This window comes from Phyllobates terribilis, unplaced genomic scaffold (assembly GCF_046119375.1).
Source record: "Phyllobates terribilis strain yellow unplaced genomic scaffold, ASM4611937v1 Scaffold_7__3_contigs__length_470593459, whole genome shotgun sequence".
Classification (NCBI taxonomy): domain Eukaryota; kingdom Metazoa; phylum Chordata; class Amphibia; order Anura; family Dendrobatidae; genus Phyllobates; species Phyllobates terribilis.
The window spans coordinates 163,438,926-164,015,641 of record NW_027362767.1 but is presented as its reverse complement, the minus strand read 5'-3'; the positions used below and the strand labels follow the sequence as shown (position 1 = coordinate 164,015,641).

The following is a 576,716-nucleotide window of genomic DNA, read 5'->3' as shown; positions in this document are numbered from 1 at the left end:
AGTCACGGGTAACAGGTCTGGGAATGCAGCCCCCAGAAATGGCAGAAACAGACAAGAAGTCACAGGTAACAGGTCTGGGAATGCAGCCCCCAGAAATGGTGGAAACAAACAAGAAGTCACAGGTAACAGGTCTGAGAATGCAGCCCCCAGAAATGGTGGAAACAGACAAGAGGTAGAACTGGACCTGGCAACTTCAGAGTCAAAAGAGCACACTGAATGCTCAGGCACCTCCTCCAGGGTGGAGTGGGTTTAAATATCCAGTGACTCACAGCAATAGGCTGGGGATGCATTAGGAGTGTGCCCACCACAGCTATAAGAAACGGGAAGTAACCGGGCCGCCGCCCTAAGCAGTCAGACAATAAGCATGCACACAGTATGAACAGGAGCAAGGTTTGCAGACTGGCCTGAAGGGTAAGATTGCGATCTTGCATAGTGGCAGGTGGTGCACTATGCAAGCACGCCACCAGGGATGTTACAGTACCCCCCCCCTTTACGCCCCCTCTTCTTCAAGCCTGCAAGGGTCTTCCGCAGAGAATTTGGAGGCCAATCCTTCTCTTCAAGAGGATTACCTCTTCTGTCCACTAGAGGAAACGAAACTGGTCTCATCATCTTGGTAACTAGTGTGCTTACTCCCATCAAGCCATCCTCAGCAACAGATGAAGTGGGTGAAGTACCAGGAACAGAACTCAGGAAAGTCTCTCTCCATTTGTTATCGGATAGCGCCCTGGTGGATTCAGGAGACAACAGGAGGTCCTCCGCCTAGTTGGATGGGTGCAGAGACTCGGGGGTAACCATCGCTTTGACGTACACTTTGCCAAGCTTACTGGATGAAGTGGGCGGCGTACCAAGTACAGGGTGTAGGAAAGTCTCTCTCCATTTGTTATCAGGTAGCACCTCAGAGGATTCAGGAGACAACTGGAGGTTCTCCGCCTGGTTGGATGGGTGCAGAGACTCGGGGGTAACCACTGCTTCGAAGTACACTTTGTCAAGCTCACTGGATGAAGTGGGCGAGGTATAAGGTACAGGGTGTAGGAAAGTCTCTCTCCATTTGTTATCAGGTAGCACCCCGGAGGATTCAAGAGGCAACTGGAGATCCTCTTCCTGGTTGGAGGGGTGCAGAGACTTGGAGGTATCCACCGCCTTGATAGACGTAAGACCAGATTTATTAGAGATGGAGGGTCCTTGCTTTGGGACCATCTTCAGTCTGGTTTCAGAGATGACATGTCTGTGAGGCGAGACGGTACCTGAAGTCAAATCATTGGTACAATCGTCGAGACTGTGTGGGGACATTGCCTCCGCTTCTCTTCCTTCGGAGACTTCAGCGCACAGCGAGTCAGTGACTAGCAGATCTGGTGAAGAAGAAGAAGAAACTGCTGACTGTCCTGAAGATATGGGGACTGGACACCCCTTGTACCTTAGCAGTCCCTCAGGATACACCATGCAGGGTCTCCAGACCTGAGCGGGCACTAGATCTCTCGGCTCTGGACGACTTGTGGGTAAACCAGTCAGAACATGGAATGTGAGCTTCTTCATGTGTAATTCTCCAATCTGGAGCTTAATTTTTACAGACATATTTTGACTGTATCTGATTAGGGGTCATCCTTCCGCTGACAATGCCAAAACCGGCTTCTGGAGTTTTCGGACGGCAATCAAACACTGACTCTTCAAGGCTTTAAGCCCGAATCTACCGGTTAATTCGAGGATTTCACTTGCCACGGAGACAGTCATGGACATCTGTGGAGAGGAAACACTAACGCCAAGGGCAGCCTCTCCTACAGGCCTAATGTCTAGGGATTCTCCAACCCTCGCTGGAAAGAGACCATCAGGGGGTCCCAGACAACCGCAGCGGGACCGCAATCCGATTTTGTGACTGAGCTACGGCCTCTGCTTTGCCTGACAAACATAGTCAACCTTCATGGATTCAGTGCGGATAGCTGCCTGTACAGGCTGGGGAACAGGAGGTCTTTGGGAGGACAGAACTTGGCGTGATGGATTGCCTCTACGCCTTGCACGTCTGGACTGCATCTTGAGGTTGGGAAGAGAAGTATTCTGTGGAGCATAGTCATCTTGTGTGGAATCTGGGTGGGCAGCAGTCTCTTCAGGCTGTAGAACTGGTGAGCTACCCACACACATTACCCATCGGGGCTGCTGCGGGATATTGGGAAGGGAGGCTTTAGCAGAGGCTTCAGGATTAGGGTCATCGAAGACCATTAGAAAGGCGACCAGGAAGGCCTGCAGGTCAGAGACGATAGGATCCCGTGCTTCCCATAGGGGGGTGATCCATTTCAAGGCATCACCCGCTAGGTAGGACATCATAAATCTCACTTTAACCCGATCGGTAGGAAAATAGTGAGCATAGAACTGGAACTGCAGCATGCATTGCCAGACAAACGCACGGCTTTGTTTTGGATCCCCACAGTACCGTGGCGGATCTGCAGGAACGGGTGCTGATAGCTCCATTGGGGCTGGTGCGTAAATCGCCTGGACCTCAGCTTGCGAAAAAAAAATTTCTTGATGCATGTATTCGCTGGACACGGATTCAAAATGTCTCTGAGAGCGAAGGGCCGTGGGGCTCAAGGGGAACCATGGCCTGAGCAAACTGTTATGCACACGCCCGGACTGGCTGGCTTGTGCGTGATTAGTGATCCCACTGTAACATGAACCGGAGAATGCCTGGAGGGGCGTGAATAAGTATCATACCGATCCGACCAAGGTCGCATGGCGGCTCAGTCGACTCCATGCACCAAGGAGGATCCGAGCAGAGGGACCAGGTGCTACTCCTAGGTCAAACCCCGGACACGGCTGTTGACCCACACCAGGGAATGCAGGTACAGGCAGGTTAGGCTGGCTCACAGACAGGTGGGTAATCGCAGGTACGACAGGTATGCAGACAGGTGAGTACTGGTAAGCACGTCTGGTATGCAGACAGGGGGGTACTGGCAAGTATGGCTGGAGTGCAGACAGGGAGGTACTGGCAGGCCTGGCTGGCGTGCCGACAGGGAGGTACTAGCAGGTTGGAGCGCAGGCTGGATAGGGTCCAGTAAAGACTGGGATACAGGAACTGAGCCGCAGATGCGGTAGACAAGCAGAGCAGAGCGAAACAGCAGATGCGGTGAACAAGGCAGACCAGAGAGAAACCGCTACAGCGGTGGGCAAGGCAGAGCAGAGAGGTACCGCCGGAGCGGTGAGCAAGGCAGAGCAGAGCAGAACCGCCGGAGCAGTGAAGAAGGCAGAGCAGAGGGGAACCGCTGGAGCAGTGGGCAAGGCAGAACCGCTGGTACGGTGAGCAAGCAGAGCGAAACCGCAGATGCGGTGAACAAGGAAGGGCAGAGAGGAACCGCCGGAGTGGTGCACAAGGCAGACCAGAGAGGAACCGCCAGAGCGGTGAGCAAAGCAAAGCAGAACAGGACGGAAGGTGCAGTCAGAGAGGACAGGGCTCTGTTCAGATGGAACAGACTAGAAGGGAAAAGCAGAACCAGATACACACAAGGTACTTTCAATGAAGTAGCGAGTGGACTCTAAACTCAGAAACAGAAGTACAGAGACAATGAGTTGGAGTTAGGGGCAGGTTCAGACACTGCAGGAAAAGGGAAGGTATGGACATAGAGACAAACAGGTAACGAGCTTGGACACTGTTCAGACAGAGACTGAACCAGGAACAAGGTAAAGGAACGAGCCTGGGAACTCAGCCCCCAGGGTGGAAGAAACAGACAAGAAGTCACAGGTAAAAGGTCTGGGAATGCAGCCCCCAGAAATGGCGGAAACCGACAAGAAGTCACAGGTAACATGTCTGGGAATGCACCCCCCAGAAATGGTGGAAACAAACAAGAAGTCAAAGGTAACAGGTCTGGGAATGCAGCCCCCAGAAATGGTGGAAACAGACAAGAGGTAGAACTGGACCTGGCAACTTCAGAGTCAAAAGAGCACACTAAATGTTAGTGTTGCTCAGGCACCTTTTCCAGGGTGGAGTGGGTTTAAATATCCAGTGACTTACAGCAATAGGCTGGCTACGCATTAGGAGTGTGCCCACCACAGCTATAAGAAACGAGAAGTAACCGGGCCGCCGCCCTAAGCAGTCAGACCAGAGGCATGCACACAGTATGAACAGGAGCAAGGTTTGCAGACTGGCCTGAAGGGTAAGATTGCGATCTTGCATAGTGGGATGTGGTGCACTATGCAAGCACGCCGCCAGGGATGTTACACTTTCTATGGTAATGACTTGTATATCAGGCTGCGCTGGATCTCACACCTCGTCGGCTGACTGACAGAAGACAGAGAACTAAGGGAATGGAAGAAAATGCAATGTAGTTTCCATGTAGCGAACTAGTCTGCTTATGGTATATTTCGGTGATTTGGTCATTTCTCCGTCACCGGGTTCCGCACATTGTCACACACGACCATGCCTGGCTGTATGTTCAGCGATAAGAGCCACATATCAGGCTGCTGTGTTACAGCTTTCAACAACTGTGAAGCGGTGGGCGGTTTGTCACAAAAGGATTAACGATGTTATCTTGAGCACAGCCTGTTGCCGCTTGGCCAAAGCAGTGCTGAAGTGCTTTCAGCTTGTGACTGATGTGGTCATTTCGAAGATGGAGGCCGAACTGTAGGAGGAGGTGCAGGAGCTGAACAATGTGATTACATTGAGGTTACAATGGCGAGTCTGGTTTTTATACTAAAGAAAGATCCTACTGTGTTTTTATTTTTATATTTTATTTTTTGTTTTACTTCTCTTCAAATGTGTATTGGAGTGCATCCTAATTTTTGGCAGCCCTTGAAATTGTTGCATATACAATAACAGTATAGGAGTCCCTCTCCTTAATAATGGGAAGGACAATTCAAATAGATTCTATATTCTAGAATATTAACTGTCTTATCTGAAATTCTTTTACGGGTGAGGTACCGCAGTATGGCTAGCGTATTACACTGATCCAGCCAGGTACTATTGCCATATACTGTGTGCTGCCCAAATTTTTTTTAAAATCTATTCTATTCCTTATTGATAACGCTGTTAGATGCATTTGCAATAGGAACAGGTGCTGCTGCTAGGTGGTATCATCACCAGCTACAGAGGAGTGTTCATTCTGGTCGCATAAATGTCTACCACAGTCCATAACTTTATTTTTTTTTTATTTCTTTGGCCTTATATACAAGTCATTACCCTGGAAAGAATGTTTCTTAACATTTTTTTCCATTTTAGCTTGTTTTTTGTATGTTTTCTTTTTGTCAGTCTGCAAAAGTGACGTAATACTCTGACAACATTGGTCACAGATATGCTATTTGACAGCGGCCAACTGAGAATAGGTTTGAACTCTCATCTGCAATACTTTAAATAGAGTGTAATATTTGACACGCTCACAATAATTGCTGGATTATTAGGGCAGTCATATGGGATAACGTCTGATGGCCACGGTTTCAGATAGTCGCCTAATAGTATGGTATTTGTCAGCGACCAAGGGTCAATTGCTTCAACAAAACACAGGTGGCTGACTTTAAAAGGAGTGGAGTATTTGGCACGCTCCACAAAATTTCTGTATTATTACGGCAGTCATATGGATCACGTGCGTCTGATCATTGAAAAAATTCCTCTGCTTCCACAATACAGTAATATGAATAAAACTAAAAAAATCTGGATGTATTCTGCAAACAAGCAAATGGAGCTGTAAAATGGTGTACACTGACACAATGCTACAATCTGTAAGTGGAGGACAATATTTTCCACGTTCACTACAAATGGCTGGATTTGAACCGCAGTTATATGTGATATGTCTGACAGAGAACCACGGTTTTAAATAGCAGGCCTGTAATTTCCTAATATTATTCTACACAGAGACCTAGTGTGAATAGCTTGACTGACACACTTCAACAGAATGGAAATGAAAGAAATGTCTGATTTTGGAACATTCTTGTAGGTGATATGTCTGACAGAGAACCACGGTTTTAAATAACAGGCCTGTAATTTACTAATACTATTCTTCACAGACACCTAGTGTGAATAGCCTGACCGACACACTGCAACAGAATGGAAAAGGAGGCCAATATTTCCCACGTTCAGTTCAAATTTCTTGATTTTTATCGCTGAAATATGGAACAGATCTGGCTTTATTCTGCAGTGAGAACAAGTAAATGGAGCAGAAAAATAGTGTACTCTGGATTGCATTTTAAGCAAATAACCTGGATTAAGATAAAAAAATGATATCTGGGGCTATGTCTACAAATATCTTTAACTAATACAGCAGCAGCAGACAGGACGTTCAATGGACCCTCTTGTGCTGCATCATACACTGCAGTCTGCCACATACACTGCCTGCCTGCCTAGCACTGATTATATGCAGCTGGATTAGTCCTCAGAAGGACTGTTAGTTCAGATGGATATATATGTATAAATATATATGTTGTGGAATACTTATACTAACAGGATGTTAAATGGACCCTCTTGTGCTGTATCATGCACTGCAGTCTGCCACATACCCTGCCTGCCTGCCTAACTCCTGCTATCACCACTGAATATATGCAGCTGGATTAGTCCTCAGAAGGACTGTTAGTTCAGTTGGATATATATATACAGTATATATACACAGCTCTGGCAAAAATGAAGAGACCACTGCAAAATTTTCAGTTTCTCTGACTTTTCTATTTATAGATATATTTTTGAGTAAAATGTACATTGTTGTTTTAGTCTATGAACTACTGACAACATGTATCTAAAATTCAAAGCTAAAAAATTTGTATTTATTTGCAGCAAATGATGAAACAAAATGATAATACTAAACAAGAAACAGTGCTTTTAAACCTCAAATGACTCATGTTTTAACTGTGAAATCAATATTTGGTGAACTAATCATGATTTTTAATCATAGCTTTCATTTGTCTTGGCATGCTTTCCACCAGTCTTTCCATGCTTTCCAATAGAAAACTGTTCAGTGGTCTCTTCATTTTTGCCAGAGCTGTATTTATATGTTGTGGAATACCTACACAAACTATAAACAAGCAAATCTCTTCCTGACGCAGCAGCAGCACCTCTCTCTACTCTGTCTGTTTCCAGGGTAGACTGTGACAAGCATGGCGGGCGCCAGGTCTTATATAGACCTGATGATGCTGTGCGGCCAGCCAATCACTGTAATACCCACAACGAACATGGCTACGGCATTACAGTGCATGGCAGGCAATCCCTGCATGTTCATTGGCTTTCTAAAGAGCACCAAACATGCAGGGAGGGGACCCAAGTTCCTGCCTGAGCAACCTGGAAATACTCGCCGAGCTTGTCAAGCACAGTGATGCTCGGGCGAGTATCGAGCAGTGGCGAGCACGTTTGCACCTCACTATTGCTAACGTGATACAGCACGCCACAATTCATCTTGTCATTTACTGCTGCTGAAATTCAGCTTTGTGCTAAATGTGTGCTCCTACCACACTATCTGAGCAACATGAGTGGGAAAAAGATAGGCTGTGGTGGAAGGGGGAATAGGCTTTGTGTTCAATGTATACGTGGGGTAGGTGGTAATGTTAGTGAAAACACTAGTGAACCAACACTGTCCCGTCCTATGCAAAGACAACTGACAACAGTTGTTACTGGACAGGCTACCCAACTTCCTTTCTTTGGTAGCCGCACAGCTATACATCCTGTAGATGAAGGCCAGAAAGAGCAGGTGCTCCAGTGGATGGCAAACGCTGCTTCAATTGACCTCTCCTCTTCTTACTCCATCTCAACATCACACACAGTACAGTCCACAGAGGTGGCACCCCAATTACCCTTGCTTTCCCCCATGTCACAACTATCCAAGCACCCAACTGACTGTAGCGAACCACAGATGGGTGAGTCCACAGGACTTTTCACACATTCTATGCCATGGGCATAAGAAGTGTACTCCAAAGATTCGCAGAGTCAAGAGGAGGAAAGCATCTTCACCGATGCCCAAAATTTTTTTAGGTTGGATTCGAGGAAGGATGAAATAAGGTTCCAGCAGCTTCCTGACCCTCGTCTACAGACGATAACCACCGGGGAATGGGTGATCTTGATGAGACTCAGATACCTGAGGCTCACGTGGACTGTACTGTGCTGTCAGGGCAAGAAGAGGAGAAGGATGACTCTAATGGCAAGGAATGGGATAACACATTGGATGATGATGAGGTTATAGATTCCACTTGGTGTGAACCCAGAGGCATGCAGCTGATTAGCTCATCTGAGAAGGTGGAGGAGGAGAGGAAGACGAGGAGGTTAGGTTGTGCCCTACGATAGAGACACGGAGTGATGCAAGCACGAGGAGCACTGCATCATTAGCCACAACTGTGGCTGTGGCCAGTAGCAGTCATGGGACTGCAGCTCACAGGGGCTGTAAGGGCTGCCTAGCCTGGGCCTTTTTTGACACCACGAGGGATGAAACAACTCACGTTATCTGCAAACTTTGCAAGAAAAATCTCAGTAGAGGGAAAAAGTGCAATAATTTGACTACTATATGAACCTTCACATGAGCAATCAACATGCGTTACTCTGGCAACCTCATTGCGATAAAGTGCCGACCAGCGGACCTCAACAACCATCAGACGCCCCATCAACAGCATCTGCTGTTTCTTCCTCCTCCTTTGTTACCATGCCAAGTATTGTCACTCAGATATCTGACCGCAGAACCACTGGTTGTTTACCAGTTCCAGTCAGGCTGAGTGAGAGCCTGTTAACTGTAACGGAAGCGGACATGCCTGTTGATTTTGACCCATCTCAGAGATAGAGCACACCACATCTTTCTCAATCCACCGTAAAATATCTCCGCCTGCGCCTCACTCACAGTCCAGCAGTTTTTCCGGCTCACAGTACTCTGCCCTCTCTCAGCACTGCAGCTAGCCCTCGGTCTCGCAGTTGTGGTCACGTAAAAAATTGTTTCCTCCTCCTACACATCACAAAGCGAAGAAGTTGAACTCCACCATCTCCAATCTGTTGGCCACGGAAATGCTGCAAGACGGTTTCTGAAAGCTGATGGCCGTCAAAGACCTCCAGCATCAGTTGCTCAGTCGCCATTACTTCCCTAAAAAAGCAGTGCTTGTGCTGCACCAGCATACTGCAGACAACATCACCCATTCCTTGACTAAATCTATGTCTGCCAAGGTGCATTTCACCACAGACATCTGGACGAGTAAGCATGGCACGGGCGTTACATCTCTCTGACGGTGACTCTGGAGGCTGTGGGGGCAGGTGGGGAACGGGCTGCTCCACAAGTCTTGGAATCCCCAAGGCTTGCAGAACAAATATCTGTATTTCACCCTTTCTCCACTGCTTCTGCTTCCTTCATCTCCTCTAGGGACTCCACCTGTGAACTGAACCTGTGCCATAATGAGACACACGTTCCAACAATGCAGAGCGAATCCACACCACCATCGTACTACGCAGCCAGGGCTAACCGCAATCAGGCAGTCTTAAAATTAATATAGGTATATAAGGAAAAAAAGGGAAAATTTCAGCCTACCATGCATATACCATAAGGGTCCACTGGTGCACGGAAATCCTTGGTAGCAAATCCAGGGATGAGAAGCAATAGGAAGTAGATTAGAAAAACTCCAGCACCTTCTCCGTATCCATAACAAGAAATGTAAAGTTAAAAAGTCCATTTTATTAGTTCCATTAAAAAAGTGCCATATGTAAGGCAGACCTTACGCGTTTCGAACCAAACAGGGGTTCTATGATTAAGAACGCGTTTGGTTTGAAACGCGTAAGGTCTGCCATACATATGGCGCTTTTTTAATGGAACTAATAAAATGGACGTTTTAACTTTACATTTCTTGTGATGGATATGGAGAAGGTGCTGGAGTTTTTCTAATCTACTTCCTTAAAATTAATATGCCTTGGAGATTGCCATCATACTGCTGAAGAGCTGTGGACAGCTCTCCATGCTGAGTTTGAGCAATGGCTGTCTCTGCTGAACCTGGAGCCAGGGAAGGCCGTGAGCGATAACGGTGCGAAACTGATGTCGGCTATTTGCCGAGGCAAGCTCACACACGTGTCTTGCATGGCTCACGTCCTCAACGTGCTGGAATAGTGATTTCTCCACGACTATCCTTGCCTGGATGAACTGCTGCAGAAAGCTGTGTGTTCACTCCCGCCATTCATACCCCTCAGGTCATCGACTTGCATCGATACAGGGGCTTAGTCCATGCCAGTTAACAGGTTGACTGTAACGGGTCTGGGAGGCGGAACCTCTGAGCTACTATACAAGGGGGCGGTCCTTGTAAGGGAGCGGGTGGCGACCAGGGTAGACGGGCAAGCAGTCACAGCAGGTGACTGGGACAGTCTCTGAATGAACGGACAGGAGGTCACGGCAAGTGACCGGGGCAGTCTCTGGATGAACGGGCAGGAGGTCACGGCAAGTGACCGGGGCAGTCTCTGGATGAACGGGCAGGAGGTCACGGCAAGTGACCGGGGCAGTCTCTGGATGAAAGGGCAGGAGGTCACGGCAAGTGACCGGGGCAGTCTCTGGGTAAAGGATTGGTACGACCTGTGGCGGCAGATGATAGACGTGAGCTCCCAGGTGAGCAGGCGAGAGTCTCTGGATAATCGGGTGGTCACAGCATGTGACGGCGGAGCCTCCAGGAAGACCAACAGACAGGTAGCAGTTAAGCGCCCCCAGGTGAGCGGGCAGGAGTCTCTGGACAGGCGGGTGGTCACTGCACGTGACGGCAGAGCCTCCTGGTAGGCTAGCAGACAGGCAGCAGATGAGCGCTCCCAGGTGAGCGGGCAAGCTGGTCCTTAGACAGACTGACAGGCGTTGGAAGGCAGACCGTCGGACCTCTGGCAAGCAGGCAAGTAGAAGATGTGCGCTCCCAGGTGAGCGGGCAAGCTGTTCCTTAGACAGACTGACAGAAGTTGGAAGGCAGACAGTCGGACCTCTGGCAAGCAGGCAGGTAGAAGATGTGCGCTCCCAGGTGAGCGGGCAAGCTGGTCCTTAGACAGACTGACAGAAGTTGGAAGGCAGACCGTCGGACCTCAGGCTAGCAGGCAGGTAGCAGGATATCAGGCAGGAATTAGACAGCAGACTGGCAGGAATCTGGCAGGTATCTGGCAGGTAACTGGCAACGGGACCTGAGGGCTGAAGCAGAGTAGTGAACAGTGCTACAACATTGCTCGGGCACCTCCATTTTGGAGGAGGTGCCTTTTATATGGGAGGTCCTCCGGCAATTGGCCGGGGACTCCTTAGGACGGCGCGCGCGGTCCCTTTAAGAGAGGGGGAGGGAGCGCGCGCGCGCGCGCCCTAAGCACACTGCCGGGAAGGAGCGCGTGCCGGAAGCAGCGGGGAGAGAAGCGCCGGAGGACGCCGCGCCAGGAGCGGGGAGGTGAGAGGGACGGCGTCTCTGCCTAGAACGGGGCAGAGACGCCGATGCTACAGTACCCCCCCCTTTAGGCCCCCTCTTTTTTTGGCCAGAAAGAAATTTCTCAAGGAGAAGCGGGGCGTTGATGTTCTCCCTGGGTTCCCAAGTTCTCTCCTCAGGACCAAACCCCTTCCAATCTACCAGAAAAAAGGTTTTTCCTCGTACCCTCTTGGAGGCCAGAATACTCTCTACCTCAAAGATTTCATCAGCGGAAACCGGAGCAGGAGGGGCACCTGGATTTTTGGAAAAAAAGTTAAAGACAACGGGTTTGAGGAGAGATACGTGGAAGGAGTTGGGGATCCGTAGGGTGGCCGGGAGTTTTAATTTGTAGGCCACAGGATTAATTTGCCTGAGGACTTCGAAGGGGCCGATGAATCGAGGACCCAACTTGTAGGAGGGTACTTTGAGCCGCACATGTTTGGATGAGAGCCAAACCTTGTCTCCCGGACGGAATTGGGGCGGATCCAGACGTCTTTTATCAGCATATCTCTTCATCCGCTCAGAGGAGAGAAGAAGAGCGGACCTGGTGCTCTCCCAAATAGTAGAAAATTCGCTGACAAGAGACTTCGCAGCAGGGTTGTCCACAGAAACGGAGACAGGAAGTGGAATCCGGGGATGTTGGCCACCGACTATAAAGAACGGGGATTTGGAATAGAGATGAGCGTTGTTCTACTCGAACTGTTCGCCAATCTCAAATTCGAGCTGTTTTGGGCGGTGTTCGAGCCGTTCGGCGAACATGAACAATTTGAGAAAAATTCGGCTATTCGAGGTTATGTTCGATAACTGTTCGTGCACCAAAATCATAACTGGATTTTTTCTCAGTAATGATGAAAATTAATGTTAATACGCAGTTTGAGTGTACAGCGGGGTGGGGGGAGGGGCAGGGGATGGATCTCTGCAGGAACAATGAAGATCTCCATTTTTTTTCTCTTTCCCGCATTTACAGTGGGGAGGTGCAATCTGTCAGCCTATCAGCAGCGCACACACGGAGCGAAGTGCTTTTTTTCACACAAGCAAGGGCATGTGTCATTGGCAGTGTATGTCACATGTCCTTGCCCTATAAGACCAAGCCATTTTCCCCGTCGCCACCATTTTCTCACTGCTGCAGCTGCGTGTTAGACGGCACCGCTGTTGCTGTGTGCGCTATACCTTGTTAATTTCAAGCCAATTTTCGCACAAATATACAGATAGCTTGGGAGTAGGGAATAGTTGTGATTGCAGTCCTTTTAAGGACTAGGTTACTGCATTTCCTACGACTTTTATCAGGCAGGTCTGTGCTCTTAAATAGATAGGTTGTGGGAGTAAAGACTAATTGTAATTGGAGTCCTTTTTAGGACTAGGTTACATCAGTTCCTATCAGTTTTTGCCAGGCAGGTCTGTGCCAGTGCTGTGCAAGTTTTTTTCACAGTATTTGGCTGAATCTAGCAAAGCTAATCCTTTTTGGCCTATTGCAGAGTGTGTTAGTCAGTGGAGTAGCCTATCTGTGTTGCAAGATATACCACCTGTGTATAGAATACCAATTTTTTTACTGCACCTAGTGAAGTAAAATCTTTTGGGCATAGCAACATTCTATTAGTCCATCTATACTGACCTCCATCAGGTTGCAAACTGAATCTAATTTTTTTCTGCATCTAGCTCTGAAAAAATATTTGGCCTTCTAGCAGTGTGTGGGACTTGTTCTATTAGTCCACCTATACTGACCTCCATCAGGTTGCAAACTGAATATATTTTTTTCTGCATCTACCTCTGAAAAAATATTGGGCTTCTAGCTGTGTGTGGGACTTGTTGTATTAGTCCATCTATACTGACCTCCATCAGGTTGCAAACTGAATATATTTTTTTCTGGATCTACCTCTGAAAAAATATTGGGCTTCTAGCTGTGTGTGGGTCTTGTTCTATTAATCCATCTATACAGACCTCCATCAGGTTGCAAACTGAATAAAAAATTTTTCTGCATCTAGCTCTGAAAAAATATTTGGCCTTCTAGTAGTGTGTGGGACTTTCTCTGTTACTCCATCTATACTGACCTCCATCAGGTTGCAAACTGAATATATTTTTTTCTGCATCTACCTCTGAAAAAATATTGGGCTTCTAGCTGTGTGTGGGTCTTGTTCTATTAATCCATCTATACTGACCTCCATCAGGTTGCAAACTGAATATAATTTTTTTCTGCATCTAGCTCTGAAAAAATATTTGGCCTTCTAGTAGTGTGTCGAACTTTCTCTATTAGTCCATCTATACTGACCTCCATCAGGTTGCAAATTAAAAATATTTTTTATCTGCATCTACAGTACCTCTGAAAAAATATTTGGGCTTCTAGCTGTGTGTGGGACTTGTTGTATTAGTCCATCTATACTGACCTCCATCAGGTTGCAAACTGAATATATTTTTTTCTGCATCTACCTCTGAAAAAATATTGGGCTTCTAGCTGTGTGTGGGACTTGTTGTATTAGTCCATCTATACTGACCTCCATCAGGTTGCAAACTGAATATATATTTTTCTGCATCTACCTCTGAAAAAATATTGGGCTTCTGGCTGTGTGTGGGTCTTGTTCTATTAATCCATCTATACAGACCTCCATCAGGCTGCAAACTGAATATAATTTTTTTCTGCATCTAGCTCTGAAAAAATATTTGGCCTTCTAGCAGTGTGTGGGACTTGTTCTATTAGTCCACCTATACTGACCTCCATCAGGTTGCAAATTCAAAATAATTTTTTGTATGCATCTAGCTCTGAAAAAATATTTGGCCTTCTAGCAGTGTGTGGGACTTTCTCTGTTAGTCCATCTATACTGACCTCCATCAGGTTGCAAACTGAATCTAATTTTTTTCTGCATCTAGCTCTGAAAAAATATTTGGCCTTCTAGCAGTGTGTCGGACTTTCTCTATTAGTCCATCTATACTGACCTCCATCAGGTTGCAAATTAAAAATAATTTTTATCTGCATCTACAGTACCTCTGAAAAAATATTTGGGCTTCTAGCTGTGTGTGGGACTTGTTGTATTAGTCCATCTATACTGACCTCCATCAGGTTGCAAACTGAATATATTTTTTTCTGCATCTACCTCTGAAAAAATATTGGGCTTCTAGCTGTGTGTGGGTCCTGTTCTATTAATCCATCTATACAGACCTCCATCAGGTTGCAAACTGAATATAATTTTTTTCTGCATCTACCTCTGAAAAAATATTGGGCTTCTAGCTGTGTGTGGGACTTGTTGTATTAGTCCATCTATACTGACCTCCATCAGGTTGCAAACTGAATATATTTTTTTCTGCATCTACCTCTGAAAAAATATTGGGCTTCTAGCTGTGTGTGGGACTTGTTGTATTAGTCCATCTATACTGACCTCCATCAGGTTGCAAACTGAATATATTTTTTCTGCATCTACCTCTGAAAAAATATTGGGCTTCTAGCTGTGTGTGGGACTTGTTGTATTAGTCCATCTATACTGACCTTCATCAGGTTGCAAATTGAATATAATTTTTTTCTGCATCTAACCCAGCCAATAGTTTTGGCCTAATACCACAGTTTGGCCACTCAGCTCTCCTCGGTTACCATCCATTGTTTTTTGTGCAAACAACTCCAGAGTTGTGAATTAGTTAACCACCAAAATGAGTGGAAAAAGGCCTGCTGCTGGTGCAAAGGGGAATAGGCGTGTTGGGAAGGGGAAAAAAGGTTGTGTCCGTGGGGTAGGTGTTAAAGCAACAGTAACATCTGCAGAAGAAAGACCATCTTCCAGCCAAACTAAAATGTCTACTTCTTTTAGCGGACAATGTGATAATATCCCTTTATTACGGCCACGCCAATCGCTACAAATTCCAGATGAGGCACAAAAACAGCAGGTGCTTCAACAGATATCAAGTGCTCCTTTAAGTGGGCTCTCCTCCACATCAACTTCAACATCACAAATACTCCAGTCCTCAAAGGTGTCACCCAAATCGCACTTGCTTCTTCACAGCTCCCAAATCTCCAGCTGCCCGTCTGAGTATGAGGTAGAACAGATGGTTGAGTCTGCAGAGCTGTTTACTCATACTATAGCCTGGGAATCAGAGGTCGACTCCATCGCTTCTGTGAATCCAGACGAGGAAATGATCTGCACTGATGCCCAGAATCTTTATGAGTCGGATCCAGGACCAGACGCAGAAGGTTCTGACCATAATGTAGACCCTCATTCCCAAACTGTAACTCCTGTTGGTGGAGACAATGAGGAAGACGATGATAAGACTCAAATACCTGATTGGAGCGACAACTTTAGTTTTTTGTCAGGGCAGGAACAGGTTGGCTCTGAGGACGACGGGTGTGATAACACACAGGGTGATGATGATGAGGTTGGAGATCCCACTTACTGTCAACCCACAGTCAGCCAAGAGATGAGGTCAGCAGAGGAGGTGGAGGAAGATGCTAGTGACGACGAGGTCAGGTTGCGCCTTCCTGGACAGAGACGTAGTACTGGAAGCACGTCAACAACTGCATCCTCAAACACAACTCTGCCTCTCACCACAAGTCGTGGTGGCTCTTCAGGTCGCATGGGTGCTAAGCCTTGCACAGCCTGGGCATTTTTTCAGATCGATAAAGATGACCCAACTCGTGTTATCTGTAACATTTGTCAGCAAAAGCTAAGTAGAGGCCAAAAAATACATAGTTTGAGTACTTCATGCATGAACCGGAACATGGACATGAAGCATAAGTTGCAGTGGGAAGCTCAGTGTGCTACAATGCGGCCTAGCCGGCCGGGCCAACCACCGTCTGCCATATCTTGTGCATCCGCGGCCTCTTCATCCTCTGTGACTGGGGGGACAGCAGTCACACCTGTTTTGGGGCGCAGACCTGCCACCTCTTTACCCGCAACAGCCAGCGTGATTGGCAGGTCATCATTTTCTTTGGAGGTGGTAACACCAGCTGGTGTTGAGCGCTGTCCGACATCGATAGCACCACCTTTGGATCAAGGCAACCTAACATGTCCGCCTGCATCTTCCTCACAGACCGGCAGTTTGCCGGGGACACCCTTATCAACCCCGTCTAAGCACAATAGCCAGCCCTCGGTCCCTCAGATGTGGACAAGTAAAAGACCATTTCCTCCTAGCCATGAGAAAGCTAAGAGGTTGAATTTCACCATCTGCAAGCTCTTGGCTACAGAAATGCTGCCTTTCCACCTGGTGGACACAGAGGATTTTCGAGACCTTATGTCCGTCGCAGTGCCCCAGTACCAGATGCCCAGTCGGCACTACTTCTCAAAGAAAGGTGTGCCTGCGCTCCACCAGCATGTCGCACACAACATCACCGCTTCTTTGAGAAACTCTGTGTGTGACAGGGTGCATTTCACCACAGACACTTGGACGAGTAGGCATGGACAGGGGCGTTACATGTCGCTGACTGGGCACTGGGTAACTATGGTGACAGCAGGACAAGGGGCTGCTGTCCAAGTCTTGCCGTCCCCACGAGTTGTGCGTCAATCCTCTTTATGTCAAAGTTCCTCCACTGCTTCTGCCTCCTCAACCTCCTCTCGGTCTTCCACCTGCACCCAAAGCCTGTCTGGTCATGCCACAAGCTTTCTAACTGCGCAGAAGGGATCCTGCACACCTCCTTACTATGCTGGCAGTAGGGCTCAATGTCATCAGGCGGTTTTTACTTTGAAATGTCTGGGAAATGTGAGTCACACAGCTGAGGAGTTGTGGTCAGCTCTGGAGAACCAATTTCATGAATGGCTGTCTCCACTGGACCTGAAACCAGGGAAGGCCGTGTGCGACAATGCTGCAAACCTGGGTGCGGCCCTTAGCCGGGGCAATGTCACACACGTGCCTTGTATGGCTCACGTGTTGAACCTGGTTGTCCAGCAATTTTTAGCCCACTATCCCAGACTAGATGGCCTTCTGCAGAGGGCACGGTCGCTGTGTGCTCACTTCCGCCGTTCGCATCCCGCAGCTCAGCGACTTACATCTCTACAGAAGTCGTTGGGCCTGCCACTTCACCGGCTAAAATGCGATGTGCCTACCCGGTGGAATTCAACTCTGCACATGTTGCAGCGACTGTGGCAGCACAGACATGCCCTGGTGCAATACGTTCTGACGTATAGCCTGGGCCAACGAGATTCAGAGGTGGGGCAAATCACGCTGGAGGAGTGGTCTCAGATCAGGGACCTATGCACCCTTCTGCACAGTTTTGAAATGGCGACGAAGATGTTTAGTGCTGATGATGCCATTATCAGCATGACTATTCCGGTGATTTACATGCTGGAGCACATGTTAAACAGAATTCGGAGTCAGGTGGTGGCACAAGAGGAGGTGGAGGAAGTAGAGGAGGAGGAGTTGTATGCGGAAGGGCTAACATCTGCAAGGTCCAGACGGTCGGCAGCACCAAGGCGGCAGGCATGTGAGGGTGGGGGAGATGGTTTTACCAGGGCGCATAGTAGCAGCCAAACTAGTGAGGAAGGTGCAGGAGCCCAGGAAGAAGTGGAGGACGAACTGATGGAAGACTCATCAGATGAGGGAGACCTTGATCACATTTCTGTTGTGCGAGGTTGGGGGGAGAGGACAGAGGAAGGAAGCATGATTGTTACCTCGCCACCAACACAACAGGGACTTGGTGCTCCTGGATGCGCAACACACATGAGTGCCTTCTTGCTGCACTACCTGCAACATGACCCTCGAATTGTGAGAATTAGAAATAATCCTGACTACTGGGTTGCCACACTGTTAGATCCCCGGTACAAAAGTAAATTTGCCGAAATTATTCCTGCCATAGAAAGGGATGCACGCATGCAGGAGTATCAGCAGAGACTGTTGCAGAATCTTACATGTGCTTTTCCACAAAACACCAGTGGTGCACGTAGTGAATCTCACAGTTCCAACTTGCCAACCGTGGGACCGTCAAGTGTTCAGCACTCAAACCGTAACAGAACCACAGTATCTGCTGGTAACATCAATTTTGCGGAATCATTTCACCACTTTTTTAGCCCATCCTTTGCAAGGCCACAGGAGACAAGAAGTCTGACACATAGTCAACGCCTAGAGACGATGGTACAGGAGTATCTCCAAGTAAACATTGAAGCCACGACTGTGTCACTGGACCCTTGCTCTTTTTGGGCTTCCAATCTGGATAAATGGCCGGAGCTAGCCACTTACGCCTTGGAGATCTTGTCATGCCCCGCAGCCAGCGTTCTGTCTGACCGTGTGTTCAGCGCTGCTGGTGGTGTGCTGACAGATAAGCGCACGCGGCTCTCCACTGATAATGTAGACAGACTCACGTTCATAAAGATGAACAAATCATGGATCCGAAACGACTTTTCTACCCCTGTGTCATCCTGGGGAGAGTAAAAGCTTGATGATTGGTTAAAATCACCCTATCAACCGTTTTAAGCTTTCAAATTACTAATCATGTTTATCTGTATCTTGACTGGAAAATAATTTGGGCTTTGTAGCAGTGTGCAGCACTGATCCTATTAGGCCATCTATAATAAGCTCCACCAGATTTAAAATTAAAAATAATTTTTAGCTGCATCTAGCCCGGAAAATAATTTTGGGGCTCCGAGATGCGCAAGACACATAAGTGCCTTCTTGCTGCACTACCTGCAGCATGACCCTCATATTGTCAGAATTCGAAGTAATCATGACTACTGGGTTGCCACACTCTTAGATCCCCCAAACTTTTCGATCAACCTTTTCATTTTAATAAAGACCAAAAAAATGGTCATTTTTGAAATTATAAGCATTAGCAGGTTGTTAGAAACTGAAATCAAACAGTTTTCAACTCAAAACTTTATTCTAGGTGATGTTACATTTTCACATAGGACCCCTTGTTCGAAAGGAGCTTCTGAACTCTCTCGTCCATTGAATTTGTCAGGTTTTGGATGGTTTCTGCTTCAATTGTTTTGCATGAGGACAGAATACCCTCCCAGAGCTGTTGCTTAGATGTGAACTGCCTCCCGCCATCATAGACACTCCTTTTAATGATGCTCCAAAGGTTCTGAATGGGGTAGAGGTCAGGGGAGCATGGGGGTCACACCATAAGTTTGTCCCCTTTTATGCCCATATCAGCCAGAGATGCAGATGTTTTATGTGCAGCATGAGATGGTGCATTATCATGCAGAAAAATGATCTTGCTGTGAAATACACGGTTCTTCTTCTTGAACCATGGCAGGAAGTGCTGTTTGAGAAAATCCACATACATTATGGAGTTCATCTTTAGCGCCTTCAGGGATCCTAAAGGGGCCGGCAATCTCTCTCCCCATGATTCCAGCCCAAAACATTACTCCACCTCCTCCTTGTTGGCGCTGTAGCCGTGTTTGCATGGGGTGTCCATCAACCAGCCATCCTCCACTCCATCCATCTGGACCATCGAGCGCTGCACGGCACTCATCCGTGAACAAAACAGTTTTGAAATCAGTCTTCATGTAATGTTTGGCCCACTGGAGCCGTTTCTGCTTGTGTGAAGTGGATAGAGGAGGTCGACAGGATGGCGTATGCACAGCTGCAAACCTCTGAAGGACCCTGCATCTTGTTGTTCGGGGGACGTTGGAGGCACAAGCAGCTTCAAAAACTTGTCTGCTGCTATGACAAGGCTTTTTTGCCGCTGCTCTTTCAACCTGACGTAATTGCCTGTAGGAAAGAGTCCTCAATTTGCCCTTATCAGCACGCACACGTGTGTACTGTGAATCAGCTACATACTTCTTGATTGCCAAGACACTTCATCCTGATCATCGCACAATGTTGATTGTAGTCATGCCTTGACCTAAACACTCCACAATTTGTTGCTTCTCAGCAGCCGACACATCCTTTTTCTTTCCCATTTTGGCAGAAAATGTAGGCTGCTTAATAATGTGAGAGAGCCTTCTTAAGTAGTCTTGCCTTTCATTGGACACACCTGCCAAACTAATTAGCACAGGTGTCTGCAATTGCTTACAGTGATATAAAGAGCCCTGACACACATCACCATCAATGAGTTTAACTGACAAACAAACAAATTCTTCCCTTATCACTCCTAAACACTTTTTGCATAATAATTTGGAACGCAGCGTACATGTGCTTTTCCACAAAACACCAGTGGTTCACGTAGTGAATCTTACAGTTCTAACTTGCCAACCGTGGTCTGTATGGAATTGTTCAATAAAGGGCCCAAAATTAAGATAACATAGATGGGAGAGGTCTCTATGAATAGGAATTCCTAAGTATTTGATACCCTGTGAGGGCCAGGCAAAGGGAAAGTTGGACTGGATGGAATCCTATATGGATTTGGGGAGGGAGACATCGAGGGCCTCAGACTTCGCTGTATTGATTTTAAAATTTTACCATGTAACAAAGTGATCTATTTCAGCCATAACAGCAGGGATGGATATATGTGATTGAGTGATATATACTAGGACATCATCAGCAAATAGAGAGCACTTGTACTCGGTGCCTCCCACCTCAATCCACCTAATATTGGGGTTATGGCGAATTGATGAGAGCAGGTGCTCCGTCACTAGGATGTATAAGAGAGGGGACAGAGGACAGCCCTGCCTTGTCCCATTGGTGATTGTGAAAGGTGATGAAAATGTTCTGACGCACCCCCTGGGCCTTGTGACCCCCGGAGCCGGACCCTTTTTGGTGGATGCTGGTGGTTGTAGTCTTCGTGGCGGCGACCCGGTTCCGTGGCTCAGGGCAGTCAAACCAGTGGCGGAACTATTTATGTGGTTTTGATGTTTAAATGTCCGACTACGCCACCCGTGGATTGCGGTCAGAGTGAACCGCCGCTACAGGGCAGACCGCTGAGGCTGGTGTTGTGGGTGCAGCAGAGCGTAGCATAACTCCCCACGGGAGGAGTATAGCCTCAGGGCAGTGTATGCGGAGGATGGGGGTGATGGTGCAGGGCAGCAGCAGTAACGACACGGAGTCAGTGATGCAGTCCAGGGCCTTTACTCACAGTTCTTATTATCCAGACCACGTCTGCAGGTAACGGCTGCCCACGTCGTACTGTGCTCACCAGGTGAGGGGCTCAGACAACTCCCAGATAACTTTGGAGCACTTCACAGGACCCCCTTTGTGTGTCCTTTGTCTGGCCTTTCTTACCAACACTTCTGTCCGGCTGCCTCGGGCCTCCTCTTGGTAAACTTGGCGCCAGTTTCCCTGACCCTATGTGGTGCCTTCCTAGCGGGTGTAGCGAGGGGCTGCGCCACATAAAATGTCAGAGCCTCCGGTTTCTAGCTGAGGGTCGTTTCCTGCCTCCACTAGTTCGGGGACCGGTCTCCCCCTTTGGCCTGACCCCTCCACGCAGGTGGATTCGGGCGTGCGGTGGCGACTCGCCCGTCCGCACCCCTGGGATCCCTTCATTCCTCGTTCCTGGAGCCTTCTCCGCTCCTCTTCCTTCCTTCTCCCTCTTCCAGGCCTGGGCCTCTGTTACTAGGCCCGCCTCCGGAGCAGAGCTCATGCAGAGCCCCTGCTCCCTGCCACTTCTGCTCAGACTTCTCTGCACTGAACTAAGATGGTGCCCACCTTTTATACTCCCTTCTCAATGCACCCAGGAACTGCTTCCTCCCTGCTCCTGCACTACAGGGTTCCCCTTCCTCAGTGTTCCCTCCCCCCACTCCAGCCAGGGACAGGGACTGTCGTGCCCATCTCAGGGGCATATTGGTCTCCCTGCCCCACGGCAATGTGGTGTAATGCATGCAGGTGTCGGGTCCTGATCCACACTCCATCCTTACCTGAGAGTGAGATATCACACCTCTGGGTGAGGTGCAATACGTCTGTAGCAACCGAGCCCTCAGGGTGCTACAGTTCCATTTATCTTCAGCCTAGGTGACGTATTGCGATACAGGGCCATGATTTTGGCTATAAAAGGGTCCCCTAGACCCCTACCCCAAGCTTTTTAAGAGAATCATATATGGCGTGCCAGGAGACTCTATGGAATGCTTTCTCAGCATCCAACGAGAGTATCTAATTACAAATTTTTAACTGCATCTAGCCCAGGAAATACTTTGTGCCTAGTAGCAGTGTCTGCTAGTCAGCGGATTATCCCGGCTGTTAAGCAAGCTACACCACCTTTAGTTTAGACACTTAATTTTTTCAAAGGAAATGCTTCGGGACCATGGGATACTTAGTGAAGAGCATCAGGAGGCACCCCAAGGCATAGGGGCTGGGACTGGCAGTAGGATGCCTTGCGGTGGACAGCTGAGCTCGATCCTTATAAAAGCTTTTTAACTGCAGCAGCTTTAGTGGACGCTACTGGAGCTGGAATTACCGCGGCTGCTCGCATGAGACTTGCCCTCCAATAGATCCTTGTAAATGGATTTAAAGTGTATTCATTCAAATTAGAGAGACAATTTAAATTAAAAAGCTTAGAGCTGCCTCCACCACAGGGGGGCTCGCTCGACCCACCAGCGGACAGGCACCAGTATTGGGAGAGGGGGGCTGGCCGTCAGGGTTCACCGCGGCTCTGGCACAAACCCGGCGACACGGAGGTGGCACGGGCAGGAGCGGACTGGCCGTGTCGGCTTCTCACTTTTTGGATTTTAGAAGGGCATGACATGCCTATATCTGTGTCTCCCCCTCCTTTTACTCCTCCACCTCTTTTATTTTCGCATGACTATATGTACTTGTCACTTTTCCATGTGTTAGTTATGTCTTCTGAGCAGTTTGTCAGCTTTTGGACACCTTTGATGGTGTTTTCTATGTGTTTCTATGTGTTTTTGTTTGCCTGCCATTGGTTTTAACGGTGTTCGAAGGTGTTCGACGAACAGTTCGACGAACAGTTCGGCGAACACACGGGTGTTCGACGAACCGAACCGAACTCGAACACTACGGGGGTGGCTCAACACTAATTTGGAAGAGGATTCGCTCTCATGGTTGTTATAAGAGAACTCGGCCCATGGTAGGAGATCCACCCAGTCCGAGTGGTGAGCATCAACGAAGTGTCGGAGGTAGCTGGACAAGATCTGATTGATCCGCTCCACTTGACCATTGGACTGAGGGTGGTAAGCGGAGGAGAAATCCAGGGTAATGTCCAGCAGCTTACATGTGGCTCTCCAGAAGCGAGAGGTGAACTGAACCCCACGATCCGACATGATGGGGAGGGGCAGACCATGGAGACGGAAGATGTGGCGGATAAAGTCTTTAGCCAGCTCGGGTGCAGACGGAAGACCAGGCAGGGGAATGAAGTGGGCCATCTTAGAAAAACGGTCAGCGACAACCCAAATGACAGTACAACCGGCAGAAACTGGAAGGTCGATGATAAAGTCCATAGCGATGTGTTGCCAAGGAGCAGCAGGTACGGGAAGGGGCAGGAGATGGCCGGCAAGTAGATGTCAGGGAACTTTGTTACGGGCACAGGATGAACAGGCCGCGACGAAGTCTACCACGTCCTTACGCAGGGTAGGCCACCAGTAATGCCGGGTAATAAGTTGGAAGGTCTTCTTTTGGCCAGCATGGCCAGCTAGTTTAGAAGAATGTCCCCAGCGAAGAACCCTCTCCCGATCTGGCACAGCTACGAACGTCTTACCGGGTGGAAGACGAGTCAGATCCAAGGGGGCCACATTCATCACCTTGGAGGAGTCGATGATGTGCGTAGGTTCCTCCTCTTGATCAGAGGACAGGAAGGACCGGGACAAGGCATCAGCTTTGACGTTCTTGTCCGCCGGACGGAAATGAAGAATGAAGTCGAAGCGGGCAAAAAACAACGACCACCGGGCCTGGCGAGGATTGAGTCTCTGGGCATTTTGGAGATATGCCAGGTTTTTGTGATCCGTGTAGATAATTACCGGGTAGAGAGCCCCTTCAAGCAGATAGCGCCACTCTCCCAGTGCCAATTTGATGGCTAGCAATTCCCGGTCTCCAATGGAGTAGTTGCGCTCCGACGAGGAGAAGATTTTGGAGAAGAAGCCGCACGTTACCATTCTCCCGGTAGAAGACTTCTGGGTGAGCACCGCTCCGGCTCCAGAGGAGGAGGCATCAACCTCCAGGTAGAATTGTTTATTACAGTCCGGACGGTGCAGGACGGGAGCAGAGGCGAAGGCTTTCTTTAGGGAAAGGAAGGCCTCCTCGGCTTCAGGCGACCATGTCCTGGGGTTAGCCCCCTTACGGGTAAGTGCAGATATGGGAGCAGTCCGAGACGAGAAGTGTGGGATGAAAAGACGATAATAATTAGCGAAGCCCAGGAATCGCTGTATCGCCTTCAAACCTTCAGGACGAGGCCATTTTAGAACGGAAGAGAGCTTCTCGGGATCCATTTGCAGACCTGTTTGGGAGATGACATAGCCCAAGAATGGAAGGGAGGTCTGATCGAAGAGGCACTTCTCGTATTTGGCGTAAAGGTGGTTCTGCCGAAGCCTAAGCAGGACCTGACGAACATCCCTCCGGTGTGTGGGGAGATCCGGAGAGAAGACCAAGATATCGTCCAGGTATACCACTACGCAGGAGTACAGGAGGTCACGGAAGATGTCGTTGACTAGTTCCTGAAAGACCGCGGGAGCATTACAGAGACCGAAGGGCATCACAAGGTACTCGTAGTGACCGTCCCGGGTATTGAATGCCGTCTTCCACTCGTCTCCTTGATGGATACGGACCAGATTATACGCTCCTCGTAGATCCAGCTTGGAGAAGATCCTGGCGCCCTTGAGACGGTCAAACAATTCGGAGATGAGTGGCAGGGGATATTTGTTTTTTACCGTGATGAGATTGAGTCCTCTGTAGTCAATACAGGGACGTAGCGAGCCGTCTTTCTTTTTGACAAAGAAGAATCCGGCTCCAGCCGGGGAGGTAGATTTTCGGATAAATCCCCTAGCCAGATTCTCTTCAATGTACTCAGACATGGCTCGGGTCTCGGCTGCAGACAATGGGTAGATACGCCCACGGGGAGGAGTGGTGCCAGGTACCAGGTCGATCGGGCAATCGTATGGCCTATGGGGTGGCAACGTCTCAGCTTCCTTCTTACCGAAGACGTCCGCATAGGGCCAGTAGGGAGCCGGGAGACCAGGTAAGTTAGCTGGAGTAGGCTGAGGGCGAAGTGGACGGACCGGGACCAGGCAGGTCCTATGGCAGTCAGGACCCCATCGGAGTACTTCACCGGACCGCCAGTTCAATACGGGTTCATGTGTCTGGAGCCAAGGTAGACCTAGCAACAGGGAGTGAGAAAGTCCGGACAGCACATGGAATGAGATCTCCTCAGAGTGCAGCATTCCCACCTGCAGGGTTATGGGTTCGGTGACGAGCAGGATGGTCTCCGAGAGAAGTCTTCCATCCACGGAGGCGACTGACAATGGTTCAGCCAGGGACTTGGTGTGAATATGGTATCTCTCTACCAGAGACTGAGAGATGAGGTTTCCAGCAGCTCCCGAATCCAGATGGGCGAGTTCAAAGAGACGGTTTTCTCCCCAAGCAATAGAGACCGGTAAGGTCAGAGACGGAGAGGGCTTACTTTTGTCTAGGACGACCTCTCCGAGTGGTCCTAGACACTGGCGTTTCCCGGCTTTTCCGGGCAGGAACGGATGAAGTGCTTCATACTGCCACAATAGAAACAGATTCCCTCGGCTCGGCGAGATTCTTGGCGAGAACCGACCATCTTGGTCTGGTCGACCTGCATAGGCTCAGGAGAGTGTAGCTGAGGAGAGACGGAGGGAGTGACGGTTTTCTGAAAAGTAGGAGCTAGACGTGGAAACCTCCTCTCACGGGTGACCTCTTTGGCACGCTCCTGGAACCGCAGGTCAATCCGGGTGGCAAGAGTTATTAGGTCATCGAGAGTGGTAGGAATGTCCCGACCGGCAAGTTCATCTTTAATACGGCCGGACAGACCCTCCCAGAAGACGGAAACCAGAGCATCATTATCCCAGGCCAGCTCCGAGGCAAGGGTACGGAACCGTATGGCATATTGGCCCACGGTGAGACTTCCCTGACGGAGGCGTAGCAGAGATGATGCGGATGAGGTCTTCCGCCCGGGTTCGTCGAAGACTTTCCAGAAAGCCGTGAGAAAGGCAGGCAAGTCGGACACCAGGGGGTCTCCTCTCTCCCATAGAGGATTTAGCCAGGCCAGGGCCTCTCCGGTGAGATGGGACATGATGAAGGCAATTTTGGCCCGGTCGGAGTTAAACTTGTGAGACAGGAGTTCAAAGTGCAGGGTGCACTGATTTATGAAGCCCCGAGTCTGGGCGGAGTCGCCTCCGAAACGAGGAGGTGCAGAAAGCCGGGGTCCGGGGTAGGATACCATGTTATTAGTGGGCAGTGGAGCTGCCGGATTGCGAGTCATGGCACTGGCGGTGGTTGCAGGCAGAGCAGTCAGAGTGTCCAGGCGAGAATTGACATTCCGCAGGTGACCCAGGATGGACTCCTGTTGGGACCTCTGACGGGACAGTTCATGACATAGGTCCGAGAGCGAGGGAGCTTGGGTGCCACCGGGTTTCATGGCCCGAGCAAACTGTAACGGGTCTGGGAGGCGGAACCTCTGAGCTACTATACAAGGGGGCGATCCTTGTAAGGGAGCGGGTGGCGACCAGGGTAGACGGGCAGGCAGTCACAGCAGGTGACTGGGACAGTCTCTGAATGAACGGACAGGAGGTCACGGCAAGTGACCGGGGCAGTCTCTGGATGAACGGGCAGGAGGTCACGGCAAGTGACCGGGGCAGTCTCTGGGTAAAGGATTGGTACGACCTGTGGCGGCAGATGATAGACGTGAGCTCCCAGGTGAGCAGGCGAGAGTCTCTGGATAATCGGGTGGTCACAGCATGTGACGGCGGAGCCTCTAGGAAGACCAACAGACAGGTAGCAGATGAGCGCCCCCAGGTGAGCGGGCAGGAGTCTCTGGACAGGCGGGTGGTCACAGCACGTGACGGCAGAGCCTCCTGGTAGGCTAGCAGACAGGCAGCAGATGAGCGCTCCCAGGTGAGCAGGCAAGCTGGTCCTTAGACAGACTGACAGGAGTTGGAAGGCAGACCGTCGGACCTCTGGCAAGCAGGCAAGTAGAAGATGTGCACTCCCAGGTGAGCGGGCAAGCTGGTCCTTAGACAGACTGACAGAAGTTGGAAGGCAGACCGTCGGACCTCTGGCAAGCAGGCAGGTAGAAGATGTGCGCTCCCAGGTGAGCGGGCAAGCTGGTCCTTAGACAGACTGACAGAAGTTGGAAGGCAGACCGTCGGACCTCAGGCTAGCAGGCAGGTAGCAGGATATCAGGCAGGAATTAGACAGCAGACTGGCAGGAATCAGGCAGGTATCTGGCAGGTAACTGGCAACGGGACCTGAGGGCTGAAGCAGAGTAGTGAACAGTGCTACAACATTGCTCGGGCACCTCCATTTTGGAGGAGGTGCCTGTTATATGGGAGGTCCTCCGGCAATTGGCCGGGGACTCCTTAGGACGGCGCGCGCGGTCCCTTTAAGAGAGGGGGAGCGCGCACGCGCTCGCCCTAAGCACACTGCCGGGAAGGAGCGCGTGCCGGAAGCAGCGGGGAGAGAAGCGCTGGAGGACGCCGCGCCAGGAGCGGGGAGGTGAGAGGGACGGCGTCTCTGCCTAGAAAGGGGCAGAGACGCCGATGCTACATTGACATTAGAGATGAGCGGTGTTTGACTCGAACTGTTCGCCAATCTCAAATTTGAGCTGTTTTGGGCGGTGTTCGAGCCGTTCGGCGAACCCGAACGATTGGAAAAAAATTCGGCTGTTCGAGGTTAAGTTCGATAACTGTTCGTGCACCAAAATCATAACTGGATTTTTTCTCAGTAATGCTGAAAATTAATGTTAATACGCAGTTTGAGTGTACAGCGGGGCGGGGGAAGGGGCAGGGGATGGATCTCTGCAGAAATAATGAAGATCTCCATTTTTTTTTCTCTTTCCCGCATTTACAGTGGGGAGGTGCAATCTGTCAGCCTATCAGCAGTGCACACACGGAGCGAACTGCTTTTTTTTCACACAAGCAAGGGCATGTGTCATTGGCAGTGTATGTCACATGTCCTTGCCCTATAAGACCCAGCCATTTTCCCCGTCGCCACCACTTTCTCACTGCTGCAGCTGCGTGTTAGACGGCACCGCTGTTGCTGTGTGCACTATACTTTGTTAATTTGAAGCCAATTTTCACACAAATCTACAGATAGCTTGGGAATAGAGAATAGTTGTGATTGCAGTCCTTTTAAGGACTAGGTTACATCATTTCCTATGAATTTTATCAGGCAGGTCTGTGCTCTTAAATAGATAGGTTGGGAGTAAAGACTAATTGTAATTGCAGTCCTTTTCAGGGCTAGGTTACATCAGTTCCTATCACTTTTATCAGGCGGGTCTGTGCTCTTAAATAGATAGGTTGGGAGTAGGGACTAATTGTAATTGCAGTCCTTTTCAGGGCAAGGTTACATCAGTTCCTATCACTTTTTGCCAGGCAGGTCTGTGCCAGTGCTGTGCAAGTTTATTTCACAGCATTTGGCTAAATCTAGCAAAGCAAATCCTTTTTCTCCTATTGCAGTGTATGTTAGTCAGTGGAGAAGCCTATCTGTGTTGCAAGCTACACCACCTGAGTATAGAATACTAATTTTTTTACTGCACCTAGTGAAGTAAAACCTTTTGGGTATAGCATCATTCTATTAGTCCATCTATGCTAACCTCCACCAGGTTGCAAATTTAAAATTATTTTTATCTGCATCTAGCTCTGAAAAAATATTTGGGCTTCGGCTTGTAGCAGTGTGTGGGACTTGTTCTATTAGTCCATCTATACTAACCTCCAGCAGGTTGCAAACTCAAAATAATTTTTATCTGCATCTAGCTCTGAAAAAAATATTTGGGCTTCGGCTTGTAGCAGTGTGTGGGACTTTTTCTATTAGTCCATTTATACTAACCTCCAGCAGGTTGCAAATTCAATCTAATTGTTTTCTGCATCTAGCTCTGAAAAAATATTTCGGCTTGTAGCAGTGTGTCGGACTTGTTCTATTAGTCCATCTATACTAACCTTCAGTAGGTTGCAAATTCAAAATAATTTTTATCTGCATCTAGCTCTGAAAAAATATTTGGGCTTCGGCTTGTAGCAGTGTGTGGGACTTATTCTATTAGTCCATCTATACTAACATCCAGCAGGTTGCAAATTCAATATAATTTTTTTCTGCATCTAGCTCTGAAAAAATATTTCGGCTTGTAGCAGTGTGTGGGACTTGTTCTATAAGTCCATCTATACTAACCTCCACCAGGTTGCAAATTCAAAATAATTTTTATCTGCATCTAGCTCTGCAAAAATATTTGGGCTTCGGCTTGTAGCAGTGTGTGGGACTTGTTCTATTAGTCCATCTATACTAACCTCCAGCATGTTGCAAATTCAAAATAATTTTTATCTGCATCTAGCTCTGCAAAAATATTTGGGCTTGGGCTTGTAGCAGTGTGTGGGACTTGTTCTATTAGTCCATCTATACTAACCTCCAGCAGGTTGCAAATTCAAAATAATTTTTATCTGCATCTAGCTCTGAAAAAATATTTGGGCTTCGGTTTGTAGCAGCATGTGGGATTGTTCTATTAGTCCATCTATACTAACCTCCACCAGGTTGCAAATTCAATATAATTTTTTTCTGCATCTAGCTCTGAAAAAATATTTCGGCTTGTAGCAGTGTGTGGGACTTGTTCTATTAGTCCATCTATACTAACCTCCACCAGGTTGCAAATTCAATCAAATTTTTTTCTGCATTTAGCTCTGAAAAAATATTTTGGCTTGTAGCAGTGTGTGGGACTTGTTCTATTAGTCCATCTATACTAAACTCCACCAGGTTGCAAATTCAAAATAATTTTTATCTGCATCTAGCTCTGAAAAAATATTTGGGTTTTGACTTGTAGCAGTGTGTGGGACTTGTTCTATTAGTCCATCTATACTAACCTCCACCAGGTTGCAAATTCAATCTAATTTTTTTCTGCATCTAGCTCTGAAAAAATATTTCGGCTAGTAGCAGTGTGTGGGACTTGTTCTTTTAGTCCATCTATACTAACCTCCACCAGGTTGCAAATTCAAAATAATTTTTATCTGCATCTAGCTCTGAAAAAATATTTGGGCTTGTGCTTGTAGCAGTGTGTGAGACATGTTCTATCAGTCCATCTATACTAACCTCCAGCATGTTGCAAATTCAAAATAATTTTTATCTGCATCTAGCTCTGAAAAAATATTTGGGCTTGGGCTTGTAGCAGTGTGTGGGACTTGTTCTATTAGTCCATCTATACTAACCTCCAGCAGGTTGCAAATTCAAAATAATTTTTATCTGCATCTAGCTCTGAAAAAATATTTGGGCTTCGGCTTGTAGCAGCATGTGGGATTGTTCTATTAGTCCATCTATACTAACCTCCACCAGGTTGCAAATTCAATCTAATTTTTTTCTGCATCTAGCTCTGAAAAAATATTTCGGCTTGTAGCAGTGTGTGGGACTTGTTCTATTAGTCCATCTATACTAACCTCCACCAGGTTGCAAGTTCAAAATAATTTTTATCTGCTTCTAGCTCTGGAAAAATATTTGGGTTTCGACTTGTAGCAGTGTGTGGGACTTTTTCTATTAGTCCATCTATACTAACCTCCACCAGGTTGCAAATTCAATCTAATTTTTTTCTCCATCTATCTCTGAAAAAATATTTCGGCTTGTAGCAGTGTGTGGGACTTGTTCTATTAGTCCATCTATACTAACCTCCACCAGGTTGCAAATTCAATCTAATTTTTTTCTGCATCTAGCTCTGAAAAAATATTTCGGCTTGTAGCAGTGTGTGGGACTTGTTCTATTAGTCCATCTATACTAACCTCCACCAGGTTGCAAATTCAATCTAATTTTTTTCTGCATCTAGCTCTGAAAAAATATTTCGGCTTGTAGCAGTGTGTGGGACTTGTTCTATTAGTCCATCTATACTAACCTCCACCAGGTTGCAAATTCAATCTAATTTTTTTCTGCATCTACCTCTGAAAAAATATTTCGGCTTGTAGCAGTGTGTGGGGCTTGTTCTATTAGTCCATCGATACTAACCTCCACCAGGTTGCAAATTCAATCTAATTTTTTATTGCATCTAGCTCTGAAAAAATATTTTGGCTTGTCGCAGTGTGTGGGACTTGTTCTAATAGTCCATCTATACAAACCTCCACCAGGTTGCAAATTCAATCTAAGTTTTTTCTGCATCTAGCTCTGAAAAAATATTTCGGCTTGTAGCAGTGTGTGGGACTTGTTCTATTAGTCCATCTACACTTACCTCCACCAGGTTGCAAATTCAATATAATTTTTTTCTGCATCTAGCTCTGAAAAAATATTTCGGCTTGTAGCAGTGTGTGGGACTTGTTCTATTAGTCCATCTATACTAACCTCCACCAGGTTGCAAATTCAATTTAATTTTTATCTGCATCTAACCCAGCCAAGACTTTTGGACTAATACCACAGTTTGGCCACTCAGCTCTGCTCATTTCCCATCCATTGTTGTTTGGGCAAACAACTCCAGAGTTGTGAATTAGTTAACCACCAAAATGAGTGGAAAAAGGCCTGCTGCTGGTGGAAAGGGGAATATGCGTGTTGGGAAAGGAAAAAAAGGTTGAGTCCATGGGGTAGGTATTAAAGCAACAGTAACATCTGCAGAAGAAGAAAGACCATCTTCCAGCCTAACTAAGATGTCTACTTCTTTTAGCGGACAATGTGATAATATCCCTTTCTTACGGCCATGTCAATCGCTGCAAATTCCAGATGAGGCACAAAAACGGCAGGTGCTTCAATGGATATCAAGTGCTCCTTTAAGTGGGCTCTCCTCCACCTCAATTTCAACATCACAAATACTCCAGTCCTCAGTGGTGTCACTCCAATCGCACTTGCTTCCTCAAAGCTCCCAAGTCTCCAGCTGCCCGTCTGAGTATGGGGTAGAACAGATGGTTGAGTTTGCAGAGCTGTTTACTCATACTATAGCCTGGGAATCAGCGGTCGGCTCCAGAGCTTCTGTGAATCCTGATGAGGAAATGATCTGCACTGATGTCCAGAATCTTTATGAGTCAAATCCAGGACCAGACGCAGAAGGTTCTGACCATAATGTAGACCCTCGTTCCAAAACTGTAACTCCTGTAGGTGGAAACATTGAGGAAGATGATGATTAGACTCAAATACCTGATTGGAGCGACAACTTTAGTTTTTTGTCAGGGCAGGAAGAGGTTGGCTCTGAGGACGACGGGTGTGATAACACACAGGGTGATGATGACGAGGTTGGAGATCCCACTTACTGTCAACCCACAGTCAGCCACGAGATGAGCTCAGCAGAGGAGATGGAGGAGGATGCTAGTGACGACGAGGTCAGGTTGCACCTTCCTGGACAGAGACGTAGTACTGGAAGCATGTCAACAACTGCATCCTCAAATACAACTCTGCCTCTGACCACAAGTCGTGGTGGCTCTTCAGGTCGCATGGGTGCTAAGCCTTGCATAGCCTGGGCATTTTTTCAGATCGATAAAGATGACCCAAAAAGATGACCCAACTCGTGTTTTCTGTAACATTTGACAGCAAAAGCTAAGTAGAGGCCAAAAAATACATAATTTGAGTACTTCATGCATGAACCGGTGTGACACCCAGGGGATGGGGACTACTCGGCGCCCGAGCCTTAATGCCTGGCCTTGGGGGATGTCGCGGTGGTCGGCTCCCGGGCCCGTACCCTGGGGTCTCTCTTAAAAAAAAGGGGTTAAATGGAAAATTAAAGTTCATGACGCCACCTGTGGTGTCTGGTGAGGACCACCAGCGCTGCGGCAGTCCACTGAGGCCGGTGTTACGGCAGCTATGATGGGGTAGCTCCCCACAGGTGGAGCTAGGCCTCAGGGCAGCGGTGTTCGGTAAGGTGCACTATATGGCGGTTACTCAGCCGGGTCCAAGGAAAAATGGGAGACACACTCACTTTTGGCTTCTGTACCTTTTTACTGGTGGAGTTGCGGTACCGCCCGGAGCACTGTAGGGTGAGGGGTGGACTGCAGGTCTCTCCCCAGTGAGCAGGTATAGGGCCTCCTGTATCCTTGCCGCTTGTGTAGTTTATGGTCTGTCTGAAACTAGGCCTAACTTAGTCCTTGTGTTGCGCCGGCTGACCTGGTGTTAGGGCCTTTTGCTGAAGAGCACGCTCCTGGTATGGCGGAGCCTCCGTGCCTTCTGGTCCTGTTACGTGTCAGCTCCTGGGCTATCCTGAGACCTGAATTCTTCCAGGAAAGATCCGGTTGTTTTCCACACAGGGTATACTGCTCTGCAGACTCGGAGACGGTGTCCGGTATATTTCTGGGGTGAGCTTATGAAGCTCCTCGGTCCCCGATGCTACTGTTCCACTAGCCTTCGGCCTACTCTGGGCCCTCACTAGGCTATACACACTGGCAGTAAGCTGGCTGCCTCTTCTGCCGCTCTTTAGAGAGTCGGCAACGCTCCTAGCTGTCTCTCTCTGAGCTGCTTGCAGCAGACTCCAAACAACTCCTCTCAGCAGAAACCTGCTGAGTCACTAACCTTCTGTGACTCCTGACTGGACTCACTCCTTAGACAACTGACTGAACTCTCTCTCTTCCTGCCTCCACCCTCCTTTATATATTCACTAAAGGGCTCCCTCTGGTGGTTCTGAGGTAGGGTGGAGGTGTGTGAATGCTCTGAGGGCCTCTTGTGGAGAAAACCTAAAATGCACCCCCCTTTGGTCTGTGACTCCAAGCACTGCAGGGCGTCACATTGGCACATGGATATGAAGCATAAGTTGCAGTGGGAAGCTCACTGTGCTACAATGCGGCCTAGTGGGCCGGTCCAACCACCGTCTGCCACATCTTGTGCATCCGCGGCCTCTTCATCCTCTTTGACTGTGGGGACAACAGTCACACCTGTTTTGGGACGCAGACCTGCCACCTCTTTACCCGCAACAGCCAGCGTGATTGGCAGGTCATCATTTTCTTTGGAGGTGGAAACACCAGCTGGTGTTCAGCGCTGTCCGACATCGATAGCACGACCTTTGGATCAAGGCAACCTAACATGTCCGCCTGCATCTTCCTCACAGACCGGCAGTTTGCTGGGGACACCCTTCTCAACCCCGTCTAAGCACAACGTCAGCCCTCGATCCCTCAGATGTGGACAAGTAAAAGACCATTTCCTTCTAGCCGTGAGAAAGCTAAGAGGTTGAATTTCACCATCTGCAAGCTCTTGGCTACAGAAATGCTTCCTTTCCGCCTGGTGGACACAGAGGATTTTCGAGACCTTATGTCCGTCGCAGTGCCCCAGTACCAGATGCCCAGTCGGCACCACTTCTCAAAATAAGGTGTGCCTGCGCTCCACCAGCATGTCGCACACAACATCACCGCTTCTTTGAGAAACTCTGTGTGTTACAGGGTGCATTTCACCACAGACACTTGGACGAGTAGGCATGGACAGGGGCGTTACATGCCGCTGACTGGGCACTGGGTAACTATGGTGACAGCAGGACAAGGGGCTGCTGTCCAAGTCTTGCCGTCCCCACGAGTTGTGCGTCAATCCTCTTTATCTCAAAGTTCCTCCACTGCTTCTGCCTCCTCAACCTCCTCTCGGTCCTCCACCTGCACCCAAAGCCTGTCTGGTCATGCTACAAGCTTTCTAACTGCGCAGAAGGGATCCTGCACACCTCCTTACTATGCTGGCAGCAGGGATCAACATCATCAGGCGGTTTTTACTTTGAAATGTCTGGGAAATGTGAGTCACGCAGCTGAGGAGTTGTGGTCAGCTCTGGAGAACCAGTTTCATGAATGGTTGTCTCCACTGGACCTGAAACCAGGGAAGGCCGTGTGCGACAATGCTGCAAACCTCGGTGCGGCCCTTCGCCGAGGCAATGTCACACAAGTGCCTTGTATGGCTCACGTATTGAACCTGTTGTCCATTACTTTTTAGCCCACTATACCAGACTAGATGGCCTTCTGCACAGTGCATGGTCCGGTGTGCTCACTTCCGCCGTTCGCATCCCGCAGCTCAGCGACTTACATCTCTACAGAAGTCGTTGGGCCTGCCACTTCACCGGCAAAAATGCGATGTGCCTACCCTGTGGAAGTCAACTCTGCACATGTTGCAGCGACTGTGGCAGCACCGACAAGCCCTGGTGCAATACGTTGTGATGTATAGCCTGGGCTAACGAGATCCAGAGGTGGGGCAAATCACGCTGGAGGAGTGGTGTCAGATCAGGGACCTATGCACCCTTCTGCACAGTTTTGAAATGGCGACGAAGATGTTTAGTGCTGACTTTGCCATTATCAGCATGACTATTCCAGTGATTTACATGCTGGAGCTCATGTTAAACAGAATTCGGAGTCAGCTGGTGGCACAAGAGGAGGTGGAGGAAGTAGAGGAGGAGGAGTTGTATGCGGAAGGGCTAACATCTGCATGGTCCAGACGGTCAGCAGCACCAATGCGGCAGGCATGTGAGGGTGGGGGAGATGGTTTTACCAGGGCGCATGGTAGCAGCCAAACTAGTGAGGAAGGTGCAGGAGCCCAGGAAGAAGTGGAGGACGAACTGATGGAAGACTCATCAGATGAGGGAGACCTTGATCACATTTCTGTTGTGCGAGGTTGGGGGGAGAGGACAGAGAAAGGAAGCATGATTGTTACCTCACCACCAACACAACAGGGCCTTTCTCCTGCATGCGCAAGACACATGAGTGCCTTCTTCCTGCACTACCTGCAACATAACCCTCGAATTGAGAGAATTAGAAATAATCCTGACTACTGGGTTGCCGCACTGTTAGATCCCCGGTACAAAAGTAAATTTGCAGAAATTATTCCTGCCATAGAAAGAGATGCATGCATGCAGGAGTATCAGCAGAGACTGTGGCAGAATCTTACATGTGCTTTTCCCCAAAACACTAGTGGTGCACGTAGTGAATCTCACAGTTCCAACTTGCCAACGTGGGACCGTCGAGTGTTCACCACTCAAAACATAGCAGAAACACAGTATCTGCTGGTAACATCAATTTTGCGGAATCATTTCACCACTTTTTTAGCCCATCCTTTGCAAGGCCACAGGAGACAAGAAGTCTGACACATAGTCAACGCCTAGAGACGATGGTACAGGAGTATCTCCAAGTAAACATTGAAGCCACGACTGTGTCACTGGACCCTTGCTCTTTTTGGGCTTCCAATCTGAATAAATGGCCGGAGCTCGCCACTTACGCCATGAAGATCTTGTCATGCCCCGCAGGCAGCGTTCTGTCTAAACGTGTGTTCAGCGCTGCTGGTGGTGTGCTGACAGATAAGCGCACGCGGCTCTCCACTGATAATGTAGACAGACTCACGTTCATAAAGATGAACAAACCATGGATCCGAAATGACTTTTCTACCACTGTGTCATCCTGGGGAGAGTAAAAGCTTGATGATTTGTTAAAATCACCTCACCAGCCGTTATAAGCTTTCAAATTACTAATCATGTTTATCTGTATCTTGGTTGGAAAATAATTTGGGCCTTGTAGCAGTGTGCAGTACTGATTCTATTAGGCCATCTATAATAAGCTCCACCAGCTTTCAAATTAATAATAATTTTTAGCGGCATCTAGCCCGGAAAATAATTTTGGGGCTCCTAGATGCGCAAGACACATGAGTACCTTCTTACTGCACTACCTGCAACATGACCCTCAGATTGTCAGAATTCAAAATAATCCTGACTACTGGGTTGCCACACTCTTAGATCCCCCACACTCTTCGATCAACCTTTTCATTTTATTAAAGAACAAAAAAATGGTCATTTTTGGAATTATAAGCATTAGCAGATTATTAGAAACTGAAATCAAACAGTTTTCAACTCAAAACTTTATTTTAGGTGATGTTACATTTGCACATAGGACCCCTTGTTCGAAAGGAGCTTCTGAACTCTCTCGTCCATTGAATTTGTCAGGTTTTGGATGGTTTCTGCTTCAATTGTTTTGCATGAGGACAGAATACCCTCCCAGAGCTTTTGCTTAGATGTGAACTGCCTCCCGCCATCATAGACACTCCTTTTGATGATGCTCCAGAGGTTCTGAATGGGGTTGAGGTCAGGGGAGCATGGGGGTCACACCATAAGTTTGTCCCCTTTTATGCCCATATCAGCCAGAAATGCAGATGTGTTATGTGCAGCATGAGACGGTGCATTATCATGCATGAAAATGATCTTGCTGCGGAATACACGGTTCTTCTTCTTGAACTATGGCAGGAAGTGCTGTTTGAGAAGCTCCACATACATTATGGAGTTCATCTTTACCCCTTCAGGGATCCTAAAGGGGCCGACAATCTCTCTCCTCATGATTCCAGCCGTGTTTGCATGGGGTGTCCATCAACCAGCCATCCTCCACTCCATCCATCTGGACCATCGAGCGTTGCACGGCACTCATCGGTGAACAAAACAGTTTTGAAGTCAGTCTTCATGTATTGTTTGGCCCACTGGAGCCGTTTCTGCTTGTGTGCAGTGGATAGAGGAGTAGAGATGAGCGGTGTTCGACTAGAACTGTTCGCCAATCTCAAATTCGAGCTGTTTTGGGCGGTGTTCGAGTTGTTAGACGAACCTGAACGATTTGCAAAAAATTCGGCTGTTCGAGGTTATGTTCGATAACTGTTCGTGCACCAAAAGCGTGTCCTGCATGACTGGCGCTATTTAGAGCACCAATCATGCAGGGATTGTCTGCCACTCACTGTAATGCCTCAGCCATGGTGGTTGTGGCATTACAGTGGTTGCCCAAACATTGCTCACAGTGAAGCATGAAAAGCCGGCAATTCAGCAGCAGCATACACCGGTACCCGACAATTTAGAACCGAAAGAATAGAGCATCACAAATAGATTAGATAGATAGAAACATGTCAGTCACATATATAAGAAGTACAGTGACAGTGTTGATTACTGTACTTGTCATTTAGTGTAAAGGATTTATTAAAAAAAATATTAGTGTTTTCTTGCACCGTCTCTTTAAAAAAGCCGGCCGGCAATTCAGAAGCGGTACCCGACAATTTAGAATAGAAGGAATAGAGAATAACACATAGATTAAATAGATAGAAACATGTCAGTCACATATATAAGAAGTACAGTGACAGTGTTGATTACTGTACTTGTCATTTAGTGTAAAGGATTTATTAAAAAAAATATTAGTGTTTTCATGCACCGTCTCTTTAAAAAAGCTGGCCGGCAATTCAGCAGCGGTACCCGACAATTTAGAATAGAAGGAATAGAGAATCACACATAGATTAGATAGATAGAAACATGTCAGTCACATATATATGAAGTACAGTGACAGTGTTGATTACTGTACATGTCATTTAGTGTTAAAATAAAGGATTTCTTTAAAAAAAAATTGGCGTGGGGTTCCCCATAATTTTAGGCTCTAGCGGAGGTTAAGCAGACAGCTGGGGCAGATGTTTGAAGCCTGGGAAGGGGTAATACCCACATGGCTTCCCAGGCTACTAATATCAGCCCCCAGCTGAATGCCTAGCCTTTGCTAGCTATTAAAATGGGGGACCCCCCAAAAAATTGACGTGGGGTCCCCCCTATTTTAATAGCTAGCAAAGGCTAGGCAGACAGCTGTGGGCTGATATTAATAGCCCAGGAAGGGTGCCATGAATATTGGCCCCCTCTCAGGCTAGAAACACCAGCCGTCAGCCGCCCCAGAAATGGCGCATCCATAGGATGCGCAAATTCTGGCACTTAGCCTCGCTCTTCCCACTGCCCTGTAGCGGTGGCAGTGGGGTAATAGGGCTGTGGTTGATGTCAGCTTATAATGCCAGCTGACATCAAGCCCAGGTTAGTAATGTAGAGGCGTCTATAAGACACCCCCATTACTAACCCCATAGTCAAAGTTAAAAAAAACCACAAACACCCAGAATAAAGTCCTTTAATTGAAATAAAGACACAATTCTTTATTGTTGTAAATTAAACCATACTTACCATCACGCCCATTCCAGCTGAAGCCAACGATCCCCTGCAATAAAAAAAAAATAATAAAGCAACATAATCCTTACCTTTCCATGGTTCCCACGACAGCTCCAGCTCTGCTACATTCACATGACAGGCTGGACCGCAGCAGAAAGCTGCCATCCAGCCTGTCATCCCGCAGACACTGAGAAGCGCAGGCTTGCTTGCGCTCCTCAGTGTCTCGCTGTGACGGCATCCAGATGAGCCGAGGTCATGTCCAATGAACTCGGCTCACCTCATGCACGTCACTGACAGCGTGGGAAAATTCTCCTGCACTCAGCGCTTCAGCGTGAGAATTCTCCCACGCTGTCAGTGACGTGCATGAGGTGAGCCGAGTTCATTGGACATGACCTCGACTCATCTGGATGCCATCACAGCCTGACACTGAGGAGCGCAAGCATGCCTGCGCTTCTCAGTGTCTGCGGCATGGCAAGCTGGATGGCAGCGTTCTGCTGCGGTCCAGTCTGTCATCTCAATGTAGCAGAGCTGGAGCTGTCCTGGGAACCATCGAAAGGTAAGGATGATGTTGCTTTATTATTTTTCTTTTATTGCAGGAGATCGTTGGCTTCAGCTGGAATGGGTGTGATGGTAAGTATGGTTTAATTTAGAACAATAAAGAATTGTGTGTTTATTTCAATTAAAGGATTTTATTCTGGGTGTTTGTGTTTTTTTTAACTTTCACTATGGGGTTAGTAATGGGGGTGTCTTATAGACGCCTCTCCATTACTAACCTGGGCTTGATGTCAGCTGGCATTATAAGCTGACATCAACCCCAACCCTATTACCCCACTGCCACCGCTACAGGGCAGTGGGAAGAGCGAGGCTAAGTGCCAGAATTGGAGCATCCTATGGATGCGCCATTTCTGGGGCGGCTGACGGCTGGTGTTTCTAGCCTGGGAGGGGGCCAATATTCATGGCACCCTTCCTGAGCTATTAATATCAGCCCCCAGCTGTCTGCCTAGCCTTTGCTAGCTATTAAAATAGGGGGACCCACGTCATTTTTTTTGGGGGGGTCCCCCATTTTAATAGCTAGTAAAGGCTAGGTATTTAGCTGGGGGCTGATATTAGTAGCCTGGGAAGCTTCATGGGAATTACCCCCTTCCCAGGCTTCAAACATCTGCCCCAGCCGTCTGCTTAACCCCCGCTAGAGACTAAAATTACGGGGAACCCCACGCCAATTTTGTTTTTAATAAATCCTTTATTTTAACACTAAATGACAAGTACAGTAACCAACACTATCACTGTACTTCTTATATATGTGACTGACATGTTTCTACCTATCTAATCTATGTGTGATGCTCTATCTTTCTGTGCTAAATTGTCGGGTACAGATGCTGAATTGCCGGCCGGCTTTTTTAAAGAGACGGTGCATGAAAACACTATTATTTTTTTAAATAAATCCTTTACACTAAATGACAAGTACAGTAAGCAACACTGTCACTGTACTTATTATATATGTGACTGACATGTTTCTATCTATCTAATCTATGTGTGATGCTCTATCTTTCTGTGCTAAATTGTCGGGTACAGATGCTGAATTGCCGGCCGGCTTTTTTAAAGAGACGGTGCATGAAAACACTATTATTTTTTTAAATAAATCCTTTACACTAAATGACAAGTACAGTAAGCAACACTGTCACTGTACTTATTATATATGTGACTGACATGTTTCTATCTATCTAATCTATGTGTGAAGCTCTATTATTTCTGTTCTAAATTGTCGGGTACCATTGCTGAATTGCCGGCCGCCTTTTTTAAAGAGACGGTGCATGAAAACACTATTATTTTTTTTAATAAATCCTTTACACTAAATGACAAGTACAGTAACCAACACTGTCACTGTGCTTCCTATATGTGTGACTGACATGTTTCTATCTATCTAATCTATGTGTGATGCTCTATTCCTTCTTGTCTAAATTGTCGGGTACCGGTGTGTGCCGCTGCTGAATTTGCCGGCCGGCTTTTTTAAAGAGAGTGTCTTCTGAGTAGTTTGTCAGCTTTTGGACACCTTTGAACGTGTTTTCTATGTGTTTCTATGTGTTTTTGTTTGCCTGCCATTGGTTTTAACAGTGTTCGACGGTGTTCTAAGGTGTTCGACGAACAGTTCGACGAACAGTTCCTCGAACATCCCGGTGTTCGACGAACCGAACCGAACCCGAACACTACGGGGGTGGCTCAACACTATAGAGGAGGTCAACAGGATTGCTTACGCATAGCTGCAAACCTCTGAAGGACTCTGCATCTTGTTGTTCAGGGGACGTTGGAGGCACCAGCAGCTTCAAAAACGTGTCTGCTGCTATGACAAGGCTTTTTTGCCGCTGCTCTTTTAACCTGACGTAATTGCCTGTAGGAAAGAGTCCTCAATTTGCCCTTATCAGCAAGCACACGTGTGTACTGTGAATCAGCTACATACTTCTTGATTGTGCGATGATCAGGATGAAGTGTCTTGGCAATGTTGATTGTAGTCATGCCTTGACCTAAACACTCCACAATTTGTTGCTTCTCAGCAGCCGACATATCCTTTTTCTTTCCCATTTTGGCAGAAAATGTAGGCTGCTTAATAATGTGGGACAGCCTTCTTAAGTAGTCTTGCCTTTCATTGGACACACCTGCCAAACTAATTAGCACAGGTGTCTGCAATTGCTTACAGTGATATAAAGAGCCCTGACACACATCACCATCAATGAGTTTAACTGACAAACAAACAAATTCTTCCCTTATCACTCCTAAACACTTTTTGCATAATAATTTGGAACACAGTGTACATGTGCTTTGCCACAAAACACCAGTGGTTCACGTAGTGAATCTTACAGTTCTAACTTGCCAACCGTGGTCTGTATGGAGTTGTTCAATAAAGGGCCCAAAATTAAGATAACATAGACGGGAGAGGTCTCTATGAATAGGAATTCCTAAGTATTTGATACCCTGTGAGGGCCAGGCAAAGGGAAAGTTGGGCTGGATGGAATCCTGTAAGGATTTGGGGAGGGAGACATCGAGGGCCTCAGACTTCGCTGCATTGATTTTAAAATTTGACCATGTAACAAAGTGATCTATTTCAGCCATAACAGCAGGGATGGATATATGTGATTGAGTGATATATGCTAGGACATCATCAGCAAACGCAGAGCACTTGTACTCGGTGCCTCCCACCTCAATCCACCTAATATTGGGGTTATGGCGAATTGATGAGAGCAGGTGCTCCGTCACTAGGATGTATAAGAGAGGGGACAGAGGACATCCCTGCCTTGTCCCATTGGTGATTATGAAAGGTGATGAAAATGTTCCATTTATCTTCAGCCTAGGTGACATATTGCGATACAGGGCCGTGATTTTGGCTATAAAAGGGTCCCCTAGACCCCTACCCCAAGCTTTTTAAGAGAATAATATATGGCGTGCCAGGAGACTCTATGGAATGCTTTCTCAGCATCCAACGAGAGTATCTAATTACAAATTTTTAACTGCATCTAGCCCAGGAAATACTTTGTGCTTAGTAGCAGTGTCTGCTAGTCAGCGGATTATCCCAGCTGTTAAGGAAGCTACACCACCTGTAGCTTGGACACTTAATTTTTTCAAAGGAAATGGTTCGGGCCCCCGGGACACTCAGTGAAGAGCATCGGGGAGGCACCCCAAGGCATAGGGGCTGGGACTGGCGGTAGGACGCCTTGCGGTGGACCGCTGAGCTCGATCCTTATAAAAGCTTTTTAACTGCAGCAGCTTTAGTGGACGCTACTGGAGCTGGAATTACCGCGGCTGCTGGCATGAGACTTGCCCTCCAATAGATCCTTGTAAAAGGATCTAAAGTGAACTCATTCAAATAAGAGAGACAATTTAAATTAAAAAGATTAGACCTGCCTCCACCGCAGAGGGGCTCGCTCGACCCACCAGCGGACAGGCACCAGTATTGGGAGAGGGGGGCTGGCCGTCAGGGTCCACCACGGCTCTGGCACAAACCCAGCGACACGGAGGTCGCACGGGCAGGAACGGACTGGCCGTGTAGGCTTTGCACTTTTTTGGTTTTAGAAGGGCATGACATGCCTATATTTGTGTCTCCCCCTCCTTTTACTCCTCCACCTCTTTTATTTTCGCATGACTATATGTACTTGTCACTTTTCCATGTGTTAGTTGTGTCTTCTGAGCAGTTTGTCAGCTTTTGGACACCTTTGAAGGTGTTTTCTATGTGTTTCTATGTGTTTTTGTTTGACTGCCATTGGTTTTAACGGTGTTCGACGAACAATTCGACGAACAGTTCGGCGAACATACGGGTGTTCGACGAACCGAACCGAACTCGAACACTACGGGGGTGGCTCAACACTAGTTAACATGTCATGTACCGACACGGTGGAAATCCACTCTGCACATGTTGCAGCAACTGTGGCAGCAGCACCGCACCCTGATGCAGTATGTCATGTCGTATAGCCTGGGACAACGCAGTACAGATGTGGGGCATATCACTTTTGTGGTGTGGGAACAGTTCTGCACAGATTTGAAATGGCTACTAAGATGATTAGTGCTCCCGATATCATCATCAGAATCACTATTCCGGTCATCTACATGCTGGAGCAGACTTTCAATAGCCTTCGGGAGGAGGTGATGGTCCCAGAGGAAGAGGAGGATGCAGAAGGGATAACAATGTCTCAAAGTTCCAGACTTTCATCACACAGGCGGGTGTCAAGCGAGGGTGGATTACTGATATCGAGGGGGGCTGGTGACACCAAACAAACTGTTAGTGAAAGTGCAAGAGCCAAGGAACAAATGGAGGAGAAAGAGGTGATGAGCAAGCAACTGTTAGGAGATGAAGAGGATAATCATACCCTCTCTGTTGTTCTTGGTTGGTGGGAGAGGACGTATGACACAAGCATCCGAGTTACCTAGTCACCAACACAGCATGGGCTTGGACCTCATGGAAAAGCTCAACATATGAGTGTCTTTTTGCTGCACTATCTGCAAAATGATCCCCCTCTAGTTATGATTCAAAATAGTGCTGACTACCGGGTTGCCCCTCTGTTGGATCAACGTTATAAGAGTAATTTATGCCAGATGTTTCCTACCCTAGAAAGGGACCCGCGCATGCTAGAGTATCGAAACACACTTTTACACAACGTTAAGGGAGGTTTTCCCCAAGACTGCAGTGAGGCACACACTGTGCATCAAAGCTCTACACTTCCAACCTCCATCACATCAATTCGTCAACGCCAACACATTAGCAGCAGCAGCAGCAGTGTAAGTGGCAGAACCAATTTCTGTGAGTCCTTTCACACATTTTTTAGACCAGCTCATGCACCAGCATAACTGAGTACAAGTCTGACATGTGGTGAATGACTGGAGTGGATGGTGCAGGAGCCTTTGACATTTTGATCTTCAAAAATGGATGAGTGGCCTGAGCTCGCCTGTCACGCCTTGGAGGTTTTATCATGCCCGGCAGCCAGCATTCTCTCAGAACTTGTCTTCAGTGCTGCTGGTGGTGTCCTGATGAATAAGTGCAGCCAGCTGTCCCATGAAAGTATAGATCACCTACCTTTCATCAAGATGAACAAGTCGTGGATCTCCAAGGACTTTTGCGCACCAATCGCAGACTGTACAGACTAGGCGATGTTGTCGTTTTTAGTATACTGCATTGATCTCGCGCAATTGGAGTCTATGATATCTTTAGTGTTGCTTCTGTGCCTGCTGTTGCTGCTGCTGCAGATGTTAACACTAATTTTTGGAAATGTGAACACTCCTGGTTGGGTCTCCATCTGCTGGGTTTGCTGCAAAGGAAGATGTGTCGGTCCCCATTATTCTAGTTCTACTGTACTGAAATTGATGCCACTTCAGTGGTGTCAGCCCCTAATTTTGGGAAATGTGAACACTACTGGTTGGGTCTCTATCTGCTGGGTTGGCTGTAGTGGAAGAGGTGTCAGTCCCCATTATACTAGTTCTACTCTTCTGAAATTAATGCCACTTCGGTGGTGTCAGCTCCTAATTTAGAAAAATGTAACCACGCATGGTTGGGTCTTTTCTGCTGGGTTGGCTGCAGTGGAAGAGGTGTCAGTCCCCATTATACTAGTTCTGCTGTACTGAAATTGTTGTAACTTTGGTGATGTCTGCCACAAATTTTTGAAAATGTGAACATCCTTTTTGTGTCTACATCTGCTGTGTTGGCTGTAGTGGAAGAGGTGTCGGTCCCCATTATACTAGTTCTACTCTACTGATTTTGATGCCACTTCAGTGGTGTCAGCCCCTAATTTAGGGAAATGTGAACACTCTTTGTTGGGTTTCCATCTGCTGGGTTGGCTGTAATGGAAGAAGTATCGATCCCCATTATACTAGTTCTACTCTAATGAAATTGATATGACTTTGGTGGTGTCAGTCACTAATTTTTGGAAATGTGGAAACTCCTGGTTGGGTTTTCAATAGTGTTGAGCAAGCACTAAAATGCTCGGGTGCTCGAAGCTCGGGCTGAGCTCACCGTAATACTCGGGTGCTCGACCCGAGCAACGAGCCCAATGTTAGTCTATGGGAGACCCGAGCATTTTTCCGGCGGCACCCCCGGCAGTCTTTAGAAAGACTAAAAAGTGCCTAAAACAATAGTGACAGTGCTCAAATGACATGGGGACAGCATGGATATCGCCCCAGGAAGCATTTCCAACCCACAGGTCACTGCCGTCAACAACGTGGTCAGAGTTATTAAGCCACTTTTACAGGCTCATAATAAAACGTTCAAAAACGAAAGTGAAACTGCTTTCCTGTGAAATATGTTAAGGAACTTCCTTTCCAGGGTAAAGACTTGTGTATTAGGTAAAATAAATAACCAAAAACAAAAATACTCCTCCACACCTTGGGCTATGTTCACAAGTAGCATTTTCTATGCGTTTTTGCACTTTTGTATTGCTTTCAACCGTGCATACACCGGGAAATGTCATTTTAACATTTTACAATCTTATCTGGCCATGTGCTGTGTGACACATGCATAAAGTGCTGAAAAGACATGGGAACAGCATGGAGAAGACCCCTGGAATCATCTCTGACACCCAGGTCACTGCCCAAAAGTGTGCCCATCAGAAGTGATCCTTGCCGCATCAGAAGATGCAGACTTGCAACTATCCACATGCAAGTCCTTGTCCCAGGGCAATGTTCAATTGTACCTCCCCCATTCCTTGCAATGCAAGCGCAAGTATGCAGCCTGACACCCACCCACCCACAGGCTGCAATACCATACTGCTAGCTTGCTTGCACTTGAAATTGGGAATTTTAGGCATGTGGAGGCAGACGCCGGCCACCATGTCATGGCTGCGTCGGCGGCATGGTATCCATACTCAGTACCCTGCCGCCCGGCGGCCGGGTGTCCATACTCGGTCCCCAGCCGCCCCGCGGCTGGTGCCCACACACGGTCTCCAGCCGCCCGGGGGCGGCCGGGTGTACATAAATGGTCCCCAGCCACCCCTATTTATCCTGAGAACTTCCCCCACACTTTTATTAGCCTGGCCTGCTTTAGGGCAGCATTGGGCGAGCCCACCAGAGAACCAGACTCCTCCGGTGTGCCCTGGCTTCTCCATCAGGGAAGTTGAGAGTGCCAAGATGAGGAGCATGATGCTGATGATAGAAATTAGCATCTGCTTTGTTTTCTTGGAATGCAAGCATAAGTGTGCAACCTGCCACTAGAGATGAGCGTTGTTCTAGTCGAACTGTTCGCCAATCTCAAATTCGAGCTGTTTTGGGCGGTGTTCGAGCCGTTCGGCGAACACGAACAATTTGAGAAAAATTTGGCTGTTCGAGGTTATGTTCGATAACTGTTCGTGCACCAAAATCATAACTGGATTTTTTCTCAGTAATGATGAAAATTAATGTTAATACACAGTTTGAGTGTACAGCGGGGTGGGGGGAGGGGCAGGGGATGGATCTCTGCAGGAACAATGAAGATCTCCATTTTTTTTTCTCTTTCCCGCATTTGCAGTGGGGAGGTGCAATCTGTCAGCCTATCAGCAGCGCACACACGGAGCGAAGTGCTTTTTTTCACACAAGCAAGGGCATGTGTCATTGGCAGTGTATGTCACATGTCCTTGCCCTATAAGACCAAGCCTTTTTCCCCGTCGCCACCATTTTCTCACTGCTGCAGCTGCGTGTTAGACGGCACCGCTGTTGCTGTGTGCGCTATACCTTGTTTATTTCAAGCCAATTTTCGCACAAATCTACAGATAGCTTGGGAGTAGGGAATAGTTGTGATTGCAGACCTTTTAAGGAATAGGTTACAGCATTTCCTACGACTTTTATCAGGCAGGTCTGTGCTCTTAAATAGATAGATTGTGGGAGTAAAGACTAATTGTAATTGGAGTCCTTTTCAGGACTAGGTTACATCAGTTCCTATCAGTTTTTGCCAGGCAGGTCTGTGCCAGTGCTGTGCAAGTTTTTTTCACAGCATTTGGCTGAATCTAGCAAAGATAATCCTTTTTGGCCTATTGCAGAGTGTGTTAGTCAGTGGAGTAGCCTATCTGTGTTGCAAGATATACCACCTGTGTATAGAATACCAATTTTTTTACTGCACCTAGTGAAGTAAAATCTTTTGGGCATAGCATCATTCTATTAGTCCATCTATACTGACCTCCATCAGGTTGCAAATTGAATATAATTTTTTTCTGCATCTAGCTCTGAAAAAATATTGGGCTTCTAGCTGTGTGTGGGACTTGTTCTATTAATCCATCTATACAGACCTCCATCAGGTTGCAAACTGAATATATTTTTTTCGGCATATACCTCTGAAAAAATATTGGGCTTCTAGCTGTGTGTGGGACTTGTTCTATTAATCCATCTATACAGACCTCCATCAGGTTGCAAACTGAATATATTTTTTTCTGCATCTACCTCTGAAAAAATATTGGGCTTCTAGCTGTGTGTGGGACTTGTTCTATTAATCCATCTATACAGACCTCCATCAGGTTGCAAACTGAATATATTTTTTTCTGCATCTACCTCTGAAAAAATATTGGGCTTCTAGTTGTGTGTGGGACTTGTTCTATTAATCCATCTATACAGACCTCCATCAGATTGCAAACTGAATATATTTTTTTCTGCATCTACCTCTGAAAAAATATTGGGCTTCTAGCTGTGTGTGGGACTTGTTCTATTAATCCATCTATACAGAACTCCATCAGGTTGCAAACTGAATATATTTTTTTCTGCATCTACCTCTGAAAAAATATTGGGCTTCTAGCTGTGTGTGGGACTTGTTGTATTAGTCCATCTATACTGACCTCCATCAGGTTGCAAACTGAATATATTTTTTTCTGCATCTACCTCTGAAAAAATATTGGGCTTCTAGCTGTGTGTGGGACTTGTTGTATTAGTCCATCTATACTGACCTCCATCAGGTTGCAAACTGAATATATTTTTTTCTGCATCTACCTCTGAAAAAATATTGGGCTTCTAGCTGTGTGTGGGACTTGTTGTATTAGTCCATCTATACTGACCTCCATCAGGTTGCAAACTGAATATATTTTTTTCTGCATCTACCTCTGAAAAAATATTGGGCTTCTAGCTGTGTGTGGGACTTGTTCTATTAATCCATCTATACAGACCTCCATCAGGTTGCAAATTGAATATAATTTTTTTCTGCATCTAACCCAGCCAATAGTTTTGGCCTAATACCACAGTTTGGCCACTCAGCTCTGCTCGGTTACCATCCATTGTTTTTTGTGCAAACAACTCCAGAGTTGTGAATTAGTCAACCACCAAAATGAGTGGAAAAAGGCCTGCTGCTGGTGGAAAGGGGAATAGGCGTGTTGGGAAGGGGAAAAAAGCTTGTGTCCGTGGGGTAGGTGTTAAAGCAACAGTAACATCTGCAGAAGAAAGACCATCTTCCAGCCAAACTAAAATGTCTACTTCTTTTAGCGGACAATGTGATAAGATCCCTTTCTTACGGCCACGCCAATCGCTACAAATTCCAGATGAGGCACAAAAACAGCAGGTGCTTCAACGGATATCAAGTGCTCCTTTAAGTGGGCTCTCCTCCACATCAACTTCAACATCACAAATACTCCAGTCCTCAAAGGTGTCACCCAAATCGCACTTGCTTCCTCACAGCTCCCAAATCTCCAGCTGCCCGTCTGAGTATGAGGTAGAACAGATGGTTGAGTCTGCAGAGCTGTTTACTCATACTATAGCCTGGGAATCAGAGGTCGACTCCAGCGCTTCTGTGAATCCAGACGAGGAAATGATCTGCACTGATGCCCAGAATCTTTATGAGTCGGATCCAGGACCAGACGCAGAAGGTTCTGACCATAATGTAGACCCTCATTCCCAAACTGTAACTCCTGTTGGTGGAGACAATGAGGAAGACGATGATAAGACTCAAATACCTGATTGGAGCGACAACTTTAGTTTTTTGTCAGGGCAGGAACAGGTTGGCTCTGAGGACGACGGGTGTGATAACGCACAGGGTGATGATGATGAGGTTGGAGATCCCACTTACTGTCAACCCACAGTCAGCCAAGAGAGGAGGTCAGTAGAGGAGGTGGAGGAAGATGCTAGTGACGACGAGGTCAGGTTGCGCCTTCCTGGACAGAGACGTAGTACTGGAAGCACGTCAACAACTGCATCCTCAAACACAACTCTGCCTCTCACCCCAAGTCGTGGTGGCTCTTCAGGTCGCATGGGTGCTAAGCCTTGCATAGCCTGGGCATTTTTTCAGATCGATAAAGATGACCCAACTCGTGTTATCTGTAACATTTGTCAGCAAAAGCTAAGTAGAGGCCAAAAAATACATAGTTTGAGTACTTCATGCATGAACCGGCACATGGACATGAAGCATAAGTTGCAGTGGAAAGCTCAGTGTGCTACAATGCGGCCTAGCCGGCCGGGCCAACCACCGTCTGCCATATCTTGTGCATCCGCGGCCTCTTCATCCTCTGTGACTGGGGGGACAGCAGTCACACCTGTTTTGGGGCGCAGACCTGCCACCTCTTTACCCGCAACAGCCAGCGTGATTGGCAGGTCATCATTTTCTTTGGAGGTGGTAACACCAGCTGGTGTTGAGCGCTGTCCTACATCGATAGCACCACCTTTGGATCAAGGCAACCTAACATGTCCGCCTGCATCTTCCTCACAGACCGGCAGTTTGCCGGGGACACCCTTATCAACCCCGTCTAAGCACAGTAGCCAGCTCTCGGTCCCTCAGATGTGGACAAGCAAAAGACCATTTCCTCCTAGCCATGAGAAAGCTAAGAGGTTGAATTTCACCATCTGCAAGCTCTTGGCTACAGAAATGCTGCCTTTCCGCCTGGTGGACACAGAGGATTTTCGAGACCTTATGTCCGTCGCAGTGCCCCAGTACCAGATGCCCAGTCGGCACTACTTCTCAAAGAAAGGTGTGCCTGCGCTCCACCAGCATGTCGCACATAACATCACCGCTTCTTTGAGAAACTCTGTGTGTGACAGGGTGCATTTCACCACAGACACTTGGACGAGTAGGCATGGACAGGGGCGTTACATGTCGCTGACTGGGCACTGGGTAACTATGGTGACAGGAGGACAAGGGGCTGCTGTCCAAGTCTTGCCGTCCCCACGAGTTGTGCGTCAATCCTCTTTATGTCAAAGTTCCTCCACTGCTTCTGCCTCCTCAACCTCCTCTCGGTCTTCCACCTGCACCCAAAGCCTGTCTGGTCATGCCACAAGCTTTCTAACTGCGCAGAAGGGATCCTGCACACCTCCTTACTATGCTGGCAGTAGGGCTCAACGTCATCAGGCGGTTTTTACATTGAAATGTCTGGGAAATGTGAGTCACACAGCTGAGGAGTTGTGGTCAGCTCTGGAGAACCAATTTCATGAATGGTTGTCTCCACTGGACCTGAAACCAGGGAAGGCCGTGTGCGACAATGCTGCAAACCTGGGTGCGGCCCTTCGCTGGGGCAATGTCACACACGTGCCTTGTATAGCTCACGTGTTGAACCTGGTTGTCCAGCAATTTTTAGCCCACTATCCCAGACTAGATGGCCTTCTGCAGAGGGCACGGTCGCTGTGTGCTCACTTCCGCCGTTCGCATCCCGCAGCTCAGCGACTTACATCTCTACAGAAGTCGTTGGGCCTGCCACTTCACCGGCTAAAATGCGATGTGCCTACCCGGTGGAATTCAACTCTGCACATGTTGCAGCGACTGTGGCAGCACCGACAAGCCCTGGTGCAATACGTTCTGACGTATAGCCTGGGCCAACGAGATTCAGAGGTGGGGCAAATCACGCTGGAGGAGTGGTCTCAGATCAGGGACCTATGCACCCTTCTGCACAGTTTTGAAATGGCGACGAAGATGTTTAGTGCTGACGATGCCATTATCAGCATGACTATTCCGGTGATTTACATGCTGGAGCACATGTTAAACAGAATTCGGAGTCAGGTGGTGGCACAAGAGGAGGTGGAGGAAGTAGAGGAGGAGGAGTTGTATGCGGAAGGGCTAACATCTGCAAGGTCCAGACGGTCGGCAGCACCAAGGCGGCAGGCATGTGAGGGTGGGGGAGATGGTTTTACCAGGGCACATGGTAGCAGCCAAACTAGTGAGGAAGGTGCAGGAGCCCAGGAAGAAGTGGAGGACGAACTGATGGAAGACTCATCAGATGAGGGAGACCTTGATCACATTTCTGTTGTGCGAGGTTGGGGGGAGAGGACAGAGGAAGGAAGCATGATTGTTACCTCGCCACCAACACAACAGGGACTTGGTGCTCCTGGATGCGCAACACACATGAGTGCCTTCTTGCTGCACTACCTGCAACATGACCCTCGAATTGTGAGAATTAGAAATAATCCTGACTACTGGGTTGCCACACTGTTAGATCCCCGGTACAAAAGTAAATTTGCAGAAATTATTCCTGCCATAGAAAGGGATGCACGCATGCAGGAGTATCAGCAGAGACTGTTGCAGAATCTTACATGTGCTTTTCCACAAAATACCAGTGGTGCACGTAGTGAATCTCACAGTTCCAACTTGCCAACCGTGGGACCGTCAAGTGTTCAGCACTCAAACCGTAACAGAACCACAGTATCTGCTGGTAACATCAATTTTGCGGAATCATTTCACCACTTTTTTAGCCCATCCTTTGCAAGGCCACAGGAGACAAGAAGTCTGACACATAGTCAACGCCTAGAGACGATGGTACAGGAGTATCTCCAAGTAAACATTGAAGCCACGACTGTGTCACTGGACCCTTGCTCTTTTTGGGCTTCCAATCTGGATAAATGGCCGGAGCTAGCCACTTACGCCTTGGAGATCTTGTCATGCCCCGCAGCCAGCGTTCTGTCTGAACGTGTGTTCAGCGCTGCTGGTGGTGTGCTGACAGATAAGCGCACGCGGCTCTCCACTGATAATGTAGACAGACTCACGTTCATAAAGATGAACAAATCATGGATCCTAAACGACTTTTCTACCCTTGTGTCATCCTGGGGAGAGTAAAAGCTTGATGATTGGTTAAAATCACCCTACCAACCGTTTTAAGCTTTCAAATTACTAATCATGTTTATCTGTATCTTGACTGGAAAATAATTTGGGCTTTGTAGCAGTGTGCAGCACTGATCCTATTAGGCCATCTATACTAAAGCTTCACCAGATTTAAAATTAAAAATAATTTTTAGCTGCATCTAGCCCGGAAAATAATTTTGGGGCTCCGAGATGCGCAAGACACATAAGTGCCTTCTTGCTGCACTACCTGCAGCATGACCCTCATATTGTCAGAATTTGAAGTAATCATGACTACTGGGTTGCCACACTCTTAGATCCCCCAAACTTTTCGATCAACCTTTTCATTTTAATAAAGACCAAAAAAATGGTCATTTTTGAAATTATAAGCATTAGCAGGTTGTTAGAAACTGAAATCAAACAGTTTTCAACTCAAAACTTTATTCTAGGTGATGTTACATTTTCACATAGGACCCCTTGTTCGAAAGGAGCTTCTGAACTCTCTCGTCCATTGAATTTGTCAGGTTTTGGATGGTTTCTGCTTCAATTGTTTTGCATGAGGACAGAATACCCTCCCAGAGCTGTTGCTTAGATGTGAACTGCCTCCCGCCATCATAGACACTCCTTTTAATGATGCTCCAAAGGTTCTGAATGGGGTAGAGGTCAGGGGAGCATGGGGGTCACACCATAAGTTTGTCCCCTTTTATGCCCATATCAGCCAGAGATGCAGATGTTTTATGTGCAGCATGAGATGGTGCATTATCATGCAGAAAAATGATCTTGCTGTGAAATACACGGTTCTTCTTCTTGGCAGGAAGTGCTGTTTGAGAAAATCCACATACATTATGGAGTTCATCTTTAGCGCCTTCAGGGATCCTAAAGGGGCCGACAATCTCTCTCCCCATGATTCCAGCCCTAAACATTACTCCACCTCCTCCTTGTTGGCGCTGTAGCCGTGTTTGCGTGGAGTGTCCATCAACCAGCCATCCTCCACTCCATCCATCTGGACCATCGAGCGCTGCACGGCACTCATCCGTGAACAAAACAGTTTTGAAATCAGTCTCATGTAATGTTTGGCCCACTGGAGCCGTTTCTGCTTGTGTGAAGTGGATAGAGGAGGTCGACAGGATGGCGCATGCACAGCTGCAAACCTCTGAAGGACCCTGCATCTTGTTGTTCGGGGGACGTTGGAGGCACAAGCAGCTTCAAAAACTTGTCTGCTGCTATGACAAGGCTTTTTTGCCGCTGCTCTTTCAACCTGACGTAATTGCCTGTAGGAAAGAGTCCTCAATTTGCCCTTATCAGCACGCACACGTGTGTACTGTGAATCAGCTACATACTTCTTGATTGCCAAGACACTTCATCCTGATCATCGCACAATGTTGATTGTAGTCATGCCTTGACCTAAACACTCCACAATTTGTTGCTTCTCAGCAGCCGACACATCCTTTTTCTTTCCCATTTTGGCAGAAAATGTAGGCTGCTTAATAATGTGAGAGAGCCTTCTTAAGTAGTCTTGCCTTTCATTGGACACACCTGCCAAACTAATTAGCACAGGTGTCTGCAATTGCTTACAGTGATATAAAGAGCCCTGACACACATCACCATCAATGAGTTTAACTGACAAACAAACAAATTCTTCTCTTATCACTCCTAAACACTTTTTGCATAATAATTTGGAACGCAGTGTACATGTGCTTTTCCACAAAACACCAGTGGTTCACGTAGTGAATCTTACAGTTCTAACTTGCCAACCGTGGTCTGTATGGAGTTGTTCAATAAAGGGCCCAAAATTAAGATAACATAGATGGGAGAGGTCTCTATGAATAGGAATTCCTAAGTATTTGATACCCTGTGAGGGCCAGGCAAAGGGAAAGTTGGACTGGATGAAATCCTATATGGATTTGGGGAGGGAGACATCGAGGGCCTCAGACTTCGCTGCATTGATTTTAAAATTTTACCATGTAACAAAGTGATCTATTTCAGCCATAACAGCATGGATGGATATATGTGATTGAGTGATATATACTAGGACATCATCAGCAAATAGAGAGCACTTGTACTCGGTGCCTCCCACCTCAATCCACCTAATATTGGGGTTATGGCGAATTGATGAGAGCAGGTGCTCCGTCACTAGGATGTTTAAGAGAGGGGACAGAGGACAACACTGCCTTGTCCCATTGGTGATTGTGAAAGGTGATGAAAATGTTCTGACGCACCCCCTGGGCCTTGGGACACCCGGAGCCGGACCCTTTTTGGTGGATGCTGGTGGTTGTAGTCTTCGTGGCGGCGACCCGGTTCCGTGGCTCAGGGCGGTCAAACCAGTGGCGGAACTATTTATGTGGTTTTGATGTTTAAATGTCCGACTACGCCACCCGTGGATTGCGGTCAGAGTGAACCGCCGCTACAGGGCAGACCGCTGAGGCTGGTGTTGTGGGTGCTGCAGAGCGTAGCATAACTCCCCACGGGAGGAGTATAGCCTCAGGGCAGTGTATGCGGAGGATGGGGGTGATGGTGCAGGGCAGCAGCAGTAACGACACGGAGTCAGTGATGCAGTTCAGGGCCTTTACTCACAGTTCTTATTATCCAGACCACGTCTGCAGGTAACGGCTGCCCACGTCGTACTGTGCTCACCAGGTGAGGGGCTCAGACAACTCCCAGATAACTTTGGAGCACTTCACAGGACCCCCTTTGTGTGTCCTTTGTCTGGCCTTTCTTACCAACACTTCTGTCCGGCTGCCTCGGGCCTCCTCTTGGTAAACTTGGCGCCAGTTTCCCTGACCCTATGTGGTGCCTTCCTAGCGGGTGTAGCGAGGGGCTGCGCCACATAAAATGTCAGAGCCTCCGGTTTCTAGCTGAGGGTCGTTTCCTGCCTCCACTAGTTCGGGGACCGGTCTCCCCCTTTGGCCTGACCCCTCCACGCAGGTGGTTTCGGGCGTGCGGTGGCGACTCGCCCGTCCGCACCCCTGGGATCCCTTCATTCCTCGTTCCTGGAGCCTTCTCCGCTCCTCTTCCTTCCTTCTCCCTCTTCCAGGCCTGGGCCTCTGTTACTAGGCCCGCCTCCGGAGCAGAGCTCATGCAGAGCCCCTGCTCCCTGCCACTTCTGCTCAGACTTCTCTGCACTGAACTAAGATGGTGCCCACCTTTTATACTCCCTTCTCAATGCACCCAGGAACTGCTTCCTCCCTGCTCCTGCACTACAGGGTTCCCCTTCCTCAGTGTTCCCTCCCCCCACTCCAGCCAGGGACAGGGACTGTCGTGCCCATCTCAGGGGCATATTGGTCGCCCTGCCCCACGGCAATGTGGTGTAATGCATGCAGGTGTCGGGTCCTGATCCACACTCCATCCTTACCTGAGAGTGAGATATCACACCTCTGGGTGAGGTGCAATACGTCTGTAGTAACCGAGCCCTCAGGGTGCTACAGTTCCATTTATCTTCAGCCTAGGTGACGTATTGCGATACAGGGCCGTGATTTTGGCTATAAAAGGGTCCCCTAGACCCCTACCCCAAGCTTTTTAAGAGAATCATATATGGCGTGCCGGGAGACTCTATGGAATGCTTTCTCAGCATCCAACGAGAGTATCTAATTACAAATTTTTAACTGCATCTAGCCCAGGAAATACTTTGTGCCTAGTAGCAGTGTCTGCTAGTCAGCGGATTATCCCGGCTGTTAAGCAAGCTGCACCACCTGTAGTTTAGACAGTTAATTTTTTCAAAGGAAATGCTTCGGGACCATGGGATACTTAGTGAAGAGCATCAGGAGGCACCCCAAGGCATAGGGGCTGGGACTGGCAGTAGGATGCCTTTCGGTGGACAGCTGAGCTCGATCCTTATAAAAGCTTTTTAACTGCAGCAGCTTTAGTGGACGCTACTGGAGCTGGAATTACCGCGGCTGCTGGCATGAGACTTGCCCTCCAATAGATCCTTGTAAATGGATTTAAAGTGTATTCATTCAAATTAGAGAGACAATTTAAATTAAAAAGCTTAGAGCTGCCTCCACCACAGGGGGGCTCGCTCGACCCACCAGCGGACAGGCACCAGTATTGGGAGAGGGGGGCTGGCCGTCAGGGTTCACCGCGGCTCTGGCACAAACCCGGCGACACGGAGGTGGCACGGGCAGGAGCGGACTGGCCGTGTCGGCTTCTCACTTTTTGGATTTTAGAAGGGCATGACATGCCTATATCTGTGTCTCCCCCTCCTTTTACTCCTCCACCTCTTTTATTTTCGCATGCCTATATGTACTTGTCACTTTTCCATGTGTTAGTTATGACTTCTGAGCAGTTTGTCAGCTTTTGGACACCTTTGAAGGTGTTTTCTATGTGTTTCTATGTGTTTTTGTTTGCCTGCCATTGGTTTTAACGGTGTTCGAAGGTGTTCGACGAACAGTTCAACGAACAGTTCGGCGAACACATGGGTGTTCGACGAACCGAACCGAACTCGAACACTACGGGGGTGGCTCAACACTAATCCTGAGTCTAATGGCCAGACAGAAAGGAAGAACCAGGATGTTGAGCAGTTCTTGCGTTGTTTTGTGGCAGACAATCAAGAGGGGTCGTCTGAGTTTCTGCCACTTGCTGAATTTGCTCTTAACAACCATACATCCTCTTCTGCTGGGTGTTCGCCTTTTTTTTGTTGTTCTGGGAGACATCCGTCTTTTGGGTCATTCTCCAAATTGGTTTCGGCTGTGCCTGAGGAGGAGAGTTTTTCCGGTGATTTGGAGAGAGTTTGGACGGATGTGCGTGGTAATCTTCAGGAGGCTAACAAAAAATCTAAAAGGTACTTTGATAGGAAACGGCAAGAGGTTTTGTTTGCTGTTGGTGACATGGTTTGGTTGTCCTCTAAGAATCTGCGATTGAGGATTCCTTCTAAAAAATTGGGTCCCAAGTTCGTAGGGCCCTTTAAGGTGCTTCAGATAGTTAACCAATCTGCTGTTAGGTTGGAGGTTATTACGTCCTGGAAGATTAACCCGGTGTTTCATGTTTCTCTATTGAAAAAAGCTGATGTGTCGGATGGTGACGCCTCTGCCACTGTTCCTCCGGTGGTGGAGGACGGGGAATATGAAATTTCCCGCATCCTAAATTCTAGACGGTATAGAGGGAGTTTGCAGTATCTCGTCGCTTGGAAGGGTTTCGGACCTGAGGATAACTCATGGGTGAGGGCGGATGATGTTTCTGCTTCTAGACTTGTCAGAGCGTTTCACAGGAGGTTTCCTGGTAAGCCTGGGCCTAGCGGATCCGGAGAATCCTCTTAGAAGAGGGGGTACTGTTAGAACTCTCCTGTTAGGTTTTTTTGAGTTTGCTGGTCACATGACCATTTTTGCCTATTTAATCCGGCTCCGCCCTCCTTGCCTTGCTGGACTTCATTGTATTTACTACTCTTGAGCTAGCTTGGTGCTCTGTTGCCGTTCTCTGTTAGTTTTGCTAGGTCTTCTGACCTCTATGCTTTTTGTTGTGTGTTTGTCTTTGACTGCTACTATTTCTGCTAGGAGGTGTCCAACTTATCCCAGTCCCTAGTTCTTGTAGGGATACCTCCCTCACATCTATAGGTCTTCGTACAGACTAGCCGAGGACTTTAGCGGGTCTGATCGCAGGATCAGGTTCCCCGTTACATCGTAGGGATCTAGTTTAGTTCTATTGTAGGGACAGATCTCCTGTCTTTCCTTAGTCTCTGTAGCAGATCATAACAGTACCAACATCCTCCATGATTCCTCTGTGCCCTATAATTATTGGGTATCCAAGCTGGATAGGTGGAATAAACTCGCTCTCTACGCCTTGGAGGTTCTGGGCTGCCTGCAGCTAGCGTTTTATCAGAGCTGATTTTTAGTGCCGCTTGTGGAATAATAACTGATAAGCGCATCCGCCTGTCAACTGAAAATGCTGACAGGCTGACTCTTATAAAAATGAACAAGGGCTGGATTGGGCCAGATTTCTCAACACCACCGAATGATAGCAGAGTAACATAAACTCAAATACAGTGTCTTTTTTTGGGAAGTGTTTCCCATGCACCTCTTCACACCCACACATGTGTATACACTTCCTGATTTTGGCTATTTGCTCTTGTCCTCCTCTTTCTCCTCATCCTGATCCTCCACCACCATATCACCAGGGTGACCGTGGTCCGTGATGCAACACCCACATATTTTTTTTAAATGTTTTTTATGATGCCCATAAAAAAATGTTTCTACACAGTATGGTCATGTATACCCCTCAGCGGTGAATGTTTGTCAGCCCATACACTTAGTGCATGGGCATTACAAGTATAGGAGACCAGCTCCTTTCTAATGGGAACATTTTTTTTATGAGGCCCTCTAAGTCTCTTCCAAGGGGCATTGGAGTGTCTCCCAATTTTTGGCTGCCCTTGCATTCACTACATAGGCCAACACTATGGGAGACCCTCTGCTTTCTAATGGGAATTTGTCATTACTGTGGCCCTGCTCTACTTCTCTTTAAATTCTTAATGGGGTTTTTCCTAAAATTGGTCAGTTGTTGGACTCACTGCATACCCTATAACTGTATAGCAGACTCTCTCCTTTAGAATGGGAATATGTCGTACTTTTTACTGTGGCCCTACTCTATTTATCTTTAAATTCTTAGTGAGGTTTTTCCTAAAATTGGTCAGCCGTTGGAGTCACTGCATACACTACAACTGTATAGATGATCCTCTCATTTCTAATGGGAACATGTCGTACTTGTTACTGTGGCCCTGTTCTATTTGTCTTTAAATTCTTAGTGGGGTTTTTCCTAAAATTGGTCAGCCGTTGGACTCACTGCATACCCTATAACTGTATAACACACTCTCTCCTTTCTAATGGGAATTTGTCGCTACTGTGGCCCTGCTCTATGTGTCTTTAAATTCATAGTGGGGTTTTTCCCAAATTTTGGCAGCCCTTGCAGTCACAGAATGGGGATTACCACTATAGGAGACCCGCTCCTTTATAATGGGAACATTTTTTTTTACAGAGACCCTCCTCTGTCTCTTCAAAGGGGTATTGGGTTGCATCCAAATTTTTGGCAGCCCCCGCTGTCACTGCATATGCAATAACAGTATAGGAGACCCACTTGTTAATAATGGGAACAACAAAGCATAGCCGGCTGATGGCTCTCTAACAATAGCGAGGGCCAACTGCTGGCCTTTTAAGAATAGTAAGGGCCGTCTGATGGCCCTATAAAAATAGGCTTTATGACTTTCAGAATCCCTCCATCATAAATGAAACAGGATGTGTCTGATGATGTGTCACACACTACATTGCCAGATAAGGTTGTAAAATGTTAAAATGACATTTCCCGCTGAATGCATTTGTCTTAAAAATTAACATAAAAAAACAAAACAATAGGATCTTTCTTTAGTATAAAAAACAGCGTTGCCAATTTAACCTCAATGTAATCACATTGTTCAGCTCCTGCACCTCCTACTCCATCTCCAAAATGATAACATCAGTCACAAACTGACAGCACAGAGAAGCTGTTTCTGGTTGAAAAACATTGTGCCAATCAGAGGATTTGTTTTATTTCTGAGGGCTTACCTTTCTCCACCGCTCAAGAGCCCCATAGCAGCTGCAAGGTTAGCGCTATCATGAAATCTCCTGAGGTAGAAGACAGGGCACACCAGAGGATTCTCTGTTGGGACCGTCCAACCCTGCGGAGAAGCAGTCCTGGCTAAGAAACGTGTGTGGGAAGGTTCCCTGACACTCTATGGCTGCTTTTTTACTGAGGAGGAAACACACGCAAACACGGGGAGAACATACAAAGTCCTTGCAGATGTTGTCCTTGCTGGGATTTGAAGCCAGGATCCCAGCGCTACAAGGCTTCAGTGCTAATCACTGATCCAATCTGCTGCTCTTCACCCTCTAATATCTAACAGGCTGGAGATACTTGCATCTACTGCCACTCTATCTTCTTCAGCTCCTTTGTGAGAAACTAATGTATCGATAACTGTTCATGCACCAAAATCATAACTGGATTTTTTCTCAGTAATGATGAAAATTAATGTTAATACGCAGTTTGAGTGTACAGCGGGGTGGGGGGACGGGCAGGGGATGGATCTCTGCAGGAATAATGAAGATCTCCATTTTTTTTTCTCTTTCCCGCATTTACAGTGGGGAGGTGCAGTCTGTCAGCCTATCAGCAGCGCACACACGGAGCGAACTGCTGTTTTTCACACAAGCAAGGGCATGTGTCATTGGCAGTGTATGTCACATGTCCTTGCCCTATAAGACCAAGCCATTTTCCCCGTCGCCAACATTTTCTCACTGCTGAAGCTGCGTGTTAGACGGCACCGCTGTTGCTGTGTGCGCTATACCTTGTTAATTTCAAGCCAATTTTCGCACAAATCTACAGATAGCTCGGGAGTAGGGAATAGTTGTGATTGCAGTCCTTTTAAGGACTAGGTTACAGCATTTCCTACGACTTTTATCAGGCAGGTCTGTGCTCTTAAATAGATAGATTGTGGGAGTAAAGACTAATTGTAATTGCAGTCCTTTTCAGGACTAGGTTACATCAGTTCCTATCAGTTTTTGCCAGGCAGGTCTGTGCCAGTGCTGTGCAAGTTGTTTTCACAGCATTTGGCTGAATCTAGCAAAGCTAATCCTTTTTGGCCTATTGCAGAGTGTGTTAGTCAGTGGAGTAGCCTATCTGTGTTGCAAGATATTCCACCTGTGTATAGAATACCAATTTTTTTACTGCACCTAGTGAAGTAAATTCTTTTGGGCATAGCATCATTCTATTAGTCCATCTATACTGACCTCCATCAGGTTGCAAATTGAATATAATTTTTTTCTGCATCTAGCTCTGAAAAAATATTTGGGCTTCTAGCAGTGTGTGGGACTTGTTCTATTAGTCCATCTATACTGACCTCCATCAGGTTGCAAACTGAATATAATTTTTTTCTGCATCTAGCTCTGAAAAAATATTTGGCCTTCTAGCAGTGTGTGGGACTTTCTCTATTAGTCCATCTATACTGACCTCCATCAGGTTGCAAATTAAAAATAATTTTTATCTGCATCTACCTCTGAAAAAATATTTGGGCTTCTAGCTGTATGTGGGACTTGTTCTATTAGTCCATCTATACAGACCTCCATCAGGTTGCAAACTGAATATAATTTTTTTCTGCATCTAGCTCTGAAAAAATATTTGGCCTTCTAGCAGTGTGTGGGACTTTCTCTATTAGTCCATCTATACTGACCTCCATCAGGTTGCAAATTAAAAATAATTTTTATCTGCATCTACCTCTGAAAAAATATTTGGGCTTCTAGCTGTGTGTGGGACTTGTTCTATTAGTCCATCTATACTGACCTCCATCAGGTTGCAAACTGAATATAATTTTTTTCTGCATCTAGCTCTGAAAAAATATTTGGCCTTCTAGCAGTGTGTGGGACTTTCTCTATTAGTCCATCTATACTGACCTCCATCAGGTTGCAAATTAAAAATAATTTTTATCTGCATCTACCTCTGAAAAAATATTTGGGCTTCTAGCTGTGTGTGGGACTTGTTCTATTAGTCCATCTATACTGACCTCCATCAGGTTGCAAACTGAATATAATTTTTTTCTGCATCTAGCTCTGAAAAAATATTTGGCCTTCTAGCAGTGTGTGGGACTTTCTCTATTAGTCCATCTATACTGACCTCCATCAGGTTGCAAATTAAAAATAATTTTTATCTGCATCTACCTCTGAAAAAATATTTGGGCTTCTAGCTGTGTGTGGGACTTGTTCTATTAATCCATCTATACTGACCTCCATCAGGTTGCAAACTGAATATAATTTTTTTCTGCATCTACCTCTGAAAAAATATTTGGGCTTCTAGCTGTGTGTGGGACTTGTTCTATTAGTCCATCTATACTGACCTCCAACAGGTTGCAAACTGAATATAATTTTTTCCTGCATCTAGCTCTGAAAAAATATTTGGCCTTCTAGCAGTGTGTGGGACTTTCTCTATTAGTCCATCTATACTGACCTCCATCAGGTTGCAAATTAAAATAATTTTTATCTGCATCTACCTCTGAAAAAATATTTGGGCTTCTAGCTGTGTGTGGGACTTGTTCTATTAGTCCATCTATACTGACCTCCATCAGGTTGCAAACTGAATATAATTTTTTTCTGCATCTAGCTCTGAAAAAATATTTGGCCTTCTAGCAGTGTGTGGGACTTTCTCTATTAGTCCATCTATACTGACCTCCATCAGGTTGCAAATTAAAAATAATTTTTATCTGCATCTACCTCTGAAAAAATATTTGGGCTTCTAGCTGTGTGTGGGACTTGTTCTATTAATCCATCTATACTGACCTCCATCAGGTTGCAAACTGAATATAATTTTTTTCTGCATCTACCTCTGAAAAAATATTTGGGCTTCTAGCTGTGTGTGGGACTTGTTCTATTAGTCCATCTATACTGACCTCCATCAGGTTGCCAACTGAATATAATTTTTTCCTGCATCTAGCTCTGAAAAAATATTTGGCCTTCTAGCAGTGTGTGGGACTTTCTCTATTAGTCCATCTATACTGACCTCCATCAGGTTGCAAATTAAAAATAATTTTTATCTGCATCTAGCTCTGAAAAAATATTTGGCCTTCTAGCAGTGTGTGGGACTTTCTCTATTAGTCCATCTATACTGACCTCCATCAGGTTGCAAATTAAAAATAATTTTTATCTGCATCTACCTCTGAAAAAATATTTGGGCTTCTAGCTGTGTGTGGGACTTGTTCTATTAGTCCATCTATACTGACCTCCATCAGGTTGCAAACTGAATATAATTTTTTTCTGCATCTAGCTCTGAAAAAATATTTGGCCTTCTAGCAGTGTGTGGGACTTTCTCTATTAGTCCATCTATACTGACCTCCATCAGGTTGCAAATTAAAAATATTTTTTTTTCTGCATCTACCTCTGAAAAAATATTGGGCTTCTAGCTGTGTGGGACTTGTTCTATTAATCCATCTATACAGACCTCCATCAGGTTGCAAACTGAATATAATTTTTTTCTGCATCTAGCTCTGAAAAAATATTAGGTCTTCTAGCAGTGTGTGGGACTTTCTCTATTAGTCCATCTATACTGAACTCCATCAGGTTGCAAATTAAAAATAATTTTTATCTGCATCTACCTCTGAAAAAATATTTGGCCTTCTAGCAGTGTGTGGGACTTGTTCTATTAGTCCACCTATACTGACCTCCATCAGGTTGCAAATTCAAAATAATTTTTTGTCTGCATCTAGCTCTGAAAAAATATTTGGCCTTCTAGCAGTGTGTGGGACTTTCTCTATTAGTCCATCTATACTGACCTCCATCAGGTTGCAAACTGAATATATTTTTTTTCTGCATCTACCTCTAAAAAAATATTTGGGCTTCTAGCTGTGTGTGGACTTGTTCTATTAGTCCATCTATACTGACCTCCATCAGGTTGCAAATCGAATATAATGTTTTTCTGCATCTAACCCAGCCAATAGTTTTGGCCTAATACCACAGTTTGGCCACTCAGCTCTGCTCGGTTCCCATCCATTGTTTTTTTGTGCAAACAACTCCAGATTTGTGAATTAGTTAACCACCAAAATGAGTGGAAAAAGGCCTGCTGCTGGTAGAAAGGGGAATAGGCGTGTTGGGAAGGGGAAAAAAGGTTGTGTCCGTGGGGTAGGTGTTAAAGCAACAGTAACATCTGCAGAAGAAAGACCATCTTCCAGCCAATCTAAAATGTCTACTTCTTTTAGCAGACAATATGATAAGATCCCTTTCTTACGGCCACGCCAATCGCTACAAATTCCAGATGAGGCACAAAAACAGCAGGTGCTTCAACGGGTATCAAGTGCTCCTTTAAGTGGGCTCTCCTCCACATCAACTTCAACATCACAAATACTCCAGTCCTCAAAGGTGTCACCCCAATCGCACTTGCTTCCTCACAGCTCCCAAATCTCCAGCTGCCCGTCTGAGTATGAGGTAGAACAGATGGTTGAGTCTGCAGAGCTGTTTACTCATACTATAGCCTGGGAATCAGAGGTCGACTCCAGCACTTCTGTGAATCCAGACGAGGAAATGATCTGCACTGATGCCCAGAATCTTTATGAGTCGGATCCAGGACCAGACGCAGAAGGTTCTGACCATAATGTAGACCCTCATTCCCAAACTGTAACTCCTGTTGGTGGAGACAATGAGGAAGATGATGATGAGACTCAAATACCTGATTGGAGCGACAACTTTAGTTTTTTGTCAGGGCAGGAACAGGTTGGCTCTGAGGACGACGGGTGTGATAACGCACAGGGTGATGATGATGAGGTTGGAAATCCCACTTACTGTCAACCCACAGTCAGCCAAGAGATGAGGTCAGCAGAGGAGGTGGAGGAAGATGCTAGTGACGACGAGGTCAGGTTACGCCTTCCTGGACAGAGACGTAGTACTGGAAGCACGTCAACAACTGCATCCTCAAACACAACTCTGCCTCTCACCACAAGTCGTGGTGGCTCTTCAGGTCGCATGGGTGCTAAGCCTTGCATAGCCTGGGCATTTTTTCAGATCGATAAAGATGACCCAACTCGTGTTATCTGTAACATTTGTCAGCAAAAGCTAAGTAGAGGCCAAAAAATACATAGTTTGAGTACTTCATGCATGAACCGGCACATGGACATGAAGCATAAGTTGCAGTGGGAAGCTTAGTGTGCTACAATGCGGCCTAGCCGGCCGGGCCAACCACCGTCTGCCATATCTTGTGCATCCGCGGCCTCTTCATCCTCTGTGACTGGGGGGACAGCAGTCACACCTGTTTTGGGGCGCAGACCTGCCAAATCTTTGCCCGCAACAGCCAGCGTGATTGGCAGGTCATCATTTTCTTTGGAGGTGGTAACACCAGCTGGTGTTGAGCGCTGTCCGACATCGACAGCACCACCTTTGGATCAAGGCAACCTAACATGTCCGCCTGCAGCTTCCTCACAGACCGGCAGTTTGCCGGGGACACCATTATCAACCCCGTCTAAGCACAATAGCCAGCCCTCGGTCCCTCAGATGTGGACAAGCAAAAGACCATTTCCTCCTAGCCATGAGAAAGCTAAGAGGTTGAATTTCACCATCTGCAAGCTCTTGGCTACAGAAATGCTGCCTTTCCGCCTGGTGGACACAGAGGATTTTCGAGACCTTATGTCAGTCGCAGTGCCCCAGTACCAGATGCCCAGTCGGCACTACTTCTCAAAGAAAGGTGCGCCTGCGCTCCACCAGCATGTCGCACACAACATCACCGCTTCTTTGAGAAACTCTGTGTGTGACAGGGTGCATTTCACCACAGACACTTGGACGAGTAGGCATGGACAGGGGCGTTACATGTCGCTGACTGGGCACTGGGTAACTATGGTGACAGAAGGACAAGGGGCTGCTGTCCAAGTCTTGCCGTCCCCACCAGTTGTGCGTCAATCCTCTTTATGTCAAAGTTCCTACACTGCTTCTGCCTCCTCAACCTCCTCTCGGTCTTCCACCTGCACCCAAAGCCTGTCTGGTCATGCCACAAGCTTTCTAACTGTGCAGAAGGGATCCTGGACACCTCCTTACTATGCTGGCAGTAGGGCTCAACGTCATCAGGCGGTTTTTACTTTGAAATGTCTGGGAAATGTGAGTCACACAGCTGAGGAGTTGTGGTCAGCTCTGGAGAACCAATTTCATGAATGGCTGTCTCCACTGGACCTGAAACCAGGGAAGGCCGTGTGCGACAATGCTGCAAACCTGGGTGCGGCCCTTCGCCGGGGCAATGTCACACACGTGCCTTGTATGGCTCACGTGTTGAACCTGGTTGTCCAGCAATTTTTAGCCCACTATCCCAGACTAGATGGCCTTCTGCAGAGGGCACGGTCGCTGTGTGCTCACTTCCGCCGTTCGCATCCCGCAGCTCAGCGACTTACATCTCTACAGAAGTCGTTGGGCCTGCCACTTCACCGACTAAAATGCGATGTGCCTACCCGGTGGAATTCAACTCTGCACCTGTTGCAGCGACTGTGGCAGCACCGACAATCCCTGGTGCAATACGTTCTGACGTATAGCCTGGGCCAACGAGATCCAGAGGTGGGGCAAATCACGCTGGAGGAGTGGTCTCAGATCAGGGACCTATGCACCCTTCTGCACAGTTTTGAAATGGCGACGAAGATGTTTAGTGCTGACGATGCCATTATCAGCATGACTATTCCGGTGATTTACATGCTGGAGCACATGTTAAACAGAATTCGGAGTCAGGTGGTGGCACAAGAGGAGGTGGAGGAAGTAGAGGAGGAGGAGTTGTATGCGGAAGGGCTAACATCTGCAAGGTCCAGACGGTCGGCAGCACCAAGGCGGCAGGCATGTGAGGGTGGGGGAGATGGTTTTACCAGGGCGCATGGTAGCAGCCAAACTAGTGAGGAAGGTGCAGGAGCCCAGGAAGAAGTGGAGGACGAACTGATGGAAGACTCATCAGATGAGGGAGACCTTGATCACATTTCTGTTGTACGAGGTTGGGGGGAGAGGACAGAGGAAGGAAGCATGATTGTTACCTCGCCACCAACACAACAGGGACTTGGTGCTCCTGGATGCGCAACACACATGAGTGCCTTCTTGCTGCACTACCTGCAACATGACCCTCGAATTGTGAGAATTAGAAATAATCCTGACTACTGGGTTGCCACACTGTTAGATCCCCGGTACAAAAGTAAATTTGCCGAAATTATTCCTGCCATAGAAAGGGATGCACGCATGCAGGAGTATCAGCAGAGACTGTTGCAGAATCTTACATGTGCTTTTCCACAAAACACCAGTGGTGCACGTAGTGAATCTCACAGTTCCAACTTGCCAACCGTGGGACCGTCAAGTGTTCAGCACTCAAACCGTAACAGAACCACAGTATCTGCTGGTAACATCAATTTTGCGGAATCATTTCACCACTTTTTTAGCCCATCCTTTGCAAGGCCACAGGAGAAAAGAAGTCTGACACATAGTCAACGCCTAGAGACGATGGTACAGGAGTATCTCCAAGTAAACATTGAAGCCATGACTGTGTCACTGGACCCTTGCTCTTTTTGGGCTTCCAATCTGGATAAATGGCCGGAGCTAGCCACTTACGCCTTGGAGATCTTGTCATGCCCCGCAGCCAGCGTTCTGTCTGAACGTGTGTTCAGCGCTGCTGGTGGTGTGCTGACAGATAAGCGCATGCGGCTCTCCACTGATAATGTAGACAGACTCACGTTCATAAAGATGAACAAATCATGGATCCGAAACGACTTTTCTACCCCTGTGTCATCCTGGGGAGAGTAAAAGCTTGATGATTGGTTAAAATCACCTTACCAACCGTTTTAAGCTTTTAAATTACTAATCATGTTTATCTGTATCTTGGCTGGAAAATAATTTGGGCTTTGTAGCAGTGTGCAGCACTGATTATATTAGGCCATCTATAATAAGCTCCACCAGATTTAAAATTACTAATCATGTTTATCTGTATCTTGGCTGGAAAATAATTTGGGCTTTGTAGCAGTGTGCAGCACTGATCCTATTAGGCCATCTATACTAAGCTCCACCAGATTTAAAATTAATAATAATTTTTAGCTGCATCTAGCCCGGAAAATAATTTTGGGGCTCCGAGATGCGCAAGACACATAAGTGCCTTCTTGCTGCACTACCTGCAACATGACCCTCATATTGTCAGAATTCGAAGTAATCATGACTACTGGGTTGCCACACTCTTAGATCCCCCAAACTTTTCGATCAACCTTTTCATTTTAATAAAGACCAAAAAAATTGTCATTTTTGAAATTATAAGCATTAGCAGGTTATTAGAAACTGAAATCAAACAGTTTTCAACTCAAAACTTTATTCTAGGTGATGTTACATTTTCACATAGGACCCCTTGTTCGAAAGGAGCTTCTGAACTCTCTCGTCCATTGAATTTGTCAGGTTTTGGATGGTTTCTGCTTCAATTGTTTTGCATGAGGACAGAATACCCTCCCAGAGCTGTTACTTAGATGTGAACTGCCTCCCGCCATCATAGACACTCCTTTTGATGATGCTCCAGAGGTTCTGAATGGGGTAGAAGTCATGGGAGCATGGGGGTCACACCATAAGTTTGTCCCCTTTTATGCCCATATCAGCCAGAGATGCAGATGTTTTATGTGCAGCATGAGATGGTGCATTATCATGCAAAAAAATGATCTTGCTGTGAAATACACGGTTCTTCTTCTTGAACCATGGCAGGAAGTGCTGTTTGAGAAAATCCACATACATTATGGAGTTCATCTTTAGCACTTTCAGGGATCCTAAAGGGGCCGACAATCTCTCTCCCCATGATTCCAGCCCTAAACATTACTCCACCTCCTCCTTGTTGGCGCTGTAGCCGTGTTTGCGTGGGGTGTCCATCAACCAGCAATCCTCCACTCCATCCATCTGGACCATCGAGTGCTGCACGGAACTCATCCGTGAACAAAACAGTTTTGAAATCAGTCTTCATGTAATGTTTAGCCCACTGGAGCCGTTTCTGCTTGTGTGAAGTGGATAGAGGAGGTCGACAGGATGGCATATGCACAGCTGCAAACCTCTGAAGGACCCTGCATCTTGTTGTTCGGGGGACGTTGAAGGCACCAGCAGCTTCAAAAACTTGTCTGCTGCTATGACAAGGCTTTTTTGCCGCTGCTCTTTTAACCTGACGTAATTGCCAGTAGGAAAGAGTCCTCAATTTGCCCTTATCAGCACGCACACGTGTGTACTGTGAATCAGCTACATACTTCTTGATTGCCAAGACACTTCATCCTGATCATCGCACAATGTTGATTGTAGTCATGCCTTGACCTAAACACTCCACAATTTGTTGCTTCTCAGCAGCCGACACATCCTTTTTCTTTCCCATTTTGGCAGAAAATGTAGGCTGCTTAATAATGTGAGACAGCCTTCTTAAGTAGTCTTGCCTTTCATTGGACACACCTGCCAAACTAATTAGCACAGGTGTCTGCAATTGCTTACAGTGATATAAAGAGCCCTGACACACATCACCATCAATGAGTTTAACTGACAAACAAACAAATTCTTCCCTTATCACTCCTAAACACTTTTTGCATAATAATTTGGAACACAGTGTACATGTGCTTTTCCACAAAACACCAGTGGTTCACGTAGTGAATCTTACAGTTCTAACTTGCCAACCGTGGTCTGTATGGAGTTGTTAAATAAAGGGCCCAAAATTAAGATAACATAGATGGGAGAGGTCTCTATGAATAGGAATTCCTAAGTATTTGATACCCTGTGAGGGCCAGGCAAAGGGAAAGTTGGACTGGATGGAATCCTATATGGATTTGGGGAGGGAGACATCGAGGGCCTCAGACTTCGCTGCATTGATTTTAAAATTTGACCATGTAACAAAGTGATCTATTTCAGCCATAACAGCATGGATGGATATATGTGATTGAGTGATATATACTAGGACATCATCAGCAAATAGAGAGCACTTGTACTCGGTGCCTCCCACCTCAATCCACCTAATATTGGGGTTATGGCGAATTGATGAGAGCAGGTGCTCCGTCACTAGGATGTATAAGAGAGGGGACAGAGGACATCCCTGCCTTGTCCCATTGGTGATTGTGAAAGGTGATGAAAATGTTCTGATGCACCCCCTGGGCCTTGGGACACCTGGAGCCGGACCCTTTCTGGTGGATGCTGGTGGTTGTAGTCTTCGTGGCGGCGACCCGGTTCCGTGGCTCAGGGTGGTCAAACCAGTGGCGGAACTATTTATGTGGTTTTGATGTTTAAATGTCCGACTACGCCACCCGTGGATTGCGGTCAGAGTGAACCGCCCCTGCAGGGCAGACCGCTGAGGCTGGTGTTGTGGGTGCAGCAGAGCGTAGCATAACTCCCCACGGGAGGAGTATAGCCTCAGGGCAGTGTATGCGGAGGATGGGGGTGATGGTGCAGGGCAGCAGCAGTAATGACACGGAGTCAGTGATGCAGTCCAGGGCCTTTACTCACAGTTCTTATTATCCAGACCACGTCTGCAGGTAACGGCTGCCCACGTCGTACTGTGCTCACCAGGTGAGGGGCTCAGACAACTCCCAGATAACTTTGGAGCGCTTCACAGGACCCCCTTTGTGTGTCCTTTGTCTGGCCTTTCTTACCAACCCTTCTGTCCGGCTGCCTCGGGCCTCCTCTTGGTAAACTTGGCGCCAGTTTCCCTGACCCTATGTGGTGCCTTCCTAGCGGGTGTAGCGAGTGGCTGCGCCACATAAAATGTCACAGCCTCCGGTTTCTAACTGAGGGTCGTTTCCTGCCTCCACTAGTTTCGGGGACCGGTCTCCCCCTTTGGCCTGACCCCTCCACGCAGGTGGATTCGGGCGTGCGGTGGCGACTCGCCCGTCCGCACCCCTGGGATCCCTTCATTCCTCGTTCCTGGAGCCTTCTCCGCTCCTCTTCCTTCCTTCTCCCTCTTCCAGGCCTGGGCCTCTGTTACTAGTCCCGCCTCCGGAGCAGAGCTCATGCAGAGCCCCTGCTCCCTGCCACTTCTGCTCAGACTTCTCTGCACTGAACTAAGATGGTGCCCACCTTTTATACTCCCTTCTCAATGCACCCAGGAACTGCTTCCTCCCTGCTCCTACACTACAGGGTTCCCCTTCCTCAGTGTTCCCTCCCCCCACTCCAGCCAGGGACAGGGACTGTCGTGCCCATCTCAGAGGAATATTGGTCGCCCTGCCCCACGGCAATGTGGTGTAATGCATGCAGGTGTCGGGTCCTGATCCACACTCCATCCTTACCTGAGAGTGAGATATCACACCTCTGGGTGAGGTGCAATACCTCTGTAGCAACCGAGCCCTCAGGGTGCTACAGTTCCATTTATCTTCAGCCTAGGTGACGTATTGTGGTACAGGGCCGTGATTTTGGCTATAAAGGGGTCCCCTAGACCCCTACCCCAAGCTTTTTAAGAGAATCATATATGGCGTGCCAGGAGACTCTATGGAATGCTTTCTCAGCATCCAATGAGAGTATCTAATTACAAATTTTTAACTGCATCTAGCCCAGGAAATGCTTTGTGCCTAGTAGCAGTGTCTGCTAGTCAGCGGATTATCCCGGCTGTTAAGCAAGCTACACCACCTGTAGTTTGGACACTTAATTTTTTCAAAGGAAATGCTTCGGGACCACGGGATACTCAGTGAAGAGCATCAGGAGGCACCCCAAGGCATAGGGGCTGGGACTGGCAGTAGGATGCCTTGCGGTGGACAGCCGAGCTCGATCCTTATAAAAGCTTTTTAACTGCAGCAGCTTTAGTGGACGCTACTGGAGCTGGAATTACGCGGCTGCTGGCATGAGACTTGCCCTCCAATAGATCCTTGCAAATGGATTTAAAGTGTATTCATTCAAATTAGAGAGACAATTTAAATAAAAAGCTTAGAGCTGCCTCCACCACAGGGGGGCTCGCTCGACCCACCAGCGGACAGGCACCAGTATTGGGAGAGGGGGGCTGGCCGTCAAGGTTCACCGCGGCTCTGGCACAAACCCGGCGACACGGAGGTGGCACGGGCAGGAGTGGACTGAACGTGTCGGCTTCTCACTTTTTGGATTTTAGAAGGGCATGACATGCCTATATCTGTGTCTCCCCCTCCTTTTACTCCTCCACCTCTTTTCTTTTCGCATGACTATATTTACTTGTCACTTTTCCATGTGTTAGTTGTGTCTTCTGAGCAGTTTGTCAACTTTTGGACACCTTTGAAGGTGTTTTCTATGTGTTTCTATGTGTTTTTGTTTGCCTGCCATTGGTTTTAACGGTGTTCGAAGGTGTTCGACGAACAGTTCGGCGAACACACGGGTGTTCGACGAACCGAACCGAACTCGAACACTACGGGGGTGGCTCAACACTAATAAAGAGGAGGCATTGCAGCTAGAGTATGATGAGATGGATCAAGAAGTCGTAGCGGGCGATTACACACAGCCCTGCCTCATCTCATCCCCATGTGCATTGGGGGACAATGAGGGAGAGGAGGAGGAGCAGGAGGAGGAGGAAGAACAGGAGCTGCTATCATGCGTTGTAGACGGTAGTACCTGTGCAAGTGTCATACCGTCGGTTCAGCGTAGTTGGCCTGAGGACAGGGGGGAGGAGTCAGAGGAGGAGGAAGAGGAGAGCATGGTCAGTCGTCATCTTGGTGAGGACACGGAAATCTTGCCCGTTACCAGTCTGGCACGCATGGCTGACTTTATGTTACGCTGCCTTAACCGTGACCCTCGCGTTGTCAAAATGTTGGGTGACAGTCATTACTGGTTGGTGACACTAGTAGACCCCCGCTACAAGGAGAACTTTCACTCTCTTATTCCTGAGGTGGAGAGGTCTACAAAAATGGGGCAGTACCAGAAGGCCCTTGCTGCAGAACTCTTAAAAAAATTCCCATCTGAACACGCTAGCGGCAGAGGTCACAGTTCGTTGCCCAACCAATGCGTACAGGCGAGAGAGATGCAACTCCAATGCGGCAGAGGCAGGGGAACACTGTCAACGTTCTGGGACAGTTTTCTGACACCCGCCCAGCTTACAGGCCCTGAGGCGCGGGGTACTCTCACAAGGAGTGGAAAGTTTCAAAATATGGTGAAGGAGTACCTTGCCGATCATACCAGCGTCCTCCGTGATTCCTCTGTGCCTTTTAATTATTGGGTATCCAAGCTGAACACTTGGAATGAACTCGCTCTGTACGCCTTGGAGGTCCTGGCCTGCCCTGCCGCTAGTGTGTTATTGGAGCATGTTTTTTGTGCCGCTGGGGGAATTATAACTGATAAGAGCACTCGCCTGTCAACTGACAATGCTGAAAAGCTGACCCTTATCAAAATGAACAAGGGCTGGATTGGGCCAGACTTCTCATCACCACCAAATGACAGCAGAGTAACATAAAGTCAAATCCACTGTGTTATTTCGGGAGGTGTATTCCCATGCACGGCTTCACACCCACACATGGGTATACGCTTCCTCGTTTCGGCTGTTTTATCTTCTTCTCCTTATCCTCAGCCTCCACCACCACTATACCACCAGGGTGCCAGCATTGTAAGTTCCTCCGTCCTTATTTTTGGCAGGTTTTGCTTGCAAGGCATAAGCAAATACTATGGGACACCCACTCCCCAATAATGGGACTTATGTTTGTAATATGCTGTACTGCATGGCTCTTGTAAGGGACATTGCAAGTTGCTCCGTCCTAATTTTTGGCAGCTTTTGCTGGGAAAGCATAAGCAAATACTATGGGACACCCACTCCCCAATAATGGGACTTATGTTTGTAATTGTCACACTGTCACAGAATACTGGAGGTAGGGGGCCTAAGCTGACCCTAAGCTGGGGCCCTGACTAATCCCTCATCCTGGAGGTACTGTTAAAGGTACAGAGGTCCAGGCCGCCAGCGTAACCCCTACCTTCTGAGGATCCCTGCACCTAAGTAATCTAGTCCTGAGAAGGACCCCGATCACAACAATAGGGAACCAGAAATAATATGCCCACACACAGTATTTAGACGAACGAGACAGTACAAGGGAAAAACCAAAACCACCTTGCATACAACTTCTAAACAACTACAACAGAGGGAACACCAACGGGAAAGGAGATAAATGATAAAGCGAGGAAAGGGAAAACACACTTCCAAATACACTTATCTCAGCAACTCCAAACACCACGATCCGCTCTGTAAGTCTGAATGAAAAGCTTTCACCGACACCTCCCAAACAGACCTGCAGGAATATAAAGGAGTCTCACTAAAGAAGCATTGATTGCAGCTGGGCGAGGCTGGACCTCAGCTAGCCCAGAGAGAGAGAGAATTAACTCCTACACTGCCGAGAAAACACAAAGCACCAACAAGTCAGCTGCGAGAAGTCAGGCTGTGTACTCGTGACGATCTTCGTGGCAACACACCCGTGACAGTACCCCCCCTTCTACGAGGGGCCTCTGGACCCTCAGGGCCAGGTTTATCCGGGTGAGTCGTGTGGAAGGCCCGAACTAATCGGTCTGCGTTAATATCCGACGCAGGAACCCACATCCTCTCCTCAGGACCATACCCCTTCCAATGAACCAAGTACTGAAGGGACCGGCGATTAAAGCGTGAATCAATGACCCTCGATACCTGGAACTCCAAGTTACCATTGACAACCACAGGAGGGGGAGGTAAAGGTGACGGTACCACCGGCGCCACATACCTCTTAAGCAATGATCTGTGAAACACGTTGTGAATTTTAAACGTAGGGGGGAGGTCAAGACGGAATGCCACCGGATTAATAACAGAACTGATTCTGTACGGCCCGATGAACCTGGGACCCAGTTTCCAGGAGGGAACCTTAAGTTTAATATTCCTGGTAGACAACCATACCTGATCGTTCACACTTAGGTCCGGACCAGACACTCTCCTCCTATCAGCCATACGTTTGTATCGGTTCCCCATAGTATTCAGATTCTTCAGCACCCCTCTCCATACTGAAGCGAGAGATGAGGAAAATCGTTCCTCCTCCGGAACCCCCGAAGAGCCCCCCCTACTGAAAGTACAAAACTGGGGGTGAAAACCATATGCCCCAAAAAACGGGGACTTACCAGTGGACTCGCTCCGCCTATTATTGAGAGCAAACTCTGCCAGAGGTAGGAAAGAAGCCCAGTCCTCCTGGTTCTCTGACACAAAACACCGAAGATATGTCTCCAAGCTCTGGTTCATACGTTCCGTCTGACCATTGGTCTGAGGATGAAAAGCCGACGAGAATGACAAATGCATCCCCCGCCGTGCACAAAACGCCTTCCAGTACTTGGACACAAACTGAGACCCCCGATCAGACACCACCTCGGAGGGTACCCCGTGAAGCCTCACAATCTCCCCAATGAACACCTGCGCAAGAGTTTTAGCATTAGGGAGAGCCGGAAGAGCGATAAAATGTGCCATCTTGCTGAACCTGTCCACTACAACGAGTATGACCGTTTTACCCGAAGACGGAGGGAGGTCAGTAATAAAGTCCATAGACAGATGAGTCCAAGGACGCTCCGGGATCTTCAAAGGTAAGAGGGCCCCAGACGGACGGGTATGTGAGGTCTTAGAGCGCGCACAAACCCCACAGGACGCGACAAAAGTTACCACCTCTTTATGTAAGTTAGGCCACCAAAACCGACGCGAGAGGAGATCCACAGTTGCTTTACTCCCCGGGTGTCCTGCAAAAACTGAGTTATGGTGTGCCTCGATCACCTTTTGTCGCAACTGATCTGGAACGAACAGTCTCCCCGGAGGTCCAACAGGGGCGTCTCCCTGAGCCTCCAATATCTCCTCCTCCAGCTCAGAGCATACTGCCGAAACCACCACCCCCTCCTGAAGAATAGGAATCGGGTCGTCCGTATTCCCGGCCCCAGGGAAACTACGAGATAAGGCATCCGCCTTTACATTTTTAGACCCAGGACGATATGTAACGACGAAATTAAACCTGGTAAAAAACAATGACCACCTAGCTTGTCTGGGATTCAGACGTTTAGCGGACTCCAGATATAGCAGGTTCTTGTGATCGGTGATGACGGTGACCGGATGAACTGCCCCCTCCAAAAAATGGCGCCACTCCTCAAAAGCTAACTTAATGGCCAAGAGTTCCCTATTGCCGACATCGTAATTCCTCTCAGCGGACGACAATTTTTTAGAGAAAAAGGCGCACGGATGCCACTTACCAGGGGACGAACCCTGTGACAATACTGCTCCCACCCCTACCTCGGAAGCGTCTACCTCTACAAAGAATGGCTGAGACGCATCAGGTTGAATGAGTATGGGTGCCGAGGCAAAACATTTTTTCAAGGAGGAGAATGCTTGACAAGCCTTGTCAGACCACCTAGAAAAATCCGTCCCCTTTTTAGTCATGTCTGTGAGAGGCTTAACCATGGACGAGAAATTACGAATGAACTTCCGGTAATAGTTAGCAAACCCCAGGAAACGTTGTAGTGCCTTAAGATTCTCCGGCCGATCCCACTCAAGAACTGCCCGCACTTTCCCAGGGTCCATACGAAAACCGGACGCTGAAACCAGGAAGCCTAAAAACTGGAGTTCCTGTACGGCGAACACACACTTTTCCCACTTGGCATACAGTTTATTATCCCGCAAGATCTGTAACACCTGTCTAACGTGCTCCTGATGAGACACCAGATCCGGCGAGTAAATTAAGATATCATCCAGATATATGACAACAAACTGTCCCACCAGGTGGCGAAAAATATCATTAACAAAGTGTTGAAACACCGCCGGGGCATTAGTCAGACCGAATGGCATGACAAGGTTCTCATAATGCCCCTCCGGAGTGTTAAAAGCCGTCTTCCACTCATCCCCCTCCTTCATCCTAATCAGATTGTACGCCCCCCTGAGATCCAACTTAGAAAACCATTTGGCGCCCACGATCTGATTAAAGAGATCGGGAATAAGTGGGAGCGGATACGGATCTCGGACCGTAATCCGATTAAGTTCACGGAAATCCAGGCAAGGGCGTAGGCCTCCATCTTTCTTCTTAACAAAGAAGAACCCCGCGGCCACCGGAGAAGATGAAGGTCTAATATGCCCCTTAGCCAGACTTTCAGAAATATAATCCTTCATGGCCTGCCTCTCAGGACCAGAAAGGTTATACAACCTAGCTTTAGGTAACTTGGCCTCAGGGAGCAGTTTTACAGAACAGTCATACACGCGATGAGGAGGTAGTTCCTGACACCCATTCTCCGAGAATACATCCTCAAAGTCCGCCAGAAATGGAGGTAAGACCCAAGGAGTAACCGCACCGATGACCGTGTTCATGCAGTTTTTATTACAGAATTTACTCCATTGGCTTATCTCTCTGGTTTGCCAATTAATAACCGGGTTATGCTTAGCTAACCAAGGAAGGCCCAACACTATAGGAGTGGGAAGACCCTCCAACACGTAGCAAGACAACAGTTCTTTATGTATTGCCCCCACTTGAAGTTTTACGCCATGCACAGCTTGCAAAAAACTTCCCTGACCGAGAGGTCTGGCATCGATCGAGAATATGGGGATGGGTTTAGCCAACTCACTCAATCGCATACCTTGAACCCGGGCAAACCGAGCATCAACCAGATTAGCCCCGGCCCCACTATCCAGAAGAACAGATATCCTCTCAGTTCTCGTACCCACCACCACCTCCGCCGGTACGAGAAACTGAGACGAACCTAGGGACGAAATACCTACTCCCAGATTGCCGTCCACCACACAACCTGGGATCAACAGTTTTTTCGACGACTCTTTACTCTGCAAGGGACGGGATGGACACCCCCCAATAAAATGTCCCTTTTTCCCGCAGAGAAAACACCTTCCTGTCTTATGGCGCACCACCGGTCCCCTTCCCCGAAATGATGTCCCTCCTAATTGCATAGGCTCCTCCGGACTGACCAGGGGAACCACCATATGAGGGGACCTTGTAGGAGGTGGAGACATTACAGGGGGTAGAGTTATCCCGCACCTCTCCCGAAGCCGTCTGTCAACGCGAATAGCAAGGGCCATAGCGGCTTCCAGTGACGCGGGAGAGTCATACTGTGCCAACACATCCTGTAATTTGTCGGATAAACCATGACAAAACTGGCTCCTAAGAGCCGGGTCATTCCACTGGGTGTCCGTGGCCCACCTACGGAACTCCGAACAGAATTCCTCCGCCGGACGATCTCCCTGCTGAATCCTACGTAACTTAGACTCAGCAAGGGAGATCCGATCTGGGTCATCATATACGAGTCCCAGAGCAGCGAAAAACCTATCCACTGACTGGAGAACCGGGGAGCTTGGGGGAAGAGAGAACGCCCAAGATTGTGGGTCCCCTTGTAGGAGCGAGATGACAATTCCCACCCTTTGTTCTTCACTGCCCGATGACCGAGGCCGCAGCCGAAAGTACAATTTGCATGCCTCCCGGAAAACAAAAAACTTGTCCCGCCCCCCAGTGAACCTGTCAGGGAGAGCTACTTTAGGTTCTGGTCCGGCTTGCTCCAGAGGATGCAAAACCTTGGACCTAACGTCCGCCAGCCCCATGGACAAACTCTGCAACTGCCGAGCTAGACCGGCTACTGGATCCATGGTAGCTGGAGAAAAACTAAGATGGTCGGTGAAAATGTCACACTGTCACAGAATACTGGAGGTAGGGGGCCTAAGCTGACCCTAAGCTGGGGCCCTGACTAATCCCTCATCCTGGAGGTACTGTTAAAGGTACAGAGGTCCAGGCCGCCAGCGTAACCCCTACCTTCTGAGGATCCCTGCACCTAAGTAATCTAGTCCTGAGAAGGACCCCGATCACAACAATAGGGAACCAGAAATAATATGCCCACACACAGTATTTAGACGAACGAGACAGTACAAGGGAAAAACCAAAACCACCTTGCATACAACTTCTAAACAACTACAACAGAGGGAACACCAACGGGAAAGGAGATAAATGATAAAGCGAGGAAAGGGAAAACACACTTCCAAATACACTTATCTCAGCAACTCCAAACACCACGATCCGCTCTGTAAGTCTGAATGAAAAGCTTTCACCGACACCTCCCAAACAGACCTGCAGGAATATAAAGGAGTCTCACTAAAGAAGCATTGATTGCAGCTGGGCGAGGCTGGACCTCAGCTAGCCCAGAGAGAGAGAGAATTAACTCCTACACTGCCGAGAAAACACAAAGCACCAACAAGTCAGCTGCGAGAAGTCAGGCTGTGTACTCGTGACGATCTTCGTGGCAACACACCCGTGACAGTAATATGCTGTACTGCATGGCTCTTGTAAGGGGCATTGCAAGTTGCTCTGTCCTAATTTTGGCAGCTTTTGCATGGAAAGCATAAGCAAATACTATGGGACACCCACTCCCCAATAATGGGACTTATGTTTGTAATATGCTGTACTGCATGGCTCTTGTAAGGGGCATTGCAAGTTGCTCCGTCCTAATTTTTGGCAGCTTTTGCTTGGAAAGCATAAGCAAATACCATGGGACACCCACTCCCCAATAATGGGACTTATGTTTGTAATATGCTGTACTGCATGGCTCTTGTAAGAGGCATTGCAAGTTGCTCCGTCCTAATTTTTGGCAGCTTTTGCTTGCAAGGCATAAGCAAATACTATGGGACACCCACTCCCCAATAATGGGACTTATGTTTGTAATATGCTGTACTGCATGGCTCTTGTAAGGGGCATTGCAAGTTGCTCCATCCTAATTTTTGGCAGCTTTTGCTTGGAAAGCATAAGCAAATACTATGGGACACCCACTCCCCAATAATGGGACTTATGTTTGTAATATGCTGTACTGCATGGCTCTTGTAAGGGGCATTGCAAGTTGCTCCATCCTAATTTTTTGCAGCTTTTGCTTGGAAAGCATAAGCAAATATTATGGGACACCCACTCCCCAATAATGGGACTTATGTTTGTAATATGCTGTACTGCATGGCTCTTGTAAGGGGCATTGCAAGTTGCTCCGTCCTAATTTTTGGCAGCTTTTGCTTGGAAAGCATAAGCAAATACCATGGGACACCCACTGCCCAATAATGGGACTTATGTTTGTAATTTGCTGTACTGCATGGCTCTTGTAAGGGGCATTGCAAGTTGCTCCATCCTAATTTTTGGCAGCTTTTGCTTGCAAGGCATAAGCAAATACCATGGGACACCCACTCCCCAATAATGGGACTTATGTTTGTAATATGCTGTACTGCATGGCTCTTGTAAGGGGCATTGCAAGTTGCTACTTCCTAATTTTTGGCAGCTTTTGCTTGGAAAGCATAAGCAAATACTATGCGACACCCACTCCCCAATAATGGGACTTATGTTTGTAATATGCTGTACTGCATGGCTCTTGTAAGGAGCATTGCAAGTTGCTCCGTCCTAATTTTTGGCAGCTTTTGCTGGGAAAGCATAAGCAAATACTATGGGACACCCACTCCCCAATAATGGGACTTATGTTTGTAATATGCTGTACTGCATGGCTCTTGTAAGGGGCATTGCAAGTTGCTCCGTCCTAATTTTTGGCAGCTTTTGCTTGGAAAGCATAAGCAAATATCATGGGACACCCACTCCCCAATAATGGGACTTATGTTTGTAATATGCTGTACTGCTTGGCTCTTGTAAGGGGCATTGCAAGTTGCTCCGTCCTAATTTTTGGCAGCTTTTGCTTGCAAGGCATAAGCAAATACTATGGGAGACCCACTCCCCAATAATGGGACTTATGTTTGTAATATGCTGTACTGCATGTGACGCGCCCCCTGGGCCATGTGTACACGTGTGTGGGATACCCGGTGCCGGGTCTCTGGGGTCTGTAGTCTCCGTGGCAGTGACCCGGTCCCTTGGCTCAGGCTGGTCAAACCAGTGGCAGTCTTTCTTAGGTTTTGAGGTTAATTGTCCGACTGCCCCACCCGTTGATTGCGGTCAGGGAGTACCACCACTGCGAGGCAGACCGCTGAGGCTGGTGTTGTGTGCGCAGCATAGAATGGGAGGAGTATAGCCTCAGGGCAGTGAGTGTGGATGATGGGGGTGATGGTGCACGAGCGCAGAAGGAACGACTCAGAGTCTTTGCAGTGCAAGTTCAGGGTCTTTACTGATGATTATAAGGTAGACCCTCCTGGGAGTACTGGCTAGCATAAGAGGCCTGGTCAGTCTGTGAGCAAGCAGGAGTTCCCCTGGCCAGTTGGCGTTGTAGGCCTCCCCGTCTGTCTGCAGTCTTCCTGGCTACCTTGCTGTAAGTGGGTAGAAGTAGCCCACGTCCCTGAGAGTACCGTGTAGTGCTCACCCGTATGGCTGGTGACTTGGGGCCTTCTTTTAGCCTCCGCTCCATGACGGCGGTGCTGGTCCCTTGCTTGTGACTGAGCCTCCTGGCTTCTATGGCCAGAGGACCTGAAATCCCCTGCCAGCTGGTTTCTGCTGCTGGATATATAAGTCCTCACAGCTTTGGACTCCTGTGTCCGGTTCCTATTGTCTTCTGCCAGGGCGAGCTCTGCTCAGCTTCCAGCCCCTGGTCTTTAGCTCCTAGCTCCTACAGAGCTCCTTGCTGTTACTTCCCTTGCTCTCACTCTGACTCTGACTGTTCTCTGACTCACTCAACCCCGCCCCAGATCCAGTTTATAAGTGCTGAATTTTCCCCTCCCAGGACTGGGGCAGGAGGATGTTGCATGTTTAAGGGATCCTGACCAGGAAACCTCCCACTTGCTCTCCGACGTAATATCTCTATTACTGTGGTGACCAGACCCCTGGGGTGCCACACATGGCTCTTGTAAGGGGCATTGCAGTTCCTCATAATTTTTGGAAAGCCTTCCATTCACTGCTTAGGCCAACAGTGCACGGGAGACCCAGTTGCTATAAATCGAAAAAAAGGTTTAGATAACGCCCTCTGACCTCCATGTCATTTCGAAGGGGCATTGGAGTAGCTCAAAATTTTTGGTAGGCATTGCACTCACTGTATGCCCTATAACTGTGTAGCCGAACCTCTCCTTTTGTTACAGAAACAAATCCTACAAAACATATCTCGTTGACTGGCCTGATATTGATGTGAATGGTCCCTGTTCCTCCTGCTCTTTCTCCTTTGCCACTCCCTCTTCCATCATTTATCACCTGAAGCTTTGTTTTAACGAGAGTCATAGAACTTGGAGAGTAGCAGGAAAACATCCAGCAATCCTCAGAGGAGGTAGGATATGCGCCAAAACGCTGACCACCTCTGGCCTAGCCGCTACTACATACATGCACTTGCATTACAACAAAACAAAGCAGAAGCTAACTTCTATCATCCTCATGATGCTCCTCACCTTGGCACTCTCAACTCCCCTGATGGAGAAGCCAGGGCCCACCGGAGGAGTCTGATAGTCCTGTGGGCTCGGCCAATGCTGCCCTAAAGCAGGCCAGGCTAAGAAAAGTGTGGGAAAGGTTACCGGGACAAATAGCGGTGGCTGGGGACCGAGTATGGACACCCGGCCACCCCCTGGAGGCTGGGGAGCAAGCGGGGACACCCGGCCACCAGGCGGCTGGGGACTGAGTATGGATAACAGGCCGCCGACACAGCCATGGCGTGGTGGCCAGATTCCGCCTCCACAAGCCTAAAAGGCCCAATTTAAAGTGCAAGCAAGCAAGCAGTATGGTATTGCAGCCTGGGGGTGGGTGGGTGGCAGGCTGCATACTTGCACTTGCCTTGCAAGGAATGGGAGAGATACAATTAAACACTGCCCTGGGACAAGGACTTGAATGGGGATAGTTGCAAGTCTGCAACGACAGGTGCAAGGTGGGAGGCATCTTCGCATGTACCATGAACAGGGGTTTGGCATGCACACACTACAGCGGAATAGGCTCTCCTTCCCACTAAATGCACTGGGGAGGGCACAGGTAATGTTTTGGTATACGCGCTTAATCTTATGTATAAGGCACACCAGGACAAATATGGGCGGCTGGGGACTGAGTATGGATACCTCGCTACCAAAGCAGCCATGAGGTAGTGGCCAGCTTCGGCCTCCTCCAAACTAAAAGGCCCCATTTCAAGTGCAAGCTAGCAGTATGGAATTGTAGTCTGGGGGTGGGTGGGTGGCAGGCTGCACACTTACACTTGCATTAAAAGAAAACATAACAGATGCTAACTTCTGTCATCATCATCATGCTCCTCACCTTGGCACTCTCAACTCCACCGATGGTGAAGTCAGGGCCCACCGGAGGAGTCTGGTTCTCTGGTGGGCTCGTCCAATGCTGCCTAAAGCAGGCCGGGCTAAGAAAAGTGTGTGGGGAGATGTTCCAAGGAGAAATAGGGGCGGCTGGGGACCGTTTATGGACACCCGGCTGCCCCCTGGCGGCTGGGGACCGTGTGTGGACACCCGGCCGTGGGGCGGCTGGGGACCGAGTATGGACACCCGGCCGCTGGGCGGCTGGGGACTGAGTATGGATTCCAGGCCGCCAACACAGCCATGACGTGGTGGCCAGATTCCGCCTCCACATGCCTGAAAGGCCCAATTTCAAGTTTAAGCAAGCAAGCAGTATGGTATTGCAGCCTGGGGGTGGGTGGGTGGCAGGCTGCATACTTGAGCTTGTATTGCAAGGAATGGGGGAGGTACAATTGAACACTGCCCTGGGACTAGAACTTGCATGGGGATAGTTGCAAGTCTGCATCTTCCGATGCGGTAAGGAACACTTATGATGGACACACTTTTAGACAGTGACCTGGGAGTCAGAGATGCTTCCAGGGGTCTTCCCCATGCTGTTCCCTTGTCTTTTCAGCACTTTATGCATGTGTCACACAGCACATGGCCAGATAAGGTTGTAAAATTTTAAAATGACATTTCACGGTGAATGCATTTGTCATAGTTGAAAGCAATACAAAAGTGCAAAAACGCATAAAAAATGCTACTTGTGAACATAGCCGAAGGTGTGGAGGAGTATTTTTGTTTTTGGTCATTTATTTTAACTTATACACAAGTCTTTTCCCTGAAAAGGATGTTCCTTAACATATTTCACAGGAAAAAAGTTTCACTTTCGTTTTTGAACGTTTTATTGTGGGCCCGTAAAAGTGGCTTAATACCACTGACCACGTTGTTGACAGCAGTGACCTGGGGGTCATAAATGCTTCCTGGGGCGATCCCCATGCTGTCCCCATGTCATTTGAGCACTGTCACTATCATTTTGGGCACTTGTTAGGCTTTTAAAAGACTGTCCGGGGTGCCACCGCAAAACTGCTCGAGTCTCCCATAGACTAACATTGGGCTCGTTGCTCCGGTCGAGCACCCGAGTATCACAGCGAGCTCGGCCCGAGCTTCGAGCACCTGAGCATTTTAGTGCTCGCTCAACACTAATCCTTATCTTATCCTTAAAGGGGCTGTCCATTACTGACAACAACATTTTAAATGCTACAGTGTCCCATATAAAATAAAAAAGCAACATATAATCACTTCTAGGACTGGTGCCATTCCAGTGATGTCAATGCTGTTCTTGCCAGAACTTATGGGAAAATGTGATGTGACTGCTGCAGTTCTTCAGCAGCCACTGATTGTCTGCAGCGCTCAAATAACAATATCATGAGGCAAACTAGAGACATAGCATCGACATCACTAGAATGACACCAGCCCTACAGGTGATTGTGCTGGTTTTATTTTATATGGGGCACTGTAGTATTTAAGAGGGAGTTGTAAAGAAATGGATAACGCCTTTAACTGGCTAACATTTTAGGTGATTTATTGTATGTATTTAAAATACGTTAGCTTCTTCCTGGATGTCGTACAGTTACAATGATTAAAATGTTATATAGTTTATAGATAATTACAAGTGTTGAGCGAGCATTCTTGACACTGCTCGGTACTCGCCTGAGCATCACACTAATCGGGATGTTCGGCGAGCACCGAGCATTTCCGGGTTACTCAAGCGGGAGCTCGGGTCTCCACCCTGCATGTTTGGCTCTCTTTACAGAGCTAATGAACATGCAGGGATTGCCAGCCAGTCACTGTAATGCCGCAGCCATGTTGGTGGTGGGCATTACATTGATTGGCTGGCTGCACAGCGTCACCTCGAGTATTTAAAACTGGGCGCCGCCATCTTGGACACAGACGGCCGGGATCAGCTAGTTTAGGGAAAGTGCTGCTGAGCTAGGGAGAGATTTATAGAGCGAAATGTGTAGTGTAGGTTCTCTAAAGCCTGCAAAATCAAACAAACAGCTCTTCTCAGGACTAATATCCTTCCCAGATATCAGGCAGGCAGGCAGGCTGTATAGGAGATGCAGTGTTTATACCAGCAAACGCTGCTTTACAGTCCTGTGTGCTGTTCCTGTTGCTGAAATTGCTGAACTTAGCTGCAGGTCTCGGTGGCCTGGAAAAATCCTTTTTTTTCATTTAAATCCTCTTTTTTTTTTTTCCTCCTTCAGACTGTACAAATACCCATCTTATTAACCTTTTGGTGTCTTCCCCCCCCGAAAAAAAACAAACAAACAGTGTGTCTGTGACAGTTCAGACACAAATATATCTGTTTAAAAGAATCTGGTGTAGGCCAGAGAAATAGAAGTGTGGTTTTGCAGTTCCACGGTTCAAACCTCTGTATTATCCACTTTTGGGCCATTTTTACCTAAAAAAAACAGTTTGAGTGTGTCGCTCACTGTTCAGCCGCAAATATATCTATTTAAAAAAGTCTGGTATACCCCAGTAAATTATAACTGTGGTTTTGCTGATCCACGGTAAAAAATCTCTATTATCTTGCTTTTGGCATTTTTTTCCGTAAAGAAAAACAGTAATAGTGTCTCTCTGATTGTTCAGACACAAATATATCTGTTTAAAAGAGTCTGATGTAGGTCAGAGAAATAGAACTGTGGTTTTTTAGTTCCACGGGTCAAATCTCTGTATTATCCTGCTTTTGGCATTTTTTGCCGTAAAGAAAAACTGTAATAGTGTCTCCCTGATTGTTCAGACACAAATATATCTGTTGAAAATAGTCTGGTGTAGGCCAGAGAAATAGGAGTGTGGTTTTCCTCTTCCACGGTTCTAATCTCCTTTTAATATCCTTTTTCCATTGATAGTGCGAGTGTAAGCTATTTTACTTCATTTACAATGGGCAAGGCTCGTGGCAAGGGACGTGGAACTGGACGTTCTGGTGATGGTGCGTGCAGAGGACGGGGCTGTGGCCAAAGTGAAAATTTGCCACAACCAACAGCCACATCTTCTCACTCCCAGTTCTTGACCGAATTACTAGGGAAGCACAGAACAACACCAAGATTGCGAACTGATCAGTGTGAACAGGTTATTAATTGGATAGCAGATAATACTTCCAGTTACCTGGGCACCACCACCTCCAGTCTGTCTTCCACAAATCTTAGTAGCCGTGAGTCTCGACTGCATACTCCTAATCACCCTGATGCTCCTTCCTCCCACCATGCCGAGTGTCGTCAGACAGCAACTGATCCCACAACTGATGCCACACTTGGACACTCTGAAGAGCTGTTCACTGGTGCATTTCCATATTTGTGCCACTCGCCTGCTCTGCTTGAAGTGGTGGAAGAGGAGATCCCATGTAGCGATGCCCAAATATTTGAACAGCCACGGCCACAGGAAGTCGACGCTGGCAATTTGTCACAAGAGGTGGACGATGACGAGACACAATTGCCAGGAAGTGAGGAGGAGGATCGCGGTGCATAAGTGGAAGAGGAGGAGGTGGTGGATGATCTAGTAACTGACCCAACGTGGCAGGAGGACATGCAGAGCGAGGCCAGCAGCACACAGGGGGAGGGAAGCAGAGTACCCCAACAGGCAGGAAGAAGCAGTGTGGTGGCTGCAAACAGAAGGCAGGCAACAGTTCCCGGTAACACCAACACGAGGAACGTTGCCAGTACAACCTATAGGTCTTCCAGAATCTGGAATTTTTTTAAAGACTCTGCTGATAACCCCAAAAAGGCCATTTGTACAACCTGCCATGCCAGCATCAGCAGGGGTGACAAAACAACCAGCCTGACCACCACCAGCATGATCAGGCACATGGCAGCAAAGCACCCGACTTTGTGGGGTGAACCCCAGGGTCCACGACCAATGTCAGCGGGTGTCACCACTGCTTCTTCCGCTGTTGTGCGTGCAATAGTGTTATGTTCTGCTACCAGAGCTAAGGAAAGAGAGGAGATCTGTCCCTACGATAGAACTCAGCTGAACCCCTACGATGTAACAGGGAACCTGATCCTGCGATCAGACCTGCTAAAGTCCTAAGCTAGTCTGTACGGAGACCTATAGATGTGGGGAAGGAATCCCTACAAGTACTAAGGACTGGGAGGAAAATGGGACACCTCCTAACAGAAATAGTAGCAGACAGATGAACAAACAAAATATATAGAACATAGAGGTCCATAGACCAAGCAAACTAACAGAGTTAGATACAGAGCACAGGCTAGCTAGAAAGTAGTTATACAATGAAGTCCAGCAAAGCCAGAAGGGCGGAGCAGGATTAAATAGGCCAACAAGGTCATGTGACCAGCAAAGGAAAAAACCTAAGAGCAAGGTTCTAATAGTACCCCCCCTTCTAAGAGGATCCTCCGGATCCCCTAGGACCAGGCTTATCAGGAAATCTCCTGTGAAACGCTCTGATAAGTCTGGACGCGGAAACATCATCTGACCTCACCCAAGAGTTATCCTCGGGTCCGAAACCTTTCCAGGCCACAAGATACTGCAAACTACCTCTATACCGTCTAGAGTTAAGGATGCGAGAAATTTCATATTCCCCGTCCTCCACCACCGGAGGAACAGAGGCAGAGGCGTCACCATCCGACACAACAGCTTTTTTTAACAGAGAGACATGAAATACCAGATTCATTTTCCAGGAGGTAGGAACCTCCAACCTAACAGCAGATTGGTTGACAACCTGAAGCACCTTAAAGGGCCCTACAAACTTGGGACCCAATTTCTTAGAAGGAATCCTCAACCGCAGATTCCTAGAGGACAACCAAACCATGTCACCAACAGCGAACAAAACCTCCTGTCGTTTCCTATCAAAGTAGTCTTTAGATTTTCTGTTGGCCTCCTGAAGATTACCACGCACATCCGTCCAAACTCTCTCCAAATCACCGGAAAAATTCTCCTCCTCAGGCACGGCAGATCCCAACTTGGAGAACGACCCAAACGACGGATGTCTCCCAGAACAACAAAAAAAAAGGCGAACAACCAGCAGAAGAAGATGTATGATTGTTCAGAGCAAATTCAGCAAGTGGCAGAAACTCAGACCACCCCTCTTGATTGTCTGCCACAAAACAACGCAAGAACTGCTCAACATCCTGGTTTTTCCTTTCTGTCTGGCCATTAGATTCAGGATGATATCCGGACGAGAACGACAAATGAACTCCCAACCTGTCACAAAAGGCACGCCAAAAACGAGCCACGAACTGAGCACCCCTATCAGAAACAATGTCAGTAGGAACGCCATGAAGTCTGACAATTTCCTTGACAAAGGCCTTAGCGAGAGTTTTAGCGCAGGGCAGTTTGATGAAGGGAACCAAGTGACACATCTTGCTAAAACGGTCCACGACCACCCAGATGACAGTAAAACCCTCAGAGGGGGGAAGGTCAGTTATAAAGTCCATAGCCAAATGTGTCCAAGGAGCACTGGGAACCTCCAAAGGACAAAGCAACCCCGCAGAAGGAGTATGTGAGGACTTAGATCTAGCACATATAGTACATTGACGCACCCACTTAATGACTTCCTTCTGCCATCCAGGCCACCAAAAACTGCGACCCACCAGTCTCTTGGTCTCAGAGATTCCGGGATGACCTGCCAACCGAGATTCGTGACACTCAACAAACAAATCTCTCCTAAAGGTCCCAGGCACAAACAACCTCCCACGAGGAGTGTTAGATGGGGCATTCTCCTGTGCTTTAAGAATCTCATCTTCCAAAACGGAGTCCAAAGCAGCTATCACAACACCTTCTTGTAAAATGTTCTCCTCTTTCTCAGCACCGACTATGGGAGAAAAACTGCGAGACAAGGCATCCGCCTTAACATTCTTAGTACCAGGGATGTAAGTAACGGAGAAATTAAACCGCGAGAAAAACAGTGCCCACCTAGCCTGACGGGCATTCAGGCGCTTGGCAGCATCAAGATATATCAGATTTTTATGATCCGTAAGAACCTGAACGGGAAATTCCGCACCTTCCAAGAAGTGGCGCCAGTGTTCAAATGCGAGTTTAATAGCCAATAATTCCTGATTACCAATATCGTAATTCAGTTCAGTCTCCGAAAATTTTTTTGAAAAAAAGGCACAGGGATGTAATCCATCCCCGTTATCCTGAGACAATACTGCGCCAACCCCCACAGAGGAAGCATCAACCTCAACCAAAAACGGCTTAGTCACATCAGGCTGCATAAGGATGGGAGCAGAGGTGAACCTCTCCTTGAGATACACAAAAGCTTCAATGGCCTCAGAAGACCACTGAACCGCATCAGCACCTTTCCTGGTGAGATCGGTCAGAGGTTTGACAATACTAGAAAATTTTTTTATGAATTTTCTGTAATAATTGGCGAAACCTAAAAACCTCTGTATCGATTTCAAACCAATAGGCCTAGGCCATTCCTGTACAGCTTGAACTTTAACCGGGTCCATCTCAAAACCTTCGCTGGAGATAATGTAACCCAAAAAACTAATTCTCTGTACAGCGAACTCACATTTCTCCAGCTTAGCAAAAAGCGAATTGTCCATTAATAACTGTAATACCTCACGTACGCTCCGCCAATGAGACTCCAGATCCGGCGAATAAATCAAAATGTCATCCAAATACACAACCACATTTTTGCCGATCAAAGGTCTAAGGATGTCATTAATAAGATTCTGAAAAAATGCAGGAGCATTAGTAAGACCAAAAGGCATAACCAGATTCTCAAAATGACCCACAGGAGTGTTAAAAGCAGTCTTCCATTCGTCACCCTCCTTCATGCGCAACAGATTGTATGCCCCCTTAAGGTCAATTTTAGAGAACCACTTGGCCCCCATTAACTGGTTAAACAGATCAGGAATCAATGGCAGTGGGTAAGGATTGCGTACAGTAATTTTGTTAATCTCACAAAAATCCAGACAAGGACGTAAACCGCCGTCCTTTTTTTTACAAAAAAAAATCCAACCGCCACAGGAGACTTAGAGGGCCTAATGTGACCGGCGGCCAAACTTGTCTGCATGTATTCCTCCAAAGCCTTCCTCTCAGGAATAGTAAGGTTAAATAAACGACTTTTAGGAAGAGTCGCTCCAGGGACAAATTCAATAGAACAATCATATTCTCTATGGGGAGGCAAAACCTGCGATTCCTTCTCAGAAAAAACTCTCCAAAAATCCTGAATAGGAACAGGCAATTCTCCCCTATCCAAAGCTGCAATACGCCCGTTACAACACTTGTCAAAACATTTATGGCTCCAGGATTTAATTTCACTGGTAGACCAATCCAGTACAGGATTGTGAAATTTTAACCAGGGCAATCCCAATATTACTGGAAAAGGCAAGTTGTTCAAAACTACCAAATCCAATTTCTCATGGTGAACACCATTAATAGTGAGAGGAAATTCACAGACCTTGAGAGTAATATTCTTCAAAGGGGAACCATCCACAGAAACCACAGCAATGGGGGATGATAAAGGTTCGGGTTTTAAATTGAGTCTTTCCAAGAATCCCCCATCAATTACATTCAGAGTAGACCCACAATCAACAAACACCCGAAATTCCATTAATTTTTCCTGAGCAATCGTGGAAGCAGCTAAAAATACACCCTTGGAATTTAAACAGGCAATACGGGCATGACTGACCATTTTTTTTTCTTTCTTCATACGAAGCTCACAGCCTTTAATCAAATGACCAGATTTTCCGCAATAGAAACATAAGCCTTCAGAAAATCTACGGTCTTTTTCTTGAGAGCGAGGTGCCACCGATCCAATCTCCATCGGTTCACCACTGTTAGTACACACATTCTCATAACCAGAAACTGACATAGCAGAGGATTTGCTCTCATTAACCCTTGCACGCAGTCTCCTATCCACCCGTATAGCTAATTGCATAGCCTGTTGCAAATCTTCAGGTGTAGGATAAGCAATTAGCAGGTCTTTAACCCTTTCATTGAGCCCAGCAAGAAATAGACTTTTCAGAGCAGAATCGTTCCACCCTGTTTGAGTAGACCAACGACGGAAATGAGTACAATATTTTTCCACATTACCTGATCCCTGTTTCAAACGTCTCAACTCAGTCTCAGCTGATGCGACACGGTCAGGATCATCATATAATAGTCCCAAAGCAGAAAAAAAACTATCCACTGATCTGAAGCATGTATCACTAGGTTGCAAAGAAAAGGCCCACTCCTGAGGCTCTTTGCGCAAAAGTGACATTATGAACCCTATGCGCTGAGATTCATCCCCAGAGGACTTGGGTCTCAAACGAAAATACAATAAGCAAGCATTTTTAAATGAAAATAATTCTCGGTGTTCACCAAAAAATAAATCCGGCAAACATACCTTAGGCTCCAGGAAATGTGCTCCAGGACAGTTACTCACGTGCTGACGGAGCTCGGCCACCTCCAGAGAGAGTCCCTGCAGGCGATGAGCCAAATCCTGAACCGACACCATGATGGAACAGAAAAATCTTTCCTTAGAGAATTTGCAGGCTGGACTTACTGTTATGTTCTGCTACCAGAGCTAAGGAAAGAGAGGAGATCTGTCCCTACGATAGAACTCAGCTGAACCGCTACGATGTAACAGGGAACCTGATCCTGCGATCAGACCTGCTAAAGTCCTAAGCTAGTCTGTACGGAGACCTATAGATGTGGGGAAGGAATCCCTACAAGTACTAAGGACTGGGAGGAAAATGGGACACCTCCTAACAGAAATAGTAGCAGACAGACGAACAAACAAAATATATAGAACATAGAGGTCCGTAGACCAAGCAAACTAACAGAGTTAGATACAGAGCACAGGCTAGCTAGAAAGTAGTTATACAATGAAGTCCAGCAAAGCCAGAAGGGCGGAGCAGGATTAAATACTCCAACAAGGTCATGTGACCAGCAAAGGAAAAAACCTAAGAGCAAGGTTCTAACAAATAGAACCCCATGTTGTGTGTGCAAGGCAATCCCCTGTCAATACTGCATGCAAAGATGCCCCCTCCTCTCAGTCTTCACTTGTTATGGCAGTTTCTCAAGATACAGCATCCACGTCTATGTCCCACGGCAGCGTTCAATTGTCCTTATCCCAGACCCACTATTTTGCCCGGTGTGCCATCCCCGCACTACACAAGCACGTGTCCCAAAACATCTACCGTGCCCTCAACAATGCAGTTACTGGGAGAGTCCACCTGACAACGGGCACGTGGACAAGTGCTTGTGGCCAGGGACGGTACATCTCCCTGACGGCACACTGGGTAAACACAGTGGAAGCCGGGACCCAGTCGGACCTTGGGATGGAACACATCCTCCCCACACCGAGGATTGCGGGCCCTATGTCAGTCAGAGTTGCCCCCACAGTGTACAACTCCTGCGCATCATCCTCCTCCTCCTCATGTTCAGCCTCCATCTTAGATATCACCACATCAGTTACAAGCTGGAAGCACTGCAGTACTGCCTCCGCCAAGCGGCAACAGGCTGTGCTGAAACTCATAAGCTTAGGTGAGAAACCTCACACTGCTTGTGAGTTGTGGACAGCTGTGAAAGAGCAGGCAGATCTGTGGCTGAGACCGCTGAACCTAAATCCAGGCATGGTCATGTGTGACAATGGCTGTAACCTGGTGGCGGCTCTGAGGTGAGGCGAGATCACACACGTGCCATGCCTGGCTCATGTGCTTAACCTTGTGGTTCAGCGGTTTCTTAAATCGTACCTCGAGTTGCCAGATCTGCTCGTCAAAGTACGCCACCTGTCAGATCATTTTTGCAAGTCGGCTACAGTTTCCACCGCCCTTGCTGTGTTGCAGCAGCGTTTGCAGCTTCCGTCACACCGACTGATGTGTGATGTCCCCACACGTTGGAACTCTACCCTCTACATGTTGCAAAGGATTTGTGAGCAGAAGAGAGCAGTTGTGGAGTACCAGCTGCAACAAGGCCGTCGATATTCAGGTCAGACTCCACACATAAGACCTCAGGAGTGGACCTGGATGTCTGACATATGTACCATCTTGACAAACTTTGAGGAGTCCACCAAGATGGTGAGTGGCGATGACGCCATCATTAGCATCAGCATTCCACTTGTCTGTCTTTTGCAACGCTCTCTGGAGAGGATTAAAGAGGAGGCATTGCAGCCACAGTACGATGAGATGGATCAAGTAGCCTTAGCGGGCGATTACACACTGCCCAGCCTCATCTCTTTCCAATGTGCATTGGGGGACAATGAGGAGAGGAGGAGGAGTATGAACAGGAGCTAGTATCATGCGCTGTAGATGGTAGCACCTGTACAACTCTCATACCGTCGGTTCAGCATGGGTGGCCTGAGGACAGGGGGGAGGAGGAGGAGGAGAGCATGGTCAGTCGTCATCTTGGTGAGGACACGGAAGTCTTGGCCGTTACCAGTCTGGAACGCATGGCTAACTTTAAGTTACGCTGCCTAAACCGTGACCCTCGCGTTGTCAAAATGTTGGGTGACCATCTTGTTAAGCTACTGCAACCTCCACGTCTCTTCCAAGGGGCATTAAAACCATCTTGTTATGCTACTGTGACCTCCACGTCCCTTCCAAGGGGCATTAAAACCATCTTGTTAAGCAACAGCAACCTCCACTTCTTTTCCAAGGGGCATTAAAACCATCTTGTTAAGCTACTGCGACTTCCACCACTTTTCCAAGGGGCATTAAAACCTTCTGGTTAAACTATTGTGACCTCCACGTCTCTTCCAAGGGGCATTAAAACCGTCTTGGTGACACTTTTAGACCCCCGCTACAAGGAGAACTCTCACTCTCTTATTCCTGAGGTGGAGAGGTCTACAAAAATGGGGCAGTACCAGAAGGCCCTTGCTGCAGTACTGTTAAAAAAAATTCCATCTGAACACGCTAGCGGCAGAGGTCACAGTTCATTGCCCAACCAAGGCGTACAGGCGAGAGAGACGCAACTCCAAACCAGCAGAAGCAGGGGAACACTGTCAACATTCTGGGAGAGTTTTCTCAGACCCTCCCTTCAGACAGGTCCTGAGGCGTGGGGTAATCTCACAGGAAGTGGAAAGTTTCAAAAGATGGTGAGGGAGTACCTTGCCGACCGTACCAGCGTCCTCTGTGATTCCTCTGTGCCTTTTAATTATTTGGTATCCAAGCTGGACACTTGGAATGATCTCGCTCTGTACGCCTTGGAGGTCCTGGCCTGCCCTGCCGCTAGCGTGTTATTGGAGCATGTTTTTAGTGCCGCTGGGGGAATTATGAATGATAAGCACCCTCGCCTGTCAACTGACAATACTGACAAGCTGACCCTTATCAAAATGAACAAGGGCTGGATTGGGCCAGACTTCTCATCACCACCAAATGTCAGGAGAGTAACATAAAGTCAAATCCACTGTGCTATTTCTAGAGGGGTATTCACATGCACCGCTTCACACCCACACATGGGTATATGCTTCCTAATTTCGGCTGTTTTATGCTCTTCTCCTTATCCTCAGCCTCCACCACCACTATACCACCAGGGTGACCGAGGTCCATGTTGCCAGCATTGCAAGTTCCTCCATCCTAATTTTTGGCAGCTTTTGCTTGGAAGGCGTAACCAAAGACTATGGGAAACCCACTACCCAATAATGGGAATAATGTTTGTAATATGCTGTACTGCATGGCTCTTGTAAGGGACATTGCAAGTTCCTACGTCCTAATTTTTGGCAGCTTTTGCTTGGAAGGCATAAGCAAAGACTATGGGAGACCAAATCCCCAATAATGGGAATAATGTTTTTAAGATGCTGTACGGTATGGCTCTTGTAAGGGCATTAAAACGGTCTTGTTAAGCCTCTCTGAATTCCATAGCTCTTCCAAGGGGCATTAAAACCATCTTGTTAAGCTACTGAGACCTCCACGTCTCATCCAAGCGGCATTAAACCATCTTGTTAAGCTACTGTGACCTCCACGTCTCTTCCAAATGGAATTAAAAGTGTCTTGTTAATCTACTGTCACCTCCACCACTTTTCCAAGGGGTATTAAAACCGTCTTGTTAAGCTACTGTGACCTCCACGTCTTTTCCAAGGGGCATTGAAAGCATCTTGTTAAACTACTCTGAACTCCACAGCTCTTCCAAGGGGCATTGAAATGTGGTTGTTTATTAACTCTAACCTCCACGACTCTTCCAACGGGCATTGCATTTCCTCCTAATTTTTGGCAGCTTTTACTGGGAAGGCATAAGCAAAGACTATGGGAGACCCACTCCCCAATAATGGGAATAATGTTTTTAAAATGCTGTACTGAATGGCTCTTGTAAGGGGCATTAAAAACATCTTGTTAAGCTATTGCGACCTCCACCCCTTTTCCAAGGGGCATTAAAACCGTCTTGTTAAGCTACTGAGACCTCCACCACTTTTCCAAGGGGCATTAAAACCGTCTTGTTAAGCTACTGCGAACTCCACCACTTTTCCAAGGGGCATTAAAACAGACTTGCTAAGCTACTGCGACCTCCACGTCTTTTCCAAGGGGCATTAAAACCGTCTTGTTAAGCTACTGTGACCTCCACGTCTCTTCCAAATGGCATTAAAAGTGTCTTGTTAAGCTACTGTCACCTCCACCACTTTTCCAAGGGGCATTAAAACCGTCTTGTTAAGCTACTGTGACCTCCACGTCTTTTCCAAGGGGCATTAAAAGCATCTTGTTAAACCACTCTGAACTCCACAACTCTTCCAAGGGGCATTGAAATGTGGTTTTAATTAACTCTAACCTCCACGACTCTTCCAACGGGCATTGCATTTCCTCCTAATTTTTGGCAGCTTTTACTGGGAAGGCATAAGCAAAGACTATGGGAGACCCACTCCCCAATAATGGGAATAATGTTTTTAAGATGCTGTACTGTATGGCTCTTGTAAGGGGCATTAAAAACATCTTGTTAAGCTACTGCGACCTCCACCACCTTTCCAAGGGGCATTAAAACAGTCTTGTTAAGCTATTGCGACCTCCACCACTTTTCCAAGGGGCATTAAAACCGTCTTGTTAAGATACTGAGACCTGCACCATTTTTCCAAGGGGCATTATAATCGTCTTGTTAAGCTACTGCGACCTCCACCACTTTTCCAAGGGGCATTAAAACCATCTTGTTAAGCTAATGCGACCTCCACCACTTTTACAAGGGGCATTAAAATCGTCTTGTTAAGCTTCTGCTACCTCCACGTTTCTTCCAAGGGGCAATAAAACCAAATTCTTAAGCTACTGCGACCTCCACCACCTTTCCAAGAGGCATTAAAACCATCTTGTTAAGCTTCTGCTACCTCCACGTTTCTTCCAAGGGGCAATAAAACCGTCTTGTTAAGCTACTGCGACCTCCACCACCTTTCCAAGAGGCATTAAAACCGTCTTGTTAAATTACTGTGCCCTCCCCGTCTCTTCCGAGGGGCATTAAGACTGTCTTGTAAAGCTACTATGACTTCCACGTCTCTTCCAAGGGGCATTAAAAGCGTATTGTTAAGCTTCTGTGACCTCCACCACTTTTCCAAGGGGCATTAAAACCATCTTGTTAAGCTACTGTGACCTCCACGTCTCTTCCATGGGGCATTAAAAACATCTTGTTAAACCACTCTGAACACCACAGCTCTTCCAAGGGGCAATGAAATGTTGTTTTTAATTAACTCTAACCTCCACGAGTCTTCCAACAGACATTGCATTTCCTCCTAATTTTTGGCAGCTTTTGCTTGGAAATCATATGCAAAAACTATGGAAGACCCACTCCCCAATAATGGGAATAATGTTTTTAAGATGATGTACTGCATGGCTGTTATAAGGGGCATTGCAAGTTCCTCCGTCCTAATTTTTGGCAGCTTTTGCTTTGAAGGCATCAGCAAAGATTATGGGCGACCCACTCCCCAATAATGGGAATAATGTTTTTAAGATGATGTACTGCATGGCTCTTGTAAGGTGAATTGCAAGTTCCTCCATCCTAATTTTTGGCAGCTTTTGCTTGGAAGGCATAAGCAAAGACTATGGGAGACCCACTCCCCAATAATAGAAGTAAGGTTTTTAAGATGCTGTACTGCATGGCTCTTGTTTGCCAGCATTGCAAGGTCCTCCGTCCTAATTTTTGGCAGCTTTTGCTTGGAAGGCATAGGCAAAGACTATGGGAGACCCACTGCCCAATAATGGGAATAAGGTTTTTAACATGCTGTACTGCATGGCTCATGTTTGCCAGCATTGCAAGTTCCTCCATCCTAATTTTTGGCAGCTTTTGCTTGGAAGGCATAGGCAAAGACTATGGGAGACTCACTCCCCAATAATGGGAATAATGTTTTTAAGATGCTGTACTGTATGGCTCTTGTAAGGGGCATTAAAACTGTATTGTTAAACCTCAATGAACTCCACAGCTCTTCCAAGGGGCATTAAAACAATCTTGTTAAGCTACTGTGACCTCCATCACTTTTCCAAAGAGCATTAAAACAGACTTGTTAAGCTACTGCGACCTCCATGTCTCTTCCAAGGGGCATTAAAACTGTCTTGCTAAGCTACTGTGACCTCCACGTCTCTTACAAATGGCAATAAAAGCGTCATGCTAAGCTACTGTGACCTCCACGTCTCTTCCAAATGGCATTAAAACCGTCTTGTTAAGCTACTGTGACCTTCACGTCTTTTCCAAGGGGCATTAAAAGCATCATGTTAAACCACTCTGAACTCCACAGCTCTTCCAAGGGGCATTGAAATGTTGCTTTTAATTAACTCTAACCTCCACGACTCTTCCAACGGGCATTGCATTTCCTCCTAATTTTTGGCAGCTTTTACTGGGAAGGCATAAGCAAAGACTATGGGAGACCCACTCCCCAATAATGGGAATAATGTTTTTAAGATGCTATACTGTATGGCTCTTGTAAGGGGCATTAAAAACATCTTGCTAAGCTACTGCGACCTCCACCACCTTTCCAAGGGGCATTATACCGTCTTGTTAAGCTATTGCGAACTCCACCACTTTTCCAAGGGGCATTAAAACCGTCTTGTTAAGCTACTGAGACCTGCACCACTTTTCCAATGGGCACTAAAACCATCTTGTTAAGCTAATGCGACCTCCACCACTTTTACAAGGGGCATTAAAACTGTCTTGTTAAGCTTCTGTGACCTCCACGTCTCTTCCAAGGGGCATTAAAACCATCTTGTTAAGCTACTGTGACCTCCACGTCCTTTCCAAGGGGCATTAAAAGCATCTTGTTAAACCACTCTGTACTCCACAGCTCTTCCAAGGGGCATTGAAATGTTGTTTTTAATTAACTCTAACCTTCACGAGTCTTCCAACAGGCATTGCATTTCCTCCTAATTTTTGGCAGCTTTTGCTTGGAAAGCATAGGCAAAAACTATGGGAGACCCACTCCCCAATTGTTATGTTCTGCTACCAGAGCTAAGGAAAGAGAGGAGATCTGTCCCTATGATAGAACTCAGCTTAATCCCTACGATGTAACAGGGGACCTGATCCTGCGATCAGACCTGCTAAAGTCCTAAGCTAGTCTGTACGGAGACCTATAGATGTGGGGAAGGAATCCCTACAAGTACTAAGGACTGGGAGGTAAATGGGACACCTCCTAACAGAAATAGTAGCAGACAGACGAACAAACAAAATATAAAGAACACAGAGGTCCGTAGACCAAGCAAACTAACAGAGTTAGATACAGAGCACAGGCTAGCTAGAAAGTAGTTATACAATGAAGTCCAGCAAAGCCAGAAGGGCGGAGCAGGATTAAATAGGCCAACAAGGTCATGTGACCAGCAAAGGAAAAAACCTAAGAGCAAGGTTCTAACAGTACCCCCCCTTCTAAGAGGATCCTCCGGATCCCCTAGGACCAGGCTTATCAGGAAATCTCCTGTGAAACGCTCTGATAAGTCTGGACGCGGAAACATCATCCGACCTCACCCAAGAGTTATCCTCGGGTCCGAAACCTTTCCAGGCCACAAGATACTGCAAACTACCTCTATACCGTCTAGAGTTAAGGATGCGAGAAATTTCATATTCCCCGTCCTCCACCACCGGAGGAACAGAGGCAGAGGCGTCACAATCCGATACAACAGCTTTTTTCAACAGAGAGACATGAAATACCGGATTAATTCTCCAGGAGGTAGGAACCTCCAACCTAACAGCAGATTGGTTGACAACCTGAAGCACCTTAAAGGGCCCTACAAACTTGGGACCCAATTTCTTAGAAGGAATCCTCAACCGCAGATTCCTAGAGGACAACCAAACCATGTCACCAACAGCGAACAAAACCTCCTGTCGTTTCCTATCAAAGTAGCCTTTAGATTTTCTGTTGGCCTCCTGAAGATTACCACGCACATCCGTCCAAACTCTCTCCAAATCACCGGAAAAATTCTCCTCCTCAGGCACGGCAGATCCCAACTTGGAGAACGACCCAAACTACGGATGTCTCCCAGAACAACAAAAAAAAAGGCGATCAACCAGCAGAAGAAGATGTATGATTGTTCAGAGCAAATTCAGCAAGTGGCAGAAACTCAGACCACCCCTCTTGATTGTCTGCCACAAAACAACGCAAGAACTGCTCAACATCCTAGTTTTTCCTTTCTGTCTGGCCATTAGATTCAGGATGATATCCGGACGAGAACGACAAATGAACTCCCAACCTGTCACAAAAGGCACGCCAAAAACGAGCCACGAACTGAGGACCCCTATCAGAAACAATGTCAGTAGGAACGCCATGAAGTCTGACAATTTCCTTGACAAAGGCCTTAGCGAGAGTTTTAGCGCAGGGCAGTTTGATGAAGGGAACCAAGTGACACATCTTGCTAAAACGGTCCACAACCACCCAGATGACAGTAAAACCCTCAGAGGGCGGAAGGTCAGTTATAAAGTCCATAGCCAAATGTGTCCAAGGAGCACTGGGAACCTCCAAAGGACAAAGCAACCCCGCAGCAGGAGTATGTGAGGACTTAGATCTAGCACATATAGTACATTGACGCACCCACTTAATGACTTCCTTCTGCCATCCAGGCCACCAAAAACTGCGACCCACCAGTCTCTTGGTCTCAGAGATTCCGGGATGACCTGCCAACCGAGATTCGTGACACTCAACAAACAAATCTCTCCTAAAGGTCCCAGGCACAAACAACCTCCCATGAGGAGTGTTAGATGGGACATTCTCCTGTGCTTTAAGAATCTCATCTTCCAAAACGGAGTCCAAAGCAGCTATCACAACACCTTCTTGTAAAATGTTCTCCTCTTTCTCAGCACCGACTATGGGAGAAAAACTGCGAGACAAGGCATCCGCCTTAACATTCTTAGTACCAGGGATGTAAGTAACGGAGAAATTAAACCGCGAGAAAAACAGTGCCCACCTAGCCTGACGGGCATTCAGGCGCTTGGCAGCATCAAGATATAACAGATTTTTATGATCCGTAAGAACCTGAACGGGAAATTCCGCACCTTCCAAGAAGTGGCGCCAGTGTTCAAATGCGAGTTTAATAGCCAATAATTCCCGATTACCAATATCGGAATTCAGTTCAGTCTCCGAAAATTTTTTTGAAAAAAAGGCACAGGGATGTAATCCATCCCCGTTATCCTGAGACAATACTGCGCCAACCCCCACAGAGGAAGCATCAACCTCAACCAAAAACGGCTTAGTCACATCAGGCTGCATAAGGATGGGAGCAGAGGTGAACCTCTCCTTGAGATACACAAAAGCTTCAATAGCCTCAGAAGACCACTGAACCGCATCAGCACCTTTCCTGGTGAGATCGGTCAGAGGTTTGACAATACTAGAAAATTTTTTTATGAATTTTCTGTAATAATTGGCGAAACCTAAAAACCTCTGTATCGATTTCAAACCAATAGGCCTAGGCCATTCCTGTACAGCTTGAACTTTAACCGGGTCCATCTCAAAACCTTCGCTGGAGATAATGTAACCCAAAAAACTAATTCTCTGTACAGCGAACTCACATTTCTCCAGCTTAGCAAAAAGCGAATTGTCCATTAATAACTGTAATACCTCACGTACGCTCCGCCAATGAGACTCCAGATCCGGCGAATAAATCAAAATGTCATCCAAATACACAACCACATTTTTGCCGATCAAAGGTCTAAGGATGGCATTAATAAGATTCTGAAAAAATGCAGGAGCATTAGTAAGACCAAAAGGCATAACCAGATTCTCAAAATGACCCACAGGAGTGTTAAAAGCAGTCTTCCATTCGTCACCCTCCTTCATGCGCAACAGATTGTATGCCCCCTTAAGGTCAATTTTAGAGAACCACTTGGCCCCCAGTAACTGGTTAAACAGATCAGGAATCAATGGCAGTGGGTAAGGATTGCGTACAGTAATTTTGTTAATCTCACGAAAATCCAGACAAGGACGTAAACCGCCGTCCTTTTTTTTTACAAAAAAAAATCCAACCGCCACAGGAGACTTAGAGGGCCTAATGTGACCGGCGGCCAAACTTGTCTGTATGTATTCCTCCAAAGCCTTCCTCTCAGGAATAGTAAGGTTAAATAAACGACTTTTAGGAAGAGTCGCTCCAGGGACAAATTCAATAGAACAATCATAGTCTCTATGGGGAGGCAAAACCTGCGATTCCTTCTCAGAAAAAACTCTCCAAAAATCCTGAATAGGAACAGGCAATTCTCCCCTATCCAAAGCTGCAATACGCCCGTTACAACACTTGTCATAACATTTATGGCTCCAGGATTTAATTTCACTGGTAGACCAATCCAGTACAGGATTGTGAAATTTTAACCAGGGCAATCCCAATATTACTGGAGAAGGCAAGTTATTCAAAACTACCAAATCCAATTTCTCATGGTGGACACCATTAATAGTGAGAGGAAATTCACAGACCTTGAGAGTAATATTCTTCAAAGGGGAACCATCCACAGAAACCACAGCAATGGGGGATGATAAAGGTTCGGGTTTTAAATTGAGTCTTTCCAAGAATCCCCCATCAATTACATTCAGAGTAGACCCACAATCAACAAACACCCGAAATTCCATTAATTTTTCCTGAGCAATCGTGGAAGCAGCTAAAAATACACCCCTGGAATTTAAACAGGCAATACGGGCATGACTGACCATTTTTTTTTCTTTCTTCATACGAAGCTCACAGCCTTTAATCAAATGACCAGATTTTCCGCAATAGAAACACAAGCCTTCAGAAAATCTACGGTCTTCTTCTTGAGAGCGAGGTGCCACCGATCCAATCTCCATCGGTTCACCTCTGTTAGTACACACATTCTCATAACCAGAAACTGACATAGCAGAGGATTTGCTCTCATTAACCCTTGCACGCAGTCTCCTATCCACCCGTATAGCTAATTGCATAGCCTGTTGCAAATCTTCAGGTGTAGGATAAGCAATTAGCAGGTCTTTAACCCTTTCATTGAGCCCAGCAAGAAATAGACTTTTCAGAGCAGAATCGTTCCACCCTGTTTGAGTAGACCAACGACGGAAATGGGTACAATATTTTTCCACATTACCTGATCCCTGTCTCAAACGTCTTAACTCAGTCTCAGCTGATGAGACACGGTCAGGATCATCATATAATAGTCCCAAAGCAGAAAAAAAACTATCCACTGATCTGAAGCATGTATCACTAGGTTGCAAAGAAAATGCCCACTCCTGAGGCTCTTTGCGCAAAAGTGACATTATGAACCCTATGCGCTGGGATTCATCCCCAGAGGACTTGGGTCTCAAATGAAAATACAATAAGCAAGCATTTTTAAATGAAAAAAATTCTCGGTGTTCACCAAAAAATAAATCCGACAAACATACATTAGGCTCCAAGAAATGTGCTCCAGGACAGTTACTCACGTGCTGACGGAGCTCGGCCATCTCCAGAGAGAGTCCCTGCAGGCGATGAGCCAAATCCTGAGCCGACACCATGATGGAACAGAAAAATCTTTACTTAGAGAATTTGCAGGCTGGACTTACTGTTATGTTCTGCTACCAGAGCTAAGGAAAGAGAGGAGATCTGTCCCTATGATAGAACTCAGCTTAATCCCTACGATGTAACAAGGGACCTGATCCTGCGATCAGACCTGCTAAAGTCCTAAGCTAGTCTGTACGGAGACCTATAGATGTGGGGAAGGAATCCCTACAAGTACTAAGGACTGGGAGGTAAATGGGACACCTCCTAACAGAAATAGTAGCAGACAGACGAACAAACAAAATATAAAGAACACAGAGGTCCATAGACCAAGCAAACTAACAGAGTTAGATACAGAGCACAGGCTAGCTAGAAGTAATTAAACAATGAAGTCCAGCAAAGCCAGAAGGACGGAGCAGGATTAAATAGGCCAACAAGGTCATGTGACCAGCAAAGGAAAAAACCTAAGAGCAAGGTTCTAACACCAATAATGTGAATAATGTTTTTAAGATGCTGTACTGCATGGATCTTGTAAGGGGCATTGCAAGTTCCTCCGTCCTAAATTTTGGAAGCTTTTGCTTTGAAGCCATAAGCAAAGATTATGGGCGACCCACTCCCCAATAATGGGAATAATGTTTTTAAGATGCTGTACTGCATGGCTCTTGTAAGGGGCATTGCAAGTAGAGATGAGCGTTGTTCTACTCGAACTGTTCGCCAATCTCAAATTCGAGCTGTTTTGGGCGGTGTTCGAGCCGTTCGGCGAACACGAACAATTTGAGAAAAATTCGGCTGTTCGAGGTTATGTTCGTTAACTGTTCGTGCACCAAAATCATAACTGGATTTTTTCTCAGTAATGATGAAAAATAATGTTAATACGCAGTTTGAGTGTGCAACGGGGTAGGGGGAGGGGCAGGGGATGGATCTCTGCAGGAACAATGAAGATCTCCATTTTTTTTTCTCTTTCCCGCATTTGCAGTGGGGAGGTGCAATCTGTCAGCCTATCAGCAGCGCACACACGGAGCGAAGTGCTTTTTTTCACACAAGCAAGGGCATGTGTCATTGGCAGTGTATGTCACATGTCCTTGCCCTATAAGACCAAGCCATTTTCCCCGTCGCCACCATTTTCTCACTTCTGCAGCTGCGTGTTAGACGGCACCGCTGTTGCTGTGTTATACCTTGTTAATTTCAAGCCAATTTTCGCACAAATCTACAGATAGCTTGGGAGTAGGGAATAGTTGTGATTGCAGTCCTTTTAAGGACTAGGTTACAGCATTTCCTACGACTTTTATCAGGCAGGTCTGTGCTCTTAAACAGATAGATTGTGGGAGTAAAGACTAATTGTAATTGGAGTCCTTTTCAGGACTAGGTTACATCAGTTCCTATAAGTTTTTGCCAGGCAGGTCTGTGCCAGTGCTGTGCAAGTTTTTTTCACAGCATTTGGCTGAATCTAGCAAAGCTAATCCTTTTTGGCCTATTGCAGATTGTGTTAGTCAGTGGAGTAGCCTATCTGTGTTGCAAGATATTCCACCTGTGTATAGAATACCAATTTTTTTACTGCACCTAGTGAAGTAAAATCTTTTGGGCATAGCATCATTCTATTAGTCCATCTATACTGACCTCCATCAGGTTGCAAACTGAATATATTTTTTTCTGCATCTAACTCTGAAAAAATATTGGGCTTCTAGCTGTGTGGGGGACTTGTTCTATTAATCCATCTATACAGACCTCCATCAGGTTGCAAACTGAATATATTTTTTTCTGCATCTACCTCTGAAAAAATATTGGGCTTCTAGCTGTGTGTGGGACTTGTTGTATTAGTCCATCTATACTGACCTCCATCAGGTTGCAAACTGAATATATTTTTTTCTGCATCTACCTCTGAAAAAATATTGGGCTTCTAGCTTTGTGTGGGACTTGTTGTATTAGTCCATCTATACTGACCTCCATCAGGTTGCAAACTGAATATATTTTTTTCTGCATCTACCTCTGAAAAAATATTGGGCTTCTAGCTGTGTGGGGGACTTGTTCTATTAATCCATCTATACAGACCTCCATCAGGTTGCAAACTGAATATATTTTTTTCTGCATCTACCTCTGAAAAAATATTGGGCTTCTAGCTGTGTGTGGGACTTGTTGTATTAGTCCATCTATACTGACCTCCATCAGGTTGCAAACTGAATATATTTTTTTCTGCATCTACCTCTGAAAAAATATTGGGCTTCTAGCTTTGTGTGGGACTTGTTGTATTAGTCCATCTATACTGACCTCCATCAGGTTGCAAACTGAATATATTTTTTTCTGCATCTACCTCTGAAAAAATATTGGGCTTCTAGCTGTGTGTGGGACTTGTTCTATTAATCCATCTATACAGACCTCCATCATGTTGCAAACTGAATATATTTTTTTCTGCATCTAGCTCTGAAAAAATATTGGGCTTCTAGCTGTTTGTGGGACTTGTTCTATTAATCCATCTATACAGACCTCCATCATGTTGCAAACTGAATATATTTTTTTCTGCATCTAGCTCTGAAAAAATATTGGGCTTCTAGCTGTGTGTGGGACTTGTTCTATTAATCCATCTATACAGACCTCCATCAGGTTGCAAACTGAATATATTTTTTTCTGCATCTACCTCTGAAAAAATATTGGGCTTCTAGCTGTGTGTGGGACTTGTTCTATTAATCCATCTATACAGACCTCCATCAGGTTGCAAACTGAATATATTTTTTTCTGCATCTAGCTCTGAAAAAATATTGGGCTTCTAGCTGTGTGTGGGACTTGTTCTATTAATCCATCTATACAGACCTCCATCAGGTTGCAAACTGAATATATTTTTTTTCTGCATCTACCTCTGAAAAAATATTGGGCTTCTAGCTGTGTGTGGGACTTGTTGTATTAGTCCATCTATACTGACCTCCATCAGGTTGCAAACTGAATATATTTTTTTCTGCATCTACCTCTGAAAAAATATTGGGCTTCTAGCTGTGTGTGGGACTTGTTCTATTAATCCATCTATACAGACCTCCATCAGGTGTAAACTGAATATATTTTTTTCTGCATCTACCTCTGAAAAAATATTGGGCTTCTAGCTGTGTGTGGGACTTGTTCTATTAATCCATCTATACAGACCTCCATCAGGTTGCAAACTGAATATATTTTTTTCTGCATCTACCTCTGAAAAAATATTGGGCTTCTAGCTGTGTGTGGGACTTGTTCTATTAATGCATCTATACAGACCTCCATCAGGTTGCAAACTGAATATAATTTTTTTCTGCATCTAACCCAGCCAATAGTTTTGGCCTAATACCACAGTTTGGCCACTCAGCTCTGCTCGGTTACCATCCATTGTTTTTTTGTGCAAACAACTCCAGAGTTGTGAATTAGTTAACCACCAAAATGAGTGGAAAAAGGCCTGCTGCTGGTGGAAAGGGGAATAGGCATGTTGGGAAGGGGAAAAAAGGTTGTGTCCGTGGGGTAGGTGTTAAAGCAACAGTAACATCTGCAGAAGAAAGACCATCTTCCAGCCAAACTAAAATGTCTACTTCTTTTAGCGGACAATGTGATAAGATCCCTTTCTTAGGGCCACGCCAATCGCTGCAAATTCCAGATGAGGCACAAAAACAGCAGGTGCTTCAACGGATATAAAGTGCTCCTTTAAGTGGGCTCTCCTCCACATCAACTTCAACATCACAAATACTCCAGTCCTCAAAGGTGTCACCCCAATCGCACTTGCTTCCTCACAGCTCCCAAATCTCCAGCTGCCCGTCTGAGTATGAGGTAGAACAGATGGTTGAGTCTGCAGAGCTGTTTACTCATACTATAGCCTGGGAATCAGAGGTCGACTCCAGCGCTTCTGTGAATCCAGATGAGGAAATGATCTACACTGATGCCCAGAATCTTTATGAGTCGGATCCAGGACCAGACGCAGAAGGTTCTGACCATAATGTAGACCCTCATTCCCAAACTGTAACTCCTGTTGGTGGAGACAATGAGGAAGACGATGATAAGACTCAAATACCTGATTGGAGCGACAACTTTAGCTTTTTGTCAGGGCAGGAACAGGTTGGCTCTGAGGACGACGGGTGTGATAATGCACAGGGTGATGATGATGAGGTTGGAGATCCCACTTACTGTCAACCCACAGTCAGGAAAAAGAGATGAGGTCAGCAGAGGAGGTGGAGGAAGATGCTAGTGACGACGAGGTCAGGTTGCGCCTTCCTGGACAGAGACGTAGTACTGGAAGCACGTCAACAACTGCATCCTCAAACACAACTCTGCCTCTCACCACAAGTCGTGGTGGCTCTTCAGGTCGCATGGGTGCTAAGCCTTGCATAGCCTGGGCATTTTTTCAGATCGATAAAGATGACCCAACTCGTGTTATCTTTAACATTTGTCAGCAAAAGCTAAGTAGAGGCCAAAAAATACATAGTTTGAGTACTTCATGCATGAACCGGCACATGGACATGAAGCATAAGTTGCAGTGGGAAGCTCAGTGTGCTACAATGCGGCCTAGCCGGCCGGGCCAACCACCGTCTGCCATATCTTGTGCATCCGCGGCCTCTTCATCCTCTGTGACTGGGGGGACAGCAGTCACACCTGTTTTGGGGCGCAGACCTGCCACCTCTTTACCCGCAACAGCCAGCGTGATTGGCAGGTCATCATTTTCTTTGGAGGTGGTAACACCAGCTGGTGTTGAGCGCTGTCCGACATCGATAGCACCACCTTTGGATCAAGGCAACCTAACATGTCCGCCTGCATCTTCCTCACACACCGGCAGTTTGCCGGGGACACCCTTATCAACCCCGTCTAAGCACAATAGCCAGCCCTCGGTCCCTCAGATGTGGACAAGTAAAAGACCATTTCCTCCTAGCCATGAGAAAGCTAAGAGGTTGAATTTCACCATCTGCAAGCTCTTGGCTACAGAAATGCTGCCTTTCCGCCTGGTGGACACAGAGGATTTTCGAGACCTTATGTCCGTCGCAGTGCCCCAGTACCAGATGCCCAGTCGGCACTACTTCTCAAAGAAAGGTGTGCCTGCGCTCCACCAGCATGTCGCACACAACATCACCGCTTCTTTGAGAAACTCTGTGTGTGACAGGGTGCATTTCACCACAGACACTTGGACGAGTAGGCATGGACAGGGGCGTTACATGTCGCTGACTGGGCACTGGGTAACTATGGTGACAGCAGGACAAGGGGCTGCTGTCCAAGTCTTGCCGTCCCCACGAGTTGTGCGTCAATCCTCTTTATGTCAAAGTTCCTCCACTGCTTCTGCCTCCTCAACCTCCTCTCGGTCTTCCACCTGCACCCAAAGCCTGTCTGGTCATGCCACAAGCTTTCTAACTGCGCAGAAGGGATCCTGCACACCTCCTTACTATGCTGGCAGTAGGGCTCAACGTCATCAGGCGGTTTTTACATTGAAATGTCTGGGAAATGTGAGTCACACAGCTGAGGAGTTGTGGTCAGCTCTGGAGAACCAATTTCATGAATGGTTGTCTCCACTGGACCTGAAACCAGGGAAGGCCATGTGCGACAATGCTGCAAACCTGGGTGCGGCCCTTCACCGGGGCAATGTCACACACGTGCCTTGTATGGCTCACGTGTTGAACCTGGTTGTCCAGCAATTTTTAGCCCACTATCCCAGACTAGATGGCCTTCTGCAGAGGGCACGGTCGCTGTGTGCTCACTTCCGCCGTTCGCATCCCGCAGCTCAGCGACTTACATCTCTACAGAAGTCGTTGGGCCTGCCACTTCACCGGCTAAAATGCGATGTGCCTACCCGGTGGAATTCAACTCTGCACATGTTGCAGCGACTGTGGCAGCACCGACAAGCCCTGGTGCAATACGTTCTGACGTATAGCCTGGGCCAACGAGATCCAGAGGTGGGGCAAATCACGCTGGAGGAGTGGTCTCAGATCAGGGACCTATGCACCCTTCTGCACAGTTTTGAAATGGCGACGAAGATGTTTAGTGCTCACGATGCCATTATCAGCATGACTATTCCGGTGATTTACATGCTGGAGCACATGTTAAACAGAATTCGGAGTCAGGTGGTGGCACAAGAGGAGGTGGAGGAAGTAGAGGAGGAGGAGTTGTATGCGGAAGGGCTAACATCTGCAAGGTCCAGACGGTCGGCAGCACCAAGGCGGCAGGCATGTGAGGGTGGGCGAGATGGTTTTACCAGGGCGCATGGTAGCAGCCAAACTAGTGAGGAAGGTGCAGGAGCCCAGGAAGAAGTGGAGGACGAACTGATGGAAGACTCATCAGATGAGGGAGACCTTGATCACATTTCTGTTGTGCGAGGTTGGGGGGAGAGGACAGAGGAAGGAAGCATGATTGTTACCTCGCCACCAACACAACAGGGACTTGGTGCTCCTGGATGCGCAACACACATGAGTGCCTTCTTGCTGCACTACCTGCAACATGACCCTCGAATTGTGAGAATTAGAAATAATCCTGACTACTGGGTTGCCACACTGTTAGATCCCCGGTACAAAAGTAAATTTTCCAAAATTATTACTGCCATAGAAAGGGATGCACGCATGCAGGAGTATCAGCAGAGACTGTTGCAGAATCTTACATGTGCTTTTCCACAAAATACCAGTGGTGCACGTAGTGAATCTCACAGTTCCAACTTGCCAACCGTGGGACCGTCAAGTGTTCAGCACTCAAACCGTAACAGAACCACAGTATCTGCTGGTAACATCAATTTTGCGGAATCATTTCACCACTTTTTTAGCCCATCCTTTTCAAGGCCACATTAGACAAGAAGTCTGACACATAGTCAACGCCTAGAGACGATGGTACAGGAGTATCTCCAAGTAAACATTGAAGCCACGACTGTGTCACTGGACCCTTGCTCTTTTTGGGCTTCCAATCTGGATAAATGGCCGGAGCTAGCCACTTACGCCTTGGAGATCTTGTCATGCCCCGCAGCCAGCGTTCTGTCTGAACGTGTGTTCAGTGCTGCTGGTGGTGTGCTGACAGATAAGCGCACGCGGCTCTCCACTGATAATGTAGACAGACTCACGTTCATAAAGATGAACAAATCATGGATCCGAAACGACTTTTCTACCCCTGTGTCATCCTGGGGAGAGTAAAAGCTTGATGATTGGTTAAAATCACCCTACCAACCGTTTTAAGCTTTCAAATTACTAATCATGTTTATCTGTATCTTGACTGGAAAATAATTTGGGCTTTGTAGCAGTGTGCAGCACTGATCCTATTAGGCCATCTATACTAAAGCTTCACCAGATTTAAAATTAATAATAATTTTTAGCTGCATCTAGCCCGGAAAATAATTTTGGGGCTCCGAGATGCGCAAGACACATAAGTGCCTTCTTGCTGCACTACCTGCAGCATGACCCTCATATTGTCAGAATTCGAAGTAATCATAACTACTGGGTTGCCACACTCTTAGATCCCCCAAACTTTTCGATCAACCTTTTCATTTTAATAAAGACCAAAAAAATGGTCATTTTTGAAATTATAAGCATTAGCAGGTTGTTAGAAACTGAAATCAAACAGTTTTCAACTCAAAACTTTATTCTAGGTGATGTTACATTTTCACATAGGACCCCTTGTTCGAAAGGAGCTTCTGAACTCTCTCGTCCATTGATTTTGTCAGGTTTTGGATGGTTTCTGCTTCAATTGTTTTGCATGAGGACAGAATACCCTCCCAGAGCTGTTGCTTAGATGTGAACTGCCTCCCGCCATCATAGACACTCCTTTTAATGATGCTCCAAATGTTCTGAATGGGGTACAGGTCAGGGGAGCATGGGGGTCACACCATAAGTTTGTCCCCTTTTATGCCCATATCAGCCAGAGATGCAGATGCTTTATGTGCAGCATGAGATGGTGCATTATCATGCAGAAAAATGATCTTGCTGTGAAATACACGGTTCTTCTTCTTGAACCATGGCAGGAAGTGCTGTTTGAGAAAATCCACATACATTATGGAGTTCATCTTTAGCGCCTTCAGGGATCCTAAAGGGGCCGACAATCTCTCTCCCCATGATTCCAGCCCAAAACATTACTCCACCTCCTCCTTGTTGGCGCTGTAGCCGTGTTTGCGTGGGGTGTCCATCAACCAGCCATCGTCCACTCCATCCATCTGGACCATCGAGCGCTGCACGGCACTCATCCGTGAACAAAACAGTTTTGAAATCAGTCTTCATGTAATGTTTGGCCCACTGGAGCCGTTTCTGCTTGTGTGAAGTGGATAGAGGAGGTCGACAGGATGGCGTATGCACAGCTGCAAACCTCTGAAGGACCCTGCATCTTGTTGTTCGGGGGACGTTGGAGGCACAAGCAGCTTCAAAAACTTGTCTGCTGCTATGACAAGGCTTTTTTGCCGCTGCTCTTTCAACCTGACGTAATTGCCTGTAGGAAAGAGTCCTCAATTTGCCCTTATCAGCACGCACACGTGTGTACTGTGAATCAGCTACATACTTCTTGATTGCCAAGACACTTCATCCTGATCATCGCACAATGTTGATTGTAGTCATGCCTTGACCTAAACACTCCACAATTTGTTGCTTCTCAGCAGCCGACACATCCTTTTTCTTTCCCATTTTGGCAGAAAATTTAGGCTGCTTAATAATGTGAGACAACCTTCTTAAGTAGTCTTGCCTTTCATTGGACACACCTGCCAAACTGATTAGCACAGGTGTCTGCAATTGCTTACAGTGATATAAAGAGCCCTGACACACATCACCATCAATGAGTTTAACTGACAAACAAATTCTTCCCTTATCACTCCTAAACACTTTTTGCATAATAATTTGGAACGCAGTGTACATGTGCTTTTCCACAAAACACCAGTGGTTCACGTAGTGAATCTTACAGTTCTAACTTGCCAACCGTGGTCTGTATGGAGTTGTTCAATAAAGGGCCCAAAATTAAGATAACATAGATGGGAGAGGTCTCTATGAATAGGAATTCCTAAGTATTTGATACCCTGTGAGGGCCAGGCAAAGGGAAAGTTGGACTGGATGGAATCCTATATGGATTTGGGGAGGGAGACATCGAGGGCCTCAGACTTCGCTGCATTGATTTTAAAATTTGACCATGTAACAAAGTGATCTATTTCAGCCATAACAGCATGGATGGATATATGTGATTGAGTGATATATACTAGGACATCATCAGCAAATAGAGAGCACTTGTACTCGGTGCCTCCCACCTCAATCCACCTAATATTGGGGTTATGGCGAATTGATGAGAGCAGGTGCTCCGTCACTAGGATGTATAAGAGAGGGGACAGAGGACATCCCTGCCTTGTCCCATTGGTGATTGTGAAAGGTGATGAAAATGTTCTGATGCACCCCCTGGGCCTTGGGACACCCGGAGCCGGACCCTTTTTGGTGGATGCTGGTGGTTGTAGTCTTCGTGGCGGTGACCCTGTTCCGTGGCTCAGGGTGGTCAAACCAGTGGCGGAACTATTTATGTGGTTTTGATGTTTAAATGTCCGACTACGCCACCCGTGGATTGCGGTCAGAGTGAACCGCCGCTGCAGGGCAGACCGCTGAGGCTGGTGTTGTGGGTGCAGCAGAGCGTAGCATAACTCCCCACGGGAGGAGTATAGCCTCAGGGCAGTGTATGCGGAGGATGGGGGTGATGGTGCAGGGCAGCAGCAGTAACGACACGGAGTCAGTGATGCAGTCCAGGGCCTTTACTCACAGTTCTTATTATCCAGACCACGTCTGCAGGTAACGGCTGCCCACGTCGTACTGTGCTCACCAGGTGAGGGGCTCAGACAACTCCCAGATAACTTTGGAGCGCTTCACAGGACCCCCTTTGTGTGTCCTTTGTCTGGCCTTTCTTACCAACCCTTCTGTCCGGCTGCCTCGGGCCTCCTCTTGGTAAACTTGGCGCCAGTTTCCCTGACCCTATGTGGTGCCTTCCTAGCGGGTGTAGCGAGGGGCTGCGCCACATAAAATGTCACAGCCTCCGGTTTCTAGCTGAGGGTCGTTTCCTGCCTCCACTAGTTTCGGGGACCGGTCTCCCCCTTTGGCCTGACCCCTCCACGCAGGTGGATTCGGGCGTGCGGTGGCGACTCGCCCGTCCGCACCCCTGGGATCCCTTCATTCCTCGTTCCTGGAGCCTTCTCCGCTCCTCTTCCTTCCTTCTCCCTCTTCCAGGCCTGGGCCTCTGTTACTAGGCCCGCCTCCGGAGCAGAGCTCATGCAGAGCCCCTGCTCCCTGCCACTTCTGCTCAGACTTCTCTGCACTGAACTAAGATGGTGCCCACCTTTTATACTCCCTTCTCAATGCACCCAGGAACTGCTTCCTCCCTGCTCCTGCACTACAGGGTTCCCCTTCCTCAGTGTTCCCTCCCCCCACTCCAGCCAGGGACAGGGACTGTCTTGCCCATCTCAGAGGCATATTGGTCGCCCTGCCCCACGGCAATGTGGTGTAATGCATGCAGGTGTCGGGTCCTCATCCACACTCCATCCTTACCTGAGAGTGAGATATCACACCTCTGGATGAGGTGCAATACCTCTGTAGCAACCGAGCCCTCAGGGTGCTACAGTTCCATTTATCTTCAGCCTAGGTGACGTATTGTGATACAGGGCCGTGATTTTGGCTATAAAAGGGTCCCCTAGACCCCTACCCCAAGCTTTTTAAGAGAATCATATATGGCGTGCCAGGAGACTCTATGGAATGCTTTCTCAGCATCCAACGAGAGTATCTAATTACAAATTTTTAACTGCATCTAGCCCAGGAAATACTTTGTGCCTAGTAGCAGTGTCTGCTAGTCAGCGGATTATCCCGGCTGTTAAGCAAGCTACACCACCTGTAGTTTAGACACTTAATTTTTTCAAAGGAATTGCTTCGGGACCATGGGATACTCAGTGAAGAGCATCAGGAGGCACCCCAAGGCATAGGGGCTGGGACTGGCAGTAGGATGCCTTGCGGTGGACAGCCGAGCTCGATCCTTATAAAAGCTTTTTAACTGCAGCAGCTTTAGTGGACGCTACTGGAGCTGGAATTACGCGGCTGCTGGCATGAGACTTGCCCTCCAATAGATCCTTGTAAATGGATTTAAAGTGTATTCATTCAAATTAGAGAGACAATTTAAATTAAAAAGCATAGAGCTGCCTCCACCACAGGGGGGCTCGCTCGACCCACCAGCGGACAGGCACCAGTATTGGGAGAGGGGGGCTGGCCATCAGGGTTCACCGCGGCTCTGGCACAAACCCGGCGACAAGGAGGTGGCACGGGCAGGAGCGGACTGGCCGTGTCGGCTTCTCACTTTTTGGATTTTAGAAGGGCATGACGTGCCTATATCTGTGTCTCCCCCTCCTTTTACTCCTCCACCTCTTTTATTTTCGCATGACTATATGTACTTGTCTCTTTTCCATGTGTTAGTTATGTCTTCTGAGCAGTTTGTCAGCTTTTGGACACCTTTGAAGGTGTTTTCTATGTGTTTCTATGTGTTTTTGTTTGCCTGCCATTGGTTTTAACGGTGTTCGAAGGTGTTCGACGAACAGTTCGACGAACAGTTCGGCGAACACACGGGTGTTCGACGAACCGAACCGAACTCGAACACTACGGGAGTGGCTCAACACTAATTGCAAGTTCCTCCATCCTAATTTTTGGCAGCTTTTGCTTGGAAGGCATAAGCAAAGACTATGGGAGACCCACTGCCCAATAATAGGAATAAGGTTTTTAAGATGCTGTACTGCATGGCTCTTGCTTGCCAGCATTGCAAGTTCCTCCGTCCTAATTTTTGGCATTTTTTGCTTGGAAGGCAAAGGCAAAGACTATAGGAGACCCCCTTCCCAATAATCGGAATAAGGTTTTTAAGATGCTGTACTGCATGGCTCTTGTTTTCCAGCATTGCAAGTTCCTCCATCCTAATTTTTGGCAGCATTTGATTCGAAGACACAAGCAAAGACTATTGGAGACCCACTCCCCAATAATGGGAATAATGTTTTTAAGATGCTGTACTGTATGGCTCTTGTAAGGGGCATTAAAACCGTATTGTTAAACCTCAATGAACTCCACAGCTCTTCCTAGGGGCATTTAAACCATCTTGTTAAGCTACTGCGACCTCCACCACTTTTCCAAGGGGCATTAAAACCGTCTTGTTAAGCTAATGTGACCTCCACGTCCCTTCCAAGGGGCATTAAAACCATCTTGTTAAGCAACAGCAACCTCCACTTCATTTTCAAGGGGCATGAAAACTGTCTTGTTAAGCTACTGTGACCTCCATCACTTTTCCAAGGGGCATTAAAACCTTCTTTTTAAACTACTGTGACCTCCACGTCTCTTCCAAGGGGCATTAAAACCGTCTTGTTAAGCTACTGTGACATCTATGTCTCTTCCAAGGGGCATTAAAACCGTCTTGTTAAGCTACTGCGACCTCCACGTCTCTTCCAGGGGGCATTAAAACCATCTTGTTAAGCTACTGTGACCTCCACGTCTCTTTCAAGGGGCATTAAAACCGTCTTGTTAAACCTCTCTGAACTCCACACCTCTTCCAAGGGGCATTAAAACAGTCTTGTTAAGCTACTGCGACCTCCACCACTTTTCCAAGGGGCATTAAAACCGTCTTGTTAAGCTATTGCGACCTCAACCACTTCTCCAAGGGGCATTAAAACCATCTTGTTAAGCTACTGTGACCTCCACGTCTCTTCCAAGGGGCATTAAAACCGTCTTGTTAAACCTCTCTGAACTCCACACCTCTTCCAAGGGGCATTAAAACAGTCTTGTTAAGCTACTGTGATTTCCACGTCTCTTCCATGGGGCATTAAAACCGTGTTGTTAAACCTCTCTGTACTCCACAGCTCTTCCAAGGGGCATTAAAACCGTTTTGTTAAGCTACTGTGACCTCCACGTCTCTTCCACGGGGCATTGATATTGTCTTTTTATTCCACTGCGACCTCCACCACTCTTCCAAGGGGCATTAAAACCTTCTTGTTAAACCACTCTAAACTCCACAGCTATTTCAAGGGGCATTGAAATGTTGTTTTTAGTTACCTCTAACCTCCACGACTCTTCCAACGGGCATTGCATTTCCTCCTAATTTGAGTCAGCTTTTGCTTTTCAATGCAAAGGCAAAAGCTAAGGGAGACCCACTCCCCAATAATGGTTAGAAGGTTTTTAGTATGCTGTAATCCACGTCTCTTTCGAAGGGCATTGCAGTTCCTCATAATTTTTGGAAAGCCTTCAATTCACTGCTCAGGCCAACAGTGTACAAGAGACCCAGTTGCTATAAGTGGAAAAAACGGTTTAGTTAAGGCCCTCTGACCTCCATGTCACTTCCAAGGGGCATTGGAGTGCCTCAAAATTTTTGGTAGGCATTGCACTCACTGTATGCCCTAGAACTGTGTAGCTGAACCACTCCTTTTGTTACAGAAACATATCCTACAAGACATGTGTGGTTGACTGGCCTGACATTGATGTGAATGGTCCCTGTTCCTCCTGCTCTTTATCCTTTGCCACCACCTCATCCATCATTTATCACCTGAAGCTTTGTTTTAACGGGAGTCATAAAACTGGTATAGTAGCAGGAAAACATCTAGCAATCCTCGGAGGAGGTAGGATATGCGCCAAAACGCTGACCACCTCAGGCCTAGCCGCTACTACATACATGCGCTTGCATTCCAAAAAAACAAAGCAGATGCTAACTTCTATCATCATCATCATGCTTCTCACCTTGGCACTCTCAACTCCCCTGATGGAGAAGCCAGGCCCACCGGAGGAGTCTGGTTCTCTGGTGGGCTCGTCCAATGCTGCCCTAAAGCAGGCCGGGCTAAGAAAAGTGTGTAGGGGAAGTACCCAGGTGAAATAAGGGCGGCTGGGGACCGTTTATGGACACCCGGCCGCCCCCTGGAGGCTGGGGACCGAGTATGGACACCCAGCTACGGGGCGGCTGGGGACCGAGTATGGACACCCGGCCGCCCCCTGGCGGCTGGGGACCAAGCGTGGACACCCGGCCGCCTTGCCACTGGGGACTGAGTATGGATACCTCGCTGCCAAAGCAGCCATGAGGTAGTGGCCAGCTTCGGTCTCCTCGAAACTAAAAGGCCCCATTTCAAGTGCAAGCTAGCAGTAGGGTATTGCAGCCTGCAGGTGGGTAGGTGGTTGGCTGCATATTTGCGCTTGCATTGCAAAGAATGGGGGAGGTACAATTGAACACTGCCCTGGGACAAGGACTTGCACGGGGATAGCTGCAAGTCTGCATCTTCTGATGCGGCAAGGATCACTTCTGATGGGCACACTTTTAGGCAGTGACCCTGGGAGTCAGAGATGCTTCCAGGGGTCTTCCCCATGATGTTCCCATGTCTTTTCAGCACTATATGCATGTATCACACAGTACATGTCCAGATAAGGTTGTAAAATGTTAAAATGACATTTCCCGGTGAATGCATTTGTCAAGGTTGAAAGCAATATAAAAGTGCAAAAACGCATAAAAAATGCTACTTGTGAACATAGCCCAAGGTGTGGAGGAGTATTTTTGTTTTTGGTTATTTATTTTACCTTATACACAAGTCTTTACCCTGGAAAGGAAATTCCTTAACATATTTCACAGGAAAACAGTTTCAGTTTCGTTTTTGAACGTTTTATTGTGAGCCCGTAAAATTGGCTTAATACCTCTGACCACGTTGTTGACAGCAGTGACCTGGGGGTCAGAAATGCTTCCTGGGGTGATCCCCATGCTGTCCCCATGTCTTTTGAGCACTGTCACTATCGTTTTGGGCACTTTTTAGTCTTTCTACAGACTGCCGGGGATGCCGCCGCAAAAATGCTCGGGTCTCCCATAGACTAATATTGGGCTCGTTGCTCGGGTCGAGCACCCGAGTATCACGGTGAGCTCGGCCCCAGCTTCGAGCACCCGAGCATTTTAGTGCTCGCTCAACACTAATAATTACATGAAACATTATTATTAAACATTTTTAACACCTTCATGCCGCGGCCAATATCCTTTTTTCAATTTTTCTCTCCCCTTCTACCAATAGCTAGAATATTTTTATTTGTCTGTCCACATAGCCAAGTGTGTTAAAATTGCAAAAAAAGTGCAATTCCACAATTATTTTTTCCTTTTTTTTTTATTTTTTATTTATCATGTTCACTTGTTCACTGTATGATAAAACTGACCTGGCAATAGAATTATCCAGGTCAGTACAATTACGCAGATACCTAACATATTTAATTTTTTTTTAATTTAGGTGGTGAAAAATAATAAAATAAATTCAGATTTATTTTTTTTTAAATGTTGCTTGGGACGCCGTTTTCTGAGACCCATAACATTTTCATTTTATGGTATATTGGACTGTTTGAGGACTTCTTTTTTGCATCTTTAGCTGATGTTTTTACTGATACCATATTGGGGTCGATAGGGTATTTTGATTGCCTCTTATTGAATTTTATTGCAATATTTTCTTGATTTTCTTTTTTGTTACACCTTTTATCAATTGGATTAATTTATTTTAGATGCTGATGGAGCAGCCTTTTATGAACACAGTGAAAATAAATATATATATTTTGCATTTTTTTATTGCTTTATATTTAATGGGGTTAACAAGGGGTAATATTGACTTTTATATATTTTTTTTCATATTTTTAAAAGCATTTCTTTAACCCCTTTCTGGCCCCAGGCCATCACCCCTGGTTCAGTGAGGGCTCCGGAGCTGAGCCCGCACTGAACTGAGCACATATCAGCTGATTCTTACAGCTGACATGTGCCCGCAACAGCCGCCGGTGGAATTGTGATCCACCAACTGCTGTTAACATGTTAAATGCCGCTGTCAATCTCTGACAGTGGCATTTAACATCGCCGCGCCAAAAGTGCGGCATTAGCCCCGCCTATCGGTGACGCCTTCACATCATCACAGGTCACCGATGCATGGGCATGACAACCTGTGGTCTGCAGCAGACCCCTGTGGTTGTCATGTAAAGATTGCTATGGGTGCCACCAAGTGATTGGCGCTCATAGCACAGGAGCATTTCTACTGCATACAAGCGATCTGTTCACCACCTGTATGCAGTATAAGCAGTCAGACAAGTGCTGCTTCTAGTCTCCTATGAAGACTATTGAAGCATGCAGAAAGTGTAAAAAAAAACATTTTTAAAAATATTAAAAACAAATATATATATAAATTTAAATCACCCCCCTTTCACCCCTTTCAAAATATAATAATAAAAAAAAAACAACATACACATATTTGGTATCGCAGCATTCAGAATCCCCTGATATATCAATATAAAAAAATAATTAATCCGATTGGTAAACGGCGTAACGAGAAAAAAATTCTAAACTCCAGAATTATGTTTTTTTGGTCGCCGCAACATTGCAATAAAAGATTGGAGTGTAAAAAATAAGTCTTCACCCGGTCCCATATCCCAAATAATGGAGACGCTATGGGTCTCGGAAAATGGCGCTTTTTTTTTTTAGATAACTTTTGGGTTTTTTTCACCACTTAAATAGAACCTATACATGTTTGGTGTCTACAAACTCATAATGACCCTGAGAATAAGAATGGCCAGTCAGTTTTAGCATTCAGTGAACGTAACGGTAAAAAAAAGAAAAAAAAATCTGTGGTATTGCACTTTTTTTTGCAATTTCACCGCACTTGGAATTTTTTTCCCATTTCCCGTACACGATATGGTAAAACTAATAATGTCGTTCAAAAGTACAACTCGTCCCACAAAAAATAAGCCCTCAAACGGCCATATTGGCAAAAAATAATAACGCTATGGCTCTGGGAACAAGGGGAGCAAAAAACGAAAACGCAAAAGCAGAAAATTCAAAGGTCCTACCTGCAATCATCTGAGCGCTTGACCTACACATAGCAATGCATTAGTGCTGCTATGTATAGTGAAAATCAGTTTCCTATGAATGCCAGCTAAACGCTGGCTTTCACGAGAAAACCGCCATGGCAAGCACAGAGGTCTTTAGCAGTCCCCCGGCTGTCATGGCAGTCCACTGGTGCTCCGTGATCATGTCACAGGCTCATTGATGGGCACGTGGAATGACACGATCCCCTGATGGCACGCAATAAATACCCCTGTCAGAGATTGGAAACAAGTTAACATCTGTGGCTGTTAGAGGAAGATGATGGCTGAATAATTCAGCCATCATCTGCTGGGAAGGATGAGAACTCGGCATTCAAGCCCTCATCAAAGTCAGAAACCCGACATATTACGTTACTATACATCATATGTTGGGACTGGGTTTATAATAGAATCAAAAATGAAAAAAAAATTGTATCAATATGTTGTTCCTAAAGATGATTTTGTCAAAATAAATTTGACTGGGCAAAAACCATCATACTATAGAAAATCATGGTTCAATACAGGTACTGTCGAAAGCACAGCTTCATAGTCTTCACTCCAGTGATTGACATTTGGACATTATTCTTAGTTTCCCAAAGTTCCTCTAAAGTTGGGAAATTCTAAATAAATTTGATTATTTGAAAAATTGATTTGCTCATCTTTAGTATCTACAAGTGTGTGCTCTTTCCTTTCTTAACAATTTAAAAAGTGCACCATGATAACTCATTTTATGTCCTCCACCTATGACTTTCACTCTTGATTATGTTGACTTTCCTAGGTCTTTGTAGGTTTAGAAAAAAGAGCCAGTTCCAACCCAAAGGCTAAGTACCTAAGTTAACTGCACACTCTAATGTATTTTCTATTATTAATAAAAAAAAATTAGAAAAAGTTTGATCTCCCAGAAGACATTGATGTTTTAGTCCAGTAAAAATAATGGAAAACTTCTGACAGTTTTAGCGAACTTGAAAGGTGAAATGGAGGTTTTACGCTATTCGTACCACCAGCTTTTCTTTAATCTTTAACTGTTATATTGATGAGATTTGGTCAAAATAAATTTGACTGGGCAATGTCTTTAACTAAATTTTTTCTCAGAGTGCCCTTGACATCCTTATTTCTGACGCTATAGACGATGGGATTCAGCATGGGCGTCACAGACGAGTAGAGTAGGGAGACCGAATTGTCCAAGTCTGTAGATGAACGGGATTGTGGACGTAAGTACAGAATCATAACGGTTCCAAAAAAAACAGTCACCACAATAATGTGGGAGGCACATGTGGAGAAAGCCTTAAACCTTCCATGAGAAGAATTGATTTTTAAAATGGTGGACAGAATATTAACATATGAAACCAGGATCAAGAAGAAGGATAATATAGCTATGATCCCTGCTGAAATATACATTGCTAAATCATGGAGCCAAGTGTCACTACAGGACATTTGTATAAATGGTGGAACTTCACAAAAGAAGTGGTTGACATGGTGAGAATTGCAGAAGGACAACTGGAAGGTGTAGGTGACATGTGTGATGGAGTTTATGAAGCTTGAAGTCCATGACGCAGTGGCCAGACTGATACACAACTTCCTGCTCATGATATTGTTGTAATGCAGAGGTTTACAGATGGCAACAAACCTATCATAAGCCATTACGGCAAGTATGAAACATTCTGTAGCCCCAAATGCCAAATGAAAGTGCATCTGGATGGCACATTCCAGTAGAGAGATGCTCTTGTCTTTGCTTAAGGTGTTCATCAGAATTTTGGGCACCACGGTGGAAGAGAAGCAAATGTCGATGAAAGAGAGATTGATAAGAAAAAAGTACATGGGAGTGTGGAGTTTAGGATTAATAGTTACCACTATGATCAGGAGAAGGTTTGCCGACAATGTTATCAAATAGATCGTCAATAAAGCAAGGAAGCCAATGACCTTCAGATAAAGGATATTGGACAAACCAAGGAGAAAAAATCTGGTTGAAGAGGATTGGTTGAACATTTCCATAGCATATAAAGGAGATCCTGTTGGGGACAAAAAGTTAAAATGCAAGTTTACTTAATGACTTAAAGTGAATGATTCAACTATGTTTAACATGAAAAGTAAAGTTGATTGGCACCTCCAAAAAAATAGATAAAATCTTCAAATTGTATTCCATAAGTATCAAACAATTAAAATCCACATGCTAGTGATAAAAAAAAAGCACTCTGATGCATTTCTGGCATTGTGGGCGCCCATAGTCATAGAGAATGCAAAAACATTGTGGAAAGGAAAACCACCTTATAAAAAAACCTCCCCCAATTATATGGAGCCAATGATTGTAATTGGGCAAATGTGCATACAAAGAGCATGATATACCATCTGAAAAACACTTAAAGCATTAATGCACATATTATACAGTGAATATATGGACTCATAAGCAAGGGGAAAAAATTTTCAATAAGTAAACATAGTATCATTCCTAGAGTTCTTGCCTTTTCACTGTTTGGCGTCTTGCTTTGTAATCCAAAACGCTTCCCTTATGAAAAGTTTTTTCTTCCAGTTTCCACCTCGATCCTGCAACATAACTTTTTTAATACCAAAAAAATTGAAAATATTTTTTATGTGTTCATTATGGCTCTCTAAAAAATGTTTCACAGCTCCTGAATATGTTCTGTTTTTTTGTATTAATGGTGCAAATATGTTCTGCTATTCTTTTTTGTGCATCCAATGTATTTCATGTCACAAGCAACACACTCAATTAGTAGATTACATGAGTAGGATCACAATTAATCAATGATTTTATGGGATATATGTGAGGTTTTTTTTGGCATACTGACACATATTGCATTTCTGTTTTGGGCATTTGTGAAAACCTTATGTGGAGAGCCATGTGGTACTATTCGCAGGTTTTTTATAAAGACTGGTGGACACTAGTGTTGAGCGAGCACTAAAATGCTCGGGTGCTCGAAGCTCTGGCCGAGTTCGCCGTGATACTCAGGTGCTCGACCCGAGCAACGAGCCCAATGTTAGTCTATGGGAGACCCGAGTATTTTTGCGGCAGCACCCCCGGCAGTCTTTTAAAAGCCTAACAAGTGCCCAAAACGATAGTGACAGTGCTCAAATGACATGGGGACAGCATGGGGATCGCCCCAGGAAGCATTTCTGACCCCCAGGTCACTGCTGTCAACAACGTGGTCAGAGGTATTAAGCCACTTTTAAGGGTTCACAATAAAATGTTCAAAAACGAAACTGAAACTGCTTTCCTGTGAAATATGTTAAGGAAGTTCCTTTCCAAGGTAAAAACTTGTGTATAAGGTAAAATAAATAACCCCAAAAAAAATACTCCTCCACACCTTGGGCTATGTTCACAAGTAGCATTTTTTATGCATTTTTGCACTTTTGAATTGCTTTCAACCGTAACAAATGCATTCACCGGGAAATGTCATTTTAACATTTTACAACCTTATCTGGCCATGTGCTGTGTGACACATGCATACAGTGCTGAAAAGACATGGGAACAGCATGGGGAAGACCCCTGGAAGCATCTCTGACACCCAGGTCACTGCCTAAAAGTGTGCCCATCAGAAGTCATCCTTGCAGCATCAGAAGATGCAGACTTGCAACTATCCCCGTGCAAGTTCTTGTCCCAGGGCACTGTTCTATTGTACCTCCCCCATTCCATGCAATTCAAGCGCAAATATGCAGCCAACCACCCACCCACCCCCAGGCTGCAGTACCATACTGCTAGCTTGCTTGTACTTGAAATTGGGCCTTTTAGGCATGTGGAGGCGGAATCTGGCCACCACGTCATGGCTGCGTTGGCGGCCTGGAATCCATACTCAGTCCCCAGCCTCCCGGTGGCCGGGTGTCCACACTCAGTCCCCAGCCGCCAGGGGGTGGCCGGGTGTCCATACTCAGTCCCCAGCCACCCCGCGGCAGGGTGTCCACACACCGTCCCCAGCCGCCTGGGGGCAGCCGGGTGTCCATAAACGGTCCCCAGATGCCCCTATTTCTCCTTGGAACTTTCCCCTGCACACTTTTCTTAGCCCGGCCTGCTTTAGGGTAGCATTGGACGAGCCCACCAGACCATGATGATGATGACACAAGTTAGCATCTGCTTTGTTTTCTTGGAATGCAAGCGCAAGTGTGCAGCCTGCCACCCACCCACCCCCAGGCTGCAATATCATACTGCTTGCTTGCTTGCACTTGAAATTGGGCCTTTTAGGCATGTGGAGGCGGAATCTGGCCACCACGTCATGGCTGCGTTGGCGAGCTGGAATCCATACTCAGTCCCCAGCCTCCTGGCGGCTTGGTGTCCACACTCGGTCCCCAGCCAACCCGCGGCTGGGTGTCCACACACGGTCTCCAGCCGCTTAGGGGCAGCTGGGGGTCCATAAACAGTCCCCAGCCGCCCCTATTTCTCCTTGGAACTTCCCCACGCACACTTTTCTTAGCCCAGCCTGCTTTAGTGCAGCATTGGACGAGCCCACCAGAGAACCAGACTCCTCCGGTGGGCCCTGGCTTCTCCATCAGGGGAGTTGAGAGTGCCAAGGTGAGGAGCATGATGATGATGATAGAAGTTAGCATCTTCTCGGTTTTCATGGAATGCAAGCGCATGTATGTAGTAGCAGCTAGGCCTAAGGTGGTCAGCGTTTTGGCGCATATCCTACCTCCTCCGAGGATTGCTGGATGTTTTCCTGCTACTATCCCAGTTCTATGACTCCCGTTAAAACAAAGCTTCAGGTGATAAATGATGGATGAGGCAATGGCAAAGGAGAAAGAGCAGGAGGAACAGGGACCATTCACATCAATATCAGGCCAGTCAACCACATATGTCTTGTAGGATATGTTTCTGAAACAAAAGGAGCGGTTCGGCTACACAGTTATAGGGCATACAGTGAGTGCAATGCCTACCAAAAATTTTGAGGCACTTCAATGCCCCTTGGAAATGACATGGAGGTCAGAGGGCCTTAACTAAACCGTTTTTTCCATTTATAGCAACTGGGTCTCCTGTACACTGTTGGCCTAAGCAGTGAATGGAAGGCTTGCCATAAATTATGAGGAACTGCAATGCCCCTTGAAACAGACGTGAATTACAGCGTACTAAAAACCTTCTACCCATTATTGGGGAGTGGGTCTCCCTTAGTTTTCACCTTTGCATTGAAAAGCAAAAGCTGACTAAAATTAGGAGGAAATGCAATGCCCATTGGAAGAGTCGTGGAGGTTAGAGGTAATTAAAAACAACATTTCAATGCCCCTTGGAAGAACTGTGGAGTTCAAAGTGGATTAAGAAGATGATTTTAATGCCCCTTGGAAGAGACTTGGAGGTCACAGTAGCTTAACAAGACGGTTTTAATGCCCCTCGGAATAGTGGTGGAGGTCGCAGTAGCTTAACAAGACGGTTTTAATGCCCCTTACAAGAGCCATACAGTACAGCATATTACAAACATTATTTGCATTATTGGGGAGTGTGTCTCCCATAATCTTTGCTTATGCCTTCCAAGCATAAGCTGCCAAAAATTAGGACGGAGGAGCTTGCAATGCCCCTTACAAGAGCCATGCAGTACAGCATATTACAAACATTATTCGCATTATTGGGGAGTGTGTCTCCCATAATCTTTGCTTATGCCTTCCAAGCAAAAGCTGCCATAATTAGGAAGGAGGAACTTGCAATGCCCCTTACAAGAGCCATGCAGTACAGCATATTACAAACATTATTCGCATTATTGGGGAGTGGGTCTCCCAGAGTATTTGCTTATGCCTTCCAAGCAAAAGCTGCCAAATATTAGGATGGAGGAACTTTCAATACCCCTTACAAGAGCCATGCAGTACAGCATAATACAAATATTATTCGCATTATTGGGGAGTGGGTCTCTCATAGTCTTTGCTTATGCCTTCCAAGCAAAAGCTGCCAAAAATTAGGACAAAGGAGCTTGCAATGCCCTTTACAAGAGCCATGCAGTACAGCATATTACAAACATTATTCCCATTATTGGGGAGTGGGTCTCCCATAGTATTTGCTTATGCCTTCCAAGCAAAAGCTGCCAAAAATTAGGACGGAGGAACTTTCAATGCCCCTTACAAGAGCCATGCAGTACAGCATATTACAAACATTATTCGCATTATTGGGGAGTGTGTCTCCCAGAGTCTTTGCTTATGCCTTCCAAGCAAAAGCTGCCAAAAATTAGGACGGAGGAGCTTGCAATGCCCATTACAAGAGCCATGCAGTACAGCATATTACAAACATTATTCCCATTATTGTGGAGTGGGTCTCTCATAGTATTTGCTTATGCCTTCCAAGCAAAAGCTGCCAAAATTTAGGACGGAGGAACTTACAATTAGAGATGAGCGTTGTTCGACTCGAACTGTTCGCCAATCTCAAATTCGAGCTGTTTTGGGCGGTGTTCGAGCCGTTCGGCAACACGAACGATTTGAGAAAAATTCGGCTGTTCGAGGTTATGTTCGATAACTGTTCGTGCGCCAAAATCATAACTGGATTTTTTCTCAGTAATGATGAAAATTAATGTTAATACGCAGTTTGAATGTACAGCGGGGTGGGGGGAGGGGCAGGGGATGGATCTCTGCAGGAATAATGAAGATCTCCATTTTTTTTTCTCTTTCCCGCATTTACAGTGGGGAGGTGCAATCTGTCAGCCTATCAGCAGCGCACACACGGAGCGAAGTGCTTTTTTTCACACAAGCAAGGGCATGTGTCATTGGCAGTGTATGTCACATGTCCTTGCCCTATAAGACCAAGCCATTTTCCCAGTCGCCACCATTTTCTCACTGCTGCAGCTGCGTGTTAGACGGCACCGCTGTTGCTGTGTACGCTATACCTTGTTAATTTCAAGCCAATTTTCGCACAAATCTACAGATAGCTTGGGAGTAGGGAATAGTTGTGATTGCAGTCCTTTTAAGGACTAGGTTACAGCATTTCCTACGACTTTTATCAGGCAGGTCTGTGCTCTTAAATAGATAGATTGTGGGAGTAAAGACTAATTGTAATTGCAGTCCTTTTCAGGACTAGGTTACATCAGTTCCTATCAGTTTTTGCCAGGCAGGTCTGTGCCAGTGCTGTGCAAGTTTTTTTCACAGCATTTGGCTGAATCTAGCAAAGCTAATCCTTTTTGGCCTATTGGAGAATGTGTTAGTCAGTGGAATAGCCTATCTGTGTTGCACGATATACCACCTGTGTATAGAATACCAATTTTTTTACTGCACCTAGTGAAGTAAAATCTTTTGGGCATAGCATCATTCTATTAGTCCATCTATACTGACCTCCATGAGGTTGCAAATTGAATATAATTTTTTTCTGCATCTAGCTCTGAAAAAATATTTGGGCTTCTAGCAGTGTGTGGGACTTGTTCTATTAGTCCATCTATACTGACCTCCATCAGGTTGCAAACTGAATACAATTTTTTTCTGCATCTACTTCTGAAAAAATATTTGGGCTTCTAGCTGTGTGTGGGACTTGTTCTATTAGTCCATCTATACTGACCTCCATCAGGTTGCAAATTGAATATAATTTTTTTCTGCATCTAGCTCTGAAAAAATATTTGGGCTTCTAGCAGTGTGTGGGACTTTTTCTATTAGTCCATCTATACTGACCTCCATCAGGTTGCAAACTGAATTTAATTTTTTGCTGCATCTAGCTCTGTAAAAATATTTGGCCTTCTTGCAGTGTGTGGGACTTGTTCTATTAGTCCATCTATACTGACCTCCATCACGCTGCAAATTCAAAATAATTTTTTGTCTGCATCTAGCTCTGAAAAAATATTTGGCCTTCTAGCAGTGTGTGGGACTTTCTCTATTAGTCCATCTATACTGACCTCCATCAGGTTGCAAACTGAATATAATTTTTTTCTGCATCTAGCTCTGAAAAAATATTTGGCCTTCTAGCAGTGTGTGGGACTTTCTCTATTAGTCCATCTATACTGACCTCCATCAGGTTGCAAATTAAAAATATTTTTTATCTGCATCTAGCTCTGAAAAAATATTTGGCCTTCTAGCAGTGTGTGGGACTTTCTCTATTAGTCCATCTATACTGACCTCCATCAGGTTGCAAATTCAAAATAATTTTTTGTCTGCATCTAGCTCTGAAAAAATATTTGGCCTTCTAGCAGTGTGTGGGACTTTCTCTATTAGTCCATCTATACTGACCTCCATCAGGTTGCAAATTCAAAATAATTTTTTGTCTGCATCTACCTCTGAAAAAATATTTGGCCTTCTAGCAGTGTGTGGGACTTTCTCTATTAGTCCATCTATACTGACCTCCATCAGGTTGCAAATTCAAAATAATTTTTTGTCTGCATCTAGCTCTGAAAAAATATTTGGCCTTCTAGCAGTGTGTGGGACTTTCTCTATTAGTCCATCTATACTGACCTCCATCAGGTTGCAAATTCAAAATAATTTTTTTCTGCATCTACCTCTGAAAAAATATTTGGGCTTCTAGCTGTGTGTGGGACTTGTTCTATTAGTCCATCTATACTGACCTCCATCAGGTTGCAAATTGAATATAATTTTTTTCTGTATCTAACCCAGCCAATAGTTTTGGCCTAATACCACAGTTTGGCCACTCAGCTCTGCTCGGTTCCCATCCATTGTTTTTTTGTGCAAACAACGCCAGAGTTGTGAATTAGTTAACCACCAAAATGAGAGGAAAAAGACCTGCTGCTGTTGGAACGGGGAATAGGCGTGTTGGGAAGGGGAAAAAAGGTTGTGTCCGTGGGGTAGGTGTTAAAGCAACAGTAACATCTGCAGAAGAAAGACCATCTTCCAGCCAAACTAAAATGTCTACTTCTTTTAGCGGACAATGTGATAAGATCCCTTTCTTACGGCCACGCCAATCGCTACAAATTCCAGATGAGGCACAAAAACAGCAGGTGCTTCAACGGATATCAAGTGCTCCTTTAAGTGGGCTCTCCTCCACATCAACTTCAACATCACAAATACTCCAGTCCTCAAAGGTGTCACCCCAATTGCACTTGCTTCCTCACAGCTCCCAAATCTCCAGCTGCCCGTCTGAGTATGAGGTAGAACAGATGGTTGAGTCTGCAGAGCTGTTTACTCATACTATAGCCTGGGAATCAGAGGTCGACTCCAGCGCTTCTGTGAATCCAGACGAGGAAATGATCTGCACTGATGCCCAGAATCTTTAGGAGTCGGATCCAGGACCAGACGCAGAAGGTTTTGACCATAATGTAGACCCTCATTCCCAAACTGTAACTCCTGTTGGTGGAGACAATGAGAAAGACGATGATGAGACTCAAATACCTGATTGGAGCGACAACTTTAGTTTTTTGTCAGGGCAGGAACAGGTTGGCTCTGAGGATGACGGGTGTGATAACACACAGGGTGATGATGATGAGGTTGGAGATCCCACTTACTGTCAACCCACAGTCAGCCAAGAGATGAGGTCAGCAGAGGAGGTGGAGGAAGATGCTAGTGACGACGAGGTCAGGTTGCGCCTTCCTGGACAGAGACGTAGTACTGGAAGCACGTCAACAACTGCATCCTCAAACACAACTCTGCCTCTCACCACAAGTCGTGGTGGCTCTTCAGGTCGAATGGGTGCTAAGCCTTGCATAGCCTGGGCATTTTTTCAGATCGATAAAGATGACCCAACTCGTGTTATCTGTAACATTTGTCAGCAAAAGCTAAGTAGAGGCCAAAAAATACATAGTTTGAGTACTTCATGCATGAACCGGCACATGGACATGAAGCATAAGTTGCAGTGGGAAGCTCAGTGTGCTACAATGCGGCCTAGCCGGCCGGGCCAACCACCGTCTGCCATATCTTGTGCATCCGCGGCCTCTTCATCCTCTGTGACTGGGGGGACAGCAGTCACACCTGTTTTGGGGCGCAGACCTGCCACCTCTTTACCCGCAAAAGCCAGCGTGATTGGCAGGTCATCATTTTCTTTGGAGGTGGTAACACCAGCTGGTGTTGAGCGCTGTCCGACGTCGATAGCACCACCTTTGGATCAAGGCAACCTAACATGTCCGCCTGCATCTTCCTCACAGACCGGCAGTTTGCCGGGGACACCCTTATCAACCCCGTCTAAGCACAATAGCCAGCCCTCGGTCCCTCAGATGTGGACAAGTAAAAGACCATTTCCTCCTAGCCATGAGAAAGCTAAGAGGTTGAATTTCACCATCTGCAAGCTCTTGGCTACAGAAATGCTGCCTTTCCGCCTGGTGGACACAGAGAATTTTCGAGACCTTATGTCCGTCGCAGTGCCCCAGTACCAGATGCCCAGTCGGCACTACTTCTCAAAGAAAGGTGTGCCTGCGCTCCACCAGCATGTCGCACACAACATCACCGCTTCTTTGAGAAACTCTGTGTGTGACAGGGTGCATTTCACCACAGACACTTGGACGAGTAGGCATGGACAGGGGCGTTACATGTCGCTGACTGGGCACTGGGTAACTATGGTGACAGCAGGACAAGGGGCTGCTGTCCAAGTCTTGCCGTCCCCACGAGTTGTGCGTCAATCCTCTTTATGTCAAAGTTCCTCCACTGCTTCTGCCTCCTCAACCTCCTCTCGGTCTTCCACCTGCACCCAAAGCCTGTCTGTGTTATGTTCTGCTACCAGAGCTAAGGAAAGAGAGGAGATCTGTCCCTACGATAGAACTCAGCTTAATCCCTACGATGTAACAGGGGACCTGATCCTGCAATCAGACCTGCTAAAGTCCTAAGCTAGTCTGTACGGAGACCTATAGATGTGGGGAAGGAATCCCTACAAGTACTAAGGACTGGGAGGAAAATGGGACACCTCCTAACAGAAATAGTAGCAGACAGACGAACAAACAAAATATATAGAACATAGAGGTCCGTAGACCAAGCAAACTAACAGAGTTAGATACAGAGCACAGGCTAGCTAGAAAGTAGTTATACAATGAAGTCCAGCAAAGCCAGAAGGGCGGAGCAGGATTAAATAGGCCAACAAGGTCATGTGACCAGCAAAGGAAAAAACCTAAGAGCAAGGTTCTAACAGTACCCCCCCTTCTAAGAGGATCCTCCGGATCCCCTAGGACCAGGCTTATCAGGAAATCTCCTGTGAAACGCTCTGATAAGTCTGGACGCATAAACATCATCCGACCTCACCCAAGAGTTATCCTCGGGTCCGAAACCTTTCCAGGCCACAAGATACTGCAAACTACCTCTATACCGTCTAGAGTTAAGGATGCGAGAAATTTCATATTCCCCGTCCTCCACCACCGGAGGAACAGAGGCAGAGGCGTCACAATCCGATACAACAGCTTTTTTCAACAGAGAGACATGAAATACCGGATTAATTCTCCAGGAGGTAGGAACCTCCAACCTAACAGCAGATTGGTTGACAACCTGAAGCACCTTAATGGGCCCTACAAACTTGGGACCCAATTTCATAGAAGGAATCCTCAACCGCAGATTCCTAGAGGACAACCAAACCATGTCTCCAACAGCGAACAAAACCTCCTGTCGTTTCCTATCAAAGTAGTCTTTAGATTTTCTGTTGGACTCCTGAAGATTACCACGCACATCCGTCCAAACTCTCTCCAAATCACCGGAAAAATTCTCCTCTTCAGGCACGGCAGATCCTAACTTGGAGAACGACCCAAACGACGGATGTCTCCCAGAACAACAAAAAAAAGGCGAACAACCAGCAGAAGAAGATGTATGATTGTTCAGAGCAAATTCAGCAAGTGGCAGAAACTCAGACCACCCCTCTTGATTGTCTGCCACAAAACAACGCAAGAACTGCTCAATATCCTGGTTTTTCCTTTCTGTCTGGCCATTAGATTCAGGATGATATCCGGACGAGAACGACAAATGAACTCCCAACCTGTCACAAAAGGCACGCCAAAAACGAGCCACGAACTGAGGTCCCCTATCAGAAACAATGTCAGTAGGAACGCCATGAAGTCTGACAATTTCCTTGACAAAGGCCTTAGCGAGAGTTTTAGCGCAGGGCAGTTTGACGAAGGGAACCAAGTGACACATCTTGCTAAAACGGTCCACGACCACCCAGATGACAGTAAAACCCTCAGAGGGGGGAATGTCAGTTATAAAGTCCATAGCCAAATGTGTCCAAGGAGGACTGGGAACCTCCAAAGGACAAAGCAACCCCGCAGCAGGAGTATGTGAGGACTTAGATCTAGCACATATAGTACATTGACGCACCCACTTAATGACTTCCTTCTGCCATCCAGGCCACCAAAAACTGCGACCCACCAGTCTCTTGGTCTCAGAAATTCCGGGATGACCTGCCAACCGAGATTCGTGACACTCAACAAACAAATCTCTCCTAAAGGTCCCAGGCACAAGCAACCTCCCATGAGGAGTGTTAGATGGGGCATTCTCCTGTGCTTTAAGAATCTCATCTTCCAAAACGGAGTCCAAAGCAGCTATCACAACACCTTCTTGTAAAATGTTCTCCTCTTTCTCAACACCGACTATGGGAGAAAAACTGCGAGACAAGGCACCCGCCTTAACATTCTTAGTACCAGGGATGTAAGTAACGGGGAAATTAAACCGCGAAAAAAACAGTGCCCACCTAGCCTGACGGGCATTCAGGCGCTTGGCAGCATCAAGATATATCAGATTTTTATGATCCGTAAGAACTAGAGATGAGCGTTGTTCTACTCGAACTGTTCGCCAATCTCAAATTCGAGCTGTTTTGGGCGGTGTTCGAGCCGGTCGGCGAACACGAACAATTTGAGAAAAATTCGGCTGTTCGAGGTTATGTTCGATAACTGTTCGTGCACCAAAATCATAACTGGATTTTTTCTCAGTAATGATGAAAATTAATGTTAATACGCAGTTTGAGTGTACAGCGGGGCGGGGGGAGGGGCAGGAGATGGATCTCTGCAGGAACAATGAAGATCTCCATTTTTTTTTCTCTTTCCCGCATTTGCAGTGGGGAGGTGCAATCTGTCAGCCTATCAGCAGCGCACACACGGAGCGAAGTGCTTTTTTTCACACAAGCAAGGGCATGTGTGATTGGCAGTGTATGTCACATGTCCTTGCCCTATAAGACCAAGCCATTTTCCCCGTCGCCACCATTTTCTCACTGATGCAGCTGCGTGTTAGACGGCACCGCTGTTGCTGTGTGCGCTATACCTTGTTAATTTCAAGCCAATTTTCGCACAAATATACAGATAGCTTGGGAGTAGGGAATAGTTGTGATTGCAGTCCTTTTAAGGACTAGGTTACAGCATTTCCTACGACTTTTATCAGGCAGGTCTGTGCTCTTAAATAGATAGATTGTGGGAGTAAAGACTAATTGTAATTGGAGTCCTTTTCAGGACTAGGTTACATCAGTTCCTATCAGTTTTTGCCAGGCAGGTCTGTGCCAGTGCTGTGCAAGTTTTTTTCACAGCATTTGGCTGAATCTAGCAAAGCTAATCCTTTTTGGCCTATTGCAGAGTGTGTTAGTCAGTGGAGTAGCCTATCTGTGTTGCAAGATATACCACCTGTGTATAGAATACCAATTTTTTTTACTGCACCTAGTGAAGTAAAATCTTTTGGGCATAGCATCATTCTATTAGTCCATCTATACTGACCTCCATCAGGTTGCAAACTGAATATAATTTTTTTCTGCATCTAGCTCTGAAAAAATATTTGGGCTTCTAGCGGTGTGTGGGACTTGGTCTATTAGTCCATCTATACTGACCTCCATCAGGTTGCAAATTAAAAATAATTTTTTTCTGCATCTAGCTCTGAAAAAATATTTGGGCTTCTAGCAGTGTGTGGGACTTGGTCTATTAGTCCATCTATACTGACCTCCATCAGGTTGCAAATTAAAAATAATTTTTTTCTTCATTTATCTCTGAAAAAATATTTGGGCTTCTAGCAGCGTGTGGGACTTGTTCTATTAGTCCATCTATACTGACCTCCATCAGGTTGCAAATTAAAAATAATTTTTTTCTGCATCTAGCTCTGAAAAAATATTTGGGCTTCTAGCAGTGTGTGGGACTTGGTCTATTAGTCCATCTATACTGACCTCCATCAGGTTGCAAATTAAAAATAATTTTTTTCTGCATCTAGCTCTGAAAAAATATTTGGGCTTCTAGCAGTGTCTGGGACTTGGTCTATTAGTCCATCTATACTGACCTCCATCAGGTTGCAAATTAAAAATAATTTTTTTCTGCATCTAGCTCTGAAAAAATATTTGGGCTTCTAGCAGTGTGTGGGACTTGGTCTATTAGTCCATCTATACTGACCTCCATCAGGTTGCAAATTAAAAATAATTTTTTTCTTCATTTATCTCTGAAAAAATATTTGGGCTTCTAGCAGCGTGTGGGACTTGTTCTATTAGTCCATCTATACTGACCTCCATCAGGTTGCAAATTAAAAATAATTTTTTTCTGCATCTAGCCCAGCCAATAGTTTTGGCCTAATACCACAGTTTGGCCACTCAGCTCTGCTCGGTTACCATCCATTGTTTTTTTGTGCAAACAACTCCAGAGTTGTGAATTAGTTAACCACCAAAATGAGTGGAAAAAGGCCTGCTGCTGGTGGAAAGGGGAATAGGCGTGTTGGGAAGGGGAAAAAAGGTTGTGTCCGTGGGGTAGGTGCAGAAGAAAGACCATCTTCCAGCCAAACTAAAATGTCTACTTCTTTTAGCGGACAATGTGATAAGATCCCTTTCTTACGGCCACGCCAATCGCTACAAATTCCAGATGAGGCACAAAAACAGCAGGTGCTTCAACGGATATCAAGTGCTCCTTTAAGTGGGCTCTCCTCCACATCAACTTCAACATCACAAATACTCCAGTCCTCAAAGGTGTCACCCAAATCGCACTTGCTTCCTCACAGCTCCCAAATCTCCAGCTGCCCGTCTGAGTATGAGGTAGAACAGATGGTTGAGTCTGCAGAGCTGTTTACTCATACTATAGCCTGGGAATCAGAGGTCGACTCCAGCGCTTCTGTGAATCCAGACGAGGAAATGATCTGCACTGATGCCCAGAATCTTTATGAGTCGGATCCAGGACCAGACGCAGAAGGTTCTGACCATAATGTAGACCCTCATTCCCAAACTGTAACTCCTGTTGGTGGAGACAATGAGGAAGACGATGATAAGACTCAAATACCTGATTGGAGCGACAACTTTAGTTTTTTGTCAGGGCAGGAACAGGTTGGCTCTGAGGACGACGGGTGTGATAACGCACAGAGTGATGATGATGAGGTCGGAGATCCCACTTACTGTCAACCCACAGTCAGCCAAGAGATGAGGTCAGCAGAGGAGGTGGAGGAAGATGCTAGTGACGACGAGGTCAGGTTGCGCCTTCCTGGACAGAGACGTAGTACTGGAAGCACGTCAACAACTGCATCCTCAAACACAACTCTGCCTCTCACCACAAGTCGTGGTGGCTCTTCAGGTCGCATGGGTGCTAAGCCTTGCATAGCCTGGGCATTATTTCAGATCGATAAAGATGACCCAACTCGTGTTATCTGTAACATTTGTCAGCAAAAGCTAAGTAGAGGCCAAAAAATACATAGTTTGAGTACTTCATGCATGAACCGGCACATGGACATGAAGCATAAGTTGCAGTGGGAAGCTCAGTGTGCTACAATGCGGCCTAGCCGGCCGGGCCAATCACCGTCTGCCATATCTTGTGCATCCGCGGCCTCTTCATCCTCTGTGACTGGGGGGACAGCAGTCACACCTGTTTTGGGTCACAGACCTGCCACCTCTTTACCCGCAACAGCCAGCGTGATTGGCAGGTCATCATTTTCTTTGGAGGTGGTAACACCAGCTGGTGTTGAGCGCTGTCCGACATCGATAGCACCACCTTTGGATCAAGGCAACCTAACATGTCCGCCTGCATCTTCCTCACAGACCGGCAGTTTGCCGGGGACACCCTTATCAACCCCGTCTAAGCACAATAGCCAGCCCTCGGTCCCTCAGATGTGGACAAGTAAAAGACCATTTCCTCCTAGCCATGAGAAAGCTAAGAGGTTGAATTTCACCATCTGCAAGCTCTTGGCTACAGAAATGCTGCCTTTCCGCCTGGTGGACACAGAGGATTTTCGAGACCTTATGTCCGTCGCAGTGCCCCAGTACCAGATGCCCAGTCGGCACTACTTCTCAAAGAAAGGTGTGCCTGCGCTCCACCAGCATGTCGCACACAACATCACCGCTTCTTTGAGAAACTCTGTGTGTGACAGGGTGCATTTCACCACAGACACTTGGACGAGTAGGCATGGACAGGGGCGTTACATGTCGCTGACTGGGCACTGGGTAACTATGGTGACAGCAGGACAAGGGGCTGCTGTCCAAGTCTTGCCGTCCCCACGAGTTGTGCGTCAATCCTCTTTATGTCAAAGTTCCTCCACTGCTTCTGCCTCCTCAACCTACTCTCGGTCTTCCACCTGCACCCAAAGCCTGTCTGGTCATGCCACAAGCTTTCTAACTGCGCAGAAGGGATCCTGCACACCTCCTTACTATGCTGGCAGTAGGGCTCAACGTCATCAGGCGGTTTTTACATTGAAATGTCTGGGAAATGTGAGTCACACAGCTGAGGAGTTGTGGTCAGCTCTGGAGAACCAATTTCATGAATGGTTGTCTCCACTGGACCTGAAACCAGGGAAGGCCGTGTGCGACAATGCTGCAAACCTGGGTGCGGCCCTTCGCCGGGGCAATGTCACACACGTGCCTTGTATGGCTCACGTGTTGAACCTGGTTGTCCAGCAATTTTTAGCCCACTATCCCAGACTAGATGGCCTTCTGCAGAGGGCACGGTCGCTGTGTGCTCACTTCCGCCGTTCGCATCCCGCAGCTCAGCGACTTACATCTCTACAGAAGTCGTTGGGCCTGCCACTTCACCGGCTAAAATGCGATGTGCCTACCCGGTGGAATTCAACTCTGCACATGTTGCAGCGACTGTGGCAGCACCGACAAGCCCTGGTGCAATACGTTCTGACGTATAGCCTGGGCCAACGAGATTCAGAGGTGGGGCAAAACACGCTGGAGGAGTGGTCTCAGATCAGGAACCTATGCACCATTCTGCACAGTTTTGAAATGGCGACGAAGATGTTTAGTGCTGACGATGCCATTATCAGCATGACTATTCCGGTGATTTACATGCTGGAGCACATGTTAAACAGAATTCGGAGTCAGGTGGTGGCACAAGAGGAGGTGGAGGAAGTAGAGGAGGAGGAGTTGTATGCGGAAGGGCTAACATCTGCAAGGTCCAGACGGTCGGCAGCACCAAGGCGGCAGGCATGTGAGGGTGGGGGAGATGGTTTTACCAGGGCGCATGGTAGCAGCCAAACTAGTGAGGAAGGTGCAGGAGCCCAGGAAGAAGTGGAGGACGAACTGATGGAAGACTCATCAGATGAGGGAGACCTTGATCACATTTCTGTTGTGCGAGGTTGGGGGGAGAGGACAGAGGAAGGAAGCATGATTGTTACCTCGCCACCAACACAACAGGGACTTGGTGCTCCTGGATGCGCAACACACATGAGTGCCTTCTTGCTGCACTACCTGCAACATGACCCTCGAATTGTGAGAATTAGAAATAATCCTGACTACTGGGTTGCCACACTGTTAGATCCCCGGTACAAAAGTAAATTTGCAGAAATTATTCCTGCCATAGAAAGGGATGCACGCATGCAGGAGTATCAGCAGAGACTGTTGCAGAATCTTACATGTGCTTTTCCACAAAATACCAGTGGTGCACGTAGTGAATCTCACAGTTCCAACTTGCCAACCGTGGGACCGTCAAGTGTTCAGCACTCAAACCGTAACAGAACCACAGTATCTGCTGGTAACATCAATTTTGCGGAATCATTTCACCACTTTTTTAGCCCATCCTTTGCAAGGCCACAGGAGACAAGAAGTCTGACACATAGTCAACGCCTAGAGACGATGGTACAGGAGTATCTCCAAGTAAACATTGAAGCCACGACTGTGTCACTGGACCCTTGCTCTTTTTGGGCTTCCAATCTGGATAAATGGCCGGAGCTAGCCACTTACGCCTTGGAGATCTTGTCATGCCCCGCAGCCAGCGTTCTGTCTGAACGTGTGTTCAGCGCTGCTGGTGGTGTGCTGACAGATAAGCGCACGCGGCTCTCCACTGATAATGTAGACAGACTCACGTTCATAAAGATGAACAAATCATGGATCCGAAACGACTTTTCTACCCCTGTGTCATCCTGGGGAGAGTAAAAGCTTGATGATTGGTTAAAATCACCCTACCAACCGTTTTAAGCTTTCAAATTACTAATCATGTTTATCTGTATCTTGACTGGAAAATAATTTGGGCTTTGTAGCAGTGTGCAGCACTAATCCTATTAGGCCATCTATAATAAGCTTCACCAGATTTAAAATAAAAAATAATTTTTAGCTGCATCTAGCCCGGAAAATAATTTTGGGGCTCCGAGATGCGCAAGACACATAAGTGCCTTCTTGCTGCACTACCTGCAGCATGACCCTCATATTGTCAGAATTCGAAGTAATCATGACTACTGGGTTGCCACACTCTTAGATCCCCCAAACTTTTCGATCAACCTTTTCATTTTAATAAAGACCAAAAAAAATGGTCATTTTTGAAATTATAAGCATTAGCAGGTTGTAAAAATCTGAAATCAAACAGTTTTCAACTCAAAACTTTATTCTAGGTGATGTTACATTTTCACATAGGACCCCTTGTTCGAAAGGAGCTTCTGAACTCTCTCGTCCATTGAATTTGTCAGGTTTTGGATGGTTTCTGCTTCAATTGTTTTGCATGAGGACAGAATACCCTCCCAGAGCTGTTGCTTAGATGTGAACTGCCTCCCGCCATCATAGACACTCCTTTTAATGATGCTCCAAAGGTTCTGAATGGGGTAGAGGTCAGGGGAGCATGGGGGTCACACCATAAGTTTGTCCCCTTTTATGCCCATATCAGCCAGAGATGCAGATGTTTTATGTGCAGCATGAGATGGTGCATTATCATGCAGAAAAATGATCTTGCTGTGAAATACACGGTTCTTCTTCTTGAACCATGGCAGGAAGTGCTGTTTGAGAAAATCCACATACATTATGGAGTTCATCTTTAGCGCCTTCAGGGATCCTAAAGGGGCCGACAATCTCTCTCCCCATGATTCCAGCCCAAAACATTACTCCACCTCCTCCTTGTTGGCGCTGTAGCCGTGTTTGCGTGGGGTGTCCATCAACCAGCCATCCTCCACTCCATTCATCTGGACCATCGAGCGCTGCACGGCACTCATCCGTGAACAAAACAGTTTTGAAATCAGTCTTCATGTAATGTTTGGCCCACTGGAGCCGTTTCTGCTTGTGTGAAGTGGATAGAGGAGGTCGACAGGATGGCATATGCACAGCTGCAAACCTCTGAAGGACCCTGCATCTTGTTGTTCGGGGGACGTTGGAGGCACAAGCAGCTTCAAAAACTTGTCTGCTGCTATGACAAGGCTTTTTTGCCGCTGCTGTTTCAACCTGACGTAATTGCCTGTAGGAAAGAGTCCTCAATTTGCCCTTATCAGCACGCACACGTGTGTACTGTGAATCAGCTACATACTTCTTGATTGCCAAGACACTTCATCCTGATCATCGCACAATGTTGATTGTAGTCATGCCTTGACCTAAACACTCCACAATTTGTTGCTTCTCAGCAGCCGACACATCCTTTTTCTTTCCCATTTTGGCAGAAAATGTAGGCTGCTTAATAATGTGAGAGAGCCTTCTTAAGTAGTCTTGCCTTTCATTGGACACACCTGCCAAACTAATTAGCACAGGTGTCTGCAATTGCTTACAGTGATATAAAGAGCCCTGACACACATCACCATCAATGAGTTTAACTGACAAACAAACAAATTCTTCCCTTATCACTCCTAAACACTTTTTGCATAATAATTTGGAACGCGGTGTACATGTGCTTTTCCACAAAACACCAGTGGTTCACGTAGTGAATCTTACAGTTCTAACTTGCCAACCGTGGTCTGTATGGAATTGTTCAATAAAGGGCCCAAAATTAAGATAACATAGATGGGAGAGGTCTCTATGAATAGGGATTCCTAAGTATTTGATACCCTGTGAGGGCCAGGCAAAGGGAAAGTTGGACTGGATGGAATCCTATATGGATTTAGGGAGGGAGACATCGAGGGCCTCAGACTTCGCTGCATTGATTTTAAAATTTTACCATGTAACAAAGTGATCTATTTCAGCCATAACAGCAGGGATGGATATATGTGATTGAGTGATATATACTAGGACATCATCAGCAAATAGAGAGCACTTGTACTCGGTGCCTCCCACCTCAATCCACCTAATATTGGGGTTATGGCGAATTGATGAGAGCAGGTGCTCCGTCACTAGGATGTATAAGAGAGGGGACAGAGGACATCCCTGCCTTGTCCCATTGGTGATTGTGAAAGGTGATGAAAATGTTCTGACGCACCCCCTGGGCCTTGGGACACCCGGAGCCGGACACTTTTTGGTGGATGCTGGTGGTTGTAGTCTTCGTGGCGGCGATCCGGTTCCATGGCTCAGGGTGGTCAAACCAGTGGCGGAACTATTTATGTGGTTTTGATGTTTAAATGTCCGACTACGCCACCCGTGGATTGCGGTCAGAGTGAACCGCCGCTACAGGGCAGACCGCTAAGGCTGGTGTTGTGGGTGCAGCAGAGCGTAGCATAACTCCCCACGGGAGGAGTATAGCCTCAGGGCAGTGTATGCGGAGGATGGGGGTGATGGTACAGGGCAGCAGCAGTAACGACACGGAGTCAGTGATGCAGTTCAGGGCCTTTACTCACAGTTCTTATTATCCAGACCACGTCTGCAGGTAACGGCTGCCCACGTCGTACTGTGCTCACCAGGTGAGGGGCTCAGACAACTCCCAGATAACTTTGGAGCGCTTCACAGGACCCCCTTTGTGTGTCCTTTGTCTGGCCTTTCTTACCAACACTTCTGTCCGGCTGCCTCGGGCCTCCTCTTGGTAAACTTGGCGCCAGTTTCCCTGACCCTATGTGGTGCCTTCCTAGCGGGTGGAGCAAGGGGCTGCGCCACATAAAATGTCAGAGCCTCCGGTTTCTAGCTGAGGGTCGTTTCCTGCCTCCACTAGTTCGGGGACCGGTCTCCCCCTTTGGCCTGACCCCTCCACGCAGGTGGATTCGGGCGTGCGGTGGCGACTCGCCCGTCCGCACCCCTGGGATCCCTTCATTCCTCGTTCCTGGAGCCTTCTCCGCTCCTCTTCCTTCCTTCTCCCTCTTGCAGGCCTGGGCCTCTGTTACTAGGCCCGCCTCCGGAGCAGAGCTCATGCAGAGCCCCTGCTCCCTGCCACTTCTGCTCAGACTTCTCTGCACTGAACTAAGATGGTGCCCACCTTTTATACTCCCTTCTCAATGCACCCAGGAACTGCTTCCTCCCTGCTCCTGCACTGCAGGGTTCCCCTTCCTCAGTGTTCCCTCCCCCCACTCCAGCCAGGGACAGGGACTGTCGTGCCCATCTCAGGGGCATATTGGTCGCCCTGCCCCACGGCAATGTGGTGTAATGCATGCAGGTGTCGGGTCCTGATCCACACTCCATCCTTATCTGAGAGTGAGATATCACACCTCTGGGTGAGGTGCAATACGTCTGTAGCAACCGAGCCCTCGGTGCTACAGTTCCATTTATCTTCAGCCTAGGTGACGTATTGTGATACAGGGCCGTGATTTTGGCTATAAAAGGGTCCCCTAGACCCCTACCCCAAGCTTTTTAAGAGAATCATATATGGCGTGCCAGGAGACTCTATGGAATGCTTTCTCAGCATCCAACGAGAGTATCTACTTACAAATTTTTAACTGCATCTAGCCCAGGAAATACTTTGTGCCTAGTAGCAGTGTCTGCTAGTCAGCGGATTATCCCGGCTGTTAAGCAAGCTACACCACCTGTAGTTTGGACACTTAATTTTTTCAAAGGAAATGCTTCGGGACCACGGGATACTTAGTGAAGAGCATCAGGAGGCACCCCAAGGCATAGGGGCTGGGACTGGCACTAGGATGCCTTGCGGTTGACAGCCGAGCTCGATCCTTATAAAAGCTTTTTAACTGCAGCAGCTTTAGTGGACGCTACTGGAGCTGGAATTACGCGGCTGCTGGCATGAGACTTGCCCTCCAATAGATCCTTGTAAATGGATTTAAAGTGTATTCATTCAAATTAGAGGGACAATTTAAATTAAAAAGCTTAGAGCTGCCTCCACCACAGGGGGGCTCTCTCGACCCACCAGCGGACAGGCACCAGTATTGGGAGAGGGGGGCTGGCCGTCAGGGTTCACCGCGGCTCTGGCACAAACCCGGCGACACGGAGGTGGCACGGGCAGGAGCGGACTGGCCGTCTCGGCTTCTCACTTTTTGGATTTTAGAAGGGCATGACATGCCTATATCTGTGTCTCCCCCTCCTTTTACTCCTCCACCTCTTTTCTTTTCGCATGACTATATGTACTTGTCACTTTTCCATGTGTTAGTTGTGTCTTCTGAGCAGTTTGTCAGCTTTTGGACACCTTTGAAGGTGTTTTCTATGTGTTTCTATGTGTTTTTGTTTGCCTGCCATTGGTTTTAACGGTGTTCGAAGGTGTTCGACGAACAGTTCGACGAACAGTTCGGCGAACACACGGGTGTTCGACGAACCGAACCGAACTCGAACACTACGGGGGTGGCTCAACACTAGTAAGAACCTGAACGGGAAATTCCGCACCTTCCAAGAAGTGGCGCCAGTGTTCAAATGCGAGTTTAATAGCCAATAATTCCCGATTACCAATATCGTAATTCAGTTCAGTCTCCGAAAATATTTTTGAAAAAAAGGCACAGGGATGTAATCCATCCCCATTATCCTGAGACAATACTGCGCCAACCCCCACAGAGGAAGCATCAACCTCAACCATAAACGGCTTAGTCACATCAGGCTGCATAAGGATGGGAGCAGAGGTGAACCTCTCCTTGAGATACACAAAAACTTCAATGGCCTCAGAAGACCACTGAACCGCATCAGCACCTTTCCTGGTGAGATCGGTCAGAGGTTTGACAATACTAGAAAATTTTTTTATGAATTTTCTGTAATAATTGGCGAAACCTAAAAACCTCTGTATCGATTTCAAACCAATAGGCCTAGGCCATTCCTGTACAGCTTGAACTTTAACCGGGTCCATCTCAAAACCTTCGCTGGAGATAATGTAGCCCAAAAAACTAATTCTCTGTACAGCGAACTCACATTTCTCCAGCTTAGCAAAAAGCGAATTGTCCATTAATAACTGTAATACCTCACGTACGCTCCGCCAATGAGACTCCAGATCCGGCGAATAAATCAAAATGTCATCCAAATACACAACCACATTTTTGCCGATCAAAGGTCTAAGGATGTCATTAATAAGATTCTGAAAAAATGCAGGAGCATTAGTAAGACCAAAGGGCATAACCAGATTCTCAAAATGACCAACAGGAGTGTTAAAAGCAGTCTTCCATTCGTCACCCTCCTTCATGCGCAACAGATTGTATGCCCCCTTAAGGTCAATTTTAGAGAACCACTTGGCCGCCATTAACTGGTTAAACAGATCAGGAATCAATGGCAGTGGGTAAGGATTGCGCACAGTAATTTTGTTAATCTCACGAAAATCCAGACAAGGACGTAAACCGCCGTCCTTTTTTTTTACAAAAAAAATTCCAACCGCCACAGGAGACTTAGAGGGCCTAATGTGACCGGCGGCCAAGCTTGTCTGTATGTATTCCTCCAAAGCCTTCCTCTCAGGAATAGTAAGGTTAAATAAACGACTTTTAGGAAGAGTCGCTCCAGGGACAAATTCAATAGAACAATCATAGTCTCTATGGGGAGGCAAAACCTGCGATTCCTTCTCAGAAAAAACTCTCCAAAAATCCTGAATAGGAACAGGCAATTCTCCCGTATCCAAAGCTGCAATACGCCCGTTGCAACACTTGTCATAACATTTATGGCTCCAGGATTTAATTTCACTGGTAGACCAATCCAGTACAGGATTGTGAAATTTTAACCAGGGCAATCCCAATATTACTGGAGAAGGCAAGTTATTCAAAACTGCCAAATCCAATTTCTCATGGTGAACACCATTAATAGTGAGAGGAAATTCACAGACCTTGAGAGTAATATTCTTCAAAGGAGAACCATCCACAGAAACCACAGCAATGGGGGATGATAAAGGTTCGGGTTTTAAATTGAGTCTTTCCAAGAATCCCCCATCAATTACATTCAGAGTAGACCCACAATCAACAAACACCCGAAATTCCATTAATTTTTCCTGAGCAATCGTGGAAGCAGCTAAAAATACACCCTTGGAATTTAAATAGGCAATGCGGGCATGACTGACCATTTTTTTTTCTTTCTTCATACGAAGTTCACAGCCTTTAATCAAATGACCAGATTTTCCACAATAGAAACACAAGCCTTCAGAAAATCTACGGTCTTTTTCTTGAGAGCGAGGTGCCACCGATCCAATCTCCATCGGTTCACCACTGTTAGGACACACATTCTCATAACCAGAAACTGACATAGCAGAGGATTTGCTCTCATTAACCCTTGCACGCAGTCTCCTATCCACCCGTATAGCTAATTGCATAGCCTGTTGCAAATCTTCAGGTGTAGGATAAGCAATTAGCAGGTCTTTAACCCTTTCATTGAGCCCAGCAAGAAATAGACTTTTCAGAGCAGAATCGTTCCACCCTGTTTGAGTAGACCAACGACGGAAATGAGTACAATATTTTTCCACATTACCTGATCCCTGTCTCAAACGCCTCAACTCAGTCTCAGCTGATGAGACACGGTCAGGATCATCATACAACAGTCCCAAAGCAGAAAAAAAACTATCCACTGATCTGAAGCATGCCAGAAATGCAAGCTTGTGTCCCTGTTGGAGGAAAAGTTGCGAAATCTAGAAGAGAGGTTAACTACCTTGAAAATCATTAAGGAAGGTGAAGAGTTCTTAGACAGAGCAGAATTATCTCTTCATGATTCAGAAAGAGAAGAAATTCGAACTGCACCTGATGAAACAGAGGAATGGAAGCATGTGACCCACAGAAGCAGGAGGATCGAGAGGCAGTCAGCACCCATACTGCTCAGGAACCAGTACCAGGCGCTCACGCAGGAGAACCATGAAGAAATACAGCAAAATAAGACTTTGCCAGCAATGAATAACCTTGTAAGCCCTCAGAATCCTCCTGGATGGAGAAAGAAGAATGTTGTGAAGAAAAAACGGAGAGTGGTGGTCATGGGGGATTCCCTGTTAAGAGGAACAGAGGCCGCTATCTGCAGACCAGACATAACCTCAAGAGAAATGTGCTGTCTTCCAGGAGCAAAAATTAAAGATGTGTCTGACAGGATATCAAGACTCTTCAGACCTACAGATCACTACCCATTCCTGCTAATACATGTGGGGACAAATGAGACAGCAAGAAAGGACCTGGTAACCATCTGCAGTGACTTTGAAGACTTAGGCAAGAAAGTGAAAGAATTGGGAGCGCAGGTGGTCTTCTCATCCATCCTCCCAGTGGATGGCCATGGAACAATGAGGTGGAATAAGATTCTACAGGTGAACAACTGGCTACGTCGATGGTGCCGTCAACAAGGATTTGGATTTCTGGATCACGGAATGAAATACCTATACGATGGACTACTTGCTAGAGATGGGGTGCACCTTACGAAGACTGGAAAACATGTATTTGGAAGTCGCCTTGCTACACTCATCAGAAGAGCTTTAAACTAGAACAATGTGGGAAGGGAAGCAAAAGGCCAGAAAAAGCCATACAGCTGACAAATACTATTGAGATCTCTGCTACTGGAAGTGGAAAGGAAGAACAAAGACAAAACAATTTAAATAATAAAAATATGGGAGGAAGAGAAACCAATCACAAACTAAAATGTTTTTATACAAATGCACAAAGCATGGGCAACAAACAAGGAGAATTGGAACTACTAATGCAGGAAAAGGAATATGATGTCATTGGAATCACTGAAACTTGGTGGGACGATACACATGATTGGAATAAAAGGCTAAAAGGATACAACTTATTTGCAAGAAACAGACTTGATAAACGAGGAGGAGGTGTTGCATTGTATGTTAGAAAAGCGTATATCTGCACAGAGATTGAAGCTTCAGAGACTGGGAGTTCTGTGGAAACTGTTTGGGTAAGAATACAAGGAGAGAACAACGGAAAGGACACCATTGTAGGGATTTACTACAGGCCACCTGGGCAAGCTGAAGATATGGATGAACTCTTTATGTATCAAATGACCAAGTTCTCCAAAAAATATGACGTAGTGGTCATGGGAGATTTCAACTATCCAGACATTTGTTGGGAATCTCTCTCAAGTAAAACTAACAGGTCAAGCAAATTCTTATCCTCTCTTGCTGACAACTTTATCTTCCAAAAGGTAGGGGAGAAAACAAGGGGATCTGCTACTTTGGATCTAATCCTTATAAACAGGGAGGAAATGGTTGAGGAGGTAAAGGTGGCTGGGACCCTAGGAGGCAGCGATCATGCTATTATAGAATTTTGGATAACTAGAGGAGGAAGACATGTGAAGACTCAAACTTCAAGGTTAGATTTTAGAAAGGCAGATTTTAAGAGACTCAGAAAGAGAATAGGAGGGATCCAATGGCTGGATGTCCTTAAGGACAAAAATGTCCAGGAAGGATGGGAAATTTTTAAAAATTAAATTCTCAAAGCACAATCGTTAACAATCCCGAAAAGTAGGAAGAATGGGAAGCATTTAAGGAAACCAGGATTGATGAACACAGAACTTAAACACATGCTAAAAAGAAAGAAAGAAATGTTTATTAAATGGAAAGAGGGAGGCATATCTAAAGAAGATTATAATGCAGTCTGCAGATCCTGCAGGGCACGTATCAGTTAAGCTAAAGCTGACAATGAATTAAGGCTTGCAAGAGATGTCAAAAGCAATAAAAAAGGATTTTGGGGGTATGTCAAAAGTAAAAGAAAAGTCAAAGATGCTATAGGATTTTTACAGGATGAAAATGGAGAAATGGTAAGAGAGGATGTTGAGAAGGCCGAACTTTTTAATTCCAATTTTTCATCTGTTTTCACTCAGAAAGAAAATGTAACATCAACTGATCTTCACTGTCCTTTTAAAGGAATAGAGAAATCCAAGTTATCTGTAAACAGAAAGATTGTGAGGGAATATTTAGCTAACATAAATGAGTTCAAGTCTCCAGGTCCAGATGAATTACACCCCAGAGTACTGAAGGAGATCGTAGAAGAAATTTTAGAACCACTCTCCATAATCTTTGAAAATTCTTGGAGAACAGGAGAAGTCCCAGAAGACTGGAGAAGAGCAAATGTTGTTCCTATCTTCAAAAAGGGGAAGAAGGTGGACCCAGGGAACTATAGGCCGGTGAGTCTGACTTCTATACCAGGAAAGATCTTTGAACAAATTATTAAACAACATGTATGTAAGTACATGGATAAGAATGAAGTGATTAACCAGAGTCAGGATGGGTTTGTAACTAACAAGTAGAGATGAGCGTTGTTCGACTCGAACTGTTCGCCAATCTCAAATTCGAGCTGTTTTGGGCGGTGTTCGAGCCGTTCGGCGAACACGAACAATTTGAGAAAAATTCGGCTGTTCGAGGTTATGTTCGATAACTGTTCGTGCACCAAAATCATAACTGGATTTTTTCTCAGTAATGATGAAAATTAATGTTAATACGCAGTTTGAGTGTACAGCGGGGTGGGGGGAGGGGCAGGGGATGGATCTCTGCAGGAACAATGAAGATCTCCATTTTTTTTTCTCTTTCCCGCATTTGCAGTGGGGAGGTGCAATCTGTCAGCCTATTGTAGCACCCTGAGGATTCGGCTGCTACAGGGGTATTGCACCTCAACCCAGAGGTGTGATATTCCACTCCCGGGTAAGGATGGAGTGTGGATCTGAGCTCGGTAGGCTGCATGCACTACACACATCCCATTTCCGAGGAACAGGCCGACGGTACTCCCACTTAGAAATGTGCAGGTACGACCGAGTCTGTTCCTGGCTGGAGTGGGAGGGGGGTGGTACATCCCATGTAGTGTAGGGGCAGATAGGGGGAGCAGCCTGGGTAAAGATAGGAGCTCATTGGGTGCTGGTCACCTGAGCTCACACATAGAGGGTGTATATAAGGTGGGCACCAACTAGAATCAGGGTCAGACGCAGAGAGTCAGATGCAGAAAGGATCAGCTGCAGAGAACAAGTCAGGAGAGGGGAGAAGAAAGATCAAGACCCAGAGTGAGAGAGGAGAAAAGAGAAAGGCCCAGAGCACAGAAGAGAAGGGACCCAAGAACCCAAATCAGAGCACCGGGTGAGGAGTCAGCATCAGGGTACCGGAACCCAAGCTGGTGGGGGTAAAAACAATCCCCAGCCAGAGACCGGAGACCGTGGGCAGTGTCTGTCACGGTCACCCACCACATTCACCCCGAAGGCACACCACATGAAGGGTCAGGGAACCCAGGGCCAAGGGTGTCCCAACAGAAGGCCCGAGGGAGCTGGACCTAGGTGGATCACTGGTGGGGACGGCTGAAGAAAGGACAGAGGGAGAGCTCAGGGCCACGCTCCGGACTTGTTTGGGGGTTGGCTGGATCCAGGACCTGGTGGACGCAGCACGGCTCGGGTGGTCACTAGCAGCTGGAGTGACCAGTACAACATCTGCAGTAAGTAAACACCCTTAACTGCACAACCCGACTCTGTCTTCACTGCCGTCTGCACTACACCACCACAACCCCCATCCTCTGCGCCTGTCCCCTCTGAGGCTATACCCCTCCCGTTGGGGGTTATCCCACCAAGCTGCGCACCCACCATCAGCCTCAGCGGACCCTGCTGCAGCGGCGGCCACAGTGACCGCATCACAACGGGTGGCGTAGTCGACAAAAAAGAACTTTAGTAACATCTGTAGAACTGCCACATCACACTGAGCTTGACGCCCTGGGCACGGGACCGGGTCACAGCCGCTCGGAGACTACAACCCCCCCCCCATCTGATCCGGTGCTGGGTATTCCCCTCAAAAAGGAATATGTCCCAGGGGGCGCGTCAACTTTGGCGTAGTCGGCAGGATTATGTGCCCGCAACACCCGGGTACTGCGTGCCTGAAGAAAAGTGCAAGTTTACCTCAGAAAGAAGTCTCCCGCCGGTTCCGGAGGGTCCACGCCATCGGACTCCATCACCAGTCGTTTCCCGCCGATTGTCCGCCATTTCCAACTTGTTCCCGCCATCTGCAGAGTTTCCCGCCACTGGGCGACGCTTCCCGCCAAAACCGCAGATTTCCCGCCTTGGAAGAGCAGCGGACGCCATTATGGGCGTGCCAAAGGAGGGCAAGAGGCCACCTCCCATCGTGGGCCGGGACAGAAAATGGCGCCAAAAGTGGAAACCGCCCCCACCAACAGAGACTGTGATGCTGGAGGTGTCTGTCAGCGTGAAAGAACTACCCCTGGAGCTGACAGTCACCGAGTTGCCCCGGGACCGCCCTCGAGGTGGGAGGAGACGAAAGAGAAGAGAAAAGATGGGTGTCGCTTGGAGCAGTCTGGAGCGAGCGCACCCGGAGGCAAGAGGTCTAACGAGGAGTAGCGGAGGAGCTTACCCGGAGATGGAGAGAAAGCAGAACAGCACCGGCCCGCTGGCCAGGAGTCTGCTAGAGACCGAGGAAGGAGGGCAGAGCAGCAGCGGCCCGCTGGCCAGGAGCCTGCCGGAAGCAGAGCAGAGCAGCACCGACCCGATGGTCAGGAGCCTGCTAGAGTCCACAACCCCGCTAGGTCTAGCGGAGATCTTAGCGCAGCTCCCCCGAGACCGGGAGTGTGCACAGACTGCCCTGGAGGGCCTCGCACGGAGGATGGCCCGGGTACAGCGCGAGATACTGGCGGAGTGGAGCCGGGAGATGACCCAGCAAGCTGAGACCAGTCAACGGAGCACGCTACCCTGGAAGAGGAAGCAGACCGCCTCTGAGGATGGCGCGGGAGGACCCAAGGCCGGAGACGGCGCCGAGGAGGGAGCCGAACGCATGGAGGCAGGTAAAGGGGACGCCTATACCCCAAGCCGTGACACCGCTCACCTGCCCCAGCTCCCCGTCGCAGAGCCCGAAAGTCCCCCTGCTGTGCCCGTAGCCGCCACGTCACCGCTATGGACTAGGCCCCGACCGGAAGCCGCCGCAGCGACCCCTGTGACGTCACGCGCCTCGACCCGGAGCGTGACAAAGCAGGAAATACCACCAGCCTGGTCGCAAGGCCTAGTACCCCCGGGCGCCGCATCACCAACAGCGCCCCCTACCTCCGCGGAGCCTCCGGCCTGGCCGCAAGGCCAGGTAGCCCAGGGCGCCGCCGTCCTAACGGTGCCCTTCACCTTCCAGGTGCCCCAGGCCTGGCCGCAAGGCCTGGGCAACCCGGGCGCCACCACCACCGCGCCCGCGCCCGCAATACCAAGGGTGCCACACCTGGGGGAGGACTTGTTCAGCCAGCTCACATGGCCGGACGGGCGGCCCTTCATCTGGCCCGAAGGATACCATGAGCTGGAATGGCAGCAGAGACTAAGACCCCTGGATGAACCCCTGATTCCGGCTCCGAAGCCCGTGGCACGGATCTCGCCCCCGCTAGCGGAAGCGCAGTTTGAGTGGGACCCCACCGGAGAAGATCTAATGGGGTTCACTCAGGAAACTAGGGCCGCTGCAGCAGAGCGTGTGGAGTGCTGCCGCCAACAGCTCGAAGAGTTCGCGAGGGAGCGGAGAGAGAGGCGGGTCCGGGAACAGCAGGCCCAAGTACGGAGTGCCGAGCAGAAGAGCCGGACCAGGAGGGACCCCCGTGCAGCGCACAGTCCCCGTACCACCGGGACTGTAATAAAGTTCAACCAGCAGCACGGGTGGGGCTTCATTCGAGACAACAACACCCACGGCGACGTCTTTGTCACGCGCAGAGACGTGGAGTCCCATCTGCCGGAGGGGCATAGAGGTCGTGACCTCTACATCGGAGATGAGGTCACCTTTACCCGGCACAAGTGTGCCAAAGGACCTTACGCCCTCCACGTACACCGCCTGACGGAGGAGGAGTTGCGGTGCGAGGAGGAGGAGCAAGAGGACCCGGACGGGTCTGAAGTTCAAAGAGCAGGAGGAAGACGCCGTTGAGTGCGGCAGAGCAGGTGCTGTAAATAAGTTACCCAATGGGGGTATAAAGAAACTGAAACTGTTGCTGCTAAAATAGTCCCCGTGGGGACCAGTGAACTGTTTACCCGTTAACCCCTTCATCCTACAGGCTGAGGACTGTGAGCAGCCATTCCCTTCCCTCTACCTGGCCGAGGACTGAGAGCGGCCAACTTCCCCTGTAAATAGTTGCGCGTCCTAAAGCGCCCCCTACCGGTTTTATAGAAAACCAGATTTTCTAAGAGACTGTCGTACTTTTCCCGGACACACGTTGCACAGTGTCCGGAGGAGGAACCTGAAACAAGAAACGACTACGAGAATGTTTTATCTGAAAAGTTTTATATGATGTTTTATATATATATATAGTTTTATTATGTTTATATGAAAAAATTTTGTATGTTTTGGTGTTGTTTTATGTCTTACAGCCCGAGGACGTGCTGTGATTTACCAGGGGGGAATGTAGCACCCTGAGGATTCGGCTGCTACAGGGGTATTGCACCTCAACCCAGAGGTGTGATATTCCACTCCCGGGTAAGGATGGAGTGTGGATCTGAGCTCGGTAGGCTGCATGCACTACACACATCCCATTTCCGAGGAACAGGCCGACGGTACTCCCACTTAGAAATGTGCAGGTACGACCGAGTCTGTTCCTGGCTGGAGTGGGAGGGGGGTGGTACATCCCATGTAGTGTAGGGGCAGATAGGGGGAGCAGCCTGGGTAAAGATAGGAGCTCATTGGGTGCTGGTCACCTGAGCTCACACATAGAGGGTGTATATAAGGTGGGCACCAACTAGAATCAGGGTCAGACGCAGAGAGTCAGATGCAGAAAGGATCAGCTGCAGAGAACAAGTCAGGAGAGGGGAGAAGAAAGATCAAGACCCAGAGTGAGAGAGGAGAAAAGAGAAAGGCCCAGAGCACAGAAGAGAAGGGACCCAAGAACCCAAATCAGAGCACCGGGTGAGGAGTCAGCATCAGGGTACCGGAACCCAAGCTGGTGGGGGTAAAAACAATCCCCAGCCAGAGACCGGAGACCGTGGGCAGTGTCTGTCACGGTCACCCACCACATTCACCCCGAAGGCACACCACATGAAGGGTCAGGGAACCCAGGGCCAAGGGTGTCCCAACAGAAGGCCCGAGGGAGCTGGACCTAGGTGGATCACTGGTGGGGACGGCTGAAGAAAGGACAGAGGGAGAGCTCAGGGCCACGCTCCGGACTTGTTTGGGGGTTGGCTGGATCCAGGACCTGGTGGACGCAGCACGGCTCGGGTGGTCACTAGCAGCTGGAGTGACCAGTACAACATCTGCAGTAAGTAAACACCCTTAACTGCACAACCCGACTCTGTCTTCACTGCCGTCTGCACTACACCACCACAACCCCCATCCTCTGCGCCTGTCCCCTCTGAGGCTATACCCCTCCCGTTGGGGGTTATCCCACCAAGCTGCGCACCCACCATCAGCCTCAGCGGACCCTGCTGCAGCGGCGGCCACAGTGACCGCATCACAACGGGTGGCGTAGTCGACAAAACAGAACTTTAGTAACATCTGTAGAACTGCCACATCACACTGAGCTTGACGCCCTGGGCACGGGACCGGGTCACAGCCGCTCGGAGACTACAACCCCCCCCCCATCTGATCCGGTGCCGGGTATTCCCCTCAAAAAGGAATATGTCCCAGGGGGCGCGTCACTATCAGCAGCGCACACACGGAGCGAAGTGCTTTTTTTCACACAAGCAAGGGCATGTGTCATTGGCAGTGTATGTCACATGTCCTTGCCCTATAAGACCAAGCCATTTTCCCCATCGCCACCATTTTCTCACTGCTGCAGCTGCGTGTTAGACGGCACCGCTGTTGCTGTGTGCGCTATACCTTGTTAATTTCAAGCCAATTTTCGCACAAATATACAGATAGCTTGGGAGTAGGGAATAGTTGTGATTGCAGTCCTTTTAAGGACTAGATTACAGCATTTCCTACGACTTTTATAAGGGAGGTCTGTGCTCTTAAATAGATAGGTTGTGGGAGTAAAGACTAATTGTAATTGGAGTCCTTTTCAGGACTAGGTTACATCAGTTCCTATCAGTTTTTGCCAGGCAGGTCTGTGCCAGTGCTGTGCAATTTTTTTCACAGCATTTGGCTGAATCTAGCAAAGCTAATCCTTTTTGGCCTATTGCAGAGTGTGTTAGTCAGTGGAGTAGCCTATCTGTGTTGCAAGATATACCACCTGTGTATAGAATACCAATTTTTTTACTGCACCTAGTGAAGTAAAATCTTTTGGGCATAGCATCATTCTATTAGTCCATCTATACTGACCTCCATCAGGTTGCAAATTAAAACTAATTTCTATCTGCATCTACAGTACCTCTGAAAAAATATTTGGGCTTCTACCTGTGTGTGGGACTTGTTGTATTAGTCCATCTATACTGACCTCCATCAGGTTGCAAACTGAATATATTTTTTTCCTGCATCTACCTCTGAAAAAATATTGGGCTTCTAGCTGTGTGTGGGTCTTGTTCTATTAATCCATCTATACTGACCTCCATCAGGTTGCAAACTGAATATAATTTTTTTCTGCATCTAGCTCTGAAAAAATATTTGGCCTTCTAGTAGTGTGTCGGACTTTCTCTATTAGTCCATCTATACTGACCTCCATCAGGTTGCAAACTGAATATAATTTTTTTCTGCATCTAGCTCTGAAAAAATATTTGGCCTTCTAGTAGTGTGTCGGACTTTCTCTATTAGTCCATCTATACTGACCTCCATCAGGTTGCAAATTAAAACTAATTTTTATCTGCATCTACAGTACCTCTGAAAAAAATATTTGGGCTTCTAGCTGTGTGTGGGACTTGTTGTATTAGTCCATCTATACTGACCTCCATCAGGTTGCAAACTGAATATATTTTTTTCTGCATCTACCTCTGAAAAAATATTGGGCTTCTAGCTGTGTGTGGGACTTGTTGTATTAGTCCATCTATACTGACCTCCATCAGGTTGCAAACTGAATATATTTTTTTCTGCATCTACCTCTGAAAAAATATTGGGCTTCTAGCTGTGTGTGGGTCTTGTTCTATTAATCCATCTATACTGACCTCCATCAGGTTGCAAACTGAATATAATTTTTTTCTGCATCTAGCTCTGAAAAAATATTTGGCCTTCTAGTAGTGTGTCGGACTTTCTCTATTAGTCCATCTATACTGACCTCCATCAGGTTGCAAATTAAAACTAATTTTTATCTGCATCTACAGTACCTCTGAAAAAATATTTGGGCTTCTAGCTGTGTGTGGGACTTGTTGTATTAGTCCATCTATACTGACCTCCATCAGGTTGCAAACTGAATATATTTTTTTCTGCATATACCTCTGAAAAAATATTGGGCTTCTAGCTGTGTGTGGGACTTGTTGTATTAGTCCATCTATACTGACCTCCATCAGGTTGCAAACTGAATATATTTTTTTCTGCATCTATCTCTGAAAAAATATTGGGCTTCTAGCTGTGTGTGGGTCTTGTTCTATTAATCCATCTATACTGACCTCCATCAGGTTGCAAACTGAATATAATTTTTTTCTGCATCTAGCTCTGAAAAAATATTTGGCCTTCTAGTAGTGTGTCGGACTTTCTCTATTAGTCCATCTATACTGACCTCCATCAGGTTGCAAATTAAAACTAATTTTTATCTGCATCTACAGTACCTCTGAAAAAATATTTGGGCTTCTAGCTGTGTGTGGGACTTGTTGTATTAGTCCATCTATACTGACCTCCATCAGGTTGCAAACTGAATATATTTTTTTCTGCATCTACCTCTGAAAAAATATTGGGCTTCTAGCTGTGTGTGGGACTTGTTGTATTAGTCCATCTATACTGACCTCCATCAGGTTGCAAACTGAATATATTTTTTTCTGCATCTACCTCTGAAAAAATATTGGGCTTCTAGCTGTGTGTGGGTCTTGTTCTATTAATCCATCTATACTGACCTCCATCAGGTTGCAAACTGAATATATTTTTTTCTGCATCTACCTCTGAAAAAATATTTGGCCTTCTAGTAGTGTGTCGGACTTTCTCTATTAGTCCATCTATACTGACCTCCATCAGGTTGCAAATTAAATCTAATTTTTATCTGCATCTACAGTACCTCTGAAAAAATATTTGGGCTTCTAGCTGTGTGTGGGACTTGTTGTATTAGTCCATCTATACTGACCTCCATCAGGTTGCAAACTGAATATATTTTTTTCCTGCATCTACCTCTGAAAAAATATTGGGCTTCTAGCTGTGTGTGGGTCTTGTTCTATTAATCCATCTATACTGACCTCCATCAGGTTGCAAATTCAAAATAATTTTTTTCTGCATCTAACCCAGCCAATAGTTTTGGCCTAATACCACAGTTTGGCCACTCAGCTCTGCTCGGTTACCATCCATTGTTTTTTTGTGCAAACAACTCCAGAGTTGTGAATTAGTTAACCACCAAAATGAGTGGAAAAAGGCCTGCTGCTGGTGGAAAGGGGAATAGGCGTGTTGGGAAGGGGAAAAAAGGTTGTGTCCGTGGGGTAGGTGTTAAAGCAACAGTAACATCTGCAGAAGAAAGACCATCTTCCAGCCAAACTAAAATGTCTACTTCTTTTAGCGGACAATGTGATAAGATCCCTTTCTTACGGCCACGCCAATCGCTACAAATTCCAGATGAGGCACAAAAACAGCAGGTGCTTCAACGGATATCAAGTGCTCCTTTAAGTGGGCTCTCCTCCACATCAACTTCAACATCACAAATACTCCAGTCCTCAAAGGTGTCACCCAAATCGCACTTGCTTCCTCAAAGCTCCCAAATCTCCAGCTGCCCGTCTGAGTATGAGGTAGAACAGATGGTTGAGTCTGCAGAGCTGTTTACTCATACTATAGCCTGGGAATCAGAGGTCGACTCCAGCGCTTCTGTGAATCCAGACGAGGAAATGATCTGCACTGATGCCCAGAATCTTTATGAGTCGGATCCAGGACCAGACGCAGAAGGTTCTGACCATAATGTAGACCCTCATTCCCAAACTGTAACTCCTGTTGGTGGAGACAATGAGGAAGACGATGATAAGACTCAAATACCTGATTGGAGCGACAACTTTAGTTTTTTGTCAGGGCAGGAACAGGTTGGCTCTGAGGACGACGGGTGTGATAACGCACAGGGTGATGTTGATGAGGTCGGAGATCCCACTTACTGTCAACCCACAGTCAGCCAAGAGATGAGGTCAGCAGAGGAGGTGGAGGAAGATGCTAGTGACGACGAGGTCAGGTTGCGACTTCCTGGACAGAGACGTAGTACTGGAAGCACGTCAACAACTGCATCCTCAAACACAATTCTGCCTCTCACCACAAGTCGTGGTGGCTCTTCAGGTCGCATGGGTGCTAAGCCTTGCATAGCCTGGGCATTTTTTCAGATCGATAAAGATGACCCAACTCGTGTTATCTGTAACATTTGTCAGCAAAAGCTAAGTAGAGGCCAAAAAATACATAGTTTGAGTACTTCATGCATGAACCAGCACATGGACATGAAGCATAAGTTGCAGTGGGAAGCTCAGTGTGCTACAATGCGGCCTAGCCGGCCGGGCCAACCACCGTCTGCCATATCTTGTGCATCCGCGGCCTCTTCATCCTCTGTGACTGGGGGGACAGCAGTCACACCTGTTTTGGGGCGCAGACCTGCCACCTCTTTACCCGCAACAGCCAGCGTGATTGGCAAGTCATCATTTTCTTTGGAGGTGGTAACACCAGCTGGTGTTGAGCTCTGTCCGACATCGATAGCACCACCTTTGGATCAAGGCAACCTAACATGTCCGCCTGCATCTTCCTCACAGACCGGCAGTTTGCCGGGGACACCCTTATCAACCCCGTCTAAGCACAATAGCCAGCCCTCGGTCCCTCAGATGTGGACAAGTAAAAGACCATTTCCTCCTAGCCATGAGAAAGCTAAGAGGTTGAATTTCACCATCTGCAAGCTCTTGGCTACAGAAATGCTGCCTTTCCGCCTGGTGGACACAGAGGATTTTCGAGACCTTATGTCCGTCGCAGTGCCCCGGTACCAGATGCCCAGTCGGCACTACTTCTCAAAGAAAGGTGTGCCTGCGCTCCACCAGCATGTCGCACATAACATCACCGCTTCTTTGAGAAACTCTGTGTGTGACAGGGTGCATTTCACCACAGACACTTGAACGAGTAGGCATGGACAGGGGCGTTACATGTCGCTGACTGGGCACTGGGTAACTATGGTGACAGCAGGACAAGGGGCTGCTGTCCAAGTCTTGCCGTCCCCACGAGTTGTGCGTCAATCCTCTTTATGTCAAAGTTCCTCCACTGCTTCTGCCTCCTCAACCTCCTCTCGGTCTTCCACCTGCACCCAAAGCCTGTCTGGTCATGCCACAAGCTTTCTAACTGCGCAGAAGGGATCCTGCACACCTCCTTACTATGCTGGCAGTAGGGCTCAACGTCATCAGGCGGTTTTTACATTGAAATGTCTGGGAAATGTGAGTCACACAGCTGAGGAGTTGTGGTCAGCTCTGGAGAACCAATTTCATGAATGGTTGTCTCCACTGGACCTGAAACCAGGGAAGGCCGTGTGCGACAATGCTGCAAACCTGGGTGCGGCCCTTCGCCGGGGCAATGTCACACACGTGCCTTGTATGTCTCACGTGTTGAACCTGGTTGTCCAGCAATTTTTAGCCCACTATCCCAGACTAGATGGCCTTCTGCAGAGGGCACGGTCGCTGTGTGCTCACTTCCGCCGTTCGCATCCCGCAGCTCAGCGACTTACATCTCTACAGAAGTCGTTAGGCCTGCCACTTCACCGGCTAAAATGCGATGTGCCTACCCGGTGGAATTCAACTCTGCACATGTTGCAGCGACTGTGGCAGCACCGACAAGCCCTGGTGCAATACGTTCTGACATATAGCCTGGGCCAACGAGATTCAGAGGTGGGGCAAATCACGCTGGAGGAGTGGTCTCAGATCAGGGACCTATGCACCCTTCTGCACAGTTTTGAAATGGCGACGAAGATGTTTAGTGCTGACGATGCCATTATCAGCATGACTATTCCGGTGATTTACATGCTGGAGCACATGTTAAACAGAATTCGGAGTCAGGTGGTGGCACAAGAGGAGGTGGAGGAAGTAGAGGAGGAGGAGTTGTATGCGGAAGGGCTAACATCTGCAAGGTCCAGACGGTCGGCAGCACCAAGGCGGCAGGCATGTGAGGGTGGGGGAGATGGTTTTACCAGGGCGCATGGTAGCAGCCAAACTAGTGAGGAAGGTGCAGGAGCCCAGGAAGAAGTGGAGGACGAACTGATGGAAGACTCATCAGATGAGGGAGACCTTGATCACATTTCTGTTGTGCGAGGTTGGGGGGAGAGGACAGAGGAAGGAAGCATGATTGTTACCTCGCCACCAACACAACAGGGACTTGGTGCTCCTGGATGCGCAACACACATGAGTGCCTCCTTGCTGCACTACCTGCAACATGACCCTCGAATTGTGAGAATTAGAAATAATCCTGACTACTGGGTTGCCACACTGTTAGATCCCCGGTACAAAAGTAAATTTGCAGAAATTATTCCTGCCATAGAAAGGGATGCACGCATGCAGGAGTATCAGCAGAGACTGTTGCAGAATCTTACATGTGCTTTTCCACAAAATACCAGTGGTGCACGTAGTGAATCTCACAGTTTCAACTTGCCAACCGTGGGACCGTCAAGTGTTCAGCACTCAAACCGTAACAGAACCACAGTATCTGCTGGTAACATCAATTTTGCGGAATCATTTCACCACTTTTTTAGCCCATCCTTTGCAAGGCCACAGGAGACAAGAAGTCTGACACATAGTCAACGCCTAGAGACGATGGTACAGGAGTATCTCCAAGTAAACATTGAAGCCACGACTGTGTCACTGGACCCTTGCTCTTTTTGGGCTTCCAATCTGGATAAATGGCCGGAGCTAGCCACTTACACCTTGGAGATCTTGTCATGCCCCGCAGCCAGCGTTCTGTCTGAACGTGTGTTCAGCGCTGCTGGTGGTGTGCTGACAGATAAGCGCACGCGGCTCTCCACTGATAATGTAGACAGACTCATGTTCATAAAGATGAACAAATCATGGATCCGAAACGACTTTTCTACCCCTGTGTCATCCTGGGGAGAGTAAAAGCTTGATGATTGGTTAAAATCACCCTACCAACCGTTTTAAGCTTTCAAATTACTAATCATGTTTATCTGTATCTTGACTGGAAAATAATTTGGGCTTTGTAGCAGTGTGCAGCACTGATCCTATTAGGCCATCTATACTAAAGCTTCACCAGATTTAAAATTAAAAATAATTTTTAGCTGCATCTAGCCCGGAAAATAATTTTGGGGCTCCGAGATGCGCAAGGCACATAAGTGCCTTCTTGCTGCACTACCTGCAGCATGACCCTCATATTGTCAGAATTCGAAGTAATCATGACTACTGGGTTGCCACACTCTTAGATCCCCCAAACTTTTCGATCAACCTTTTCATTTTAATAAAGACCAAAAAAATGGTCATTTTTGAAATTATAAGCATTAGCAGGTTGTTAGAAACTGAAATCAAACAGTTTTCAACTCAAAACTTTATTCTAGGTGAGGTTACATTTTCACATAGGACCCCTTGTTCGAAAGGAACTTCTGAACTCTCTCGTCCATTGAATTTGTCAGGTTTTGGATGGTTTCTGCTTCAATTGTTTTGCATGAGGACAGAATACCCTCCCAGAGCTGTTGCTTAGATGTGAACTGCCTCCCGCCATCATAGACACTCCTTTTAATGATGCTCCAAAGGTTCTGAATGGGGTAGAGGTCAGGGGATCATGGGGTTCACACCATAAGTTTGTCCCCTTTTATGCCCATATCAGCCAGAGATGCAGATGTTTTATGTGCAGCATGAGATGGTGCATTATCATGCAGAAAAATGATCTTGCTGTGAAATACACGGTTCTTCTTCTTGAACCATGGCAGGAAGTGCTGTTTGAGAAAATCCACATACATTATGGAGTTCATCTTTAGCGCCTTCAGGGATCCTAAAGGGGCCGACAATCTCTCTCCCCATGATTCCAGCCCAAAACATTACTCCACCTCCTCCTTGCTGGCGCTGTAGCCGTGTTTGCGTGGGGTGTCCATCAACCAGCCATCCTCCACTCCATCCATCTGGACCATCGAGCGCTGCACGGCACTCATCCGTGAACAAAACAGTTTTGAAATCAGTCTTCATGTAATGTTTGGCCCACTGGAGCCGTTTCTGCTTGTGTGAAGTGGATAGAGGAGGTCGACAGGATGGCGCATGCACAGCTGCAAACCTCTGAAGGACCCTGCATCTTGTTGTTCGGGGGACGTTGGAGGCACAAGCAGCTTCAAAAACTTGTCTGCTGCTATGACAAGGCTTTTTTGCCGCTGCTCTTTTAACCTGACGTAATTGCCTGTAGGAAAGAGTCCTCAATTTGCCCTTATCAGCACGCACACGTGTGTACTGTGAATCAGCTACATACTTCTTGATTGCCAAGACACTTCATCCTGATCATCGCACAATGTTGATTGCAGTCATGCCTTGACCTAAACACTCCACAATTTGTTGCTTCTCAGCAGCCGACACATCCTTTTTCTTTCCCATTTTGGCAGAAAATGTAGGCTGCTTAATAATGTGAGAGAGCCTTCTTAAGTAGTCTTGCCTTTCATTGGACACACCTGCCAAACTAATTAGCACAGGTGTCTGCAATTGCTTACAGTGATATAAAGAGCCCTGACACACATCACCATCAATGAGTTTAACTGACAAACAAACAAATTCTTCCCTTATCACTCCTAAACACTTTTTGCATAATAATTTGGAACGCAGTGTACATGTGCTTTTCCACAAAACACCAGTGGTTCACGTAGTGAATCTTACAGTTCTAACTTGCCAACCGTGGTCTGTATGGAGTTGTTCAATAAAGGGCCCAAAATTAATATAACATAGATGGTAGAGGTCTCTATGAATAGGAATTCCTAAGTAGTTGATACCCTGTGAGGGCCAGACAAAGGGAAAGTTGGACTGGATGGAATCCTATATGGATTTCGGGAGGGAGACATCGAGGGCCTCAGACTTCGCTGCATTGATTTTAAAATTTTACCATGTAACAAAGTGATCTATTTCAGCCATAACAGCATGGATGGATATATGTGATTGAGTGATATATACTAGGATATCATCAGCAAATAGAGAGTAGAGATGAGCGGTGTTCGACTAGAACTGTTCGCCAATCTCAAATTCGAGCTGTTTTGGGCGGTGTTCGAGTTGTTCGACGAACCCGAACGATTTGCAAAAAATTCGGCTGTTCGAGGTTATGTTCGATAACTGTTCGTGCACCAAAAGCTTGTCCTGCATGTCTGGCGCTATTTATAGCACCAATCAGGCAGGGATTGTCTGCCACTCACTGTAATGCCACAGCCATGGTGGTTGTGGCATTACAGTGATTGCCCAAATCGATGGGAACAGTGCCAACAGTGAAACATGAAAAGCTGGCAATTCAGCAGCGGCATACACCTGTACCCGACAATTTAGAACCGAAAGAATAGAGCTTCACACATAGATTAGATAGATATAAACATGTCAGCCACATATATACGAAGTACAGTGAAAGTGCTGCTTACTGTACTTGTCATTTAGCGTAAAGGATTTATCAAAAAAAATAATAGTGTTTTCATGCACCGTCTCTTTAAAAAAGCCGGCCGGCAATTCAGCAGCGGTACCCGACAATTTATAACAGACAGAATAGAGCTTCACACATAGATTAGATAGATAGAAACATGTCAGTCACATATATATGAAGTACAGTGATAGTGTTGGTTACTGTACTTGTCATTTAGTATTAAAATAAAGGATTTATTATTAAAAAAATTGGCGTGGGGTTCCCCTTAATTTTAGGCTCTAGCGGAGATTAAGCAGACGGCTGGGGCAGATGTTTGAAGCCTGGGAAGGGGGTAATACCCACGGAGCTTCCCAGGCTACTAATATCAGCCCCCAGCTGAATACATAGCCTTTACTAGCTATTAAAATGGGGGACCCCCCAAAAAAAATGACGTGGGGTCCCCGCTAATTTAATAGCTAGCAAAGGCTAGGCAGACAGCTGGGGGCTGATATTAATAGCCCAGGAAGGGAGCCATGAATATTGGCCCCCTCCCAGGCTAGAAACACCAGCCGTCAGCCGCCCCAGAAATGGCGCATTCATAGGATGCGCCAATTCTGGCACTTAGCCTCGCTCTTCCACGCTGCCCTGGTGCGGTGGCAGGGGGTAATAGGGTTGGGGTTGATGTCAGCTTATAATGCCAGCTGACATCAAGCCCAGGTTAGTAATGGAGAGGCGTCTATAAGACACCCCCATTACTAACCCCATAGTCAAAGTTAAAAAAAACACAAACACCCAGAATAAAGTCCTTTAATTGAAATAAAGACACAATCCTTTATTGTTCTAAATTAAACCATACTTACCGTCACGCCCATTCCAGCTGAAGCCAACGATCTCCTGCAATAAAAGAAAAATAATAAAGCAACCTCATCCTTACCTTTCCATGGTTCCCACGACAGCTTCAGCTCTGCTACATTGAGATGACAGGCTGGACCGCAGCAGAACGCTGCCATCCAGCCTCTCATCCCGCAGACACTGAGAAGCGCAGGCTTGCTTGCGCTGCTCAGCGTCTCTCTGTGACGACATCCAGATGAGCCGAGTTCATGTCCAATGAACTCGGCTCACCTCATGCACGTCACTGACAGCGTGGGAAAATTCTCACGCTGAAGCGGTGAGTGCAGGAGAATTCTCCCACGCTGTCAGTGACGTGCATAAGGTGAGCTCATGTCCAATGAACTCAGCTCACCTCCTGCACGTCACTGACAGCGTGGGAGAATTCTCCTGCACTCAGCGCTTCAGCGTGAGAATTCTCCCACGCTGAAGCGCTGAGTGCAGGAGAATTTTCCCACGCTGTCAGTGACGTGCATAAGGTGAGCTCATGTCCAATGAACTCAGCTCACCTCCTGCACGTCACTGACAGCGTGGGAGAATTCTCCTGCACTCAGCGCTTCAGTGTGAGAATTCTCCCACGCTGAAGCGCTGAGTGCAGGAGAATTTTCCCACGCTGTCAGTGACGTGCATGAGGTGAGCCGAGTTCATTGGACATTAACTCGGCTCATCTGGATGCCCTCACAGAGAGACACTGTGGAGCGCAAGCAAGCCTGCGCTTCTCAGTGTCTGCGGGATGACAGGCTGGATGGCAGCGTTCTGCTGCGGTCCAGCCTGTCATCTCGATGTAGCAGAGCTGAAGCTGTCATGGGAACCATGGAAAGGTAAGGATGATGTTGCTTTATTATTTTTCTTTTATTTCAGGAGATCGTTGGCTTCAGCTGGAATGGGCGTGATGGTAAGTATGGTTTAATTTAGAACAATAAAGAATTGTGTGTTTATTTCAATTAAAGGACTTTTTTCTGGGTGTTGTGTTTTTTTTAAATACTTTACTAGAAATTCATGGTGGTCATGTCTAATATTGGCGTGACCCCATGAATTTCGGGCTTAGGGCCAGCTGATAATGCCAAGCTGGCCCTAACCCCTTTATTACCCAGTGAGCCACCGCATCAGGGCCCTGGATGAGTTGGGTACAGCGCCAGAAGATGGCGCTTCTATGAACGCGCCATTTTCCGGGGTGGCTGCGGACTGCAATTTGCAGCGGGGGTGGCCCAGAAAGCTTGGGCCTCCCTGCGCTGCGGATTCCAGCCCCCAGCTGCCTAGTTGTACCTGGCTGGACACAAAAACAGGGCGAAGCCCCACGTCAATTTTCTTTAAATTATTTCATGAAATAATTAAGAAAAAAAGGGCTTCCCTATATTGTTGTGTCCGGCCAGGTACAAATAGGCAGCTGGTGGTTGGGGGCAGCCCGTTCCTGCCTGCTGTACCTGGCTGGACACAAATATAGTGCGAAGCCCCACGTCAATTTTTTTTAAATTATTTCATGAATTTCCTGAAATAATTTAAAAAAATTGAAGTGGGGCTTCGCACTATATTTGTGTCCAGCCAGGTACAGCAGGCAGGAACGGGCTGCCCCCAACCACCAGCTGCCTATTTGTACCTGGCCGGACACAACAATATAGGGAAGCCCTTTTTTTCTTAATTATTTCATGAATTTCATGAAATAATTTAAAAAAAAGTACGTGGGGCTTCGCCCTATTTTTGTGTCCAGCCAGGTACAACTAGGCAGCTGGGGGCTGGAATCTGCAGCGCAGGGAGGCCCAAGCTTTCTGGGACCCCCCCCCGCTACAAATTGCAGTCCGCAGCCACCCCGGAAAATGGCGCGTTCATAGAAGCGCCATCTTCTGGCGCTGTACCCAACTCATCCAGGGCCCTGGTGCGGTGGCTCACTGGGTAATAAAGGGGTTACTTACCATCACACCCATTCCAGCTGAAGCCAACGATCTCCTGCAATAAAAGAAAAATAATAAACCAACTGACAGCGTGGGAAAATTCTCACGCTGAAGTGCTGAGTGCAGGAGAATTCTCCCACGCTGTCAGTGATGTGCATGAGGTGAGCTCATGTCCAATGAACTCAGCTCACCTCCTGCACGTCACTGACAGCGTGGGAAAATTCTCCTGCAATCAGCGCTTCAGCGTGAGAATTTTCCCACGCTGTCAGTGACGTGCATGAGGTGAGCCGAGTTCATTGGACATGAACTCGGCTCATCTGGATGTCGTCACAGAGAGACGCTGAGCAGCGCAAGCAAGCCTGCGCTTCTCAGTGTCTGCGGGATGACAGGCTGGATGGCAGCGTTCTGCTGCGGTCCAGCCTGTCATCTCGATGTAGCAGAGCTGAAGCTGTCGTGGGAACCATGGAAAGGTAAGGATGAGGTTGCTTTATTATTTTTCTTTTATTGCAGGAGATCGTTGGCTTCAGCTGGAATGGGCGTGAAGGTAAGTATGGTTTAATTTAGAACAATAAAGGATTGTGTCTTTATTTCAATTAAAGGACTTTATTCTGGGTGTTTGTGTTTTTTTTAACTTTGACTATGGGGTTAGTAATGGGGGTGTCTTATAGACGCCTCTCCATTACTAACCTGGGCTTGATGTCAGCTGGCATTATAAGCTGACATCAACCCCAACCCTATTACCCCCTGCCACCGCACCAGGGCAGCGTGGAAGAGCGAGGCTAAGTGCCAGAATTGGCGCATCCTATGAATGCACCATTTCTGGGGCGGCTGACGGCTGGTGTTTCTAGCCTGGGATGGGGCCAATATTCATGGCTCCCTTCCTGGGCTATTAATATCAGCCCCCAGCTGTCTGCCTAGCCTTTGCTAGCTATTAAATTAGGGGGGACCCCACGTCATTTTTTTTGGGGGGTCCCCCATTTTAATAGCTAGTAAAGGCTATGTATTCAGCTGGGGGCTGATATTAGTAGCCTGGGAAGCTCCGTGGGTATTACCCCCTTCCCAGGCTTCAAACATCTGCCCCAGCCGTCTGCTTAACCTCCGCTAGAGCCTAAAATTAAGGGGAACCCCACGCCAATTTTTTTAATAATAAATCCTTTATTTTAATACTAAATGACAAGTACAGTAACCAACACTATCACTGTACTTCATATATATGTGACTGACATGTTTCTATCTATCTAATCTATGTGTGATGCTCTATCTTTCTGTTCTAAATTGTCGGGTACCGCTGCTGAATTGCCGGCCGGCTTTTTTAAAGAGACAGTGCATGAAAACACTATTATTTTTTTAAATAAATCCTTTACACTAAATGACAAGTACAGTAAGCAACACTATCACTGTACTTATTATATATGTGACTGACATGTTTCTATCTATCTAATCTATGTGTGAAGCTCTATTCTTTCTGTTCTAAATTGTCGGATACAGATGCTGAATTGCCGGCCGGCTTTTTTAAAGAGACGGTGCATGAAAACACTAATATTTTTTTTAATAAATCCTTTACACTAAATGACAAGTGCAGTAACCAACACTGTCACTGTGCTTCTTATATGTGTGACTGACATGTTTCTATCTATCTAATCTATGTGTGATGCTCTATTCCTTCTTGTCTAAATTGTCGGGTACCGGTGTATGCCGCTGCTGAATTTGCCGGCCGGCTTTTTTAAAGAGAGTGTCTTCTGAGCAGTTTGTCAGCTTTTGGACACCTTTGAAGGTGTTTTCTATGTGTTTCTATGTGTTTTTGTTTGCCTGCCATTGGTTTTAACGGTGTTCGAAGGTGTTCGACGAACAGTTCGACGAACAGTTCGGCGAACACACGGGTGTTCGACGAACCGAACCGAACTCGAACACTACGGGGGTGGCTCAACACTACTAACAAGTCATGTAAGACTAACTTAATTTCCTTCTATGACAGAATCACTGACTGGGTGGATCAGGGAAATGCTGTAGATATAGTATATCTTGACTTCAGCAAAGCATTTGACAAAGTATCTCACACCATCCTTATTGAAAAAATGACCAAGTATGCAATGGACCAGGCAACTGTTAGGTGGATTCATAACTGGCTTAGTGATCGGACTCAAAGGGTGGTTGTAAATGGCTTCACATCCAGCTGGATGAATGTCTCAAGTGGGGTACCACAGGGCTCCGTCCTGGGACCTGTATTGTTCAACATCTTTATCAATGATTTAGATGAAGGAATTGAGGGTAAACTGATTAAATTTGCTGATGACACAAAGCTAGGAGGGATAGCTAATACTAGAGAAGAGAGAGAGAGGATTCAAAAAGACCTAAATAAACTGAAGCAGTGGGCAGCAACCAACAGAATGGTTTTTAACAGGGAAAAATGCAAAGTACTACATCTGGGCAATAAAAATGAAAAAAGCATATACAGAATGGGATGAATAGAGCTAAGCAACAGTACATGTGAAAAAGACTTAGGTATACTAATAGATCATAGACTGAACATGAGTCAACAGTGTGATGCAGCAGCAAAAAAGGCAAATACAATTCTGGGATGTATTAACAGAAGCATACAGTCTAGATCACGTGAAGTCATTATCGGTCTTTACTCCTCTTTGGTCAGACCTCATCTGGAATACTGTGTACAGTTTTGGGCACCACATTCTAAAAAAGACATAGACAAACTGGAGCAAGTTCAGAGAAGAGCGACCAGAATGGTGACTGGTCTGCAAACCATGTCCTATGAGGAACGGTTGCAGGATTTGAGAATGTTTAGCTTGCAAAAAAGAAGACTGAGAGGAGACTTAATAGCTGTCTACAAATATGTCAAGGGCTCTCACATTGTAGAAGGATCATCTTTATTCTCATTTGCACAAGGAAAGACTAGAAGCAATGGGATGAAACTAAATGGGAGGAGACACAGATTAGATATTAGAAAAACTTTTTGACAGTTAGGGTGATTAATGAGTGGAACAGGCTGCCACGAGAGGTGGTGAGTTCCCCTTCAATGGACGTCTTCAAACAGAGGCTGGACAGACATCTGTCTGAGATGATCTAGTGAATCCTGCTTTGAGCAGGGGGTTGGACCAGATGACCCAGGAGGTCCCTTCCAACTCTACCATTCTATGATTCTATGATTCTATGATTCTATGATCACTAGGTTGCAAAGAAAAGGCCCACTCCTGAGGCTCTTTGCGCAAAAGTGACATTATGAACCCTATGCGCTGGGATTCATCCCCAGAGGACTTGGGTCTCAAACGAAAATACAATAAGCAAGCATTTTTAAATGAAAAAAATTCTCGGTGTTCACCAAAAAATAAATCCGGCAAACATACCTTAGGCTCCAAGAAATGTGCTCCAGGACAGTTACTCACGTGCTGACGGAGCTCGGCCACCTCCAGAGAGAGTCCCTGCAGGCGATGAGCCAAATCCTGAACCGACACCATGATGGAACAGAAAAATCTTTCCTTAGAGAATTTGCAGGCTGGACTTACTGTTATGTTCTGCTACCAGAGCTAAGGAAAGAGAGGAGATCTGTCCCTACGATAGAACTCAGCTTAATCCCTACGATGTGACAGGGGACCTGATCCTGCGATCAGACCTGCTAAAGTCCTAAGCTAGTCTGTACGGAGACCTATAGATGTGGGGGAGGAATCCCTACAAGTACTAAGGACTGGGAGGAAAATGGGACACCTCCTAACAGAAATAGTAGCAGACAGACGAACAAACAAAATATATAGAACATAGAGGTCCGTAGACCAAGCAAACTAACAGAGTTAGATACAGAGCACAGGCTAGCTAGAAAGTAGTTATACAATGAAGTCCAGCAAAGCCAGAAGGGCAGAGCAGGATTAAATAGGCCAACAAGGTCATGTGACCAGCAAAGGAAAAAACCTAAGAGCAAGGTTCTAACAGTCTGGTCATGCCACAAGCTTTCTAACTGCGCAGAAGGGATCCTGCACACCTCCTTACTATGCTGGCAGTAGGGCTCAACGTCATCAGGCGGTTTTTACTTTGAAATGTCTGGGAAATGTGAGTCACACAGCTGAGGAGTTGTGGTCAGCTCTGGAGAACCAATTTCATGAATGGTTGTCTCCACTGGACCTGAAACCAGGGAAGGCCGTGTGCGACAATGCTGCAAACCTGGGTGCGGACCTTCGCCGGGGCAATGTCACACACGTGCCTTGTATGGCTCACGTGTTGAACCTGGTTGTCCAGTAATTTTTAGCCCACTATCCCAGACTAGATGGCCTTCTGCAGAGGGCATGGTCGCTGTGTGCTCCCTTACGCCGTTCGCATCCCGCAACTCAGCGACTTACATCTCTACAGAAGTCGTTGGGCCTGCCACTTCACCGGCTAAAATGCGATGTGCCTACCCGGTGGAATTCAACTCTGCACATGTTGCAGCGACTGTGGCAGCACCGACAAGCCCTGGTGCAATACGCTCTGACGTATAGCCTGGGCCAACGAGATCCAGAGGTGGGGCAAATCACGCTGGAGGAGTGGTCTCAGATCAGGGACCTATGCACCCTTCTGCACAGTTTTGAAATGGCGACGAAGATGTTTAGTGCTGACGATGCCATTATCAGCATGACTATTCCGGTGATTTACATGCTGGAGCACATGTTAAACAGAATTCGGAGTCAGGTGGTGGCACAAGAGGAGGTGGAGGAAGTAGAGGAGGAGGAGTTGTATGCGGAAGGGCTAACATCTGCAAGGTCCAGACGGTCGGCAGCACCAAGGCGGCAGGCATGTGAGGGTGGGGAGATGGTTTTACCAGGGCCCATGGTAGCAGCCAAACTAGTGAGGAAGGTGCAGGAGCCCAGGAAGAAGTGGAGGACGAACTGATGGAAGACTCATCAGATGAGGGAGACCTTGATCACATTTCTGTTGTGCGAGGTTGGGGGGAGAGGACAGAGGAAGGAAGCATGATTGTTACCTCGCCACCAACACAACAGGGACTTGGTGCTCCTGGATGCGCAACACACATGAGTGCCTTCTTGCTGCACTACCTGCAACATGACCCTCGAATTGTGAGAATTAGAAATAATCCTGACTACTGGGTTGCCACACTGTTAGATCCCCGGTACAAAAGTAAATTTGCAGAAATTATTCCTGCCATAGAAAGGGATGCACGCATGCAGGAGTATCAGCAGAGACTGTTGCAGAATCTTACATGTGCTTTTCCATAAAACACCAGTGGTGCACGTAGTGAATCTCACAGTTCCAACTTGCCAACCGTGGGACCGTCAAGTGTTCAGCACTCAAACCGTAACAGAACCACAGTATCTGCTGGTAACATCAATTTTGCGGAATCATTTCACCACTTTTTTAGCCCATCCTTTGCAAGGCCACAGGAGACAAGAAGTCTGACACATAGTCATCGCCTAGAGACGATGGTACAGGAGTATCTCCAAGTAAACATTGAAGCCATGACTGTGTCACTGGACCCTTGCTCTTTTTGGGCTTCCAATCTGGATAAATGGCCGGAGCTAGCCACTTTCGCCTTGGAGATCTTGTCATGCCCCGCAGCCAGCGTTCTGTCTGAACGTGTGTTCAGCGCTGCTGGTGGTGTGCTGACAGATAAGCGCACGCGGCTCTCCACTGATAATGTAGACAGACTCACGTTCATAAAGATGAACAAATCATGGATCCGAAACGACTTTTCTACCCCTGTGTCATCCTGGGGAGAGTAAAAGCTTGATGATTGGTTAAAATCACCCTACCAACCGTTTTAAGCTTTCAAATTACTAATCATGTTTATCTGTATCTTGGCTGGAAAATAATTTGGGCTTTGTAGCAGTGTGCAGCACTGATTCTATTAGGCCATCTATAATAAGCTTCACCAGATTTAAAATTACTAATCATGCTTTTCTGTATCTTGACTGGAAAATAATTTGGGCTTTGTAGCAGTGTGCAGCACTGATCCTATTAGGCCATCTATACTAAGCTCCACCAGATTTAAAATTAATAATAATTTTTAGCTGCATCTAGCCCGGAAAATAATTTTGGGGCTCCGAGATGCGCAAGACACATAAGTGCCTTCTTGCTGCACTACCTGCAACATGACCCTCATATTGTCAGAATTCAAAGTAATCATGACTACTGGGTTGCCACACTCTTAGATCCCCCAAACTTTTCGATCAACCTTTTCATTTTAATAAAGACCAAAAAAATGGTCATTTTTGAAATTATAAGCATTAGCAGGTTGTTAGAAAGTGAAATCAAACAGTTTTCAACTCAAAACTTTATTCTAGGTGATGTTACATTTTCACATAGGACCCCTTGTTCGAAAGGAGCTTCTGAACTCTCTCGTCCATTGAATTTGTCAGGTTTTGGATGGTTTCTGCTTCAATTGTTTTGCATGAGGACAGAATACCCTCCCAGAGCTGTTGCTTAGATGTGAACTGCCTCCCGCCATCATAGACACTCCTTTTGATGATGCTCCAGAGGTTCTGAATGGGGTAGAGGTCAGGGGAGAATGGGGGGTCACACCATAAGTTTGTCCCCTTTTATGCCCATATCAGCCAGAGATGCAGATGTTTTATGTGCAGCATGAGATGGTGCATTGTCATGCAAAAAAATGATCTTGCTGTGAAATACACAGTTCTTCTTCTTGAACCATGGCAGGAAGTGCTGTTTGAGAAAATCCACATACATTATGGAGTTCATCTTTAGCGCCTTCAGGGATCCTAAAGGGGCCGACAATCTCTCTCCCCATGATTCCAGCCCAAAACATTACTCCACCTCCTCCTTGTTGGCGCTGTAGCCGTGTTTGCGTGGGGTGTCCATCAACCAGCCATCCTCCACTCCATCCATCTGGACCATCGAGCGCTGCACGGCACTCATCCGTGAACAAAACAGTTTTGAAATCAGTCTTCATGTAATGTTTGGCCCACTGGAGACGTTTCTGCTTGTGTGAAGTGGATAGAGGAGGTCGACAGGATGGCGTATGCACAGCTGCAAACCTCTGAAGGACCCTGCATCTTGTTGTTCGGGGGACTTTGGAGGCACCAGCAGCTTCAAAAACTTGTCTGCTGCTATGACAAGGCTTTTTTGCCGCTGCTCTTTCAACCTGACGTAATTGCCTGTAGGAAAGAGTCCTCAATTTGCCCTTATCAGCACGCACACGTGTGTACTGTGAATCAGCTACATACTTCTTGATTGCCAAGACACTTCATCCTGATCATCGCACAATGTTGATTGTAGTCATGCCTTGACCTAAACACTCCACAATTTGTTGCTTCTCAGCAGCCGACACATCCTTTTTCTTTCCCATTTTGGCAGAAAATGTAGGCTGCTTAATAATGTGAGACAGCCTTCTTAAGTAGTCTTGCCTTTCATTGGACACACCTGCCAAACTAATTAGCACAGGTGTCTGCAATTGCTTACAGTGATATAAAGAGCCCTGACACACATCACCATCAATGAGTTTAACTGACAAACAAACAAATTCTTCCCTTATCACTCCTAAACACTTTTTGCATAATAATTTGGAACACAGTGTACATGTGCTTTTCCACAAAACACCAGTGGTTCTGTATGGAGTTGTTCAATAAAGGGCCCAAAATTAAGATAACATAGATGGGAGAGGTCTCTATGAATAGGAATTCCTAAGTATTTGATACCCTGTGAGGGCCAGGCAAAGGGAAAGTTGGACTGGATGGAATCCTATATGGATTTGGGGAGGGAGACATCGAGGGCCTCAGACTTCGCTGCATTGATTTTAAATTTGACCATGTAACAAAGTGATCTATTTCAGCCATAACAGCATGGATGGATATATGTGATTGAGTGATATATACTAGGACATCATCAGCAAATAGAGAGCACTTGTACTCGGTGCCTCCCACCTCAATCCACCTAATATTGGGGTTATGGCGAATTGATGAGAGCAGGTGCTCCATCACTAGGATGTATAAGAGAGGGGACAGAGGACATCCCTGCCTTGTCCCATTGGTGATTGTGAAAGGTGATGAAAATGTTCTGATGCACCCCCTGGGCCTTGGGACACCCGGAGCCGGACCCTTTTTGGTGGATGCTGGTGGTTGGAGTCTTCGTGGCGGCGACCCGGTTCCGTTGTTCAGGGTGGTCAAACCAGTGGCGGAACTATTTATGTGGTTTTGATGTTTAAATGTCCGACTACGCCACCCGTGGATTGGGGTCAGAGTGAACCGCCGCTGCAGGGCAGACCGCTGAGGCTGGTGTTGTGGGTGCAGCAGAGCATAGCATAACTCCCCACGGGAGGAGTATAGCCTCAGGGCAGTGTATGCGGAGGATGGGGGTGATGGTGCAGGGCAGCAGCAGTAACGACACGGAGTCAGTGATGCAGTCCAGGGCCTTTACTCACAGTTCTTATTATCCAGACCACGTCTGCAGGTAACGGCTGCCCACGTCGTACTGTGCTCACCAGGTGAGGGGCTCAGACAACTCCCAGATAACTTTGGAGCGCTTCACAGGACCCCCTTTGTGTGTCCTTTGTCTGGCCTTTCTTACCAACCCTTCTGTCCGGCTGCCTCGGGCCTCCTCTTGGTAAACTTGGCGCCAGTTTCCCTGACCCTATGTGGTGCCTTCCTAGCGGGTGTAGCGAGGGGCTGCGCCACATAAAATATCACAGCCTCTAGCTGAGGGTCGTTTCCTGCCTCTATTAGTTTTGGGGACCGGTCTCCCCCTTTGGCCTGACCCCTCCACGCAGGTGGATTCGGGCGTGCGGTGGCGACTCGCCCGTCCGCACCCCTGGGATCCCTTCATTCCTCGTTCCTGGAGCCTTCTCCGCTCCTCTTCCTTCCTTCTCCCTCTTCCAGGCCTGGGCCTCTGTTACTAGGCCCGCCTCCGGAGCAGAGCTCATGCAGAGCCCCTGCTCCCTGCCACTTCTGCTCAGACTTCTCTGCACTGAACTAAGATGGTGTCCACCTTTTATACTCCCTTCTCAATGCACCCAGGAACTGCTTCCTCCCTGCTCCTGCACTACAGGGTTCCCCTTCCTCAGTGTTCCCTCTCCCCACTCCAGCCAGGGACAGGGACTGTCGTGCCCATCTCAGAGGCATATTGGTCGCCCTGCCCCACGGCAATGTGGTGTAATGCATGCAGGTGTCGGGTCCTGATCCACACTCCATCCTTACCTGAGAGTGAGATATCACACCTCTGTGTGAGGTGCAATACCTCTGTAGCAACCGAGCCCTCAGGGTGCTACAGTTCCATTTATCTTCAGCCTAGGTGACGTATTGTGATACAGGGCCGTGATTTTGGCTATAAAAGGGTCCCCTAGACCCCTACCCCAAGCTTTTTAAAAGAATCATATATGGCGTGCCAGGAGACTCTATGGAATGCTTTCTCAGCATCCAACGAGAGTATCTAATTACAAATTTTTAACTGCATCTAGCCCAGGAAATACTTTGTGCCTAGTAGCAGTGTCTGCTAGTCAGCGGATTATCCCGGCTGTTAAGCAAGCTACACCACCTGTAGTTTGGACACTTAATTTTTTCAAAGGAAATGCTTCGGGACCACGGGATACTCAGTGAAGAGCATCAGGAGGCACCCCAAGGCATAGGGGCTGGGACTGGCAGTAGGATGCCTTGCGGTGGACAGCCGAGCTCGATCCTTATAAAAGCTTTTTAACTGCAGCAGCTTTAGTGGACGCTACTGGAGCTGGAATTACGCGGCTGCTGGCATGAGACTTGCCCTCCAATAGATCCTTGTAAATGGATTTAAAGTGTATTCATTAAAATTAGAGAGACAATTTAAATTAAAAAGCTTAGAGCTGCCTCCACCACAGGGGGGCTCGCTCGACCCACCAGCGGACAGGCACCAGTATTGGGAGAGGGGGGCTGGCCGTCAGGGTTCACCGCGGCTCTGGCACAAACTCGGCGACACGGAGGTGGCACGGGCAGGAGCGGACTGAACGTGTCGGCTTCTCACTTTTTGGATTTTAGAAGGGCATGACATGCCTATATCTGTGTCTCCCCCTCCTTTTACTCCTCCACCTCTTTTCTTTTCGCATGACTATATGTACTTGTCACTTTTCCATGTGTTAGTTGTGTCTTCTGAGCAGTTTGTCAGCTTTTGGACACCTTTTGAAGGTGTTTTCTATGTGTTTCTATGTGTTTTTGTTTGCCTGCCATTGGTTTTAACGGTGTTCGAAGGTGTTCGACGAACAGTTCGACGAACAGTTCGGCGAACACACGGGTGTTCGACGAACCGAACCGAACTCGAACACTACGGGGGTGGCTCACCACTACTTACAGTGCCCCTTTCAAGAGCCATGCAGTACAGCATATTACAAACATTATTCGCATTATTGGGGAGTGTGTCTCCCATTGTCTTTGCTTATACCTTCCAAGCAAAAGCTGCCAAAAATTAGGATGGAGGAACTTGCAATGCCCCTTTCAAGAGCCATGCAGTACAGCATATTACAAACATTATTCGCATTATTGTGGAGTGTGTCTCCCATAGTCTTTGCTTATGCCTTCCAAGCAAAAGCTGCCAAAAATTAGGACGGAGGAACTTGCAATGCCCCTTGCAAGAGCCATGTAGTACAGCATATTACAAACATTATTCCCATTATTGGGGTGTGGGTCTCCCATAGTCTTTGCTTATGCCTTCCAAGCAAAAGCTGCCAAAAATTAGGAGGAAATGCAATGCCCGTTTGAAGAGTCGTGAAGGTTAGAATTAATTAAAAACAACATGTCAATGCCCCTTGGAAGAGCTGTGGAGTTCAGAGTGGTTTAACAAGACGGTTTTAATGCCCCTCGGGAAAGTGGTGGAGGTCCCAGTTCCTTAACAAGACGCTTTTAATGCCCCTCGGAAAAGTTGTGGAGGTCACAGTAGCTTAACAAGATGCATTTACTGCCCCTCAGAAGGGACGTGGAGGTCCCAGTAGCTTAAAAAGACGCTTTTAATGCCCCTCGGAAAAGTGGTGGAGGTCCCAGTAGCTTAACAAGACGCTTTTAATGCCCCTCGGAAAAGTGGTGGAGGTCACAGTAGCTTAACAAGACGCTTTTAATGCCCCTCGGAAAAGTGGTGAAGGTCACAGTAGCTTAACAAGACGCTTTTAATGCCCCTCGGAAAAGTGGTGGAGGTCGCAGTAGCTTAACAAGACTCTTTTAATGCCCCTTGGAACAGACTTGGAGTTCAGAATGGTTTCACAAGATGGTTTTAATGCCCCTTGGAAGAGACGTGGAGTTCAGAGTGGTTTAACAAGACGGTTTTAATGCCCCTTGGAAGAGACGTGGAGGTCACAGTAGCTTAACAAGACGGTTTTAATTCCCCTTGGAAGAGATGTGGAGTTCAGAGTGGTTTAACAAGATGATTTTAATGCCCCTTGGAAGAGACGTGAAGTTCAGAGTGCTTTAATAAGACGCTTATGTTGCCCCTCAGAAGAGACGTGGAGGTCCCAGTAGCTTAACAAGACGGTTTTAATGCCCCTTGGAAAAGTGGTGGAGGTCACAGTAGCTTAACAAGATGCTTTTAATGCCCCTCGGAAAAGTGGTGAAGGTCACAGTAGCTTAACAAGATGCTTTTAATGCCCCTTACAAGAGCTATACAGTACAGCATCTTAAAAATATTATTCCCATTATTGGGGAGTGGGTCTCCCACAGTCTTTGCTTATGCCTTCCAAGCAAAAGCTGACAAAAATAAGTACGGAGGAACTTTCAATAATGACAACAAGGACCACGGTCACCCTGGTGGTATTGTGGTGGTGGAGGCTGAGGATAAGGAGAAGAACATAAAACAGCCGAAATGAGGAAGCGTATACCCATGTGTGGGTGTGAAGCGGTGCATGTGAATACACCTCCCGAAATAACACAGTGGATTTGACATTATGTTACTCTGCTGTCATTTTGTGGTGATGAGAAGTCTGGCCCAATCCAGCCCTTTTTCATTTTGATAAGGGTCAGCTTGTCAGCATTGTCAGTTGACATGCGAGTGCGCTTATCAGTTTTAATTCCCCCAGCGGCACTAAAAACATGCTCCGATAACATGCTAGCGGCTGGGCAGGCCAAGACCTCTGCTGGATTGGAGTTGCCTCTCTCTCGCTTGTATGCCTTGGTTGGTCAACGAGCTGTGTCCTCTGCCACTAGCGTGTTCAGATGGGAATTTTTTTAACAGTTCTGCAGCAAGGGCCTTCTGGTACTGCCCCATTTTTGTAGACCTCTCCACCTCAGGAATAAGAGAGTGAAAGTTCTCCTTGTATCGGGGGTCTAAAAGTGTCATCAACCAGTAATGACTGTCACCCAACATTTTGACAACGCGAGGGTCACGGTTAAGGCAGCGTAACATAAAGTCAGCCATGTGTGCCAGACTGGTAACGGGCAAGACTAACGTGTCCTCACCAAAATGACTACTGACCATGCTCTCCTCCTCCTCCTCCCCCCTGTCCTCAGGCCACCCACGCTGAACCAACGGTATGACAGTTGTACAGGTACTACCGTCTACAGCGCATGATACAAGCTCCTGTTCTTCCTCCTCCTCCTCCTCTCCCTCATTGTCCCCCAATGCACGTTGGGATGAGATGAGGCTAGGCTGTGTGTAATCGACCGCTACGGCTTCTTGATCCATCTCATCATACTCCGGCTGCAATGCCTCCTCTTTAATTCTCTGCAGAGAGCGTTGCAAATGACAGACAAGTGGAATGCTGACGCTAATGATGGCGTCATCGCCACTCAACATCTGGGTGGACTCCTCAAAGTTTGTCAAGATGGTACAGATGTCAGACATCCAGGTCCATTCCTGAGGTCTTATGTGTGGAGTCTGACCTGAATATCGATGGCCTTGTTGCAGCTGGTACTCCACAACTGCTCTCTTCAGCTCACAAATCCTTGCAACATGTGGAGGGTAGAGTTCCAACGTGTGGGGACATCACACATCAGTCGGTGTGACGGAAGCTGCAAACTCTGCTGCAACACAGCAAGGGTTGCGGAAGCTGTAGCCGACTTGTGAAAAAGAGCTGACAGGCGGCGTACTTTGACGAGCAGATCTGGCAACTCGGGGTATGATTTAAGAAACAGCTGAAACACGAGGTTAAGCACATGAGCCAGGCATGGTAAGTGTGTGACCTCGCCTCGCCTCAGAGCCGCCACCAGGTTACGGCCATTGTCACACACGACCATGCCTGGATGTAGGTTCAGGGGTCTCAGCCACAGATCTGCCTGCTCTTTCACAGCTGTCCACAACTCACAAGCAGTGTGAGGTTTCTCACCTAAGCTTAGGAGTTTCAGCACAGCCTGTTGCCGCTTGGTGGAGGCAGTACTGCAGTGCTTCCAGCTTGTAATTGATGTGGTGATATCTGAGATGGAGGCTGAACATGAGGAGGAGGAGGAGGATGATGCAAAGGAGCTGTACACTGTGGGGGCAACTCTGACTGACATAGGGCCCGCAATCCTCAGTGTGGGGTGGATGTGTTCCGTCCCAAGGTCCGACTGGGTCCCGGCTTCCACTATGTTTACCCAGTGTGCCGTCAGGGAGATGTACCGTCCCTGGCCACAAGCACTTGTCCAGGTGTCCGTTGTCACGTGGACTCTCCCTGTAATTGCGTTGTTGAGGGCACGGCAGATGTTTTGGGACACGTGCTTGTGTAGTGCGGGGATGACACACTGGGCAAAATAGTGTCGGCTGGGGACCGAGTACCGAGGGACGGCCACCGCCATAAGGTTGCGGAAGGATTCCGTCTCCACCAGCTTAAAAGGCAGCATTTCCAATGCAAGCAGTCGTGAAATGTGCGAATTTAGGACTGTGACCTGTGGGGTGTTAGCTGCGAATTTCTGCTTTCGTTCAAAGGTCTGGGATATGGACAATTGAATGCTGCGGTGGGACGTGGACGTTGATGCTGTTTCCTGAGAAACTGCCATAACAAGTGAAGACTGAGAGGTTGGGGCATCTTTGCATGCAGTATGGACAGGGGATTGCCTTGCACACACAACAGGGGGTTCTATTGCACGCACAACAGTGGAAGAAGTAGTGGTGACACCCGCTGACACTGGTCGTGGACCCTGGGGTTCGCCCCACAAAGTTGGGTGCTTTGCTGACATGTGCCTGATCATGCTGGTGCTGGTCAGGCTGGTAGTTTTGTTACCCCTAATGATGCTGGCATGGAAGGTGGTACAAATGGCCTTTTTGGAGTTATCAGCAGAGTCTTTAAAAAAATTCCAGACTCTGGAAGACCTACCGGTTGTACTGGCAATGTCCCTCGTGTTGGTGTTACGGGGAACGGTTTCCCGCCTTCTGTCTGCGGCCACCACACTGCTTCTTCCTGCCTGTTGGGTTACTCTGCCTCCCTCCCCCTGTGTGCTGCTGGCCTCGCTCTGTGTGTCCTCCTGCCACGTTGGGTCAGTTACTAGACCATCCACCACCTCCTCCTCTTCCACTTGGACACCACGATCCTCCTCCTCACTTCCTGGCAATTGTGTCTCGTCATCGTCCACCTCTTGTGACAAATTGCCAGCGTCGACTTCCTCTGGCCGTGGCTGTTCAAATATTTGGCCATCGCCACATGGGATCTCCTCTTCCACCACTTCAAGCGGAGCAGGCGAGGGGCACAAATATGGAAATGGACCAGTGAACAGCTCTTCAGAGTGTCCAAGTGTGGGATCAGTTGCTTTCTGACGACACTCGGCATGGTGGGAGGAAGGAGCATCAGGGTGAGGAGGAGTATGCGGTCGAGATTCACGGCTACTAAGAGTCGACCGTTTGGAAGACAGGCCGGAGGTGGTGGTGCCCAGGTAACTGGAAGTATTATCTGCTATCTAATTAATAACCTGTTCACACTGATCAGTTCGCAATTCTGGTGTTGTTCTGTGCTTCCCTAGTAATTCGGTCAAGAAGTGGGAGCGAGAAGATGTGGCTGTTGGTTGTGGCACATTTTCATCTTGGAGACGGCCCCGTCCTCTGCACGCACCATCACCAGAACGTCCACTTCCACGTCCCTTGCCACGTGCCTTGCCCATTGTAAAGAAAGTAAAATAGCTTACACTCGCACTACCAATGGAAAAAGGGTAATAAAAAGTAGATTAGAACCGTGAAAGAGGAAAACCACAATTCTATTTCTCTGGCCTACACCAGAATCTTTTAAATAATCTGAAGAATCAGGGAGAAAATATTACTGTTTTTCTTTACGGAAAAAATACCAAAACCTGAATAACAGAGATTTCTTACCGTGGAACAGCAAAACCACAATAATAATTTACTGGTGTATGTAGACCAGACTTTTTTAAATATATATATTTGCGGCTGAACAGTGAGCGACACACTCAAACTGTTTTTTTAGATGCAAATGGCCCAAAAGTGGATAATACAGAAGTTTGAACCGTGGAACTGCAAAACCACACTTGTATTTCTCGGGCCTACACCAGATTATTTTCAACAGATATATTTGTGTCTGAACACTCAGGAGACACTATTTATTTTTTTACGGCAAAAAATGCCAAAAGCAGGATAATAGCGATTTTTTACCTTGGAACAGCAAAACCACAGTTATAATTTACTGGTGTATACCAGACTTTTTAAAATATATATATATTTGCGGCTGAACAGTGAACGACACACTCAAACTGTTTTTTTAGATGCAAATGGCCCAAAAGTGGATAATACAGAAGTTTGAACCGTGGAACTGCAAAACCACACTTGTATTTCTCGGGCCTACACCAGACTATTTTCAACAGATATATTTGTGTCTGAACAATCAGGAGACACCATTATTTATTTTTTACGGCCAAAAATTGTGAAAAGCAGGATAATACAGAGATTTGACCCGTGGAACTGCAAAACCACACTGGTATTTCTCGGGCCTACACCGGACTATTTTCAACAAATATATTTGTGTCTGAACAATCAGGAGACACTATTTATTTTTTTACGGCAAAAAATGCCAAAAGCAGGATAATAGCGATTTTTTACCTTGGAACAGCAAAACCACAGTTATAATTTACTGGTGTGTACCAGACTTTTTAAAATATATATATATTTGCCGCCGAACAGTGAGCGACACACTCAAACTGTTTTTTTTAGATACAAATGGCCCAAAAGTGGATAATACTGAGGTTTGAACCGTGGAACTGCAAAACCACACTTGTATTTCTCGGGCCTACACCAGACTATTTTCAGCAGATATATTTGTGTCTGAACAATCAGGAGACACTATTTATTTTTTACGGCAAAAAATGCCAAAAGCAGGATAATAGAGATTTTTTACTGTGGAACAGCAAAACCACAGTTATAATTTACTTGTGTATACCAGACTATTTTAAATTTATACAGTACAGACCAAAAGTTTGGACACAATTTCTCATTTAAAGATTTTTCTGTATTTTCATGACTATGAAAATTGTACATTCACACTGAAGGCATCAAAACTATGAATTAACACATGTGGAATTATATACTTAACAAAAAAGTGTGAAACAACTGAAAATATGTCTTATATTCTAGGTTCTTCAAAGTAGCCATCTTTTGCTTTAATGACTGCTTTGCACACTCTTGGCATTCTCTTGATGAGCGTCTCCTATACAGCCTGCCTGCCTGCCTGCCTGATATCTGGTATGGATATTAGTCCTGAGAAGAGCTGTTTCTTTGATCTGGCAGCCTTTACAGACCCTACACTAACTATTTTGCAGTATATATCTCTCCCTAAATCAGCAGCGCTGTCCCTACACTGTCTGATCCGGAGCAACTGTGTCCAAGATGGCGGCGCCCCGTTTTAAATACTCAAGGTGACGCTGTGCGGCCAGCCAATCTCTGTAATGCCCACAACCAACATGGCTGCGGCATTACAGTGACTGGCTGGCAATCCCTGCATGGTCATTGGCTCTGTAAAGAGCGCCAAACATGCAGGACGGAGACCCGAGCTCCCGCTCGAGTACCCCGGAAATGCTCGGTGCTCGCCGAACATTCCAAGTGGCGTGATGCTCGGGCGAGTACCGAGCAGTGTCGAGCATGCTCGCTCAACACTAGTGGACACCATATTTCCCAGAGATCGAACTCTCCTTGCCACAGATCTGAAACCATCTTTCATTATTTTGCTAAGTCTTGTCTTGATATAAGATTGTAATATATCTGGTAATGATGCATTTTGTTATCACATTTTTATGATTCATTTTTGTTTCCATTTTTAACTTTAACAGATACAATTCTGTTTCTGGATAAACTGTGTTTTTTTTATTTGCAGGGTCAATGGTAGTGTCTTTATAGGAACTTGATTTTAATCTATTTTTAGTGATAATGCTTTCCTTGACATAAGTTATTTCATCAGAGCAAATGTGCTTTGCTCTGATGAACTCTCCATAAGGAATAGAGGCCATTGTGTGTGAAGGGTGGCAACTATCAGCCCATAAAGTTGTGTTCCCACTAATAGGTTTTCTGAAAATGGAGCATTTTACCTGGACTTTGGGATATAGAGCTACCTGTTAAAGCAATATTCAGAAATTCAGTGTGAACACCAGGGCCAGTACTCGAGAATCACAAATTGATGTCATTGCTGTTGAGATATTTATTGAAAACCAGTATGGCCGCTATGCAGCCCGACCGAAGGATGAGGATATCATCGACATAGCGGCCATACCAGACTATACTGGATGAAAAAGGATTTATCTCTGAAAAAATAAAACATTCCTCCCACCATGCAACAAATAAAATAGCTAGCGAGGGGGAGAAACGTGATCCCATAGGAGCTCATTTGATCTGGAAAAAAAATGCTTGATTAAATTTTAAAAAAGTTGTGTTTCAAAAGATATTCAATGGCTGTCTGAATGGTTTCCTTTAGTTCTGCTCTGTATCCACTGTCACGATCTAAATGATGTGAAATGGGTTGTATTGCTAATTCATGTGGGATACAGGAGTATAAATTGACCATGTCACATGTAAAAAAAACTATATTGGTCAGACCATTCCACATCATTAAAAATTCGTAATACTGTTTAACTGTCTTAAAAAAAAAACAGGTATTCTCAAAACTAAAGGTTGTAAAAAATGTTTACACCTCTTCATCCCCCGGGTGATCGCAACCTGTAAACACTGAAAATTATGGTAAAATGAGAGTTCTTAAAAAACATTTATTTCATGATAATCTTTAGTGTATATATGGCCTTAGATGTGCCATCAGAAAGTGACATATCTCTTTTATCAGGAATATTATGTTAAACCCGGTGTGGACTGCCAAAAAGTAAAAAGTACATAGGCAGTCAAGAAATAGTTAAAGGTGTTGTCTGGTCCAAATCAATAAGTCTGCAGTCACTCGGTGTCACTACAGACTAGACTTATGAATCACCCAGCGCACGCACTGTGCGCTGCAGGGATTCGCCGGTTTTTTATCCGAAACCGGAGGGTATGTAGCATTATGCATATTCCCGGCAAGGACCGTCTAGTGGGAGTGGCCTCACTTCCATACACTTGTATTGAGCAAGGCCGCGCCCCATCTAGAGACATGGCTATCCAGTGGCCGTGGCAAACTAGAGGGCATGGGTTTGCTCCATGCAAGTGTATAATAATCCATTATCACACTTTAAGGTATCTACACTGAACTCAAGGACATTTTTTTACATTTTACATTTTTTTACCTCTACTGTAAATGTATGACTTTTAATTGCTTGTTTATTAATGTATAACACTATGGAATGAGATGGCAAAAAGTGAAAGCTGGCACGTTTAGGCGTGCTGCGCTGCGGGAATGAAGAGACTTAAGAATGCAAAGAGGTTTTCATTAATATCAACACATTTCTGCTCTGAACCGGAGCCTTTCTCAAGGTTTAAAAAACATAAAAACAAAAAAAAAGCTCTTCAGAGCTTCTCACTATGGAATGAGATGCAAGGCCATAAAAAAATTGTAATGTTTACAATAACAATAGTGTTAATCATACAAAAGAAAAAAAACATAAAAAATTGATACAGAAATGTACGGTATATTCCGACCATTGCTCAAAAAAAAACATCATGTGAAAAACATTGGATTCTGGGAAGAAATACAGTCAAGCCAAAAGTTTAGAGATTGGTTTTCACACAAGATTCATGATAATGCTCATCTTTTTTTCTCCTGACAATCATTCTTCCAGATGTCGCAAACATTCTGAAGGAGGCTTCATCAGAGAACATAACTTTACCCCAGTCCTTTGCAGTCCTATCTTTGTACTTCCTACAAAGTTATTTTCTCTGATGAAGCCCCCTTCAGACTTTTTTGGACATCAGGAAGAATGATTGCCTGTAGAAGAAAAGGCGAGCACTAGCATGGATCATTTCCTTTACACGTCATAAAAACTTGCTACTTAGTGTTGATATGTTACATAAAATCACAGTAAAATGCATTTAAGTTAGTGGGTGTAATGTGAAAAAATGTGGAAAATTTCAAGGAGTAAGAATAATTTTCAAGGCACTGTATGAGTTTAGTTTTCTAATTTAAAGTTTTCATATCTTATTATTATTATTATGTATTTATATAATTACAACAATCAATGATAGAACAGATGAATCTGATCAGAATTTTGTTAAGTATAAAAATTAAAATAATTAAATTAAAATAAACTAAAAAATATTATCTGCAACCATTGGGTGTTAGATAGTGTGGTGCCTATTGAACTTACTGTATTCTTTGCATTTCTGTTGGTCAATTAATAATCTTCATCTGCTTAAACAAGATTTCGAGACTTCACTTGTGAATTATTTTCAATTGGAGCATTATATAATGAGAGCTATCCTCCAGTGGGCGTAAAGCATGTGCAGTTGAATATCGGTATATGTCACTGACTACATAGAAAAATAATAATGTCTTTGAATGTTGATTGAAGCAAACGTAAACTCTGCCGAGTTTTCCTTATGTAGCATTGTAATAACATCCTAATTGTTCCCAGAGGAAGAAGAAAGTATCCATTAATGGTCCCTACTCCCTACACAATTAAAAAAGTTTGGACAATGCCGTCTCCAAGCTAACCATGATGTTGTATTTCCATATTCTTAGAAAAAAAGCAGTACTATTGTGTAGACTTGTAGCATAGATAATTGGATAGCGTAGACTAAGGAAATATATCTCCATTTAAGAACAAAAAAATGTTTTCGTCTGTAAGAAGACATTGGTCATTTTATTTAACTGGAGTTATGGAAATAACACTAAAACATTAGTAAAATATTTTTTACAGTCATTGAAGTTTACATTTTTATTCCAAATTTGTTTTGATCAAAATTTTTCAATGATGTAAATGTAATGATCCCCATCATTGGCTACCATAGATGTTTACATTGGCAATGTTACAAATAAGTCCTCTATCTCTTGAAAAGTTAGAATTCGGGTGGGTTGGTAACAGAGGAAAGAGATGAAGGAATCGATACAAATCAAATTTGTGATGAATTTTAGGAAATCTGTTAGACCTGTTGAATTCAAACAATTTGCGATTTGATTAGCCCAAATTGCCCAAAAAATGCTTACTGCTATTCTACACAAAGCAGAAGACTGCAGAAAATTATCACACAACCTCAGGTGTGGTCACACAGGCTTCCCCTATAATGCTTTGAAGCTATCACATTGCATGGTATAGCACAGACAATCAACAGGGACTATCATAGCCTGTATAATAGCAGAGGCAGGGAATGCAGCAAATAATTTGTAGTGAATCTCAAAAGTGGGAGGACGTCACAGACCTTAGTTTAGCCACATCTATAAGAAGAGAAAGTTTTAAAACACTGAATAAACATTTAATACAATTTGTAAAACAGCTACCATCAATTTTTCAATAGGTATGTTGAGACTACAACATATTGTAAGGGTGTTGTAATAAGTAACTCTAAGTGGAGAACATTTAAGGGATGTACCTATTGGCTAACGCAAAATAACCCTTTTTCATAAAGATAATCTTTAATATTCATAACATGACACATACAACATGAAGAAAGTGCCCATAAAAATAACGTTGGGTGATATACATCCGATGCTAATAAGTGCTACTAGTCCTATCCCCCAGACCAAAAATACAAAACATATCCGGGGTGTAACCTGCAAAGTAAGTTCAGACACTATTCACACATCCTACTTTGGATGCACTAACCCTGTGGTTCCCTATGCTAGTGGAGCCACCGTTAATTTAATGTGGCAGGCAGATGTCACTGCCACATCCGCCATAGCATAAAAGCAGCATAATATGTAGGGAATTAGAAAATTAACTTATCTTTGCAAAGGTGATGGATTACCCCCGGCACTTCTCGACGCGTTTCCCCGTTAGTGATGGTTCATCAGGAGAAGATCCAGTCATCCTGCAGAGAGCTACACTCATTCAATACACCCCCTTCTATATAAAGGCTCACCACACCAACAGGTGATAATACTACTTCCCTAAACCAGGGTCAAATCATCCTGCTGCGCCAGTGTGGTTTCTTGTCTCCTACTCACACTGTGCCTGCGTCAGCCAGGATCCTGCCGCTAGAGGTATCTCAGTGCCTACTGCGTATGCCCTGGGGGTTATCCAATCCCATAGATTTACAAAGCTCACGCAGTCTCCCAACCCTGAGCAGATCTATGTCTGTGCTGACTGCGATCTCACCATTAGGGGTGTTGTCGCTCGTACTGCGCATGACCGCACCTCCTCTTGTGACTAGGGAGCTACTGCACACGGTGATTCCCACGCCGCTATCGCGCATGCATGAGGACATTTCTCGGGCATTGCATTAGCCAGCGCTTAACACATGATGTGGCGCAGCCTCATCTTCCCACTGCGCACGCGCAACTTTCCATATCCCTTACGGTCTGGTCCTATCATCCACTATATCCATCTTTTTCTTAATTTCAGATGCTCCTCCCCTTGGTAACTCCCAGCTGTACTAAAGATTTCACATATATATACGTCCCCCTCCATGATACCCATAATGACGGGGTAGTAACTAGCCAGGTCCAGAATTTTGGTATCATGGAGGGGGACATATATATATGGGTATAGTGGATGATAGGATCCAATGGGGTTCGGATATGTTCGGTGAATGTTCGCCAAGTTAATTGGCGAATATTGGAAAATCGGCGATCATAATCTGAACCGATTATTGAAATATTCGCTCATCTCTACTTATAACATTTTTTATGGGACAACTATGAACTTCCACGGGGGGCAAAACCAAACGCATACACAACACCTTCAAATGGGCCCAAAAGCTGCCAAAACACATCAAATTAGGGCATACACCAGGAAAGTGCCATCAATTAACACACAGTACAAGTAGAAAAATTATTATTATTTATTATTATAGCACCATTTATTCTTTGGTGCTTTACATGTGAAAAGAAGCCACCGACTGGTACAAGAGGAGAGAGTACCATGCCTGTGAGGGCACACAAGCAATCTATAAGGGATGGGTGAGGATACAGTAGGTGAAGGTACAGCTGGTCGTGCAGCGGTATGGTGGAGCGAAGATTACTGCAGATTGTAGGCTTGTCAGAAGAATTGGGTTTTCAGCTTTCTTTTGAAGGTTTCCACAGTAGGCGAGAGTCTGATGTTGGGGTACAGAGTTCCACAGTAGGGGAGATGCATGGGTCAAATCTTGTATGCAATTGTGGGAAGAAGAGATAAGAGGGAAGTAAAGAAGGAGAACTTGTTAGCATGGGGGGTTGCGTGCAGGTGAGAACAGGGACACTAGGTCACAGGTGTATGGAGGAGACAGGTTTTCGATGGCTGGGTATGCCAAAGTTAGGCTTTTCAATTGGCGGCTCTGGGCAATGGGGAGTCAGCACAGGGATTGACAGAGGGGAGAAGCCGGGGAATAGTGGGATGACAGGTGGATTAGTCGGCCAGCCTAGTTTAGGATAGATTGAAGGGGTGTGAGAGTGTTAGAGGGGTGTGAGAGTGTTCCGCAACCTCATGGCGGTGGCTGTCCCTCAGTATTCGGTCACCAGCCACCACTATTTCTCCGGTGTGCCATCCCCGCCTTATACAAGTATGAGTCCCAGAACATTACCTGTACTCTGATCAATGCAGTTACTGAGAAGGACCACCTAACCACAGACACGTGGACAAGTGCTTGTGCCCAGGGACGTTACCTCTCACTGATGGCACACTGAGTTAATATTGTGGAAGCCAGGATCCATTTGGACCCTGGGACCGAACGCGTCCTCCTAACACAGAGGATTGTGGGCACTGGGTCAATCAAGCTTCAACACAATGTTCACAAGGTAGACAGCAGCGGTTGTCGGTCCCCTAGACAACGAGCAAACTCCTTCATGATGACAGAGGCCACCATCTCCTTAGATTGGTGGTTGTCATGAATATTTTGGAGATTCATTGCCGCTGTGGTTATGCTGTAATTTAAATGTAGTTATTTCCTTTTGGTCAAGCAAGTGTTGATGTTAGTCTCTTGCTGACAGCCTTTTGTTAACGGTTAGCGGATATTTCTTGGTGCCATATCCACCTCCCTTTAAATAGCCACATGATCCATCAGCTGACCGCCGATTATAGTTCATTCTTATGCTGACCTCTTTGAAGGAGCCAGTCTCTGGAGAAGCTGTGGTGTTTGTTGCTATTGCAGTGGTGAAGTTTTCTGTTGGAGAGATAAGTGTATTTCATGTTATCTTCCCATTGTTCGTTTTACATCCTTGTGTTGTCCTATTGTAGTAGTGAGACTAGCGTCTCGCTGGCCTGAGCACTAGCCAGGTTAAGTCCAGGGCCAGCAAGGGCTTAGGCATGTGATAGCGCACAGGAGGAAGGACCCACCTAGGGACGATAGAGGAGCTTACTGACAGACACAGGTTGGTGTCAGGAGGTGACCCTTCCCTTGTTAATTACCGCTACTGCCCTCCTTCCCCCTCTATTTCACTTTTCATCCGTGTGTTGTGCTGTTCGCCAGACATCCCCTTGTCGTTCCGTGATACTGGTACTTTTCTGTGAGAATGGGCTTGTCTCCAACAAGCCAGGAATATCCAGTGAATTATGGCACACCATGGTTTGGTATTAGCACCCACTACCAGAAGTGAAGCCATCCACAATTTCCATCTCAAGAATTTCATTTGGAAGACTGGCTGCCCAAACGTTAGTTTCTCACAAAGGAGCTGAAGACACTGACTGGCAGTAGGTGCACATTTCTCCAGCATGACCTGTTTGTTAGATATCAGAGGGAGTACAGAATTGGGCTTTGCCAAGGTGCCAGATTGTTCTTAAGTCTTATAGATTGCTGGAGCCAGTCCACAGTAAAAAAGCAGCCATAGAGTGTCCGGGAACCTTCACACAGACTTTTTTTTAGCCAGGGCTGCTTCTCGGAGAGAGTTGTATTTCACCACAGCCATATTATTTAGCTCGGTGAAAGGACTGGCATAGAGGGAAACCGTATCTACTCCGGCTGTCATTTCTCTGCCACCAGGTTCCTGTCACTGTCACACACGACCATGCCTGGCTGTTTGTTCAGCCGTGAGAGCCACAGATCAGGCTGCTGTGTTACAGCTTTCAACAACTCTGCAACGCTGGGCGGTTTGTCACCTAAGCATTAAGCATGTTCTCTTAAGCTCAGCCTGTTGCTGCCTGGACGAGGCAGTGCTGCAGTGCTTCGAGCTTGCGACTGATGTGGTCATTTCAGATATGGAGGCCAAAGAGGAGGAGGAGGTGCAGGAGCTATAGAATGTGATTATATTGAGGTTACATTGGTGAGTCTGGTTTTTATACTAAAGATCCTTCTGTGTTTTTACAGGTTTTTTTTTACATCTCTTCAAATGTGTATTGGAGTGCATCCTAATTATTGGCAGCCCCTGAAATTGCTGCATACACAATAACAGTATAGGAGACCCACTCCTTAATAATAGAAAGGACAGCTCAGATTCCACAGTGAAAGAAATAATTATTTGATCCCTTGCTGTTTTTGAAAGTTTGCCCACTGACAAAGACATGAACAGTCTATAATTTTAAGGGTAGGTTAATTTTAACATTGAGAGATAGAATATCCCCCCAAAAAATGTAAAAAATCACATTGTATAAATTATATAATTTTTTTGCATTTTTCAGTGACAAATAAGTATTTGATTCCTCTGGCAAACAACACTTAGACTTGGTAACAAAACCCTTGTTGGCAAGCACAGCAGTCAGACGTTTCTTGTAGTTGATGATGAGGGTTGTGCATGTGGCGCCCAGCAATGGAGCCACAGATCCCAGAGGGGTGCATAGATGGATTTCTCCACAAGAGGCCGCTCACAGCATACACACACCTCCACCCTACCTCAGACCACCAGAGGGAGCCCGGATAGGGACAAATACAGTGGTGGCCAAAAGTTTTGGCACCCCTGCAATTCTGTCAGATAATACTCAGTAATAATAACAATATAAATACAAAAGAATTTGTGATTGCAATCATTTTCAGGATGAAACTGAGTATTATCTGACAGAATTTCAGGGGTGCCAATACTTTTGGCCACCACTATATAGGGCACTGGAGGGTGGAGTTAGTCAGTCTAGCCAGAACAGAGTTCCTGCACACAGTCAGACACAGAAACAGTTCTGCAGCCAGAGCCAGTTCCTGCAGGAGTCAGCCTGCAGAGGTAGGCCAAGCTAGGCTCAAGTAGCTCAGGTTAGTGAGCTAGGAGCGTGCCGACGCTGTAAGAGTGGCGAAGAGGCAGCCAGCTAGCTGCCAGTGTGTATAGTCTAGTGAGGGCCCCGAGTAGGCAGAAGGCTAGAGGAGTGAATAGCATTGAGGGCAGAGGAGCTTTACCAGCTCACCCCAGAAAGAATTTACCGGACGCCGGGTCCAAGTCTACAGGGCCCTATATCCCCTGTAGAGACAACCAGAGCTCCTGGAAGACTTCAGGTCCCCAGGATCACCCAAGAGCTGATACGTAACAGAGCCAGGAGTCACGCAGGCCCCGCAAGCAGGGAGAGCGCTCTCCAAGAGAAGGCCCTATCACAAGATCAGCCAGTGCAGAACAGAAACCAAGTTAGGCCTAGCTTCAGGCAGGTCAGAAACTTATTACAGACAGGCAAGAAACAGGAGGCCCTACGCCCGCTCACTGGGGAAAATCCGGACATGCACCCCTCACCCTACAGTGCTCTGGGGTGTTCCTGAACTAACACCAGTAAAGGTACAGAAGTGACTTTCGTGTGTGTTCCTATTCTTGCTCTGACCCGGCTGGGTCCCCTCTGTCCTGCATTCCCCCTCCTATGCTGCCCTGAGGCCCTGCTACACCTGTAGGGAGCGATACCATCTAAGTTGCCACAACATCGGCCAGAGTGGACTGCCGCAGCGCTGGTGATCCTCACCAGACACCACAGGTGGCATCACGAACTTTGACATTTCTATTGTCCCTTTTTTAAGAGAGACTTCAGGGTACGGGCCCGGGAGCTGACTACCGCGACATCCCCCAAGACCAGGCATCAAGGCACAGGCGCCGAGTAGTCCCCATCCCATGGGCGCCACATGCACATGTCAGGAGGAATTTTGGTCCACTCCTCTTTGCAGATCATCTCTAAATCATTACGATTTTGAAGCTTCGAGCTGCCAAGCGACAGCCTCAATTCCCTCCATATGTTTTCTATAGGATTAAGGTCTGTAGACTGGCTAGGCCACTCCATGACCTTACTGTGCTTCTTTTTGAGCCACTCCTTTGTTGCCTTGTCTGTATGTTTTGAGTCATTGTCTTGCTGGAAGACCCAGCCACGACCCATCTTCAATGCTCTTACTGAGGGAAGGAGGTTGTTGGCCAAAATCTCGTGATACATGACCCCAACCATCTTTCTTTCAGTACGGTGCAGTTGTCATGTCCCCTTTGTAGAAAAGCACCCCCAAAGTATAATGTTTCCCCAACCATGCTTCATGGTTAGGGCGATGTTCTTAGGGTTGTACTCATCCTTCTTCTTCCTCCAAACATGGCGAGTTGAGTTAATGCCAAAGAGCTCAATTTTTGCCTTATTTGACCACAGCACCTTCTCTCAATAACTCACAGAATCATCCAGGTGTTCATTGGCAATCTTCAGATGGGCCTGTACATGTCAACTTCACAAAAAACTGAGCTAGAAACCACGCTCATTAGACCAAAGTCTTGCTATCCAAAAAATAACACTTTATTACACAAATGTAAAAACTATTAAAATTGCACAGTGCTGCTAAATGAGGACATACAAAATCCACCAGCCAAAATCCTACCCTGTATTGCTAGTTTTCTCTAATAGATAATGAAAGGTTTATACCTTCATATTAAATAACCCCATACTCTGTAAAGTGCTCTGTGCATATTACTGGAGAGTAAAAAAGAAACATATTGCTCTAACCCCAAAGGGAAATATCTAAGAGAGCTGTGGGACAGCGGAATCAAATGCCCACCGCTACTAACTGTGTACCCTACCTTATGTAAAGAACACATACGCTAAAAATCTGCGCCCTGGTGCCCAAACACTGTAAGCAGGAAGAGGGGGGCCAAGGTTAATTACAGCTACAGTACTTACATAGTAGAATCTGGTGTGCAGAGTGCGTCCCCGTGCACCTTGTGCACATGTGCCTTATTGAGCAGGGGACCTTTTGGGCACTGCAGGATTTTAAACCTTTAAGGCGTAATGTGTTACCAATGGTTTTCTTGGTGACTCTGGTCCCAGCTGCCTTGAGATCATTAACAAGTTCCCCCCATGTAGTTTTAGGCTGATCTCTCACCTTCCTCATGATCAAGGATACTCCACGAGGTGAGATTTTGCATGGCGCCCCAGATCAATGTTGAATGGCAGTCATTTTGTATTTCTTCCTTTTTCTCACTATTGCATCAACAGTTATCTCCTTCTCGCCCAGCATCTAACTTATGGGTTTGTAGCCCATTCCAGCTTTGTGCAGGTCTATGATTTTGTCCTTGACATCCTTAGAAAGCTCTTTGGTCTTGCCCATGTTCTAGAGGTTAGAGTCTGACTGATAAATTGAGTCTGTGGACAGGAGTCTTTTATACTGGTGACTATATAAGACAGCTGTCTTTACTGCAGGTAACGAGTTGATTAGGAGAGTCTAAGTGGTCTGTAGGAGGCAGAACTCATAATGGTTTGTAGGGGATGAAATACTTATTTCTCACTGTAAAATGCAAAAAAAATTATCTAATTTATACAATGTGATTTTCTTGATTTTTTTTTTTTGATATTCTATCTCTCAATGTTAAAATTAACCTACCCTTAAAATTATAGACTGTTCATGTCTTTATCAATGGGCAAACTTACAAAAACAGCACGGGATCAAATAATTATTTCCTTCACTGTATATTCTAGAATATTACCTGTCTTATCTGATATTCATTTACTGGTGAGCTATCGCAGTATGGATGGAGTATTACACCGATCCAGCCAAGTATTATTGCCTTACACTGCGTGCAGCTGGTGCTGCAGAAAAAAATACAAATCTATTTTATTCCCTATCAATACCGCTGTTAAATGCATTTACAATAGGGACAGGTGCTGCTAGGTGGTATTGACTCGCCCCCTGGGCCGTGGGGCACTCGGATCCGGGCAACAGGGCATTGATGGGGGTAGTAGTGGCAACCCGGTCCGTGGCTCAGGGTGGTCAGACCAGTGGCAGACTACTATATGTTTTGCAATGTCTGACTACGCCACCCGTGGATTGCGGTCAGGACTAACCGCCACTGCAGTGCAGACCGCTGGGGCAGATGTAAATGTGCAGCACTGAATAGTACACCTCCCCACGGGAGGAGTATGGCCCCAGGGCAGTATATAGGTGGATGATGGAGGGGATGATTCCGACCGCAATAGCCAGGAAACAGAGGCCTCTTAAACAGTTCAGGGTCTTTATTAGAACAGGTGAGACGACCCGAAAAAAGGCCCGGCTAGGAGGGGGGCCTGGATGTCTGAGAACAAGTGGGAAGCTGGCCCTGATCAGGGTGAGGGTGTAGGCCTACTGTGCTCTCTGCGCTCTCTCTGGCTATTTCCCTCCTCGTGGTGTAATAGCCCACGTTCCTGAGCTCACTGTGTCTTCTCGCCTGTATGGCTGGCGACTTGGGTCCCTTTTTACTCTTGGCCTGGTACGGCTTTGCTGGTCCCTTCTGCTGTGGCGGAACCTCCGGGCTTCTTAGGCCAGGAAACATACAATCCCCTGCGGACTGGTTATTTGCTGTAGGACTTGGAATCCTCACAGCCTCAGACACCAAAGTCTGGTAGATTAGTTTCTCTATCTGCCAGGACAGGCTCGCTTCGCCTCTTGTCCCTGGCTTGTGGCTCTCCTACTGCCACACGGCCTCTTAGGCTGCAACACAACTGTCTGTCCCTGCTCTGGGACACCTCTCAATCCAGAGACAGGTTGTCCAGTTCTCTTCTAACCCTGCCCCCAGCTCCAGCGTTTATAGGGGCAGCCTGCTCCCCCTACTGGCCTGGGACAGGAGGTATTGCATGCTAATGGTCCTCGACCAGAGAACCTCCCCCTTGCTCTCAGACACAGCTTTATTATACATTTGTGGCATCCAGGCCAGGGTGACACATTCCCCCCTAGTAAAATTTAGTACTCCTCGACTAAACACGAAACAAGATTAATATGCATGACCATAAAACATTAGTAGACAAATGACGCACAGGTTGAGTTCTTAAGGTCACAGTGTGGTCTGTGACACAATGGGGAGCCTTAACCAGGTGGGGGTCTGTCCTAGCCCCAAGTCCTTTACAGTCTTAGTTCATTCCTTGGTTAGGCTCCGAACGCAGTCCATACAAAGTCCCGGTTATTAAAAGTTCATAACCTTTGTGTCCGTACGGCAACTGTAAGAAACTGAAAAACACAATTACTTATCATGCATGTAGCTTTGCAAACATTTCAACACTTGGCAACAGGGTTATTTACAGTTTTAGTGCACCCTATATTTTCCAGCGAGCGGGTATCTGCCCCTTTGTGCTCCTGGTTGACCTGCGTAACCCACTGTCTGGTGGTGGTCTAACCTGGTTTTCTTCACTACCATTTAGGGTACAGTCACTGGCTAGACTTACAGGCAGGGCAGGCAGCTGTCTGCGGGACCTCTTGCTTACTGCAGGCATGGCAGGCTCACTGTCAGCAGAGGGTTGATTCTCCTGGGCTGCTGGTACAGGCTCTTCGGTCTCTGGAACTGCTTGCTCTTCTTCACCTTCCTGCTCTGGTGTAGGTTGCTGCTGAGTCGGTTGCAGGAAATGCAGGACGGGTACCACTATGACATCGTTTATTCGAGTCCAGGACTGAGGGAACTCTCTGAGAACGGTGCTGATCATTTCTTCCTTGTCCTCTGCGGGTTCAAGGTCACTTTGATCCTCTTCTGCATTCCGTAGTTGCTCGGGGCACCTTTTTAGATGGTCTCTGGAGACGGTACTAGTGGTTTCTCCTCCATCCTTGGTGATCACGCACACCTTTGGGTTGTTGTGATCAGACTGCAGTACGGTGTAGGGTTCCCTTTCCCACTGGTTGTCCAACTTGTGTAGCCTTCTCTTTCGCTTCAGGACCTGCTCACCAGGTTCTAGGGGACCTGCAGGGGCGTGTTGGTTGAAGAGTCGCTCTTGCCTTTCTCTCACCTGGGCCAGGCTCTTCTCCACACTCTGGTGTACCTTCTTGTATTGCAGTCACATTTCCGTATCCCAGTCCACATCTGGGGAGGTGTCCTCGGGTATTAGAACTCCCATCTCCTGGTCTATGGGCAGCTTACCTGGTTTGGCTCGCATCAGGTAAGCCGGGGTGCAGTTAGTAGCATTCACCGGGATATGGTTGTATAAGTCTATCAGGTCCGGCAGTTTTTCTGGCCACAGGCTGCGTTCCCCCAGGGGCAACGTCTTCAGGAGATCAATGACTATATTGTTCATTTTCTCACACATCCCGTTGGTTTGGGGGTGGTAAGGCGTTGTCCGAATCTTCTTACAGCCATAGAGGTTGCAGAACTCTTGGAAGATTTCAACCTCGAACGCTGGACCCTGGTCTGTCAGGACTTGTTCCGGATACCCGTGTGGGTGGCAGAAGTATTGCTGGAAGGCTCTGGCCACCGTTTGAGCTGTCAAGTCTTTTACAGGGACCACCACTAGAAATCGGGAATAGTGGTCCACGATTGTCAGGGCATAAACGTATCCTGACCGGCTTGGAGCCAATTTGACGCGATCCAGAGCTACAAGATCAAGAGGCTGCTGGGTGACGATGGGCCTCAAGGGTGTCTTCTGGCTGGTGCGGTCCTTCCTCCTTAGATTACAAGGGCCACAGTCTCTGCACCACTTCTCTACAGCCCCTCTCATGCCGACCCAAAAGAACAGTCCTCTTTGCAGGAACTCCAGTTTCTTCCAGCCGAAGTGCCCCGCTTTGTCATGATAAGCCCCCAGGACCATAGCTGCATCCCGCCTTGGGACCATGACTTGCCAGGTCAGCTCATGTGTCCGGTGGTTGACAAGTCTTCTGCACAGCTTGCCTTCATAGAGGAACAGCTTGCTCTTCTCTCTCCATAGCTGCTTGGCTTCCTCTGGAGCATCCAGATCTAAGCGGGCGTCTTTCTGGGTTAGCAGGTCTTTCACCATGCGGATTGCAGGGTCATTATCTTGTGTCTCGGCCCAGTTGTGGTGAGGTAGGGGATTGATCATAACGGTTGTTAAATCTTCCTCCTTCACGCGGTGGGAATGTTGAGCGGCTCCATACCGGTGAAACGCGGGGATTTCTACCTCCTCCAGTACTTCTGGGTCTTCGTCACCTTCAGGTAAGTGAGGCATTCTCGATAGGGCGTCAGCGTTGGCATTGGTTTTGCCTGCCCGGTACTTGATCACGAAGTCATAATTCGAGAGTCGCGCCATCCACTGCTGTTCTAGGGCACCTAGTCTTGCATTGTCCAGGTGTGTCAACGGGTTGTTGTCCGTGTACACGGTGAACTTTGCGGAGGCCAGGTAATGCTTAAACCGTTGTGTGATGGCCCACACCACTGCCAAGAATTCTAGCTTGAAGGAGCTGTAATTCTCCGGGTTTCTTTCAGTGGGCCTCAGCTTCCGGCTGGCATACGCAATCGCCCTTTCTTTGCCCTGTTGGTTTTGCGACAGTGCGGCTCCCAGCCCCACATTACTGGCGTCTGTGTGGAGAATAAAAGGCTGGCCATAATTGGGGTAGGCCAGGATCTCCTTCCCTGTGAGGGCCATCTTCAACTGGCGGAAGGACTCCTCTTCCGGCTTGTCCCACTTGAAGGGTGGCTTTTGGCTTCTGGACTTAGATTGTCCTATCAGGAGGTCCTGCATAGGGGCTGCCATCTTAGAGAACCCGGGGATGAACCTTCGGTAGTAGCCTACCAACCCGAGAAATTGCCTTACTTCTTTGATGTTTGAGGCGCTTGGCCAGCTCTTGATTACTGTGACCTTGTCAGGGTCGGGGGCTACTCCTTCTGCACTTGCCATGTGCCCTAGGTACTGGACCTTCGGTTTCAACAGGTTACACTTTGATGCTTTCACCTTCAGGCCATAGCCTGCCAGGGCTTCGAACACCTCTGCCAAGTGTTTTAGATGGTCCTCGTAGGTCTTCGAATAGACGATCACGTCATCCAGGTAAAGTAGGACCGTCTCGAAGTTTCGGTGCCCTAGACAGCATTCCATCAGCCTCTGGAAGGTCCCTGGTGCATTGCAGAGCCCGAAGGGCATACAGTTGAACTCGCTCAGTCCCATCGGGGTGGTGAAGGCGGTCTTCTCCTTGTCTCCTTTGATCAGCTGATAGAAAACCTTCAACTTATTGACTGGGACAAAGTTCTTAATCAAAGGAATACGAATAGTAAATGGGAAACCTTCAAAAGAATTCTGAATACTCAGTGCGAGAGATATATACCGTATGGGAATAAAAGGGCCCGAAATAAGAGGAAACCAATATGGTTGTACAAGAACGTAAAAGGGGCGTTAAATAGCAAAAAAGAGGCATTCAAGAGATTAAAACAGGAAAACAGTAAGGAGGCACTAATGTGTTACAAAGAAAAAACGAGAACCTGTAAAAAACAAATAAAAATAGCGAAGGAGGAAACAGAGAAACGTATTGCTAGGGAAAGTAGATCAAATCCCAAACTGTTCTTTACGTATATAAATAGTAAAAGGATTAAATCGGATAATATTGGACCGATAAAAAGTGAGGAAGGCAAAATCATAGAGAAAGATGAGGATAAAGCTAATCTATTAAATATTTTTTTTTAGACAACTTTCACAAAGGAAATAGAACTAACAGGAGAAATGAGAAGTGACAAGCTTATTCCTCCACTAAGTATGACTAATCTAACCCAAGTTGAGGTACAGAAACGCCTCAGTAACATTAAAATAAACAAATCACCAGGACCTGATGGCATACACCCACGGGTACTAAGGGAACTAAGTAATGTGATAGACAGACCATTATATCTTATATTTAAGGACTTATTGAGACTGGGTCTGTACCACTTGATTGGCGACAGGCGAATGTAGTGCCAATATTCAAAAAGGGAGCAAAAAGTGACGCCGGAAACTATCGGCCGGTGAGTCTGATGTCCGTTGTGGGCAAAATTTTTGAAAGCTTCATTAAAGAGGCAATTACGGAGCATCTTGATGCTAATAATCTTTTAATCCCGAACCAACATGGATTCATGAGGAATCGCTCCTGCCAAACAAACCTGATTGACTTCTACGAGGATGTTAGCTCTCGATTAGATCAGGGAGAACCAGTGGATGTCGTGTATCTCGACTTCTCAAAAGCGTTCGATAGCGTGCCACATAATAGGTTGGTATACAAAATGAGAATGATGGGGCTGGGGGAAAATGTTTCCAAGTGGGTAGCAAACTGGCTAAAGGATAGAAGGCAGAGGGTGGTTATAAATGGAATATACTCAGATTGGGTAAGCGTCACTAGTGGGGTACCACAGGGGTCTGTACTAGGCCCAATGTTATTTAATATCTTTATTAACGACATAGTCAACGGGATAAATAGTAAAATATCAATATTTGCAGATGACACAAAGTTATGTAAACCAATTAATACAAAAGAGGACAGTGCAGACCTACAGAGGGATTTGGATAAGCTGGGTAGGTGGAGCATTAAATGGCAAATGAGGTTTAACGAGGAGAAATGTAAGGTCATACATATGGGAAGGAAAAATGGAAGTCACCAGTACTCACTGAATGGGAAATCATTGGGGAATTCAGAGATGGAGAAGGACTTGGGCATCTTAATTGATAGTAAACTAAATTGGAGTGCCCAAAGTCAGGCCGCTGCTGTAAGGGCAAACAGGGTAATGGGATGTATCAGAAGAGGTATAGCTGCAAAGGAGGAGAACATTGTTCTTCCACTGTACAAAGCACTGGTCAGACCACACTTGGAATACTGTGCTCAGTTATGGGCCCCAATATATAGAAAGGATATAAATGAGCTTGAAAAGGTACAAAGGAGGGCAACAAAATTAATAAAGGGAATGGAGGGACTACAATACCCAGAGAGGTTGGCAAAACTAGGACTATTCAGCCTGGAAAAGAGAAGGTTGAGGGGGGACATAATAAATGTGTACAAATATGTTAGGGGACAGTATAGAGATCTTGCCCGGGATTTGTTCAAAAGGAGGGATATTAAGGTAACAAGAGGGCATTCACTAAGACTGGAAGAGAAAAGGTTTCAGCACCAGCATAGGAAGGGGTTCATTACGGTAAGAGTAGTGAGAATATGGAATTCACTGAGTGAGGAGACGGTAATGTCGGATTCACTACACCAGTTCAAGCGGGGACTGGATGCATTTCTAGATACCAGGCAGATTTCAGCGTATACTTAAAAATAAAATAAAATAGTAGGTTGATACAGGGATTTATTCTGACTGCTGGTTTCAGAGTCGGGAGGGAATTTTTCCTCAGGTGAAGATTGGCTAAATCATTTGGGGTTTTTGCCCTCCTCTGGATCAACTTTAGCAATTACAGAACTAACAGGTCAAACTTGATGGACGCAAGTCTTTATTCGGCTTTACAAACTATGTTACTATGTTACTTGTCAGCCTCTGCCACAGGAACCTGCCAGTACCCGCTAGTAAGGTCCAAAGTAGAAAAGAAGTTAGCTGATTTTAGTGCGGCTAAAGACTCCTCTATTCTAGGCAGCGGATATGCGTCTTTATGGGTGATACGGTTGATTTGTCTATAGTCCACGCACATTCTCATGCTGCCGTCTTTCTTTTTTACCAGAACCAAGGGGGCTGCCCAGGGGCTACAGCTATCTCTAATGACCCCAGCTTCTTTAATTTCTCTTAGCATGCCCTTTGCGTTCTGATAATGTGCAGGGGGTACAGGTCTGTGCCTCTCCTTTATTGGTGGGTGGCTCCCCGTGGGGATGTGGTGTTCCACTCCCTTTACTCGGCCGAAGTCTAGCGGGTGCTTACTAAAAATTCTCTCGTACGCCTGAACCACCCGGTAGACTCCTTGTTTTTGGTGCAGGGGAGTGGAGTCAGCACCCACATGGAGTTTCTGGCACCAGTCCTCCTTTTGTTTCTGGGAGCCATTACCCTCCGCCTGTGGAGATGGAGGCAAAGGCTCCACGGCCCTGATAGCTTTGTGTTCGACAGCAAACAGTTTGGCAAGTGTAGCGTACCTGGGTAAGTGTACCTCCCTCTCCCCAAAGTTGAGAACGCGAACGTGCACCCTCCCATGATGGACCTCAACCACCCCCCGGCCTGTCAAAATGGTGGGCCTGCTGTCTGAGTACACGGGTTCTACCATGGCTTGGTAGTCTCTACCTCTCAACCCGATTGCAGTCCGACACCAGATCATCATTTCACTTTTGGGAGGCATGGAAATGGGGAATGGGTCACTCATTCTTACGCTACCGATCTCACCACCAGACAGTTCTACCTGCTGCCGTCTCATCAGGGCTTTTATCTCTTTGTTGAGGACTCTCTGTTGGCTGGAACTAGCATTCACCGCCACCTGTTGTAGAATTACAATTACCTCTGAAAGACAATTTTCAATCACGTTAGCACCCACAGTTATTTTAGGGTGACTTTCACGACGATCAATGTCCACAATAATCACTCCCTGTGCCAACAGTTCAACTTTACCAATCTTAATGGTCATCTCCTTGAACCCCATCTGCGGCACGGGCAAGCCATTACTGTAAATGATGCTCAAGTTACTGTCTGGATACCGTGTTATATCAGCATCAGTCCAATACTGCTTAAAAAGTACATAAGGGATAGTAGTTACTTGCGACCCGGTATCCAGCAAGGCACTCATGGGGATACCGTCCAGCACCACGGGTAAAACCGGGCGCCCCCAAACGTACTTATTACGCCAATTGTAAGGGCCTGGTGATCTTATGCCTGGGGGTTGGCCCTCTGCCCCAGGTTGGACCCGTTTAAATTACAGTACCTGGAAATGTGTCCGGGCTGGTTGCATCGACGGCAAATGGGCTGTCCATCCTCTGCGTAGCGGTCTGTGGGCCTCCCTCAGAATGACGGGATCCTCCTCTGTCGACGCCACGGGACATCCTCCGGACTTGAAGCCAACTCGAGGGGTCTTGACGGGTCCACTTGTAAACGCCTGGACGGTCCTGGTCAATGCCGCGACGCTCCTGGTCAGCTCCTGGACTTGGTGGTGCAGATCTTTCGACGGGGCTTGGTTCAGGGCCTGTGCATCGGCCCCCACAGAGTCCATAGAGGAGGGCACCGCCTCCAGGTGGTAGGTGAGAGCAGGGCACCGGGGGTTTATAGCGCCACTTGTTGCGGGTTCACGGAGCACCCTTATGGCCCTGTCCTTGAATTGGGCAAAGGTCAGATGAGGGTTCTGAAAGTACATGAGGTGCAGCTGGGTCCTGTGGGCGCTAGACAGCAGACCTTCTATGAACTGTTCTGTTAGTAGCTTATCCGTATCCTGCACGCTGCCAGGGTCAGCTTGTTTGATGGCTCTCAAGGCTTCCTGCAAATTTAGGGCATAGTCTCTGATGCTGTCCTGTGCCCGCTGCTTACATCCTTAGAACCTCATTTTAATTTCAGCGGAGGTACGTGTATCAAAGGTACCCCGCAGCCGGGCCAGAATGTCCTTTACGGTCCTTTTCTCCTCAGCGGGCCATGACTTTACCTCCTGCTGGGCTGCGCCAGTTAACTGCCCTGTCAGTATGCTGATCTTCTGTTCCTCTGTCAGGGGGTAAACTTGGAATAAACTGTACAGCCTTTCCTTAAAGTCAGTTAGTGCATGGGGCTCCCCTGAATACTTGGGCAGCCAGGCCGCTCCAGGGATGTAAGGCAGGGAGAATGGCATCACCGCTGCTGCAGCTGCGCTGGTGGTAGTGGGCACCTCTGTGTCCGAAATCTTCCTCCCCCCTAGTTAAGCGTGGCCTACCTTCCGACGATCCTCTTCTGTAGGCCACGGATCCGCTGGTGCTGCTCCGGATGAGGACCTTGCGTCGCGTCCTGGTGACATCAGCGTCGCTCTCTCTCCATTCCAGGACCTTGCGCAGCGTCGGCACGTAGGACGGAGCTTCAGGTCTCGAGCGGTTTGGACGTCCACGCCCCTCTTCTTCCCGCGCGGCGTCCTGCAGATGGCGTCCGATGGTGGGAAAATGGCTGAAGATGGCGGGAAGCTGCTGAAGATGGCGGGAGACGGCTGAAAATGGCGGGAAACGGCTCCGGATGGCGGGAAACCTCTTTTTAAGGTACGTGTACAGTCTTTTTCAGGCACGCAATACCCGTTTGTGGCGGGTTCGTCACAATCCTGCCGGCTACGCCAAAGCTGACTCGCCCCCTGTGCCGTGGGGCACTCGGATCCGGGGAACAGGGCAGTGTTGGGGGTAGTAGTGGCAACCCGGTCCGTGGCTCAGGGTGGTCAGAACAGTGGCAGACTACTATATGTTTTGCAATGTCTGACTACGCCACCCGTGGATTGCGGTCAGGACTAACCGCCGCTGCAGTGTAGACCGCTGGGGCAGATGTAAATGTGCAGCACTGAATAGTACAACTCCCCACGGGAGGAGTATGTGTGACACCCCAGGGGTCTGGTTGCCACAGTAATAGAGATATTATGTCTGAGAGCAAGTGGGAGGTTTCTCTGGTCAGGAGCCCTAAGCATGCAACACGGCCCACCCAGACCTGGGAGGGGAGGAATCTGCTCTGATAAACTGGGTCTTGGGCGGGATTAAGTCAGTCAGAGCCTGGAGAGGGAAAGTGAGAACAGGAGCTCTGTAGGAGCAGCAGCTGAAGGCCAGGGGCTGTGAGCAGAGATATAGCTCGCCCTGGCTGAAGTTACTAAAACCGGACACAGGAGTCCGAGGCTGTGGGGACTGATATATACCCAGCAGCAGAAACCAGCCGGCAGGGGATTCCAGGTCCTCTGGCCATAGAAGCCCGGAGGCTCAGTCACAAAGAAGGGACCAGCGCCGCCATCCAGGAGCGGAGGCTAACAGAAGGCCCCAAGTCACCAGCCATACGGGTGAGCACCACACGGTATACTCAGGGACGTGGGCTATTTGTAACCGCTGACAGCAAGGTAGCCAGGAAGAGTGCAGATAAACGGGGAGGCCTACAACTCCACCTGGCCAGGGGAACTCCTGCTTGCTCGCAGACTGACCAGGCCCCTTACACTAGCCAGTACTCCCGGGAGGGTCTGCCTTGTACCATCAGTAAAGACCCTGAACTGCACCTCACGTCTCTGTGATTCCTTGCCGCACTAGCACCATTAGCACTGTGACCCTCACACCATCACTCCCATCATCTCTCACATTAGCTGCCCTGAGGCAATACTTCTCCCGTGGGGAGTTATCACATACTCGGCTGCGCAAACAACATCAGCCTCAGCGGTCGGCAGCGCAGCGGCGGTCCCCACTGACCGCAATCCACGGGTGGCATAGTCGGACATTTGCTATACATCAAGACTGCCACTGGTTTGACCACCCTGGGCACGGACCGGGTCACCGCCACACGGAGACTACAACCCCCAGCATTCTACAACAGGCCCGGTTCCGGGTTCCTCTGCACAACACAGGCCCAGGGGCGCGTCAGCTTTGGCGTAGTCGGCAGGATTTCGTGCCCGCAACCACCGGGTACTGCGTGCCTGAAAAAGAGACTTTTATACTTACCTGTGGTGAAGTTTCCCGCCATCCGGAGCCGATTCCCGCCATCAGACGCCATCTTGGACCGTTTCCCGCCGTCTTCTGCCTTCTTCCCGCCATCCGCAGCTGCTTCCCGCCTTCGGACGCCATCTTCGGGACGCTGCACGGCAAGAAGAGGGGCGTGGACGCCGAAAGCGCGCGAGATCCGAAGCTCCGCCCCACGCTCCGCCCCACGCTCTGACGCTGCGCAAGGTCCTGGAAGGGAGGAAGAGTGACGCTGACGTCATCAGAGCGCGACGCCAGGTCCTCAACCCCGACGATCGACTGCGGAGCCGCGGCCTACGGAAGATGAGCATCGCAAGGTAGGCCACGGTCCACTAGGGGGGAGGAGGATGCCGGATACCGAGGGGAGCTCCACTACCACAGCCACCGCCAGCGCAACCGCTGAAGCAATCATGCCATTCGCCATGCCCTATATCCCGGGGGCAACCTGGCTACCCCAGTACTCAGGGGAGTCACATACTATAAATGACTTTAGAGAAAGACTGGATAGCCTCTTCCAGGTGTACCCCCTCACAGAAGAGCAAAAAGTGAGCATCCTGGTGGCCCAATTAATCGGGGCAGCCCAAAGGGAGGTAAAGTCCTGGCCACCTGGGAGGAAGAGGACTGTCAGAGAAATACTAGCCAGGCTGAAAGACACATTTGATACCCGCACCTCAGCCGAAATAAAGCTCAGATTTTACGGGTGTAAACAGCGGGCACATGAGAGTATAAGAGACTATGCTCTAAACCTACAAGAGGCCCTGAGAGCCATTAAGCAGGCAGACCCTGACAGCGTGGGAAATGAAGATAAGCTGTTGACTGAACAATTTATTGAGGGTCTACTGTGCAATGCCCACCGAACCCAGTTGCGGGCAATGGCCTTACAGGACCCTGACCTGGACTTTGCACAGTTCAAGGACAGAGCCATCCGGGTGCTCCGAGAACCGGCACCAGGTGGCGCTGTGACCCACAGGCGCCCTGCTATCACTTACCACCAGGAGACGGCGCCCTTGTCTGCAGGGCCTGTGGGAGCTGATGCGCAGGCTTTAAACAGTGACCCGGCTACAGACCTGCACCATCAGGTCCAAGAGCTGACTAAGAGCGCTGCCGCGCTAACCAGAACTGTGCAGTCTTTACGGGTCTCTTCTCCAGGAAAGATCCAGCTGGCATCCAGACCGGAGGACGTCCCGTGGCGCCGACTGAGGAGGACCCCACCGGCCAGAGGAAGACCCAGCGACAGATACGAGGACGGACGACCCATCTGTCGCCGCTGCAATCAACCCGGACATGTGGCAAGGTACTGTCATTTAAACGGGCACAACCTGGGGTAGAGGGCCAACCCCCAGGCATAAGACCATCAGGCCCATCAAACTGGCGTGATAAATACGTAGGGGGACATCCAATCTTGCCTGTGGTACTGGATGGCATTCCTATGAGTGCCCTACTAGACACTGGGTCACAGGTGACCACCATCCCGTACGTGCTCTTTAAACAGTACTGGAATGAATCGGACATAACCCGCTACCCAGATGACGACCTGAGTATCATCGCCAGCAATGGTCAGCCCGTGCCGCAGGTGGGATTCAAAGAGGTGACCATTAAGATCGGTAAAGTCGAACTGGCGGCACAAGGACTGATTATAGTGGACATAGACCGTCATGAGAGTCACCCTAGAATAACCTTGGGAACTAATGTGATTGAAAATTGTCTTGCAGAGGTGATTCTCATTTTACAGCAGGTTGCCAAGAACGCCAGTTCCGGCCAGCAGCGTGTGCTCCAAAAAGAGATCCGGGCACTGATGAAGCGGCAACAGGTGGAACTATCTGGTGGTGAGATAGGTAGCGTGAGAATGTGTGACCCGTTCCCTATTGCCATGCCCCCAAAAAGTGAGATGATGATTTGGTGCCGGGCAGCTATTGGTCTAAGAGGTAGAGACTACCAAGCAATGGTAGAACCCGTCTACTCAGACAGTAGGCCCACCATTTTGACAGCACAGGGGTGGTCGATGTACGCCATGGGAGGGTGCCCGTTCGCATCATAAATATCGGGGAGAGAGAAGTACACCTGCCCCGGTATGCCACGCTAGCCAAATTGTTCACCATCAACCAGAACTCTGTACAGGCCGTGTAACCCTTGCCTGCATCTCAACCAGAGGAAGGTAACGGCTCTAAGAAACCAATGGAGGACTGGTGTCAGCAACTGCATTTGGGTACTGACTCCACTCCCTCACACCAGAAACAGGGAGTCTATCGGGTGGTTCAAGAGGAGTGTTGAGCCACCCCCGTAGTGTTCGAGTTCGGTTCGGTTCGTCGAACACCCGTGTGTTCGCCGAACTGTTCGTCGAACTGTTCGTCGAACACCTTCGAACACCGTTAAAACCAATGGCAGGCAAACAAAAACACATAGAAACACATAGAAAACACCTTCAAAGGTGTCCAAAAGCTGACAAACTGCTCAGAAGACATAACTAACACATGGAAAAGTGACAAGTACATATAGTCATGCGAAAATAATAGAGGTGGAGGAGTAAAAGGAGGGGGAGACACAGATATAGGCATGTCATGCCCTTCTAAAATCCAAAAAGTGAGAAGCCGACATGGCCAGTCCGCTCCTGCCCGTGCCACCTCCGTGTCGCAAGGTTTGTGCCAGAGCCGCGGTGAACCCTGATGGCCAGCCCCCCTCTCCCAATACTGGTGCCTGTCCGCTGGTGGGTCGAGCGAGCCCCCCTGTGGTGGAGGCAGCTCTAAGCTTTTTAATTTAAATTGTCTCTCTAATTTGAATGAATACACTTTAAATCCATTTACAAGGATCTATTGGAGGGCAAGTCTCATGCCAGCAGCCGCGTAATTCCAGCTCCAGTAGCGTCCACTAAAGCTGCTGCAGTTAAAAAGCTTTTATAAGGATCGAGCTCGGCTGTCCACCGCAAGGCATCCTACTGCCAGTCCCAGCCCCTATGCCTTGGGGTGCCTCCTGATGCTCTTCACTGAGTATCCCGTGGTCCCGAAGCATTTCCTTTGAAAAAATGAAGTGTCCAAACTACAGGTGGTGTAGCTTGCTTAACAGCCGGAATAATCCGCTAACTAGCAGACCCTTCTACTAGGCACAAAGTATTTCCTGGGCTAGATGCAGTTAAAAATTTGTAATTAGATACTCTCGTTGGATGCTGAGAAAGCATTCCATAGAGTCTCCTGGCACGCCATATATGATTCTCTTAAAAAGCTTGGGGTAGGGGTCTAGGGGACCCTTTTATAGCCAAAATCAAGGCCCTGTATCGCAATACGTCACCTAGGCTGAAGATAAATGGAACTGTAGCACCCTGAGGGCTCGGTTGCTACAGAGGTATTGCACCTCACCCAGAGGTGTGATATCTCACTCTCAGGTAAGGATGGAGTGTGGATCAGGACCCCACACCTGCATGCATTACACCACATTGCCGTGGGGCAGGGCGACCAATATGCCCCTGAGATGGGCACGACAGTCCCTGTCCCTGGCTGGAGTGGGGGGAGGGAACACTGAGGAAGGGGAACCCTGTAGTGCAGGAGCAGGGAGGAAGCAGTTCCTGGGTGCATTGAGAAGGGAGTATAAAAGGTGGGCACCATCTTAGTTCAGTGCAGAGAAGTCTGAGCTGAAGTGGCAGGGAGCAGGGGCTCTGCATGAGCTCTGCTCCGGAGGCAGGCCTAGTAACAGAGGCCCAGGCCTGGAAGAGGGAGAAGGAAGGAAGAGGAGCGGAGAAGGCTCCAGGAACGAGGAACGAAGGGATCTCAGGGGTGCGGACGGGCGAGTCGCCACCGCACGCCAGAATCCACCTGCGTGGAGGGGTCAGGCCAAAGGGGGAGACCGGTCCCCGAAACTAGTGGAGGCAGGAAACGACCCTCAGCTAGAAACAGGAGGCTGTGACATTTTATGTGGCGCAGCCCCTCGCTACACCCGCTGGGAAGGCACCACATAGGGTCAGGGAAACTGGCGCCAAGTTTACCAAGAGGAGGCCCGAGGCAGCCGGACAGAAGGGTTGGTAAGAAAGGCCAGACAAAGGACACACAAAGGGGGTCCTGTGAAGCACTCCAAAGTTATCTGGGAGTTGTCTGAGCCCCTCACCTGGTGAGCACAGTACGACGTGGGCAGCCGTTACCTGCAGACGTGGTCTGGATAATAAGAACTGTGAGTAAAGGCCCTGGACTGCATCACTGACTCCGTGTCATTACTGCTGCTGCCCTGCACCATCACCCCCATCCTCCGCATACACTGCCCTGAGGCTATACTCCTCCCGTGGGGAGTTATGCTACGCTCTGCTGCACCCACAACACCAGCCTCAGCGGTCTGCCCTGGAGCGGCGGTTCACTCTGACCGCAATCCACGGGTGGCGTAGTCGGACATTTAAACATCAAAACCACATAAATAGTTCCGCCACTGGTTTGACCACCCTGAGCCACGGAACCGGGTTGCCGCCACGGAGACTACAACCACCAGCATCCACCAAAAAGGGTCCGGCTCCGGGTGTCCCAAGGCACAGGGGGCGCGTCAGAACATTTTCATCACCTTTCACAATCACCAATGGGACAAGGCAGGGATGTTCTCTGTCCCCTCTCTTATACATCTTAGTGACGGAGCACCTGCTCTCATCAATTCGCCATAACCCCAATATTAGGTGGATTGAGGTGGGAGGCACCGAGTACAAGTGCTCTCTATTTGCTGATGATGTCCTAGTATATATCACTCAATCACATATATCCATCCATGCTGTTATGGCTGAAATAGATCACTTTGTTACATGGTCAAATTTTAAAATCAATGCAGCGAAGTCTGAGGCCCTCGATGTCTCCCTCCCCAAATCCATATAGGATTCCATCCAGTCCAACTTTCCCTTTGCCTGGCCCTCACAGGGTATCAAATACTTAGGAATTCCTATTCATAGAGACCTCTCCCATCTATGTTATCTTAATTTTGGGCCCTTTATTGAACAACTCCATACAGACCACGGTTGGCAAGTTAGAACTGTAAGATTCACTACGTGAACCACTGGTGTTTTGTGGAAAAGCACATGTACACTGTGTTCCAAATTATTATGCAAAAAGTGTTTAGGAGTGATAAGGGAAGAATTTGTTTGTTTGTCAGTTAAACTCATTGATGGTGATGTGTGTCAGGGCTCTTTATATCACTGTAAGCAATTGCAGACACCAGTGCTAATTAGTTTGGCAGGTGTGTCCAATGAAAGGCAAGACTACTTAAGAAGGCTCTCTCACATTATTCAGCAGCCTACATTTTCTGCCAAAATGGGAAAGAAAAAGGATGTGTCGGCTGCTGAGAAGCAACAAATTGTGGAGTGTTTAGGTCAAGGCATGACAACAATCAACATTGTGCGATGATCAGGATGAAATGTCTTGGCAATCAAGAAGTATGTAGCTGATTCACAGTACACACGTGTGCGTGCTGATAAGGGCAAATTGAGGACTCTTTCCTACAGGCAATTACGTCAGGTTGAAAGAGCAGCGGCAAAAAAGCCTTGTCATAGCAGCAGACAAGTTTTTGAAGCTGCTTGTGCCTCCAACGTCCCCCGAACAACAAGATGCAGGGTCCTTCAGAGGTTTTCAGCTGTGCATACGCCATCCTGTCGACCTCCTCTTTCCACTTCACACAAGCAGAAACGGCTCCAGTGGGCCAAACATTACATGAAGACTGATTTCAAAACTGTTTTGTTCACGGATGAGTGCCGTGCAGCGCTCGATGGTCCAGATGGATGGAGTGGAGGATGGCTGGTTGATGGACACCCCACGCAAACACGGCTACAGCGCCAACAAGGAGGAGGTGGAGTAATGTTTTGGGCTGGAATCATGGGGAGAGAGATTGTCGGCCCCTTTAGGATCCCTGAAGGCGCTAAAGATGAACTCCATAATGTATGTGGATTTTCTCAAACACCACTTCCTGCCATGGTTCAAGAAGAAGAACCGTGTATTTCACAGCAAGATCATTTTTCTGCATGATAATGCACCATCTCATGCTGCACATAAAACATCTGCATCTCTGGCTGATATGGGCATAAAAGGGGACAAACTTATGGTGTGACCCCCATGCTCCCCTGACCTCTACCCCATTCAGAACCTTTGGAGCATCATTAAAAGGAGTGTCTATGATGGCGGGAGGCAGTTCACATCTAAGCAACAGCTCTGGGAGGGTATTCTGTCCTCATGCAAAACAATTGAAGCAGAAACCATCCAAAACCTGACAAATTCAATGGACGAGAGAGTTCAGAAGCTCCTTTCGAACAAGGGGTCCTATGTGAAAATGTAACATCACCTAGAATAAAGTTTTGAGTTGAAAACTGTTTGATTTCAGTTTCTAACAACCTGCTAATGCTTATAATTTCAAAAATGACCATTTTTTTGGTCTTTATTAAAATGAAAAGGTTGATCGAAAAGTTTGGGGGATCTAAGAGTGTGGCAACCCAGTAGTCATGATTACTTCGAATTCTGACAATATGAGGGTCATGCTGCAGGTAGTGCAGCAAGAAGGCACTTATGTGTCTTGCGCATCTCAGAGCCCCAAAATTATTTTCCGGGCTAGATGCAGCTAAAAATTATTTTTAATTTTAAATCTGGTGGAGCTTATTATAGATGGCCTAATAGGATCAGTGCTGCACACTGCTACAAAGCCCAAATTATTTTCCAGTCAAGATACAGATAAACATGATTAGTAATTTGAAAGCTTAAAACGGTTGGTAGGGTGATTTTAAACAATCATCAAGCTTTTACTCTCCCCAGGATGACACAGGGGTAGAAAAGTCGTTTCGGATCCATGATTTGTTCATCTTTATGAACGTGAGTCTGTCTACATTATCAGTGGAGAGCCGCGTGCGCTTATCTGTCAGCACACCACCAGCAGCGCTGAACACACGTTCAGACAGAACGCTGGCTGCGGGGCATGACAAGATCTCCAAGGCGTAAGTGGCTAGCTCCGGCCATTTATCCAGATTGGAAGCCCAAAAAGAGCAAGGGTCCAGTGACACAGTCGTGGCTTCAATGTTTACTTGGAGATACTCCTGTACCATCGTCTCTAGGCGTTGACTATGTGTCAGACTTCTTGTCTCCTGTGGCCTTGCAAAGGATGGGCAAAAAAAGTGGTGAAATGATTCCGCAAAATTGATGTTACCACCAGATACTGTGGTTCTGTTACGGTTTGAGTGCTGAACACTTGACGGTCCCACGGTTGGCAAGTTGGAACTGTGAGATTCACTACGTGCACCACTGGTATTTTGTGGAAAAGCACATGTAAGATTCTGCAACAGTCTCTGCTGATACTCCTGCATGCGTGCATCCCTTTCTATGGCAGGAATAATTTCTGCAAATTTACTTTTGTACCGGGGATCTAACAGTGTGGCAACCCAGTAGTCAGGATTATTTCTAATTCTCACAATTCGAGGGTCATGTTGCAGGTACTGCAGCAAGAAGGCACTCATGTGTGTTGCGCATCCAGGAGCACCAAGTCCCTGTTGTGTTGGTGGCGAGGTAACAATCATGCTTCCTTCCTCTGTCCTCTCCCCCCAACCTCGCACAACAGAAATGTGATCAAGGTCTCCCTCATCTGATCAGTCTTCCATCAGTTCGTCCTCCACTTCTTCCTGGGCTCCTACACGTTCCTCACTAGTTTGGCTGCTACCATGCGCCCTGGTAAAACCATCTCCCCCACCCTCACATGCCTGCTGCCTTGGTGCTGCCGACCGTCTGGACCTTGCAGATGTTAGCCCTTCCGCATACAACTCCTCCTCCTCTACTTCCTCCACCTCCTCTTGTGCCACCACCTGACTCCGAATTCTGTTTAACATGTGCTCCAGCATGTAAATCACCGGAATAGTCATGCTGATAATGGCATCGTCAGCACTAAACATCTTCGTCGCCATTTCAAAACTGTGCAGAAGGGTGCATAGGTCCCTGATCTGAGACCACTCCTCCAGCGTGATTTGCCCCACCTCTGAATCTCATTGGCCCAGGCTATACGTCAGAACGTATTGCACCAGGGCTTGTCGGTGCTGCCACAGTCGCTGCAACATGTGCAGAGTTGAATTCCACCGGGTAGGCACATCGCATTTTAGCCGGTGAAGTGGCAGGCCCAACGACTTCTGTAGAGATGTAAGTCGCTGAGCTGCGGGATGCGAACGGCGGAAGTGAGCACACAGCGACCGTGCCCTCTGCAGAAAGCCATCTAGTCTGGGATAGTGGGCTAAAAATTGCTGGACAACCAGGTTCAACACGTGAGCCATACAAGGCACGTGTGTGACATTGCCCCGGCGAAGGGCCGCACCCAGGTTTGCAGCATTGTCGCACACGGCCTTCCCTGGTTTCAGGTCCAGTGGAGACAACCATTCATGAAATTGGTTCTCCAGAGCTGACCACAACTCCTCAGCTGTGTGACTCACATTTCCCAGACATTTCAATGTAAAAACCGACTGATGACGTTGAGCCCTACTGCCAGCATAGTAAGGAGGTGTGCAGGATCCCTTCTGCGCAGTTAGAAAGCTTGTGGCATGACCAGACAGGCTTTGGGTGCAGGTGGAAGACCGAGAGGAGGTTGAGGAGGCAGAAGCAGTGGAAGAACTTTGACATAAAGAGGATTGACGCACAACTCGTGGGGACGGCAAGACTTGGACAGCAGCCCCTTGTCCTGCTGTCACCATAGTTACCCAGTGCCCAGTCAGCGACATGTAACGCCCCTGTCCATGCCTACTCGTCCAAGTGTCTGTGGTGAAATGCACCCTGTCACACACAGAGTTTCTCAAAGAAGCGGTGATGTTGTGTGTGACATGCTGGTGGAGCGCAGGCACACCTTTCTTTGAGAAGTAGTGCCGACTGGGCATCTGGTACTGGGGCACTGCGACGGACATAAGGTCTCGAAAATCCTCTGTGTCCACCAGGCGGAAAGGCAGCATTTCTGTAGCCAAGAGCTTGCAGATGGTGAAATTCAACCTCTTAGCTTTCTAGGAGGAAATGGTCTTTTACTTGTCCACATCTGAGGGACCGAGGGCTGGCTATTGTGCTTAGACGGGGTTGATAAGGGTGTCCCCGACAAACTGCCGGTCTGTGAGGAAGATGCAGGCGGACATGTTAGGTTGCCTTGATCCAAAGGTGGTGCTATCGATGTCGGACAGCGCTCAAAACCAGCTGCTGTTACCACCTCCAAAGAAAATGATGACCTGCCAATCACGCTGGCTGTTGCGGGTAAAGAGGTGGCAGGTCTGCGCCCCAAAACAGGTGTGACTGCTGTCCCCCCAGTCACAGAGGATGAAGAGGCCGCGGATGCACAAGATATGGCAGACGGTGGTTGGCCCGGCCGGCTAGGCCGCATTGTAGCACACTGAGCTTCCCACTGCAACTTATGCTTCATGTCCATGTGCCGGTTCATGCATGAAGTACTCAAACTATGTATTTTTTGTCCTCTACTTAGCTTTTGCTGACAAATGTTACAGATAACACGAGTTGGGTCATCTTTATCGATCTGAAAAAATGCCCAGGCTATGCAAGGCTTAGCACCCATGCGACCTGAAGAGCCACCACGACTTGTGGTGAGAGGCAGAGTTGTGTTTGAGGATGCAGTTGTTGACGTGCTTCCAGTACTACGTCTCTGTCCAGGAAGGCGCAACCTGACCTCGTCGTCACTAGCATCTTCCTCCACCTCCTCTGCTGACCTCATCTCTTGGCTGACTGTGGGTTGACAGTAAGTGGGATCTCCAACCTCATCATCATCACCCTGTGTGTTATCACACCCGTCGTCCTCAGAGCCAACCTGTTCCTGCCCTGACAAAAAACTAAAGTTGTCGCTCCAATCAGGTATTTGAGTCTTATCATCGTCTTCCTCATTGTCTCCACCAACAGGAGTTACAGTTTGGGAATGAGGGTCTACATTATGGTCAGAACCTTCTGCGTCTGGTCCTGGATCCGACTCATAAAGATTCTGGGCATCAGTGCAGATCATTTCCTCGTCTGGATTCACAGAAGCGCTGGAGTCGACCTCTGATTCCCAGGCTATAGTATGAGTCAACAGCTCTGCAGACTCAACCATCTGTTCTACCTCATACTCAGACGGGCAGCTGGAGATTTGGGAGCTGTGAGGAAGCAAGTGCGATTTGGGTGACACCTTTGAGGACTGGAGTATTTGTGATGTTGAAGTTGATGTGGAGGAGAGCCCACTTAAAGGAGCACTTGATATCCGTTGAAGCACCTGCTGTTTTTGTGCCTCATCTGGAATTTGTAGCGATTGGCGTGGCCGTAAGAAAGGGATCTTATCACATTGTCCGCTAAAAGAAGTAGACATTTTAGTTTGGCTGGAAGATGGTCTTTCTTCTGCAGATGTTACTGTTGCTTTAACACCTACCCCACGGACACAACCTTTTTTCCCCTTCCCAACACGCCTATTCCCCTTTCCACCAGCAGCAGGCCTTTTTCCACTCATTTTGGTGGTTAACTAATTCACAACTCTGGAGTTGTTTGCACAAAAAAACAATGGATGGTAACCGAGCAGAGCTGAGTGGCCAAACTGTGGTATTAGGCCAAAACTATTGGCTGGGTTAGATGCAGAAAAAAATATATTCAGTTTGCAACCTGATGGAGGTCAGTATAGATGGACTAATACAACAAGTCCCACACACAGCTAGAAGCCCAATATTTTTTCAGAGGTAGATGCAGAAAAAAATATATTCAGTTTGCAACCTGATGGAGGTCAGTATAGATGGACTAATACAACAAGTCCCACACACAGCTAGAAGCCCAATATTTTTTCAGAGGTAGATGCAGAAAAAAATATATTCAGTTTGCAACCTGATGGAGGTCAGTATAGATGGACTAATACAACAAGTCCCACACACAGCTAGAAGCCCAAATATTTTTTCAGAGGTACTGTAGATGCAGATAAAAATTAGTTTTAATTTGCAACCTGATGGAGGTCAGTATAGATGGACTAATAGAGAAAGTACAACACACTGCTAGGAGGCCAAATATTTTTTCAGAGCTAGATGCAGAAAAAAATTATATTCAGTTTGCAACCTGATGGAGGTCAGTATAGATGGATTAATAGAACAAGACCCACACACAGCTAGAAGCCCAATATTTTTTCAGAGGTAGATGTGACGCGCCCCTGGGCCTGTGTCGCGCTGCGTTGCGCACGCGGGAGCTTACCCGGAGCCGGATCTCTTGAGGGTTGTAGTCTCGTGGCGGTGATCCGGTCCGTGCCCAGGGAGTCAGACTAAGTGGCGCTGTATTAGCGGTAGATGTTGGACGACTACGCCACCCGTTGAGTACAGCTGAGGAGCTGCTGCTGCAGGGCAGACCGCTGAGGCCGGTGGTAGGATTGTGCAGCGTGATAGTATAACCCCCAACGGGAGGGGTATGGCCTCAGGGCAGCCGACGTGGATGATGGGGGTAGCAGGAACCACTCGGAGACGGTACGGTGTAGTTCAGGGTCTTTACTGGTGACAAAGATAGACCCTCCCGGAGTACTGGCTAGCGATTGGGGCCTGGTCAGTCCTTGAGCAGATGGGATCTCCCCTGGCCAGGCGGAGTTGTAGGCCTCCCAAACTAACGATACTCTTCCGGCTACCTTGCTAGAGGCGGGTATAAGTAGCCCACGTCCCTGAGTGTACCATGTGGTGCTCACCCGTATGGCCGGTGACTCGGGGCCTTCTAGTAGCTTCCGCTCCACGACGGCGGTGCTGGTCCCACGCGTGTGACCGTGCCTTCGGGTTTCTGGGCCAGAGGACCTGCAATCCCCTGCCGGTCGGTTTCTGCTGCTGGATAGGAGTTAGTCCCCACAGCCTCGGACTCCGGGTCCGGTGATAACTTCTCAGTCAGGGCGAGCTCTGCAGCTGCCAGCCCCTGACTCCTTGTAGCACTGCTCCCACAGAGCTCCTGAAGTTCTTTTCCTATATCTGCTTCTCTGTCTCTACTTCTTCTCTACTCCCTAACCCTGCCTCAGCCCTAGGTTTATATAGGGGAAGTTCTTCCCCTCCCAGGACCGGGCAGGAGGTGTGGCATGCATAGGATCCCTGACCAAGAGACCTCCCACCTGCTCTCAGACATAACATTGCTGTTACTGTGGAAACCAGACCCCTGGGGTGCCACATTCCCCCCTAGTGAAATTTAGTACTCCGGGACTAAACATATTTTTAGAAAAACATAACAAGGTATAAACAATAATAATACAATAAGAAAAACACATAAGAATGGTCACGGCGTGTCCGCAACCGGGTGCAGTTTTTGAAGAAAAGCAAGGTGTCCATTTCACCAAAACAGGGAGACGTAACCAGGTAGGGGTCTGTCCTGCCCCGAGTCCTTAACAGTCTTTAGTCCATTCCTAGGTTAGGCTCCAACCAATTGTACAAGGATTCCCGGTAAATCCACCAAGGACTCCTAAAAATAACTAGAAACACATAATTATACACAAGCAACAAGAAAAACAGGTAACCATAAATAAAACAACTTATACACTTCAAATCCTCCATCGTGCGGGTAACTGGCCTCTAGTGGCCCTAGTGGACCTACGGAGCTGACTGTCTAGCCCCAAACTACAGGGTGTAGGAACTGTCAAGGGTAAACTGGGCAGCTGTCCACGGGCCCTTTGGCTCACTAGAGGCATGGCAGGTTCAATATAAGCAGAGGGTTGATCCTCCTGGTCTGCTGGTGTGGGGTCTTCTGCCTCCTGGACCGGCTGTTCTTCCAGCTCTACCTGTTGCTCCGTAGGTGCTTGGGATGCTGGTTGGAGGAAGGTGAGTACGGGTACCACAACTGCGCCATTGACTTGAGTCCAAGACCGAGGGAAGTCTCCGAGCACAGTACTAACCATATCTTCCCTTTCCTCTACGGGTCGAGGGTCTTCTTGTTCCTCTTCAGGGTTCCGTAGCTGTTCGGGACACTTCTTCAGGTGATCCCGGGATACAATGGTTGTGGTTTCCCCTCCGTCTTTACTGATGGTACAGACCTTTGGGTTGTCGTGGCTTGAGGGCAGTACGATGTACGGGTCCTTCTCCCACTGGTCGTCCAACTTGTGGAGCCGCCTTTTCCTCTTCAAGACCTGCTCTCCGGGTACCAGGGGAACAGCGGGAGCACACTGGTTGTAAGTTTTCTCTTGTCTTTCCCTAGCTTGACAGAGACTTTGCTCCACGCTCTCCTGTACTTTCCGGTACTGCTGCTGCCTCTCTGTGTCCCAGTCTGCTTCTGGTGAAGTGTCCTCGGGTGTCAGGACTCCCATCTCCAGGTCAACAGGTAGCTTACCAGGTCTTGACCTCATCAGGTAAGCCGGGATACAGTTGGTGGAACCTACCGGGATGTGGTTGTATAGGTCCACTAGGTCGGGCAGCCTCTCAGGCCACAGACTGCGTTCTTCCAGGGGCAATGTTTTCAGAAGATCTATCACCACCTGGTTCATTTTCTCACAAAGTCCATTAGTTTGCGGATGATAGGGTTTCGTCCTTATCTTCCGGCAGCCATACAGAGTGCAGAATTCTTGGAAGACCTTCGCTTCAAAGGCAGGTCCCTGGTCTGTCAACACTTGGTCCGGGTACCCGTGTGGACGGCAGAAATGCTGCTGGAAGGCTCTAGCTGCTGTTCGAGCTGTTAAGTCCTTGACGGGGACGACAACCAAGAACCGGGAGTAGTGATCCACGATGGTTAGTGCGTAGACGTAGCCACTTCTGCTTGGGGTCAGTTTTACATGATCCAAGGCTACCAGTTCCAACGGCTGCCGGGTGACGATGGACTGCAGGGGAGTCTTCTGGCTGGCACGGTCCTTCCTTCTTAGGTTGCACGGGCCACAGTCTCTGCACCACCTCTCGATGGTTCCCCTCATGCCTATCCAGTGGAACCGCCCGCGCAGCAGGAACTCCAGCTTCTTCCATCCGAAGTGTCCAGCCCCGTCGTGGTATGCCTCCATCACCATGGCTGCGTCTCTTCGTGGCACCACTACTTGCCAGATTAGTTCATGCGTCCGGGAGTTAACCATTCGGCGGCACAACTTCCCCTTATAAAGGAACAGTCGACTCTTCTCAGCCCACAGTTGCTTGGCTTCCTCCGGAGCGTCTGGGTCAAGGCGAGCCTCTGGCCGAGTCAGCATCTCCTTCACCAGTCGGACGGCAGGGTCACTGTCTTGCGTTTCCGCCCAATTGTAGTGAGGCAAGGGATTAAACGTAGCAGCTTGCTTACTCCTTACCCGGTGGGAATACTGGATAGTCCCATGACGGTGGAACGCGGGGAGTTCGACTTCTTCCAGTCCCTCTGGATCTTCTCCTACGTCCGGTAGGTTTGGCATCCTGGACAGGGCGTCCGCGTTGGTATTGGAGCGTCCTGCCCGGTATTTGATTGTGAACTCGTAGTTGGACAGACGGGCCATCCATCTCTGCTCTAGGGCACCGAGTCTTGCTGTGTCCAGGTGTGTCAACGGGTTGTTATCCGTGTACACGGTGAACCGGGAGGAAGCGAGGTAGTGCTTAAAGCGTTCGGTGACTGCCCACACCACTGCCAGGAACTCTAGCTTAAATGAGCTGTAATTCTCAGGGTTTCTCTCGGTGGGTCGCAGTTTTCGGCTGGCGTAAGCGATTACTCGTTCTTTCCCCTGCTGGATCTGGGACAGCACGGCTCCTAGCCCGATGTTACTTGCGTCGGTGTAGAGGATAAAGGGCTGGCTGTAATCAGGGTACGCCAGGATTTCATCCCCCGTGAGGGCCATCTTCAGCTGGCGGAAGGACTCTTCTTCTAACTTCTCCCATCTGAAGGGTGGCTTCTGGTTCTTGGCCTTCCGGGACTGGCCTATCAGGAGTAGAGATGAGCGGTGTTCGACTAGAACTGTTCGCCAATCTCAAATTCGAGCTGTTTTGGGCGGTGTTCGAGTTGTTCGACGAACCCGAACGATTTGCAAAAAATTCGGCTGTTCGAGGTTATGTTCGATAACTGTTCGTGCACCAAAAGCGTGTCCTGCATGTCTGGCGCTATTTAGAGCACCAATCATGCAGGGATTGTCTGCCACTCACTGTAATGCCACAGCCATGGTGGTTGTGGCATTACAGTGATTGCCCAAATCGATGGGAACAGTGCCAACAGTGAAACATGAAAAGCCGGCAATTCATCAGCGGCATATACCGGTACCCGACAATTTAGAACCGAAAGAATAGAGCTTCACACATAGATTAGATAGATAGAAACATGTCAGTCACACATATAAGAAGCACAGTGACAGTGTTGCTTACTGTACTTGTCATTTAGTGTAAAGGATTTATCAAAAAAAATAATAGTGTTTTCATGCACCGTCTCTTTAAAAAAGCCGGCCGGCAATTCAGCATCTGTACCCGACAAATTAGAATAGAAGGAATAGAGAATCACACATAGATTAGATAGATAGAAACATGTCAGCCACATATATACGAAGTACAGTGACAGTGTTGCTTACTGTACTTGTCATTTAGTGTAAAGGATTTATTAAAAAATATAATAGTGTTTTCATGCACTGTCTCTTTAAAAAAGCCGGCCGGCAATTCAGCAGCGGTACCCGACAATTTATAGCAGACAGAATAGAGCTTCACACATAGATTAGATAGATAGAAACATGTCAGTCACATATATATGAAGTACAGTGACAGTGTTGCTTACTGTACTTGTCATTTACTGCAAAGGATTTATTAAAAAAAATAATAGTGTTTTCATGCACCGTCTCTTTAAAAAAGCCGGCCGGCAATTCAGCATCTGTACCCGACAATATATAACAGACAGAATAGAGCTTCACACATAGATTAGATAGATAGAAACATGTCAGTCACATATATAATAAGTACAGTGACAGTGTTGGTTACTGTACTTGTCATTTAGTATTAAAATAAAGGATTTATTATTAAAAAAAATTGGCGTGGGGTTCCCCGTAATTTTAGTCTCTAGCGGAGGTTAAGCAGACAGCTGGGGCAGATGTTTGAAGCCTGGGAAGGGGGTAATACCCACGGAGCTTCCCAGGCTACTAATATCAGCCCCCAGCTGAATACCTAGCCTTTACTAGCTATTAAAATGGAGGACCCCCCCCAAAAAATGACGTGGGGTCCCCCCTAATTTAATAGCTAGCAAAGGCTAGGCAGACAGCTGGGGGCTGATATTAATAGCCCAGGAAGGGAGCCATGAATATTGGCCCCCTCCCAGGCTAGAAACACCAGCCGTCAGCCGCCCCAGAAATGGCGCATCGATAGGATGCGCCAATTCTGGCACTTAGCCTCGCTCTTCCACGCTGCCCTGGTGCGGTGGCAGGGGGTAATAGGGTTGGGGTTGATGTCAGCTTATAATGCCAGCTGACATCAAGCCCAGGTTAGTAATGGAGAGGCATCTATAAGACACCCCCATTACTAACCCCATAGTCAAAGTTAAAAAAAAAAACACAAACACCCAGAATAAAGTCCTTTAATTGAAATAAAGACACATTCCTTTATTGTTCTAAATTAAACCATACTTACCATCACGCCCATTCCAGCTGAAGCCAACGATCTCCTGCAATAAAAGAAAAATAATAAAGCAACCTCATCCTTACCTTTCCATGGTTCCCACGACGGCTCCAGCTCTGCTACATCGAGATGACAGGCTGGGCCGCAGCAGAACGCTGCCATCCAGCCTGTCATCCCGCAGACACTGAGAAGCGCAGGCATGCTTGCGCTCTGCAGTGTCAGGCTGTGACGGCATAAAGATGAGACGAGTTCATGTCCAATGAACTCGGCGCACCTCATGCACGTCACTGACAGCGTGGGAGAATTCTCACGCTGTAGCGCTGAGTGCAGGAGAATTTTCCCACGCTGTCAGTGACGTGCATGAGGTGAGCTGAGATCATTGGACATGAATGAGCTCACCTCATGCACGTCACTGACAGCGTGGGAAAATTCTCCTGCACTCAGCGCTTCAGAGTGAGAATTTTCCCACGCTGTCAGTGACGTGCATGAGGTGAGCTCATTCATGTCCAATGAACTCAGCTGACCTCATGTACGTCACTGACAGCGTGGGAGAATTTTCACGCTGAAGTGCTGAGTGCAGGAGAATTCTCCCACGCTGTCAGTGACGTGCATGAGGTGAGCTGAGTTCATTGAACATGACCTCGGCTCATCTGGATGCCGTCACAGCCAGACACTGAGTAGCGCAAGCAAGCCTGCGCTTCTCAGTGTCTGCGGGATGACAGGCTGGATGGCAGCGTTCTGCTGCGGTCCAGCCTGTCATCTCGATGTAGCAGAGCTGAAGCTGTCGTGGGAGCCATGGAAAGGTAAGGATGATGTTGCTTTATTATTTTACTTTTATTGCAGGAGATCATTGGCTTCAGCTGGAATGGGCGTGGCGGTAAGTATGGTTTAATTTAGAACAATAAAGAATTGTGTGTTTATTTCAATTAAAGGACTTTTTTCTGGGTGTTTGTGTTTTTTTTAAATACTTTACTAGAAATTCATGGTGGTCATGTCTAATATTGGCATGACCCCATGAATTTCGGGCTTAGGGCCAGCTGATAATGCCAAGCTGGCCCTAACCCCTTTATTACCCAGTGAGCCACCGCACCAGGGCCCTGGATGAGTTGGGTACAGCGCCAGAAGATGGCGCTTCTATGAACGCGCCATTTTCTGGGGCGGCTGCGGACTGCAATTTGCAGCGGGTGGGGCCCAGAAAGCTTGGGCCTCCCTGCGCTGCGGATTCCAGCTCCCAGCTGCCTAGTTGTACCTGGCTGGGCAGAAAAATAGGGCGAAGCCCCACGCATTTTTTTTTAAAATTATTTCATGAAATTCATGGAATAATTAAGAAAAAAAGGGCTTCCCTATATTGTTGTGTCCAACCAGGTACAAAAAGGCAGCTGGTGGTTGGGGGCAGCCCGTCCCTGCCTGCTGTACCTGGCTGGACACAAATATAGTGCGAAGCCCCACGTCAATTTTTTTTAAATTATTTCAGGAAATTCATGAAATAATGAAAAAAAAATTGATGTGGGGCTTCGCTCTATATTTGTGTCCAGTCAGGTACAGCAGGCAGGAACGGGCTGCTCCCAACCACCAGCTGCCTATTTGTACCTAGCCGGACGCAACAATATAGGGAAGCACTTTTTTTCTTAATTATTCCATGAATTTCATGAATTTAAAAAAAAAGTACGTGGAGCTTCGCCCTATTTTTGTGTCCAGCCAGGTACAACTAGGCAGCTGGGGGATGGAATCTGCAGCGCAGGGAGGCCCAAGCTTTCTGGGCCCCACCCGCTGCAAATTGCAGTCCGCAGCCGCCCCGGAAAATGGCGCGTTCATAGAAGCGCCATCTTCTGGCGCTGTACCCAACTCATCCAGGGCCCTGGTGCGGTGGCTCACTGGGTAATAAAGGGGTTAGGGCCAGCTTGGCATTATCAGCTGGCCCTAAGCCCGAAATTCATGGGGTCATGCCAATATTAGACATGACCACCATGAATTTCTAGTAAAGTATTTAAAAAAAACACAAACACCCAGAAAAAAGTCCTTTAATTGAAATAAACACACAATTCTTTATTGTTCTAAATTAAACCATACTTACCGCCACGCCCATTCCAGCTGAAGCCAATGATCTCCTGCAATAAAAGTAAAATAATAAAGCAACATCATCCTTACCTTTCCATGGCTCCCACGACAGCTTCAGCTCTGCTACATCGAGATGACAGGCTGGACCGCAGCAGAACGCTGCCATCCAGCCTGTCATCCCGCAGACACTGAGAAGCGCAGGCATGCTTGCGCTCCTCAGTGCCTGGCTGTGACGGCATCCAGATGAGCCGAGGTCATGTCCAATGAACCTGCATGCCTGCGCTTCTCAGTGTGTGCGGCATGGCAAGCTGGATGGCAGCGTTCTGCTGCGGTCCAGCCTGTCATCTCGATGTAGCAGAGCTGAAGCTGTCGTGGGAACCATGGAAAGGTAAGGATGAGGTTGCTTCATTATTTTTCTTTTATTGCAGGAGATCGTTGGCTTCAGCTGGAATGGGCATGATGGTAAGTATGGTTTAATTTAGAACAATAAAGAATTGTGTCTTTATTTCATTTAAAGGACTTTATTCTGGGTGTTTGTGTTTTTTTTTTAACTTTGACTATGGGGTTAGTAATGGGGGTGTCTTATAGACGCCTCTCCATTACTAACCTGGGCTTGATGTCAGCTGGCATTATAAGCTGACTAGAGATGAGCGTTGTTCTACTCGAACTGTTCGCCAATCTCAAATTCGAGCTGTTTTGGGCGGTGTTCGAGCCGGTCGGCGAACACGAACAATTTGAGAAAAATTCGGCTGTTCGAGGTTATGTTCGATAACTGTTCGTGCACCAAAATCATAACTGGATTTTTTCTCAGTAATGATGAAAATTAATGTTAATACGCAGTTTGAGTATACAGCGGGGCGGGGGGAGGGGCAGGGGATGGATCTCTGCAGGAACAATGAAGATCTCCATTTTTTTTTCTCTTTCCCGCATTTGCAGTGGGGAGGTGCAATCTGTCAGCCTATCAGCAGCGCACACACGGAGCGAAGTGCTTTTTTTCACACAAGCAAGGGCATGTGTGATTGGCAGTGTATGTCACATGTCCTTGCCCTATAAGACCAAGCCATTTTCCCCGTCGCCACCATTTTCTCACTGCTGCAGCTGCGTGTTAGACGGCACCGCTGTTGCTGTGTGCGCTATACCTTGTTAATTTCAAGCCAATTTTCGCACAAATATACAGATAGCTTGGGAGTAGGGAATAGTTGTGATTGCAGTCCTTTTAAGGACTAGGTTACAGCATTTCCTACGACTTTTATCAGGCAGGTCTGTGCTCTTAAATAGATAGATTGTGGGAGTAAAGACTAATTGTAATTGGAGTCCTTTTCAGGACTAGGTTACATCAGTTCCTATCAGTTTTTGCCAGGCAGGTCTGTGCCAGTGCTGTGCAAGTTTTTTTCACAGCATTTGGCTGAATCTAGCAAAGCTAATCCTTTTTGGCCTATTGCAGAGTGTGTTAGTCAGTGGAGTAGCCTATCTGTGTTGCAAGATATAACACCTGTGTATAGAATACCAATTTTTTTACTGCACCTAGTGAAGTAAAATCTTTTGGGCATAGCATCATTCTATTAGTCCATCTATACTGACCTCCATCAGGTTGCAAATTGAATATAATTTTTTTCTGCATCTAGCTCTGAAAAAATATTGGGCTTCTAGCTGTGTGTGGGACTTGGTCTATTAGTCCATCTATACTGACCTCCATCAGGTTGCAAACTGAATATAATTTTTTTCTGCATCTAGCTCTGAAAAAATATTTGGGCTTCTAGCAGTGTGTGGGACTTGGTCTATTAGTCCATCTATACTGACCTCCATCAGGTTGCAAATTAAAAATAATTTTTTTCTTCATTTAGCTCTGAAAAAATATTTGGGCTTCTAGCAGTGTGTGGGACTTGTTCTATTAGTCCTTCTATACTGACCTCCAGCAGGTTGCAAATTGAATATAATTTTTTTCTGCATCTAGCTCTGAAAAAAAATTTGGGCTTCTAGCAGTGTGTGGGACTTGGTCTATTAGTCCATCTATACTGACCTCCATAAGGTTGCAAATTAAAAATATTTTTTTTCTGCATCTAGCTCTGAAAAAATATTTGGGCTTCTAGCAGTGTGTGGGACTTGGTCTATTAGTCCATCTATACTGACCTCCATCAGGTTGCAAATTAAAAATAATTTTTTTCTTCATTTATCTCTGAAAAAATATTTCGGCTTCTAGCAGCGTGTGGGACTTGTTCTATTAGTCCATCTATACTGACCTCCATCAGGTTGCAAATTAAAAATAATTTTTTTCTGCATCTAGCTCTGAAAAAATATTTGGGCTTCTAGCAGTGTGTGGGACTTGGTCTATTAGTCCATCTATACTGACCTCCATCAGGTTGCAAATTAAAAATAATTTTTTTCTGCATCTAGCTCTGAAAAAATATTTGGGCTTCTAGCAGTGTGTGGGACTTGGTCTATTAGTCCATCTATACTGACCTCCATCAGGTTGCAAATTGAATAAAAAAATTTTCTGCATCTAGCTCTGAAAAAATATTTGGGCTTCTAGCGGTGTGTGGGACTTGGTCTATTAGTCCATCTATACTGACCTCCATCAGGTTGCAAATTAAAAATAATTTTTTTCTGCATCTAGCTCTGAAAAAATATTTGGGCTTCTAGCAGTGTGTGGGACTTGGTCTATTAGTCCATCTATACTGACCTCCATCAGGTTGCAAATTAAAAATAATTTTTTTCTTCATTTAGCTCTGAAAAAATATTTGGGCTTCTAGCAGTGTGTGGGACTTGTTCTATTAGTCCTTCTATACTGACGTCCAGCAGGTTGCAAATTGAATATAATTTTTTTCTGCATCTAGCTCTGAAAAAATATTTGGTCTTCTAGCGGTGTGTGGGACTTGGTCTATTAGTCCATCTATACTGACCTCCATCAGGTTGCAAATTAAAAATAATTTTTTTCTGCATCTAACCCAGCCAATAGTTTTGGCCTAATACCACAGTTTGGCCACTCAGCTCTGCTTGGTTACCATCCATTGTTTTTTTGTGCAAACAACTCCAGAGTTGTGAATTAGTTAACCACCAAAATGAGTGGAAAAAGGCCTGCTGCTGGTGGAAAGGGGAATAGGCGTGTTGGGAAGGGGAAAAAAGGTTGTGTCCGTGGGGTAGGTGCAGAAGAAAGACCATCTTCCAGCCAAACTAAAATGTCTACTTCTTTTAGCGGACAATGTGATAAGATCCCTTTCTTACGGCCACGCCAATCGCTACAAATTCCAGATGAGGCACAAAAACAGCAGGTGCTTCAACGGATATCAAGTGCTCCTTTAAGTGGGCTCTCCTCCACATCAACTTCAACATCACAAATACTCCAGTCCTCAAAGGTGTCACCCAAATCGCACTTGCTTCCTCACAGCTCCCAAATCTCCAGCTGCCTGTCTGAGTATGAGGTAGAACAGATGGTTGAGTCTGCAGAGCTGTTTACTCATACTATAGCCTGGGAATCAGAGGTCGACTCCAGCGCTTCTGTGAATCCAGACGAGGAAATGATCTGCACTGATGCCCAGAATCTTTATGAGTCGGATCCAGGACCAGACGCAGAAGGTTCTGACCATAATGTAGACCCTCATTCCCAAACTGTAACTCCTGTTGGTGGAGACAATGAGGAAGACGATGATAAGACTCAAATACCTGATTGGAGCGACAACTTTAGTCTTTTGTCAGGGCAGGAACAGGTTGGCTCTGAGGACGACGGGTGTGATAACGCACAGGGTGATGATGATGAGGTCGGAGATCCCACTTACTGTCAACCCACAGTCAGCCAAGAGATGAGGTCAGCAGAGGAGGTGGAGGAAGATGCTAGTGACGACGAGGTCAGGTTGCGCCTTCCTGGACAGAGACGTAGTACTGGAAGCACGTCAACAACTGCATCCTCAAACACAACTCTGCCTCTCACCACAAGTCGTGGTGGCTCTTCAGGTCGCATGGGTGCTAAGCCTTGCATAGCCTGGGCATTTTTTCAGATCGATAAAGATGACCCAACTCGTGTTATCTGTAACATTTGTCAGCAAAAGCTAAGTAGAGGCCAAAAAATACATAGTTTGAGTACTTCATGCATGAACCGGCACATGGACATGAAGCATAAGTTGCAGTGGGAAGCTCAGTGTGCTACAATGCGGTCTAGCCGGCCGGGCCAACCACCGTCTGCCATATCTTGTGCATCCGCGGCCTCTTCATCCTCTGTGACTGGGGGGACAGCAGTCACACCTGTTTTGGGGCGCAGACCTGCCACCTCTTTACCCGCAACAGCCAGCGTGATTGGCAGGTCATCATTTTCTTTGGAGGTGGTAACACCAGCTGGTCTTGAGCGCTGTCCGACATCGATAGCACCACCTTTGGATCAAGGCAACCTAACATGTCCGCCTGCATCTTCCTCACAGACCGGCAGTTTGCCGGGGACACCCTTATCAACCCCGTCTAAGCACAATAGCCAGCCCTCGGTCCCTCAGATGTGGACAAGTAAAAGACCATTTCCTCCTAGCCATGAGAAAGCTAAGAGGTTGAATTTCACCATCTGCAAGCTCTTGGCTACAGAAATGCTGCCTTTCCGCCTGGTGGACACAGAGGATTTTCGAGACCTTATGTCCGTCGCAGTGCCCCAGTACCAGATGCCCAGTCGGCACTACTTCTCAAAGAAAGGTGTGCCTGCGCTCCACCAGCATGTCGCACACAACATCACCGCTTCTTTGAGAAACTCTGTGTGTGACAGGGTGCATTTCACCACAGACACTTGGACGAGTAGGCATGGACAGGGGCGTTACATGTCGCTGACTGGGCACTGGGTAACTATGGTGACAGCAGGACAAGGGGCTGCTGTCCAAGTCTTGCCGTCCCCACGAGTTGTGCGTCAATCCTCTTTATGTCAAAGTTCCTCCACTGCTTCTGCCTCCTCAACCTCCTCTCGGTCTTCCACCTGCACCCAAAGCCTGTCTGGTCATGCCACAAGCTTTCTAACTGCGCAGAAGGGATCCTGCACACCTCCTTACTATGCTGGCAGTAGGGCTCAACGTCATCAGGCGGTTTTTACATTGAAATGTCTGGGAAATGTGAGTCACACAGCTGAGGAGTTGTGGTCAGCTCTGGAGAACCAATTTCATGAATGGTTGTCTCCACTGGACCTGAAACCAGGGAAGGCCGTGTGCGACAATGCTGCAAACCTGGGTGCGGCCCTTCGCCGGGGCAATGTCACACACGTGCCTTGTATGGCTCACGTGTTGAACCTGGTTGTCCAGCAATTTTTAGCCCACTATCCCAGACTAGATGGCCTTCTGCAGAGGGCACGGTCGCTGTGTGCTCACTTCCGCCGTTCGCATCCCGCAGCTCAGCGACTTACATCTCTACAGAAGTCGTTGGGCCTGCCACTTCACCGGCTAAAATGCGATGTGCCTACCCGGTGGAATTCAACTCTGCACATGTTGCAGCGACTGTGGCAGCACCGACAAGCCCTGGTGCAATACGTTCTGACGTATAGCCTGGGCCAACGAGATTCAGAGGTGGGGCAAATCACGCTGGAGGAGTGGTCTCAGATCAGGGACCTATGCACCCTTCTGCACAGTTTTGAAATGGCGACGAAGATGTTTAGTGCTGACGATGCCATTATCAGCATGACTATTCCGGTGATTTACATGCTAGAGCACATGTTATACAGAATTCGGAGTCAGGTGGTGGCACAAGAGGAGGTGGAGGAAGTAGAGGAGGAGGAGTTGTATGCGGAAGGGCTAACATCTGCAAGGTCCAGACGGTCGGCAGCACCAGGGCGGCAGGCATGTGAGGGTGGGGGAGATGATTTTACCAGGGCGCATGGTAGCAGCCAAACTAGTGAGGAAGGTGCAGGAGCCCAGGAAGAAGTGGAGGACGAACTGATGGAAGACTCATCAGATGAGGGAGACCTTGATCACATTTCTGTTGTGCGAGGTTGGGGGGAGAGGACAGAGGAAGGAAGCATGATTGTTACCTCGCCACCAACACAACAGGGACTTGGTGCTCCTGGATGCGCAACACACATGAGTGCCTTCTTGCTGCACTACCTGCAACATGACCCTCGAATTGTGAGAATTAGAAATAATCCTGACTACTGGGTTGCCACACTGTTAGATCCCCGGTACAAAAGTAAATTTGCAGAAATTATTCCTGCCATAGAAAGGGATGCACGCATGCAGGAGTATCAGCAGAGACTGTTGCAGAATCTTACATGTGCTTTTCCACAAAATACCAGTGGTGCACGTAGTGAATCTCACAGTTCCAACTTGCCAACCGTGGGACCGTCAAGTGTTCAGCACTCAAACCGTAACAGAACCACAGTATCTGCTGGTAACATCAATTTTGCGGAATCATTTCACCACTTTTTTAGCCCATCCTTTGCAAGGCCACAGGAGACAAGAAGTCTGACACATAGTCAACGCCTAGAGACGATGGTACAGGAGTATCTCCAAGTAAACATTGAAGCCACGACTGTGTCACTGGACCCTTGCTCTTTTTGGGCTTCCAATCTGGATAAATGGCCGGAGCTAGCCACTTACGCCTTGGAGATCTTGTCATGCCCCGCAGCCAGCGTTCTGTCTGAACGTGTGTTCAGCGCTGCTGGTGGTGTGCTGACAGATAAGCGCACGCGGCTCTCCACTGATAATGTAGACACACTCACGTTCATAAAGATGAACAAATCATGGATCCGAAACGACTTTTCTACCCCTGTGTCATCCTGGGGAGAGTAAAAGCTTGATGATTGGTTAAAATCACCCTACCAACCGTTTTAAGCTTTCAAATTACTAATCATGTTTATCTGTATCTTGACTGGAAAATAATTTGGGCTTTGTAGCAGTGTGCAGCACTGATCCTATTAGGCCATCTATAATAATCTTCACCAGATTTAAAATTAAAAATAATTTTTAGCTGCATCTAGCCCGGAAAATAATTTTGGGGCTCCGAGATGCGCAAGACACATAAGTGCCTTCTTGCTGCACTACCTGCAGCATGACCCTCATATTGTCAGAATTCGAAGTAATCATGACTACTGGGTTGCCACACTCTTAGATCCCCCAAACTTTTCGATCAACCTTTTCATTTTAATAAAGACCAAAAAAATGGTCATTTTTGAAATTATAAGCATTAGCAGGTTGTTAGAAACTGAAATCAAACAGTTTTCAACTCAAAACTTTATTCTAGGTGATGTTACATTTTCACATAGGACCCCTTGTTCGAAAGGAGCTTCTGAACTCTCTCGTCCATTGAATTTGTCAGGTTTTGGATGGTTTCTGCTTCAATTGTTTTGCATGAGGACAGAATACCCTCCCAGAGCTGTTGCTTAGATGTGAACTGCCTCCCGCCATCATAGACACTCCTTTTAATGATGCTCCAAAGGTTCTGAATGGGGTAGAGGTCAGGGGAGCATGGGGGTCACACCATAAGTTTGTCCCCTTTTATGCCCATATCAGCCAGAGATGCAGATGTTTTATGTGCAGCATGAGATGGTGCATTATCATGCAGAAAAATGATCTTGCTGTGAAATACACGGTTCTTCTTCTTGAACCATGGCAGGAAGTGCTGTTTGAGAAAATCCACAAACATTATGGAGTTCATCTTTAGCACCTTCAGGGATCCTAAAGGGGCCGACAATCTCTCTCCCCATGATTCCAGCCCAAAACATTACTCCACCTCCTCCTTGTTGGCGCTGTAGCCGTGTTTGCGTGGGGTGTCCATCAACCAGCCATCCTCCACTCCATTCATCTGGACCATCGAGCGCTGCACGGCACTCATCCGTGAACAAAACAGTTTTGAAATCAGTCTTCATGTAATGTTTGGCCCACTGGAGCCGTTTCTGCTTGTGTGAAGTGGATAGAGGAGGTCGACAGGATGGCGCATGCACAGCTGCAAACCTCTGAAGGACCCTGCATCTTGTTGTTCGGGGGACGTTGGAGGCACAAGCAGCTTCAAAAACTTGTCTGCTGCTATGACAAGGCTTTTTTGCCGCTGCTCTTTCAACCTGACGTAATTGCCTGTAGGAAAGAGTCCTCAATTTGCCCTTATCAGCACGCACACGTGTGTACTGTGAATCAGCTACATACTTCTTGATTGCCAAGACACTTCATCCTGATCATCGCACAATGTTGATTGTAGTCATGCCTTGACCTAAACACTCCACAATTTGTTGCTTCTCAGCAGCCGACACATCCTTTTTCTTTCCCATTTTGGCAGAAAATGTAGGCTGCTTAATAATGTGAGAGAGCCTTCTTAAGTAGTCTTGCCTTTCATTGGACACACCTTCCAAACTAATTAGCACAGGTGTCTGCAATTGCTTACAGTGATATAAAGAGCCCTGACACACATCACCATCAATGAGTTTAACTGACAAACAAACAAATTCTTCCCTTATCACTCCTAAACACTTTTTGCATAATAATTTGGAACGCGGTGTACATGTGCTTTTCCACAAAACACCAGTGGTTCACGTAGTGAATCTTACAGTTCTAACTTGCCAACCGTGGTCTGTATGGAATTGTTCAATAAAGGGCCCAAAATTAAGATAACATAGATGGGAGAGGTCTCTATGAATAGGAATTCCTAAGTATTTGATACCCTGTGAGGGCCAGGCAAAGGGAAAGTTGGACTGGATGGAATCCTATATGGATTTAGGGAGGGAGACATCGAGGGCCTCAGACTTCGCTGCATTGATTTTAAAATTTTACCATGTAACAAAGTGATCTGTTTCAGCCATAACAGCAGGGATGGATATATGTGATTGAGTGATATATACTAGGACATCATCAGCAAATAGAGAGCACTTGTACTCGGTGCCTCCCACCTCAATCCACCTAATATTGGGGTTATGGCGATTTGATGAGAGCAGGTGCTCCGTCACTAGGATGTATAAGAGAGGGGACAGAGGACATCCCTGCCTTGTCCCATTGGTGATTGTGAAAGGTGATGAAAATGTTCTGACGCACCCCCTGGGCCTTGGGACACCCGGAGCCGGACCCTTTTTGGTGGATGCTGGTGGTTGTAGTCTTTGTGGCGGCGATCCGGTTCCGTGGCTCAGGGCGGTCAAACCAGTGGCGGAACTATTTATGTGGTTTTGATGTTTAAATGTCCGACTACGCCACCCGTGGATTGCGGTCAGAGTGAACCGCCGCTACAGGGCAGACCGCTACGGCTGGTGTTGTGGGTGCAGCAGAGCGTAGCATAACTCCCCACGGGAGGAGTATAGCCTCAGGGCAGTGTATGCGGAGGATGGGGGTGATGGTGCAGGGCAGCAGCAGTAACCACACGGAGTCAGTGATGCAGTTCAGGGCCTTTACTCACAGTTCTTATTATCCAGACCACGTCTGCAGGTAACGGCTGCCCACGTCGTACTGTGCTCACCAGGTGAGGGGCTCAGACAACTCCCAGATAACTTTGGAGCGCTTCACAGGACCCCCTTTGTGTGTCCTTTGTCTGGCCTTTCTTACCAACACTTCTGTCCGGCTGCCTCGGGCCTCCTCTTGGTAAACTTGGCGCCAGTTTCCCTGACCCTATGTGGTGCCTTCCTAGCGGGTGGAGCAAGGGGCTGCGCCACATAAAATGTCAGAGCCTCCGGTTTCTAGCTGAGGGTCGTTTCCTGCCTCCACTAGTTCGGGGACCGGTCTCCCCCTTTGGCCTGACCCCTCCACGCAGGTGGATTCGGGCGTGCGGTGGCGACTCGCCCGTCCGCACCCCTGGGATCCCTTCATTCCTCGTTCCTGGAGCCTTCTCCGCTCCTCTTCCTTCCTTCTCCCTCTTGCAGGCCTGGGCCTCTGTTACTAGGCCCGCCTCCGGAGCAGAGCTCATGCAGAGCCCCTGCTCCCTGCCACTTCTGCTCAGACTTCTCTGCACTGAACTAAGATGGTGCCCACCTTTTATACTCCCTTCTCAATGCACCCAGGAACTGCTTCCTCCCTGCTCCTGCACTGCAGGGTTCCCCTTCCTCAGTGTTCCCTCCCCCCACTCCAGCCAGGGACAGGGACTGTCGTGCCCATCTCAGGGGCATATTGGTCGCCCTGCCCCACGGCAATGTGGTGTAATGCATGCAGGTGTCGGGTCCTGATCCACACTCCATCCTTATCTGAGAGTGAGATATCACACCTCTGGGTGAGGTGCAATACGTCTGTAGCAACCGAGCCCTCGGTGCTACAGTTCCATTTATCTTCAGCCTAGGTGACGTATTGTGATACAGGGCCGTGATTTGGCTATAAAAGGGTCCCCTAGACCCCTACCCCAAGCTTTTTAAGAGAATCATATATGGCGTGCCAGGAGACTCTATGGAATGCTTTCTCAGCATCCAACGAGAGTATCTACTTACAAATTTTTAACTGCATCTAGCCCAGGAAATACTTTGTGCCTAGTAGCAGTGTCTGCTAGTCAGCGGATTATCCCGGCTGTTAAGCAAGCTACACCACCTGTAGTTTGGACACTTAATTTTTTCAAAGGAAATGCTTCGGGACCACGGGATACTTAGTGAAGAGCATCAGGAGGCACCCCAAGGCATAGGGGCTGGGACTGGCACTAGGATGCCTTGCGGTGGACAGCCGAGCTCGATCCTTATAAAAGCTTTTTAACTGCAGCAGCTTTAGTGGACGCTACTGGAGCTGGAATTACGCGGCTGCTGGCATGAGACTTGCCCTCCAATAGATCCTTGTAAATGGATTTAAAGTGTATTCATTCAAATTAGAGGGACAATTTAAATTAAAAAGCTTAGAGCTGCCTCCACCAAAGGGGGGCTCTCTCGACCCACCAGCGGACAGGCACCAGTATTGGGAGAGGGGGGCTGGCCGTCAGGGTTCACCGCGGCTCTGGCACAAACCCGGCGACACGGAGGTGGCACGGGCAGGAGCGGACTGGCCGTCTCGGCTTCTCACTTTTTGGATTTTAGAAGGGCATGACATGCCTATATCTGTGTCTCCCCCTCCTTTTACTCCTCCACCTCTTTTCTTTTCGCATGACTATATGTACTTGTCACTTTTCCATGTGTTAGTTGTGTCTTCTGAGCAGTTTGTCAGCTTTTGGACACCTTTGAAGGTGTTTTCTATGTGTTTCTATGTGTTTTTGTTTGCCTGCCATTGGTTTTAACGGTGTTCGAAGGTGTTCGACGAACAGTTCGACGAACAGTTCGGCGAACACACGGGTGTTCGACGAACCGAACCGACCTCGAACACTACGGGGGTTGCTCAACACTAAAGCTGACATCAACCCCAACCCTATTACCCCCTATTACCCTATTTTTTTGGGGGGGTCCTCCATTTTAATAGCTAGTAAAGGCTAGGTATTCAGCTGGGGGCTGATATTAGTAGCCTGGGAAGCTCCGTGGGTATTACCCCCTTCCCAGGCTTCAAACATCTGCCCCAGCTGTCTGCTTAACCTCCGCTAGAGACTAAAATTACGGGGAACCCCACGCCAATTTTTTTTAATAATAAATCCTTTATTTTAATACTAAATGACAAGTACAGTAACCAACACTGTCACTGTACTTATTATATATGTGACTGACATGTTTCTATCTATCTAATCTATGTGTGAAGCTCTATTCTGTCTGTTATAAATTGTCGGGTACAGATGCTAAATTGCCGGCCGGCTTTTTTAAAGAGACGGTGCATGAAAACACTATTATTTTTTTTAATAAATCCTTTGCAGTAAATGACAAGTACAGTAAGCAACACTGTCACTGTACTTCATATATATGTGACTGACATGTTTCTATCTATCTAATCTATGTGTGAAGCTCTATTCTGTCTGTTATAAATTGTCGGGTACCGCTGCTGAATTGCCGGCTGGCTTTTTTAAAGAGACGGTGCACGAAAACACTATTATATTTTTTAATAAATCCTTTACACTAAATGACAAGTACAGTAAGCAACACTGTCACTGTACTTCGTATATATGTGGCTGACATGTTTCTATCTATCTAATCTATGTGTGATTCTCTATTCCTTCTATTCTAAATTGTCGGGTACAGATGCTGAATTGCCAGCCGGCTTTTTTAAAGAGACGGTGCATGAAAACACTATTATTTTTTTTAATAAATCCTTTGCAGTAAATGACAAGTACAGTAAGCAACACTGTCACAGTACTTCATATATATGTGACTGACATGTTTCTATCTATCTAATCTATGTGTGAAGCTCTATTCTGTCTGTTATAAATTGTCGGGTACCGCTGCTGAATTGCCGGCCGGCTTTTTTAAAGAGACGGTGCACGAAAACACTATTATATTTTTTAATAAATCCTTTACACTAAATGACAAGTACAGTAAGCAACACTGTCACTGTACTTCATATATATGTGACTGACATATTTCTATCTATCTAATCTATGTGTGATGCTCTATTCCTTCATGTCTAAATTGTCCGGTACCGGTGTATGCCGCTGCTGAATTGCCGGCCGGCTTTTTTAAAGAAAGCGTCTTCTGAGCAGTTTGTGAGCTTTTGGACACCTTTGAAGGTGTTTTCTATGTGTTCCTATGTGTTTTTGTTTGCCTGCCATTGGTTTTAACGGTGTTCGACGGTGTTCTAAGGTGTTCGACGAACAGTTCGACGAACATTTCCTCGAACATCCCGGTGTTCGACGAACCGAACCGAACCCGAACACTATGGGGGTGGCTCAACACTAATCAGGAGGTCCTGCATAGGAGCTGCCTTTTTGGTGAAACCGGGGATGAATCTGCGGTAATAGCCTACCAACCCGAGGAACTGCCGCACTTCCTTTACACTGGAGGGACTTGGCTATTCCTTAATTGCGGTGATCTTATCAGGGTCGGGAGCCACTCCATCAGCGCTCACCACGTGTCCCAGGTACTGCACCTTTGGTTTCAGGAGGTGACACTTGGAGGGTTTCACCTTTAGGCCGTAGCTTGCCAGAGCTTCGAACACTTCCGCCAGGTGTTTCAGGTGGTCCTCATACGTCTTGGAATATACGATGACATCGTCCAGGTACAGCAGGACCGTCTCGAAGTTTCTGTGGCCCAGACAGCACTCCATTAATCGTTGGAAGGTTCCTGGTGCGTTGCAGAGTCCGAACGGCATGCAGGTAAACTCGCTAAGTCCCATCGGGGTGGTGAATGCGGTCTTCTCCCGGTCCGCCTCTGCTACAGGAACCTGCCAGTACCCACTAGTGAGATCCAAGGTAGAGAAGAAGTTAGCAGATCTTAAAGCAGCCAAAGACTCCTCTATCCTTGGTAAGGGGTACGCATCCTTGTGTGTGATACGGTTGATTTTCCGGTAATCTACACACATCCTCATGGTGTTGTCTTTCTTTTTGACTAAGACTAGTGGAGCTGTCCAGGGGCTACAGCTATCCCTGATCACCCCAGCCTCCTTCATGTCTCTAAGCATCCCCTTGGCGTGTTGGTAGTGTGCAGGGGGTACGGGTCGATACCTCTCTTTTATGGGAGGATGGTCTCCCGTGGGGATGTGGTGTTCTACCCCCTTGACTCGCCCGAAGTCTAACGGGTGTTTACTAAACACTCTCTCGTACTCTTGAACCACCCGATAGACTCCCTGTTTCTGGTGTGAGGGAGTGGAGTCAGTACCCAAATGTAGTTGCTGACACCAGTCCTCCATTGTTTTCTGAGAGCCGTTACCTTCCTCCGGGGAAGATGGAGGCAAGGGTTCTACGGACTGTATGGAATCTTGATTGATGGTATACAATTTGGCTAGCGTGGCATACCGGGGCAGGTACACTTCCCTCTTTCCGATATTTATTATGCGAACGGGCACCCTCCCATGGCGTACATTGACCACCCCCCGTGCTGTCAAAATGGTGGGCCTACTGTCTGAGTAAACTGGTTCTACCATTGCCTGGTAATCTCTACCTCTCAGACCAATAGCTGCCCGGCACCAAATCATCATTTCACTTTTCGGGGGCATGGCAATAGGGAAAGGGTCACACATTCGCACGCTACCAATCTCACCACCGGAGAGTTCTAGCTGTTGCCGTCGCATCAGTGCCCGGATCTCTTTCTGGAGCACTCGCTGCTGGCCGGAGCTGGCGTTCTTGGCAACCTGCTGTAAAAGGAAAATCACCTCTGCAAGACAATTTTCAATTACATTAGTTCCTAGAGTTATTTTTGGGTGACTCTCGTGTTTGTCAATGTCTACAATGATCAGTCCCTGTGCTGCCAGTTCGACTCTACCGATTTTAATGGTCACCTCTTTAAATCCAATCTGTGGCACGGGCTGACCATTGCTGGCGATGATACTCAAGTCGTCGTCAGGGTAGCGGGTGATATCCGAGTCATTCCAGTACTGCTTGAAGAGCACGTACGGGATGGTGGTGACCTGTGACCCGGTGTCCAGTAGGGCACTCATAGGAATGCGATCCAGTACCACGGGTAAGACTGGACGTCCTCCCACATATTTGTCGCGCCAGTTCGATGGGCCTGGTGATCTTTTTCCTGGGGGTTGGCCCTCTACCCCAGGTTGTGCCAGTTTAAAGGACAGTACCTTGCCATATGTCCGGGTTGATTGCAGCGGCGGCAGATGGGTCGTCCGTCCTCGTTGTATCGGTCGCTGGGTCTTCCTCTGGCCGGTGGGGTCCTCCTTGGTCGACGCCACGGGATGTCCTCCGGTCCGGAAGCCAGCTGGATCTTCCCTGGAGTGGAAACCTGTAAAGACTGCACAGTTCGGGTTAGCGCAGCAACGCTTTTAGCTAGCTCTTGGACCTGATGGTGCAGGTCTGGAGCCGGGTCATTGTTCAAAGCCTGCGCACCAGCTCCCACAGGCCCTGCCGACAAGGGCGCCGCCTCCTGGTGGTAAGTGGTAGTGGGGCGTCTGGGGGTCACAACGCCACCTGGTGCCGGTTCTCGAAGCACCCGGATGGCTCTGTCCTTGAACTGTGCAAATCCCAGATGAGGGTCCTGTAAGGCCATTGCCCGCAACTGGGTTCGGTGGGCATTGCAATATAAACCCTCTATAAATTGTTCAGTCAACAGCCTGTCCTCGTCTCCCACGCCGTCAGGGTCGGTCTGCTTAATGGCTCTCAGGGCCTCTTGTAGGTTCAGGGCATAGTCCCTTATACTCTCATGTGCCCACTGTTTGCACCCGTAGAATCTAAGCTTGATCTCGGCTGAGGTGCGGGTACCAAAGGTGTCCCTCAGCCGGGTTAGTATCCCTGCGACAGTCCTCCTTCCAGGTGGCCAGGACTTTACCTCCCTTTGGGCTGCCCCGGTTAATTGGGCCACCAGGATGCTCACTTTTTGCTCCTCTGTGAGGGGGTACACCTGGAAGAGGCTATCCAGCTTTTCTCTAAAGTCATGCAGGGTATGTGACTCCCCTGAGTACTGGGGTAGCCAGGCTGCCCCCGGGATATAGGGCATGGTGAAAGGCATGACCGCAACAGCGGTGGCGCTGGCGGGGGTTGAAGCGGTGAAGCTCTCCTCCGTATCCGACATCCTTCTCCCCCCTAGTGGACCGTGGCCTACCTTGCGATGATCCTCTTCCGTAGGCCGCGGCTCCGCAGTGGATCGTCAGGGTTGAGGACCTTCCGTCGCGCTCCTGTGACGTCGGCGTCTGCTGGGCTACTTCCAGGACCTTACGCAACGTCCGGACGTGAGGCGGGGCTTCAGTTCTCGCGCGCTTTCGGAGTCCACGCCCCTCTTCTTCCCGTGCTGCGTCCTCAAGATGGCGTCCAATGGCGGGAAAACTCCACGTATGGCGGGAAGAAGGCCGAAGATGGCGCCGAATGGCGGGAAAACTCCACCGATGGCGGGAAGGAAGCGGAAGATGGCGCCGGATGGCGGGAATCTTCACCACAGGTAAGTTTGAACAGTCTTTTTCAGGCACGCAGTACCCGGTGGTTGCGGGCACGAAATCCTGCCGACTACGCCAAAAGTTGACGCGCCCCTGGGCCTGTGTCGCGCTGCGTTGCGCACGCGGGAGCTTACCCGGAGCCGGATCTCTTGAGGGTTATAGTCTCGTGGCGGTGATCCGGTCCGTGCCCAGGGAGTCAGACTAAGTGGCGCTGTATTAGCGGTAGATGTTGGACGACTACGCCACCCGTTGAGTACAGCTGAGGAGCTGCTGCTGCAGGGAAGACCGCTGAGGCCGGTGGTAGGATTGTGCAGCGTGATAGTATAACCCCCAATGGGAGGGGTATGGCCTCAGGGCAGCCGACGTGGATGATGGGGGTAGCAGGAACCACTCGGAGACGGTACGGTGTAGTTCAGGGTCTTTACTGGTGACAAAGATAGACCCTCCCGGAGTACTGGCTAGAGATTGGGGCCTGGTCAGTCCTTGAGCAGATGGGATCTCCCCTGGCCAGGCGGAGTTGTAGGCCTCCCAAACTAACAATACTATTCCGGCTACCTTGCTAGAGGCGGGTATAAGTAGCCCACGTCCCTGAGTGTACCGTGTGGTGCTCACCCGTATGGCCGGTGACTCGGGGCCTTCTAGTAGCTTCCGCTCCACGACGGCGGTGCTGGTCCCACGCGTGTGACCGTGCCTTCGGGTTTCTGGGCCAGAGGACCTGCAATCCCCTGCCGGTCGGTTTCTGCTGCTGGATAGGAGTTAGTCCCCACAGCCTCGGACTCCGGGTCCGGTGATAACTTCTCAGTCAGGGCGAGCTCTGCAGCTGCCAGCCCCTGACTCCTTGTAGCACTGCTCCCACAGAGCTCCTGAAGTTCTTTTCCTATATCTGCTTCTCTGTCTCTACTTCTTCTCTACTCCCTAACCCTGCCTCAGCCCTAGGTTTATATAGGGGAAGTTCTTCCCCTCCCAGGACCGGGCAGGAGGTGTGGCATGCATAGGATCCCTGACCAAGAGACCTCCCACCTGCTCTCAGACATAACATTGCTGTTACTGTGGAAACCAGACCCCTGGGGTGCCACAGATGCAGAAAAAAATATATTCAGTTTGCAACCTGATGGAGGTCAGTATAGATGGACTAATACAACAAGTCCCACACACAGCTAGAAGCCCAATATTTTTTCAGAGGTAGATGCAGAAAAAAATATATTCAGTTTGCAACCTGATGGAGGTCAGTATAGATGGACTAATACAACAAGTCCCACACACAGCTAGAAGCCCAATATTTTTTCAGAGGTAGATGCAGAAAAAAATATATTCAGTTTGCAACCTGATGGAGGTCAGTATAGATGGACTAATACAACAAGTCCCACACACAGCTAGAAGCCCAAATATTTTTTCAGAGGTACTGTAGATGCAGATAAAAATTAGTTTTAATTTGCAACCTGATGGAGGTCAGTATAGATGGACTATTAGAGAAAGTCCAACACACTGCTAGAAGGCCAAATATTTTTTCAGAGCTAGATGCAGAAAAAAATTATATTCAGTTTGCAACCTGATGGAGGTCAGTATAGATGGATTAATAGAACAAGACCCACACACAGCTAGAAGCCCAATATTTTTTCAGAGGTAGATGCAGAAAAAAATATATTCAGTTTGCAACCTGATGGAGGTCAGTATAGATGGACTAATACAACAAGTCCCACACACAGCTAGAAGCCCAAATATTTTTTCAGAGGTACTGTAGATGCAGATAAAAATTATTTTTAATTTGCAACCTGATGGAGGTCAGTATAGATGGACTAATAGAGAAAGTCCGACACACTGCTAGAAGGCCAAAGATTTTTTCAGAGCTAGATGCAGAAAAAAATTATATTCAGTTTGCAACCTGATGGAGGTCTGTATAGATGGATTAATAGAACAAGACCCACACACAGCTAGAAGCCCAATATTTTTTCAGAGGTAGATGCAGAAAAAAATATATTCAGTTTGCAACCTGATGGAGGTCAGTATAGATGGACTAAAACAACAAGTCCCACACACAGCCAGAAGCCCAAATATTTTTTCAGAGGTACTGTAGATGCAGATAAAAATTATTTTTAATTTGCAACCTGATGGAGGTCAGTATAGATGGACTAATAGAGAAAGTCCGACACACTGCTAGAAGGCCAAATATTTTTTCAGAGCTAGATGCAGAAAAAAATTATATTCAGTTTGCAACCTGATGGAGGTCTGTATAGATGGATTAATAGAACAAGACCCACACACAGCTAGAAGCCCAATATTTTTTCAGAGGTAGATGCAGAAAAAAATATATTCAGTTTGCAACCTGATGGAGGTCAGTATAGATGGACTAATACAACAAGTCCCACACACAGCTAGAAGCCCAATATTTTTTCAGAGGTAGATGCAGAAAAAAATATATTCAGTTTGCAACCTGATGGAGGTCAGTATAGATGGACTAATACAACAAGTCCCACACACAGCTAGAAGCCCAAATATTTTTTCAGAGGTACTGTAGATGCAGATAAAAATTATTTTTAATTTGCAACCTGATGGAGGTCAGTATAGATGGACTAATAGAGAAAGTCCGACACACTGCTAGAAGGCCAAATATTTTTTCAGAGCTAGATGCAGAAAAAAATTATATTCAGTTTGCAACCTGATGGAGGTCAGTATAGATGGACTAATAGAATGATGCTATGCCCAAAAGATTTTACTTCACTAGGTGCAATAAAAAAATTGGTATTCTATACACAGGTGGTATATCTTGCAACACAGATAGGCTACTCCACTGACTAACACACTCTGCAATATGCCAAAAAGGATTAGCTTTGCTAGATTCAGCCAAATGCTGTGAAAAAAACTTGCACAGCACTGGCACAGACCTGCCTGGCAAAAACTGATAGGAACTGATGTAACCTAGTCCTGAAAAGGACTCCAATTACAATTAGTCTTTACTCCCACAATCTATGTATTTAAGAGCACAGACCTCCCTGATAAAAGTCGTAGGAAATTCTGTAACCTAGTCCTTAAAAGGACTGCAATCACAACTATTCCCTACTCCCATGCTATCTGTATATTTGTGCGAAAATTGGCTTGAAATTAACAAGGTATAGAGCACACAGCAACAGCGGTGCCGTCTAACACGCAGCTGCAGCAGTGAGAAAATTGTGGCGACGGGGAAAATGGCTTGGTCTTATAGGGCAAGGACATGTGACATACACTGCCAATGACACATGCCCTTGCTTGTGTGAAAAAAAGGACTTCGCTCCGTGTGTGCGCTGCTGATAGGCTGACAGATTGCACCTCCCCACTGCAAATGCGGGAAAGAGAAAAAAAAATGGAGATCTTCATTTTTCCTGCAGAGATCCATCCCCTGCCCCTCCCCCCACCCCGCTGTACACTCAAACTGCGTATTAACATTAATTTTCATCATTACTGAGATAAAATCCAGTTATGATTTTGGTGCACGAACAGTTATCGAACATAACCTCGAACAGCCGAATTTTTCTCAAATTGTTCGTGTTCGCCGAACGGCTCGAACACCGCCCAAAACAGCTCGAATTTGAGATTGGCGAACAGTTCGAGTAGAACAATGCTCATCTCTAGTCTACGCCCTCACAATCGTAGATCATTACTCCCGGTTCCTGGTGGTGGTCCCGGTCAAGGACTTAACGGCTCAAACAGCAGCTAGAGCCTTCCAGCAGCACTTCTGCCGTCCACACGGGTACCCGGACCAAGTGTTGACAGACCAAGGACCAGCCTTCGAAGCGGAGGTCTTCCAGGAGTTCTGCAACCTGTATGGCTGCAAGAAGATAAGAACAACACCCTATCACCCTCAAACCAATGGACTCTGCGAGAAGATGAACCAGGTGGTGATAGATCTGCTAAAAACGTTGCCCCTGGAAGAACGCAGTCTGTGGCCTGAGAAACTGCCCGATCTGGTGGACCTGTATAACCACATCCCTGTAGGTGCCACCAACTGTACCCCGGCTTACCTAATGAGAGCAAGACCTGGTAAGCTGCCTATTGACCTGGATATGGGAGTCCTGACGCCTGAGGACACCTCACCAGAGGCAGACTGGGATACAGAATGGCAGCAGCAGTATCGGAAAGTACAGGAGAGCGTCGAGCGAAGTCTGTCTCAAGCTAGAGAAAGGCAAGAGAAGGCTTATAACCAGTATGCTCCCGCTGTTCCCCTAGTACCCGGAGAGCAGGTCTTGAAGAGGAAGAGGCGGCTCCACAAGTTGGACGACCAGTGGGAGAAGGACCCATACACCGTACTGCCATCAAGCCATGAGAACCCAAAAATCTGCGTAATCAGTAAGGATGGAGGAGAAACCACAGCCATTGTCTCCAGAGACCACCTGAAGAAGTGTCCCGAGCAGCTGCAAAGTCCTGAAGAAGATCAAGGAAACCCTCAACCCGCAGAGGAAAGGGAAGAAATGATCAGTACCGTACTCGGAGACTTCCCCCGGTCTTGGACACAAGTAAACGGCGCTGTCGTGGTACCCGTCCTCACCTTTCTCCAGCCAGCCCCGCAAGTGCCTACAGAGGAACTGGTAGAGCTGGAAGAGCAGCCGGCCCAAGAGGCAGAAGAGTCCACACCAGCAGTACAGGAGGATCAACCCTCTGCTAGTAGTGAGCCTGCCGTGCCCTTAGTGAGCCAAAGAGTACGCAGACAGCTGCCCAGCTTACCCATAACACCTCCTACACCCTGTAGTGCAGAACCAGTTAGTGAACTCCGTAGGTCCACTAGAGTCACTAGAGGTCAGATGCCCGCTCGCTGGAGAATCTAAACTAATGCACTGTGAATTTATCTGTTTAACTGTTTATGGTTTATGTTTGTTGCCTGTTATTAATTATGTTTCTCAGTTACCCTGCAGATTTATTTGGACTAACAGGTTATGGACACTGGATAACCGGAACATTCTTGTAGATAGTTGCACCTTGGTGCCTCTTGTGAAGACGGCCACGGAAGAGAAAACCTGTCTGGCGTGGCCTACTTGCGGCCCAAAGTAGCTAGCTCCAGCCTTGCAGCCACGCCTAAGGCCGACGCAAGGGGTTTGCTTTGGACAGGTCCCCTACTTCGCTTAAAGCTTCACCTTGGGTGATATGGACACCCGGTTGCGGACACGCCGTGACCTTTAAAGAACTAAAGCTTCTTCTAAATATGTTATTGTGTTATTGTTATACCCTGTATTTATGTTTCTTTAAAAAAATGTGTTTAGTCCCGGAGTACTAAAATTTACTAGGGGGGAATGTGACACCGCAGGGGTCTGGTTGCCACAGTAATAGAGATATTATGTCTGAGAGCAAGTGGGAGGTTTCTCTGGTCAGGAGCCCTAAGCATGCAACACGGCCCACCCAGACCTGGGAGGGGAGGAATCTGCCCTGATAAACTGGGTCTGGGGCGGGATTATGTCAGTCAGAGCCTGGAGAGGGAAAGTGAGAACAGGAGCTCTGTAGGAGCAGCAGCTGAAGGCCAGGGGCTGTGAGCAGAGATATAGCTCGCCCTGGCTGAAGTTATTAAAACCGGACATAGGAGTCCGAGGCTGTGGGGACTGATATATACCCAGCAGCAGAAACCAGCAGGCAGGGGATTCCAGGTCCTCTGGCCATAGAAGCCCGGAGACTCAGTCACAAAGAAGGGACCAGCGCCGCCATCCAGGAGCGGAGGCTAACAGAAGGCCCCAAGTCACCAGCCATACGGGTGAGTACCATACGGTATACTCAGGGACGTGAGCTACTTGTAACCGCTGACAGCAAGGTAGCCAGGAAGAGTGCAGATAAACGGGGAGGCCTACAACTCCACCTGGCCAGGGGAACTCCTGCTTGCTCGCAGACTGACCAGGCCCCTTACACTAGCCAGTACTCCCGGGAGGGTCTGCCTTGTACCATCAGTAAAGACCCTGAACTGCACCTCACGTCTCTGTGATTCCTTGCCGCACCAGCACCATTAGCACTGGGACCCTCACACCATCACTCCCATCATCTCTCACATTAGCTGCCCTGAGGCAATACTTCTCCCGTGGGGAGTTATCCCATACTCGGCTGCGCAAACAACATCAGCCTCAGCGGTCGGCAGCGCAGCGGCGGTCCCCACTGACCGCAATCCACGGGTGGCGTAGTCGGACATTTGCTATACATCAAGACTGCCACTGGTTTGACCACCCTGGGCAAGGACTGGGTCACCGCCACACGGAGACTACAACCCCCAGCATTCTACAACAGGCCCGGTTCCGGGTTCCTCTGCACAACACAGGCCCAGGGGGCGCGTCATATGGCCCCAGGGCAGTATACAGGTGGATGATGGAGGGGATGATTCCGACCGCAATAGCCAGGAAACGGAGGCCTCTTAAACAGTTCAGGGTCTTTATTAGAACCGGTGAGACGACCCGAAAACAGGCCCAGCTAGGAGGGGGGCCTGGATGTCTGAGAACAAGTGGGAAGCTGGCCCTGATCAGGGTGAGGGTGTAGGCCTACCGTGCGCTCTGCGCTCTCTCTGGCTATTTCCCTCCTCGTGGTGTATTAGCCACGTTCCTGAGCTCACAGAGTCTTCTCGCCTGTATGTCTGGCGACTTGTGTCCCTTTTTACTCTTGGCCTGGTACGGCTTTGCTGGTCCCTTCTGCTGTGGTGGAACCTCCGGGCTTCTTAGGCCAGGGAACATACAATCCCCTGCCGACTGGTTATTTGCTGTAGGACCCTGGAATCCTCACAGCCTCAGACACCAAAGTCTGGTAGATTAGTTTCTCTATCTGCCAGGACAGGCTCGCTTCGCCTCTTGTCCCTGGCTCGTGGCTCTCCTACTGCCACACGGCCTCTTAGGCTGCAACACAACTGTCTGTCCCTGCTCTGGGACACCTTTCAATCCAGAGACAGGCTGTCCAGGTCTCTTCTAACCCTGCCCCCAGCTCCAGCTTTTATAGGGGCAGCCTGCACCCCCTACTGGCCTGGGACAGGAGGTATTGCATGCTAATGGTCCTCGACCAGAGATCCTCCCCCTTGCTCTCAGACACAGCTTTATTATACATTTGTGGCATCCAGGCCAGGGTGACACAGTATCATCAGCTCTAGATGAATGTTCATTCTGGTTGCATAAGTCTCTTCCACAGTCCATAACTTTTTTAAAAAATTTATTTGGTCTTATATACAAGTCATGACCCTGCAAAGAATGTTTCTTAACATTTCTTCCAGGAAAATCTATTTTAGCTTAGTTTTTGTATGTTTTATTGTCATTCCGTAAAAGTGTCATAATACTTTGACAACATTGTGCACAGATATGCTATTGGTCAGCGACCAAGTGTAGATAGGTTTGAACAACACACAACTGGCAGACTTTAAATGGAGTGTAATAAATGACATGCTCCCAAAAAATTCTGGATTATTAGCACAGTAATATCTGATCCGGTCTGATGACTAAGGTTTTAGGCAGTGGCCTATTAGTATGCTATTGGTCAGCAACCAAGTGTGAATAGGTTTGAACAACACACAACTGGCAGACTTTAAATGGAATGTAATATCTGGCACACTCCCAAAAAATTCTGGATTATTAGCGCAGTAATATCTGATCCGGTCTGATGACTAAGGTTTTGGCAGTGGCGTTAGCGATATGGTATTGGTCAGTGACTAAGTGAGAATAGGTTCAGCAACAAACAACTGACCGACTTTAACTGGAGTGTAATATTTGGCACGCTCTAAAAAATGTCATGATTATTACCGCAGTAATATGGGATCACGTCTGTTAATGGACAAGTTTCTCTGCTATGGATATCTGAAACAGCAGCAGCAGACAGAATGTTCAATGGGCCATATTCTACTCTGCCTGCCTAATTAATGATATCCCAGTAATATATGCAGCTGGATTAGCGGGACTGTTAGTGCAGATGGATATATATATACACTGCTCGAAAAAATAAAGGGAACACTCAAATAACACATCCTAGATCTGAATGAATGAAATCTGCCATTTGTGAAGGAACCTCGGCTCCTGAGCCCTTTCCCCAAGTGATCATCCCCGCATTCAGCTACATTTACTTAATATTACATTAATGGGTTAAAGGGAACCCATCAGAATTCTTTTACATATGGAATTAGTGGTATAACAACCGCTCAATAAAAACTATATATTTTTTTTAGAGATGTTATATGCCAGTCGAGAGAAATCTAGTGTAAATGCTCTTTGCAAATCTAGCTGTAAGTGCACTTGGGGCGTGTCAATGCACTTGGAAGAAACCGTCCTATTTTACTGACACACCCCAGTGCAATTTCAGCCTGATTTACATACGATTCGATTCCAAATTTTTTTATGACTGGCACATTAGATCTCTACAAAAGAGGTTTCTTTTTTCGGGAGGAGGAGGAACAAACACCTATACAACCATAAGCAATAACGTGCTTATGGGGTCCCTTTAAATTCATCCTCTACACCTAATACTTATTTTGTCCTATCTTAGAATTTACACATTAGGTATGTAATAAGAAGTTATTCCTTCGGGCATTCATAATTGACTCAGTTAACAAAATTGACTATTTCTGTAGTAAGAAAATATGAGCAAATCTTCTGAGATTGTAATTCCTCGTATCATTCAAATCCGATTTGTATTGCATTTTGCCAGACCCCAGAGCGTAATAAACATAGGATGTAAAAGAAAAAAAAATAATACTTATCTCCCCACTTACCAAACCCACAGTACCCACAGCCCTAGATCTGGTTCTCAATGCCTCTTCTTGCCTTCTCCCATCACACACATCTTCTTCAGCCTGCTTCACTCTTAAAAGGCCTCTGATGTCTCTGCACATCATGCTGTTGCAATGTAATGTTGAGCCCTTAGGATGTACGACGTCCAAGACCTTGTCTGTCGCGATGGCATTGCATTCAGTGAGATCAATGGCCTTTCCAGTCTCAGAAGTCTCAATGCAGAGTGAAGGAGACTGAAGCAGTGGCGTGACGTCAATGGTGGCTGGCCACACCACTGCTATGGGGCCCATCATCCAGGGGGGACCCGATGTCTCCCCCTCCGCCCATCACCACCTGCACCACCTGTCTGCACAGAATGATGAAGGTGGAAGTGTCTGCTGACGTTCCCTCTTCCATCATCATTGCTCGTGCTGACGGTTCTGACGGTGCGAGCACTGATGATGGAGGAGGGTGCGTCAGCTGACTCTTCCACCCTCATCATTCAGTCTCAGCATGTGCCTGCTGTTCTGATATGTCCGGTGCTTCACCCCACACGGTGAGGAGACCAGAGCATCCGGTGGAAGCAGGAGAGGTGAGTACTGTATTTATTTTTTTTAAATCAGTGACCGGTGGCCATTATAGAGTATGGAGGACCATGGGGGGTGCATTATGTTATATAGAGAAATATCTGAGTGCAATGTATTGCATACAGGACCATGGGGAGTGCATTAACCCCTTAGTGACCAATAGACATTGTTACGGATCCGGGTGGTGGAACCTCTGTGCTGCGGTGCAAGGAGGGACCAGAGGGGCGTAACTAGGTATTAACTTGGAGCGACCAAGGTCGTATGGCGGCTCAATCGACTCCGTGACCAGGGAGGAACCGAGCAGAGGGACCAGGTGCTGCTATGGGGACCGACCTTGTATGAGAGCTGGTGACTCCCACGGGTCTGAAGGCAGGGACTAACCAGTAGAGCAGATGGGCACAGCAGGCAGGCTGACGAGTGATCCAGGTAGACGGATTGGCAGACAAGGCAGGTAACAAGCAGGAACCTCTAGGTAGGTACGGCAGGTAACAAGCAGAAGCCTCCAGGTAGGCTGGCTGGTAGGCACGGCAGGTAACAGGCAGGAGCCTCCAGTTAGGCAGGTGGGTAGAGCCCATAGACAGACTGGCGGACAGACTGTCGGGCTGGAGAGTAGTCAGGCTGGCGGACTGGTCTTGGTAGTCAGGCTGGCGGGCTGGACTTGGTAGTCAGGCTGGCGGGCTGGACTTGGTAGTCAGGCCGGTGGGCAGGACTGGTAGTCAGGCTGGCGGGCAGGACTGGTAGTCAGGCTTGCGGGCTGGACTGATTGTCAGGCTGGCGGGCAGGACTGATAGTCAGGCAGACAGCGGAACCTGAGGGCTGAAGCAGAGGTAAGTACACAGTGCTAAAACTTTGCTCGGGCACCTCCATTTTAGAGGAGGTGCCTAATATATGGGAGGATCTCCAGCCATTGGCCGGGGACTCCAGAGGACAGCGCGCATGGCCCCTTTAAGAGGGAGGGAGCACGCGCGCCCTAAGCACAGTGACTGGAAAGTTGCGTGCACTGGCAGCTGCAGGAACAGGAGCACCGGAGGACGCCGGGCGGGGAGCGCGGTGGTAAGAGGGACGGTGTCTCTGCCTGTCAGGGGGCAGTGACGCCGATGCTACAGTACCCCCCTCCTTTACGCCCCCTCTTTTTTAGGCCAGAAAGAATTTTTTTAAGGAGAAGCGGGGCATGAATGTTCTCCCTGGGTTCCCAAGTTCTCTCTCCTGGGCCAAACCCCTTCCAATCCACCAGAAAAAAGTTTTTTCCTCTTACCCTCTTAGTGGCCAGAATGTTCTCTACCTCAAAAACGTCCTCAGTGGAAACTGGTGCTGGGGGAGTACCTAGATTGTTGGAAAAAGAATTAAGCACAACTGGTTTGAGGAGACATACGTGGAAGGAGTTGGGAATCCGCAAGGAGGCAGGAAGTCTTAACTTGTAGGCCACTGGATTGATTTGCTTGAGGACTTCGAATGGACCGATGAACCGAGGACCCAACTTATAGGAGGGTATTTTGAGACGAACATGTTTGGAGGAGAGCCAAACCTTGTCTCCCGGACGGAATTGAGGCAGATCCAGACGTCTCTTGTCAGCATGTTTCTTCATCTGCTCGGAGGACTGAAGAAGTGCGGACCTAGTGTTTTCCCAAATGGTGGAGAATTCGCTGACCAGAGACTCTGCGGCAGGGTTGTCCACAGAAGCGGAGACGGGGAACGGAATCCGGGGGTGTTGACCGTAGACCACAAAGAATGGGGATTTGGAAGTAGATTTGCTCTCATGGTTGTTATAGGAGATCTCGGCCCATGGTAGGAGCTCCACCCAATCGGTATGGTGGGCGTTGACAAAGTGCCGGAGGAAGCTGGTAAGGATCTGGCTGATACGTTCCACCTGGCCATTGGACTGCAGATGGTAAGCAGAGGAGAAATCCAGGGTGACATCCAGCAGCTTACAGGTTTCTCTCCAGAAGTGCGAAGTGAACTGAACCCCGCGATCAGACCCACTGTGGACGGGTAGGCCGTGGAGACGGAAGATGTGAAGGATGAAATCCTTAGCCAGCTCAGATGCAGATGGGAGACCAGGCAGAGGAATGAAGTGGGCCATTTTAGAAAAGCGGTCGGCGACCACCCAAATGACTGTACAACCGGCAGAAACAGGAAGATCCGTAATAAAGTCCATAGCAATGTGTTGCCCCGGGGCAGCAGGTACAGGATGAGGCAGGAGGCGACTGGCTGGAAGATGTCTGGGAACCTTGTTGTGGGCACAGGACGAACAGGCCGAGATGAAGTCCACCACATCCTTGCGCAGGGTAGGCCACCAGTAATGCCGGGTAATGAGCAGGAAGGAATTCTTCTGGTCAGCATGGCCGGCAAGTTTAAATGAATGACCCCAGTGAAGAACCTACTTACGATCCGGAACCGCTACAAACGTCTTACCGGGTGAGAGACGAGTCAGGTCCAAGGGGGCCACATTCATCACTTTGGAGGGGTCGATGATGTACATAGGCTCCTCCTCTTGATCGGAGGACAAGAAGGATTGGGACAAGGCATCGGCTTTAACGTTCTTATCCGCCGGGCGGTAATGTAGGGTAAAGTCGAAGTGGGCGAAGAACAAAGACCACCGGGCCTGACGCGGATTGAGTCTTTGGGCATTCTGGAGATATGCCAGGTTTTTGTGATCAGTATAGATGATCACCGGGTACAGAGTCCCTTCAAGCAGGTAACGCCACTCCTCCAGCGCCAATTTGATGGCTAGCAGTTCTCGGTCTCCTATGGAGTAGTTGCGATCAGATGAGGAGAAGAGCTTGGAGAAGTAGCCACAGGTTACCATTCTCCCGAATGGAGATTTTTGGGTGAGCACTGCTCCGGCTCCGGAGGAGGACGCATCAACCTCCAGGAAGAACTGTTTGTTGCAATCCGGATGGTGCAGCACTGGGGCAGAGGAGAAGGCTTGTTTTAAGGAGAGGATGGCCTCCTCCGCTTCGGGCGGCCATTCCTTAGGATTTGTTCCCTTACGGGTGAGCGCAGAGATGGGAGCAGTCCGGGATGAGAAATGCGGGATGAAGAGACGGTAGTAGTTGGCGAAGCCCAGAAATCGCTGAATCGCCTTCAACCCCTCTGGACGGGGCCACTTTAAGACAGCTGAGAGCTTCTCGGGGTCCATTCGTAGACCTGTCTTGGAGATTATATAGCCCAGGAACGGAAGAGAGGTCTGCTCGAAGAGGCATTTCTCAAATTTTGCATAAAGGTGATTCTGCCTGAGCCTAAGCAGGACCTGACGAACATCCCTCCGGTGTGTGGGAAGATCTGGAGAGAAGACCAAGATGTCGTCCAGGTACACCACCACGCAAGAATATAAGAGGTCACGAAATATGTCGTTGACTAATTCTTGGAAGTCGGCGGGAGCATTGCAGAGACCGAAGGGCATCACACGGTATTCATAGTGACCATCCCGGGTATTGAATGCCGTCTTCCACTCGTCTCCTTGACGGAGCCAAACCAGGTTATATGCCCCACGTAGATCCAGCTTGGTAAAGATCTTTGCACTCTTAAGGCGGTCGAACAACTCAGAGATGAGTGGTAAGGGGTATTTGTTTTTGACAGTGATTTGGTTGAGTCCTCTATAGTCAATGCAGGGACGTAGTGAACCGTCTTTCTTTTTGACGAAGAAAAATCCGGCTCCAGCCGGGAAGGTAGAGTTCCGGATGAATCCCTGGCCAGATTTTCTTCCATGTACTTCGACATGGCCCAGGTTTCAGCCGACGACAACGGGTAAATTCGCCCACGGGGTGGAGTGGCACCGGGTGCCAGGTCAATAGGGCAATCATATGGCCTATGAGGTGGCAGTCTCTGCTTCCTTTTTGTCGAAGACATCTGCATAGGACCAGTAAGGTGCCGGGAGACCAGGTAAATTAGCCGGAGTAGGTGGAGGACGAGCCGGGCAAACCGGAACCAGGCAGGTCTTATGGCAATCCTGCCCCCAATGGAGCACCTCACCGGATTGCCAATTCAGAACGGGTTCATGTATCTGTAGCCAGGGTAGACCTAGCAATAGGGAGTGAGAGAGTCTGGAAAGCACATGGAAGGAGATCCTCTCTGAGTGCAGCATTCCCACCTGCAGGGTTACAGGTTCTGTGACAAGCAAGATGGTCATCGGAAGAAGTCTTCCATCCATGGAAGCGACTGCCAATGGTTCAGCCAGAGGTTTGGTGGGAATCTGATATTTCTCTACAAGGGACTGGGAAATGAGGTTCCCAGCAGCTCCGGAATCCTGATGTGCGATTTCAAAGTAGCAGTTCTCTCCCCAGGAGATAGAGAAAGACAAAGTCAGGGATGGAGAGGATTTACTTTTGCCTAGGACGACCTCTCTGAGCGGTCCTAGACACTGGAGTTTCCCAGCTTCACCGGACAGGAACGGATCAGATGCTCCTTACTGCCACAGTAGAAGCAGCTCCCTTCGACTTGGCGCGTCTCCTGACAAGACTTGACCATCCTGGTTTGGTCAATCTGCAAATGTTCAGGCGAGCGTGCCCGGGGAATTGCTGGCTGGGAGGCAGGTCTCGGGGGAACAGGAGCGAGGTGAGGAAATCCTCTCTCCCGGGTAATCTCCTTAGCTCGGTCCTGGAATCGGATGTCAATCCGGGTAGCTAGTGACACCAGTTCGTCCAGGGTGGTAGGAATGTCGCGACCGGCTAGCTAGTCCTTAATCCGACTGGAAAGACCCTCCCATAAGATGGATACCAGGGTCTCGTTGTTCCAGGCAAGCTCAGAAGCGAAGGTACGGAACTGTATATTGGCCCACAGTGAGACTCCCTTGGCGGAGACTTAGCAGAGAGGAGGCAGTAGAGGATTTACATCCTGGTTCATCGAAGACTTTCCGGAAAGCAGCAAGGAAAGACGATAGATCGGACACCAGAGGATACCCTCCCTCCCACAGGGGCTTTAGCCATTCCAGTGCCTCTCCAGTGAGATGAGACATGATGAAAGCCACCTTGGCCCGGTCGGAGATGAACTGGTGTGCCAGGAGTTCAAAGTGCAGGGTGCACTGGTTTATGAAGCCCCGAGCTAAAGCAGGGTTGCAAGCAAAACGTGGAGGTGCCGAGAGCCGGGGTCCATAGCCGGATGCCATAGTAAGACTGGGTTGCGGTGCCGCGAGTGCAGGCGCCACTTGGTCAGAGACAGGCAGAGACAGGGCTGACAATGCGCCTAGGTGAGAGTTAAAAGACCGCAGAAAGGACAGGAAAGTCTCCTGGTGTGGGTCAGAGAATGTGGGGGTCAGGGAGGCACCGGTTCCATGGCCCGAGCAAACTGTTACAGATCCAGGTGATGGAACCTCTGTGCTGTGGTGCAAGGAGGGACCAGAGGGGTGTAACTAGGCATCAACTCGGAGTGACCAAGGTCGTATGGTGGTTTAATCGACTCCGTGACCAGGGAGGAACCGAGCAGAGGGACCAGGTGCTACTCTGGGGACCGACCTTGTATGAGAGCTGGTGACTAGTGTTGAGCCACCCCCGTAGTGTTTGAGTTCGGTTCGGTTCGTCGAACACCCGTGTGTTCGCCGAACTGTTCGTCGAACTGTTCGTCGAACACCTTCGAACACCGTTAAAACCAATGGCAGGCAAACAAAAACACATAGAAACACATAGAAAACACCTTCAAAGGTGTCCAAAAGCTGACAAACTGCTCAGAAGACACAACTAACACATGGAAAAGTGACAAGTACATATAGTCATGCGAAAAGAAAAGAGGTGGAGGAGTAAAAGGAGGGGGAGACACAGATATAGGCATGTCATGCCCTTCTAAAATCCAAAAAGTGAGAAGCCGAGACGGCCAGTCCGCTCCTGCCCGTGCCACCTCCGTGTCGCCGGGTTTGTGCCAGAGCCGCGGTGAACCCTGACGGCCAGCCCCCCTCTCCCAATACTGGTGCCTGTCCGCTGGTGGGTCGAGAGAGCCCCCCTGTGGTGGAGGCAGCTCTAAGCTTTTTAATTTAAATTGTCCCTCTAATTTGAATGAATACACTTTAAATCCATTTACAAGGATCTATTGGAGGGCAAGTCTCATGCCAGCAGCCGCGTAATTCCAGCTCCAGTAGCGTCCACTAAAGCTGCTGCAGTTAAAAAGCTTTTATAAGGATCGAGCTCGGCTGTCCACCGCAAGGCATCCTAGTGCCAGTCCCAGCCCCTATGCCTTGGGGTGCCTCCTGATGCTCTTCACTAAGTATCCCGTGGTCCCGAAGCATTTCCTTTGAAAAAATTAAGTGTCCAAACTACAGGTGGTGTAGCTTGCTTAACAGCCGGGATAATCCGCTGACTAGCAGACACTGCTACTAGGCACAAAGTATTTCCTGGGCTAGATGCAGTTAAAAATTTGTAAGTAGATACTCTCGTTGGATGCTGAGAAAGCATTCCATAGAGTCTCCTGGCACGCCATATATGATTCTCTTAAAAAGCTTGGGGTAGGGGTCTAGGGGACCCTTTTATAGCCAAAATCACGGCCCTGTATCACAATACGTCACCTAGGCTGAAGATAAATGGAACTGTAGCACCGAGGGCTCGGTTGCTACAGACGTATTGCACCTCACCCAGAGGTGTGATATCTCACTCTCAGATAAGGATGGAGTGTGGATCAGGACCCGACACCTGCATGCATTACACCACATTGCCGTGGGGCAGGGCGACCAATATGCCCCTGAGATGGGCACGACAGTCCCTGTCCCTGGCTGGAGTGGGGGGAGGGAACACTGAGGAAGGGGAACCCTGCAGTGCAGGAGCAGGGAGGAAGCAGTTCCTGGGTGCATTGAGAAGGGAGTATAAAAGGTGGGCACCATCTTAGTTCAGTGCAGAGAAGTCTGAGCAGAAGTGGCAGGGAGCAGGGGCTCTGCATGAGCTCTGCTCCGGAGGCGGGCCTAGTAACAGAGGCCCAGGCCTGCAAGAGGGAGAAGGAAGGAAGAGGAGCGGAGAAGGCTCCAGGAACGAGGAATGAAGGGATCCCAGGGGTGCGGACGGGCGAGTCGCCACCGCACGCCCGAATCCACCTGCGTGGAGGGGTCAGGCCAAAGGGGGAGACCGGTCCCCGAACTAGTGGAGGCAGGAAACGACCCTCAGCTAGAAACCGGAGGCTCTGACATTTTATGTGGCGCAGCCCCTTGCTCCACCCGCTAGGAAGGCACCACATAGGGTCAGGGAAACTGGCGCCAAGTTTACCAAGAGGAGGCCCGAGGCAGCCGGACAGAAGTGTTGGTAAGAAAGGCCAGACAAAGGACACACAAAGGGGGTCCTGTGAAGCGCTCCAAAGTTATCTGGGAGTTGTCTGAGCCCCTCACCTGGTGAGCACAGTACGACGTGGGCAGCCGTTACCTGCAGACGTGGTCTGGATAATAAGAACTGTGAGTAAAGGCCCTGAACTGCATCACTGACTCCGTGTCGTTACTGCTGCTGCCCTGCACCATCACCCCCATCCTCCGCATACACTGCCCTGAGGCTATACTCCTCCCGTGGGGAGTTATGCTACGCTCTGCTGCACCCACAACACCAGCCTTAGCGGTCTGCCCTGTAGCGGCGGTTCACTCTGACCGCAATCCACGGGTGGCGTAGTCGGACATTTAAACATCAAAACCACATAAATAGTTCCGCCACTGGTTTGACCGCCCTGAGCCACGGAACCGGATCGCCGCCACGAAGACTACAACCACCAGCATCCACCAAAAAGGGTCCGGCTCCGGGTGTCCCAAGGCCCAGGGGGTGCGTCAGAACATTTTCATCACCTTTCACAATCACCAATGGGACAAGGCAGGGATGTCCTCTGTCCCCTCTCTTATACATCCTAGTGACAGAGCACCTGCTCTCATCAATTCGCCATAACCCCAATATTAGGTGGATTGAGGTGGGAGGCACCGAGTACAAGTGCTCTCTATTTGCTGATGATGTCCTAGTATATATCACTCAATCACATATATCCATCCCTGCTGTTATGGCTGAAATAGATCACTTTGTTACATGGTAAAATTTTAAAATCAATGCAGCGAAGTCTGAGGCCCTCGATGTCTCCCTCCCTAAATCCATATAGGATTCCATCCAGTCCAACTTTCCCTTTGCCTGGCCCTCACAGGGTATCAAATACTTAGGAATTCTTATTCATAGAGACCTCTCCCATCTATGTTATCTTAATTTTGGGCCCTTTATTGAACAATTCCATACAGACCACGGTTGGCAAGTTAGAACTGTAAGATTCACTACGTGAACCACTGGTGTTTTGTGGAAAAGCACATGTACACCGCGTTCCAAATTATTATGCAAAAAGTGTTTAGGAGTGATAAGGGAAGAATTTATTTGTTTGTCAGTTAAACTCATTGATGGTGATGTGTGTCTGGGCTCTTTATATCACTGTAAGCAATTGCAGACACCTGTGCTAATTAGTTTGGCAGGTGTGTCCAATGAAAGGCAAGACTACTTAAGAAGGCTCTCTCACATTATTAAGCAGCCTACATTTTCTGCCAAAATGGGAAAGAAAAAGGATGTGTCGGCTGCTGAGAAGCAACAAATTGTGGAGTGTTTAGGTCAAGGCATGACTACAATCAACATTGTGCGATGATCAGGATGAAGTGTCTTGGCAATCAAGAAGTATGTAGCTGATTCACAGTACACACGTGTGCGTGCTGATAAGGGCAAATTGAGGACTCTTTCCTACAGGCAATTACGTCAGGTTGAAAGAGCAGCGGCAAAAAAGCCTTGTCATAGCAGCAGACAAGTTTTTGAAGCTGCTTGTGCCTCCAACGTCCCCCGAACAACAAGATGCAGGGTCCTTCAGAGGTTTGCAGCTGTGCATACGCCATCCTGTCGACCTCCTCTATCCACTTCACACAAGCAGAAACGGCTCCAGTGGGCCAAACATTACATGAAGACTGATTTCAAAACTGTTTTGTTCACGGATGAGTGCCGTGCAGCGCTCGATGGTCCAGATGAATGGAGTGGAGGATGGCTGGTTGATGGACACCCCACACAAACACGGCTACAGCGCCAACAAGGAGGAGGTGGAGTAATGTTTTGGGCTGGAATCATGGGGAGAGAGATTGTCGGCCCCTTTAGGATCCCTGAAGGCGCTAAAGATGAACTCCATAATGTATGTGGATTTTCTCAAACAGCACTTCCTGCCATGGTTCAAGAAGAAGAACCGTGTATTTCACAGCAAGATCATTTTTCTGCATGATAATGCACCATCTCATGCTGCACATAAAACATCTGCATCTCTGGCTGATATGGGCATAAAAGGGGACAAACTTATGGTGTGACCCCCATGCTCCCCTGACCTCTACCCCATTCAGAACCTTTGGAGCATCATTAAAAGGAGTGTCTATGATGGCGGGAGGCAGTTCACATCTAAGCAACAGCTCTGGGAGGGTATTCTGTCCTCATGCAAAACAATTGAAGCAGAAACCATCCAAAACCTGACAAATTCAATGGACGAGAGAGTTCAGAAGCTCCTTTCGAACAAGGGGTCCTATGTGAAAATGTAACATCACCTAGAATAAAGTTTTGAGTTGAAAACTGTTTGATTTCAGTTTCTAACAACCTGCTAATGCTTATAATTTCAAAAATGACCATTTTTTTGGTCTTTATTAAAATGAAAAGGTTGATCGAAAAGTTTGGGGGATCTAAGAGTGTGGCAACCCAGTAGTCATGATTACTTCGAATTCTGACAATATGAGGGTCATGCTGCAGGTAGTGCAGCAAGAAGGCACTTATGTGTCTTGCGCATCTCGGAGCCCCAAAATTATTTTCCGGGCTAGATGCAGCTAAAAATTATTTTTAATTTTAAATCTGGTGAAGCTTATTATAGATGGCCTAATAGGATCAGTGCTGCACACTGCTACAAAGCCCAAATTATTTTCCAGTCAAGATACAGATAAACATGATTAGTAATTTGAAAGCTTAAAACGGTTGGTAGGGTGATTTTAACCAATCATCAAGCTTTTACTCTCCCCAGGATGACACAGGGGTAGAAAAGTCGTTTCGGATCCATGATTTGTTCATCTTTATGAACGTGAGTCTGTCTACATTATCAGTGGAGAGCCGCGTGCGCTTATCTGTCAGCACACCACCAGCAGCGCTGAACACACGTTCAGACAGAACGCTGGCTGCGGGGCATGACAAGATCTCCAAGGCGTAAGTGGCTAGCTCCGGCCATTTATCCAGATTGGAAGCCCAAAAAGAGCAAGGGTCCAGTGACACAGTCGTGGCTTCAATGTTTACTTGGAGATACTCCTGTACCATCGTCTCTAGGCGTTGACTATGTGTCAGACTTCTTGTCTCCTGTGGCCTTGCAAAGGATGGGCTAAAAAAGTGGTGAAATGATTCCGCAAAATTGATGTTACCAGCAGATACTGTGGTTCTGTTACGGTTTGAGTGCTGAACACTTGACGGTCCCACGGTTGGCAAGTTGGAACTGTGAGATTCACTACGTGCACCACTGGTATTTTGTGGAAAAGCACATGTAAGATTCTGCAACAGTCTCTGCTGATACTCCTGCATGCGTGCATCCCTTTCTATGGCAGGAATAATTTCTGCAAATTTACTTTTGTACCGGGGATCTAACAGTGTGGCAACCCAGTAGTCAGGATTATTTCTAATTCTCACAATTCGAGGGTCATGTTGCAGGTAGTGCAGCAAGAAGGCACTCATGTGTGTTGCGCATCCAGGAGCACCAAGTCCCTGTTGTGTTGGTGGCGAGGTAACAATCATGCTTCCTTCCTCTGTCCTCTCCCCCCAACCTCGCACAACAGAAATGTGATCAAGGTCTCCCTCATCTGATGAGTCTTCCATCAGTTCGTCCTCCACTTCTTCCTGGGCTCCTGCACCTTCCTCACTAGTTTGGCTGCTACCATGCGCCCTGGTTAAACCATCTCCCCCACCCTCACATGCCTGCCGCCTTGGTGCTGCCAACCGTCTGGACCTTGCAGATGTTAGCCCTTCCGCATACAACTCCTCCTCCTCTACTTCCTCCACCTCCTCTTGTGCCACCACCTGACTCCGAATTCTGTTTAACATGTGCTCCAGCATGTAAATCACCGGAATAGTCATGCTGATAATGGCATCGTCAGCACTAAACATCTTCGTCGCCATTTCAAAACTGTGCAGAAGGGTGCATAGGTCCCTGATCTGAGACCACTCCTCTAGCGTGATTTGCCCCACCTCTGAATCTCGTTGGCCCAGGCTATACGTCAGAACGTATTGCACCAGGGCTTGTCGGTGCTGCCACAGTCGCTGCAACATGTGCAGAGTTGAATTCCACCGGGTAGGCACATCGCATTTTAGCCGGTGAAGTGGCAGGCCCAACGACTTCTGTAGAGATGTAAGTCGCTGAGCTGCGGGATGCGAACGGCGGAAGTGAGCACACAGCGACCGTGCCCTCTGCAGAAGGCCATCTAGTCTGGGATAGTGGGCTAAAAATTGCTGGACAACCAGGTTCAACACGTGAGCCATACAAGGCACGTGTGTGACATTGCCCCGGCGAAGGGCCGCACCCAGGTTTGCAGCATTGTCGCACACGGCCTTCCCTGGTTTCAGGTCCAGTGGAGACAACCATTCATGAAATTGGTTCTCCCGAGCTGACCACAACTCCTCAGCTGTGTGACTCACATTTCCCAGACATTTCAATGTAAAAACCGCCTGATGACGTTGAGCCCTACTGCCAGCATAGTAAGGAGGTGTGCAGGATCCCTTCTGCGCAGTTAGAAAGCTTGTGGCATGACCAGACAGGCTTTGGGTGCAGGTGGAAGACCGAGAGGAGGTTGAGGAGGCAGAAGCAGTGGAGGAAAAATGACATAAAGAGGATTGACGCACAACTCGTGGGGACGGCAAGACTTGGACAGCAGCCCCTTGTCCTGCTGTCACCATAGTTACCCAGTGCCCAGTCAGCGACATGTAACGCCCCTGTCCATGCCTACTCGTCCAAGTGTCTGTGGTGAAATGCACCCTGTCACACACAGAGTTTCTCAAAGAAGCGGTGATGTTGTGTGCGACATGCTGGTGGAGCGCAGGCACACCTTTCTTTGAGAAGTAGTGCCGACTGGGCATCTGGTACTGGGGCACTGCAACGGACATAAGGTCTCGAAAATCCTCTGTGTCCACCAGGCGGAAAGGCAGCATTTCTGTAGCCAAGAGCTTGCAGATGGTGAAATTCAACCTCTTAGCTTTCTCATGGCTAGGAGGAAATGGTCTTTTAATTGTCCACATCTGAGGGACCGAGGGCTGGCTATTGTGCTTAGACGGGGTTGATAAGGGTGTCCCCGGCAAACTGCCGGTCTGTGAGGAAGATGCAGGCGGACATGTTAGGTTGCCTTGATCCAAAGGTGGTGCTATCGATGTCGGACAGCGCTCAAGACCAGCTGGTGTTACCACCTCCAAAGAAAATGATGACCTGCCAATCACGCTGGCTGTTGCGGGTAAAGAGGTGTCAGGTCTGCGCCCCAAAACAGGTGTGACTGCTGTCCCCCCAGTCACAGAGGATGAAGAGGCCGCGGATGCACAAGATATGGCAGACGGTGGTTGGCCCGGCCGGCTAGACCGCATTGTAGCACAATGAGCTTCCCACTGCAACTTATGCTTCATGTCCATGTGCCGGTTCATGCATGAAGTACTCAAACTATGTATTTTTTGGCCTCTACTTAGCTTTTGCTGACAAATGTTACAGATAACACGAGTTGGGTCATCTTTATCGATCTGAAAAAATGCCCAGGCTATGCAAGGCTTAGCACCCATGCGACCTGAAGAGCCACCACGACTTGTGGTGAGAGGCAGAGTTGTGTTTGAGGATGCAGTTGTTGACGTGCTTCCAGTACTACGTCTCTGTCCAGGAAGGCGCAACCTGACCTCGTCGTCACTAGCATCTTCCTCCACCTCCTCTGCTGACCTCATCTCTTGGCTGACTGTGGGTTGACAGTAAGTGGGATCTCCGACCTCATTATCATCACCCTGTGCGTTATCACACCCGTCGTCCTCAGAGCCAACCTGTTCCTGCCCTGACAAAAAACTAAAGTTGTCGCTCCAATCAGGTATTTGAGTCTTATCATCGTCTTCCTCATTGTCTCCACCAACAGGAGTTACAGTTTGGGAATGAGGGTCTACATTATGGTCAGAACCTTCTGCGTCTGGTCCTGGATCCGACTCATAAAGATTCTGGGCATCAGTGCAGATCATTTCCTCGTCTGGATTCACAGAAGCGCTGGAGTCGACCTCTGATTCCCAGGCTATAGTATGAGTAAACAGCTCTGCAGACTCAACCATCTGTTCTACCTCATACTCAGACGGGCAGCTGGAGATTTGGGAGCTGTGAGGAAGCAAGTGCGATTTGGGTGACACCTTTGAGGACTGGAGTATTTGTGATGTTGAAGTTGATGTGGAGGAGAGCCCACTTAAAGGAGCACTTGATATCCGTTGAAGCACCTGCTGTTTTTGTGCCTCATCTGGAATTTGTAGCGATTGGCGTGGCCGTAAGAAAGGGATCTTATCACATTGTCCGCTAAAAGAAGTAGACATTTTAGTTTGGCTGGAAGATGGTCTTTCTTCTGCACCTACCCCACGGACACAACCTTTTTTCCCCTTCCCAACACGCCTATTCCCCTTTCCACCAGCAGCAGGCCTTTTTCCACTCATTTTGGTGGTTAACTAATTCACAACTCTGGAGTTGTTTGCACAAAAAAACAATGGATGGTAACCGAGCAGAGCTGAGTGGCCAAACTGTGGTATTAGGCCAAAACTATTGGCTGGGTTAGATGCAGAAAAAAATTATTTTTAATTTGCAACCTGATGGAGGTCAGTATAGATGGACTAATAGACCAAGTCCCACACACCGCTAGAAGCCCAAATATTTTTTCAGAGCTAGATGCAGAAAATTTTTTTATTCAATTTGCAACCTGATGGAGGTCAGTATAGATGGACTAATAGACCAAGTCCCACACACTGCTAGAAGCCCAAATATTTTTTCAGAGCTAGATGAAGAAAAAAATTATTTTTAATTTGCAACCTGATGGAGGTCAGTATAGATGGACTAATAGACCAAGTCCCACACACTGCTAGAAGCCCAAATATTTTTTCAGAGCTAGATGCAGAAAAAAATTATTTTTAATTTGCAACCTGATGGAGGTCAGTATAGATGGACTAATAGACCAAGTCGCACACACCGCTAGAAGCCCAAATATTTTTTCAGAGCTAGATGCAGAAAAAAATTATATTCAGTTTGCAACCTGATGGAGGTCAGTATAGATGGACTAATAGAATGATGCTATGCCCAAAAGATTTTACTTCACTAGGTGCAGTAAAAAAATTGGTATTCTATACACAGGTGGTATATCTTGCAACACAGATAGGCTACTCCACTGACTAACACACTCTGCAATAGGCCAAAAAGGTTTAGCTTTGCTAGATTCAGCCAAATGCTGTGAAAAAAACTTGCACAGCACTGGCACAGACCTGCCTGGCAAAAACTGATAGGAACTGATGTAACCTAGTCCTGAAAAGGACTCCAATTACAATTAGTCTTTACTCCCACAATCTATCTATTTAAGAGCACAGACCTGCCTGATAAAAGTCGTAGGAAATGCTGTAACCTAGTCCTTAAAAGGACTGCAATCACAACTATTCCCTACTCCCAAGCTATCTGTATATTTGTGCGAAAATTGGCTTGAAATTAACAATGTATAGCGCACACAGCAACAGCGGTGCCGTCTAACACGCAGCTGCAGCAGTGAGAAAATGGTGGCGACGAGAAAAATACACTGCCAATCACACATGCCCTTGCTTGTGTGAAAAAAAGCACTTCGCTCCGTGTGTGCGCTGCTGATAGGCTGACAGATTGCACCTCCCCACTGCAAATGCAGGAAAGAGAAAAAAAAATGGAGATCTTCATTGTTCCTGCAGAGATCCATCCCCTGCCCCTCCCCCCGCCCCGCTGTACACTCAAACTGCGTATTAACATTAATTTTCATCATTACTGAGAAAAAATCCAGTTATGATTTTCGTGCATGAACAGTTATCGAACATAACCTCGAACAGCCGAATTTTTCTCAAATTGTTCGTGTTCGCCGACCGGCTCGAACACCGCCCAAAACAGCTCGAATTTGAGATTGGCGAACAGTTCGAGTAGAACAACGCTCATCTCTACTGGTGACTCCCACGGGTCAGATGATAGGGACTGACTGGTATAGCAGATGGGCACAGCAGGCAGGCTGATGAGTGATCCGGGTAGACGGACTGGAAGACACGGCAGGTAACAAGCAGGAACCTCCTGGTAGGTATGGCAGGTAACAAGTAGAAGCCTCCAGGTGGGCTGGCTGGTAGGCATGGCAGGTAACAGGCAGGAGCCTCCAGGTAGGCAGGTGGGAAGAGCCCATAGACAGACTGGCGGACAGACTGTCGGGCTGGAGAGAAGTCAGGCTGGCGGACTGGACTTGGTAGTCAGGCAAGGCGGGCTGGACTGGGTAGTCAGGCTGGCGGGCTGGACTTGGTAGTCAGGCTGGCGGGCTGGACTTGGTAGTCAGGCTGGCGGGCTGGACTTGGTAGTCAGGCTGGTGGGCTGTACTTGGTAGTCAGGCTGGCGGGCAGGACTGATAGTCAGGCAGGCAGTGGAACCTGAGCGCTGAAGCAGAGGTAAGTACACAGTGCTACAACTTTGCTCAGGCACCTCCATTTTGGAGGAGGTGCCTAATATATGGGAGGACCTCCGGCCATTGGCCGGGGACACCTTAGGATGGCGCGTGGCCCCTTTAAGAGGGAGGGAGTGCGCGCGCCCTAACCACAGTGCCCGGGAAGCTCCGCGTGCCGGCTGCTGCAGGAACAGGAGTGCCGGAGGAAGCCGGACGGGGAGCGCGGCGGTAAGAGGGACGGTGTCTCTGCCTGTCAGGGGGCAGAGACGCCGATGCTACAGACATCTTTTTACTGACCTGTGATATAAGTGACTAGCGTTCTCCTACAGGTGACTATCCTGTGATTGTCACCTGTATATTATAGCTGAAAACTTGCTGCATCAGCCACAATCAGTGTTGGTACCGACCATGCACGTTTAACCCCTTTGATTCTGCTATCAATAGTTACTACAAAATCTAAATAGTTAAGTATGGGGGCTCATTCTTTAACCTCATCGGCACTTTGAGATCTTGATTGTGTGGTCCTGATATTTGCCATGGCAGTTTATGGCCAAATAACAGCCTTAGAGTCTGCCGGCTATGGCGTCCTGTTCAGAAGTTATCAAAATTTAGGTAGTAAAAATAAACTTTTTTTCAGTCTTGTCATGCCACTTTACATTACTTCCTGAAAAGAACCAGAAGGGTTAATGAACTGCAGGAAAGTAGTTTTGAATATGGTGAGGGGTGCAGTTTGTAAAATGGATAGACTTTTGTGTGGTTTCCAACATATAGGACCCCCAAAGTCACTATAAAACTGAACAGGTCCCTGTTAGTGTGGAGCGAGCACTAAAATGCTCGGGTGCTCGAAGCTTGGGCCGAGCTCACCGTGATACTCGGGTGCTCGACCCGAGCAATGAGCCCAATGTTAGTCTATGGGAGACCCGAGCATTTTTGCGGCGGCACCCGCGGCAGTCTGATGAAAGCCTAAAAAGTGCCCAAAACGATAGTGACAGTGCTCAAATAACATGGGGAGAGCATGGGGATCGCCCCAGGAAGCATTTCTGACCCCCAAGTCACTGCTGTCAAAAGCGTGCTCAGAGGTATTAAGCCACTTTTACGGGCTCACAATAAAACGTTCCAAAACAAAACTGAAACGGTTTACCCTGGAAAGGAAGTTCCTTAACATATTTCACAGGAAAAGACTTGTGTATAAGGTAAAATAAATAACCAAAAACAAAAATACTCCTCCACACCTTGGGCTATGTTCACAAGTAGCATTTTTTATGCATTTTTGCACTTTTGCATTGCTTTCAACTGTGACAAATGCATTTTTATTATTATTATTATTATTATTATTATTATTATTAATTTAGATGAACACAGAACTTAAACACATGCTAAAAAGAAAGAAAGAAATGTTTATTAAATGGAAAGAGGGAGGCATATCTAAAGAAGATTATAATGCAGTCTGCAGATCCTGCAGGGCACGTATCAGGTTAGCTAAAGCTGACAATGAATTAAGGCTTGCAAGAGATGTCAAAAGCAATAAAAAAGGATTTTGGGGGTATGTCAAAAGTAAAAGAAAAGTCAAAGATGCTATAGGATTTTTACAGGATGAAAATGGAGAAATGGTAAGAGAGGATGTTGAGAAGGCTGAACTTATTAATTCCTATTTTGCATCTGTTTTCTCTCAGAAAGAAAATGTAACATCAACTGATCTTCACTGTCCTTTTAAAGGAATAGAGGAATCCAAGTTATCTGTAAACAGAAAGATTGTGAGGGAATATTTAGCTAACATAAATGAGTTCAAGTCTCCAGGTCCAGATGAATTACACCCCAGAGTACTGAAGGAGATCGTAGAAGAAATTTTAGAACCACTCTCCATAATCTTTGAAAATTCTTGGAGAACAGGAGAAGTCCCAGAAGACTGGAGAAGAGCAAATGTTGTTCCTATCTTCAAAAAGGGGAAGAAGGTGGACCCAGGGAACTATAGGCCGGTGAGTCTGACTTCTATACCAGGAAAGATCTTTGAACAAATTATTAAACAACATGTATTTAAGTACATGGATAAGAATGAAGTGATTAACCAGAGTCAGCATGGGTTTGTAACTAACAAGTCATGTCAGACTAACTTAATTTCCTTCTATGACAGAATCACTGACTGGGTGGATCAGGGAAATGCTGTAGATATAGTATATATTGACTTCAGCAAAGCATTTGACAAAGTATCTCACACCATCCTTATAGAAAAAATGACAAAGTATGCAATGGACCAGGCAACTGTTAGGTGGATTCATAACTGGCTTAGTGATCGGACTCAAAGGGTGGTTGTAAATGGCTTCACATCCAGCTGGATGAATGTCTCAAGTGGGGTACCACAGGGCTCCGTCCTGGGACCTGTATTGTTCAACATCTTTATCAATGATTTAGATGAAGGAATTGAGGGTAAACTGATTAAATTTGCTGATGACACAAAGCTAGGAGGGATAGCTAATACTAGAGAAGAGAGAGAGAGGATTCAAAAAGACCTAAATAAACTGGAGCAGTGGGCAGCAACCAACAGAATGGTTTTTAACAGGGAAAAATGCAAAGTACTACATCTGGGCAATAAAAATGAAAAAAGCATATACAGAATGGGAGGAATAGAGCAAAGCAACAGTACATGTGAAAAAGACTTAGGTATACTAATAGATCATAGACTGAACATGAGTCAACAGTGTGATGCAGCAGCAAAAAAGGCAAATACAATTCTGGGATGTATTAACAGAAGCATACAGTCTAGATCACGTGAAGTCATTATCGGTCTTTACTCCTCTTTGGTCAGACCTCATCTGGAATACTGTGTACAGTTTTGGGCACCACATTTTAAAAAAGACATAGACAAACTGGAGCAAGTTCAGAGAAGAGCGACCAGAATGGTGACTGGTCTGCAAACCATGTCCTATGAGGAACGGTTGCAGGATTTGGGAATGGTTAGCTTTCAAAAAAGAAGACTGAGAGGAGACTTAATAGCTGTCTACAAATATGTCAAGGGCTGTCACATTGTAGAAGGATCATCTTTATTCTCATTTGCACAAGGAAAGACTAGAAGCAATGGGATGAAACTAAATGGGAGGAGACACAGATTAGATATTAGAAAAAACTTTTTGACAGTTAGGGTGATTAATGAGTGGAACAGGCTGCCACGAGAGGTGGTGAGTTCCCCTTCAATGGACGTCTTCACACAGAGGCTGGACAGACATCTGTCTGAGATGATTTAGTGAATCCTGCTTTGAGCAGGGGGTTGGACCAGATGACCCAGGAGGTCCCTTCCAACTCTACCATTCTATGATTCTATGATTCTATGATATAGCGCCATTGATTCCATGGCGCTATACATAAGGGGTTACATACAAAATAAGAATATCACTACAGTAAACAAACTAACAATGATAGACTGGGAGGGAAGAGGACCCTGCCCTTGCGGGCTTGCATTCAACGGGAAATGTCATTTTAACATTTTAGAACCTTATCTGGCCATGTGCTGTGTGACACATGCATACAGTGCTGAAGAGACATGGGAACAGCATGGGGAACACCCCTGGAAGCATCTCTGACACCCAGGTCACTGCCTAAAAGTGTGCCCATCAGAAGTGATCCTTGCCGCATCAGAAGATGCAGACTTGCAACTATCCCTGTGCAAATCCTTGTCCCAGGGCAGTGTTCAATTGTATCTCCCCCATTCCTTGCAATGCAAGCGCAAATATTCAGCCTGCCATCCACCCACCCCCAGGTTGCAATACCATACTGCTTGCTTGCTTGCACTTGAAATTCGGCCTTTTAGGCATGTGAAGGTGGAATCTGGCAACCACATCATGGCTGCGTCAGCGGCCTGGTATCAATACTCAGTCCCCAGACGCCCAGCGGCCGGATGTCCACACATGGTCCCCAGCCGCCAGGGGGCGGCCGGGTGTCCATACTCTGTCCCCAGCTGCCCCGCGGCCGGGTGCCCACACACGGTCCCTAGCCGCCTGGGGGCGGCCGGGTGTTTATAAATGGTACCCAGCCACCTCTATTATGTCCCAGGGCACCTTATACACAAGAGCGCATAGAAAAACATTACCTGTGCCCTCCCCAGTGCATTTAGTGGGAAGGACAGCCTAACCACAAACACGTGGACAAGTGAATGTGGCCAGGGATGGTCCATCTCACTGACGCCTTCACACTGGGCTATAATTGTGGAAGCCGGGACACAGTTAAACACTGGGATGCAGCACATCCTCCAAACATAGAGGATTGTGGGTCCGGGGTCAATCAGGCTTGAACACAAAGTTCAGAAGGTAGACAGCAGCCTCCTACACAATGAGTAAATTGTTCATGATCTTTCATGAGTAGAGTTGAGCCACCCCCGTAGTGTTTAGCCACCCCCGTAGTGTTTGGGTTCGGTTCGGTTTGCAAATACCGTCAAACACCGTTAAAACCAATGGCAGGCAAACAAAAACACATAGAAACACATAGAAAACACCTTCAAAGGTGTCCAAAAGCTGACAAACTTCTCAGAAGACACAACTAACACATGGAAAAGTGACAAGTACATATAGTCATGAGAAAAGAAAAGGGGTGGAGGAGTAAAAGGAGGAGGAGACACAGATAAAGGCATGTCATGCCCTTCTATAATGAAGAAAGGCTGGAGTAAAAATCTAAAATCAGCCTACCAACACCCCGAAGTCTTGACAAGAAAATTAAAAAAAGAAATATCTTTAGGTAGAATGGCGGTTCCATTCAGAACACTTTCCTTACAAGATTTAGTGGTATCCCCGTTGGGAGTCGTGCCAAAAACGGAACCCAATACATTCGGACTAATCAACCATTCGTCATAACCAAGTGGCAGGTCAGTAAATGACAACATCGAAGCGGAACCAAGTACAGTAGTATATACTGTACCTCCTTTGTCAAGGCAATCAGGCGGGTCAAGAAGTTGGGAAGGGGCACCCTAATGGCCAAAACAGAAATTGAGGGGGCGTTCCGGTTACTTACTACCTGTGCCTTTGAATAGTGTCGGCCTATTGTGCTGCTTCTGGGAAGGAGCATACTATATAGATCGCTGTTTGCCCATAGGGTTCTCCATATCCTGCTCACTATTTGAGGCGTTTAGTTGCTTCCTCGAATGGGTCGTCATGGACGTTTCTAAGGGGGCACATATTATCCATTACCTCGACGACTTCTTATGCCTGGGCCCAAAAGATTCGCCACAGTGTGAATACACGTGGTAGTCCACCTGTGAGAAGGAGAGAGCTGGAAGGAAAGCGGACACCACAGAGCCGAGGAGTTAGATGGAGAACGAAAGAAGGAAAGAGGGCGAGGGAATTAAGGGAGTACGGTGGAAGGCTGACATGAGCACCCCCACGTTCCTGCTGGGCAGGGAACAGCCCTGGGAAAAAAAGCCGCTTGCGCATCCCTTTGAGGTTACGGGCACGAGCGGGCAGAGAGACTATGTTTGAGTGCGAAGCCGACACGGTCAGGCCGTTCCTGCTCATGCGACCTCCGTGTTGCCGGGTTTGTGCCAGAGCCGCGGTGGACCCGGACAGCCAGACCCCCTCTCACAATACTGGTGCCTGTCCACTGGTGAGTCGAGACCCCCCACGGTGGAGGCAGGTCTAAGCTTTGTAATTTAAAATGGCTCAGTAATTTAAATGAGTACACTTTAAATCCTTTTACAATGATCTATTGGAGGGCAAGTCTGGTGCCAGCAGCAGCGGTAATTCCAGATCCAGTAGCGTCCACTAAAGCTGCTGCAGTTTTAAAAGCTTTTATAAGGATCGAGCTTGGCGGTTCGCCGAAAGGCGTGCTACCGCCAGTCCCAGCCCCTTTGTCTTGGGGCGCCTCCCCGATGCTTTTAACTGAGTGTCCCAAGGGTCAGAAGCGTTTCCTTTGAAAAAATTAAGTGTCCAAAGCACAGGTGGTGTAGCTTACTTAACAGCTGGGCTACTCCGCTGACTAGCAGACACTGCTACTAGACCCAAAGTATTGCCGGGGCTAGATGCAGTTAAAAATGTGTATTTAGATCTACAGGTGGTGCAGCTTGCTTAACAGCTGGACTACTCCGCTGACTAGCAGACACTGCTACTAGGCCCAAAGTATTGCCTGGGCTGCAAGTAGTTAAAAATGTGTAATTAGATCTACATGCGGTGTAGCTTGCTTCAGCTGGGCTACTTCGCTGACTACGAGACACTGCTACTAGCCCAAAATGATTGGGTGGGTTAGACACAGTAAAAAATTGTTATTAGATACACAGGCGGCGTAGCTTGCGTCACAGCTGGGCTACTATACTGACTGCGGAGCATGACAAGATCTCCAAGGCATGAGTGACAAGCTCAGGCCATTTTTCCAGATTGGAAGCCCAAAATGAGCAAGGCTCCAGTGACACAGTCATGGTTTCGATGTTCACTTGGAGATACTCTTGTACTATCCTCTCTAGGCGTTGACTATGTGTCAGACTTCTTGTCTCCTGTGGCCTTGCAAAGGATGGTCTAAAAAATTGGTGAAAAGATTCCAAAAAATTGCTGTTACCAGCAGATACGGTGTTACTGTTATGGTTTGAGTGATGAAAACTCGACAGTCCCACGGTTGGCAAGTTAGAACTGTGAGATTCACAACGTGCACCACTGGTGTTTTGTGGAAAAGCAGATGTAAGATTTTGTAACAACCTCTGCTGATACTCCTGCATGCGTGAATCCCTTCCTATGGCAGGAATTATTTCGGCAACTACCCAGTAGCCGGGATTACTTTTAATTCTGACAATCCGAGGGTCATGTTGCAGGTAGCGCAGCAAGAAGGCACTCATGTGTCTTGTGCATCCAGGAGGACCAAGTCCTTGTTGTGTTGGTAGCGAGGTAAGAATCATGCTTCCATCCTCTGCCCTCTCCCCACAACCTTGCATAACAGAAATGTGATCAAGGTCTCTATCATCTGATGAGTCTTCCATGCCCATCGCCAGTTCGTCCTCCACTTCTTACTCAGCTCCTGCACCTTCCTCAACAGTTTGGCTACTACCATGCGCCCTGGTTAATCCCTCTCCCCCTCCCTCAAATGCCTGCTGCCTTGGTGCTGCCGACCGTCTGGACCTTGGAGATGTTATTCCTTCCACACACGACTCCTCCTGTACTACCTCCCCCTCCTCTTGTCCCACTACCTGACTCCGAATACTGTTTAAAGTGTGGTCCAGCATGTACATGATCGGAATAGCCATGCTGATAATGGCATCGTCAGCACTAAACATCTTAGTCTCCATTTCAAAACTGTGCAGAAGGGTGCATAGGTCCCTGATCTGAGACCACTCCTGCAGCGTGATTTTCCCCACCTCTGGATCTCATTGGCCCAGGCTATACGTCATAACTAGTGTTGAGCCACCCCCGTATTGTTCGAGTTCGGTTCGGTTCGTCGAACACCCGTATGTTCGCCGAACTGTTCGTCGAACTGTTCGTCGAACACTTTCGAACACCGTTAAAACCAATGGCAGGCAAACAAAAACACAAAAAAGTGCGAAGCCCGTGCCACCTCCGCGTCGCCGGGTTTGTGCCAGAGCCGCGGTGGACCCTGACGGCCAGCCCCCCTCTCCCAATACTGGTGCCTGTCCGCTGGTGGGTCGAGCGAGCCCCCCTGTGGTGGAGGCAGGTCTAATATTTTTAATTTAAATTGTCTCTCTAATTTGAATGAGTACACTTTAAATCCTTTTACAAGGATCTATTGGAGGGCAAGTCTCATGCCAGCAGCCGCGTAATTCGAGCTACAGAAGCGTTCACTAAAGCTGCTGCAGTTAAAAAGCTTTTATAAGGATCGAGCTTGGCGGTCCACCGCAAGGTGTCCTACCGCCAGTCCCAGGCTCTGTGCTTTTTGGTGCCTCCCCTATGCTCTTCACTGAGTGTCCCGGGGGCCCAAACCATTTCCTTTGAAAAAATTAAGTGTCCAAACTACAGGTGGTGTAGCTTGCTTAACAGTTGGGATAATCCGCTGACTAGCAGACACTGCTACTAGGCACAAATTATTTACTGGGCTAGATGCAGTTAAAAATTTGTGATTAGATACTCTCTTTGGATGCTGAGAAAGCATTCCATAGAGTTTCCTGGCATGCCATATATTATTCTCTTAAAAAGCTTGGGGTAGGGGTCTAGGGGACCCTTTTATAGGCAAAATCACGGCCCTGTATCGCAATACGTCACCTAGGCTGAAGATAAATGGAACATTTTCATCACCTTTCATAATCACCAATGGGACAAGGCAGGGATGTCCTCTGTCCCCTCTCTTATACATCCTAGTGATGGAGCACCTGCTCTCATCAATTCGCCATAACCCCAATATTAGGTGGATTGAGGTGGGAGGCACCGAGTACAAGTGCTCTTCACTTGCTGATGATGTCCTAGTATATATCACTCAATCACATATATCCATCCCTGCTGTTATGGCTGAAATAGATCACTTTGTTACATGGTCAAATTTTAAAATCAATGCAGCGAAGTCTGAGGCCCTCGATGTCTCCCTCCCCAAATCCATACAGGATTCCATCCAGTCCAACTTTCCCTTTGCCTGGCCCTCACAGGGTATCAAATACTTAGGAATTCCTATTCATAGAGACCTCTCCCGTCTATGTTATCTAAATTTTGGGCCCTCTATTGAACAGCTCCATACAGACCACGGTTGGCAAGTTAGTACTGTAAGATTCACTACGTGAACCACTGGTGTTTTGTGGAAAAGCACATGTACACTGTGTTCCAAATTATTATGCAAAAAGTGTTTAGGAGTGATAAGGTAAGAATTTTTTTGTTTGTCAGTTAAACTCATTGATGGTGATGTGTGTCAGGGCTCTTTATATCACTGTAAGCAATTGCAGACACCTGTGCTAATTAGTTTGGCAGGTGTGTCCAATGAAAGTCAAGACTACTTAAGAAGGCTGTCCCACATTATTAAGCAGCCTACATTTTCTGCCAAAATGGGAAAGAAAAAGGATGTGTCGGCTGCTGAGAAGCAACAAATTGTGGAGTGTTTAGGTCAAGGCATGACTACAATCAACATTACCAAGACACTTCATCCTGATCATCGCACAATCAAGAAGTATGTAGCTGATTCACAGTACACACGTGTGTGTGCTGATAAGGTAAAATTGAGGAATCTTTCCTACAGGCAATTACGTCAGGTTAAAAGAGCAGTGGCAAAAAAGCCTTGTCATAGCAGCAGACAAGATTTGAAGCTGCTGGTGCCTCCAACGTCCCCCGAACAACAAGATGCAGGGTCCGTCAGAAGTTTTCACTTGTGCATAAGCCATCCTGTCGACCTCCTCTATCCACTGTACACAAGCAGAAACGGCTCCAGTGGGCCAAACAATACATGAAGACTAACTTCAAAACTGTTTTGTTCACCGATGCGTGCCGTGCAGCGCTCGATGGTCCAGATGGATGAAGTGGAGGATGGCTGGTTGATGGACACCCCATGCAAACACGGCTACGGCGCCAACAAGGAGGAGGTGGAGTAATGTTTTGGGCTCGAATCATGGGGAGAGAGATTGTCGGCCCCTTTAGGATCCCTGAAGGGGTAAAGATGAACTCCATAATGTATGTGGAGTTTCTCAAACAGCACTCCCTGCCATGGTTCAAGAAGAAGAACCGTGTATTCGGCAGCAAGATCATTTTCATGCATGATAATGCACCGTCTCCTGCTGCATATAACACATCTGCATCTCTGGCTGATATGGGCATAAAAGGGGACAATCTTATGGTGTGAACCTCATGCTCCCCTGACCTCAACCCCATTGAGAACCTCTGGAGCATCATCAAAAGGAGTGTCTATGATGGTGGGAGGCAGTTCACATCTAAGCAACAGCTCTGGGAGGGTATTCTGTCCTCATGCAAAACAATTGAAGCAGAAACCATACAAAACCTGACAAATTCAATGGACGAGAGAGTTCAGTAGCTCCTTTCGAACAAGGGGTCATATGTGCAAATGTAACATCACCTAGAATAAAGTTTTGAGTTGAAAACTGTTTGATTTCAGTTTCTAATAACCTGCTAATGCTTATAATTTCAAAAATGACCATTTTTTTGTTCTTTATTAAAATGTAAAGGTTGATCGAAGAGTGTGGGAGATCTAAGAGTGTGGCAACCCAGTAGTCAGGATTATTTCGAATTCTGACAATCTGAGGGTCATGTTGCAGGTATTGCAGCAGGAAGGCACTCATGTGTCTTGCGCATCTAGGAGCCCCAAAATTATTATCCGGGCTAGATGCAGCTGAAAATTATTATTAATTTGAAAGCTGGTGGAGCTTAGTATAGATGGCCTAATAGAATCAGTACTGCAAACTGCTACAAGGCCCAAATTATTTTCCAGCCAAGATGCAAATAAACATGATTAGTAATTAGAGATGGGCGGTGTTCGACTCGAACTGTTCGCCAATCTCTAATTCGAGCTGTTTTGGGCGGTGTTCGAGCCCTTTGGCGAACACGAACAATTTGAAAAAAATTCGGCTGTTCGAGGTTATGTTCGATAACTGTTCGTGCACCAAAATCATAACTGGATTTTTTCTCAGTAATGCTGAAAATTAATGTTAATACGCAGTTTGAGTGTACAGCGGGGCGGGGGGAGGGGCAGGGGATGGATCTCTTCATAAATAATGAAGATCTCCAATTTTTTTTCTCTTTCCCGCATTTACAGTGGGGAGGTGCAATCTGTCAGCCTATCAGCAGCGCACACACGGAGCGAACTGCTTTTTTTCACACAAGCAAGGGCATGTGTCATTGGCAGTGTATGTCACATGTCCTTGCCCTATAAGACCCAGCCATTTTCCCCGTCGCCACCATTTTCTCACTGCTGCAGCTGCGTGTTAGACGGCACCGCTGTTGCTGTGTGCGCTATACTTTGTTAATTTCAAGCCAATTTTCGCATAAATCTACAGATAGCTTGGGAGTAGGGAATAGAGATGAGCGTTGTTCTACTCGAACTGTTCGCCAATCTCAAATTCGAGCTGTTTTGGGCGGTGTTCGAGCCGTTCGGCAAACACGAACAATTTGAGAAAAATTCGGCTGTTCGAGGTTATGTTCGATAACTGTTCGTGCACCAAAATCATAACTGGATTTTTTCTCAGTAATGATGAAAATTAATGTTAATACGCAGTTTGAGTGTACAGCGGGGTGGGGGGAGGGGCAGGGGATGGATCTCTGCAGGAACAATGAAGATCTCCATTTTTTTTTCTCTTTCCCGCATTTACAGTGGGGAGGTGCAATCTGTCAGCCTATCAGCAGCGCACACACGGAGCGAAGTGCTTTTTTTCACACAAGCAAGGGCATGTGTCATTGGCAGTGTATGTCACATGTCCTTGCCCTATAAGACCAAGCCATTTTCCCCGTCGCCACCATTTTCTCACTGCTGCAGCTGCGTGTTAGACGGCACCGCTGTTGCTGTGTGTGCTATACCTTGTTAATTTCAAGCCAATTTTCGCACAAATCTACAGATAGCTTCTGAGTAGGGAATAGTTGTGATTGCAGTCCTTTTAAGGACTAGGTTACAGCATTTCCCACGACTTTTATCAGGCAGGTCTGTGCTCTTAAATAGATAGATTGTGGGAGTAAAGACTAATTGTAATTGGAGTCCTTTTCAGGACTAGGTTACATCAGTTCCTATCAGTTTTTGCCAGGCAGGTCTGTGCCAGTGCTGTGCAAGTTTTTTTCACAGCATTTGGCTGAATCTAGCAAAGCTAATCCTTTTTGGCCTATTGCAGAGTGTGTTAGTCAGTGGAGTAGCCTATCTGTGTTGCAAGATATACCACCTGTGTATAGAATACCAATTTTTTTACTGCACCTAGTGAAGTAAAATCTTTTGGGCATAGCATCATTCTATTAGTCCATCTATACTGACCTCCATCAGGTTGCAAATTGAATATAATTTTTATCTGAATCTAGCTCTGAAAAAATATTTGGCCTTCTAGCAGTGTGTGGGACTCTCTGTATTAGTCCATCTATACTGACCTCCATCAGGTTGCAAATTAAAAATAATTTTTATCTGCATCTACCTCTGAAAAAATATTTGGGCTTCTAGCTGTGTGTGGGACTTGTTCTATTACTCCATCTATACTGACCTCCATCAGGTTGCAAACTGAATATATTTTTTTCTGCATCTACCTCTGAAAAAATATTGGGCTTCTAGCTGTGTGTGGGACTTGTTGTATTAGTCCATCTATAGTGACCTCCATCAGGTTGCAAATTAAAAATAATTTTTATCTGCATCTACAGTACCTCTGAAAAAATATTTGGGCTTCTAGCTGTGTGTGGGACTTGTTCTATTAGTCCATCTATACTGACCTCCATCAGCTTGCTAATTGAATATAATTTTTATCTGCATCTAGCTCTGAAAAAATATTTGGCCTTCTAGCAGTGTGTGGGACTTTCTCTATTAGTCCTTCTATACTGACCTCCATCAGGTTGCAAATTAAAAATAATTTTTATCTGCATCTAGCTCTGAAAAAATATTTGGCCTTCTAGCAGTGTGTGGGACTTTCTCTATTAGTCCATCTATACTGACCTCCATCAGGTTGCAAATTAAAAATAATTTTTATCTGCATCTACAGTACCTCTGAAAAAATATTTGGGCTTCTAGCTGTGTGTGGGACTTTCTCTATTAGTCCATCTATACTGACCTCCATCAGGTTGCAAATTGAATATAATTTTTATCTGCATCTAGCTCTGAAATTATATTTGGCCTTCTAGCAGTGTGTGGCACTTTCTCTGTTAGTCCATCTATACTGACCTCCATCAGGTTGCAAATTAAAAATAATTTTTATCTGCATCTAGCTCTGAAAAAATATTTGGCCTTCTAGCAGTGTGTGGGACTTTCTCTATTAGTCCATCTATACTGACCTCCATCAGGTTGCAAATTAAAAATATTTTTTATCTGCATCTACCTCTGAAAAAATATTTGGGCTTCTAGCTGTGTGTGTGACTTGTTCTATTAATCCATCTATACAGACCTCCATCAGGTTGCAAACTGAATATAATTTTTTTCTGCATCTAGCTCTGAAAAAATATTTGGCCTTCTAGCAGTGTGTGGGACTTGTTCTTTTAGTCCACCTATACTGACCTCCATCAGGTTGCAAATTCAAAATAATTTTTTGTCTGCATCTAGCTCTGAAAAAATATTTGGCCTTCTAGCAGTGTGTGGGACTTTCTCTATTAGTCCATCTATACTGACCTCCATCAGGTTGCAAACTGAATATATTTTTTTTCTGCATCTACCTCTGAAAAAATATTGGGCTTGTAGCTGTGTGTGGGACTTGTTCTATTAATCCATCTATACAGACCTCCATCAGGTTGCAAACTGAATAAAAAAATTTTCTGCATCTACCTCTGAAAAAATATTTGGGCTTCTAGCTGTGTGTGGGACTTGTTCTATTAGTCCATCTATACTGACCTCCATCAGGTTGCAAATTGAATATAATTTTTTTCTGCATCTAACCCAGCCAATAGTTTTGGCCTAATACCACAGTTTGGCCACTCAGCTCTGCTCGGTTCCCATCCATTGTTTTTTTGTGCAAACAACTCCAGAGTTGTGAATTAGTTAACCACCAAAATGAGTGGAAAAAGGCCTGCTGCTGGTGGAAAGGGGAATAGGCGTGTTGGGAAGGGGAAAAAAGGTTGTGTCCGTGGGGTAGGTGTTAAAGCAACAGTAACATCTGCAGAAGAAAGACCATCTTCCAGCCAAACTAAAATGTCTACTTCTTTTAGCGGACAATGTGATAAGATCCCTTTCTTACGGCCACGCCAATCGCTACAAATTCCAGATGAGGCACAAAAACAGCAGGTGCTTCAACGGATATCAAGTGCTCCTTTAAGTGGGCTCTCCTCCACATCAACTTCAACATCACAAATACTCCAGTCCTCAAAGGTGTCACCCCAATCGCACTTGCTTCCTCACAGCTCCCAAATCTCCAGCTGCCCGTCTGAGTATGAGGTAGAACAGATGGTTGAGTCTGCAGAGCTGTTTACTCATACTATAGCCTGGGAATCAGAGGTCGACTCCAGCGCTTCTGTGAATCCAGACGAGGAAATGATCTGCACTGATGCCCAGAATCTTTATGAGTCGGATCCAGGACCAGACTCAGAAGGTTCTGACCATAATGTAGACCCTCATTCCCAAACTGTAACTCCTGTTGGTGGAGACAATGAGGAAGACGATGATAAGACTCAAATACCTGATTGGAGCGACAACTTTAGTTTTTTGTCAGGGCAGGAACAGGTTGGCTCTGAGGACGACGGGTGTGATAACGCACAGGGTGATGATGATGAGGTTGGAGATCCCACTTACTGTCAACCCACAGTCAGCCAAGAGATGAGGTCAGCAGAGGATGTGGAGGAAGATGCTAGTGACGACGAGGTCAGGTTGCGCCTTCCTGGACAGAGACGTAGTACTGGAAGCACGTCAACAACTGCATCCTCAAACACAACTCTGCCTCTCACCACAAGTCGTGGTGGCTCTTCAGGTCGCATGGGTGCTAAGCCTTGCATAGCCTGGGCATTTTTTCAGATCGATAAAGATGACCCAACTCGTGTTATCTGTAACATTTGTCAGTAAAAGCTAAGTAGAGGCCAAAAAATACATAGTTTGAGTACTTCATGCATGAACCGGCACATGGTCATGAAGCATAAGTTGCAGTGGGAAGCTCAGTGTGCTACAATGCGGCCTAGCCGGCCGGGCCAACCACCGTCTGCCATATCTTGTGCATCCGCGGCCTCTTCATCCTCTGTGACTGGGGGGACAGCAGTCACACCTGTTTTGGGGCGCAGACCTTTTCTATTAGTCCATCTATACTGACCTCCATCAGGTTGCAAATTGAATATAATTTTTATCTGCCACCTCTTTACCCGCAACAGCCAGCGTGATTGGCAGGTCATCATTTTCTTTGGAGGTGGTAACACCAGCTGGTGTTGAGCGCTGTCCGACATCGATAGCACCACCTTTGGATCAAGGCAACCTAACATGTCCGCCTGCATCTTCCTCACAGACCGGCAGTTTGCCGGGGACACCCTAATCAACCCCGTCTAAGCACAATAGCCAGCCCTCGGTCTCTCAGATGTGGACAAGTAAAAGACCATTTCCTCCTAGCCATGAGAAAGCTAAGAGGTTGAATTTCACCATCTGCAAGCTCTTGGCTACAGAAATGCTGCCTTTCCGCCTGGTGGACACAGAGGATTTTCGAGACCTTATGTCCGTCGCAGTGCCCCAGTACCAGATGCCCAGTCGGCACTACTTCTCAAAGAAAGGTGTGCCTGCGCTCCACCAGCATGTCGCACACAACATCACCGCTTCTTTGAGAAACTCTGTGTGTGACAGGGTGCATTTCACCACAGACACTTGGACGAGTAGGCATGGACAGGGGCGTTACATGTCGCTGACTGGGCACTGGGTAACTATGGTGACAGCAGGACAAGGGGCTGCTGTCCAAGTCTTGCCGCCCCCACGAGTTGTGCGTCAATCCTCTTTATCTCAAAGTTCCTCCACTGCTTCTGCCTCCTCAACCTCCTCTCGGTCTTCCACCTGCACCCAAAGCCTGTCTGGTCATGCCACAAGCTTTCTAACTGCGCAGAAGGGATCCTGCACACCTCCTTACTATGCTGGCAGTAGGGCTCAACGTCATCAGGCGGTTTTTACATTGAAATGTCTGGGAAATGTGAGTCACACAGCTGAGGATTTGTGGTCAACTCTGGAGAACCAATTTCATGAATGGTTGTCTCCACTGGACCTGAAACCAGGGAAGGCCGTGTGCGACAATGCTGCAAACCTGGGTGCGGCCCTTCGCCGGGGCAATGTCACACACGTGCCTTGTATGGCTCACGTGTTGAACCTGGTTGTCCAGCAATTTTTAGCCCACTATCCCAGACTAGATGGCCTTCTGCAGAGGGCACGGTCGCTGTGTGCTCACTTCTGCCATTCGCATCCCGCAGCTCAGCGACTTACATCTCTACAGAAGTCGTTGGGCCTGCCACTTCACCGGCTAAAATGCGATGTGCCTACCCGGTGGAATTCAACTCTGCACATGTTGCAGCGACTGTGGCAGCACCGACAAGCCCTGGTGCAATACGTTCTGACGTATAGCCTGGGCCAACGAGATCCAGAGGTGGGGCAAATCACGCTGGAGGAGTGGTCTCAGATCAGGGACCTATGCACCCTTCTGCACAGTTTTGAAATGGCGACGAAGATGTTTAGTGCTGACGATGCCATTATCAGCATGACTATTCCGGTGATTTACATGCTGGAGCACATGTTAAACAGAATTCGGAGTCAGGTGGTGGCACAAGAGGAGGTGGAGGAAGTAGAGGAGGAGGAGTTGTATGCGGAAGGGCTAACATCTGCAAGGTCCAGACGGTCGGCAGCACCAAGGCGGCAGGCATGTGAGGGTGGGGGAGATGGTTTTACCAGGGCGCATGGTAGCAGCCAAACTAGTGAGGAAGGTGCAGGAGCCCAGGAAGAAGTGGAGGACGAACTGATGGAAGACTCATCAGATGAGGGAGACCTTGATCACATTTCTGTTGTGCGAGGTTGGGGAGAGAGGACAGAGGAAGGAAGCATGATTGTTACCTCGCCACCAACACAACAGGGACTTGGTGCTCCTGGATGCGCAACACACATGAGTGCCTAATTGCTGCACTACCTGCAACATGACCCTCGAATTGTGAGAATTAGAAATAATCCTGACTACTGGGTTGCCACACTGTTAGATCCCCGGTACAAAAGTAAATTTGAAGAAATTATTCCTGCCATAGAAAGGAATGCAGGCATGCAGGAGTATCAGCAGAGACTGTTGCAGAATCTTACATGTGCTTTTCCACAAAATACCAGTGGTGCACGTAGTGAATCTCACAGTTCAAACTTGCCAACCGTGGGACCGTCAAGTGTTCAGCACTCAAACCGTAACAGAAACACAGTATCTGCTGGTAACATCAATTTTGCGGAATCATTTCACCATTTTTTTAGCCCATCCTTTGCAAGGCCACAGGAGACAAGAAGTCTGACACATAGTCAACGCCTAGAGACGATGGTACAGGAGTATCTCCAAGTAAACATTGAAGCCATGACTGTGTCACTGGACCCTTGCTCTTTTTGGGCTTCCAATCTGGATAAATGGCCGGAGCTAGCCACTTACGCCTTGGAGAGCTTGTCATGCCCCGCAGCCAGCGTTCTGTCTGAACGTGTGTTCAGCGCTGCTGGTGGTGTGCTGACAGATAAGCGCACGCGGCTCTCCACTGATAATGTAGACAGACTCACGTTCATAAAGATGAACAAATCATGGATCCGAAACGACTTTTCTACCCCTGTGTCATCCTGGGGAGAGTAAAAGCTTGATGATTGTTTAAAATCACCCTACCAACCGTTTTAAGCTTTCAAATTACTAATCATGTTTATCTGTATCTTGGCTGGAAAATAATTTGGGCTTTGTAGCAGTGTGCAGCACTGATTCTATTAGGCCATCTATAATAAGCTCCACCAGATTTAAAATTACTAATCATGTTTATCTGTATCTTGACTGGAAAATAATTTGGGCTTTGTAGCAGTGTGCAGCACTGATCCTATTAGGCCATCTATACTAAAGCTTCACCAGATTTAAAATTAATAATAATTTTTAGCTGCCTCTAGCCTGGAAAATAATTTTGGGGCTCCGAGATGCGCAAGACACATAAGTGCCTTCTTGCTGCACTACCTGCAGCATGACCCTCATATTGTCAGAATTCGAAGTAATCATGACTACTGGGTTGCCACACTCTTAGATCCCCCAAACTTTTCGATCAACCTTTTCATTTTAATAAAGACCAAAAAAATGGTCATTTTTGAAATTATAAGCATTAGCAGGTTGTTAGAAACTGAAATCAAACAGTTTTCAACTCAAAACTTTATTCTAGGTGATGTTACATTTTCACATAGGACCTCTTGTTCGAAAGGAGCTTCTGAACTCTCTCGTCCATTGAATTTGTCAGGTTTTGGATGGTTTCTGCTTCAATTGTTTTGCATGAGGACAGAATAACCTCCCAGAGCTGTTGCTTAGATGTGAACTGCCTACCACCATCATAGACACTCCTTTTAATGATGCTCCAAAGGTTCTGAATGGGGTAGAGGTCAGGGGAGCATGGGGGTCACACCATAAGTTTGTCCCCTTTTATGCCCATATCAGCCAGAGATGCAGATGTTTTATGTGCAGCATGAGGTGGTGCATTATCATGCAAAAAAATGATCTTGCTGTGAAATACACGGTTCTTCTTCTTGAACCATGGAAGGAAGTGCTGTTTGAGAAAATCCACATACATTATGGAGTTCATCTTTAGCGCCTTCAGGGATCCTAAAGGGGCAGACAATCTCTCCCCAATGATTCCAGCCCAAAACATTACTCCACCCCCTCCTTGTTGGCGCTGTAGCCGTGTTTGCGTGGGGTGTCCATCAACCAGCCATCCTCCACTCCATCCATCTGGACCATCGAGCGCTGCACGGCACTCATCCGTGAACAAAACAGTTTTGAAATCAGTCTTCATGTATTGTTTGGCCCACTGGAGCCGTTTCTGCTTGTGTGAAGTGGATAGAGGAGGTCGACAGGATGGCGTATGCACAGCTGCAAACCTCTGAAGGACCCTGCATCTTGTTGTTCGGGGGACGTTGGAGGCACCAGCAGCTTCAAAAACTTGTCTGCTGCTATGACAAGGCTTTTTTGCCGCTGCTCTTTCAACCTGACGTAATTGCCTGTAGGAAAGAGTCCTCAATTTGCCCTTATCAGCACGCACACGTGTGTACTGTGAATCAGCTACATACTTCTTGATTGCCAAGACACTTCATCCTGATCATCGCACAATGTTGATTGTAGTCATGCCTTGACCTAAACACTCCACAATTTGTTGCTTCTCAGCAGCCGACACATCCTTTTTCTTTCCCATTTTGGCAGAAAATGTAGGCTGCTTAATAATGTGAGACAGCCTTCTTAAGTAGTCTTGCCTTTCATTGGACACACCTGCCAAACTAATTAGCACAGGTGTCTGCAATTGCTTACAGTGATATAAAGAGCCCTGACACACATCACCATCAATGAGTTTAACTGACAAACAAACAAATTCTTCCCTTATCACTCCTAAACACTTTTTGCATAATAATTTGGAACACAGTGTACATGTGCTTTTCCACAAAACACCAGTGGTTCACTTAGTGAATCTTACAGTTCTAACTTGCCAACCGTGGTCTGTATGGAGTTGTTCAATAAAGGGCCCAAAATTAAGATAACATAGATGGGAGAGGTCTCTATGAATAGGAATTCCTAAGTATTTGATACCCTGTGAGGGCCAGGCAAAGGGAAAGTTGGACTGGATGGAATCCTATATGGATTTGGGGAGGGAGACATCAAGGGCCTCAGACTTCGCTGCATTGATTTTAAAATTTGACCATGTAACAAAGTGATCTATTTCAGCCATAACAGCATGGATGGATATATGTGATTGAGTGATATATACTAGGACATCATCAGCAAATAGAGAGCACTTGTACTCGGTGCCTCCCACCTCAATCCACCTAATATTGGGGTTATGGCGAATTGATGAGAGCAGGTGCTCCGTCACTAGAATGTTTAAGAGAGGGGACAGAGAACATCCCTGCCTTGTCCCATTGGTGATTGTGAAAGGTGATGAAAATGTTCTGACGCGCCCCCTGGGCCTTGGGACACCCGGAGCCGGACCCTTTTTGGTGGATGCTGGTGGTTGTAGTCTCCGTGGCGGCGACCCGGTTCCATGGCTCAGGGCGGTCAAACCAGTGGCGGAACCATTTATGTGGTTTTGATGTTTAAATGTCCGACTACGCCACCCGTGGATTGCGGTCAGAGTGAACCGCCGCTCCAGGGCAGACCGCTGAGGCTGGTGTTGTGGGTGCAGCAGAGCGTAGCATAACTCCCCACGGGAGGAGCATAGCCTCAGGGCAGTGTATGCGGAGGATGGGGGTGATGGTGCAGGGCAGCAGCAGTAACGACACGGAGTCAGTGATGCAGTCCAGGGCCTTTACTCACAGTTCTTATTATCCATACCACGTCTGCAGGTAACGGCTGCCCACGTCGTACTGTGCTCACCAGGTGAGGGGCTCAGACAACTCCCAGATAACTTTGGAGCGCTTCACAGGACCCCCTTTGAGTGTCCTTTGTCTGGCCTTTCTTACCAACCCTTCTGTCCGGCTGCCTCGGGCCTCCTCTTGGTAAACTTGGCGCCAGTTTCCCTGACCCTATGTGGTGCCTTCCTAGCGGATGTAGCGAGGGGCTGCGCCACATAAAATGTCACAGCCTCCTGTTTCTAGCTGAGGGTCGTTTCCTGCCTCCACTAGTTTCGGGGACCGGTCTCCCCCTTCGGCCTGACCCCTCCACGCAGGTGGATTCGGGCGTGCGGTGGCGACTCGCCCGTCCGCACCCCTGGGTCCTCGTTCCTGGAGCCTTCTCCGCTCCTCTTCCTTCCTTCTCCCTCTTCCAGGCCTGGGCCTCTGTTACTAGGCCCGCCTCCGGAGCAGAGCTCATGCAGAGCCCCTGCTTCCTGCCACTTCTGCTCAGACTTCTCTGCACTGAACTAAGATGGTGCCCACCTTTTATACTCCCTTCTCAATGCACCCAGGAACTGCTTCCTCCCTGCTCCTGCACTACAGGGTTCCCCTTCCTCAGTGTTCCCTCCCCCCACTCCAGCCAGGGACAGGGACTGTCGTGCCCATCTCAGGGGCATATTGGTCGCCCTGCCCCACGGCAATGTGGTGTAATGCATGCAGGTGTCGGGTCCTGATCCACACTACATCCTTACCTGAGAGTGAGATATCACACCTCTGGGTGAGGTGCAATGCCTCTGTAGCAACCGAGCCCTCAGAGTGCTACAGTTCCATTTATCTTCAGCCTAGGTGACGTATTGCGATACAGGGCCGTGATTTTGGCTATAAAAGGGTCCCCTAGACCCCTACCCCAAGCTTTTTAAGAGAATCATATATGGCGTGCCAGGAGACTCTATGGAATGCTTTCTCAGCATCCAACGAGAGTATCTAATTACAAATTTTTAACTGCATCTAGCCCAGGAAATACTTAGTGCCTAGTAGCAGTGTCTGCTAGTCAGCGGATTATCCCGGCTGTTAAGCAAGCTACACCACTTGTAGTTTGGACACTTAATTTTTTCAAAGGAAATGCTTCGGGACCACGGGATACTCAGTGAAGAGCATCAGGAGGCACCCCAAGGCATAGGGGCTGGGACTGGCAGTAGGATGCCTTGCGGTGGACAGCCAAGCTCGATCCTTATAAAAGCTTTTTAACTGCAGCAGCTTTAGTGGACCCTACTGGAGCTGGAATTACGCGGCTGCTGGCATGAGACTTGCCCTCCAATAGATCCTTGTAAATGGATTTAAAGTGTATTCATTCAAATTAGAGAGACAATTTAAATTAAAAAGCTTAGAGCTGCCTCCACCACAGGGGGGCTCGCTCGACCCACCAGCGGACAGGCACCAGTATTGGGAGAGGGTGGCTGGCCATCAGGGTTCACCGTGGCTCTGGCACAAACCCGGCGACGCGGAGGTGGCATGGGCAGGAGCGGACTGAACGTGTCGGCTTCTCACTTTTTGGATTTTAGAAGGGCATGACATGCCTATATCTGTGTCTGCCCCTCCTTTTACTCCTCCACCTCTTTTCTTTTCGCATGACTATATGTACTTGTCACTTTTCCATGTGTTAGTTGTGTCTTCTGAGCAGTTTGTCAGCTTTTGGACACCTTTGAAGGTGTTTTCTATGTGTTTCTATGCGTTTTTGTTTGCCTGCCATTGGTTTTAACGGTGTTCGAACGTGTTCGACGAACAGTTCGACGAACAGTTCGGCGAACACACGGGTGTTCGACGAACCGAACCGAACTTGAACACTACGGGGGTGACTCAACACTAGTAGGGAATAGTTGTGATTGCAGCCCTTTAAGGACTAGGTTACATCATTTCCTACTACTTTTATCAGGCAGGTCTGTGCTATTAAATAGATAGGTTGGGAGTAAAGACTAATTGCAATTGCAGTCCTTTTGAGGGCTAGGTTTCATCAGTTCCTATAACTTTTATCAGGCAGGTCTGTGATCTTAAATAGATAGGTTGGGAGTAAAGACTAATTGTAATTGCAGTCCTTTTGAGGGCTAAGTTACATCAGTTCCTATCACTTTTTGCCAGGCAGGTCTGTGCCAGTGCTGTGCAAGTTTTTTTCACACCATTTGGCTAAATCTAGCAAAGCAAATCCTTTTTGGCCTGTTACAGTGTGTGTTAGTCAGTGGAATAGCCTATCTGTGTTGCAAGCTACACCACCTGTGTATAGAATACAATTATTTTTACTGCACCTAGTGAAGTAAAACCTTTTGGGCATAGCATCATTATATTAGTCTATCTATACTAACCTCCACCAGGTTGCAAATTCAATATAATTTTTTTCTGCATCTAGCTCTGAAAAAATATTTCGGCTTGTAGCAGTGTGTGGGACTTGTTCTATTAGTCCATCTATACTAACCTCCACCAGGTTGCAAATTCAATATAATTTTTTTCTGCATCTAGCTCTGAAAAAATATTTCGGCTTGTAGCAGTGTGTGGGACTTGTTCTATTAGTCCATCTATACTAACCTCCACCAGGTTGCAAATTGAATATAATTTTTTTCTGCATCTAGCTCTGAAAAAATATTTCGGCTTGTAGCAGTGTGTGGGACTTGTTCTTTTAGTCCATCTATACTAACCTCCACCAGGTTGCAAATTCAAAATAATTTTTTTCTGCATCTAGCTCTGAAAAAATATTTTGGCTTGTAGCATTGTGTGGGACTTGTTCTACTAGTCCATCTATACTAACCTCCACCAGGTTGCAAATTCAATATCATTTTTTTCTGCATCTAGCTCTGAAAAAATATTTCAGCTTTTAGCAGTGTGTGGAACTTGTTCTATTAGTCCATCTATACTAACCTCCACCAGGTTGCAAATTCAATATAATTTTTTTCTGCATCTACCTCTGAAAAAATATTTCGGCTTGTAGCAATGTTTGGGATTGTTCTATTAGTCCATCTATACTAACCTCCACCAGGTTGCAAATTAAATATAATTTTTTTCTGCATCTAGGTCTGAAAAAATATTTCGGCTTGTAGCAGTGTGTGGGACTTGTTCTATTAGTCCATCTATACTAACCTCCACCAGGTTGCAAATTCAATATAATTTTTTTCTGCATCTAGCTCTGAAAAAATATTTCGGCTTGTAGCAGTGTGTGGGACTTCTTCTATTAGTCCATCTATACTAACCTCCACCAGGTTGCAAATTCAAAATAATTTTTATCTGCATCTAACCCAGCCAATTCTTTTGGGCTAATACCACAGTTTGGCCACTCAGCTCTGCTCGGTTCCCATCCATTGTTTTTTGAGTAAACAACTCCAGAGTTGTGAATTAGTTAACCACCAAAATGAGTGGAAAAAAGCCTGCTGTTGGTGGAAAGGGAAATAGGCGTGTTGGGAAGGGAAAAAAAGGTTGTGTCCGTGGGGTAGGTGCTAAAGCAACAGTAACATCTGCAGAAGAAAGACCATCTTCCAGCCAAACTAAGATGTCTACTTCTTTTAGCGGACAATGTGATAAGATCCCTTTCTTACGGCCATGCCAATCGCTACAAATTCCAGATGAGGCACAAAAACAGCAGGTGCTTCAACGGATATCAAGTGCTCCTTTAAGTGGGCTCTCCTCCACCTCAACTTCAACATCACAAATACTCCAGTCCTCAGCGGTGTCACCCCAATCGCACTTGCTTCCTCACAGCTCCCAATTCTCCAGCTGACCGTCTGAGTATGGGGTAGAACAGATGGTTGAGTCTGCAGAGCTGTTTACTCATACTATAGCCTGGGAATCAGAGGTCGGCTCCAGAGCTTCTGTGAATCCAGACGAGGAAATGATCTGCACTGATGCCCAGAATCTTTATGAGTCGGATCCAGGATCAGACGCAGAAGGTTCTGAACATAATGTAGACCCTCGTTCCCAAACTGTAACTCCTGTTGGTGAAGACAATGAGGAAGACAATGATGAGCCTCAAATACCTGATTGGAGCAACAACTTTAGTTTTTTGTCAGGGCAGGAAGAGGTTGGCTCTGGGGACAACGGGTCTGATAACACACAGGGTGATGATGACGAGGTTGGAGATCCCACTTACTGTCAACCCACAGTCAGCCAGTCGATGAGGTCAGCAGAGGAGGTGGAGGAGGATGCTAGTGATGACGAGGTCAGGTTGCGCCATCCTGGACAGAGACGTAGTACTGGAAGCACGTCAACAACTGCATCCTAAAACACAACTCTGCCTCTGACCACAAGTCGTGGTGGCTCTTCAGGTCGCATGGGTGCTAAGCCTTGCATAGCCTGGGCATTTTTTCAGATCCATAAAGATGACCCAGCTCGTGTTATCTGTTAAATTTGTCAGCAAAAGCTAAGTAGAGGCCAAAAAATATATAGTTTGAGTACTTAATGCATGAACCGGCACATGGATATGAAGCATAAGTTGCAGTGGGAAGCTCACTGTGCTACAATGCGGCCTAGCCGACCGGGCCAACCACTGTCTGCCACATCTTGAGCATCCGCTGACTCTTCATCCTCTGTGACTAGGGGGACAGCAGTCACACCTGTTTTGGGACTCAGACCTGCCACCTCTTTACCCTCAACAGCCAGCGTGATTGGCAGGTCATCATTTTCTTTGGAGATGGAAACACCAGCTGGTGTTCAGCTCTGTCCGACATCGATAGCACCACCTTTGGATCAAGGCAACCCAACATGTCCGCCTGCATCTTCCTCACAGACCGGCAGTTTGCCGGGGACACCGTTCTCAACCCCGTCTAAGCACAACAGCCAGCCCTCGGTCCCTCAGATGTGGACAAGTAAAAGACTATTTCCTCCTAGCCATGAGAAAGCTAAGAGGTTGAATTTCACCATCTGCAAGCTCTTGGCTACAGAAATGCTGCCTTTCCGCCTGGTGGACACTGAGGATTTTCGAGACCTTATGTCCGTCGCAGTGCCCCAGTACCAGATGCCCAGTCGGCACTTCTTCTCAAAGAAAGGTGTGCCTGCTCTACACCAGCATGTCGCACACAACATCACCGCTTCTTTGAGAAACTCTGTGTGTGACAGGGTGCATTTCACCACAGACACTTGGACAAGTAGGCATGGACAGGGGCGTTACATGTCGCTGACTGAGCACTGGGTAACTATGGTGACAGCAGGACAAGGGGCTGCTGTCCCAGTCTTGCCATCCCCACGAGTTGTGCGTCAATCCTCTTTATCTCGAAGTTCCTCCACTGCTTCTGCCTCCTCAACCTCCTCTCGGTCCTTCACCTGCTCCCAAAGCCTGTCTGGTTATGCCACAAGCTTTCTAACTGCGCAGAAGGGATCCTGCACACCTCCTTACTATGCTGACAGCAGGGCTCAACATCATCACGCGGTTTTTACTTTGAAAAGTCTGGTAAATGTGAGTCACACAGCTGAGGAGTTGTGGTCAGCTCTGGAGAACCAGTTTCATGAATGGTTGTCTCCACTGGACCTGAAACCAGGGAAGGCCGTGTGCGACAATGCTGCAAACCTTGGTGTGGCCCTTCGCCGGGCAATGTCACACACGTGCCTTGTATGGCTCACGTGTTGAACCTGGTTGTCCAGCAATTTTTAGCCCACTATCCCGGACACAATGGCCTTCTGCAGAGGGCACGGTCGCTGTGTGCTCACTTCCGCCATTCGCATCGCGCAGCTCAGCGACTTACATCTCTACAGAAGTCGTTGGACCTGCCACTTCACCGGCTAAAATGCGATGTGCCCACTCGGTGGAATTCAACTCTGCACATGTAGCAGCGACTGTGGCAGCACCGACAAGCCCTGGTGCAATACGTTCTGACGTATAGCCTGGGCGAGCGAGATCCAGAGGTGGGGCAAATCACGCTGGAGGAGTGGTCTCAGATCAGGGACCTATGCACCCTTCTGCACAGTTTTGAAATGGCGACGAAGATGTTTAGTGCTGACGATGCCATTATCAGCATGACTATTCCGGTGATTTACATGCTGGAGCACATGTTAAACAGAATTCGGAGTCAGGTGGTGGCAGAAGAGGAGGTGGAGGAAGTAGAGGAGGAGGAGTTGTATGCGGAAGGGCTAACATCTGCAAGGTCCAGACGGTCGGCAGCACCAAGGTGGCAGGCATGTGAGGGTGGGTTAGATGGTTTTACCAGGGCGCATGGTAGCAGCCAAACTAGTGAGGAAGGTGCAGGAGCCCAGGAAGAAGTGGAGCACGAACTGATGGAAGACTCATCAGATGAGGGAGACCTTGATCACATTTCTGTTGTGCGAGGTTGGGGGGGAGAGGGCAGAGGAAGGAAGCATGATTGTTACCTCGCCACCAACACAACAGGGACTTGGTGCTCCTGGATGCGCAAGACACATAAGTGCATTCTTGCTGCACTACCTGCAACATGACCCTCGAATTGTGAGAATTAGAAATAATCCTGACTACTGGGTTGCCACACTCTTACATCCCCGGTACAAAAGTAAATTTGCAGAAACTATTCCTGCCATAGAAAGAGATGCACGCATGCAGGAGTATCAGCAGAGACTGTTGCAGAATCTTACATGTGCTTTTCCACAAAACACTAGTGGTGCACGTAGTGAATCTCACAGTTTTAACTTGCCAACCATGGGACCGTCAAGTGTTCAGCACTCAAAACGTAACAGAAACACAGTATCTGCTGGTAACATCAATTTTGCGGAATCATTTCACCACTTTTTTAGCCCTTCCTTTGCAATGCCACAGGAGACAAGAAGACTGACACATAGTCAACGCCTAGAGACGATGGTACAGGAGTATCTCCAAGTAAACATTGAAGCCATGACTGTGTCACTGGACCCTTGCTCTTTTTGGGCTTCCTATCTAGATAAATGGCCGGAGCTCGCCACTTACGCCTTGGAGATCTTGTCATGCCCCGCAGCCAGCGTTCTGTCTGAACGTGTGTTCAGCGCTGCTGGTGGTGTGCTGACAGATAAGCGCACGTGGCTCTCCACTGATAATGTAGACAGACTCATGTTCATAAAGATGAACTAATCATGGATCTGAAACGACTTTTCTACCCCTGTGTCATCCTGGGGAGAGCAAAAGCTTGATGATTTGTTAAAATCACCTCACCAACAGTTTTAAGCTTTCAAATTACTAATCATGTTTATCTGTATCTTGGCTGGAAAATAACTTGGGCCTTGTAGCAGTGTGCAGTACTGATTCTATTAGGCCATCTATACTAAACTCCACCAGATTTAAAATTACTAATCATGTTTATCTGTATCTTGGCTGGAAAACTATTTGGGCCTTGTAGCAGTTTTCAGTACTGATTCTATTTGGCCATCTATACTAAACTCCACCAGATTTAAAATTACTAGTCATGCTTATCTGTATCTTGGCTGGAAAATAATTTGGGCCTTGTAGCAGTTTGCAGTACTGATTCTATTAGGCCATCTATACTAAGCTCCACCAGCTTTCAAATTAATAATAATTTTTAGCTGCATCTAGCCCGGAAAATAATTTTGGGGCTCCTAGATGCGCAAGACACATGAGTGCCTTCTTGCTGCACTACCTGCAACATGACCCTCAGATTGTCAGAATTCGAAATAATCCTGACTACTGGGTTACCACACTCTTAGATCCCCCACACTCTTCGATCAACCTTTTCATTTTAATAAAGAACAAAAAAATGGTAATTTTTGAAATGATAAGCATTAGCAGGTTATTAGAAACTGATATCAAACAGTTTTCAACTCTAAACTATATTCTAGGTGATGTTATATTTGCTCATAGGACCCCTTGTTCGAAAGGAGCTTCTGAACTCTCTCGTCCATTGAACTTGTCAGGTTTCGGATGGTTTCTGCTTCAATTGTTTTGCATGAGGACAGAATACCCTCCCAGAGCTGTTTCTTAGATGTGAACTGCCTCCCACCATCATAGACACTCCTTTTGATGATTCTCCAGAGGATCTCAATGGGGTTGAGGTCAGGGGAGCATGGGGGTCACACCATAAGTTTGTCCCCTTTTATGCCCATATCAGCCAGAGATGCAGAACCATGCTTCTTGAACCATGGCAGGAAGTGCTGTTTGAGAAACTCCATATACATTTTGGAGTTCATCTTTACCCCTTCGGGGATCCTAAAGGGGCCGACAATCTCTCTCCCCATGATTCCAGCCCAAAACATTACTCCACCTCCTCCTTGTTGGCACCGTAGCCGTGTTTGCATGGGGTGGCCATCAACCAGCCATCCTCCACTCCATCCATCTGGACCATCGAGCGTTGCACGGCACTCATCGGTGAACAAAACAGTTTTGAAGTCAGTCTTCATGTATTGTTTGGCCCACTGGAGCAGTTTCTGCTTGTTTTACAGTGGATAGAGGAGGTCGACAGGATGGCTTACGCACAGCTGCAAACCTCTGAAGGACCCTGCATCTTGTTGCTCGGGGGACGTTGGAGGCACCACCAGCTTTAAAAACTTGTCTAATGCTATGACAAGCCTTTTTTGCCGCTGCTCTTTTAACCTGACGTAATTGCCTGTAGGAAAGAGTCCTCAATTTTCCCTTATCAGCACGCACACATGTGTACTGTGAATCAGCTACATACTTCTTTATTGTGCCATGATCAGGATGAAGTGTCTTGGCAATGTTGATTGTAGTCATGCCTTGACCTAAACACTCCACAATTTGTTGCTTCTCAGCAGCCGACACATCCTTTTTCTTTCCCATTTTAGCAGAAAATGTAGGCTGCTTAATAATATGGGACAGCCTTGTTAAGTAGTCTTGCCTTTAATTGGACACACCTGCCAAACTAATTAGCACAGGTGTCTTCAATTGTTTACAGTGATATAAAGAGCCCTGACACACATCACCATCAATGAGTTTAACTGACAAACAAACAAATTCTTCCCTTGTCACTCCTAAACACTTTTTGCATAATAATTTGGAACACAGTGTACATGTGCTATTCCACAAAACACCAGTGGTTCACGTAGTGAATCTTACAGTTCTAACTTGCCAACCGTGGTCTGTATGGAGTTGTTCAGTAAAAGGCCCAAAATTAAGATAACATAGACGGGAGAGGTCTCTATGAATACGAATTCCTAAGTATTTGATACCCTGTGAGGGCCAGGCAAAGGGAAAGTTGGACTGGATGGAATCCTGTATGGATTTAGGGAGGGAAACATCGAGGGCCTCAGACTTCGCTGCATTGATTTTAAAATTTGACCATGTAAAAAGTGATCTATTTCAGCCATAACAGCAGGGATGGATATATGCGATTGAGTGATATATACTAGGACATCATCAGCAAATGCAGAGCATTTGTACTCTGTGCCTCCCACCTCAATCCACCTAATATTGGGGTTATGGCAAATTGATGAGAGCAGGTGCTCCGTCACTAGGATGTATAAGAGAGGGGACAGAGGACATCCCTACCTTGTCCCATTGGTGATTATGAAAGGAGATGAAAATGTTCCATTTATCTTCAGCCTAGGTGACGTATTGCGATACAGGGCCGTGATTTTGCCTATAAAAGGGTCCCCTAGACCCCTACCGCAAGCTTTTTAAGAGAATAATATATAGCGTACCAGGAGACTCTATGGAATGCTTTCTCATAATCTAACGAGAGTATCTAATTACAAATTTTTAACTGCATCTAGCCCAGGAAATTCTTTGTGTCTAGTAGCAGTGTCTGCTAGTCAGCCTATTATCCCAGCTGTTAAGCAAGCTACACCACCTGTAGTTTGGACACTTAATTTTTTCAAAGGAAATGATTCGGGCCCCCGGGACACTCAGTGAAGAGCATTGGGGAGGCACCCCAAGGCATAGGGGCTGGGACTGGCGGTAGGACGCCTTGCAGTGGACCGCCAAGCTCGATCATTATAAAAGCATTTTAACTGCAGCAGCTTTAGTGGATGCTACTGGAGCTGGAATTACCGCGGCTGCTGGCATGAGACTTGCCCTTCAATAGATCCTTGTAAAAGTATTTAAAATGTACTCATTCAAATTAGAGAGACAATTTAAATTAAAAAGATTAGACCTGCCTCAACAGCAGGGGGGCTCGCTCGACCCACCAGCGGACAGGCACCAGTATTGGGAGAGGGGGGCTGGCCGTCAGGGTCCACCGTGGCTCTGGCACAAACCCGGCGACACGGAGGTCGCACGGGCAGGAGCGGACTGAACGTGTCGGCTTCTCACTTTTTGGATTTTAGAAGGGCATGACATGCCTATATCTGTGTCTCCCCCTCCTTTTACTCCTCCACCTCTTTTCTTTTCGCATGACTATATGTACTTGTCACTTTTCCATGTGTTAGTTGTGTCTTCTGAGCAGTTTGTCAGCTTTTGGACACCTTTGAAGGTGTTTTCTATGTGTTTCTAGGTGTTTTAGTTTGCCTGCCATTGGTTTTAACGGTATTCGAAGGTGTTCGACGAACAGTTTGACCAACAGTTTGGCGAACATACGGGTGTCCGACGAACCGAACCGAACACGAACACTACGGGGGTGGCTCAACACTATTAGTAATTTTAAATCTGGTGGAGTTTAGTTTAGATGGCCTAATAGAATCAGTACTGCAAACTGCTACAAGGCCCAAATTATTTCCCAGCCAAGATGCAGATAAACATGATTAGTAATTTTAAATTAGGTAGAGTTTAGTATAGATGGCCGAATAGAATCAGTACTGCACACTGCTACAAGGCCCAAATTATTTTCAGCCAAGATACAGATAAACATGATTAGCAATTTTAAATCTGGTGGAGTTTAGTATAGATGGCCTAATAGATTCAGTACTGCAAACTGCTACAAGGCCCAAATTATTTTCCAGCCAAGATACAGATAAACATGATTAGTAATTTTAAATCTGGTGGAGTTTAGTATTGATGGCCTAATAGAATCAGTACTGCAAAATGCTACAAGGCCCAAATTATTTTTCAGCCAATATACAGATAAACATGATTAGTCATTTAAAATCTGGTGGAGTTTAGTATAGATGGCCTAATAGAATCAGTACTGCACACTGCTACAAGGCCCAAATTATTTTCCAGCCAAGATACAGATAAACATGATTAGTAATTTGAAAGATTAAAACGGTTAGTGAGGTGATTTTAACAAATCATCAAGCTTTTACTCTCCCCAGGATGACACAGGGGTAGAAAAGTCATTTTGGATCCATCTTTATGAACGTGAATCTGTCTACATTATCAGTGGAGAGCTATGTGCGCTTATCTGTCAGAACACCACCAGCAGCGCTGCACACACGTTCAGACAGAACGATGGCTGCGGGACATGACAAGATCTCCAAGGCGTAAGTGGCTAGCTCAGGCCATTTATACAGATTGGAAGCCCAAAAAGAGTAAGGGTCCAGTGACACAGTCATGACTTCAATGTTTACTTGGAGATACTCCTGTACCATCGTCTCTAGGCGTTGACTATGTGTCAGACTTCTTGTCTCCTGTGGACTTGTAAAGGATGGGCTAAAAAAGTGGTGAAATGTTTCCATAAAATTGATGTTACCAGCAGATACTTTGTTTCTGTTACGTTTTGAGTGCTGAACACTCGACGGTCCCACGGTTGGCAAGTTGGAACTGTGAGATTCACTACATGCACCTCTAGTGTTTTGTGGAAAAGCACATGTAAGATTCTGCAACAGTCTCTGCTGTTACTCCTGCATGCGTGTATCTCTTTCTATGGCAGGAATAATTTCTGCAAATTTACTTTTGTACCGGGGATGAAAGAGTGTGGCAACCCAGTAGTCAGGATTATTTCTAATTCTCACAATTCGAGGGTCATGTTGCAGGGAGTGCAGCAAGAAGGCACTCATGTGTCTTGCGCATCCAGGAGCACCAAGTCCCTGTTGTGTTGGTGGCGAGGTAACAATCATGCTTCCTTCCTCTGCCCTCTCCCCCCAACCTCGCACAACAGAAATGTGATCAAAGTCTCCCTCATCTGATGAGTCTTCCATCAGTTCGTCCTTCACTTCTTCCTGGGCTCCTGCACCTTCCTCACTAGTTTGGCTGCTACCATGCGCCCTGGTAAATCCATCTCCCCCTCCCTCACATGCCTGCCACCTTGGTGCTGCCGGCCGTCTGGACCTTGCAGATGTTAGCCCTTCCGCATACAACACCTCTTCCTCTACTCCCTCCACCTCCTCTTGTGCCACCACCTGACTCCGAATTCTGTATAACATGTGCTCTAGCATGTAAATCACCGGAATAGTCATGCTGATAATGGCATCGTCAGCACTAAACAACTTCGTCGCCATTTCAAAACTGTGCAGAAGGGTGCATAGGTCCCTGATCTGAGACCACTCCTCCAGCGTGATTTTCCCCACCTCTGGATCTCGTTGGCCCAGGCTATATGTCAGAACGTATTGCACCAGGGCTTGTCGGTGCTGCCACAGTCGCTGCAACATGTGTAGAGTTGAATTCCACCGGGTAGGCACATCGCATTTTAGCCGGTGAAGTGGCAGACCCAACGACTTCTGTAGAGATGTAAGTCGCTGAGCTGCGGGATGCGAACAGTGGAAGTGAGCACACAGTGACTGTGCCCTCTGCAGAAGGCCATCTAGTCCGGGATAGTGGGCTAAAAATTGCTGGACAACCAGGTTCAACACGTGAGCCATACAAGGCACGTGTGTGACACTGCCCCGGCGAAGGGCCGCACCCAGGTTTGCAGCATTGTCGCACACGGCCTTCCCTGGTTTCAGGTCCAGTGGAGACAACCATTCATGAAACTGATTCTCCATAGCTGACCACAACTCCTCAGCTGTGTGACTCACATTTCCCAGACATTTCAAAGTAAAAACTGCCTGATGACGTTGAGCCCTGCTGCCAGCATAGTAAGGAGGTGTGCAGGATCCCTTCTGCGCAGTTAGAAAGCTTGTGGCAGGACCAGACAGCCTTTGGGTGCAGGTGGAGGACCGAGAGGAAGTTGAGGAGGCAGAAGCAGTGGAGGAACTTCGAGATAAAGAGGATTGACGCACAACTCGTGGGGACGGCAAGACTTGGACAGCAGCCCCTTGTCCTGCTGTCACCATAGTTACCCAGTGCCCAGTCAGCAACATGTAACGCCCCTGTCCATGCCTACTCGTCCAAGTGTCTGTGGTGAAATGCACCCTGTCACACACAGAGTTTCTCAAAAGAGCGATGATGTTGTGTGTGACATGCCGGTGGAGGGCAGGCACACCTTTCTTTGAGAAGTAGTGCCGACTGGGCATCTGGTGCTGGGGCACTGCGACGGACATAAGGTCTCGAAAATACTCAGTGTCCACCAGGTGGAAAGGCAGCATTTCTGTAGCCAAGAGCTTGCAGGTGGTGAAATTCAACCTTCTAGCTTTCTCATGGCTAGGAGGAAATGGTCTTTTACTTGTCCACATCTGACGGACCGAGGGCTGGCTGTTGTGCTTAGACGGGGTGGAGAAGGATGTCACCGGCAAACTGCCGGTCTGTGAGGAAGATGCAGGCGGACATGTTAGGTTTCCTTGATCCAAAGGTGGTGCTATCGATGTCGGACAGCGCTGAACACCAGCTGGTGTTTCCACCTCCAAAGAAAATGATGACCTGCCAATCACGCTGGCTGTTGAGGGTAAAGAGGTGGCAGGTCTGCGTCCCAAAACAGGTGTGACTGCTGTCCCCCCAGTCACAGAGGATGAAAAGGCCGCGGATGCTCAAGATGTGGCAGACGGTGGTTGGCCCGGCCGGCTAGGCCGCATTGTAGCACAGTGAGCTTCCCACTGCAACTTATGCTTCATATCCATGTGCCGGTTCATGCATGATGTACTCAAACTATGTATTTTTGGCCTCTACTTAGCTTTTGCTGACAAATGTTACAGATAACACGAGTTGGGTCATCCTTATCGATCGGAAAAAATGCCCAGGCTATGCAAGGCTTAGCACACATGCGACCTGAAGAGCCACCACGACTTGTGGTCAGAGGCAGAGTTGTGTTTGAGGATGCAGTTGTTGACGTGCTTCCAGTACTACGTCTCTGTCTAGGAAGGTGCAACCTGACCTCGTCGTCACTAGCATCCTCCTCCACCTCCTCTGCTGACCTCTTCGACTGGCTGACTGTGGATTGACAGTAAGTGGGATCTCCAACCTCGTCATCATCACCCTGTGTGTTATCACACCCGTCGTCCTCAGAGCCAACCTCTTCCTGCCCTGACAAAAAACTAAAGTTGTCGCTCCAATCAGGTATTTGAGTATTATCATCGTCTTCCTCATTGTCTCCTCCAACAGGAGTTACAGTTTGGGAACGAGGGTCTACATTTTGGTCAGAACCTTATGCGTCTGGTCCTGGATCTGACTCATAAAGATTCTGGGCGTCAGTGCAGCTCATTTCCTCGTCTGGATTCACAAAAGCTCTGGAGCCGACCTCTGATTCCCAGGCTATAGAATGAGTAAACAGCTCTGCAGACTCAACCATCTGTTCTACCCCATACTCAAACGGGCAGCTGGAGACTTGGGAGCTGTGAGGAAGCAAGTGCGATTGGGGTGACACCGCTGAGGACTGGAGTATTTGTGATGTTGAAGTTGAGGTGGAGAAGAGCCCACTTAAAGGAGCACTTGATATCCATTGAAGCACCTGCTGTTTTTGTGCCTCATCTGGAATCCGTAGCGATTCGCGTTGCCGTAAGAAAGGGATCTTATCACATGGTCCGCTAAAAGAAGTAGACATCCTAGTTTGGCTGGAAGATGGTCTTTCTTCTGCAGATGTTACTGTTGCTTTAACACCTACCCCACGGACGCAACCTTTTTTTCCCTTCACAACACGCCAGTTCCCCTTTCCACCAGCAGCAGGCCTTTTTCCACTCATTTTGATGGTTAACTGATTGACAACTCTGGAGTTGTTTGCACAAAAAACAATGGATGGGAACCGAGCAGAGCTGAGTGGCCAAACTGTGGCATTAGCCCAAAAGTATTGGCTGGGTTAGATGCAGATAAAAATTATTTTGAATTTCTAACCTAGTGGAGGTTAGTATAGATGGACTAATAGATCAAATCCCACACACTGCTACAAGCCGAAATTTTTTTTCAGAGCTAGATGCAGATCAAAATTATATTGAATTTGCAACATGGTGGAGGTTAGTATAGATGGACTAATAGAACAAGTCCCACACACTGCTACAAAGCAAAATATTTTTTCAGAGCTAGATGTAGATAAAAATTATATTGAATTTGCAAGCTGGTGGAGGTTAGTATAGATGGACTAATAGAACAAGTCCCACACACCGCTGCAAGCCGAAATATTTTTTCAGAGCTAGATGCAGATAAAAATTATACTGAATTTGCAACCTGGTGGAGGTTAGTATAGATGGACTAATAGAACAAGTTCCACACACTGCTACAAGCTGAAATATTTTTTCAGAGCTAGATGCAGATAAAAATTATATTGAATTTGCAACCTGGTGGAGGTTAGTATAGATGGACTAATAGAACAAGTCCCACACACTGCTACAAGCTGAAATATTTTTGCAGAGCTAGATGCAGATAAAAATTATATTGAATTTGCAACCTGGTGGAGGTTAGTATAGATGGACTAATAGAACAAGTCCCACACACCGCTGCAAACCGAAATATTTTTTCAGAGCTAGATGCAGATAAAAATTATATTGAATTTGCCACCTGGTGGAGGTTAGTATAGATGGACTAATAGAACAAGTCCCACACACTGCTACAAGCTGAAATATTTTTCCAGAGCTAGATGCAGTTAAAAATTATATTGAATTTGCAACCTGGTAGAGGTTAGTATAGATGGACTAATAGAACAAGTCCCACACACTGCTACAAGCCAAAATATTTTTTCAGAGCTAGATACAGATAAAAATTATATTGAATTTGCAACCTGGTGGAGGTTAGTATAGATGGACTAATAGAACAAGTCCCACACATCGCTGCAAGCCGAAATATTTTTTCAGAGCTAGATGCAGATAAAAATTATAATGAATTTGCAACCTGGTGGAGGTTAGTATAGATGGACTAATAGAACAAGTCCCACACACTGCTACAAGCTGAAATATTTTTGCAGAGCTAGATGCAGATTAAAATGATATTGAATTTGCAACCTGGTGGAGGTTAGTATAGATGGACTAATAGAACAAATCCCACACACTGCTACAAGCCAAAATATTTTTTTCAGAGCTAGATACAGATAAAAATTATATTAAATTTGCAACCTGGTGGAGGTTAGTATAGATGGACTAATAGAACAAGTCCCACACACTGCTACGAGCAGAAATATTTTTTCATAGCTAGATGCAGATAAAAATTATTTTGAATTTGCAACCTGGTGGAGGTTAGTATAGATGGACTAATAGAACAAGTCCCACACACTGCTACAAGCCGAAGCCAAAATATTTTTTCAGAGCTACACTGTGTTCCAAAGTATTATGCAAATAATATTTTCTCAGATTTTCCCAAATTACCTATATGAAATGCAGTCATTATAATTTTCTAGTCAAATAACTATTAGAATACAATTGAAAGGTTTTTGTACAAACTGCCTATGATAACAGTATATTTTTTAAAAAATAAAACACTCAAACTGCACTCAAAATGCATGTTCCAAATTATTATGCACAGCAGAGTTTTCAACCTTTTCATTTTAATAAAGAACAAAAAAATTGTCATTTTTTAAATTATAAGCAGTAGCAGGTTATTACAAACTGAAATCAAACAGTTTTCAACTCAAAACTTTATTCTAGGTGATGTTACATTTGCACATAGGACCCCTTGTACGAAAGGAGCTTCTGAACTCTCTCATTCATTGAATTTGTCAGGTTTTGGATGGTTTCTGCTTCAATTGTTTTGCATGAGGACAGAATACCCTCCCAGAGCTGTTGCTTAGATGTGAACTGCCTCCCGCCATCATAGACACTCCTTTTGATGATGCTCCAGAGGTTCTCAATGGGTTTGAGGTCAGGGGAGCATGGGGACCACACAATAAGTTTGTCTCCTTTTATGCCCACAGCAGCCAGAGATGCAGATGTGTTATGTGCCGCATGAGACTGGGCATTATCATGCATGAAAATGATCTCGATGGTCCAGATGAATGGAGTGGAGGATGGCTGGTTGATGGACACCCCATGCAAACACGGCTACGGCGCCAACAAGGAGGAGGGGAGTAATGTTTTGGGCCTCAATCATGGGGAGAGATATTGTCGGCCCTTTTAGGATCCCTGAAGGGGTAAAGATGAACTCCATAATGTATGTTGAGTTTCTCAAACAGCACTTCCTGCCATGGTTCAAGAAGAAGAACCGTGTATTCCGCAGCAAGATCATTTTCATGCATGATAATGCACCGTCTCATGCTGCACATAACACATCTGCATCTCTGGCTGATATGGGCATAAAAGGGGACAAACTTATGGTGTGACCCCCATGCTCCCCTGAGCTCAACCCCATTGAGAAACTCTGGAGCATCATCAAAAGGAGTGTCTATGGTGGCAGGAGGCAGTTCTCATCTAAGCAACAGCTCTGGGAGGGTATTCTGTCCTCATGCAAAACAATTGAAGCAGAAACCATCCAAAACCTGTCAAATTCAATGGACGAGAGAGTTCAGAAGCTCCTTTCGAACAAGGGGTCCTATGTGCAAATGTAACATCACCTAGAATAAAGTTTTGAGTTGAAAACTGTTTGATTTCAGTTTGTAATAACCTGCTAATGCTTATATTTTCAAAAATGACCATTTTTTTGTTCTTTATTAAAACGAAAAGGTTGAAAACTCTGCTGTGCATAATAATTTGGAACATGCATTTTGAGTGCAGTTTGAGTTTTTCATTTTTTTAAAAATATACCGTTATCATAGGCAGTTTGTACAAAAACCTTTCAATTGTATTCTAATAGTTATTTGACTGGAAAATTATAATGACTGCATTTCATATAGGTCATTTGGGAAAATCTGAGAAAATATTATTTGCATAATAATTTGGAACACAGTGTAGATGCAGATAAAAATTATTTTGAAATTGCAACCTGATGGAGGTCAGTATAGATGGACTAATAGAATGATGCTATGCCCAAAAGATTTTACTTCACTAGGTGCAGTAAAAAAATTTGTATTCTATACAAAGGTGGTGTACCTTGCAACACAGATAGGCTACTCCACTGACTAACACACACTGCAAGAGGCCAAAAAGGATTTGCTTTGCTAGATTTAGCCAAATGCTGTGAAAAAAACTTGCACAGCACTGGCACAGACCTGCCTGGCAAAAAGTGAAAGGAACTGATGTAACCTAGCCCTCAAAAGGACTGCAATTACAATTAGTCTTTACTCCCAACCTATCTATTAAAGAGCACAGACCTGCCTGATAAAAGTGATAGGAACTGATGTAACCTAGCCCTCAAAAGGACTGCAATTACAATTAGTCTTTACTCCCAACCTATCTATTTAAGAGCAGAGACCTGCCTGATAAAAGTCATAGGAAATGATGTAATCTAGTCCTCAAAAGGACTGCAATCACAACTATTCCCTACTCTCAAGCTATCTGTAGATTTGTGCGAAAATTGGCTTTAAATTAGCACTGAAAGTATAGCGCACACAGCAACAGCGGTGCCGTCTAACAAGCAGCTGCAGCAGTGAGAAAATGGTGGCGACGGGGAAAATGGCTGGGTCTTATAGGGCAAGGACATGTGACATACACTGCCAATGACACATGCCCTTGCTTGTGTGAAAAAAAGCAGTTTGCTCCGTGTGTGCGCTGCTGATAGGCTGACAGATTGCACCTCCCCACTGTAAATGCGGGAAAGAGAAAAAAAAATGGAGATCTTCATTATTTCTGCAGAGATCCATCCCCAGCCCCTCCTCCCGCCCCGCTGTACACTCAAACTGCGTATTAACATTAATTTTCAGCATTACTGAGAAAAAATCAAGTTATGATTTTGGTGCACGAACAGTTATCGAACATAATCTCGAACAGCCAAATTTTTTTCAAATCGTTCGTGTTCGCCGAACGGCTCGAACACCACACAAAACAGCTCGAATTTGAGATTGGCGAACAGTTCGAGTCGAACACCGCTCATCTCTAGTCATAACGTATTGCACCAGGGCTCGTCGGTGCTGCCACAGTCGCTGCAACATGTGCAGAGTTGAATTCCCTAGTGTCGGCACATCGCATTTCAGCCGGTGAACTAGCAGGCCCAACGACTTCTGTAGAGATGTAAGTCGTTGAGCAGTGGGATACGAACGGCGGAAATGAGCACACAGCGACCGTGCCCTCTGCAGAAGGCCATCTAGTCTGGGATAGTGGGCTAAAAATTGCTGGACAACTCGGTTCAACACGTGAGCCATACAAGGCACGTGTGTGACATTGCCCCGGCAAAGTGCCGCACCCAGGTTTGCAGCATTGTCGCATATGGCCTTCCCTGGCTGCAGGTTCAGTAGAGACAACCATTCAGGAAACTCGATCTCCATAGCTGACCACAACTCCTCAGCTGTGTGACTCACATTTTCCAGACATTTCAAAGTAAACACCGTCTGATGCCATTGAGCCCTGCTGCCAGCATAGTAAGGAGGTATGCAGGATTCTTCTGCACAGTTAGAACTCGGGTGGCATTACCAGACAGGCTTTGGGAGCAGGTGGAGGACCGAGAGGAGGTTGAGGAGGCAGAAGCAGTGGAGGAACTTCTAGATAAAGAGGACTGACGCACAACTCTTGGGGACGGCAAGACTTGGACAGCAGCCCCTTGTCCTGCTGTCACCATAGTTACCCAGTGCCCAGTCAGCGACATGTAACGCCCCTGTCCATGCCTACTCGTCCAAGTGTCTGTGGTGAAATGCACCCTGTCACACACAGAGTTTCTCAAGGAAGCGGTGATGTTGTGTGCGACATGCTGGTGTTGCGCAGGCACAGCTTTCTTTGAGAAGTAGTGGCGGCTGGGCATCTGGTACTGGGGTACTGCGACGGACATAAGGTCTCGAAAATCCTCTGTGTCCACTAGGCAGAAAAGCATCATATCTGTAGCCAACAGCTTGCAGATGGTGAAATTCAACCTCTTAGCTTTGTCATGGCTAGGAGGAAATAGTCTTTTACTTGTCCACATCTGAGGGACCGAGGGCTGGCTGTTGTGCTTTGACGGGGTTGAGTAGGGCATTCAAGGCAAACTGTTGCTCTGTGAGGAAGATGCAGGCGGACATGTTATGTTGTCTTGATCAAAAGGTGGTGCTCTCGATGTCAGAGAACGCTCAACACCAGCAGGTGTTTCCATTTCCAAATGAACTCATGACCTGCCAAACACACTGGCTGTCACAGAGGATGAAGAGGCCATGGGTGCACAAGATGGGGCAGACGGTGGTTTGCCCGGCCCACTAGGCCGCATTGTAGAACAGTGAGCTTCCACTGCAACTTATGCTTTATATCCATGTGACGGTTCATGCATGACGTACTCAAACTATGGATTTTTTGGCGTCTACTTAACTTTTGGTGACAAATGTTAGAGATAATATGATTTGGGTCATCCTTTGTGATCTCAAAAAATCCCCAGGCTATGCAAGGCTTAGAGCCGATGCGACCTGAAGAGCCACCATGACTTGTGATCAGAGGCAGTGTTGTGGTTGAGGATGCAGTTGTTGATGTGCTTCCAGTACTCCATCTCTGTCCAGGAAGGCGCAACCTAACCTCATCGTCACTAGCATCCTCCTTCACCTCCTCTGCTGACCTCATCGACTGGCTGACTGTGGGTTGACAGGAAGTGGGATAAGCAACCTCGTCATCATCACCCTGTGTGTTATCACACCCATTGTCCTCAGAGCCAACCTCTTCCTGCCTTGACCGAAAAGTCAAGTTGTTGCTCCAATCAGGTATCTGAGTCTCATCATCGTCTTCCTCATTGTCTCCACAACAGGAGTTACAGTTTCGGAACGAGGGTCTACATTATGCTCAGAACCTTCTTCATCTGGGCCTGGGTCTGGCTCATAAACATTCTGGACATCAGTGCAGATCATTTCCTCATCTTGATTCACAGAAGCTCTGGAGCAGACCTCTGATTTCCAGGCTATAGTATGAGTAAACAGCTTTGCAGACTCAACAATCTGTGTTACCCCATACTCAGATGGGCAGCTGGAGACTTGGGAGCTGTGAGGAAGCAAGTGCGATTGGGGTGACACCTCTGAGGACTCTGGAGTATTTGTGATGTTGAAGTTGAGGTGGAGGAGAGCCCACTTGAAGGAGCACTTGATATCCGTTGAAGCACCTGCTGTTTTTGTGCCTCATCTGGAATTTGTAGCGATGGACGTGTCCGTAACAAAGGGATCATATCACATTGTCCACGAAAAGAGGTAGACATCTTAGTTTGGCTGGAAGATGGTCTTTCTTCTGCAGATGTTACTGTTGCCTTACCACCTACCCCATGGACACAACCTTTTTTTCCCTTTCCAACTCTCTTATTCTCCTTTCCACCAGCAGCAGTCCTTTTGCCACTCATTTAGGTGGTTAACTAATTGGCAACTCTGTAGTTGTTTGCATAAAAAACGATGGATGGAAACCGAGCAGAGCTGAGTTGCCAAACTGTGGTACTAGCCCAAAAGGATTGGCTGGGTTAGATGCAGTAAAACAATTTTATTAGATACACAGGCGGTGTAGCTTCCTTCACAGGTGGGCTACTTCGCTGAATAACAGACAGTGCTACTATGCCCAAAAAGATTTCCTGGGTTAGATGCAGTAAAAAATTAGTATTAGATACACAGGCGGTGTAGCTTCCTTCACAGGTGGGCTACTCCACTGACTACCAGACACTGCTACTAGGCACAAAAGGATTTCCTGGGTTGGATGCAGTAAAAAATTAGAATTAGATACACAGGCGGTGTAGCTTCCTTCACAGGTGAGCTACTCCGGTAACTACCAGACACTGCTACTAGGCCCAAAAAGATTTCCTGGGTTAGATGCAGTTAAAAATTGTTATTAGATACACAGGCGGTGCAGCTTCCTTCACAGGTGGGCTACTCCGCTTACTACGAGACCCTGCTACTATGCCCAAAAGGATTTACTGGGTTAGATGCAGTAAAAAATTGTTATTAGTTACACAGGGGGTGTAGCTTGCTTCAGATGGGCTACTCCACTGACTACCAGACACTACTACTAGGCCTAAAAGGATTTCCTGAGTTAGATGCAGTAAAAAATTAGAATTAGATACACAGGCGGTGTAGCTTCCTTCACAGCTGGGCTACTCCGCTGACTACAAGACACTCCTACTAGACCCAAAAAGATTTCCTTGGTTAGATGCAGTAAAAAATTTGAATTAGATACATAGGTTGTGTAGCTTCCTTCACAGGTGGGCTACTACGCTGACTACCAGACACTGCTACTAGGCCCAAAAATATTTCCTGGGTTAGATGCAGTAAAAAATTTGAATTAGAAACACAAGCGGTGTAACTTCCTTCACAGGTGGGCTACTCCGCTGACTACCAGACACTGCTACTATGCCCAAAAGGATTTCCTTGGTTAGATGCAGTAAAAAATTAGAATTATATACACAGGTGGTGTAGCTTCCTTCACAGGTGGGCTACTCCACCGACTACGAGACACTGCTACTATGCCCAAAAGGATTTACTGGATTAGTTGCAGTAAAAAAATTGTTATTAGATACACAGGTGGTGTAGGTTACATCAGATGGGCTACTCCACTGACTACCAGACACTGCTACTAGGCACAAAAGGATTTCCTGGGTTAGATGCAGTAAAAAATTAGAATTAGATACACAGGTGGAGTAGCTTCCTTCACAGGTGGGCTACTCCGCTGACTAGAAGACACTGCTACTAGGCCCAAAAGATTTCCTGGGTTAGATGCAGTAAAAAATTATAATTAGATACATAGATGGTGTAGCTTCCTTCACAGGTGGGTTATTCCGCTGAATACCAGACAATGCTACTATGCCCAAAAGGATTTCCTGGGTTAGATGCATTAAAAAATTTGAATTAGATACACAGACGGTGTAGCTTCCTTCACAGGTGGGCTACTCCGCTGACTACGAGACATTGCTACTATGCCCAAAAGGAATTCCTGGGTTAGATGTAGTAAAAATTGTTATTAGATACACAGGTGGTGGAGCTTGCTTCAGATGGGCTACTCCACTGGCTACCAGAAACTGCTACTAGGCACAAAAGGATTTCCTGGGTTAGATGCAGTAAAAAATTTGAATTAGATACACAGGCGGTGTAGCTTCCTTCACAGTTGAGCTACTCCGCTGACTACCAGACACTGCTACTAGGCCCAAAAAGATTTCCTGGGTTAGATGCAGTAAAAAATTTGAATTAGATACACGGCGGTGTAGCTTCCTTCACAGGTGCGCTACTCCGCTTACTACGAGACACTGCTACTATGCCCAAAAGGATTTCCTGGGTTAGATGCAGTAAAAAATTGTTATTAGATACACAGGTGGTGTAGCTTGCTTCAGATGGGCTACTCCACTGAATACCAGACACTGCTAATAGGCCCAAAAGGATTTCCTGAGTTAGATGCAGTAAAAAATAAGAATTAGATACACAGGCGGTGTAGCTTCCTTCACAGGTGGGCTACTCCACTGACTACCAGACACTGCTACTAGGCACAAAAGGATTTCCTTGGTTAGATGCAGTAAAAAATTAGAATTAGATACTCAGGCGGTGTAGCTTCCTTCACAGGTGAGCTACTCCGGTAACTACCAGACACTGCTACTAGGCCCAAAAAGATTTCCTGGGTTAGATGCAGTTAAAAATTGTTATTAGATACACAGGCTGTGCAGCTTCCTTCACAGGTGGGCTACTCCGCCTACTACGAGACACTGCTACTATGCCCAAAAGGATTTACTGGGTTAGATGCAGTAAAAAATTGTTATTAGATACACAGGGGGTGTAGCTTGCTTCAGATGGGCTACTCCACTGACTACCAGACACTGCTACTAGGCCTAAAAGGATTTCTTGAGTTAGATGCAGTAAAAAATTAGAATTAGATACACAGGCGGTGTAGCTTCCTTCACAGCTGGGCTACTCCGCTGACTACAAGACACTCCTACTAGGCCCAAAAAGATTTCCTTGGTTAGATGCAGTAAAAAATTTGAATTAGATACATAGGTTGTGTAGCTTCCTTCACAGGTGGGCTACTCCGCTGACTACCAGACACTGCTACTAGGCCCAAAAAGATTTCCTGGTTTAGATGCAGTAAAAAATTTGAATTAGAAACACAAGCGTTGTAACTTCCTTCACAGGTGGGCTACTCCGCTGACTACCAGACACTGCTACTATGCCCAAAAGGATTTCCTTGGTTAGATGCAGTAAAAAATTAGAATTATATACACAGGTGGTGTAGCTTCCTTCACAGGTGGGCTACTCCGCTGACTACCAGACACTGCTACTAGGCCCAAAAAGATTTCCTGGGTTAGATGCAGAAAAAAATTAGAATTAGATACACAGGCGGTGTAGCTTCCTTCACAGGTGGGCTACTCCACTGACTACGAGACACTGCTACTATGCCCAAAAGGATTTACTGGATTAGTTGCAGTAAAAATTGTTATTAGATACACAGGTGGTGTAGCTTACATCAGATGGGCTACTCCACTGACTACCAGACACTGCTACTAGGCACAAAAGGATTTCCTGGGTTAGATGCAGTAAAAAATTAGAATTAGATACACAGGCGGAGTAGCTTCCTTCACAGGTGGGCTACTCCGCTGACTAGAAGACACTGCTACTAGGCCCAAAATGATTTCCTGAGTTAGATGCAGTAAAAAATTATAATTAGATACATAGACGGTGTAGCTTCCTTCACAGGTGGGCTATTCCGCTGAATACCAGACACTGCTACTAGGCCCAAAAAGATTTCCTGGGTTAGATGCAGTAAAATATTTGAATTAGATACACAGGCAGTATAGCTTCCTTTTCAGGTGGGCTACTCCGCTGACTACCAGACAATGCTACTATGCCAAAAGGATTTCCTGGGTTAGATGCATTAAAAAATTTGAATTAAATACACAGACGGTGTAGCTTCCTTCACAGGTGGGCTACTCCGCTGACTACGAGACATTGCTACTATGCCCAAAAGGAATTCCTGGGTTACATGTAGTAAAAATTGTTATTAGATACACAGGTGGTGGAGATTGCTTCAGATGGGCTACTCCACTGGCTACCCGAAACTGCTACTAGGCACAAAAGGATTTCCTGGGTTAGATGCAGTAAAAAATTTGAATTAGATACACAGGCGGTGTAGCTTCCTTCACAGGTGAGCTACTCCGCTGACTACCAGACACTGCTACTAGGCCCAAAAAGATTTCCTGGGTTAGCTGCAGTAAAAAATTTGAATTAGATACACGGCGGTGTAGCTTCCTTCACAGGTGCGCTACTCCGCTTACTACGAGACACTGCTACTATGCCCAAAAGGATTTACTGGGTTAGATGCAGTAAAAAATTGTTATTAGATACACAGGTGGTGTAGCTTGCTTCAGATGGGCTACTCCACTGAATACCAGACACTGCTACTAGGCCCAAAAGGATTTCCTGAGTTAGATGCAGTAAAAAATTAGAATTAGATACACAGGCGGTGTAGCTTCCTTCACAGGTGGGCTACTCCGCTGACTACAAGACACTGCTACTAGGCCCAAAAAGATTTCCTGGGTTAGATGCAGTAAAAAATTAGAATTAGATACATAGGCGGTGCAGCTTCCTTCACAGGTGGGCTACTCCGCTGAATAGAAGACACTGCTACTAGGCCCAAAAAGATTTCCTGGGTTAGATGCAGTAAAAAATTTGAATTAGATACACAGGCGGTGTAGCTTCCTTCACAGGTGGGCTACTCCGCTGACTACAAGACACTGCTACTAGGCCCAAAATGGTTTCCTGGGTTAGATGCAGTAAAAAATTAGAATTAGATACATAGACGGTGTAGCTTCCTTCACAGGTGGGCTACTCCGCTAACTACAAGACACTGCTACTAGGCCCAAAAAGATTTCATGGGTTAGATGCAGTAAAAAAGTAGAATTAGATACATAGGCGGTGTAGATTCCTTCACAGGTGGGCTACTCCGCTGAATACAAGACACTGCTACTAGGCCCAAAAAGATTTCCTGGGTTAGCTGCAGTAAAAAATTTGAATTAGATATACGGCGGTGTAGCTTCCTTCACAGGTGCGCTACTCCGCTTACTACGAGACACTGCTACTATGCCCAAAAGGATTTACTGGGTTAGATGCAGTAAAAAATTGTTATTAGATACACAGGTGGTGTAGCTTGCTTCAGATGGGCTACTCCACTGAATACCAGACACTGCTACTAGGCCCAAAAGGATTTCCTGAGTTAGATGCAGTAAAAAATTAGAATTAGATACACAGGCGGTGTAGCTTCCTTCACAGGTGGGCTACTCCGCTGACTACAAGACACTGCTACTAGGTCACAGTAGCTTAGCAAGACGGTTTTCATGCCTCTTGGAAGAGTGGTGGAGGTCGCAGTGGAATAAAAAGACAATATCAATGCCCCATGGAAGAGGCGTGGAGGTCACAGTAGCTTAACAAGATGGTTTTAATGCCCCTTGGAAGAGTGGTGGAGGTCGCAGTGGAATGAAAATACAATATCAATGCTCCGAGGAAGAGACGAGGAGGTCACAGTAGCTTAACAAGATGGTTTTAATGCCCCTTGGAAGATACGTGGAGGTCACAGTAGGGTAACAAGATGGTTTTAATGCCCCTTGGAAGAGTGGTGGAGGTCGCAGTGAAATAAAAAGACAATATCAATGCCCCGTGGAAGAGACGTGGAGGTCACAATAGCTTAACAAGACGGTTTTAATGCCCCTTGGAAGAGTGATGGAGCTCGCAGTGGAATAAAAAGACAATATCAATGCCCCTTGGAAGAGACGTGGAGATTACAGCAGCTTAACAGGATGGTTTTAATGCCCCTTGGAAGAGTGGTGGAGGATGCAGTGGAATAAAAAGACAATATCAGTGCCCCATTGAAGAGAAGTGGAGGTCACAGTAGCTTAACAAGATGGTTTTAATGCCCATTGGAAGAGCCATGCAGTACAGCATATTAAAAACATTATTCCCATTATTGTGGAGTGGGTCTCCCATAGTCTCTGCTAATGCCTTCCAAGCAAGAGCTGCCAAAAATTAGGATGGAGGAACTTGCAATGCCCCTTACAAGAGCCATGCAGTACAGCATATTACAAATATTATTCCCATTATTGGGGAGTGGGTCTCCATAGTCTCTGCTAATGCCTTCCAAGCAAATGCTGCCAAAAATTAGGATGGAGGAACTTGCAATGCCCCTTACAAGAGCCATGCAGTACAGCATATTAAAAACATTATTCCCATTATTGTGGAGTGGGTCTCCCATAGTCTTTGCTTATGCCTTCCAAGCAAAAGCTGCCAAAAATTAGTATGGAGGAACTTGCAATGCCCCTTACAAGAGCCATGCAGTAAAGCATATTAAAAACATTATTCCCATTATTGGGGAGTGGATCTCCCATTGTCTTTGCTTATGCCTTCCAAGCAAAAGCTGCCAAAAATAAGGACAGAGGAACTTGTAATGCTGGCAACATGGACCACGGTCACCCTGGTGGTATAGTGGTGGCGGAGGCAGAGAATAAGGAGAAGAGCATAAAAAAGCCAAAATGAGGAAGCGTATACCCATGTGTGGGTGTGAAGCGGTACATGTGAATACACCTCCCGAAATAACACAGTGGATTTGACTTTGTTACTCTGCTGTCATTTGGTCGTGATGAGAAGTCTGGCCCAATCCAGCCGTTGTTCATTTTGATAAGGGTCAGCTTGTCAGCATTGTCAGTTGACAGGCGAGTGCGCTTATCAGTTATAATTCCACCAGCGGCACTAAAAACATGCTCCGATAACACGCTAGCGGCGGGGCAGGCCAGGACCTCCAAGGCGTACCGAGCGAGTTCATTCCAAGTGTCCAGCTTGGATACCCAATAATTAAAAGGCACAGAGGAATCACAGAGGATGCTGGTACGGTCGGCAAGGTAATCCCTCACCATCTTTTGAAACTTTCCACTCCTTGTGAGAGTACCCCACGACTCAGGGCCTGTCCGAAGGGAGGGTCTGAAAAAACTCTCCCAGAATGTTGACAGTGTTCCCCTGCCTCTGCTGGATTGGAGTTGGGTCTCTCTCACCTGTACGCCTTGGTTGGGCAACGAACTGTGACCTCTGTCGCTAGTGTGTTCAGATGGGAATTTTTTTTAACAGTTCTGCAGCAAGGGCCTTCTGGCACTGCCCCATTTTTGTAGACCTCTCCACCTCAGGAATAAGAGAGTGAAAGTTCTCCTTGTAGTGGGGGTCTAAAAGTGCCACCAACCAGTAATGACTGTCACCCAACATTTTGACAACAGGAAGGTCACGGTTACGGCAGCGTAACATAAAGTCAGCCATGCGTGCCAGACTGGTAACGGACAAGACTTCCGTGTCCTCACCAAGATGACGACTGACCATGCTCTCCTCCTCCTCCTCCTACCCCCTGTCCTCAGGCCACCCACGCTGAACCGACGGTATGAAAGTTGTACAGGTGCTACCGTCTACAGCGTATGATACCAGCTCCTGTTCCTCCTCCTTCTACTCCTCTCCCTCATTGTCCCCAATGCATGTTGGGATGAGATGAGGCTGGGCTGTGTGTAATCGCCCGCTATGACTTCTTGATCCATCTCATCATACTCTGGCTGCAATGCCTCCTCTTTAATTCTCTGCAGAGAGCGTTGCAAAAGACAGACAAGTGGGATGCTGACGCTAATGATGGTATCATCGCCACTCACCATCTTGGTGGACTCCTCAAAGTTTGTCAGGATGGTACATATGTCAGACATCCAGGTCCACTCCTGAGGTCTTATGTGTGGAGTCTGACCTGAATATCGACTGCCTAGCTGCAGCTGGTACTCCACAACTACTCTCTTCTGCTCAAAAATCCTTTGCAACATGTGGAGGGTAGAGTTCCAACGTGTGGGGGCATCACACACCAGTCGGTGTGCCGGAAGCTGCAAACACTGCTGCAACACAGCAAGGGAGGCAGAAGCTGTAGCCGACTTCTGAAAATGAGCTGACAGGCGGCATACTTTGAGCAGATCTGGTAACTCGGGGTATGATTTAAGAAACCGCTGAACCACGAGGTTAAGCACATGAGCCAGGCATGGTACGTGTTTGATCTCGCCTCAGCGAAGCCATCAGGTTACCGCCATTGTCACACATGACCATGCCTGGATGTAGGTTTAGTCGTCTCAGCCACAGATCTGCCTGCTCTTTCACAGCTGTCCACAAATTATGAGTTTCCACAAGCTTATGAGTTTCAGCACAGCCTGTTGTCGCTTGGCTGAGGCAGTACTGCAGTGCTTCCAGCTTGTAACTTAAGTGGTGATATCTGAGATGGAGGCTGAACATGAGGAATAGGAGGAGGAGGATGCGCAGGAGCTGTACTCTGTGGGGGCAACTCTGACTGACATAGGGCCCGCAATCCTCGGTGTGGGGAGGATGTGTTCCGTCCCAAGGTCCGACTGGGTCCCGGCTTCCACTGTGTTTACCCAGTGTGCCGTCGGGGAGATGCACCATCCCTGGCCACAAGCACTTGTCCACGTGTCTGTTGTCAGGTGGACTCTCCCAGGTACTGCGTTGCTGAGGGCACGTCAGATGTTATGGGACACGTGCTTGTGTAGTGGGGGGATAGCACACCGGGCAAAATAGTGTCGGCTGGGGACCGAGTACCGAGGGATGGCAACCGCCATAAGGTTGCGGAAGGATTTCATCTCCACCAGCCTAAAAGGCAGCATTTCCAATGCAAGCAGTCGTGAAATGTGCGAATTTAGGACTGTGGCCTGTGGGGTGTTGGCTGCGATTTTCCGCTTTTGTTCAAAGGTCTGGGATATGGACAAATGAACGCTGCGGTGGGACGTGGACGTGGATGTTGACGCTGTTTCTTGAGAAACTGCCATAACAAGTGAAGAGTGAGAGGATTGGGGCATCCTTGCATGCAGTATAGACCGGGGATTGCCTTTCACGCACAACAGGCGGTTCTCTTACACGCACAACAGCGGAGGAAGCAGTGGTGACACCCGCTGACACTGGTCGTGAACCCTGGGGATTGCCCCACAAAGTTGAGTGCTTTGCTGACATGTGCCTGATCATGCTGGTGGTGGTCAGGCTGGTAGTTTTGTCACCCCTGCTGATGCTGGCCTGGCAGGTGATGCAAATGGCTTTTTTGGGGTTATCAGCAGAATCTTTAAAAAAATTCCAGACTCTGGAAGACCGACCGGTTGTACTGGCAACTTCCCTCGTATTGGTGTTACGGGGAACGGTTGCCCGCCTTCTGTCTTTGGCCACCACACTGTTTCTTCCTGTCTGTTGGGGTACTCTGCCTCCCTTGTTAGGGTGTCCTCCTGCCAGGTTGGGTCAGTTACTATATCATCCACCACCTTGTCTTCCACTTCTGCACCCTGGTCCTCCTCCTGACTGTCTGGCAATTGTGTCTCTTCATCGTCCACCTCGTGACTCTTTCCCACCGTTGCCTTCGTGTGACTGTGGCTGCTCAAATATTTGGACATCGCTACATGGGATCTCCTCTTCCACCACTTTAAGCGGAGGAGGCGAGGGGCACAAATATTGAAATGTACCAGTGAACAGCTCTTCACAGTGTCCAAGTGTGGGATCAGTTGCTGTCTGACGACACTCGGCATGGTGGTAGGAAGGAGCATCAGGGTGAAGAGGAGTATGCGGTCGATATTCATGGCTACTAAGACTTGACCGTGTGGAAGACAGACCGGAGGAGGTGGTGGTGCACAGGTAACTGGAAGTATTATCTGCTATCCAATTAATAACCTGTTCACACTGAACAGTTCTCAATACTGGTGTTGTTCTGTGCCTCCCTAGTAATTCGGTCAAGAACTGGGAGTGAGAAGATGTGGCTGTTGGTTGTGGCACATTTTCACCTTGGCCATGGCCCCATCCTCTGCATGCACCATCACCAGAACGTTCAGTTCCACGTGCCTTGCCCATTGTAAATGAAGTAAAATAGCTTACACTCGCACTATCAATGGCAAAGGGGTAAAAAAAAGATTAGAACCGTGGAAGAGGAAAACCACAGTTCTAGTTCTCTGGCCGACACCAGAATCTTTTAAACCACAGTTCTAATTTACTGGCGTGTACCAGACTTTTTTAAACAGATATATTTGTGGCTGAACAGTGAGCGACACACTCAAACTGTTTTTTTAGGTAAAAATGGCCCAAAAGTGGATAATACAGAGATATGAACCGTGGAACTGCAAAACCACAGTTATAGTTATGTGGTGTACACCAGAATATTTTAAACAGATATATGTGTCTGAACAATCAGGGAGACGCTATTACTGTTTTTCTTTACGCAAAAAAGACCAAAAGCTGGATAATACAGAGATTTGAACCGTGGAACTGAAAAACCACAGTTATAGTTATGTGGCCTACACTACAATCTTTCAAACAGATATATTTGTGTCTGGACAGTCTCAGACACACTCTTTGTTTTGGGGGGGGGGGAACACCAAAAGGTTAATAAGACGGGTATTTGTACAGTCTGAAGGAGGAACAAAAAAAAAGAGGATTTAGAGGAAAAAAAAAAGGATTTTTCCTGGCCCCTGAGACCTTGAGATAAATCTAGCAATTTGAGCAGCAGGAGCACACAGGACTGTATTGCGGCGTTTGCTGGTATAACCACTGCATCTCCTATACAGCCTGCCTGCCTGATATCTCGAATGGATATTAGTCCTGAGAAGGACTGTTTGTTTGATTTGGCAGGCTTTAGAGACCCTACACTAACTATTTCGCAGTATAAATCTCTCCCTAGCTCAGCAGCACTGTCCCTACAATGTCTGATCCCGGGCGTCTGTGTCCAAAACGCCCGCTTTTAAATACTCAAGGTGACACTGTGCGGCCAGCCAATCAATGTAATGCCCACAACCAACTTAACTGCGGAATTACAGTGACTGGCTGGCAATCCTTGCATGTTCATTGGTTCTGTAAAGAGCGCCAAACATGCAGGGCGGAGACGCGAGCTCCCACCCGAGTAACCCGGAAATGCTCGGTGCTCGCCGAACATCCCGAGTAGCGAGATGCTCTGTCTAGTACCGAGCAGTGTCGAGCATGCTCGCTCAACACTAGTTACTAATAGTGATGGGCGAGCACTAAAATGCTCGGGTGCTCGAGGCTCAGGTCGAGCACATTGGAATACTCGGGTGCTAGACCCAAGCAACGAGCCCAATGTAAGTCTATGGGAAACTCGAGCATTTTTCAGGCGGCTCCCCCCTGGCGGTCTGCAGAGGGCCTAAAAATTGCCCAAATTGATGGGAACAGGGGACGACCCCTGGAAGCATTTCTAACTCCCAGGTCACTTCTGTCAACAACATTGTCAGAGGTATAACGCCACTTTTATGGACTTACAATAAAACATACAAAAACAAAACCAAAAGGGATTTTCCTGGGAAATAGGTTTAGGAACATCCTTTCCAGGGTAATGACTTGTATATAAAGCAAAATAAATAGCCAAAAACAAAATACTCCTCCACACCTTGGGCTATGTTCACTCTTAGCGTTTTTGCTGCTTTTTTGCACTTTTGCATAGCTTTCAATCGTGACAAATGCTATCACCAGGAAATGTAATTTTAACATTTTACAACCTTATCTGGCCATGTGGTGTGTGAGATATCATTAGACACATTGTGTTTCATTTATGCAGGAGGGACTCTGAAAGTCACAAAGCCTATTTTTATAGGGCCATCAGGCGGCATTTACTATTCTTAAAGGGCCAGCAGTCGGCCCTCACTATTCTTAGAGAGCCATCAGCCGGCTATGTTTTATTGCTCCCATTACTAAACAGTGGGTCTCCCAGTGAATGCAAGGGTTGCCAAGAATTTGAAGGAATTCTAATGCATCTTGGAATAGACATTGAGGTCAGAGGGCCTCCTGAAAACAATGTTCCCATTATTGGGAGGTGAGTCTCCCATTGTGTTTGCCTATGCAGTGAATGAAGGGTTGCCAAAAATTTGGAGGCACTCCAATGCCCCTCGGGACAGACATGGAGGAAGGCCTCCTGAAAACATTTTTTCCAATTATTAGGAAGTGGGTCTCCCATTGAGTTTGCCTATGCAGTGAATGCAAGGGCTGGCAAAATTTGGGAGGCACTCCAATGCCCCTTGGAAAAGACGTGGAGGAGGGCCTCATAAAAAAATGTTCCCATTAAATAGGAGCAGGTCTCCTATACTTGTAATGCCCATGCACTAATTGTATGGGCTGACAAACATTTACCATGTCTACACAGGAACATACTGTATAAAAAAATTTTTTACGGGCATTATAAACACCTTTTAAGAATATTATGTGGGTGTTGCATCACGTACCACGGTCACCCTGGTGATATGGTGGTGGAGGATGAGGATGAGGAGAAGGAGGAGCACAAGAGCAAATAGCCAAAATCAGGAAATGTATACCCATGTGTATGTGTGAAGAGGTGCATGGGCATACACCTCCAAAAAAAGACACTGGATTTGAGTTTATGTTACGCTGCTAACATTTGGGGGTGTTGAGAAGGCTGAGCCAATCCAGCCCTTGTTCATTTTTATAAGAGTCAGCCTGTCAGCATTTTCAGTTCACAGGCGGATGCACTTATCAGTTATAATTCCACCAGTGACACTAAAAACCCGCTCTGATAAAACGCTAGCGGCAGGGCAGGCCAGGACCTAAAAGGCATAGAGACTCAGTTCATTCCACATATCCAGCTTTGATACCCAATAATTCTAAGGCACAGAGGAATCACAGAGGACGTTGCTCCGGTCAGAAAGGTACTCCCTCAGCATCTTCTCAAACTTTGCACTCCTTGTGAGAGCACCCCGCACCTCAGGGCCTGTGCGATGGGAGGGGCTGAGAAAATTCTCCTAGAACTTTGACAGTGTTCCCCTGCCTCTGCTGGATTGAAGTTGTGTCTCCCTCGGCTGTACCCCTTGGTTGTCCAATGAACTGTGACCTCTGCCGCCACCGTTTTCAGATGGGAATTTTTTTAATACAGTAGTTCTGCACCAAGGGCCTTCTGGTACTGCCCCATTTTTGTAGACCTGTCTGCCTCAGGAATAAGAGATATAAAGTTCTCCTTGTAGCGTGGGTCTAGAAGTGTCACCAACAAGTAATGACTGTCACCCAAAATTTTGAGAACACAAGGATCATGGGAAACGCAGCATAACAAACTCAGCCATGCGTGCCAGACTGCTAACAGGCAAGACGTCCTTGTGCTCACCAAGAGAACGAGTGACCATGCTCTTCTCCTCCTCCTCCTCTCTGTCCTCAGGCCATCCACGCTGAACAGGCGGTATGTCAGTTGTGCAGGTAGTACCGTGTATACCGCATTAAACTAGCTCCTGTTCTTCCTCCTCCTCCTCTTCCTCATTGTTACCCAATCTACGTTGGGATGAGATGAGGCTGGGCTGAGTGTATGGTTCCTTGCTCCATCTCATCGTGCTCCGCCTGCAATGCATCCCCTTTGGTTGTGAGCAGAGAGCATTTCAGAAGACAGAGAAGTGGGATGGGGTTGCTAATTATGACGTCATCGCCGCTCACCATCTTGGTGGAGTCCTTAAAGTTTTGGAGGATGATACATGTGTCTGACATCCATGTCCACTCCTGAGGTCTTATGTGTGGAGTCTGAACTGAATACCGACGGCCTTGTTGATGCTGGTAATCAACAACTGCCCTCTTCTGCTCACAAATCCTTCCCAACATCTGCAGTGTAGAGTTCCAATGCATGGGGACATCACACACCAGTCTGTGAGCTGGAAGCAGCAAACGTTGCTGAAATTCGGCAAGGGTGGCGGAAGCTGTAGGTGACTTTCTAAAATGGGCACACAGGCGGCATACTTTAACAAGCAGATCCGGAAGCTCCGGGTAGGATTTGAGAAATCGCTGAACCACGAGGTTAAGCACATGGGCCAGGCATGGTACGTGTTTGAGCTCACCTCGCCTCAGAGCTGTCACCAGGTTCTGGCCATTGTCACACATGACCATGCCTGGCTGTAGGTTCAGCGGTGTAAGCCTCAGATCTGCCTGCTCTTTCAGAGCTGTCCACAACACTGCAGCATTGTGTGGTTTGTCACCTAAGCATATTAGCTTCAACACAGCGTGTTGCCGCTTGACCCAGGCAGTGCTGCAGTGCTTCCAGCTTGTGACTGATGTGGTCATTTCGGAGATGGAGGCTGAAGAGGAGGGGGAGGCTGAGGAGGATAAGGTGGTGGAGCTGTAGACTGTGGGGGAAACTCTGATTGACCTAGGGCCCACAATCCTTGGCATCGGGAGGACGTGTTCCATCCAAAGGTCCGACTGGGTCCCGTCTTCCACTATATTAACCCAGTGAGCCATCAGCGATATGTACCATCCCAGCCCACATGCACTTGTCCACAAGTCCGTGGTTAGGTGGACTTTCCCGGTAATTGCGTTGTTGAGGGCACGGCTAATGTTTTGGGACACGTGCTTGTGTAATGCAGCGATGGAACACCGGGAGAAATAGTGGCGGCTGGGGACTGAGAACCGAGGGATGGCCGCCACCATCAGGTTGCGGAATTCTTCCGTCTCCACAAGCCTAAAAGGCAACATTTCACAGTTGTGCAATGTGGGAATTTAGTAGTGTGACCTGTGGGGTATTGGCTGCGTATTTGCACTTGCGTTCCAAGGACTGGGGTATGGACAACTGAGAACTGCGCTGAGACATGGACGTGGAAGTGCTTCCTGATGCTGATACTTGAGAGTGTGCAAAAGCAGGTGCAGGGCAGGAGGCATCTTCGCATGCGCCTTGGACAGGGGATTGGCTTGCATGCACAACAGCGGGAGAAGCAATGATGCCACCAGCAAAGAATGTTCCTGGACCCTGGGGTTCGGCCCACAAAGTCGGGTGCTTTGCTGCCATGTGCCTGATCATGCTGGTGGTGGTCAGGCTGGTCGTTTTGCCGCCCCTGCTGATGCTGGCCTTGCAGGTGGTGCAAATGGCCTTTTTGGGGTTATCGGCAGAGTCTTTATAAAACAACCAGACTCGGGAAGACCTAACAGTGGTACTGGCAACTTCATTCGTGTTGGTGTTACGGGGAACAGTTGCCTGCCTTCTGTCTGCGGCCACCACACTGCTTCTTCCTACCTGTTGGGGTGCTCTGCCTCCCCCCCCCCCTGTGTGATGCTATCCTCGCTTTGCTTGTCCTCCTACCAGGTTGGGTCAGTTACTATATCATCCACTACCTTGTCTTCCACTTCCGCACCCTTGTCCTCCTCCTGACTTTCTGGCAATTGTGTCTCATCTTCGTCCACCTCTTGTGACACTTTCTCACCGTCACCTTCATTTGACCATGGCTGCTCAAATATGTGGGCATCGCTACATGCGATCTCCTCTTGCCCCGCTTCAAGTGGACCGTACGAGAGGCCCGAATGTATAAATGGAAAAGTGAACCGATTTTCGGAGTGTCCAAGTGTGGGATCAGTTGTCTCTGAGCACTCGGCATGGTGGGAGAAAGGAGGATCAGGATGAGGAATATGCAGTCCAGACTCACAGCTACTGAGACTTGACCGTGTGGAAGACAAGGTGGTGGTGGTGGTGGCAAAGTGACTGGAAGCATTATCCGCTATCCAACCAACAACCTTTTGACACTGCTCTGGGTTCAATAGTGGTGTGCTGCAGTCCCCTAGGAATTGGGACAGGAAGGTTGGGCGAGAAGATGTGGGTGTTTGTTGCGGCACAATTTCAGCTTGCCCACGGCCTCGGCCTTGACCTCTGCATGCACCATCACCATCACGTCCAGTTCCCCGTCCCTTGCCATGCGCCTTGCCCATTTTAAATGGAGGGCAATATCTTCCACGCTCACTACAAATGGCTGCATTTGGAGCGAAGTTATATGTAATCTGTGTGACGGAGAAACTGCAGTTTTAAATACCTGGCCTGTAGGTAACTACTTTGAACAGCAAACTCTTGTCAAAAACTTTTTGACACACTGAAAAAAAATTAGAATGGAGGCCAGAAAAGGCAGTATTTTCTGAAAACTTATATGTGAACCGTGTGATGGACAAACCACAGTTTTAAATACCTGGCCTGTAGGTAACTATTTTGAACAGCAAACCGGTGTCAAAAACTTTGCTGACACACTGAAAAAAAATTTAAATGGAGACCTAAAAAGGCAGTATTTTCAGCGCAATTATATGTGATCCATGTGACGGACAAACCACAGTTTTAAATAGCTGGATTTTTAGTGTTGTAATATGGAAAGTATCTGACTGTATTCTGCAGTGCCATCAAGCAAATTGCGCAGAAAAACTGTGTTCTCTGGATTGCTTTTTAAGCAAATAATGAGGATTAAGATTAGAGATGAGCGTTGTTCTACTCGAACTGTTCGCCAATCTCAAATTCGAGCTGTTTTGGGCGGTGTTCGAGCCGTTCGGCGAAAACGAACAATTTGATAAAAATTCGGCTGTTCGAGGTTATGTTCGATAACTGTTCGTGCACCAAAATCATAACTGGATTTTTTCTCAGTAATGATGAAAATTAATGTTAATACGCAGTTTGAGTGTACAGCGGGGTGGGGGGAGGGGCAGGGGATGGATCTCTGCAGGAACAATGAAGATCTCCATTTTTTTTTCTCTTTCCCGCATTTGCAGTGGGGAGGTGCAATCTGTCAGCCTATCAGCAGCGCACACACGGAGCAAAGTGCTTTTTTTCACACAAGCAAGGGCATGTGTCATTGGCAGTGTATGTCACATGTCCTTGCCCTATAAGACCAAGCCATTTTCCCCGTCGCCACCATTTTCTCACTGCTGCAGCTGCGTGTTAGACGGCACCGCTGTTGCTGTGTGCGCTATACCTTGTTAATTTCAAGCCAATTTTCGCACAAATATACAGATAGCTTGGGAGTAGGGAATAGTTGTGATTGCAGTCCTTTTAAGGACTAGGTTACAGCATTTCCTACGACTTTTATCAGGGAGGTCTGTGCTCTTAAATAGATAGATTGTGGGAGTAAAGACTAATTGTAATTGGAGTCCTTTTCAGGACTAGGTTACATCAGTTCCTATCAGTTTTTGCCAGGCAGGTCTGTGCCAGTGCTGTGCAAGTTTTTTTCACAGCATTTGGCTGAATCTAGCAAAGCTAATCCTTTTTGGCCTATTGCAGAGTGTGTTAGTCAGTGGAGTAGCCTATCTGTGTTGCAAGATATACCACCTGTGTATAGAATACCAATTTTTTTACTGCACCTAGTGAAGTAAAATCTTTTGGGCATAGCATCATTCTATTAGTCCATCTATACTGACCTCCATCAGGTTGCAAATTAAAACTAATTTTTATCTGCATCTACAGTACCTCTGAAAAAATATTTGGGCTTCTAGCTGTGTGTGGGACTTGTTGTATTAGTCCATCTATACTGACCTCCATAAGGTTGCAAACTGAATATATTTTTTTCTGCATCTACCTCTGAAAAAATATTTGGGCTTCTAGCTGTGTGTGGGTCTTGTTCTATTAATCCATCTATACTGACCTCCATCAAGTTGCAAACTGAATATAATTTTTTTCTGCATCTAGCTCTGAAAAAATATTTGGCCTTCTAGCAGTGTGTCGGACTTTCTCTATTAGTCCATCTATACTGACCTCCATCAGGTTGCAAATTAAAAATAATTTGTATCTGCATCTACAGTACCTCTGAAAAAATATTTGGGCTTCTAGCTGTGTGTGGGACTTGTTGTCCATCTATACTGACCTCCATCAGGTTGCAAATTAAAAATAATTTTTATCTGCATCTACAGTACCTCTGAAAAAATATTTGGGCTTCTAGCTGTGTGCGGGACTTGTTGTATTAGTCCATCTATACTGACCTCCATCAGGTTGCAAACTGAATATATTTTTTTCTGCATCTACCTCTGAAAAAATATTTGGGCTTCTAGCTGTGTGTGGGACTTGTTGTATTAGTCCATCTATACTGACCTCCATCAGGTTGCAAATTAAAAATAATTTGTATCTGCATCTACAGTACCTCTGAAAAAATATTTGGGCTTCTAGCTGTGTGTGGGACTTGTTGTATTAGTCCATCTATACTGACCTAGATCAGGTTGCAAATTAAAAATAATTTTTATCTGCATCTACAGTACCTCTGAAAAAATATTAGGCTTCTAGCTGTGTGTGGGACTTGTTGTATTAGTCCATCTATACTGACCTCCATCAGGTTGCAAACTGAATATATTTTTTTCTGCATCTACCTCTGAAAAAATATTGGGCTTCTAGCTGTGTGTGGGTCTTGTTCTAGTAATCCATCTATACTGACCTCCATCAGGTTGCAAACTGAATATAATTTTTTTCTGCATCTACCTCTGAAAAAATATTTGGCCTTGTAGCAGTGTGTCGGACTTTCTCTATTAGTCCATCTATACTGACCTCCATCAGGTTGCAAACTGAATATATTTTTTTCTGCATCTAACCCAGCCAATAGTTTTGGCCTAATACCACAGTTTGGCCACTCAGCTCTGCTCGGTTACCATCCATTGTTTTTTTGTGCAAACAACTCCAGAGTTGTGAATTAGTTAACCACCAAAATGAGTGGAAAAAGGCCTGCTGCTGGTGGAAAGGGGAATAGGCGTGTTGGGAAGGGGAAAAAAGGTTGTGTCCGTGGGGTAGGTGTTAAAGCAACAGTAACATCTGCAGAAGAAAGACCATCTTCCAGCCAAACTAAAATGTCTACTTCTTTTAGCGGACAATGTGATAAGATCCCTTTCTTACGGCCACGCCAATCGCTAAAAATTCCAGATGAGGCACAAAAACAGCAGGTGCTTCAACGGATATCAAGTGCTCCTTTAAGTGGGCTCTCCTCCACATCAACTTCAACATCACAAATACTCCAGTCCTCAAAGGTGTCACCCAAATCGCAGTTGCTTCCTCACAGCTCCCAAATCTCCAGCTGCCCGTCTGAGTATGAGGTAGAACAGATGGTTGAGTCTGCAGAGCTGTTTACTCATACTATAGCCTGGGAATCAGAGGTCGACTCCAGCGCTTCTGTGAATCCAGATGAGGAAATGATCTGCACTGATGCCCAGAATCTTTATGAGTCGGATCCAGGACCAGACGCAGAAGGTTCTGACCATAATGTAGACCCTCATTCCCAAACTGTAACTCCTGTTGGTGGAGACAATGAGGAAGACGATGATAAGACTCAAATACCTGATTGGAGCGACAACTTGACTTTTCAGTCAGGGCAGGAAGAGGTTGGCTCTGAGGACGACGGGTGTGATAACACACAGGGTGATGATGATGAGGTTGGAGATCCCACTTACTGTCAACCCACAGTCAGCCAAGAGATGAGGTCAGCAGAGGAGGTGGAGGAAGATGCTAGTGACGACGAGGTCAGGTTGCGCCTTCCTGGACAGAGACGTAGTACTGGAAGCACGTCAACAACTGCATCCTCAAACACAACTCTGCCTCTCACCACAAGTCGTGGTGGCTCTTCAGGTCGCATGGGTGCTAAGCCTTGCATAGCCTGGGCATTTTTTCAGATCGATAAAGATGACCCAACTCGTGTTATCTGTAACATTTGTCAGCAAAAGCTAAGTAGAGGCCAAAAAATACATAGTTTGAGTACTTCATGCATGAACCGGCACATGGACATGAAGCATAAGTTGCAGTGGGAAGCTCAGTGTGCTACAATGCGGCCTAGCCGGCCGGGCCAACCACCGTCTGCCATATCTTGTGCATCCGCGGCCTCTTCATCCTCTGTGACTGGGGGGACAGCAGTCACACCTGTTTTGGGGCGCAGACCTGCCACCTCTTTACCCGCAACAGCCAGCGTGATTGGCAGGTCATCATTTTCTTTGGAGGTGGTAACAGCAGCTGGTGTTGAGCGCTGTCCGACATCGATAGCACCACCTTTGGATCAAGGCAACCTAACATGTCCGCCTGCATCTTCCTCACAGACCGGCAGTTTGCCGGGGACACCCTTATCAACCCCGTCTAAGCACAATAGCCAGCCCTCGGTCCCTCAGATGTGGACAAGTAAAAGACCATTTCCTCCTAGCCATGAGAAAGCTAAGAGGTTGAATTTCACCATCTACAAGCTCTTGGCTACAGAAATGCTGCCTTTCCGCCTGGTGGACACAGAGGATTTTCGAGACCTTATGTCCGTCGCAGTGCCCCAGTACCAGATGCCCAGTCGGCACTACTTCTCAAAGAAAGGTGTGCCTGCGCTCCACCAGCATGTCGCACACAACATCACCGCTTCTTTGAGAAACTCTGTGTGTGACAGGGTGCATTTCACCACAGACACTTGGACGAGTAGGCATGGACAGGGGCGTTACATGTCGCTGACTGGGCACTGGGTAACTATGGTGACAGCAGGACAAGGGGCTGCTGTCCAAGTCTTGCCGTCCCCACGAGTTGTGCGTCAATCCTCTTTATGTCAAAGTTCCTCCACTGCTTCTGCCTCCTCAACCTCCTCTCGGTCTTCCACCTGCACCCAAAGCCTGTCTGGTCATGCCACAAGCTTTCTAACTGCGCAGAAGGGATCCTGCACACCTCCTTACTATGCTGGCAGTAGGGCTCAACGTCATCAGGCGGTTTTTACATTGAAATGTCTGGGAAATGTGAGTCACACAGCTGAGGAGTTGTGGTCAGCTCTGGAGAACCAATTTCATGAACGGTTGTCTCCACTGGACCTGAAACCAGGGAAGGCCGTGTGCGACAATGCTGCAAACCTGGGTGCGGCCCTTCGCCGGGGCAATGTCACACACGTGCCTTGTATGGCTCACGTGTTGAACCTGGTTGTCCAGCAATTTTTAGCCCACTATCCCAGACTAGATGGCCTTCTGCAGAGGGCATGGTCGCTGTGTGCTCACTTCCGCCGTTCGCATCCCGCAGCTCAGCGACTTACATCTCTACAGAAGTCGTTGGGCCTGCCACTTCACCGGCTAAAATGCGATGTGCCTACCCGGTGCAATTCAACTCTGCACATGTTGCAGCGACTGTGGCAGCACCGACAAGCCCTGGTGCAATACGTTCTGACGTATAGCCTGGGCCAACGAGATTCAGAGGTGGGGCAAATCACGCTGGAGGAGTGGTCTCAGATCAGGGACCTATGCACCCTTCTGCACAGTTTTGAAATGGCAACGAAGATGTTTAGTGCTGACGATGCCATTATCAGCATGACTATTCCGGTGATTTACATGCTGGAGCACATGTTAAACAGAATTCGGAGTCAGGTGGTGGCACAAGAGGAGGTGGAGGAAGTAGAGGAGGAGGAGTTGTATGCGGAAGGGCTAACATCTGCAAGGTCCAGATGGTCGGCAGCACCAAGGCGGCAGGCATGTGAGGGTGGGGGAGATGGTTTTACCAGGGCGCATGGTAGCAGCCAAACTAGTGAGGAAGGTGCAGGAGCCCAGGAAGAAGTGGAGGACGAACTGATGGAAGACTCATCAGATGAGGGAGACCTTGATCACATTTCTGTTGTGCGAGGTTGGGGGGAGAGGACAGAGGAAGGAAGCATGATTGTTACCTCGCCACCAACACAACAGGGACTTGGTGCTCCTGGATGCGCAACACACATGAGTGCCTTCTTGCTGCACTACCTGCAACATGACCCTCGAATTGTGAGAATTAGAAATAATCCTGACTACTGGGTTGCCACACTGTTAGATCCCCGGTACAAAAGTAAATTTGCAGAAATTATTCCTGCCATAGAAAGGGATGCACGCATGCAGGAGTATCAGCAGAGACTGTTGCAGAATCTTACATGTGCTTTTCCACAAAATACCAGTGGTGCACGTAGTGAATCTCACAGTTCCAACTGGCCAACCGTGGGACCGTCAAGTGTTCAGCACTCAAACCGTAACAGAACCACAGTATCTGGTGGTAACATTAATTTTGCGGAATCATTTCACCACTTTTTTAGCCCATCCTTTGCAAGGCCACAGGAGACAAGAAGTCTGACACATAGTCAACGCCTAGAGACGATGGTACAGGAGTATCTTCAAGTAAACATTGAAGCCACGACTGTGTCACTGGACCCTTGCTCTTTTTGGGCTTCCAATCTGGATAAATGGCCGGAGCTAGCCACTTACGCCTTGGAGATCTTGTCATGCCCCGCAGCCAGCGTTCTGTCTGAACGTGTGTTCAGCGCTGCTGGTGGTGTGCTGACAGATAAGCGCACGCGGCTCTCCACTGATAATGTAGACAGACTCACGTTCATAAAGATGAACAAATCATGGATCCGAAACGACTTTTCTACCCCTGTGTCATCCTGGGGAGAGTAAAAGCTTGATGATTGGTTAAAATCACCCTACCAACCGTTTTAAGCTTTCAAATTACTAATCATGTTTATCTGTATCTTGACTGGAAAATAATTTGGGATTTGTAGCAGTGTGCAGCACTGATCCTATTAGGCCATCTATAATAAGCTCCACCAGATTTAAAATTAAAAATAATTTTTAGCTGCATCTAGCCCGGAAAATAATTTTGGGGCTCCGAGATGCGCAAGACACATAAGTGCCTTCTTGCTGCACTACCTGCAGCATGACCCTCATATTGTCAGAATTCGAAGTAATCATGACTACTGGGTTGCCACACTCTTAGATCCCCCAAACTTTTCGATCAACCTTTTCATTTTAATAAAGACCAAAAAAATGGTCATTTTTGAAATTATAAGCATTAGCAGGTTGTTAGAAACTGAAATCAAACAGTTTTCAACTCAAAACTTTATTCTAGGTGATGTTACATTTTCACATAGGACCCCTTGTTCGAAAGGAGCTTCTGAACTCTCTCGTCCATTGAATTTGTCAGGTTTTGGATGGTTTCTGCTTCAATTGTTTTGCATGAGGACAGAATACCCTCCCAGAGCTGTTGCTTAGATGTGAACTGCCTCCCGCCATCATAGACACTCCTTTTAATGATGCTCCAAAGGTTCTGAATGGGGTAGAGGTCAGGGGAGCATGGGGGTCACACCATAAGTTTGTCCCCTTTTATGCCCATATCAGCCAGAGATGCAGATGTTTTATGTGCAGCATGAGATGGTGCATTATCATGCAGAAAAATGATCTTGCTGTGAAATACACGGTTCTTCTTCTTGAACCATGGCAGGAAGTGCTGTTTGAGAAAATCCACATACATTATGGAGTTCATCTTTAGCGCCTTCAGGGATCCTAAAGGGGCCGACAATCTCTCTCCCCATGATTCCAGCCCAAAACATTACTCCACCTCCTCCTTGTTGGCGCTGTAGCCGTGTTTGCGTGGGGTGTCCATCAACCAGCCATCCTCCACTCCATCCATCTGGACCATCGAGCGCTGCACGGCACTCATCCGTGAACAAAACAGTTTTGAAATCAGTCTTCATGTAATGTTTGGCCCACTGGAGCCGTTTCTGCTTGTGTGAAGTGGATAGAGGAGGTCGACAGGATGGCGTATGCACAGCTGCAAACCTCTGAAGGACCCTGCATCTTGTTGTTCGGGGGACGTTGGAGGCACAAGCAGCTTCAAAAACTTGTTTGCTGCTATGACAAGGCTTTTTTGCCGCTGCTCTTTCAACCTGACGTAATTGCCTGTAGGAAAGAGTCCTCAATTTGCCCTTATCAGCACGCACACGTATGTACTGTGAATCAGCTACATACTTCTTGATTGCCAAGACACTTCATCCTGATCATCGCACAATGTTGATTGTAGTCATGCCTTGACCTAAACACTCCACAATTTGTTGCTTCTCAGCAGCCGACACATCCTTTTTCTTTCCCATTTTGGCAGAAAATGTAGGCCGCTGAATAATGTGAGAGAGCCTTCTTAAGTAGTCTTGCCTTTCATTGGACACACCTGACAAACTAATTAGCACTGGTGTCTGCAATTGCTTACAGTGATATAAAGAGCCCTGACACACATCACCATCAATGAGTTTAACTGACAAACAAACAAATTCTTCCCTTATCACTCCTAAACACTTTTTGCATAATAATTTGGAACACAGTGTACATGTGCTTTTCCACAAAACACCAGTGGTTCACGTAGTGAAACTTACAGTTCTAACTTGCCAACCGTGGTCTGTATGGAGTTGTTCAATAAAGGGCCCAAAATTAAGATAACATAGATGGGAGAGGTCTCTATGAATAGGAATTCCTAAGTATTTGATACCCTGTGAGGGCCAGGCAAAGGGAAAGTTGGACTGGATGGAATCCTATATGGATTTGGGGAGGGAGACATCGAGGGCCTCAGACTTTGCTGCATTGATTTTAAAATTTGACCATGTAACAAAGTGATCTATTTCAGCCATAACAGCATGGATGGATATATGTGATTGAGTGATATATACTAGGACATCATCAGCAAATAGAGAGCACTTGTACTCGGTGCCTCCCACCTCAATCCACCTAATATTGGGGTTATGGCGAATTGATGAGAGCAGATGCTCCGTCACTAGGATGTATAAGAGAGGGGACAGAGAACATCCCTGCCTTTTCCCATTGGTGATTGTGAAAGGTGATGAAAATGTTCTGACGCGCCCCCTGGGCCTTGGGACACCCGGAGCCGTACCCTTTTTGGTGGATGCTGGTGGTTGTAGTCTCCGTGGCGGCAACCCGGTTCCGTGGCTCAGGGCGGTCAAACCAGTGGCGGAACTATTTATGTGGTTTTGATGTTTAAATGTCCGACTACGCCACCCGTGGATTGCGGTCAGAGTGAACCGCCGCTCCAGGGCAGACCGCTGAGGCTGGTGTTGTGGGTGCAGCAGAGCGTAGCATAACTCCCCACGGGAGGAGTATAGCCTCAGGGCAGTGTATGCGGAGGATGGGGGTGATGGTGCAGGGCAGCAGCAGTAATGACACGGAGTCAGTGATGCAGTCCAGGGCCTTTACTCACAGTTCTTATTATCCAGACCACGTCTGCAGGTAACGGCTGCCCACGTCGTACTGTGCTCACCAGGTGAGGGGCTCAGACAACTCCCAGATAACTTTGGAGCGCTTCACAGGACCCCCTTTGTGTGTCCTTTGTCTGGCCTTTCTTACCAACCCTTCTGTCCGGCTGCCTCGGGCCTCCTCTTGGTAAACTTGGCGCCAGTTTCCCTGACCCTATGTGGTGCCTTCCTAGCGGGTGTAGCGAGGGGCTGCACCACATAAAATGTCACAGCCTCCTGATTCTAGCTGAGGGTCGTTTCCTGCCTCCACTAGTTTCGGGGACCGGTCTCCCCCTTTGGCCTGACCCCTCCACGCAGGTGGATTCTGGCGTGCGGTGGCGACTCGCCCGTCCGCACCCCTGAGATCCCTTCGTTCCTCGTTCCTGGAGCCTTCTCCGCTCCTCTTCCTTCCTTCTCCCTCTTCCAGGCCTGGGCCTCTGTTACTAGGCCCGCCTCCGGAGCAGAGCTCATGCAGAGCCCCTGCTCCCTGCCACTTCTGCTCAGACTTCTCTGCACTGAACTAAGATGGTGCCCACCTTTTATACTCCCTTCTCAATGCACCCAGGAACTGCTTCCTCCCTGCTCCTGCACTACAGGGTTCCCCTTCCTCAGTGTTCCCTCCCCCCACTCCAGCCAGGGACAGGGACTGTCGTGCCCATCTCAGGGGCATATTGGTCGCCCTGCCCCACGGCAATGTGGTGTAATGCATGCAGGTGTCGGGTCCTGATCCACACTACATCCTTACCTGAGAGTGAGATATCACACCTCTGGGTGAGGTGCAATACCTCTGTAGCAACCGAGCCCCCAGGGTGCTACAGTTCCATTTATCTTCAGCCTAGGTGACGTATTGCGATACAGGGCCGTGATTTTGGCTATAAAAGGGTCCCCTAGACCCCTACCCCAAGCTTTTTAAGAGAATCATATATGGCGTGCCAGGAGACTCTATGGAATGCTTTCTCAGCATCCAACGAGAATATCTAATTACAAATTTTTAACTGCATCTAGCCCAGGAAATACTTTGTGCCTAGTAGCAGGGTCTGCTAGTCAGCGGATTATCTCGGCTGTTAAGTAAGCTACACCACCTGTAGTTTGGACACTTCATTTTTTCAAAGGAAATGCTTCGGGACCACGGGATACTCAGTGAAGAGCATCAGGAGGCACCCCAAGGCATAGGGGCTGGGACTGGCAGTAGGATGCCTTGCGGTGGACAGCCGAGCTCGATCCTTATAAAAGCTTTTTAACTGCAGCAGCTTTAGTGGACGCTACTGGAGCTGGAATTACGCGGCTGCTGGCATGAGACTTGCCCTCCAATAGGTCCTTGTAAATGGATTTAAAGTGTATTCATTCAAATTAGAGAGACAATTTAAATTAAAAAGCTTAGAGCTGCCTCCACCACAGGGGGGCTCGCTCGACCCACCAGCGGACAGGCACCAGTATTGGGAGAGGGGGGCTGGCCGTCAGGGTCCACCGCGGCTCTGGCACAAACCCGGCGACACGGAGGTGGCACGGGCAGGAACGGACTGGCCGTGTCGGCTTCTCACTTTTTGGATTTTAGAAGGGCATGACATGCCTATATCTGTGTCTCCCCCTCCTTTTACTCCTCCACCTCTTTTCTTTTCGCATGACTATATGCACTTGTCACTTTTCCATGTGTTAGTTATGTCTTCTGAGCAGTTTGTCAGCTTCTGGACACCTTTGAAGGTGTTTTCTATGTGTTTCTATGTGTTTTTGTTTGCCTGCCATTGGTTTTAACGGTGTTCGAAGGTGTTCGACGAACAGTTCGACGAACAGTTCGGCGAACACACGGGTGTTCGACGAACCGAACCGAACTCGAACACTACGGGGGTGGCTCAACACTAATTAAGATCCCCAAAAAAATATTTCTGGCTCCTGAGACCTGGGCCTTTGTCTAGAAATGTCTAACAGCAGCAGAAGGAAGAACTGGAATGGAGCCTCTTGTGCTATATGCACTGCAGTTTGCTATATACACTGCCTGCCTGCTTATACACCCTGCCTGCCTGATATCTCTGCAGATGGATTAGTCCTCAGAAGTAGTGTTGAGCAACCCCCGTAGTGTTCGGGTTCGGTTAGTCGAACACCAGTATGTTCGCCGAACTGTTCGTCGAACTGTTCGTCGAACACCGTTAAAACCAATGGCAGGCAAACAAAAACACATAGAAACTAGTGATGAGCGAGCACTAAAATGCTCAGGTGCTCGAAGCTCGGGTCGAGCAAATTGGAATACTCGGGTGCTCGACTCGAGCAACGAGCCCAATGTAAGTTTATGGGAAACTCTAGCATTTTTCTTGCGGTCCCCCCCGGCAGTCTGCAGAAGGTCAAAATTGCCAAAATTGATGGGAACAGTGCTCAATTAAACGTCAGGCAGGCAGTATATATAGGCAGGCAGGGTATATAGGAGGGTGCATGAAAAACATAGCAGGGCACTTCGAACACACTAGTGCCCTCCGATTTTCATGCACCCGTCTCTTTAAAAAAGCCGGCCGGCAATTCAGCAGCGGCATACACCATTACCCGACAATATAGAACAGAGAGAATAGAGCATCATACATAGATTACATAGATAGAAACATGTCAGTCACATATATAATAAGTACAGTGACAGTGTTGGTTACTGTACTTGTCATTTAGTGTTAAAATAAAGGATTTATTAAAAAAAAATAATAGTGTGTTTGTCTCTTTAAAAAAGCCATCCGGCAATTCAACAGCGGCATACAGCAGTACCCAACAATTTAGAACAGAAAGAATAGAGCATCACACATAGATTAGATAGATAGAAACATGTCAGTCACATATATAATAAGTACAGTGACAGTGTTGGTTACTGTACTTGTCATTTAGTGTTAAAATAAAGGATTTATTAAAAAAAAAATTGGCGTGGGGTTCCTCGTAATTTTAGTCTCTAGCAAAGGTTAAGCAGACGGCTGGGGCAGATGTTTGAAGCCTGGGAAGGGGGTAATACCCACGGAGCTTCCCAGGCTACTAATATCAGCACCCAGCTGAATACCTAGCCTTTACTAGCTATTAAAATGGGGGACCCCCAAAAAAATGACATTCCCCGACGCGCGCCTTAGACGCTGCGAAACGCACGTCGAGCAATGTCACTGTGACCTGGGGAATGCCTTTGTGACTTCTGTGATCTCTGCCTGACAAGCCTGCCCCCATCATATAAACATTGGTAAGAATACCACCCCAAATAATGCTTGTAGAGTACTAAGTATATTTATCTGCTACCTATTGCTTAAGGGGTATGACGGTATTACCTTACCTCCGTATGTGGATTTTCTTCTAAGTGCCAACACTTTTTGCAATTTTGCATAATTTATTAAGCACGCAGCACTTTATATTGTGGGTCTGGTCTGTCTTGTCACCATTCTACCAGGCACGCTACTGTGACCCTTTATCTAGCCAGCCTACCTTTTAGCCTGCCAACCCTGGTATGACTACTATCTCCAATAGGCTTTTGAGAGCCATGGGTGGACTATATACTTTTTTGTGATTCTGGTCCTAAATAGCAAGCAACTGACTACTCTTTATTTAGCAACTGGGGTTATGGGTGCATTGCTTCACCTATATGGTTCTTCAAGGAAACCAATATTTTTTTGCAACTTTGCACAAATTTGAATGAGCATTAGCACCTTACAGGGTGGGTCATGGTCGGATTGGTCATTTGTATCATTGTTTACCTTGCACTTTATCCTGATGTTTTGGGTTTCTTCTTTTTAACTGAATCTATTTCTAATAAAATATGTACCATTCTCTAGCCATGATGACTCTGTTTTTCTCTTTATAAAAAATGCTTTCGGTGAGTCGGTATAGAAGGGTGTTTGGGGGAAGTGCTCTTCCCAACCTACACCTTTATTTTGATGTTTGGGCTGTGTTGCTAATCATACTCCGCAGACTAGCAGACACTGCCACTAGGCCCAAAGTATCGCCTGGGCTAGATGCAGTTAAAAATTTGTAATTAGATATACCGGCGGTGTAGCTTGCTTAACAGCTGGGCTACTCCACTGACTAGAAGACACTGCTACTAGGCCCAAAGTATTGCCTGGGCTAGATGCAGTTAAAAATTGATATTAGATACAAAGGCGGTGTAGCTTGCTTCAGATGGGCTACTCCGCTGACTACGAGACACTGCTGCTAGCCCAAAATGATTGGCTGTGTTAGATTCAGTAAAAAATTGTTATTAGATACACAGGTGGTGTAGCTTGCTTCACAGCTGGGCTACTACTCTGACTAGCAGACACTGAAGCTTTGGAGCACACCTCTTATTCCCAGGCTATAGTATGAGTAAACAGCTCTGCAGACTCAACCATCTGTGTTACCCCAAGCCATAGTGTATGTAGTTTCTTATGGTTAAAAGGGGGGGAGCGACCCAACCCACCTCGAATTAACCATGCCAACATCATTAAAACACAGAAAGGGGACTCCAAAAAGAGTCTCCATTTTTTCCAAAAATTGTTTCACAGACACCACGTAAGAGGCATCAATTGCCCCAGAGTTGCTTAAAATGGTTGGTGAGGTTATTTTCCAAAATCCACATGCTTTTAGTCTCCCCAGGATGACACAGGGGTAGAAAAATCCTTGCGGATCCATGATTTGTTCATCTTTATGAACGTGAGTCTGTCTACATTGTCAGTGGACAGCCGCGTGCGCTTATCTGTCAGCACACCACCAGCAGTGCTAAACACATATTCAGAGAGAACGCTGGCTGCGGGGCACGACAAGATCTCGAAGGCGTGAGTGGTGAGCTCAGGCCATTTTTCCATATTGGAAGCCCAAAATGAGCAAGGGTCCAGTGACACAGTCATGGCTTCGATGTTCACTTGGAGATAGTCCTGTACCATCCTCTCTAGGCGTTGACTATGTGTCAGACTTCTTGTCTCCTGTGGCCTTGCAAAGGATGGTCTAAAAAGTTGGTGAAACGATTTCACAAAATTGCTGTTACCAGCAGATACGGTGTTACTGTTACGGTTTGAGTGATGAAGACTCGACAGTCCACCGGTTGGCAAGTTAGAACTGTGAGATTCACTACGTGCACCACTGGTGTTTTGTGGAAAAGCAGATCTAAGATTCTGTAACAGCCTCTGCTGATACTCCTGCAAGCGTGAATCCCTTTCTATGACAGGAATTATTTCAGAAAATTTACTTTTGTACCAGGAATCTAAGAATGTGGCAACCCAGTAGTCGGGATTACTTAGAATTCTGACAATCCGAGGGTCATGTTGCAGGTAGTGCAGCAAGAAGGCACTCATGTGTCTTGCGCATACAGGAGGACCAAGTCCTTGTTGTGTTGGTGATGAGGTAAGAATCATGCTTCCTTCCTCTGCCCTCTCCCCCCAACCTCGCACAACAGAAATGTGATCAAGGTCTCCCTCATCTGATGAGACTTCTATGCCCATCGCCAGTTCGTCCTCCACTTCTTCCTCGGCTCCTGCACCATCCTCAACGGTTTGGCTGCTACCATGCGTCCTCGTTAATCCCTCTCCCCCACCCTCACATGCCTGCCGCCTTGGTGCTGCCGACCGTCTGGACCTTGGAGATGTTATCCCTTCCGCATACGACTCCTCCTCTACTTCCTCCCCCTCCTCTTGTCCCACCACCTGACTCCGAATTCTGTTTAACGTGTGCTCCAGCATGTAAGTCACTGGAATAGTCATGCTGATAATGGCATCGTCAGCACTAAACATCTTAGTCGCCATTTCAAAACTGTGCAGAAGGGTGCATAGGTCCCTGATCTGCAACCACTCCTGCAGCATGATTTGCCCCACCTCTGGATCTCGTTGGCCCAGGCTATACGTCAGAACGTACTGCACCAGGGCTCGTCGGTGCTGCCACAGTCGCTGCAACATGTGCAGAGTTGAATTCCCTCGTGTTGGCACATCGCATTTCAGCCGGTAAACTGGCAGGCCCAACGACTTCTGTAGAGATGTAAGCCGTTCAGCTGCGGGATGCGAACGGCGGAAGTGAGCACACAGCGACCATGCCCTCTGCAGAAGGCCATCTAGTCCGGGATAGTATGCTAAAACTTGCTGGACAACCAGGTTCAACATGTGAGCCATACAAGGCACGTGTGTGACATTGCCCCAGCATAGGGCTGCACCCAGGTTTGCAGCATTGTCCCACACAGCCTTCCCTGGCTTCAGGTCCAGTGGAGCCAACCATTCATGAAACTCGGTCTCCAGAGCTGACCACAACTCCTCAGCTATGTGACTCACATTTCCAAGACATTTCAAAGTTAACACTGCCTGATGCCATTTTGCCCTGCTGCCAGCATAGTAAGGAGGTGTGCAGGATTCCTTCTGCGCAGTTAGAATGCGGGTGGCATTGCCAGACAGGCTTTGGGTGCAGGTAAAGGACCGAGAGGAGGTTGAGGAGGCAGAAGAGGATAAAGAGGATTGACGCACAACTAATGGGGATGGCAAGACTTGGACAGCAGCCCCTTGTCCTGCTGTCACCATAGTTACCCAGTGCCCAGTCAGCGACATGTAATGCCCCTGTCCATGCCTACTCGTCCAAGTGTCTGTGGTGAAATGTACCCTGTCACGCACAGTTTCTCAAAGAAGCGGTGATGTTGTGTGCGACATGCTGGTGTAGCGCAGGCACACCTTTCTTTCAGAAGTAGTGGCGAGTGGGCATCTGGTACTGGGGCACTGCGATGGACATAAGGTCTCGAAAATCCTCTGTGTCCACCAGGCGGAAAGGCAGCATTTCTGTAGCCAACAGCTTCAAGATGGTGAAATTAAACTACTTAGCTTTGTCACGGCTAGGAGGAAATGGTCTTTTACCTGTCCACATCTGAGGGATCGAGGGCTGGCTATTGTGCTTAGACGAGGTTGAGTAGTTGGGTGTCCACGGCAAACTGCCGGTCTGTGAGGAAGATGCAGGCGGACATGTTGGGTTGCCTTGATCCAAAGGTGGTTCTCTCGATGTCGGAGAGCGCTGAACACCAGCTGGTGTTTCCACTTCCAAATGAATGACCTGCCAATCACACTGGCTGTTGCGGGTAAAGAGGTGGCAGGTCTGCGTCCAAAAACATGTGTGACTGCTGTCCCCCCAGTCACAGAGGATGCAGAGGCCACGTATGCCCAAGATGGGGCAGACGGTAGTTGGCCCGGCACGCTAGGCTGCATTGTAGCACAGTGAGCTTCCCACTGCAACTTATGCTTCATATCCATGTGACGGTTCATGCATGAAGTACTCAAACTATGGATTTTTTGGCCTCTACTTAGCTTTTGGTGACAAATGTTACAGATAACATGAGTTGGGTCATCCTTATCGATCTGAAAAAATGCCCAGGCAATGCAAGGCTAAAGCCCATGCGACCTGAAGAGCCACCACGACTTGTGGTCAGAGGCAGAGTTGTGGTTGAGGATGCAGTTGTTGCTGACCAATGCTGACCAACGCAAGAAGCCTGACCAATAAGGCGGATGAGCTGCGGGCGCTTATATCGGAGGAGAGGTATGACATCGTAGCTATAACAGAGACTTGGCTAGACGATAGCTACGACTGGACGGTAAATTTATTAGATTATAGTTTATTTAGAAGGGACCGGAAACAGGGGAAAGGCGGAGGAGTCTGCTTATATGTAAAGTCATGTCTAAAACCCAGACTAAGGGAAGATATAGGAGAGGGAGAAGAGGGGGTCGAGTCCATGTGGGTAGAGATAGAGGGGGCAAAAAATAATAATAAAATATTACTAGGGGTCTGCTATAAGCCACCCAATATAACAGAGGAGAATGAGAATCTGCTATTAGGACAAATAGACAAAGTAGCAAAACATAATGAAGTGATTGTAATGGGGGATTTCAACTACCCGGATATTGACTGGGAAACAGAAACCTGTAGATCTCAGAAAAGAAAAAGGTTCTTGACAAATATTAAGGATAATTATCTCTCCCAACTAGTGCAGGAACCAACGAGAGGGAAGGCCGTGTTGGACTTAATATTGACTAATAGGCCTGATAGAATAACTGAGGTACAGATAGGGGGGCACCTAGGTAATAGTGACCATAATATTATCAACTTCAAAATGCCCTTCAGTAGGGTTATCAATAAGGGAACAACAAAAACATTAAACTTTAGGAGGGCGAAGTTTGATCAGCTGAAAGAAAGCCTTCAACTTATTGACTGGGACAAAGTTCTTAATCAAAGGAATACGAATAGTAAATGGGAAACCTTCAAAAGAATTCTGAATACTCAGTGCGAGAGGTATATACCGTATGGGAATAAAAGGGCCAGAAATAAGAGGAAACCAATATGGTTGAACAAGAACGTAAAAGGGGCGTTAAATAGCAAAAAAGAGGCATTCAAGAGATTAAAACAGGAAAACAGTAAGGAGGTACTAATGTGTTACAAGGAAAAAACGAGAACCTGTAAAAAACAAATAAAAATAGCGAAGGAGGAAACAGAGAAACGTATTGCTAGGGAAAGTAGATCAAATCCCAAACTGTTCTTTACGTATATAAATAGTAAAAGGATTAAATCGGATAATATTGTACTGATAAAAAGTGAGGAAGGCAAAATCATAGAGAAAGATGAGGATAAAGCTAATCTATTAAATAATTTTTTTTCGACAGCTTTCACAAAGGAAATCGAACTAACAGGAGAAATGAGAAGTGACAAGCTTAATCCTCCACTAAGAATGACAAATCTAACCCAAGCTGGGGTACAGAAACGCCTCAGTAACATTAAAATAAACAAATCACCAGGACCTGATGGCATACACCCACGGGTACTAAGGGAACTAAGTAATGTGATAGACAGACCGTTATATCTTATATTTAAGGACTCTGTTGAGACTGGGTCTGTACCACTTGATTGGCGACAGGCGAATGTAGTGCCAATATTCAAAAAGGGAGCGAAAAGTGACGCCGGAAACTATCGGCCGGTGAGTCTGACGTCCGTTGTGGGCAAAATTTTTGAAAGCTTCATTAAAGAGGCAATTACGGAGCATCTTGATGCTAATAATCTTTTAATCCCGAACCAACATGGATTCATGAGGAATCGCTCCTGCCAAACAAACCTGATTGACTTCTACGAGGAGGTTAGCTCTCGAGTAGATCAGGGGGAACCAGTGGATGTCGTGTATCTCGACTTCTCAAAAGCGTTCGATAGCGTGCCACATAATAGGTTGGTATACAAAATGAGAATGATGGGGCTGGGGGAAAATGTCTGCAAGTGGGTAGCTAACTGGCTAAAGGATAGAAGGCAGAGGGTGGTTATAAATGGAATATACTCAGATTGGGTAAGCGTCACTAGTGGGGTACCACAGGGGTCTGTACTAGGCCCAATGTTATTTAATATCTTTATTAACGACATAGTCAACAGGATAAATAGTAAAATATCAATATTTGCAGATGACACAAAGTTATGTAAAACAATTAATACAAAAGAGGACAGTGCAGACCTACAGAGGGATTTGGATAAGCTGGGTATGTGGAGCATTAAATGGCAAATGAGGTTTAACGAGGAGAAATGTAAGGTCATACATATGAGAAGGAAAAATGGAAGTCACCAGTACTCACTGAATGGGAAATCATTGGGGAATTCAGAGATGGAGAAGGACTTGGGCATCTTGATTGATAGCAAACTAAATTGGAGTGCCCAAAGTCAGGCCGCTGCTGTAAGGGCAAACAGGGTAATGGGATGTATCAGAAGAGGTATAGCTGCAAAGGATGAGAACATTGTTCTTCCACTGTACAAAGCACTGGTCAGACCACACTTGGAATACTGTGCTCAGTTATGGGCCCCAATATATAGAAATTATATAAATGAGCTTGAAAAGGTACAAAGGAGACGGTAATGTCGGATTCACTACACCAGTTCAAGCGGGGACTGGATGCATTTCTAGATACCAGGCAGATTTCAGCGTATACTTAAAAATAAAATAGTAGGTTGATACAGGGATTTATTCTGACTGCTGGTTTCAGAGTCGGGAGGGAATTTTTCCTCAGGTGAAGATTGGCCAAATCATTTGGGGTTTTTGCCCTCCTCTGGATCAACTTTAGCAATTACAGAACTAACAGGTCGAACTTGATGGACGCAAGTCTTTATTCGGCTTTACAAACTATGTGCTTCCAGTACTCCGTCTCTGTCCAGGAAGGCGCAACCTGACCTCGTCGTCACTAGCATCCTCCTCCACCTCCTCTGCTGACCTTAATGACTGGCTTACTGTGGGTTGACAGGAAGTGGGATCTCCAACCTCGTCATCATCACCCTGTGTGTTCTCACACCTGTCGTCCTCAGAGCCAACCTCTTCCTGCCCTGACTGAAAAGTCAAGTTGTCGCTCCAATCAGATATCTGAGTCTCATCATTGTCTTCCTCATTGTCTCCAACAACAGGAGTTACAGTTTGGGAATGAGGGTCTACATTATGCTCAGAACCTTCTTCATCTGGGCCTGGATCTGACTCATAAACATTCTGGGCATCAGTGCAGATCATTTCCTCGTCTGGATTCACAGAAGCTCTGCAGCAGACCTCTGATTCCCAGGCTATAGTATGAGTAAACAGCTCTGCAGACTCAACTTTCTGTGTTACCCCATACTCAGACAGGCAGCTGTAGACTTGGGAGCTGTGAGGAAGCAAGTGCGATTGGGGTGACACCGCTGAGGACTGAAGTATTTGTGGTGATGAAGTTGAGGTGGAGGAGAGCCCACTTGAAGGAGCACTTGATATCCATTGAAGCACCTGCTGTTTTTGTGCCTCATCTGGAATTTGTAGCGATGGGCGTGTCCCTAAGAAAGGGATCGTATTACATTGTCCACGAAAATAAGTAGACATCTTAGTTTGGCTGGAAGATGGTCTTTCTTCTGCAGATGTTACTGTTGCTTTAACACCTACCCCATGGACACAACCTTTTTTTCCCTTTCCAACACGCCTATTCCCCTTTCCACCAGCAGCAGGCATTTTGCAACTCGTTTTGGTGGTTAACTAATTGGCAACTCTGTAGTTGTTTGCACAAAAAAAGATGGATGGAAACCGAGCAGAGCTGAGTGGCCAAACTGTGGTATTAGCCCAAAAGGATTGGCTGGGTTAGGTGCAGTTTAACAATTTTATTAGAAACACAGGCGGTGTAGCTTGCTTCACTCTGCTGACCACGAGACACTGCTACAATGTCCAAAAGGATTTACTGGGCTAGATACAGTAAGAAATTGTTATTTGATACACAGGTGGTGTAGCTTTTTTTCAGATGGGCTACTTCAATGACTAATAGACACTGCTACAGGCCCAAAAGGATTTACTGTGCTAGGTGCAGTAAAAAATTGTTATTTGATACACAGTGGTGTAGCTTGGTTCAGATGGGCTACTCCAATGACTAACAGATGCCGCTACAGGCCCAAAAGGATTGGCTTAGCTACATTTAGCCAAATGCTGTGAAAAACTTTTGCACAGCACTGGCACAGACCTGCCTGGCAAAAAGTGCTAGGAACTTCTGTAAGCTAGTCCTCAAAAGGGCTGCAATTACAACTAGTCTCTACTCCCTAAACCTATCTCTCTATTTAACAGCAAATTCACTCCCAATTCACACAGTTATATTGTATAGCGCCCACAGCAGCAGCGGTACCGTCTAACACTCAGCTGCAGCAGTGAGAAAATGGTGGCGACGGGGAAAATGGCAAGGACATTTGACATACACAGCCAATGACCCATGCCCTTGTTTGTGTGAAAAAAAGCACTTCGCTGTGTGTGTGCGCTGCTGATAGGCTGACAGATTGCACCGCCCCACTGTAAATGCGTGAAAGAAAAAAAAATGGAGATCGGCATTATTTCTGCAGAGATCCATCCCCTGTCCCTCCCCTCGCCCACTCTACACTGAAACTGTCTATTAACATTGATTAACAGTATTACTGTGAAAAGCTCCAGTTACGATTTTGGTGTACGAACAGTTATCGAACATAACCTCGAAGAGCCGAATTTTTTGCAAATCGTTCAGGTTCGTAGAACGGCTCGAACACCACCCAAAACGGCTCAAATTTGCGATTGGTGAACAGTTTGAGTCGAACGCCGCTCATCTCTACTCAGAAGGACTGTTAGTTGAGATGGATATGTGTAATGTACTTGTTTTCTCCCTACACTACCTAATACCCAAGGAAATCTCTCCCTAGCTCAGCAGCAGCTCTCCCTACGCTGTCTGATTCCGGAGTGACTGTGACGAGCATGGCGGCGCCAGGTCTGATATAGACCTGATGACGCTGTGTGGCCAGCCAATCACTGTAATGCCACAACCACCATGGCTGCGGCATTACAATGAGTGGCAGGCAATCCCTGCATGTTCATTGGCGCTCTAAAGAGCACCAAACATGCAGGGAGAGGACCCGAGCATCCGCCCGAGCATCTCGCAAGTACTCGGCGAGCTCTGAGCATCTTGAGTCCTGATGCTGGAGCGAGTACAGAGTACTTGCGATTATGCTCGCTCATCTCTAGTTACTAACTAGAAGCAGCCCGAACACTTGATGCTTATAATTGGTTCTATTTATTGCACTACGCAATCACTATTAGCATGATCCATTTATTATTACTTTTTTACTTTTGTTATTTACTTCAAATGTATTAATTGCAGCATAGCAATCTTGATACCATAGTATTGTTTCTTGGTCTATCAGTGATAGCACCATTTGATGTATAAATCTGCATTATACCTACCTACATGGCACTTTTCCCTTTTGCCCTTTGACTCGATACCACTTCATGTGGGATTAGTAGTCGACAAATCCGCTTACATTACTTTCTTGATGTACCCTTACTAGTTATTAACTTTTTCACTTGGACTTACCATTTAATATAACATCTAGAAAGCTACTATGTTGGTTTTGTTAACCTTTACACTGTTTGATAAGAATGTGGTAATCATTATGTTTATTTGACAGACTTACCTAGTGTATCCCCATGCAGGCAACCTTGATTTTTTTTTTTCATGTTTTTACATTTCATGAATAAAAGTTGTTTTTATAATCAATTGGAGTGTCAATAGCACCATGTTTTAATCCCCATGACCTTGTGCATGGGGATAGCCTGCCTTTCATATCCATAGGGTGCATCCCTATACATTGTCTATAGATCGATTTAAGGACTATAATTATTAATTATTATGTTTAGAAGATGGCATGAAGTTAGAGGTGGTTATAATAATACATTTTAATGATCTTTTGATATTTTTTAATGATCTTTTGTTATTTTTTTGAATTTGTCAATTACAAAAATGACAATATGAATGTCAAATTTACTTCTATCTATAACTACGGAAGTCAAATCCTATTTACAGATGTTAAGTTCCCAGAAAGGATTGGAGGCTTATTCATTTCATTGTGCCACCTCCATCATGTCATCAAAATCAGTCTTCATGAAGATTGGGTTGGAACCTGTTAAACTTTTCTGGAGACTGAGACCTCCTTCATAGTTTCTAAGAAGCTTTAAACCCATCTCAGAACCAGGAATTATTAAAATGAAAGTTATAAAACAAATAGATTTCAGAAAGATTTACTTTGAACAGTAAAGATTTATTAGATAAAATGTTAGATAAACATAAAAGCAGTTTTTTTTTACTTACATTTGTTATCATATGTAGAGATCAATGAGATAAAATCTAAATATCTCACAATTTTACAACAGGATCAACTTTTGAGTACTATTTGATTCCCAGAATATAATCCACGATTAACGTGAGATTTCTCTTGGCAGAATTAAGGTTCAGCCTATGATTTGTCTGGCAGCCATCTCTCAGCTGTCTCTCCCATGCGCAGAAGCGTTGTTATATTGGCCTATAGAGCTGTCATCAGACATGTCTGGTGGAGGGTTATTTCCAGGAGAACAAAAGGATTTGTGGTCTAAAATTGAAAGTGCTGGATCTTTACCTTCACCGACATTCAATTGTCCTGGGCCTCCGTACACATAGACCATTGGCCAAACCTGTCAATATTGGTGTATTGGGCCATCATTACTCTAATATATATGAAGGGCTTTATATTTGTATGCAGAAAAGTCCCCCTTTAGATTCCCCTTCTTTCTCCCAGTTTATTAATGAAGAATAACTGAAATAGTATGACAAAAATATTATTTTAACACCTTTATGATGCAAGATGTGTCAAGCTATTTATAGATTGCCGACAATTGCTTGCCTTATTTCTGGTACATTATAATACATTTATGGTACAACGAGCCTTATATAACTGTTCATAGATTGGAAAAAAACTATGTAGTATCTAACAAATTACATATACGGTAACAACGTATATAGGAAACGCCACCAGACCAGCTGAGGAGGAGGCTTCCACAACACTTTTTTTCCCACAAAAAAAATACATGACCTCCTGATCTGATGACATAGGACAGGAGAGACCCATGTCGGATAGAAAAAATACACAGTAAAATACAGTACATACATAGTATATACAAGTGAATGATACCAAATAAGCCTTCAGTAAGGAATGTTGTGGACTTTACCCTCTACTTGGCCAAGGCTTACAAATTTAAAGGGCAAGTAAAATCTTCTCCCATTTAACCCCAGCTTCATACGTCCTCAATTTATAGTCTGTGTTTATGAACTATGATGTTCAGACCAGCCACATGTCTCCCGATACAAAAGCTCTCCATACAAAATAGATAGTTGTCAACTAGACGATAATTCAGCCAATCATTTAGCCAACAGCTTTCTCACCCAACTCCCCCATACACAAGAATGTTCGCTTATGGATCCTCTATGAGATAGCCGCTACCAAACTTCTCTGGCATCAGTGGAGAACAAAAGGGCTGGCATTCCAACTCTGACATGCATGATCTTTCTTTTCTCCAAAATCTTCTGTAGGGGTAGAGTTGGGAAGCTCTCAAACATATTACTGTCTGCTTAGCCCTCCAATATTGGTTGTCCTGATGAAAAAGCTATATGCTTTGAAACACGTTGACGAATAAACCACTTACTATTGGCATCCATCATTCTTCTTCCTATGGTAGCGCAGAATCAACCCATTTGTTTTCTCCATTACTTATGCTTTGATCTCCTCATGGGTCCTCAGCAGCCTCAAGCGTTTTCAGTGGTTTTGTGTACACAACCCAAGCCAGGCGAGCACAATTGTGCTATCTCCTCCATATCTGTTTTCCTAGATAAGACTATTATCGCTTTGTATTTTTCCAGTCTTTCTCTCTAGCCTGCCGACAATGACACGTTCATCCAAATAATGTGAACTCAAAAGCATCATAGACAAATGGGAGGAGATCATGTCCTCCCTTTATATGTGTAGGCTTTGACCCAGGAGATATTAAGTTTGATAGTGTAGGTTCTAACAAGAGTGTGGCTGACAGATGGGCTCTCACAATTGTATCAAACTGTGGGCTAAGTACCTCAATTTTTTTAAGTATAGCCTATATAACAGTAGCACAGATCAAACTGTAAAGTAAGAAACATATTTTTGCAAAACACTTAAAAATGGCACAAAACAGTAAATAACATTTGTGAAATCACATTAATTATTACAACATGTCTAATACAATAACAATAAAACATTTTTTCTGCTTGAAAAAAAGCTAATAAAAAACACATTCTGTACATGTATGGCAAAATGGCACTAAAAAAACCCCTACAGTTTGTCTCAACTATATTGGCTGATCACTTCTCCCAAGGCAGTTTTATTGTAGCTGGAGTCTACTTACCATTTAAATGTGTAAGCCTTGGATTTGGAGAGGTATGTCAATGTAGGTACCCATCAACCGAGTTCACCGTCTCACTGGCAGATGGGCTCTCACAATTTGATGAAACAGTGGATAAGTGTATAATTTTCTGCTTTTTGACCTCATTAAAAATTTGATTTACCAATAAAATTAATTATTACATGTGATTGAATATTTCTACACCTTTGGCAACGTTTAACAACTTTTTCAATGATATATATATATACAGTGGGGAAAATAAGTATTTGATGAACTGACGATTTTGCAAGTTTTCCCACCTACAAAGAATTGAAAGGTCTGTAATTTTTATCGTAGATACACTACACTAACTTTATAGAACTTTTTGGTATCAACTTCACTCTCCGTGTTTGGAAGTAGAAGAAGGGTGAGTACAACCCCAAGAACACCGTTCCAGCCATAAAGCATGGTGGGGAAAACATCATACTTTGAGGGTGCTTTTCTGCAAAGGGAACAGGACGACTTTACTGTATTAAAGGGAGGATGAATGTGTAGCACCCTGAGGATTCGGCTGCTACAGGGGTATTGCACCTCAACCCAGAGGTGTGATATTCCACTCCCGGGCAAGGATGGAGTGTGGAACTGAGCTCGGTAGGCTGCATGCACTACACACATCCCATTTCCGAGGAGCAGACCGACGGTACTCCCACTTAAAAATGTGCAGGTACGACCGAGTCTGTTCCTGGCTGGAGTGGGAGGGGGGTGGTACATCCCAAGTAGTGTAGGGGCAGATAGGGGGAGCAGCCTGGGTAAAGATAGGAGCTCATTGGGTGCTGGTCACCTGAGCTCACACATAGAGGGTGTATATAAGGTGGGCACCAACTAAGAACAGGGTCAGATGCAGAGAACAAGTCAGTTGGAGACAGCAAGACAGCTGCAGAGGAGCAGACAGCAAGCAGAGAGGAAGTCAGCCTGCAGCAAGAGAGAGACCCTGAGTGAGAGAGGAGCAGAGAAGGAGTACCCAGAGGGGAAAACAGAGAGGACCCAAGAACCCAAATTAAAGCACCGGGTGAGGAGTCGGCACAGGGTACCGGATCCCAAGCTGGTGGGGGCAGAAAACACACCCCAGCCAGAGACCGGAGACCGTGGGCAGCGTTTGTCACGGTCACCCATCACATCCACCCCGAAGGCACACCACATGAAGGGTCAGGGAACCCAAGGCCAAGGGTGTCCCAACAGAAGGCCCGAGGGAGCTGGACCTAGGTGGATCACTGGTGGGGACGGCCAGAGAACGGGACAGAAGGAGAGCTCAGGGCCACGCTCCGGACTTGTTTGGGGGTTGGCTGGATCCAGGACCTGGTGGACGCAGCACGGCTCGGGTGGTCACTCGCAGCTGGAGTGACCAGTACAACATCTGCAGTAAGTAAACACCCTTAACTGCACAACCCGACTCTGTCTTCATTGCCGTCTGCACTGCACCACCACAACCCCCATCCTCTGCACCTGTCCCCCCTGAGGCTATACCCCTCCCGTTGGGGGTTATCCCACCAAGCTGCGCACCCACCATCAGCCTCAGCGGACCCTGCTGCAGCGGCGGCCACAGTGACCGCATCACAACGGGTGGCGTAGTCGACACAAAAGAACTCTTAATAACATCTGTAGGACTGCCACATAACACTGAGCTTGACGCCCTGGGCACGGGCCGGGTCACAGCCGCTCGGAGACTACAACCCCCCATCTGATCCGGTGCCGGGTATTCCCCTCAAAAAGGAATATGTCCCAGGGGGCGCGTCAACTTTGGCGTAGTCGGCAGGATTACGTGCCCGCAACACCCGGGTACTGCGTGCCTGAAGAAAAGTGCAAGTTTACCTCAGAAAGAAGTCTCCCGCCGGTTCCGGAGGGTCCACGCCATCGGACCCCATCACAGGTCGTTTCCCGCCGATTGTCCGCCATTTCCAGCTTGTTCCCGCCATCTGCAGAGTTTCCCGCCACTGGGCGACGCTTTCCGCCAAATCCGCAGATTTCCCGCCTTGGAAGAGCAGCGGACGCCATTATGGGCGTGCCAAAGGAGGGCAGGAGGCCGCCTCCCATCGTGGGCCAGGACAGAAAATGGCGCCAAAAGTGGAAACCGCCCCCACCAACAGAGACTGTGATGCTGGAGGTGTCTGTCAGCGTGAAAGAACTGCCCCTGGAGCTGACGGTCACCGAGTTGCCCCGGGACCGCCCTCTAAGTGGGAGGAGACGAAAGGAAAGAACGAAGATGGGTGCCGCCTGGAGCAGTCTGGAGCGAGCGCACCCGGAGACAAGAAGTCTAACGAGCAGTCTGGAGCGAGCGCACCCGGAGGCAAGAAGTCTAACGAGGAGTAGCGGAGGAGTTTACCCGGATATGGAGAGAAAGCAGAACAGCACCGGCCCGCTGGCCAGGAGTCTGCTAGAGACCGAGGAAGGAGAGCAGAGCAGCACCGGCCCGCTGGCCAGGAGCCTGCTGGAAGAAGAGCAGAGCAGCACCGACCCGTTGGTCAGGAGCCTGCTAGACACCACGACCCCACTAGGCCTAGTGGAGGTCCTAGCACAGCTCCCCCGAGACCGGGAGTGTGCACAGACAGCCCTGGAGGGCCTCGCACGGAGGATGGCCCGGGTACAGCGCGAGATATTGGCGGAATGGAGCCGGGAGATGGCCCAGCAAGCTGAGACCAGTCAACGGAGCACGCTACCCTGGAAGAGGAAACAGACCGCCTCTGAGGATGGCGCGGGAGGACCAAAGGCTGAAGACGGCGCCGAGAAGGGAGCCGAACGCATGGAGGCAGGTAAAGGGGACGCCTATACCCCAAGCCGGGAAACCGCCCACCAGTCCCAGCTCCCCGTCGCAGAGCCCGAAAGTCCCCCTGCTGTGCCCGTAGCCGCCATGTCACCGCTATGGACTAGGCCCCGACCGGAAGCCGCCGCAGCGACCCCTGTGACGTCACGCGCCTCGACCCGGAGCGTGACAAAGCAGGAAATACCACCAGCCTGGTCGCAAGGCCTAGTACCCCCGGGCGCCGCATCACCAACAGCGCCCCCTACCTCCGCGGAGCCTCCGGCCTGGCCGCAAGGCCAGGTAGCCCAGGGCGCCGCCGTCCTAACGGTGCCCTTCACCTTCCAGGTGCCCCAGGCCTGGCCGCAAGGCCTGGGCAACCCGGGCGCCACCACCACCGCGCCCGCGCCCGTAAAACCAAGGGTGCCACACCTGGGGGAGGACTTGTTCAGCCAGCTCACATGGCCGGACGGGCGGCCCTTCATCTGGCCCGAAGAATACCATGAGCTGGAACGGCAGCAGAGACTAAGACCCCTGGATGAACCCCTGATTCCGGCTCCGACGCCCGTGGCACGGATCTCGCCCCCGCTAGAGGAAGCACAGTTTGAGTGGGACCCCACCGGAGAAGATCTAATGGGGTTCACTCAGGAAACCAGGGCAGCTGCAGCAGAGCGCGCTGAGTGTTGCCGACAGCAGCTCGAAGAGTTTGCGAGGGAGCGGAGAGAGAGGCGGGCCCGGGAACAGCAGGCCCAAGTACGGAGTGCCGAGCAGAAGAGCCGGACCAGGAGGGACCCCCGTGCAGCGCACAGTCCCCGCACCACCGGGACTGTAATCAAGTTCAACCAGCAGCATGGGTGGGGCTTCATTCGAGACAACAACACCCCCGGCGACGTCTTTGTCACGCGCAGAGACGTGGAGTCCCATCTGCCGGAGGGGCACAGAGGTCGTGACCTCTACATCGGAGACGAGGTCACCTTCACCCGGCACAAGTGTGCCAAAGGACCTTACGCCCTCCACGTACACCGCCTGACGGAGGAGGAGTTGCGGTGCGAGGAGGAGGAGCAAGAGGACCCGGACGGGTCTGAAGTTACAACCAGCTATAAGCAAAGAGCAGGAGGAAGACACCGTTGAGTGCGGCAGAGCAGTGGATGTAAATAGTTACCCGACCGGGGTATAAAGAAACTGTTGCTAAATATATATAGTCCCCGTTGGGACCAGTATGAGTGAACTTTTTACCCGTTATTCCGTATCCATACCAGGCTGAGGACTGTGAGCAGCCATTCCCTTCCCTTTACCTGGCCGAGGACTGAGAGCGGCCAACTTCCCCTGTATATAGTTGCGCTTCCTAAAGCGCCCCCTACTGGTTTTATAGGAAAAAACATTTTTCCAGAGAGACTGTCGCACTTTACCCGGTCACACGTTGCACAGTGACCGGAGGAGGAGCCAGAGGCGACGAGAATGTTTTATTTGCTAATATATGTTGTTTTATATGTTTATGAAAAAAAAATGTATGTTTTTGGTGTTATTTATGTCTTACAGCCCGAGGACGTGCTGTGATTTACCAGGGGGGAATGTAGCACCCTGAGGATTCGGCTGCTACAGGGGTATTGCACCTCAACCCAGAGGTGTGATATTCCACTCCCGGGCAAGGATGGAGTGTGGAACTGAGCTCGGTAGGCTGCATGCACTACACACATCCCATTTCCGAGGAGCAGACCGACGGTACTCCCACTTAGAAATGTGCAGGTACGACCGAGTCTGTTCCTGGCTGGAGTGGGAGGGGGGTGGTACATCCCAAGTAGTGTAGGGGCAGATAGGGGGAGCAGCCTGGGTAAAGATAGGAGCTCATTGGGTGCTGGTCACCTGAGCTCACACATAGAGGGTGTATATAAGGTGGGCACCAACTAAGAACAGGGTCAGATGCAGAGAACAAGTCAGTTGGAGACAGCAAGACAGCTGCAGAGGAGCAGACAGCAAGCAGAGAGGAAGTCAGCCTGCAGCAAGAGAGAGACCCTGAGTGAGAGAGGAGCAGAGAAGGAGTACCCAGAGGGGAAAACAGAGAGGACCCAAGAACCCAAATTAAAGCACCGGGTGAGGAGTCGGCACAGGGTACCGGATCCCAAGCTGGTGGGGGCAGAAAACACACCCCAGCCAGAGACCGGAGACCGTGGGCAGCGTTTGTCACGGTCACCCATCACATCCACCCCGAAGGCACACCACATGAAGGGTCAGGGAACCCAAGGCCAAGGGTGTCCCAACAGAAGGCCCGAGGGAGCTGGACCTAGGTGGATCACTGGTGGGGACGGCCAGAGAACGGGACAGAAGGAGAGCTCAGGGCCACGCTCCGGACTTGTTTGGGGGTTGGCTGGATCCAGGACCTGGTGGACGCAGCACGGCTCGGGTGGTCACTCGCAGCTGGAGTGACCAGTACAACATCTGCAGTAAGTAAACACCCTTAACTGCACAACCCGACTCTGTCTTCATTGCCGTCTGCACTGCACCACCACAACCCCCATCCTCTGCACCTGTCCCCCCTGAGGCTATACCCCTCCCGTTGGGGGTTATCCCACCAAGCTGCGCACCCACCATCAGCCTCAGCGGACCCTGCTGCAGCGGCGGCCACAGTGACCGCATCACAACGGGTGGCGTAGTCGACACAAAAGAACTCTTAATAACATCTGTAGGACTGCCACATAACACTGAGCTTGACGCCCTGGGCACGGGCCGGGTCACAGCCGCTCGGAGACTACAACCCCCCATCTGATCCGGTGCCGGGTATTCCCCTCAAAAAGGAATATGTCCCAGGGGGCGCGTCAAATGTATCCTCCTTCCTTCAGTAAGAGCATTGAAGATGGGTCATGGATAGGTCTTCCAGCATGACAATGACCCGAAACACACAGCCAGGGAAACTAAGGAGTAGTGTTGAGCCACCCCCGTAGTGTTCGAGTTCGGTTCGGTTCGTCGAACACCCGTGTGTTCGCCGAACTGTTCGTCGAACTGTTCGTCGAACACCTTCGAACACCGTTAAAACCAATGGCAGGCAAACAAAAACACATAGAAACACATAGAAAACACCTTCAAAGGTGTCCAAAAGCTGACAAACTGCTCAGAAGACATAACTAACACATGGAAAAGTGACAAGTACATATAGTCATGCGAAAATAAAAGAGGTGGAGGAGTAAAAGGAGGGGGAGACACAGATATAGGCATGTCATGCCCTTCTAAAATCCAAAAAGTGAGAAGCCGACACGGCCAGTCCGCTCCTGCCCGTGCCACCTCCGTGTCGCCGGGTTTGTGCCAGAGCCGCGGTGAACCCTGATGGCCAGCCCCCCTCTCCCAATACTGGTGCCTGTCCGCTGGTGGGTCGAGCGAGCCCCCCTGTGGTGGAGGCAGCTCTAAGCTTTTTAATTTAAATTGTCTCTCTAATTTGAATGAATACACTTTAAATCCATTTACAAGGATCTATTGGAGGGCAAGTCACATGCCAGCAGCCGCGTAATTCCAGCTCCAGTAGCGTCCACTAAAGCTGCTGCAGTTAAAAAGCTTTTATAAGGATCGAGCTCAGCTGTCCACCGCAAGGCATCCTACTGCCAGTCCCAGCCCCTATGCCTTGGGGTGCCTCCTGATGCTCTTCACTGAGTATCCCATGGTCCCGAAGCATTTCCTTTGAAAAAATTAAGTGTCTAAACTACAGGTGGTGTAGCTTGCTTAACAGCCGGGATAATCCGCTGACTAGCAGACACTGCTACTAGGCACAAAGTATTTCCTGGGCTAGATGCAGTTAAAAATTTGTAATTAGATACTCTCGTTGGATGCTGAGAAAGCATTCCATAGATTCTCCTGGCACGACATATATGATTCTCTTAAAAAGCTTGGGTTAGGGGTGTAGGGGACCCTTTTATAGCCAAAATCACGGCCCTGTATCACAATATGTCACCTAGGCTGAAGATAAATGGAACTGTAGCACCCTGAGGGCTCGGTTGCTACAGAGGTATTGCACCTCACCCAGAGGTGTGATATCTCACTCTCAGGTAAGGATGGAGTGTGGATCAGGCCCCGACACCTGCATGCATTACACCACATTGCCGTGGGGCAGGGCGACCAATATGCCTCTGAGATGGGCACGACAGTCCCTGTCCCTGGCTGGAGTGGGGGGAGGGAACACTGAGGAAGGGGAACCCTGTAGTGCAGGAGCAGGGAGGAAGCAGTCCCTGGGTGCATTGAGAAGGGAGTATAAAAGGTGGGCACCATCTTAGTTCAGTGCAGAGAAGTCTGAGCAGAAGTGGCAGGGAGCAGGGGCTCTGCATGAGCTCTGCTCCGGAGGCGGGCCTAGTAACAGAGGCCCAGGCCTGGAAGAGGAAGAAGGAAGGAAGAGGAGCGGAGAAGGCTCCAGGAATGAGGAATGAAGGGATCCCAGGGGTGCGGACGGGCGAGTCGCCACCGCACGACCGAATCCACCTGCGTGGAGGGGTCAGGCCAAAGGGGGAGACCGGTCCCCGAAACTAGTGGAGGCAGGAAACGACCCTCAGCTAGAAACCGGAGGCTGTGACATTTTATGTGGCACAGCCCCTCGCTACACCCGCTAGGAAGGCACCACATAGGGTCAGGGAAACTGGCGCCAAGTTTACCAAGAGGAGGCCCGAGGCAGCCGGACAGAAGGGTTGGTAAGAAAGGCCAGACAAAGGACACACAAAGGGGGTCATGTGAAGCACTCCAAAGTTATCTGGGAGTTGTCTGAGCCCCTCACCTGGTGAGCACAGTACGACGTGGGCAGCCGTTACCTGCAGACGTGGTCTGGATAATAAGAACTGTGAGCAAAGGCCCTGGACTGCATCACTGACTCCGTGTCATTACTGCTGCTGCCCTGTACCATCACCCCCATCCTCCGCATACACTGCCCTGAGGCTATACTCCTCCCGTGGGGAGTTATGCTACGCTCTGCTGCACCCACAACACCAGCCTCAGCGGTCTGCCCTGCAGCGGCGGTTCACTCTGACCGCAATCCATGGGTGGCGTAGTCGGACATTTAAACATCAAAACCACATAAATAGTTCCGACACTGGTTTGACCACCCTGAGCCACGGAACCGGGTCGCCGCCACGAAGACTACAACCACCAGCATCCACCAAAAAGGGTCCGGCTCCGGGTGTCCCAAGGCCCAGGGGGTGCATCAGAACATTTTCATCACCTTTCACAATCACCAATGGGACAAGGCAGGGATGTCCTCTGTCCCCTCTCTTATACATCCTAGTGACGGAGCACCTGCTCTCATCAATTCGCCATAACCCCAATATTAGGTGGATTGAGGTGGGAGGCACCGAGTACAAGTGCTCTCTATTTGCTGATGATGTCCTAGTATATATCACTCAATCACATATATCCATTCATGCTGTTATGGCTGAAATAGATCACTTTGTTACATGGTCAAATTTTAAAATCAATGCAGCGAAGTCTGAGGCCCTCGATGTCTCCCTCCCCAAATCCATTTAGGATTCCATCCAGTCCAACTTTCCTTTTGCCTGGCCCTCACAGGGTATCAAATACTTAGGAATTCCTATTCATAGAGACCTCTCCCATCTATGTTATCTTAATTTTGGGCCCTTTATTGAACAACTCCATACAGACCACGGTTGGCAAGTTAGAACTGTAAGATTCACTACGTGAACCACTGGTGTTTTGTGGAAAAGCACATGTACACTGCGTTCCAAATTATTATGCAAAAAGTGTTTAGGAGTGATAAGGGAAGAATTTGTTTGTTTGTCAGTTAAACTCATTGATGGTGATGTGTGTCAGGGCTCTTTATATCACTGTAAGCAATTGCAGACACCTGTGCTAATTAGTTTGACAGGTGTGTCCAATGAAAGGCAAGACTACTTAAGAAGGTTGTCTCACATTATTAAGCAGCCTACATTTTCTGCCAAAATGGGAAAGAAAAAGGATGTGTCGGCTGCTGAGAAGCAACAAATTGTGGAGTGTTTAGGTCAAGGCATGACTACAATCAACATTGTGCGATGATCAGGATGAAGTGTCTTGGCAATCAAGAAGTATGTAGCTGATTCACAGTACACACGTGTGCGTGCTGATAAGGGCAAATTGAGGACTCTTTCCTACAGGCAATTACGTCAGGTTGAAAGAGCAGCGGCAAAAAAGCCTTGTCATTGCAGCAGACAAGTTTTTGAAGCTGCTTGTGCCTCCGACGTCCCCCGAACAACAAGATGCAGGGTCCTTCAGAGGTTTGCAGCTGTGCATACGCCATCCTGTCGACCTCCTCTATCCACTTCACACAAGCAGAAACGGCTCCAGTGGGCCAAACATTACATGAAGACTGATTTCAAAACTGTTTTGTTCACGGATGAGTGCCGTGCAGCGCTCGATGGTCCAGATGGATGGAGTGGAGGATGGCTGGTTGATGGACACCCCACGCAAACACGGCTACAGCGCCAACAAGGAGGAGGTGGAGTAATGTTTTGGGCTGGAATAATGGGGAGAGAGATTGTCGGCCCCTTTAGGATCCCTGAAGGCGCTAAAGATGAACTCCATAATGTATGTGGATTTTCTCAAACAGCACTTCCTGCCATGGTTCAAGAAGAAGAACCGTGTATTTCACAGCAAGATCATTTTTTTGCATGATAATGCACCATCTCATGCTGCACATAAAACATCTGCATCTCTGGCTGATATGGGCATAAAAGGGGACAAACTTATGGTGTGACCCCCATGCTCCCCTGACCTGTACCCCATTCAGAACCTTTGGAGCATCATTAAAAGGAGTGTCTATGATGGCGGGAGGCAGTTCACATCTAAGCAACAGCTCTGGGAGGGTATTCTGTTCTCATGCAAAACAATTGAAGCAGAAACCATCCAAAACCTGACAAATTCAATGGACGAGAGAGTTCAGAAGCTCCTTTCGAACAAGGGGTCCTATGTGAAAATGTAACATCACCTAGAATAAAGTTTTGAGTTGAAAACTGTTTGATTTCAGTTTCTAACAACCTGCTAATGCTTATAATTTCAAAAATGACCATTTTTTTGGTCTTTATTAAAATGAAAAGGTTGATCGAAAAGTTTGGGGGATCTAAGAGTGTGGCAACCCAGTAGTCATGATTACTTTGAATTCTGACAATATGAGGGTCATGCTGCAGGTAGTGCAGCAAGAAGGCACTTATGTGTCTTGCGCATCTCGGAGCCCCAAAATTATTTTCCGGGCTAGATGCAGCTAAAAATTATTTTTAATTTTAAATCTGGTGAAGCTTTAGTATAGATGGCCTAATAGGATCAGTGCTGCACACTGCTACAAGGCCCAAATTATTTTCCAGTCAAGATACAGATAAACATGATTAGTAATTTTAAATCTGGTGGAGCTTATTATAGATGGCCTAATAGAATCAGTGCTGCACACTGCTACAAAGCCCAAATTATTTTCCAGCCAAGATACAGATAAACATGATTAGTAATTTGAAAGCTTAAAACGGTTGGTAGGGTGATTTTAACCAATCATCAAGCTTTTACTCTCCCCAGGATGACACAGGGGTAGAAAAGTCGTTTCGGATCCATGATTTTTTCATCTTTATGAACGTGAGTCTGTCTACATTATCAGTGGAGAGCCGCGTGCGCTTATCTGTCAGCACACCACCAGCAGCGCTGAACACACGTTCAGACAGAACGCTGGCTGCGGGGCATGACAAGATCTCCAAGGCGTAAGTGGCTAGCTCCGGCCATTTATCCAGATTGGAATCCCAAAAAGAGCAAGGGTCCAGTGACACAGTCGTGGCTTCAATGTTTACTTGGAGATACTCCTGTACCATCGTCTCTATGCGTTGACTATGTGTCAGACTTCTTGTCTCCTGTGGCCTTGCAAAGGATGGGCTAAAAAAGTGGTGAAATGATTCCGCAAAATTGATGTTACCAGCAGAAACTGTGGTTCTGTTACGGTTTGAGTGCTGAACACTTGACGGTCCCACGGTTGGCAAGTTGGAACTGTGAGATTCACTACGTGCACCACTGGTATTTTGTGGAAAAGCACATGTAAGATTCTGCAACAGTCTCTGCTGATACTCCTGCATGCGTGCATCCCTTTCTATGGCAGGAATAATTTCTGCAAATTTACTTTTGTACCGGGGATCTAACAGTGTGGCAACCCAGTAGTCAGGATTATTACTAATTCTCACAATTCGAGGGTCATGTTGCAGGTAGTGCAGCAAGAAGGCACTCATGTTTGTTGCGCATCCAGGAGCACCAAGTCCCTGTTGTGTTGGTGGCGAGGTAACAATCATGCTTCCTTCCTCTCTCCTCTCCCCCCAACCTCGCACAACAGAAATGTGATCAAGGTCTCCCTCATCTGATGAGTCTTCCATCAGTTCGTCCTCCACTTCTTCCTGGGCTCCTGCAACATCCTCACTAGTTTGGCTGCTACCATGCGCCCTGGTAAAACCATCTCCCCCACCCTCACATGCCTGCTGCCTTGGTGCTGCCGACCGTCTGGACCTTGCAGATGTTAGCCCTTCCGCATACAACTCCTCCTCCTCTACTTCCTCCACCTCCTCTTGTGCCACCACCTGACTCCGAATTCTGTTTAACATGTGCTCCAGCATGTAAATCACCGGAATAGTCATGCTGATAATGGCATCGTCAGCACTAAACATCTTCGTCGCCATTTCAAAACTGTGCAGAAGGGTGCATAGGTCCCTGATCTGAGACCACTCCTCCAGCGTGATTTGCCCCACCTCTGAATCTCGTTGGCCCAGGCTACACGTCAGAACGTATTGCACCAGGGCTTGTCGGTGCTGCCACAGTCGCTGCAACATGTGCAGAGTTGAATTCCACTGGGTAGGCACATCGCATTTTAGCCGGTGAAGTGGCAGGCCCAACGACTTCTGTAGAGATGTAAGTCGCTGAGCTGCGGGATGCGAACGGCGGAAGTGAGCACACAGCGACCGTGCCCTCTGCAGAAGGCCATCTAGTCTGGGATAGTGGGCTAAAAATTGCTGGACAACCAGGTTCAACACGTGAGCCATACAAGGCACGTGCGTGACATTGCCCCGGCGAAGGGCCGCACCCAGGTTTGCAGCATTGTCGCACATGGCCTTCCCTGGTTTCAGGTCCAGTGGAGACAACCATTCATGAAATTGGTTCTCCAGAGCTGACCACAACTCCTCAGCTGTGTGACTCACATTTCCCAGACATTTCAATGTAAAAACCGCCTGATGACGTTGAGCCCTACTGCCAGCATAGTAAGGAGGTGTGCAGGATCCCTTCTGCGCAGTTAGAAAGCTTGTGGCATGACCAGACAGGCTTTGGGTGCAGGTGGAAGACCGAGAGGAGGTTGAGGAGGCAGAAGCAGTGGAGGAACTTTGACATAAAGAGGATTGACGCACAACTCGTGGGGACGGCAAGACTTGGACAGCAGCCCATTGTCCTGCTGTCACCATAGTTACCCAGTGCCCAGTCAGCGACATGTAACGCCCCTGTCCATGCCTACTCGTCCAAGTGTCTTTGGTGAAATGCACCCTGTCACACACAGAGTTTCTCAAAGAAGCGGTGATGTTGTGTGCGACATGCTGGTGGAGCGCAGGCACACCTTTCTTTGAGAAGTAGTGCCGACTGGGCATCTGGTACTGGGGCACTGCGACGGACATAAGGTCTCAAAAATCCTCTGTGTCCACCAGGCGGAAAGGCAGCATTTCTGTAGCCAAGAGCTTGCAGATGGTGAAATTCAACCTCTTAGCTTTCTCATGGCTAGGAGGAAATGGTCTTTTACTTGTCCACATCTGAGGGACCGAGGGCTGGCTATTGTGCTTAGACGGGGTTGATAAGGGTGTCCCCGGCAAACTGCCGGTCTGTGAGGAAGATGCAGGCGGACATGTTAGGTTGCCTTGATCCAAAGGTGGTGCTATCGATGTCGGACAGCGCTCAACACCAGCTGGTGTTACCACCTCCAAAGAAAATGATGACCTGCCAATCACGCTGGCTGTTGCGGGTAAAGAGGTGGCAGGTCTGCGCCCCAAAACAGGTGTGAACGCTGTCCCCCCAGTCACAGAGGATGAAGAGGCCGCGGATGCACAAGATATGGCAGACGGTGGTTGGCCCGGCCGGCTAGGCCGCATTGTAGCACACTGAGCTTCCCACTGCAACTTATGCTTCATGTCCATGTGCCGGTTCATGCATGAAGTACTCAAACTATGTATTTTTTGGCCTCTACTTAGCTTTTGCTGACAAATGTTACAGATAACACGAGTTGGGTCATCTTTATCGATCTGAAAAAATGCCCAGGCTATGCAAGGCTTAGCACCCATGGGACCTGAAGAGCCACCAAGACTTGTGGTGAGAGGCAGAGTTGTGTTTGAGGATGCAGTTGTTGACGTGCTTCCAGTACTACGTCTCTGTCCAGGAAGGCGCAACCTGACCTCGTCGTCACTAGCATCTTCCTCCACCTCCTCTGCTGACCTCATCTCTTGGCTGACTGTGGGTTGACAGTAAGTGGGATCTCCAACCTCATCATCATCACCCTGTGCGTTATCACACCCGTCGTCCTCAGAGCCAACCTGTTCCTGCCCTGACAAAAAACTAAAGTTGTCGCTCCAATCAGGTATTTGAGTCTTATTATCGTCTTCCTCATTGTCTCCACCAACAGGAGTTACAGTTTGGGAATGAGGGTCTACATTATGGTCAGAACTCTGGAGTTGTTTGCACAAAACAACAATGGATGGGAACCGAGCAGAGCTGAGTGGCCAAACTGTGGTATTAGGCCGAAACTATTGGCTGGGTTAGATGCAGAAAAAAAATATATTCAATTTGCAACCTGATGGAGGTCTGTATAGATGGATTAATAGAACAAGTCCCACACACAGCTAGAAGCCCAATATTTTTTCAGAGGTAGATGCAGAAAAAAATATATTCAGTTTGCAACCTGATGGAGGTCTGTATAGATGGATTAATAGAACAAGTCCCACACACAGCTAGAAGCCCAATATTTTTTCAGAGGTAGATGCAGAAAAAAATATATTCAGTTTGCAACCTGATGGAGGTCAGTATAGATGGATTAATAGAACAAGTCCCACACACAGCTAGAAGCCCAATATTTTTTCAGAGGTAGATGCAGAAAAAAATATATTCAGTTTGCAACCTGATGGAGGTCTGTATAGATGGATTAATAGAACAAGTCCCACACACAGCTAGAAGCCCAATATTTTTTCAGAGGTAGATGCAGAAAAAAATATATTCAGTTTGCAACCTGATGGAGGTCTGTATAGATGGATTAATAGAACAAGTCCCACACACAGCTAGAAGCCCAATATTTTTTCAGAGGTAGATGCAGAAAAAAATTATATTCAGTTTGCAACCTGATGGAGGTCTGTATAGATGGATTAATAGAACAAGTCCCACACACAGCTAGAAGCCCAATATTTTTTCAGAGGTAGATGCAGAAAAAAATCTATTCAGTTTGCAACCTGATGGAGGTCTGTATAGATGGATTAATAGAACAAGTCCCACACACAGCTAGTAGCCCAATATTTTTTCAGAGGTAGATGCAGAAAAAAATCTATTCAGTTTGCAACCTGATGGAGGTCTGTATAGATGGTTTAATAGAACAAGTCCCACACACAGCTAGAAGCCCAATATTTTTTCAGAGGTAGATGCAGAAAAAAATATATTCAGTTTGCAACCTGATGGAGGTCAGTATAGATGGACTAATACAACAAGTCCCACACACAGCTAGAATCCCAATATTTTTTCAGAGGTAGATGCAGAAAAAAAATGTATTCAGTTTGCAACCTGATGGAGGTCTGTATAGATGGATTAATAGAACAAGTCCCACACACAGCTAGAAGCCCAATATTTTTTCAGAGCTAGATGCAGAAAAAAATATATTCAGTTTGCAACCTGATGGAGGTCTGTATAGATGGATTAATAGAACAAGTCCCACACACAGCTAGAAGCCCAATATTTTTTCAGAGGTAGATGCAGAAAAAAATCTATTCAGTTTGCAACCTGATGGAGGTCTGTATAGATGGATTAATAGAACAAGTCCCACACACAGCTAGAAGCCCAATATTTTTTCAGAGCTAGATGCAGAAAAAAATATATTCAGTTTGCAACCTGATGGAGGTCTGTATAGATGGATTAATAGAACAAGTCCCACACACAGCTAGAAGCCCAACATTTTTTCAGAGGTAGATGCAGAAAAAAATATATTCAGTTTGCAACCTGATGGAGGTCAGTATAGATGGACTAATACAACAAGTCCCACACACAGCTAGAAGCCCAATATTTTTTCAGAGGTAGATGCAGAAAAAAATATATTCAGTTTGCAACCTGATGGAGGTCAGTATAGATGGACTAATACAACAAGTCCCACACACAGCTAGAAGCCCAATATTTTTTCAGAGGTAGATGCAGAAAAAAATATATTCAGTTTGCAACCTGATGGAGGTCTGTATAGATGGATTAATAGAACAAGTCCCACACACAGCTAGAAGCCCAATATTTTTTCAGAGCTAGATGCAGAAAAAAATTATATTCAATTTGCAACCTGATGGAGGTCAGTATATATGGACTAATAGAATGATGCTATGCCCAAAAGATTTTACTTCACTAGGTGCAGTAAAAAAATTGGTATTCTATACACAGGTGGTATATCTTGCAACACAGATAGGCTACTCCACTGACTAACACACTCTGCAATAGGCCAAAAAGGATTAGCTTTGCTAGATTCAGCCAAATGCTGTGAAAAAAACTTGCACAGCACTGGCACAGACCTGCCTGGCAAAAACTGATAGGAACTGATGTAACCTAGTCCTGAAAAGGACTCCAATTACAATTAGTCTTTACTCCCACAATCTATCTATTTAAGAGCACAGACCTGCCTGATAAAAGTCGTAGGAAATGCTGTAACCTAGTCCTTAAAAGGACTGCAATCACAACTATTCCCTACTCCCAAGCTATCTGTAGATTTGTGCGAAAATTGGCTTGAAATTAACAAGGTATAGCGCACACAGCAACAGCGGTGCCGTCTAACACGCAGCTGCAGCAGTGAGAAAATGGTGGCGACGGGGAAAATGGCTTGGTCTTATAGGGCAAGGACATGTGACATACACTGCCAATCACACATGCCCTTGCTTGTGTGAAAAAAAGCACTTCGCTCCGTGTGTGCGCTGCTGATAGGCTGACAGATTGCACCTCCCCACTGCAAATGCGGGAAAGAGAAAAAAAATATAGATCTTCATTGTTCCTGCAGAGATCCATCCCCTGCCCCTCCCCCCACCCCGCTGTACACTCAAACTGCGTATTAACATTAATTTTCATCATTACTGAGAAAAAATCCAGTTATGATTTTGGTGCACGAACAGTTATCGATCATAACCTCGAACAGCCGAATTTTTCTCAAATTGTTCGTGTTCGCCGAACGGCTCGAACACCGCCCAAAACAGCTCGAATTTGAGATTGGCAAACAGTTCGAGTAGAACAACGCTCATCTCTACTAAGGAGTTGCTCCGTAAAAAGAATTTCAAGGTGCTAGAGTGGCCTAGCCAGTCTCCAGACCTAAACCCAATATGAAATCTTTGGAGGGAACTGAACTCAATGTTACCCAGTGACTGCTTCGAAACCTGAAAGATCTGGAGAAGATTTGCATGGAGGAGTTGGCCAAAATCCCTGCTGCAGGGTGTGCAAACTTGGTGAAGAATTACAGGAAACTTCTGACCTCTGTAATTGCAAACAAAGTTTTCTTTACAAAATATTAAGTTCTGTTTTTCTATTGTATCGAATACTTATTTCATGCAATAAAATGCAAATTAATTATGTAAAAATCATGCAATGTAATTTTATTGTTTTTTTTAAGATTCTGTCTCTCACAGGTGAAGTGTATCTACGATAAAAATTACAGGCCTCTCCATTCTTTGTAGGTGGGAAAGCTTGCAAAATCGGTTGTGTATCAAATACTTATTTTCCCCACTGTATATTGTATAAACAATATTCTTTGCAAACCATGTTGACAACTTGAATTTAAAAAAAATCGGGAAAGGCTTTTTTACACACATACACACACGAGATCTAATAGAATAACCAATTGTTCATTGTGTCTGAATTCTGTAGATTCGTTAGACCCAGTGGTGGCTGTGGTGGCCTGTCCTTGGTTGCTGGTTTGACAATATATGTGGATAATAGTACTATGAATTTCATGCTTTGGTTGGAAATATCTGTTTTGGGAGAAACTGTTATAAATTTGGTAAAAATAAAGAGTCAAGAGCTTGAGGCCTTCAGGTCAAGTCCGAAGTTGCACCAAACTTGGGGCAGAGAAAGGCCAGAGAGATATTAAACTATTTAAAACCCTCAATCCATATCTGTCATAATATTATGATTTCATAGAAATAAATTTATTTGTAGAAAATCTTGGATTAGATTCTTTCTTACGGTGTTTTTGACATCCTTATTTCTGACACTGTATATGATGGGGTTTAACATGGGAGTCACAGCCGTGTAGAGGATGGCAACAGACTTGTCCATGTTTGGAGAAGAAAGGGAATGTGGCCGTAAATACAGAATCATAATGGTTCCATAGTAGAAAGTCACCACAATTATGTGAGAGACACATGTGGAGAATGTTTTATAGCTCCGATCAGAAGAATTGATCTTCAAGATTGTGGACATGATTTGGACATATGAAACCAGAATCAAGAGAAAAGTCAAACTAGCTATGATCGTTGCTGTAATAAACATTATTACTTCATGGAGCCAAGTGTCACTGCAAGCTATTTTAAAAAATGGAGGAACCTCACAAAAGAAGTGGTTGACATGATTGGAACGGCAGAAAGACAATTGGAAGGTGTAGGTAACTTCCAAAATAGAGTGGATGAAACTTGAGATCAATGACGCAGCGGCCATACTGATACACATCTTCTTGTTCATGATGGTGGTATAGTGCAATGGTCTACAGATGGCAGCAAACCTATCATAAGACATGATGGCAAGTAATAAACACTCTGAGGAGCCAAAACCCAAATGAAAGTGCATCTGGACGGCACATTCTAGTAGAGAGACGCTCTTGTCTGTGGATAATGTGTTCTTTAGAATTTTAGGCACCACGGTGGTAGCGAAGCAAATGTCAAGGAAAGAGAGATTAGTAAGAAAAAAATACATGGGAGTGTGAAGCTTTGGGTTAATTCTCACAGCAATGATCAGTAGAAAGTTTGCCAAAATTGTTATCACATAAATCACTAAGAATGCAAGGAAGGCAATGACCTTCAAGTAAGGAACGTTGGACAAACCGAGGAGAAAAATCTGGTCTCAGAGGATTGGTTGAACGGGTCAATATTATGTAATCGAGAACCTGACGTAGATAAAAAGTTAAAAATGTAAGTTTACTTTAATAATTGACTTACCTCTACTTTCTAGATCTGAGAATAACATTGTGTGATCCTATCATAATCATGTCATCTACAGGTGCTGCTCACAAAATTAGAATATCATCAAAAAGTTAATTTATTTCAGTTCTTCAATACAAAAAGTGAAACTCCTGTATTATATAGAGTCATTACAAACAGAGTGATCTATTTCATGTGTTTATTTCTGTTAATGCTGATGATTATGGCTTACAGCCAATGAAAACACAAACGTCATTATCTCAGTAAATTAGAATACTTTTTAATACCAGCTTGAAAAATTATTTTAACCCCTTCGCGACCTTGGGATTTTCCTTCTTTGCATTTTCGTTTTTTGCACCCTTTTTCGTTTTTTGGGCAATATGGCCATGTGAGGGCTTTCTTTTTGCGGGACAAGTTGGACTTTTAAACGCCATTACTAGTTTTACAATATCGTGCACTGAAAACCTGAAAAAAATTCCAAGTGCGGTGAAATTGCAAAAAAATGCAATTCCACAGTTGTTTTTTTTTTTTTTTCACGTTCACTGGATGCTAAAACTGATGTTCCATTATTATTCTCCAGGTCATTACGAGTTCGTAGACACTAAACATGTAAAGGTTCTTTTTTATTTCAGTGGTGAAAAAAAAGTCCAAAATTTGCTAAAAAAAAAAATGGTGCCATTTTCCGAGACCCGTAGCGTCTCCATTTTTCTGGATCTGGGGCCGGGTGGGGACTTATTTTTTGTGCACCGGGATGACGTTTTTATTGATACCATTTTGGGGTAGATACGATGTTTTGATCGCCCGTTATTGCATTTTATTGCAATGTTGCGGCGACCAAAAAAACATAATTCTGGCGTTTGGAATTTTTTCTCGTTACGCCATTTACCGATCGGATTAATTCTTTTTTTATATTGATAGATCAAGCAATTCTGAACGCAGTGGTACCAAATATGTGTATGTGGGGTTTATTTTTTATTTTATTTTGAATGGGGCAAAAAGGGGGTGATTTAAACTTTTTTATTTTTTTAATATTTTTAAAAACATTTTTTTTACACTTTTTGCTTGCTTCAATAGTCTCTATAGGAGACTAGAAGCAGAATCTATCTGATCGCCTCTGCTACATAGAGGTGATGAGCAGATCACCTCTATGTAGCAGAAATGCTCCTGTGCTATGAGCGCCGACCACTAGGTGGCGCTCATAGCAATCTTTACATGACAACCACTAGGGTCTGCTGCAGACCCAGGGTTGTCATGACCACCCATCGGTGACCCACGATCACGTGACGGGGTCACCGATTGACGGGTAAGTGATGCTCTTCCGGCGCTGTTAAATGCCGCTGTCAGAGATTGACAGCGGCATTTAACATGTTAACAGTAGCGGGTGGATCGCGATTCCACCCGAGGCTGTTGTGGGCACATGTCAGCTGTAATAATCAGCTGACATGTTACCGGTTCAGTGCGGGCTCACCGGGTGATGGCCTGGGGCGTACTAATACGCCCCAGGCCAGAAAGCGGTTAAAATCCAAAATGTTGACCTACTGAAATGTATGTTCAGTAAATACCCTCAATACTTGGTCGGGGCTCCTTTTGTATCAATTACTGCATCAATGCGGCGTGGCATTGAGGCTATCAGCCTGTGGCACTGCTGAGGTGATATGGAAGCCCAGGTTGCTTTAATAGCAGCCTCAGCTTGTCTGCATTGTTGGGTCTGGTGTCTCTGATCTTCCTCTTGACAATACCCCATAGGGGTTAAGGTCAGATGAGTTTGCTGCCAATCAAGCACAGTGATACTGTTGTTTGTAAACCAGGTATTGGTACTTTTGGCAGTGTGGACAGGTGCCAAGTCCTGCTGGAGAATGACATTTCCATCTCCAAAAAGCTTGTCGGCAGAGGGAAGCATGAAGAGCTCTAAATTGTCCTGGTAGACGGCTGTGCTAACTTTGGTCTTGATAAAACACAGTGGACCTGCACCAGCAGATGACATGGCTCCCCAAACCATCACTGATTGTGGAAACTTCACACTAGACCTCAAGCAGCTTGGATTGTGGCCTCTCCACTCTTCCTCCAGACTCCAGAACCTTGATTTCCAAATGAAATGCAAAATTTACTTTCATCTGAAAACAACACCTTGGACCACTGAGCAAACAGTCCAGGTCTTTTTCTCATTGGCTAAGGTAAGACGCTTCTGGCATTGCCTATTGAGTGGCTTGACACAAGGAATGCGACACTTGTAGCCCATGTCCTGGATACGTCTCTTGAAGCAATGACTCCAGAAGCAGTCTACTACTTGTGAATCTCCCCCAAATTTTTGAATGGCCTTTTCTTAACAATCCTTTTAAGGCTGCGGTTATCCCGGTTGCTTGTGCACCTTTTTCTACCACAGTTTTTCCTTCCACTCAACTTTCCATTAATATGCTTGGATACAGCATTCTGTGAACAGCCAGCTTCTTTAGCAATGACCTTTTGTGTGTTACCCTCCTTGTGGAGTGTGTCAATGACTGCCTTCTGGACATCTGTCAAGTCAGCAGTCTTCCTCATTATTGTGGCGCCTACTGAAACAGACTAAGGGACCTTTTTAAACGTGTAGGAAGCCTTTGCAGGTGTTTTTTATTAATTATTCTAATTTACTGAGATAATGGCTTTTGTGTTTGGCTGTAAGCCATAATCATCAACATTAACAGAAATAATCTCTTGAAATAGATCACTCTGTTTGTAATGACTATATAGTATGATTTTCACTTTTTGTATTGAAGAACTGAAATAAATTAACTTTTTGATGATATTATAATTTTGTGAGAAACACCTGTATGGCTATCTTGGAAATACAGTATTGCCAAAAACATGGTCAGTACGTTTGCTCATATAGGAAAGTTTATAACAGTTTTTCCTGTCTTTTTTTTCTGAGCTCTTCTCAGCTGATTTATGGCCACCTCAAGATACAGCTCAAGTTTGATGTGGTCTCTGATCATAAATCATTGTGGAGGAATTCGGTATAAGACAAATGAAAGAGATGTAAATTCTCCGTTAGAGGAACCTCATCTATGGGTTCTCACATAGGTCATTCTGCTACCAGCTATAAAATGTGCAAGAAGGAGGAGGCTATAGAAGGCAAATAATGCAAAGTTTTTAATGTTACCCAATAGCAAAAATCAACTAAAATAATATTGTAGCAACATTTTTTCTACATCTATCTAAAATAGGAGGTGTATCCTGAAACCTCATCATGATTGTAATCTGTCTTGTCTAGAGTTTACCGTTGATTATTAATTCAAGAGGCAGGAGAGTGGGTAAGAAGTGGCTCATAAGGGGAGAAAGAAGCAAATTTCTATTATAACATACAGTATATTAAAAAAAATACTTATCACCTGTATTAATTTTTGAAAAAATTGTTCAAAGTATAGTTCACATTTAAGGCAAATATATCATTTGAAATTTAAAAGGTTATTAGAACAACAGAAAAAAAATGTGATAAAAGGTTGAATACAATAAATTTTAAGTTAAACTTGAATATTTTCAAATTTAAATATGTGTATATATAATTTTACTCACAACAGTCCATGATAGCAACAGAATGGCCTCCATAGAGATGGAGTAAGGGCTAGGTTTACACAATGTGTTTTATAAAGCATCTTGTAGACAATATTAATTGGGCTGAGCGATCATAACATGACTGATAGACTCTCTTGAGTTTATAAAAATTATTTTCCTTGGGTAATTGTCTATCACTTCATATTAATTGTTGATTTATGCACAAAATAAAATATTTTTGTCCCAAGATAGATATACATGCATAAAAACGAGAAATCTAATATTTTGAATTTGCAGATTTTATAAAATGTATTTGAAAAGTGATCCAACACACAGTTTTCATTCCTTAAAAAACAAGAGCAGAAATATTACACTATCATCATAAAGATCGAGCAAAGGTTACCATGACTCAAATAGCACAGCCCCGTTATACTCTCCTCAAGAATGGAAGTGCAACATCAAGAAGGAAAAGTCACGTAATTCTGAAAATCATGGGATTGATACACCTGTTAATGATATAAAAATGACTGAAACAGAAACAAAATTTTAAAACATCTTGGTTTTTTCAGTATTCAGCATGAGCCACAAGCAGAAATCCGGATACAGCCTTGGCTAGAATCAATGGCTAGAATCCTAGCTGAGCTGAATGTACTTGGGCAAATCTTCAAGATCCGCTACTGGCACTTTCTGTACAATTGTAAAACAATGCGTTCCTAATGTACTTGATGGGCAACTGGAGTCTGGAGATGCTGCAGCCAGGGGAGCATGTTTTGGCAATGTAGGATGCTAATAAGACATTTTGGAGAAATGGCTGTATCACTGGTTCCACGACCAAATCTACGTAATGCCGAGCTGTTAGTGTACCGGGAATGTAGACTAGAGGGATCTGACTATTGAATACTTGCCACATCATAATCCAAGAAAAAGAACCAATATGACATTCATTTTTGAAGGCCTTTTCATGGTATTGTTCACATGTTCTCCAGACCAATCTCCATTTCTCATGTCATCCAAGAAAATAGTGGAACTCATTGCTGATGAGGATAGACCTCCATTACAGCCTCCAATAACATCTTGCTCTTTACCATGATATCCTTTGAGAGCAGTGGGATGAGGTTAATGAAGACAGCTTCACGATTGAACGTCACTTTGCTCCTACTGCCAGGATTATGGTGTGGGATGGTGTAATGTGCTATAGCCGTACCCATCTAGTCCCTTTTCCAGATAAAGTAAAAGCTTGGTGTTACATTGATTTGGTTATGGTATTAGTAGTGTGCCAATTTCTCCAAAGTGTCCCTGGAGCGAGTCTGACCAGTAGATAATCATGCTAAAACAGTGTGATATGACATACAGTGACGACGAAAGTTTTGCATTTTTTTTCAACTGTGATTACTTCTGTGTGATTGTTGTGATGCCATTTCCCTGGTGCTGAATTGAACGTGCATGAACTTGTCATCGTGAAAGACCTTAATTTTAACCAAAATGCTTTTGAATATAGGTATGGTAATTTAATTAAAGAAAACTGACTGCCAAAAGTTTTGCATCTACTATTTATTGATCACAACATAGAGAGTAATTCATTGTTTACAATGATATAACTTAGTATTTTGTAACATAACCTCTTGCTGTAATTCCTGCACCGCACCGACGGGGCATTGACGCCACTCGGGTATTCAAGACATCTTGAGGGATCTTGCTCCATTCCATTTGCAAATCTGCAAACAATTAATTTTTATTGATATTGGTACAGGCCCCCATTCGTCACCCTAACTCACCCAAAAGGTGCTCTATAGGGTGTAAATCAGGTGATTGGCTTGGCCATTGCAACAAGCAATAATTTTTCTTTGCTAATCAATTTTTGACTAAATTGGATGTGTGCTTAGGATTAGAGATGAGCGAATATGTTTGAAAAACGATCGCCAATTTCAAATTCAGCACAAAAATTGCAAATTCGGATTAGTGATCGGACTCACAAGCATTTTTACTTAAAATCGGCAAAATTCGGTAAATGTGTGGGAAATTATTGTGTTTTCACCACAGTAATTTTATCACTTTGGCTAGGATAGTGATGCTGTATGATGAGGGGGGGGAATTTTTTGATGAGGGGGGGGAGCTCAGATGAGCGGCGTGCTTGTAATCTCATTTTTTTCCCCAACTTTGTGTGCAAATTGCAGCTAACCAATCAGGGCGCAGGAACCATCCACAATGTCCAGACACAAGGGCTTGTGCTATTGGCTGCTGAAATCACATGTCCCTCTCTATATATCTATATAAAGAGCAGACATGTTGTTTTAGCGCCATTTTGTGACTATAGCAGGTCAGATAGTTTAAATAGCTAGCGTCCTGTGTGGCTGTGAAATCGACCTTCCAGTAGATTTTTTTCTTGTGCCATTAGTGAGGTCCAGATAAAGACAGGAGGGCACATTTCAGCATAGAACTCTGTTATGCACTGCTTCTATTGAGCTCCATGCACGAGTACACCTTTAAAAATCTAATTTTGCCTGTTACAAACATGATATAGCACGCAATATTTCAACTTGTCATTTTGTAGCAGTGAAATTCAGCTGTATGCAAAGCTCGTTCAGAGTAAAAAAAAAAATTTTTTTAGTTACATAATATAACAGGGGAGATCTCAGTTTGATATTGTTCGGAGCATATATTCTGCTTTATGCAGGCCTCATCCACAATAAAAAAAAAATATTTTTTCTGTTACTAACATGATAAAGTAGGCCAGATCTCAGTTTGAGCTCGTTTGGAGCATATATTCTATTCCAAACAGGCCTTATTCACGGTAGAAAAAAATATTTTCTTATGTTACTAATGTGATGCAGTAGGCTAGATTTCAGATTGAATTTCTTTCAGCATATATTCTATGCCATACAGCCTCATTCACAGTAAAAAACATAATTTTTTGCTGCTAATAGCATGCTCCAACCACACTATCTGAGCAACATTTGTGGGAAAAAGTGAGGTCTCGGTGGAAAGGAGAATAGGCTTGGTGTACAAGGTGTAGATGGGGTAGGTGAAAGCTCTAGAGAACCAAAACCATCACATCCTATCCAAAGACAACTGACAACTTCTGTTACTGGACGGGCTATTCCACTCCCTTTCTTAGGCAGCCGCACAGCGGTACACCTTGTAGATAAGGGCCAGAAAGAGTATGTGCTCCAGTGCATGCAAGCGCTGCATCAAGTGGTCTCTTCTCTTCCTCCACCCCAACATCACACACAGTACAGTCCTCAGAGGTGGCACCCCAATTACCATTGTTTCCCCCTGAATCACAACTTTCCAACCGCCCAACTGACTGTAGGGAACCACAGTTGGGAGGGACTGCAGAGCTGTTCACACATTCTATGCCATGGGCATCAGAGGCCTGCTCCAAAGATTAACAAACTCAAGAGGAGGAAAGCATCTGCACCGATGCCCAAAATTTTTTTAGGCTGGATTCGGGTCAGGACGAAGTAGGGTCAGAGCAGAATCCTGACCCTCGCCACCAGATGTTAACCCACAGGGAAAAGTTGATTCTGATAAGACTCAGATACCTGAGGCTCACGCGGACTGTACTGGGCTGCAAGGCAGCAAGAGGAGAAGGGTGACTCTCAGGACAAGGAATGGAAGAAAAGAGAGAATGATGATGAGGTTGTATATCCCACTTGGTGTTAACCCAGAGACATGCAGCTGAGTAACTCAGCAGAGGAGGTGGAGGAGGAGGTTAAATTGCAGCCTACTGCACAGACACGACGAGCACTGCATCCTCAGACACAACTGTGGCTGTGGCCAGCAGAGGTCATAGGTCTGCAGGTCGCAGGGGCTGCAATGGTTGCCTTGACTGTGCCTTTTTTGAGACCACAAAGGATGAGCCAATTCATGTTATCTGCCAACTTTGCAAAAAAAAGATTCAATAGTAAAAATTTCAATAATTTGACTACATGCATGAACACTCACATGCGCGATCAACATGCATTAGTCTGGCAATCTTACTGTGATAAAATGTGGACCAGAGGTCCTCAAGAACCATCGGCAGCCCCATCAATTGCATCTGCTGCTTCTTCCTCCTCCATCGCCGTGCCAAGTGTTTTCATGCAGGTCTCCGATCGCAGAACCTACACTTGTTTACCCTCTCCAGTCAGGCTAAGTGAAAGCCTGTCAGCTGTAACAGAAGCGGAAATGCCTGCTGTTTTTTCTTCACCGAGCACACCCTATCTTTCTTAATCCATCGTAATATCTCCGCCTGCACCTCACTCACAGTCCAGCAGTTTGTCATGTTCACCCTACTCTGCTTTCTCTCAGGACAGCAGCCAGCTCTCAGTTCTGCAGTTGTGGTCACGTAAAAGATTGTTTCCTTTTACACATGTCAAAGCTAAGAGGTTGAACTCCACCATCTCCAATCTGTTGGCCATGAAAATGCTGCCTTTCCGCCTGGTGGATACAGATGGTTTCTGAAAGCTGATGGCCATCGCAGACCCCCCAGTACCAGTTGTCCAGTCACCATTACGTCTCTCAGAAAGCTGTGCCTGTGCTGCACCAGCATTTGCAGACAATATCACCTGTTCCTTGACTAAATCTATGTCTGCCAGGGTGCATCTCACCCCAGACCCCTCTTTGAGTAAGCATGGCATTACATCTCACCGACTGGGCACTGCATTACTCTGGTGGCTGTTTTTTGCAGGCGAGGAAGGGGCTGCTCCACAAGTCTTGGAATCCCCAAGGCTTGCGGGACAAACCTCTGTATCTAATACTTCCTCTTCTGCTACTACTGCCAAACACCTCCTCTAGGGACTCCACCTGTGACCTCAAACTCTGCTCTTTATGAGACACTTGTTACAACAGTGCAGAGCCAATCCCTGCCACCTCCGTACTGTGCAGTCAGGGCTCACCGCAATTAGGCATTGTTAAAATTAATATGCCTTGGAGATCGCAGTCATACAGGTGAAGAGTTGTGAACAGCTATCCATGTCAAGTTTGAGCAATGGCTGTCTATGCTGAACCCTGGAGCCAGGGAAGGCCATATGCGATAACGGTGCAAACCTGGTGATGGCCCTACGCCGGGGCAACCTCACACATGTGCTTTGCATGGCTCACATCCTCAACCTTGTGGTATAGCAATTTCTCCACCTCTTTTCTGGCCTGTATGCGCTGCTGAAGAAAGCAGAAAGGCTGTGTGCTCACTTTCCGCCATTCGCACCCCTCAGGTCTTTGACTTGCATTGATATAGAGGTCTTAGTCCATGCCAGTTAACTGGCTGATATGTGATGTACTGACACGATGGAATTACACTCTGCACATGTTGCAGCAACTATGACAGCAGCGATGAGTTCTGATGCAGTATCTCATGTCGTATAGCCTGGGCCAAAGCAGTATGGATGTGGTGCAAATATACTTGAGGAGTGGGTACAGATTAAAGACCTCTGCTCTCTTTTGCACAGTTATGAAATGACTACTAAGATGGTTAGCGGTGATGATGCTGTCATCAGCATCACTATTCCGGTTATCTACATGCTGGAGCACACTTTGAATAATCTTCTGGAGGGGGTGGTGATCCCAGAGGAAGAGAAGGAAGCAAAGGCGGATGTAGAAGGGATAACAATGTCTCTAAGTTCCAGACTGTCGTCACACAGGTGGGTGCCAATGGAGGGTGGATTACAGTGACCGAGGGGGGCTGATGGTACCTACAGACTGTTAGTAAAGATAGAGGAGGAAGAGGTGATGGGAGAGCAACAGTCAGGAGATAAAGAGGATAATGATCCCCTCTCTGTTGTCCATGGATGGTGGGAGGGGGACAGAGGAAACAGGCATCAGTGTTACCCAACCACCAACATAGCATGGCCTTGGACCTCATGGAAGAGCCTGACACATGAGCGCCTTCTTGCTGCACTATCTGCAACATGGTCCCCATATAGTTAGGATTCAAAACAGTGCTGATTACTGGTTTGCCACTATGTTAGATCCAGGCTACAAGAGTAAAGTTTGTCAGATGTTTCCTGCCCTGAAAAGGGACCCACGCTATCTGGCATATCGAAACACGCTTTTACACAACCTTAAAAGAGGTTTTCCCCAAGACAGCAGTAAGGCACACAGTGTGCATCACAACTCTACACTTCCAACCTCAGGAACATCAATTTGTCAACAGAAAAACAGTAGCAGAAGCAGGATAAGTGGCAGAAGCAATTTCTGTGTGTCCTTTCACACATTTTTTAGACCAGCTTGTGCAACAGCAGAACAGAGTACAAGTCTGACACGTGGTGAATGACTGGAGAGTATGGAGCAGGAGCATCTCAAGCTCAATATCAATACCATCATGGAGGGTTTGGACCCTTTTACATTTTGGTCTTCAAAAATGGAAGAGTGGGCTGAGCTCGTGTATCACGCCTTGAAGATTTTATCAAGCTCGGCAGCCAGCGTTCTCTCAGAACATGTCTTCACCGTTGGTGGTGGTGTCTTGACTAGTGTTGAGCAAGCACTAAAATGCTTGGGTACTCGTTGCTCGGGCTGAGCAAATTGTAATGCATGAGTGCTCATTCCGTGTAACAAGCACAATGTAAGTCTATGGGAAACTATCATTTTTCCGGTCCTTGCCCCCTCCCGGCGGTCTGCAGAGGGCCTAAAAATTGCCCAAACTGATGGGAAAAGTGCTCAAATGACATGGGATCAGCATGGGGAAGACCCCTGGAAGCGGGTCTGCTATAAAGTTATAGGGTATGCAGTGAGTCCAACGGCTGCCAAAATTTTGGAAAAACCCCAATAACAATTTAAAGACACATAGAGCTGGGCCACAGTAACAACATATTTCCATTAGAAAGGAGCAGGTCTGCTATACAGTTAAAGGGTATGCAGTGAGTGCAACGGCTGCCAAAATTTAGGAAAAACATCAATAACAATTTAAGGACACATAGAGCTGGGCCATAGTAATGACATGTTCCCATTAGAAAGGAGCGGTTCTCCCATCCTGTTCTTGCGTATGCAGTGAATGCAATGGCTGCCAAAAATTTGGAGGCACTCCAATGCCCTTTGAAAGAGACGTAGAAGAGGAACTGCTGAAAAAATGTTCCCATTATTAGGAAGTGGGTCTCCCATACTTTTTGCCTATGCAGTGAATGCAATGGCTGCTAAAAAATTGGAGGAACTCCAATGCCCCTTGCAAGAGACGTAGAGGTCGGAGTGCCTCCTGAAAACAATGTTCCCATTATTAGGAAGTGAGTTTCACATGCTGTTTGCCCCTTGCAAGATACGTATATATGGTGATATGGTAGATATGATGGTGGAGGATCAGGATGAGGAAAAGGAGGAGGACAAGAGCAAATAGACAAAATCAGAAGACATATACCCATGTCTGGTTGTGAAGACAGAGGTGCATGCGAATACAGTTAGACCTCCCTAAAAAAAAACACTGTATTTGTGTATATGTTAAGCTGCTATAATTCAGTAGTTTTGAGAAGTCTGGCCTAATACAGCCCTTGTTCATTTTTTAAGAGTCAGCCTGTCAGCATTTTAAGTTGACAGGCGGATGCGCCTATTGGTTATAATTCCACCAGCGGCACTAAAAACCCGCTCTGACAAAATGCTAGGGGCAGGGCAGGTCAGGACCTCCAAGGCGTAGAGAGCCAGTTTATGCCACGTGTCCAGCTTGGATACCCAATAATTATCAGGCACAGAGGAATCACGGAGGATGTTGGTATGGTCAGCCAGGTACTCCTTCAGCATCTTCCCAAACTTTTCTCTCCTTGCAACAAGGCTTGTGCGATGAGAGGGTCTGAGAAAACTGTCCCAGAACTTTGACAGTATTCCCCTGCCTCTGCTGGATTGGATTTGTGTCTTTCTCACCTGTACTCCCTTAGTTGTCCAACGAACTGTGACCTCTGCTGCCAGCATTTTCAGATGTGAATTTTTTTAATAATTCTGCAACAAGGGCCTTCTGGTACTGCCCCATTTTATTAGGCCTGTCCGCCGTGGGAATAAGAGATAGAAAGTTCTCTTTGTAGTGTGGGTCTAGAAGTGTCACCAACCACTAATGACTGTCACCCAAAATTTGGACAACGCAAGGGTCACGGGAAGGCAGCATAACATAAATTCAGCCATGTGTGCCAGAGTGCTAACAGGCAAGACTTCCGTGTCCTTACCAAGAGGACGACTGACCATGCTTTCCTCCTCATCCTCCTCCCTGTCCTCAGGCCATTCACGCTGAACAGACGGTATGACAGTTGAGCAGGTAGTACTGTCTATAGCACAGGAAACTATCTCCTGTTCTTCCTCATCAGAGCCACCACCAGGTTCCGGCTATTATCACACACGACCATACCTGGCTGTAAGTTCAGTGGTGGGCATTTTGGAGATGGAGGCTGAAGAGGAGGAGGAGGTGCAGGAGCTGTAGAAAGTGGGGGCAACCCTGATTGACCCAGGGCCCGCAATCCTTGGCGTCCGGATGACGTGTTCCATCCCAAGATCTGACTGGGTCCCGACTTCCACTGTATTAACCCATATATGTGTGCTGTCAGCGAAATGTGCCGTCCAACCCACAAGCACTTGTCCACATGTCCGTGGTAAGGTTGATTTTCCCAGTAACTTCGTTGTTGAGGGCACGGCTAATATTGTGGGACATGTACTTGTGCAATGCGGGGACGTCAACCTGGAGAAATAGTGGTGGCTGGGGAATGAGTACCGAAGGACGGCCGCCGCCATCAGGTTGAGGAAAACATTCATCTCCATGAGCCTAAAAGGCAACATTCAGAGCGTAAGCATTCGCAAAATGCGTGAATTTGGCAGTGTGGCCTGTGGGGCATTGGCTGCGTATTTGCGCTTGCGTTCCAAGGACTAAACGCTGTGCTGGGACAATGACATGGATGTGCTTGCTGATGGTGCTAGTTGAGAGTGTGCAATGACAGGTGCAAGGCGGGACTCTTGTACAGGGGATTTTCGTGCACACACAATGGAACAACAGCGGAAGAAGCAGTGGTGTCAGCCGCAGACACTGTTTCTGGATCCTGGGATTCAGCCCACTGAGTCAGTTGCTTTGCTGTCATGTGCCTGAACATGTTGGTGGTGGTCACGCTGCTAGTTTTGCTACCCCTGTTGATTCTGGCCTGACAGATGGTGAAAATAGCCTTTTTGGAGTTATATGCAGACTCGGGAAGACCTAACAGTTGTACTGGCAACTTCCGTTGTGTTGGGGCTACGGGAAATGCTTTCCCGCCTTGTGTCTGCGGCCACCACACTGCTTCTTCCTGCCTGTTGTGGTGCTCTGCCTCCCTCCCCCTGTGTGCTGTTGTCCTCGCTCTGCATGTCCCCCTGCCAGGTTGGGTCAGTTACTATATCATCCACCACCTCGTCTTCCACTTCCGCACCCTGGTCCTCCTCTTGACTTTCTGGCAATTGTGTCTCATCATCATCCATCTCTGCAGTAATTGCAGTTTCCCACCATTGCCTTCATGTGACCGTGGCTGCTCAAATATTTCGGCTGCACGCATTCTACTCTTGACTCACTTGAGGCTGGCCGGGTGAGAGCCCGAATCTACAAATGGAAAAGTGAACAGCTCTTTGGAGTGTCCAAGTGTGGCATGGTGGGAGGAAGGAGGATCAGGGTGAGGAATATGCGTTCCAGACTCATGGCTACTGAGACTTGACCATGTGGAAGACAGGGTGGTGGGGGTGGTGGCAAAGTGACTGGAAGCATTATCTGCTATCCAACCAACAACCTTTTGATATTGCTCTGTGCTCTATAGTGGTGTTCTGCGGTTCCCTAGTAATTGGGACAGGAAGGATGAGCGATAAGATGTGGGTGTTTGTTGAAGCACAATTTCAGTTTGCCCACAGCCTCAGCCTCTGCATGCACCATCACCATCATGTCCACTTCCCTGTTCCTTGCCATGCACCTTGCCCATTTTAAATGGAGGACAATATTTTCCATATTCAGTACAAATGGCTGGATTTGAAACGCAGTTATATGTGATACGTCTGACGGAAAACCACGGTTTTAAAGGGAACCTGTTATTATCAGTTGGAGTATGTAAACTCCCCCCGGGTTGTTGTTTGTGATGGAATGTGCATCACTAACATGCTTATGGCATTAAAATCTGTGCTGTAAAAAACACTTTTTGTACTTATATCTTACTTGCTTGTTTAGTCATAGGGGTGTACCTTTCCTTCTTCAGTGCGGCTTGCCCCGCCCACTCAATTTGAATTACCCCCCCCCCGTTGTGTGCAACGTCACATGAATAGGTTTGCTGTGGTCATGCTGATGCTGTGACCCATACTTGCGCTATGTGTATTGAACAGCCGCACGTGTGCAGTGATGATCAGCCCCAGCACGTGCGCAGTGGCAATTGGCTCCCGTGCATGCGCAGTGACAAGCGGCTCATGTGCACGCGTGGGAGCCTATCAGCCTATCAACACTACGCACACTCGGGAGCCGATCATCACTGCGCATGCACTGGGGCCGATTATCACTGCAAATGCGCCGCCGTTCAATGCACATTGCACAAGCATGGGTCACAGCATCAGCGTGAGCACAGCAAGCCTATTCCTGTGACGTCGGTATACGTCGGGGGCAATTCAAATCGAGTGGGTGGGGCAAGCTGGACTGAATAAGGAAAGAAACACCACTATGACTAAATGAGCAAGTAAAATATAAGTACATAAAGTGATTTTTACAAAAGATTACAGCACTGATTTTAATACAAAAAGCATGTTAGTTATGCATATTGCATCGCTAACAATAACCTGGGGGCAGTTTACATGCTCCAACTGACATGACAGGTTCCCTTTAAACACACAACTGGCAGACTTTAAATGGAGTAGAATATTTGTCACGTTCCCCAAAAATGTCAGGATTATTACCGCAGTAATATTTCACTACCTGAGATGGACAAGTTTCTCTGCTTCCACAATACAGCACTGCTATTAAAATCAACCAAACCTGGCTGTATGCTGCTAACAAGCAAGCAAATGGAGCAGTGAAATGGTGTATTATATTGCTATTCACCAAAATGAACAGGATTAAGAGCAAAAAGATTATTAGCCCTGATATCTAGAGCTATGGATATGAGTAACAGCAGCAGAAAGAACATGCAATGTACTCTATACTGTTGTATATGGTCTCCACAAACTCTGCCTGCCTAACTCCTGCTATCACCAGGATTGATATGCATCAGAATTAGTCCTTAGAAGGACTGTTAGTGTAGATTTCTAATAGTGTGGAATACCTCCCTAAAACAACCGCCAATTCTCTTCCTTACTCAGCAGCACCTCTTCCTACTCAGCCTGCTTGACCAGTACACGGTGACGAGCATAGGGTCCCGGGTCTAATATAGACTTGATGACGCTATGCGGCCAACCAATCATTGTAATGCCACAACCAACATGGCTGCAGCATTACAGTGACTGGCAGGCAATCCCCACATGTTAATTTTCTGTCTAAACAGCACCAAACATGTGGGGCGGGGACTCGAGCTCCAGCCAGAGAATTTCAAAATTACTCGCAATTAAATATTATTGGCAGATATTAAATACACTTTAAAGTTAAGCCCAAAATTGGCACTGAGTGTTCAACGCAGAAGAAAAGGCGAGGTTCACACTTGTCAAACCCCCAGTTTTTCTATCTTTAAGTGCCATAGTATTAAGATTTTTACAAAAATAAATTCAATTTAAGAATATCTTGAATTAGATTCTTTCTCACGGTGTCTTTGACATCCTTATTTCTGACACTGTAGATGATAGGGTTCAGCATGGGTGTTACAGTTGAGTAGAGGATGGAGACAGACTTGTCTATGTCTGGAGAAGAACGGGAATGTGGCCGTAAATACAGAATCATAATGGTCCCATAGTAAAAAGTCACCACAATGATGTGGGAGGCACATGTGGACATAGCTTTATACCTCCCATCAGAAGAATTGATCCTCAAGATGGTGGACAGAATATGAAAATATGAAAACAGAATCAAGAGAAAGTTTAAGCTAACTATCATCCCTGCTGTAATATACATTGATAATTCATGGGGCCAAGTGTCACTGCAGGATATTTGTAAAAATGGAGGGACCTCGCAAAAGAAGTGGTTGACTTGATGGGAATGGCAGAAGGACATTTGGAAGGTATAAATCACTTGTATAGTAGAGTTGATGAAGCATGAGGTCCATGACACAGCGACCAGACTGATACACATCTTCTTGCTCATGATGGTGTTGTAGTGCAAAGGTTTACAAATGGCAGCAAATCTATCATAAGCCATTACAGTAAGTAGCAAACACTCTGTAGACCCAAAAGACAAATGAAAGTGCATCTGGATGGCACATTCCAGTAGAGAGATGCTCTTGTCTGTGGATAATGTGTTCTTTAGAATTTTAGGGACCACGGTGGTAGAGAAGCAAATGTCAATGAAGGAAAGGTTCGTTAGAAAAAAGTACATGGGAGTCTGAAGCTTTGGATTGATAGTTACCACTATGATCAGTAGAAAATTTGCTAAGAGTGTTGTCACATAGATGACCAAGAAAGCAAGAAAGCCAATAACCTTCCAGTAAGGAACATCGGACAAACCAAGGAGAATAAAACTGGTCGCAGAGGATTGGTTAAATGGATCCATAGCATATAAACAAGAACCTGACATGGAAAAAATATAAATATGAAAATGTACTTTTCGAGATAATCAACTCTACTAACTAGATCTAAGAGCAAGAAACTCTGAACATTATGTAATCCTATCTTAAATATTACGACCATAGTTTGCTTTAGAAATAGTCCCAAAATGTGCTACACTGCATGTTCTTAGGACTTTCTTTTTCCATGAGATCTTTTCATGGAATTTGAAGGACTATGTGTGAATGATTAAGTGAGTCATAAATATGTAAGGAGGGCTCTTTGTTCCCTATGCAATGCTGGCTGCAGAATGACTTAATTGAAAATCCTTTGTTGAGTTTATAATTTTTTTTATCTGTCTTTTTCAAGACTCCTCTCATCTGATTTATGACCACGTCAAAGTTCATCTCAACTTTGATGTGGTTAGTGGTCATAAACAAGCACAGAGGAGGGCAGTAAAAGGCATTTAAAAGAGATACAAACTCCCTGACACCGCAAAGTTACTTATGATTCGCGGATAACTCCTTCTGTAGCCAGGAAAAGACAGTGCAACCCAGAGTTAATCAGTGCAAAAGTTTGTACTAAAACCCGATGGGAAAAACTATGTTTAGCCAAATGTCCCCAAATGTGTTAAAATCCTTCATTGCACTTGACTTGTGTATTTGCTTTCCTCATGGAAAATGAAATGGCCAGACCTTCCCTTAAAAAAAGTGTAATGAAAATGACAGTCACCATGTATTACAGTGTAAAAACATACTGCAGCAGGTAATACTTACAAAAGTTTATAAAAATGTACAAAATAAAATAATATTGTACCGACATTTTTTTATACACATGCCCGAAATTAATTCCACCCTACTAACTGGGAAGAGGAAAAAAAAGACAACAGTCAGTTACCGAAGACATTGGTTGAGCCATATGTTTATTCAATTATTTGATTCAATGCATATGCTGATCTTTGAAGAGGTTCTCTAATCATTCACATTTATAGCATTTTCAAATGAAATACCATGCATGTCCCATAGATGTGAGTGCCAAATATCTTTAGAATGGGGCACTAGAGAGTTCTTATCAATGGAGAGGTGGCCAAGGTTGAGTGTCTGCCTAAATTCATGCAGGGGAACCTCCATTTCTCAGCCATTTATATGATACGCAATTAATAAATGCCATTAATGCACCAGATGCAACTTCCCCTTAAAGACGATATGAACATTTTGTAGGTCAGAAGTGTCAACGCTAGTAAGGTAGCTGGAAAGTGATGAGTAAAAGGTAAATGAAAGTCTTGATTCTGACAAAAAGAAGAAAACACCTTAAGTGCATGATAGAGTTATGTTATGGTAACCATATACAGTACAGACCAAAAGTTTGGACACACCTTCTCATTTAAAGATTTTTCTGTATTTTCATGACTATGAAAATTGTACATTCAAACTGAAGGCATCAAAACTATGAATTAACACATGTGGAATTATATACTTAACAAAAAAGTGTGAAACAACTGAAAATATGTCTTATATTCTAGGTTCTTCAAAGTAGCCACCTTTTGCTTTGATGACTGCTTTGCACACTCTTGGCATTCTCTTGATGAGCTTCAAGAGGTAGTCACCGGAAATGGTCTTCCAACAATTTTGAAGGAGTTCCCAGAGATGCTTAGCACTTGTTGGCCCTTTTGCCTTCACTCTGCGGTCCAGATCACCCCAAACCATCTCGATTGGGTTCAGGTCTGGTGACTGTGGAGGCCAGGTCATCTGGCGTAGCACCCCATCACTCTCCTTCTTGGTCAAATAGCCCTTACACAGCCTGGAGGTGTGTTTGGGGTCATTGTCCTGTTGAAAAATAAATGATGGTCCAACTAAACGCAAACCGGATGGAATAGCATGCCGCTGCAAGATGCTGTGGTAGTCATGCTGGTTCAGTATGCCTTCAATTTTGAATAAATCCCCAACAGTGTCACCAGCAAAGCACCCCCACACTATCACACCTCCTCCTCCATGCTTCATGGTGGGAACCAGGCATGTAGAGTCCATCCGTTCACCTTTTCTGCGTTGCACAAAGACACGGTGGTTGGAACCAAAGATCTGAAATTTGGACTCATCAGACCAAAGCACAGATTTCCACTGGTATAATGTCCATTCCTTGTGTTCTTTAGCCCAAACAAGTCTCTTCTGCTTGTTGCCTGTCCTTAGCAGTGGTTTCCTAGCAGCTATTTTACCATGAAGGCCTGCTGCACAAAGTCTCCTCTTAACAGTTGTTGAAGAGATGTATCTGCTGCTAGAACTCTGTGTGGCATTGACCTGGTCTTTAATCTGAGCTGCTGTTAACCTGCGATTTCTGAGGCTGGTGACTCGGATAAACTTATCCTCAGATGCAGAGGTGACTCTTGGTCTTCCTTTCCTGGGGCGGTCCTCATGTGAGCCAATTTCTTTGTAGCGCTTCATGGTTTTTGCAACTGCACTTGGGGACACTTTCAAAGTTTTCCCAATTTTTCGCACTGACTGACCTTCATTTCTTAAAGTAATGATGGCCACTCATTTTTCTTTACTTAGCTGCTTTTTTCTTGCCATAATACAAATTCTAACAGTCTATTCAGTAGGACTATCAGCTGTGTATCCACGAGACTTCTGCACAACACAACTGATGATCCTAACCCCATTTATAAGGCAAGAAATCCCACTTATTAAACCTGACAGGGCACACCTGTGAAGTGAAAACCTTTTCCGGTGACTACCTCTTGAAGCTCATCAAGAGAATGCCAAGAGTATGCAAAGCAGTCATCAAAGCAAAAGGTGACTACTTTGAAGAACCTAGATTATAAGACATATTTTCAGTTGATTCACACTTTTTTGTTAAGTATATAATTCCACATGTGTTAATTCATAGTTTTGATGCCTTCAGTGTGAATGTACAATTTTCAAAGTCATGAAAATACAGAAAAATCTTTAAATGAGAAGGTGTGTCCAAACTTTTGGTCTGTACTGTACATCAATGGAAATTATGTAAAATATTGTATGAAAATTTGAAATATCTGTTTGGGGCCGCAGCAGCATGGCAACAAAGTCCACAGTATGACATTATTAAGATGCGTGCAAATATTAAAGAAAAAATCTCTTATAATACTACATAAAACTATAAAAACATGAGAAAGCCCGCATTCTCCACCACCTGCTGGGGATACACTTAGTCTACACATTGCTACACAGCACAGTGCAGCCCAAAAAAGCATTAGCCACAAATGTAGTACAAATGTTATCCAATGTTCAATTGAAAGGCAGCTGCTGAAAAAAAGCACAGAGTTACTTACTTTTCACTAAACCATTGGGTGCGCTGTCAATCCTATGCACGTTTCGCTTTGCTTTGTTAGGAAGTATAGGGGTCTGCCTAACTTCAATTACAGCATCTAAGTTTTAGGAGGTTATTACAAAAATAGAAAAAAACTGGAATAAAAATGTGGCATAACAGTAAGAGAAATTTTAATATTCTTATTTTTTTATTTAAAACATTCAACTAATGATAGTTTTCATGATTTATTTTTTTATTTTTTATTTTGAACATGCCTATATATGATTTTACTCACTGCAGTCCAGGACAGTAACAGAATGGCTTCCATAGACATGGAGCAGAAGCTAGGCATACAGAATGTGATTTATATAGCATTACAGTAGTAATTAGGCTCAGTTATCATAGGATAGACTCTCTTGAGCATACAGTAAATAATTTCCTTGGGGATTACCAATTGTCTTTCTAATTATATTAATTGTTGGTGATTGTAAAAAATAAAATATATCGGTCCTAAGATAGATAAAAATGGGAAATTAATTATTTTGAATTTTGGAATTTTTTTAATGTAGTTGCAAAATGATCCATCCTCATTATTTTAGAAATTCACTTTCACTAAAGAAAATTACATTTTTATAATACAGATATCATAAAGGTTACCTTGACTCATGACACAGTGCTGTAATGTCATGGCACAAAACTTTGACCCCTAACTTGACATAGGTCAATGGCTTGTGTAATGCTAACTTTTCTTCAAAAGAACCTGCCTGCTGATTCATGATTGCAGTCAGGTATATTTTTCTTTAAAATGCTCCGAAATTTCAGAGAAAACATAGTTTGAAAAGCCGGAAGGGACAATAGGGAGACCATAAGGAGAAATGAGACTGGTCGCTTAGCCAGCTTTTCCAATTTCCATATGATTGACAGATCTTCCCCAAGTGTGTTCACTGGGGGATACCTGTCGATCAACTAGAAGTTTAGGGAGAACCCGGGTGAGTACCATAGCCATAAAATCATTAGTATTGCACCACCCTCGGCACACATTTCCCTGCATTGCTCTAGTTGATTATAAAGTTTTTCCCTATGTACACACATGAGACAGATTTGTCAATCACTTAACACTGAGAACAATGTCAATATGTACAAATTTGTAATGTTCACATGTCCACCATTTAAACTATGCTCCTATAGACATGACATGAGAACTGTAGTATTTAAGACGTAGCATTTATTATTAGAATAGATTAAAATCACATAAAAAATCACAAAAAAGGGAAGAGGACCACATAGCAGAGAAGATCAGACTAGGGGGCATAGATAAAAAAATACAATCGGTAAAACATCCCAAAGGCACCATTCATGTATTAACCTCTAACAGGCGCTGTTCATGACAATATACCACTGCCCCACAGATATATTGTTAAATGCCTCTTATAGAGAAGTGTGGAGAGGGTATATATATATATATATATATATATATATATATATATATATATATATAAGTGCTTAGTGCATACAGCCCCACTCTCCACCTTTCTCCATAAGCCTCCAACACAGAGAACTATGGCATATATAAAGTGCTTGATGCAAATAACGGCAAAATTTTCATTAGTTATCAGGTCACATTAGGTATTACTATCATAATAACATATTGAGAGGATGAAATGAAGATGCATGATATAAAGTGCTACTAACCCCTGAGTGCTGATCGGATCCAACGCGCGTTTCGCCACTGGCTTTAACGAGGATATGATGTGAAACCACTGAGGTGAATATTTAAGAGGAGCCTGACCAATCCTGGGCATCCATCTAATTAAACAGATATGATCATGTGAGAAGTGTTTTTATTATATTGCATGGCACCATGCTATGGTGAGCCGATCGCGGCATCCATGTGAGAGCTGCGTCTAGTTTAAGCGCAGCATCTCACTAGGAGGCAGCGTCTGCGTGCATCTCACTGTGGACCGCATAAAGCGGAAGTGACGTCATGGTTACCCGGAAACCGGAAGATCGCTGTGCGTTCCACTGTGGAACGCAAAAGAAAGAATGAACACGTGAGAACAGAAAGAGGGAGTTCCCAACCCGGGAAGTGAGTATGCATTCCGCAGCCCTAGTGAGTGTGAACATGACTGGGGACAGTTATTTCTAGAATAATTACAGAAAGACACTAGTGCACTGTTAAGAATCAATAATAGTAAGAGCATTAGTGACATCTCAAAAAGCAATAAATAATCAAAATGAGTGATAAAATATATCATATACTTTCAACCCTATATATTGTGATTATACATTAAGTGCATCCCACAATATGCAGATAAATAATTAATTACATAAGTAAAACAAGTGAATAGAAATGCATATAAAAATTGATGCACATGTAATTTAATAAGTAGTGGAATGCATTAGTAATGGTGATACTGTTATGATCTGCTACAAGAACTAAGGAAAGATAGGAAAACTGTCCCTACAATAGGACTAAGCTGATTCCCTACGATGCAGCGGGCAACCTGTTCCTTGTGAACAGACTCGCCTTCGTCCTCAGCTAGTCTGAACTCAGACCTATAGATATAAGGGAGGGGTCCCTAAAAGTACTAAGGACTGGGACAAAATTGGACACCTCCTAGCAGAAGTTGTAGCGGAGCAAAAAGACAAACAGACAAAAATACTTAGAGGTCCAAGGACCAAGCAAACTATATAGATAGGTACAAAGCACCTGGCTAGATTAAGAGTCAAAGTAACACTGAAGTCCAGCAAAGCCAGAAGGGCGGAGCTGGAATAAATAGGCAGCAGGTCACGTGACCAACAAAATAGAAAAAAACTAACAGGAGGGTTCTAATAGTACCCCCTCTTCTATGAGGATCCTCCAGATCCTCCAGGCCCAGGCCTATCAGGAAACCTCCTGTGAAACGCTCTGATAAGTCTAGGAGCAGAGACATCATCTGCCCTTACCCAGGAGTTATCCTCAGGACCGAAACCTTTCCAAGCGACGAGATACTGCAATCTCCCTCTATGCCTTCTGGAATTCAGGATACGAGAAATTTCATATTCACCTTCTTCCACCACCGGAGGAACTGTGACAGTGGCATCCCTATCCGATACATCAGCTTTTTTCAACAAGGAAACATGATACACCGGATTAATCTTCCAGGAGGAGGGAACCTCCAACCTAACAGCAGACTGGTTAACCACCTGAGCACCTTAAATGGTCCCACAAACTTCGGACCCAATTTCTTAGAAGGAATCCTCAACCGCAAATTCTTTGAGGACAACCAAACCATGTCACCAACCGTAAACAAAACCTCTTGACGTTTCCTGTTAAAATACTTCTTAGACTTTTTGTTAGCCTCTTTAAGGTTACAACATACATCAGTCCAAACTCTCTCCAAATCACCGGAAAAATTCTCCTCCTCTGGCACCGCCGACACCAATTTGGAGAACGAACCAAACGACGGATGTCTCCCAGTACAAGAAAAAAAACGGAGAACACCCAGCAGAGGAGGATGTATGGTTGTTAAGAGCTAATTCAGCAAGTGGCAGAAACTCAGACCACCCCTCTTGATTGTCTGCCACAAAACAACGCAAAAACTGTTCAACATCCTGGTTCTTTCTTTCTGTCTGTCCATTAGATTCAGGATGATACCCAGATGAAAATGACAAATGGACTCCCAACCTGTCACAAAAGGCACGCCAAAAACGAGCCACAAACTCAGGTCCCCTATCAGAAACAATGTCGGTGGGAACGCCATGGAGTCTGACAATTTCCTTGACAAAAGCCTTAGCGAGTGTCTTAGCGCGGGGTAGTTTAATGAAAGGAACCAAGTGACACATCTTGCTAAAACGGTCCATGACCACCCAGATGACAGTGAAACCCTCGGACACAGGAAGGTCAGTAATAAAATCCATTGCAAGATGCGTCCAAGGTGCACTAGGAACCTCCAGAGGGCAAAGCAACCCCGTAGCAGGAGCATGTGAAGCCTTTGATCTAGCACACACCGTACATTGACGCACCCATTTAAAGATTTCCTTCTGCCACCCAGGCCACGAAAAACTGCGACCTACCAGTCTCTTAGTCTCAGAAATTCCAGGATGACCTGCCAACCGAGACTCATGATACTCCACAAACAACTCTCTCCTAAAGGTTCTAGGTACAAACAACCTCCCATGGGGAGTGTTAGATGGGGCATCCTCCTGGGCTTTCAGAATCCCATCTTCCAAAACGGAGTCCAATGCTGCTATCACAACTCCTTCCTGTAAAATGCTCTCCTCCTCCTCGGTACCAACCATGGGAGAAAAGCTGCGAGATAAAGCATCAGCTTTAACATTCTTAGTACCAGGGATATAAGTAACAGAAAAATTAAACCGCAAAAAAAAAAGTGCCCACCTAGCCTGACGGGCATTCAAGCGCTTGGCAGCATCTAGATAGATCAAATTCTTATGATCTGTGAAAACCTGAACAGGAAATTTAGCACCTTCCAAGAAATGACGCCAATGTTCAAATGCGAGTTTGATAGCCAGCAATTTCCGATTACCAACATCGTAATTAAGTTCGGTTTCAGAAAATTTTTTTGAAAAAAAAGCACAGGGATGAACCCCATCCCTGTTCTCCTGAGACAAAACCGCACCGACCCCCACCGAAGAAGCATCAACCTCAACCAAAAAAGGCTTGGTCTCATCAGGCTGCATTAGGATGGGGGCAGAACTGAACCTCTCCTTGAGATACACAAAAGCTTCAATGGCCTCAGTAGTCCACTGGATCGTATTCGCACCTTTCCTGGTGAGATCGGTCAGCGGCTTAGAAAAATTCTTAATGAATTTTCTGTAATAATTGACGAAACCCAAAAATCTCTGTATAGATTTTAAACCAATAGGCCTAGGCCATTCCTGCACAGCCTGAACCTTCACCGGATCCATCTCAAAGCCCTCGCTGGAGATAATGTAGCCCAAAAAACGAATTCTCTGCACAGCTAACTCGCATTTCTCCAGCTTAGCAAAAAGTGAATTGTCACTTAATAACTGCAATACCTCACGTACGCTCTGCCAATGAGACTCCAGATCTGGCGAATAAATCAAAATGTCATCCAAATACACCACCACATTCTTAGTAATCAAAAGGCTCAGGATGTCATTAATAAGGTTCTGAAAAAATGCTGGTGCATTGGTAAGACCAAAAGGCATAACCAGATTCTCATAATGACCCACCGGAGTATTAAAAGCAGTTTTCCATTCATCACCCTCCTTCATTCGCAACAAATTGTATGGCCCCCGGAGATCAATTTTAGAGAACCACTTGGCCCCCACCAACTGGTTAAACAAGTCAGGAATTAACGGCAGTGGGTAGGAATTGCGTACGGTAATTTTATTAATTTCGCGAATGTCCAGACATGGACGTAAACTGCCGTCTTTTTTTTTTACAAAAAAAAATCCAACAGCCACAGGCGACTTAGAAGGTCTAATGTGACCAGCAGCCAAGCTCGTCTGTATGTATTCCTCCAAGACTTTTCTTTCAGGGATAGTAAGATTAAATAAGCGACTCTTGGGAAGAGTAGCTCCAGGAACAAACTCAATGGTGCAATCATAGTCCCTATGAGGAGGTAGAATTTGCGACTCCTCCTCTGAAAAAACCTTCCAAAAATCCTGAATAGGTACAGGTAATTCCCCTCTTTCCACAGCAGCAATGCGACCGTTACAACATTTATCATAACACTTAGGACTCCAAGATTCAATCTCATTAGTAGACCAGTCCAGTAAAGGATTGTGCAGTTTTAACCAAGGCAACCTAACACTACTGGAGAAGGTAAATTATTTAATACCACTAAATCCAAATTCTCTTGGTGAATACCATTAATAGTGAGGAGAAATTCAAAAACCTTGTGAGTAACACATTCCAAAGGAGTGTTATCAACAGCAACCACAGAAATAGGAGATGACAAAGGTTAAGGTTCCAAGTTAAGTTTTTCCAAAAATCCCTTATCAATCACATTCAGTGTAGAACCACAATCCACATATACCTGAAATTCAGTCAACTCCTCCTGCAATGAGGTACTCCCTGAAAGAAATACTCCCTTAGTGTTTAAACAAGCAATATGGGCGTAACTGACCTTTTTTTTTTCTTTGTTTAACAGAAGCTCACAGTTCTTAACAAAATGGTCAGATTTACCACAGTAAAAAAAACCAATCCCTTGGAAAAACTGTGGTCTTTTTCCTGAGAGTGGAGTGGCATCGCCCCAATCTCCATCGGTTCTCCGCCATCCGAGCAGACCCTCTGAGAACTAGGAGCTGCCATAGCAGGAGTTTTCTCCTCATTAACCCTGGCACGCAGTCTCCTGTCCACCCGTATAGCTAATTGCATGGCTTCTTGCAAGTTTCCAGGTGCAGGGAAAGCAATCAGCAGATCCTTAACCCTTTCACTTAGACCAGCAAGAAACAAACATTTTAACGCTGAATCATTCCATCTCACTTCAGAAGACCACCTTCTGAAGTGTGTACAATAATTTTCAACATCACCTGACCCCTGCTTTAAACGTCTCAGTTGTGTCTCAGCAGAAGAGACTCGATCAGGATTGTCATACAACAACCCCATAGCAGAAAAAAAATCTTCCACTGATCTAAAACACGGATCATTAGGTTGGAGAGAAAAGGCCCATCCCTGTGGTTCCTTGCGCAAAAGTGACATGATAAACCCAATGCGCTGTGATTCATTCCCAGAGGACCTGGGTCTCAAATGAAAATATAATAAACAAGCATTTTTAAAGGAAAAAAAATCTTGTTGTTTACCATAAAAAAAATCAGGCAGTCCTACCTTCGGTTCAAAAAAATGCGCTCCAGGACAGCTACTCACGTGTTGCTGGAGCTCGGCCACCTCAAGAGACAATCCCTGCAGGCGTTGAGCCAATTCCTGAACAGACACCATGCTGATCTCCGGATCTCGTTCCCCAGGATTTTTCCTTTTTCGTTTGATTTTGGGCTGGACTTACTGTTATGATCTGCTACAAGAACTAAGGAAAGATAGGAAAACTGTCCCTACAATAGGACTAAGCTGATTCCCTACGATGCAGCGGGCAACCAGTTCCTTGTGAACAGACCCGCCTTCGTCCTCAGCTAGTCTGAACGCAGACCTATAGATATAAGGGAGGGGTCCCTAAAAGTACTAAGGACTGGGACAAAATTGGACACCTCCTAGCAAAAGTTGTAACAGAGCAAAAAGACAAACAGACAAAAATACTTAGAGGTCCAAGGACCAAGCAAACTATAGAGATAGGTACAAAGCACCTGGCTAGATTAAGAGTCAAAGTAACACTGAAGTCCAGCAAAGCCAGAAGGGTGGAGCTGGAATAAATAGGCAGCAGGTCACGTGACCACAAAATAGAAAAAAACTAACAGGAGGGTTCTAACAGATACCAGTGCATTTCACTATGTGATCACACATTAAATTTCCCCCAAATACACAAATAAATAAATAATTAATTAATAATCAATAACATAAATAAAACAAGTGAATAAAAATATATAATAAATAGTGACATGTATCAGTGGTAGTGATGACGATCTCAGGAAAGGCCACGGCTGAGTACATAATTCATTTGTCAGGCGAAAGAACTAGAAAGAAGGAACAGAGAAAAATAAATAAATTTATAGCAATAAGAACACTTAAAATCACATAAAATCTAAAATACATAACGAATGACCATACTTAGTAATAGTGGGTCTAGAAGGCGCTATCGGCTAGTCACTAGCAAAGCAGCAAATTAGTGGACAGGGAACCACCGGTGTCCAAGTTGTGGTAGGGTTAAGATAATTGTGTAAATTCGCGCTGATGGTAGTGGGTTTGGAGAAAGAAAACCAGAGGTGGATATCTTAAAAATGCTTAAAGCTTTTATTAAGAAGATATAAAATATATGGGGGTGGGGGAAAAATTTTAAAAGGTGATACGTATCACCAGGATTAGTGCACAAATTTCTTTAAAATAAATATATAGAAAATGCACCAGGCTAATTTTATAAAAACATAAATAATTAATTGATGATTGGATTTAGTCTTCCTTCTCAGATGCGACGGGTAGGTTAGATCGGCTGGGCCTGTTGTTGAGTACTTGTAAGATATGGATAGGGACTCTCGTAGTGCCTATAGCAGGAGAAGGGGAGAGAGGGTACTTGTTTAGTGGGTATTGTTGACCAGTAATGTCCCACTTAGTCAACAGGTGTATAATTACCTGCTATTGATGTGGCAATCAGCAGGTAGTAGAGGGTACGCAGGGTATCCAGTGGGGTTGTTTCCGGAAGTGGATCTAGGAGGGACAATAAAGGAGATGTCCAAATTGAAGAATAATGGGTGATGCACGGTTATCTGGTCAGTCTAGTAGGTGTACCTGTGGAGGTAGAGTAGGAGGTAGACTTCGTTGTATTGTTGCAGGTGGGGTTAAACCTTCTTGGGCAGTGGTGCCAATAGGATGGAAATGATTTTATCTAGATGGCTCTGGAGGAAAAAGGATTATGTTAGGAATATTGTTACGATAGTACAGGCTATTACCTGGGTTAAATAGAGTTGGTACCTGTAATTCCAGAGAATTTGCAGGAAGTGTCCAAAGAATCTCTCAGAGAGGATTCAGAAATAGTCGAGGTTTTAATAATAATATTATCCCCTTAGGTGGGTTCAGTAACTGACTTTGGCTGCACCAGGAAGCTCTTGATGGGCCAGAATGGTCAGTGTCTAGTAGACTACCATATAGCAGGAGGCTCTGGTTCTAAACATAAGTTAGCGATAAGTTAGTGATTAATAGTGCCAGGCTTGGCAGTTTTACCAAGTTTATCACAGTGGATGCTTTATTTTATGATATTATTAATTAGTATTATTATTTACCTGCTAGGTAGCTGGTATAGAGTGTTGGGACTGGTCTGAGCGATGTCTCAAGTTGGTCGAGGTTTCTGATTCTGTTAGCCTGAGATAGGTAAGATACGGGGCTAGAGCAGCATCAGGAGGCTCTGGCTGAGCTAGAGATGGTCGGCGTCTAGCGGACTAAATAAGATGAACAAAAATGGTTAATAGTGCCGACAGGTTGGTCAGTAGTCACTATTATATAGTTTTAGTACCTAAATTTTGCTCTGGATGGCAGTAGGGTGATTCAGCAGGAGGCTGTGGTAGATAATACTTTGCCAAGTGGCTAGGGGGTTGTCATGAAAACGACACCCACTCTTGGGTCAGACCTTGCAGCTCTCTGGCGCCCCCTTATCCTGCTGGTCAAACAGGGTATTGACCGAGGATAAGCACGGGTGCAGCTGCTCTAATTTATGTCGACTATTGTGGCACGTGAGGTGACAGGACGTATATATACCACCAGTTCCTTCCAGGAACGTATATATACCTCCGACCAGCCACCCTCAAACCACAATATCACATAAATACTGGTATACTGCCATCACCGATCGCTTAACAGGTGGATCGGGTACCTGGTAGGTAACGTGAATTAGCGGGTGAGGAACGTGTTTGCTCGACATAGGACAAGAAGAACGAAATTGGTAATTAATAATGATTTACTCCCAAAGGCGGGCAGTGTTTACAAAATATATACAAGATATTATAAAGGAGACAATTTACATGTATGCATAAACAGTTATTAAAATAAAAGGGATAAGTAATAGCAAAACCTGCTTCACAAGGTGATGGTCTCAGATTCTGTGGGGGGGACGGCTCCCGGGAAATTAGAGGTGATTCTTCTTACGCCGCGTGATATGCGTGCGTTCGACGTCCCTGAGAAGAATGGCTTGAAAAATGGCAGATCTGGTTTTTAGCAAGCAGCCAAAACTCTGGGAGACACCCCTTTTTTACCTTACAAGGGGGCTCGGCTTTGCGAGCCCACCCAGCTGCAGAAGACCTAAAAAATCCTTCAGATTCCATATCTTGGTGTGGGGGGGTCCCACATCCAAGAGGGAGACATCATCTTGACCGTCACCAATATTCATGAAGATAGATATTAAATATGAAACCTCTATGACGCTCAGAAGCTCAGAATCCATTATCTCAGTTCCTGGTCATTCCTCAGTTATGCAAGTTATACTATTGTAATGGGAAAAAGGTAAGCATTCAAAAAACGTGGTTCCGATGTTTCTGTCAGACCTGTGCGTGATTAAAATTGGCATAAAACGTTTGTACAATTAAACAATGGGATTTTTTGGAGGGATTTTCCGGTTTGTACCAGTGCTTGCCCTGGACTGAGGTTTTATGGCGGGTCATAAACATTCCTGGTTTGGGGAAAAGCAAAAGTGAGTTCTATGTCTTCTTTTACAAACAGATAGGGGGTGGGGGTTTTCCTTTTTAAGACATCTCTCATTTTTAAATCTCGGGCAAAAATACCTTTTGCCTGACACCTCCCCCTTTTAGACTGCGCTATGGAGGTAGGACCTTCTGGTACTCCTCCAAGCGTATGTCTGGAGGCTCCCCTCGCCGGGACAACCCATCGGCATTGCCATGCTCGCTGCCCTTGCGGTGTTGAACGGTAAAGTCGTACTGCTGTAGGGTGAGGCTCCAGCGTAACAACCTTCCGTTGGCACCTGACATGGTGTACAGCCAACTGAGGGGGTTGTGGTCAGTCACAACAGTGAAGGGGCGCCCGTACAAGTAAGGCTGTAAGCGGTGCAGGGCCCATACAATGGCCAGGCACTCCTTCTCTATGGTGGAATAGGCCACTTCCCTCGGCAGCAGTTTCCGGCTTAGGTACAACACGGGGTGTTCTTGGTTCCCCGAGTCGACCTGGCTGAGTACAGCACCGAGGCCAAACTCACTGGCGTCGGTCTGTACTAAGAGTGGCCGTGTGCCGTCGACCGCCTTTAGTACAGGAGAGCTGCTCAGGGCAGTCTTCAAAGCCCTAAAGGCCACCTCGCATTCATCCGTCCATTTGACGGAATGGGGTAGGCTCTTCCTGGTGAGGTCTGTCAAGGGCTTCACAAGGCTACTATAGTCCTGCACAAAGCGTCTATAGTACCCTGCGGTGCCCAAGAAGGACTGCACCTGCTTCTTGGTCCTGGGGGTGGGCCAGGACACGATAGCGTCCACCTTCCCAGGCTCTGGCTTCAGAGTACCCCCACCTACCCGGTGCCCCAGGTAGTGGACCTCGTTCATGCCCATCTGGCACTTTCCCGGCTTGATGGTCAAGCCCGCCTGGTGAATGCGCCCGAGCACCTGCTGCAGATGCTCGAGGTGATCCTCCCAGGTGGGACTGAAGATGTCAATGTCATCCAGGTACGCCACTGCGTACCTCTCCAGTCCCTGGAGCAGGTGGTTGACCATTCGCTGGAACGTGGCAGGGGCATTTTTCATGCCGAAGGGCATGACCGTGGATTCATACAATCCAAAGGGGGTGATAAAGGCGGACTTCTCCTGGGCCCCGGGGCTCAAGGGAATCTGCCAATATCCCCGACTCAAATCCATAATGGAGAGATAGCTCGCGCTGGCTAACCGCTCCAGCAGCTCCTCAATGCGTGGCATTGGTTGTGCGTCAGAGGCGGTGATAGCGTTGAGCCCCCTGTAGTCCACACAGAACCGGGTGGTCCGGTCCTTCTTAGGCACCAGGACTACAGGTGAGGCCCACGCGCTCTTGGACCGCTTAATCACCCCCAACTGCAGTATCTCCTCGGCCTCCTGGCGCATGACATGCTGCACCTCGTCAGAGATTCGATAGGCTGTCCGCCGGAGTGGGGCATGATTCCCGGTGTCCACTTCATGGACCGCCACTTCAGTCCTGCCAGGCAGGTTGGTGAACACTGCTTGGAAGGGTTTCAGCACTGCTTGCATCTGAGACCTCTGGTCTGCGGATAGCAAGTCGCTTAGCTCTACATCCTCTAGGGACCCGCTGGCCTTCGCTTGGGCGAGCATGTCCAAGAGGGGGTCATCCTCCCCATCCTCGGGCAGGTTGCAGACCGGTAGGACGCAGGTTCCACGTTCTTGATGAGCCTTCATCATATTAACGTGAAACGCCTTCCGCCTACCCCGCTCGTGGTCAAGTGTGATCACGTAGGTGACCGGGTTGAGCTGTTGGTGAATGACATACGGGCCTTCCCAGGCTGCCTGAAGCTTGTCCTTTGGTACGGGGACCAGCACCCACACCTTCTGACCCACCTGGTAGGTCCGTTCTCGGGCGTTCTGGTCGTACCAATGCTTTTGGTCAGCCTGGGCTTGCGCCATGTTGTCATGCACCAACTGCGTCAAGGTCTGCATCTTGTCACGGAAGCGCATGACATACTCCACGATGGACACTCCTGGGGAGCTCGGCTCTTCTTCCCAGAATTCCCTTATCAACCCAAGGGGTCCTCGGACACGCCTGCCATACAGGAGCTCAAAGGGGGAGAACCCTGTCGAGGCCTGTGGAACCTCTCTGTAAGCAAATATCAGGTGTGGGAGGTAATGCTCCCAGTCGCGACCCTGGGTTTCAACCAGCATTTTTAACATCTGTTTGAGGGTACCGTTGAATCGCTCACACAAACCATTGGTCTGTGGGTGATACGCACTCGATACCAAATGCTGCACCTGCATTTTCTTACATAGAGCCTCCATTAAGCATGACATGAACTGAGTCCCCTGGTCGGTAAGCATCTCCCTGGGAAATCCTACTCGCGAAAAGATGGCCAAGAGGGCGTCCGCCACCTTTTCCGCCCTAATTGAGGACAGGGCTACTGCCTCCGGATACCGGGTAGCATAGTCTACCACGGTAAGGATGAATCGTTTTCCAGAGCAGCTGGGCATGGCCAGTGGTCCCACAATGTCCACAGCAATCCTCTGGAAAGGCTCCTCTATCACTGACAAAGAGATCAGGGGGGCTTTGGGGGCCGGCCCTGACTTTCCCACTCTTTGACACGTGGTACAGGAGCGACAGTAGTTCACCACATCTGTCCTCATTTTGGGCCAATAAAAGTGATGAGACAGCCGGGCCTTGGTTTTGCTGACCCCCAAGTGTCCAGCGAGTGGAATTTCATGGGCGATCCGCAACAACTCGTCCCTTAATTGATAGTGTTAGAACCTTGTTCTTAGGTTTTTTTTCCTTTGCTGGTCACATGACCTTGTTGGCCTATTTAATCCTGCTCCGCCCTTCTGGCTTTGCTGGACTTCATTGTATATCTACTTTCTAGCTAGCCTGTGCTCTGTGTATTGCTCTGTTAGTTTGCTTGGTCTACTGACCTCTATGTTCTATATATTTTGTTTGTTCGTCTGTCTGCTACTATTTCTGTTAGGAGGTGTCCCATATTCCTCCCAGTCCTTAGTACTTGTAGGGATTCCTTCCCCACATCTATAGGTCTCCGTACAGACTAGCTTAGGACTTTAGCAGGTCTGATCGCAGGATCAGGTCCCCTGTTACATCGTAGGGATTAAGCTGAGTTCTATCGTAGGGACAGATCTCCTCTCTTTCCTTAGCTCTGGTAGCAGAACATAACAGTAAGTCCAGCCAGCAAATTCTCTTAGGAAAGATTTTTCTGTTCCATCATGGTGTCGGTTCAGGATTTGGTTCATCGCCTGCAGGGACTCTCTCTGGAGGTGGCCGAGCTCCGTCAGCACGTGAGTAACTGTCCTGGAGCACATTTCTTGGAGCCTAAGGTATGTTTGCCGGATTTATTTTTTGGTGAACACCGAGAATTTTTTTCATTTAAAAATGCTTGCTTATTGTATTTTCGTTTGAGACCTAAGTCCTCTGGGGATGAATCCCAGCGCGTAGGGTTCATAATGTCACTTTTGCGCAAAGAGCCTCAGGAGTGGGCCTTTTCTTTGCAACCTAGTGATACATGCTTCAGATCAGTGGATAGTTTTTTTTCTGCTTTGGGACTATTATATGATGATCCTGACCGTGTCGTATCAGCTGAGACTGAGTTGAGACGTTTAAAACAGGGATCAGGTAATGTGGAAAAATATTGTACTCATTTCCGTCGTTGGTCTACTCAAACAGGGTGGAACGATTCTGCTCTGAAAAGTCTATTTCTTGCTGGGCTCAGTGAAAGGGTTAAAGACCTGCTAATTGCTTATCCTACACCTGAAGATTTGCAACAGGCTATGCAGTTAGCTATACGGGTGGATAGAAGACTGCGTGCAAGGGTTAATGAGAGCAAATCCTCTGCTATGTCAGTTTCTGGTTATGAGAATGTGTGTACTAACAGTGGTGAACCGATGGAGATTGGATCGGTGGCACCTCGCTCTCAAGAAAAAGACCGTCGATTTTCTGAAGGCTTGTGTTTCTATTGCGGAAAATCTGGTCATTTGATTAAAGGCTGTGAGCTTCGCATGAAGAAAGAAAAAAAAATGGTCAGTCACGCCCGTATTGCCTGTTTAAATTCCAAGGGTATATTTTTAGCTGCTTCCACGATTGCTCAGAAAAAATTAATGGAATTTCGGGTGTTTATTGATTGCGGGTCTACTCTGAATGTTATTGATGGGGGATTCGTGGAAAGACTCAATTTAAAACCTGAACCTTTATCATCCCCCATTGCTGTGGTTTCTGTGGATGGTTCCCCTTTGAAGAATATTACTCTCAAGGTCTGTGAATTTCCTCTCACTATTAATGGTGTTCACCATGAGAAATTGGATTTGGTAGTGTTGAATAACTTGCCTTCTCCAGTAATATTGGGATTGCCCTGGTTAAAATTTCACAATCCTGTACTGGATTGGTCTACCAGTGAAATTAAATCCTGGAGCCATAAATGTTATGACAAGTGTTGTAACGGGCGTATTGCAGCTTTGGATAGGGGAGAATTGCCTGTTCCTATTCAGGATTTTTGGAGAGTTTTTTCTGAGAAGGAATCGCAGGTTTTGCCTCCCCATAGAGACTATGATTGTTCTATTGAATTTGTCCCTGGAGCGACTCTTCCTAAAAGTTGTTTATTTAACCTTACTATTCCTGAGAGGAAGGCTTTGGAGGAATACATACAGACAAGTTTGGCCGCCGGTCACATTAGGCCCTCTAAGTCTCCTGTGGCGGTTGGATTTTTTTTTGTAAAAAAAAAGACGGCGGTTTACGTCCTTGTCTGGATTTTCGTGAGATTAACAAAATTACTGTATGCAATCCTTACCCACTGCCATTGATTCCTGATCTGTTTAACCAGTTAATGGGGGCCAAGTGGTTCTCTAAAATTGACCTTAAGGGGGCATACAATCTGTTGCGCATGAAGGAGGGTGACGAATGGAAGACTGCTTTTAACACTCCTGTGGGTCATTTTGAGAATCTGGTTATGCCTTTTGGTCTTACTAATGCTCCTGCATTTTTTCAGAATCTGATTAATGACATCCTTAGACCTTTGATCGGCAAAAATGTGGTTGTGTATTTGGATGACATTTTGATTTATTCGCCGGATCTGGAGTCTCATTGGCGGAGCGTGCGTGAGGTATTACAGTTATTAATGGACAATTCGCTTTTTGCTAAGCTGGAGAAATGTGAGTTCGCTGTACAGAGAATTAGTTTTTTGGGCTACATTATCTCCAGCAAAGGTTTTGAGATGGATCCGGTTAAGGTTCAGGCTGTGCAGGAATGGCCAAGGCCTATTGGTTTGAAATCGATACAGAGGTTTTTCGGTTTCGCCAATTACTACAGAAAATTCATAAAAATTTTTTCTAGTATTGTCAAACCTCTGACTGATCTCACCAGGAAAGGTGCTGATGCGGTTCAGTGGTCTTCTGAGGCCATTGAAGCTTTTGTGTATCTCAAGGAGAGGTTCACCTCTGCTCCCATCCTTATGCAGCCTGATGTTACTAGGCCGTTTTTGGTTGAGGTTGATGCTTCCTCTGTGGGGGTTGGCACAGTATTGTCTCAGGATAACGGGGATGGATTACATCCCTGTGCCTTTTTTTCAAAAAAATTTTCGGAGACTGAACTGAATTACGATATTGGTAATCGGGAATTATTGGCTATTAAACTCGCATTTGAACACTGGCGCCACTTCTTGGAAGGTGCGGAATTTCCCGTTCAGGTTCTTACGGATCATAAAAATCTGATATATCTTGATGCTGCCAAGCGCCTGAATGCCCGTCAGGCTAGGTGGGCACTGTTTTTCTCGCGGTTTAATTTCTCCGTTACTTACATCCCTGGTACTAAGAATGTTAAGGCGGATGCCTTGTCTCGCAGTTTTTCTCCCATAGTCGGTGCTGAGAAAGAGGAGAACATTTTACAAGAAGGTGTTGTGATAGCTGCTTTGGACTCCGTTTTGGAAAATGAGATTCTTAAAGCACAGGAGAATGCCCCTTCTAACACTCCTCATGGGAGGTTGTTTGTGCCTGGGACCTTTAGGAGAGATTTGTTTGTTGAGTGTCACGAATCTCGGTTGGCAGGTCATCCCGGAATCTCTGAGACCAAGAGACTGGTGGGTCGCAGTTTTTGGTGGCCTGGATGGCAGAAGGAAGTCATTAAGTGGGTGCGTCAATGTGCTATATGTGCTAGATCTAAGTCCTCACATACTCCTGCTGCGGGGTTGCTTTGTCCTTTGGAGGTTCCCAGTGCTCCTTGGACACATTTGGCTATGGACTTTATAACTGACCTTCCCCCCTCTGAGGGTTTTACTGTCATCTGGGTGGTCGTGGACCGTTTTAGCAAGATGTGTCACTTGGTTCCTTTCGTCAAACTGCCCTGCGCTAAAACTCTCGCTAAGGCCTTTGTCAAGGAAATTGTCAGACTTCATGGCGTTCCTACTGACATTGTTTCTGATAGGGGTCCTCAGTTCGTGGCTCGTTTTTGGCGTGCCTTTTGTGATAGGTTGGGAGTTCATTTGTCGTTCTCGTCCGGATATCATCCTGAATCTAATGGCCAGACAGAAAGGAAAAACCAGGATGTTGAGCAGTTCTTGCGTTGTTTTGTGGCAGACAATCATGAGGGGTGGTCTGAGTTTCTGCCACTTGCTGAATTTGCTCTGAACAATCATACATCTTCTTCTGCTGGTTGTTCGCCTTTTTTTTGTTGTTCTGGGAGACATCCGTCGTTTGGGTCGTTCTCCAAGTTGGGATCTGCCGTGCCTGAGAAGGAGAATTTTTCCGGTGATTTGGAGAGAGTTTGGACGGATGTGCGTGGTAATCTTCAGGAGGCCAACAGAAAATCTAAAGACTACTTTGATAGGAAACGACAGGAGGTTTTGTTCGCTGTTGGTGACATGGTTTGGTTGTCCTCTAGGAATCTGCGGTTGACGATTCCTTCAAAGAAATTGGGTCCCAAGTTTGTAGGGCCCTTTAAGGTGCTTCAGGTTGTCAACCAATCTGCTGTTAGGTTGGAGGTTCCTACCTCCTGGAGAATTAATCCGGTATTTCATGTCTCTCTGTTGAAAAAAGCTGTTGTATCGGATTGTGACGCCTCTGCCTCTGTTCCTCCGGTGGTGGAGGACGGGGAATATGAAATTTCTCGCATCCTTAACTCTAGACGGTATAGAGGTAGTTTGCAGTATCTTGTGGCCTGGAAAGGTTTCGGTCCCGAGGATAACTCTTGGGTGAGGTCGGATGATGTTTCCGCGTCCAGACTTATCAGAGCGTTTCACAGGAGATTTCCTGATAAGCCTGGTCCTAGGGGATCCGGAGGATCCTCTTAGAAGGGGGGGTACTGTTAGAACCTTGTTCTTAGGTTTTTTTTCCTTTGCTGGTCACATGACCTTGTTGGCCTATTTAATTCTGCTCCGCCCTTCTGGCTTTGCTGGACTTCATTGTATATCTACTTTCTAGCTAGCCTGTGCTCTGTGTCTTGCTCTGTTAGTTTGCTTGGTCAACTGACCTCTATGTTCTATATATTTTGTTTGTTCGTCTGTCTGCTACTATTTCTGTTAGGAGGTGTCCCATATTCCTCCCAGTCCTTAGTACTTGTAGGGATTCCTTCCCCACATCTATAGGTCTCCGTACAGACTAGCTTAGGACTTTAGCAGGTCTGATCGCAGGATCAGGTCCCCTGTTACATCGTAGGGATTAAGCTGAGTTCTATCGTAGGGACAGATCTCCTCTCTTTCCTTAGCTCTGGTAGCAGAACATAACAGATAGGGGACGACCAGCTGTCTTTCCCTCAGCCACTCCTGTTGGGGTCTACAGGGAACTGTCTCCCGGTACAACCTCCCTTGGTCCCACAATACCCTCTCCTTATCTGACTCGGAGATGGGTTTCTCAGCGAGACTCCTTAACGTCTCCAGGCTAGCATCTGAGTGCAGAGCTGCCTGAAACTCCTGGCTGGAGGAAGCCAGAAGTGAGGTTAAGGCCACGTCCTCACTGGGGCCCTCTGGGACCGGCTCTGGGTCCATACCTGATCCTGTTATTCCTCTGTCCGAGGAGGGTCCAGAAGGCAGGGCGTTACTTGCGTTCTGGGCACTCTGACTGCGGGTAACAGTGGCTATATAGGCCGTCTCCCCGGGGAATAACACCGTCTCATTAGCCTGCGAGGCCATGAGAACTACTTCTCCATCATCCTCCATTACCTCAGGCACAGTGCTACGTATGGGGCAGCGACTATCAGCCAGGTCACCATCTGTTGTGACACTGGTCACTGGCACAGCACCACCGGCTTCATGGTCCCCGTGCCTCTTCCCATTACCCTTAGCACTGACCTTTGCTCCTGCTAGGGGATCCTCAGCAACATCACCCCGCAGAGTGACATGGCTGAGTTCTCCTGCACCTTCCAATAAAACAACATCATCATCATCACCATCATCATCATCTTCATCGTCATCAGGTAAAGCATTGACATTCACAGTATCAGTATTAACCTTACCAATCGTATCAGATCGGGGAGGGGTGTTTGGGACATAATAAGCAAGCATCCTCCCCAAATCAGTTCCCAACAAAACATTTGCAGGTAGGTTTTTGGATACTCCCACTTCCTTCACCCCACTCCCCGCACCCCAATCAATAAAAACCCGGGCCATGGGCAAGGGGCATCGGACGCCCCCAATCCCGGTGACAGTCAGGGTCTTTCCCGGAATAAGCTCTTCAGTGGACACCAGTTCGGGTCGGATGAGGGTTCGTTCGGCCCCAGTGTCCATGAGGCCTACAGTGAGAGTGTCCTCCACCCTGACAGACTGAAAGTTTTCACAGGCCCTCCCAACCGGCCCACCCACCAAAAGAACTGAAGCATTAGGCCCTGGGGCCTTGGATGGGGGGTTCTTCCTCTGCTTCTCTGGGCAAGTGGCGCTGAGATGACAAGTCTGGTTGCAGAAATAACACCTGCGGGCATCAGATGAAAGCCGGGCATTGGTAACGGGAAAAAGGCCTCCGGAAGGTCGGCTGGCAGGAGTAGGGATAGTGGTTGATGGCTTACCCCCTTTCCAGCTGGTGACGACCGGCTTCCGCACCTCTGGTCTCAGGTTGGCCTCGTAGGTGTCTGCGATCTGCGCTGCTTTATTGGCATCTGGTGGCTCTCGATCCATCACGAACTGCCGTACCTCAGTCGGACACAGATGCAGGAACTGGTCTTTCACCATAAGATCCTTTAGCTGCTCAAAGGTGGTCGCTGACAGTCCTTGGATCCACTGCTCAAAGTTGGTCCGGAGCCCATGCACCACATCGCTGTAACTGTCGTGCGGTCCACGCTGGAGGCTCCGGAACTTTTTACGGTACACCTCAGGGGTCAGTTGGAACCTCTGGATTAGGGCCTGCTTAATGGCATCATAGTTCCCATCGAGGCTTGGAGGAAGAGCCACAAACACATCCAGAGCTTTGCCTCGCAGCCCTGCAGTTAAATATCGCGCCCACTGTTCCTCAGGCAGCTGGTATTGTCTGCAAGTCTTTTCAAAACCCCTCAGAAAGGTGTCGAGATCGCCGTCCTTTTCCATCACAGGAAAATGCTCTGGACGGGGCTTAAACAGGGTCGCATTGTTGGTCTCACCGTTCCGTGAGGTGGATGCTGGGATCCCGAGTTGGGCCATCTGCAGTTCATGGGCCCTCTGAAGTTGGGCCTCCGCTCGCCGCTCAGCAGCCTCTCGCTGGGCTCTCTCGGCCTCTCGCTCGGCTCTCTCGGCCTCTCGCTTGGCTCTCTCGGCTCTCTCGGCTCTCTCGGCCTCTCGCTGGGCTCTCTCAGCCTCCTGGTGCTGTTGAATTACTTTCAGCCGTCCTTCGTGATCCTCTGCAGGAAGTTGCTGTAGAGCCATCTGCAGATAGGGGTCCAGGCTGCCCTGGTAGCTGACGCGGCGTGCGTCTACAGGTGGGACCCCTGCAGCAGTACTGTCCATATCTCGGCTGACCTCTGGCCCTGCTGAGGTCTGGAGAAGGGCTTGCTCAGTCTCCAGTTGCGCCAGTGCAGCAGCCATTTGTTCTCTGTTTTTGTCGCTGTGGTCAATGCCTCTGGTTATACATATTCCAATAAGAGTGTCCTTTTTCTGCTGGCGGTACCAGGACTCCCCAACTACGACCATGATCACCAAAATAAATATAGAAAAGAAAAACCGAAGAAGGGTAGGGGTAACTGCTACACATACAGTATTGTCTCCGATCTAATAAACACTGAGTTCAATCTTCAAAACTTTTGTGCAGGGTCCAGGTAAGAACCGTGCAAGCTTTTAGTGAGAGGAATGATTGCTCAAACCTGATCAATAATGTCCTATGATCCCACCGCTTGCCACCAATTTGTCAGGAAAACGACACCCACTCTTGGGTCAGACCTTGCAGCTCTCTGGCGCCCCCTTATCCTGCTGGTCAAACAGGGTATTGACCGAGGATAAGCACGGGTGCAGCTGCTCTAATTTATGTCGACTATTGTGGCACGTGAGGTGACAGGACGTATATATACCACCAGTTCCTTCCAGGAACGTATATATACCTCCGACCAGCCACCCTCAAACCACAATATCACATAAATACTGGTATACTGCCACCACCGATCGCTTAACAGGTGGATCGGGTACCTGGTAGGTAACGTGAATTAGCGGGTGAGGAACGTGTTTGCTCGACATAGGACAAGAAGAACGAAATTGGTAATTAATAATGATTTACTCCCAAAGGCGGGCAGTGTTTACAAAATATATACAAGATATTATAAAGGAGACAATTTACATGTATGCATAAACAGTTATTAAAATAAAAGGGATAAGTAATAGCAAAACCTGCTTCACAAGGTGATGGTCTCAGATTCTGTGGGGGGGACGGCTCCCAGGAAATTAGAGGTGATTCTTCTTACGCCGCGTGATGTGCGTGCGTTAGACGTCCCTGAGAAGAATGGCTTGAAAAATGGCCGATCTGGTTTTTAGCAAGCAGCCAAAACTCTGGGAGACACCCCTTTTTTACCTTACAAGGGGGCTCGGCTTTGCGAGCCCACCCAGCTGCAGAAGACGTAAAAAATCCTTCAGATTCCATATCTTGGTGTGGGGGGGTCCCACATCCAAGAGGGATACATCATCTTGACCGTCACCAATATTCATGAAGATAGATATTAAATATGAAACCTCTATGACGCTCAGAAGCTCAGAATCCATTATCTCAGTTCCCGGTCATTCCTCAGTTATGCAAGTTATACTATTGTAATGGGAAAAAGGTAAGCATTAAAAAAAAATGGTTCCGATGTTTCTGTCAGACCTGTGCGTGATTAAAATTGGCATAAAACATTTGTACAATTAAACAATGGGATTTTTTGGAGGGATTTTCCGGTTTGAACCAGTGCTTGCCCTGGACTGAGGTTTTATGGCGGGTCATAAACATTCCTGGTTTGGGGAAAAGCAAAAGTGAGTTCTATGTCTTCTCTTACAAACAGATAGGGGGTGGGGGTTTTCCTTTTTAAGACATCTCTCATTTTTAAAACTCGGGCAAAAATACCTTTTGCCTGACAGGGGTACAGAGTGCAGAGTGGAACTGCAGGTGCTGCTGGGAGGAGATGGAGTACAGTCACTGTAAGTCTGTGGTGTGCGATGGGGCCGTGGCCCGATCCTACTTACAGTAAGTTGTCCCGCGATGTCAGGTGTTGTCAGTGGTCCGGGGCGAAAGCGGAGTCCCGGCCAGTGACTGCCGCGTGTTTGCCTGTTCCGGGTTGCGGGAGGGAGAGAGGAGGAGAGAGGAGAAGGCGCGCTCCTGGGGGAAAGCGCGCGAGAGAAGCAACGTGACAGGCGGTCACGTGGTACGTGGTACGCAGCGTACTGATGCTACGGAGGCCTGGTTGGTGCCTCCTGTGCTGGGTCAAAGGGCAATCCTACGCGTTTCGATAGTTTCGGCTGTCTTCATCTCTGATTCAATTATTCTACAATTTGGACATCTCCTTTATTGTCCCTCCTAGATCCACTTCCGGAAACAACCCCACTTGATACCCTGCGTACCCTCTACTACCTGCTGATTGCCACATCAATAGCAGGTAATTATACACCTGATGACTAAGTAGTACATTACTGGTCAACAATACCCACTAAACAAGTACCCTCTCTCCCCTTCTTCTGCTATAGGCACTACGAGAGTCCCTATCCATATCCTACAAGTACTCAACAACAGGCCCAGCCGATCTAACCTACCCGTCGCATCTGAGAAGGAAGACTAAATCCAATCATCAATTAATTATTTATGTTTTTATAAAATTAGCCTGGTGCATTTTCTATATATTTATTTTAAAGAAATTTGTGAACTAATCCTGTTTATACGTATCACCGTTTACATTTTTCCCCCACCCCCATATATTTTATATCTTCTTAATAAAAGCTTTAAGCATTTTTAAGATATCCACCTCTGGTTTTCTTTCTCCAAACCCACTACCATCAGCGCGAATTTACACAATTATCTGAATGACCATACTTGACTCAATGAAGTCCTACCCACCGCTACTGCAAGAATGAGACAAAACTATTGGTCTCGTTGAAACCATGAGGAGTTAATGTATTTAACACAATAATCCACCTAGCCTCTTTTTGTGCTAGGGTTTTCTTCCAATTCCCTCCTCGAATGCCTGCGTACACCCTGTCAATACCACTTACCTGGAGGCCAGAAGGGTCACTATTGTGGAATCTCTTGAAATGGCATGGTAATGTCTTAAGTTCGTCCATGTTGTTCAACTCTCTTGCGGCTTTTATGTCCAGAACATGTTCTCTAACTCTTCTTCGAAGTTCTCTTGTTGTGAGGACTGTGTATAACTTGTTACATGGGCATCTTGAACAGTAGATTATTCCCACCGTGGTACATGTAATGGTATGTGTGATCTTATATTCTTTGGTGTTACTGGAATTTGAAAATACCTTTCTCGTATCAATGTTCGGACATGCCACACAGGAACCACATGGGCGACATCCCCAGCTTGGACCCTTGGATCCAAAGATTCCTTTAACAATTGGTTCCCCCAGGTGGCTCTTGACCAAATGGTCTTTTAGATTTTTTGAGCGTCTATATGTAATGGCAGGCTTCTCTGACAGGTGCAAGGAGAGAATTGGATCTAACTGCAGTATTTTCCAGTGTCTTTTTAACGCTTGCCATATTTCTCTGTTTCTTGCATTAAACGTGGAAATGAAATGTACAACATCCTCATTGTCTCTTTTTCGATGGTTATAAAGCAGGTCCTTCCGTTTGGAATATTTCGCCCTGCGGTATCCCAACTGGATGTTCCTGTCACTGTAACCCCTCTGATGAAACCGCGTTCTCAAATCCACAGCTTGATGTTCGAATTGGGTGTTACTAGAAAAGATGCGTCTTATTCTCAAAAATTGTCCTGTGGGAATACTTCTTATAATGCTTTTGGGATGTGATGACTGAGCATGAAGGAGTGTATTTGCCGATGTAGGTTTACGATACACGTCTGTCTGAATGTAGCCATTAGTATCGCTGTCCAGTAAAACATCTAGGAAGTCCATCCCATGCCTTCCTGTTTTGAAAGTTAACTTGATGTTTAGATTGTTCTGGTTCAGGGTAATGATGAAAGGTGTAATGTCATCGTTGGGGCCCTGCCACAAAAAGAAAATATCATCAATATATCTTCCCCAAAAAAGAATCCGGTTGACTTCAGGGATTGGATTGGTCATAAAGATTTCCCTCTCCTACAGCCCCAGGAACAAATTAGCATATGATGGGACCCTTCTGGCCTCCAGTTCTTTCGCCTGACAAATGAATTATGTACTCAGCCGTGGCCTTTCCTGAGATCGTCATCACTACCACTGATACATGTCACTATTTATTATATATTTTTATTCACTTGTTTTATTTATGTTATTGATTATTCATTAATTATTTATTTATTTGTGTATTTTTGGGACATTTAATGTGTGATCACATAGTGAAATGCACTGGTTTCACCATTACTAATGCATTCCACTACTTATTAAATTACATGTGCATCAATTTTTATATGTATTTCTATTCACTTGTTTTACTTATGTCATTAATAAATTATTTATCTGCATATTGTGGGATGCACTTAAGGTATAATCACAATATATAGGGTTGAATGTATATGATATATTTTATCACTCATTTTGATTATTTATTGCTTTTTGAGATGTCACTAATGCTCTTACTATTATTGATTCTTAACAGTGCACTAGTGTCTTTCTGTAATTATTCTAGAAATAACTGTCCCCAGTCATGTTCACACTCACTAGAGCTGCGGAATGCATACTCACTTCCCGGGTTGGGAACTCCCTCTTTCTGTTCTCACGTGTTCGCTCTTTCTTTTGCGTTCCACGGTGGAACGCACAGCGATCTTCCGGTTTCCGGGTAACCATGACGTCACTTCCGCTTTATGCGGTCCACAGTGAGACGCACGCCGACGCTGCCTCCTCGTGAGATGCTGCGCTTAAACTAGACGCAGCTCTCACATGGATGCCGCGATCGGCTCACCATAGCATGGTGCCATGCAATATAATAAAAACACTTCTCACATGATCACATCTGTTTAATTAGATGGACGCCCAGGATTGGTCAGGATCCTCTTAAATATTTGTGGCACCCCAGGGGTCTGGTTTCCACAGTAACAAGCAATGTTATGTCTGAGAGCAGGTGGGAGGTCTCTTGGCCAGGGATCCTGTGCATGCCACACCTCCTGCCCAGTCTTGGGAGGGGAAGACCTTCCCCTATATAAACCCGGGGCTGAAGCAGGGTTAGTCAGTCAAGGAGAGTAGAGACAAGAAACAGTCACAGGAAGAAACAGCAGAAGCTCAGTGGGAGCAATACTACTACAAGTCAGGGGCTGGCAGCTGCAGAGCTCGCCCTGACTGAGAAGCTTTCTTACCGGACCCGGCGTCCGAGGCTGTGGGGACTAACTCTTACCCAGCAGCAGAAGCCGACCGGCAGGGGATTTCAGGTCCTCAGGCCCAGAAACCCGAAGGCACGGTCACACGCGTGGGACCAGCGCCGCCATCGTGGAGCGGAAGCCATTAGAAGGCCCCGAGTCACCGGCCATACGGGTGAGCACCACACGGTACACTCAGGGACGTGGGCTACTTATATCCGCTTCTAGCAAGGTAGCCAGAAGAGTACAGTCAGTTTGGGAGGCCTACAACTCCGCCTGGCCAGGGGAGATCCCATCTGCTCAAGGACTGACCAGGCCCCGTTCGCTAGCAAGTACTCCGGGAGGGTCTATCGTTGTTACCAGTAAAGACCCTGAATTACACCGCACCATCTCTGAGTGGTTCCTGCTACCCTCATCTTCCACGTCGGCTGCCCTGAGGCCATACCCCTCCCGTTGGGGGTTATACTATCACGCTGCACAATTCTACACCGGCCTCAGCGGTCTGCCCTGCAGCGGCAGCTCCATAGCTGCAAATCAACGGGTGGCGTAGTCGACACTCAAATAACATCTATCAAGACTGCCACACACTGAGCTGACTCCCTGGGCACGGACCGGGTCCCCGCCACTCAGAGACTACAACCCTCATCTGATCCGGTTCCGGGTAAGCCCCCGTGCGCGAGACGCTGCGCGACACAGCAGGCCCAGGGGCGCGTCATATTCACCTCAGTGGTTTCACATCATATCCTTGTTAAAGCCAGTGGCAAAACGCGCGTTGGATCCCATCAGCACTCAGGGGTTAGTAACACTTTATACCATGCATCTTCATTTCATCCTCTCAATATGTTATTATGATAGTAATACCTAATGTGACCTGATAACTAATGAAAATTTTGCCGTTATTTGCATCAAGCACTTTATATATGCCATAGTTCTCTGTGTTGGAGGTTTATGGAGAAAGGTGGAGAGTGGGGCTGTATGCACTCAGCACTTTATATATATATATATACAGTGCCTACAAGTAGTATTCAACCCCCTGCAGATTTAGCTGGTTGACACATGCGGAATTAACTTGGCATTGTGACATTTGTACTGTAGATCAGCCTGGAAGTGGGAAATACAAAAACAAAATTTGCTGCAGTGCTTTTTTTTTTTGTTTTTTTTTTAAAACGTTAAAAGTTAATTCAGAGTGTCATTTATTATTCAACCCCTCAAACCACAAGAATTCTGTTTGGTCCCCCTAAAGTATTAAGAAGTAGTTCAGGCACCAAGAATAATGAGCTTCACATGTGTGGATTAAAGATCTCTTTTGCCAGCCTTTTCTGACTATTTAAGACCCTCCCCAAACTTGTCAACAGCACTCAGACATGGTCAACATGGGAAAGACAAAGGAGCATTCCAAGGCCATCAGAGACAAGATCGTGGAGGGTCACAAGGCTGGCAAGGGGTACAAAACCCTTTACAAGGAGTTGGGCCTACCTGTCTCCACTGTTGGGACAATCATCCGTAAGTGGAAGGCTTATGGAACTACTGTTAGCCTTCCGCGGCCAGGACAGCCTTTGAAAGTGTCCTCCCGTGCCGAGGCCAGGCTTGTCCGAAGAGTCAAGGCTAACCCAAGGACAACAAGGAAGGAGCTCCGGGAAGATCTCATGGCAGTGGGGACATTGGTTTCAGTCAATACCATAAGTAACGTACTCCACCGCAATGGTCTCCGTTCCAGACGAGCCCGTAAGGTACCTTTACTTTCAAAGCGTCATGTCAAGGCTCATCTACAGTTTGCTCATGATCACTTGGAGGACTCTGAGACAGACTGGTTCAAGGTTCTATGGTCTGATGAGACCAAGATCGAGATCTTTGGTGCCAACCACACACGTGACGTTTGGAGACTGGATGGCACTGCATACGACCCCAAGAATACCATCCCTACAGTCAAGCATGGTAGTGGCAGCATCATGCTGTGGGGCTGTTTCTCTGCCAAGGGGCCTGGCCATCTGGTCCGCATCCATGGGAAGATGGATAGCACAGCCTACCTGGAGATTTTGGCCAAGAACCTCCGCTCCTCCATCAAGGATCTTAAGATGGGTCGTAATTTCATCTTCCAACAAGACAACGACCCAAAGCACACAGCCAAGAAAACCAAGGCCTGGTTCAATAGGGAAAAAGTCAAGGTGTTGGAGTGGCCTAGTCAGTCTCCTGACCTTAACCCAATTGAAAATTTGTGGAAGGAGCTCAAGAAAAAAGTCCACATGAGACACCCAAAGAACCTAGATAACTTGGAGAAGATCTGCATGGAGGAGTGGGCCAAGATAACTCCACAGACCTGTGCCGGCCTGATCAGGTCTTATAAAAGATGATTATTAGCTGTAATTGCAAACAAGGATTATTCCACAAAATATTAAACATAGGGGTTGAATAATAATTGACCCACACTTTTATGTTTAAAATTTAATAAAATTCAACTGAGCAACATAACTTTTTGGTTTGTAAGATTTACGCTTCTGTTCATAAAACCTACTCTCGTTTGCAGTTTGAAGGCTCTAACTTATTTGCATCTTATCAAACCAGCTAAATCTGCAGGGGGTTGAATACTACTTGTAGGCACTGTATATATATATGACGCGCCCCCTGGGCCATATTCTCTTAGGGGAATACCCGGAGCCGGATCAGATGGGGGTTGTAGTCTCCGAGCGGCTGTGACCCGGTCCGTGCCCAGGGTGTCAAGCTCAGAGTACGTGGCAGTCCTACAGATGTTACAAAGTTCGTTATGTCGACTACGCCACCCGTTGGATTGCGGTCACTACGGCCGCCGCTGCAGCAGGGTCCGCTGAGGCTGGTGGTGTTGGTGCAGCTTTAGGTAGTATAACCCCCAACGGGAGGGGTATGGCCTCAGGGGGTCAGGTGCAGAGGATGGGGGTTGTGGTGGTGCAGCGTAGATATAATTAAAGACAGAGTCGGGTTGTGCAGTTCAGGGTGTTTACTTACTGCAGATGTTCCGGTCACTCCGGCCTTCAGTGACCACCCGAGCCGTGCTGCGTCCACCAGGTCCTGGATTCAGCCAACCCCCAAGCAAGTCCGGAGCGTGTCCCTGAGCCCTCCTTCTTGTCCTTTCTTCTGGCCGTCCCCACCAGGGATCCACCTAGGTCCAGCTCCCTCGGGCCTTCTGTTGGGAGACCCTTGGCCTTGGGTTCCCTGACCCTACTCGTGGTTTGCCTTCAGGGTGGATGTGGTGGGTGGCCGTGGCAGATCCTGCCCACGGCCTCCGGTCTCTGGCTGAGGTATGCTTTAGCCCCCACCAGTTTGGGATCCGGTACCCTATTGCCAACTCTTCACCCTAGGTTTGTATATGGGTTCTCAGAGTTCCTTTTTGTTTCCCCCTCTGGGTCTCTCTTTCTCCTCTCTCTCTCTGGGGCTTGGAGCTGCTCTTCTGCTCTCTTCCTCTGGCTTCTCTGCAAAAGGCTGACTGACTGACCGACCTCTCACAGACTGACTGACCCTGATCTTAGATGGTGCCCACCTTATATACTCCCTCTATGTGTGAGCTCAGGTGACCAGCACCCAATGAGCTCCTAACTTTACCCAGGCTGCTCCCCCTATCTGCCCCTACACTACTGGGATGTACCACCCCCCTCCCACTCCAGCCAGGAACAGACTCGGTCGTACCTGCACATTTCTAAGTGGGAGTACCGTTGGTCTGCTCCTCGGAAATGGGATGTGTGTAGTGCATGCAGCTGACTGAGCTCAGTTCCACACTCCATCCTTACCCGGGAGTGGAATACCACACCTCTGTGTTGAGGTGCAATACCCCTGTAGCAGCCGAATCCTCAGGGTGCTACATTCCCCCCTGGTAAATCACAGCACGTCCTCGGGCTGTAAGATATAAAACACCAAAACATACAATTTTTTTTTTTCATATAAACATAATAAAACATATTAAAACAACATATATTAGCAGCATCATTAAACTTTTCATATAAATAACATTCTCGTCTTCTAGCTCCTCCTCCGGACACTGTGCAACGTGTGCCCGGGAAAAGTGCAACAGTTTCTCTTGAAAAATGGTCTTCCTATAAAACCGGTAGGGGGCGCTTTAGGAAGCGCAACTATATACAAAGGGATATGGCCGCTCTCAGTCCTCGGCCAGGTATTAGGAAAGGGATGACCGCTCTCAGTCCTCGGTCAGTGGGAATGGGGACACACGGGTTAACAGTTCAGTTCTCTGGTCCCAACGGGGACTATATTAGCAGCAACGGTTCACTGTGCCCCGACGGGCAACTATATACAGCTTGTACTCTGCTGTACTCAACGACGACATCCTCCTGCTCTTTCTTTGTGGTTACCTTTAACTTCAGACCCGTCCGGGTCCTCTTGCTCCTCCTCACACCGCAGCTCCTCCTCCGTCAGGCGATGCACATGGAGGGCGTAGGGTCCTTTGGCACACTTGTGCCGGGTAAAGGTGACCTCGTCCCCTATATACAGGTCTCGTCCTCTGTGTCCCTCCGGTAGGTGGGACTCAACGTCTCTTCTTGTCACGAAGACGTCGCCTGGGGTGCGGTGATCTCGGATGAAGCCCCACCCGTGCTGCATATTGAACTTGATCACAGTCCCGGTGGAAGGGGGACCATGAGCTGCACGGGGACTCCTCCTGGCCCGGCTCTTCTGCTCCGCGCTCCTTATCTGGGCTTGTTGTTCCCGGACCCGCCTCTCTCTCCGCTCCCTCTCAAAGACCTCGAGCTGCTGCCGGCAGCACTCTGCACGCTCCGCTGCGGCTGCCCGAGTCTCCTGAGTGAACCCCATGAGGTCTTCTCCGGTGGGGTCCCACTCAAACTGGGTCTCTTCTAGCGGGGGCGAGATCCTCTTTATGGGCTTTAGAGCCGGGATCAGGGGTTCATCTAGGGGTCTCTCTTTCCGGAGTCGGGGATGGTGAAACTCCGGTGGCCAAATAAAGGGCTGCCCATCCGGGCACGTATGTTGGGCGAACAGATCTTCTCCCAGATGCGGCACTCTTGGTTTTATGGGCGCGGTGGTGGTAGCGCCCGGGTTGCCCAGGCCTTGCGGCCAAGCCTGGGGCACCTGGAAAGTGAAGGGCACCGTAAGGACGGCGGCGCCCTGGGCTACTTGGCCCTGCGACCAGGCCGGTGGCTCCGCGGAGGTAGGGGGCGCTGTTGGTATTGCGGCGCCCGGGATTACTAGGCCTTGCGACCAGGCTGGTGGTACTTCCTGCTTGGTCACGCTCGGGGTCGAGGCGTATGACGTCACAGGGGTCGCGGCTGCGGCTTCCGGTTGAGGCCTAGTCTGTGGCGGTGACGTTGTGGTTACGGGCACGGCAGGGGGTGCTTCGGGCTCTGCGACGGGGAGCTGGGGCAGGTACGCGGTTTCCCGGTTTGGGGTAGAGACGTCCCCTTTACCTGCCTCCTTTCGCTCGGCTCCCTTCTCGGCGCCGTCTCCGGCCTTCAGTCCTCCTGCGCCATCCTCAGAGGCGGTCTGTCTCCTCGTCTCGGGTGGCGTGCTCCGCTGACGAGTCTCGGTCCGCTGGGCCATCTCTCGGCTCCACTCCGCCAACGTCTCTCGTTGCACCCGGGCCATCCTCCGTGCGAGGCCCTCCAGCGCGGTCTGTGCACACTCCCGATCTCGGGGGAGCTGTGCCAAGACCTCCACTAGGCCTAGTGGGGTCGTTGCTTCTAGCAGGCTCCTGACCAACGGGTCGGTGCTGCTCTGCTCTCCTTCCGTTGTCTCCAGCAGGCTCCTGGCCAGCGGGCCGGTGCTGCTCTGCTCTTCTCCCATCTCCGGGTAAGCTTCTTCTGGACTCAGCTCTAGGCTTCTTGTCTCCGGGTGCGCTCTCTCCAGACTGCTCCAAGCGACACCCATCTTTGCTCTCTTCTTCTCAGTCCTCCCACTTCGAGGGCGGTCCCGGGGCCACTTGGTGATTGTCAGCTCCAGGGGCAGTTCTTTCACGCTGACAGACACCTCTAGCATCACAGTCTCTGTTGGTGGGGGCGGATTCCACTTTTGGCGCCATTTTCGGTCCTGGCCCACGATGGGAGGCGGCCTCTTACCACCCTCTGGCACGCCCATAATGGCGTCCGCTCTTCTAAGGCGGGAAACCTTTGGAAATGGCGGGAACCGTCTCCCAGTGGCGGGAAACTCTGCAGATGGCGGGAAAAAGCTGTTAATGGCGGACAACCGGCGGGAATCGATCCGTGATGGAGTCCGATGGCGGGGACCCTCCGGGACCGGCAGGAGACTTCTTTTTGAGGTAAACTTGTTCTTTTCTTCAGGCACGCAGTACCCGGGTGTTGCGGGCACGTAATCCTGCCGACTACGCCAAAGTTGACGCGCCCCCTGGGCCATATTCTCTTAGGGGAATACCCGGAGCCGGATCAGATGGGGGTTGTAGTCTCCGAGCGGCTGTGACCCGGTCCATGCCCAGGGTGTCAAGCTCAGAGTATGTGGCAGTCCTACAGATGTTACAAAGTTCGTTATGTCGACTACGCCACCCGTTGGATTGCGGTCACTACGGCCGCCGCTGCAGCAGGGTCCGCTGAGGCTGGTGGTGTTGGTGCAGCTTTAGGTAGTATAACCCCCAACGGGAGGGGTATGGCCTCAGGGGGTCAGGTGCAGAGGATGGGGGTTGTGGTGGTGCAGCGTAGATATAATTAAAGACAGAGTCGGGTTGTGCAGTTCAGGGTGTTTACTTACTGCAGATGTTCCGGTCACTCCGGCCTTCAGTGACCACCCGAGCCGTGCTGCGTCCACCAGGTCCTGGATTCAGCCAACCCCCAAGCAAGTCCGGAGCGTGTCCCTGAGCCCTCCTTCTTGTCCTTTCTTCTGGCCGTCCCCACCAGGGATCCACCTAGGTCCAGCTCCCTCGGGCCTTCTGTTGGGAGACCCTTGGCCTTGGGTTCCCTGACCCTACTCGTGGTTTGCCTTCAGGGTGGATGTGGTGGGTGGCCGTGGCAGATCCTGCCCACGGCCTCCGGTCTCTGGCTGAGGTATGCTTTAGCCCCCACCAGTTTGGGATCCGGTACCCTATTGCCAACTCTTCACCCTAGGTTTGTATATGGGTTCTCAGAGTTCCTTTTTGTTTCCCCCTCTGGGTCTCTCTTTCTCCTCTCTCTCTCTGGGGCTTGGAGCTGCTCTTCTGCTCTCTTCCTCTGGCTTCTCTGAAAAAGGCTGACTGACTGACCGACCTCTCACAGACTGACTGACCCTGATCTTAGATGGTGCCCACCTTATATACTCCCTCTATGTGTGAGCTCAGGTGACCAGCACCCAATGAGCTCCTAACTTTACCCAGGCTGCTCCCCCTATCTGCCCCTACACTACTGGGATGTACCACCCCCCTCCCACTCCAGCCAGGAACAGACTCGGTCGTACCTGCACATTTCTAAGTGGGAGTACCGTTGGTCTGCTCCTCGGAAATGGGATGTGTGTAGTGCATGCAGCTGACTGAGCTCAGTTCCACACTCCATCCTTACCCGGGAGTGGAATACCACACCTCTGTGTTGAGGTGCAATACCCCTGTAGCAGCCGAATCCTCAGGGTGCTACATATACATATATATATATATATATATACCCTCTCCACACTTCTCTATAAGAGGCATTTAATGATATATCTGTGGGGCAGTGGTATATTGTCATGAACAGCGCCTGTTAGAGGTTAATACATGAATGGTGCCTTTGGGATGTTTTACCGATTGTATTTATTTATCTATACCCCCTAGTCTGATCTTCTCTGCTATGTGGTCCTCTTCCCTTTTTTGTGATTTTTTATGTGATTTTAATCTATTCTAATAATAAATGCTACGTCTTAAATACTATAGTTCTCATGTCATGTCTATAGGAGCATAATCACTTAACACTGGGAAAAGCCAGCCAGAGACCAAAGGGAGAGATAATGCTAGTTTCCCGATGTAGAATTTTGCCAACAGCATTCATTAGGGACATCCACGAAACCAAGTCATCTTACCCACAGGTAGATGCACATCCAAAGTGTTACAGATCCTGGTGGTGGAACCTCTGTGCAGCGGTGCAAGGAGGGACCACAGGGGCGTAACTAGGTATCAACTCGGACAGATCAAGGTCACACGGCGGCTCAATCGACTCCGTGAACCAGGGAAGGACCGAGCAGAGGGACCAGGTGCTACTCTGGACCAGTCCTTGTATGAGAGCAGGTGACTCCCATGGGTCAGAAGGCAGGGACTGACCGGTACAGCAGACGAGCACGGCAGGCAGGCTGATGGGTGATCCGGGAAGACGGACTGGCAGACACCACGGGTAACTGGCTGGAGCCTCCAGGTAGGCTGGCTGGTAGGCACGGCAGGTAACTGGTATGTTCTCCGGGTAGGCAGGCAAGCCTGGCCCATAGACAGACTGGCGGGTTAGGACCGTAGGCAGACCATCAGGCTGGAGAGTGTACTTGGCTGGCAGACACAGGTAGAGAGGCTGGCGGACTGAATTAGTAGTCAGGCTGGCGGACTGGACTGGTAGTCAGGCTGGCGGACTGTACTGGTAGTCAGGCTGGCGGACTGGACTGGTAGTCAGGCTGGCGGACTGGACTGGTAGTCAGGCTGGCAGCGGGACCTGAGGGCTGAAGCAGAGTTTAGAACACAGAGCTACAACCTTGCACGGGCACCTCCATTTTGGAGGAGATGCCTTTTATATGAGAGGTCCTCCGGCCATTGGCCAGGGACTCCTTAGGACGGCGCGCGCGGCCCCTTTAAGAGGGAGGGAGCGCGCGTGCCCTAAGTACAGTGCTTGGGAAGCTGCGAGCGCCGGCAGCAGCAGCAGGAGGGCCGGAAGACGCCGGGCCAGGAGAGCGGCGGTAAGGGGGGCGGTGTCTCTGCCAGTCAGGTGGAAGACGCCGATGCTACACAAAGATCCAAGGAGCTCAATTGGAAATGTCAACCATAAAAAGAGAAAAAGTACAGCATCCAAGCTTGAGTGAAATAAATAAATCTTCTTTTATTCTGCCGAATACATGTAACGTTTCAACAATGCAAGTATTTGTCAAGCTTGCTTGACAAAGACTTACATTGTTGAAATGTTGCATGAATTGGGCAGAATAAAAGAAGACTAGTTTTCCGGTCAGCTTTTCCCAGCGCCGCTCCAAGTGATGTGGAGAGAGGCTGGTTGTCACGGGTGTGTCAGAGGTGACAGATAGTCGCCCTGTAGTTGTTTGCAGGAGATCTCCACCTTTGGCAATGCAGACAGCTGCCTAGGTAGGAGGCTGTGTTTAGGACCCAGTGACTACCCTTTAGCCCTTTAGTCTGGGTGCATATATATCTGGTGTGTCAAGGTGGATGTCGCCGATTATGCTCATTTCTATTTGGAACTTGGTTGAAGCAGCATCACGTCCCCTTTGGAGTCTTGGGGCCGTGTGTCCTACTGGAGTTCTTCCAAAGCTAAGTTGTTATTCCCCTGTGTTGTCTTCTCCTTTTGTCTTTAGAGTGCTTGCAGGGGTTGACTAGTGCTCATCTCCTTCCACCCCCAGCTATAGCCTTACGCCAGGGATAGTAGGGCGAGGCACGTGATTGGCGACAGCTGCGGAGGCTGTATAGGGACGTTAGGGGAAGACAGGGTGATGCTAGTCCAGATTAGGAGGTCACCTCTTCCCTCTTTCCCTAGTGTCTGGGCTCATTTTCCCTTTCCCCTCTGTGTTGCACTCACACCTGGCGTGACACCGGTCGAGGGGAGCTCTTTAAACTAAATTTTTCTCTAAAATTTGTGTTTCTAGGAAAAATATTCCTAGCTGCAATTGTGGAGATCGGCTCTGTTTCATGCTGCTCTGGTTCGGGCAGCATGGTTAAGTTGACAGGCTCCCTTTAATCCTCTTAGGTGACAAGTTATCAAGTTGATGAATTGTGAGTCATCATGTTAACGTTTGCTACATCTGTAGTTTATTATTTAGGACTAGTGATGAGCAAACGTGCTCGCCACTGCTCGGTACTTGCCCTAGCATCACGGTGCTTGACAAGCTTTGCGAGTATTTTCGGGTTGCTTGGGAGGGAGCTCGGTCCTCGCACCGCATGTGCCTGCATGGAACTCTTTTGTCACTTGTCATATAAAACGGTTTCAAGATTATGCAAAACATTTTCTAGCAGCATATTAAACTTCTTCATATAAAACACATTTAAGTAAACATATTCTTGGATCTTGGCCGCGATGCAACTGGCAACCAGGTATTCATTCTTCTTTTAAGTGCAAAATCTTCAGTAAACTTTTAAACGTGAGGGACTCTCTGTCCCGAGTTAGACGTGGTAGTCTTTTTATGAAACCAGTAGGGGGCGCTTTAGGAACCGCAACTATTTACAGGGGATTGGCCGTTCCCAGTCCTCGGCCGGTTGAAAAGGGGGAATGGCTGCTCACAGTCCTCAGCCTGTTAGGGGATGAAGGGGGTAACTTTCACACAGTTCCATAACAGTTCTATAACAGTCCCGAACAGTAATCAGTTCTCTGTACCCTGACGGGTAACTATGTACACCGGTACGTGGCTACTTACTAGTAGCGGTGTCCTTCAGACACTCCTTCCTCCTCTTGGTGGTCTCCAGACCCGTCCGGGTCCTCTTTGCTCTCCTCATAGCCGTGGTGCTGTAGTTCCTCCTCAGTGAGCCGATGAACATGGAGGGCGTACGGCCCCTTTGCGCCTACGTGGCGGGTGAAGGTGACCACATCACCAGGGTATAGGTCACGGCCACGGTGTCCCTCAGGTAGATGACTCTCAACGTCCCTGCGGGTCACAAAGATGTTGCTGGCAGTTTCTCGACCCCTGATAAAGCCCCAGCCATTCTCCAGATGAAACTTGATTATGGTCCCGGTGATGCGGGGACCGCGGGCAGTTCCGGGTTCTTGGCGGGCCTTACGTTTTTGCTCAGCACTGTGGGCCTGCAGCCGCTCCTCTCTGATGCGCCTCTCTCGTCGTTCCCGCTCAAAGGTCACCAGTTGTTGTTGGCATACCTCGAGACGACGTACCACGTCTGCCCGGGTCTCCTGAGCGAACCCCACTAAACTCTCATCGGCGGGGTCCCACTTAAATTGGGCGTCTTCTTGCGGGGGTGGGGTGACCTTCACGGGCTCCGGAGCTGGTATTGGAAGCTCGCGTGGGGGCTGGGTCTTCCATGGCTGACCTCTGATCAATTCGGCTGGCCACTCCAGCGGCAGTCCATCCGGACCGGTGTGCTGGGTAAACAGGTCTGCGCCCAGCGGTGGTATGGCAGGGGGCCCTGGGTGGGGAGCAGCACCCGGGGGCACTCGGCCTTGCGACCAGGCCGGGGGTCTCTTGGTTGCGCTTGATGGCAGTCCCGTCCGGGACAGGGGCGCAGGCTTAGCAATGGCGCCCGGGTCATCCAGGCCTTGCGACCGGGCCGATGACGCTTCTCGCTTTACGGTTCCCGGGGTCAAGGGGCGTGGCGCCGGGCGGGGGGTGGCCGCGGCGCTCGCCGCTTGAAGCCTAGCGGGGAGCAGTGGCGGCGCGGCAACCGGTGTGGTAAGTGGGGCCTCGGGTTCTGCTACGGGAGGCTGGGGCAGGCTTGCAGGTGCTGGGCCTGGGGTGGTGACGTCCCCTGTACCTGCCTCGGTCCTCATAGCTTCCTCCGCGACGCCGCCTCCGGCCTTCCCTTCTCCTGCTCTGTCCTCAGAGGCAGGCGGACTCCAGGGTGCGGGTGGTACCTGCCGCTGGCGGGTTTCAGCCTGCCGGGCCAGTTCCTCTCTCCATTCGATGAGCGCACCCCGCTGTGCCCAGACCATCCTCCGCTCCAGGTCCTCCAGCGCAGCTTGCGCACGCTCTGGATCTCGGGGGAGCTGCGCTAAGACCTCTGCTAGGCTGCAGGGCGGTTCAGCCTGCAGCAGGCTTCAGGCCAGGAGGCTGGTGCTGCTGAAGGCATCCATTCCCGGGTGCGGTCAGTCTAGACTGATCCAGACCACGCCCTGCCCCACAGTTTTCTTCTCTTCCCACCCCCATTGGGGGTGGTCCCGGGGCAACTTGGTGACAATCACTTTCAGGGGCAGCCTCCCCACCTTGATGGATATCTCCACAGCCGTGCTCATGGCTGTTGGGGGCGGGCTCCTTCTTTGGCGCCATTCTGGGACCTGGCCCACGATGGGAGGCGGCCTCCTGTGGTCTTTTGGCGCACACATTATGGCGCTCGTTCTTCTGGGGCGGGCGCCATTTTCCAACACAGTCAATCTCAATAAAACAGTCTATTTCTCTTCAGGCGCGCAGTACCCATTGTTAGCGGGCACGTAATCCTGCCGACTACGCCAAAGCTGACTCGCCCCCTGGGCCGTGGGGCACTCGGATCTGGACAATAGGGGAACGATGGGGGTAGTAGTGGCAACCCGGTTCCGTGGCTCAGGGTGGTCAGACCAGTGGCAGTCTTTTAGATGTTTTAGATAATGTCCGACTACGCCACCCGTGGATTGCGGTTATTAGGAACCGCCGCTGCAGGGCAGACCGCTGGGGCCGATGATGTATGCAGCTGGGATGGTGTGACTCCCCACGGAAAGAGTGCGGCCCCAGGGCAGTGTAGTGGATGGTGGGAGTGATGGTGGTTGGAGTCCCAGTACCGTTAGTGCTGGAGGAGCGAAAGAGCACACAGACAACATACTGCAGTCCAATGTCTTTTACTCACAGTTCAGGTACTCCGGGTCACTTCTGTACAGGTAGTGACCGCCCGAGCCGTGCTGCGTCCACCAGGTGAGGGGCTCGGTCTACTCCCAGGCAGCTCAGGAATATGGCACAGGACCCCCTTCTTTCCTTTCTCTGGCCTGCCTCACCAGTGACCCACTTTTGTCCAGCTGCCGCGGACTTGTGCGGGTAAACGTGGGCCCTGTTCTCCGCTGTCCTATATGGTGCCTTCCTAGCAGGTTTGATGAGGTGTCGCACCAATATATGATCACAACGTCCGGTCTTTGGCTGAGGGTAGTTTCTTCTCCACCAACTTGGGATCCGGCACCCTTAATCTGCCTGACCCTTCACCCTGTATTCTCGTGGGTTCTTAGGGTCCCTTCCACCTTCTTGTTCCGGAGCCCTTCTGTTTCTCTGTCTCTTCTTCTCCTTTTCTGTTCCTTCCTGTTCCTTTCTGTTCCTTTCTCGTGGAGCTGGGATGAGACGTAATCACAGCTCCCTTTCACCTCCTCTCTCTCTCTCTTCCACTCTCTCTTCCTCGGCCTCTCTCTAGGCCCGCTCCTGAGTGGAGCTCCTACAGGTCCTCCACTCCTGTTCTTCTCCTCTCACTGACTGAACAGACTGAACTGAACTCCTGATCTAAGATGGTGTCCACCTTTTATACCTCCCTCTGACCATGAGCCCAGGTGACCAGCAACCAATGGGCTCCTTCCTACTCTCAGGAACCAACCCCTATCTGCCCCTACAGCAGTGGGTATTCCACCCCCCTCCCCACTCCAGCCAGGGACATAGTCGGTCGTGCCTGCACTTCTGTCTAGTGGGAGCACCGTTGAGCTGTCCCTTGGAAATGAGGTGTGTGTGCTGTATGCAGCTAACTGAGCCCTGGTCCATACTCCATCCTTACCTGGGAGTGGAATACCACACCTCTGGCAGAGGTGCAATACCCCTGTAGCGGCCGAACCCTCGGGGCGCTACACATGTTTGGCGCTTTTTAGAGAGCCAATAAACATGCAGGGATTGCTTGCCGCCACGCACTGAAATGCCATAGCTATGTTGGTTGTAGGAATTACAGCGATTGGCTGGCCGCACAGCGTCATCAGGTCTATATAGGACCTGGCACCGCTATGCTCATCACAGTTTACCCTGGAAACAGGCAGAGTACGGAGAGGTGCTGCTGAGTCAGGGAGAGATTTGTTATTTATAGTTAGTATAGGTATTCCACAACATATTTTTACTGTATATCCATCTGAACTAACAATCCTTCTGAGGACTAATCCAGCTGCATATTTTCACTGGTGAAGGTGATAGCAGGAGTTATGCAGGCAGGCAGGGTATGTGACAGACTGCAGTGCATGATACAGCACAAGATGGTCGATTGCATGTTTAAATTCTGACTGATCCTGCTGTGACAAGAATTTGTATCACAATATAACTGTATTCCAAAATCAGCCGTTTCTGGCTTCCATTTCCATTTTGTTGCAGTGTGTCGGTAAAGCTATTCACACAAGGTCTCTGTGAAGAATAGTATTAGTAAACTACAGGCCCGCTATTTAAAACTGTGGTTCTCTGACAGAAGTATCACATATAGCTGCATTCCAAAATCAGCCATTTCTTGCTTCTATTTCCATTTTGTTGCAGAGTGTTGGTCAAGTTATTCACATGAGGTCTCTGTGTAGAATAATATTAGTAAACTACAGGCCTGCTATTTAAAACAGTGGTTTTCTATCAGACGTATCACATATAACTGCATTCCAAAATCAGCCATTTCTAGAGAACATGGAAACTTTTGTCCTCCATTTAAAATGGGCAAGTTGCATAGCAGTGACGGGGAAGTGGAAGTGATGGTGATGGTGCATGCAGAGGCCAAGGCCGTGGCCGTGGGCAAGCTGAAATTGTGCCACAAAAAACACCCACATCTTGTCGCTTGACCTTCCTGTCCCAATTAATAGGGGACCGCAGAACACCACTATTAAACACAGAGCAATATCAAAAGGTTATTGATTGGATAGCAGATAATGCATCCAGTCACTTTGCCACCACCACCACCAAATTGTCTTCCACACGATCAAGTCTCAGTAGCCGTGAGTCTGGACCGTATATTCCTCACCCTGATTATCCTTCCACCCACCATGCTGAGTGCCCGAAGATAACTGATCACACACTTGGACACTGAGAAGAGCTGTTCACTTTTCCATTTGTAGATTCGGCCCTCTCGCCCAGCCAGCTTCAAGCGAGTCAAAAGGAGAACGAGTGTAGCGATTCCCCAATATTTGAGCAGCCAAGGTCACATGAAGGCAATGGTGGGAAAGTGCAATTAATGTCGCAAGAGGTGGATGATGATGAGATACAATTGCCAGAAAGTCAAAAGGAGGACTAGGGTGCTGAAATGCTCTCTGTTCACAATTAAAGAGGATGCATTGCAGGCGGAGCACAATGAGATGGAACAAGGAACCATACAGGGTATTTCCACACAGCTCAGCCTCATCTTATCCCAATGTGGATAGGGTGACAATGAGGAATAGTAGGAGGAGAAGGAAGAACAGGAGCTAGTTTCCTGCTCTATAGACGGTACTACCTGCACAGCTGTTTTTTTATTTTATTCTTATTTTTACAGTTGGACACTGCGGGAGTAGACCACTACTCTCATCATTGTCTCTGCTGGTGCTGATCACAGCGCCAGCAGGGAACCATGATGAGGGCAGCATTCAGCACCCGATGCTTGGGAACAGCACTAACTGTACCGCCGATTCCCAGGTGCCGGTATATGTGCACCTTGTGTGGCACACGTGTGCCACACAGGTGGACACTGATATCTCTGCACTGGTTTTTCCAGTCCCGTAAATATCAGGACATGTGAAAGAGCCCTAATATACACACGCAGATACACATACTCACAGAAATGGGGACAAGTACACACACAGGCAAGCACAGAAACACTCAGACAATCACACATACAAAAATGCAGACATGCAGGGAAGCACGCATACACGTGTGAAGACACATATACACAGGTAGACACGCACACACAGACATGCAGGTCCTCAAATACATACACACAAATGCATATGCAGACACACACATGCAGGCATATACACACACACATGCAGGCATATACACAAAAACATGCAGGCATATATACACACACATATCCAAGCATATACACATACCCACACACATGCAGGCATATACACACAAACATGCAGTCACATACACACACACATGCATTCAGCATATATACACACACATATCAAGTCATATATACACACACACACAAACATCAAGGCATACATACACACACACATCCTGGCATATATACACACACATGCACACACATCAAGGCATATATGCACACACACACATCCAGGCATATATACACACACTCACACACACATCCAGGCACATATGCACACAATCACACACACTCACAGGCATAAATACACACACATGCATGCAGGCATGTATACACACACACATCCAGGCATTTATACACACACTCACACACACACGCAGGCATATATGCACACAATCACACACACACGCAGGCATAAATACACACATGCATGCATATATATATACACACACATCCAGGCATACACACACGCAGGCATAGTGTGACGCTGCAGTGCAGCACCTGCTCTCCTGCTCCCAGACCCTGCCTGCTACTGTCCTGGGCATCGCGGCAGTGAAAGTGCGTGCGCGCGCCCTTAAAGGGCCCGCAACCACTTTTTTTTCCCCTTCTTTTTTTAATTCTCCCCTGACTCCAACACTGTCTTCTCAGCAGGGGGTCCGGGGCCCACTGGGAATTTTCCCGGCACCCTGCTAGGCCAGTCCGAGCCTGCCTATAACTGTATATCAGACCCTCTCCTTTCTAATGGGAACGTGTTGTTACTGTGGCCCTGCTCTATGTACTGTATCTTTAAATTGTAGGTGAGGTTTTTTCGAAATTTTATCAGTTGATGGACTCACTGCATACCCTATAACTGTATAGCAGATCCTCTCCTTTCTAATGGGAACATGTCGTACTCATTACTATGGCCCTGCTCTATGTGTCTTTAAATTGTTAGTGGGGGTTTTCCTAAATTTGATCAGCCGTTGGACTCACTGCATACCCTATAACATATAGCAGACCCTCTCCTTTCTAATGGGAACATGTCGTACCTTGTTACTGTGGCCCTGCTCTATGTGTCTTTAAATTCTTAGTGGGGTTTTTCCCAAATTTTTGCAGCCCTTGCAGTCACAGCATGGGCATTACCACTATAGGAGACCCGCTCCTTTATAATGGGAACATTTTTTTTTACGGAGGCCCTCCTCTATGTCTCTTCAAAGGGGTATTGTAAAATGTAAAAATGATATTTACCAGTGAATGTATTTTTCACTGTTGAAAGCAATGCAAAAGTGCAAAAAACGCATCAAAAACGCTGCGTCTGAACATAGTCCAAGGTGTGGAGGAGCATTTTTGTATATTTATTTTGCTTTTTATACAAGTCATTACCCTGGAAAGGATGTTCCTTAACATTTTTCCCATTAAAATCCATTTTGGTTTTGTTTTTGAATGTTTTATTGTCCATAAAAGTGGCGTAATACTCTGACAACGTTGTTGACAGCAGTGACCTGGGAGTCATAAATGCTTTCAGGGGTCTTCCCCATGCTGTCCCCATGTAATTTGAGCACTATTCCCATCGATTTGGGCAATTTTTAGGCCCTCTGCAGACCTCTGGGCGGAGCCGTCTGAAAAATGCTCGAGTTTCCCATACACTTACATTGGGCTTGTTGCTCGGGTCGAGCACCCGAGTATTCCAATGTGCTCGACCCGAGCAACGAGTTACCGAGCATTATAGTGCTCGCCCATCACTATTTAGGGCTGACATGACTGTGAAAAAAAAGAATTGATACAAACATATAAAACAATGTTTATTTGTCTGCACTACTCAGAGGAAAATATTTCCATGAATTTACCTCTTCATTAAGAAATTTAGGCCTGTTCATTCTGAAGCCCAAAAAGTCCTTAAAACCTAGTTATTCAAAACAATAGATTTAGACGTCTTTGTCCGAGATAGAAATAATAGAATATTGTCATCATAAAGGATTTTTAATGATAGTCCTGCGTATATGAATGTGCGATAGTCTTGTCTAAGCAGGCTATTAAATGGTCAGGTATAGCATACAGGGTGTGCAGATGTAGGTATGAAGTATAAACAATATACACTGTTAGCAGAGGATTAATCCGCGTGACATCCAGAGTTTAGAACACAGAATGTAGGTTTATTCATATCCAGCATAGGCACAGCATGGAGTCTGGTGTTACTGCAGCATGAGGAAATCAAATACATATATAACAACAACACAGGAAGAGAAGGACGGGGCATCCTGTCTGTGTGAGTTTTTTTTTTTTTTAGCTAAACTTTGTTAACAACCTCACAATATGTACAACATATGAAACAGCACAGTAGTTGTTGCAATACACATACAGATTAATATATATTATTCCAACACCCCCACTCAACAACTACTTATCCTCTTAGTCCCATTGTGGTTCTCAATTCTTGGAACCTAGCTCATGGCAATGGCTTTGTCATAATGTCAGCTACCATCTTATCAGTTTCACAATAGATAAACTGAATTATGCCATGATCTATCAAATCACGTAGATGATGATGTCTGACGTCAATGTGCTTGGTTCTAGCACTGATCTTTTCACTGCATGCAAGTTTAATGCATCCTTGGTTGTCCTCATAAATCACCGTCGTCTGAGTTGTCGGTTTGCCAAGATCGTCCATCAATTGTCTAAGCCAAACAACCTCCTGGCTTGCATAGGCTGTGGACACATACTCCGCTTCTGTAGATGACAAGGCAACAGACACTTGTTTCCTACTAGACCAGGAGATTGAACTTTCTCCAACTTTAAACAAGTATCCACTTGTGGATTTACGATCATGCGAATCACCAGCCCAATCCGCATCTACATAGCCGGTAAGTTCTAGATCTCCTGCTGCAGATAGTTTGAAATTTACATCTTGCGTTTCTTTCAAATATCGGACAAGTCTCTTAACAGCATTCCAGTCTCTTTGGCGCGGTTTTTCTACATATCTGCAAAGGATTCCAACTGTTGTTGTGATATCCGGTCAAGTCATAGTTGATATGTATAGAAGTGCCCCCACTGCCTGACGATATTTCTCATTGTTAGGCAACAGGTCATCTTCTCCTTCCAGCTTCAGGTAGGATGGTTCCATTGTGGTTGATATACCTTTGGCCTCTGACATTTTAAACTGATTCAGAATCAAATTAATTTTTGCACTTTGGTTTAGAAGAAAACTTCCATCTTCCTCTCTCTGGATTTGGATTCCTAGATAATATGTCACACTTCCAAGGTCTTTTGTTTCAAAGTGCTGATTCAGAATTTCAGTAATTTTTCCAATTTCTGCGTCGTCTTGATGAACAACAATCACGTCGTCCACATATAAGAGAATATACATCCACTTTCCATCTGTATATTTTGTGTATAAGCACGGATCTGCTTGACCTCTTTTAAATCCTTCTTCCAACAAGACTTTATTCATCTTGGTGTTCCATGCTCTTTCTGATTGCTTAAGACCATAGAGAGATTTTTGTAGTTTGCAAACAAGATTCTCTTCACCTCTTTTTACATAACCTTCAGGTTGAGTCATGTATAAGTCCTCCTCAATGTCACCATTTAGAAAGGCAGTTTTTATATCCAAATGTCTGACATACATCTTTTCTACAGCAGCTACAGCTAACAAAGCTCTGAATGTGGTCTGTTTAGCGACTGGAGCAAACGTAGCATCGTAATCTTCGCCATACTTTAGAGAATATCCTTTTACGACCAACCTTGCTTTGAATCTGTGGACTTTACCTTCAGAGTCATATTTGGTTTTGAAGACCCACTTGCACTTGATTGCCTTTTTGCCCTGTGGTAGCTTGGTGAGTTTCCAAGTTTGGAGTTGATGAAGCGATTTGATTTCCTCATTAGCGGCATCGATCCACTTTGTTCTTTCATGCACAGGTAGTGCTTGCATTTCATCCCATGACTGGGGCTCTGACTCAGGTAGTGTCTTGACAATGTAGGATAGACGTTTAGCTGGTATACCTTTATTTGATCTTGACGATCTCCTGATTTCAGATTCACCTGATTTTTCTGTTGTTCCTTCATTAGTTGAAGAATCCAGCCAGACCTCTACATCCTCCTTTTTTCTTAACATGACAAACCTGGATTCAGAACTTATCGAATTTATATTAAATCTACTAAAATTTATTGTCACACACAACTATTTTGTGTTTAAGGACCGCCCCTTCCTACAGCTCCAGGGCACTGCAATGGGGGCGGCCTGTGCACCCTCATATGCAAATTTGTTCCTGGGCCTGTGGGAGAGGGATACGGTCCTTAATACTCCAGGAAATAATGCAGTAGTTCTCTGGTCACGCTATATAATAATAATAATAATATAATAATAATAGTTTATTTTTATAGCGCCAACATATTCCGCAGCACTTTACAAATTTTAGGGGGGACTTATACAGACAATACAGAATAAGCATATCTCACGGAGTGAGGGCCCTGCTCGCGAGCTTACAGTCTATGAGGAAGTGGGGGAGACACAAAAGGTAAAAAGTACATATATTTTATAATGCAGCCTTGATATACTGAATAGGATAAATAATAATACATGGACTGGTCGCCAGCCAGTATGTGTGCAGTCCTGACAGAGGCTTTTATGTGCATGGTTGGTTTGAACCCGAAGTTGAAGAAGATTTTAATATGGGGGAAAGCTGGGATGGACAGAGTGTGTTTAGGTGATACGCCAGTCTAAAGAAATGTGTTTTTAGGGTTCGCTTGAAACTGTGGGTATTGGGAATTAATCGAACTGTCCTGGGTAGTGCATTCCAGAGAATTGGCGCAGCACGCGAGAAATCTTGGAGACGGGAGTGGGAAGTTCGGATTATGGAGGATTTTAGTTTCAAGTCATTTGCAGAACGGAGGGCACGTGTAGGGTGGTAGACTGAGACAAGGGAGGAGATGTAGGGGGGTACTGAAGCATGGAGCGCTTTGTGGGTAAGCGTGATAAGTTTAAAACGAACTCTATATTGGATGGGCAACCAATGCAATGACTGGCACAGGGAAGAGGCATCTGAGTAGCGGTTGGCGAGGAATATGATCCTGGCTGCTGCGTTCAGACGATGTGCTATTCATTTGGCAGGGCTCCACGTCGCAGTTGGAGATGTTTCTCAATAGCCTTAATAATAACGAATGCAATATCAAATTGACTTGGAAATATAGTCAACAACAAGTCGACTTTTTGGACTTGCTTATCTCCAAAAACTCAGACAGTACGCTAGGCACAGACATCTTTCGGAAGGCCACATCAACCAACTCGTTACTTCACTTTTTCTCATCTCACCCTCCTAAGCTTAAGAGCTCCATACCTATTGGTCAGTTCTTAAGGGCACGAAGGATCTGTTATAGTGAGGACAGGTTCATAAAACAAGCTAATGAACTGACTAGGAGATTTCATAACAGAGGCTACAGACAGCACGATATTCATAGGGGACTGTCTAGAGCAATGAATACTACCAGACATACTCTTCTAAGTGCACCGTCAAGACCCTATAAGAAACAGAGATATGACCAATCTAACGAGAGCCCGAGATTTATCTCCACGTTCAATGCAAACTGGAGAGGAGTCAAGGATATCCTATGTAAACACTGGCCTATTCTCTTGACAGATAGGGAATTATGCAACAATTTGACATCTCAGCCACTTATTACCTGGCGCAGATCACAAACATTGGGAGATTTATTATCTAAGAGTCACTATATACCTCCAGGCAATCGTTTCATTTTTGGCAGCAGAGGTCCACCATGGGGTAGATTTCCCTGCAGCAGATGTTCTATCTGTAAATATATCCCAAAAACCTTAGAATTTGAGAACTCCAGTCATGATAAGATTTTTAAAATCGTACACCATATATCATGTGATACCGCAGCAGTGGTTTACCACCTTACTTGCCCTTGTGGATTGACTTACGTGGGTATGACTACAAGATTATTTAAAACCCGTATTCAAGAACACATTCGCGATATCAAAAATGCGATTACATGTCAAGAACCTGGGTAACTTAAAACCATCCCTAAGCATTATTATGAAGCCCACCAATGCAATCCCAAGGGCACGGTAGTCTGTGGTATTGACCACATTTCGCTCGGTATTAGAGGTAGCAATGTGAAACAGAAACTGCTGCAAAGAGAAACACGTTGGATTACAGTGTTAGATACACTTGCCCCCAAGGGTCTTAACGAATATGTTAGCTTCAAGTCCTTCCTGGCTTAGATAGGCTGAGTGCTTATATTTTAACAGCTGTTCATTTTTTAACTGTTTTGTCTGCCTCGTCTTAGGTATATGACTCACGTGATGTTGTTTCTTCTGACCGATGGTGGAATGTCACGCCTAATTTCCATAATAACCAATATGGACTTCATCCGTTATACCTTACATCTTATATCTACTGATTTGGACCTTATTTTTCTGGCCCTAAGAAAATATCCCGGATGAAGAAAATAACATTTCCTATTAAGAACTGGAACAGTGGTATTACGTGATATATTGAGTACCTATACCATGTCTCTATGTGTATATGTACATATATGTATGTTAATATTTGTACGCATGTGTATGTGTATTTATGTACACGGTCGATATTTATATATAACTGATGTGATATATTTAGTGCATAAACGCTTTGCATATTATTATTATATCATGTATACACTGTTTTGAGGATCTTAGGTGTATATATATATTGGTGACTGAGCACCTTTATTCTCTATCTAGTATGTCTTCATATGGTTAACTGACCCTTTTATTATTGTTACTGTTAACTTCACTTGTCACTCATCTATGTGAACAGTATTAGCTATTTATGCTTATACGATTCCACCTGACACCAGCCGGGCATATCCTAGATTATTACAGGGATACTAATTATTCATTAGCAGGCTTCTTCTCATACACACTGATACTCTCTTCTTTGATGCTGGCTGTTGTGACTCAGGGGCGTCCCAGGCGCCTCTGGACTGGCCACCCACCTGTTGTCCGGTTGTATGCCCCTGATTGCCACAACGGTCAGTATTCAATCCCTCCTCTGGATGCATCTGATCCCGCGCTCCCCCGGCATCTGGGACGGGCCTGGGTTGCCGTGGCAGCGGGCCGGTTGTTGTTACTTCCGCCCTGCACTGTGCGGTGTGCTCGGGGCCCGCCCAGCTGCCGGAGGGGGCGTGGCATCGGAGTTTACTTTGCGTCCATTGGTCGGCTCTCACGCTGAGTCATATATATAGACCCACCTATACATCACTAAGCCACGCCTCCTGACGAAGCCATCAAGGCGAAACGCGCGTCGAGGCACGCTATCAGTCCCCTGTCAGCTGTGCCTGCACACCGCACATTCAACATGTCTCTAGGTAATGTTGCTTGTACCAATATGTTGTATCTTCTATAGCCCTTAAGACACTTACATATGTACATAGTGTTACTCTAAGGGTTATCAATTTCTGGCTGTCGAACTATATCAAGGAGCTCTGGTATATACCACGGACTTGTGGTGTATATGACGCGCCCCCTGGGCCAGTGCTGTTAGGGATACCTGGAGCCGGATCAGATGGGGGTTGTAGTCTCCGAGTGGCTGTGACCCGGTCCGTGCCCAGGGTGTCAAGCTCAGTGTGTGGCAGTCCTTACTGATGTTACTAAAGTTCTTTATGTCGACTACGCCACCCGTTGAATTGCGGTCACTTCGGCCGCCGCTGCAGCAGGGTCCACTGAGGCTGGTGATGTGTGTGCAGCTTAGGTAGTATAACCCCCAACGGGAGGGGTATAGCCTCAGGGGGTCAGGTGCAGAGGATGGTGGTTGTAGAAGTGCAGGGAAGATGGTAATGAGAGTCAGAGTCGGGTTGTGCAGTTCAGGGTTCTTTACTTACTGCTGTTCTTGTACCGGTCACTCCGGCCTTGAGTGACCACCCGAGCCGCGCTGCGTCCACCAGGTCCTGGACTCGGCCAACCCCCAAGTAGTTCTGGAGCGTGGTTCTGAGCTCCCTTTCTGTCCTGTCCTCTTCTCTGGCCTTCCCCACCAGGGATCCACCTATGTCCGGCTCCCTCGGGCCTCTTGTTGGCGAACCCTTGCCTCTGGGTTCCCTGACCCTATGCGTGGTCTGCCTTCCGGGTGGATTTGGTGGGTGGCCGTGGCAGATGCTGCCCACGGCCTCCGGTCTCTGGCTGAGGTATGCTGTAGTCCCCACCAGTTTGGGATCCGGTACCCTGTTGCCAACTCTTCACCCTGTGGTTGTATTTGGGCTCTCAGAGTTCCTTCTTTCTCCCCCTCTGGGTCTTTCGTTCTCTCCTCTCTCACTCTGGGCCTGGGGCTGCTCTGCTCCTCTGCTTTCTTCCACTGCTCTGCAAAGTCTTCACTACAACAGGCTGACTTCTCACAGACTGACTGACTGACCCTGATCTTAGATGGTGCCCACCTTAAATACTCCCTCTATGTGTGAGCTCAGGTGACCAGCACCCAATGAGCTCCTAGCTTTACCCAGGCTGCTCCCCCTATCTGCCCCTACACTACTGGGATGTTCCACCCCCCTCCCACTCCAGCCAGGAACAGACACTGTTGTACCTGCACATTATTAAGTGGGAGTACCATCGGTCTGTTCCCCGGAAATGGGATGTGTGTAGTGCATGCAGCTAACTGAGCTCAGTTCCACACTCCATCCTTACCCGGGAGTGGAATATCACACCTCTGGGTTGAGGTGCAATACCCCTGTAGCAGCCGAATCCTCAGGGTGCTACATTCCCCCCTGGTAAATCACAGCACGTCCTCGGGCTGTAAGATATAAAAAACACCAAAACATACAATTTTTTTTCATAAACATAAACATATAAAACATATAAACATTATCAGCAGCATAAACTTTTCATATAAACTTTTCATAAAAACATTCTTGTCTCTGGTACCTCCGGTCACGGTGCAACTTGTGACCGGGTAAAGTGCGACTGTCTCTTGAAGAAACACGGTTTCCTATAAAACCGGTAGGGGGCGCTTTAGGAAGCGCAACTATATACAAAAGGGATATGGCCGCTCTCAGTCCTCGGCCAGGTATTAGGGAGGATTGACCGTTCTCAGTCCTCGGTCAGTGGGAATAGGGACACACGGGTTAACAGTTCAGTTCTCTGGTCCCAACGGGGACTATATTTTAAGCAGCAACAGTTCTTGGTACCCCGACGGGCAACTTTATACAGTCTCTCTCTACCGTACTTCAACGACGGCGTCCTCCTGCTCTTTCTTTGTGGACAGTTTCAGTTTCAGACCCGTCCGGGTCCTCTTGCTCCTCCTCACACCGCAGCTCCTCCTCCGTCAGGCGATGCACATGGAGGGCGTAGGGTCCTTTGGCACACTTGTGCCAGGTGAAGGTGACCTCGTCCCCTAAATACAGGTCACGACCTCTGTGTCCCTCCGGTAGGTGGGACTCAACGTCTCTCCTGTTCACGAAGACGTCGCCTGGGGTGCGGTGATCCCTGATGAAACCCCACCCATGCTGCAGATTGAACTTTATCACAGTCCCGATGGTATGGGGACCATGCGCTGCACGGGGGTTTCTCCTGGTCCGGCTCTTCTGCTCCGCGCTCCTTATTTGGGCTTGTTGTTCCCGGACCCGCCTCTCTCTCCGCTCCCTCTCAAAGACCTCGAGCTGCTGGCGGCAGCACTCTGCACGCTCCGCTGCGGCTGCCCGAGTCTCCTGAGTGAACCCCATGAGGTCTTCTCCGGTGGGATCCCACTCAAACTGGGTCTCTTCTAGCGGGGGCGAGATCCTCTTTATGGGCTTTGGAGCCGGGATCAGGGGTTCGCACATGGCCCTTGCTTTTTGCAGCTCCAGCTGGATGTATTCCTGGGGCCATACGAAGGGCTGCCCATCCGGGCACGTATGTTGGGCGAACAGGTCTTCACCCAGGTGCGGTACTTTAGGTGTTATGGGCGCCGTGGTGGTAGCGGCGCCCGGGTTAACCAGGCCTTGCGACCAGGCCTGGGGCACCTTGAAAGTAAAGGGCACCGTAAGAACGGCGGCGCCCTGTGTTACTTGGCCCTGCGACCAGGCCGGGGGCTCCGCGGAGGTAGGGGGCGCTGTTGGTATTGCGGCGCCCGGGGGTACTAGGCCTTGCGACCAAGCCGATGGTATTTCCTGCTTGGCCACGCTCGAGGTCGAGGCGTGTGACGTCACAGGGGTCGCGGCTTCCGTTTGAGGCCTAGTCTGCGGCGGTGACGTTGCAGCGACGGGCACGGCAGGGGGTTCTTCGGGCTCTGCGACGGGGAGCTGGGGCAGGCACGCGGTTTCCCGGCTCGGGGTAGAGACGTCCCCTTTACCTGCCTCCATTCGTTCGGCTCCCTTCTCGGCGCCGTCTCCGGCCTTCAGTCCTCCTGCGCCATCCTCAGAGGCGGTCTGTCTCCTTGTCTCGGGTGGCGTGCTCCGCTGACGAGTCTCGGTCTGCTGGGCCATCTCTCGGCTCCACTCCGCCAACGTCTCTCGCTGTACCCGGGCCATCCTCCACGCGAGGCCCTCCAACGCAGTCTGCGCACACCCCCGGTCTCGGGGGAGCTGTGTTAGGATCTCCAGCAGGCCTTCTGGAGTGGCGACCTGCAACAGGCTCCTGACCACTGGGTCGGTGCTGCTTGGAGTGGCGGCCCGCATCAGGCTCCTGACCACTGGGTCGGTGCTGCCTGGCTCTCCCTCCATCTCCGGGTGTGCTTTCTCTGGACTCTCTTCCAGACGTCTTGTCTCCGGGTGCGCTCTCTCCAGACTGCTCCAGGCGACACCCATCTTTGTTCTCTTCTTCTGTCTCCGCCCACATCGAGGGTGGTCCCGGGGCAACTTTGTGATTGTCAGTTCCAGGGGCAGTTCTCTTACGCTGATGGACACTTCCAGCATCACAGTCTCTGTTGGTGGGCGCGGTTTCCGCTTTTGGCGCCATTCTTCGACCTGGCCCACGATGGGAGGTGGCCTCTTGCCACCCTCTGGCACGCCCATAATGGCGTCCGCTCCCCCAAGGCGGGAAATCTTCAGAAATGGCGGGAATCGTCTCCCAGTGGCGGGAAACTCCATGGATGTCGGGAAAAAGCTGCAAATGGCGGACAACCGGCGGGAAACGACCTGTGATGGGGTCCGATGGCGGGGACCCTCCGGAACCGGCAGGAGACTTCTTTTTAAGGTAACGGTGAACTTTTCTTCAGGCACGCAGTACCCGGTGGTTGTGGGCACGTAATCCTGCCGACTACGCCAAAGTTGACGCGCCCCCTGGGCCAGTGCTGTTAGGGATACCCGGAGCCGGATCAGATGGGGGTTGTAGTCTCCGAGTGGCTGTGACCCGGTCTGTGCCCAGGGTGTCAAGCTCAGTGTGTGGCAGTCCTTACTGATGTTACTAAAGTTCTTTATGTCGACTACGCCACCCGTTGAATTGCGGTCACTTCGGCCGCCGCTGCAGCAGGGTCCACTGAGGCAGGTGATGTGTGTGCAGCTTAGGTAGTATAACCCCCAACGGGAGGGGTATAGCCTCAGGGGGTCAGGTGCAGAGGATGGTGGTTGTGGAAGTGCAGGGAAGATGGTAATGAGAGTCAGAGTCGGGTTGTGCAGTTCAGGGTTCTTTACTTACTGCTGTTCTTGTACCGGTCACTCCGGCCTTGAGTGACCACCCGAGCCGCGCTGCGTCCACCAGGTCCTGGACTCGGCCAACCCCCAAGTAGTTCTGGAGCGTGGTTCTGAGCTCCCTTTCTGTCCTGTCCTCTTCTCTGGCCTTCCCCACCAGGGATCCACCTATGTCCGGCTCCCTCGGGCCTCTTGTTGGCGAACCCTTGCCTCTGGGTTCCCTGACCCTATGCGTGGTCTGCCTTCCGGGTGGATTTGGTGGGTGGCCGTGGCAGATGCTGCCCACGGCCTCCGGTCTCTGGCTGAGGTATGCTGTAGCCCCCACCAGTTTGGGATCCGGTACCCTGTTGCCAACTCTTCACCCTGTGGTTGTATTTGGGCTCTCAGAGTTCCTTCTTTCTCCCCCTCTGGGTCTTTCGTTCTCTCCTCTCTCACTCTGGGCCTGGGGCTGCTCTGCTCCTCTGCTTTCTTCCACTGCTCTGCAAAGTCTTCACTACAACAGGCTGACTTCTCACAGACTGACTGACTGACCCTGATCTTAGATGGTGCCCACCTTAAATACTCCCTCTATGTGTGAGCTCAGGTGACCAGCACCCAATGAGCTCCTAGCTTTACCCAGGCTGCTCCCCCTATCTGCCCCTACACTACTGGGATGTTCCACCCCCCTCCCACTCCAGCCAGGAACAGACACTGTTGTACCTGCACATTATTAAGTGGGAGTACCATCGGTCTGTTCCCCGGAAATGGGATGTGTGTAGTGCATGCAGCTAACTGAGCTCAGTTCCACACTCCATCCTTACCCGGGAGTGGAATATCACACCTCTGGGTTGAGGTGCAATACCCCTGTAGCAGCCGAATCCTCAGGGTGCTACATATATATGCCAGGTGACTTGATGCTACCATTGATGGCATTAGAGTCTCACTTTAGCCTCATTTGATACTACTGTTCTGACTTTTACAGCATTGATCATTTTATGAACTAGAGTTATATGATATTTGTATCATCTGATCTCAGTCAGTTTAAATGCACATGCCTTATACATATGCGTTTGTTGTTTGGGGCGGCTTATAGGGATATTGTCTCCTTCTTTTGCTTTTTTTCATCTGCCTTATCTAGTTGTGCTTCTCACGGAAATCACTTTTTACTAGTAGCAATTTTTACCTGTTCCATTTAAGATTCAATAAATTGTATAATTATCTAATGGCTTCTTTCTCTGGCTGCCTTTTCTTGGGATTGGGTATTTACCATCTGGTCTGTTGATATTTTTCCCATACAATCCCCTTTTTCTTGGTTCTATGTTCTCATTAAGAGAAAAATTTAATAGGTGTTATCCTCCTTGTTGCTGTCTTGTAATTGTGACTTCAGCTGGACTACTGGCGTGATGTCACAAAACTTGGGTGATACAATCACTACACCTCTACTTATTGTGATCTTGTTTGTTTCTGGGTGTAGAATCCTATAACCTTTCTGGGTTTCGCTGTAGCCTACCAGGATACCTTCCTTAGCGTGAGATTCCCACTTAGTTCACTTTTCTTTGCGAACATGTACAAATGCTTTACTTCCGAATATTCTTTTGTGATGTAGTTTTGGCTTTCTGCTATTCCATTGCTCAAATGGATTTTCTCTGTAGCTTTACCTGGTAGTCTGTTCTGAAGATAGCAAGCTGTCATGATTGCTTCACGCCAATATGCTGTGGGCAGATTTGCATCAAATAACATGCTTCTTCCACTTTCACATAGTGTTTGGTCCCTTCTTTCCGCGACACCATTTTGCTCTGGGTTGTACGGTACAGTGGTCTGAAATAGGATTCCATTTTTCTTTAAAATGCTCTGTGTCTCATTACTTGTATATTCAGTCCCATTATCTGCACGTAGAATCTTTGGCATTCTTCCAAATGTATTATATACTTCAGCTAGGTATATTTCAAGTTTCTCTGGAACTTCCTTCTTGCTGTGAAGCAGGTGGACAACTGTATATCTTGAATGATCATCAATAAATGTGAGAAGATATCTCTTCTTCCCTGGAGTCAGAGTGCTCATTGGACCACAGACATCTGTGTATATTAAATCTAGTGGCTGTGCTGTTGTTGTACTAATTTTCTTAGGAAAAGCTTTCCTAGACATTTTCCCTTTGATGCAGCTAGTACACTTTATTGTCTGGTTACATAGATCAATTGTAATATCCTCAGCTAGTTGCTTTTGGACTAACTTTCTTATTGCTTCTGGGTCTCTGTGTGCCAGACGCCTATGCCACACATGAATACAGTTTTTATGCTCTTCTTGTTGCGCTGTATACACACACTCTTTGCATTTCAGCTGATAAAGTTCATCTGTGATGTTTCCCTCTGCTAGTGTGTGACCTTCCTTTGAGATGATGCAGCCATCATGCTTAAATGTAACTTCATTTCCTTGTTTTGTGAGTTTCTTCACAGATAGTAGATTACTTTCAAGACTAGGCACATACAGCACATCCTTTACTGGGATCTTCCTGCTTTGTGTTGGTGAGATTTGACAATCAATATAACCATCTCCTATGCCTTCTGAAGTCATGTACTGACCATTAGCCATAATCACTTTCTCTGATTTACCTTGGTCAAGCTTAGAAAAGAAGTCTCTGTTATTAGTCATGTGACTAGTTGCTCCAGAGTCTATACACCATGCATGCTTTGATGTATTTGCTCTGACAGTAAATGCAGTTTCAGTATTCACAGAATCATTTTCTCCAGATACAGCACTTTTAACCCTTTGATGACTGCTCTGCTTTTTCAGCTGATTCATTCTAGCTTTCCAGACTCTGCAGTCAGCTTTCAAATCTCCTGATTTCTTGCAAACAAAACATTCACGTGTTTCTTTTATGTGCTTCCTGTTATCAGTTAGGTTTTGTGTCTGTAAAGCAGATTCTGTGTTGCATGTCTTACTGTTTAGACCTTCTGCCTTTCGCTTATATTCATCTATGAGCTTCCCCCTGACATACTCCAGTGTAAGCTCATCATCTGGACGCGCATCTAGTGCGGTTACAAGCGTATCATAGCTCTCTGGAAGGCCACTAAGCAGAAATGCGGCCACATGAAAGTCCTTTAGATCTTCCCCAATGCCTCTCAGGCGTTCTACAACTTCCAGAACACTTCTTATGTAATCCTGCATATCCTGGCCTTTCTGTAGCTTAGACTGGTAGAGCTATCTCATGAGATAGAGCTTATTGCTTAAATTTATCCTCTCATGTACCTTTTGCAACTGCTCCCACATTTCCTTTGCAGTATTACATTTAGTGTTGAGCCACCCCCGTAGTGTTCGAGTTCGGCTCGGTTCGTCGAACACCCGTGTGTTCGCCGAACTGTTCGTCGAACTGTTCGTCGAACACCTTCGAACACCGTTAAAACCAATGGCAGGCAAACAAAAACACATAGAAACACATAGAAAACACCTTCAAAGGTGTCCAAAAGCTGACAAACTGCTCAGAAGACACAACTAACACATGGAAAAGTGACAAGTACATATAGGCATGCGAAAAGAAAAGAGGTGGAGGAGTAAAAGGAGGGGGAGACACAGATATAGGCATGTCATGCCCTTCTAAAATCCAAAAAGTGAGAAGCCGACACGTTCAGTCCGCTCCTGCCCGTGCCACCTCCGCGTCGCCGGGTTTGTGCCTGAGCCGCGGTGTACCCTGACGGCCAGCCCCCCTCTCCCAATACTGGTGCCTGTCCGCTGGTGGGTCGAGCAAGCCCCCCTGTGGTGGAGGCAGCTCTAAGCTTTTTAATTTAAATTGTCTCTCTAATTTGAATGAATACACTTTAAATCCATTTACAAGGATCTATTGGAGGGCAAGTCTCATGCCAGCAGCCGCGTAATTCCAGCTCCAGTAGCGTCCACTAAAGCTGCTGCAGTTAAAAAGCTTTTATAAGGATCGAGCTCGGCTGTCCACCGCAAGGCATCCTACTGCCAGTCCCAGCCCCTATGCCTTGGGGTGCCTCCTGATGCTCTTCACTGAGTATCCCGTGGTCCCGAAGCATTTCCTTTGAAAAAATTAAGTGTCCAAACTACAGGTGGTGTAGCTTGCTTAACAGCCGGGATAATCCGCTGACTAGCAGACACTGCTAGTAGGCACAAAGTATTTCCTGGGCTAGATGCAGTTAAAAATTTGTAATTAGATACTCTCGTTGGATGCTGAGAAAGCATTCCATAGAGTCTCCTGGCACGCCATATATGATTCTCTTAAAAAGCTTGGGGTAGGGGTCTAGGGGACCCTTTTATAGCCAAAATCACGGCCCTGTATCGCAATACGTCACCTAGGCTGAAGATAAATGGAATTGTAGCACCCTGAGGGCTCGGTTGCTACAGAGGTATTGCACCTCACCCAGAGGTGTGATATCTCACTCTCAGGTAAGGATGTAGTGTGGATCAGGACCCGACACCTGCATGAATTACACCACATTGCGGTGGGGCAGGGCGACCAATATGCCCCTGAGATGGGCACGACAGTCCCTGTCCCTGGCTGGAGTGGGGGGAGGGAACACTGAGGAAGGGGAACCCTGTAGTGCAGGAGCAGGGAGGAAGCAGTTCCTGGGTGCATTGAGAAGGGAGTATAAAAGGTGGGCACCATCTTAGTTCAGTGCAGAGAAGTCTGAGCAGAAGTGGCAGGGAGCAGGGGCTCTGCATGAGCTCTGCTCCGGAGGCGGGCCTAGTAACAGAGGCCCAGGCCTGGAAGAGGGAGAAGGAAGGAAGAGGAGCGGAGAAGGCTCCAGGAACGAGGAACGAAGGGATCCCAAGGGTGCGGACGGGCGAGTCGCCACCGCACGCCCGAATCCACCTGCGTGGAGGAGTCAGGCCAAAGGGGGAGACCGGTCCCCGAAACTAGTGGAGGCAGGAAACGACCCTCAGCTAGAAACAGGAGGCTGTGACATTTTATTTGGCGCAGCCCCTCGCTACACCCGCTAGGAAGGCACCACATAGGGTCAGGGAAACTGGCGCCAAGTTTACCAAGAGGAGGCCCGAGGCAGCCGGACAGAAGGGTTGGTAAGAAAGGCCAGACAAAGGACACACAAAGGGGGTCCTGTGAAGCGCTCCAAAGTTATCTGGGAGTTGTCTGAGCCCCTCACCTGGTGAGCACAGTACGACGTGGGCAGACGTGGTCTGGATAATAAGAACTGTGAGTAAAGGCCCTGGACTGCATCACTGACTCCGTGTCATTACTGCTGCTGCCCTGCACCATCACCCCCATCCTCCGCATACACTGCCCTGAGGCTTTACTCCTCCCGTGGAGAGTTATGCTACGCTCTGCTGCACCCACAACACCAGCCTCAGCGGTCTGCCCTGGAGCGGCGGTTCACTCTGACCTCAATCCACGGGTGGCGTAGTCGGACATTTAAACATCAAAACCACATAAATAGTTCCGCCACTGGTTTGACCGCCCTGAGCCACGGAACCGGGTCGCCGCCACGGAGACTACAACCACCAGCATCCACCAAAAAGGGTCCGGCTCCGGGTGTCCCAAGGCCCAAGGGGGGCATCAGAACATTTTCATCACCTTTCACAATCACCAATGGGACAAGGCAGGGATGTTCTCTGTCCCCTCTCTTATACATCCTTGTGACGGAGCACCTGCTCTCATCAATTCGCCATAACCCCAATATTAGGTGGATTGAGGTGGGAGGCACCGAGTACAAGTGCTCTCTATTTGCTGATGATGTCCTAGTATATATCACTCAATCACATATATCCATCCATGCTGTTATGGCTGAAATAGATCACTTTGTTACATGGTCAAATTTTAAAATCAATGCAGCGAAGTCTGAGGCCCTCGATGTCTCCCTCCCCAAATCCATATAGGATTCCAGCCAGTCCAACTTTCCTTTTGCCTGGCCCTCACAGGGTATCAAATACTTAGGAATTCCTATTCATAGAGACCTCTCCCATCTATGTTATCTTAATTTTGGGCCCTTTATTGAACAACTCCATACAGACCACGGTTGGCAAGTTAGAACTGTAAGATTCACTACGTGAACCACTGGTGTTTTGTGGAAAAGCACATGTACACTGTGTTCCAAATTATTATGCAAAAAGTGTTTAGGAGTGATAAGGGAAGAATTTGTTTGTTTGTCAGTTAAACTCATTGATGGTGATGTGTGTCAGGGCTCTTTATATCACTGTAAGCAATTGCAGACACCTGTGCTAATTAGTTTGGCAGGTGTGTCCAATGAAAGGCAAGACTACTTAAGAAGGCTGTCTCACATTATTAAGCAGCCTACATTTTCTGCCAAAATGGGAAAGAAAAAGGATGTGTCGGCTGCTGAGAAGCAACAAATTGTGGAGTGTTTAGGTCAAGGCATGACTACAATCAACATTGTGCGATGATCAGGATGAAGTGTCTTGGCAATCAAGAAGTATGTAGCTGATTCACAGTACACACATGTGCGTGCTGATAAGGGCAAATTGAGGACTCTTTCCTACAGGCAATTACGTCAGGTTGAAAGAGCAGCGGCAAAAAAGCCTTGTCATAGCAGCAGACAAGTTTTTGAAGCTGCTGGTGCCTCCAACGTCCCCCGAACAACAAGATGCAGGGTCCTTCAGAGGTTTGCAGCTGTGCATACGCCATCCTGTCGACCTCCTCTATCCACTTCACACAAGCAGAAACGGCTCCAGTGGGCCAAACATTACATGAAGACTGATTTCAAAACTGTTTTGTTCACGGATGAGTGCCGTGCAGCGCTCGATGGTCCAGATGGATGGAGTGGAGGATGGCTGGTTGATGGACACCCCACGCAAACACGGCTACAGCGCCAACAAGGAGGAGGTGGAGTAATGTTTTGGGCTGGAATCATGGGGAGAGAGATTGTCGGCCCCTTTAGGATCCCTGAAGGCGCTAAAGATGAACTCCATAATGTATGTGGATTTTCTCAAACAGCACTTCCTGCCATGGTTCAAGAAGAAGAACCGTGTATTTCACAGCAAGATCATCTTTTTGCATGATAATGCACCATCTCATGCTGCACATAAAACATCTGCATCTCTGGCTGATATGGGCATAAAAGGGGACAAACTTATGGTGTGACCCCCATGCTCCCCTGACCTCTACCCCATTCAGAACCTTTGGAGCATCATTAAAAGGAGTGTCCATGATGGCGGGAGGCAGTTCACATCTAAGCAACAGCTCTGGGAGGGTATTCTGTCCTCATGCAAAACAATTGAAGCAGAAACCATCCAAAACCTGACAAATTCAATGGACGAGAGAGTTCAGAAGCTCCTTTCGAACAAGGGGTCCTATGTGAAAATGTAACATCACCTAGAATAAAGTTTTGAGTTGAAAACTGTTTGATTTCAGTTTCTAACAACCTGCTAATGCTTATAATTTCAAAAATGACCATTTTTTTGGTCTTTATTAAAATGAAAAGGTTGATCGAAAAGTTTGGGGGATCTAAGAGTGTGGCAACCCAGTAGTCATGATTACTTCGAATTCTGACAATATGAGGGTCATGCTGCAGGTAGTGCAGCAAGAAGGCACTTATGTGTCTTGCGCATTTCGGAGCCCCAAAATTATTTTCCGGGCTAGATGCAGCTAAAAATTATTATTAATTTTAAATCTGGTGAAGCTTTAGTATAGATGGCCTAATAGGATCAGTACTGCACACTGCTACAAAGCCCAAATTATTTTCCAGTCAAGATACAGATAAACATGATTAGTAATTTTAAATCTGGTGGAGCTTATTATAGATGGCCTAATAGAATCAGTGCTGCACACTGCTACAAAGCCCAAATTATTTTCCAGTCAAGATACAGATAAACATGATTAGTAATTTTAAATCTGGTGGAGCTTATTATAGATGGCCTAATAGAATCAGTGCTGCACACTGCTACAAAGCCCAAATTATTTTCCAGCCAAGATACAGATAAACATGGTTAGTAATTTGAAAGCTTAAAACGGTTGGTAGGGTGATTTTAACCAATCATCAAGCTTTTACTCTCCCCAGGATGACACAGGGGTAGAAAAGTCGTTTCGGATCCATGATTTGTTCATCTTTATGAACGTGAGTCTGTCTACATTATCAGTGGAGAGCCGCGTGCGCTTATCTGTCAGCACACCACCAGCAGCGCTGAACACACGTTCAGACAGAACGCTGGCTGCGGGGCATGACAAGATCTCCAAGGCGTAAGTGGCTAGCTCCAGCCATTTATCCAGATTGGAAGCCCAAAAAGAGCAAGGGTCCAGTGACACAGTCATGGCTTCAATGTTTACTTGGAGATACTCCTGTACCATCGTCTCTAGGCGTTGACTATGTGTCAGACTTCTTGTCTCCTGTGGCCTTGCAAAGGATGGGCTAAAAAAGTGGTGAAATGATTCCGCAAAATTGATGTTACCAGCAGATACTGTGGTTCTGTTACGGTTTGAGTGCTGAACACTTGACGGTCCCACGGTTGGCAAGTTGGAACTGTGAGATTCACTACGTGCACCACTGGTATTTTGTGGAAAAGCACATGTAAGATTCTGCAACAGTCTCTGCTGATACTCCTGCATGCGTGCATCCCTTTCTATAGCAGGAATAATTTCTGCAAATTGACTTTTGTACCGGGGATCTAACAGTGTGGCAACCCAGTAGTCAGGATTATTTCTAATTCTCACAATTCGAGGGTCATGTTGCAGGTAGTGCAGCAAGAAGGCACTCATGTGTGTTGCGCATCCAGGAGCACCAAGTCCCTGTTGTGTTGGTGGCGAGGTAACAATCATGCTTCCTTCCTCTGTCCTCTCCCCCCAACCTCGCACAACAGAAATGTGATCAAGGTCTCCCTCATCTGATGAGTCTTCCATCAGTTCGTCCTCCACTTCTTCCTGGGCTCCTGCACCTTCCTCACTAGTTTGGCTGCTACCATGCGCCCTGGTAAAACCATCTCCCCCACCCTCACATGCCTGCCGCCTTGGTGCTGCCGACCGTCTGGACCTTGCAGATGTTAGCCCTTCCGCATACAACTCCTCCTCCTCTACTTCCTCCACCTCCTCTTGTGCCACCACCTGACTCCGAATTCTGTTTAACATGTGCTCCAGCATGTAAGTCACCGGAATAGTCATGCTGATAATGGCATCGTCAGCACTAAACATCTTCGTCGCCAATTCAAAACTGTGCAGAAGGGTGCAAAGGTCCCTGATCTGAGACCACTCCTCCATCGTGATTTGCCCCACCTCTGGATCTCGTTGGCCCAGGCTATACGTCAGAACGTATTGCACCAGGGCTTGTCGGTGCTGCCACAGTCACTGCAACATGTGCAGAGTTGAATTCCACTGGGTAGGCACATCGCATTTTAGCCGGTGAAGTGGCAGGCCCAACGACTTCTGTAGAGATGTAAGTCGCTGAGCTGCGGGATGCGAACGGCGGAAGTGAGCACACAGCGACCGTGCCCTCTGCAGAAGGCCATCTAGTTTGGGATAGTGGGCTAAAAATTGCTGGACAACCAGGTTCAACATGTGAGCCATACAAGGCACGTGTGTGACATTGCCCCGGCGAAGGGCCGCACCCAGGTTTGCAGCATTGTCGCACACGGCCTTCCCTGGTTTCAGGTCCAGTGGAGACAACCATTCATGAAATTGGTTCTCCAGAGCTGACCACAACTCCTCAGCTGTGTGACTCACATTTCCCAGACATTTCAATGTAAAAACTGCCTGATGACGTTGAGCCCTACTGCCAGCATAGTAAGGAGGTGTGCAGGATCCCTTCTGCGCAGTTAGAAAGCTTGTGGCATGACCAGACAGGCTTTGGGTGCAGGTGGAAGACCGAGAGGAGGTTGAGGAGGCAGAAGCAGTGGAGGAACTTTGACATAAAGAGGATTGACGCACAACTCGTGGGGACGGCAAGACTTGGACAGCAGCCCCTTGTCCTGCTGTCACCATAGTTACCCAGTGCCCAGTCAGCGACATGTAACGCCCCTGTCCATGCCTACTCGTCCAAGTGTCTGTGGTGAAATCCACCCTGTCACACACAGAGTTTCTCAAAGAAGCGGTGATGTTGTGTGCGACATGCTGGTGGAGCGCAGGCACACCTTTCTTTGAGAAGTAGTGCCGACTGGGCATCTGGTACTGGGGCACTGCGACGGACATAAGGTCTCGAAAATCTTCTGTGTCCACCAGGCGGAAAGGCAGCATTTCTGTAGACAAGAGCTTGCAGATGGTGAAATTCAACCTCTTAGCTTTCTCATGGCTAGGAGGAAATGGTGTTTTACTTGTCCACATCTGAGGGACCGAGGGCTGGCTATTGTGCTTAGACGGGGTTGATAAGGGTGTCCCCGGCAAACTGCCGGTCTGTGAGGAAGATGCAGGCGGACATGTTAGGTTGCCTTGATCCAAAGGTGGTGCTATCGATGTCGGACAGCGCTCAACACCAGCTGGTGTTACCACCTCCAAAGAAAATGATGACCTGCCAATCACGCTGGCTGTTGCGGGTAAAGAGGTGGCAGGTCTGCGCCCCAAAACAGGTGTGACTGCTGTCCCCCCAGTCACAGAGGATGAAGAGGCCGCGGATGCACAAGATATGGCAGACGGTGATTGGCCCGGCCGGCTAGGCCGCATTGTAGCACACTGAGCTTCCCACTGCAACTTATGCTTCATGTCCATGTGCCGGTTCATGCATGAAGTACTCAAACTATGTATTTTTTGGCCTCTACTTAGCTTTTGCTGACAAATGTTACAGATAACACAAGTTGGGTCATCTTTATCGATCTGAAAAAATGCCCAGGCTATGCAAGGCTTAGCACCCATGCGACCTGAAGAGCCACCACGACTTGTGGTGAGAGGCAGAGTTGTGTTTGAGGATGCAGTTGTTGACGTGCTTCCAGTACTACGTCTCTGTCCAGGAAGGCGCAACCTGACCTCGTCGTCACTAGCATCTTCCTCCACCTCCTCTGCTGACCTCATCTCTTGGCTGACTGTGGGTTGACAGTAAGTGGTATCTCCAACCTCATCATCATCACCCTGTGCGTTATCACACCCGTCGTCCTCAGAGCCAACCTCTTCCTGCCCTGACAAAAAACTAAAGATGTCGCTCCAATCAGGTATTTGAGTCTTATCATCATCTTCCTCATTGTCTCCACCAATAGGAGTTACAGTTTGGGAATGAGGGTCTACATTATGGTCAGAACCTTCTGCGTCTGGTCCTGGATCCGACTCATAAAGATTCTGGGCATCAGTGTAGATCATTTCCTCGTCTGGATTCACAGAAGCGCTGGAGTCGACCTCTGATTCCCAGGCTATAGTATGAGTAAACAGCTCTGCAGACTCAACCATCTGTTCTACCTCATACTCAGACGGGCAGCTGGAGATCTGGGAGCTGTGAGGAAGCAAGTGCGATTGGGGTGACACCTTTGAGGACTGGAGTATTTGTGATGTTGAAGTTGATGTGGAGGAGAGCCCACTTAAAGGAGCACTTGATATCCGTTGAAGCACCTGCTGTTTTTGTGCCTCATCTGGAATTTGTAGCGACTGGCGTGGCCGTAAGAAAGGGATCTTATCACATTGTCCGCTAAAAGAAGTAGACATTTTAGTTTGGCTGGAAGATGGTCTTTCTTCTGCAGATGTTACTGTTGCTTTAACACCTACCCCACGGACACAACCTTTTTACCCCTTCCCAACACGCCTATTCCCCTTTCCACCAGCAGCAGGCCTTTTTTCCACTCATTTTGGTGGTTAACTAATTCACAACTCTGGAGTTGTTTGCACAAAAAAACAATGGATGGGAACCGAGCAGAGCTGAGTGGCCAAACTGTGGTATTAGGCCAAAACTATTGGCTGGGTTAGATGCAGAAAAAAATAATATTCAATTTGCAACCTGATGGAGGTCAGTATAGATGGACTAATAGAACAAGTCCCACACACAGCTAGAAGCCCAAATATTTTTTCAGAGGTAGATGCAGAAAAATTTTTTATTCAGTTTGCAACCTGATGGAGGTCTGTATAGATGGATTAATAGAACAAGTCCCACACACAGCTACAAGCCCAATATTTTTTCAGAGGTAGATGCAGAAAAAAAATATATTCAGTTTGCAACCTGATGGAGGTCAGTATAGATGGACTAATAGAGAAAGTCCCACACACTGCTAGAAGGCCAAATATTTTTTCAGAGCTAGATGCAGACAAAAAATTATTTTGAATTTGCAACCTGATGGAGGTCAGTATAGGTGGACTAATAGAACAAGTCCCACACACTGCTAGAAGGCCAAATATTTTTTCAGAGCTAGATGCAGAAAAAAAATATATTCAGTTTGCAACCTGATGGAGGTCTGTATAGATGGATTAATAGAATAAGTCCCACACACAGCTAGATGCCCAAATATTCTTTCAGAGGTAGATGTAGATGAAAATTATTTTTAATTTGCAACCTGATGGAGGTCAGTATAGATGGACTAATAGAGAAAGTCCCACACACTGCTAGAAGGCCAAATATTTTTTCAGAGCTAGATGCAGATAAAAATTATTTTTAATTTGCAACCTGATGGAGGTCAGTATAGATGGACTAATAGAACAAGTCCCACACACAGCTAGAAGCCCAAATATTTTTTCAGAGGTACTGTAGATGCAGATAAAAATTATTTTTAATTTGCAACCTGATGTAGGTCAGTATAGATGGACTAATAGAGAATGTCCCACACACTGCTAGAAGGCCAAATATTTTTTCAGAGCTAGATGCAGAAAAAAATTATTTTTAATTTGCAACCTGATGGAGGTCAGTATAGATGGACTAATAGAGAAAGTCCCACACACTGCTAGAAGGCCAAATATTTTTTCAGAGGTAGATGCAGATAAAAATTATATTCAATTTGCAACCTGATGGAGGTCAGTATAGATGGACTAATAGAACAAGTCCCACACACAGCTAGAAGCCCAAATAATTTTTCAGAGGTACTGTAGATGCAGATAAAAATTATTTTTAATTTGCAACCTGATGGAGGTCAGTATAGATGGACTAATAGAGAAAGTCCCACACACTGCTAGAAGGCCAAATATTTTTTCAGAGCTAGATGCAGATAAAATTATATTCAATTTGCATCCTGATGGAGGTCAGTATAGATGGACTAATAGAACAAGTCCCACACACAGCTAGAAGCCCAAATATTTTTTCAGAGGTACTGTAGATGCAGATAAAAATTATTTTTAATTTGCAACCTGATGGAAGTCAGTATAGATGGAGTAATACAACAAGTCCCACACACAGCTAGAAGCCCAATATTTTTTCAGAGGTAGATGAAGAAAAAAATATATTCAGTTTGCAACCTGATGGAGGTCAGTATAGATGGACTAATACAACAAGTCCCACACACAGCTAGAAGCCCAATATTTTTTCAGAGGTAGATGCAGAAAAAAATATATTCAGTTTGCAACCTGATGGAGGTCTGTATAGATGGATTAATAGAACAAGTCCCACACACAGCTAGAAGCCCAATATTTTTTCAGAGGTAGATGCAGAAAAAAATATATTCAGTTTGCAACCTGATGGAGGTCAGTATAGATGGACTAATACAACAAGTCCCACACACAGCTAGAAGCCCAATATTTTTTCAGAGCTAGATGCAGAAAAAAATTATATTCAATTTGCAACCTGATGGAGGTCAGTATAGATGGACTAATAGAATGGTGCTATGCCCAAAAGATTTTACTTCACTAGGTGCAGTAAAAAAATTGGTATTCTATACACAGGTGGTATATCTTGCAACACAGATAGGCTACTCCACTGACTAACACACTCTGCAATAGGCCAAAAAGGATTAGCTTTGCTAGATTCAGCCAAATGCTGTGAAAAAAACTTGCACAGCTCTGGCACAGACCTGCCTGGCAAAAACTGATAGGAACTGATGTAACCTAGTCCTGAAAAGGACTCCAATTACAATTAGTCTTTACTCCCACAATCTATCTATTTAAGAGCACAGACCTGCCTGATAAAAGTCGTAGGAAATGCTGTAACCTAGTCCTTAAAAGGACTGCAATCACAACTATTCCCTACTCCCAAGCTATCTGTAGATTTGTGCGAAAATTGGCTTGAAATTAACAAGGTATAGCGCACACAGCAACAGCGGTGCCGTCTAACACGCAGCTGCAGCAGTGAGAAAATGGTGGCGATGGGGAAAATGGCTTGGTCTTATAGGGCAAGGACATGTGACATACACTGCCAATGCCACATGCCCTTGCTTGTGTGAAAAAAAGCACTTCGCTCCGTGTGTGCGCTGCTGATAGGCTGACAGATTGCACCTCCCCACTGTAAATGCGGGAAAGAGAAAAAAAAAATGGAGATCTTCATTGTTCCTCCAGAGATCCATCCCCTGCCCCTCCCCCCACCCCGCTGTACACTCAAACTGCGTATTAACATTAATTTTCATCATTACTGAGAAAAAATCCAGTTATGATTTTGGTGCACGAACAGTTATCGAACATAACCTCGAACAGCCGAATTTTTCTCAAATTGTTCGTGTTCGCCGAACGGCTCGAACACCGCCCAAAACAGCTCGAATTTGAGATTGGCGAACAGTTCGAGTAGAACAACGCTCATCTCTAATTACATTTACACACATGCACAATCTGGTCATCATCTATACTGAGTGATATGGTACTTTGTGCTTTCTGATCCTTCTCTGTCCACTCCTGTGGCACTGGGTCAGGTTTAGGCTCCTGTGTGTATTTCCACGTACTTTCTCTTATCAGCAGCATTTTCACTTTGAATTTCCAGGATTGATAATTCTGGTTAGTGAGACTTGACACTGTAAATTTCATGGAGCTGCTGCTGGTGGCCATCTTTGCTTCTTCTCAGTTTGCTGTCTTTCTTTCTTTTCTTTCCTCTGTGTTCTGGGGATCTGTGACTCTGGGGACTCTGGTACATCTGGGCCCATAACCTGTTAGCAGAGGATTAATCCGCGTGACATCCAGAGTTTAGAATACAGAATGTAGGTTTATTCATATCCAGCATAGGCACAGCATGGAGTCTGGTGTTACTGCAGCATGAGGAAAACAAAGACATATAACAACAACACAGGAAGAGAAGGACGGGGCATCCTGTCTGTGTGAGTTTTTGTTTTTTTTTAACTAAACTTTGTTAACAACCTCACAATATGTACAACATATGAAACAGCACAGTAGTTGTTGCAATACACATACAGATTAATATGTATTATTCCAACATACACTGCTCAAAAAAATAAAGGGAACACTTAAACAACACAATGTAACTCCAAGTCAATAACACTTCTGTGAAATCAAACTGTCCAGTTATGAAGCAACACTGATTGTGAATCAATTTCTCCTGCTGTTGTGCAAATGGAACAGACAACTGGTAGAAATGATAGGCGATTAGCAAGATACCCCCTATAAAGGAGTGGTTCTACAGGTGGTGACCACAGACCATTTCTCTGTTCTCATCCTTTTTGGCTGTTGCTTTAGTCACTTTTTCATTTTGCCATTGCTCTCACCCCTAGAGGTACAGTAGCATGAGGCGGTGTCTACAGTACAACCCACAGAAGTTGCTAAGATAGTGCAGTTCATCCAGGATGGCACATCAGTGAGAGCTGTGGCAAGAAGGGTAGCTGTGTCTGTCAGCACAGTGTCCAGAGCATGGAGCATATACCAGGAGATGTGGAGGGAAGAACAGGAGGAGCACTGACAGAGCCCTGCAAAATGACCTCCAGCAGGCAACAAATGTGCATGTGTCTGCACAAACGGTTAGAAACCGACTCCATGAGGGTGGTATGAGGGCCCGACGTCCACAGATGGGGGTTGTGCTCACAGCCCAACACCATGCAGGATGCTTGGCATTTGCCACAGAACACCAGGATTGGCAAAATCGCCACTGGCGCCCTGTGCTCTTCACAGATGAAAGCAGGTTCACACTGAGCACATGTGACAGATGTGACAGAGTCTGGAGACGCCGTGGAGAGCGATCTGCTGCCTGCAACATCCTTCAGCATGGCCGGTTAGGCAGTGGGTCAGTAATGGTGTGGGGTGGCATTTCTTTGGAGGGCCGCACAGCCCTCTATGTGTGCACCACAGGTAGCATGACTGCCATTAGGTACCGAGATGAGATCCTCAGACCCCTTGTGAGACCATATGCTGGTGCAGTTAGCCCTGGGCTCCCCCTAATGCAGGACAATGCCAGACCTCATGTGGCTGGAGTGTGTCAGCAGTTCCTGCAAGATGAAGGCATTGAAGCTATGGACTGGCCTGCCCGTTCCCCAGACCTGAATCCGATTGAGCACATCTGGGACAACATGTCTTCCTCCATCCACCAACGTCACGTTGCAACACAGACTGTCCAGGAGTTGGCGGATGCTTTAGTCCAGATCTGGGAGGAGATCCCACAGGAGACCATCCGCAACCTCATCAGGAGCATGCCCAGGTGTTGTAGGGAGGTCATACAGGCACGTGGAGGCCACACACAATACTCAGCCTCATCAGGAGCATGCCCAGGCATTGTAGGGAGGTCATACAGGCACGTGGAGGCCACACACAATACTGAGACTCATTTTGACTTATTTAAGGACATTACATCAAAGTTGGATCAGCCTGTAGTGTGTTTTTCCACTTTAATTTTGGGTGTGACTCCAAATTCAGGCCTCCATTGGTTAAAAAATTTGATTTCCATTGATGATTTTTGTGTGAATTTGTTGTCAGCACATTCAACTTTGTACAGAACAAAGTATTCAATGAGAATATTTCATTCATTCAGATCTAGGATGTGTTATTTGAGTGTTCCCTTTATTTTTTTGAGCAGTGTATTTGAATTATATTAATTTTATCAACTGTGGATGTTTTATTTGAACATTCCTTATGTTTGATAACTTCCCAAAAATAAAAGTCCATCTGGGTAAGGTCTGGTGACCTGGTGGCCATTCAACCAGATGACTAAAAATAACTTTTATTTGCTATGTTAAAATCATACTCATAAAACTGCATACAATAACAAAGATAAAAAGGCCATACACTAGACATAGTCTCAAGCAGAATAGTGAGCCTTCAGGTACTATGCACAGTACAGCCCTAGACTATGTACAGTACTAACAATCAATTTTGCAACAGACCACATGTGTGGTAACAAATAAGAACAATCAATGCTGCAGTTGGCCACACAGCTACACGATCCCAAAAAGCGTGAAAGAGAAGGATGCTATGTGGCAACACCGTTAACTATATTAATCATACTAGCTTTACCTAGAGATTTGCACCATCAATACACATGTGATCAAAACACACATAACCCAAAAAAATCCTTCTAGGTACAGTGCACATGTGAACAAGCAACTGGAAATCAACTACCCAGTATTTTTCGTGAAGACTACTACAGTGAGACAACCTCCAACAGGCAGAATATATTACTAACAGCTCCAAAACGAATGTAAAGATCTCACCAATATGTAGCTCTATTTTCTGGTCAGGTATAATGTCATTCTGCAATGTCTGACATCCTGACAACATGGTGGTAGGTAAGAGGTACATAGCTGTAGAGGAACTGGAGTAGGAGGTGGAGGAAACCTTGATAGAAGAAGGACCTGCCATTCTCAGCATCAGTAGCACATGTGCCATGCCAGGGAGGGACTCGGCCCCGCCTTCCACAATGTTCACCCAGTGTGCCATAAGGGAAATGTAGTGTCCCTGGCCACAAACGCTTGTCCACGTTTCGGTCGTTCAGTGGACAATGCCAGTAAGTGCATTGGTAAGGGCATGGGTGATGCTCCTGGACAGGTGCTGGTAGAAGGCGGGAACGCCACAATGGGAGAGACAGTGGCTACTGAGGACCGAGTATCGAGGGACCAAATTTATACATCTATAGCGGGACAATTTTTTTTTTTTATTTCAAACCAATGAAATTTCACACTAATCAAGTTCTACAGTATATGTGACAATAGTCAATTTTTGAACAACCAAATTTCTACACCTGTAGCAGCCCAATTGTGTTTTTTTCTTTCAAACCAATGAAGTTTGACAGTACATATCACAAGCAGGCCACCTTTTCTTATACTTCATTTTCTTTTTTTTTTTAACTGTACAATCTGCAAGAAATTAAACATATTTTACTGAAAAGATTGTTAACTAAAAGCAAACTGTGTGACAAAACATCTTTGTTGTAAAAAAAATAAATTGATGGTAATAGTATATTTTTGAACAACCAAATTTCTACACCTATACCAGCCCAATTTTGTTTCTTTATTTCAAACCAATGAAATTTGACATAAACCAAGTTCAACATTATATATCACAAGTAGAGATGAAGAGAACCCATGGATTTTCTAGTTCACTGGGTTTGATGAGCATAGAGTAAAAATTGTAGTTTGGATCCAAACTTGACCTCGAATTTGACCCATGACACAAACTCAATGCAAGTTATTGAGGACCTGAAGTACAGTGCTTTAAAATGGCTGTAAAATGGTCAAAGTCAGTGCTAGGGCGCTGCAAAAGGAAGATAAAAGGGCATAAGAGCAGGACAATTGCCCTGAAAACAAATGTGGATAGGAAAATGACTTAAAGGAGTTCTTTCACCATAGCAATCCTGGTAAAATAGGACGTAAATACATAACATACAAATGTTAACAGTGCCCTCACAGAGACTGAGGATTGCTACTTCCAGTCCAGTTAAAATTTCTCCCACAAAACATGGGAAACAGTATCCCTACATTAGCAGCTTACAGATTCCACCCACAGAGCATGTTTTCACATATATCCCACAGAAGCTGATAACAAATTTCACCCACGTGGCATATTGTTGACACCTTTCACCTACAGAGCATATTTTCACTTTTCCCTGAGAAAGCTGATTCAAAATTTCACACCAAGACAATGGTTCACAGTACTCCCACAGCTCAAAAATGTTACAAATGCCACCGATGAAAAGCTGGTACAACGATCTTGGATCGAGCTAGCGGTCCGCAGTTAGGCTTGCTACTGACAGTCAAGTAAAAAATTTCACCCACATAGCATGTTATTGACACATTTACCCCACAGCTCAAAATTTCACCTCCAGTAGCGTACAAGCAGCCATACATAAAAAGCTTGTAGTTTGATTCTGGATGCAGTTGGCGGTCCGCTACGAGGCTTGCTACTGACAGTCCCAGCCTCTTTGCCTTGGGATGCCTTAGGGTCTTGGGGGCATGAAGTATATCCCTTGAAAAAAATTAGTGTTCAAAGCAGGCAACCACGCATGAATACTTCAGATAGGGAAAATGGAATTGTACTCCATTTCTATTTTCAGGTTTGTTCCAACTGGGGCAATGATTAAGGGGGAATCCGGTTGACCATTAAGCTGAAGAAATTGGATGCACTCTCAGCCATCCAGTCTCAAACCACCCACAGTCAGGGTTGCAGAGTACACAAGTGTAACAGAGAATAAAGTTTCTATTCCGGAGAAGCAACCTGATAAACGTGGAAGGCAGCAGTCAAGCAAATTAACCACTTCTCATCTGAGTCAGTAGCTGATATTGCAAGACAGAAAAGCCACCCATGACAATTTAAAGGCTCTGTAATTGGAATAAGTAGTTCAATCCTTTAATGGGCTTTATGCCCGGCTACAATCTAAAAAAAAAATATTAAAATACAAAAACTAATGCGTTTCAGCGAGATGGTTAAGACATCTCGCTGAAACTAGTTGGTTTTTGTATTTTTGGATATTCATACAGATTTTAATATTTCTACAACAAATATGGATTTTTAACTGTTTGTCATCACTGGAGAACCCTTTTTTTCTTTTTGCATTTGTCTTCACATCCAAGGCTAGGATGGCTCAGTGCGAGGCTTTATACCTGCTGGCAATCTTCAATGTGGTGAACTTACATCCCTACCCTACTCCCCTCTGTATAAAAAACAAGTTTTAGAGTATATGCGACAATAGTCAATTTTTGAAAAAAATATTTTAACTGTACTATGACAAGTGGTTTCTAAAAATTTTAACCCTCTGTAATTTTACACAAAGCACGTTAAACTGTATGGATGACTAATTGAATCCCTAAAAAATGTTGGATTTTTTTTTACTTTTCTATACCACTGTAATGTAATAATAACCACGTTAAACTGTATGGATGACAAATTGAATCCATAAAAATCTTTTGAACGTAAATATTTTGGAAGTGTACTTCATGTACTCCTACACTCCTATCTGCTTTGCAGAAAGTGCAAAGCCAGGAAAAAACTAAAGTAGGGTAAAACAGTAATCCTTTTCAGGTATCCGCTTTTCCTTCTCCTTCCTCGGGAGGCTAATGGGACTGCCTCCACCTGCTTTCTGGAGCCCTGTTCCCAGGTGCCTGGGCTGTAAGTGACCCGGCTACCGGTAGTGCCTGAGCCCCCGATATATAGAAATGGGCAACAGCCCCCGTGTCGCCTGCACCATCAGCTGCTCCTGCGTAGGAGGTGGGGAACCCCAAGGACAGTATGCTCTCTCCGGGATGGTAGTAGCCCTGTCTTCAGCTGCTGCAAGGAGCCTCTCCCAGGCTCATTTATTCCTCAAGAAGGGTCATCCTGCTCTCTACCTTCTGGGATCACACCCACTGCTTACCAGTAATGTTATCCCTCTATTTTGAGGAACGTGACCCTGGTTGCAGCCATCAGCTCTTGCAGCCTTTGAGGCACGTGTTCCGTCTCTACTGCCTGATGGTTGGACAAGATGTGATGATGGGTCCCAAACTTTTCAATGGACCCCCTTCTCTGCTTCCATATGCAAAGCAGAGTTTTACCTTCTGGGTACGTCGCATATGAAGTGGTGAGTGAGAAGGCAGAAGGGACATTGCAGTGCAGCAGGGTGAGGACACCAAAAGAACGTACGGATGGCCCATACTTTCAGCAGCAGCTCTAAAATATCAGGGTAATTTTAAGGAAGCTCTGCACCACAAAATTCAACACATATACCATGCAAGCGATGTGCGTCAAACCGTGTAGGCCCAGAGCTGCTAAGAGATTTCACCCATTATTTCAGACCACCGGGCCAGGTTTGAGGTTCAGCTGCATCAGCCATTGATCAGTCTGTTGTTTGATCCCCGTCCACAGCTCCTGCATTTTGTAGGATCTTTCCACAGAACAGACGAGTTTCCGAACAGCCTGCAGTAATTTCTCCCTGGCTGTGCTGATGTTGGTGGTGCACGTGTTACACTGACCAGATGAGAAGGTGGTGAAAAAAGCGAAGTAGGAGGAGGAGGCAACATGGACATAGAAACGTCCAGCAATTCTAAGTGGTGGTAGGACATGCCACCACTATATTTACCCAGTGGGTAGTTAGGGAGATACAATGGCCTTGCTCATGCTTACTGGTCCACGTATAGGTGGTTATGTGGACCCTGCCACTGATGCAGTTGCACAGTGCACACCTTATTTTGTCCACAACATATGTTTTCAGAGAAAGGATGACTCGCCTGGAAAAGTAGTGGCAGATGGGAACCATGTACTGTGAGACAGCCACCGCCAGCAGTTTTTTAAAATGGTCAGTCACCACCAGCCGGAATGGAAGCATTTTAAGGACAAGGAATTTTGAAATGCTCTCATTCCGGACCATGGCTCATGTTTGGGTAGGGGGGTACCTTCTCTTCTCCGGTGTTTGGGGGATGGACAGCTGAACGCGTCCATGATAATAATAATAATAATTTTTATTTATATAGAGCCAACAAATTCCGCAGCACTTTACAATTAAGCGGGGACATATACAGACAATAATTCAATACAAGGTAAGACAGTTTAAACAGTTACATCAGGAGTGAGGGTCCGGCTGCTCGCTGCTTACAATCTACAAGGAAATGGGGGACACAATAGGTGAAAAGTGCTTGTTATTTCAGGTCTGGCAATTATAATAAATAGGGATTTTCATATAAAGCTGTATGATCCGGTCATCAGCCTGTATGTTCAAGTGCAATACTCAATTACCGAGTGAAGTTATCGTGTGCATGGAGGGTGTAGAGACAGATGGGTTGGTGTAGAGATGCTCGGTGACACTTCTGGTGGTCGTGGTGCTGTCACATCCTCCTTTTGCAGTGAGACAGGTGGCCCTGCTGATTGGGAGAGGGAGGAAGGGGCAGAGACCGCAGCAGAATAGGAAGCAAGAGGAGGCTCAGATCTTTCCTGGTGTTTCAGGTGTGTACTTCACTGCACCTCATGCTTTGAAATCAGATGCCTCATCATGCAGGTGGTGCTCAGGTTCAGAACATTTATGCCTCGCTTCATCGCTTCAGGCTCTAATGGCACAGCATGTGTAAGGTGCCCCAGCGAGGTAGTTGTGGGCGAGCTGTAGCCCCCTCTCGCTATGGCACCCTACAGACAATACGTGTCCTCTCTCTGAAGTGTGGCTGTGTATGTAGTGCTCTTCACTTACTTCACGCCATCCGATCGCGGCTGTCTCCAGGCAATTTTCTTCTGGGACCAGGGCAGCAATAATTTCAGAGGACACGAGGTTCTTAACCAGAACTTGGACTTTACTTGGGGAAGAGGAATATTTACAGTATTTACAGTCAGATATAATGGATAAGGCCCGACAGGTAATCATCTCCCTCACAGGCGCCGTTAACTGCTTCAGCCCTGGTTCCCTCTTTAAGCGGAGCATCTCTGTGGCTATAATTCCTGGCCCTAGAGACTCCTCTGTATTAACAGTGAACGGATCCGATATCTCTCCCCCACGTCTTGGCTTGGAGTACTGTTTAGCTTCCTCTGCTGCCTGCAGACCAGAAGTGCCCCATGTCCTCACTACGCTTTGGTGAGTTTCTACGGCGAGCGAACAGGACTCGTGCTCTTGCGTGGGGAGAACTGCGCACTGGGATCTCACTGTCTGAGGGTTCGGAGCTCCCGTCTACCCTAGCAGCCACTATAGTAAGGCTGTCTCATCAGGTCGCAATCCCTTCTTGTACTACTCTATCACTTCCTGATTCAGGAAATTAAAACAGAGACTTTCCTAATATGCCCACCCTCAGTGAGCTGTCATCACAGAACCTTAACCCATCACTGTCTATAGCTCGGCTAGAAGACTCATCCTGACATCTGCACCCCGAACAGTGGCATCTTGTGGCTGTTTTCAGGTACTACAGCCCAGAAGGAACTATACCAGGAACAAGGTCTATATCTCTCTAGGCTTGATAAGGGCACTAAGTTCCCCCTCTGCTCTACCAACCGGACCACTAAAGCTAACCCCCTTAGCTTGGCCTACCACAGTTGGGGAGGTCTGTCTTCAGGAACTCTTCCTTTTACTCTCTCAGTCTCAAGGGAAGGCTACGCCCTTCCCCACTATTACACATGCAAACCACCCGCCTCAGCACATTGCCTGAAAAAATGCCACACCAGGGAGGGCCTTTGAGCTGGCTTTGGTGTGTTTATCAGCGCGGTGGGCTATAGCAGCCGATGTACTGGCTAGGAACCGCCCGCTGTGCTTTTTCACCCTGCTCCCTCTTTTGCTCTGCAGCTGGGACATAGTGGCCACCAACTCTTCCTCCAAACTGTGTACATCACACAGACCTCATCATCCCCCGCATAATCTTCCACCCACTTCTCACCCCTGTTCAATTTTTCGCCTGCACACTGCAGAAAGTCACTGTAGTTGGCACAGAATGACCATGTCATCTCCCTGCTGCAGTTACACCACCACCACCAGCACCACCTCCACGGCCATGTCCCCTCTGCTCTCCTCATTGATACCCTCCTCATTTTTTGAAGTGTGTTTTAGGCACAGTACTCCCACATACTTGAGTGCAGAGTAATAAAAAATGTTTTTAGGCACATTACTGTCACAGACATGTGTAGAGTATAACAATTTCTGTCTATGCACAGTACTCCCACAGACACAAGTGGAGAGTAGAAACATTTCTTTTTATGCACAGTACTACTACAGATACAGAGGCAGCATAAAAAAAGGCTTAAAGGCACATTACTGTCACAGACATGTGTAGAGTATAACAATTTCTGTTTATGCACAGTACTCCCACAGACACAAGTGGAGAGTAGAAACATTTCTTTTTATGCACAGTACTACTACAGATACAGAGGCAGCATAAAAAAAGGCTTAAAGGCACAGTACTCCCACAGACACGGGTGCAGAATAGAACAATTAATTTTTACGCACAGTACTCCCACAGACATGGGTGCAGAGTAGGAAAATGTATTTTTACGCACACTAATCGCACAGAAACGGGTGCAAAGTAGAACAATTTCTTCCTACGTACAGTCCCACAGATACCCACAGATGTATGCAGAGTAAAAAATGTGGCTTAAAGGCACACTACTACCACAGACATGGGTGCAGAGTAGAAAAATTTGTTTTTACGCACAGTACTGCCACAGACACAGATGCAGACCAAAAAAATTTGTTTTCACGCACAGTACTCCCACAGACATGGGTGCAGAGTAAAAAAAGTGGCTTAAAGGCACTCTACTCCCACAGACACCAGTGCAGAGTAGAATAATTTGTTTTTATGCATAGTACTCCCACAGACACAGGTGCAGAGTAGAAAATTGTTTTTAATCACAAAACTCCCACAGGCATAATAATAATAATAATAATTTTTTTATTTTTATAGCGCCAACGTATTCCGCAGCACTTTACAAAGTTTAGGGGGGACTTATACAGACAATACAGAATAAGCATATTTCATATCGAAAGGAGTGAGGGCCCTGCTCGCAAGCTTACAGTCTATGAGGAAATGGTGGAGACTCAAAAGGTAGAATGAACATATATTGTATAATGCAGCCTTGATATACTGAATAGGACAAATAATAATACATGGACTGGTCGCCTGCCAGTATGTGTGCAGTTCTGACTTAGGCTATTATGTGCATGGTTGGTATGAACCTGAAAATGAAGAAGATTTTAATATGGGGGAAAACTGGGAAGGACAGATAGTGTGTGGAGGCGATACGCCAGTCTAAAGAAATGGGTTTTTAGGGTCCGCTTGAAACTGTGGGTATTGAGAATTAATCAAACTGTCCTGGGTAGTACATTCCAAAGAATTGGCGCAGCACGCGAGAAATCTTGGAGACGGGAGTGGGAAGTTCGGATTATGGAGGATTTCAGTTTTAAGTCACTGGCAGACCGGAGGGCACGTGTAGGGTGGTAGACTGAGACAAGGGAGGAGATGTAAGGGGGTACTGAAGCATGGAGCGCTTTGTGGGTAAGCGTGATAAGTTTAAATTGAACTCTATATTGGATGGGTAACCAATGCAATGACTGGCACAGGGAAGAGGCATCGGTGTAGCGGTTGGCAAGGAATATGATCCTGGCTGCTGCATTAAGGACGGATTGGAGAGGGGAGAGTTTAGTAAGAGGGAGCCCGATAAGTAGAGAGTTGCAGTAGTCCAGATGGGAATGAATAAGAGCTACAGTAAGAGTTTTTGCCGAGTCAAAGGTGCGAAAAGTCCTGATTCTTGAGATGTTTTTGAGGTGTAGATGACATGAACGAGCGAGTGATTTGATGTGAGGAGTGAAGGAAAGGTCTGAGTCAAAAATGACCCCAAGACAGCGGGCTTGTTGCTGGGGAGTAATGGTTGAGCCACAAACGGAAATGGCAATATCGGGCACAGGTAGGTTAGTGCAGGGAGGAAATATGAGTAGTTTAGTTTTTGACAGATTAAGTTTTAGACAGAGGGAGGACATAATGTTAGACACAGCAGAAAGACAATCACTGGTCGTTTGTAATAATTCAGGGGTGATGTCCAGAGCAGAGGTGTATAATTGGGAGTCATCAGCATAGAGATGGTACTGAAAACCGAATCTGCTGATTGTTTGTCCAATGGGAGCGCTGTATAAGGAGAAAAGAAGGGGGCCTAGGACTGATCCTTGAGGAACCCCAACAGTATGGGGAAGGAGAGAGGAGGAGGAGCCGGCGAAAGACACAGAGAAGGAGCGGTCAGAGAGATAGGAGGAGAACCAGGAGAGAACAGTGTCCTTGAGGCCAATAGTGCGAAGCATAGTGAGGAGGAGCTGGTGATCCACAGTGTTGAAAGCTGCAGAGAGATCCAGGAGAATCAGCAGGGAGCAGTGACAATTAGATTTAGCTGTTAGTAGATCATTAGAGACTTTAGTGAGGGCAGTTTCAGTAGAATGTAAAGGGCGGAAACCAGATTGTAAATGGTCAAGAAGAGAGTTTTCTGATAGATAGCGGATTAGACGGGAATGGACCAGGCATTCCAGGAGTTTAGAGATAAAGGGAAGATTGGAAACAGGTCTGTAGTTGGCCGTGCAGTTCTGGTCAAGGGATGGTTTTTTAAGTAATGGATGTATGCTGGCATGTTTAAAAGAAGAGGGAAAGATAGCAGATGAGAGGGAGAGGTTGAAAATTTTAGTTAGGTGAATGGTGACGGCTGGAGCAAGGGACTGAAGGAGATGTGAGGGAATAGGGTCACTGGTGCAGGTGGTAGGGCGAGAAGATGCAAGGAGCCTGATCACTTCATCTTCCGTGACTGGTTCGAAGTCAGAAAGTGAGCAAGATACAATGTGGCGTTTAGGATTATTGGAAAGTGAGATTATGAGGTTGTTAAAGTAGGTTTGTTTGGAGAGGTGAAGCGCAGAGTTATATTTTTTCAGCATAAATTTATAATGGAGGAAATCTTCGGGCAGATTAGATTTTCTCCACAGACTTTCAGCACACCTGGAACACTGCTGAAGAAGACGTGTTTGAGGTGTGTGCAAGGGTTGTCGCCGTCTATGCCGAATTGTTCTCTGCGTAGGAGGTGCGGCTTCATCCAGGGCACATTGCAATGTTTCGTTATAAAGTTTCAGTGCAGAGTCAGGACATGAGAGGGAAGAGATTGGGGCCAATGATGATTGCAACTTTTTCATAAATTTCTGGGTGTTAATGGCGCGTATATTTCGATAAGTGTGGAAAGTGGGGGGGACTTGAGTAGAGTCACAGTTCTTGACAGAGAATGAAAGAAGATTATGGTTAGACAGTGGAAGGGGAGAGTTAGTAAAGTCATGTACTGAGCAAAGCCGGGAGAAGATCAGGTCCAATGTGTTCCCGTCCTCATGTGTAGGAGAATTAGTGAGCTGTGAAAGGCCGAAGGAGGAGGTTAGTGATAAAAGGTGAGCGGTAGATGGGGAAAGAGGATCGCCAATTGGGATGTTAAAATCTCCCATGATTAACTTGGGGATGTCGCAAGATAGAAAATTTGGAAGCCAGGCAGCAAAGTGATCCAAAAACTGATGGGAGGGACCTGGAGGGCGATAGACAATGGCCACTCGCAGGGAGAAGAGCCGGTAGAGTCTGACTGTGTGGGCCTCAAAAGAAGGGAAGACAAGGGAGGGTACTGGGGGGATAACCTAAAAAGTACATTTTGTTGAAAGAAGCAGATCAACACCTCCAACTGATCTGTTGTCAGGTCTCGGAGTATGAGAGAAGTGTAGGCCACCATAGGAGAGAGCTGCCGCGGCGGTAGTGTCCGACTGCTGGATCCAGGTTTCAGTGAGAGCCAGAAGGTTGAGGGAATTAGAGAGGAAAAAGTCATGGATGTAAGAGAGTTTATTACATGCTGAGCGAGCATTCCAAAGGGCATAGTTGAATGAGACAGAAGATATGCAGGGAATATTTATGAGATTAGCAGGGTTACTGAATGTAACAGGGAAAGAGTTGGTGTTATTATTACTGGAGGGTCCTGGATTAGGAGAAATATCACCTGCGACTAAGAGAAGGAAGATACAGAGAGTGAGCAGATGGTTGAGTGATTTGTTAGTGCGTTTCCTGTGTTGTATGGTGGGAGTGAATGGATCTGTGTGGTATAACATTGTGAAGAGAGCAAGACAGCTGTACATAGGACAAGAGAGGAGAGAGGGGTTAATATTGATGAAGTGTGCAGAATTTGTGGGAGAACGGTGAATGTGGATGATTGTAGCAGCCAGAATGTAAATGGCACAAATACAAATGGTGAATACTGTTTGCAAAACAGATGACCTGGAAGCAAGTTTGTTTAATTGTCTTGCATGTCTTACCTGTCCCCTGCCCTGTCCAACTGCCATATCTAACTGCCGAGACACTTTGATAAATTATGGCACTTCGATAAAGTATGCATAAATGCTATATGCATAAATGCTGCCCCTTGACTATGTCTCAATATATAGGGACGTATCTGCCTAGATCTACACAGATTTAACTCGTTAGCAATCAATCAACTAGCTTAAGACAACAGGAGACCATAAAACTGCAGAAAAAAAAACAGATTGGCAACTCTACATGGATCATAAACTGTGAAAGTAAGTGTGATGACCTTAAAGTATCATGGATTAAACAACGTAGATGAATGATATATATATATATATATACCAGTGATTGATTAGCTGTAGAGCATTGCAAGTAACATGGAGATACTATGTAGATTTTAGAAGAGATTACACGGAGCAGAGGAGTGAGATATATTTACCAGTGATTGATTAGCTGCAGAGCATTGCAAGTAACATGGAGATACTATGTAGATTTCAGAAGAGATTACACGGAGCAGAGGAGTGAGATATATATACCAGTGATTGATTAGTTGCAGAGCATTGCAAGTAACATGGAGATACAATGTAGATTTCAGAAGAGATTACACGGAGCAGAGGCGTGAAATATATATACCAGTGATTGATTAGCTGCAGAGCATTGCAAGTAACATGGAGATACAATGTAGATTTCAGAAGAGATTACACGTAGCAGAGGAGTGAGATATATATACCAGTGATTGATTAGCTGCAGAGCATTGCAAGTAACATGGAGATACAATGTAGATTTCAGAAGAGATTACATGGAGCAGAGGAGTGAGATATATATACATGTAAGAAGAGAAGAGAGATGAATATTAGAACTGCCATATCTAACTGCCGAGACACTTTGATAAATTATGGCACTTTGATAAAGTATGCATAAATGCTATATGCATAAATGCCAAGTAAAAAAAAGTGTCTTAAAGGCACACTAGTCCCACAGACACAGGTGCAGAGTATAATCTTTCTTTTTTTACCCACAGTACTCCCACAGTCATGGGTCCAAAGTACACAGAGGCTTAAAGGCACAGTACTCCCACAGAGACATGTGCAGAATACACATACAGAGGCTTTTTTTTGCAGAGTGCGCACACATAGAACCTCACACTGTCCCTCACTCCAGCTGCATCCTGTACCTACGATAATCAGAGCAGAATGGCAGCACCCGTGATCCAGTATTTATACAGGCCGGGTCAAGTGGGTCATCGACCAATCACAACCAATACTTGGCATGGTTTTAATGGCTACGGAAGTGCCCACAGCCTAAAAGCTTGTTGATTGGCTGCGATGAAGCCTTTCAGCAAACTTTATTCAGCACTGAACCCAAACATTAACCAAGATTTCCGGTAAAAAGTCCGTGTTCGCAGTTCAGTACCGGACACTATATGTCCTGTATGAAACCCAAACTTCACAGTTCAAGTACTCTCATCTCTAGTAAGGAGCAATGAGATAAACTCACAATTTTACAACAGGATAAACTTTTGAGAAATATTTAATTCTCAGGAATTAAGCAGCCATAATCATTAGATGGGTGTTGACTAGTGTTGAGCGAGCACTAAAACGCTCGGGTGCTCGAAGCTCAGGCCGAGCTCACCGTGATACTCGGGTGCTCGACCCAAGCAATGAGCCCAATGTTAGTCTATGGGAGACCGGAGCATTTTTGCGGCGGCACCCCCGGCAGTCTGTAGAAAACCTAAAAAGTGCCCAAAACGATAGTGACAGTGCTCAAAAGACATGGGGACAGCATGGTGATCGCCCCAGGAAGCATTTCTGATCCCCAGGTCAGGAATCATTTCTGACCCCCAGGTCAGTGCTGTCAACAACGTGGTCAGAGGTATTAAGCCACTTTTACGGGCTCACAATAAAACGTTCAAAAACGAAACTGAAACAGTTTTCCTGTGAAATATTTCACACATGCGGTCCATATATATAACAAAATAATAGTAATACTCCCAATATCAATTTACATACAAGACTTTTACACGGTGCACGATAGTCACCACGCAAAAAAATGGAAGTAACAAAATTGTGTTAAAATCAATATTTTATTTTGAACATGATAAAAAATGATTAAAATAGGAAAAGGTACCAATACAGAGGAAGACAAAATTGAACCTTTTTATATTCAGAGACAAAAAAGGTGAAACTGTAAAGCTTTTTACACACAAAATGTGTTTCACTTGTCAGCTGCCATAATTTTAATATTTCAAAATTAATTCATATATTCAAAAAATGAATCTTGATTAACATCAAGTAGGTATATAATAAAAATAATACAATGCTCAGTCCATTAGAGGTACAAGAAAATTTCAACATGGCATTTCATCTTGATTATTCTGACAAAAAACACCCCAGATATGCCTAACAATGCATTATAGTCAAAACTATGTCAGAGCTTAATACAGTAAGAGGTATGGTCAAAGTGACACATCAGATGATAATAGTGCTGTAGGTCATAAAAGACACATAAATCCAGCGCTTAATTATCTCTATAAGTAGTATCATTAAATAAACACCTCCTGCTTAATAGTGACACTGACACTGACTAATAATAGTAGGTATCAGCTATAATCTCTAATTAACATAAGGGATAAAGCTCTTAACTAGTTATATTCACCTGTATCAAGTGGTCCACACTAACAAAAAGGCTCCTGCTTCCTGCCCCGACGCGCATGTTTCGCCGTAGCTTCTTCGGGAGGCGTGTCAAGGTGGGGGGTGTGTGTGTTTAAATAGTACTGGTAACCAATGAAAAGGTGAGGGAGGGAGAGCGTTAAGTGACGCGACCAAGGTGGATCGCTCGGCGCATGCGCAGGTAAAGCCGCTGCTTACAAAAAAGTCCCCAAACCAGTGGTCACGTGCAGGATGACGCAATCATTCCGCCTACCTCACGGAAGCGAGGCGTGAGCCGCACTCATAGACCACGGCTTGCAGGGCTTAGCATCTCGGCAACCCGCGCATGCGCACATCCAACAAGGTCAGAGCAGCGATAAAGGTAATGAGAGGAGTGTATAAAAGGACATTGGAAGAAATGCACAGCTATATTGTCCACTATTAAATTTAAATAAGTACTCAATCACTGCGCATAATAATAAATGGGAAGTGAATATTAGGAAGGGACCCAGTATTAAAATCAAATGAGTTTCAAAGATAAATGTTAGACATAAATAATTAATTGAATAGTGCGAAAAAATGTATATATCATATCCAAAGTAAATATGAATATGAAAGTAAAAAAAGGGGGGAAAGAAAAATAAAACAAGACAAGATAACAGTGAATATATGTGTAAAGTGACTGTGCAAAGGACGATGCATATATGAATGAGTGAAAATTTAATTTGATTAATGCAATATGTAGGACAGTACAACGTCATGATTCTATTAATATTACTAGAATAATAGTCAAAAATCATCAAGGACTATAAAATCCATTAGTAAAGTGACCGTGCTTGTAAGATAATTCATAATATAAAAAGTGATGCATATATAAATGTGACAATTTGATTGAAATATATGGTGTATAAATATATACACATATGATACTGAAGCCATGATTCATATCAATATTATTAAATGGGTAACAAAATCACCAAAAAATGTAAAATCCATTAATAAGGTAACAGTGCTTATGAACAATTCATGCACCAATAAATATCTACTTAAGGTGCATATAAGTATAAAGTGACAGTGCAAGGGAAATTACTTTCCCAGAATCAAAATCAAATAATTATATCAGATAATTTATATCAGAAATTACTGCGCAACGTGCAACAATTAATCCAATATAAGTATCATGATTCAAATTATAAATGGTGACAAAACTTAAATGTGCATAGAAATAAGCATATTATTCATGACTCAGTTCATCATATTCGCCAATGTAGATAAGGGCTATGAAAGGATCAAAACTCAAAATGTCTTCTTCATGATAAGGTCCTCTCCATTAGTGCTCCTTTAACTGTCACAAAGAAACGTCACAGCTCAATCTCCACCAGTATTCACGGAACATGGTACCATAACTAAAATAGACTAAAAGAATAAAAATTAAAATCAAGCTTACAGACACAAAATGCCCACCAAAATCTTGTTTCATAGTCTTGTATAATCTATAGAAAGACCCCAAAACCAAAGCTCTCATTTAAGCCCTGGGGAGCCAAAGAACCCAGACGATATATCCATCTACTTTCACGTTTAGCTAGCTTTTTAGAAAGAACACCCCCTCTAGTGCCCATGGTAACTACATCAATGCCTCTAATTTTCAATAAATGAAGATTACAATTGTGATATCTCTTAAAATGTTTTGGTATTGTTTTAAGAAGGGATTCATTGGTATTTGTTTTAGCCTTCTCAATATCCAAATAGTGTTCACGTGTTCTTACCTTGAGCTCTCTGCTGGTAAGACCCACATAAATTTTATTGCAAGGACACTCCGCTATATAAATGACTCCTTTAGTCGTACAGGTGATATGATGTCGAATTTCGAAGGTCTTGGAGCCATCATGATTCTTAAAATTTTTTGTTTTAATTAAATTGCCACAGGCTTTGCAAAGCCCACAAGGGAAGAATCCATACCTGTCCTTAGATTCTGTGTGGATCTTGGGTTCATAATGGCTGTGAACCAATATGTCCTTTAAATTACGAGATCGTTTAGCCACAATTGATGGTGAGTTTGGTAGAATACGTTTTAGAATTGGATCCGTAGAGAGAACATCCCAATGTGTCTGAATGATGGTTCTAAATTTTTCCCATTGGGTATGATAATTAGTAATTAGACGCACTTGATTATCACCATTCATTACCTTTTTACTGGGTTGGTTTTTGTATAAAAGAGAATTTCTAGAGGTCATCTGGGCTCGTTGATAGCCTTTCTTGACGATGCGATGGCTTTAGCCTCTTGCCTTAAACCGTTCTGACAGCTCACGTGCTTGTTGCTCAAATTGTTCATTGTTAGAACAGATCCTTTTGATACGTAAAAATTGTCCAACTGGGATACCATTAATGGTAGATTGTAAATGTGAGGAAGAAGCATGAAGTAAAGAATTTGTTGCGGTTTCTTTCCGAAACAATGTAGTAGACAAATATCCATCGGGATTTGTGGCGATCAAAATATCCAAAAACTCAGCAGTCCTGCCAAATTTGTATGTAAGTTTTATATTGTACTCATTGCAATTCAGACCATCCATGAACACTTTTAGTTCTTGGCTATAGCCTTCCCAGATGAACATAAGGTCGTCAATGTAACGGAGCCAATTATGGATTTTATCAATGCCAGTTCTTGATCCTTGTTGTAGTATCTCACTTTCCCAGTAGCCCATAAATAGATTGGCATAAGATGGGGCACAGGATGCCCCCATGGCAGTCCCCTGTAACTGTAAAAAAGTTTTTTTATTAAAAGTGAATACATTATATTTTAAAATGAATTCCAACAAAACAAGAATGAATTTTGCCACAGATGGATCAATATTGCTAGACTGAAGAAACCAAGAAACTGCCATGAGGCCATCACTGTGCTTTATCGACGTGTATAACGCCTCTACATCTGCTGTTACAATTAGCATATTTTCATTAAGACATATATTATCAAGGCGGCATAAAACCATGGTGGTATCCTTAACAAAGGATGGCAGTTCAGAGACCAACGGTTTAAGGTAGTAGTCCACTATTTTACATATAGTCTCGCACAGACTATCATTACCAGAGACTATTGGCCTTCCAGGAGGATCCACCGTATTCTTATGTACTTTAGGGAACAGATATAATGTGGCCAATCTAGGGCTCAAATTTTTGTATAAATCCAGCAGTTTTTGGGGATGACGTGGTCTTCAAGGGCAGATGACAAAATTTCCAGAAGTTCAGTATGAAATTTGGCAGTAGGATTAAAGGTCAGCTCTTTATAGCATTTACGATCATTCAAAAGTTTATTAGCTTGTTTTTCATACATTGAATTAGGCCACACCACAATATTCCCCCCTTTGTCAGCCATCTTGAAGACCACGTCATGCCATTCCATCATTTCATCAACTGCTTTCCTCTCTCTAAAACTAAGATTAGACTGGGATTTGGATGTAAGGACCAATTTTTCAATATGACGTGAAACCAGTTTGGTGAAAGTTTCTACCGCTGGCACAAGCGAAAGTGTAGGAAACTTTTTAGATTGACCTACCAAATGTGTAGGGAAAGCATTCACTTCAGTGGAGCTTTCGTCTGCCAAAGATTGCAAAATAGCCAAGGCCTCCTGTTCTTCCATTGAAGTAAACATGTCAAAAATGTCCGATTTATAATGAAATTTCTTCAAAATTAATTTGCAAGCAAATAAATGAATATCCTTTATTGCCGTAAAGGTATCTAAATAGAATGAAGGAGAGAAAGTTAGGCCCTTTTGCAGGACTGACATTTGAGTTTCAGTAATAACATGGGTGGATAAATTTATTACCTTCAAAGAGTCCTCACGATGATTTTTGTTATAAGTTCTAGTATTAGGTTTCCTCTTTTGCAATGGTCTGGTCCTGGGCCCTATTTCGGAATCAGTTCCTGAGCTCATGTCGTCTTGATATGAGGATAAGGATTGACTGGAAACACTCCTAAGCAAATCTTTCTTATTGTTATTTTTCCTCAATTGCAATTTAAAAATTGTTCCAAATTGAATGTCATTGATGTCCCGCTCATATTTTTTATGTTTATCCATGCTGATATTTTTTTCCCATTTTTCGAAGTCCTTATTAAGACTACTTAGAGTCTCTTGGAACGCCTCAGCCGTCATCTCCTGTTGTATTTTCTTTTGAAAAATTTCAATTTCATCCTCAGTAGCTTTAATAGTTTGCTCTTTTTTGTCTATTATAATTTGAATAAATTCTAAGGAACACGTATTGGCCGCATCCACCCATCTCCGAGTCAGTGCTTCATCATCTAAATCAAAAGTAGGATATGTCTGAATCCTAAGCCCTCTCTGTATAATTTTCTGATCCAAATAATTTTGTAAAGACGTTCTAGTCCGCCATAATTTCGTCTTTCTATAGAGTAAATTTTTGTATTTCTTAAGACTCTCCTGACTGGAGTATGAAACATAACGTGACTCAGAACTGGTACCTTTCCTAAAAATATCAGTGGCTCTAGCCAACCAAGACGTTTCTTTGGCTTTGAAATCCATATTTGGACAATCTGTTAGAACAACAGTAAATAGTAAATTTCACACATGCGGTCCATATATATAACAAAAAAATAGTAATGCTCCCAATATCAATTTACACACAAGACTTTTACACGGTTCACGATAGTCACCACGCAAAAAAATGGAAGTAACAAAATTGTGTTAAAATAAATATTTTATTTTGAACATGATAAAAAATGATTAAAATAGGAAAAGGTACCAATACAGAGGAAGACAAAATTGAACATTTTCAGAGACAAAAAAGGTAAAACTGTAAAGCTTTTTACACACAAAATGTGTTTCACTTGTCAGCTGCCATAATTTTAATATTTCAAAATTAATTCATATATTCAAAAAATGAATCTTGATTAACATCAAGTAGGTATATAATAAATAGTGTTGAGCCACCCCCGTAGTGTTCGAGTTCGGTTCGGTTCGTCGAACACCCGTGTGTTCGCCGAACTGTTCGTCGAACTGTTCGTCGAACACCTTCGAACACCGTTAAAACCAATGGCAGGCAAACAAAAACACATAGAAACACATAGAAAACACCTTCAAAGGTGTCCAAAAGCTGACAAACTGCTCAGAAGACACAACTAACACATGGAAAAGTGACAAGTACATATAGTCATGCGAAAAGAAAAGAGGTGGAGGAGTAAAAGGAGGGGGAGACACAGATATAGGCATGTCATGCCCTTCTAAAATCCAAAAAGTGAGAAGCCGAGACGGCCAGTCCGCTCCTGCCCGTGCCACCTCCGTGTCGCCGGGTTTGTGCCAGAGCCGCGGTGAACCCTGACGGCCAGCCCCCCTCTCCCAATACTGGTGCCTGTCCGCTGGTGGGTCGAGAGAGCCCCCCTGTGGTGGAGGCAGCTCTAAGCTTTTTAATTTAAATTGTCCCTCTAATTTAAATGAATACACTTTAAATCCATTTACAAGGATCTATTGGAGGGCAAGTCTCATGCCAGCAGCCACGTAATTCCAGCTCCAGTAGCGTCCACTAAAGCTGCTGCAGTTAAAAAGCTTTTATAAGGATCGAGCTCGGCTGTCCACCGCAAGGCATCCTAGTGCCAGTCCCAGCCCCTATGCCTTGGGGTGCCTCCTGATGCTCTTCACTAAGTATCCCGTGGTCCCGAAGCATTTAATATGAAAAAATTAAGTGTCCAAACTACAGGTGGTGTAGCTTGCTTAACAGCCGGGATAATCCGCTGACTAGCAGACACTGCTACTAGGCACAAAGTATTTCCTGGGCTAGATGCAGTTAAAAATTTGTAAGTAGATACTCTCGTTGGATGCTGAGAAAGCATTCCATAGAGTCTCCTGGCACGCCATATATGATTCTCTTAAAAAGCTTGGGGTAGGGGTCTAGGGGACCCTTTTATAGCCAAAATCACGGCCCTGTATCACAATACGTCACCTAGGCTGAAGATAAATGGAACTGTAGCACCGAGGGCTCGGTTGCTACAGACGTATTGCACCTCACCCAGAGGTGTGATATCTCACTCTCAGATAAGGATGGAGTGTGGATCAGGACCCGACACCTGCATGCATTACACCACATTGCCGTGGGGCAGGGCGACCAATATGCCCCTGAGATGGGCACGACAGTCCCTGTCCCTGGCTGGAGTGGGGGGAGGGAACACTGAGGAAGGGGAACCCTGCAGTGCAGGAGCAGGGAGGAAGCAGTTGATGGGTGCATTGAGAAGGGAGTATAAAAGGTGGGCACCATCTTAGTTCAGTGCAGAGAAGTCTGAGCAGAAGTGGCAGGGAGCAGGGGCTCTGCATGAGCTCTGCTCCGGAGGCGGGCCTAGTAACAGAGGCCCAGGCCTGCAAGAAGGAGAAGGAAGGAAGAGGAGCGGAGAAGGCTCCAGGAACGAGGAATGAAGGGATCCCAGGGGTGCGGACGGGCGAGTCGCCACCGCACGCCCGAATCCACCTGCGTGGAGGGGTCAGGCCAAAGGGGGAGACCGGTCCCCGAACTAGTGGAGGCAGGAAACGACCCTCAGCTAGAAACCGGAGGCTCTGACATTTTATGTGGCGCAGCCCCTTGCTCCACCCGCTAGGAAGGCACCACATAGGGTCAGGGAAACTGGCGCCAAGTTTACCAAGAGGAGGCCCGAGGCAGCCGGACAGAAGTGTTGGTAAGAAAGGCCAGACAAAGGACACACAAAGGGGGTCCTGTGAAGCGCTCCAAAGTTATCTGGGAGTTGTCTGAGCCCCTCACCTGGTGAGCACAGTACGACGTGGGCAGCCGTTACCTGCAGACGTGGTCTGGATAATAAGAACTGTGAGTAAAGGCCCTGAACTGCATCACTGACTCCGTGTCGTTACTGCTGCTGCCCTGCACCATCACCCCCATCCTCCGCATACACTGCCCTGAGGCTATACTCCTCCCGTGGGGAGTTATGCTACGCTCTGCTGCACCCACAACACCAGCCTTAGCGGTCTGCCCTGTAGCGGCGGTTCACTCTGACCGCAATCCACGGGTGGCGTAGTCAGACATTTAAACATCAAAACCACATAAATAGTTCCGCCACTGGTTTGACCGCCCTGAGCCACGGAACCGGATCGCCGCCACGAAGACTACAACCACCAGCATCCACCAAAAAGGGTCCGGCTCCGGGTGTCCCAAGGCCCAGGGGGTGCGTCAGAACATTTTCATCACCTTTCACAATCACCAATGGGACAAGGCAGGGATGTCCTCTGTCCCCTCTCTTATACATCCTAGTGACGGAGCACCTGCTCTCATCAATTCGCCATAACCCCAATATTAGGTGGATTGAGGTGGGAGGCACCGAGTACAAGTGCTCTCTATTTGCTGATGATGTCCTAGTATATATCACTCAATCACATATATCCATCCCTGCTGTTATGGCTGAAATAGATCACTTTGTTACATGGTAAAATTTTAAAATCAATGCAGCGAAGTCTGAGGCCCTCGATGTCTCCCTCCCTAAATCCATATAGGATTCCATCCAGTCCAACTTTCCCTTTGCCTGGCCCTCACAGGGTATCAAATACTTAGGAATTCCTATTCATAGAGACCTCTCCCATCTATGTTATCTTAATTTTGGGCCCTTTATTGAACAATTCCATACAGATCACGGTTGGCAAGTTAGAACTGTAAGATTCACTACGTGAACCACTGGTGTTTTGTGGAAAAGCACATGTACACCGCGTTCCAAATTATTATGCAAAAAGTGTTTAGGAGTGATAAGGGAAGAATTTGTTTGTTTGTCAGTTAAACTCATTGATGGTGATGTGTGTCAGGGCTCTTTATATCACTGTAAGCAATTGCAGACACCTGTGCTAATTAGTTTGGCAGGTGTGTCCAATGAAAGGCAAGACTACTTAAGAAGGCTCTCTCACATTATTAAGCAGCCTACATTTTCTGCCAAAATGGGAAAGAAAAAGGATGTGTCGGCTGCTGAGAAGCAACAAATTGTGGAGTGTTTAGGTCAAGGCATGACTACAATCAACATTGTGCGATGATCAGGATGAAGTGTCTTGGCAATCAAGAAGTATGTAGCTGATTCACAGTACACACGTGTGCGTGCTGATAAGGGCAAATTGAGGACTCTTTCCTACAGGCAATTACGTCAGGTTGAAACAGCAGCGGCAAAAAAGCCTTGTCATAGCAGCAGACAAGTTTTTGAAGCTGCTTGTGCCTCCAACGTCCCCCGAACAACAAGATGCAGGGTCCTTCAGAGGTTTGCAGCTGTGCATATGCCATCCTGTCGACCTCCTCTATCCACTTCACACAAGCAGAAACGGCTCCAGTGGGCCAAACATTACATGAAGACTGATTTCAAAACTGTTTTGTTCACGGATGAGTGCCGTGCAGCGCTCGATGGTCAAGATGAATGGAGTGGAGGATGGCTGGTTGATGGACACCCCACGCAAACACGGCTACAGCGCCAACAAGGAGGAGGTGGAGTAATGTTTTGGGCTGGAATCATGGGGAGAGAGATTGTCGGCCCCTTTAGGATCCCTGAAGGCGCTAAAGATGAACTCCATAATGTATGTGGATTTTCTCAAACAGCACTTCCTGCCATGGTTCAAGAAGAAGAACCGTGTATTTCACAGCAAGATCATTTTTCTGCATGATAATGCACCATCTCATGCTGCACATAAAACATCTGCATCTCTGGCTGATATGGGCATAAAAGGGGACAAACTTATGGTGTGACCCCCATGCTCCCCTGACCTCCAACCCATTCAGAACCTTTGGAGCATCATTAAAAGGAGTGTCTATGATGGCGGGAGGCAGTTCACATCTAAGCAACAGCTCTGGGAGGGTATTCTGTCCTCATGCAAAACAATTGAAGCAGAAACCATCCAAAACCTGACAAATTCAATGGACGAGAGAGTTCAGAAGCTCCTTTCGAACAAGGGGTCCTATGTGAAAATGTAACATCACCTAGAATAAAGTTTTGAGTTGAAAACTGTTTGATTTCAGTTTCTAACAACCTGCTAATGCTTATAATTTCAAAAATGACCATTTTTTTGGTCTTTATTAAAATGAAAAGGTTGATCGAAAAGTTTGGGGGATCTAAGAGTGTGGCAACCCAGTAGTCATGATTACTTCGAATTCTGACAATATGAGGGTCATGCTGCAGGTAGTGCAGCAAGAAGGCACTTATGTGTCTTGCGCATCTCGGAGCCCCAAAATTATTTTCCGGGCTAGATGCAGCTAAAAATTATTTTTAATTTTAAATCTGGTGAAGCTTATTATAGATGGCCTAATAGGATCAGTGCTGCACACTGCTACAAAGCCCAAATTATTTTCCAGTCAAGATACAGATAAACATGATTAGTAATTTGAAAGCTTAAAACGGTTGGTAGGGTGATTTTAACCAATCATCAAGCTTTTACTCTCCCCAGGATGACACAGGGGTAGAAAAGTCGTTTCGGATCCATGATTTGTTCATCTTTATGAACGTGAGTCTGTCTACATTATCAGTGGAGAGCCGCGTGCGCTTATCTGTCAGCACACCACCAGCAGCGCTGAACACACGTTCAGACAGAACGCTGGCTGCGGGGCATGACAAGATCTCCAAGGCGTAAGTGGCTAGCTCCGGCCATTTATCCAGATTGGAAGCCCAAAAAGAGCAAGGGTCCAGTGACACAGTCGTGGCTTCAATGTTTACTTGGAGATACTCCTGTACCATCGTCTCTAGGCGTTGACTATGTGTCAGACTTCTTGTCTCCTGTGGCCTTGCAAAGGATGGGCTAAAAAAGTGGTGAAATGATTCCGCAAAATTGATGTTACCAGCAGATACTGTGGTTCTGTTACGGTTTGAGTGCTGAACACTTGACGGTCCCACGGTTGGCAAGTTGGAACTGTGAGATTCACTACGTGCACCACTGGTATTTTGTGGAAAAGCACATGTAAGATTCTGCAACAGTCTCTGCTGATACTCCTGCATGCGTGCATCCCTTTCTATGGCAGGAATAATTTCTGCAAATTTACTTTTGTACCGGGGATCTAACAGTGTGGCAACCCAGTAGTCAGGATTATTTCTAATTCTCACAATTCGAGGGTCATGTTGCAGGTAGTGCAGCAAGAAGGCACTCATGTGTGTTGCGCATCCAGGAGCACCAAGTCCCTGTTGTGTTGGTGGCGAGGTAGCAATCATGCTTCCTTCCTCTGTCCTCTCCCCCCAACCTCGCACAACAGAAATGTGATCAAGGTCTCCCTCATCTGATGAGTCTTCCATCAGTTCGTCCTCCACTTCTTCCTGGGCTCCTGCACCTTCCTCACTAGTTTGGCTGCTACCATGCGCCCTGGTAAAATCATCTCCCCCACCCTCACATGCCTGCCGCCTTGGTGCTGCCGACCGTCTGGACCTTGCAGATGTTAGCCCTTCCGCATACAACTCCTCCTCCTCTACTTCCTCCACCTCCTCTTGTGCCACCACCTGACTCCGAATTCTGTTTAACATGTGCTCCAGCATGTAAATCACCGGAATAGTCATGCTGATAATGGCATCGTCAGCACTAAACATCTTCGTCGCCATTTCAAAACTGTGCAGAAGGGTGCATAGGTCCCTGATCTGAGACCACTCCTCCAGCGTGATTTGCCCCACCTCTGAATCTCGTTGGCCCAGGCTATACGTCAGAACGTATTGCACCAGGGCTTGTCGGTGCTGCCACAGTCGCTGCAACATGTGCAGAGTTGAATTCCACCGGGTAGGCACATCGCATTTTAGCCGGTGAAGTGGCAGGCCCAACGACTTCTGTAGAGATGTAAGTCGCTGAGCTGCGGGATGCGAACGGCGGAAGTGAGCACACAGCGACCGTGCCCTCTGCAGAAGGCCATCTAGTCTGGGATAGTGGGCTAAAAATTGCTGGACAACCAGGTTCAACACGTGAGCCATACAAGGCACGTGTGTGACATTGCCCCGGCGAAGGGCCGCACCCAGGTTTGCAGCATTGTCGCACACGGCCTTCCCTGGTTTCAGGTCCAGTGGAGACAACCATTCATGAAATTGGTTCTCCAGAGCTGACCACAACTCCTCAGCTGTGTGACTCACATTTCCCAGACATTTCAATGTAAAAACCGCCTGATGACGTTGAGCCCTACTGCCAGCATAGTAAGGAGGTGTGCAGGATCCCTTCTGCGCAGTTAGAAAGCTTGTGGCATGACCAGACAGGCTTTGGGTGCAGGTGGAAGACCGAGAGGAGGTTGAGGAGGCAGAAGCAGTGGAGGAAAAATGACATAAAGAGGATTGACGCACAACTCGTGGGGACGGCAAGACTTGGACAGCAGCCCCTTGTCCTGCTGTCACCATAGTTACCCAGTGCCCAGTCAGCGACATGTAACGCCCCTGTCCATGCCTACCCGTCCAAGTGTCTGTGGTGAAATGCACCCTGTCACACACAGAGTTTCTCAAAGAAGCGGTGATGTTGTGTGCGACATGCTGGTGGAGCGCAGGCACACCTTTCTTTGAGAAGTAGTGCCGACTGGGCATCTGGTACTGGGGCACTGCGACGGACATAAGGTCTCGAAAATCCTCTGTGTCCACCAGGCGGAAAGGCAGCATTTCTGTAGCCAAGAGCTTGCAGATGGTGAAATTCAACCTCTTAGCTTTCTCATGGCTAGGAGGAAATGGTCTTTTACTTGTCCACATCTGAGGGACCGAGGGCTGGCTATTGTGCTTAGACGGGGTTGATAAGGGTGTCCCCGGCAAACTGACGGTCTGTGAGGAAGATGCAGGCAGACATGTTAGGTTGCCTTGATCCAAAGGTGGTGCTATCGATGTCGGACAGCGCTCAAGACCAGCTGGTGTTACCACCTCCAAAGAAAATGATGACCTGCCAATCACGCTGGCTGTTGCGGGTAAAGAGGTGGCAGGTCTGCGCCCCAAAACAGGTGTGACTGCTGTCCCCCCAGTCACAGAGGATGAAGAGGCCGCGGATGCACAAGATATGGCAGACGGTGGTTGGCCCGGCCGGCTAGACCGCATTGTAGCACACTGAGCTTCCCACTGCAACTTATGCTTCATGTCCATGTGCCGGTTCATGCATGAAGTACTCAAACTATGTATTTTTTGGCCTCTACTTAGCTTTTGCTGACAAATGTTACAGATAACACGAGTTGGGTCATCTTTATCGATCTGAAAAAATGCCCAGGCTATGCAAGGCTTAGCACCCATGCGACCTGAAGAGCCACCACGACTTGTGGTGAGAGGCAGAGTTGTGTTTGAGGATGCAGTTGTTGACGTGCTTCCAGTACTACGTCTCTGTCCAGGAAGGCGCAACCTGACCTCGTCGTCACTAGCATCTTCCTCCACCTCCTCTGCTGACCTCATCTCTTGGCTGACTGTGGGTTGACAGTAAGTGGGATCTCCGACCTCATCATCATCACCCTGTGCGTTATCACACCCGTCGTCCTCAGAGCCAACCTGTTCCTGCCCTGACAAAAAACTAAAGTTGTCGCTCCAATCAGGTATTTGAGTCTTATCATCGTCTTCCTCATTGTCTCCACCAACAGGAGTTACAGTTTGGGAATGAGGGTCTACATTATGGTCAGAACCTTCTGCGTCTGGTCCTGGATCCGACTCATAAAGATTCTGGGCATCAGTGCAGATCATTTCCTCGTCTGGATTCACAGAAGCGCTGGAGTCGACCTCTGATTCCCAGGCTATAGTATGAGTAAACAGCTCTGCAGACTCAACCATCTGTTCTACCTCATACTCAGACGGGCAGCTGGAGATTTGGGAGCTGTGAGGAAGCAAGTGCGATTTGGGTGACACCTTTGAGGACTGGAGTATTTGTGATGTTGAAGTTGATGTGGAGGAGAGCCCACTTAAAGGAGCACTTGATATCCGTTGAAGCACCTGCTGTTTTTGTGCCTCATCTGGAATTTGTAGCGATTGGCGTGGCCGTAAGAAAGGGATCTTATCACATTGTCCGCTAAAAGAAGTAGACATTTTAGTTTGGCTGGAAGGTGGTCTTTCTTCTGCACCTACCCCACGGACACAACCTTTTTTCCCCTTCCCAACACGCCTATTCCCCTTTCCACCAGCAGCAGGCCTTTTTCCACTCATTTTGGTGGTTAACTAATTCACAACTCTGGAGTTGTTTGCACAAAAAAACAATGGATGGTAACCGAGCAGAGCTGAGTGGCCAAACTGTGGTATTAGGCCAAAACTATTGGCTGGGTTAGATGCAGAAAAAAATTATTTTTAATTTGCAACCTGATGGAGGTCAGTATAGATGGACTAATAGACCAAGTCCCACACACCGCTAGAAGCCCAAATATTTTTTCAGAGCTAGATGCAGAAAATTTTTTTATTCAATTTGCAACCTGATGGAGGTCAGTATAGATGGACTAATAGACCAAGTCCCACACACTGCTAGAAGCCCAAATATTTTTTCAGAGCTAGATGCAGAAAAAAATTATTTTTAATTTGCAACCTGATGGAGGTCAGTATAGATGGACTAATAGACCAAGTCCCACACACTGCTAGAAGCCCAAATATTTTTTCAGAGCTAGATGCAGAAAAAAAATATTTTTAATTTGCAACCTGATGGAGGTCAGTATAGATGGACTAATAGACCAAGTCCCACACACTGCTAGAAGCCCAAATATTTTTTCAGAGCTAGATGCAGAAAAAAATTATTTTTAATTTGCAACCTGATGGAGGTCAGTATAGATGGACTAATAGAACAAGTCCCACACGCTGCTAGAAGCCCAAATATTTTTTCAGAGATAAATGAAGAAAAAAATTATTTTTAATTTGCAACCTGATGGAGGTCAGTATAGATGGACTAATAGACCAAGTCCCACACACTGCTAGAAGCCCAAATATTTTTTCAGAGCTAGATGCAGAAAAAAATTATTTTTAATTTGCAACCTGATGGAGGTCAGTATAGATGGACTAATAGACCAAGTCCCACACACCGCTAGAAGCCCAAATATTTTTTCAGAGCTAGATGCAGAAAAAAATTATATTCAATTTGCAACCTGCTGGAGGTCAGTATAGAAGGACTAATAGAACAAGTCACACACACTGCTAGAAGCCCAAATATTTTTTCAGAGCTAAATGAAGAAAAAAATTATTTTTAATTTGCAACCTGATGGAGGTCAGTATAGATGGACTAATAGACCAAGTCCCACACACAGCTAGAAGCCCAAATATTTTTTCAGAGCTAGATGCAGAAAAAAATTATTTTTAATTTGCAACCTGATGGAGGTCAGTATAGATGGACTAATAGACCAAGTCCCACACACCGCTAGAAGCCCAAATATTTTTTCAGAGCTAGATGCAGAATATTTTTTTATTCAATTTGCAACCTGATGGAGGTCAGTATAGATGGACTAATAGACCAAGTCCCACACACTGCTAGAAGCCCAAATATTTTTTCAGAGCTAGATGCAGAAAAAAATTATTTTTAATTTGCAACCTGATGGAGGTCAGTATAGATGGACTAATAGACCAAGTCCCACACACTGCTAGAAGCCCAAATATTTTTTCAGAGCTAGATGCAGAAAAAAATTATTTTCAATTTGCAACCTGATGGAGGTCAGTATAGATGGACTAATAGAACAAGTCCCACACGCTGCTAGTGACGCGCCCCCTGGGACATATTCCTTTTTGAGGGGAATACCCGGCACCGGATCAGATGGGGGGTTGTAGTCTCTGAGCGGCTGTGACCCGGTCCCGTGCCCAGGGCGTCAAGCTCAGTGTGATGTGGCAGTTCTACAGATGTTACTAAAGTTCTTTTGTGTCGACTACGCCACCCGTTGTGATGCGGTCACTGTGGCCGCCGCTGCAGCAGGGTCCGCTGAGGCTGATGGTGGGTGCGCAGCTTGGTGAGATAACCCCCAACGGGAGGGGTATGGCCTCAGAGGGGACAGGCGCAGAGGATGGGGGTTGTGGTGGTGTAGTGCAGACGGCAGTGAAGACAGAGTCGGGTTGTGCAGTTAAGGGTGTTTACTTACTGCAGATGTTGTACCGGTCACTCCAGCTGCTAGTGACCACCCGAGCCGTGCTGCGTCCACCAGGTCCTGGATCCAGCCAACCCCCAAACAAGTCCGGAGCGTGGCCCTGAGCTCTCCCTCTGTCCTTTCTTCAGCCGTCCCCACCAGTGATCCACCTAGGTCCAGCTCCCTCGGGCCTTCTGTTGGGACACCCTTGGCCCTGGGTTCCCTGACCCTTCATGTGGTGTGCCTTCGGGGTGAATGTGGTGGGTGACCGTGACAGACACTGCCCACGGCCTCCGGTCTCTGGCTGGGGATTGTTTTTACCCCCACCAGTTTGGGTTCCGGTACCCTTTTGCTGACTCCTCACCCGGTGCTCTAATTTGGGTTCTTGGGTCCCTTCTCTTCTGTGCTCTGGGTCTTTCTCTTTCTCCTCTCTCACTCTGGGTCTTGTTCTCTGCAGCTGATCCTCTCTGCATCTGACTCTCTGCGTCTGACCCTGATTCTAGTTGGTGCCCACCTTATATATCCCTCTATGTGTGAGCTCAGGTGACCAGCACCCAATGAGCTCCTAACTTTACCCAGGCTGCTCCCCCTATCTGCCCCTACACTACATGGGATGTACCACCCCCCTCCCACTCCAGCCAGGAACAGACTCGGTCGTACCTGCACATTTCTAAGTGGGAGTACCGTCGGCCTGTTCCTCGGAAATGGGATGTGTGTAGTGCATGCAGCCTACCGAGCTCAGATCCACACTCCATCCTTACCCGGGAGTGGAATATCACACCTCTGGGTTGAGGTGCAATACCCCTGTAGCAGCCGAATCCTCAGGGTGCTACATTCCCCCCTGGTAAATCACAGCACGTCCTCGGGCTGTAAAGACAAAAACACCAAAAACATACAAAATTTTTCATATAAACATAATAAAACATATAAAACATTATATATATAAAACTTTTCATATACAACATTCTCGTCGTCTCTTGTTTCAGGTTCCTCCTCCGGACACTGTGCAACGTGTGTCCGGGAAAAGTGCGACAGTCTCTTAGAAAAACTGGTTTTCTATAAAACCGGTAGGGGGCGCTTTAGGAAGCGCAACTATATACAGGGGAAGTTGGCCGCTCTCAGTCCTCGGCCAGTTAGAGGGAAGGGAATGGCTGCTCACAGTCCTCAGCCTGTAGGATGAAGGGGTTAACGGGTAAACAGTTCACTGGTCCCAACGGGGACTATTTTAGCAGCAACGGTTCACTGTGCCCCGACGGGCAACTATATACAGTCTCTACTCCCGTCCTCAACGACGGCTCCCTCCTGCTTTTTCTTGGTGATATGGTGTTGCTTCAGACCCGTCCGGGTCCTCTGGCTCCTCCTCCCCGTACCGCAACTCTTCCTCCGTCAAGCGGTGTACGTGGAGGGCATAAGGTCCTTTGGCACACTTGTGCCGGGTGAAAGTGACTTCGTCTCCGACGTAGAGGTCACGGCCTTTGTGACCTTCCGGCAGGTGGGACTCGACGTCTCTGCGGGTCACAAAAACGTCACCGCGGTTGTTACGGTCCCGAATAAAGCCCCACCCATGCTGCGGGTTGAACTTTATCACCGTCCCGATGGTGCGGGGACAGTGCGCTGCACGGGGGTTCCTCCTAGTCCGGCTCTTCTGCTCCGCGCTCCGGATTTGGGCCTGTTGTTCTCTGACCCGCCTCTCCTCCCGTTCTCTCGCAAACTCTGCTAGCTGCTGACGACAACACTCAGTACGCTCAGCGGCGACTGCCCGAGTTTCTCCGGTGAACCCCATCAAATCTTCTCCCGTGGGGTCCCACACGAATTGGGCTTCTTCTAAAGGAGGCGAGACCCGAGTCACGGGCTTCGGAGCCGGGATCAGGGGCTCACACAAGGGCCCTAGTCTTTGTTGCCGCTCCAGCTCATGGTATCCTTCGGGCCAGATGAAGGGCCGCCCGTCCGGCCATGTGAGCTGGCTGAAGAGGTCCTCCCCCAGGTGTGGCACCCTTGGTATTACGGGCGCGGGCGCGGTGGTGGTGGCGCCCGGGTTGCCCAGGCCTTGCGGCCAGGCCTGGGGCACCTGGAAGGTGAAGGGCACCGTTAGGACGGCGGCGCCCTGGGCTACCTGGCCTTGCGGCCAGGCCGGAGGCTCCGCGGAGGTAGGGGGCGCTGTTGGTGATGCGGCGCCCGAGGGTACTAGGCCTTGCGACCAGGCTGGTGGTATTTCCTGCTTTGTCACGCTCCGGGTCGAGGCGCGTGACGTCACAGGGGTCGCTGCGGCGGCTTCCGGTCGGGGCCTAGTCCATAGCGGTGACATGGCGGCTACGGGCACAGCAGGGGGACTTTCGGGCTCTGCGACGGGGAGCTGGGGCAGGTAAGCGGTGTCACGGCTTGGGGTATAGGCGTCCCCTTTACCTGCCTCCATGCGTTCGGCTCCCTTCTCGGCGCCGTCTCCGGCCTTGGGTCCTCCCGCGCCATCCTCAGAGGCGGTCTGCTTCCTCTTCCAGGGTAGCGTGCTCCGTTGACTGGTCTCTGCTTGCTGGGCCATCTCCCTGCTCCACTCCGCCAGTATCTCACGCTGTACCCGGGCCATCCTCCTTGCGAGGCCCTCCAGGGCAGTTTGTGCACACTCCCGGTCTCGGGGGAGCTGCGCTAAGATCTCCGCTAGACCTAGCGGGGTTGTGGACTCTAGCAGGCTCCTGACCATCGGGTCGGTGCTGCTCTGCTCTTCTTCCGGCAGGCTCCTGGCCAGCGGGCCGGTGCTGCTCTGCCCTCCTTCCTCGGTCTCTAGCAGACTCCTGGCCAGCGGGCCGGTGCTGTTCTGCTTTCTCTCCATCTCCGGGTGAGCTCCTTCGCTACTCCTCGTTAGACCTCTTGCCTCCGGGTGCACTCGCTCCAGACTGCTCCAAGCGACACCCATCTTTTCCCTTCTCTTTCGTCTCCTCCCACCTCGAGGGCGGTCCCGGGGCAACTCGGTGACTGTCAGCTCCAGGGGTAGTTCTTTCACGCTGACAGACACCTCCAGCATCACAGTCTCTGTTGGTGGGGGCGGTTTCCACTTTTGGCGCCATTTTCTGTCCTGGCCCACGATGGGAGGCGGCCTCCTGCCCTCCTTTGGCACGCCCATAATGGCGTCCGCTGCACTTCCAAGGCGGGAAATCTGCGGTTTTGGCGGGAAGCGTCGCCCAGTGGCGGGAAACTCTGCAGATGGCGGGAACAAGTTGGAAATGGCGGACAATCGGCGGGAAACGACTGGTGATGGAGTCCGATGGCGTGGACCCTCCGGAACCGGCGGGAGACTTCTTTCTGAGGTAAACTTGCACTTTTCTTCAGGCACGCAGTACCCGGGTGTTGCGGGCACGTAATCCTGCCGACTACGCCAAAGTTGACGCGCCCCCTGGGACATATTCCTTTTTGAGGGGAATACCCGGCACCGGATCAGATGGGGGGTTGTAGTCTCCGAGCGGCTGTGACCCGGTCCCGTGCCCAGGGCGTCAAGCTCAGTGTGATGTGGCAGTTCTACAGATGTTACTAAAGTTCTTTTGTGTCGACTACGCCACCCGTTGTGATGCGGTCACTGTGGCCGCCGCTGCAGCAGGGTCCGCTGAGGCTGATGGTGGGTGCGCAGCTTGGTGAGATAACCCCCAACGGGAGGGGTATGGCCTCAGAGGGGACAGGCGCAGAGGATGGGGGTTGTGGTGGTGTAGTGCAGACGGCAGTGAAGACAGAGTCGGGTTGTGCAGTTAAGGGTGTTTACTTACTGCAGATGTTGTACCGGTCACTCCAGCTGCTAGTGACCACCCGAGCCGTGCTGCGTCCACCAGGTCCTGGATCCAGCCAACCCCCAAACAAGTCCGGAGCGTGGCCCTGAGCTCTCCCTCTGTCCTTTCTTCAGCCGTCCCCACCAGTGATCCACCTAGGTCCAGCTCCCTCGGGCCTTCTGTTGGGACACCCTTGGCCCTGGGTTCCCTGACCCTTCATGTGGTGTGCCTTCGGGGTGAATGTGGTGGGTGACCGTGACAGACACTGCCCACGGCCTCCGGTCTCTGGCTGGGGATTGTTTTTACCCCCACCAGTTTGGGTTCCGGTACCCTTTTGCTGACTCCTCACCCGGTGCTCTAATTTGGGTTCTTGGGTCCCTTCTCTTCTGTGCTCTGGGTCTTTCTCTTTCTCCTCTCTCACTCTGGGTCTTGTTCTCTGCAGCTGATCCTCTCTGCATCTGACTCTCTGCGTCTGACCCTGATTCTAGTTGGTGCCCACCTTATATATCCCTCTATGTGTGAGCTCAGGTGACCAGCACCCAATGAGCTCCTAACTTTACCCAGGCTGCTCCCCCTATCTGCCCCTACACTACATGGGATGTACCACCCCCCTCCCACTCCAGCCAGGAACAGACTCGGTCGTACCTGCACATTTCTAAGTGGGAGTACCGTCGGCCTGTTCCTCGGAAATGGGATGTGTGTAGTGCATGCAGCCTACCGAGCTCAGATCCACACTCCATCCTTACCCGGGAGTGGAATATCACACCTCTGGGTTGAGGTGCAATACCCCTGTAGCAGCCGAATCCTCAGGGTGCTACACTAGAATCCCAAATATTTTTTCAGAGATAAATGAAGAAAAAAATTATTTTTAATTTGCAACCTGATGGAGGTCAGTATAGATGGACTAATAGACCAAGTCCCACACACTGCTAGAAGCCCAAATATTTTTTCAGAGCTAGATGCAGAAAAAAATTATTTTTAATTTGCAACCTGATGGAGGTCAGTATAGATGGACTAATAGACCAAGTCCCACACACTGCTAGAAGCCCAAATATTTTTTCAGAGCTAGATGCAGAAAAAAATTATTTTTAATTTGCAACCTGATGGAGGTCAGTATAGATGGACTAATAGAACAAGTCCCACACGCTGCTAGAAGCCCAAATATTTTTTCAGAGATAAATGAAGAAAAAAATTATTTTTAATTTGCAACCTGATGGAGGTCAGTATAGATGGACTAATAGACCAAGTCCCACACACTGCTAGAAGCCCAAATATTTTTTCAGAGCTAAATGAAGAAAAAAATTATTTTTAATTTGCAACCTGATGGAGGTCAGTATAGATGGACTAATAGACCAAGTCCCACACACTGCTAGAAGCCCAAATATTTTTTCAGAGCTAGATGCAGAAAAAAATTATATTCAGTTTGCAACCTGATGGAGGTCAGTATAGATGGACTAATAGAATGATGCTATGCCCAAAAGATTTTACTTCACTAGGTGCAGTAAAAAAATTGGTATTCTATACACAGGTGGTATATCTTGCAACACAGATAGGCTACTCCACTGACTAACACACTCTGCAATAGGCCAAAAAGGATTAGCTTTGCTAGATTCAGCCAAATGCTGTGAAAAAAACTTGCACAGCACTGGCACAGACCTGCCTGGCAAAAACTGATAGGAACTGATGTAACCTAGTCCTGAAAAGGACTCCAATTACAATTAGTCTTTACTCCCACAATCTATCTATTTAAGAGCACAGACCTGCCTGATAAAAGTCGTAGGAAATGCTGTAACCTAGTCCTTAAAAGGACTGCAATCACAACTATTCCCTACTCCCAAGCTATCTGTATATTTGTGCGAAAATTGGCTTGAAATTAACAAGGTATAGCGCACACAGCAACAGCGGTGCCGTCTAACACGCAGCTGCAGCAGTGAGAAAATGGTGGCGACGGGGAAAATGGCTTGGTCTTATAGGGCAAGGACATGTGACATACACTGCCAATGACACATGCCCTTGCTTGTGTGAAAAAAAGCACTTCGCTCCGTGTGTGCGCTGCTGATAGGCTGACAGATTGCACCTCCCCACTGCAAATGCGGGAAAGAGAAAAAAAAATGGAGATCTTCATTGTTCCTGCAGAGATCCATCCCCTGCCCCTCCCCCCGCCCCGCTGTACACTCAAACTGCGTATTAACATTAATTTTCATCATTACTGAGAAAAAATCCAGTTATGATTTTGGTGCACGAACAGTTATCGAACATAACCTCGAACAGCCGAATTTTTCTCAAATTGTTCGTGTTCGCCGATCGGCTCGAACACCGCCCAAAACAGCTCGAATTTGAGATTGGCGAACAGTTCGAGTAGAACAACGCTCATCTCTAATAATAAAAATAATACAATGCTCAGTCCATTAGAGGTACAAGAAAATTTCAACATGGCATTTCATCTTGATTATTCTGATGTGACGTTTCTTTGTGACAGTTAAAGGAGCACTAATGGAGAGGACCTTATCATGAAGAAGACATTTTGAGTTTTGATCCTTTCATAGCCCTTATCTACTTTGGCGAATATGATGAACTGAGTCATGAATAATATGCTTATTTCTATGCACATTTAAGTTTTGTCACCATTTATAATTATGAATCATGATACTTATATTGGATTAATTGTTGCACGTTGCGCAGTAATTTCTGATATAAATTATCTGATATAATTATTTGATTTTGATTCTAGGAAAGTAATTTCCCTTGCACTGTCACTTTATACTTATATGCACCTTAAGTAGATATTTATTGGTGCATGAATTGTTCATAAGCACTGTTACCTTATTAATGGATTTTACATTTTTTGGTGATTTTGTTACCCATTTAATAATATTGATATGAATCATGGCTTCAGTATCATATGTGTATATATTTATACACCATATATTTCAATCAAATTGTCACATTTATATATGCATCACTTTTTATATTATGAATTATCTTACAAGCACGGTCACTTTACTAATGGATTTTATAGTCCTTGATGATTTTTGACTATTATTCTAGTAATATTAATAGAATCATGACGTTGTACTGTCCTACATATTGCATTAATCGAATTAAATTTTCACTCATTCATATATGCATCGTCCTTTGCACAGTCACTTTACACATATATTCACTGTTATCTTGTCTTGTTTTATTTTTCTTTCCCCCCTTTTTTTACTTTCATATTCATATTTACTTTGGATATGATATATACATTTTTTCGCACTATTCAATTAATTATTTATGTCTAACATTTATCTTTGAAACTCATTTGATTTTAATACTGGGTCCCTTCCTAATATTCACTTCCCATTTATTATTATGCGCAGTGATTGAGTACTTATTTAAATTTAATAGTGGACAATATAGCTGTGCATTTCTTCCAATGTCCTTTTATACACTCCTCTCATTACCTTTATCGCTGCTCTGACCTTGTTGGATGTGCGCATGCGCGGGTTGCCGAGATGCTAAGCCCTGCAAGCCGTGGTCTATGAGTGCGGCTCACGCCTCGCTTCCATGAGGTAGGCGGAACGATTGCGTCATCCTGCACGTGACCACTGGTTTGGGGACTTTTTTGTAAGCAGCGGCTTTACCTGCGCATGCGCCGAGCGATCCACCTTGGTCGCGTCACTTAACGCTCTCCCTCCCTCACCCTTTCATTGGTTACCGGTACTATTTAAACACACACACCCCCCACCTTGACCCGCCTCCCGAAGAAGCTACGGCGAAACATGCGCGTCGGGGCAGGAAGCAGGAGCCTTTATGTTAGTGTGGACCACTTGATACAGGTGAATATAACTAGTTAAGAGCTTTATCCCTTATGTTAATTAGAGATTATAGCTGATACCTACTATTATTAGTCAGTGTCAGAGTCACTATTAAGCAGGAGGTGTTTATTTAATGATACTACTTATAGAGATAATTAAGCGCTGGATTTATGTGTCTTTTATGACCTACAGCACTATTATCATCTGATGTGTCACTTTGACCATACCTCTTACTGTATTAAGCTCTGACATAGTTTTGACTATAATGCAGTGTTAGGCATATCTGGGGTGTTTTTTGTCAGAATAATCAAGATGAAATGCCATGTTGAAATTTTCTTGTACCTCTAATGGACTGAGCATTGTATTATTTTTATTATATACCTACTTGATGTTAATCAAGATTCATTTTTTGAATATATGAATTAATTTTGAAATATTAAAATTATGGCAGCTGACAAGTGAAACACATTTTGTGTGTAAAAAGCTTTACAGTTTCACCTTTTTTGTCTCTGAATATAAAAATGTTCAATTTTGTCTTCCTCTGTATTGGTACCTTTTCCTATTTTAATAATTTTTTATCATGTTCAAAATAAAATATTTATTTTAACACAATTTTGTTACTTCCATTTTTTTGCGTGGTGACTATCGTGCACCGTGTAAAAGTCTTGTGTGTTCCTGTGAAATATGTTAAGGAACTTCCTTTCCTGGGTAAAGACTTGTGTATAAGGTAAAATAAATAACCAAAAACAAAAATACTCCTCCACACCTTGGGCTATGTTCACAAATAGCATTTTTTATGCGTTTTTGCACTTTTGCATTGCTTTCAACCGTGACAAATGCATTCACCCGGAAATGTCATTTTAACATTTTACAATCTAATCTGGCCATGTGCTGTGTGACACATGCATACAGTGCTGAAAAGACATGGGAACATCATGGGGAAGACACCTGGAAGCATCTCTGACACCAAGGTCACTGCCTAAAAGTGTGCCCATCAGAAGTGATCCTTGCCGCATCAGAAGATGCAGACTTGCAACTATCCCCGTGCAAGTCCTTGTCCCAGGGCAGTGTTCAATTGTACCTCCCCCATTACTTGCAATGCAAGCGCAAGTATGCAGCCTGCCACCCACCCACACCCAGGCAGCAATACCATACTGCTAGCTTTCTTGCACTTGAAATTGGGCCTTTTAGGCATGTGGAGGCAGAGTCGTGGAGGTTAGAGGTAATTAAAAACAACATTTCAATGCCCCTTGGAAGAGGTGTGGAGTTCAGAGTGGTTTAACAAGATGGTTTTAATGCCCCTTGGAAGAGACGTGGTGGTCGCAGTAGCTTAACAAGATGGTTTTAATGCCACTTGGAAGAATTGTGGAGGTCGCAGTGGAATAAAAAGACAATATCAATGCCCCTTGGAAGAGTGGTGGAGGTCGCAGTAGCTTAACAAGATGGTTTTAATGCCCCTTGGAAGAGACGTGGAGGTCGCAATAGCTTAACAAGATGGTTTTAATGCCCCTTGGAAGAATGGTGGAGGTCGCAGTGGAATAAAAAGACAATATCAATGCCCCTTGGAAGAGTGGTGGTGGTCGCAGTAGCTTAACAAGACGGTTTTAATGCCCCTTGGAAGAGAGGTGGAGGTCGCAGTAGCTTAACAAGACAGTTTTAATGCCCCTTGGAAGAATGGTGAAGGTCGCAATGGAATAAAAAGACAATATCAATGCCCTTAGGAAGAGCGGTTGAGGTCACAGTAGCTTAACAAGATGGTTTTAATGCCCCTTGGAAAAGTGGTGGAGGTCGCAGTAGCTTAACAAGATGGTTTTAATGCCCCTTGGAGAAGTGGTGGAGGTCGCAGTAGCTTAACAAGACAGTTTTAATGCCCCTTTGAAGCTACGTGGAGGTCGCAGTAGCTTAACAAGACAGTTTTAATGTCCCTTGGAAGAGGCGTGGAGGTTGCAGTAGCTTAACAAGACGATTTTAATGCCCTTTACAAGAGCCATGCAGTACAGCATATTAAAAACCTCATTCCTATTATTGGGGAGTGGGTCTCCCATAGTCTTTGCCTATGCCTTCCAAGCAAAGGCTGCCAAAAATTAGGACTGAGGAACTTTCAATGCTGGCAACAAGGACCACGGTCACCCGGGTGGTATAGTGGTGGTGGAGACTGAGGATAAGGAGAAGAGCAAAAAACAGCCGAAATGTGGAAGCGTATACACATGTGTGGGTGTGAAGCGGTGCGTGGGAATTCACCTCCCGAAATAACACAGTGGATTTGACTTTATGTTACTCTGCTGTCATTTGGTGGTGATGAGAAGTCTGGCCCAATCCAGCCCTTGTTCATTTTGATAAGGGTCAGTTTGTCAACCTTGTCAGTTGACAGGCGAGTGCACTTATCAGTTATAATACTCCCAGCGGCACTAAAAACACGCTCCGATAACACGCTAGCAGCAGGGCAGGCCAGGACCTCCAAGGCGTACAGAGCGAGTTCATTCCAAGTGTCCAGCTTGGAAACCCAATAGTTAAAAGGCACAGAGGAATCACGGAAGAAGCTGGTACAGTCGGCAAGGTACTCAATACCATCTTTTGAAACTTTCCATTCCTTGTCAGAGTACCCTGCGCCTCAGGGCCTGTAAGCTGGACGGGTCTCAAAAAACTGTCCCAGAATGTTGACAGTGTTCCCCTGCCTCTGCTGGATTGGAGTTGCATCTCTCTCACCTGTACGCCTTGGTTGGTCAAAGAACTGTGACCTCTGCCGCTAGCGTGTTCAGATGGGAATTTTTTTTAACAGTTCTGCACCAAGGGCTATCTGGTACTGCCACATTTTTGTAGACTTCTCCACCTCAGGAATAAGAGAGTGAATGTTCTCCTTGTAGTTGGGGTCTAAAAATGTCTCCAACCAGTAATGACTGTCACCCAACATTTTGACAAGGCGAGGGTCTCTGTTAAGGCAGCGTAACATAAAGTCAGCCATGCGTGCCAGACTGGTAATGGGCAAGAATTCCGTGTCCTCACCAAGATGACTACTGACCATGCTCTCCTCCTCCTCCTCCCCCCTGTCCTCAGGCCACCCACGCTGAACCGACTGTATGACAGTTGTACAGGTACTACCGTCTACAGCGCATGATACCAGCTCCTGTTCTTCCTCCTCCTCCTCTTCCTCTCCCTCATTGTCCCCCAATGCATGTTGGGATGAGATGAGGCTGGGCTGTGTGTAATCGCCCATTACGGGTACTTGATCCATCTCGTCATTCTCTGGCTGCAATGCCTCCTCTTTAATTCTCTGCAGAGAGCGTTGCAAAAGACAGACAAGTGGGATGCTGATGCTAATGATGGCGTCATCGCCACTCACCATCTTGGTGGACTCCTCAAAGATTGTCTGGATGGTACATATGTCAGACATCCATGTCCACTCCTGAGGTCTTACGGGTGGAGTCTGACCTGAATATCGATGGCCTTGTAGCTGCTGGTACTCCACAACTGCTCTCTTCTGCTCACAAATCCTTTGCAACATGTGGAGGGTAGAGTTCCAACATGTGGTGACATCACACACCAGTCGGTGTGCCGGAAGCTGCAAATGCTGCTGGAACACAGCAAGGGCGGAGGAAGCTGTAGCCAAATTCCGAAAATGAGCTGACAGGCGGCGTACTTTGACGAGCAGATCTGGCAACTCGGGGTACGATTTAAGAAACCGCTGAGCCACGAGGTTAAGCACATGAGCCAGGCATGGTACGTGTGTGATCTCGCCTCACCTCAGAGCCGCCTCCAGGTTACGGCCATTGTCACACACAACCATGCCTGGATGTAGGTTCAGCGGTCTCAGCCAGAGATCTGCCTGCTCTTTCACAGCTGTCCACAACTCACAAGCAGTGTGAGGTTTATCACCTAAGCTTATGAGTTTCAGCACAGCCTTTTGCCGCTTGGCTGAAGCAGGACTGCAGTGCTTCCAGCTTGTAACTGATGCGGTGATATTTGAGATGGAGTCTGAACATGAGGAGGAGGATGATGTGCAGGAGCTGTACACTGTGGGGGCAACTCTGACTGACATAGGGTCCGCAATCCTCGGTGTGGGGAGGATGTGTTCCGTCCCAAGGTCCGACTGGGATCCAGCTTCCACTATGTTTACCCAGTGTGCCGTCAGGGAGATGTACCGTCCCTGGCCACAAGCACTTGTCCACGTGTCCGTTGTCAGGTGGACTCTCCCAGTAACTGCGTTGTTGAGGGCACGACAGATGTTTTGGGACACGTGCTTGTGTAGTGCGGGGATGGCACACCGGGCAAAATAGTGTCGCCTGGGGACCGAGTACCGAGGGACGGCCACCGCCATAAGGTTGCAGAAGGATTCCGTCTCCACCAGTCTAAAAGGCAGCATTACCAACGCAAGCAGTCGTGAAATGTGCAAATTTAGGACTGGCCTGTGGGGCGTTGGCTGCGAATTTGCTCTTTCATTCAAAGCTCTGGGATATGGACAATTGAACGCTGCGGTGGGACGTGGACGTGGACATGGATGCTGTTTCTTGAGAAACTGCCATAACAAGTGAAGACTGAGAGGAGAGGGCATATTTGCATGCAGTATGGACAGGAGATTGCCTTGCACTCACAACAGGGGGTTCTATTACACGCACAACAGCGGAAGAAGCAGTGGTGACACCGGCTGACACTGGTCGTGAACCCTGGGGTTGGCCCCACAAAGTCAGGTGCTTTGCTGCCATGTGCCTGATCATGCTGGTGGTGGTCAGGCTGGTAGTTTTGTCACCCCTGCTGATGCTGGCATGGCAGGTGGTACAAATGGCCTTTTTGGGGTTATCAGCAGAGTCTTTAAAAAAATTCCAGACTCTGGAAGACCTACTGGTTGTACTGGCAACGTCCCTCGTGTTGGTGTTACGGGGAACTGTTGCCCGCCTTCTGTGTGCGGCCACAACACTGCTTCTTCCTACCTGTTGGGGTACTCTGCCTCCCTCCCCCTCCCCCTGTGTGCTGCTAGCCTCGCTCTGCGTGTCCTCCTGCCACGTTGGGTCAGTTACTAGATCATCCACCACCTCCTCCTCTTCCACTTGTGCACCACGATCCTCCTCCTCACTTCCTGGCAATTGTGTCTCGTCATCGTCCATCCCCTTGACAAAGGCAGGAGCGCCGAAACGCGCGTTGGGGAGCCACACAGCGTGCAGCTTCTTTGTCCACACAAGGTGAATCATGTTTTCTTTCTTTTTTTGACATATGTTCTGTGAGTTATTTACATTTATGGCGGGTGGATTTTAGGCTTAGGTCCATAAGTGAGGCTCTATTTGTGGCCATGTATACCTTGTTATGATACCTCCCTCCAGCCCCCATATATGTGAATATATATGAATATACATACAATCCTCACAGTGTCCCCTTGTGTGATATAAATGCAATTGAATATAATGATGGATGTGATATCTGCACCCTGTGGTGACACCTGGTGTCTGTTCTTAAGTATGTTTTAATTATCTATGTGTAATTTCTTTTTTGACATATGTTGTGCCACCGAAGTCCTGTATGACTTTAATGATCTTTTTTAAAAAGTTTTCTCAATAAAGTGATTTTCTATTTTTTCAAGATATTGGCCATGCATTCATAGTATTTCTTGCTTCGGCACCTCGGTATATATTGGTCTATATACGAATGGCCTTAGATATATGGTCCTAAGAGTAGGTTGTAGTATGGAGATTATTCAGATATCTATGATATATATACATAGCAACCTGATACTCGGTTCTAATCCCCCTTTTGATATTTAGTGCTTCCAGCTTGTAACTGATGCGCTGATATTTGAGATGGAGGCTGAACATGAGGAGGACGATGATGCGCAGGAGCTGTACACTGTGGGGGCAACTCTGACTGACATAGGGTCCGCAATCCTCGGTGTGGGGAGAATGTGTTCCGTCCCAAGGTCCGACTGGGATCCAGCTTCCATTATGTTTACCCAATGTGCCGTCAGGGAGATGTACCGTCCCTGGCCACAAGCACTTGTCCACGTGTCCGTTGTCAGGTGGACTCTCCCAGTAACTGCGTTGTTGAGGGCACGACAGATGTTTTGGGACACGTGCTTGTGTAGTGCGGGGATGGCACACCGGGCAAAATAGTGTCGCCTGGGGACCGAGTACCGAGGGACGGCCACCGCCATAAGGTTGCAGAAGGATTCCGTCTCCACCAGCCTAAAAGGCAGCATTACCAACGCAAGCAGTCGTGAAATGTGCGAATTTAGGACTGTGGCCTGTGGGGCGTTGGCTGCGAATTTGCTCTTTCGTTCAATGCTCTGGGATATGGACAATTGAACGTTGCGGTGGGACGTGGACGTGGACATTGATGCTGTTTCTTGAGAAACTGCCATAACAAGTGAAGACTGAGAGGAGAGGGCATATTTGCATGCATTATGGACAGGAGATTGCCTTGCACTCACAACAGGGGGTTCTATTACACGCACAACAGTGGAAGAAGCAGTGGTGACACCCGCTGACACTGGTCGTGGACCCTGGGGTTGGCCCCACAAAGTCAGGTGCTTTGCTGCCATGTGCCTGATCATGCTGGTGGTGGTCAGGCTGGTAGTTTCGTCACCCCTGCTGATGCTGGCATGGCAGGTGGTACAAATGGCCTTTTTGGGGTTATCAGCAGAGTCTTTAAAAAAATTCCAAACTCTGGAAGACCTACCGGTTGTACTGGCGACGTCCCTCGTGTTGGTGTTACGGGGAACTGTTGCCCACCTTCTGTGTGCGGCCACAACACTGCTTCTTCCTACCTGTTGGGGTACTCTGCCTCCCTCCCCCTGTGTGCTGCTAGCCTCGCTCTGCGTGTCCTCCTGCCACGTTGGGTCAGTTACTAGATCATCCACCACCTCCTCCACTTCCATTTGTGCACCACGATCCTCCTCCTCACTTCCTGGCAATTGTGTCTCATCATCGTCCACCTCTTGTGACAAATTGCCAGCCTCGACTTCCTGTGGCCGTGGCTGTTCAAATATTTGGGCATCGCTACATGGGATCTCCTCTTCCACCACTTCAAGCGGAGCAGGCGAGGGGCACAAATATGGAAATGGACCAGTGAACACCTCTTCAGAGTGTCCAAGTGTGGGATCACTTGCTGTCTGACGACACTCGGCATGGTGGGAGGAAGGAGCATCAGGGTGAGGAGGAGTATGCGGTCAAGACTCACGGCTACTAAAACTTGACCATGTGGAAGACAGACCGGAGGTGGTGGTGCCCAGGTAACTGGAAGTATTATCTGCTATCCAATTAATACCCTTTTCACACTGATCAGTTCGCAATACTGGTGTTGTAGTGTGGTTCCCTAGTAATTCGGTCAAGAACTGGGAGCGAGAAGATGAGGATGTTGGTTGCGGCACATTTTCACCTTAGCCACGGCCCCGTCCTCTACACGCACCATCACCAGAACGTCCTGTTCCACGTCCCTTGCCATGCGCCTTGCCCATTGTAAATGAAGTAAAATAGCTTACACTCGCACTATCAATGGAAAAAGGGTAATAAAAAGGAGATTAGAACCGTGGAAGAGGAAAACCACAGTTCTATTTCTCTGGCCTACACCAGACTCTTTTAAACAGATATATTTGTGTCTGAACAATCAGGGAGACACTATTACTGTTTTTTTTTACGGAAAAATTGCTTGTGTGATCCTATCATAATCATGTCAACTATGGCTAGCTTTAGAAATATTTGTGAGTGTTGAAAAGAGGATAAAAAATAACCTTTAATGAATAAATATTAAACGAATATGACCATATAAAAATATAAAATTACCACTAGGACCATACTAGCAATGAGCGTATGAGAGCTGAGAACATGCACGATGAGTCTGTTCCTTTTGTCTTTTTAAGCATGGACTCTCATCTAGAATTACTAGCATCAGCTTAATTATATATACCTCCTTTAGATTGCTTGCTAGCTCTGAATTATACGTCCTGTCACAGGTTCATTATAATTGACAGGCGAGATATGTCCTAGATGTGAGTTCTTGTTTATTTCATTCAAGACGGTTACATTTGTTGTCTAGGCAAATATATTATATCCTAGGCGGACATTTCATTGCTAGTATGGTCCTAGTGGTAAGTTAATATTTTATATGGTCATATTCGTTTAATATTTATTCATTAACCCCTTAAGGACCAGAGCTTTTTCCATTTTTGCTTTTTCGTTTTTTGCTCCCCTTGTTCCCAGAGCCATAGCGTTTTTATTTTTCGTCAATATGGCCATGTGAGGGCTTATTTTTTGAGGGACGAGTTGTACTTTTCAACGCCATATCTAGTTTTACCATATCATGTACGGGAAAACGGGAAATAAATTCCAAGTGCAGTAAAATTGCAAAAAAAGTGCAATACCACAGTTGCTTTTTATTTATTTTTTTACCACGTTCACTGAATGCTAAAACTGACCCGCCATTCTTATTCTCCAGGTCATTACGAGTTCGTAGACGCCAAACATGTATAGGTTCTTTTATATTTAAGTGGTGAAAAAAAAATCCAAAATTTGGTACAAAAAAAAAAAAAAATAACGCCATTTTCTGAGACCTGTAGCGTCTCCATTCTTTGGGATCTGGGGCTGGGTGAGGACTTATTTTTTTGCGTGCCGGGCTGACGTTTTTATTGATATCATTTTGGGGTAGATCCGATGTTTTGATCGCCCGTTATTGCATTTTATTGCAATTTTACGACCAAAAAACGTAATTCTGGGGTTTAGAATTTTTTTCTCGTTACGCCATTTACTGATCGGATTAATTCTTTTTTTATATTGATAGATCGGGCGATTCTGAACGCGGCGATACCAAATATCTCTATGTAGGTTTTTTTTATATATATTTTATTTTGAATGGGGCGAAAGGGGGGTGATTTAAAGTTTTATATTTTTTTAATTTTTTTAATATTTTTAAAAACTTTATTTTTCACTTGTTGCTTGCTTCAATAGTCTCCATAGGAGACTAGAAGCAGCAACTATCCGATCGGCTCTGCTACGTACAGGGGACGAGCAGATCCCCTGCATGCAGCAGAAATGGTCCTGTGCTATGAGCGCCGACCACTAGGTGGCGCTCATAGTGACAAGATCATGACAACCACAGGCGTCTGCTGCAGACCCTGGGTTGTCATGCCCACCCATCGGTGACCCGCGATCATGTGACGGGGTCGCCGATGGGCGGGGCTTATGACGCGCTACCCGGAAGCGCGCGTTAAATGCTGCTGTTGGAGATTGACAGCGGCATTTAACATGTTAACAGCCGTGGGTGGATCGCGATTCCACCCGCGGCTGTTGCGGGCACATGTCAGCTGTAAGAATCAGCTGATATGTGCTCGGTTCAGTGCGGGATCAGCGCAGCAGCCCTCACTGAACGGGGGGTACGCAAATGTGCTTACTAATACGGCATGGGTTGCAAAGGGGTTAAAGGTTATGTTTTATCCTCTTTTCAACACTCACTGCTATTCTCTTTATACATACATTTAGTGGAGTGAACCATTTGTTATACAATTCCCCTTTAGCTGCTGCATACTTTAGAAATATTTCCAACAGCATGGTACAGGTTTTCTGAACCTATATTTTTTCATGGAATTCGATAAAGTATGGTGTGTTAGAATGATTAGGATAAGATAGTTTAACATGTATGAAAATATTAACCCCTTTACAGCCTGTGACATATTAGTACGCACAGGCTGTAATCCCCCGGTTCAGTGAGGGCTCCGGCGCTGAGCCCACACTGAACCGAGCACATGTCAGCTGATTCTTACAGCTGACATGTGCCCGCAACAGCCGTGGGTGGAATCGCGATCCACCCGCGGCTGTTAACATGTTAAATGCCGCTGTCAATCTCTGACAGCGGCATTTATCTCGCGCTTCCAGGAAGCGCGTCCTAAGCCCAGCCCATCGGTGACCCCGTCACGTGATCGCGGGTCACCGATGGGTGGGCATGACAACACAGGGTCTGCAGCAGACGCCTGTTGTAGTCATGAGCTGGCTGCTATGAGCACCACCTAGTGGTCGGCGCTCATAGCACAGGACCATTTCTGCTGCATACAAGGGATCTGCAGATCATCTGTATGTAGCAGAGGCGATTGGACAGTTGCTGCTTCTAGTTTCCTATGGAGACTATAGAAGCAAGCAAAAAGTGAAAAAAAAAAGTTTTTAAAATATTAAAAAAAATTAGAAAAATATAAAAGTTTAAATCACCCCCCTTTCGCCCCATTCAAAATAAAATAATTAAAAAAAAAACCTACATACAAATATTTGGTATCGCCGCGTTCAGAATCGCCCGATCTATCAAGATAAAAAAATAATTAATCTGATCGGTAAATGGCATAACGAGAAAAAAATTCTAAACGCCAGAATTACATTTTTTGGTCGCCGCAAAATTGCAATAAGATGCAATAACGGGTGATCAAAACATTGGATCTACCCCAAAATGTTATCATTAAAAACTTCAGCACTTCGGTGCGCAAAAAATAAGCCCTCACCCAGCCCCAGATCCCGAAAAATTGAGACGCTACAGGTCTTAGAAAATGGCGCTATTTTATTTTTTTTACCAAACTTTGGAATTTTTTTTCACCACTTAAATAAAAAAGAACCTATAAATGTTTGGTGTCTACCAACTTGTAATGACCTGGAGAATAATAATAGCAGGTCAGTTTTAGCATTCAGTGAATGTGGTAAAAAAAATAAATAAAAAACAACTGTGGTATTGCACTTTTTTTGCAATTTCACCGCACTTGGAATTTGTTTCCCGTTTTCCCGTACACGATATGGTAAAACTAGTAATGGCGTTGAAAAGTACACCTCGTCCCGCAAAAAATAAGCCCTCACATGGCCATATTGACACTCCTTTGGACAGTTATTTTAACTTAAATACATGCATTTTTTGATTCAAATCATTTTTCAATTGTGGTTTATTAAAAAAAATTCCAAATATGAGATGCTCTTTGTTTCCCTCTGCTGACTGCAGAAAGAGATAACTGAGATTCCGCCATCAGTAAGTTTGTACTGATAGGAGACTTCATAACAGTTTTATCTGTATTTTTCTGAGCTCCTCTCAGCTAATTTATGACCATATCAAGGTACAGCTCAGCTTTGATCTGAGTCTTTGATTTGGTCTGTGATCATAAATCATCTTAGAGGAAATCAGTATAAGACAGATAAAAGATATGCAAGCTCTTCTGTTAGAGGAAACACTCCAATGAAACAAACTCACCCATTGGCTCTCAATGTTAGAACCCTCCTGTTTGTTTTTTCCATCTTGTGTTTTACGGTCACGTGACCACCTGACTTTATATACCAGCTCCGGCCTTTTGGCTGTTCTGGACTTCAGTGTTGTTTGACTGTTTTTCTAGCCTGATGCTTCAGTGCCTATCTCTGTCAGTTTGCTTGGTCCTTCTGGGACCTCTAGTACCTTTTGTCAGTTTGTCTTTTTGTGTTCTGCAACAACTTCTCTGTTTAGGAGGTGTCCCATTTTTGTTCAAGTCCTTAGTTCTTTTAGGGACCCCTCCCCTTATGCTATACGTCTTTGTTCAGACTAGCTGCGGACTAAGGCAGGTCTGTTTGCTAGGAACAGGCAGCCCACTGCATCGTAGGGATTCAGCTTAGTCTTACTGTAGGGACAGTTTTCCCCTATCTTTCCTTAGTACATGTTGCAGATCATAACAGTAAGTCCAGCCCCCCCCAAAAAAAACTAAAGGAAAGAAATTCGGGGATCAGTATGGCTACTGTCCAAGTTTTTACTCTGGAGGTGGCAGGGATTGTCTCTGGAGGTGGCCGAGCTCCAGCAACACCTGAGTAGCTGTTCTGGAGTGCATTTTGTGGAATCCAAGGTAGGACTGCCTGATGTTTTTATGGTAAACAGTAAGATTTTTTTTCCTTTAAAAATGCTTGCTTGTTATATTTTCGTTTGAGACCAAGGTCCTCCGGGAATGAACCACAGCGCATTGGTTTTATTATGTCACTTTTGCACAAAGAACCACAGGGTTGGGCCTTTTCTCTCCAACCAAATGATCCATGCTTAAGGTCTGTAGAAGATTTTTTTTCGGCTATGGGTCTATTATATGACGATCCTGATCGAATCTCATCTGCTGAGGCCGAACTCAGGCGTTTGAATCAGGGGTCAGGTGATGTTGAAAATTATTGCACACACTTTAGAAGATGGGCTTCAGAAGTCAAATGGAATGATCCTGCTCTGAAATGTCTATTTCTTGCTGGTCTGAGTGAAAGGGTTAAGGATTTACTAATTGCATTATCCGCACCTGAGCCTCTGCAGAATGCCATGCAATTAGTTGTTCGTGTGGATAGGAGACTGAGATTTGGGCAGAATGAGGTAAAGACTCCTGTAATGCCAGGTCCTAGTTCCCAGAAAATCTGCTCTGATGGCGGAGAACCGGTGGCAGTTGGGGCGAAGCCGCTCTCCTCTCAGGAAAGAGACCGGAGGTTCGCCGAGGGTTTGTGTCTTTATTGTGGTAAAGCTGACCATTTGATTAAGTATTGTGAGCTCCGTTTAAGTAAAGAAAAAAAAAGGTCGGTTACGCCCGTATAGCTTGTTTATGCTCTGTAGGAGTATTTATTTCAGGGAGTACTACTTTGCAGGAAAATTTGATTGAATTTCAGGTATTTGTGGATTATGGTTCAACACTTAATGTGATTGATAAAGGGTTTTTGGAACAACTTAAATTGAAATCCAAACCTTTGTCATCACCTATTTCTGTGATTGCAATTGATAACACGCCGTTGAAATGTATTACTCACAAGGTTGCTGCATTTCCCCTCACTATCAATGGAATTCACCAAGAAATTTTGCACTTGGTTGTTTTAGATAATTTACCCTCTCCTGTCAGTCTAGGTTTGCCTTGGTTAAAACTGCACAATTCTGTACTGGACTGGTCTACTAATTTGATTAAGTCTTGGAGTCTGAAGTGCTATGATAAATGTTGTAATGGTCGCATTGCGGCTGTGGAAAAAGGGGAATTACCAGTACCTATTCAAGATTTTTGGAGGGTTTTTTCAGAGGAGGAGTCGCAAGTTTTACCTCCTCATAGGAATTATGCTTGCGCCGTTGAGTTTTTTCCGGGAGTTACTCTTACCAAGTGTCGCTTGTTTAATCTGACTATCCCTGAAAGAAAGGCCTTCGAGGAGTACATACAGACTAGTCTGGCTGCTGGTCACATTAGAGCTTCTAAGTTGCCTGTGGCAGTTGGATTTTTCTTTGTTAAAAAAAAGGACGGGGGTTTACGTCCATGTCTGGATTTTCGGGAAATTAATAAGATTACCATTCGCAATTCCTACCCATTACCGTTAATTCCTGACTTGTTTAACCAGTTAGTGGGGGCCAAGTGATTCTCTAAAATTGATCTCCGGGGGGCATACAATTTGTTACGAGTGAAGGAGGGTGATGAATAGAAAACTGCTTTTAACACTCCGGTAGGTCATTTTGAGAATCTGGTGATGCCTTTTGGTCTTACCAATGCACCTGCATGTTTTCAGAATCTTATTAATGACATCCTGAAACCTTTGATTGGTAAGAATGTGGTTGTGTATTAGGATGACATTTTGATTTATTCACCAGATCTAGAGTCCCATTGGCAGAGTGTATGTGAAGTTTTGCAGTTGTTGAGTGATAATTCACTGGATAAATGTGAGATTCACTGGATAAGCTGGATAAATGTGAGTTCGCTGTATAAAAAATATAGTTTTTTGGGCTACATTGTCTCCAGCGAGGGCTTTCAGATGGACCCGGTGAAGGTTCAGGCTGTGCAGGAATGGCCTAGGCCTATTGGTTTGAAATCTATACAGAGATTTGGGGGTTTTGCCAATTATTACAGGAAATTCATTAAGAATTTTTCTGTAATTGTTAAGCCTCTAACCAATCTCACCAGGAAAGGTGCGAATACGGTCCAGTGGACTACTGAGGCCATTGAAGCGTTTAAGTATCTCAAAGAGAGGTTCAGTTCTGCCCCTATTCTTATGCAGCCTGATGAGACCAAGCCTTTTTTGGTCGAGGTCGATGCTTCATCGGTGGGGGTTGGAGCAGTTTTGTCTTAGGAGAACAGGGATGGAGTACATCCATGTGCGTTCTTTTGGAAAAAAAAATTTGGAAACTGAACTAAATTGAGATGTTGGAAATCGGGAGTTGCTGGCGATTAAACTCGCGTTTGAACATTGGCGTAATTTTTTGGAAGGCGCTAGATTTCCTATTCAGGTTTTCACAGATCATAAGTATTTGATCTATCTGGATGCTCTCAAGCTCTTGAATGCCCGTCAAGCTAGGTGGGCACTTTTTTTTTCACGGTTTCATTTTTCTGTTACCTATATCCCTGGTACTAAGAATGTTAAAGCCGATGCTTTATCTCACAGCTTCTCTCCTATGGTTGGTGCCGAGGAGGAGGAGAGCATTTTACAGAAAGGAGTTGTGGTGGCGGCATTGGACTCCGTTTTGGAAAATGGGATTCTGAAAGCTCAAGAAGATGCTCCATCTAACACTCCCCATGGGAGGTTGTTCGTGCCTAGAACCTTTAGGAGAGATTTGTTTGTGGAGTGTTATGAGTCTCGGTTGGCAGGTCATCCAGGAATTTTGGAGACTAAGAGACTTATCAGTCGCAGTTTTTGGTGGCCTGGATGGCAGAAGGAAGTCATCAAGTGGGTGCGTCAATGTACAGTGTGTGCTAGGTCAAATCCTTCACATACTCCTGCTGTGGGGTTGCTTTTCCCTCTGGAGGTTCCTAGTGTGCCTTGGACGCATCTCACAATAGATTTTATAACTGATCTTCCAGTGTCCGAGGGTTTTACTGTCATCTGGGTGGTTGTTGACCGTTTTAGTAAGATGTGTCATTTGGTTCCATTCATTAAGTTGCCCTGCGCCAAGACACTCGCTAAGGCGTTTGTTAAGGAGATTGTCAAGCTTCATGATATTCCCACGGATATTGTTTCTGATAGAGGACCTCAGTTTGTGGCTCGCTTTTGGTGTGCTTTTTGTGACAGATTGGGAGTCAATTTGTCATTTTCGTCTGGGTATCATCCTGAGTCTAATGGACAGACTGAAAGAAAGAACCAGGATGTTGAACAGTTTTTGCGCTGTTTTGTGGCGGACAATCAAGAGGTGTGGTCTGAGTTTCTGCCTCTCGCAGAATTTGCTCTTAACAATCATACATCCTCCTCTGCTGAGTGTTTTCCTTTTTTTTGTTGTACTGGGAGACATCCATCTTTTGGTTCATTCTCCAAATTGGGGTCGGCAGTGCTGGAGGAGGAGACTTTTTCCGGTGATTTGGAGAGAGTTTGGACTAATGTACGTTGCAACCTTCAAGAGGCTAAGAAGAAATCCAAGAAGTATTTTGACAGGAAACGTAAGGAGGTTTTGTTTACTGTGGGTGACATGGTTTTGTTGTCCTCAAAGAACCTGCGGTTGAGTATTCCCTCTAAAAAACTGGGTCCTAAGTCTGTGGGTCCATTTAAAGTGCTTCAGGTTGTTAACCCGTCTGCAGTTAGGTTGGGTGTCCCTACTTCCTGGAAGATTAATCCTGTGTTTCATGTTTCCTTGTTGAAAAAGGCTGATGTATCAGTTAGGGATTCCACTGTCACAGTTCCTCCTGTGGTGGATGAAGGAGAATATGAAATTTCTCGTATCTTGAATTCTAGATGGCATAGAGGGAGATTACAGTATATTGTCTCTGCTCCTAGACTTGTTAGAGCTTTCCACAGGAGGTTTCCGGATAGGCCTGGGCCTGGAGGATCCGGAGGATCCTCATAAAAGAGGGGGTACTGTTAGAACCCTCCTGTTTGTTTTTTCCATCTTGTCATGTGACAACCTGCCTTTATATTACAGCTCCGCCCTTTTGGCTGTGCTGGACTTCAGTGTTGTCTGACTGTTTTTCTAGTCTGGTGCTTCGGTGCCTATCTCTGTCAGTTCGCTTGGTCCTTCTGGGACCTCTAGTACCTTTTTGTCAATTTGTCTTTTTTTGTTCTGCAACAACTTCTCTGTTTAGGAGGTGTCCCATTTTTGTTCCAGTCCTTAGTTCTTTTAGGGACCCCTCCCCTTATGCTATAGGTCTTCGTTCAGACTAGCCGAGGACTAAGGCGGGTCTATTCACTAGGAAAAGGCAGCCCGCTACATCATAGGGATTCAGCTTAGTCTTACTGCAGGGACTCAAATAGTTCACTCTGCTACCAGTTATAGAATGTGCAACAAGGAGGCTATAGAATGCAAATTGTGCAGCATTTTTACTCAATTGGAAAAATTATTTTTAGACCATAGTCTAAAAATCAACCACAATAATATTGTATCAATATTTTTTTACACCTGTCTAAAATATGAGATGTAACCTGACATCTTATTATGATTGCAGTCTGTCTTGTTTTGAGAAAGATGTAGTTGAGCTGTTTTTTCATCTGCGATGGTTAATTCAAGTAGCAGGAGGGTGGGGAAGAAGTGTCTCATAAGTGGAGAAAAAAGCAGATTTCTATGATAACATATATTAAAAATTTCTCATAATTGCCTGTACTATTGACTTGTGCAAAGCTTGTTGAAAGTATAGTTCACATTTAAGGCAAATACATGATCTAAAATTTAAAAGGTTATTGGAAAAATAGATAAAAAATATGATAAAAGATAGAATACAATAAATTTTAAGTTTTAATTTACTATTTTTAATTTTTAATATGTGTATATACAATTATACTCACAGTAGTCCATGATAGCAACAGAATGGCCTCCAGAGATATGCAGCAAAAGCTAGGTTTACACAATGTGGTTTATAAAACATCTGGGAGGCAGTTTTAATTGGGCTGAGGTTTCATAACATGATTGATAGACTCTCTTGAGTTCACTAAAATTATTTCCCTTGAGAATTAAGCAATTGTCTATTGCTTGATATTATTTGTTGATTTATGTAAAATAATTTGGTCCCAAAATAGATATATACATACATACAGTACAGACCAAAAGTTTGGACACACCTTCTCATTTAAAGATTTTTCTGTATTTTCATGACTATGAAAATTGTACATTCACACCGAAGGCATCAAAACTATGAATTAACACATGTGGAATTATATACTTAACAAAAAAGTATGAAACAACTAAAAATATGTCTTATATTCTAGGTTCTTCAAAGTAGCCACCTTTTGCTTTGATGACTGCTTTGCACACTCTTGGCATTCTCTTGATGAGCTTCAAGAGGTAGTCACCGGAAATGGTTTTCACTTCACAGGTGTGCCCTGTCAGGTTTAATAAGTGGCATTTCTTGCCTTATAAATGGGGTTCTTCAAAGTAGCCACCAACTAATAGAACACTTTGGAGAAAAGGCTGTATCACTGGTTTCACAACCAAGTCTGTGTAATGCCGAGCTGTTAGTGTATTGGGAATGGGGACTAGAGGTTTCTGACTATCATATATTATGCCACACCAAACCATAAGCCAAGAAAAAGAAGTGGCATTAATTTTGACTGCCTCTTCATGGCATTGTTCACATGGTCTTCAGACCAATCTCCATTTCTCATGACCTTCAAGACAATAGTAGGACTCATCGCTGATGAGGATATACCTCCCTTACAGCTTCCAATGCCATCTTGCTCTGCACCATGATATACTTTCAGTGCCGTGGGATGAGGTCAAAGAAGAGGCCTTCATGACTGAACGGCACAATGGTGTGGGATGGCATAATGTGAAATATTCGTATCCCTCTAGTCTTCATACCAGACTAACAGCTCAGCATTACATTGAGTTGGTTATGGAATCAGTGATAGTGCCATTTCTCCAAAGTGTCACCGGAGTGAGTCTGACGAGTGTATAATAATGCAAAAAAAAGTGTGATATGAAATACAACGGCCGCCATAAGCATTAGACTGAAGTCAGCCAAACCTGCTTTTATTAGCCACATCAGTCTACTGTCAGGGGAGAAAAGGATCTGACCTGTTATATTCCCAGTGGCTGATTCTTTTGTTCTCTTTGGAGATACAGAACATGTGAGCTCTCGGCACAGCCTAGCATTCGGGACAGTTTCGGCCAAAGTATGGTACTGTCATATATAACAATCAGCTGTAATATTGTTGCATGATCACTAGAGGGCAATGCACACAACATGCTTCTATGCATTTCTATTGCTCTGTATTGAAAGTGAGATCTTTGTGGTCTTCCCATAACCAACATGGCACACTTGGGATCTGAAAGCATACTGGGCATGCTCACATTGTGGAATGTGCTGTGTGTGCACTAGTATACCCTGATCACACTAATCACTTGAGATCAACTACTTTGGTCTGGACAAGTGAAGCGGATACAGGTAGATGCAAGTAATGGCGTCTATCACTAGTATATGGGGATATATATAATACATAATGTTTGAGGTGATCAAATATAATTATTATGTAGCACCTGTGATGTAATTGATTATTTATGTATGATAGCACAGTATATGTGCATTATGTATAATGATTTTTTTACCATGATTTATTGCACGCTGGCACTTTATAACTATTTACAGTTAACAAGCACATATGAAATCTACTGATGTTTATGTAATTAATGTAAATGATCTGTATAACCAGATCTGCTATTTAAATGTCTACAATCAATTAGTTACCGCAGACTGCTGAATGATGACAGTGCTCCGTGTGCACACTCTCGTGAGGACGTGGTATACCCGGTGCAAGCAGGCGGTCACATGCTGACTATACTCCTGCATTTGTCTCAATAGAAATCAGAGAATTGAGAGAAGCAAACGATAATCCAGTCGACACGTGACTGCATGTATTCAAATCACATACGGCCAACTACACCATTAATACCGGGGAACAGTGATAGCGTGCACTCTCTAGCACTATTTGGCTTACTTGAAAGAAAAAGGCTCGTTGTCAGATGTTGTATACATTTCTTGAAATAAATACTATTTTTCACCTTTTTTAATGGGACTGCTGACATTTGTTATTATATATATTCTCCTCAACATTGAAATCACAACACCAAGAAGGAAAAGTCGAGGAATTCTGGAAATCACAGGATGGATAGACATGTTACTCAAAATTATGGTAGAAATGTAAAGAACATTTTCAAAACCTCTTGAGTTCTTCAGTATGGAGTATGTGCAGATATCCTCGCACATACACGCGATTGGTGCTATAAATGAGGAATGTTCTGCCACGCTGAATACACTTAGGCAAATCATCAAGTTTCGCTGCTGGCAGTTTCCTTTACAATTGTCGACCAATGACTAGTGTTGAGCCACCCCCGTAGTGTTCGGGTTCGGTTCGTCGAATACCGGGATGTTTGTGGAACTGTTCATCGAACACCTTAGAACACTGTCGAACACCGTTAAAACCAATGGCAGGCAAATAAAAACACATAGAAAACACCTTCAAAGGTGTCCAAAAGCTGACAAACTGCTCAGAAGACACTCTCTTTAAAAAAGCCGGCTGGCAATTCAGCAGCGGTACCCGACAATTTAGAACAGAAAGAATAGAGCATCACACATCGATTAGATAGATATAAACATGTTAGTCACATATATAAGAAGTACAGTGACAGTGTTGGTTAAAAGGATTTATTAAAAAAAAATAGTGTTTTCATGCACCGTCTCTTTAAAAAAGCCGGCCAGCAATTCAGCATCGGTACCCGACAATTTAGAATAGAAAGAATAGAGCATCACACATAGATTAGATAGATAGAAACATGTCAGTCACATATATAATAAGTACAGTGATAGTGTTGATTACTATACTTTTCATTTAGTGTTAAAATAAAGGATTTATTTAAAAAAAAATTGTTGTGGGGTTCCCCATAATTTTAGTCTCTAGCGGAGGTTAAAGAATATACCACAGAAACGCCCGCATAATCATATCAATCAATCATGGAATACTAGTATGCAGACATAGGAATATAATAATATAGGTATAAGGGGCATCGCAAAGAAACATGAAAAAATGAGAGAAAAAGAAAAGCGACAACAAGGCCCCAAATGAGAATAGAAAAAATATATAATTTTATTAAATACACAAGTCAAAAAAGTAATACATGAAAGAGCTTAAAGGCACAAAGTGCCACATATGTGATAAAAAACCAAGGACACCAAGAGACACCCCCTCCCTCTCTCCCCCTTCCTCCCCCCCGGGGGGGGGGGACACAATAACCCAATATTAACAGCAATCAGAGGTATGTATTAGTAGCACCACAAAGGCATATATAGATAATAGCATCAATAAGGGACAATTCCCAGATACCTAAGAGTATGCAAAAAGAAGGAGAGAGCAAGTAGTGCATATGGGAAGTAAAAGGCAAAATATCAAAAATGAATAGCCAATAATTACACAAATTTGCAAATACCAGTGGTGCAACAGATGGAGGAAAAAAGAAGGGGGAAGGGGGGCCTAGTGGTGTCACCCCTACGCGCGTTTCTTTTTTTTAGGTATCTGGGTATTGTCCCTTATTGATGCTATTATCTATATATGCCTTTGTGGTGCTACTAATACATACCTCTGATTGCTGTTAATATTGGGTTATTGTGTTCCCCCCCCCCGGGGGGGAGGGAGGGGGAGAGAGGGAGGGGGTGTCTCTTGGTGTCCTTGGTTTTTTATCACATATGTGGCACTTTGTGCCTTTAAGCTCTTTCATGTATTACTTTTTTGACTTGTGTATTTAATAAAATTATATATTTTTTCTATTCTCATTTGGGGCCTTGTTGTCGCTTTTCTTTTTCTCTCATTTTTTCTAGCGGAGGTTAAGCCAACAGCTGGGGCAGATGTTTGAAGCCTGGGAAGGGGGTAACACCCACGGAGCTTCCCAGGCTACTAATACCAGACCCCAGCTGAATACCTAGCCTTTACTAGCTATTAAAATGGGGAACCCCCAAAAAATGACGTGGGGTCCCCCCTATTTTAATAGCTAGCAAAGGCTAGGCAGACAGCGGGGGGGCTGATATTAATAGCCCAGGAAGGGTGCCATGAATATTGGCCCCCTCCCAGGCTAGAAACACCAGCCGTCAGCCGCCCCAGAAATGGCGCATCCATAGGATGCGCCAATTCTGGCACTTAGCCTCGCTCTTCCCACTGCCCTGTAGCGGTGGCAGTGGGGTAATAGGGCTGGGGTTGATGTCAGCTTATAATGCCAGCTGACATCAAGCCCAGGTTAGTAATGGAGAGGCGTCTATAAGACACCCCCATTACTAACCCCATAGTCAAAGCTAAAAAAACCCCACAAGCACCCAGAACAAAGTCCTTTAATTGAAATAAACACATAATTCTTCAATGTTCTAAATTAAACCATACTTACCATCACGCCCATTTCAGCTGAAGCCAACGATCTCCTGCAATAAAAATAAAATAATAAACCAACATCATCCTTACCTTTCCATGGTTCCCAGGACGGCTGGTGTTTCCAGCCTGCGAGGGGGCCAATATTCATGGCACCCTTCCTGGGCTATTAATATCAGCCCCCAGCTGTCTGCCTAGCCTTTGCTAGCTATTAAAATAGGAGGGACCCCACATCATTTTTTGGGGGGGTCCCCCATTTTAATATCTAGTAAAGGCTAGGTATTCAGCTGGGGGCTGATATTAGTAGCCTAGGAAGCTCCGTGGGTATTACCCCCTTCCCAGACTTCAAACATCTGCCCCAGCTGTCTGCTTAACCTCCGCTAGAGGCTAAAATTACGGGGAACCCCACGACAATTTTTTTTTTAATAAATCCTTTATTTTAACACTAAATGACAAGTACAGTAATCAACACTATCACTGTACTTATTATATATGTGACTGACATGTTTCTATCTATCTAATCTATGTGTGATGCTCTATTCTTTCTATTCTAAATTGTCGGGTACCAATGCTGAATTGCCGGCCGGCTATTTTAAAGAGACGGTGCATGAAAACACTATTATTTTTTTAATAAATCCTTTAACACTATATGACAAGTACAGTAAACAACACTGTCACTGTACTTCTTATAAATGTGACTGACATGTTTCTATCTATCTAATCGATGTGTGATGCTCTATTCTTTCTGTTTTAAATTGTCGGGTACCGGTGTATGCCGCTGCTGAATTGCCGGCTTTTCATGTTTCACTGTGAGCACTGCTCCCATCGATTTGGGCAACCACTGTAATGCCACAACCACCATGGCTATGGCATTACAGTGAGTGGCAGACAATCCCTGCATGATGTGAAAAAATTCAGTTACGCTTTTGGTGCACGAACAGTTATCGAACATAACCTCGAACAGCCGAATTTTTTGCAAATCATTCGCGTTCGTTGAACGACTCAAACATCGCCCATAACAGCTCGAATTTGAGATTGGCGAACAGTTCGAGTCGAACACCGCTCATCTCTACCAATGACGTCCCACATGTGCTTGATGGGAGCCAAGTTCGGAGACACTGCCCTCTATTGTAGCAGGTTTCCGTCATGCAGGCTGCTCACAATAGCATGAGCAACATGCGACCTGGTGTTGAGTTGAATAATTGCGGCACCACTGGTTCCACAACCAAATCAATTTAACACTGAGTTGTAAGTGACCTGGAATGAGGACAAGTGGGGCCCAGCTACAGTACAATATGGTCAGCCTTCACTAAGGACAGACAGATTGCAAGGGAAGCACTGCGACTAGGCAAAAATTAAAGGGGCACCCTTGAATCTTGCTCTGCGCAACTGTGAGCTCCCTGATGTCCCTAGACAGGCTATATCAACCTGTGCAGTGATTACATTCCTAATCCCTGTCTTGCCCTAAGCACGGCCATGGCTAGTGCATGGGGCTGGAGGGAACACTAGTCCTGCGCTATAATACAGACACAATGGAAAACAAACAATGGTAAAAGAAAACAGCAATCAGACTAAGGAATGGTACATAATGGGAGAGGAAGGGTGAAGCAAACCAAAAAGGGAGATAAGGAGAAGGATCACACCAAACAAACTTCCAAACAGCAATCTCCAGAGACGACTCCTAAATAGAGTTGAGCAAACCTTTCAAGGCAAAGTTCCCGACGTTTGCTGGACAGTTTGCCGAACATATCCAAACCCCATTAAATTCAATGGGAGGCAAAACCAAACACAAAGACTACACTTTCTTGGGGGTTCTAAAAGCTGCCAAAACACTTCAAATTAATGGGAGCAACCAGAAAAAGTGGCATCAATTGACCCGGGGAACAAATAGTATAATTGCGCAGCACGGATGCATGGGACAGGGCTTGGAGCAGCATTTCTAGTTTATCATTGATCAGTAACAGGTGGATGAGTGACAGGTGTACGCCTGGTGCTCTGAGAGCCCTGCCAAATTCAGGCAACACACATGAAGGAGACCCAACTTTGAGTCCTAATATTTCCAAAAATCAGGGGCAGACAACAGGAAAAGTGCCATCAATTGACCCACAGTAGAAATTTTATAATGGCACAGCACCAATCAGCCATGGGCCATGCATGAGGTATCAGGATCTGGGCCAGCATTTACAGCTTTGAATTAAACTTCAAATTAAGATGAGGTGGGTGAGGGATCGCTGTAGGTCTGCTGTGCTGGGAGCCCTGATACCTCATGCAACAACTCAACCTGCTTTTCTGCTCAGCCACACTCAAGAGCCACAAATATTAGCTTGGTAGACTACTAATATTAGAAAATTTTAAGGAGAGTAACACAAGTATTTGACTGAAAGTAAGTGCTGGGCTACCAGTCTGGGAGCCCTACTGCTAAAGGCAACACAAATGAAAGAGACCCGACTTGGAGTCCAAACAATTCAAAAAATTATTACCACCTACCACTAAAGTGGAATCCATTTCACCAGAGTAGAAATTGTTTAATAGGGCTTTGACACCCCTTCCACTACAAGCAACCCACCTGATGGAAACCCAACTTCGAGTCTCCACATTTCAAAAAATTATTGCCACACACCACTAAAGTTGCATCAATTTCACCAGATTAGAAATAGTATAATGGGGACTGACACAAATTCCACTACAGGTAGCCCACCAGATGGAGACCCATATGGAGTATCCACATTACAAAAAACTGTTAGTAACATCAGTAGCAGTAGCAACCTCAGGCACAGAAGCCACGTGTCACAGACTGCAATAACGCAAGATCAATGCAGCACACTAAAAACTATGCTATCACCTAGTCTGCCCAGTCTGTGACTAGGGTGCAAAAGTCATTGGAGGTCTATGACTTGTTCATCTTGATGAAAGTTAGGCAGTCTACACGGTCAGAGGACAGCCGGCTGCTCTTATCCATCAGAACACCACCAGCATCGCTGAAGACACGTTCTTAGAGAACGCTGGCTGCTGGCATGACAAAACCTCCAAGACATGACATGCGAGCTAAGGCAACTCTTCCATTTTTGAAGACCAAAATGCAAAAGGGTCTAAACCCCCCTGATCAGATTGATTTTGAACTCCAGATACTCCTGCACTATCCTCTCCAGTCGTTCACTACGTGTCAGACTTGTACTCTGTTGTGCTGGTGCACAGACTGGCCTAAAAAATGTGCGTCAGGGTCCTTTTAAGCTACCTCACCTGTCAGCTGGTACCCGCTATCCCACACTGGTAAGGGCAATCTCTCCTAACTACAGTTGCCATCATTTTTGAACAACTATCATAAACAATGGCTATGGTTCACTTACCTGTTGGGGTGAGATTAGTCTTGCCTGCACTGCACCTTGCTATATAAGTACAAATTAGTTTGTATACTATGACTAACACTTCGCTGTTTCTGCTGTGACATTTCTTGTATGTGTTTATTTTATGATTAATGAATATCAATTTGTTATACCAACAAAACTCTGTTTCCTCCAAGTTACTAATTCATTGATTTGAGTTGGTGATTCACGGCACCCACTGCTATCGGCTTACTGTTTACTTAATTTAAACACTGTCTGATTGCGGTGAGCTCTGGCTATGCAGTACGGAGGTGGGGGGATTCTCTCTGCACTGTTGGAATGCATGTCTAATTAAGGGAGAGGTTGAAGGCACAGGTGGATGCCCTAGAGGAGGTGGAGGAGGCACAAGCAGTGGAAGAAGTGTTATATACAGAGGTTTGTCCCTTAAGCCTTGGAGATTCCAAGATTTGTGGGAGCAGCCCCTTCCCCGCCTGCCCCCACAGCCACCAGAGTAGCCCAGTGCCCAGTTAGAGAGATGTAACGCCTCTGGCCATGCTTGCTTGTCTGGGTGTCAGTGGTGAAATGCACCTTGGAAGACATAGATTTCTTCAAATCTTTATCTGCGAAAATGCTGGTGTAGCACAGGCACAGCTTTCTTAGAGAAGTAATGGCTCTTGGGCAACTGGTACTGGGGTATTGTGATGGCCATCAGCATTCGGAAACCGACTGTATCCACCAGGCGGAAAGGCAGCATTTACGTGGCCAACAAATTGGAGATGGTGGAGTTCAACTTCTTAGCTTTGGCATGTGTAGGAGGAAGCAATCTTTTACGTGACCACAACTGTGGGACCGAGGGCTGGCTGCTGTGCTGAGAGAGGAACAACATACACTGATTGTAGCAATACGTATGATTATTTGTAGAAAAGCCTAATATTCGAAGCAACCATATGAAAACATTGTTTGCTATGTGGACTAGAAATGGCAGACCATTCGGATGAGAACATACCCACCAAAGAGAAACACCGAACAAACAGTCCCATAAACAATGAAGACGATAATAGAGCAGAATAAAAAATATCTTTATTGAAAAAAGTGGTACAGTGGGACTACACACACGAGAAAGCCTGCATTGTAAGAGTATATATAGGTCAAGAAGCAAACAATCTACAATATAAGTTAGAGGACCACATGACATGAAGTTTAGCCAGCTATATATGATACATATCCCTTTATATAGCAATATTGTGCCTCCACACATGCAAAAGATGCATCAAGGGTGAACAATGCATCTATTTCATATGCACACCTAGAGGATGTAAAGAGAAGCTGAATCAGGTAGCTGTATGTAATAATAATAATAATCTCTTTATATAGCGCCAACATATTCCGCAGCGCTTTACAATTCAGACACATTATCAGCACTGTCCCCATTGGGGCACACAATCTACATTCCCTATCAGTATGTCTTTGGAGTGTGGGATGAAACCGGAGAACACGGAAGAAACCAATGCAAACACGGGGAGAACATACAAACTCCTTGCAGATGTTGTCCTTGGTGGGATTTGAATCCAGGACCCCAGCGCTGCAAGGCTGCAGTGCTAACCACTGGTAATATATATATATTGGGTCATGTATGGATACTGCCCTCGTTGGATAGATGAAAATATATAAATAACCACACCAAACCAGGAGGGAAGGAGGAGAGGGGGTGAGAGGGAAAATGAGGGGAGGGGGAGAGAGGGAAGGAATGTGTGGTAAGTCAAATAGAAAAGTAAAAGAAAGTAACCACTATTTAAGGTATGCAAAAAAATAATAATGCATTGTTCACCCTTAATGCATCTTTTGAATGTGTGGGGGCACAATATTGCTATATAAGGTGACATGTATCATATATAGCTGGCTATACTTCATGTCATGTGGTCCTCCAACTTAAATTGTAGATTTTGTTCTTGACTTATATATACTTTTACAGTGTGGGCTCTCTTGTGGGTGTAATGCCACTGTACCACTTTTTTTAATAAAGATTTTTTTATTCCCCTCTATTATCGCCTTCATGTTTGTGGGACTTGCCGCCCCTACAAACTGCAGACCCGCTACTGCTGCTGGCCACAGCCACAGTTGTGGCTGAGGATGCAGTGCTTGTTGTGGTTCCATCACTCTGTATCTGTGCGGGAAGCCGGAACTTAACCTCCTCTTCTTCCTCCTCCTCCTCCAACTCCTCTTCTGAGTTACTCAGCTGCGTGCCTCTAAGTTCACACCAAGTGGGATCTACAACCTCATTGTCATCCTCTCTCTTCTCCCACTCCTCATCCTGAGAATCACCCTTCTCTTCTTCCTGCCCTGATAGCATAGTACAGTCCGTGTGCACCTCAGATATCTGAGTCACATCAGGATCACCTCCACCCCCAGGGTTTAATGTCTGGTGACTAGGGTCTGGATTCTGCTCGGACCCTACTTTGTCCAGCACTGGATTCAAGTAAAAAAAATTTGGGGCATCGGTGCAGATTCTTTCCTCCTCTTGAGTCTGTGAATCTTTGGAGCAGACCTCTGATGCCCATGGAATAGAATGTGTGAACAGCTCTGCAGACTCACCCATCAGTGGTTCCCCACAGCCAGTTGGGCGGTTGGAGAGTTGTAACGCGGGGGGGAAACAAGGGTAATTGGGGTGCCACCTCTGAGGACTGTACTGTGTGTGACGTTAAGGTGGAGGAAAAGGAGGAGAGGCCACTTGATGCAGCGCTTGTCATCCACTGGAGAACATGCTCTTTCTGGTCCTCATCTACAAGGTGTACCGCTGTGCAGCTGCCAAACAAAGGGAGTGAAGTAGCCCGTCCAGTAACAGAAATTGTCTTTGCATAGGACTAGACGGTTTTTGTTCAGTAGAGCTTTCAGTAACATTACCACCAACTCCACGTACACCATGAACACAAAGCCTATTCCCACTTCCACCATGACCTTGCTTTTTCCCACTCATGTTGGAAGTACCCTTTCCCTCTTTTAAACAGCTATTTCATAACCCTAGGCCCAGACCTGTCAGTCGCCTGTCACTAAATTAACAAACAGTATTAATTTTCTGGGATAGTGTGATTGGACCACACTATTAGCAGAAAGGATTTCGATTTTGAAACTTGGCCAGGTGTCTGGACCACACTATTAGCAGAAAGGATTTAGATTATGAAATGTGGCCTGGTTTCTAGACCACACTATTAGTAGAAAATATTTAGATTCTGAAATATGAACTCCTGGCTGGACCACACTATTAGCAGAAATGATTTAGATTTTAAAATGTGGACTCCTTGCTGGACAATACTATTAGCAGAAATTATTTAGATTCTGAAATGTGGCCTGGTGTCTGGACCACAAAATTAGCACAAAGGATTTAAATTCTGCAATGTGGCCTGGTGTCTGGACCACAATATTAGCAAAACAGATTTAGATTCTGAAATGTTCATTCCTGGCTGGACCACACTATTAGCATAAAGGATTTAGATTCTGAAATGTGACCTGGTTTCTGGACCACACTATTAGGAGAAACGATTAAGATTCAGAAATGTGGCCTGGTGTCTGGACCACACTATTAGCACTAACAATTTAGATTCTGAAATGTGACCAGATGTCTGGACCACAGTATTAGCAGAAAGCATTTTGATTCTGAAATGTGGACTCTTGGCTGTATCACACTATTAGCAGAAAGGATTTAGATACTGAAATGTGGCCTGGTGTCTGGACCACACTATTAGCAGAAAGGATTTAGATTTTGAAATGTGACCAGATGTCTGGACCATACTATTAGCAGAAAGGATTTAGATTCTGAAATGTGGCCTGGTGTCTGGACCATACAATTAGCACAAATGATTTAGATGCTGGAAGGTCATTTTGACACAGGATTTTATCTATCTGAACTAGCTGACAATAAACTGCCTAGTTAACTATCTGACTACTTGGAGCAGCAGGAGCAGCACCTCTGCGCTGTTACACTGACAAAATGGCACCAAAACAACATGTCCACTTTTATATGGAGAGAGACATTTGACTTAGGCCACCAATGACACAATCCCTTGTTTTTGGACAATGTGGATGGTTTCTGTGCTCTGTTTGGCTGCCGGAATCTCCATACATTTTGCTAATGAAAAACATAAATAAATAACAGTCCGCCGCTCCTCTGACTTCTCCCCACCCCCTCCCCTCATCAAACACGTCCCCCCCGCTCATCATACGGCACCACTATCGTAGTCAAAGTCCTAACAAAAGCATTAGTGGAAACTCGGTCATTTATCTAACTATGGCCGAATTTTGCAGATTTTGATCAAAATACTTGGGAAACCGAACATGAACCCAATATGCAATGCTAGTGCCGACTTTGAGATTGACGAACATTTTCCGAACAAGTTCGCTCATCTGTACTCCTAAATGCCTTCTCATTCCACAGCTCCCAAACTAACTTCAAGGTATAGCAAGCTATCACTGGCAACTATCCAAGCTAGCAGGTAAGCATTTATACCAGAGGGGAGTGGCAAACTCAGAACAGCTGAAATAACTCAGGATTGAGAGCTCTAGGAGACAAACAGAACTTTTTAACCCTTGCGACAACAGACAAAAGGAAATTCGTACAGCTTGACACTTGCAACACCATAAAACAAAATTCTGCACAGCTAACTGGAAGGCAAATAGATCCATTCAGTGCAGGTGCACGTGTAGCCAAATGCCGCGATCTTCTGACTGCTCTCTTTCGCGGTATCCCCGTGACAATTATGCACCCCACACCATAATCCCGGAAGTTGGACTCGTGTGAAGTTTCCTCATGTTAAGAGTTGCAAATTATCCATTAAGCTCACCCATATGTTCTTAGATAACTCATTCTACAGCCAGCAATAGAAAATGCAACGAAGAGACTAAAAAAGGTGTACAGTGCAAAATTTTTAAACTCGTAGCACAAAATCACATACTTGTACATAATTATGATAATTATGAGGGTTCCCATGTTTGGAGGGGGATCAGGAGCTGAGCTCTCTCCAAACCCAATAGATGCTGGCTATATTATATGCACACTGCTGCTGTTAACCATTTATAGACTGCTGTCAATCTCTGGCAGTTAAATGGAATGTGCACTGTTGCTTGCGTGCACCAGCTTCAAATTGGCCCCCCCGTTGAAATTGCGGAGCACCAATGGAATACCATGGCAATCAGGGGCTTGTTGAAGGAACTCATCACTGCAATCTTGGTACCCCTGTGATGCTCAGCCTCAGGAAGAGGTTCATGAGTGACCAAAATTTGCACTACATGCTGCAATACACTGTGTGCAGAATTATTAGGCAAATGAGTATTTTGATCACATGATACTTTTTATACATGTTGTCCTACTCCAAGCTGCATAGGCTTGAGAGCCAACTACCAATTAAGTAAATATGGTGATGTGCATCTCTGTAATGAGGAGGGGTGGTGACTAATGACATCAACACCCTGTATAAGGTGTGCTTAATTATTAGGCAACTTCCTTTCCTTTAGCAAAATGGATCAGAAGAGAGAATTGACGGGCTCTGAAAAGTCCAAAATTGTGAGATGTCTTGCAGAGGTATGCAGTAGTCTTGAAATTTCCAAACTTTTGAAGCGTGATCACCGAACAATCAAGCGTTTCATGGCAAATAGCCAACAGGGTCGCAAGAAGCGTGTTGGCCAAAAAAGGCTCCAAATAACTACCCATGAATTGAGGAAAATCAAGCGTGAAGCTGCCAAGATGCCTTTCGCCACCAGTTTTGCCATATTTCAGAGCTGCAACGTTACTGGAGTATCAAAAAGCACAAGGTGTACGATACTCAAGGACATGGCCAAGGTAAGGTAGGCTGAAAAACGACCACCTTTGAACAAGAAACATAAGATAAAATGTCAAGAATGGGCCAAGAAATATCTCAAGACTAATATTTCAAAGGTTTTATGGACTGATGAAATGAGAGTGACTCTTGATGGGCCAGATGGATGGGCCAGAGGCTGGATCAGTAAAGGGCAGAGAGCTCCACTCCGACTCAGACGAGCAAGGTGGAGTTGGGGTACTGGTATGGGCTCGTATCATCAAAGATGAACTTGTGGGACCTTTTCGGGTTGAGAATGGAGTGAAGCTCAACTCCCAGACCTTCTGTCAGTTTCTGGAAGACAACTTCTTCAAGCAGTGGTACAAGAAGAAGTCGGTATCGTTCAAGAAAAACATGATTTTCATGAAGGACAATGCTCCATCCCTTGCATCCAACTAGAGATGAGCGTTGTTCTACTCGAACTGTTCGGCAATCTCAAATTCGAGCTGTTTTGGGCGGTGTTCGAGCCGTTCGGCGAACACGAACGATTTGAGAAAAATTCGGCTGTTCAAGGTTATGTTCGATAACTGTTCGTGCACCAAAATCATAACTGGATTTTTTCTCAGTAATGATGAAAATTAATGTTAATACGCAGTTTGAGTGTACAGCGGGGTGGGGGGAGGGGCAGGGGATGGATCTCTGCAGGAATAATGAAGATCTCCATTTTTTTTTCTCTTTCCCGCATTTGCAGTGGAGAGGTGCAGTCTGTCAGCCTATCAGCAGCGCACACACGGAGCGAACTGCTGTTTTTCACACAAGCAAGGGCATGTGTCATTGGCAGTGTATGTCACATGTCCTTGCCCTATAAGACCAAGCCATTTTCCCCGTCGCCACCATTTTCTCACTGCTGCAGCTGCGTGTTAGATGGCACCGCTGTTGCTGTGTGCGCTATACCTTGTTAATTTCAAGCCAATTTTCACACAAATCTACAGATAGCTTGGGAGTAGGGAATAGTTGTGATTGCAGTCCTTTTAAGGACTAGGTTATAGCATTTCCTACGACTTTTATCAGGCAGGTCTGTGCTCTTAAATAGATAGATTGTGGGAGTAAAGACTAATTGTAATTGCAGTCCTTTTCAGGACTAGGTTACATCAGTTCCTATCAGTTTTTGCCAGGCAGGTCTGTGCCAGTGCTGTGCAAGTTTTTTTCACAGCATTTGGCTGAATCTAGCAAAGCTAATCCTTTTTGGCCTATTGCAGAGTGTGTTAGTCAGTGGAGTAGCCTATCTGTGTTGCAAGATATACCACCTGTGTATAGAATACCAATTTTTTTACTGCACCTAGTGAAGTAAAATCTTTTGGGCATAGCATCATTCTATTAGTCCATCTATACTGACCTCCATCAGGTTGCAAATTGAATATAATTTTTTTCTGCATCTAGCTCTGAAAAAATATTTGAGCTTCTAGCAGTGTGTGGGACTTGTTCTATTAGTCCATCTATACTGACCTCCATCAGGTTGCAAACTGAATATAATTTTTTTCTGCATCTAGCTCTGAAAAAATATTTGGCCTTCTAGCAGTGTGTGGGACTTTCTCTATTAGTCCATCTATACTGACCTCCATCAGGTTGCAAATTAAAAATAATTTTTATCTGCATCTAGATCTGAAAAAATATTTGGCCTTCTAGCAGTGTGTGGGACTTTCTCTATTAGTCCATCTATACTGACCTCCATCAGGTTGCAAACTGAATATATATTTTTTCTGCATCTACCTCTGAAAAAATATTGGGCTTCTAACTGTGTGTGGGACTTGTTCTATTAATCCATCTATACAGACCTCCATCAGGTTGCAAACTGAATATATTTTTTTTCTGCATCTACCTCTGAAAAAATATTGGGCTTCTAGCTGTGTGTGGGACTTGTTCTATTAATCCATCTATACAGACCTCCATCAGGTTGCAAACTGAATATAATTTTTTTCTGCATCTAGCTCTGAAAAAATATTTGGCCTTCTAGCAGTGTGTGGGACTTTCTCTATTAGTCCATCTATACTGACCTCCATCAGGTTGCAAATTAAAAATAATTTTTATCTGCATCTAGCTCTGAAAAAATATTTGGCCTTCTAGCTGCGTGTGGGACTTTCTCTATTAGTCCATCTATACTGACCTCCATCAGGTTGCAAATTAAAAATAATTTTTATCTGCATCTACCTCTGAAAAAATATTTGGGCTTCTAGCTGTGTGTGGGACTTGTTCTATTAGTCCATCTATACTGACCTCCATCAGGTTGCAAACTGAATATAATTTTTTTCTGCATATAGCTCTGAAAAAATATTTGGCCTTCTAGTAGTGTGTGGGACTTTCTCTATTAGTCCATCTATACTGACCTCCATCAGGTTGCAAATTGAAAATAATTTTTATCTGCATCTAGCTCTGAAAAAATATTTGGCCTTCTAGCAGTGTGTGGGACTTTCTCTATTAGTCCATCTATACTGACCTCCATCAGGTTGCAAATTAAAAATAATTTTTATCTGCATCTACCTCTGAAAAAATATTTGGGCTTCTAGCTGTGTGTGGGACTTGTTCTATTAGTCCATCTATACTGACCTCCATCAGGTTGCAAACTGAATATAATTTTTTTCTGCATCTAGCTCTGAAAAAATATTTGGCCTTCTAGCAGTGTGTGGGACTTTCTCTATTAGTCCATTTATACTGACCTCCATCAGGTTGCAAATTAAAAATAATTTTTATCTGCATCTACCTCTGAAAAAATATTTGGGCTTCTAGCTGTGTGTGGGACTTGTTCTATTAGTCCATCTATACTGACCTCCATCAGGTTGCAAACTGAATATAATTTTTTTCTGCATATAGCTCTGAAAAAATATTTGGCCTTCTAGTAGTGTGTGGGACTTTCTCTATTAGTCCATCTATACTGACCTCCATCAGGTTGCAAATTGAAAATAATTTTTATCTGCATCTAGCTCTGAAAAAATATTTGGCCTTCTAGCAGTGTGTGGGACTTTCTCTATTAGTCCATCTATACTGACCTCCATCAGGTTGCAAATTAAAAATAATTTTTATCTGCATCTACCTCTGAAAAAATATTTGGGCTTCTAGCTGTGTGTGGGACTTGTTCTATTAGTCCATCTATACTGACCTCCATCAGGTTGCAAACTGAATATAATTTTTTTCTGCATCTAGCTCTGAAAAAATATTTGGCCTTCTAGCAGTGTGTGGGACTTTCTCTATTAGTCCATCTATACTGACCTCCATCAGGTTGCAAATTAAAAATAATTTTTATCTGCATCTAGCTCTGAAAAAATATTTGGCCTTCTAGCAGTGTTTGGGACTTTCTCTATTAGTCCATCTATACTGACCTCCATCAGGTTGCAAATTAAAAATAATTTTTATCTGCATCTACCTCTGAAAAAATATTTGGGCTTCTAGCTGTGTGTGGGACTTGTTCTATTAGTCCATCTACACTGACCTCCATCAGGTTGCAAACTGAATATAATTTTTTTCTGCATCTAGCTCTGAAAAAATATTTGGCCTTCTAGCAGTGTGTGGGACTTTCTCTATTAGTCCATCTATACTGACCTCCATCAGGTTGCAAACTGAATATAATTTTTTTCTGCATCTAGCTCTGAAAAAATATTTGGCCTTCTAGCAGTGTGTGGGACTTGTTCTATTAGTCCACCTATACTGACCTCCATCAGCTTGCAAACTCAAAATATTTTTTTGTCTGCATCTAGCTCTGAAAAAATATTTGGCCTTCTAGCAGTGTGTGGGACTTTCTCTATTAGTCCATCTATACTGACCTCCATCAGGTTGCAAACTGAATATATTTTTTTTCTGCATCTACCTCTGAAAAAATATTTGTGCTTCTAGCTGTGTGTGGGACTTGTTCTATTAGTCCATCTATACTGACCTCCATCAGGTTGCAAATCGAATATAATTTTTTTCTCCATCTAACCCAGCCAATAGTTTTGGCCTAATACCACAGTTTGGCCACTCAGCTCTGCTCGGTTCCCATCCATTGTTTTTTTCTGCAAACAACTCCAGAGTTGTGAATTAGTTAACCACCAAAATGAGTGGAAAAAGGCCTGCTGCTGGTGGAAAGGGGAATAGGCGTGTTGGGAAGGGGAATAAAGGTTGTGTCCGTGGGGTAGGTGTTAAAGCAACAGTAACATCTGCAGAAGAAAGACCATCTTCCAGCCAAACTAAAATGTCTACTTCTTTTAGCGGACAATGTGATAAGATCCCTTTCTTACGGCCACGCCAATCGCTACAAATTCCAGATGAGGCACAAAAACAGCAGGTGCTTCAACGGATATCAAGTGCTCCTTTAAGTGGGCTCTCCTCCACGTAAACTTCAACATCACAAATACTCCAGTCCTCAAAGGTGTCACCCCAATCGCACTTGCTTCCTCACAGCTCCCAAATCTCCAGCTGCCCGTCTGAGTATGAGGTAGAACAGATGGTTGAGTCTGCAGAGCTGTTTACTCATACTATAGCCTGGGAATCAGAGGTCGACTCCAGCGCTTCTGTGAATCCAGACGAGGAAATGATCTGCACTGATGCCCAGAATCTTTATGAGTCGGATCCAGGACCAGACGCAGAAGGTTCTGACCATAATGTAGACCCTCATTCCCAAACTGTAACTCCTGTTGGTGGAGACAATGAGGAAGACGATGATGAGTCTCAAATACCTGATTGGAGCGACAACTTTAGTTTTTTGTCAGGGCAGGAACAGGTTGGCTCTGAGGACGACGGGTGTGATAACGCACAGGGTGATGATGATGAGGTTGGAGATCCCACTTACTGTCAACCCACAGTCAGCCAAGAGATGAGGTCAGCAGAGGAGGTGGAGGAAGATGCTAGTGACGACGAGGTCAGGTTGCGCCTTCCTGGACAGAGACGTAGTACTGGAAGCACGTCAACAACTGCATCCTCAAACACAACTCTGCCTCTCACCACAAGTCGTCGTGGCTCTTCAGGTCGCATGGGTGCTAAGCCTTGCATAGCCTGGGCATTTTTTCAGATCGATAAAGATGACCCAACTCGTGTTATCTGTTATATTTGTCAGCAAAAGCTAAGTAGTGGCCAAAAAATACATAGTTTGAGTACTTCATGCATGAACCGGCACATGGACATGAAGCATAAGTTGCAGTGGGAAGCTCAGTGTGCTACAATGCGGCCTAGCCGGCCGGGCCAACCGCCATCTGCCATATCTTGTGCATCCGCGGCCTCTTCATGCTCTGTGACTGGGGGGACAGCAGTCACACCTGTTTTGGGGCGCAGACCTGCCACCTCTTTACCCGCAACAGCCAGCGTGATTGGCAGGTCATCATTTTCTTTGGAGGTGGTAACACCAGCTGGTGTTGAGCGCTGTCCGACATCGATAGCACCACCTTTGGATCAAGGCAACCTAACATGTCCGCCTGCATCTTCCTCACAGACCAGCAGTTTGCCGGGGACACCCTTATCAACCCCGTCTAAGCACAATAGCCAGCCCTCGGTCCCTCAGATGTGGACAAGTAAAAGACCATTTCCTCCTAGCCATGAGAAAGCTAAGAGGTTGAATTTCACCATCTGCAAGCTCTTGGCTACAGAAATGCTGCCTTTCCGCCTGGTGGACACAGAGGATTTTCGAGACCTTATGTCCGTCGCAGTGCCCCAGTACCACATGCCCAGTTGGCACTACTTCTCAAAGAAAGGTGTGCCTGCGCTCCACCAGCATGTCGCACACAACATCACCGCTTCTTTGAGAAACTCTGTGTGTGACAGGGTGCATTTCACCACAGACACTTGGACGAGTAGGCATGGACAGGGGCGTTACATGTCGCTGACTGGGCACTGGGTAACTATGGTGACAGCAGGACAAGGGGCTGCTGTCCAAGTCTTGCCGTCCCCACGAGTTGTGCGTCAATCCTCTTTATGTCAAAGTTCCTCCACTGCTTCTGCCTCCTCAACCTCCTCTCGGTCTTCCACCTGCACCCAAAGCCTGTCTGGTCATGCCACAAGCTTTCTAACTGCGCAGAAGGGATCCTGCACACCTCCTTACTATGCTGGCAGTAGGGCTCAACGTCATCAGGCGGTTTTTACTTTGAAATGTCTGGGAAATGTGAGTCACACAGCTGAGGAGTTGTGGTCAGCTCTGGAGAACCAATTTCATGAATGGTTGTCTCCACTGGACCTGAAACCAGGGAAGGCCGTGTGCGACAATGCTGCAAACCTGGGTGCGGCCCTTCGCCGGGGCAATGTCACACACGTGCCTTGTATGGCTCACGTGTTGAACCTGGTTGTCCAGCAATTTTTAGCACACTATCCCAGACTAGATGGCCTTCTGCAGAGGGCACGGTCGCTGTGTGCTCACTTCCGCCGTTCGCATCCCGCAGCTCAGCGACTTACATCTCTACAGAAGTCAGGGCGCATGGTAGCAGCCAAACTAGTGAGGAAGGTGCAGGAGCCCAGGAAAAGTGGAGGACGAACTGATGGAACACTCATCAGATGAGGGTGACCTTGATCACATTTCTGTTGTGCGAGGTTGGGGGGAGAGGACAGAGGAAGGATGCATGATTGTTACCTCACCACCAACACAACAGGGACTTGGTGCTCCTGGATGCGCAACACACATGAGTGCCTTCTTGCTGCACTACCTGCAACATGACCCTCGAATTGTGAGAATTAGAAATAATCCTGACTACTGGGTTGCCACAGTGTTAGATCCCCGGTACAAAAGTAAATTTGCCGAAATTATTCCTGCCATAGAAAGGGATGCACGCATGCAGGAGTTTCAGCAGAGACTGTTGCAGAATCTTACATGTGCTTTTCAACAAAACACCAGTGGTGCACGTAGTGAATATCACAGTTCCAACTTGCCAACCGTGGGACCGTCAAGTGTTCAGCACTCAAACCGTAACAGAACCACAGTATCTGCTGGTAACATCAATTTTGCGGAATCATTTCACCACTTTTTTAGCCCATCCTTTGCAAGGCCACAGGAGACAAGAAGTCTGACACATAGTCAACGCCTAGAGACGATGGTACAGGAGTATCTCCAAGTAAACATTGAAGCCACGACTGTGTCACTGGACCCTTGCTCTTTTTGGGCTTCCAATCTGGATAAATGGCCGGAGCTAGCCACTTACGCCTTGGAGATCTTGTCATGCCCCGCAGCCAGCGTTCTGTCTGAACGTGTGTTCAGCGCTGCTGGTGGTGTGCTGACAGATAAGCGCACGCGGCTCTCCACTGATAATGTAGACCGACTCACGTTCATAAAGATGAACAAATCATGGATCCGAAACGACTTTTCTACCCCTGTGTCATCCTGGGGAGAGTAAAAGCTTGATGATTGGTTAAAATCACCCTACCAACCGTTTTAAGCTTTCAAATTAGTAATCATGTTTATCTGTATCTTGGCTGGAAAATAATTTGGGCTTTGTAGCAGTGTGCAGCACTGATTCTATTAGGCCATTTATAATAAGCTCCACCAGATTTAACATTACTAATCATGTTTATCTGTATCTTGGCTGGAAAATAATTTGGGCTTTGCAGCAGTGTGCAGCACTGATCCTATTAGGCCATCTATACTAAGCTCCACCAGATTTAAAATTAATAATAATTTTTAGCTGCATCTAGCCCGGAAAATAATTTTGGGGCTCCGAGATGCGCAAGACACATAAGTGCCTTCTTGCTGCACTACCTGCAACATGACCCTCATATTGTCAGAATTCGAAGTAATCATGACTACTTGGTTGCCACACTCTTAGATCCCCCAAACTTTTCGATCAACCTTTTCATTTTAATAAAGACCAAAAAAATGGTCATTTTTGAAATTATAAGCATTAGCAGGTTATTAGAAACTGAAATCAAACAGTTTTCAACTCAAAACTTTATTCTAGGTGATGTTACATTTTCACATATGACCCCTTGTTCGAAAGGAGCTTCTGAACTCTCTCGTCCATTGAATTTGTCAGGTTTTGGATGGTTTCTGCTTCAATTGTTTTGCATGAGGACAGAATACCCTCCCAGAGGTGTTGCTTAGATGTGAACTGCCTCCCGCCATCATAGACACTCCTTTTGATGATGCTCCAGAGGTTCTGAATGGGGTAGAGGTCAGGGGAGCATGGGGGTCACGCCATAAGTTTGTCCCCTTTTATGCCCATATCAGCCAGAGATGCAGATGTTTTATGTGCAGCATGAGATGGTGCATTATCATGCAAAAAAATGATCTTGCTGTGAAATACACGGTTCTTCTTCTTGAACCATGGCAGGAAGTGCTGTTTGAGAAAATCCACATACATTATGGAGTTCATCTTTAGCGCCTTCAGGGATCCTAAAGGGGCCGACAATCTCTCTCCCCATGATTCCAGCCCAAAACATTACTCCACCTCCTCCTTGTTGGCGCTGTAGCCGTGTTTGCGTGGGGTGTCCATCAACCAGCCATCCTCCACTCCATCCATCTGGACCATCAAGCGCTGCACGGCACTCATCCGTGAACAAAACAGTTTTGAAATCAGTCTTCATGTAATGTTTAGCCCACTGGAGCCGTTTCTGCTTGTGTGAAGTGGATAGAGGAGGTCGACAGGATGGCGTATGCACAGCTGCAAACCTCTGAAGGACCCTGCATCTTGTTGTTCGGGGGACGTTGGAGGCACCAGCAGCTTCAAAAACTTTTCTGCTGCTATGACAAGGCTTTTTTGCCGCTGCTCTTTTAACCTGACGTAATTGCCTGTAGGAAAGAGTCCTCAATTTGCCCTTATCAGCACGCACACGTGTGTACTGTGAATCAGCTACATACTTCTTGATTGCCAAGACACTTCATCCTGATCATCGCACAATGTTGATTGTAGTCATGCCTTGACCTAAACACTCCACAATTTGTTGCTTCTCAGCAGCCGACACATCCTTTTTCTTTCCCATTTTGGCAGAAAATGTAGGCTGCTTAATAATGTGAGACAGCCTTCTTAAGTAGTCTTGCCTTTCATTGGACACACCTGCCAAACTAATTAGCACAGGTGTCTGCAATTGCTTACAGTGATATAAAGAGCCCTGACACACATCACCATCAATGAGTTTAACTGACAAACAAACAAATTCTTCCCTTATCACTCCTAAACACTTTTTGCATAATAATTTGGAACACAGTGTACATGTGCTTTTCCACAAAACACCAGTGGTTCACGTAGTGAATCTTACAGTTCTAACTTGCCAACCGTGGTCTGTATGGAGTTGTTCAATAAAGGGCCCAAAATTAAGATAACATAGATGGGAGAGGTCTCTATGAATAGGAATTCCTAAGTATTTGATACCCTGTGAGGGCCAGGCAAAGGGAAAGTTGGACTGGATGGAATCCTATATGGATTTGGGGAGGGAGACATCGAGGGCCTCAGACTTCGCTGCATTGATTTTAAAATTTGACCATGTAACAAAGTGATCTATTTCAGCCATAACAGCATGGATGGATATATGTGATTGAGTGATATATACTAGGACATCATCATCAAATAGAGAGCACTTGTACTCGGTGCCTCCCACCTCAATCCACCTAATATTGGGGTTATGGCGAACTGATGAGAGCAGGTGCTCCGTCACTAGGATGTATAAGAGAGGGGACAGAGGACATCCCTGCCTTGTCCCATTGGTGATTGTGAAAGGTGATGAAAATGTTCTGATGCACCCCCTGGGCCTTGGGACACCCGGAGCCGGACCCTTTTTGATGGATGCTGGTGGTTGTAGTCTTCGTGGCGGCGACCCGGTTCCTTGGCTCAGGGTGGTCAAACCAGTGGCAGAACTATTTATGTGGTTTTGATGTTTAAATGTCCGACTACGCCACCCGTGGATTGCGGTCAGAGTGAACCGCCGCTGCAGGGCAGACCGCTGGGGCTGGTGTTGTGGGTGCAGCAGAGCATAGCATAACTCCCCACGGGAGGAGTATAGCCTCAGGGCAGTGTATGCGGATGATGGGGGTGATGGTGCAGGGCAGCAGCAGTAACGACACGGAGTCAGTGATGCAGTCCAGGGCCTTTACTCACAGTTCTTATTATCCAGACCACATCTGCAGGTAACGGCTGCCCACGTCGTACTGTGCTCACCAGGTGAGGGGCTCAGACAACTCCCAGATAACTTTGGAGCACTTCACAGGACCCCCTTTGTGTGTCCTTTGTCTGGCCTTTCTTACCAACCCTTCTGTCCGGCTGCCTCGGGCCTCCTCTTGGTAAACTTGGCGCCAGTTTCCCTGACCCTATGTGGTGCCTTCCTAGCGGGTGTAGCGAGGGGCTGCGCCACATAAAATGTCAGAGCCTCCGGTTTCTAGCTGAGGGTCATTTCCTGCCTCCACTAGTTTCGGGGACCGGTCTCCCCCTTTGGCCTGACCCCTCCACGCAGATGGATTCGGGCGTGCGGTGGCGACTCGCCCGTCCGCATCCCTGGGATCCCTTCATTTCTCGTTCCTGGAGCCTTCTCCGCTCCTCTTCCTTCCTTCTCCCTCTTCCAGGCCTGGGCCTCTGTTACTAGGCCCGCCTCCGGAGCAGAGCTCATGCAGAGCCCCTGCTCCCTGCCACTTCTGCTCAGACTTCTCTGCACTGAACTAAGATGGTGCCCACCTTTTATACTCCCTTCTCAATGCACCCAGGAACTGCTTCCTCCCTGCTCCTGCACTACAGGGTTCCCCTTCCTCAGTGTTCCCTCCCCCCACTCCAGCCAGGGACAGGGACTGTCGTGCCCATCTCAGAGGCATATTGGTCGCCCTGCCCCACGGCAATGTGGTGTAATGCATGCAGGTGTCGGGTCCTGATCCACACTCCATCCTTACCTGAGAGTGAGATATCACACCTCTGGGTGAGGTGCAATACCTCTGTAGCAACCGAGCCCTCAGGGTGCTACAGTTCCATTTATCTTCAGCCTAGGTGACGTATTGTGATACAGGGCCGTGATTTTGGCTATAAAAGGGTCCCCTAGACCCCTACCCCAAGCTTTTTAAGAGAATCATATATGGCGTGCCAGGAGACTCTATGGAATGCTTTCTCAGCATCCAACGAGAGTATCTAATTACAAATTTTTAACTGCATCTAGCCCAGGAAATTCTTTGTGCCTAGTAGCAGTGTCTGCTAGTCAGCGGATTATCCCAGCTGTTAAGCAAGCTACACCACCTGTAGTTTGGACACTTAATTTTTTCAAAGGAAATGCTTCGGGACCACGGGATACTCAGTGAAGAGCATCAGGAGGCACCCCAAGGCATAGGGGCTGGGACTGGCAGTAGGATGCCTTGTGGTGGACAGCCGTGCTCGATCCTTATAAAAGCTTTTTAACTGCAGCAGCTTTAGTGGATGCTACTGGAGCTGGAATTACGCGGCTGCTGGCATGAGACTTGCCCTCCAATAGATCCTTGTAAATGGATTTAAAGTGTATTCATTCAAATTAGAGAGACAATTTAAATTAAAAAGCTTAGAGCTGCCTCCACCACAGGGGGGCTCGCTCGACCCACCAGCGGACAGGCACCAGTATTGGGAGGGGGGGGCTGGCCGTCAGGGTTCACCGCGGCTCTGGCACAAACCCGGCGACACGGAGGTGGCACGGGCAGGAGCGTACTGAACGTGTCGGCTTCTCACTTTTTGGATTTTAGAAGGGCATGACATGCCTATATTTGTGTCTCCCCCTCCTTTTACTCCTCCACCTCTTTTCTTTTCGCATGACTATATGTACTTGTCACTTTTCCATGTGTTAGTTGTGTCTTCTGAGCAGTTTGTCAGCTTTTGGACACCTTTGAAGGTGTTTTCTATGTGTTTCTATGTGTTTTTGTTTGCCTGCCATTGGTTTTAACGGTGTTCGAAGGTGTTCGACGAACAGTTCGACGAACAGTTCGGCGAACACACGGGTGTTCGACGAACCGAACCGAACTCGAACACTACGGGGGTGGCTCAACACTACATCCAACTATTCCACAGCATGGCTGGCCAGTAAAGGTCTAAAAGAAGAAAAAATAATGACATGGCCCCCTTGTTCACTTGATCTGAACCCCATAGAGAACCTGTGGTCCATCATAAAATGTGAGATCTACAGGGAGGGAAAACAGTACACCTCTCGGAACAGTGTCTGGGAGGCTGTGGTGGCTGCTGCACGCAATGTTGATCGAAAACAGACCAAGCAACTGACAGAATCTATGGATGGAAGGCTGTTGAGTGTCATCATAAAGAATGGTGGCTATATTGCTCACTAATTTTTTTTTTTTTGTTTTTGCAAGTCAGAAATGTTTATTTCTAAATTTTGTGCACTGATATTGGTTTACCTGGTGAAAATAAACAAGTGAGATGGGATTATATTTGGTTTTTATTAAGTTTCCTAATAATTATGCACAGTAATAGTTACCTGCACAAACAGATATCCTCCTAAGATAGCCAAATCTTAAAAAAAAACACTCCAACTTCCAAAAATATTAAGCTTGGATATTTATGAGTCTTTTGGGTTGATTGAGAACATAGTTGGTGATCAATAATAAAAATAATCCTCTAAAATACAACTTGCCTAATAATTCTGCACACAGTGTACTGTGAATTGTTGTGTATAGTATAAGCGATAGGATGATCAAAAATTCAACTCCCCTAATGTGTCTAGGAAATAATGTAAATTATACAAAAAAATAAATAAAAAAATTAAAAGTTTTAAGAAAATCAAAAAATTTGAATCAAGCACCATTTCCTGTATCAAAAAAAGCTAATTAAAAAATTACAGTATCGGGTATCACTGCATGTTTGTGCTATCAAAAATAAAATTAATTAGCCCAAGGGGTATGGCAAAAACTGGAGCAAGAAGAAAAATCAATACCGTGGAATTGCTTTTTTTGGTCACCAATTCCTCTCTAAAAAAAAATGCAAATATAAGAGGTAAATTATCATTTATAACTTAAATTGGTATCAGTAAAAACTGCTTGCAACAATAAAAAAAGTTTCTACCAGCTAATTATTCGTAAAATAAAAATGTTATCAGTCTCAAATGGTGACGCAAAACCCCCAAATTTTATTTTACAAACTTTTCAGATTTTTCCCTACTTAAATAAAAAAAATGCATGCTTAAATTTCTGCAATCTATCTCAGTATTCTTTACCATAGAATGAATGCGATAGAAACAAAACTTCCCAAAAATGAAGGAATTACATTTTTTTTCACTATTTCACTGCACTTGGATTTTTTTTCTTGTTTTCTAGTACTTTGAATGTTAAAATAAATGATTTAATTTAAAACTAGATCTTGTCCCACAAAAAATAAGCACTCAAATGGTTATGTCAACAGAAATATAAAAAAAATCATATGTACAAAAATAGCAGTGGGTGTTGTGTGTCATGATAACCTTTGCTACATCTGTAATTTTTTAGCTGAGACTACTAGGAATCTAAAATAAAATGGAACACGATAAGGCGATTCCCTCTGCTGGGACCTATCCTAATGTGAATCCTCTTCTAGACTGAAGCCTGCATTTATATGGGAAGGTAGGATACTGCTGTAATTAAAACCGCCATAATCTGATGGGTGGAGTGCTCAGTCAGAGAGCCTATGCATACAAATATCAAAAGACTGACCGTCACTTCCAAGCATAAAACAGGTGTGTACAGGTCCTTACTAAGAGTAGCCATCTCTATATATAACAAATAAAGTAGCACTGTGTAGCTACTTTATTAATTATTTATAAATGCAGGCTTCAGCCTAGGAGAGAATTAATATTAGGACAGGTTTCAGCAGAGAGAATCGCCTTATCATGGCCGCCGGGCACACATGAATTGGCCAATTTATGCGCTAAGCATTCTCAATTTTTCTTATTTTCTAGATGCAATTCATATTCATATTTAATTTTTGCATGATATAGCGCTACAGAGTGCTACTTTATTTGTTTGCTATATACAACCAGTTACCATCTGTTTATACAGCTATTTATTGTATGTTGAGGTCACTTTGACCTCACTAAGGCTACGTTTGCATTAAAGAACTTGAAATGGCTTTCCGTTTGAAAGCATAGCCAATGGGGAGGAGCTGTAACAGACAAAATTGCATAGCCTATTTAAAAATGCATTTTTTTATTGAAAGCTTCAAAAAAATTTACTTGAAAGTTTTTTTTCAATTTTAACAAGTTTTCAGATGAGACTTAGAAGAATGTCAGATTGTGCCTGTATTCTGTAGATCTGCCCATCCTCCTGGTTGTACATTAGTTGCCGTCAAACTTCAGCATGGGTTGATGAATGGAACGGAAGATGACATATGTGGATAGCAGTACTATCAATTATATGTTTTGGTTAGAAATTATCTATTCTGTGATAATTTGGCATGAATAAAGATTTAAGAGCTCCAGGTCTTCAGGTCAAGTCCAAATTGGCACTGAGCTTGGGCTAGAGAAGGGACAAGGAAGTTTTACACTACGAAAATCCACCGTTTTTCTTTCTTTAGCAGTTATATCCTTTCGCTTTTAGTTTTAATACATTTAAATCAAGAACATCTTGGATTAGATTTCTTATTATCGTGTCTTTGACATCTTTATTTCTAACACTGTAAATTATGGGGTTCAGCATGGGGGTCACAGCTGAGTAGATGACGGAGACAGACTTGTCAATGTGTACAGAACGTGAATGTGGCCGTAAATATAGAATCATAATGGTCCCATAGTAGATAGTCACCACAATGATGTGAGAGGCACATGTAGACAGAGCTTTGTACCTCCCATCAGAAGAATTGATCTTCAAGATGGTGGACATAATATGGATATATGAAATCACGATCAAGAGAAAGGATAAACTAACTATGATCCCTGCCGAAATATACATTGCTAACTCATGGAGCCAAGTATCACTGCATGACATTTGTAAAAATGGGGGAACCTCACAAAAGAAGTGGTTGACATAATTGGAACGGCAGAAGGACATATGGAAGGTGTAGATCACTTCCATAATCGAGTGGATGAAGTTTGAGGTCCATGACGCAGCGGCCAGACTGATACACATCTTCCTGCTCATGATGGTGTTGTAATGCAGTGGCTTACAGATGGCAACAAATCTATCATAAGCCATTACGGCAAGTATGAAACACTCTGTAGACCCAAAAGCCAAGTGAAAGTGCATCTGGATGGCACATTCTAGTAGAGAGATGCTCTTGTCTGCGGATAAGGTGTTCTTTATTATTTTAGGCACCACGGTGGTAGAAAAGCAAATGTCAATAACGGAGAGATTCGTTAGAAAAAAGTACATGGGAGTGTGGAGCTTAGGATTAATAGTTACCACTATGATCAGTAGAAAGTTTGCTACCAATGTTATCAAATAGATGACCATAAATGAAAGGACACCAATAACCTTCAAGTAAGGAACATCGGACAAACCGAGGAGCATAAATCTGGTCGCAGAGGATTGGTTGAATGGGTCCATAACACATAAATGGGCACCTGGCATGAATAAGAAATTAAAATAGAAGCTTACTGACTTTAAACATCTTTGCTAGATCTAATGATAAAAATATCTGAATATAGTATAGTCTTGTCTTAATCATTACATCTCTAGAAATGGTCCCAAAATTATATTAAATGTTTTTGGGACTTAAACTTTTCCCATTAGCTATTTCATGAAACTTGTGGATGAATTAGACCAATAGAGTTTTTTTTGGTTCTGAAGCCTGAAGAAAGAAAAACACTAAAACTACAGTATAAAACCTTATACCGTCTGTGAAAACCGGTTGTGGTGGTATCATGTTTTGGGCCTGTTTTGCTGCATCTGGCCCAGGATGGCTGCCATCCTTGATGAGACAAAATATTCTGAATTATACCAGTAAATTCTAAAAGAAAATGTCTGGACTTCTTCCATGAGCTGAGCTTTAAGAGACCATGGGTCATGCAACCAAACAAAAACTCAATTTGTTCTACACTGACTGGGAAGATAAAAAAATAAAGTCAAATATATCAAACACAGTGATATAATTATTGGGTTATATTTGATTAAGACAATATCTCCCATTATTCTTTAAGAAGTTTTCAGAAATCCAATAAGAATTAGGTTAGTTGAGGCAAATGTGGAAACATAATGATTATGCCCTGATACTCAGTTTTTCCTAAACTCATTAACCTTATTTCTTTACATATTTATGTTTGTTGAAGCCCCTTAGGGGGCTTCAATACAGTAGTGTGGATACAGAGCCGCATACTTGAGATATAATTGAGTGAATTTAGAATGTTACAAACTCTATAATTGGCCCTTAAGGAATTAGTAATGAAAAACTTCTTCAATTTATTTTCCATCAGGAAAACAACTGAATGATGGTTGATGAGCATGCCAATGCTTGAGCAGATTCTTAAAGAGGTTCTTTCATCTTGGACATTTATGGCATATTGATATAACATACAATGCATGTTGAATAGATGAGTTCAGTCCTTACTATTGCAGTGATGACATGTTTCCTTGTACATTAGCCACATACATAATTAAAAATGTTATAAATTATAGTTACTGAAGAGAGATGTTACCGGAAAAACCAACCTCCAATTTTGCTGTAGATATTTAATTCAAGTAATCCATAATATGTTATTGTTCGCAAAATATGGTCCACAGTGTGACACTGGTAAGTTATGGTTAAAAATCAAGGAGAAAGGCTCCTCTAAAAACTACTTAAACCTTTCAAGACAAATGAAGGAGCCCGCATTCTCCACCACTTGTAGGAACACCCGGTCTTAACATGACCATTCTAGTTTAAAGATGAGTGAATCGCTTGAAGAGAATTTTAATTAGTCATGCGTTACACAAATAATTTAGATTTGGCAGAATTCTATTTTTTGGTGTACTTGATTCACAGAAATCTAGCAAAATGGCACTAGTCTGCATACATTCTGCTAAATTCAATTGGGTTAAACACTAACACTCACCTGGCTCTCATCTGTATTTTTTGGTCCATTCACCCATGTGGTCTTCACTGGCTTCATCTTCGGTGGTTCCTGGCATTAAGCATCTTAGGTGTCTCTTGTGCTGACTAAGTCAGAAGATGCAAATATGCCAGGTATTAGACGATACCAAAGATGATCCAGTGAAAATGTCCAACTTTCAGTAAAATCCTAACTCTAAAGCCACGTTCACATGTTCAGTATTTGGTCAGTATTTTACCTCAGTATTTGGAAGCCAAAATCAGGAGTGAAACAATCAGAGGAAAAGTATAACAGAAATATGTGCACCACTTCTGCATTTCCCCCCACTGCTGGTTTTGGCTTACAAACACTGATGCAAAATACTTACCAAATACTGAACATGTGAAGATGGCCTTAAGGCAATTTCAGCTTTTACATCATAGAGAGTTCTAAAAAGATAGAAAATGTTGAATTATTTGAAATTTAAAATGAAGAATATGACATTTTACACTTAAAATTATATTATATTCCATTTTAATTAGTTTTTTTTCTATCAATCACTCAATTTAAATAATATTTTGAACAAACATATAAAGAATCTTACTCACAGCAATTCAATATCGTAATAGAGCGGCCCCCATAGAGATGGCGCAGAGGCTAGTTTTATAGTATGTGGTTTATATAGCATATGGTTAGATTAGTTATTGGACTGAGTTATCCTAACACAAGATATACTCCCTTGTGTACAAAGTCATTCATTCCCTTTGGGATTAAAGTTTGCTTTCTCATCGTTGATGCATGTAAAAGATAAATTAGTACCAATATCAATAGAGAGATACAGGTGCATCTCACTAAAATAGAATATCATCAGAAAGATAATTTATTTCAGTTCTTCAATACAAAAAGTGAAACTCCTATATTATATAGAGTCATTACATACAGAGTGATCTATTTTAAGTGTTTTTCTGTTAATGTTGATTATTATGGCTTACAGCCAATGAAAACATAAAAGTCATTATCTCAGTAAATTAGAATAATTAATAAAAAACATCTGCAAAGGTTTCCGATGCGTTTAAAAAGGTCCCTTAGTCTGTTTCAGTAGACTTCACAATCATGGGGAAGACTGCTGACTTGACAGATGTCCAGAAGGCAGTCATTGACACACTCCACAAGGTCCCAGAACCTGGAGGAAGAGTGTAGAGGCCACAATCCAAGCTGCTTGAGGTCTAGTGTGAAGTTTCCACAATTAGTGATGGTTTGGGGAGCCATGTCATCTGCTGGTGTAGGTTCACTGTGTTTTATCAAGACCAAAGTCAGAGCAGCCGTCTACCAGGAAATTTTAGAGCCCTTCATGCTTCCCTCTGCCGACAAGCTTTTTGGAGATGGAAATGTCATTCTCCAGCAGGACTTGGCCCCTGTCCACACTGCCAAAAGTACCAATACCTGGTTTACACACAACTGTATCACTGTGCTTGATTGGCCAGCAAACTCGCCTGACCTTAACCCCATAGAGAATCTATTATAGAGAATCTATGGGGTATTGTCAAGAGGAAGATGAGAGACCCCAAACCCAACAATGCAGACGAGCTGAAGGCTGCTATCAAAGCAACATGGGCTTCCATAACACCTCAGCAGTGCCACAGGCTGACCGCCTCCATGCCACGTTGTGTTAATGCAGTAATTGATGCAAAAGGAGTCCAGACCAAGTATTGAGGGCATTTACTGAACAGACATTTCAGTAGGACAACATTTCAGATTTTAAAAACATTTTCCAAGCTGTTGTTATAAAGTATTCTAATTTACTGAGATAATGACTTTTGTGTTTTCATTGGCTGTAAGCCATAATCATCAGCATTAACAGAAATAAACACTTGAAATAGATCACTCTGTGTGTAATGACTCTATATAATATGAGTTTCACTTTTTGTTTTGAAGAACTGAAATAAATTAACTTTTTCTAATTTAGTGAGAAGCACCCGTAGACAGATCCGCTCAGATAATTTTAGATTCACTTTCCTTAAAAAATAAAAAAAAAAAATAAGGGAAAAAAAGTATTACTTTTTGTCTGCCAAACTGAAAAGAAACTTTTAATTAAAATTCACATAATCCTATAAACATCTTTTATCAGGAGGGGGTTTTAATAACTTTAAAAAAAAATGTACCTGGACCAAATAAAAATTTCTATATACTTCGGGAGAAGAATTTCTTAGGATACATATATATATATATATATATATATATATACATATATACAGTACAGACCAAAAGTTTGGACACACCTTCTCATTTAAAGATTTTTCTGTATTTTCATGACTAAGAAAATTGTACATTCACACTGAAGGCATCAAAACTATGAATTAACACATGTGGAATTATATACTTAACAAAAAAGTGTGAAACAACTGAAAATATGTCTTATATTCTAGGTTCTTTAAAGTAGCCACCTTTTGCTTTTGATGACTGCTTTGCACACTCTTGGCATTCTCTTGATGAGCTTCATGAGGTAGTCACTAGTGTTGAGCCACCCCCGTAGTGTTCGAGTTCGGTTCGGTTCGTCAAACACCCGTGTGTTCGCCGAACTGTTCGTCAAACTGTTCGTCAAACTGTTCGTCGAACACCTTCGAACACCGTTAAAACCAATGGCAGGCAAACAAGAACACATAGAAACACATAGAAAACACCTTCAAAGGTGTCCAAAAGCTGACAAACTGCTCAGAAGACATAACTAACACATGGAAAAGTGACAAGTACATATAGTCATGCGAAAAGAAAAGAGGTGGAGGAGTAAAGGGAGGGGGAGACACAGATATAGGCATGTCATGCCCTTCTAAAATCCAAAAAGTGAGAAGCCGACACGGCCAGTCCGTTCCTGCCCGTGCCATCTCCGTGTCGCCGGGTTTGTGCCAGAGCCGCGGTGGACCCTGACGGCCAGCCCCCCTCTCCCAATACTGGTGCCTGTCCGCTGGTGGGTCGTGCGAGCCCCCCTGTGGTGGAGGCAGCTCTAAGCTTTTTAATTTAAATTGTCTCTCTAATTTGAATGAATACACTTTAAATCCTTTTACAAGGATCTATTGGAGGGCAAGTCTCATGCCAGCAGCCGCGTAATTCCAGCTCCAGTAGTGTCCACTAAAGCTGCTGCAGTTAAAAAGCTTTTATAAGGATCGAGCTCGGTTGTCCACCGCAAGGCATCCTAACGCCAATCCCAGCCCCTATGCCTTGGGGTGCCTCCTGATGCTCTTCACTAAGTATCCCGTGGTCCCGAAGCATTTCCTTTGAAAAAATTAAGTGTCCAAACTACAGGTGGTGTAGCTTGCTTAACAGCCGGGATAATCCGCTGACTAGCAGACACTGCTACTAGGCACAAAGTATTTTCTGGGCTAGATGCAGTTAAAAATTTGTAATTAGATACTCTCGTTGGATGCTGAGAAAGCATTCCATAGAGTCTCCTGGTACGCCATATATTATTCTCTTAAAAAGCTTGGGGTAGGGGTCTAGGGGACCCTTTTATAGCCAAAATCACAGGCCTGTATCACAATACGTCACCTAGGCTGAAGATAAATGGAACTGTAGCACCCTGAGGGCTCGGTTGCTACAGAGGAATTGCACCTCACCCAGAGGTGTGATACCTCACTCTCAGGTAAGGATGGAGTGTGGATCAGGACCCAACACCTGCATGCATTACACCACATTGCCGTGGGGCAGGGCGACCAATATGCCCCTGAGATGGACACGACAGTCCCTGTCCCTGGCTGGAGTGGGGGGGGGGGACACTGAGGAAGGGGAACCCTGTAGTGCAGGAGCAGGGAGGAAGCAGTTCCTGGGTGCATTGAGAAGGGAGTATAAAAGGTGGGCACCATCTTAGTTCAGTGCAGAGAAGTCTGAGCAGAAGTGACAGGGAGCAGGGGCTCTGCATGAGCTCTGCTCCGGAGGTGGGCCTAGAAATAGAGGCACAGGCCTGGAAGAGGGAGAAGGAAGGAAGAGGAGTGGAGAAGGCTCCAGGAACGAGGAAAGAAGGGATCCCAGGGGTGCGGACGGGCGAGTCGCCACCGCACGCCCGAATCCACCTGCGCGGAGGGGTCAGGCCAAAGGGGGAGACCGGTCCCCGAAACTAGTGGAGGCGGGAAACAACCCTCAGCTAGAAACCGGAGGCTGTAACATTTTATGTGGCGCAGCCCCTCGCTACACCCGCTAGGAAGGCACCACATAGGGTCAGGGAAACTGGCGCCAAGTTTACCAAGAGGAGGCCCGAGGCAGCCGGACAGAAGGGTTGGTAAGGATGGCCAGACAAAGGACACACAAAGGGGGTCCTGTGAAGCGCTCCAAAGTTATCTGGGAGTTGTCTGAGCCCCTCACCTGGTGAGCACAGTACGACGTGGGCAGCCGTTACCTGCAGAAGTGGTCTGGATAATAAGAACTGTGAGTAAAGGCCCTGGACTGCATCACTGATTCCGTGTCGTTACTGCTGCTGCCCTGCACCATCACCCCCATCCTCCGCATACACTGCCCTGATGCTATACTCCTCCCATGGGGAGTTATGCTACGCTCTGCTGCACCCACAACACCAGCCTCAGCGGTCTGCCCTGCAGCGGCGGTTCACTCTGACCACAATCCATGGGTGGCATAGTCGGACATTTAAACATCAAAACCACATAAATAGTTCCGCCACTGGTTTGACCGCCCTGAGCCACGGAACCGGGTCGCCGCCACGGAGACTACAACCACCAGCATCCACCAAAAAGTGTCCGGCTCCGGGTGTCCCAAGGCCCAGGGGGCGCGTCAGAACATTTTCATCACCTTTCATAATCACCAATGGGACAAGGCAGGGATGTCCTCTGTCCCCTCTCTTATACATCCTAGTGACGGAGCACCTGCTCTCATCAATTCGCCATAACCCCAATATTAGGTGGATTGAGGTGGGAGGCACCGAGTACAAGTGCTCTCTATTTGCTGATGATGTCCTAGTATATATCACTCAATCACATATATCCATCCCTGCTGTTATGTCTGAAATAGATCACTTTGTTAAATGGTCAAATTTTAAAATCAATACAGCGAAGTCTGAGGCCCTCGATGTCTCCCTCCCCAAATCCATACAGGATTCCATCCAGTCCAACTTTCCCTTTGCCTGGCCCTCACAGGGTATCAAATACTTAGGAATTCCTATTCATAGAGACCTCTCCCATCTATGTTATCTTAATTTTGGGCCCTTTATTGAACAACTGCATACAGATCACGGTTGGCAAGTTAGAACTGTAAGATTCACTACGTGAACCACTGGTGTTTTGTGGAAAAGCACATGTACACTGTGTTCCAAATTATTATGCAAAAAGTGTTTAGGAGTGATAAGGGAAGAATTTGTTTGTTTGTCAGTTAAACTCATTGATGGTGATGTGTGTCAGGGCTCTTTATATCACTGTAAGCAATTGCAGACACCTGTGCTAATTAGTTTGGCAGGTGTGTCCAATGAAAGGCAAGACTACTTAAGAAGGCTGTCCCACAATATTAAGCAGCCTACATTTTCTGCCAATATGGAAAAGAAAAAGGATGTGTCCGCGGCTGAGAAGCAACAAATTGTGGAGTGTTTAGGTCAAGGCATGACTACAATCAACATTGTGCGATGATCAGGATGAAGTGTCTTGACAATCAAGAAGTATGTAGCTGATTCACAGTACACACGTGTGCGTGCTGATAAGGGCAAATTGAGGACTCTTTCCTACAGGCAATTACGTCAGGTTAAAAGAGCAGCGGCAAAAAAGCCTTGTCATAGCAGCAGACAAGTTTTTGAAGCTGCTGGTGCCTCCAACGTCCCCCGAACAACAAGATGCAGGGTCCTTCAGAGATTTGCAGCTGTGCGTACGCCATCCTGTCGACCTCCTCTATCCACTTCACACAAGCAGAAATAGCTCCAGTGGGCCAAACATTACATGAAGACTGATTTCAAAACTGTTTTGTTCACGGATGAGTGCCGTGCAACGCTCGATGGTCCAGATGGATGGATTGGAGGATGGCTGGTTGATGGACACCCCACGCAAACACGGCTACAGCGCCAACAAGGAGGAGGTGGAGTAATGTTTTGGGCTGGAATCATGGGGAGAGAGATTGTCGGCCCCTTTAGGATCCCTGAAGGGGTAAAGATGAACTCCATAATGTATGTGGAGTTTCTCAAACAGCACTTCCTGCCATGGTTCAAGAAGAAGAACCGTGTATTCCACAGCAAGATCATTTTTATGCATGATAATGCACCGTCTCATGCTGCACATAACACATCTGCATCTCTGGCTGATATGGGCATAAAAGGGGACAAACTTATGGTGTGACCCCCATGCTCCCCTGACCTCTACCCCATTCAGAACCTCTGGAGCATCATCAAAAGGAATGTCTATGATGGTGGGAGGCAGTTCACATCTAAGCAATAGAGATGAGCGTTGTTCTACTCGAACTGTTCGCCAATCTCAAATTCGAGCTGTTTTGGGCGGTGTTCGAGCCGTTCGGCGAACACGAACAATTTGAGAAAAATTCGGCTGTTCGAGGTTATGTTCGATAACTGTTCGTGCACCAAAATCATAACTGGATTTTTTCTCAGTAATGATGAAAATTAATGTTAATACGCAGTTTGAGTGTACAGCGGGGTGGGGGGAGGGGCAGGGGATGGATCTCTGCAGGAACAATGAAGATCTCCATTTTTTTTTCTCTTTCCCGCATTTACAGTGGGGAGGTGCAATCTGTCAGCCTATCAGCAGCGCACACACGGAGCGAAGTGCTTTTTTTCACACAAGCAAGGGCATGTGTCATTGTCAGTGTATGTCACATGTCCTTGCCCTATAAAACCAAGCCATTTTCCCCGTCGCCACCATTTTCTCACTGCTGCAGCTGCGTGTTAGACGGCACCGCTGTTGCTGTGTGCGCTATACCTTGTTAATTTCAAGCCAATTTTCGCACAAATCTACAGATAGCTTGGGAGTAGGAAATAGTTGTGATTGCAGTCCTTTTAAGGACTAGGTTACAGCATTTCCTACGACTTTTATCAGGCAGGTCTGTGCTCTTAAATAGATAGATTGTGGGAGTAAAGACGAATTGTAATTGGAGTCCTTTTCAGGACTAGGTTACATCAGTTCCTATCAGTTTTTGCCAGGCAGGTCTGTGCCAGTGCTGTGCAAGTTTTTTTTCACAGCATTTGGCTGAATCTAGCAAAGCTAATCCTATTTGGCCTATTAAAGATTGTGTTAGTCAGTGGAGTAGCCTATCTGTGTTGCAAGATATACCACCTGTGTATAGAATACCAATTTTTTTACTGCACCTAGTGAAGTAAAATCTTTTGGGCATAGCATCATTCTATTAGTCCATCTATACTGACCTCCATCAGGTTGCAAATTGAATATAATTTTTTTCTGCATCTAGCTCTGAAAAAATATTGGGCTTCTAGCTGTGTGTGGGACTTGTTGTATTAGTCCATCTATACTGACCTCCATCAGGTTGCAAACTGAATATATTTTTTCTGCATCTACCTCTGAAAAAATATTGGGCTTCTAGCTGTGTGTGGGACTTGTTCTATTAATCCATCTATACAGACCTCCATCAGGTTGCAAACTGAATATATTTTTTTCTGCATCTACCTCTGAAAAAATATTGGGCTTCTAGCTGTGTGTGGGACTTGTTGTATTAGTCCATCTATACTGACCTCCATCAGGTTGCAAACTGAATATATTTTTTTCTGCATCTACCTCTGAAAAAATATTGGGCTTCTAGCTGTGTGTGGGACTTGTTCTATTAATCCATCTATACAGACCTCCATCAGGTTGCAAACTGAATATATTTTTTTCTGCATCTACCTCTGAAAAAATATGTGGCCTTCTAGCAGTGTGTGTGACTTTCTCTATTAGTCCATCTATACTGACCTCCATCAGGTTGCAAATTAAAAATAATTTTTATCTGCATCTACAGTACCTCTGAAAAAATATTTGGGCTTCTAGCTGTGTGTGGGACTTGTTCTAGTAGTCCATCTATACTGACCTCCATCAGGTTGCAAACTGAATATATTTTTTCTGCATCTACCTCTGAAAAAATATTGGGCTTCTAGCTGTGTGTGGGACTTGTTCTATTAATCCATCTATACAGACCTCCATCAGGTTGCAAACTGAATATATTTTTTTCTGCATCTACCTCTGAAAAAATATTGGGCTTCTAGCTGTGTGTGGGACTTGTTGTATTAGTCCATCTATACTGACCTCCATCAGGTTGCAAACTGAATATATTTTTTTCTGCATCTACCTCTGAAAAAATATTGGGCTTCTAGCTGTGTGTGGGACTTGTTCTATTAATCCATCTATACAGACCTCCATCAGGTTGCAAACTGAATATATTTTTTTCTGCATCTACCTCTGAAAAAATATGTGGCCTTCTAGCAGTGTGTGTGACTTTCTCTATTAGTCCATCTATACTGACCTCCATCAGGTTGCAAATTAAAAATAATTTTTATCTGCATCTACTGTACCTCTGAAAAAATATTTGGGCTTCTAGCTGTGTGTGGGACTTGTTCTAGTAGTCCATCTATACTGACCTCCATCAGGTTGCAAATTGAATATAATTTTTATCTGCATCTAGCTCTGAAAAAATATTTGGCCTTCTAGCAGTGTGTGGGACTTTCTCTATTAGTCCATCTATACTGACGTCCATCAGGTTGCAAATTGAATATAATTTTTATCTGCATCTAGCTCTGAAAAAATATTTGGCCTTCTAGCAGTGTGTGGGACTGTCTCTATTAGTCCATCTTTACTGACCTCCATCAGGTTGCAAATTAAAAATAATTTTTATCTGCATCTACAGTACCTCTGAAAAAATATTTGGGCTTCTAGCTGTGTGTGGGACTTGTTCTATTAGTCCATCTTTACTGACCTCCATCAGGTTGCAAATTAAAAATAATTTTTATCTGCATCTAGCTCTGAAAAAATATTTGGCCTTTTAGCAGTGTGTGGGACTTTCTCTATTAGTCCATCTATACTGACCTCCATCAGGTTGCAAATTAAAAATAATTTTTATCTGCATCTACCTCTGAAAAAATATTTGGGCTTCTAACTGTGTGTGGGACTTGTTCTATTAATCCATCTATACAGACCTCCATCAGGTTGCAAACTGAATATAATTTTTTCTGCATCTACAGTACCTCTGAAAAAATATTTGGGCTTCTAGCTGTGTGTGGGACTTGTTCTATTAGTCCATCTTTACTGACCTCCATCAGGTTGCAAATTCAAAATAATTTTTTGTCTGCATCTAGCTCTGAAAAAATATTTGGCCTTCTAGCAGTGTGTGGGACTTTCTCTATTAGTCCATCTATACTGACCTCCATCAGGTTGCAAACCGAATATATTTTTTTTCTCCATCTACCTCTGAAAAAATATTGGGCTTGTAGCTGTGTGTGGGACTTGTTCTATTAATCCATCTATACAGAACTCCATCAGGTTGCAAACTGAATAAAAAATTTTTCTGCATCTACCTCTGAAAAAATATTTGGGCTTCTAGCTGTGTGTGGGACTTGTTCTATTAGTCCATCTATACTGACCTCCATCAGGTTGCAAATTGAATATAATTTTTTTCTGCATCTAACCCAGCCAATAGTTTTGGCCTAATACCACAGTTTGGCCACTCAGCAGCTCTGCTCGGTTCCCATCCATTGTTTTTTTGTGCAAACAACTCCAGAGTTGTGAATTAGTTAACCACCAAAATGAGTGGAAAAAGGCCTGCTGCTGGTGGAAAGGGGAATAGGCATGTTGGGAAGGGGAAAAAAGGTTGTGTCCGTGGGGTAGGTGTTAAAGCAACAGTAACATCTGCAGAAGAAAGACCATCTTCCAGCCAAACTAAAATGTCTACTTCTTTTAGCGGACAATGTGATAAAATCCCTTTCTTATGGCCACGCCAATCGCTACAAATTCCAGATGAGGCACAAAAACAGCAGGTGCTTCAACGGATATCAAGTGCTCCTTTAAGTGGGCTCTCCTCCACATCAACTTCAACATCACAAATACTCCAGTCCTCAAAGGTGTCGCCCCAATCGCACTTGCTTCCTCACAGCTCCCAAATCTCCAGCTGCCCGTCTGAGTATGAGGTAGAACAGATGGTTATGTCGGCAGAGCTGTTTACTCATAATATAGCCTGGGAATCAGAGGTCGACTCCAGCGCTTCTGTGAATCCAGATGAGGAAATGATCTGCACTGATGCCCAGAATCTTTATGAGTCGGATCCAGGACCAGACGCAGAAGGTTCTGACCATAATGTAGACCCTCATTCCCAAACTGTAACTCCTGTTGGTGGAGACAATGAGGTAGACGATGATAAGACTCAAATACTTGATTGGAGCGACAACTTTAGTTTTTTGTCAGGGCAGGAACAGGTTGGCTCTGAGGACGACGGGTGTGATAACGCACAGGGTGATGATGATGAGGTTGGAGATCCCACTTACTGTCAACCCACAGTCAGCCAAGAGATGAGGTCAGCAGAGGAGGTGGAGGAAGATGCTAGTGATGACGAGGTCAGATTGCGCCTTCCTGGACAGAGACGTAGTACTGGAAGCACGTCAACAACTGCATCCTCAAACACAACTCTGCCTCTCACCACAAGTCGTGGTGGCTCTTCAGGTCGCATGGGTGCTAAGCCTTGCATAGCCTGGGCATTTTTTCAGATCGATAAAGATGACCCAACTCGTGTTATCTGTAACATTTGTTAGCAAAAGCTAAGTAGAGGCCAAAAAATACATAGTTTGAGTACTTCATGCATGAACCGGCACATGGACATGAAGCATAAGTTGCAGTGGGAAGCTCAGTGTGCTACAATGCGGCCTAGCCGGCCGGGCCAACCACCGTCTGCCATATCTTGTGCATCCGCGGCCTCTTCATACTCTGTGACTGGGGGGACAGCAGTCACACCTGTTTTGGGGCGCAGACCTGCCACCTCTTTACCCGCAACAGCCAGCGTGATTGGCAGGTCATCATTTTCTTTGGAGGTGGGAACACCAGCTGGTGTTGAGCGCTGTCCGACATCGATAGCACCACCTTTGGATCAAGGCAACCTAACATGTCCGCCTGCATCTTCCTCACAGACCGGCAGTTTGCCGGGGACACCCTTATCAACCCTGTCTAAGCACAATAGCCAGCCCTCGGTCCCTCAGATGTGGACAAGTAAAAGACCATTTCCTCCTAGCCATGATAAAGCTAAGAGGTTGAATTTCACCATCTGCAAGCTCTTGGCTACAGAAATGCTGCCTTTCCGCCTGGTGGACACAGAGGATTTTCGAGACCTTATGTCCGTCGCAGTGCCCCAGTACCTGATGCCCAGTCGGCACTACTTCTCAAAGAAAGGTGTGCCTGCGCTCCACCAGCATGTCGCACACAACATCACCGCTTCTTTGAGAAACTCTGTGTGTGACAGGGTGCATTTCACCACAGACACTTGGACGAGTAGGCATGGACAGGGGCGTTACATGTCGCTGACTGGGCACTGGGTAACTCTGGTGACAGCAGGACAAGGGGTTGCTGTCCAAGTCTTGCCGTCCCCACGAGTTGTGCGTCAATCCTCTTTATGTCAAAGTTCCTCCACTGCTTCTGCCTCCTCAACCTCCTCTCGGTCTTCCACCTGCACCCAAAGCCTGTCTGGTCATGCCACAAGCTTTCTAACTGCGCAGAAGGGATCCTGCACACCTCCTTACTATGCTGGCAGTAGGGCTCAACGTCATCAGGCGGTTTTTACATTGAAATGTCTGGGAAATGTGAGTCACACAGCTGAGGATTTGTGGTCAGCTCTGGAGAACCAATTTCATGAATGGTTGTCTCCACTGGACCTGAAACCAGGGAAGGCCGTGTGCGACAATGCTGCAAACCTGGGTGCGGCCCTTCGCCGGGGCAATGTCACACACGTGCCTTGTATGGCTCACGTGTTGAACCTGGTTGTCCAGCAATTTTTAGCCCACTATCCCAGACTAGATGGCCTTCTGCAGAGGTCACGGTCGCTGTGTGCTCACTTCCGCCGTTCGCATCCCGCAGCTCAGCGACTTACATCTCTACAGAAGTCGTTGGGCCTGCCACTTCACCGGCTAAAATGCGATGTGCCTACCCGGTGGAATTCAACTCTGCACATGTTGCAGCGACTGTGGCAGCACCGACAAGCCCTGGTGCAATACGTTCTGACGTATAGCCTGGGCCAACGAGATCCAGAGGTGGGGCAAATCACGCTGGAGGAGTGGTCTCAGATCAGGGACCTATGCACCCTTCTGCACAGTTTTGAAATGGCGACGAAGATGTTTAGTGCTGACGATGCCATTATCAGCATGACTATTCCAGTGATTTACATGCTGGAGCACATGTTAAACAGAATTCGGAGTCAGGTGGTGGCACAAGAGGAGGTGGAGGAAGTAGAGGAGGAGGAGTTGTATGCGGAAGGGCTAACATCTGCAAGGTCCAGACACTCGGCAGCACCAAGGCGGCAGGCATGTGAGGGTGGGGGAGATGGTTTTACCAGGGCGCATGGTAGCAGCCAAACTAGTGAGGAAGGTGCAGGAGCCCAGGAAGAAGTGGAGGACGAACTGATGGAAGACTCATCAGATGAGGGAGACCTTGATCACATTTCTGTTGTGCGAGGTTGGGGGGAGAGGACAGAGGAAGGAAGCATGATTGTTACCTCGCCACCAACACAACAGGGACTTGGTGCTCCTGGATGCGCAACACACATGAGTGCCTTCTTGCTGCACTACCTGCAACATGACCCTCGAATTGTGAGAATTAGAAATAATCCTGACTACTGGGTTGCCACACTGTTAGATCCCCGGTACAAAAGTAAATTTGCAGAAATTATTCCTGCCATAGAAAGGGATGCACGCATGCAGGAGTATCAGCAGAGACTGTTGCAGAATCTTACATGTGCTTTTCCACAAAATACCAGTGGTGCACGTAGTGAATCCCACAGTTCCAACATGCCAACCGTGGGACCGTCAAGTGTTCAGCACTTAAACCGTAACAGAACCACAGTATCTGCTGGTAACATCAATTTTGCGGAATCATTTCACCACTTTTTTAGCCCATCTTTTGCAAGGCCACAGGAGACAAGAAGTCTGACACATAGTCAACGCCTAGAGACGATGGTACAGGAGTATCTCCAAGTAAACATTGAAGCCATGACTATGTCACTGGACCCTTGCTCTTTTTGTTGCTTCCAATCTTGATAAATGGCCGGAGCTAGCCACTTACGCCTTGGAGATCTTGTCATGCCCCGCAGCCAGCGTTCTGTCTGAACGTGTGTTCAGCGCTGCTGGTGGTGTGCTGACAGATAAGCGCACGCGGCTCTCCACTGATAATGTAGACAGACTCACGTTCATAAAGATGAACAAATCATGGATCCGAAATGACTTTTCTACCCCTGTGTCATCCTGGGGAGAGTAAAAGCTTGATGATTGGTTAAAATCACCCTTCCAACCGTTTTAAGCTTTCAAATTACTAATCATGTTTATCTGTATCTTGGCTGGAAAATAATTTGGGCTTTGTAGCAGTGTGCAGCACTGATTCTATTCGGCCATTTATAATAAGCTCCACCAGATTTAAAATTACTAATCATGTTTATCTGTATCTTGACTGGAAAATAATTTGGGCTTTGTAGCAGTGTGCAGCACTGATCCTATTAGGCCATCTATACTAAAGCTTCACCAGATTTAAAATTAATAATAATTTTTAGCTGCATCTAGCCCGGAAAATAATTTTGGGGCTCCGAGATGCGCAAGACACATAAGTGCCTTCTTGCTGCACTACCTGCAGCATGACCCTCATATTGTCAGAATTCGAAGTAATCATACTGGGTTGCCACACTCTTAGATCCCCCAAACTTTTCGATCAACCTTTTCATTTTAATAAAGACCAAAAAAATGGTCATTTTTGAAATTATAAGCATTAGCAGGTTGTTAGAAACTGAAATCAAACAGTTTTCAACTCAAAACTTTATTCAAGGTGATGTTACATTTTCACATATGACCCCTTGTTCGAAAGGAGCTTCTGAACTCTCTCGTCCATTGAATTTGTCAGGTTTTGGATGGTTTCTGCTTCAATTGTTTTGCATGAGGACAGAATAACCTCCCAGAGCTGTTGCTTAGATGTGAACTGCCTCCCGCCATCATAGACACTCCTTTTAATGATGCTCCAAAGGTTCTGAATGGGTTAGAGGTCAGGGGAGCATGGGGGTCACACCATAAGTTTGTCCCCTTTAATGCCCATATCAGCCAGAGATGCAGATGTTTTATGTGCAGCATGAGATGGTGCATTATCATGCAAAAAAGTGATCTTGCTGTGAAATACACGGTTCTTCTTCTTGAACCATGGCAGGAAGTGCTGTTTGAGAAAATCCACATACATTATGGAGTTCATCTTTAGCGCCTTCAGGGATCCTAAAGGGGCCGACAATCTCTCTCCCCATGATTCCAGCCCAAAACATTACTCCACCTCCTCCTTGTTGGCGCTGTAGCCGTGTTTGCGTGGGCTGTCCATCAACCAGCCATCCTCCACTCCATCCATCTGGACCATCGAGCGCTGCACGGCACTCATCCGTGAACAAAACAGTTTTGAAATCAGTCTTCATGTAATGTTTGGCCCACTGGAGCCGTTTCTGCTTGTGTGAAGTGGATAGAGGAGGTCGACAGGATGGCGTATGCACAGCTGCAAACCTCTGAAGGACCCTGCATCTTGTTGTTCGGGGGACGTTGGAGGCACCAGCAGCTTCAAAAACTTGTCTGCTGCTATGACAAGGCTTTTTTGCCGCTGCTCTTTCAACCTGACGTAATTGCCTGTAGGAAAGAGTCCTCAATTTGCCCTTATCAGCACGCACACGTGTGTACTGTGAATCAGCTACATACTTCTTGATTGCCAAGACACTTCATCCTGATCATCGCACAATGTTGATTGTAGTCATGCCTTGACCTAAACACTCCACAATTTGTTGCTTCTCAGCAGCCGACACATCCTTTTTCTTTCCCATTTTGGCAGAAAATGTAGGCTGCTTAATAATGTGAGACAGCCTTCTTAAGTAGTCTTGCCTTTCATTGGACACACCTGCCAAACTAATTAGCACAGGTGTCTGCAATTGCTTACAGTGATATAAAGAGCCCTGACACACATCACCATCAATGAGTTTAACTGACAAACAAACAAATTCTTCCCTTATCACTCCTAAACACTTTTTGCATCATAATTTGTAACACAGTGTACATGTGCTTTTCCACAAAACACCAGTGGTTCAAGTAGTGAATCTTACAGTTCTAACTTGCCAACCGTGGTCTGTATGGAGTTGTTCAATAAAGGGCCCAAAATTAAGATAACATAGATGGGAGAGGTCTCTATGAATAGGAATTCCTAAGTATTTGATACCCTGTGAGGGCCAGGCAAAGGGAAAGTTGGACTGGATGGAATCCTATATGGATTTGGGGAGGTAGACATCGAGGGCCTCAGACTTCGCTGCATTGATTTTAAAATTTGACCATGTAACAAAGTGATCTATTTCAGCCATAACAGCATGGATGGATATATGTGATTGAGTGATATATACTAGGACATCATCAGCAAATAGAGAGCACTTGTACTCGGTGCCTCCCACCTCAATCCACCTAATATTGGGGTTATGGCGAATTGATGAGAGCAGGTGCTCCGTCACTAGGATGTATAAGAGAGGGGACAGAGAACATCCCTGCCTTGTCCCATTGGTGATTGTGAAAGGTGATGAAAATGTTCTGACGCGCCCCCTGGGCCTTGGGACACCCGGAGCCGGACCCTTTTTGGTGGATGCTGGTGGTTGTAGTCTCCGTGGCGGCGACCCGGTTCCGTGGCTCAGGGCGGTCAAACCAGTGGCGGAACTATTTATGTGGTTTTGATGTTTAAATGTCCGACTACGCCACCCGTGGATTGCGGTCAGAGTGAACCGCCGCTGCAGGGCAGACCGCTGAGGCTGGTGTTGTGGGTGCAGCAGAGCGTAGCATAACTCCCCACGGGAGGAGTATAGCCTCAGGGAAGTGTATGCGGAGGATGGGGGTGATGGTGCAGGGCAGCAGCAGTAACGACACGGAGTCAGTGATGCAGTCCAGGGCCTTTACTCACAGTTCTTATTATCCAGACCACGTCTGCAGGTAACGGCTGCCCACGTCGTACTGTGCTCACCAGGTGAGGGGCTCAGACAACTCCCAGATAACTTTGGAGCGCTTCACAGGACCCCCTTTGTGTGTCCTTTGTCTGGCCTTTCTTCCAAACCCTTCTGTCCGGCTGCCTCGGGCCTCCTCTTGGTAAACTTGGCGCCAGTTTCCCTGACCCTATCTGCTGCCTTCCTAGTGGGCCTGGGCCTCTGTTACTAGGCCCGCCTCCGGAGCAGAGCTCATGCAGAGCCCCTGCTCTCTGCCACTTCTGCTCAGACTTCTCTGCACTGAACTAAGATGGTGCCCACCTCTTATACTCCCTTCTCAATGCACCCAGGAACTGCTTCCTCCCTGCTCCTGCACTACAGGGTTCCCCTTCCTCAGTGTTCCCTCCCCCCACTCCAGCCAGGGACAGGGACTGTCGTGCCCATCTCAGAGGCATATTGGTCGCCCTGCCCCACGGCAATGTGGTGTAATGCATGCAGGTGACGGGTCCTGATCCACACTCCATCCTTACCTGAGTGTGAGATATCACACCTCTGGGTGAGGTGCAATACCTCTGTAGCAACCGAGCCCTCAGGGTGCTACAGTTCCATTTATCTTCAGCCTAAGTGACGTACTGTGATACAGGGCCGTGATTTTGGCTATAAAAGGGTCCCCTAGACCCCTACCCCAAGCTTTTTAAGAGAATCATATATGGCGTGCCAGGAGACTCTATGGAATGCTTTCTCAGCATCCAACGAGAGTATCTAATTACAAATTTTTAACTGCATCTAGCCCAGAAAATACTTTGTGCCTAGTAGCAGTGTCTGCTAGTCAGCGGATTATCCCGGCTGTTAAGCAAGCTACACCACCTGTAGTTTGGACACTTAATTTTTTCAAAGGAAATGCTTCGGGACCACGGGATACTCAGTGAAGAGCATCAGGAGGCACCCCAAGGCATAGGGGCTGGGACTGGCAGTAGGATGCCTTGCGGTGGACAGCCGAGCTCGATCCTTATAAAAGCTTTTTAACTGCAGCAGCTTTAGTGGACGCTACTGGAGCTGGAATTACGCGGCTGCTGGCATGAGACTTGCCCTCCAATAGATCCTTCTAAATGGATTTAAATGGATTTAAAGTGTATTCATTCAAATTAGAGAGACAATTTAAATTAAAAAGCTTAGAGCTGACTCCACCACAGGGGGGCTCGCTCGACCCACCAGGCACCAGTATTGGGAGAGGGGGGCTGGCCGTCAGGGTTCACCGCAGCTCTGGCACAAACCCGGCGACAAGGAGGTGGCACGGGCAGGAGTGGACTGAACGTGTCGGCTTCTCACTTTTTGGATTTTAGAAGGGCATGACATGCCTATATCTGTGTCTCCCCCTCCTTTTACTCCTCCACCTCTTTTCTTTTCGCATGACTATATGTACTTGTCACTTTTCCATGTGTTAGTTGTGTCTTCTGAGCAGTTTGTCAGCTTTTGGACACCTTTGAAGGTGTTTTCTATGTGTTTCTATGTGTTTTTGTTTGCCTGCCATTGGTTTTAACGGTGGTCGAAGGTGTTCGACGAACAGTTCGACGAACAGTTCGGCGAACACACGGGTGTTCGACGAACCGAACCGAACTCGAACACTACGGGGGTGGCTCAACACTAGTGGGGACGGCAAGACTTGGACAGCAGCCCCTTGTCCTGCTGTCACCATAGTTACCCAGTGCCCAGTCAGCGACATGTAACGCCCCTGTCCATGCCTACTCGTCCAAGTGTCTGTGGTGAAATGCACCCTGTCACACACAGAGTTTCTCAAAGAAGTGGTGATGTTGTGTGCGACATGCTGGTGGAGCGCAGGCACACCTTTCTTTGAGAAGTAGTGCCGACTGGGCATCTGGTACTGGGGCACTGCGACGGACATAAGGTCTCGAAAATCCTCTGTGTCCACCAGGCGGAAAGGCAGCATTTCTGTAGCCAAGAGCTTGCAGATGGTGAAATTCAACCTCTTAGCTTTATCATGGCTAGGAGGAAATGGTCTTTTACTTGTCCACATCTGAGGGACCGAGGGCTGGCTATTGTGCTTAGACGGGGTTGATAAGGGTGTCCTCGGCAAACTGCCGGTCTGTGAGGAAGATGCAGGCGGACATGTTAGGTTGCCTTGATCCAAAGGTGGTGCTATCGATGTCGGACAGTGCTCAACACCAGCTGGTGTTACTACCTCCAAAGAAAATGATGACCTGCCAATCACGCTGGCTGTTGCGGGTAAAGAGGTGGCAGGTCTGCATCCCAAAACAGGTGTGACTGCTGTCCCCCCAGTCACAGAGGATGAAGAGGCCGCGGATGCACAAGATATGGCAGATGGTGGTTGGCCCGGCCGGCTAGGCCGCATTGTAGCACACTGAGCTTCCCACTGCAACTTATGCTTCATGTCCATGTGCCGGTTCATGCATGAAGGACTCAAACTATGTATTTTTTGGCCTCTACTTAGCTTATGCTGACAAATGTTACAGATAACACGAGTTGGGTCATCTTTATCGATCTGAAAAAATGCCCAGGCTATGCAAGGCTTAGCACCCATGCGACCTGAAGAGCCACCACGACTTGTGGTGAGAGGCAGAGTTGTGTTTGAGGATGCAGTTGTTGACGTGCTTCCAGTACTACGTCTCTGTCCAGGAAGGCGCAACCTGACTAGCATTCTCCTCCACCTCCTCTGCTGACCTCATCTCTTGGCTGAGTGTGGGTTGACAGTAAGTGGGATCTCCAACCTCATCATCATCACCCTGTGTGTTATCACACCCGTCGTCCTCAGAGCCAACCTGTTCCTGCCCTGACAAAAAACTAAACTTGTCGCTCCAATCAGGTATTTGAGTCTCATCATCGTCCTCCTCATTGTCTCCACCAACAGGAATTACAGTTTGGGAATGAGGGTCTACATTATGGTCAGAACCTTCAGCGTCTGGTCCTGGATCCGACTCATAAAGATTCTGGGCATCAGTGCAGATCATTTCCTCGTCTGGAATCACAGAAGCGCTGGAGCCGACCTCTGATTCCCAGGCTATAGTATGAGTAAACAGCTCTGCAGACTCAACCATCTGTTCTACCTCATACTCAGACAGGCAGCTGGAGATTTGGGAGCTGTGAGGAAGCAAGTGCAATTGGGGTGACAACTTTGAGGACTGGAGTATTTGTGATGTTGAAGTTGATGTGGAGGAGAGCCCACTTAAAGGAGCACTTGATATCCATTGAAGCACCTGCTGTTTTTGTGCCTCATCTGGAATTTGTAGCGATTGGCGTGGCCTTAAGAAAGGGATCTTATCACATTGTCCGCTAAAAGAAGTAGACATTTTAGTTTGGCTGGAAGATGGTCTTTCTTCTGCAGATGTTACTGTTGCTTTAACACCTACCCCACGGACACAACCTTTTTTTCCCTTCCCAACACGCCTATTCCCCTTTCCACCAGCAGCAGGCCTTTTTCCACTCATTTTGGTGGTAAACTAATTCACAACTCTGGAGTTGTTTGCACAAAAAAACAATGGATGGGAACCGAGCAGAGCTGAGTGGCCAAACTGTGGTATTAGGCCAAAACTATTGGCTGGGTTAGATGCAGAAAAAAATTATATTCATTTTGCAACCTGATGGAGGTCAGTATAGATGGACTAATAGACCAAGTCCCACACACTGCTAGAAGCCCAAATATTTTTTCAGAGCTAGATGCAGAAAAAAAATATTTTTAATTTGCAACCTGATGGAGGTCAGTATAGATGGACTAATAGACCAAGTCCCACACACTGCTAGAAGCCCAAATATTTTTTCAGAGCTAGATGCAGAAAAAAATTATTTTTAATTTGCAACCTGATGGAGGTCAGTATAGATGGACTAATAGACCAAGTCCCACACACTGCTAGAAGCCCAAATAATTTTTCAGAGCTAGATGCAGAAAAACATTATATTCAGTTTGCAACCTGATGGAGGTCAGTATAGATGCACTAATAGAACAAGTCCCACACACTGCTAGAAGCCCAAATATTTTTTAAGAGCTACATGGATTAAAAATATATTTTTAATTTGCAACCTGATGGATGTCAGTATAGATGGACTAGTAGACCAAGTACCACACACTGCTAGAAGCCCAAATATTTTTTCAGAGCTAGATGCATAGAAAAATTATATTCAATTTGCAACCTGAAGGAGGTCAGTATAGATGGACTAATAGAACAAGTCCCACACACTGCTAGAAGCCCAAATATTTTTTCAGAGCTAGATGCAGATAAAAATTATATTCAATTTGCAACATGATGGAGGTCAGTATAGATGGACTAATAGAACAAGTCCCACACACTGCTAGAAGCCCAAATATTTTTTCAGAGCTAGATGCAGAAAAAAATTATTTTTAGTTTGCAACCTGATGGAGGTCAGTATAGATAGACTAATAGACCATGTCCCACACACTGCTAGAAGCCCAAATATTTTTTCAGAGCTAGATGCAGAAAAAAAATATTTTTAATTTGCAACCTGATGGAGGTCAGTATAGATGGACTAATAGACCAAGTCCCACACACTGCTAGAAGCCCAAATATTTTTTCAGAGCTAGATGCAGAAAAAAATTATTTTTAATTTGCAACCCGATGGAGGTGAGTATAGATGGACTAATAGACCAAGTCCCACACACTGCTAGAAGCCCAAATATTTTTTTCAGAGCTAGATGCAGAAAAAAATTATTTTTCATTTGCAACCTGATGGAGGTCAGTATAGATGGACTAATAGACCAAGTCCCACACACTGCTAGAAGCCCAAATATTTTTTCAGAGCTAGATGCAGAAAAAAATTATATTCAATTTGCAACCTGATGGAGGTCAGTATAGATGGACTAATAGAACAAGTCCCACACACTGCTAGAAGCCCAAATATTTTTTCAGAGCTAGATGCAGAAAAAAAATATTTTTAATTTGCAACCTGATGGAGGTCAGTATAGATGGACTAACAGACCAAGTCCCACACACTGCTAGAAGCCCAAATATTTTTTCAGAGCTAGATGCAGAAAAAAATTATATTCAATTTGCAACCTGATGGAGGTCAGTATAGATGGACTAATAGAACAAGTCCCACACACTGCTAGAAGCCCAAATATTTTTTCAGAGCTAGATGCTGAAAAAAAATATTTTTAATTTGCAACCTGATGGAGGTCAGTATAGATGGACTAACAGACCAAGTCCCACACACTGCTAGAAGCCCAAATATTTTTTCAGAGCTAGATGCAGAAAAAATTATATTAAATTTGCAACGTGATGGAGGTCAGTATAGATGGACTAATAGAATGATGCTATGCCCAAAAGGTTTTACTCCACTAGGTGCAGTAAAAAAATTGGTATGCTATACACAGGTGGTGTAGCTTGCAACACAGATAGGCTACTCCACTGACTAACACACTCTGCAATAGGCCAAAAAGGATTAGCTTTGCTAGATTTAGCCAAATGCTGTGAAAAAAACTTGCACAGCACTGGCACAGACCTGCCTGGCAAAAACTGATAGGAACTGATGTAACCTAGTCCTGAAAAGGACTCCAATTACAATTAGTCTTTACTCCCAATCTATCTATTTAAGAGCACAGACCTGCCTGATAAAAGTCGTAGGAAATGCTGTAACCTAGTCCTTAAAAGGACTGCAATCACAACTATTCCCTACTCCCAAGCTATCTGTAGATTTGTGCGAAAATTGGCTTGAAATTAACAAGGTATAGTGCACACAGCAACAGCGGTGCCATCTAACACGCAGCTGCAGCAGTGAGAAAATGGTGGCGACGGGGAAAATGGCTGGGTCTTATAGGGCAAGGACATGTGACATACACTGCCAATGACACATGCCCTTGCTTGTGTGAAAAAAAGCACTTCGCTCCGTGTGTGCGCTGCTGATAGGCTGACAGATTGCACCTCCCCACTGTAAATGCGGGAAAGAGAAAAAAAAAATGAGATCTTCATTATTCCTGCAGAGATCCATCCCCTGCCCCTCCCCCCGCCCCGCTGTACACTCAAACTGCGTATTAACATTAATTTTCATCATTACTGAGAAAAAATCCAGTTATGATTTTGGTGCATGAACAGTTATCGAACATAACCTCAAACAGCCAAATTTTTTTCAAATCGTTCGTGTTCACCGAACGGCTCGAACACCGCTCAAAACAGCTCGAATTTGAGATTGGCGAACAGTTCGAGTCGAACAACGCTCATCTCTAGTAGTCACCGGAAATGGTCTTCCAACAATCTTGAAGGAGTTCCCAGATATGCTTAGCACTTGTTGGCCCTTTTGCCTTCACTCTGTGGTCCAGCTCACCCCAAACCATCTCGATTTGGTTCAGGTCTGGTGACTGTGGAGGCCAGGTCATCTGGCGTAGCACCCCATCACTCTCCTTATTGGTCAAATAGCCCTTACACAGCCTGGAGGTGTGTTTGGGGTCATTGTCCTGTTGAAAAATAATTGATGGTCCAACTAAATGCAAACCGGATGGAATAGCATGCCACTGCAAGATGCTGTGGTAGCCATGCTGGTTCAGTATGTCTTCAATTTTGAATAAATCCCCAACAGTGTCACCAGAAAAGCACCCCCACACCATCACACCTCCTCCTCCATGCTTCACGGTGGGAACCAGACATGTAGTGTCCATCCATTCACCTTTTCTGCGTCGCACAAAGACATGGTGGTTGGAACCAAAGATCTCAAATTTGGACTCATCAGACCAAAGCACAGATTTCCACTGGTCTAATGTCCATTCCTTGTGTTATTTAGCCCAAACAAGTCTCTTCTGCTTGTTGCCTGTCCTTAGCAGTGGTTTCCTAGCAGCTATTTTACCATGAAGGCCTACTGAACAAAGTCTCCTCTTAACAGTTGTTGAAGAGATGTGTCTGCTGCTAGAACTCTGTGTGGCATTGACCTGGTCTCTAATCTGAGCTGCTGTTAACCTGCGATTTCTGAGGCTGGTGACTCGGATAAACTTATCCTCAGAAGCAGAGGTGACTCTTGGTCTTCCTTTCCTGGGGCTTTCCTCATGTGAGTCAGTTTCTTTGTAGTGCGTGATGGTTTTTGCAACTGCACTTGGGGACACTTTCAAAGTTTTCCCAATTTTTCGCACTGACTGACCTTCATTTCTTAAAGTAATTATGGCCACTCGTTTTTTCTTTACTTAGCTGCTTTTTTCTTGCTATAATACAAATTCTAACAGTCTATTCAGTAGGACTATCAGCTGTGTATCCACCAGACTTCTGCACAACACAACTCATGGTCCCAACCCCATTTATAAGGCAAGAAATCCCACTTATTAAACCTGACAGGGCACACCTGTGAAGTGAAAACCATTTCCGGTGACTACCTCTTGAAGCTCATCAAGAGAATGCCAAGAGTGTGCAAAGCAGTGATCAAAGCAAAAGGTGGCTGCTTTTAAGAACCTAGAATATAAGACATATTTTCAGTTGTTTCACACTTTTTTGTTAAGTATATAATTCCACATGTGTTAATTCATAGCTTTGATGCCTTCAGTGTGAATGTACAATTTTCAAAGTCATGAAATTACAGAAAAATCTTTAAATGAGAAGGTGAGTCCAAACTTTTGGTCTTTCCTGTATATATATATATATATATATATATATATATATATATATATATTTATACACTGCTCAAAATAATAAAGGGAACACTTAACAGAATATGACTCCAAGTAAATCAAACTTCTGTGAAATCAAACTGTCCACTTAAGAAGCGACACTGATTGACAATCAATTTCACATTCTGTTGTGCAAATGGAATAGACAATAGATGGAAATTATTGGCAATTATCAAGACGCACTCAATAAAGGAGTGGTTCTGCAGGTGGGGACCACAGACCACATCTCAGTACCAATCCTTTCTGGCTGATGCTTTGGTCACTTTTGAATGTTGGTTGTGCTTTCACACTCGTGGTAGCATGAGACGGACTCTACAACCCACAGAAGTTGCTCAGGTAGTGCAGCTCATCCAGGATGGCACATCATTGGAGCTGTGGCAAGAAGGTTTGCTGTGTCTGTCAGCGTAGTGTCCAGAGGCTGGAGGCGCTACCAGGAGACAGGCCAGTACACTAGGAGACGTGGAGAGGGCCGTAGGAGAGCAACAACCCAGCAGCAGGACCGCTACCGCCGCCTTTGTGCTAGGCGGAACAGGAGGAGCACTGCCAGAGCCCTGCAAAATGACATCCAGCAGGCCACAAATGTGCATGTGCCTGCACAAATGGTTAGAAACCAAATCCATGAGGGTGGTATGAGGGCCTGATGTCCACAGATGGGGGTTATGCTCACAGCCCAACACTGTGCAGGACGCTTGGCATTTGCCACAGAACACCAGGATTGGCAAAGTCACCACTGATGCCCTGTGCTCTTCACAGATGAAAGCAGGTTCGCACTGAGCACATGTGACAGACGTGACAGAGTCTGGAGACGCCGTGGAGAGTCATCTGCTACCTGCAACATCCTTCAGCATGACCAGTGGATCTGTAATGGTGTGGGGTGGCATTTCTTTGGAGGACCGCACAGCCCTCCATGTGCTCGCCAGAGGTAGCCTGACTGCCATTAGGTACTGAGATGAGATCCTCAGACCCCTTGTGAGACCATATGCTGGTGCGGTTGGCCCTGAGTTCCTCCCAATGCAGGACAATGCCAGACCCCATGTGTTGCTGGAATGTGTCAGCAGTTCCTGCAAGATGAAGGCATTGAAGCTATGGACTGGCCTGCCCGTTCCCCAGACCTGAATCCGATTGAGTACATCTGGGACATCATGTCTCGCTCCATCCACCAACGTCACGTTGCACCACAGACTGTCCAGGAGTTGGCGGATGCTTTAGTCCAGGTCTGGGAGGAGATCCCACAGGAGACCATCTGCAACCTCATCAGGAGCATGCCCAGGCATTGTAGGGAGGTCATACAGGCACGTGGAGGCTAAACACAATACTCAGCCTCATCAGGAGCATGCCCAGGCGTTGTAGGGAGGTCATACAGGCACGTGGAGGCCACACACAATACTCAGCCTCATCAGGAGCATGCCCAGGCATTGTAGGGAGGTCATACAGGCACGTGAAGGCCACACACAAAACTGAGCCTCATTTTGACTTGTTTTAAGAACATTACATCAAAGTTGGATCAGCCTGTAGTGTGTTTTTCCACTTTAATTTTGGGGGTGACTCCAAATCCAGGCCTCCATTGGTTAATAAATTTGATTTCCATTGATGATTTTTGTGTGATTTTGTTGTCAGCACATTCAACTTTGTACAGAACACAGTATTCAATAAGAATATTTCATTCATTCAGATCTAGGATGTGTTATTTGAGTGTTCCCTTTATTTTTTTGAGCAGTGTATATATATATATATATATATATATATATATATATATATATATATATATATACTCTCCAGCATTGGAATTGTAAAATGAGGAAGGGAAAAGTAGTGAAATTATGGAAATCACAGGGTGGAGACATGTTAATGGTATGTAGATGATCACAAATGGAAAAAAAAATTCAAAACCCCTTGATTTATTCAGTATTGAGTATGAGGCCCAGATCCAAAAATTCCCACCCACACTTAAAGCATAGAAATCTTATAGTATTTATTTTTGTTATTCACTTATATAGTGCCATTAATTCCACAGCACTTTACAGACATCATCACTATCCCCATTGGGGCTCACAATCTAGGTTCCCTATCATTATGTCTTTGGAGTGTGGGAGGAAACCGGAGAACCCGGAGAAACCCACGCAAACATGGGGAGAACTTACAAACTCCTTGCAGTGTTGGACTTCGTGGGAAGGCCAACACACTGGTATAGATAGCATAAGAGAAAGAAGAAGGGCAGAGCATGCCAGGCTCCTCCTTAATTCATTGCTCTCACTCCACCCTATCGTACAGCCAATTATGAGGGTCTATAGGTCAGAGGTCACTCATGACTCATAGGTGCTATAAAAGCTCAAACAGGAGATATTGTTGGAATTTGTAGAGAATCTGGCAAAGAGTGAGGACCTCAGAGCTCAGTCAGATAGACAAAAAAAATGTGAGAATTAGTGTGCGAGGAGAAAGATTTCCTTGCAAGAGATTGATAGAGCTTTAAGTGAGAGAGATAGGAGTCAAACTCTGTTAAGCAGAGACAATCAGGCAGAGACTTCTTGCTGCCAGTTATTGCTCTTGCACAGCAAACATTTTTGCTCCTGTGCAATGTCTGCTTATGCCGCCCCCAATATTGTGGTATGCTGTTTGTATAGCATTTAAATGCCTCACCGCCATTAATTCCAGGATAGCCTGAGACAAGTTAGTGTGAGTGTGTCAATGCATACATTTTTTTGTACTCCCACACCCAATACTGCTTTGCATTTTAATTCTAGGTCAGTCTGTTAAGCTACGCTCCCACGATGAGCTTTTGGTGAGTTTTTGATGTTTCAGATTGTCTACACCATTTCTGCACCCATTAAGTAAAACAGGTTACTTGCATTTTTTTGTAAAATATGCAGCTTAAAAAACTCACCAAAAACTCAGAGTGAGAACGAATCTGTAAAGTTTTCTATGTATGATACTAATATTTTTTAGCATCTGTAAAGTTTCTATATTTTGCATACCCAATATTGTCATTTGCATTTTTATGCAAAACACTACTGCACTCAATATTGTTTGTGATTGTTGAATCTAATATAGTCGTTTGCATTTCCTGTGCCAGTATAGCAGTGGTTTTAACACGGCGATTAAACACTTTCCATCTCTGCACTGCAAGGAGAATGCAAAAAGAATAAAAATACAAAAATTTAACCCCCTACACAAACAAAATAACAAAGTGTCCAAACAGTAATGTGTATCCCAAAATGACAAGATTGAAAACTACATCTTGTCCTGAAAAAATAAACCTTTACACAGCTACATGTGCATCTCACTAAATTAGAATATCATCAAAAAGTTAATTTATTTCAGTTCTTCAATACAAAAAGTGAAACTCCTATATTATATAGAGTCATTACACACAGAGTGATCTATTTTACGTGTTTATTTCTGTTACTGTTGATGAGTATGGCTTACAGAAAATGAAAACACAAAAGTCATTATCTCAGTAAATTAGAATACTTTAAAACAACAGCTTGAAAAATGTTTTTAAAATCCAAAATGTCCTACTGAAATGTATGTTCAGTAAATGCCCTCAATACTTTGTCGGGCTCCTTTTGCATCAATTACTGCATCAATTACTGCATCAATGTGGTGTGGCATGGAGGCGATCAGCCTGTGGCCCTGCTGAGGTGATATGGAAGCCCAGGTGGCTTTGATAGCAGCCTTCAGCTCGTCTGCATTGTTGGATCTGGTGTCTCTCATCTTCCTCTTGACAATACCCCATAGATTCTCTATAATAGATTCTCTATGGTGTTAAGGTCAGGTGAGTTTGCTGCCAATCAAGCACAGTGATACTGTTGTGTGTAAACAAGGTATTGGTACTTTTGGCAGTGTGGACAGGGGCCAAGTCCTGCTGGAGAATGACATTTCCATCTCCAAAAAGCTTGTCGGCAGAGGGAAGCATGAAGTGCTCTAAAATTTCCTGGTAGACGGCTGCGCTGATGTTGGTCTTGATAAAACACAGTGAACCTACACCAGCAGATGACATGGCTCCCCAAACCATCACTGATTATGGAAACTTCACACAAGACCTCAAGCAGCTTCGATTGTGGCCTCTCCACTCTTCCTCCAAACTCTGGGACCTTGATTTCCAAATGAAATGCAAAATTTACTTTGCATTTACTTAGAGTCCATGACTGCCTTCTGGACATCTGTCAAGTCAGCAGTCTTCCCCATGATTATGGAGCCTACTGAAACAGACTAAGGGGCCTTTTTAAACGCTTAGGAAGCCTTTGCAGATTTTTTTTGTTAATTATTCTAATTTACTGAGTTAATGACTTTTGTGTTTTCATTGGCTGTAAGCCATAATCATCAACATTAACAGAAATAAACACTTGAGATAGATCACTCTGTTTGTAATGATTTTATATAATATATGAGTTTCACTTTGTATTTAAGAACTGAAATAAATTAACTTTTTGATGATATTCTAACTTAGTGAGATGCACCTGTATATGTACTGAAAAATAAAGTTATGTGTATCAGAAAATGATTAAAAAATTTATTTTTTTATATATAGTAAGGCTATGTGCCCACGATGCAGAAATGCTCAGGATTTTTTCCTGAGTGTTTCTGCATCTCCCTGGCAGAAAAAAACGCATGCGGATTGTACATGCGGATTGTACATGCGTTTTCCTGCCAGGGACATGCGGAAATAGAGCGTTATTCACTGACATTTCTGCATGCGGATTGACAAGCGCTTTCCAAGCAATTAGCATCACTTGGAAAGTGCTTGTGACAACTAGGTCACACTATATAAATCCATGCAAACGGCATGAATTTATATAGTGTGACCCGAGAGAGTGGTTAAAAATAAAAAAATAAATATATACTTACCCTCTGATGGCCCGCGCTGGCTTGCTTCACCGTCCCGGCTGCCGACAGCGGTGGATTGAAAGACCTGCCGACGTCAGCATCGCGTGACCCGTCACATGACTCTGACATCAGTGCAGGTCCTTCAATCCACCGCGAAGTGCCGGGAAGGAAGGAGGAGCGCAGCGCGGGCCGCCGGAAGGTAAATATACGTTTATTTTTTATTTTATTCTTTTTTTACACATTTTTAAATGGTACCTGGGTGTGGATGAGACTCTCCTCTCATCTACAACCGGGTACCATCCGCACATTAGAACGCGCCAATTACGCAAGTACAGATGCAGTCTTGCGGAATTGGCGCGTTCTAATGCAAGTCAATGGCGGCGAAAGCGCAGCACTTCCCCAAAATAATTGGTAGTGCTGCGTTTTTTCACGCAATGATAATCCACAGCGGAAAATTCCACAGCATGTGCACAGCATGCGGATTATCATTGGGGAATAGTGTTGAGCCACCCCTGTAGTGTTCGAGTTCGGTTCGGTTCGTCGAACACCCGTGTATTCGCCGAACTGTTCGTCGAACTGTTCGTCGAACACCTTCGAACACCGTTAAAACCAATGGCAGGCAAACAAAAACACATAGAAACACATAGAAAACACCTTCAAAGGTGTCCAAAAGCTGACAAACTGCTCAGAAGACACAACTAACACATGGAAAAGTGACAAGTACATATAGTCATGAGAAAAGAAAAGAGGTGGAGGAGTAAAAGGAGGGGGAGACACAGATATAGGCATGTCATGCCCTTCTAAAATCCAAAAAGTGAGAAGCCGACACGTTCAGTCCGCTCCTGCCCGTGCCACCTCCGTGTCGCCGGGTTTGTGCCAGAGCCGCGGTGAACCCTGACGGCCAGCCCCCCTCTCCCAATACTGGTGCCTGTCCGCTGGTGGGTCGAGCGAGCCCCCCTGTGGTGGAGGCAGCTCTAAGTTTTTTAATTTAAATTGTCTCTCTAATTTGAATGAATACACTTTAAATCCATTTACAAGGATCTATTGGAGGGCAAGTCTCATGCCAACAGCCGCGTAATTCCAGTTCCAGTAGCGTCCACTAAAGCTGTTGCAGTTAAAAAGCTTTTATAAGGATCGAGCTCGGCTGTCCACCGCAAGGCATCCTACTGCCAGTCCCAGCCCCTATGCCTTGGGGTGCCTCCTGATGCTCTTCACTGAGTATCCCGTGGTCCCGAAGCATTTCCTTTGAAAAAATTAAGTGTCCAAACTACAGGTGGTGTAGCTTGCTTAACAGCCGGGATAATCCGCTGACTAGCAGACACTGCTACTAGGCACAAAGTATTTGCTGGGCTAGATGCAGTTAAAAATTTGTAAGTAGATACTCTCGTTGGATGCTGAGAAAGCATTCCATAGAGTCTCCTGGCACGCCATATATGATTCTCTTAAAAAGCTTGGGGTAGGGGTCTAGGGGACCCTTTTATAGCCAAAATCACGGCCCTGTATCACAATACGTCACCTAGGCTGAAGATAAATGGAACTGTAGCACCCTGAGGGCTCGGTTGCTACAGACGTATTGCACCTCACCCAGAGGTGTGATATCTCACTTAGAGATGAGCGTTGTTCTACTCGAACTGTTCGCCAATCTCAAATTCGAGCTGTTTTGGGCGGTGTTCGAGCCGGTCGGCGAACACGAACAATTTGAGAAAAATTCGGCTGTTCGAGGTTATGTTCGATAACTGTTCGTGCACCAAAATCATAACTGGATTTTTTCTCAGTAATGATGAAAATTAATGTTAATACGCAGTTTGAGTGTACAGCGGGGCGGGGGGAGGGGCAGGGGATGGATCTCTGCAGGAACAATGAAGATCTCCATTTTTTTTTCTCTTTCCCGCATTTGCAGTGGGGAGGTGCAATCTGTCAGCCTATCAGAAGCGCACACACGGAGCGAAGTGCTTTTTTTCACACAAGCAAGGGCATGTGTGATTGGCAGTGTATGTCACATGTCCTTGCCCTATAAGACCAAGCCATTTTCCCCGTCGCCACCATTTTCTCACTGCTGCAGCTGCGTGTTAGACGGCACCGCTGTTGCTGTGTGCGCTATACCTTGTTAATTTCAAGCCAATTTTCGCACAAATATACAGATAGCTTGGGAGTAGGGAATAGTTGTGATTGCAGTCCTTTTAAGGACTAGGTTACAGCATTTCCTACGACTTTTATCAGGCAGGTCTGTGCTCTTAAATAGATAGATTGTGGGAGTAAAGACTAATTGTAATTGGAGTCCTTTTCAGGACTAGGTTACATCAGTTCCTATCAGTTTTTTCCAGGCAGGTCTGTGCCAGTGCTGTGCAAGTTTTTTTCACAGCATTTGGCTGAATCTAGCAAAGCTAATCCTTTTTGGCCTATTGCAGAGTGTGTTAGTCAGTGGAGTAGCCTATCTGTGTTGCAAGATATACCACCTGTGTATAGAATACCAATTTTTTTACTGCACCTAGTGAAGTAAAATCTTTTGGGCATAGCATCATTCTATTAGTCCATCTATACTGACCTCCATCAGGTTGCAAACTGAATATAATTTTTTTCTGCATCTAGCTCTGAAAAAATATTTGGGCTTCTAGCAGTGTGTGGGACTTGGTCTATTAGTCCATCTATACTGACCTCCATCAGGTTGCAAATTAAAAATAATTTTTTTCTTCATTTAGCTCTGAAAAAATATTTGGGCTTCTAGCAGTGTGTGGGACTTGTTCTATTAGTCCTTCTATACTGACCTCCAGCAGGTTGCAAATTGAATATAATTTTTTTCTGCATCTAGCTCTGAAAAAATATTTGGGCTTCTAGCGGTGTGTGGGACTTGGTCTATTAGTCCATCTATACTGACCTCCATCAGGTTGCAAATTAAAAATAATTTTTTTCTGCATCTAGCTCTGAAAAAATATTTGGGCTTCTAGCGGTGTGTGGGACTTGGTCTATTAGTCCATCTATACTGACCTCCATCAGGTTGCAAATTAAAAATATTTTTTTTCTGCATCTAGCTCTGAAAAAATATTTGGGCTTCTAGCAGTGTGTGGGACTTGGTCTATTAGTCCATCAATACTGACCTCCATCAGGTTGCAAATTGAATAAAAAAAATTTCTGCATCTAGCTCTGAAAAAATATTTGGGCTTCTAGCGGTGTGTGGGACTTGGTCTATTAGTCCATCTATACTGACCTCCATCAGGTTGCAAATTAAAAATAATTTTTTTCTGCATCTAACCCAGCCAATAGTTTTGGCCTAATACCACAGTTTGGCCACTCAGCTCTGCTCGGTTACCATCCATTGTTTTTTTGTGCAAACAACTCCAGAGTTGTGAATTAGTTAACCACCAAAATGAGTGGAAAAAGGCCTGCTGCTGGTGGAAAGGGGAATAGGCGTGTTGGGAAGGGGAAAAAAGGTTGTGTGCGTGGGGTAGGTGCAGAAGAAAGACCATCTTCCAGCCAAACTAAAATGTCTACTTCTTTTAGCGGACAATGTGATAAGATCCCTTTCTTACGGCCACGCCAATCGCTACAAATTCCAGATGAGGCACAAAAACAGCAGGTGCTTCAACGGATATCAAGTGCTCCTTTAAGTGGGCTCTCCTCCACATCAACTTCAACATCACAAATACTCCAGTCCTCAAAGGTGTCACCCAAATCGCACTTGCTTCCTCACAGCTCCCAAATCTCCAGCTGCCCGTCTGAGTATGAGGTAGAACAGATGGTTGAGTCTGCAGAGCTGTTTACTCATACTATAGCCTGGGAATCAGAGGTCGACTCCAGCGCTTCTGTGAATCCAGACGAGGAAATGATCTGCACTGATGCCCAGAATCTTTATGAGTCGGATCCAGGACCAGACGCAGAAGGTTCTGACCATAATGTAGACCCTCATTCCCAAACTGTAACTACTGTTGGTGGAGACAATGAGGAAGACGATGATAAGACTCAAATACCTGATTGGAGCGACAACTTAAGTTTTTTGTCAGGGCAGGAACAGGTTGGCTCTGAGGACGACGGGTGTGATAACGCACAGGGTGATGATGATGAGGTCGGAGATCCCACTTACTGTCAACCCACAGTCAGCCAAGAGATGAGGTCAGCAGAGGAGGTGGAGGAAGATGCTAGTGACGACGAGGTCAGGTTGCGCCTTCCTGGACAGAGACGTAGTACTGGAAGCACGTCAACAACTGCATCCTCAAACACAACTCTGCCTCTCACCACAAGTCGTGGTGGCTCTTCAGGTCGCATGGGTGCTAAGCCTTGCATAGCCTGGGCATTTTTTCAGATCGATAAAGATGACCCAACTCGTGTTATCTGTAACATTTGTCAGCAAAAGCTAAGTAGAGGCCAAAAAATACATAGTTTGAGTACTTCATGCATGAACCGGCACATGGACATGAAGCATAAGTTGCAGTGGGAAGCTCAGTGTGCTACAATGCGGTCTAGCCGGCCGGGCCAACCACCGTCTGCCATATCTTGTGCATCCGCGGCCTCTTCATCCTCTGTGACTGGGGGGACAGCAGTCACACCTGTTTTGGGGCGCAGACCTGCCACCTCTTTACCCGCAACAGCCAGCGTGATTGGCAGGTCATCATTTTCTTTGGAGGTGGTAACACCAGCTGGTCTTGAGCGCTGTCCGACATCGATAGCACCACCTTTGGATCAAGGCAACCTAACATGTCCGCCTGCATCTTCCTCACAGACCGGCAGTTTGCCGGGGACACCCTTATCAACCCCGTCTAAGCACAATAGCCAGCCCTCGGTCCCTCAGATGTGGACAAGTAAAAGACCATTTCCTCCTAGCCATGAGAAAGCTAAGAGGTTGAATTTCACCATCTGCAAGCTCTTGGCTACAGAAATGCTGCCTTTCCGCCTGGTGGACACAGAGGATTTTCGAGACCTTATGTCCGTCGCAGTGCCCCAGTACCAGATGCCCAGTCGGCACTACTTCTCAAAGAAAGGTGTGCCTGCGCTCCACCAGCATGTCGCACACAACATCACCGCTTCTTTGAGAAACTCTGTGTGTGACAGGGTGCATTTCACCACAGACACTTGGACGAGTAGGCATGGACAGGGGCGTTACATGTCGCTGACTGGGCACTGGGTAACTATGGTGACAGCAGGACAAGGGGCTGCTGTCCAAGTCTTGCCATCCCCACGAGTTGTGCGTCAATCCTCTTTATGTCATTTTTCCTCCACTGCTTCTGCCTCCTCAACCTCCTCTCGGTCTTCCACCTGCACCCAAAGCCTGTCTGGTCATGCCACAAGCTTTCTAACTGCGCAGAAGGGATCCTGCACACCTCCTTACTATGCTGGCAGTAGGGCTCAACGTCATCAGGCGGTTTTTACATTGAAATGTCTGGGAAATGTGAGTCACACAGCTGAGGAGTTGTGGTCAGCTCTGGAGAACCAATTTCATGAATGGTTGTCTCCACTGGACCTGAAACCAGGGAAGGCCGTGTGCGACAATGCTGCAAACCTGGGTGCGGCCCTTCGCCGGGGCAATGTCACACACGTGCCTTGTATGGCTCACGTGTTGAACCTGGTTGTCCAGCAATTTTTAGCCCACTATCCCAGACTAGATGGCCTTCTGCAGAGGGCACGGTCGCTGTGTGCTCACTTCCGCCGTTCGCATCCCGCAGCTCAGCGACTTACATCTCTACAGAAGTCGTTGGGCCTGCCACTTCACCGGCTAAAATGCGATGTGCCTACCCGGTGGAATTCAACTCTGCACATGTTGCAGCGACTGTGGCAGCACCGACAAGCCCTGGTGCAATACGTTCTGACGTATAGCCTGGGCCAACGAGATTCAGAGGTGGGGCAAATCACGCTGGAGGAGTGGTCTCAGATCAGGGACCTATGCACCCTTCTGCACAGTTTTGAAATGGCGACGAAGATGTTTAGTGCTGACGATGCCATTATCAGCATGACTATTCCGGTGATTTACATGCTGGAGCACATGTTAAACAGAATTCGGAGTCAGGTGGTGGCACAAGAGGAGGTGGAGGAAGTAGAGGAGGAGGAGTTGTATGCGGAAGGGCTAACATCTGCAAGACGGTCGGCAGCACCAGGGCGGCAGGCATGTGAGGGTGGGGGAGATGATTTTACCAGGGCGCATGGTAGCAGCCAAACTAGTGAGGAAGGTGCAGGAGCCCAGGAAGAAGTGGAGGACGAACTGATGGAAGACTCATCAGATGAGGGAGACCTTGATCACATTTCTGTTGTGCGAGGTTGGGGGGAGAGGACAGAGGAAGGAAGCATGATTGTTACCTCGCCACCAACACAACAGGGACTTGGTCCTCCTGGATGCGCAACACACATGAGTGCCTTCTTTCTGCACTACCTGCAACATGACCCTCGAATTGTGAGAATTAGAAATAATCCTGACTACTGGGTTGCCACACTGTTAGATCCCCGGTACAAAAGTAAATTTGCAGAAATTATTCCTGCCATAGAAAGGGATGCACGTATGCAGGAGTATCAGCAGAGACTGTTGCAGAATCTTACATGTGCTTTTCCACAAAATACCAGTGGTGCACGTAGTGAATCTCACAGTTCCAACTTGCCAACCGTGGGACCGTCAAGTGTTCAGCACTCAAACCGTAACAGAACCACAGTATCTGCTGGTAACATCAATTTTGCGGAATCATTTCACCACTTTTTTAGCCCATCCTTTGCAAGGCCACAGGAGACAAGAAGTCTGACACATAGTCAACGCCTAGAGACGATGGTACAGGAGTATCTCCAAGTAAACATTGAAGCCACGACTGTGTCACTGGACCCTTGCTCTTTTTGGGCTTCCAATCTGGATAAATGGCCGGAGCTAGCCACTTACGCCTTGGAGATCTTGTCATGCCCCGCAGCCAGCGTTCTGTCTGAACGTGTGTTCAGCGCTGCTGGTGGTGTGCTGACAGATAAGCGCACGCAGCTCTCCACTGATAATGTAGACAGACTCACGTTCATAAAGATGAACAAATCATGGATCCGAAACGACTTTTCTACCCTTGTGTCATCCTGGGGAGAGTAAAAGCTTGATGATTGGTTAAAATCACCCTACCAACCGTTTTAAGCTTTCAAATTACTAATCATGTTTATCTGTATCTTGACTGGAAAATAATTTGGGCTTTGTAGCAGTGTGCAGCACTGATCCTATTAGGCCATCTATAATAAGCTTCACCAGATTTAAAATTAAAAATAATTTTTAGCTGCATCTAGCCCGGAAAATAATTTTGGGGCTCCGAGATGCGCAAGACACATAAGTGCCTTCTTGCTGCACTACCTGCAGCATGACCCTCATATTGTCAGAATTCGAAGTAATCATGACTACTGGGTTGCCACACTCTTAGATCCCCCAAACTTTTCGATCAACCTTTTCATTTTAATAAAGACCAAAAAAATGGTCATTTTTGAAATTATAAGCATTAGCAGGTTGTTAGAAACTGAAATCAAACAGTTTTCAACTCAAAACTTTATTCTAGGTGATGTTACATTTTCACATAGGACCCCTTGTTCGAAAGGAGCTTCTGAACTCTCTCGTCCATTGAATTTGTCAGGTTTTGGATGGTTTCTGCTTCAATTGTTTTGCATGAGGACAGAATACCCTCCCAGAGCTGTTGCTTAGATGTGAACTGCCTCCCGCCATCATAGACACTCCTTTTAATGATGCTCCAAAGGTTCTGAATGGGGTAGAGGTCAGGGGAGCATGGGGGTCACACCATAAGTTTGTCCCCTTTTATGCCCATATCAGCCAGAGATGCAGATGTTTTATGTGCAGCATGAGATGGTGCATTATCATGCAGAAAAATGATCTTGCTGTGAAATACACGGTTCTTCTTCTTGAACCATGGCAGGAAGTGCTGTTTGAGAAAATCCACATACATTATGGAGTTCATCTTTAGCGCCTTCAGGGATCCTAAAGGGGCCGACAATCTCTCTCCCCATGATTCCAGCCCAAAACATTACTCCACCTCCTCCTTGTTGGCGCTGTAGCCGTGTTTGCGTGGGGTGTCCATCAACCAGCCATCCTCCACTCCATTCATCTGGACCATCGAGCGCTGCATGGCACTCATCCATGAACAAAACAGTTTTGAAATCAGTCTTCATGTAATGTTTGGCCCACTGGAGCCGTTTCTGCTTGTGTGAAGTGGATAGAGGAGGTCGACAGGATGGCGTATGCACAGCTGCAAACCTCTGAAGGACCCTGCATCTTGTTGTTCGGGGGACGTTGGAGGCACAAGCAGCTTCAAAAACTTGTCTGCTGCTATGACAAGGCTTTTTTGCCGCTGCTCTTTTAACCTGACGTAATTGCCTGTAGGAAAGAGTCCTCAATTTGCCCTTATCAGCACGCACACGTGTGTACTGTGAATCAGCTACATACTTCTTGATTGCCAAGACACTTCATCCTGATCATCGCACAATGTTGATTGTAGTCATGCCTTGACCTAAACACTCCACAATTTGTTGCTTCTCAGCAGCCGACACATCCTTTTTCTTTCCCATTTTGGCAGAAAATGTAGGCTGCTTAATAATGTGAGAGAGCCTTCTTAAGTAGTCTTGCCTTTCATTGGACACACCTGCCAAACTAATTAGCACAGGTGTCTGCAATTGCTTACAGTGATATAAAGAGCCCTGACACACATCACCATCAATGAGTTTAACTGACAAACAAACAAATTCTTCCCTTATCACTCCTAAACACTTTTTGCATAATAATTTGGAACGCGGTGTACATGTGCTTTTCCACAAAGCACCAGTGGTTCACGTTGTGAATCTTACAGTTCTAACTTGCCAACCGTGGTCTGTATGGAATTGTTCAATAAAGGGCCCAAAATTAAGATAACATAGATGGGAGAGGTCTCTATGAATAGGAATTCCTAAGTATTTGATACCCTGTGAGGGCCAGGCAAAGGGACAGTTGGACTGGATGGAATCCTATATGGATTTAGGGAGGGAGACATCGAGGGCCTCAGACTTCGCTGCATTGATTTTAAAATTTTACCATGTAACAAAGTGATCTATTTCAGCCATAACAGCAGGGATGGATATATGTGATTGAGTGATATATACTAGGACATCATCAGCAAATAGAGAGCACTTGTACTCGGTGCCTCCCACCTCAATCCACCTAATATTGGGGTTATGGCGAATTGATGAGAGCAGGTGCTCCGTCACTAGGATGTATAAGAGAGGGGACAGAGGACATCCCTGCCTTGTCCCATTGGTGATTGTGAAAGGTGATGAAAATGTTCTGACGCACCCCCTGGGCCTTGGGACACCCGGAGCCGGACCCTTTTTGGTGGATGCTGGTGGTTGTAGTCTTCGTGGCGGCGATCCGGTTACGTGGCTCAGGGCGGTCAAACCAGTGGCGGAACTATTTATGTGGTTTTGATGTTTAAATGTCCGACTACGCCACCCGTGGATTGCGGTCAGAGTGAACCGCCGCTACAGGGCAGACCGCTAAGGCTGGTGTTGTGGGTGCAGCAGAGCGTAGCATAACTCCCCACGGGAGGAGTATAGCCTCAGGGCAGTGTATGCGGAGGATGGGGGTGATGGTGCAGGGCAGCAGCAGTAACGACACGGAGTCAGTGATGCAGTTCAGGGCCTTTACTCACAGTTCTTATTATCCAGACCACGTCTGCAGGTAACGGCTGCCCACGTCGTACTGTGCTCACCAGGTGAGGGGCTCAGACAACTCCCAGATAACTTTGGAGCGCTTCACAGGACCCCCTTTGTGTGTCCTTTGTCTGGCCTTTCTTACCAACACTTCTGTCCGGCTGCCTCGGGCCTCCTCTTGGTAAACTTGGCGCCAGTTTCCCTGACCCTATGTGGTGCCTTCCTAGCGGGTGGAGCAAGGGGCTGCGCCACATAAAATGTCAGAGCCTCCGGTTTCTAGCTGAGGGTCGTTTCCTGCCTCCACTAGTTCGGGGACCGGTCTCCCCCTTTGGCCTGACCCCTCCACGCAGGTGGATTCGGGCGTGCGGTGGCGACTCGCCCGTCCGCACCCCTGGGATCCCTTCATTCCTCGTTCCTGGAGCCTTCTCCGCTCTTCTTCCTTCCTTCTCCCTCTTGCAGGCCTGGGCCTCTGTTACTAGGCCCGCCTCCGGAGCAGAGCTCATGCAGAGCCCCTGCTCCCTGCCACTTCTGCTCAGACTTCTCTGCACTGAACTAAGATGGTGCCCACCTTTTATACTCCCTTCTCAATGCACCCAGGAACTGCTTCCTCCCTGCTCCTGCACTGCAGGGTTCCCCTTCCTCAGTGTTCCCTCCCCCCACTCCAGCCAGGGACAGGGACTGTCGTGCCCATCTCAGGGGCATATTGGTCGCCCTGCCCCACGGCAATGTGGTGTAATGCATGCAGGTGTCGGGTCCTGATCCACACTCCATCCTTATCTGAGAGTGAGATATCACACCTCTGGGTGAGGTGCAATACGTCTGTAGCAACCGAGCCCTCGGTGCTACAGTTCCATTTATCTTCAGCCTAGGTGACGTATTGTGATACAGGGCCGTGATTTTGGCTATAAAAGGGTCCCCTAGACCCCTACCCCAAGCTTTTTAAGAGAATCATATATGGCGTGCCAGGAGACTCTATGGAATGCTTTCTCAGCATCCAACGAGAGTATCTACTTACAAATTTTTAACTGCATCTAGCCCAGGAAATACTTTGTGCCTAGTAGCAGTGTCTGCTAGTCAGCGGATTATCCCGGCTGTTAAGCAAGCTACACCACCTGTAGTTTGGACACTTAATTTTTTCAAAGGAAATGCTTCAGGACCATGGGATACTTAGTGAAGAGCATCAGGAGGCACCCCAAGGCATAGGGGCTGGGACTGGCACTAGGATGCCTTGCGGTGGACAGCCGAGCTCGATCCTTATAAAAGCTTTTTAACTGCAGCAGCTTTAGTGGACGCTACTGGAGCTGGAATTACGCGGCTGCTGGCATGAGACTTGCCCTCCAATAGATCCTTGTAAATGGATTTAAAGTGTATTCATTCAAATTAGAGGGACAATTTAAATTAAAAAGCTTAGAGCTGCCTCCACCACAGGGGGGGCTCTCTCGACCCACCAGCAAACAGGCACCAGTATTGGGAGAGGGGGGCTGGCCGTCAGGGTTCACCGCGGCTCTGGCACAAACCCGGCGACACGGAGGTGGCACGGGCAGGAGCGGACTGGCCGTCTCGGCTTCTCACTTTTTGGATTTTAGAAGGGCATGACATGCCTATATCTGTGTCTCCCCCTCCTTTTACTCCTCCACCTCTTTTCTTTTCGCATGACTATATGTACTTGTCACTTTTCCATGTGTTAGTTGTGTCTTCTGAGCAGTTTGTCAGCTTTTGGACACCTTTGAAGGTGTTTTCTATGTGTTTCTATGTGTTTTTGTTTGTCTGCCATTGGTTTTAACGGTGTTCGAAGGTGTTCGACGAACAGTTCGACGAACAGTTCGGCGAACACACGGGTGTTCGACGAACCGAACCGAACTCGAACACTACGGGGGTGGCTCAACACTAGTCTCCACCTGCAGAACCACTCCTTTATTGAGTGCGTCTTGATAATTGCCAATAATTTCCATCTATTGTCTATTCCATTTGCACAACAGAATGTGAAATTGATTGTCAATCAGTGTCGCTTCTTAAGTGGACAGTTTGATTTCAAAGAAGTTTGATTTACTTGGAGTCATATTCTGTTAAGTGTTCCCTTTATTATTTTGAGCAGTGTATAAATATATATATATGTATATATATATATATATATATATATATATATATATACAGGAAAGACCAAAAGTTTGGACTCACCTTCTCATTTAAAGATTTTTCTGTAATTTCATGACTTTGAAAATTGTACATTCACACTGAAGGCATCAAAGCTATGAATTAACACATGTGGAATTATATACTTAACAAAAAAGTGTGAAACAACTGAAAATATGTCTTATATTCTAGGTTCTTAAAAGCAGCCACCTTTTGCTTTGATCACTGCTTTGCACACTCTTGGCATTCTCTTGATGAGCTTCAAGAGGTAGTCACCGGAAATGGTTTTCACTTCACAGGTGTGCCCTGTCAGGTTTAATAAGTGGGATTTCTTGCCTTATAAATGGGGTTGGGACCATGAGTTGTGTTGTGCAGAAGTCTGGTGGATACACAGCTGATAGTCCTACTGAATAGACTGTTAGAATTTGTATTATAGCAAGAAAAAAGCAGCTAAGTAAAGAAAAAACGAGTGGCCATAATTACTTTAAGAAATGAAGGTCAGTCAGTGCGAAAAATTGGGAAAACTTTGAAAGTGTCCCCAAGTGCAGTTGCAAAAACCATCACGCACTACAAAGAAACTGACTCACATGAGGAAAGCCCCAGGAAAGGAAGACCAAGAGTCACCTCTGCTTCTGAGGATAAGTTTATCCGAGTCACCAGCCTCAGAAATCGCAGGTTAACAGCAGCTCAGATTAGAGACCAGGTCAATGCCACACAGAGTTCTAGCAGCAGACACATCTCTTCAACAACTGTTAAGAGGAGACTTTGTTCAGTAGGCCTTCATGGTAAAATAGCTGCTAGGAAACCACTGCTAAGGACAGGCAACAAGCAGAAGAGACTTGTTTGGGCTAAATGACACAAGGAATGGACATTAGACCAGTGGAAATCTGTGCTTTGGTCTGATGAGTCCAAATTTGAGATCTTTGGTTCCAACCACCATGTCTTTGTGCGACGCAGAAAAGGTGAATGGATGGACACTACATGTCTGGTTCCCACCGTGAAGCATGGAGGAGGAGGTGTGATGGTGTGGGGGTGCTTTTCTGGTGACACTGTTGGGGATTTATTCAAAATTGAAGACATACTGAACCAGCATGGCTACCACAGCATCTTGCAGTGGCATGCTATTCCATCCGGTTTGCATTTAGTTGGACCATCAATTATTTTTCAACAGGACAATGACCCCAAACACACCTCCAGGCTGTGTAAGGGCTATTTGACCAATAAGGAGAGTGATGGGGTGCTACGCCAGATGACCTGGCCTCCACAGTCACCAGACCTGAACCAAATCGAGATGGTTTGGGGTGAGCTGGACCACAGAGTGAAGGCAAAAGGGCCAACAAGTGCTAAGCATATCTGGGAACTCCTTCAAGATTGTTGGAAGACCATTTCCGGTGACTACTAGAGATGAGCGTTGTTCGACTCGAACTGTTCGCCAATCTCAAATTCGAGCTGTTTTGAGCGGTGTTCGAGCCGTTCGGTGAACACGAACGATTTGAAAAAAATTTGGCTGTTCGAGGTTATGTTCGATAACTGTTCGTGCATCAAAATCATAACTGGATTTTTTCTCAGTAATGATGAAAATTAATGTTAATACGCAGTTTGAGTGTACAGCGGGGCGGGGGGAGGGGCAGGGGATGGATCTCTGCAGGAATAATGAAGATCTCATTTTTTTTTTCTCTTTCCCGCATTTACAGTGGGGAGGTGCAATCTGTCAGCCTATCAGCAGCGCACACACGGAGCGAAGTGCTTTTTTTCACACAAGCAAGGGCATGTGTCATTGGCAGTGTATGTCACATGTCCTTGCCCTATAAGACCCAGCCATTTTCCCCGTCGCCACCATTTTCTCACTGCTGCAGCTGCGTGTTAGACGGCACCGCTGTTGCTGTATGCGCTATACCTTGTTAATTTCAAGCCAATTTTCGCACAAATCTACAGATAGCTTGGGAGTAGGGAATAGTTGTGATTGCAGTCCTTTTAAGGACTAGGTTACAGCATTTCCTATGACTTTTATCAGGCAGGTCTGTGCTCTTAAATAGATAGATTGGGAGTAAAGACTAATTGTAATTGCAGTCCTTTTCAGGACTAAGTTACATCAGTTCCTATCAGTTTTTGCCAGGCAGGTCTGTGCCAGTGCTGTGCAAGTTTTTTTCACAGCATTTGGCTAAATCTAGCAAAGCTAATCCTTTTTGGCCTATTGCAGAGTGTGTTAGTCAGTGGAGTAGCCTATCTGTGTTGCAAGCTACACCACCTGTGTATAGCATACCAATTTTTTTACTGCACCTAGTGGAGTAAAACCTTTTGGGCATAGCATCATTCTATTAGTCCATCTATACTGACCTCCATCACGTTGCAAATTTAATATAATTTTTTTCTGCATCTAGCTCTAAAAAAATATTTGGGCTTCTAGCAGTGTGTGGGACTTGGTCTGTTAGTC

General features: G+C 46.5%; 3 protein-coding genes and 1 pseudogene across 3 annotated transcripts; all 4 read right to left on the bottom strand.

Annotated features, from left to right (window-relative positions):
* Window positions 1-120,726: 120,726 nt before the first annotated feature.
* Window positions 120,727-121,674, bottom strand: LOC141153019 (olfactory receptor 5G3-like). The gene has a single exon (XM_073637692.1). The coding sequence runs from the start codon at window positions 121,672-121,674 to the stop codon at window positions 120,727-120,729; it is 948 nt and encodes a 315-aa protein (XP_073493793.1).
* A 239,253-nt stretch (window positions 121,675-360,927) lies between these two features.
* Window positions 360,928-361,974, bottom strand: LOC141155422 (olfactory receptor 5AR1-like; annotated as a pseudogene).
* Window positions 361,975-377,073: 15,099 nt separating this feature from the next.
* LOC141153018 (olfactory receptor 5AS1-like) lies at window positions 377,074-378,024 on the bottom strand. The gene has a single exon (XM_073637691.1). The coding sequence runs from the start codon at window positions 378,022-378,024 to the stop codon at window positions 377,074-377,076; it is 951 nt and encodes a 316-aa protein (XP_073493792.1).
* Window positions 378,025-531,505: 153,481 nt separating this feature from the next.
* Window positions 531,506-532,501, bottom strand: LOC141155421 (olfactory receptor 5G3-like). The gene has a single exon (XM_073642286.1). It carries the CDS (start codon window positions 532,499-532,501, stop codon window positions 531,506-531,508), a length of 996 nt encoding a protein of 331 aa, XP_073498387.1.
* Between the last annotated feature and the right edge of the window lie 44,215 nt (window positions 532,502-576,716).

Bases quoted from the DNA above. Each gene is read 5' to 3' on its own strand.
- LOC141153019 (XM_073637692.1), bottom strand. From the start codon at position 121,674: ATGGAAATGTTCAACCAATCCTCTTCAACCAGATTTTTTCTCCTTGGT.
- LOC141153018 (XM_073637691.1), bottom strand. From the start codon at position 378,024: ATGGATCCATTTAACCAATCCTCTGCGACCAGTTTTATTCTCCTTGGT.
- LOC141155421 (XM_073642286.1), bottom strand. From the start codon at position 532,501: ATGCCAGGTGCCCATTTATGTGTTATGGACCCATTCAACCAATCCTCT.